Here is a 576,716-nt window from a genome sequence, read left to right as displayed (position 1 = left end):
ACCCGAACCATTCTGTGATTCTATGACTCTATGCCAGATGTAAGCATCTCTCAACCCAAACCACCAACACACAGTTTAAGCTGTTCAGTTTGTTTTCTGCAAACACCCAGGATTCCTGCAGGCTGAGCAGGTTCTGCCCCTCTTAAAGTCCTTAGGGTGCAGAAACCAGGTGGGTTGGCACCCATGCTCCAGACCTATCACATGCTCAGGGCACAGGGGCACAACACATGATTTTGGATGCTCCCAGGACCATGGTTCTGCTTCAGATGAAGTCCTGAGGTGAGATAAGCTCCGGTAGCCCCATTTACAGACATCCATTTCCTCACAGAAATAGGTACCATGGAAGAGAAATAAATGTGCATTGCATGACTCATGAACAGAATCATATTAGTTTAATCAGATGTTAAGAAAAAAGAAGTCAGAAATTGTGCAATTGTCTTTGTATTTCCTAGCAGCACTCAGAGCCCGTGATCCCTGGCACTTAGGCCTGCACAATTCTCAGGCCAATGGACAGATGGATTATGCAGATGAGAACAAATCATATGCTATATAACTGCAGGAAGATGCAGGCAGAATTTACCCCGGAGCTGCTGGAATTAATAGAGCAATGACAACTGTCATGGAAAGTGCACCAAGCAAGGTTTTGTGCTGAGAGAATGCAAAATGTATCGGGAAAAAGGCAGAAGGCTGCAGGCTTTTAATCCATCTGCTGGAGAACAGCCCCAGAGCTTGAAATTATTGTTGACTGCTTCAAATCAACCTGTTTATGGCACTAAAATATTGCTTGGACACCGAGTACTTGATGACTTGTGGAAACCCATGTTTGGGTAAATGCTTTAAGTGAGAATGAACGAGTAGAGCGTGACTATCTTCTGAAATGCTCTTTGAGACTGTTCCCTTGGATCAGAAGCTAGGGCAGATCATCAATGCTTATGCATAAGGAAATGGGGATGTCCATCACATCCTGGGACGAATGAATGTTTATACATAATCTTTGACAGATGGGGACATTAGTGCTTTTATTTTATGGATAAAGATGAAAGATACTAGATGTATTACAGAATATTAAAAGCTCTCTGATGAGGATAAACCTCATCTTTAGGGTGGAAATCTCTTTTCTCTATTTCAAGGGGAATGCTCTGGCAAAGGGCTGATGTACAGAAGGCGGGTGGTGTCACATCTGGCAGCACTCCCTTCTGAGGAGGACCTTGGGTGAACTATGGGAGGAGCAGCAGGTTGTAGGATATCAATATTTAGCAAGACTCTGTGGGTTAAAGATGAGAGTTGGGAAGGATAATAAAACATCAGTGTCACAGAGCTACTGCAAATATGGACGATGCTGCAACACACCCAACACAAACACCTCATGTTAAATTAAGCTGTCCTGATTTGAGCCTTGATCATCATGCCCATCCTCCCTTGTGAACAGAGCTTGCCTCCTGTTTAATGAGAGTCACTGCAGAAAATGAGATATGTATGTGTTTATAGCCAGGATGTTAACTCAGTGCTCACCCAGATCTCCTCTCCTGATATCACCAATCCTGTCAGAATGACTGACAAGTAGTGAGTCTGGAAGCCTACTGTAGTGTGGGAGAAATACAGCAAATCTGCAGCACCTGTAGAAAAAGGGAAGCCTTTTCCTATGGCTTTTTAAAGATCTTCAAATCCAATTGAAATAATGGACATGAATGTGCAGAGGAGGGAACGAATACCAGGGAAAGCCAGTACTGCAGGCACTAAAGGTGCACATGAGTGCACCTCCATGTGCACTTAAGAGAAAAACTAAGAGGGAAAGAAAAGGAGAATAAGTGTTTCTGGAGGTGAGTGTTCATGAACAGCAACTTCTGCTACCACGGCCAATGCTCCACAATCCCAGGAAATGTACAGGATTTGGGTCTGCTTCTCCAGAGTAATAAACTATTTGGAAAGTAACACCACCACCTGATTTGTCCAGTGACATTCCTCCTGCCCCACGGCAGTCCCAGCTGAGATAAATGAAGGAAAAACAGCCTCTGAGCTGGGCTTAGTCAGCCTGTCTTTATTTGTATGCTTTGAAGAGACTCCAAATCAGGTCAGGATTAGCAGCAGTTGCTGCGGTTTCAAAAACTTCTGTTAGCTGTGACCTGGCAAGGAACACAAATGAAATTGGCTTGTTCTCTTGCTTGTACTTATATTTCTGTATGAAAAGACATCAGAGGATTGGGAGAGATTTTTCTTATAGATCTAAAAAAATACCCGTATAAAATGTCAACTTTGGCTTTCCCTATTTTTGCCAAACAACTTGCAGATAGGATTTTTCCAACTCTTAGCTAAACTGGCAGATTTATCCAAGCATTTACCAAGACTATATTCTCTTCTACATATTTTAAACATTTCAATAAAACAGGGAAAAAAAATAAATCCCAGAAGGATATTAATAGCCTTAATGAAAAATCGTTACTCCTTTCAGAAATGCAGTTTTCATATATATCTGTATTACTTCAGTTATCCAGCAAGTCCATCATGACAGCCCCTTGAGGTTATTATTAAATGAAAGCCAGAGATTATTGGATAAAGAGAGAAAAGCCTTTCAGTCATGCATCATGTAACATAAACAAGGAAAGAAAACACAGGTAATTCTCTTTTTCCCTCAACAGGACACCCTTAGATGGAGCTCTAGACATGTACCAGGAAAGAGATAGAGGGGAAAAATGGGTCAGTGGTTGAGAAGAGGAGGAAAAAGAGGATAACTCCCATTATGGTCTGTATTCAGGTCTTTATTGTCTTCCCTTCTACCCAAGGATGGCACAGACAGTCGTGTGGCTGGTTGCAGCTATGGATGAAGCAAGACATGGCCCCACCAATGCAGCACTGAGGTTGCTCCAAGTGAAATTCAACAGGATGTTGATCTTGTTGACAACAGTAAGGAAGACTGAATATTAAATGAAATATTTGTTAAAAAAAAAACTCCCAAAGCAAACAAAAAGTGCTCTATACATCTAGCAGGAATGTGATCAGAGTGCGACAGCTGAAAGGACCACTGAACAAAAGACATGCTGTAAAATGCTGTGTAGCAATTGACTAACAAAAGCTCACATGCAGGAGGCACAAAAGAAAATTTGGAGGAAATCATACATTTCAGTGTAAAATCTCTATTCATGCAGCTTAACTCTGAGAATTACGCCTGAAAACATCAAGTCAATGCATGCATCCTGATGGATCCCTCTTTATGACTTCCTTTCACCTCCTGTGCCAGATCCTCCCCATGGCAAAGGGCTGGGTTACATCACTGAAATACTGGGATAATCTCTGGTGCTCCTCTGTAATGGAAACTGACAACTAATGGCCAAGCTACTGTTATTTCCTCACTGTTGTTTTGTTTGTTTGTTTGTTTTTCAGTCATTTCTGCAGCCCCCAAGTTCAGACAGGGCAGCCTGTCCATACTGGGTTCCTTAGTGCCTCAAAGCCAAGAGGCCCCAGTCTCATGTGCAGAGGAGAAATCTCAGATAAGTGCAGTGCTGCTCAGACGCCTACATAGATAACAGCAAAAAACAACCAACAAGGTGGTCCGGGAAATAGATGGAAGAGAATGAGTTGAGAGAAGGACCTGTTACAGTATGAACACTGGGTAAAGCCTGTGCCAAGGAGGGGTGGTGTTGAGGGTGTGCTGTTGCTCTGCATGACATTCTATTTGATAACTACCGATTTGAGGAGGCTCTCCCTGGTGGGTGACTTACTGGCAAAGGAGGGGTAAAATACTTGTATTTCTGCAACCCTAGCATCTTCCCCTTCCATGCTCCACCTCCGTCACTGCACAGCAGACAGCTGCAGCAGGGTGAGGGCAAGCTGTTCCATCCACTCCCAGCAGTGGGTCCCACTGGTCTGCAAGGACATCTGAGAGCACCGTGTCATTCTAGGTCCTGTCTCAACAACAGCTGGGAGATAATGGCAACAACAACAACAAAAAGAGGAAAGATTCAACTTGGAAGATTTTATTTTCATATTCAGAAGTTCATTTTCCTTATTGAAAATTCCGTTATAAACTTCCCAACTTTCCATCCCTTGGAGCTGCAGCATGAAGGCATTGTGTCAGGGTGCAGGATGAGAACAGCAGCAGGAGAAAGAAGCAGCAGCAGCACATCAGAGCATGCACCAGTGAGCTGATCAGCTTTGCGAGGCTGGGAGGCAGCAGCTTGCAGATAGAAGTCTGTCCCTCTGCATCTGCTGTCTGTCCCTCCTGCTGTGCCAGCTGCCAAGGGCCGGCTCCTGGTGTTCAGCTCCCGACTTGCCTGGCTTTGAGGAGGAAGGAAACACTGCCAAAACCATTCCCATCGCTCCTCCCCTGGGGCTGCAGGCACTGTGCTCTGCGGGTGTGTTTAGTCAGTGACCTTTCCAGAGCTTTAAGTGGCGGGGCACACCAACCACAAGTCTAACCAGTGTTACCTTGTTGGGTTGGGATTTTCCTCTCTTCTTGGCCTGTGAGAGACAAGGAGGCTTTCATCTTTTTCTTCCTCCAAACAGAGGTAGCAGCAGGAGTAGAACAGCTCTAAGCATCAGCAGGTGCTGCCAGCAATAACCTAAAAAATGGGTGCACATTTAGGCACATGGGTGTAGGTCAAACCAGAGCTATGTCAGTGTGCTCTGGTGAGGCAAGTGGTGTGAAGTTCAAAGAAATATGCGTTTTTACATGATTTTATCAACAGTCTTTCTGATCCAAGGTGTGTGCAGTTGGTTTTTTCCCAGGTGGTTGTTTTAGGGTCTTCCATGATGTTGAGGAGAACTGAGATCTGTGGTGGAAATAACTATAATGTCTCAAAACTGGGGTTTGTATTACAGGTGATGGATCAATAAACAGGAGAGAAAGAACCAGACCAGGTTCCGCTGCCTTGGCTGGCTGCTGGCAGTTGCTTTCATTCATGCCCACTGGGAACTGCTCAAATAGAGTGCTTCAGATGCTAGCTGGTAAAATGAAATCCTTGACTCCAGATCTTTCCATCAGTTGAAAAGGGAAAACAGGTTATAGAAAGGGCCAACAATGATGTACACGGCTGAAGAGTGTTGAAAACCATCCCCTCAGCTGTCTGAGTAATGCCTTGTCCTGCAGTCTTAGTGACACCAAATGTTGGTGACAGCAGCACTCATCCAGAAAGAGGATTGCATGGAAAAGTATGGCAGTGTAGAACACAACGTACAGTTGACTTTGGTATAACTGAAAAGAGCTGTATGAGAAATCTTTCCAGACAGCATGCTGATTTCTCTTTAGCCCTCCCACAGCAGAGCTGGTGCAGAGCTCCCAAGCACTGGGGAATGTCTCACGTTGCTCATATGTCTGTATCTAATTCAACCCCAAACCTAATTTTCAGCAGCAGCTGAAACTGTCCAGGTTCTATCTCACTTGTGGGGCTCACACTTAGACCTGACCACAAGTTATGTCTACACACATACTTACCCAAACCACCTGCAGGGAACAAGAGCAAAACGAGTTGGAGGAGGCACCAGGCAGCACGGGACAGCCAGCTGCTTCCTCACGGCTCAGCTGGCGCGTGACGGCGGCACGAGCTGACAGCAGAGAGCGGCCCTGGAGATTAATTGCTTCTAATGAGCAGAACCACAGCCCTCAGAAAAGGATAAACTGGAGACTGCCTGAGAAATGGCAAAGCTTTAACCCTCTGTGGGTCGGTCCCTTCACTGGAAGCTTTTTGGGCATTCCATCCCCATGCCTGGAAAGGAGAGTTTCTGAAGAGCACTGGCCTGGATTTGCACTTCAGTGAAGAGCCTGGGTTTGGGCTACTGCCACCCCTAAGCACTGCATGAAGTGACTCTTTCTCTCCTTTTCTCTCTTCTTTTTCCTCTGTCTCTTCCACTTTTCCTCTCTCTATGTACGTTTTTCATTAAAAAAGAAGGAAAAAAAAAACAAACCAACAACTAAAAAGAGAAGGTCACCAAGTCAGGACAGCTATCTGAGCTAGCCCTTCACATATCACAGGGTCACAGAGTAGTTCAGGTGAGAAGGGATCCCAAAGGGCATATTTTAAGAAAATCTGCAAAGGAAAATAGTTTCAAAGTGAAAGAAGGCAGATTTAGACAGGATATAAGGAAGAAGTTTTTTCAGTAAGGGTGGTGAGGCACTGGCACAGGTTGCCCAAAGTCAGGCTGGATGGGGCTCTGAGCAACCTGATCTAATTGTAAGTGTTCTCTTCATTGCAGAGAGTTGGACCAGATGGCCATTAAGGGTCCCTTCCAATTAAAACAATTCTATGATTCTATCATTCTTTCTTCAGGAGGCAGAGGAACTGTTGCTCTGACTTAAACAGAAGCAGTGCTCTCACCTGGGAAAAGAAAATTGGGAAGAAAAAAGCCAATCACTGAGTTCCAACAGCTCTGTGGAAAAACATTACAGCTTTTCATTGCTGTTTTCATTTCAAGACTGACCTAGATTTTTATGCACTGGAAAGGTGGGGGTATTACTGAGCCGCAGAAAAACCACGCTGTCCCCATCTGAGCCAAACTGCCATTTGGGGGTCATTTTTCCCATTTAAAACAACCCAAGTTGAATTTTCTGGGAAGGTGTATTTGCTGGATCCTGCTTTGTCTTTAGGGACATGGGCAGGCACCTGTTCTGAGAGCAGAGCACAGGAGGGTGATGAGAGGAGCCCCAGGAGGGGGCCAGGCATGACAGCTGGCTCTGGGCAGATGTCTGTCACAGAAACTGGTGACAGCAGAGCCTCAAATTAGGGCACTGGGTCACTAACCACAAAGGAGAGATCAATTCATTTTGCAACATGTGGGGGAAAAAAAAATCTTAAGGCTTGTTGGTGTTTGCTTGGACATGTTCAGCCTTCTGTCTGATCCAAGGCACAAGGCTAAGAAATGGTTTTCTAGAAACCTTGAGCAACAACCATCCTAGAGTGCTTTGACTAATTCAACACTTGTTGCATAAATCTTCCTTAAGGATACCTATTTGGGATAACAGACTCAGGATTGTTCATGTTCTTCTGCAAACAAGAGAGGATGCTTTTCTCCAGCTGATTGGTTTTGTACACTGAGACCCCAGGTCATGCAGCAACAGGAACTTTAGTTTAGCTGTTAACTGAGGGTTTCCCCGAGACACCTAGGCTAAAAATACTTAATGTCAGAACTACTATTGTTCAGATAATTTAAATAACACTTAAATAATGAATAGTATAAAGTATATGGGTTTTTACTTATTTTACAGGGTTTTTTTTTTTTTACATCTAGAACAACTACATTTATACATAGACAGGAGACAATATTTCAGTCAATTTCAGTTCTCTCGTCTCACAGTAATTCAACTCCAAGGTGTAGTATCTATTTCTGTAAGGTAATAGGAAGGATTAAAAAGATTTTAAAAGATCCTTACTCAAAGCAGATTGTTTATAAAAAGAATCTACTAAAATTGTTAAATGCTTTCCTTAGCAATAAAAGCCATACTTCTTACCAAAGGAGTTTACAGGCTGAAATCTTTTTGTGCAACAGGCAGCTGCTCTGGAGCATCCTAACTTCATCCTTCTTTTCAAATGTGGCAATTAAAACAGACTATTGTATAGCACAGTTTCTTAAATAATGTATCTCATAATGCAGTCTCAAAGAGAAGATGGGAAAACCTTACTTGCAGGGACAGCTGTGTAGCTGAGATTTGCTTGTTTTGTTTTGTTTATTTTTCTCTCCAAACATTACTGATAAAGAATGTGCTTTCAAGAAACTGCAGGCTAATGCATAGACAAGGGAAAATGTCCTCCTGCAACAGACTAGAAGTCTCTCATTAGCAAACTGCTGGAGTTCTACTATAAGGCATTAGTGCAGCTGGCACAGTTCCTGAGAATAGAATTATTCATTGCCATGGTTACCCGTGCTAGAAATATTGCCCTTCACAATCAGTGTAAACAAAGATCCTTTCACAATGGTATAAAAATTACAGCGCTCGAAGCAATTAAAGGAAATGATAAAATTGTACAGAAGTTGAAGTTATGCCTTGCAAGCACAGTAGCTTTTCTAACACCTGGGGGGAAGGAGGGGGGGGGAGTTGAAAGCCTTCTGCGAGAAGCTGTCTCTCCTGGCTGCAGTGACACACGTAAAGCTCTGGGTGGGCATCAGGAGCTGAGGGCAGAGCCTGGTGGGCAGCACTATGCACTGTGCTTCTCACACCACACCGGAGGGATGGTTATTGCTACAGATAAAGGGTAGACAGATATCTCACTTGGTGGTGACAAAGCTCTGACAGTGAATAACATGTGGATCTAATGTGTATCAGCCAACTGTGCCCTGGGGTGCCTCATGCCCAGCATGGCCACTAGGCGAGGGGTGTGGGTGTCCCCTCTGCTCTGTGCTGTGCCACCTCACCTCCAGCACTGGGTGCAGTTTGGGTGCCTCAGTGTTAGAGGGACATAAAGCTATTAGAGAGCGTCCATACGAGGGCTACAGAGATGGAGAAGGATCTGAAGGGCAAGGTGCATGAGGAGCAGACCCTGGTGTGCTCAGCCCAGAGCAGAGCAGGCTGAGGGGAGGCCTGATGGCGGCTGCAGCTCCTCACAGGGAGCGGAGGGGCAGCGCTGAGCTCTGCTCTGTGTGACAGCGACAGGGCCCGAGGGAACGGCATGGAGCTGCGTCAGGGGAGGGCAGCTGGGGGTGAGGGAAAGGGTCTGCACCAGAGGGCGGTGGGCATGGATCAGCCTGCCCTGGGCTGCCGGAGTTCAGGGAGTGCTTGGACAGCGCTCTCAGACAGCAGGGTATGGATTTGGAATGGTTCTGTATGGAGCCAAGAACTGGGTTCCTCTCCTGCAGCTGCTGTGGGTGAATACCCAGTGATAAGGTGGGCAGCCTGTCTAACATGAGAAAGAAGGGTGAGCTGAGGCTTGGAGATAAATATTCCCATGTGCTATCAGCAGCATCAACTTCTATACACCTGCTATGAGCCCCTTCAGGCCATTATGCACCAGTTTGAGGCAAATTAAGCTGGCACTGATGCTGCTTAGGGAGAAATTTGTCCATCCCTCCTGACACCCCTCCAACATCTCCAAGCACCAATCCATACTGCACAGTCTGAGGGCTTGTTAGTCCCCTCACTGTGGGGACAGCGCTGAGTCCAGACAGTCCTCAACCCCAGCACCTCTCTCCAATGTGGTTCTGGCAGTGCTGTGACCTGTTTCCTTCTGAAAAATATCTCTTTTGTTCTGGCTAAAGGAAAGAAGATTTGGGGAGACCCCAGCAGTGTTTATAAATATCAAAAGGAGGAGTTGCAAAGAGATTATAGCATGGCTGTTTTCAGTGGTGCTCACTACCAGGAGAAGAGGCAATGGGCACAAAATGGCATACAGGAGGTTCCATCTGAACACCAGCAAGCACTTCTGGTGGGTGATGGGGCACTAGCACAGATTGCCCAGACAAGTTGTGGAGTCTTCTCGGAGATCATTGAGTCACTTTGTGAGGCTTAATACCTGGCTTATCAGACAGATGTCAACAATGACTGCTTTCTGACTGCATAGTGGGAGAAATTAATAACTTGCTGCTGTCCTAAGTCAAAAAGTGGAAGTGAGGGAGGAAGTAAAATATCCTTTTGTGACTAGCATTACTTTCTAGTCTGGTGTTTCTTCATCTGGTTTCATAAAAGTAGAGAGCCTGCAGCAATAGGCAGGTCAAAGCCATGCAGGACCCAGCAGAAATGCCATCTGGTGTCAAGAGCATCTGTAGCCAGGTTTGACAGATGTATCAAAGGGTTTAAGGCATGCTAGCAGCATCTTCTCACTTCAACTGAGGAAGAACTGGAACACCCTCTAACTCTTCTCCGTGATGTTGCCAATTTCCCTCAACACTTCTTCTCCCATTCCCCTTCAGCTCTTTAATCCCTCCTTTGCCAAGCAAGGAGGAAGCTGCAAGGGTACTTTGGGAGCCCTGAGAGCAACAGTATTGCACATCCTGTGACCAAAAAAGGAAATGAGGGCTTTTCATCCCTTTTCTTAATCAGGTTATAGCTTGATTCACCCTTGGTGAATCTGGGAAGGCTGGGAGATGAGAAAATGCTGTTATTGTATTGCACTATGCCCCTACCACATCTCACATCACTTTACAGACAGTGGGGTAAAATGTGAAGTATTTAGTTTTGCAAAGCTTCTCCTGCAACAGGATCACCATCACCTCCATTTTAGAGGTGGAAAAAGCAAAGAGATGGAGCTTTTGTGAGAACGGTCACAGAGGACATCTGTGAAAGGCTATCACAACCTGACTGTAGTCCTCTGCCATTCTCCAGCTTTTCTCCTTCTTCCCGGCCATATCAAAGAGCCCTGTAACAGTGCTGGGAAGCCTCATAAAACCCTGTGGAAAAGCTCTAGGGATGAGAAGAGTCAGTTCAGTGATGTAGATCAAGACAAGGCAACAAGCAGCCTGCAAACCTCAACAAAGTGATCCTAACCTCTGCTTGGCAGCCAGGTCTGCTCCTGGTCCATCAGGGCATCAGCGATCCCCACTGCTTGCTGCACTTCTCCACAGGGAAGTCTGAAACTGCCATGGGAACTACAGATCAGTAACCCCTGAAGGAAACATTACATGACATGCTCCTGCACATCATCCAACTGGGGAGAAACAGAGGTGACAAGATAACACTGAAATGAAGTCCCAATGGGGAAAGAGAAATTGGGGAACTTGTTAAAAAGCTTGCTGCCATCTGGAAGGCAGGAAGAGGCATGGGTCTGTGAAAGTGTGGCTTCTCTAGGGAAAGTCTGTCTGCTTGCAGCTGGCACTGCAAGATGAAAGGATAGGGACTAGCTGGTAGGCCTGCCCAGCCCATGGAAACTGGAACAGAGGGTGAAGGGAGGGTTGGTTTTCATTTTCATGAGACTTCGGGGTATGTAGCAGAATCTAAAATGATCACCTTGTGCCAGTTGTTGTCCTTGGCATGAACAGTAAATTTGTAGCCCAAAGGGCTTGGAGATACAAAGGGAAAAACAAGAGCACATTGGGCTCTTGATTTACTAATAGGAGTCTTTTGTGCTGTTTATTGGTTCCGAGCCATCTCCTAGGTCTTTACCCTTTACGCCTTAGTTACTGCGAAACCATGTGGTCTTCCTTGACTATGCATTTTATCTTACAGAATGGTAAGAACTGTTCTCTTTGAGTTTTCCCTAAGCTCCCATCACTGATCTTAAATCTGGGGCATGGAGAAGGAAGAGGAGACCTATGCCATGGTAACAGATGCCTTTGAATTAGTAATTGGTTTTCTAGTAACTGATAGTTTCTGCAGTTCAGCCCAGTGAACACCAGCTTCACACTGGCCTTCTCTTATGGAAACAAAGTACAAAAGGCTTTTGCTTTTGGTTAGTCATGTAAATCCTCCGATGAAGCCCATTCTAACAGAAGGGTAGTAAAAGGCTGTGCTATAAATAGTGTTGAGTGTTTGCCTGAGCTCAGGCAGAAATGTAAGGTTTCATGGCTCAGACTGAGAATCCCGGTTGTTTCAGAGCCAGGAGCTGACATTTGCCTTTGTGCTTGTGCTCTGATGTCTGTTTTGTTTTCTGATACAGTCATTTATTTTAAATCGGTCTGAATACATGTTACATCTTGAGAGAGAATTAGGATTCAGCATAGACAAGTCAACTTAACCATGTAATCTGGTCCAAGTGTTTTTATATATAACTTGCACATTTATGGGATTTTCTGTCAGAACCTATGGGGAGAAGAAAAAAAAAGCAACAACAGGCTTTTCAACATTCATTCAACATTATGCAGTGATCACAGACATAAATATTCTAAGCTTCTGAGAAAGCAATAGGCAGTGCTGCATCCATCATGCAGTTGTTGCATAGGAGCATTTCTTACTGATTTGAATGAACCTGTTCAGATGCAGTGACTGCAAAATCAGATCCTAAATGTGGCATGATAATGACTGGATTTGGTTTAATTAGAAAGATGAAAAGTTTAATTTGTTATCACAGGGAAAAAAATGATATCTATAAACAGAAGAATAGCAGGACCATATAGCGCTTCACTGTAAGTGATACACTTCTGTGTGATTTGTTATCTGTCAGTAAAAAAAAACACCATTAGCACAGAATGTGAAGGGTAGAAACTGAGAGAAATACAGAGGTAGGTCCAATATATTCCTACTATAACAATACACCAAGATTGACTGGATTCCTGAATGTCATTGTTTTAAAGTAATATTCAAACAAGCCATCTGATTTTCATCATTATTATATTTTTGATGCTTTGATTTTTTTAACAGAATACATGTTTTCTGTGCTTATTTTAGGTTTTAATCTGTATCTTCACAGACGTAATCAAGGTCAGATTTTTTACTGAGACACACTGACTGTGTTTATTCAAAACTACTTTATTGCAAAATTTGGTTATGTTTTCATCTTTACAGGTAAAATGTAGCAGGGCAGGAATGGAACAAATATGCTTTCCATGACACATAGATTTGGTGTAATTTCTGTCTTTAATATACTGTTTGGTTGTCTAGGTTTTTACAGATTGCCCTGCCTGCTCTCAGCTCTGAGCAAGGAGCTCAGCACAGCTCGTTCCCATGCTCCTGTAGCTTGTGGCTGGAGAACAACATGTAAATATCCCACCAGTTCCACTATCTGATCTAGCACAGTATCTGTAATGCCTTCACTACTCCAGCATCTGCATTACAGCCTGAACAGCATAAACTTTGCCCTTAGTATTCCTGTGAGATAGAAAAGTGCTTTTATCCCATATTATAGATGTGAAAGTGAAGTATATGTCTTCATTTATTTCTTGAAGCACTCTGATACACAAAGAAGCCTCAGAGGAACCGCCATCCCATGAAGAAGGCAAGAACATCTCTGACAACATGACTCCTGGCTGCCCTGAGTTTAGCTGCCTTAACATCTCCCATCACTGCATACATCTATGATGCTTGCTGCACCTGTAACCAGTAAAATTCTGCTTATTTGGGGCTTCGATTTAGATCTTCACTCAGATCTAAGTTCACTCCTCTATCCAAGGGGCCCATGAATTCCAAGTGACACCAACAGCTGGAAGAAGGGCCCATCCCTGAACTCTCACCACAATGCACAGGTTGTTATCAGCACAGACTATCTGTTAGTCTTTGGAATAGGAGCGGGAGATATACTTCAGCAGGCTCCAGTCTTTTCCTCCTTGCACTTGTCTTGTTCTGTTTAAAATGGTATCTAGGGGTTCCATTTCTGTCTTATCTTTTAAAACAATCATTTTTCTTAAGCTGGAAGAATACACGTAGCATTCAAGGACGAGTCCTCCTCATTAGTCAGAACAAGAGACCTCCTGTTCCCAGCATCTGAGCATCTGAGCCAAGTGCTCCAGGTCTTCACAGAGTAAAAGGTGATATGTCATTAAAGATGAAGCAGAACTTCTTACTCCTCATCTGCCACAGCAGCAGCCACGGCTGCTGAAATAACGTCTCGCAGAAACCTTTGAGCCTCTCTTCCACATCCCCCTTGGGGCACTGTGGAATGATTTTAATTGGAAGCAGATGTGCAATGTGGTAGGTAGGAGCAGGTCTACGCTCAGTGTGAGCTCCTAGTAAATAATTTCTGTGTGAACACTTCAGAAGGGAAAAATACCATGATTCATGGGAAATTATTTAAAATGAGACTAATAGGCACTCACAGTCAGTTGTCTGGTCAATATTCCTTGCCAGTTATTAGGAGTCAAGAATGTTCTCTGACTTGATAACAGCAAAATGGAGCATTCAGTTTTAATGGGCCAGAGGAAGATTTCCAAACCGTTATTTCTGTTGCAAACATTTTGGGGATTCCACTTTTTTAGTAAATGGCCATGAATATCACAGAGTTGTGCTATTGGGATTGGCCTGGGTTTTATGTGGGCAGGGTCCATTAGCTGAATAACAGAAACTCAGCATCTTGATTTCAGAAAGGAGTTTTTGTCACTCTTCTCATTTTTTTTCTATCACAACAGATCTGCCACCTACTGTAGCATGGTTTCATGGAACAGCCAAATCACACACTTGCAGTTTCCAAGATTCATATGGTTGCTGTACATTTGCTCTACACTTCATTGCAACACCTTTGCCCCTCAAGAACCCAGTAGCTGTGCTTGCAATCATCAGGCAATCTTCTGCAGCAGGGAATAATTTAATCAACAACTCTTTTACTTCCAGATGTGTAGGATAAAACACGAAAGTGCAACAGGGAACATAGGCCAAGAAGGCCTGAATGCATTAAATCACAGGGAAAATCTTTTTTCAGCCTCATTCCAGCTACTGGAAAGAAGTATTATGCTTGTATAAACATAGGGTCAATGTATACCGTGTCACCATGTCCTGCTCCTTATTTTCATAATGAGCTTTCTCATACCTTTTGTTTTGTTGCTGCTCAAAAATGTTTGAGCAGATTTTATTTCAGTTCTTATTCTGTCAGGTTCAGTATTTAAACAGACAAGTAGTAGCATGGGGGAAGCCTTTTGAAACTCAGCTCAGTGAAGAAAATGAATGCGAAGGTTACAACCAAGCTGATGCAAGTGCAAAATGTATCTTGGAAATGCATGAAATGTAGAGGAAGTTGCAAAACAGAATTCTAACAAATATCACTTCACATTCGTAGTAATCAAGCCCCAGGTTTAAAGGCAAAAAATAAAGCTTTCAGTGGCAGTAGCCTTTTCTAGTTGTTATGCCAGAACTGTGGCTCCAGAGTTGATGCGTGCCAAGAGAACCAGCTTCCCTGCTGGCTTCCCAACCAGGAGAACCAGGAAGCAAAGGTGATTTGAAAAATAGAACAAAACCCAGTCCATTTCCTTTGTCTTAGTGATTTAAAAGCAAAGCAAACAAAACCTAACAAAATAAAAACATGCTGATGAAACAGAAGTACTCGAAGACCAAACCTCATTCAGATTTGTGAAAGCCCTCCCCTTAGTAGCAAATTCAATCTAGTTATTTTGTGATGCTATTAGTAAAACTGCTACAGGCATTTCTACATTAAAATGAAACTGCATACATGTGCAAGTACTTTGTGCTATTCTGGGGACATCATTCCCTGAAGTCTTGCTTTCAAAAGCCTAGTATTTTCCAGTGCACTGAGCAGATTGACTCTACCTTTAATTCAAACATCAAAAAGTAACCTCCACATTCATCAATGAAAAGTGACAACCGATTTTATTAACTGTATTCATTATAACACGTAATATGACAGTGGGAATGTTTTTCACTGTAAGATTTTTGAATGGAAGAAAAGTGCAGTTAGTCTGAGTTCCTTACATTCATTAGAAGCAAGACTACTGAAACCATCAACATTTACAATGACACATAAGCAAACACCAGAACCAGTGCCAATAAATACGCAGAGTAACAAAATAAATATTTACAGAATTAAAAATAAAACAAACATTGATTAATATATCCTCATGAATTGCCAGGGAAGAAAGTCATCTATTGCTATCAGTTAAGTTTTCCATACGTTAAGAATACAGTGATTTAAGGAGACACGTATTCATCAAAGTTTGCAGATGTGGAAAAGAGAAGATACGCCTAACAATCTGGTACAGAACCACCCCCTGGAGAGTTCTGATCTTTCACTCTGAAAAAGCTGGTGCACAGCCTAGTCAGATCATTGGCAAACCGTTTAGATAAAGCAGGGAGGTCTGGCTTTCCTCGCTCATTATCTTGAATCAGTCACATGCTGCCTTGCTGGGGGTGGTCGACAAAAAATACAGGGGAAATTGTAATAAGCAATGATTTGTCAGCTATAACACATCAAGTAAAAACAGATGAAGTGACTTCTAACAGGACACGTCTGTCCCTTTCAGCACGTAGGAAGCCCCAGGAGCATCAGTTTGTCAGATGCAGTGTGGAGCAGTCCCTGCTACGTTTTCCTCAGGCACACCGTGATATTTAAGCAGAGCTGAGCTGTGATAACAGACTGAGGAACTTCTCTATTTCCTGGACTTGCTGAACCTATGTTTTCCACCAACCACCTCCATATCTCATTCTCCCTTTCAACAGAGCCACAAGCCACAACACCAGGGCTTTTCTGAGACAGACTGCTGACAAACATAGCAAGGAAAATTCGGATGGGGCCAAACTATGGGATCTCTGCTCAGCCTTAATACCAACCAACATTGCTAACAGGGCCACTTATTTCAGTGGGAACACTGGTGGGCAAAGCTGTTGCTTGCCATCCCACAGCAGAGCATTTACTTCAACTTTACATGAAGGCAACAGCTTTAATCATGCTTTCTCTTTTGGAAAGCAGGGTAACATTACTTTTATCAGGTGCTGCAGAAAGGTGCGTGCCCCCTACCTAGAATTTGGGGCTGCCTCATCCCACTATACTCCCTCCACAGCTTGTCCTTGGCCATGAGGGTGACAGCAGCCCCCACCACCCTGCCAGGACACAGATCTTTGCACATCCCTGATGAAATAAGAGCCAAACATACCATGCAGTGGTCATGGGCTACAGAGGGTGTGGAAGTGCCTAAGCTAAGTGCCTTGCTCCCCCAGCCCATGGGGTACAGGTGGGCTGGGCCAGACCATTGGGTTTGCTGCCGTGAACTGAGAAACATCACCAGATGCATAGCTTTTACTCTATAAGTCAGGCTTAATTCAAAGCAGAGGTAGACAATGCTCTTTTATGAGCATATTATGTTCAAAGACTCCAGAGCCTCTGCATAAAAAGCCCGTGGAAACAACCTGATACTGAAATAGCAACTGTTTTGATGCAATATCAGTCAAAACAATAAAAATCTGTTGAAGTTCTTACCGTTCAATCTGTAGGCATTGCTTTCCCTTAAAACAAATTTAAGATGTTGCTATGAAACAATTAAAGAGGCATAATCAGTTACCATATTAAAAAAAAATAAAACAAGAGCAAAGACATCCTAAACAGGGATTTTAGTGCTCTGGAAAGGATCTGGTCCTGTTTTTGCCATCAGAAGTTAAATTAAGGAAGACAATGATTGTGTTAACTGCAATTTAAACATGCTGAGCACTGGAGTTCCGTACAGAAGTGGCTGCTTGTTAAAATGGAAAAACAATAGAAAGACACGTTTTGCATTCAAATCAGTGGAAGTATAACTACACTAACATTAAAGACTGCACAATCACCTGAATAATGTTTATCTTCTAAAAAAGGGAAGACTTATTTAAGAAACACTTCCTATTTCCTTCAAGAGTAAGAGATTAAGAACCTTCTCCAGCTCTTACTGGATTCAGTGGAAGCTTTGCCACAGCAGAACAGGGCCTTAGAAATGGATCGTCAGACTGTGTTGGCAGATGCCGCTTTTTTAGCTTTGTGGCCATACCTGCATTAGCTTCTACCTCAGAGCATCACTTGGATGTGATATTACAGGCAAAGCAATTTTCCTTTAGCCACTGCTGTAAGAATTCTTAACAGAACAGTTTACTTTCCTTGCTCTGTGAAGTATAGAACCTTTTCCCCTCTCCAGTACACCTTTGGGTCTATTTATTTAAATATACACAGAAAGGAAAAAGAAAAGCAGTTCTTACCAAAGATAACAAAAATCTGAGAACTGCCACCATAACAAACAGCCTCCAGGCTTTTCCACATGTGTGACATGCTTCCCTGCTAGATTTGATAAATTGTGCACAACAGAAAAGTGGAAGGATATGTGCCACTCTGCAAAATATCACTCAGCATCCTCACCCACATGTATGAGATCACACAGCACATTTTAAGTATCTGTGCTGCTTGTTCTGAAGGCAAATTCATTTTTTCCATACAAGGAGTAAAGCCCTTTTGAAGATCACACTGACAGCACTCCTCCTTTTGAGTGATGGAGGGGTAGGGCAAAAATCTCTGTTTCCCAACCAAGTGCAGTATAGTTGAGTGAGAACAAGAGACGTGGGGGGAAGAGGGAGGGGAGGGAGGGGTGGAGTTGGAGAAGGTGTTCCTAGGCAGTAGGCTTGGATGGAGAAGCTCCCCAAGGTAGGAAGAGATTTAACAACTTGCTTTTGCAGGAGTAAAGGCCTCTAGGTTGTGCCTTGAGTGGTTATAGCTCTTTGCATATGGCATACCCCTTTGCATAAGGCAGGTTCTTCTGTTTCCCTTTACAAGTAATGGACCTAGAAAACACCAGATCAACACTGACCATTTTAACCAAGATGCTCACACACAGAAGACAAGATGTGAGTTAAGAACGATCTAAAAAATTTCCAGGAGTCAGACTAAAAATCAGCTACCTCTGAAAGCAACCAGTGTGACAGATTTGGATGCTTTCTGCTCACAGCAAACAGCATGTGACCCATCAGAAGGGAAACCCACAGTGGAAGGGAGGGATGCTGCACAGGGAGCAGTCCCAGGCTACCAAAGGACGAATGGCAGCAGCTCTCAGATGAGTCAGTTGTTGTGCAGTTCTGCCAGGACAAATAGGGTTATGTCATCATAATGAAAATGTAAACAAAGCAAAGCAAACAAAAACAAGGCATAAACCAAAATCAAAATAAAAAAGGGAAAAGCCAAAATTAGAAAAAAAATACTGCGGAAACTGTCACGTGTAAGCTCTGCCAAGAGTCAATTCTGCAACATCTTTAATTGTTGTCAAATTGCTTTTCTGAGACAGAAGCCTTAGCCTTTCATATCGATAACTATGAAAATACATTTCCAGGCCACCTTGCCTGAAGTCCCCTATTATCACTGTTAGATAACCATGTGCCTTATAAGTGGCTATTGTTACCGTGAACTGTCTGTACCATTATCTTGCTGAAAAGCCTTTTCTGAAAGTAGTCCATTAGAGCAGGCAAAAAAAAACCTCAGAGCATGGCCACGTAGCAGAATCAATGGCTCCCTTTGATCTGCAAGCTCGTTCAGCACTACAGATCTAAAAAACAACTAGGGTTTGCTTTGCTAAGCAAAGCCTGTTAATTTGGCTCATCTGCACTGATAGCATCTTACTGAAAATGCCATCTGTATCAGACGTTTTGAAGACTTTGGTGCAACATTCGCTTAGCTTAGATAAATAATTTAGTAAGAGATTCATTAAAAAATAATCAGTGAATTAATTTTCATAGTGTACATCTGTGCACGTAATTTTTAAAATTCAGTTTTCTGGTACCCTGAATGATGGTAAGGATGTTCACAGTGGATGAAGGAAGTGCTGGTGATTGATGGAGTAATAACGAACATAGATGCTTCTTATTCTAGTCATGTAATTTCTTCTGAAATCTATTACATGGATTTGAGTCCTATTATTGGCAAGAGTAAAATGCACTACAGGTAACGTAAGAGCCTTTATGTCTGGTGCAGGCCACACGTATAGTACAGATAACTCCTATTGTGACAAAAGAAGTCCACAAAAACATCGTTTCATGCTAAAAAAGGGGAAATCTCTTGTGCTGATATATATAGGACAGGAATGTATACCACTGAAATCACAGTAGATAGCTAAAAACGCTACACAGTATATAGAAACAGCCTAAGAACATACAAAATCAGCAGTGACCTGGAAGTGCAAAGAGTATATAGAACTAATGCCAAGTTCTGATCTATAAAATCCTTTATGAATGACATACAAGCTGGTAATTACAAAGCATCACTTCGACCACAAAACAACAAAGAAAACAAATAAACAAAAGTATTCCTTAAGAAAATCGAAACAGTTACAGAATGGGGAACGTTATCTTTGGGACTCAGAACACCACTTCTACCTCGATACCTACTGAAGCCAAGGAAAATATATGCCTGAGCACAGTAATATAAATAAGGATGCAAAGCACCACAGAATGCCTCAGGACTTCTACCTTCGTGTGTCTCAGCCTTTAAATCCAGCAGGCCATTAACTGTTTGTTATTAGGCATCTCACAGTATTTTACAGGGATCTTTCAGGAATTAAATATAGGTGTAAAGAAAGCCTTTGAACTTCCTTTCAGTGATTGTTTCAGGCATTGTGCAGAGTTATACAAATATTTCCATGAAAATTGAAAGCCCTAGTAAATATTACATTTTCAATTACCTTTTGGAATATTAACATAGATGGCTTAAAGACCAAAGTGAGTTTTATAAATATAAAGTTAATCCGAGCATTAAATTGTATTTTTACTCTCACACGACCATTACCCTGAATCAATGTCAGCGTGTCGCAATGATTCAAAACACTGACGCCCTACCACAGTTACTTTCCCATTTTCCTTTTAAGGATATGATTGTCCTTAAAATATGTACATAGCAAGCAGCCAAACCAAGGGATCTACAGGACATACTTACACAGGGACATGACAGAAATGACTGGAGAGCACCTGGCCTGGCAGGTGAGCACAGATGTGCTCCCACTTCATGCTGGGCTCCAGCTCAGGGCTGCCCGCTCCGCACCGCAGTCAGCACTGAGCAGCCAGCATGCAGGGGAAGGAGGGAAAACAGGGCAGAAAACGGAGAGAGAAGATGAAGGGCAGCCAAAGCATTTTAATGATCTTGTTAGTCAGTAGGTGAGAGGGAGCTAGTCTATTGTTAGTCAATCGGTTTCTTGATACATACACGCCACAGCGCAAACGAAATGCATACAATGAATAATTTGCCACAGACAAGTCCTGCAGAAATGGTAGCTGATACCTTCTAGTGATTCAAAGAAGCACCACTGATACTCCTGCAATCAGTGCTTCCAGTTCTGTGTATTACCCAAGCCCACCGCATCCTCCCTCCCTCTCGACTTCCAGTACCCTATAGAATCTCCCTGTACAATTTGTCCATCAAACATAATGGAGAATTATGATTTTTTAGCAGAGCGGCATGCAAGGAAAGATATGCTTCTTATAGTCACATGGAAACAGAACAGAAAAGAGGATGTTAGGCTTAGGGCTGAACAGTAGGATAACATTCAACGTTCTGTACATCCAACCTTTTGCGGGTATTTAAGCTTTAACTTTCTAAAATGCATAAGCAGAGTTAGGCCAAATGCAAACCTCTTTCTCAGGCTATCATCACCAGCGTGTTGTGAAACAGATTGGTGGTGCATCCCCTCAGTCTGCATGTAGGAGTGTGCATGCGTGGCCACGTTTGCACAGGTGTGAGTGTGCAGGCTGCGTGTCTGCCCGTGTGCATGCACGCAGGGAGGAGGTGCGCTCTGACTACGCATGCATATGTACAACGTGTCTGTGCGAGTAGGCATGTAGGAAACCACACGTCTATATGTTACAAAGGAGACATGTAAAATTATCTTCTGTGAAGTGTATTAAGGTTCTTATTCAAACCATGAAAACAGGGACTGAGCAGAAAAGAACAATTTCTCCCTAGTCACCGGGGTGGTGCAGCTTGGTGTTCTGTCCTGCAGTGACTGCACAGCCAGATGCCGATTCTCCTCTTGTGACCATAAGGTCATTGCCTCAGTGAACCACACATATAAGACATACTTATATGTTATTCCTGGCTTTTTATGGTTTATCTATAACCTTAATATCCTTCAAATGTATATCCTGTATATTTACTTTCCTTTTTTTCTTTCTTTCAGTTTAAGAGACAATAAAACCAACTGCTATATAAGATCAGACCCACTAGCTTCAGTTACTTGAATTTAGGATTCTCTGCATAATATAGACTTATATTCTTAAAATGTATATTATTTGTAAGATACACCGGAACATATATTTTATATTAACTGTGGTCTGATGATTAAATACTCGTATCAAAATATTTTGTAAATACATAATATTCGCTTTTAATCTTCAGTGATTTTTGGAGCTTTTTCAGTGTATCATAAAAATATGTCCTCAGGCACATTAAAACCCTATTAAATTTCTTGGAAATGTTGTCAGCGTCCATGTACAGTAGCCACTATTCAAAAACATCCTGACCATTAATACATTTCTCATAAAATCCAAGCTCATCAGACCATTTTATGGACCATTAGCCTACCATATTTCATCTCTTTAAGTAAAATTATTATTAAGAATGAAAATAAAAAGCAACAAGAACCCAGACTTTCTTTAAATAGTCAAAAACTAATTTTATATATTTTAAAAAATAATAATTAAAAAACTTGTTTCTTTCCTGGGTTCCTTCTCTGTAAGGTTTAAGCCCAGAGCAACTTTGTCTAAACCCCTGAAAATAGAGGTTTGCAATGGCAATGCTGTCAGAAATTCTGCTCTGACATGGAATGTGCCACTCGAATTAAATCAGCACTTCAGACTTACTTAACTGGGGATGCATGAGCCCATACAAAACAGAGTTTTGCTCTAATTTAAGGTACTTACACAAAGTTCTATCATTTTAGAACTGTAAAATTATCTACCTATAAAAACTAACTTCTGTTTAAACTCTAGATAATACAGACAGGTGATTTCTTTCTATAAAAAAATTTGTATCATTGAGTAAATCTGCTAAAATATGTATATATTTACAAATGGCAAGCAAGTTATTGTATAAATGTGAGCAGTGTGTATATATTGGCATTTAGTAAATTGTTTCCCTGAACCTGATTATATGCATTATTGGACAAGTATTGATGTAAACATCTGAACCTACGTCAGGTGTCTCTGTTACCCAATTACATTAGAGCAGATCAAAACGAACCAAACAGACAGACAAACAAAAATAGGTTTTCCTGTTGGACAAATCCACCTAACTCCTTAATTAGCTACTGCACATAAGTCAATCAAGTCTGAGGCTGAGCAGTGCTCTCATTCCTACATCGGGTAAAATACCTGTTAGGCTGTTTGTTTTTTGCTTGGTATTTTTCTCCAATATCTTGTAGACCAAACACTACTTTTGGCGCCAGGCACCCTCCCCCCACTCCTCCCCAGGAACAATTAAGAGATAAGTGTAGTGGGGAACCTCTTATGTCGCTCCTTTTGTAACTCTTGCTCCCTTGAAGAACATGTGGCACTGCTTTGCATGAGGGAAGATATTCATTTAGGTTCATAATCCAAGTTCTGCTTCCACGAAGGCATGTTAAAATGAACCTCCCCAGTACTTAGTGCTGCAGAAAAAAGATACAAATGTAAAAAAAAAAAAAAAAAGTGCTTGAAAAGTTGTCTTCTTGTATTCAGCCATACAGATTCAGAAGTGCAGGCCTACATAGTATAGTGAAATAAGCCTTTTAGGTTCCTTCCTTCAGGCAATGCAAAATTAACACATTGTTTGTGGTCTCCTATGCAAATTTTCACATACTGATCTTGCTGTCTATCTCTTTGTCCACCTGCTCTTCAATTACTTTTTGGCACTGTCCTGGTATGTGGCAGCTTTCACTGTTGTCCCTGCTAAGCCCCTGTTACTGACTCGGCGTACTAGTACTTTAGAGACAGGGATTTTTGTTCTGTGCATTTCACTTTTGGCCAGGTGATGGTGTGCAACATGATGGCTGTTACTGGTATCTGTTCCATGGCTAGCAGGATGTGATGCAAGGTGTTTAATGCTGATGGGTATTTTGGAGTCCTTCACTGTGCTTGAGGGCGTTTTCAGTGAGCATGTGGTCGTTATTGGAGATACAGGCTTGGAGCGTGGCGTACAGGTGACCTCTTCCCCTGGAGGTCCTCCTGGTGGGTTTTCATCAGGCTCAGCGTAGAGGTCATAGAGTGCATCCCCACTGTAGCTGTCCCTGGGCAGGGTCTCCTTCTGGATGCTTGTGGTGCTGTCTTCTTCAGGACCAGGGGTGGTGGAATCCCAGTAGCCCTCATCACTATTTGGGACACCTTCGTGCTGTTCCTTCTCCCTGCCCTTCTGCTCTTCTTTGTTGTTGAGGTGAATGGGGATCTGGTTGAGGCCACCACGTTTCACCGCCACCCTGTTCTGGGCCCCCTCAGTACCTTGGTTCTCCTTCAGCCCCTCGGCTGTCTTCGTCCCTCCTCCACCTCCTCCTCCTCCTCCTGTCTCGGTCTCCTCTGTCTGTGACAGCATATCCCAGAACTCTTGCAGGTAGGTATCATCCACCTGGTCCGGGCTGGCCATCTCCTCCCCTCCTCCTTGATAGGCAACCATGGTGGGGTGCTTCTTGGATGCGCCCAGCTTGCTGGCCCCAGGGGTGCTCTTCTCGCAGCCGCCACTCCCGCTGCCCACATCCTCCTCCTGGTCCGCAATAATATCTCCGCAGCCTGTAAGAGAGTCAAAGCTTTTCAGTGAAGTCACGTCAGCAAACATCAAACAAATACGATCAATCGATTGCTCTGAGGGTGGATCAACAGAGGAAGGGTCAGGGGCGGCTGCCGTCTCTTGACCGCTATCACAGTGAGGTTCAACAGGGGGAATAGTCGTTATTGGAATGTCACCTGTTATGGCCGCATCCTTCGCAGTCCCAACCTCTCCGGCGCCCGGCTCCGGTCGCTCACCGCAGAGCTCCTCGAGTCTCCTTCCAGCAGCAGCAGCGGCAGCAGGGTCCTCTCCGGGGGGAGTTCTGCCGTCCCACGACTCCCCACCTCCCGCCTCGGGCTCCCCGGCCGAGCCACACGCATCCTCGCCGCGCTTCTCCCGCTGCGACTCGGGACCGGCGTCTCCCGCGCCGTTCGGAGTTTCAGACAAAGGTTTCGGCGTCTCCTCTTTGATGCACTCCAAGCTGGCAGTCAGAGACCCCGGCATAATAAGACCGGACGGGATTTCTGAGGCTTCTCCCCTCTCCTCTTTGCCGTTTTTGTCCTTTCTGTGCCACCGCATGCTGCTGAAGATGCCTTTCAGCCCCTTCTTTTGTCTGCCGCCAGCCCGCTGCTCCGCGTTCTCCGCCGCCTTGCCGTTCTCCGGCCTCCCGTTCTTCCTCAGCAGGGAGAAGAAGCTGTGCGATTTGGCCACCGAGCTGCCGGCGGAGCCGCCGAGGCCGTCGGCCGCCCTGCTCGGAGCATCCTTCCCCTGCGCTTCCCCGCCGCCCCCGTCCTCCTTCTTGCCGCTCTCCAGCACGGCGTCGGCCAAGCCATCGTGCGTCCTGCTCCGCACCATCCCCGTCTTGCTCGCGCCCTTCCCCTCCCCACCTTTGCTCCTCACCCCGAAGATGCTCGGCATGGTGCCTCCGGATTTCCTCCTCTTGAACAATTTGAAGGCGGTTTTGTTAATCTTCCCCGACGGCTGCTCGGCGGCCGGAGGCTCGGCACAGTCGCAGTGCGAGTCCATGTCTGCCGCCGCCGCTCCCCGCCGCGGCCTTCTCCTCCACCTCCTCCTCCTCCTCCACCTCCTCCTCCTCCTGCTCTCCGCCGCCGCCCGGTGCCCGGTGCAGCCTCACTGACAGCCCCGCCGCCGCCGCCGCCGCTCCCGCCGCCGCCCGCCTATCTCCATGGCAACCCGGAGGGGGCTAAGCCGCTTTCCTCCGCCGTGGGCCTGCGCCAGGCCGCTGTCATCCGCCCTCAATCAACCTGAGCCGCCGCAGCCACGCCGGCAGCGCCCCTTTCCTCCACCCCTCCCCAAATGGCTTACATAACTTAACCCGTGTGGTCCTGCGCGGCTCTCGCCTCACGCGTCCCGCCGGGCGCTGAGGGAAGCCCTGGTGCCTCACAGCCCCGCGTCCCTTTTCTCTCTGCGGTGCCCGGAGCCGCGTGTCCCCATCGCCGGTGGCTGGAGGGGAGCGGTGGCCGCTCGCTCACTTGCTGAGGGAGGTTCTGTGGGCTGGCAGCCCCCGTGCAAGGCTTTACCCACATCCCCACATCCACCCCGTGTGGCCACAGTCCCCACTCGTGGCCACGGTTTGCTGCCGCCAGCACTGTGGTGGCATGCCCACATCAGGGCAGCGTGCTGGCCACAGAGCTTCTCATCCACCTGCAAATTGTGCTTGCAGCCTAGAATGCCAACCGTACCCTGGACTGCATCAAAAGAGGGATGGTCAGCAGAGTGAGGACTGTTCCCCTCTGCTCTGCCCTCAGAAGATCACATCTGCAGTACTGTGGTTCAGGCTTGGGGCCCCCAGCACAGGAGGGTGCAGAGCTGTTGGAGCGGGTCCAGAGGAGAGCCGCAAAGATGATAAGAGGGCTGGAGCATCTCTCCTATGAAGAAAGGTTGAGGGAGTTGGGCTTATTTAGCTTGGAGAAGGCTCTGGGGAGATCTAATCACAGCCTTCCAGTACTTGAAGGGAGCTTACAAGCAGGAGGAGGACTGACTTTTTGTGTGGTCTGATAGTGATAGAACGTGGGGGATTGACTTTAAACTAAAAGTGGAGGCATTTAGGTTTCATGTTAGGAAAAAGTTCTTTACTCAGAGGGCAGTTAGGCACCGGCACAAGCTGCTCAGAGAGCTGTGGGTGCCCATCCCTGGAGGTGCTCAAAACCAGGTTGGATGGGGCCCTGGGCAGCCTGAGCTGGTGGATGGCAACCCTGCCCACAACAGAGCTGGATCTTGATGATCTTTAATGTCACTTCCAATGGAAGACATTTTGTGATTCTATGAAATTAACCTGGCCTGACATGTTCTTCTGGAAGTGGCCCTGGGCACCCTGCTCTGTGTCCTTGTCTTGGGCAGGGGTTGGGCCAGTTAATCTCCAGAGGTCCCTGACCATCCTGTGATTTTGTGATTCAGAGTTCCAAACTGGTTTGGTGACACTACTACCAAGACACTATCAAGGCAGGGCAAATTTGAGTTGGGAGCAGTGCACCACACCTAGCTGTGGGAGAGCTGCTTTCAGCTGGAGCTGGTATAACCTACGTAACCTAGTTGTCCAGTGACCAGTATACAGAGTTTGTCTGGAGCCCTCAAACAGAAACAATTCTCTTGGCTTTTAAGCAGTTCTAAGCACAATTAAGACCTACTAGAGAAGAGCTGTATGCCAACCCTCTGGTTTGGGGCTAGGTTCTGGCCTCTGAAGTTAGTAAAAGGTTTTGCCATTCATTGACTTCACTGCTTGGAAGAATGAGCTGTATTTTCTTTTTGTAACATAGGACATTCATTGCACTTCCCCACTAGGGCAGGTTGTGAATGATTTACCCAGTGATTTTAGCCCTTCTTCTGTTCATTTATTAAAAGTTCCATTTTCATTCACAGTCACTGCTTGTTCATTAAGAGCAATATGAGCACATAATTCAACATACAAGCATCCCCTGCCTTCTGCTAGAGATAGAGGAAAGGACAAATGAGACAGAAGCCAAGACTGGCTGGAAGAGGGTTGGGTTACATTGCACAGCGTGCACTGCATACATCTGCATAGCATCCAGAAGCCATGGAGGCATGAGGTCACTTTGAGCCTCCATCAAACCCCATCACCTGGGATGTTACTGCTCTCTAGTCAAATGGATGAAACTTGATAAAAAAGAGAAAATATCAAATATTCTTCTGCAAATGCAAATACACATATGTCCTTTGAAAAATTGGTAGAACAAAACCTGGTCGCATACCTTGTATAAAAGTGGACAGAATATTTAAAAAATAAAAGTTGGCCAAATTGCTGAACTTAGTGATTTTTTGCAATTTTATTTTCTGGTGCTTTGCTACATTTCACCAGTTCCTTACATTACATAATTCTTCTTCAAACAGTGAGTCCAAAGGAGTGGGATAGAGAGATACAAAAGGATGAGGCCAGATGACTTAATGCTTCACAGCTGTACAGGAACAGACAAGTTATTGTGCCCTCTTCTTCTTTTGTGTGTGAATATTTGCAGCCATGAGGGAAAGAGTGGACTTTTCGCTTTTTTCTTCAGTTAACTTAAAATCCAAGTGTTAATGGAAGAAAGTGACTTGGGGTCAGTCTGAAATTACTATTTAAGAAGTGTTTTGACAAATTGAATTTTTCTACACTTTTCTTCTCAATCCTTTTCCACTTTTTAATATGTGATTTAAATAATCTTGAAGTACCTTTGGAAGTGGATGCTCATTTTAAAATGAAAAATCAAAGCACTGGATTTTGAAAGTGACAAATTAAATGTTCCTTTTTTTTTTTAATAGTATTTTGTTTTAACACGAAGACATCTGTGAATTCAGCATGAACTCATAACATGCTTTGGTTAACATGCCCTTTCAAAACAAAGCATTCACTGTCTTCTAACTAAAGACAAGTAATGCTGAGAGGTGGTTATATTCATGCAAATCCAGTCTTACCCTTAGATATGTTTGGGCATGGGGCAGCTGTGAGATCAAGGGAGTAGGGGTAAAATGTTCTCTTCTAAACAAGGGCAAATGGTTTTAAATTAAAGGAAGGGAGATTTGCATTAGATGTCGGGGGGAGTTTTTTATTGAGATAGTGGTAAAGTGCCAGGTTGCCCAAGGACGTTGTAGATGCCTCATCTCTGGAGGTTTCCAACGCCAGGCTGGATAGGGCCCTGGGCAGTCTGATCTAGTATTTGATCTAGGCAAATTGGAACTTAATAATCCTTGAGGTCCCTTCCAACCCAAGCCATTCTATGATTCTATGATTCTATGATTCTATGATTCTATGATTCTATGATTCTATGATTCTATGATTCTGTGATTGTATGATGAATTGTATCCCAGTCCTCATATAGAATGGCAGCTTCACAGAGTTTGAGTGGAGTCTCTTTGCTCTTTTTGTTCCCCCTGCTTTTGGCTAGGAAGTTCCCTGGAAACAAATCATCTGGTGTCATTTTTGCAAAACTGAAAGTTTTGCAAAGGGGTACAGGACCAATGCATTTTCAAGGTAAGCTGTGTTGGTTTCTGGAACAGGACAGCAGGGACCTGAATGAAAGGGAACCAGGGACATTTTCACCCCTTTGGCCTCTTCTATTCTACCTGATTTTATATTCTAGGAACCTTGCACAAAACGTATATAAGACTCATCTCATCCCAAGGGGTATCTAGCACAGCTGGGAGATCCCACATTGGGCTGCATGTCACAGCCAACACCAGCAGATAATATTCCAGAAGAGAATCTGGAAAAAATTTTTCAGAAAGTGGATTGGTTTTGACTTGTAGAAGAATATACCAGGCATGTAACACTATGTAGCAAAATCGTTCAGAAAAGATCGTTTAAAAAACACACAGCATTTACAGGTATATAAACTTTGATAGAAGTTGTGGACTCCAAGATGAGAGCTATCCTCTTCCTTATTCTCTGAACATACCGTAGAGTTTTTCTGGGTTTCTTGCTTAGGATTACTAAACTTCTGGTTCAGCTCCCAGCCTTGGCTCCATCACTGGCCTATGCTGAGACCCTCATGAAGCCACTGCTTTGCTCCATTGCATCTGAGACTGCCATCTGCTATAACCAAGATACTAAGACCCTATCCTATCCTTGCTCCCTGCAGCATGTAGGAGCCACCGGGACACCACTACTAACTGCTCCCACCAGTCAGTGCAGCAGAACCATCACCCTGTTTTTCTCCAGAGTTTACACCAGACAGGCTCCTTCATTTCCCCTGGAGCCTGCAGCATACAGCACAGAATACTGCACAGAATACTGAATACTGAATAAAAATCCTAAGATTCTCCCAGTATGAATTAGTGATGGAAGTGACAGCTTCAAGCCATCCTTTCCCTTGTTTTGACAGAAGCCCCCAAGCTTTGTGGTGTGTTGAGGTTGTCTCACGTGCTGAAAGTTGTGTTACAAGACTGAGGTGTCTGCAAGCCTGCAGGTGCAGGAATTTTTATCTTCCATCTTCAGTTCTAAGCAATTTCAGTGACTCCACAGAGCAACCTTCCCAACATATTACTCATAATATGCTCAAGTTTTATGCCGAAGTTTACCCATTTCTTTCTGAAGTTCTTTAGCTTACATTTTTTTATTTTGTTTAGCACTCTCTAGAGCTGTGTCTACCCTCATATATATACTACAGTGCATGTATAATTAATGGCACTTAAAGTTACAACGATTTAAAACCGGTAGGTTTTCCTGATGATGAGTAGGGAATCTAAATTGCAAAAAGTGAATTGCAAGGCTCCAGCCAGCACGGTGCCTGCTTCTAGACCCAGACTGGAGATGGGAGGAAGTCAGCAGGCTTTTGAAAAACCATAAACAATTCTTGTGCCAGTTCCTGAATTTGAGTGAAGGGAGGTGCAGAGCAGTTGCAGGCTGATAGGGAAAGAAGGCTCACTACTTGAAAAGTTGTTGCAAACACTGCCATTCCTTCTTTTGTCTTGGTCAGGTGTGCTACAGCACAGAAGAGCACTTCAGTGCATTCCAGGATCAGAAAACGGAAGAGTTACTGTTTGCTGGATTACTAAATCAATATAAGTGATTGTTTGCTTCTTTAATATAAAAGTGGAGATAAGGAAAAGCAACCATCATATTCCCATTTCATGAGCCTGGAAGACAGTGTGTGAGCCCAGAGAATGCTGGTGGGGACTTCACTAGGAGAAATACCTCTTGTTCTCACCAGTAATGGAATCAAGGCAAAGGCCATCAGCACCTTTACATGTGAAAGAAATCCTATGGCCATAGCAGTTTTCATTTACTGCTGTCACTCAGTGCAATTTTACCAGAAAAATAAGTAAACTGAATGTTAAGTGGATGTTCAGGTTGAGCAAAACAGCGATGAGTTTTCTGAGATCAGCTAAATGTCTGAAATGAGAAAGAAAGAAATTACTGTACTTTGTTTTTGTTGTTTCTTTTCAATTGAAACAACATCTCTGTGTAAATGCTTATGTTATGCTATTTTCAAGAGAAAAATAGGAAATCAGTAACTCACCCCAAATGCAACAAAACATAAGTTTAACCCTTAAAAGAATTCTGTGTTTTCTGGTTCAGCTAATACTGAAAGAAATGGCTTATATGCACACATTCTTTGTGTTATTCAACTGTTCTTCTAATGCGAAACAAAAGGATTACACAAAAATAAGGAAGGAAATGAGAAAATGAGAGGGGAAAAATACGCTTCCATTGTCTTAAAGCTACAAACACATTAATAATGCAGGCAGTGCATGTAGCCCCCCAAGGGACAGATTTATTTCTAATTAATATTATGTCAGTGCCCTTGCCCAGTGCATGAGAAACAAGAACAAACCAAAAAAGCCCACGCTAGATTAATCCCACTGTAACACTGCAGCAAGAACCTCTAAGAATTAACCCAGCCCAATCCCAGATTTACTTGCACTGTGATTACTGCAACTGTGGAGAGTTTATTTTCCTTGACCTAATGGACTGAAAAAAGAAATGTTTAAAAACAAAATCCCCAAATCCTCCATTTTTGTTTTTGTTTGTTTTCTTTTTTTTACATAAATATGCAGCCATTCATTTTCTTCTTAAAGTGTTCACAATATCCCAGATACATAAGTAACTTTTTTCTATTCCTAATCATGCTGCTTAAGCTCTTCTATTTAAAAAATTAATGGAAATAGGCTCTTGGCTGTGCAATCCCAGCAGACCTGGCAGACAATAGTACCACAGGAGACAAGGCCCTGCCCACTACCATTAATTAAAAGCTCAAAAGTCTAAACAGATTAGGGGAAGGATGGGTGTGCTGGGTATGAATGTATTTTTCAAACAGATGGGAACTATCTCGGGAGGAGAGCAAGGACATTTCTTACTGAGAAGTAAGCATTCAAAAACTCAATGGGGGGTGCCTGGGCTTTATTCTCACACTTGTCTTGTCACAGGCCCTTCCACTGACTTCAACAGAAATCCTTCTGATTAGTGTAAGTGGATGTACAAGTCAGAATGGGGCCCTTAAGTCAAGATTCAACCTCACTAAATATGATACTTACGTAGATGTGATCATATTTGTTCTGTTGGTTTTTTTTCGTAAAAAAAGAAGAAATACTTCTCAAATGCAGCATCAACACTATTGCTAGATTCAGCTGCTTATATTTCTTAGAATTACTGATAGATACATTATTAGTTTGATTTCTGGAGTGCTTTGACTCATTTATTTTCTTTCCCCCACATCACTATGGGGTGAAAAGACAAGAGGTCAAAAGTGAAACAGGAAGAGAAACCTGAGCACATGGGAAACTAGAAAATTGCTAGAAAGCTTTGAAAGTAAAACTGTGTCTTGGATCATCATGGAGGAGGAGAGAAATAATCATGCTTACTATGATATCATGATAGGCTTTCAAAACTAATGGCAGAATTCACTATCTGGGTACACTATCTCTAACAGCTCTCAGAACAGCAGCTATAAAAGCCACACAAGACATTACACATTCTATATTTGTAATAGGGTACGTCTCAGTAGCATCTGAAAGAGCTGAATGTAAGATGCTATTAAAAACTTGGCTATGCCTTGCAAACCCGTCATAACCATGGGTTTCAATCTGTTTCAGACTAAAGAGTGGGTTTCATCTCCCCGTGCTTTAATTGGCTATAGGATAAACAGCTACACTGCAGCTTGCTAGCTGAAATCACCTTTCTCAAATATGGAAAAAAATAGGTAATCTTAGAGCGTAATTTATTTGGCCTGTTTTATACATCAGCTGAGTGAGATAAATCATATCCTAAAGCTCTGTCTCTACTGATCGCAAAGGGAGTCCAAGTTTGACATCCAAACAGCAGCACCTGTGTTTGCCCAGATCCGCCTCTCTCCAAATGTTTCAGCATTTGTGGACTTAGAGCTGTTTCCTCCCTTTTCCAAGCATATCAGCCTACACTTTTCAGCCAACATTTTTTTCCATTTGAAGAAAATGTTACATAGAAATAAAACACTTCCCACCAACTCCAGTGCAAATGTGCACTGCTTCATGTGCAGCTGCTGATGCCCATTTCTTGCCCTACTGAAGCTACTGCTGTGACTGGGAGCTGGCAGGACAGAGCTGCACCATTGGGAAGGCTTGGTGCAGCCTGGATTTTGGTTTTATTGGTCCTTTAGAACAGTGAGGGATTCTAAAGAAATCCAGCATCCTGTGCTCTTTCTAAAAATGATGCCTTGAAACACATCAGCAAACTTGTTAGCTTGAGACAGTCATAGGGACTGGTAGCTTGCAGAGGCACATGATTCATTTTCCACGCAGCACTGCCGCTGATCTCTTTTTAATACAGGTCTCTGACACCCTGCTCTCACTAAAGAGCATTGTGTGGCACACGCCATTCAAATAATACCAGAGTTTTTCCAAAGGGCTATTTTTGCCAGGAGCTGTTGCTCTGAAAGCAGATCACTCGATCAATTCTAACTGAATGTCAGCTAAAGGATGGCTTCTCTGTTTTTTTTTTTTTTCCTTTTTTTTTTTTTTTTTTTTGTCACGAAGATAAATGGAGCAGTGGGTGTTGATTTATGACAGCTTTACTAAAATACCAAAGGAGCACAGTTCACTTTAAGAATAGATTCGCACCAAGAGGGGATAATCACTGGGGTTTGCACTCCTGCTCTTCTTGCTTGGATGAAGCAAATTCCTGGAGAGGTATCATTTGCACACAGTGCATGTAGGAACCATAGGTTTAGGCTCTACGAGTTGGCTGGTGGAGTACCCAGGGTATGGAACAGGCAAACTGGAAACAGCAGCTATCACCCAGGCCCACCTCTCTTGACTTTTGGCCAAGTTATATAATTCTCTGTGTCCAACAAAACTGAATGCGAAACCCATGCATTATTGTAAAAGATGTCATGTGTATCAGATAGGATGGTCAAGATCATCCAGTCCTTTTCAAGGAGTTTTTTCATGGCTCTTCACAAAAATAGACTGACAGGTGGTCGCACTTTTGTCTGCGATCATGGATTACGAGGCCAGAAGGAAGAACTGTGTCAGATCTGCAGCCTTGGAAGACACAAGCTGGAGGAAATGACCTGATTTTTGTCAAAAATAAGTGCCCATGGCCTGTGTCTCTTTTTAGTTGCTTTCTCCATGACACTCATACACACTCAGGTATACATATGTAAACACACAGAATTTCTAAAACACTTTTTTTGAGTTTCTTCTCCTTTTGTCATTCTGCTGTTATTTAAGCAGGCTTCCGAATAGACTCTCCCTCAATAATAACTGTCCGTTTTATTTTCTGAAGTACCGTCGTAGCTGTGAAACAGTAAAGGGGATTAACAGACACCAAACTGTATTCAGCATTAACATTCATCTCAAATCAATTGCTAAACCCTTGCTAGACTGACTGCTGTCACAAGGAGGACAGGCAAAGGCATTTTTCCTTCCCACCATTGCAGCTGTTGTCCTTTTCTGTTAGCCCAATTAAGCAAAGAGAAAAGCAGTAGAACCATATCAGAGCCAGTTTCCCTTGGGATGTAAATTGTCCTCTTGTGTTTGTCCATAGCCACTGCAGAAATAACAAAGCAAGACCATAAATGCGGACACTGTGCTGGAAACACAAAGGAATGATTTTTTTTTTTGCATGGAACCAGCATGGCTTACAGCCACAATGCCCCACAGACAATAATGGCCCTCCCTCTCTGGGCTCTGGCTCATTGCAGGGCTGTAGCCAGCTCAGAGCCCCAGGGGACCAGGGACAGCCGATCAGATTGGGATCCTTCCCCTGCCACTGTAGAAGGGTTTTATATGGATGCCACCAGGAAAGCCAATTTCACCCCTCCATCTCTCCTCCGCACTTGGCAGGAGAGATCCCTCCACTTTTCATGAGGAATTTTCTCTAGCTAGCCAAAGCCCTCCTGGAAGTGAGCTGATGTTGTTGTTGCAGAAATGCATCTGACTTCTGGCAGCAATTGCCAGAGAAGTGAACCGCCCTTGTGCCTTCTTATCTACATGGCAGGGCACCCTGTTGTGTGTCGGACTGTCACATGTAATCTATGCAAATGCAGTCATTAGCTTCAGCAGATGTTTTTTTATCGTGCTGCTTCAAAATTGACAAGACATCAGCAGGGATTTTTTATTCTTTTTACCTGTGTTTTGAGGAATGGAATACATTGCACCAAGCTCTTGTTCATATAAATACATCCTTCCTGGTACACAAGACCATGCACCTACCTCCACTCCACACAAGAACACTTTATTTCCTGCTTTTCTGATTCTCTGAAGTGTAGCAAATGTCCTCAGAACAGCCCTAGGAAAGTAGATTTGAACTTACTGGCTGCCAGTGGAGAACTTACTGAAGTATCTAAGAGGAGAATCACTGCTTAGAGCAATTCACTGTTTCTGCATCCAGACGGTTACTCTTTGGATCCCCTTTGGCTGCTTCACCTCCATTATGTGGCCATGAGAGATATCAGAGCAGCAGGCAAGTTAACTTGGATGCATCAATTGGATTTGGAAGATGAGAGGCTTAATGGCACCAGTGCGGGCAGGTGTATGCCAGTTGTCTGCACCAGACCTTGTGCAGAGAGCAGACACAACCACAATGTCCTGTCCTTAAGCTGTGAGCACTTGGGGCCACATCCACCTCCTGGCTGCAAAGTCTCAGGGCTTATAGTGAGCACTGGGAGTGGAGCAGGAAGCCAGGCAAGGCTGACACCAATGGAAGAGGATGAAGCTGAACTAAGAGGATTTGCTGGCTGCTGTGCGAGGAAACCCCTGGAGCAGCCATATGGCTGCAGCCACTGCTAGGCCCCACTCACCATTGTGACTGTGAAAGCAGCCCCTTCCCAGCAGCACGGCTCCAGAAGCAGTGGCCCTGCTGCTCAGCAGCTGCTGGCGTGCTGTGCAGGGATGGGGCAGGATGGTTGTGGAGTAGGAGGCAGGGAAATGAGGGTATCCAGAAGCCTAGCAGAGCCACGCACCCCGTGGCCCACCCCACACAAAACCAGCACTCGTGGGCGTGTGGAAGAGAGCACTGGGCTGCAGTGCAGTAATTAAGTGAGGATCATGTGTCTGTTTCCTGGATGTTTAAATCTGAATGAGTTTAATTGAGTTTTAATTAAAGCTGTTGTGAATCGGCTTAAATCTTTGCTCCTTCCGTTCTCTAGGAAGATTTTGAACACAGAGGTGTGATGCTATCTCAGGAGGCAGGAGGGCTCGAGCTTACAGCTAGGTGCATGTGGAGACCTAAATATGGTGACCCAAATTCAGCTCTTAGAGCAGTGTCCTCAGAAACCAGAGAGCCCAGATCTGATGGCAAGCCTGTGAGGCTGCCAGTGGGCATCCAGCACTGCTGGTTGGTGGTGAGGTGTTGGGGGAAGTGATGACAAGTCAAGGTCATGGTCTCCAGGCTGGGAGCAGTGATCAGAAACTCGCCTCTGGCAGACCACAATTTCTTGCACATAGGGTGAAGTTTGCAGGAGAGGGAGACAACACTTGTTCTGGGGCAGACTGAGATCCTTGGGTAGTTCCCACAGTGTCTGGAGGCAGCATCATGACTCTCTGCCCTGAGGTTTCTCCTATGTAAATATATAGTTCTGTGTAACCTGAAAAAACCCAACCCTACCAAAACACTTCATTGCAAAAGTAAAAGGGAAAAGGTAAGAAAAGAAAAAGAAAATCACATCAATTAGCTCCTATACTGAACACTCAGAAAGCACTTAGATGTCACTTAGGCAGTGACAGGGGTGCATAGGTAGAGCAGAACACAGCAGCATGCACGAGTGTAAATTAGGTGTGACTCCAGTACCTGACTCTACTTTTGGATTGCAAATATGGTGAAGCATTTTAAGGGAATGATGCTTTCCTGTTAATCGTGTATAGTATTGATGGGGGATTTACTGGAGGAGTCTCTTTTGTTTTATGAGCATTAAAGATATCCCACTGTAGTAAACCATTACAAAGTATTTGCTCCTAGGTAGGAAGGAAAAAGAAATTGGAACAGTTTTTCTTAACATCAAAGGTGAAACGCCATTTACCCTAAGGAAATACATGAACCTGTTACTAGTTATGTGAATGTAGTATTTGTGAGAGGTTTCTGTACATTTTCATAAGGTATCTGTGCATAGTTTGTCATGTTTTTCCTCACAGAATGGCAGGAAGCAATAACCAAACACTTCCCTTCCCCATTTCGAACTGGTAACATGTTTTTCACTCTATGTGTTTGGAGGAGAGAAAGCTTCAAAGAATGCCACTATGAATCTCTGCTGAGAGGGTTTCCTGTTATCTTAGGGTTTCCTGCTACCGGCTGTAGCTGGGCAATCACACCACTGGGCTACATTACAAAGGCATGACTTTAAAATGTAGCTATTTTTATATGACATCTGTAACACCCTGGGGACCTGATTATGTAAGACAGTACCAGAGATGCAGAAAGCTGCCCTTTGTGGAGATTTGCATCAACACATTATCAAACGAGAAGTACAGATCCGGGCAATGTATAAAACATAACTTGAGTGCCTACATTTGCATTGAAGCATCTTAACAAGCTGCTAAATGAAAACATCAAAAATCAAAGTCATCATACAAAAATGCCAGCTGATGTAAGCGGGAGCTCAGGCAGGCCCCACAAAGCTTAACAAGGATGGGGTTGAGCAGACGCAGCACAATTAGGTGTGGCAATGCTGGCTAGGGCAGCTGGGTGCACCTGGGCCAGTCTAATCCATTCATGGTGTGGTTTCTCAAAATCCTGGTTCCCTGCTGCTCCCATTCCCATGGGAAGTGTGAGGCTGGAAGCTCCTCATGGATCTGGAATAAAATTTCCCTTTCCTGGAGATCTCATGAGAACTGTAGGAGAAGTGGATGCCTCTAACCTCAGAGCTTCAGCCCCGTCCAAGGGGAATCAAGAACTTCCAGGGGACAAAGCATTTCCAAAGGGAAAAGCTGTGGATGGCATAGAGGGAAACACAAAATGCATCCTTCCTGGCGAGGCACATTGTGTCTAAGTTACACACGGCATCTCTGGGATTCTTTTGGGTCATGTTTGATACACTTCAAGCTTCAGGTTTTTGCCCTGGGATGATACTTTATGTTAGTAACAAAGTGGAAGAAAGGATTTATTACTGAATTACAGCAAGTACTAACCTTTTATTTCCCTCAATGTACACAATCAGATCACTGTTAGAAATATTCAAGCTCCCCATAGTAAACAGGGATTTTTGAATAGATATTTCCTTGTCTCTCAAGTCATCTGAACAGTTTTTTTGTAAAAATTCAACTATGAATTTCCTACAGAAATGAGTACTACCAGACTGGTTTAATCCCTGCCTGCTTTATCTGTGTTTCTAAGATTCAACCTGATTTAATTAGTAACCATCATTACAGCACGTGTGGATTACTGTCCTATTAAGGCAATAAATTTTTAACAGGATTTAAAAGAAACATTTGTAAAACTCATTAGCTCTGGCCCAGTCCCCAGCCATTCAGATGGACACGTGGTGGCTCCCATGTTTGTGAAAGTCATATTTCTGAGCATGTTTCTTGAGTTTTTGCCCTAAGATACTGCAAATCACTGCAGTAACCATCTTCCCCATTTCAACAGTAGAGCAGTCAGTGGTCACCTGGAAATGATTAAATGGAGATTCAGGGCATTCACTTATGCCAGTCTCACTAGGAACACTGGTGCCTCATTCAGCAGAACTTTGATATTGAAAGCAAATATGGAAGGTACTTGACTATTGGAGGCATGGGAAATGGGATCCAGAATAGCGTCGGCTTTGCTGTCTTCGGGAGATAAACTGGAAAAGCTGTGGGAGAAGTAAAAGAGGGTCCTGGGGAGACACCCCTCAGCCTATATCACTCCTGAGACCTCTGTGGGTTCTGGATGCTCAGCACCCCTTGAAATCTGTACACGTGGAAGAAGAAAAGCAGAGAAAATGAGGAACAAGAAGTGAAGATTTAAACAAAAGGCAGCCTTGGCTGGAGCTGACGAAAGCACCCTTTGGGTTACTTTGTTCCTCCAGCAAGTGAGCAAATCTTCCTGAGGAGATCTGGTGGCACAGGAACAAACTAGAAAAAAGGCTGAAGCTCAGAGATCTCTGAGGGGACTCAGGGGATCCCAGACTTCAGTCTCCCATGGGAAGGTCACTTTTGCTGTCTGGGGCTGCAGTGTCACTCACCAGTTGGGCTGGGGGAGGCTGCTGGTAGGGAGCTCCTTTGGCAGGTGAGAAGTGCCTAAGATTCTGAGGCCAGCCTGGTTTTGACATGTTGCTGAAAAGCAAGGAAATATATCACTGAACCTGAAGCTAGTGCTGCATGAGGATAAGAGGAAGGAAAAATGGACTCCTGTCCTTTCCAGAGAAGGGCAAACCCATCTGGACAGGATAGTTGCTTTATAAATGAATTAATCTTGGAAAAAAATACCTTCAAATAAAATGAGACTATTTGAGCCCCAAAGGTCTCCAGATCTGGCTTGCCACAAGTCATATTCCAGCAGTGGTTCAGTATTCTCATATCTGATTGAAGAAACACCATAGTATCATAGATTCATTTGAATTGAAAGGGGCCTTTCAAGGTCACCTAGTCCAATTCCCCTGCAGTGAATAGGGACATCTACAGCTAGATCAGATTGCTCAGAGCCTGTCCATCCTGACCTTGAGTGTCTCCAGGGACAGAGCTTCCACCACATTATCACCAGTGTAAATTACTTCAACTCACTCTTCACTGATCTTCTGGTTCTTCCAGATTATTATCTCACTGTTTCCTCTTGCTGTTAAAAGGCATCACAGTCAAGAGAGGAATTGAGCAGTGTGGGAAGTGGCTGAGCTCCACAGGAAGCCTCTGGTAAACCCCTTCATCAGATTTCTGTTTCTGGTCACTCCCTTACTTGTGGCCTTTCTTAGCTATTTCCTTTAAAAATCCCCAGGGGGAAAGGCACAGTCTGTAAGATTAAGGTTATCCTTGATGCTCTTCAAAGGTTGAATGCAACACTGTTGATTTTGTACACTCCTTTTCTTCCCATACCTGTGGATGAGGCATCACCTTCATTACTTTCAAACAGACACTTCATATTCTTGTCCTCAGAAGTAGCCTGGACCGTTTTTGCTCTTTTTTTGGAGCAGAAAAAAAGAAAATGAAAAGGACAAGTTTTTTGGGAGCCACCTCCAGGAGCACAGGATAAAACGTGGTGCCCCATAGACATCAGTTATAAAAAAAGAACAAGGCAAGAAAATGAATGAGAAGAAGAGACAGAGTAACAGATGAAGAGCAGGGAACAAACTGGTGTGCATCAACAGTCTGACTAATGGCTGAGCCTGAAGAAAGGTGTAGACATTAAACAGATGTGTTGGAAAGACAAGGAAAAGGCTGAAATGGTGACAGTGTAATACTGTGTTCTGAGAAGATCCCACCAGTGTCCAGAGCAACTCAAATAGTGGGAGCAAGGAGACCTTTAAGCAAGGCAGCAGCTGCTCCAGCATGTGCATTGATGAACAACTGGTCACCACCCATGCCCACACTGCAAAGGACCAGCTCCATTTCTCTCTGGAGCAGAAAAGGGCATAAAAAAAACTTCAAATTAAATAGCCAGTGTGTAATATGCACAGACAGGCATGGATATGTATGTATCCTTCACCTGAGGCTATGATTGATTCAACATTCATGTGTGATTTGAGTAACTGCAGAGTGCAGAGGGCCAAACTGATGTGTTTGTGGCAGACAAAATCATTAAAGAATTAAAAAATAGAAATCTGCCAGTTTTGCTAACTGATGAACACTCGGAGGGTTAGCAAGGAGCTCATAAGAGGAGCACAACCTCAAACCCAAATGCTGCCTGCTGACAAGAGCAGCCTGGAAACAGTTTTCTCAATTCAATCTATGATTTCATATCCCTTGCAGTGTTGGGTTGTTGATGGTGGGTTTGTTTTTTTTTTTTACGTGTTTACCAGATGACTTCCTTAAATCCTTAAATCTTGACAGAACAACTGAATGTCAAGACTCTTGATTTATATATATATCTATTTTAATTATTATTATTTTTATATAATTTTCTGGGAGAACACAGGAGCACCTGTACTCAGGTTTCTGTTTCTCTAACTATCCAACAAATTAGTAATAAGCTGAATTTATGCTTTTTTTGTGGTCACTCAGGCTCTGTAGGTAGTGCTGTGCAAGTGCCCCGTCCCTGGAGGTGTTCAAGGCTGCATGGGGCCCTGGGCAGCCTGCTCTAGTATTAAATGTGGAGGTTGGTGGCCATGCATGTGGCTGGGGAATTGATGATCCCTGAGGTCCCTTTCAACCCAAGCCATTCTATGATTCTATGAATAATTAGTGTGCAAACTCTTTGTAGCCACTAAACTCGTGGCAGTTGTGGCTATAGAAGGTCACTAGTTGTTATTTACTGTAGATTTTATAAGATAACCTAACAAGAGCTTTTTTCTTTCCACTATTGTTTTATTCTACATGAAAGATGTAGGAGACTGTATCTGTTTCTTGTTTTCTAAGTACAGAAATATAGCCTGTTCCAGCACCATGTTTTAGACATTTCTGTTATTTGGTGTAAGGCTGTGCGTACTTGCCCTTGATTATGTGTTTAATTATGTCTACAATATTCCATAATTAATCTCTTAAACAAGATCTAAAATGGAGATTAGTTCTTTTTATGATTCTCAGCTGATCATCTGTTTTTACTACAAGACCTAATACAGTTAGCTTCAGCTATTCTGTTAACTCTTCTTGCTATTGTCCTAGTCTCAGTATTCCTTCCAACACTTCCAACTTCCATTTGCTAAAACAGTAAAACAGAAACAGCAGCTAACAGCTAAGATGGGATTGGTTTTCTGTCTGGTCAGGATGACACCTATAAAATTTCCCTTCTGCCAGCAGGTCACCCACATGCCCTTTACTCCCACTGAAGCACAAGAAAAACCGCCCTGCATGAGCGCTCTGCTGCAGATTTCTCTCTTTCCACCCCAGCTCCCAGCCTGAATGTGCTTTGTCTGGGCTGCTGCTTTGATGTGGCGGCAGGCAGCTCTCAAACAATCACTTGAAGACATTGCTAAAGACAGCCAAGGGTGGAACATCCAGCCCTGCTGTGCAGCCGTGCAGACATGTGCCAGCACTGTGCAGGGAAGGTAGCAGTGCCCACAGCAGCTCGTGAATTGGGATCCAAGTTCTGCCTGGCTGCTGCTCACAAAGAGCTCTGTGAAAGCCAGGTAGGGGCAAGCCTCTGCTGTCCCACTTCAAACAATTCACAAGTGAGCACAAAGCAGGGTGGAGGCAGCCCTGCCAGAGCTGTCACATGTGTTGGTTTGGAACAATGGAGGATTGAGGCAGTGGGGGGGAAAAGTTGTTTATGTACATCTGTCAATAAGGGAGCTTAAGTTGGAGATGAGAGGCGAGAGCTGCAGAGGTACTCAGGGAGATTAACTGCAGCAGATTTATAGGTGAAATCTGGTTAGTGTTGATGTAAAAGGTTGCGGGGGAGATTTTCAAAAGCGTATGTGGGAGGAGACTGCTTGCATACTATTGATTTTCTATTTTGGTGCCTAGCTCTCATTTCTGTACGGCAGTCCTCTTGTGAGCTCCTGGAAGATGCCCATGGAGCAAGCAGCAGTGAACAGTCAATGTTGGAACCATCCATCACCCACTACAGAAAGAGGGGGAAGATGAATCATGAGAAAGATGCCCCTCACCCCACCATTTCCTCCTCACCCCACCAAGCATTGCCATTCTCATGCAAAGATAACACAATGCCATGCTCCCCGCTCCTCACTGATATTCCAGATAAGTGGCAACTAAGGTGAAGGTCAGAGAGGAACTTTGTGGTGTACAGCAGTGGCCTCTGGAGCTATTGGTCTTTCCAGTTTTGTGTGACGGAGTTATTTCTGCACGAGGGAGCATCGACACAGGGAACTGCAGCCCCTCTGTCCCATAGTTAATCCATCCTCATCCACCGGCCATCCCATTTCATGGTGTTCCTCCTCTGTTTTATCCAGACCTATGTAACAGCACACATGCAGTGAGCATTTGGACACACGGTGGGAAGAGGGGGGTGCAAAAGCAGGAGTGGCTTTAACAAAACCCTGAACCAGGGCAATCTGCCTCTTTATTGCCATCAGGAAACAGCAGCAGCTGCTGCTCTACCACGTGCACTTTGTTTTTCTTTCCAAAGGCAGAAAAATAAAGTAGGTCAGTATCTTATTTGCCAGAAGCAGAGATTAAGGATATTAAGAAAGGACACAGAATAGACTAAGCTGCTCAGGAAAGCACGGAGGATCCAACCTGCATGGGTTTGTACATGACATGAATGAGAAGTTCAGTTGCTGACATGAAAAACAGGCATCGTGTTTAGATACTACATGAAGAAGAGATGTCAGGTGTGTTGATAGTGGATAGATAGTATGCATTAATTAGAGGATATTAAAACAAAGTTTATGGTTTCTGGCTCTCAAAAACCAAGAGACGAGGTAAAAAAAAATAGTTGTCATCAAATGAAGAGTGTAATCAAATCCTACTTCCCTTGCACTTCTAGAGCGCTGCCTACCCAGAAAATCTCTCCAAATTGGTGGGAGCTATGGGTAACCAACAGCATTAGAGATGGCTAAGCATGCAGGGAGGAGCAAGATGTTATCAGTAGGACCACCACTGTAAGTCATGGCCATTAGGAATGGCAAGCACAATCACATATGAAGGTCTTAGGTGTTTTGCCTTCAAGTCTTCACACACAGAGATGTGTGCTATGTGCTCCCAGTTCAGGCACATCCCAATCAGTGAGAAACAGGGATTGATGGATGCTATTGGAGAGCATCCAAGGAGGACTACAAAGATGGGGAACGGACTGCAGGGCAAGGTGTGTGAGGAACGACTGAGGCCCCTGCTGTGCTCAGCCCCGAGCAGAGCAGGCTGAGGGGAGGCCTGATGGCGGCTGCAGCTCCTCACAGGGAGCGGAGGGGCAGCGCTGAGCTCTGCTCTGTGTGACAGCGACAGGGCCCGAGGGAACGGCATGGAGCTGCGTCAGGGAGGGCAGCTGGGGGTGAGGGAAAGGGTCTGAGCCAGAGGGCGGTGGGCATGGAACAGCCTGCCCAGGGCTGTGGGCACAAGCTGCCAGAATTCAGGGACTTATCTTTCCTCTTTTACAAGCTTTATAAGCCTCAGTGTAAAGCCTCAGTGTAAGCCTCAGCCATCTTGGAGTAAAAACAGGTCTTCAGCATTAAAAACGTCAGACTGTAACACTGGGGACCTTCATGTGCCAGCTGTACGCTGTTGCTCTAATCAATAGATATCATATTGTCGTTCTGCAATTTGACTGAAGTTGCAAGCAGTTTGGGAAGAGTAGTTATTCATTGTGATTTTAGTACCTCTTTGTGGACCAATTACAGATATTTTCCAGATAACACTATTAGAAAACAGAATTATCTACAGATAGTAACAGCTTCAGGGCCTTCAGTGAAATTGGCCTGAGCACCATATAAAATAAGAGGAACAATCTTTGGCCTGAATAGATTGCAATCTAAGCAAACAAAAAGGAGAATTGATGAAAAAAGGATATTATCTCAGTTTTCTACAGGCAAACGGGAGTAGCATAGAGATTAAATGACTTATCTGAGGTCAGAAGGAGCCTGCAGCAGACTCAGCCATCAAAATCACATCTTCCAAAGTTCCAGATCTAACTATGAAGCCATCTTCCTATTTTCATACAATCACTGGGGATGAATAAAGCTAAAAAGGAAGAATTAACCCTTATTACAATCTGGAAATTACCACCAATATTTCTTAAGAGAAATCAAATATCTTCCTCTGCATCATGTATTTGTAAGCAGCTTAAAAGGTTTTCAAGGGAAATGGGGTACAATAAAGATTTTTTGCTTGCATTGCCTGTAGAATCTGCCATACAGGAATATTTATGAACTACTTAAGATGCTTTGTTGTAAGCAAGTCACATAATTCACACCATCAGTTTTGTTAGAGTGGCCTCATATTGTGCCACATTAAAAAGAAATGTTGCTTTGTGTACTGATTGTTCCATTATTCCAGACTTACTGTGGTATGAATCAGCTTCACAGAGGATGATACTAATAGGCAACAAATAACCATCTTTGGAGTGTAACACAATTTCTGTGCATTACACAGATGTCAACTTACCTCTGTCCATTTCAACTCTTTGGTTTGAGAGACACAGGAGAAGAGGATTTTCTGAGTGCCCAGTGAAGTGCAAGTCTTGCTTGTATAGAGCATACAGAGTATTGTCTCTAATGGTGCACTGCAGGAACCCCTCAATACATCCATTCAGCACAACAGATCTTTTCCTTTTACTTCCTAGTTTCGTGTATTCAATCACAGGCACTGCTTCCTTCCCTCAGACCTTGGTGTATCATGGTATCATGACATATCTGGAATAGGCCCTGAAAATAATGAGGATCCAACACCACTGTCACCAAGCCCTTTGGGAAACACAGGTGTATGTTGAGCAGTATTGCCTTGGGGATGGGTTAACCACACTAAGTGCATCTCCATTTAGCATGGCAAAACTGCACAAATCAGTTCCTCAGTTCTAGTGTGGCTTTCCCAACAACATTCTCACAGGATAGAAACACTCCCTTTTCAGATCAAAACCATACCTCTGTTTAGAATAGTCTCCTCTGGCTCAAATCTCCCTACTTGGGGTTGAGACTATAGTTTGAAGGTTTTCCCTTAACTAAACTAGTTGCACTACAGACCCTGATCCCTAGGAGGCTGAAGACCAGGCTTTTATCACTTTTTAGCCAAGGTGCACTCACAAAATTGCACTCCTTCTTATGCCCCTCTCATCCCCTTTATATCAGGTACCTTGGCTAAGTATCAGGAAACCAGCTTTGCTCCCTCAGAGGGATGGAAACTGATCTTAATTGGCTGAATGCCCTCCAGCAAGGAGGGAAATATTAGTTCTAATTGTACCTTCATGGCAGGGACTTCCAGAGTAGTGCAGGGAGCATTGCATGCCACCAGTACCCCCTCTGCTTGCACATCCAGCTATATAGCTGAATCCAAGACTGACAACAGCCTTTCATCCAGCATGTTGGTATTCATAAATCACATTTAGGGACCAAAAAGGTTAGTTGCAGTTCTCTGCTGTAGCCTGTTTCCCTCTGGGTAACCACTCTAGAAAGCATCTCCAATTTGGCAGTCCATGATTTTGCTACGTAGAAGGCAGGATTTTGAACTGCAGCAGTTCTCTGAAACGCACTCCCACATTGTCACCATGTGAACTGTTAACAAATCCCATTAGTTGCTTTGCTACTGTTCTGTCACCTCATTAAGTACTGTTTATTCCTGCCTCTTTAGGTACATGGCCTTTGAGAGGATGAGAGGTAACCACCTCAAGTTGTGCTAGGGGAGGTTCAGGTTGAATATTAGGAAAAAATTCTTTTCAGAAAGAGTGGTGAGGCAGTGGCACAGCTGCCCAGGGAGGTAGTGGTGTCACCATCCCTGGAGGTGTTCAAGAACCGTGTGGGTGTGGCACTGAGAGATGTGGTTAGTGGGCACGGTGGGGCAGGCTGGAGTTGGACTGGATGATCTTAGGGGGCTTTTCCAACCTTAATGATTCTATGGCCCTGGGTTTTGAGCTAAGCCTGTGGTCAGAACAGCAGTAATATATTATTTCAGAGCAATTGAAAAAATAGTAGAGAAAGTTATAAAAGAATGCTAATAAGAATTGTAGTATCAATTTCATCTGATCCTTCTGTCATGGCCAACTACACCATCCCCATGAACAGCAGAGGGTGTGCAGGTAGCTTGCAGTGCTCCCCAGAGCTGCTCCAGTGGCCACTGGCATGAAGCACTCCACCAACAAACCCTGGCAGCATTTTACATCTGGCCACTGTGCTCCCACACCAGCCCATACTTTCTGGGCCATGTTTTTAATCTACTCCGGACTCGAGGTTGCTGACCTGTAAAAGCAGAGGGACATGACTTGGTGCCTGACTTGTCACGTGGCTGAGTGGCTCACCCACAGCTTCCTGCACATTCAAGCAAGAGAAAGGAGTGTTTTCCCATGTGTTTGCTACAAGCCAGTTCAGCAGTGCACCTCGGCCTGAGGTCAGCCTTGCATCAGGAGCAGCTGTTCATTAGCATGCAGAGCCAAGAGTGGCCAGCCCTGAAGCGATGTCCACATGGAAGCAGGCACACAGCTGGGAGATGGACCCCAGCAGGTGGCACTGGGTCCCGGCCACCTACCAGCAGCTTGTGATTCCTCCCCAAGGTTTGATGGAAGGAGCATTCAAGGGTAATTTATTTGAATGCTGGCTTAAGCTACCAAAGTCATTTCATCTCTTTCCCCTTGCTTTTCTGCAGTGTAAGGCTTTGACATTCCATTCCACAGGAACAGGTTGCCCAAGGAGGTTGTGGATGCCCCATCCCTGGAGGCATTCAAGGCCAGGCTGGATGTGGCTCTGGGCAGCCTGGTCTGGTGGTTGGCAACCCTGCACATAGCAGGGGGTTGGAACTAGATGATCTTTGTGGTCCTTTTCAACCCGGGCCATCCAATAATTCTACATACTTGTGTACTGTTTCAATGTTAGATCTCTTGGGGCAACTTTAACAGAGTTTGCACAATTAAGTGAACATGACTTTCTTGCACAAATTCTCATGTAAAGTTCACTTGTGTTTCATACATCTCCTTTAAGCAGTACAAATCCACTACTGGGGAAATGACTGAGAATGCCTTCAGGACTGCCAGACTATTTGGTAGCCTCACCATTAGTTTGCAGGTTTGGGGTCCCCGCTGCAGTTTCCCAAGGCTTGCTGGAAAGTCTGCGAGAATCTTCCCTAAGACATGGCACAGATATTTTCCCTGCTGTTATTTGGCTTCCCATTTTAATGTCTGAAAAATAGATTTTATTTAACTTGTCAAACTAATGCCTGATAAAGCAAAGCAGCTATTAAGGTCTACTAAAATAGGCAGTAGCAGAGAAAAGAGGGCAGTTCCTATAATCTTTGTTCCACAGTAAGGAAAAAAGTAATTTGATTTATTGGTACTGTAAGCATTACAGCTGAAAATGATAACATAACAGCAGCATGACTGCATTATGTAAGGAGCCTCGGGCTCTTCCCATCAGTTTAACCTGGTTTGGATGGCACACGAAAGCTCATCTGGCAATGACAACGGTGTTTGAATGGCACTAAACCCAAAGAACCACACACAGTGCTTAGAGCTGCCTCACTGGCTCTCATTAACGGCAGCTAATTCCAACTCACCATAAAGACACTGATGAGTACTGTACGTTCTAGTAACAAGCTGTACTTAAATTTGATCGCTTTTATCCCCTTTTGCAAATAAATGCACAAAGCCAAATGCACTGCTTTCAATTTTTCACTGTTATAAATGTTGTAATTTCACCCACAGCACAATCCATCCCCCCGCTGCCCCACTTCTGTTCCGCTTCACTTCATGCTCACAGAACCAGGTCCCTGAGGAGGAGGAAGCAGCTGTACAGGCAGTGGCAATGCATTTCTGTGCTGAGCCCTTCACCCTAGTGAAGGCTGAGAAGAGAAATGAGGCTTAACTGAGTTTGTTAATACTCAGGGTATATTAATCAGGGTATAAAGGCTTGAGAGCTTTCTTTCTCGCTGCCTCTGCAAAGCATCCAGGTAGGAACATCTTCAAGATAATCGATTATTTGGGAAAAAAATCCTTGCATGTATGGAAAATGGCAAACATTGAGGTCTCAGTATCTTTGGAGAAGCCCTACCAACCCCCTTCAGTGGTGTGAAGCCACCATCTGAAAAGCTACAGAGAAGGTAACCATAGATTTAAAGTGAGCACAAAAGTCTCCCTGAAGCTGGAAGAGCTTCACTCAGTGGCACAGCTGCAGTTCTGTTTAACAACCCAAACTCTGCTAGAAGCTAAGTTCCCATGACCTTCTAACAATGAGATGCCCTAGCTCTTCCTTGGCTGTGATCATCAATTTCTAAAACCATGCCAGGAAAGGAGCAGGCCTGCAACACCCTTACTGCCTGTGCAGCTAACACTAGAAGCAGTTACCTGTTACACTACAAAGCCTACAAAGCAGCAGGGCTAGACACAAGCAGTAAATCAGAGCAGCTCTTCCTGATGCTCCTAACAATGGCTCCACATCCTCAAGCACTGCCCTCCCAGCCCTTGGCAAAGCCTGGCTAATGGTCTTCTTCAGAAAGGGGTCAGCCTGTGAATTTTACTACAAAGCTGCTGTATTTACTGCACTGTTCTGCAGCTCAGGACAAGCGTGGTGTGCCATTGCTGGGAATCCCAAATGGTGTTTTTCTACCTTGCTGGCTTGACTGGCTGTGACTGAGATGAGCAGCTCAGTAGCAAACATTTGTTCCTTGGCCAACCTCCAGAGCTACATAGGAGTTCTTCTGTGCCTCAGAGGCCACATGGTCTGACTGAACTGGGCAGATAGGAGAGAGAGAAGCAAGTAGCAGAGCAGACCAGAAATTGAATAGCCACAAGGACATGAACCCCAAGAGAGCATGTAGGCCTCAGTGCAAAGCTTCACACTCATTTGTAGTCTATAAATAATTTTTGGCAGGAATTCAGGATAGGAAAGCAAAACAAAGTTTTACACGTGGATTTCCATTTTTAAGTAGAACAAGCCAAATTGAAACCCAGAAATTTGAATTTTTAGGGCTGTATAAAAACTCAGTGGTAGGGTTAGATAAATAAAGTTCTCCACACATTATAACACTGCAAACATTAATAAATGAAATTACTTCCTACAGCTGACTCTGACCCTTTGTACTACCACTGCTGAAGTCCAGTTCACCAGCCTTTCTCCTGCTACTATCTGTAAGCAGAAATTCAATCCTTTCAACCTTGTGATCTGCATTTGGAATTCAATATCCTCCACACAATTTCTGCTGGAGAAGCTGCTCTCCCTTCATTTTCTTGGTTCATATCAGCAAATACTCTGATAGCAGTTATCTCTCCTTTCCCAGGCTGTCCTTTGGCACTGTGGATAGCTGTGTGTGCTGGGGGATACGAGGAACGAATTACAGAGCTCAGCTCAGCCTCCTGGTTTTTATTTTGTCCTTTTTAAAGCCACCAAAACCTCAGCGCTCTTCCCTCTGCGTCTTATTTCACAACATCCACAGTCCATGCTTCTCTTTCACGTTCTCCCGCCACAACATACACTTCTCATCCAAAGTCAATTCATTACGACTTGTTAAAAAGCACCACCAAATTAATATCTACAGAGCTTCACCCAGATGAAGCCCCATACCAGACTCCAGGATTGCCCACGCTTCTCTCTCGTGACCACTTGTATGTCATCAAATAACCTACGAATGCCAGACCACCCCATGCAAAATCCAGCAAGAAAACAAGAAGGTATTAAAAATCAATTCTTCCACCAGTGCATTACCAAAATCACTGAAAGCTTCAAGTGGGATCAGGAGACAAAGAAAAAAGGCTCCAAAAACCTCTGGGAGAGTTTCCCCCATTGAAGCGCTCTCACACAAATCTCAGATAAAAGCTGAAGCTGCAGCAGGACTGTGCTTTCATGGAGAGGGACTCAGCCAAGCTGCCAGCGTTGGAGCTGAGCAGTATTTCTGAAGAGCATCAGCACTCCTGGGCATTCTGAGAACAACCTGCTGGCAGCTGAACCACATTCTTGCAAGAGGACAACCATCTTTAACGCTTTATCCTCAGGAGCTTCAGGGGATGGAATGAAAACCCAAAGTGAACAGTAACATTTTTAGGATCACTCTGTCTTGCACCAAATTTCAAAAGCAGTATGGCCAACATCAAGGCTCTAACGCCACTGCAGCATCTCCCCCTCCTCCCCACACCCCTTCATGGCCATCATGAAGGTCAGCAGGGCCAAGTCTATCTCCATCTCAGCTTTATGGAGCATGCACACAGATGAGCACATCGATGCACTTCATGTAGCAGTATTGCTGCTGGAGACTGAACCCCGCTGACAGATGTTGGGATTGTTGTGACACATGGTTTAAATGCACTGCTGTGACTTGCAGCAGGTTTGACATTTCCCCTTAATGGAACTATGCAGATTCTCTCACAGTGTTGTTCCAGTACTCTAAATGAAGCTCCTAAAAAAAACAAAAAAAAAAAACAAAAAACAAACCAACAACCTCCAGCCCTTTAGGTTATGTGCAGCCACAGAAGGAGGGTTCCAGTCTGTAACAAAGATGACAACATTGTCTATAGATTGCAGAGTCCAATGCTCCGGTCCATTCATTTCCAACTGTAGTATGAACAGAAACCACATTATCAGTGCAGACTAAGTGGGACTGTGGCACAGGTTGCCTGGAGAGGTGGTGAGTGCCCCATTCTCTGGAGAAACTCAAGGTCAAGCTGGACAGGGCTCTGAGCAACTGATGGAGTTGTAGGTGTCCATGTTCACTGCAGGGAATTGGATCGATAGCATTTAAGAGTCTCTCTCAACTCAAACAATTCTTATAATCCATATACTTATCATAGGAAATACGAGCAAAATTCTCCTGCAAGAAGCGTGAGCACTGTGTAAGAGCAAGTAGTTAGGAAGAGCTTTATCAAAAACCAGCTGCTATCTTTACTGTAGTCCCAGTAAGCCTCAGAGCTAAGAATTAAAGAAAATAATTCTAAATATTTAATTGAAAAAAGCTGTGATGGTGTTTCCAGACAATCATCCCAGTTTGGTACCCTGATTTGCTGGATGTTTTTGAAAGTTTTAATTTAGATTACCAAGTATGGAGTAAGGGTAATGCTAGGTAAAAATGCAGAGCTCTGTTCTCCCAGCACCAAGTTTGAGCACAGAGTAGTGTTTGTAAATTAAAGGGCAGCAGCATAGAGCCAATAACAAAGAAGGAAGCTAAGTCAGTCTCCAAAACCTTCATTCAAGAAACTAATCAATAGGCCAAGCCATTTCTCTACTCCACAACCTGTACCAGATTTTTTCACCCATAAAAATTAACTTTTATTCAATAAAGTCTACACACTGCTATTATAAAGGGACTGTTTAATGCTCAATTAGATTGGCAATACTGAGATCATTTTATTTTAAGATTTATGGATTTTCAAAACATGTACAAATAATACACCCTTCACAAATTCCATTTACTGAAGTTTCTCCATGAATATCAAGCATCATCCCGGCACAGATAAATGACTTTTACAGAGCAATAAACAGTCTTTAGTGCAGCCGGTCCTTCCAGACACATGACAATGAAGAGAGTTTTCCTTCCCCTTGCCACATCCAGCATTTAAATGATTTTTTTTTAATAGCCAGGTCTGAAGTTAAAATGCCGTAAGTGAACTGACTTGGGAGTCAGGAGGCACTCAGAAGCCCCAGAAGGGATAACAAGCAGTATTCTTCAAGTTTGCTGGTTCAGGGGTACAAACCCCTGAGAGCCAGAAATACAAACCCCTTTTCTTTGACAGAAAGATGTTTGTCAAGGGGCTTCGCCAACAGCTTGAGAGGATAAATGGTAAGATTGAAGAGCAAGAGGAAGACAAAGCGAGGAAGCCAGCATGGGCGGGTGTAAACTTAATGTCAGTATTGAGGAACAATGCTGTGGGGCAGCCTGGGAAGCATTTCACAAGGGCTGCCTACTTGCCAGAGATATGCAGAGACACAAAGCATGAGAAATGTATGCACCAATGTTGTCAGTAAGATAGGAAAGATATTACAGTATATGCCAAAATCTGTAAGTCCACTTGATTATAAACAGTACATAGCTGACCTCAAGAGTTAAACCATAAACAAGATTAAATGAAACACTACACTCCCATTTCGAAGTCACTATCAGGCCATTAACTACTAGAAGCTAGAAGTTTTAAAAAAAGAAAACCAACAGATGTATATCTATCCTATTGTTAGATGGCAGCACAAAATTACTCAGTTATGTTTACCAGAATAGCTTTTTTAATTCCTCTGAACCTGAAACTGACCAAGAAGCATGGCCCCGACCTTCCACTTCATGCCCCTGATGCTGCTGGCCATCAGAACAGCTCTGCTGCTTCTGCTTTTGTGAGCCATGTCCCAGCAGGGTGCTGTTCCCTGCTACAGGCTCTCATGGGAGGGTTGACTGCATCCTTTCCTTTAAGCCTATTGTGCATATTGAAGTTGCATTGTTGAATTGATTTTCAATGCTGTTTAACATGTAGGCAGGTCAAGCCAACTGGACCAAACATCAGCACACCCATGCTGTTCACTGAGGCTGAACCAAACCTGGCAGAAAACTGCAGTACTTTCAGGCTTTTGAAATGTTAAGAAGTCTGTTCTAACTGAAAGACTTATCAAGCAGCATGCCAAGCAATGCTTAAATGGTGCAACATAAATGGTGGAAGCAATCAAAGCAGACCAGCCAAGTATAAAGATCTAATCTAAAGGGTAAAACAGGTTTCATGACTGCCATCTACAACCAGCTACAGGCTTAGAACCATCAGCTACTAAATACTGAGTTTTAAGAGCAAGCTTTGGGTTCTGGCCAAAGGTTGAATCAAATACCAGCAAGGAGGAGTGATCAAGCCTGAAAGTGGGTCACCTTTAAACCAAATAGAAAGCAATAATGATTCGTATGTGAGGCCCTCACAGTAGCTATGCTTGTTCAACAGCAGGGCAGGACTTCAGAGAGATGCTGATAGCATGGGTCCTGTGCTATTTTAACCCAGAATTTAAGTCACTTAAGTAATTTTCCTCAAGAGGTTAGTAGTTAAAAATCAAGCTACGCCAGCCCCACTTCCCCTCTTTTGTAAGGGAGCTCAGGGACTGCAACAACAGCGCATATTCATTGTGTTAGTTTACCAGACTAGGAGCAGCAAGTTCCCAGAGCTTGGCTGAGTACTAATGTTTAATAAAAGGCCTTCAGAAAACAGCAGCTACAGAGAAACACATCCCCTTTTCCTGAAAGGCCTTCTCTAGCGTGCTTACAGTAAGAAACACACCAAACCATTGCAGCTTGATTCGTAATAGCTTTCACCCTATCTGACGTTATTTTAGGACATATGCTCCATATAAGATAGAGATATGCAGTTTTATGGAAGGATCGCTTCTCTAAACGAGCTCTAGACCTCAGGCTTTTGCCCTCGATTTAGGTCACTAGTAATTGGGCGTGTGGAAAATGCACAGGCTCAGTGCAGTGTTGCTTAATTAATTTCTTAGTCCGTTGATTTGGCAGTTGTCCTACAAAACAGAACAGTTGGATATTTAAACTTGTATTGAAAGAATACATCATGACAATACGTAGTCACCCAAAAATAACCTTATCTCTTTCTGTACTAGTGACATAAATATTTTAAATTGCCTCGGGTATAATATAAAAGCAGTTTTAGTTGCTCAGGTGAGACTACCAGCTTGTCAGTTAAAAGGTGCAATTTCTCCTCAATAGTGTTCTGATTCGAGAGAGAAAAAGTTTAAAAAAAACAAAAATCAAGCAGACTTTACCATGACCTTCTCATAATGCAGCACAGAATGAATAGGTACCAAATGCTTGCAGCCAATGAAGTAGAATCAGCCATAGCAAATTTCTGTCTGGGCCACCACATTCCCACTTGGTCAGTGCAGCACTATGAAGTTAGAGATACCATTGGAAACAGTTCTGAGCTGTGCTGGACACCTTTCTGATACTGCAATTGCTCCTGAAACAAAGCATCTGTGATGAAGACAAACTCATCCACTTCACTATGAATCGAAACTCCTCCTCTCGGAAGGTTCCCGCCACAGCCGTTCAGCTGACTTCTTGAAGGACACAGCGCAACCCTGCTGAGTCCCAGCCATCCTGCCAAGCTCTGTGTTGGAGCTCGCTTTGCTGCCATCTATTTACTTCACCACAGGTCCCGTGTGCTTTAAGGTAGTTTTGGCTTGAGCGCAGACAGCAAAGGAGAACAGACAGCTGCCTCTCTGCAGGACCTTCTCTCGCTGCTGACCCTGGGGGCTGGACTGGCAAAGCTGCTGAAGGCTGCTCTACACAACCACCTTACATAACTGTCGCATACTATGCAGCAAGATTCTTTGAACCAGGAAGTACTGCTCGTTGTTGTTGTTTGTTTGTTTTTAAATGAAGAAACAGGTTTTGTGCATATTAAGGCTGACGATGTCAACCATCTTGATTTTTGATGTAAAATAAAAAGCCATCCCAACTGCTTGCTGTAAGTGACCTCTTCTAATGAAAAAGGCCTGAGGACTGAAAGAAGATCCCTGTAACAGTACTGAAAGTAGGTCTTTTTAAAAGCCTTCCTTGCAGGGGTATAGTCGGATGGTTCTTAAAAGTAAAAACCACATACAACAGTATTTGCAAAAAAGCTTAATGTAATCTTTTGAGTTCATAAACTCTAAACAATAAATATGAAAAATGTACATGGCACATCAGAGCAGCTAAATATTAAACAATTACAAATTGATATCGCTTGCCTATATTGTCAGTGATGTTTGTTTCACTAGTGTGATACAACACAAGCTTATACAAGATGTTTTTCAAAGGAAAATCAGAATCAAGTTGATACAGAAGGTGAAGGGCAGACAACAACTGACAAGGCACAGAAACCTCTCGTTGTAACCTTGTAAGGCACCACTGTGCAAATGCGAAAATCAAAACCTGTAGTGAAAAAAAATCAAAACATGGATAATGTAGTTTAAATATGACCATCTCTCTGAGAATAAAAAGACTTATGAACCTTTATTTACATTTATAGACTTTTAGAAAATAAAAGAGAAACAGTGACTTATACTCACCAAATACAAGGGTCAGAGTTAAATTTCACCCATATTTCACAAGTGCAATTCAATCACCACCGCTATATCAGCCCTACTAATAAAGTCCTGCATCTAATCTAGTGCCAAGGGGACAACTGCCAATTATGTCAAGTAATTTTAATAAAAGAGACTTCAGGGATTATGATGAGAATAAACTCGTTCTCCCATATCACTAAAAGGGATTTATATCTAAAAGACAATCAGCAGGATTAATCTAAGGATCTTAATACCCGAAGTATTCTCTCGTACATCCACTAAAGATCTGGGCACTGACTTGCACTTCTCTGTTCTGTTACCAGCTCAGAAAATCAATCATGAGATAGAAACTGACAGAAACCTTCTCCCTTACTAAAAGGCTACATACAGAGTTAAGTTTACATACCGTAGATTTTCCTTTATTTTCTTTTCCCCTCCCTCTTACGTGTCAGGAAGTCTACTATATTCTGCAAGATGAAGTTTGCCTAACTACGTATCTCCAGACTCTACTGGAATTGCTTAAAGATGCACTGGTTGGACAGGTTTTCACAAGGAAAGAGGGAGCCTAATAACTAAAGTTTTCTCTTAAAGGTTTAATACGAGGCACTCAGTTTCTCATGAGCTTCAGACGCACTAATAGAAGCTTTTTTGTACTTGGGAGCAATGCTAATTGCCGACAATTCCAAGATTTCCACTTCCATTCTCAGAACTTGGACAACTGCACAGCACACAGTTAAACAATCTGAATAGTCCAGTTTCATTCAGACACTGGCCAAGTTTTCTCCTGACGTGTTTCACTCTCTTTCTTCTACATTTAAGTACTTGCTACAAATCAAAACATTCAAGATCAAATACATGACCTGTAGCTTCAATTATGCTCAACCTACTGAGCTGAAAGAGAACAATATCAGGCCAATCTATATTTTAAACAATAGAGGAGCTGTAAGAAAGAACAATCTTCAGTAATAAATTAACATTCATATAGCTATTTGCTGAAAGGCTACGCCAGCTTAGGCATGCTTCATTCCCTGCGTTCAATCCTGTTTTAAGGAAAGAACACTTAGAGCAAATACAGCGTAAACAGAGTCAGGTTACGGACTGCAGCAGTCACAGACACCAGTATCACTGATCTGACAGGTTTAAGGCCAACAATTTATGATGTGAAATGTACTATGCTTTTCCCTGGCACTTAATATACTGAATAATAGTAAGGGGTGACATTTAGCAAGAATATACATAATTTTACTATATGTGATGTATACATACACATAACTTCAGTTCCCCAAATAGAAAGTTCAAGTTTTCTTGCCCACATAAAATCAATTTGTGAAAGACCACCTGTGTTTTCCTGTACTGAATAAAGTAAGATTACCATTTTAATTTAGTGCAAACTGACTTAAGTCCAAAGACATACCAACCATACCACTCCTCAATTTTTAGTCACTACTTACCAAGTGTATTTTAAAAGAAATAGAGGCAACTACACTTTTTTTATATGCATATAAAGAACAGCAAACACCCGACAGCTAGCATGCTGTTCTAATCTACATCAACAAAACTTGCTGATATACAAATCATGTTTTGGTCATGCAGCACAGACCCATCCTCAAAAACAATCTGTCTTTTAACTCAGCCAGTCTAGGACAGAGGAGCGCTGTGCCAGATTTCAACAGGTCATCCTGGCCACTCCGTACTCCAAGCTGACAATAGCAGGCTCAGCTTTTGAAAGCTCTTCCATGAATTCACTGTAGCGATTGTCTGCTGTGTTGCTGCCCTCTATAGTTCTTACAGCATCATTCAAAGGGATCAGAGGCTGGTCCTTCTTGAAGAATGGAGGGGTTTTCAGCATCACGGGTGCAGGATGAGCAGACTGCTGATGTTCTTTCACAAGGACTGCATCTGACCGCCCTCTCTTCTGCTTTATTTTCTGAAATAGAGAATAGTTACTTACAGTAAGCACCACTGATCCACTGATGACATTCTGGCTTGAACGCAGATGAATGCACTTTTGCTCACCAACTCAACTTCTGCAGAACCCTTTATTATACACCCTGGACTAGATATGTATCAAGGTAAGTGTGACAGCACTGGGTAAGCCAGCATTTTTTTACAGTTTACAACAGATGCAACAAGCACCGTACGCTTACAAACAGCAGTTGAACAGAAGAGAGAAAGTTGCTTGTTAGTTCATAGTGAAGGAGAAATACTTTCAGGCTTGTCCCTTGTCTGATTGCTATTAGGACAGGAATACATTTTGGAGTGCAAACAGAGGCCTCAAGACTAAAAGCAAGCAGGGAGCTTGCAGCAGAAAAGGAGTCTCTTACAGAGAGAAAACAATGTCATAAGCTCTTATATCCTTCCTTATATCCTTCCTAAAAACTTCCTACAAGACTTAGAAAGTAGATAGAAAAAGACCTACTCTGAAAGCACAGAGCAAGAGAAGAGGGAAGATCTGGCTAGGGTGTTTTTTTTTTTGTTTTGTTTTGTTTTAAATGCAAACTGTCTCACTCGTAACTGAGAGTTTTAAATAGTTTTTCTTTTTTCTTCTTATTGATGTCTTCATGCTCCATTACAACCTACACTAAATCCAGAAGACTTCACTGTCTTTAACACAAACTTTTTTGAAGATGGAGACAGCAGCAGAATGTCTATGAAAATATTTTAAATCCATTCAGGTGAGAAATGCCTGTGTGAAGTTCACACCTTTCAACGAGACTCTAGAAAAATGAAGTTTCCATTCTGAAGTTTCATCTTGCTTATTCTGCATTCTGCTTCATCTTAAATTTTCACTTTCGTTTATCAATTATGTTACAATTATGTAACACAATTAAATAGATAATTAAGACTTGAAATAGAGTTAATTTTAAAAGACTTGAATTCATTATATTAGGGTAGAATTAGTTTCATAAAAATATCCCCCCACCTCCCCACAAACACAACACAATATATAGAAGTGTTATCATTTCTGGCAACCAAAATAAATACAACCCTAATTTCGTGCTGCACAGCAGAAGGCAGCAATAACAAACAGCTCCTTCTGGCACACAAGCACTATGGAGAAAAAGGTGATAAAAACCAAAAATGAGCTCACCCCTTCTGACAACTGGTGATGGTTTGAGAGGAATGCTATCTCTATCCAGAGAGGTACTGCTCCCTTGGCTGCCAACACTTCAATGAGGGTGAGGAAGGGCAGACCCAGGGTCCACTCCTTCCAGTCACTCAGATGCATTGCTTGCACTTGAGCACCCAGGGTTAGCCATACCTTCTCACCTGGTGCTCAACCACTGGTTCAGGCCATGACCTGACAACTCTACTGCATGTACATTAGAAACGTTTTTGAGTTGAAGAGAAATTGTTTTGGAGTTTAGCACCTTAACTGGCACAAAACAGCATCAGTTATACACCACTCATTAATCCACAGCAGAATCACGTGAGATGTTCTGTTCAGTCCTCTCTGACTGTTTACTGTAGCAGACCAGCAATCACAGAAACCTGGTCCCTGTGTAATGCTTACTTGCAGACAAGAGTAAATCCAATGTATATATCACACAGTTAAGGTGACTTAAAGTTCTATGCATCTGCATATCAAGTTAAGGAAAGAAGGACAATGATTAGGGCCTCCTGTTTTAGTAGCTACAGCTGAAATGAAACATTTTTAGCCTATTTAATTTAGCACCACAGTTTGCAGCTATGATGAGTGCCTGTCATCTATGGTAAGTTCCACAGATTTAACCTATACTACACTACCTCCAGTTTTGCTTTGGTAGTAAAAGCAGTTTTACAATTTATTTTGCCTTACTAAAGAACTAGATCATGTATTGAGCATAGAAGCATACAGTGAAAGGTGAATTCAACACTATGAAGAACAAGTACTGGGAGACAGAACAATAACATTCATATAAAAGCTAGCTGCATTACCACAGGCTTTATACACGAATTTGAAGAACAAATCACAGGTAAATACACTTATTTTGTAATACTTACAGCTTCCAGTTGTTTAATGTCTTCCTCCAGTTGTTTATTTTGTTCACTCATGTCCATGATGAGATCATACACAGACTGCCTGGGATGCATGCTTCGATCAAACTGATGGTACATATTTCTCCAAAACCTGCATATAGCAGACAGTTTTAACTATGTGCAATAGAAACAAAATTGAAGAAAAATACAATATGTAGTTCTAACTTACTTGAAATTGAATGACACAGTGTTAGGCTCCAAAAGAGTCAGATTCGGAGAAAAACTTGGTTTATACAGAGGATTCTGGTATTTCTTTTGTTCATCTAGAAGGAAAGGCCACAGGGAATATGTCTTCTCTTTTAACCTTAAGGCAACAAGAGATCAAATCAAGACACTGACTATAAGTAAAAAACAGAAGCTATTCAACACAGTAAATCCATCTTTGATTATTCTTTAAATAAGTTAAAAGAAAGAATTAAAAGTACTTTAATTCAATATTTATAAGTCGAACTTACTCCTGTCATATGCTAATGTTGGACAAAAGTATCAGTTATAGAAGAAACAGTGCTGTGCAAGTTGTCCCTCATTGCAACAAATGCCTTTTAAATACTTAAAGACAAAAATGAGATGGAAAACTTCTGGAAAGTTTTCAACAACTGAAAGCATTGAGACATCATAGCAATACTTCCAAGACTAATTACTGTCAAGTCAGAAAGGCAAACAATTCTAAAGTTGCCTGAAAACAGACTAGGGGAAGCAGTGAGGTGATGCTTCCAACTTAAGCGTACCCATTTTTAGAAAAAAGGAGAAAGAAAGATGCTTTGACTTTCCCTACAAAAGATGAGCAAGCGATTTTCTCCCACAGTTGTATTAAAAAAAGCACTCAGCATGCAAAAGCACGAAAAGCACTGCTGTTCTTCAGCACACTTCAACATCGCTGTCTATCCTGCCAGTTTAATTTAGAGCTCAATTGAGAAGATTCACAGAAGTTCTTAGTCTGCCAGAACAAACAAACAGACACAATGCATCTGCTTACTTCAGTTCTTCTCGTTCCTTTTGGCAATTTCCAAGGAAGTTCCCAAACTGGCACGAGTGGACGTGTTCATGGATCTGAAGGAGGAAAGCTTCATTGTACTCAAAGGCTTGTGGGAACTGCTCAGTCAGATTCCACACACACTCTAAAAACTGAGTGAACACTGGCGAGATCTCTTTTGGATCACCATCCAACTGACAGCACCTGGAATGTGAACAGATGCACTGGTTTAAGTTGGCCATTGAGAACAAGCACAACTATGTTGTTTGTTTTTTTTTTAACTACAGCATGTTAATTTGACACAACTCTTGATTTGGAGATTGAAGACCTAACTTTGAGAACTGGGACAATTCAACACCTGATGATACACAGAGCTCTGTTTTTAACTTGCCCTGATCACACACAACTTCTAAAAAAGTGAGTTATTTCATCATCACAAGTAAGGATAAATGCAAATCCAAGCATCTAAGAACAAGGCAACAGTGACTTATGCCTGCAATAAAACAACTACTCAATAGGTATTTAATTAAATAACAATACAGAGTGCAATGTCTACTTGCTGCTTACTCACTGCAAGTTTTCTAGCAACAACACAGTAGTTTAAAATGCACAAGCACTTTCCTCCTTTTCTTCTTTAATACACATGCTAAAGTATTAGAGCAAAATGCCGTCGCTTTTTTGTAATATTTGTCACTCATTTCACTATATACATTCCTGAACATCAGAAGAGCAAACTACCTGTCAGAGAACTTGTGCCCGAAAGAAATCCAGTCTTTCTCTATCAAGACCTAGAGGGTAAAAAACACAAAACAACTATGCAAAATTTTACTAAGTCTTGCATCCACAGAATTAATCTCAACAGGTTATCAGTGAACTGTATTTTAAATCTGACTCAACCACAGGAGGAGCAATTGTGTATCGCTTCATAGCTCCTTCGTTTCCTGGAAGACTTTTTCATTCCTACATGAGATGTGCAAGTCATATTTCTAAAATTAGTAAAAAGAGCTGAAGAGGCTGACAATCAGAAACCTACTGTTAAAGCATGCACACTTTAAGCACATGAATACTGCACAGTTTCACACCTAAATGGAGTTACAAACGAATTATCAATTTACAAAAAATTAACTGCTGCGTATGGGAAAAAGCTTAGTATTGCACTCCTGCTATTACAATTTTCATAAAATCACATAATATCATCTTAACATTTTATAGCAGTAAAATTGCTAATATCAACACTAGCTTGTTTTATCACTCCAGTTGTAATATCAGGCACTAAAAAGTGCAGAGGACTGACTGCTCATTGCAGAAGGTTTCCTGAAACTTCTAATCAAAACTGAGGACTAAAGACAAATAAAATAAATGATTAGATTAGGTTCTTAAAGATTACGAAGATTCCCACTATCCATGAGTAGTTTACCCACCAAATTCCTTCTCACTCTAACTTTTGTGGCTTGTATTATTTGTGGCAGTTAGCCAGTAATGAATACATGAAATGCAATTTGTGTGTTAACTGAAGTGTTTCCATAACACCAAGCCATGTCAAACACACAGCTGATCTTCCTACTGGGAAGTTTTAAATAGCCACACTAAAATCCTTCATTCCTCTCATGAGGAAGATGAAGTACTTTAGGTTGCTAAAATATGTTCAGGTCTCTATGCTGCTGTTTGGAGGGGATGTCATTCAGATTTTAGTGATATTGATTTGGGACAAATAATGAAAGTGCATAGCTGCTAGAATTTAGTCTACTATTTCATAAGCACTTCAGAATCCCTGTATTTATAGGTCAGCTTGTTGTTATTTTAGATCAAAGAAGCAGTTATTACATTTCTGCAGGGTGCCTAAAACAATCTGCTATTTGTATTTCAGCCTCTTAAGTTATTTGAAATGCATAGTGCTTCCCCACTGTAAACTATTTCTAACACAAATTCTGCAAACATGATTCTGTATTTGTAATTAGAAAAAAACCAAACATCACTTCAGTTACGCTCTTCACCTCCACACAAACATTCTACATTCTTTGATTTACCAAGGAACAATTCAACAATACAACAGCTTCCTTACCATGAACCCCTTGATTGTCTGTAATAGGAATCTAACAAGAGAGCTCCAAGAGAACAAACTTGGGACGTCCTATCCCAGCCATCTGAGCAGTGCACTAACACACTCGCGCTCTCAACCGCTACTGCCTGCAAGACATTTGTTTTCTTAGTGAATGCTCTGTTGTTTGCATTGTTCAGACATAACTTAGCAAATACATATAAAAGCTATATTTATCCAAAACTCACAGCATTGTCTATTTTATTTCACTCTGCATGAAAAATATTATGGAAGAAGTTATTAGGTTAGATATTAGGAGGAAGTTTTTCACACAGAGGGTGGTGACGTACTGGAACAGGTTGCCCAAGGAGGTTGTGGATGCCCCATCCCTGGAGGCATTCAAGGCCAGGCTGGATGTGGCTCTGGGCAGCCTGGTCTGGTGGTTGGTGACCCTGCACACAGCAGGGTGGTTGGAACTAGATATCTTTGTGGTCCTTTTCAACCCAGGCCATTCAAAGAAAGAAAGCTATTTCAAACCATTCCCTCTGTGTGAAGAAAAGAAACCGTATTTGCAGAGCTTTCTATTTTAGACAACATCATAGCATGTTAACCTGCCCTCAAACAAAAGCAGCATACAGAGTACCTTGACTAGGAAGACAGCAGCATCCAAAACAGCTTTGATATGACGCAGCCATCCAGAATTCTCCAAACCAGACAAGAAGTCATTGACAGACAAACCCTTTGTGCCACTGACTAAAAGAAAATGAGATGACAAAGCTGTAAGCAGTTGCAGCTCCAACATCCTGCAATGGAAAGAGTGCGTTCAGCAGTATAAAATTATTTTTCTGTGTTCTAAGTTGATTTGACATCTTTTAGGAAACAACCACTCAAATGATTAAGAGAAAGGCAATACAAAGTATTTTTTTTCATCCAAAACTCTACTCCACAGAATTGAGCAATGACAAGTGGTGAGAATAAGATCTTCACCTGTATCTGATGAAGTATTCAAAGTAAATACACTGGTTACCCCAACAGGGAGCTGCAACCATTATCCTACCAACAAAAGGGACAGAAATGCCAAAGAGCTTCCCAGAAATACTTACAAATTATTACTAGCACTAACAAAGTAACTGCAGCCAAAGAACAGATACAGTTTCAAGCAGTCAGGATGTGTTTCATCACCCTCACTGCTCTGCCAAGAACGAAGTGAGCGCAACACAAGGAGAAGGTGATGACCTAAAAACCATGCAGATTTTGTCTGCCTCCAGAACTTACACACTACAATACTGACTGATTTCACCATTCTCCCACAGCACACTTTGATCCCACAACAGTAAGACCAACTGAGGGAGAAGAGCTCAAATTAAAGGCAAGCTGCTACAGTATAGCAGCAAGAGGCATAGAGATAGACCAGACATTTTCTCATAGGATGTTACCAGTTCAGAAATGAGATATATGACCTAGTCCTTACAGGACATCAAGCACCTACCAAATGTAGAAACTGATTTTTTTTACTAGCCCTTTAACACATGATTTCAAACACCACTTCACAGTTGCATTATTATCTAAGCACAATTAAACAAGGAAATTGGGGGTGGTGGAATTTACCAACTGATACACCTTCATCTGTGTGTGATTCTTAGAGATAACACCCAAAATTGAAATCTACAAAAATATCTGACAGAGGAAAGCTATTTTATGCCAAGCTATTTATTATCCCAAATTAAAAACAAGACAATACCGTAGCTGAAAGTTAGTAGTGGAGGCACTTATGCAGCAGTTATAAAATAACCTTTATCTCTGAATTGGGAGGAAATGAGTCAGCAGGAAAAGTCAAGGACAAAATTCACCAAGTCATTCTGTGACGCAGTTCCATATTCACACAAGCAATCTGATGTAACAAAGACTAAGATCTCAAAAGCAAAAACAACCCAATAACAATAAAACTGCCTTCTGGAGCTTTTGTGCACCCACATTATGTGTTTTTTAGCTTTCAGTTCCACAAGTTTTGATGTACTCTCTATTGCTCAGGAGGACTCAATGCTAGCTGCTGCTGAATGTTACAACAAAGACAAGTTTCCAAGTAATAATAAATTTCCAAGTAATGCAGCATCTTTTCAAAAGCCCATAGGTCTTCCTTCACTACAAGAATAGCAAAGCACAGTACAATGAAATAACAAAACACTGACATACTCCTGGATACAAGACCTAATTTTAAGGGGCAGCCTATAAACATCAGTAAAATCAGCAAAAACCATGTCAGTTTTCTGCGGTCATTGAAAAAATGAAGTAATATAATTAGGCAAAAGTTTTGCTTCAGAAAAATCACTCATGTAACAGCAGAGCAATCTGAGAATTGCCAGGTACTTTCAAGTTGCTGACACTAACAGTTTGTGAAAAACTCTCTCTCCCTGTGTTTCTATATATCTGTTAAACCACAACAGCACATAAGTAGGTCCACCACTCCAGGATAAAGTAAAAATGTCCCCCCAAAAATCTAGAAAGCCAAACATCTGTAGGGAACAGACTGGACAGAGAAGGCAATACCTGCAGGCATTATTCATGACTTCATACCCCTACATTCTGCAGCTTAAGGCTTAAAGCCTAAGCTGTTAGCAACAAAATAAGAGGTTTCCAGCTTTCAATTTGCTTTCACCCAGATATTTCTGTCAAAACAAGCTTTTGATCAGCATTTTCAGCTTGGAAGAAATACTTTGTCTGGTATCTTCTGTTTCCAAACTCCTGTCATTTCATAACTCAAGGCAAAAATACAAAAAAACATATGCAAAGAACTAATAATTAATTTCCTATTTTTGTGAATTAACATGGACATTTTATATTACTAAGGGGTGAAACAATGAAACTGCATAAACAACTTTGTGCTAAACAATCATTTCAACTTCCTTAAGCTTCCCAAAAGAGCAAAAGATTGTTTTTGACACCATTAAGTAGTTTAGCTACTTCACAATAACTATTCTTCAAGATAATTTTGGCTATAGGGATCCCATCATAAAGACATTCCCTGCATGCACACGGGCCCAAAGGACTACTTTGTTCCATTACATGTTTGTCCTTACACTCAGGCTGCAGTGGCATCACAAGGTGACTGGATCCTGCAGTCAGAATCTGGTGAATATACAAACCAAATGAATATACAAAGGTCAACTTTTTGTTTAATAGAACGGCATAGACACAAATATTGTCTATGCAAAGAATCTTCAATCAGTGTTATAGAGATGGACAGTCTGCCCATTGGGAGAGCAGTCATCACAGTCTTAAGTCCACACTTAAGACGGCTATTTTACCGGAGCTTGTTCCACTGTATACAGGACCTTTAAAGCAGCAGCTGAATCAGAAAAACAGACTGAAAAGCCCCCTAACATGCTTCATTAGAGAATGATGTTGCCAAAAGATCCTGTCTTACGTTCCATGTGCAAGTAAACGTGTTCTCAACTCTTTCATTAGATTATGAAGGAAGTCAGGCAGACAAAGAGCTCAGGATCAGAAACACGCTGAAAGCAGAACAGTTGTTTGTTATAAATAAAGCCAGGTACAGTCCCAGTTAGAAAGACCTGAAAGAATGGGGTCATTGGTATCACACTGTTGATTAGAGAACATTCACTTCAGCATATCTAGAAGAAAGCCCAAACACAAAAGTTAAATGGTACTTTCCTCATTCAAAGTTATGAATCTTTCTCACAGCATTTCCTTCCCAATCACCTTATTAAACACTATTTCTACAGAGGTCTATAAGGTTTCTTACTGCAGTTTTCAATTTTTCAAAGTCCTTCCTGCCACTAAAGATGCATATTTCATATTTTCCCTGAAAGACATAATTCCATTCCCCTCTTCTCTTCCCTTTCCAGTATCCCAAGAGGTAACCAGTAACAGCATCTTCGCATTAGGAACAGCATTTGAATGTGTAGAGGAAATCCAGGACAGCCACTCCATCATCTTAAACAGCTTCAGGTTTTAAATTTCCCTGTTAAAAGAAGTAAGCTACTAAAAGACAGCCTTGAAAGTCAATAATACTTAGTTGAGAAGATTCATAGTGCAATTCAGATTAAAACTCCCTTGATAGGAACTTGGTACAAACACCAGTAACAAAAAACTGCCAGGAAGTGTTTTTTGCCTCTACTACTCCTACATAAAAAGTAGAGTTTAATGTATTCAGAGCAACAACAGCAATTAGATTAAACAATCCAAGAGATCATAGATTTCCAATCATTTGTCTTACTGCTGTTATGTAGGGCTTTCTAAAATCTGGAACACCTCACTTCAACAATCCCTCACCTTCAGATCTAGTGTATCTCAAAGAAAGCCTGAAGGGACAAAGATGGCAACGTTCAAAAGCAAAGTGATTGGCAAGCAAGCTCTTACTGCAAAGTCTGTTTGGCAACAAATACAAATGGAGGAAACCACAATGACAAACTAAAAAACCATCTACTTACAGACCAGCTGAACAGAGCTGGAACAACTGTGCCTATTTACCCCAAAACCTGAATTAGAGAACAACTGCAGAACTGTTGAGACGTTTTGTTGTTGTTGTTCAATTGACAGAAACCAATTCTCCACACAAGTTCAAATGCAAAAGATATTCCATCCTTATGGAAATGTATAATTAAAGAAAAATATATTGTAAGGATCTATTGGTAGGATGCTACATCAAGTGGAAACAAAGTCTAAAGATTTACTGCAAGGCATACGCTCGTATCACTTCATTATGCAGGAGCAGTACCTTAAAATAAACCAACATTTATGAGCTAGTTCTCTGGAACTGAAGAGATTTGCAAGAGAAATAAGGATTACCCCATACTTCCAAAAAAATTGAAGTTCAGGCTCACACTGCTCATCTTTCCCTTCAATAAAATATATGCAGGAATAACCACAAAAATACATAAGCAAAGCTCAAGTATTATTTCATATAGAATGCCTGAGAAATAGGTTAGCAGTAGATACAAGCTCGATGAAAATGAAGGAAGACCACACCACTGGCCTGTAAAATTTCTGGACCAAAATAGCCAGAATATCGTCACTAAGAGAGACAAATGTAAGCCTTCCCCATGTCTGGAAATATTAGGATAACTCTAGAAGGGAAGTGCTTATATATACATACACTATTAGTCACACTTGTAAGTCTGACTTCTGTCACTATACTCTAATTACAGCATTAATATTCCACCAAGTGTCTTAGATTTGTTTTCAGCTGATTACCTTAGTAAAACATTAAAGAAACTAATTAGAAAAATACCATTAACATAGATTTCTGCCTCACTGCTTTCACCATACTGTGAACTGGGTCACTTGTTTTCCACTCCCACTCCCCTTTCTACCAAACATTCTGTAAGATGCATCTACAAGCATAGGAGTGGTTTGCCAAGACAAAGAGTTTTGTACAAACCATACAGTTATTCTGAGTTCTGCACAAGTTCTGAGTTCTGAACAATTAGTGTTCTATAAAGAAAGATGCACGTATATACACAAACTATTTTATTACAGATACAGTCACATACCTGTATGTATATACACATGTATACTTGGAAAAGAGAAGTCTTTCCCATAAGCCACTGACATAGTAATTAAGTTCACTCAACAAAGGTGCACTCAGTTCTTTCTTCAAGTAAAACCATGCACTGGGTTTACAGTTTAACAGTTTAAGGTAGCACGCTACCAGAACAGAACACAGTCAGCTGGTGCTAAACGTGAAGCTTGGATAAAAATGCTGAAATCTCAATACACTTTAAGCTATTACTAAATATGTCAGAAGAAAACTTATTTTATTTTCATAAACACTGTTATAGTACAGTTGGAACATACCTTCCAGAAGTTTCTGTAAGCTGGATCTCATCACGTGAATATTTTCAATTCCAACAAACTGGAACCTAATGTTAGAATAGTTGTCTTCATTTTCATAGCCCTTCCCAGCAGCTCTGTTTGCCATCGCATTAAGCTAAGAAGAACAAAATTGAAGTATTGAAAATCAGCATTCAAAATGTCAAATTAGGAACTAAGATTATGCAATTTCAGTGGAATACACTGGGCAAAAAACACACTAGAGCACATACTATGAATCATGTCTAGAAAACTAACAGTTTGTTAAACATTTAAGTATAAGAAAGGTATAATACACAGAAAGTTCAAGTCTACACTCAAAGCTGACACATCTGAACAACGCTTTTGAGATTTTCCTATTCTCTCCTCCTATTTTATTCTGCCTTCTATTTTATTATGTTGGCCCATGACATCAGAGGCAGATGCTGGTGGTATGGCAGTAGAGGCTGAACATTCCCACCAACATTCTGTTATATGTTACTGCTGTGTCACAGATGGCAGCAGAGGGGCAGGTTGACAAAATGGTGCCTGACATGGAAGTGGGTATGAAGCAAAGGTGTGTTACTGAATTTCTCCACATGGAAAAAAATGCATTCACTGACATTGGTTGACCTTTGCTGAGCATTTCTGGAGACCAAATATTGGATGTGAGTACAGTGAGGTGGTGTGTGGCACATTTCAGCAGTGGTAACAGTGTAAGAAGCAAGACACATTCTGGATAGCCATGCAGATTTTTTATTTTTAAATAAGTGCAGCATGCAGGCTCTTGTTTATCATTGGCAAAAACGCACAGCAAATGGTGGTGCCTAACTGAAAAATAGTGCATTGTAGCTGAGTGTTATTATTCTCTTTCTATCTGTTGTAGTTCCCATGGAAATGAATAGGAAGCATTATTTTCCAAGTGACCCACATAGAATCATTTCACCTGCAGAAGACCTTCAAGTTCAAGTCCAACCATCACCTTGATCATGTATACGTGTTTTGACTTGTTTAAGAAAGCAAGTGCTTCATCACTTGAATACTGATGTTCATTCTTACTCTTAAGGATGGAAGAGCCAATATAGTCATATTTAATGTGTAACTTGGAAAGATTAAGAGTTATCTCAGTACTCTCTAACAAGCAGGAAGAGAGGCTGTTCTGTAGCCCTACAAACCTTTGGTCTGGTGTCCATAACATACATGTAGCGATTTGAAGGATTTGCTTTACTGATTGCTTGCAACATGTGTTCATCTTCCAGGCACCTGGCGCTGAAGCCTGAGAGAGGTTGGCTGCATCTGCAGATTGCAGCCTACAACAGGAAACAAATAATAAGTTAACATCAGTTTGACATCAGTAGTTGAAAACACTTCCTGTAAGTTCAAGAAGATGTCTAAACAATTTTATTTGGCAGATAACCATACTGACAGGTATTTCAACTTGCAGATTTTCAAACAGATAAAGCCTACAATTTAAACCTAAAGTTTTATCAAAACATTTTTTCCAGATCTATCCACGGGGGCAAGGTACTGATTTACATAACAAACTTCAACTGCAAAAATTCAATAAGTATAGGCTAAAAAATTAGAAAGAAGCACATCAGTATCTTAATAAAGCAAATTTCTCTTGATACGAAAAATTACAGTTAGTTTTACTACTTTACGTATGGTTTTACTGTTGCAAGTATATGTTACAGTCTGATGTAGTTTTCACCACATTATTTTTGACTATCTATTACTCCTGTGAGGGCATCAGGCACATTTTCCAACTAGTAATTATCTTCCAATGTATCTACTAATTCAATATTTATCATTCAAAAATCTTCAGCTCACCAAGGTGACAATCCTGCTCTCCCTTCAAAGATACACCTATCTAGAGACAGGCAGAAGTTGCTTCGTACCTCTGTCTACTCAATCTTGCAAAAAACCTTACTTTTCACTCCCTAGCTCACTTTTCTCTTTGCAAATTACTCCTTACAGGATAAATTATATTCTTTGGAAGGTTATCTTCCCCCTTTTGACATAATAGACTTTACTCTCAATTTATCAAGAACTTGACAAAAATCTATCTTCAGTTGGTCTTATGTTCAGTTTCTGAAAGCTTTAATAGATTCAACTGATTACTGAAGGATTTCTGTTAAACTGGCTTAGCTTAACTCAGCATCTTGTTAGACACCACTAATGTCAGCCCTACTTAAGGTTATCATGAGTTATACTGTTCTAATTCAAGTCAGTGTACTTGCTTACTTACTCTGAACTTTCAACAAGTGTTGAGAAATACTTTTCAGACCATTTGCATTAAGAAGAAAACAGACCACACCTTTTTATCTTTATGATAGTAGGACAACACTGGGAATCTTCCTTTGCTTCTGAATTTGGAGCTACCAACAATTATGGGTTTGCTTGCAGTTCTGGGAACATAAAGTTCTCTAGGATAGGTTTCACAGATCTGAAAGACACAGGTACATTTGAAACACACACACTATATATATATAAGCTCTGTGCGCAGATCTGTAACTAGGTACAAAATCCTACACTAGTTTAGTTGCACCCAGTTTTGTGAGCAGTTAAAGGATAACTCTAACATAGTTTCTCTGCATACATGCAAGCCTCTCTGAAGAGAAAATCTAGCCAAAAAGTTATAAGTAAGGTCAAATTGACAACCAATCACTGCTGGAAAGCATTGCTATATCAGCATTCACCTTAAGAATCCAATTTTTTGGTAGAACTGTTGAGAATGTGTTTCAAATAAGATATTGAAGCCATTCACATCATTTTTTGAAATTGCAGACGAAGAAAGACAAAATCTATTCTAGGAAGCAGCTGTACTACCAGAGCCATCACCTACCACATCCAGCACTGCAGATCCTAAAGTAGAGTCCCTCTCTGTTAAGAGAGAGAGCAAAACTGCAGAGCACCTGAATCACTGGGGCTGGACTTCAAACAATTAAGTCTACTCAAACAATTCCAAAGAACATATGCATCCATACACACATACTCTGAGTGAGACCTTTTAAAATAAACTTGAGTTAGTGAGTTGTGAGACTGAATACTGATTCAGGTGTAAACTCTTTCCATCTGGATGTTCTTTGCTTGTACTGCAAGCCAAGTGAATTCATAAGAATTAGGCCTTCTATTGGACCACAGCCAGAGAATAAAGCAAAAAACAGATGTGGAGCAGAATATTTTTTCCACTACAACCCTTACCTTATAATCACGATTTGCATCGGACAACTGCCAGTAATCATTTGGCACTCCCATTCTCTTATATTCTTCTGCTAGATCAATAAGCTGCCAGCCTTTGACTTGCTCAGATTCATTTTGCTTTGGATTATAGGAGAAGGCATATAGATCTTCATATTTTGCTAAAAGATGATGAAAAATAAGATCGTGTAATGAGCTGTCCCCAAAAATGGGAGGGTAAAAAAGGCAGCACAATTGACAAAGCTTGAATTGAAGAAGAACCAAGGAATGATCTGGATTGGAAGGAACCTTAACGCCCGTCCAGTTCCAACCTCCCTGATGCAGGCAGGAACACCTCCCACTCAATCACACTGCCCAGAGTCACCACCCAACACTTCCTGAGCCTCTCTGGGCAGCCCGTGCCAGTGCCTCACCATCGTCATAACGAAGAATTTCACCCTAATACCTAGCTTGTACTTCCCCTCTTTTAGTTTAAAACCATTAAGTTTCGGGCTTCATGATTCTCAGACATTAGAGTTAATAGATATGTGGCACTTCTAAAATATTTTTGCTGCAATGTCTGTACAGTTAACAGACAATGCCAGTTAAAGATAGGTTATACAAACCCTCCTGAAAGAACAGGCTTTATTTCAGTAGGGACACTTGTGAAGTCACACAAATGGGCAAAGCAAAAGTCACAGAATGAAGATTAATAAAATAGCTTATTATTAGAAAAAGCTTCACAAAAGCTGGAAGAGCAGACATCATCTTTAGAGGTGAAAAAACAAACAAATCTACTGAACATTAAAAGCAATGTTAAAGTTTTCTTTAAACTGAAAAAGCTTTCAAAAATATTTTCTAACATTTTTCTAACACACCACTCATGCATGACAGAACTTACATTGTTCTAAATACTTAGAAGTGCAGAAGGCCACACTAAGTGACAGAAGTCTCTATTAAAACTAAATTGATAGCGTTATTTTAGCATCAAAACTTCAGTTATTAAAGTTGCTATTAAACCAGTAACATTAGCACTTCTTCAGTAGCATTTAACCTATGGAACACAACAACTTAAAGAGACTACATGTATTTATATTCATAATTAATGATAACACTTGAAATGCAGGATCTATAGGAACGTTGCATTCTCCTGGACAACATCAGTGAGCTACAAACGCCAAACAACAGCTTCTGAATTTGTGTACAGATTAATATTTCATTAATAACATTTTTTTACATATCAAACTTTTTTAATGCACATTTCTCAAAAACAAAACCCACACATGAAATTTTTCTCATCAACTTATTACCCAGGCATATTTCACAAAGTCTTGTCTCACCTGCTTTTGACAGCTGCAATAAGGAGTTATAGATGTCATGACAATCTCTCTCTCTGGGAACAACAAAGTGGACTATTCTGAAGTTCTTACATTGGATGACAAGGGGACAGCCAGAAGTAGTCAAGGGAAGCTTTTCCACTGCAGCAATGTGATGATGTAATATCTAGGGCATTCAAGAACTCACAGTGTTAAGCTTGATGGTGAAAAATGAGAACAGCATAGTGTATTCAAGATCAGAGATAAGAGAGATTAAACTTGGTTGAATATGGATTTTAATTATATTTGTCAATGTTACAGTTATAAAACATATATTTAGAAGAATAAACCCAATTCTCACATTCTTTCCTCATATTTTGAAGCGTCACCTTATATTAAAGTACAAAAACAAACAAAATGAAGACATAATACATATCCTTCTAAGCATAGAAATCAAGAAGTAGAACTCCACGGGAGTAATTCCTATAATTCTGCTAACTGAACAGCTTATTTGGACCTCACCTAATTGGATACAAGTTGTTTGACTTCTTTTGTATATTTTAATAGATCTAGAGGAACATGCCTCCTTGTGCTCTGTGAAATAAGTCAGAGGAAGTAGTCATATGGAAGATAATGAAAATTTTAGAATTACAACATTTAGAATTATTTGCCTGTTGGTGCAGTTAACATTTAATATTTTGTGCATCAGTCATCTACTTACATCAGCTTTGTAACATTCAACCCGGGAATACAACTTCAAATCACTGACAGGGATAACAGAAACCTCTCCTGTACTATTATTGCACTATTATTGTACTACTGCCCAAGGAGGTTGTGGATGCCCCATCCCTGGAGGCATTCAAGGCCAGACTGGATGTGGCTCTGGGCAGCCTGGTCTGGTGGTTGGCAACTCTGCACACAGCAGAGGGTTGAAACCAGATGATCATTGTGGTCCTTTTCAACCCAGGCCATTCTATGACTCTATGATTATCCATTGTGTTTTTGTAGACATGACAGTCTTAGCTAAATGATTTTTCAATTACTTTTGCAAAAGACTGTCACAGGGATGGGAATCTGTGCTAAATCCACAGAAAGTTTGGGAAATGCATGAGAAAGTAATGACTGCACAATCCTGGGAAGAAAGCCACAGATAATTACCTCATCTGAACAAGATCTTCTCAACAGCTTTTCAATTACTTCACCAAAGCAATCATCTTCTCCTCATAAATATTGATCAGAATTAGTTATCTGAAAACTATGCTGGCAATTATGCATTTATAAAGAGAATATACTCTGAAGAAAGACATTATTATGATTATACTTGATAGTTGCATTATCATTGCATAAATGCAATATTCAAAGTACAGGTTTAATATCACTGAAGTAAGAGCTTTAAAGCTGTGCACAAGCAGACACAAACAAGGCTTCTGAAGTTCTCCCCAATATCTCCTTTCTTATCAAAGGATAACAATTAATCGTAACACCATACAAAATTGTATGCTGTATCTAAGAAAATATCACTGAAAAAGCTATTCTTTTTTTCTTGAAAACACCAGATAACCAGGCTGTCTGCCTAGGTGCTAGAAATTCCACTCGCAGAAAAAACTGCAAAGCATGCCCAGGGAAATGAGATTTTATCCTGGAGAAGCACAGACTGGAGGGCAATGACTTCAGGTAGCTGTGCTACAGTGGAAGCCAGAACTCGATGCACACACGTGCCACCAGGGAACTGGGAAGAAAAACTAGTGGGAATTATTGTACTTTGCCTGTACAGTGTTGGTCACAGTCATCTAGGAGCTGCAGTCCCTTGGAATTCTTTTATTCTAAAGATGAACAACCCTCTGAAAAAGTACACAGGATCACCAAACCTAACTCATTGGATTGTGCTGTCTCATTTAACCCAGGCAGGATCTGATATGATAAAGGTAATACAGAAGCTTTAAACCTAAAGCTCAAGTTATCTAACAATCTCCCACACCACCTGTGAGCTTCAGTGCAAGTCAGATGTTAAAAAAACAAACAACACCACACTACACATTTGGTCAGGAATACAAGTGAAGGCTATAGAGAAGAAACAACAGCAATTTCAAAACACAAAAACTGTTTTCAACATCATATGATTTCAACTGCAAAAGCATCATGCAAGAGAACAATCTAAGTTATTAAGTTACTGTGGTACCATGAACAAGGAGAGCATAGGGAATAACTGAACTTAGAGAAACATTTTAGTAAACAGAGTCAATGTTCAGGAAGAACAAATGCACCTGAAAGGCCCACAGCTCTGAGCCAAGGGCACTTGTTATCCTTACCCAAGTCTCTCTCTGGTTTGCATCTATGAACAACAGATGAGTTGCTGTAAGGTACAGAGTTCCTGCCAGAGACTTATTGCTGGTGCTGAACCTATCCAGTAATTTCACGTGCTCTACCTGTAAGAGAAATGTGGCAGAAAGCAGAATTTAATACTTAGCTGCTATGGTTATTTACTATTAAAGAGATCAAGGTGCTAGGTTTTTTTTTAAAAAGTTGAATTTCTAAACACGTAGATTGCTGTATTTTATGGGAGCAATCTCACACATTAACCATCTTCTGTTGGTCACATCTCAATACTGCATTAGCAGCTCATCTCAGACACACACTTCTCCTCCAAACAGCTGGCTGCACTCTCATCACAGCTACAAAAATAATGCTCTCCTGATTTCCCTACCACTGTTTATATCATTCCCAACTTTAAAAGTCTAAATTACAACAACTTTTCCGCATAGATAAAGTAAGTAGAAATGCAAACATTGTATTAGAAATAGAAAAATATCTCCCAGAAAGGCAGGAACCATGCTCCCATTTGAAGTGAAGAGACTTCAAGTTTGAATCTTCCAAGGACACACTTCTTCTCCTGGTATTTCATCAGCATTGTTTCAAAGCAAAGCAATTTTCAAACATCCTTCATCTTATCTGGTGCTGGTAACTTTAGTGGCTCGTTTGCTTTGTTTAAGACAACCATTACATGATTCCAGAAAGGAGTTGGGTGAATGGCTTATCTCTATGCATCCCTGTATTTCTTGGCAGCACTGGCTCATTAGCACCAATTTGAAGCCCAAAGTTGGCTGCTACTGCATTACACTTGGGACTGAGCTCCAAAGGCTTTCAACCAGCAAGATCAGCACCGTGATCCAAGTTCACATCTACAGCATTGACGTTAGGCAGGTCTCAATTTACATAACTTACATGTACAAACTTAATTATCTACTAAAAACACATGCAAATCACTAAAAAAAAAACTGCCAGTTGAGTTATTTATTGCAATCTAGCCAAGTCTAAATTTCTTTTTGAAAATTAAAGTAATAAAAAAAAATCCATGTAATGCATCCAAGGGGATGCAAGAAACACAAGCATCAGCTCACAGCCCCTGCTACTACAATATTCTAGATTTGGAAGGCAAAAAAAAAAAAAAAAAAGGAAGTTGCATATATCTGTAACTCAAAATACGTTGTGCTGCAATCAGCAATGTACTAACGCTCAGATACAGAGCACCATAATCAATACAGTAGAGTGCAAACGTGGAAATTATTATCCGCAGATCTGCACTGCGCTCCCCAGCAAACTGACAAGTGCACAGAAACTGCTCCAGATGTGTTACAGTGATAAAGCCCACAGAATCCAAACGTGCAAAGTTCTCTTCCTCTCCGTGTAACAAAACAGTTATTCCCTAGTTACATCCAGGCAGCATTAGTGCTCCAAGTCCTTAAAGCCTTCCAACTCTGAAGGCCAATTTCTAGATGTACTTTGCTTAAAGACAGATGAAGAGTATTTTAGATACAGCCTCCATAGATGGGATGCTCAGCTAAACCTGACACAGCCAGATTTAATGGGCACTCAGCTAAATAGCACACACCTACTTCAGGAACATGCTTGCTTTTTTTTTAAACTGTAAAACTCCACAAATCCTTTGTTCAGTTTTGAAGAGAATGGATTCATAACATACTGAAGACAGCTATAGAGTTTTAGCACATCTGCAAACAAGGTTCACTTAAGGAAGCAGAAGAAATACTCTGGCAGTAACCAGCACTAACAAGTCAGCGATACAGATACCACACAATCAGATACTTTGCTAACATAACCCAATTCCTGTGAAAGAGAATAACCACACAGTTTGTTAGGACTGGGAGTTACAGACTGAAGACAAAAATACAGAAATGTTTCAACATAACAGATGAATTAGTACAGAAAGGAAAGCTAAAATTCTCCCAGTCACCAGCGGTGTCCCCCAGGGCTCGCTACTGGGGCCGCTTCTATTTAACATCTTTATTAATGATCCTGATGAGGGGATTGAGTGCACCCTCAGTAAGTTTGCAGATGACACCAAGTTGGGAGGGAGCGCTGAGCTGCCTGAGGGGAGACAGGCACTACAGAGGGACCTGGATAGACCTGGATCAATGCGGCCAAGTGTCAGGTCCTGCATTTTGGTCACAACAACCCCAAGGAACCCTACAGACTTGGGAAGGAGTGGCTGGAAAGCTGCCTGATGGAAAGGGACCTTGGAGTTCTGATGGGCAGTCAGCTGAATATGAGCCAGCAGTGTGCCCAGGGGGCCAAGAAGGCCAATGGCATCCTGGCTTGGATCAGGAATGGAGTGGTGAGCAGGACTAGGGAAGTCATCCTGCCCCTGTACTCAGCACTGGTGAGGCCTCACCTCGAGTGCTGTGTTCGGTTTTGGGCACCTCAGTACAGAAAGGACATGGAGGTGCTGGAGCAGGTCCGAAGAAGGGCAACAAGGCTTGCGAAGGGCTTGGAGAATATGGCCTGTGAGGAGAGACTGAAGGAACTGGGGCTGTTCAGTCTGGGGAAAAGGAGGCTGAGGGGAGACCTTATTGCTCTCTTCCAATATCTGAAAGGTGCTTACAGCGAGAGTGGGGCTGGTCTCTTCTCATTGGTGACAGGACGAGGGGAAATGGCCTCAAGTTGTGCCAGGGTAAGTTTAGGTTGGATATCAGGAAAAACTTCTTCACAGAAAGGGTTGTTAAGCACTGGAATAGGCTGCCCAGGGAGGTGGTTGAGTCACCATCCCTGGGTGTGTTTAAAAACAGTTTGGATGTGGTGCTCAGGGACATGATTTAGCGGAGGGTTGTTAGAGTTAGGGTAGTATGGCTAGGTTGTGGTTGGACTCAATGATCCTTAAGGTCTTTTCCAACCTGAGTCTATGATTCTATGATTCTCTCTGGTGTCCTGCACTAAAGATACTGAAGAGTCACATGATATCAATTAATGAGATAAAAAATACACCATACTATTCAAAGACTTATTAGCATTTAGATAATCTCCCAGCAGCCGAAATGGGGTCCAACTCATGCCTACATATGCAAGACCTTGTATGGCACCTGGTGCAGAGGCCAGACTTTAGTAACTGTGCCTCCTATAACTGCAACAATCACAATTATTACAAGTTAGCATACGTATATCTTAAACCACCCCGACCTCCAAGAAACTATTAGCTTACACAAAGCTAAGCAAGCATGACAATTATAATAAAAAGACAAGTTATTTAGCCATGAAACCCATCATTTTAAAGCAGATTGGAGGGAGGAGAGAAAAGGACAACACATGAACTATATCAACTGAAACAATTGCAGGTCCTGTATCCTACAACTTGGATACAGTGCCTATTTTTCTCTTCAACCAGTTACATTGCTCCACAAAGGATTTTCCCAGCAGGGCCCCAAAATATACACTAGCACAAGGACTGGATGCAAAGAAGTCAGCGACCTGATCTGCAGCCTTTGTAGTCTCAAATTCAGGTTTGAAACTTAAACATCGACTCAGATCATTGAGATATGTTACTTCTAGCCTAGTTTTTATTTTGAAATTCATTACTGACTGTAATAATACATTGTGAAGTTTCCAGAAAAGGAGTGACAGGTTTATAAGTAGGCTGATAAACAAACCTTATTCCCAACCTGCCCATTTGGCAAAAAAATCCCAATCCAGTTAACTGAAGCATTAGAGTAGCCTTGCTAGAGGTCATCCTACAGTTTTATATATGTGCACGTATGTATACAAAAAAAGAAATAAGACACATTTTGTATCAAGTTTTAACTCAGGTATTACTCTCTCAAAATTAAAAGCCATTTCCCTTACACTGATTATAAATTTATTGGACATGAATATATGGAGAACGTGATGAAACACCCTGTGAGCCCAGGCTGCAGTCAGGCTGCCAGGCTACAAAACGCCTGCTTAGGGAGCCCCGAGGCACCACAGAGAAAAAGGCAGCCCTCACAGCAGACTTGGCAGTAAAAAAGAAAACAAAACTCTGCTAAGCTATGTCTCGGAAAGAGCTGAGATGTATACATACGGATACAAACTATGTACTTTTTACTATAAAGCAGAGCAATAGGATAAAAATAGAAACAAAAAGAGCTTCATAAAAAGGACAGCTCAGCCCAGGAGCCCCAAGCGGGAAGCTACGACCCTCGCAGCGGCCAGACCGAAAGGCCCAGCAGCACTAAGCGCCCCGTAGGCGGGCGGGAGACTGGGGAGGAGGGAGATAAGGGATGCGCAGGAGGCACCAACGCCCTCACACGCGAGGTAGGGACACGATGGGCCGGAACGCGCCCCGGTACCCCCCACAGGCGACCACGCCAACATCAGCAGCACCGTCACCCCTCCCGCGGTACCGGGCAGTACCTTGGTGGTGCGGATGTGCTCCATGACGGCCCTGAACGCGCGGCTGAAAACAGTGCGTGCTGCCGCCGGGCCGGGCCGGCCGTCACCTACTGCCGCTTCCGGGGCGGGGAGCCTGCACTAACTGCTTGCAGCGCCCCCTAGCGGCGGGAGGGTGCGAGGTGCGCCTTCACCACTTGCTGCGCGTGCGCCTTCAGGAGGTGGTGCCATATTGGGGGCGTGAAGGCAGCTTGCGTAGAAGTGGGGAGCGTTGTTTCCTAACGTGTCTGGGAGAGCTTCGCCGTGCTTCGGGGTGTCCTCGTGGGAGCAGCAGTCGGGGAAGAAGGGAATGGGCGTGCAGTTCTAGGAGCTGTGGAGCTCAGTGCTGGCTGCAGAGTTTCTCCTGGCACCTGCTATTAGGGAGAGTAGGAAAAAGGATCATTCCCTGGTTCCTTAGGCCACTTCCCACATCCCTTAGTACTGCAGCCTCACCCCCCATGGAGGTGACTGCACCACCTCCCTGTGCAGCTCTGCCACTTCTCTGCTCTTTCTGAGAAGAAATTTTTCCTAATAATCAACCCGAACCTGTCTTCCAACCTTCTACCCCACAGGGGCCCTTTTTGACACAACGCGTGCTGGCAAACGAGGAATTTTTAGTTGTAGGCTGTACTGAAATAGCAGTCATGCACCTCACAGCTGTGTGGGTGCCAGCACACAGAGCCTTGGTACCATAATTAAATGATAAAGTAGCTTAAACAATGGACTGTATTGCCAGCTCTGTTAAAAATAGCGCAGCGTACAGGTTTTATAAGAATGAACTTATTTTATCTGCTTCTCAAACACCGAGCTTTCAGATGATTGAGTGACGATGCCCACAGGCCATCACATGTTATTAAAATCACGTCCTTAACGAGCCCCGTTTCCTGTTACACCCACACGAGAGCAGCAGGCCGGTGGCGCTCCAGCGATCCTCGAGGCGCAGAGCCGGCAGCTCGAGGCGCTGCCGCTTTAAGAGCGAACGGTGGCTGTGCCGCCATCCCGTGGTGCATTGCGGCGGGCGCGCGGAGGGAGCGTGCTCCGTGCCCGCGCACCGCGCTCGCCTGTTCTCTCACCGCCGCCCTCGCGTTCGGAGGCGTTACGGGGCGCCATGTGGCGCTGAGGGCCCCCGCCGCCCCTCAGGAGGCCCCCACCGCCCTGCCGGGACCCCGCCGCCGCCTGACGCCGTCTCTCGGCCCCGCTCCGCCGCCGTTCCCGCCGCCGCCATGTCTGCGGGCTTCTCCTTCGGCGCGGGCACCCTGGGCTCCGCGGCGGCCGCCGCCGCCGGGGCTGGAGGAGGAGGCGGGGGCGGCGGGTTCTCCTTCGGCACCACCGCGCCGAGGTAACGCGGCCTTTTCCCCCGACCCCCATCGGCTGGACCCTGCCGCCGGCCTCCCGTACCGGCCCGGCCCGCGTGGGCCTCGGGGTGGGCGGGAGGTGGGCAGGCAGGCAGGCAGGCAGCCCCGCGCTTGGGTCTCGGCGTTTTTCCGGCCGCAGCCCCGGCCTCGCCGGCAGGACGGCCCTGGTGGCCGCACGGCACCGCGTGCTGCGCCCCTTGGGCGCGGGGCTCCGTCCGGCCCTGTGCCCGCTGCGTGCGGGGAAACGCAGCGCTGCTGCTGTGCGCTGAGCCGCGCGGGGCTCTGCTGACCGGGCTCTGTGAGTAATAGCTGAGTGCAAGGACTGGTTTGTTCTTTTCCGTGTATGTGCCTACAGACGTGAGAAGAAGAAACGCATACCTTTCTTCTCATCTCCTTGTTGCTATGCTTCTGCTGAAGTTTAGGACTGTTACGGTGGAGCTTTCTCAGTATTTTGGAGCTCTTCCCAAATCTGATCGTGCCAAAATAGTTGCTGTACCATAAGTGAGCTACTCAGGACGTTAATCTGGAATGGGTGTGTTTCAGAATGCCTGCCTCGAAGCATTGGCAGGAATGAGCAGCAGGAAGGGGATGGGGGATCTTCATAGAATCCTTTGAGTTCGATCACCTTTAAGGCTCTCTTTCATTATCTGAGAGCATCTTGAGGTTGGTGGCGCTGCCTGTGGGAAGGGGGTTGGACCTTCATGATCCCTGGGGTCCTGTCCAACCAAGGCATGCTGTGATTCTGGGTTTAAAGGGCATTATTGCTGTTTGGAACCACTTATGGGAGGGGCAAGGCTTTGGAGTCTCTTCTGATACCTTAGTTGTCCCGTTCTCACAGATTCATGATGTATTTGTGCATATTCTTTCCCCTGCAGTAAAGCTTCTGTTGGCTTTGTAAATAGTTTTTCCAAGTTCCTTTTGTCCCATACTTGTTTAATACTGAGTTCCTATGAGTAAAATGAAATAGTCCATACTTTTTATTACTGATCACAGTGATCAGTCACAGTTTATATTCTTGTGTCTTAAGGATTATGGTATGGCAGCCTATGTAATTCCTGTATTAAATCTCTAGTAGTTCCAGTACTTTGTTTGCCAGTGTATTCCACATCCAGCTTTAGCCAGGTACGGTGTTTTGTGAGGCACTTGTTGCCCTGGGCAGCCAGATGTAGTGGGTGACAATCGTGTCCATGCCAGGGGTTGGAGCTGGATGGACTGTAAAGTCCCTTCCAGTCTAAGCCATTCTATGACTTGTTCTAGCTCCAAAGTCAGAGTTTTTCTTTGGAGCCACCATACCAAAGTGATGCCTTCCATCTGTGGGCAGGTAGTAAATAATCCCTGTGGTCCATGCTTTTCCATGCTGCCATTGGTTTGCCTCTATGTTTTGGTTTAGTTAAACTTTGTTTATTTTTAAATTTCTCTGTACTTACTGTCACATTTGGTTTTTGTTTTCCCCATAATGCTGAGCCGCATCAGTTTCACCTTAGCTTTCTTCTGCTTGAATGCCGGAACTAGGGAAAAAATCATAGAAAAATCATCCTTTTCTGTAGTAGGAAAAGATGAGAAACAAGCTCTCAGCAAGCGAGAGAAGCACCATGCTATATATTCAGGTTGATAAACAATAAACTGTGCTGCTACAGTTGGCGTCTTGAAATTCTGAGAGTAAAAAAAGCTGAAAGCTTTGGAGCTGGACAATTATGTGGCTTTTATCTTAACTTCTTGGCCTCTGTTTCCTGAGTTACTTACCTTTAAGGATGACTCGCACCTAGATTTTGAGCTTGCACCACTTAACAGGATCAGTATTGTAGGCATTTCCAAGACTTAAAGTGTAGAAACCTGTGTCGGCATTCTTAGGGATTAACTCTTGTGATGAATTTGTTGGGCACAGGAGCTGTGCTCATACCAAAAGAGAGGAAGTGAGGAAATAAAGAGAGGATATTAAACATCTGAAACGTCAAACCATCTGTAAAGACTGTTACGTTGAAGTCTAAACTGTGCTTTATTTCATTGCTACGTTGTACTCTATGCCAGATGTCTCAGTTGAAGGAAATTTGTGTAGTTTATCAAGAGTTCTGCCTGTGGGAGCTGGAAGTTACTATAAAGAAATCATTTTCATCGCTTTTCATCAGTTAAGAACCAGAATTTTGTAATCTCAGATTTGTGTGGCTGCTAGTACCTGTCATTTCACAGGCTAGAGATAACCATCATTATTGTATTCCCCATATGTTCTGTGCAGTAACTTAATGCATTCTGTGCAAAGTGTAAGGCTTGTCTTCTGTTTGCCATAAGATTTCTACAGTGTGTAGCTACCCAAAATAAATACATGTTTTCCTTTTGATTGCTAGATTCTGAGTCTCTCCTTTCTTTCCTGTATCTTCCCAGTGAAAATAGCTCTGGGAGTTAATTTCTTTAATTGGATTGCACAGTGTATTTTTAGAAAAGAAAATATTTGAAATGTAGGTATGGGTCATCTGTGATTTGCATTTATGGACTACAATAGCAGTTTTGTTCCTGTTTCTTGCTAAGAAGGGCAAAGTTGTGCTGTTGGTGTTATGTGTCTTTATGCTTACTGCTTCCAAATGAAGTAGTGTGGGTTGAGGTTTCTGGTTAGACACATCTAGGAGTACTTTCAGTGTGCTTTAGAAAGATGTTCTTGTAGGTTTGTCATCTTTGTTCTGGCAATAGCACTTGTTCCTCTGTTCCTGTAGTTGAGGGGAAATCATTAGGCAACTGACAGAGAAGTGCAAGTTTTTGACTGTTCTAGCCAGATGTATCAGTTCAGCAAAGTATTCAGCAGGTGCTGGACTCTGAGTCACAGCAGCTGTGGCTTCCAGGTAGCCCTACTAGTGAGGAAGATGGATTCCTCTTTGGTTGGAGTGAGCTCTGACTGCCCTGGTCAGCTGTGTTCTGTCAACTCACAGAGGTGAAGTGTGGGAAACAGAAATAAGGGGGGTTAGATTTTTTCCTTTTAAGAAATACTAAATGTTAACAGTCTTATTTTGTAATAGCTCTACAGGAGGACTTAATTTTGGAACTCTGGGCTCTTCCACTGCTACGGCAACTACATCAGCTCCTTCAGTGGGATTTGGGAGCGGGCTTTTTGGATCAAAACCAGCCACTGGCTTTACACTGGGAGGCACCAGTACAGGTAGGAAAACACTTGTACAGCAGGTGTGTGAAACAATGGTGAAGGAATGTACCGTGTGCACATAAAACAGGGTTATCATAATGTTTTTTCATAGTAACTCAGATCTGTAGCTCAGAATGTTGTGTCACGTTGTTAATAAATAAAATGGAGTAACAATTTAATTGAACTGTGGAATAAGTTAGTGAGAAGCGTGCAGTAGCAATGATGCAGAAACATAAATGCAGCTACTGGAAAGCTGTAAGTAGGTGTATGTATAAATTGTGCCACCATTTGAATCCTGATTATTATTGTGTATATATTTTGCAGTTTACCTCCTATTCCAAGAGATCAAAACTATGATTTGAGATTGAGATGTGTTTTGATCTGAAAAATATTTAAATCAGTGTGAAATTGTTAGTGTTGACCGTCTTGCAATAGTGAGTTTGTATTGCCAACATTAATGAAAATAATAAATTGACTTCTTTTTAGGTCCATTGTTAAGTCTATAGTCCTCTAAAAATTGGTGTTTTACAATTACACCAGTGCCTTTACAAAAAGTAATGAACCTTTTCAGTCTTGAGTTGTTTTTCAGTAATTATGCACAAAGAGGAATTTTATTTTGGCCTCGCTATATTTGGATAACAGCTTTTTCTTCATCTATATGAATAAATAGATTGGTTCTTAGAGATTCCACTGTTAGAAATAAATTCATCAGTAGGCCAAAAGCCTGTCTTGCTCTGTTGGGACCATTTCTGTCTTGGCTCTTTGCATCATTTCTTTGATCTTCTAATTGTTTAAAGTCTGAAATTGCATGGCTCTGTGTTCTCCACCCCAAATATCCATTGGGGCAGTCATCCTAAGCTAAGACACAGCATTTCACAAAAACCTTGTAATCCTTTTCATAGTATTATAAATAAATAATAAATCCATTTTATGTACTGTCAGATGGCTGAAAAAAAAATACTCGATAGAATTATCAGTCTTCATATTTTAGTGTGCCTTCAATTATTTGAAATTTAGTATTGATATGTTACATCAGCTTCACTGTTAATGGATTCTTGTAAAAAGAAATTGTTCGTTTTAAAGGCTTTATACTTTGATTTGCGTAGGTGGGAATTACAGATAGTGGTTTTGGTGTGGCAGTTACTTGGCTTTCAAGATGTTACATAATGTAACACATGTAGTGAAACAAAACGCCAGAATAAATATTTATGATTGTTAGTAATATAACTGCTTTGTGGTCCTCACAGTTCTTACTCTATTTTTCTTCTTGAAGCAGGAACAGCAACAACCATTGCTCCAGCACTGACTCTAGGTAAGGAACTCATTTGGATATTAATGATGTACAGGCAGAGAAAAAGTTGTTTAGTTCTTATGATGTAGAAGGCTAACATTTGTGCAAGCTTTTCGTTCACTGTTAATTGCAGTCTGCAGTGTGAAGGCAGTGAGCCAGAGTGGAGCTAAAGGGTTATTCCGTTCCTGTACAACGGTAAAAGTAGTCACAGTGAGAAGTTAAACCTGCATTTAAATCTCCTGATGAGTTCCATCCTTCAGCAGAGAAATGGAGCCTGTTAGCAAAGAATTCTTAAGACAGAATTTCTTTCTGTCATGAACTTTGAGAGAACAGATTGTTTGCTAATTCCCTCTAGTAGAAGAGTAAAGAGGTTTGAACTGGGAAGGAATATTAGGAATATATTTCTCTTGTTTCTCTGATGTATATGTAATAACTTTTTCAGCCATCATTAGAATCACAGGAATATGTAGGTGTTTTTATTGTTGTTGAAACACCAGCAACTGAGCTTGATGTAATTAGAAGTGTTTGGGTCAGGGTGGTGGTAGTGCTACAGGACAGACTGGTGTCCTAGAGCTTTGGAAGCTGTGCTAATTGGGAGAAAGTGGTATTGATGAAGTAAATGAAGTGGATGGGAGAAGAGAGGAGTAGCTAACCCAGAATGTGTGTAATCATATATGGCAGTACTGTGCATGTGAATAGTAATTCTTTTCTGTGATTGAATGAAATGTCATTGAAAACAGATACACAGCACTTACTGAGAATAGTGTTTTTCTTATGCTTGTTATTGTGATGTTCTAGAACAGAAGGCATATTCTTACTGTGAAATTGGCAGAAAGTAGAAGCTTTGTTTAACTTTGCAAGTGTTCAAAAGCAAAGTTGGAGGGAATAACATCTCAACACATTTTTTTGTTTACAAATTAAAAGGGTGCCTGTTCTCATGCTGATATGCACGTCCAATGGAGAACTTAGTCTGTATTTTGGACACTATAGTTCCATCTACCGTATTGATAATTTTTTTCAGCCACATCTGTTTGGTGGAAGTTATTTTACACTTTTAAATTACCTCTTGATATAATCTATACTCATAGATTGTTTGAAATTCTGGAGGAAGCATACTTTTGAAATGTATCTGAAGATGCTATGAAAATATCTTATTGGCTGCAAGTGATCATATGCAGTGATGCTAGTGACAGTTAAACAGACATAACTTAAAAGATAAGATTAAGTACTCATTCTCAAACAAAATATCCACAAATGATAATTTTTGGGATTTCTTTTAGGCACACCTGCCACCACATCAGCAGCTACCACAGGCTTTAGTTTAGGCTTCAACAAACCTGCAGGTTCAGCCACACCGTTTGCTTTATCTATTACTTCTACCTCAGCAAGTGGCCTGTCGCTATCTTCTGCTCTTACATCAACTCCTGCAGCAGGTAGGAAAATGTTTTTAGTTTTTACAATGCAACTTTATTCTAAAACAGTGCTATGGTCTATTTTATTCTAGTATTTACATGTTTTTGTGGTATTTCAGTAAGAAAGCTCATTGGATTTTACTAGCTCTAAATTTGAGGAGCCTAATGCAAGCAATCTTTATATTTATTTAGAGCACAATATAGCCTGTAATTTAGGCAGCCTGTAATCCAGGTCATTAGGAGGGTAGCAACAGCTGATTTGCCATGTTATATGGCTGAAAAATGTCTACCTGTTGTAGGCAGCATGAAATAGTTAGCTAAAAGTGTAAACAAGATTTTTTTTCCTGTGTAGTTCTCTTACTGTCCAACACTTTCCATCATGCTACAACTCACCTAAACTGCATCATACATGATCATAATTAAGACCAAAGTTTTTTGTTTTTTTTTATCCCAGGAGCATACATTTAAACACAGTATGCCAATGGTCCTTCTCTCATTCTGCTCTTTTCTGCCAAAGCTGAGACACTTAATTCCAGAAGACTCTAACAATGAGATGTTTGTCATTTTTTTTTTTTTTTTTTTAAATCTGACTCGTGACTCATAGAATGGTCTGAGTTGGAAGGGACCTTTAAGGTCATTTAGTTCCAACTCCCCTGCCTTAGGAAGGGACACCCCCCACTAGACCAGGTTGCTCAAAGCCCCATTCAGCCCAGCCTTGAATGCCTCCATAGAGAGAGCATTCTTTCTGGCAGCTCTCTGGGCAACCTGTTCCAGTGTCTCACCATCCTCACAGTGAAGAATTTCTTCCTAATATCTAGTCTAAATCTGCCTTCTTCCAGTTTAAAAGCACTTCCCCTCATCCTGTCTCTTACATGCCTTTATTAAAAAGTCCCTTCCAGCTTTCCTGTAGGCCCCTTCAAGTACTGGAAGGTCACTAAGGTCTCTTCAGAGCCTTCTCTTCTCCAGGCTGATCAGCCCTAGCTCTCTCAGCCTGTCCTCATAATGGAGATGCTACAGCCCTCTGATCACCTTCATGGCCTTCCCCTGGATCTGCTCCAACAGCTTCATGTCATTGTGTTGGAGGCTCCAGTGCAGGACACAGTACTCCTGATGGAGTCTCAGGAGAGCAGAGTAGAGGGGCAGAATTGCCTTTTTCAACCTGCTGGTCACACTTCTCTTGCTGCAACCCAGGATACAGTTGGCCTTCTGGGCTGTGAGCACACACTGCTGACTCATGTTGAATCTCTCATCAGTCGACACCCCCAAATCCTCCTGAGGGCTGCTCTCAAGCCATTTTCCACTCAACCTGTATCTGTGCTTGGGATTGCCCTGACCCAGATTCAGCACCTTGCACTTGAAGTGAAGTGTTTTTAATGTTTAGCACAAACATTTTGGCAAACGGTCAGTAGTAGTTGTTAGATCCATTATGCTGTAAAATCAGCGTAAAGTTCTAGATTATCTAGCATTCTGGGTAGCTCTCAGAATTTTGTTACAGTTCAGATAAACTAATGAAGCATACAATATTGTGAAACAAAGTCACATACAATTTGAAAGTCTCTAATAGGTTTGTTCAGGAAGTCTCAGAGAAAAAAGCAATAGATGAGTTTGTTGTTGAGTTACAAGGATTATTTCTTTATTTCAGACTTTCTGTAGATGAATTTGAATGCAGTGTCTACATGAAGCTTATTTTTTGTTGTTGTTATTTTTCCTCTGCAGGTACTACTGGCTTTACCTTAAATTTAGGTGGAACAACTGCACCAACTACAACTGCCTCCACAGGCCTGTCCTTGGGAGGGACCTTAGCAGGTTTAGGAGGTTCACTCTTCCAGAATACAAGCACAGCAGCAACAGGTGAAAGTTGATTTTATTTTTTTCCTTTTCCTGCCTCAAAATTTTGAGATTGTGTAATTGTATTAAATTATGATCAAAGATTCACTTTATATAAATCTTAATGCCACAAGAGTCATTTTTAAGCATCACTGTTTGAAACTGTTGCTATTCATAGAAAATAATTGGAAGTCATTAGCTTCTTCCTAATGTTTAAGTTTGTTTATTCTTTTTTTAATACAAGAAAAAATTTTGTAATAATTGACTCAAGGAAGCTGGCTGTAAATAAAAGGACAGTGTTGTCTTAATATCTCATTCAACTATGGAGAAGTTGGTTGCTCCTTACATTGGTGACTTTCAGTCTGAATAAAACCTTTAACTTAGTATTGTCCCTTCAGTTATTTACTGACTTCCTGCCTTTGAGTTCTAGAAGAAAAATTAGTATCTTGTAGTATTGGGAACGTGCTGGTCTTAAACAGAATGAAACAGGGAGGTGTTGACAATCCTGATGATGTTACCTATCTATTTCACAGATATTGTGAGGAAGTTACATTTTTAATAGTTTTTAACTATGTGTAGTTGTATGAAACTTGATAAAACCTGTTTTTCTTTATGCTTTTTAATCCAAATGCAGTAAATGGACTCTGAAATGGCAAGCAAGGTAGCCTGAGTTTTAGTTTAAAGTAAACTAATAGCATTTTAAATGTTTGCGTTTCTTAACAGGACTTGGGCAGAATGCTTTGAGCTTGACTCTGGGGACAACTGCAGCTCCTTCAAGTACTGCTAATGAAGGTCTTGGTGGCATTGATTTTAGTAGTTCTTCAGATAAAAAGAGTAAGTTTGTTTTTAAAATGTTTAAAACTGATAATGTATGCAGTAGTTTGTTGACAAATTATCTGAGTGCACCAGTCTCTGAGTACAGCAGAGACACGATTTCACTGTTAGGAATGCGGCCTTCCTGGAATAAAAGACTCGTAGAGCCATTCATTGAAAAGTCATGGCAGATTTCCTAACAGTTGCATCAGCTGGCCACCAGATGGGGGAACGGTGCAATGTTTAAGAAATGCATTGTAAATACAAAAAGTGCTCACTGGAAGACAGTTTTCTCCAGCAGTAGCAGTTCTTAAACCTGTAGAGTGGAGATGGCTTATTTTTTTTTCTCCCTCTCCTCCTCTTCAAAACCTACAGAATAAAAATGTCCTGTTCTTCACCTGTTATTCTTCAACACTGTATTTCTAGTGCTGGGGATCTGTTACCTTCCATTAGGTTGTTGACACTAGTTATTAAACCTAAGTCTGTGGTAGCTCCAAAGTACTTAAATAAGGGAATATTGAGTATTGACAGGTGCTTGTTGACTTACTTGCCTTGATTTTATACATCTAATCAAAACTATTAATTTAATATCTTTATTTCATTAAAGAGCCAAATGTAAAACTTCTGAAATCAGGTATTTTGAAAACTAATAGAAGCTTCATGAAACCATCTTTATGAAGGACTGTGAGTTGTGGAAACGCAGATCCTTGTGCTTGCTTATTAGCTGTCTGAACTGGAGTGCTCAGCAGGATGCTGATTTTATCTTTTTTTACTTTAGTACTGAAAGTGATGAAAAAGCTCCAATTCTTAGGTTCTCATGGGGTTTCCATTACTGTGATATTAGATTGCACAACTCTTCCATAACGTACAAGTATCTTAAAATATGACCTAGAGAACCACAGACTTCTTCAGCATTGTTTTGCTCAGTTCTTTGGGTGTAATCCCCAAGGAGCTGATTACCCAACTTCCTTTTGTGTACTGAATCTTGGTTGGTGGGTGTGGGTGTGTGTGGCTGTTGCTGTCAGGATGATGAGCGAAGAGATTTCTAAGCTAAGCAGTAGAAAATGCTGAAGGGGACTGATTGAGTTTGCACTTATAAAAATTCAGAATTTAATTCAGAAGTTCTTGTAACAGGTAGTATTGACCTAAGCAGCCTTGACAAATGTTCCTATTTCTGCAGTACTGCTTACTTCTTGATGGTACAATGGCTTGTAGGGCTACATAAGAAACTGCATAAGTAGGGTTTGAGAGTGTTGGTTTTATGGATTTAACCTTTTTTCTTTCCTGAAGAAAAGGAAGGAAGAGATGTGGCTACTAAAAAGAAGTGCTTGTGAGATTACTGCCCATGGAGTTCGAGGGCACATGGGTACCTTTATGCTTTCTTTTGGAATTTGCTACAGTATGTTTTTCTCCTCGAGACTGAGGAGTGGCTGCCTAGTATTTCTTTACAGATGGCTACTGGCAGCTGTTCTTGTACATCAGTTTTCCTTGTATGTGATCAAAAAAAGAGCATATGGTCAGATAAGTAGTTAGGTATGATTTCAAATCTGTCCTTCACTTTGTAGGTACTGCTCAAAGTTCAGCTAGAAAAATTAGTGACTGAAAACGCAGATTAAACTTGCTTTACTACTTAGGCTATCAGCTGAGAATGGAGTCTGAATTCTGGTATTTGCTTGGGTCTTTTTTTTCTTCCCCGTTTCGTGCAGCTTCTCTTTGATTGTTGGTTTTGTTTCGGTTGAGTAGTGGAGGAGGAATGGGGCATTGGTTGATCCTTGTTTGTTCATTTTGCAGAAGGTGTAGGGAAGAGGTATGAGACTCTGGGTTCTGGTACTGGATGACAGAGTGCAGATCTAAGCAATTACTTCTTTTCAAACAAGCGGCTTCTCCTGGCAGGAGCACTGGCTTGTGCAGCCTAAGTTTTGGTATTCACGTGACCTTCATGGCTACCTTCTAGCTTGATGATGCTGTGAGGATTTGAATGGCAACCAGTTGAAGAAGTGCCCTGGTTCTTAGTCCGAGCAACCTTACTAGCAAACTGCTCTGATATGAGATGCAACTTCTGCCCGGGGTTGTGACTAGAAGTACTCATGGCTTGCCTGTTCATGTGATACTGCTTTCAGCTCCTTTCTTTGTAGCTCAAGAGAAGTATTTGGCATCTTGGTTAATTTTCTCGTCTACATGCGCAGATGTGTAGTTTGGAGTCTGTAAATGGTAGATAAGCAGTAACACCTTTGGTTCTGTAAAATCTCATTTATTCCTGAGCAGTGTGCAATAGTAGAACTCTTAAGAAAATCCAGCAAGCTTAAGCATGGATGGATTTCTTATGTAATTGCAATAGCTCATGCATTTGGAGGGACTTGTATAGTGACACAAGATGTTTTACGTTAATTTTTGTGCTGAGAGATTAACACCTGAATGAGTGAATCATTGTTCTTGAAAAGAGACTTATGTCTGAAGGAGAATAAATTAAAACCTTCTTCCTTATATACTGTATCTTATCAAGGGAAATCAATCAGATTGGACTAATCATTTCTTAATGGAAAATCTTATTAAAATTTTTGTCAATTCTTTTAAGTTTTTTATTATCTGCCATTTTTATTTTCTAGGTGACAAAGCGGGAACAAGACCAGAGTAAGTGTTCAGATTCTTTGCATTTGGTATCTTAAGCTTAGCTGTTTTCTGATATGCTGCCTCTTCTACTACTTTAATCTTTGAAAAGGCTTAAATGTAAATAACCAGTTCTTGCAGCATGGGTCACTTAATAATGGTGGTTCATCCTTCTAAAACATTGCATTTGAGCAAATTGCAATACCTACGGCTTGTCTGCTTTCTATTATAAACTGGTCACGTAGCCTGAAAAATGGTTTCTGTAAATCTGGAATACTGTGTCCAAGTGTGGAGCCCCCAGTACAAAAAAGACAGGGAGCTGCTGGAGAGGGTCCAGAGGAGAGCCATGAAGATGATCAGGGACTGGAGCACCTCCCCTATGAAGACAGGCTGAGGGAGCTGGGCTTGTTCAGCCTGGAGAAAAGAAGGCTGTGGGGTGACCTCATTGCAGCCTTTCAGTACCTAAAGGGAGCCTACAGACAGGAGGGGAATCAACTCTTTGAAAGGGTAGATAACAGCAAGACAAGGGGAGATGGTTTTAAGTTGAGGGAGGGAAGATTGAGGTTGGATGTCAGGGGGAAGTTCTTTCCAGAAAGAGTGGTGAGGTACTAGAACAGGCTGCCCAGAGAGGTTGTGGGTGCCCCATCTCTGGAGGTGTTCAAGGCCAGATTGGATGGGGCCCTGGGCAGCCTGTTCCAGCTAGTATTAAATGTGGAGGTTGGTGGCCCTGCATGTGTCAGGAGGGTTGGAGGTTCATGATCCTTGAGGTCCCTTCCAACCCTGGCCATTCTGTGATTCTGTGCTACTCACATAGTCTCTGGCCATGAATTAATTCAAATCCTTCCTAGATGGATGCAGCACGCAGGCAAAGGTGCAAAGTTGAGTGACTAGTCACTTGAAAGTTTTCATGGTACTTAATAATCATGTAAAAATGCTTGGCAGTATTGAAGCACCATCTAAACATGCACTGTTTCTTGTAGAGACAGCAAAGCGCTAAAGGATGAAAATCTACCTCCAGTGATCTGTCAAGATGTAGAAAATCTACAGTAAGTAGTGTGTTTTTTTATTTATGGCAGTGGTGTTGCTAAGTACTGTGTTCTGTTAACACTCTGTAACAACAGCGTAGAAAGCAGTAGAGAAAAAAACCAGGGACTGTGCAGGATGACTTATTAGCCTGAGGCTGACAGGAGATGAATGATGGGAGCAGAGTAGGTGAATAATTCTAGTAGCTGATGTCCCAGGCTATCTTTTGCCACTTCAGTTTTCAGTCCTGTTTCCACAAACAGGCACGTCCAAGAAATACACTTCTAGAAGCTGAGCCAGCTCCCTGGGAGCATTAAGCTTCTTGTGTATGTGTAGTAAGTTATCAAATTCTGTTTGTGTGTACACTATGGATCTTGCATAGAGTGAAGAGAACTACAAGCTAGCCTTTATTCAGGCAGGAAAGAGGCAAGTTATACAGCCTCTGACTAGACTGTGTTTTAGAGTATTTGTGAGTTCAACGTAGTAATTACTTTATGTAGGTTTTATGTATATATAAACCTGTAGCTTAGCTGTCAGGGTGCTGTGTAAAATTACTACAAATATTATTAAAGTCTTGTTTTTTGCTGATTTACAGTATTAGCATATTAAGAGTTAATGCTACTTTGCATTTTACTATTCAGTACTTGGTTTTTGGGAAACTGAATTTCATTATATTTGAATAATGCAAATAAAGTAAATGCTTGGGTACTTTAGGTTGAATACATTATTTTCTTTCCTACCACCCCCTTTTTTTTTTTTTTTTCCCCTTTCTCTAGGAAATTTGTGAAAGAACAAAAGCAAGTTCAGGAAGAAATCAGTAGAATGTCATCTAAAGCAATGCTTAAAGTACAGGAAGATATTAAAGCTCTGAAACAGCTTCTGTCTGTAGTTGCCAGTGGATTACAAAGAAACACTCTTAATATTGACAAGCTGAAAATGGAAACTGCACAGGTATCACATTCTTTTTAAGTAGAGCTTAAATGTTTGCTGTAGGATATATACCCTTCTTTATCAGTCAAGTTAAGGTGTCAGAACTCCAAACTGAAGCTGAAATCTGTGATGCCAGTATTTTCAGCTAAGTGTAGCAGCAAGGAGAGCTTTATTCAGGAAAGCACTCCACTTCTGTAGGCAACAGAAGGGAATATGCACCCACTCTAGTTTGATTTCAGTTGCATATGCAGCTGCTAGTGAAGGGTTGTTTTTGCAGTCACATGCTGAACTCTGGGAGCAGTGGAAATGCAAGTATGTTTTCTCATCACTTAAAAAAATAAATTAAAAATATTAGGGACTAAAGTTTCTAGTTATGTCCAGTATTTATTTAATGAAGAGGTCAATTCTATCCACCAGTCTTTAAATTAACTGTCTAACTAGCATGAGCTCAAGTTTTGATTCACGTGCTTCTGAAGTTAAACTCTGTGTCGTTCTTTCTTTCATCTGGCTTGTCCTGACTGCTTGCTTTGTTTATAAGTGTATTTTATTCTAAAATGAAAATATGCTCTTAAATTTTGAAAGGAAATACTCTGTAGTTGTGGTTTGGTAATTATTTGCTGTGAAAGCAAAAAACTTGTTAGTAATACTCTCTTTATTTCCTTATGATTAATAATAGAACCAGGCACTGAGAAATGATTAATGATAGTATTATTAGAAAGTATTAAAGAGAATGTCTAGTCAAATCATCGTGCTTAAAAAGATCTTTTCCATAGGAAAAGAAGCATTATCACACTACTAAGCCTTTTTTAAAGGCAAAATAACCCTTTTTGTTATTTCTTTTAAGCATGTTACTTTCTTGCATTTGACTGTTGTTTTTTTTTTTTCCCCCTTAGTCTTTACTTCAGGTAGCCTGTTAATTTATTACAACAGAATGCAAACCTTACCTGTGACAGTCTCTGCCCATAGCAGGAGGGTTGGACTAGATGATATTTAAAGAACTAGATGATCAGCAAGCTTGCAGGTGCACTGCTGCCTGTTTCTTGTCTAAACATATTTTGATATTTGCAGTTCTTCAACCTCGTCAATCTGTTCTCTGAAGAATTTCTGGTCAGATTCTATTGTAGTTTTAACTTAAAAAATGTTTTCTTCCCATACTTGTGGATTTGCTGCAGAATTGTAGCTATTTTCTTTTTGAACACTTAACTCAGAACCTTGCATTTTATTAATTTTCCTCATTTATTTAGGAGCTAAAGAATGCAGAAATAGCATTAAGAACACAGAAAACTCCTCCTGGTCTCCAGCATGAAAACACAGCCCCGGCAGAGTGAGTTACTGTTGCTTATAAAAAAGGAAAAAAAAAAAAAAAAAAAAAGCAATAATATAACTTCCTAAGTTGACATGTGTATTTTTTTTTCTTGTAATGTCTGTACTGAATACTTCACAGTATCAGTGCTTATTTGATCTCAGACGTGAGAAATGCAGTCCTTGCTCTTTTTCTACTAGTAGAAGAACATCAAGAATGTCATTAAAACATACCTGCTGCAAGTAATGAAATGAATATAGGCAGCTAATGTGGTGGTGTGTTCTTTGTTTTCAAATGGTGGCAAATCAATGAAATCATATGATTAAACTTCACTGTTTTACTCACCTAGCTACTTCAGAATCTTGGTAGAGCAGTTTGAAGTACAACTGCGGCAGTATAGGCAACAAATAGAAGAACTGGAAAATCATCTTGCTACTCAAGCAAATAATTCACATATAACACCACAAGGTAAATGTTTCTATTTAAATGTTTCATACACAAAAAATAATATTATACTTATAGTAGGATTAATAATGAAAAACTAAAATTAACAGTAATTAATCTCCTCCTTTAACTAACAGAAACAAATGTGCAGGTAAATTCTGTGGTTTGGAATGTAACCTTAAATTTGTAAAGTCTTAAGCTTTGTAAAATGAATTTGTTTCCGGAGGTGCAGTTTGTGTCATTTGGAAACTTTGGAATGTGCCAAACAAATCACATCTGTCCATCTGAAAATTAGGAAGTAAAGAAATGTTATATTCTTACACTCATGTTCTGTCTGACTTTTGCTCTTTCATGAGAGTGGTTTCTGAATCTTTCCTATGTTTAGCTAGGGCTCTTGCATGGGAGCTGTGAATGGAAGTTCAGGGCTCTTCATGGGATTAGGGCACATCTGAGACATTTTGAGAATACTTAAGAGCAGTTCTATGGTCCCTTTCTGGCAGTGTCTATGCATTTGCCATCTTGTTTTCCTTGTTTACATTCCTAATGAACTCATAAGCATCAGAGGAATCACCCTGCTCTTCAGTCTTTTCTAACTTGGCCCAAGTTTGCCTGGTTGTTTGGTTTGGTTTTTTTTTTTTTGTCTGTTTGTTCTGCTTCCAGACCACTCATTTCATTTGTTGTGTAGTGTTCTTAGAGGTTAATGTTATAGTTCCATTCAGTAAGCATAGAAGTGGGAGCATTAACATCTGTGATACCCATCTCTGACCCATCTAGCTAGGCTGGGTCCTAGCACCTCATGGTCTGGCACCTCATGTCTTGTAGTGCTCTGTCTGAATAGACAAACAGTACTGTCTGCTCTGACCAGTTGCAATCAAAATGAGAACTTTTCTTAGTCAGAGCCAGCTTGCTACAGATGTTGAAGAAGACTTAGTCTTTTTGCTGCTGTGTCCCTTTATCCAGATCTCTGATATCCCAAGACAGTGTTCCACAGGTTTTTCAGCAATGTACTGCTGCAGTGTAAACTTCTTTGCTTGCATGGGCGAGGACTGATCTGCTGTACCAGTCTGCTGTCAGCAAATCTAGTCAGCTGTGTATTCTATGGGTAGACAGTTGACCTATCAGCATACAAGAAAACTCAGAAATTATGACCCAGAATGTCTTGAATTTTGAAGTGTTCTTGAGTTCAGTATCAGTAAATTGGCTACATCTTTCCAAAGGGTCTGAAAGCAGTATTCCTAGATTCCACTGGCTCCACATATCTACAGAATGACATACAAAAGCTCCCCAGTTTCTATTCTTCAAAAAGATTTGTAAGTTATAATTGAGAAGTTCCCCTGTGGAGTTGCAGACACTTTTGGTACTCAAATAATCTCATCTTCTGGAACTTTATGGCTATTCTTTGGATTTCAGTGGCTTATGGCCTCCTTCTAGAAATATGAAGCAATTTAATTTCAATGGAAGATCCTTACATCACCTTTCCCTTTGTCATTTTGGTACATGCAGTTCTTCTTTTAGAAAAACTAAGCTTTTTTTGTCAGCACCTATTTTACACAAACCTTTTGAGATTTCATCTTTAATTCTAAAGTTTTCAGTGTATCTAAACTAATATAAAACAATTTCATATCTGTGTGGAAAGTAGGGCATTGTAAATCTAGGAATTTATGTAGGCAACAAAGCCCTACTGGTGTAATTCACTCAGTTTATGATATTTGTGAGTAGAAGGAGAGTTTCCGTGATTGTTGTGTTTTTTAAATGTATGTAAGGCCTCTATTCTCTCATCTCTTTGCAAAATCAACAGAGCACTCTACTGGATGTACTCAGAGTAGAAAATATGCAATTGCAAAGAAGTCTGATTTAACTCTCTGGTTTTCTTGGTTTTGTTTTTTGTGGGATGTTTTTATTTATACTCTTTCCACAAAATTAAGTTTGGAGCCTGAGAAATGATGCTTCAGAAACTAGTTCTATATGTGGGAAGGCAGGTCTTACATCACAAATTCTGGGTTTCTCATAGACATGAATTTATTTTCATACAATCTCTGTGCTTTGTTCAGTGTGGATTCAGAGTGGGCTTCTTTCTATAGTATAAACACTAAACCTTTCCTCTTGGAAATAAGGTTGTCATTTACCAATATTCTGTGTGCCTTTTACAGATTTGTCTATGGCTATGCAGAAAATCTATCAAACATTTGTAGCTTTAGCAGCACAACTTCAGTCCATACATGAAAACGTAAAGGTATGTTACATTCTTATCTGTTTAGTGAAAGAAATGAAGAGTCACTGTTAATGACTGATACTATATCTTCAAGTATGCTTTTTTCTGTTAAATTGTTTTAAAAAAAAAAGAAAAGAAACAACAGTTGTCTGATATGCTTGGATTAAAATGGTAACTTTCATTCAGGTAAAGTTTAATTTGAAACATCTGTCTATAGTGATGGTGGCAACTGAGCTGTCACTTAAGATACAAAATGTTTTTAATGTTTCTTTTGTTAATCAGTTCTTGATTTATTTTTTTTTTGCTCATGTGGATACGTTGTGCTCACTAGTGACATCTTGATGTCAAGCAGGACAATCTACATATGCTCTTACTCAAATAAGTAGCAGGAAAAAGAAGATACTTGTGATTATTATTTTTTTTTTTTTACATGAAGGATGTTGGTGATAAGTGTGTTCTGGCTTTGTTTTTTTATAACCTGGTTTTCATGGAAAGTGACATTTTTATATATATTTAAAAAATGACTACTGCTGAAAGAATGCTAATGCAGTAGGCCACTAGAGGAGCCTAGTTAGGCTTGAGTTTTCCACCATAGGCTCCAGTTTGGGTTTCTCATTACAGTTCTGGACAAACTAACAAAATGTCATTGTCTTACAATCTCTAAGTATCAGAATTCTTCATGGTAACAAAAAAAGCAAGCTCCAATGCATTAAAATAGCAAAGTAAAGTGTTTGGTTTTGCAAAATAGGTTAAAAAAAAAAAAAAACTCTTTCCCCAAAGTTTATTCTGCACAGTATTGCTAGTTCTGTAAACACTTCCAGACATTGACTTCAAGGAAAAGTTAAAGAATGCTGAAGCTCTTGTAGGAATTATATTCTTTGTATCTTGTTGCTTTGGTCAGCATGGATATTTACTGGATTACAGCTACTTTCCATCAGCTATTTGTGCTCTAGTCAACTCATTTTCTTACCAGGTACAGAATAGATCAGCTTCTCTTATAATTTCAGCATAATTAAACAAAAAGGATTCCAAAAATATTTTGTGTTTATTGCTCCTAAGATCTGAGTGTGCCCAAAGTTGCAATGTGATCTGTGTGGTGATGCATCTCTTCTTTGATATGAAGAGCTGCATTAGTATCCAGATGTTAGCAGTGATAGCTTCAAGTAATTGGTTGGCCTGATTCAGTATGAAAGAGGTTATTTTTTTTATTATTGCCTGAAAATAATGTATTGTTTGAAGAATTTTTCTTGTTGGGAGTCTCAGTCTCATGAGTGTGGTGGCTGATATTTTGGAAAACAAAATTACAACTAAAGCTTCAAAAATGAAGGAAATGAACATTCTGCAGAGGGACATTCAAGCGGTCTGATTTGGTTTATCAATTGATAGGAGACATTAGGAGAGTAGAGCAGTTTTGAAAGTGCTGTCTCCATCATTTGATGGTTCTGATATGACTCATGAAGGCAGAGCTATCACCACAGCTCATTCCTTTGTCTGAAGAAGGCTTTTTGGCTTGCATATATACTTTACCTCAAAGGTCTGAAGTTGTAGTAAAATATGGCCTGAAACTTCTTTTGTGCAGGGTTAGCTGATAAATGTATTTACATAATGGATGCATTTTTATAGCCAGATTCAGTGAAAAGTAAAATTAGCTTGAGCACAATAAGGTGGAGAGCTTATTTTAATCATTTTGCCTTAGGGCCTGCTCTGGATTATCTAATGGCATTTCTGAGCTCTGGCATTGTATTACATCTCATCAGAGTTCCACAAGCATCTTTTCTCACCAGAGATAATACTCCTGTTCTGATGAGAGAAATCTTTATTTCTGATAGGTGCTATTCTGATAGATTCAGGCTTAAAACCCAGAGTAAGAAGTGTTTCTGAGAAAAGGAGCACATTTAACCTTTATAAAACAAGCATATGCTTAGCCAGAAACTTGGGAAATAGTATGTCTTCCATAAAATTCAGTTCAGTCTACTGGGTTTTATTTTGTTTTTAGGAAACCTACTTTCAGGATAAATGAAATTTACAGAATATCCTGAAAGTTTGTTAAATGAAGTAATTGAGTCCTATTATGTTACCTAAGATATCCATATCTCCCTCATCTGTGACTGAGGTAGAAGTGCTTCATAAGACCAGAAGACGAAGTGAGGTATTGAGACAGAAGGTGGGGTCTTGAGAGCGAGGGAAAAGGGGAACAAATTTGGTAGTCTAAAGCAAAAGAAAGAGTTAGTGCAAATGCAGTATGTTACCTAGCTAACAGAATGTATCAAATCCAAGACTGACTCTTAAAATGATACATTCTTTGAGCTTGTACTGAGAAGTGCAAGCAAGGAAAGACAAAATAGAGGTAAAATAGAGCAAAAGATATTTTTATGTGATAAGGGTAGCACAGAAGGAAACGTTATGATGAATAATGCTGCTGTATTTTGTCTCTTTGGTCAGCTAATATACTGACAAAAATCAAACTGTATTGATTTACACCTACTTTAAAAGACTTTGATAACATCCTCTACTACATTTAACTGCTTTGCAGCATATAAGCAAAGAAAAACTTGTGGCTGTGGAGTTTCTAACTTGACTAGATCCTTTCAGGTCTTTTTAAGGCATTTAAGGAAATGATATTTGTAACTTGGTTTCTTTCTTTTTTTCTTAGTAAGTTACGCATTTATGTCAAATATACTGAACTAAAATGGCTTCCCCCACCCCTTCAGATGCTCAAAGACCAATACCTTGGCTACAGGAAAACCTTTCTGGGAGATGCCATGGATGTGTTTGAGGCAAGACGAACAGAAGCCAAGAAGTGGCAGAGCGCGCCACGCGTTACCACTGGACCGACCCCTTTCAGCAACATACCAAATGCAGCAGCCGTTGCCATGGCTGCAACACTTACTCAGCAGCAACAGCCTGCTACAGGTCTGAGTGCATTCAAGTTATAGATTATTAGTGTTACAACAGTAGTCAATTTGTGTAACATTTTCTATGCAGTCTTCCTTTGTGTTAGACTAAAACTCTAAACGTTGTGATGAGTAAAGTTACTGATGCATAGCCAATAGAAAAAGCAGGGTAGACTTAGCAATAATTATACAACAGATACTTAAACTTGTGGATTTATTTGTATTAGTGATATTTACTGTATTGTTCTAATTTACCCCCTTGGAATGTGAGTCTTTACTCTTTGGTAACATCTCTGAATGCATTTAGCATAGCCTCTTTCCAGAATTGTGTGGTTATAGTAAATTATTTAAGAATCAGTAAGGAGAGAATATCTAAAGACACATCAGCCTTTTTGTGTGTAAAATGAATAATGCATTTTTATATAGCACTTTGGAACTGTAAAATGAAAAATGCTGTAGAAGAGGAAGGATAGTTGAACAAAAATCTGTAGGGATAGGAGTGTGGGTGTCTGACTTATTATTTTATAGCCAACCCCTTTATCAGAGTGATGCTGGGGTAGTTTTTGCTGGCTGTTCTTCTGTTGTGAATATTAGAGAAAGTAAAGTGGATTGGTGATTCTGTGTAATGCATGTATATGTAAGGGGAAACTAAAGCAGAAGAAATACCTGATCCACTGCCAATAAAAAAAATTAATATGTATAGCAAAAGAAGTAACTTTTGGCACCTTAATTGATATCGGTATCCTAACCAATGCTTCTCAGAGAGGGATTTTGAATACAGAGAAGCTAATTGGTGTATAATTATTTGGCAGAAATAATAGCCTTTCATTTAATTTTACTTGAACATGCATCGGTAAATTATGAGAAGTTCAGTTAGCTGCATTCTAACACTTTTCTAAGATGTTTGCCTCTTTGTATTGGAAGCCAAATTAGCAACTTTTCTCCCTCCCTTGTCTTATAGCAGTGATCAAACTTTGAAAGATTTTGATAAAAGACTTGCTTAACAATCACTCTAGGAGTTTGATTTGCTAGTAGGCAGTCCTTGTCCTCTCCATAGAAGGGAACTAGAACGTGCTTCCAGTCCTGGCAAGGAGATAAGCTTAAAAGACAATTATGCCAAAATAATTTGAGTGTAACAGAAAAGGAAGTTATGAAATGTTTATATTCTAAATTTCTATTGTAGTCTTTGTTCTTCCTTGTTTTGCTGCTATCTTAATTCATGGAAGTCCTGTTGAAGTGATGCCAACAGAAGATTCTGCTTTTATACAGAAACATGATGAATTGTAGTTGCACTGGTAGTTTTTTTAGGCTTCTACACTACCATCCATATTAACGTTACCAAAATAGTTCCTTTTCCTTTCATCCTTCTCCTTGTCTATTTTTTTTATACCATCTGTGGTCACTATAGGTTTGTGTGTGCAAGTCACACTATTGAGATGTTGAATTTAAATTTTTACTTACATTTTCATGAATTGTGGCAAGGGATTCAAATTTCCTTTTCTTGGTCCTGTTTTGAGATAACTGATAATAACTTCAATAATTTGATGCCACTGATGGCAAGACATGAATATTCCCTTAGGAATAGGAGTGAACAAAATGCGGACTTGATATTTATCAACAGGTGTGAGGTAAGGTGACTTCAAACCTCAGAGCTTTTTTGTAACACTCCTTTGTAGTGGGAGGAGCCAAAGGGCACAACATTTGTGTGGGTTTTTGGTTGTTCTTGTTTTGTTTTTTTTATTAGGTTGGTTTGGTGGTGGTTTATTTCTATGGGTTTTTTTTTGTTTGGCTTTTTATTTTGACAGTGTCTCAAAAGCCAAAAATGCACCAGCTGCAAAAGTGGTGCTGATAGAACAAAGCCATCAAAACTTATCTTGCACATGCCAACAAAAGTAGACAAGAACTTAAGTCTATTGCTTTTTAAACTGAAATACTGTTGCCCTCCTTGAAATTTGTTTGATAAACTGGAGAACTTGAGGTAGAATGATGTTTTGAGTGGCACTTCAAGTGGAGTACTTAAAATATCATTTAAAAAAATAGTTAGATGGCATGTGAGGTCATCTTACCTACCCTCTGGCTTGACAGCAAATCTGAACTGTTCCAGAATGATCTTCAAGTCTTAGAAACTTGCTGCGAAGGAACATTTCATAATCTTCCTAAACTACTGATGACGGTTCTTGATTTGTTCTCAACACCTTACCTGAAACTTCTAAGCTTCAACTTAAGACCACCACTTTTGTTCTTCTGAGTGGAGAAGAATCTATTATTTCAGTTTTGTAAGAATCTTTAAATATTTGAAGATTGCTTCTTCTTTGTTTCCTTTTCCTTCCTTGAGAAAAAGCTTTCAGTGCCATTTCCTGCAGTAAAACTGCAAATGCTTGCTTGATTTAACTTTGTGGTGTTATAAATTTTATAATCTATCCACTGGAAGTTAATCATGCATATTCCTTTGGAGGATTTAGATCTTTTAGAGTCAGATATAGGAAAGACAATAGAAGGTTATGAGAGAAGTAAGGTGTAGGAATGGAGAAGAGGGATGGTCTGTGTAATACCTGACCTGCTGTTGCTGTTTTTAAGGTAAAAATAAAACAAGACAATTAATCTGGACTTGAAAGTTTTGTTTTTTTTACTTAAAATGTAATGTGTGGTACTGTAATATTGGGGGATCAGGAAGGTTAGACTCTTCTTGAAAAGTATTTGATGTTTACATGGTTAAGTCTGTTTTGCAAGGTTAAGTTAGAGTTACTGTTCTTTCTCTGAAAAAGGTAATTTATTTGAAATTTGTGTTCAGAAGTCAGAGGTTTAGTAGCTACATCTAAACTCGGATATGTGGGATCAGGGGCTGTTTCCCCAGTTCCTGGATGTTGATATGCACCACATCTGTTTTCTCTGTATGCCAAGGCATGTCTGACTTCTATTGAAACAAAGCCAGTAGATCCTGGCCATATGGAAGTAAGCTTGCAAAGATGCTCTGCACTGATCTCCCGGGATAGGTAATCACAATCCCAGGATTGTGATGTGCACAGTAAAGCACAACTTTCGTGCTGTTCTATTGAAGCTAGAGTTAATGAAATTATGTTTATCTTGTCTGCATGCAGCGTTTCTCCCTGATGTAGCACTTTTACTCAGAGCACATCTTTACTGATAGCAGTGGGGCTGGTTATGCTTTTGTGCAGTAGTAGCTAAGTTCTAATCATAGCCCCATTTGCATCTTCCCTGAACAGCTTTTAACAGCATGGAAGCTAAAATGATGGTGGCTAGGTTACCTGTAACTATTGATGAGTCTAAAATGAAAGATATTAATGGAAGCAGCTGCCTAGTGAGTTAACAGCTGTAAATCCATGAGACTGAAACTGATGTTTTTCTGGCAAGACTAAGTTGTCTTAATGCTTTTTGAGTTCACCTTCCCTCTGCTTTCAAGAAAAAAAAAAAAAAGACCCCTCTCCCCAAGAACTTAGTTACTCTCTCCTTGACTGGTGAAGTGCAGAGTTGGTCAATGTGTAATCAAGCTCGTAGCATACTTACTTGTGTTTTGACTTGAAAAAGTTGATAGAAAATTATACTCGAATCTTCATAGCACTTAATTTTTTTTATTGTGTAATTTGGTACTAACCTTGGTTAAAACTAGTCAATGTATTACTTTGTCAGAATCAGATCCAAGTTGTGACACTGAATTTGTTCATTGTTAGGACCAGCTGTGATTTAAAAGTTGAAGAATGTCACTTTAGTAAATTTTGCTGACCTGTCTGGACTCTTTGTTGCGGGTCCAATTAATTAAACTGAAATGCTCTACAGGGCAAATATAGCAAGTTAGAGAAGTGTTAAATTACATGTTTTAAAGAATTTGTCTCGTACCTATAGTAACCAGAAGTACTAATTTTTGCTAGTACTTTTGGCATTGAGGAATCTTTTATTACTGGCTTTTTTTTTTTTTGCTATTGAAAATTGTTTACTTACAATAACTTTAAATAGTGATGATGCCTTCAGCACATTATGGTACAAATCAGCGAATATCATATACTGTTGCTCAGTGAAAAGCTTGTTAGCCTAAGAGATGTGATCCTGTTTTATATGTTTTTTACTGGCTCTTAAAAGCATATTGCATTTGGAGGGGGAATTAAAAACCTTGCCTGGAAGACTGTAGTGTTTTGTTTTAAGGTCTTCCACTAACAGTGCCTCCTACTGAGATAGAAAACCTGTGCACTCTGAAAGAACTGGATATGTGTTTTGGGATTCTTTTAGTTTATTAGATGACTGGCTTGTTTAGGGTCTCTTTTTATTGATGAAAATTATTACTTTTTTTAAGAGCTGCTAGATAGATGTATCAGTACTTAAACTGGATGTAAACAAGTCTAGTTTGCAATTTGTGAAACATTGTAGTTAAAGCATCTGGTGTACTTCAGCTGAAAGATTAGCTTGAGTTTTCCAACTGTTCCCCGCCAAGCGGGGACTGAAAGCTAATGACTTTGAGTTGCTCTTAAAATTTTCTTTAACACTACTTGTGAGTATGCAGCTGTCATTCAGCTTGGATCACGTAAGAATTGTGTTCCTTGCAGAAATGTTTCTTTTTAATATACAGTGCCTTTCACTTGATTCAAAGTGATTTTTCCATTGAAAGCTTCAAAAACTTAAGTGATTTAAAAAGCTTGAACTACTTACGATTTAAAACTTTAGATAAATATTAGGTACATAAAGTATTGTGGTATTAAGGAGAACGTTTGGAGTTAAACCCAAACTGTAGTAGCTGTTAAGAAAAAGACTTAATTGTTGGATCCTTACAGTAGTATTTGAATAAATCATGACTCTCACAGTGTGATTAAAGCACGTTCATAGACAAAGTTGTCTCGAGGAAAGGTGCAAATGCCTATGGATTAAGAGTTTGGCACTGTATTTCTTGTGATGAAACTGACTAGTGCACTGAAAACTGCTTGAAAAAGACAGGAATATAAAATTGTACTGTGAAAACTGTTAGAATATATTAATTTATCAGAATTAATTATTTTAAAATGTGTTAGTAATGGGCTAGCAAGTTGATCCTTTATTCCCAATGGTTTTTAAAACAAAAAAAGTAAGAAAAATAAAATGAACTGAGGCTGTAAATTTTATGTTGGCAGACTGAAAATGGTTTTTGACAGTCCTGCACCTTAGTACAAATGTGCAGTGAAACCACTGTCAACTTTTTTTTTTAGTTATGGGACAAACTCTGACTCTGAAATCTTGAATGTATCTAATTCCTTAAGGTACACAAAATCGTGCCTTTTGTAAATGTTTATCAAAACAGGTGGTTTGACTAGTTTACCTTACTGAATGGTGTAATGTAGCAGAGCTTAACAGAACTCAGTTATCACTTGTGTGGAAAAAAAATCGAATTGTCATGTTACTGTGTAATTGACTTGCTTAAAAAATGAACAATAAATTTAATAAAATAAAGTCATTGTCTTGTTTTTTATCTTAGTGTTCTCTTTAAATTTGGATGGAATACTTGAGTAATTTTGAAGATTCCTATTTATTAAATTAATAGAGTAGTGTCAGTTCTTTTGTTCTTGGTTTAAAGGTTACCACTTTTCCAGTTCAATTAATACAAGTGGCAATATGTTACCTATAGTTCTATCAGGATCTTGATTAGTGATTCAATTATGAAAGTTCAAGGTGAAACTTTCTGAAATAGTAAATGGTGTTATTGTCATGTTATTAGTTTGGGGCAAGTTTTACCTCATTACAGTCAGTGTTTTCCTAGATCTTTATCAGGAGGACATAAGGGCAGACAATTAAGTGAGGTAAGGTAAAGTTTAGAGTCTTAATGGGATTTGATGAAAGCAATGATGATGTTCACATGGTCAAGTACTTATAAATGAAGGACCTCTTTATTATGAAAGAGTAAGGCAAGTTTGTTCTCATTTTTTTTATACCAGGGCCACAACCATCTCTGGGAGTTAGTTTTGGAACGCCATTCGGCTCAGGTATTGGCACTGGCTTGCAATCAAGTGGCTTAGGTTCTTCAAGCCTTGGAGGTACACTTTAATTTTTCTAATATTTCATTGAACTATTATATCGCACATCTGAATCTCTTGTAAACCTTAAACTTCACCAAGAGGATGATCTGTTTTGGGGCAAGACCTTTACAGTTAGCAGTCTGCACTTCACAAACTTCTTTGTGCCTTACAGAAAGAGTTAGCTATGGCTAATGCAATACTGTAGTAAAAACCCAGGTTGAAGTTCTCCACAGAACTTGGTTGGCAGTTGCCCATGGCAGGGGGGTTGGAACTCGATCTTTGAGGTCCTTTCCAACCCAAGCCATTTCATGAGCTGTAGAAAAGTGAATCAAGAACATTCTTCTGTAACTACACTTCGCACTAATTTGAGTATTTGAAAGTTAGCACATGGGAATACTATAACTAATATATAGAGATGTTTCACCTGCTGTGTACAGCTCTTAGCTGTGGGTGCCAGTTTCTTATTGGAGTAAGATATGACTGATTGCTAGAGAACAATGCAGTCCTGGGGTCCTGCTGGGTGAAATGTTTGCTCTAGCTGTCACTGTTCATCAGTGGTAAGGTAGGGAAAAGAAAGTCTTTCTCAACCTGTAAGGCGAAGCAACATTTGAAAGTGAGGGGATAAAATGCTTTCAAAATGTTGATTAATAGTGCTAGTAAGAGACACATGAAAGAAAACTTTATATATATATAGACCTTTTCATCTGAATATAATGCATTTTCAGCAGAGCTACAACTAGAAATATGATATTTGCATACAAATGTTCCTATCTATATCAGCCAGGGGTTCCTACAGTACAAATCAAAAAGGCAGCAGTGTTTAGTGAAGCTTTTGTGTAAGATCTACAAAGACAATTATATATGATCACAAATGGTGCATTGTGGTTTTTCTTGTTAGATTCTTTCTGCAGTTGCGTTCTGTATCCCTGCATTTGAATCTTCTCAAAGTATGAGAACTGCTACTGTAACATTTAAAAATAATAAACATCACTGGCTATTGGCAACACTTAACTGCTACGATAGATAATACTTGAAGATTATGTCAACTTTACCTTAGATGATGATCTTGAAATTATCTTTAAGTCTACCAGTATGTTTTCTCATCGGATTCTAAACTGTCTCAGATAAGTCTATAAAACAACAAATAGGACAAATAACAACGGTGGGCTGAATGGAGAATAATTCTGGATTATTGTTATTCCTGCAATGTTTTAGATGCTTTAAAACCACATAGCTTTTTAACCAAAGAGATTATAGTCTAAAGATTGTTTCTGTTTATCAATCTTATCAATATAAAGAGCATTCTATCTTAAATTGGTGGACATCTGCTTTTAATTTAGTATTAGAGGCCTACCATGCCTTCCTCATAAACTAAGTATGCAATTGCTTGTTTCATCTATTCTATATTAATTTGTAAAGATTGCTTTTTTTTGGCAAATCAAGAAAGCTGTTTCACGGAAACAACTGTAGAAGAATAAAGGAATACTTGCAAACTGTCTTGCAGTAATGCTCTTGGAAGCCAATGAGCAGAATGAATATTTCAGACCTTTGGAATTTTCTTAATTAGTAGAATTTTTAACATACTTGAAACTGCATTTTAGCTGGGAAACATAAATATTTATGAATTGGTCGATTATAAGCATCCAGACTTTTGCTCTTCAGTATGTTAGGTAAGCAGCATATTGACCCAATGCTTCATGAAATATTTGCTCATAGAGACCTGACTGTTGATAATTCATTGCTGGCTAGAAAGGAGGAAAAAGGTGCATCATTCAAAACAAAATATCCTGCGTTCAAATGATATTTCCTGTTATATTAAATTAAAACTGTACTTGGTTTAAAAATGACAGAAGACTGTGGAACACAGCCTCAGATAGTATCCAATCATGACTGGTTTTAAAAGGTAGAGATTGTTTTGCTAAAGGAATGGTAAAGACTCCATTTTCAATGAAGCACGTTACCTAACACGTTGCACTTGACACAGGGGCCTCGTTTCCTTGAATATACTGTTCTCATTCTCACAGTCTCCTGAGACAGCAAAAAATACAGAATATATTTCTCTTCTGTTGATCTGTCCTTAATATCAAACTGCACGTATCAGCTTGCTTTTCCTTTATCTTGAAGGTACTTCATGCTAATAACAGAGTTTGAAATTCTGAAATTTATTCATTGTGATCATAAATAGGAATTGCAAAATGAATATACAGTTAAATGGCTGCCCTTTTTTGATGATTTTTCCATTAAAAATTATGAAATTGTTTCCATTCTGGATTCTAACTTACTTTGTTATATAAAGCTTATCACCATTCAGCTTAGAGTAGGGATGGATGAAATAAGCCCTGAAGTGAGCCAAGTAACTCAAGGAGGTCTGCTCTCTTCTAAGCCCACGGAATTTTTCTTTTGGAGTAGTGGATGAAGATTACAGCTTTTTGTAATAGAAGTCTTGTCTGAATTTTCCTAGTTTTGCCTCATTTGTTACGTTGTTTTCTTGCTGATTTAACAGCAATTCATTAGCAATTTGGATACTTCAGATACTTCACTTGTAAACATTTATAGCTTGTTTTATTCAGTTTTGTATTTTGAAAGAAATAATTTTCTCCTTGGCTTTCCTGTTGGCACTGATTTCTTACAGAAAGCAATGCTATGTTGTGAATACCACCTATGGTGGTAGCCTCGGGAATATTTCTTTACCAAATAATGCTTAGAACTGTTTATTGTTAGAATACTTGCCCAAAACCTGTGTGTCCTCAATTGCTGTGCCTATAATTTCTTTGTTGTGTGTCTTTACTGTTCTGCTAGGATTTGGAAGTAGCTCTGCCTTTGGGAGCAGTGCCACAGGAGCATCGTCATTTGGGTTTGGAACAACAAGTAAACCATCAGGAAGTCTAAGTGCAGGTTGGTTGGTTTGTTTATTTAATTCAAGCATTGAGTGTTTATTTTTTTTTAATGGTGTCTGTCAAAACTGAAGGAAGAGAACAGATGCATCACATTGAATCAGATGCAATCTGAGGCATAGAAGTGCAGTTACTGCCTGAATACGTAAGCCATACTGTTGCTGAGCTACTGAAATTAATGCATAAATTAGTGACAATATACCAGTAATTCTACTTCCTGTATTTAAAAATAAACATTTTACAGCCGTCTGTAAAACATCTGTGTTTACAGATGTTTTTTTCTTATCCTGTATATTCTGAAGAGCAAATTATAGGTATCTTTCTGTATGCCTATGATTTATGTATTCATTATTTTGAAATGAAATCGTTTCTGTGACAATTGAGCTAATCCTGTCAGCGTAATCTCACTACTTTGTTTTACTTTGATGATAAGATGAAAATATGGATGTAGTTTCTTCTTAATTCAGATAGCTGAAATCTTACAACCACTCTTATAACTTCCATCTCTATTTACTACATAAATCAGAGCTTGTTTTTGAATTATGTAGCTTATCAGCCTTTCTTCAGTGACAGACTGAAGGAGCATCATGTCTCCAGGAATCAGATTTTAGTAACATGATGATTGCTTTTTAAAAAAAATTTTAACTGCTATTGTTATAACCACAATAAATGACTGCTATTTATTAGTAAGTGTCCAGTAGATCAGCGTGGACCAGCATCTTCAGTTCCCATGAATTTTTACTTGGTTAACATTGGATCATTCTATAAAATAGGCCTCTGAAATACCTTAAGCTTTGTGTTATAAGGTGGAGATAGTTCACTAATCTGACTGTATAGCAGAATGAAGGTGTAACTGCCCAGTGTACTTCTGGTAGAACATCTGACTCTGCAGCACACAAAGCATCAGCCTTCTCTTTTAAATCTTTTTAATATCAAGTAAGTCAAAACTTGCACTGATTACACTTCTGTTCATAATAACATTTTCAAATTATACTGCAGCCTCTTTTTAGCAGCATGAATGAGTTGGACACAATAAGATTATAATTGTTTTCAGCTATCTGAAAAGTCATAGATACAGAAGGTAGTAACCAGTAATTCTTATTTCATACTTTCTAAAATGTTTTCATGAAAATCCTCATCTAGACTGAAATCATGGAGTAGAAAATTCCATGACAGTTTGGTTATCCTGAAGCATGTTAACTTTTTATGTCCAAAACTCTGATCTATAGCTTTTGGATTGCATAAGCTTTTTACTTTGTGTGTGTATAAATGATGTATAAGGCTAGTAATTTTTTTTTTTAGCTTGTATGTCCTATTTCATAAGTAACACTTCCAGAATCCTGAAACAGGAGTATTTTATTACCCACCATAAGGTAGTTTTATGTCGTTTCTGAATTTCTCTTTTCAACGGTTGAGAGATGGGGGGAAGTGGCATGTGTGGATATACTGATGTTACTGCTTTTGTTTAGATGTGAGCATTTTGGTTGGTGTTTTGCCCATTCATAAGGAAGTGTTCTGCTATCCTGTCTTGGGTTGCTTAGGTAATGCCTCAACTCTCCTCTTTCCACCAGTTTGTTCTTAGTTTAGAATGAAGATTAGAGGTCCTTGAAGTGTTCCTGTTGAGTGTTTGAGTTGCATACATTTGTTATAAAACTTTGATTTCTTTTTTTTCTAGTAGTATTACTGTTTTTCTCAGTTTCAATTTGTGCTTCTGAATAGAATTTTGTGCTATGAAAGTACTTAAGCAACTTTTCATAGCAGCTTGAGCTCAGTCCAGGAGCAGTCTCTGTATCCAATGTGTCAGTAAGTGAAAGGCAGTGCAACTAGTCTTCTTTCAATTTGATGTCAATCTCTCAGGAGTGGGACTGTGCTCTCAGCAAGTTTGCTGATGATACCAAGCCGAGTGGTGCAGTTGATACAAGAGAAGGAAGAGATGCCATCCAGAGGGACCAGGACAAATCTGAAAAATGGTCCCGTGAGATCCCAGTGAGATTCAACAAGGCCAAGAGCAGGGTGTTGCGGTGGGGTCGAGGCAATCTCAGGCATGTGTACAGACTGGGAGGAAAAACTCAGAGCAGCCCTGCAGAGAAAGTCTTGGGGATTCTGGTGCACGACAAAGGCTGGACGTGAGCCAGCAGTGTGTGCTTCTGGCCCAAAAGGCCAATGGTATCCTGGGCTGTATCAAAAGAGGGGTGGCCAGCAGGGAGAAGGAGGGGGCTGTCCCTTTCTACTCACTCCTTATGAGGCATCACCTTCAGTACTGTGTCCAGGCCTGGGGCCCCCAGCACAAGAAAGATGCGGAGCTGCTGGAGTGGGTCCAGAAGAGGGCCACAAAGACAATCAGAGGGCTTGAGCACTTCTCCTATGAAGAAAGATTGAGGGAGTGGGGCTTGTTCAGCCTGGAAAAGACAAGGCTCCAGAGAGACCTCATTACAGCTTTCCAATACTTGAAGGGAGCTTATGACAGGGAAGGAGTCTGACTTTTTTTTTTTTTTTTTTTTACACAGGCAGATAGTGATGGGACAAGGAAGAATGGTTTTAAACAAAAAGAGGTAGATTTGGATTAGATGTTGGGGAAATTTTTTTTACTCGGAGGGTGGAGAGGCACAGGCTGCCCAGAGGAGCTGTGGATTCCCCATTCCTGGAGGCACTCAAGACCAGGTTGGATGGGGCCCTGGGCAGCCTGAGCTGGTGGGTGCAACCCCGTCCATGGCAGGGTTGGAACTGGATGATCTCTAAGGTCCCTTTCAACCCAAGACATTCTACAGATTCCTTTAGCGCACACAACTGTGCGATAAAACAAATGTTTCATATTTCTCTCTGAAATGCAGGCAGAGCTTCCTTCCATTGTGAAGAGCCTACTCCTAGTGAACAGTCCATCTTAATTCCTAACTCCTTATTTATTTAATGGCAACTGAAAAGACTGATTTAAGTGGAATATTAAGGGCATTGACTCCCAAAATGATGAGAGAAGGAGAAAAATCACCACTGAATTTTCAGAGATAATATTGTGAGGGGGGGAGAGTGTGTGAAAGCTGAGATGCTAAGCATGCTTTGAAATCTGAGTTGGGAATTTGTAATAGAGAACTGTTTTTATTGAAGAATGGCAGTGTCAATGATACAAGAGACAACTGAATGGGATCATGGAGGGATGTGCTTCTACTGTTGGAAAGTGGACCTATGTGTAATTGATACGTACGAGCAAAGAGCAAGTAACAGAGGCCTTAGTAAATCAGCCAGAGCTGTGCTGGAAATCCATTTTGAATTAGTATCCTACTGTAATATGGAGGGAGGAAGAGATTGCTTTTGACATCTGCTGACCTGCTGGTTATCCCTGTAGCATTGAAACAAGAACAACAAACTACCACAACGTGTTATGAGAAAGCTTATATCTTTTATTTGGCTTACCCTCTGAAGGGTTCACCTGAAGTTTGAGTTGCTTGAGTGTGTGCGATGGGGCTTAGTAGGCCAGGTGGATGGTTGAGCTTGATAGTCTTGTGTCATTGTCTGATCCAGATCCAGACATTACAGGAGGGAGAATTCCACCTTAGATTTTGAAATGTTATTGAAGCATTAGAGCAAGAGCTAAGTGAGAGAACGGAAGATATCGGGCTCATGTGGGCAACTTGAAATTCTGATGAGAAAACCATTTGGGTTTTAATTTCTCGGCTTTAAAGATAAGATACTCAGTTGATGATACTGATACAATAGAGGATTGCTTTTACTGTCTGCCAGAGAACTGGTGAAATTAAGTAATGCTTATTAAGAACAAACTTGTTTGTGAATCAGTCTTGTTTTTTCTAATATTTATTTACATTGTGCAACTTGTATAAAGCTACTTAAAATCTTAACTTGCACATGTTGTACTTGGTGTGTGATTACTTATCCGGTTTCTTGAGAGAATGGAAGAGTTATGGACTTGTACTTATTAACCAGTAGTTGGAAACTTACCTTCCAGTTCTCTCTTTCAAGTATTACCAAGTTGGTTGTACTTCCAAAAAGAAAGTAAAATGATGAGGTGTTACTGTTGCTGAAAATGGTGAATGGATTTTCTTCAGCTGATCTTCCTTTGTAGCTGAACCAAATGGAATTATTTTTTTTGTTACTCCCTTTTTATATAAATGTAAGCAACAGCAAAACTTGCTCACCTATTCATTTGGTGTTCCAGAGCTTTGTTTTTCAAGGCTGCTGTTTGACTCAAGTCATAAAGGGTGTTTTTTAGATACTAGAAATTTGGCAGAGATTTTGAGCCTTTCCTACCTCTTACTTAATGTAGGGTCTGTGCCACTTATGTTGTAAGGGCAGGGAAACGTAGCCCACTCAGTAGGGCAGGGGGCTGTGTATGCAGCTTTGCCGTTAACTTGCTGGGAGGTGAAGTGAGGCTCATGGTCTGCTTATCTCTGCCTTCCCTTCCCACCCTGCTTTGTATGTGTTGTGCGTCTAAGTATGCAGTGCTGGGAGCCTGGGGTGGGGGTTATGGTACTGCAGCTACTGTGCAGTTTCGGTGGGGCTCGTGGCTGCCGCTTTGATGGGAATAGTGCTATTGTAAATAGGCTGTGATCTAAGATTAGAGTTGCTTATAATCACTGAAGTAGGCTGTGTTAAGAACTGTAATATCCCAACTGGATAGCTGACAAGTCCACGTGTATTAGCAACATGACCTACTGTTGTAGCTCCACATTTGTATACAATGCTATAAGTATAGTAATAAAGTAGCTGATGCTCACAGCTCCAAGGAGAAACAAATTTGCAATCCTGATATAACCTATGTTTTAAAATATTTTTTCCCTCCTTCGTAAGGCTTTGGCAGCTCGACTACATCTGGGTTTAACTTCAGCAATCCTGGCATCACAGCATCAGCTGGCTTGACGTTCGGGGTGTCTAATCCTGCATCTGCAGGCTTTGGGACAGGAGGGCAACTTCTTCAGCTGAAGAAACCTCCAGCTGGAAACAAGCGAGGGAAGAGATAGGCACCCCTTAGGGAAGTGGAAGTGAATCAACTTTGTTCATCTGAGAAGTCTATTTTTCTAGATTGATGCATTGATTAAATTGCATCCCGTGAGATTTATAAAAAATAAAAATAAAAAAAAAGTTGCTACTTTTCCCTAATCTGAAACACAAAATGAATCGTACTGAACAGCTATTTTCTTGTGAATATAAACCTGTTTATGTATTTTTATTTTTGGCCCTAGTTTTAGAAATGTTCTATACTGCATTATTAAAGATTCTTGTAAAACCATCTATTTAAACTAATGTTAGTAGCAGAATATTTTTTGTTAATAAGCTTTATACCATATGAATATATGCATATTTGTTTTTTGTACAGAAAGTATATTCTAGTACAAATACTAGAGTTCATATCTTCTGTTCCTGGATATGGCCTTTAAATCTACTTCAGGGTGTTTCTGTGTATATGGATGTAAATATATACAGTACAGTGCACACATCAGTGTGTATGTATATGTATAAAATAAAACCAGATGTGCAAACCTTTCCCCACAGACAGGTCTCCTTTACTTTGTGTTCTGTTTGTCCACGTTGCTCTGTGGTTCCACATCTTGATGTTCTATGGATTTCAAACGGTGGGTCCTGGGCTGTGTCGTCATCGCTTCTTGTGTTTTGTTGCTTAAGACCAGCCGAAGTAAAATGTTTACTATCTCATGAAGTTTTGTATGCAGTGTTTAAGTGGATGCAGTGTGTGAAGTTCTTTATTTTAGCCATTTCTCAACCAGTTCTTAAAGAAGAAGCCGAGATCTTGACTCAGACATTTCCTAGGTAATGTTCCCAAACTGTTTTTTCTTCAGCTGCACAGCAGGATGTTGCAGGGTTTCAGGGTTCCACAAGGTCTGCTTGCAAGCAGAGCTGTCAACCTGCATGAGCTCTTTCTTGCAGCTGGAGGGGGTGGGGGGTAGGTCGTACCATTGTAGCCATGATTGGAATTAACTGTTACAAATCAGAGGTGATTCACTAGCTGCTTCTAGTCGGTGCTATTAGCACAAACATGAGAGCAGGTGTATATCTGCTTTCAATATGAGCTACAGTACAGTGAGTCGCTGCTGAAGAATTGAGAAAAATGATGTAATTTGAAGGTTAAACTACTGCAACAGTAGAGTATAAATCTTGTGTATTACATCATAGCTGCTTGTGCTGCATTTCCAATTGAGTGTGTGCTAGAAACATCTGGAAAGCATCCTAAGGAGGTACGTACTGCCTAATGTGAGTTGAAGTGTGAATATGGGACTTTGGATTTGAGTGTGGCTTTCTGTGTACAAGATGCATCAAATGAATATTCACTGTTGTTTTTACAAAAGCACCTTTTTTCTAAAACAGTTAAAGTGCATAAGGGTTTTTTGTTTTTTTTTTTTGTTTTTTTTTTTCAAGCATTGAATTATTTCAGTTATTGAAGTATTATGAGCATGTTGTATGTCTTGGAAGTGATGTCTGCAGTGGTTGCTTTTGGACAGATGTTTATCACTTGATCTGGCAGAATTCAGAGAAACTGAGCACAGAACTCCTGGCTTTTGTACACTTGTATGTTATTGCATCTCTGCGAGCGCTCCCTTAGGAATCCAGTGTGTGTTTTTCACGTTTGGGAAAACTGAAAGCTTAAAATTTGTTCTGACTTTACCTTTTTTTAAAACATACATTGGGCTGCAGTCAAAACCACAATGTTTTTATTCTTTTGTTATTGCTTTTTAATAATGTTAAACCACTGGATTTGTAATGTATTAATTTGTGAAACTAATTCAAAGTATGTACTCTTTGTCCATATGTGCAACTTACCATTGTGCAAACAATAAAACAAATGCTGTGATCCTTGTAATACATATTTGCCTATTTGAAAGGTCATTTCCTGTTGCCTTCCTATGTTATGTAGGACAAACAAAACTATAATCAGCGAATATGTAGAATTCTGTGGTGGTTTTTTTTTCTTGCTGAAGTTAGGGCCTCAATCCCTGGAATGAAAGGGAGGGCTGGGCTGGGGGGAACGGTTGTGGTTTTTGTCTGGAGTCTCTTCACACTGAGTTATATGAAGCTGGGCCATGCCGTAACATAGCACTAGGCAGGTTTTTTTATCAGTTCTAAAGCTGTCCGAGCCTCCTGTGTATCTGTATTTTGTTCTGTTTCTCTTCATGTTAAGGCAGCCTGTATCTCCTTAATTCTAGCCCAGGTGGAGAAGTGATTACATAATGCAATAATTGCATGCTGTAGTACAAACTAAACTGGTTGAAATTGGATTTGAAATAATTACCTTCCCAGCATATTACTTTGTTGAATTTAGCCATGACTTTCATGGTTCAGCACTGCATATGCTTTTTCAAATATTTTTTCAAAGTAAAGCTATGCAATAGAATTATTGTATAGAACAGAAGTGCACTGGAGGGAGGACAGTTTCCTACAAGGCATGTTAAGAAGCTGATCTGTGCTTACGCACAATGGAATGAAATTAAGTCTGCAGTTGGCTCTTTCAAGAAGGGAAGATTAAAGTGGGATGCATGTGGGATGTGATTCTCTTTATTTGTTGAGACCTTGTACAGTTGTGAAGGATTTATGTGGCCTCTTCTACCAGAAGGACCTTGGGTTTTCCATTATTCTCATTGCAATATCCATAAGAGGAGGTATGACAGAGTTAAGCCTCAGTTTGCTTGCGTTGTGAACCTCTTCCTGGTCCATCATCTCAAAACCTGTACGCCCATATCTGCTTGTTCCTGACAAGCTGACTGTGCTGCCTACCATGTGTATTTGCTGTTTTCTTTTTGCTTGGATGGAGGAGGTTGAAATGGAGGAGCTGGGAAGGATTCATGCATCTTCTCACCACAGACCTCCGAAATCCAGATCCTGGCACACCTCTTCCACCTACATGTTCTTAACAGGACTATATGTTGAGCTCTAGACTTAATGGCCTTTTCCTCTTTGACATCAGTGATAATTTTGTGGGTTTTTTTTTTTTTTCCACTCCCAATCCTTACCTTTATTAATAAGTAATCCAGGGTCTGTTATGTCATCTGTTACTTGTTGATGGTGCTGGCACCTGGAGTGCCTCAGCAGAGGGTAAACAAGCAGTAATGTGCAGGGTTTCATGAGACATTAGGAGTAACCATATAGGAAAATGCATCCATGCTGTAGCATGCCAATACGTTATGCACTATAAAAGTTTGTCTTCTGAAAACTCTTATTCAGGTACTTATTCAGGTATATAATAGAGAGGGGGAGGGAAGGGGCAATAAATGGATTTCTAGCATCAATCACAACAGTTAAAATGCATAATTTGTGCTGGCTGGCTGTTCCTATCTTCCTTGCCCAGTACCTTGTGAGTGCATGGTGACTGCCTGCAGGCACTGCTAGCTCTGTGTACCAGGCAGTAGGGCTGTACAACCTGTGTACAGCCCAGGCTGGGCTTGGGAAGGTGGTGCTGCCATGCCCTCCCACCTACCTGGGTGGGTATGTTGCTGGGAAGGAGTGGGAGATGGCGGGGTGCAGAGTGTGAGATTTCCTGCTGTCAGTGGGATGGCAGATTTCAGTTCACGTCAGCATCACTTCTGAGCTCAGTGCTGAGTGCTTGCGTGTTGATATTTTATGCTCCTAAATCAACTGAGCCTGCAAAGACATTCTTGTATTGCTTACAATAGGTAGAAATGGATGACTGTAGCACTTCAATTTTCTAGGTAGGAAAAAAACAACCCAAAGGGTTTCCTGTTGGGATTCCAAAAGCTCTGTTAGAATGCTGCTTTCACCAGGTGGCAGGAGAACCACTTTCATACAGCCCCTACAAGGCTCTTAAAGGCAGTTATGCAGCCTCACCTTTTGTTTCCAAGTCACTCACATTTTCTTGCACCTTTCTCTAAGGCAGTAAGGTTTTGTTCCTCGTCACCAGCATTTGAGCAATGCCTGTGACTGACTTGACTGTGTTGCTGTGAGGTTTGTTACTCAATGCTTTCTTACTCAGCCTCAGGAATCTAATCTTCGTGACCCTGTGCTGCAGTTGTGGTGTGCTCCAGTGAGGAGGTGAGTATGCCAGGTGTTGCTTTAGCCTTCACAACTTTTTCCAGAGAACAGCAAGCTCCTTCCTTCCCTAACTTTGTAGAAGTAAGGCAATTCTAGCTTACTGTGAGCTGCTTAAGTTTAGAAGCTTCTGCAGAACTAGGTATAGAACTGATAGCAGGTCAGTTCTGCTGAACTCTTGCATGGAGAACTTGGAAAGTGTATGTCTGTCCCAACCAGGTCAATAGCTGAGCAGACATAAAGTGTTTTTTCTGGTTTGCTCAACTGAGCTCTCAAACTGATCAATTTTCTCTCTTCTTTTCAATGCAGGTGTCAATGTACAGCACGTACTTGGGCAGCCCAAGGACAGAACCATTATAAAATGTCATGCAATTGTCTCCAAAATCCTGTTCTGATCAGAGGCTATCTGCCTTCTGGGCAAGACATACCTTGCTGGCTCTGTGTCCTTAATGTGCTGTGTTGCAGAACCACTGTGTGCTTTAGGGTTGACCATCACAATCACAACAGTGAGCCAAGATGATGAGGTTTTGATTGGGCACTAGGGTGTGCTCATAGTAAAAGGAAAAACCTTGATAAATACTCAAAATTCAGTAGTGGTTCATCTGGTGTAAGCTCTTGGGGGGGGTGGAAAAAGTGGCAAAAAGCTTTTTAGACTTTCAGTTGGATGAAAACTTGGGTGGAGAAAGAGTATAAACTGTAAACATGTGCGTAGCTAGAGTGCCGTAGTCTATTAGCTCCTTTGTTAGGTAACTAAATAGCAGCTCCTCCAAACTGAACATAAAAATCTCTAATGCTGTTAACATTGATAGCATTTTCTGGCTGTTGGGGCCACTGTTATTTCATCTGGTCACTATGGAAATTGATGGCTGTCTTAAGCAACTTACTGCCACTAACAGTGCACTGCTTAACTGTTTTGACGCTGTTTTCTCTGCCTTCACTTGATTGAAAATGCTCACGTTTCGTGCTCTGCTTGGCACAAAGCAGTGTGAGCAGGGGAAGCTTCTGGGTTTTTCTTTCAATTGAAGTAAGTTGATGACAATGCTGCCCTGCCTGTTTGCTTTGTGTTGCTGGGAGGGGGCAGGCTGGGAAAGGCTGGTGTAGTCGTAGAGTCATAGAATAGCTTGGGTTGGAAAGGACCTTACAGCCCACCCAACTTCAACCCTGGGCAGGGCTGCCACCCACCAGCTCAGGTTGTCCAAGATCCTACCCAGCTTGGCCTTGAATACCTCTGGGGTTGGGGTATCCCCAGCTTCTCTGAGCAACCAAGGGCCTAAGAAGCAATTATTTCCTTCTTTTTATCTAGGACTGGGTAACTACGTGTATTTTCTGCTTGCAGGTACCAGGGTTTGCTGGGCCTATGGTGTGTGGGGCTCCAGGGTGGATGAACGGGGGCCGTGACCATAACAGCGTGACGCAGACTGACTGCTGTCAAGCTGCTCACCTGCCCCGAAGGCCTCAGCTGTGTGGGTGCTGGCCTTGGTGTCATGGTGGGGCTGCAGCTGCCTCCCGCCCTCGGCTCCTGCAACTGTGCCTTTGGAGCTGGCTGTGAGGTGTTACTGGTGCCGGTGTGGGTGGCTGTTGTTGCCCAGGGCCTGGTGATGGAACTTCACGTCAGCACAGCCCGGGCTGCTCCTACTGTCATGACTCTCTAGTGAGGTTTTCCTTGGCTCAACTTGTTCTAATTATTTCTCAGGAAATGAGAGCCAGTAAAAGAAAGCCCTTCTCTCACGAATACACGTGTATTTTAAAACACAGATATTAAATATGTTCCCTGAGCAGGAATAAAAAATAAAAGCGTCCACCCCATGCAAGCAGTACTCCAGTCAGAGCAGCAGCTGGGGCTCTGGCAGTGCTCAGGGTGCGTGTAGCTGTGCGGCTCTACGGCAGCGGCTCCCGGGGCTCCGTTCCCACCGCTGTCACACGGGGGCAGCACGGCCACGCTGCGGCGAGCTGTGCCTGTGTGCCGCTGGCTTGGCAGGTCGGAGCTCAGCCGCGAACTCATCCTCTGCCCGTGCAGCTCGGCAGGGCGCGAGGACGCGTGCAGGAGGCAGCTATGAATGAAAGAAATCCGCCTTAAAGGCCAGAGATCGCAGTGCCACGCGGCACGAAGGGCTCACAGTGACGGGTCGACGCACAGCGGGGCTCCTTCGCTGGGGGAGCCGGGAGGGACCGCCGGGACGGCCGAACGCTGCGCTGCGCTGGGGTGGGCACACGGGCGCCTGTCCGATACCAGTGCGGGTATTCTCATCGGGCAAATGCAAGTGCAGCCCGAACTCAAACCGGGCGGTGCTGGCAGAAGCGCTCCGCGGATCGGGCAGCGCCGCGGGCTGTTGCCGAGGAGCTGCCTGCGCCCCGGGGGGTGCCGGCCTCTGCGGAGGGGCAGGCAAACTTTGCCGATACTTCAGCACCGCAAGGAACGCCCAGCTCGCCTCCCCCGCTCGCTTCAGGTAGTCGGGAAGCACCAACGCGCGCCCGCCGCGGCTGCGCCCACCCCCTCCCGCCGCCGTCCCTCCGAGCTCCGCCGCCCGCACCGCACCGCGCCGCGCAGGTGCCGCCCCGCTCCCGCCGGGGCCGAGGGGCCGGGCCGGGGCCGCGCCGTCGGGGCGGGGGCCGGGGGCCGGACCGTGGCGAGCGCATGCGCGGGGGCGGCGGCCGCCGCTATAAGGGCGGGGCGCGGCGCCCCCCGCCCAGCGACGAGCCCGGACGGGGCGCACGGAGGCGGGCGGCTCGCGGCGTCCCCGCGCCCATGGCGGCCGCGGGCCGGGCCGTGGCGGCGGGCGGGCCGTAGCGCGGTATAGCGCGGAGCAGCGCTGCCGCCCGGCTCCGCACCCCGGCGGGCGAGGCCCGGGCATGCGGCGGCGGGAGCCTCCGGGGGGCGGGCGGCACTGCCCCGGCGCGGGCGGGCTCTGACCCGGCGCCATGTGGGGCGGGCGCTGCTCGCTGCTGCTGGCCGCGCTGGGCTGGCTGTTGCCGGCGGGAGCGGCGGGCAGCGGCGAATACTGCCACGGCTGGCTGGACGGGCAGGGCGGCTGGAGGGACGGCTTCCAGTGCCCCGAGCGCTTCGACGGCGGCGACGCCACCATCTGCTGCGGCAGCTGCGCTCTGCGCTACTGCTGCTCCAGCGCCGAGGCGCGCCTCGACCAGGGCGGCTGCGACAACGACCGGCGGCAGGGCGGCGGCGAGCAGGGCCGGCCCCGCGACGGGCCCGACGGGGCGGCAGGTGAGGGCCGGGGCGGCTCGCGGGGGCGGGGCGGGGCCGCGCTTTCCTCGGGCGGGCGCTCCGTTCGCCCGCGGTCGGCGGTCCGCCGGTATTCGGAGAGCGCGGAGGGACGGCGCTTCCCGCGTCCCGAGCGCGTGCGGCGCTGCCGTTGCTCTCCGTTGCTGCAGCCCGGCTGTAAACGGAAGGGAAAACCGAGCGGACATCGCGGTGGGGGGAAGGCGACGTGACGCCTCCGGGGGTTTCGGGCCCGTTTAGCCCCGCTGCGGGCGGCTTCTGGTACGACGGAATGTCAGGGATCAGCTCGAGTCTTTTGTCGCTACTCTCAAGCCGCCCCGGTGGCTCTGCAGCGCGCCCGCTGCCTTCGCGCCTCACCGCAGCGGTGTTGTGAGCGGGGCAGGGTCGGGCGGCTTCGCTGTCGGAGAAGTTGTGAGCGGCGCGGCACAGCAAGTGCGGGCACCTGCCGGGAGCCGAGTGCCGCGTGTCGTTGCGGGCGTCGTGCCGTGCGAGCCTGGCGTCTTCGGCGGTGTTGGAGTTACAGGAAAAATGGGGAAGGAGCGGCCTTTGAGTCGCCACCAGCCGAGCTCAGCACAACCCTTGCAGCCCCGCTCGATGCACAGAGCTTCATTCGCCCTCCGGGTCCGGCCCTGAGCCCGTGCACGGGGCGCTGTTAGGGCTGCTCGGGAGGAACTGGGAGGGTTTTGATGGTGATGTGAAACCCAGGCTCATTGAGAGCGTTGGGGAGTGCTGGAGCGAGGCTGTGTCCCCACGTTACTCCTACTCTCTCGCAGGGATACAGGGCATACAGGGCTGTGTGTCGCCACTGCTGTCCTGTGTTCCCACCGCACCCCATGTGGTGGCAGAGCACCAATCCCTGCGCAGAGCCAGGGCTGATGTGTGGGGCATCGCTCTGCTCTCCTGCTGGGTGTTCCTGGTTGGAGACACCTCCTGAATGTTGGGCTGTGGCCCACGGGCGGTTTGGCAGTGGGATGGAGGGGCCGTCTTGCTCGCATCCCCATCGCCCACCTTCTCCTTGCCGTTGCAGTGCCCATCTACGTGCCGTTCCTCATTGTCGGCTCCGTCTTCGTCGCCTTCATCATCCTGGGCTCGCTGGTGGCCGCCTGCTGCTGCCGCTGCCTGCGGCCCAAGCAGGAACCCCAGCAGAGCCACGCTCCCGCCGGCTCCCGCCTGATGGAGACCATCCCCATGATTGCCAGCACAGGCACATCACGCGGCTCCTCCTCGCGCCAGTCCAGCACTGCCGCCAGCTCCAGCTCCAGCGCCAATTCGGGAGCCCGCGCCCCCCCGACCCGCTCGCAGACCAACTGCTGCCTGCCCGAGGGCACCATGAACAACGTCTACGTCAACATGCCCACCAATTTCTCGGTGCTCAACTGCCAGCAGGCCACCCAAATCGTGCCACACCAGGGCCAGTTCCTGCACCCGCCTTACGTGGGCTATGCTGTCCCGCACGATGCGGTGCCGCTCGCCCCTGTGCCCCAGTTCCTGGACGGGCTGCAGGGCGGCTACCGGCAGATCCAGTCTCCGTACCCACATGCCGGCGGAGAGCAGAAGATGTACCCGGCGGTCACCGTGTAGCTGCCTGCCACGGTGCGTTTTTAACTTCCAAACTGAGCAGAGGAGGAATACTTCCTTGGAACGCGGCTCCCTGAACAGCGCTTGTAAATAATTTGGGAAGGCTCATGCATGTCAGACAGTGTTTATAAACCATTTATTCTCGTCGAGGTCCGTTGCCAGAACTGTAGGATGATACCGCTGAATTAACGTTTCCAGATACACTTTCATTCCTGTGCATGATTTACAATGGCAAAGGATTATGCTGGAAATGCATATGCATTTCAGATCACTGTGCTTGTGAGATAATGCCGCAGCCATTAAGTGCCCTTCAGGTGTGACATGGTCAGAAGTATTTGCCTAATTAGTTTGCAGAAGAGCTTTGTTACACAGAACAGAGCGCAATGCTCACAAAGCCTTTCTCCTCTCCTCATCCTGTCTCCTAGTGACATTTCCCACTGCTTCACAGACAGTGATAGAGCCGGGCAGAGCAGCCATCGTGTGCTTGGTTCCTGGTTCCAACTGCTGTGGCCTTGTGGGGTGCGCTGCCATGCAGTGCTTGGTCCTGTGAGAGCAGCTTCCCTGGTATTTATGTAGGAATTACTTTATGTAGGAACGCACCAATTGCTCAGCTCCTACTTGCGGTGCACTTGAAACCCTTCTTGGTTTGATGTTGCCTCCAGGCTGAGAACCAGTAGCGGTTTGCACAAGCTTGGTTTCTCTCCATGAACTTCTACTATGAGCAGGGTGTGAGTTGCCACCAGCACCGCTTTCAGGACAGCGGCTGCCCTCAGAGCTGACCTCATGCTGCAGCTTCCATTCACCTCTTTCAGCCTCACCCCCCCCCCAAACACCGACCCATCAGGCTGGTGACAGAACCCTCCCTGTGGCTGCAGGCCCTCCCGGCAGCTGCCAGTTCAGCATCCCCAGCAGCGGCACCGAGTGCTGCAACTGTGTGGGAAGGGCAAAACCCGAAGCGAGCAGTCGTGACGAGCAGAGCCAGCAGAGGGTTCCTTGGCTGATATCACATCAGTACGTAGCAATAATTGGACGCTGCTATTCTTGTATGTCTCTCTTCAAGCCACGTGGATGCGTGGAAGCGTTGCCAAACAGCTTGCCTGTAAACATACTGCATACACACTCAATTGTCTGCAGAAGGGAGAAACATTTGTGACCATGGAGGACGAAAGTGAACTTGTAGCAGCTCTGCTGGCCCTGGCTGTGCTCTCCCCAGGCTGTGAGCTCCCAGAAGCATGGCACTGACCCCCACTGTGCTGGGACCGGTGGCCTCGTGGGGTGGTTGGCATCCCCTGCCAGGGTGCCTCCTGTGACCGGTGGCATTCAGGTGACTCTTTGTATATTGTTTACTTGTTTAAAAAGAAAAGAATAAGTTAAATTTAAATCTGTAGAAAATAATTTACAGCGGAAGGAAAAGCGACCTGAGTTGTAATAAGAGGAAGTTTGTGAGATGTGCTGTTTTTTTTTTAATGTCATGTATAATAATGTAAAACCAATGTTAACGTTTGATATAGCTTTTAAATTTCTGAAAGGGCACTTGATTTAAAGTGTTTCTTACAAATGAAGAAAAAAGCCCCCTTTGTTTCTTAATAAATACTTTATGGTGTGACTTTTCCTTTTGTTTGCTTTGTCACAGTCATTTTTCTGTTCAGTCAGTGCCTCAGTTGCCCCTTTCTGTAACGGCCTGTCCCACCCCATCAAAGCCAAGGCTGTGCTGTCGGACAGTTTTTGGAAGCAGCAGCAGCACTGCCTTCGAGGTGTTGCAAGGCCGAGTGGTGGAGGCAGGAATAGGAAACGGAGCCTTGTGGTGGTACATGTGTACCCCAAGCAGGAAAGCAAGAGAAGACAGGCTCAACAGGCTGTTGGGTGCTGTAGACGAATGGGTGTTTGCTGTGCAGGAGCCTCTGTCTTTTCTCCCTTTCTTATTCTTTCCTCTGCAGCTCCATGCTCAGCCCTCCTGACTGCTGTGTGCCTGTAGGCCTTGCTAACTTTGCTAGCTCCTGTTACTCAGCTTCGTCTTCCCAGACTGCCCTGAACAATTTCTCCTGTTTGTCCCGCTGTTTACACCTCTTAAATCTGTTCTCACTTCCTTGCAGTTGGAAGAGTACGGAATGCTTTTTCAGTGCTTCTCTTTGAATACCTTGCTCTTTTCTCAGCAGTGGTCAGGAAATGGCCGTGCCAGCTGGGGGTGTTGGTGGTGTGGAGCAGAGCACATGCTGCTGCGCTGTCACTGCCTCATCCTGTGGCACACATCCTCCATGCTGGGCAGGGCTGGCCCGAGTGCTGTGTGCCCAAGCCCAGTGCCATGGGCAGAAGGAACTAGTCGCTGTGAGAACAACTGCTGAATATGTTCCTGAATCCCTTGTTGAGCTGCACCCCTTTGGGCCTGCAGGCTGACAGCAGGCTCATGGCATCCAGAACCACTGTGCTGCACCAGGGCAGCCCAGCACCACCAACAGCCAGCGGGACGCGGGCAGCGCTTGGGGGTTCTGTGCCCTGCCATCCACCCCAACCCAACCCTGCTGGCATCTGAGAGCCCCCATACAGCCTCTGCCAGGCACTTCCACGTGTGCTGATGTGGAGCTCATGCAATCAGTGTCCGGTGCTTGAATTTGGAATGTGATCCCACATGGCAGGAAGCGAGATTTCAGGTCCCAGATCAGCATGTGAACTTCAGCACCTTCCTTCCACAACATCTCATTTGCTGCTCACTCCTGGTCTTGCTGGAGCTCTCCTTTCCCCTCCACATTTTCTGCTCTCCCAATTCTTTTCCTCCCACTGAAGCTGTTATTAAATATTATTCCCTGCATGTATTCCCTTGTATTTTTCCAAGCTGAAGCTCATTTTATTGTTTCCTGCTTGCATTTATTTCTTGCCTCTCTGTAGGTCCCTTTGTATTATTTTTCTGTCCTCAGCGGGGTTTGCAGCATTTCTCTGCATCCCACACGCAGGCAGCAGTGTGCAGAGAGGTGGGGCAGTTAGGTAGCAGCAACACAGCTTCATTGGGAGATGAGCCCATTTCCCACCAAAGATGATGCCTCCCCCGTTTTCCAAGTAGTGTTTGCAGGGATTCATGCTCCTGGCAGGCAAATGCGTGGCACACAGCTTGCTCAGAGCACACAGCTGGGGATCTCGGCTCTCCATCATCTTCATTAGGCAACTAATGGAGGGCTTTCAAGGGTGTGATGTGGACCACAGCGTTCAGAGTGCTTATTTCTGCTCCCAGATGGAAAGCTTTGGTAAACTATTCCATTTTTTTAATAGTGCTCAGTCTGGGTGATTATTTTGTTCCCGGTGGAGGAGCGATGATGCCATTCTGTACCCAATGGTATCTGCTGCTCAGTATGGAGATGCCCTTTCCTTTTCATGTTTGACTTGTCAGTAATGCATGAGGAAATCTGAAAGTTATCCCAAACACTGAAGACAACCCCCTGTCTGCTACTGCGGGGTCCTTTCATGCACTCAGTAGACTTCTGATAGCAAAAGCATAATTCAGGTGTCCAAGAAAGAGTGGTTATGGCATCCCTTCTCCTGAACACGATAACCCTTTGCTTTCAGAGAAGCCAACCCTTATTTGCCTTTTTAGTCCTTCAGAAAACTTCCAGTAAAACTGAGAACGATGATACGTCAAGCTGGAAAATGTTGATTAATTCAAAAAAGATGGATGAGCTGCTTTCCGTCAGGCTGGCCTCATGGTTAGTGCTGCGGCACATCAGGGCACGACCCCATCTGGTTTGTAGGTTAACTTATAAAGAGTATGAAGGAGTAGGAGAAACAAAAGGAACAGGACTCGGTCCTCTTAAGTCCGGGCAAGGCGGCATCCCATCAGTGCGCTGTACTAACAGAACAACCAAACCAAGAGCCTTCTTCCCCAGGCATTGAGCCATGTCAGCCATGAGCCACATCCAGGAGGCCTGCAGAGATGGATGGGCTGTGCTCCTGTGCACCAGGGACAGGTTGGGCAGAGGATGTCCCTCTGAGGTGAGCATCCCTCGTGTCGCACAGCCTGTGCTATGATTTATTACCCCAAAGGTAAATATTGGCTTATGCAGCTGCTGCCTCTCTCAGTGTTTGCTCTTGAGAAAAAGAATCCCAGTGCCTTCGCACACACCCAACAGTCTGTGCATTGCTGCGAATGTCCCGTTGTGGGGAAAATGTGATTCCCAGTTCTGCAGTGCAAATTGAATGCCACGGCTGTGCTTGGTGCACCATCACACCCAGAGGTTTGGTTTAAAAGCAGACCCAGGGGCTTGGTTTAAAGGCAGACCTGCTTCCTGCTGTGTGCAGGGAGATACGAAGAGTCATTATGAACTGGGGCTTAATTGAATTCATGTTTACAGTGTAGGTATGTATGCTCAAGCTCTGATGCCAGGCTTCACATTGATATGTACCCACTGTAGGATCACTATATATATATATATATTTGCCAGGGAGAAATCCTGCATTGTTGTACTTTGGACACAGTTCTTCCTCAGCGGGAAACATGGGGCAGGGAAGGAAGGAGCCCAGCCAGTGTGGTGATAAATCCAGTGCATCAGACAAGCCAGCCCTACCCAGCATCCCCCTTCTCCCAGTCTCCTCTCCCCCCAGGCGCTGGGTGCAGGTTTCCAGCACAAACCACCAACCCACGGCATCTGTCAGGGCCAGCAAATGAGTGCTGTTGGCTGTGACAGCTGTTCTGAGGCTTCGCCATCAGGCAACATCAGACAGAGGGTGTCAGCAGCACTCACTTGTGTGTCTGTGTACCTCAGCAAGCCCCGTCCTCACTGCCCCACGGATATGACCTTGGTGGGGCAGCACCCGATACCATGGCAATACAGCAAGGGGTCAGGACTGCCTCTTCCACTGTCAATCCACCATGAATCGGATCTGACACAGCATGAAAACACAGCATACACCTACCCAGCACTGCCAGCACCTTCCTACCTCACCCTGCCCAGCAGCCCCTTCCTCACCCTGGATGCCTGAGGCTGGCATTCAGTGATGCTCCCACGCCTTGCTTCCCTGTGGAGCAGGAAGCGGCAGGAAACCCTCTGCTCCTGCCACGTTTCTCAGGACTCACTGCTCCATCGACACAGGTGGAGCTGAGGGGCTCAGGGCTGCCTCTGGGCTAGGGCAGTGCTTGGTGGCTGGGTGCTGCCGCAGCAAGCTCACACAAAAGGATTATGTTTCTGAAATCTTCCCGCTTAACATTCCTCAACCGGACCTTTCTCAGTTACGCTTTTATTTTTCAATGCTCCCATTTCAGACTTGAGCATTAATCTCAGGGTTTAGGGCCTTTGATTCTGTTTTGGTCTGGTATGAGGCACCGAGGACGCCGGCGACAGCCTCAGCAGCTGCTCCTGCAAATGTGTGCTGGGGGATGCGAGCAGCGGGCGCTCGTCTGTCACGCTGCTGGGGGTGCAGAGGGGTAATTCACTCACATCTCTAATAAGGGGTGTAAGAAGCAATTCATTACGTTTAGCAATTCCAAGTGTTATCTCGTTTCTAGCACACTGCAGAGGACAGCGCAGGGAATCTTCTCCCACAGCCAGGTGAATAAAGCTTTATTCAGGTCTATCACCAGTCTGTCGTTGGCTCACCTGGCAGAGTGAGGGCTCCCTGCACTCGGTGCCAGGCTGTGATACATCAGGAAAGGAGAGGCAGGTACCAGGATTTCTGGGATAAAAGCCCTTGGAAATGTGCTTGAGCAGTGACTTGTAAAGCAAAATGGGGAAACTTGGCTTACAACCCTTCTTTGTTTCCTAAATTTAAAAAATCCAGAAGTAATTTGTTGGCTGAAACGAGTCTCTCTAGGCTCTTAAAAATGGCTCAGTCAGCAGTGCGACAATCTGTAAGGAAAAAAAACATCAAGTTATAGCACCCTAAAGAGGAACAGTTTTAGCCAGACTACATATAAATATGCATTTTATTCCTGCGGAAATCTATTTAACACCAATATCTAATAGTGTCTGGACAAAGAGATCTCTTTGCTAAGGCCCATGCACTTTTACTTTCTATGGGGATCGTGCAATTCTCACTTTCTGAGGTCACCAGAACTCTACTGGGCCGATGGTTATCACACAGCAGTCAGCTGGTACTGCTGGCTGGGCAAGCTCTGCCCACACTGGGTGCTGGTGAGGATCACAGCATGTGTCCCCGAGGGCCTGCGGGTATGGAGCTGACCGGGTCAGGAGAGCCCTTGTGTGAGGACTGGGCTGCGAGTCTGGCTCCAGGAAAGAGAGCACGAGAGGTACTTCTCTGAGCAAGGAGTGGAGGACCACTGGCAGGGCTGGGTGCTGTGTTCCTCTGCCTGCCCCGGCCCTCGGGGTGCTCTGGGGAAGGACTGCTCAGGACGCTTTGGAGAACAACAGTACCGATGTTCCCGTGTCACTGGCTTGGTGCACCACCAGGCTGTCCTCTCCCATCACCCTGGAGCGCGCAGGTCCCATGGTAAATATCCTCCTGCAAACTGAGCTATAAAAGGGAAAAAGAGCAACGGAGAGTCCAAGGCTTCATTTTAAATCAGCTGTGTCTGTGTGACTTAGGTGTCAAAAAAAATCTCCCAGGCTCATTATAGTGAAGCCATGGTGAGATCACACAGCAGTTGTAGGAGAGAAGCCTGCCCACCTACTTTACAGGAATAGATGGCTCTCCACCTTCAGACAGCATTCAAACACCAGGCACACGCCGCGAGCCCACCAGCATTGCTCTTATCAGACACTCTCTTGTCCGTGGCACTAACAGAGGTGTCCCCATACCCAGAAGGTAATAAAAACCCAAACCGACCCTGACAGCAGCTTTGCAGGCAAAATGTCCAATGCATTCAATTCTGAGCTCTTGCTGCAAAACTTGTGGGGTGGATAAAACAAGCAAGCCTCAGTCCGTTGAGTTGCTTTAATAAAAGGTTTATTTGAAATATTTTTGTGCAGACATACAATAGTCAACAATGCTGTTCAAAGCTACAAATTCGCTAAGTTTTCAGAACCTTCTAAAAATATGAGTAAATGACCTTCATTTGTATTCAGTCTGGGAGGGAAACAAACCCCACTGCGATGCTGCACTGAAACAACCAGAGGACATTAATAGAAGGTGAAAATGGGAAGGCTTCTGGAGGAAAACCCACACAGCACCCAGCTCCCGCTGCTCTGCTGGGAGCCAATTAAGCGTTCCCCCACAGCACCACTCTGTGCTGCATACCCAGATTAAAACCTCTCCATCTGTAACAATATTTAAGCAATTTGAGCACAGATATGACAGACAAGTGGGCACATGACTCAGCTCAGTGATGAAAAAGATGTCGGTAAGGATCCTGTCACTCAGACTGCTGAACGTGTGACCTCCCGGACCGATGGCTGCACTCTGGGGCAGGTTTTCCCACACAGACCCACAGGGCTCGGCCACCTCACTGCTGGGGATCAGCCCAGGCCCTGCTCGAGGAGAGCTGGGACCTGCTTGGGGCTGCTTTCAGTCTGCGTGCTGCTGGTGGTAAGAGCAGTGTGTCTGCACTCACCTCCTAAACCAGAATATCAACCAGAAGGGCAAAGCAGTGCACACACAGCAGCTGTTCAACTCCATGTTTTCTAAGAAACCCACCAGATGTTTTGAAGGGGATTAATTTATGCCAAGACATCTGGAACATCTTCTTGGGGAAGCCACCCAGTAAGGTGGCCAGAACCTAAAACAATCATGTCTTTCTCTTGATGCTGGCTTTCTCTCCCTCAGCTTCATCACTCTTTAATTACAGGGGTGCTGACGTCACGGTTATGCACAGTGACACTTTGGCAATATTCTGGCTTTCCTTCACTGTTAGGCTTGGCATAACTGCCTCGAGCTGGGGGCTTGCCTACACCAAATTTGTCCTTTACCCACTTTAAGTTTCACTTCAGCATCCGTAGAGGTGCTGTGAGAGAAACTGCAGATTTCAAGCAGCATGCCTCACCATCATGCATAAAAGAAGATTGCAGAAGACGTTTACCTTCTGTCCACACCACAAATGAGTAGGCCCTAATTTGGCATGAAACAGCTCTCAGCCTTCAAGTAAAAAGGCTGGCCTTCCTGACCAACAGGCCCCCTCCACCTGCCCACGGGGCAGGAACCGGCCCAGGAGCACCACTGACAAGTTCTACCTGAGAAATCTGCTCCCTTGACAACCGAAGCCAACCAGTGTTCACTCCCTGCGTGTCCCTGGGGTAAACAACAGCCAGCAAGCAATCCTGTGAGCTGTCCCACCAACCAACCACTGGCGCCTACACTGGACAGCAGAGGCTGCTGGCAGCGACGTGTTCCCTTTCTCCAAGCTCAGGACCTAGCTTGGCGCCAGAGAGACGCTTCAGGAGATAAGAGCACTGCAGTGTGCCTACTCCCAGCAAGGAACCCAAGGAAGAAACTTTATCATGGCTCTTCAGGGATGGCCGCTCCCCTGTGAGCAGACACAGCGGTTCCTGCCCAGCCATTTCCCCCCCAGCTCCCTCATCCTTCCTGACCACCCATCCCAGAGCAGATGGCAGGCCAGATAACGCTCAGATCATCTGGGCTGCTTGCAGGTCACTGAGAAGCGATCACCTTTGGGATGCACCTTTGTGGCCAAGCAGCACAGGGCGCTCTCTAGTTTTCATTTGCAAACCAGGTGCAAAGCCTCCATTCATCTTATTGCCAGGTGAAAGTATGGTAAATTATTCTTTGCACCCATACGTGGCTTGCCTTTGTCATATATTGCACTGACGGATCCTGCTGCCTCCTCCAGACACAGCACTAGTGCTTACATGTAACAGCTGTTTAGTTGTGAGTGTGAGCAGGGACTGGTGCAGCCAGGCCAGGAGGCTGAGCACTGCGAGGAGCTGAGCTGCAGTACAGACCCTGGCAGAGCTGAGTGCAATGGTCTGTCCTGGAAGGGCTGGAAGATTCTTAGGCAGCCTGAGCCCAGGGGTACGGAGACTGAGCATGTGGGCAGTGCCACATTTCAGAAGCAGACTGCTGACCAAATGGAGCAGATACAGCACAGACACGGCCAATTTCTCCTCCAATCCATTATGGCTGGAAAGACCTGTTGTGTTTCCTCTTGTTGTCGTGTCCTGCTCAGCAGTAGGCTCAGTGAGAGGCCAGGAGTGTGCCCTGCAAACTGATGGAAGTTTAAGGCATTGAATGAGATGAGCCAAAACTAAGGTAAAATACACTCCATGCCATTAAACCAGGAATTTAACTGACAAGTCCAGTGTGCTGCTGAGGATGAGCACCTGCTGAAGGGCTGCTCCACTTCAAACCTGAGCTGTGAGGCATAATAGCAGTACTATCCCCAGAGTAGTTACAAACAAAATTAAGTCATTATTTATGAAATTAAGTCATTATTTATGAAATTATGACGTTATGGGAGAACGTCAATTGGGCATTACTGCACTGATGACTGGAGGCGATGCAAAACTATAGATGAGGTGCTTTAGCCCCAGAGGACAAAAGCTGTGGGACAGGAGCAGCACGGGAACCGTGTGCCTCCCCCAGGGCCTTGGGGGTGCCCACAGACAGCCCAGCTGCACTCAGCGTGCCCCTGGCCACCTCAGTCCCCAGATTTCACTTACTCCGGTCCACCCAAGCATTCCTTTCTTTATTTATGAGCATCAATTGTCTTCCAGCTAACACTCTCGAGTACACACTGCAAAAATCACACAGGCTTAGGAACAGAGGTGTTCCCTGCAGCATCTGCTGTGTGCTGCTGGTGGGGCAGGCTGAGCCTGCACACTTCTGGCACACATGGACAAGCGTGTGGGCTGGTGACGTGCCGACTAGTGAGGTTTGACTGCTATCTTAATTTACATCCCTACAGTTCGTGTTAACTCCAGACACAATTTCAGATACATTAGCAGCTTAGTTGGACTCGGATACTTCTATTGGTTATTTGCCATTTCTGCTTGACAAGTAATTCCTGACTTCCCGAGCTAGTCCCCCACTGCAAGGCCTGCAGCCCTGGCAGGGAAAAGGAAATGTCAGTGGGCTGCTCAGCACTGCCCAGCTCTCTGCTGCTCATTTGTTACGGGGTGGCAGCCAGAGGAAGGGCAGCTTGTGTGCAAACCATGACTGTGGTGTTACAAAAAGGAGCAATCAGATCCAGACTTAACTCAGGAAAATCGTGACTTCTTCCTGAATACTGAAAAAAACCCGAACTGAATCAAGCCCCACCACTGTGGTCAGTGCAGAGAGCTGCCGAAGAAACGCTTCTCTACTCAACCCCAGGTAGTTAAATCTGGACAGTCAAGCAGAAACGTCCCATTCCTTCTGCTCCACTACCCTATCTAGCTGATGACATCTCCATAGAGTGCTTTCAAAGGCTGCTGTTATTGCTATGTGCATTTGTGTTAATGAACGAGGAATCCTGTTGATACAGAACAGCTGCCTTTCTCCTGTTGTTAACGTGACACTTGAATACACCTAATCATTGTTCACAACAGCAAGCAACTCCAATATCCACCCTACAATGTATTACAACAGATTAATTCCTGTAATGACTCCAAAGAACAAGAAGAATGCCAGGCCTTGACCTGGGTGGGCTCCACAGGATTAACTCAGATAGAGATTAAGGCCTTACAGTGATGATAAAGCCTGACCCGCCAACCCCGGTGTCACATACTGTATAGCCGTGTGACAAACCCCATGTGTAATTCCCATTGAGCTGATATCCAACACACGTACCTCGATCCAAGCCCCCACTCACTCGAGGGAGGGTTTGTCTTCATGCCCCCTTCTGACCTCAATTTACAGAGAGGTCACAGTGATGCGCCAATAAAATAAATCACATCGGATGGCAGCTGCTCCTCCCCAGCACCTCTCATTGGCTCTGTAAAACGTTTGTTGGACCAAGTCAAGAACAGAAAAGACTCCGGGATCCCTTCTATTTTCTGCTCAACACATTTATTTGCCCTTCTCCATTATTCAGAGGTTTTTAAAAGTTTTTTCCGGTATCCTCAAGAAAAACCTCCAAATTGTTTACATACCAATGTTTAGTGTGTGGCTTAGAATACAAAGAGTGAGCTGATCTCACTTTGTCTCAGCAGGAAGTTAATTTTCCTTAGGGTGCTACACAAGGAAGAAGCAGTTAGCAGTTTTGGGGACACCTCACATTTCCTAAAAAGATTTCGCTTCTAAATGAAAGAAACTGTTTAACAGGTAAGATCAGGATTAAGATTTGCAAGCTCCTGGGATCAGGTTTAGCCTCCCCTTATTTATTTTCTCCCCTAGAATTCCTGCCTTTAAACAAAAGTAATCTCCCAGAAAAACACGCACACGCACACACTTGGCCCCTCGACATTCGCGCCTATGGCAAAATTATTTGCAATTTCCCCTTACTGCATAATTGTCTCATTAGCACTGCAGAAAGAAGGTGATGACTTTTCCTTCTGTGCCATCAACTTAATCCAGGAGCAATCCCGCCTGGTGACACAGGAGCCAAACCTTCTTCTTAACATGGGAGGGGACTCGGGCCCCTGAGGTGGCATTGGGAACCAGCCTGCCACTGGAGTGCCGGCATTCACTCACAGCCTGTCAGCGAGGTGAAGCCAGTGCGCCAGGCTGTTTTTTTTTTGTTTTTTTTTTTTCCTTTTTTTCCTTTGCTAAGCATAAATATTCATATTCAAATTGCTTTCGGATATATTTAAATCAACAAAAGTTCTGGATGACGGTCAATAGGGCAAGAAACAGCGCCAACTTTTTAAACGCACAGATGTAGTATATACATTAACCACAAAACCTGGCTAGAACACAGCAGTATTTACTTTATGCTATTCAGAAACGTGGCTTGGCGACTAAAATTAATAGAACTTGTCTGGAGGACAGCATAAGCTTTCTAAGAGCTCTTTCAGCTTTAAATTATGCCCCAGTTTTCCCTCTTTTTCCATGGTGCCAATGTATGCAGCAGCACGCTTGCCCCTCTCACAGAGTGAGTCAGTGAAGGCAGCGTTCCTCCCAGGGCTTGCCATGCAGAGGGCGGGCAGCCTGCGGACGGATCTGCTCTAGAGAAGGGCCCGCTCTGGCCGCACAAACAAACAGCAGCTCTTCTCTCCACAATGAGCAGCTCTGTGTGCACATGCACACACATGCATGTTAACCTTTCCTAACTTCCCCCAGCCCGCCCATCCCACCTGGCCGGAGGAACGCCTCTGTAGGATCACAGCACAAGGTGCACACGCTCTTCTGTCTACAGATGTGAAAAGCTTCTACCTCTCTGTTCCTACTGGTTCATTCTATTGTTAAAATGGGAATGGGATAATGGAGGGAAATCCCAGGCTAAATCTGAAGTGCATATCGAAATATAACCTGCAGAATTATCTATGTGAGTTCCTTTTTGTGAGAATGCCATGCGCTCCACACAGCTGCCTGGCAAGCTCTCCAACTCCCACAGCCTGACTGTGCGAGTAAGCTATTAATCTGTTTTCAGAAAGCTAAGATAGAGCCCTAATAAATCCTGTAAGAGGGCAAGAAGTATTCTATATAATTCATTGCTATTGTGTTATCCTGTCATAAGAAGGCAAGTAAGCATTTTTAGCTACAGATTGTGTTTCCACTGCAATCAAAATTTTTATGCCAAATTGTCTGTTAAATATTTCAGTCAAATCTAGTAATCAGTGAATGCTGGAGGGAATAAAGTCTACATGCAGCCGTGTGCTCCTGGTCTGTATGTAACAAAACAGGAAATCTCAGCACCCTGTTCCAATTAAGCAAAGGCTGATTTCTCATGGAACATAAATTTTCAGCTTTTCTCCCAGAACAACCTTATGCTGATGCTTTAAACAGTGGTAAAACATTGTTTTTAATTTCACACCTCACGTAGCACAGTCAAATGCTTCATAACAACATAAACAAAACTTTAGGCAGAGCTTAGCGACTGAAGTCAAACAATGATTTCCCCCCACAATACGTACTACTCGAGGTTTGCAGGGAGAATACAGAAACGTGTTGGCTAAGGCCACAGAAATGAGTTCTCTGGTGTTTTGGTTGCTGCTGCCAACCCTAGTCAAGAATGTGTTAAGAGTGGATGCATTGATCCAAATCCCATTATTCCTACCACCCATCAAGCAAAGAATCATCATTTATTCTATTTCTGTTCTCCTTTTGGTTGTGTCGTAGGATCGAACAACTTGTGACTGGGAGACAACACCGTGTTCTTCTTGAGAAAACGCATATCCATCTGAAAAAGCAAAGGAAGAAGAAAAATCACTGGAGTTCAGCTCAAGGGCACAGCCTGTTTTTACCAACAGTTTTAGGCATCACTGAAATTACAATACAGACAGGAATGATCCTCATTTCTATGCTGCACTTCTGTCATCTACGGCTGTGCCCACGTGGTTGCCTGCCAGCTCTGTCTTCCTGCTCCCTCAAAGGCCACATTAGTGTACATGGTCAACATTTCCTTCTGAGCTGACCTAGCTAACAAACTTTGCATAAATTTTGGACACCAGCTTGACTCCCACAGTAGCAGAGCTTCTTTAAAGACTGAACAGGCAGGTGGAGATTTGCATTTTTGGTTGACGCTATCGTCTGCTTGGTATCTGTGGTCTTCCTGGAGGAACACAGAAATGTCTACACCACAGCTGGATCTGAGTCACATCTTCCTAAGTCCATTCAGGAATTTCTTTTACTTTTTTAACAAGTTCCCAGGTATCACCTGACAAATTGCATTGAGAAACTCTTGGCTAGTCACCCAAATCTTGAAGAAAAGAAACTTCAACATATTATGGAGGTCTCTATTTTGCACAAGTTAATTCTGTGAGCTAACATAATCTCCCTAGAAATTACTCAGATGAGAAGAACTACGTGTTTGATTTCTTTTAAAGCACCGTGGACAACACAAGTGACTTCTCTGACATCATCTGCAAAACACCACTACTGGTAAAACCATCACAACAACTAATGGACCAAGAGTGAAACTCAAAACAATATTAAAATCAGACATGAATTTACAGAAAATTCTGAACAGAGCAAAGCACAGTATTCTCTGTGACACAGAGAAAGGATCCTTTCGCTGTGAGAGAATGAGTAGTCAGAATGGAAAAGATTTGCATTGTTTCAAAATACAGAGAAAATGTCACAGGTTACACAGAGCCTGATAAGGCTTTGTAGTAACAAAGTAGGCAAGAGTTAGCAGGTGAATTCTGCCTAGGAGAACCTAGGAATGATACCACGGCCCTGGAAGTGGGAGCTCATGAACTCTGAAATCCTACCTCAAAGCCACCCCTGGATGAGAGATGCAGCACCAGGTAAGGGAGGACAGATGTGCCAAGTCCTACCCAGAGATGTAGTTCAGGAGTCCTCCCTTAACAGGCTCAAGCCATATTCCCTCTGGATCATGTACCCAGAGAAAAAAAGGCTGAAGAAGGATACGAAGGAGACCTTGCTGGGAAGAGAGTCTTGTTTAGTTACTCGGGAGGGTCTTCTCTCACAGAATGGGGGTCAACATCGCCTCTGGAGCCACAGGGACTTTGCTGAAGGTCTGAGTTCAGAAGGCAGAATGTACCCTACCTTAGCAGAAGAGCACACTAGCAGAAGATTAACTGACCTGAACCACAAGCACAGCAGGAAACTTTTGTTAGCAGACGGAGGAGGTTCAAGTAGAAATACATCATCCAGAACTAAGAGCAATCACATTTCCCACTTGGAGTGATTGTAACACTGTAGGAACTTCAATTTCATTACATGACTGATCCTGGCATCACTATTCATTTTTCCTGAGCCATTCCATGCCAATATACATACAGCTACAGAGGTACAGCTTGGGCTTTCCTGTCTCTAGCTGAAGGTTCACAAAGTATATTCATGAAATACAACTCTTTTGGAAAAACTATGTGCATCCTGTATAACTGCAAAGGAAATATTTACAAAACAGGCCTTCATTTAAAAAAAGGCGGATTCACACCCACACAAATAGCTCTGGTGGGATTGTTCCATTTGAAGGAATAGCCTCCTGTTAGTTTTTTGGCAAAATTCTTGATGGAAAGTCAGTTTGGTCAAAGACTTCAAGGTTAAGCCCTAACAGCCTGGCAGCTGTGCTCCATAACTTGGTGTGCATTGAGATGGCTTTGCCATACTGGCTTACCAGTAGGACCAGTAGATTCAGTAGATTCAACTGCTGTAACTACTGCAGAAAACACTGCCTGCTGCACAACTGTGTGCAGCCTGTCAGACTTAGGTATTTTTCCATTACCTGCTTATTTCCAGTGCTACAAAACAGCTAGGCAGAACAACTACTCTGCAAAGCCAAAGCAAAATGCAGTCAGATAAAGACATTTAACACACATCAGCAGAAAATACCTTAGCCTACGAATTTTTGCTGGATTAAGATGAGCACTGGTTAAGAATACCAGTGGCATTCCTACGTCCTCATGTTCTTAATCCACTCCAAAACATCAGCAACAATGTTTTTCTCAATGTTTCTTTGTCAGGGGAAAGTACTTGCACCTAGCCCCTAGTCAGTGAAAACATCTGGCAGTATATTTAAAGCTTTTACCATTGATCTCTACACAGCAAGATCATTTCACACTATACTTTTAATTCGTATAATGATTAAGCTTGAGCTTCAAGCTGCTCAGGCAGCTGTCTGTGCGCTGCACAACAAGAATGCTGTGAACACTCACGTCCCATTCACATTCTCCATTTCCACTGCTTTCAGACCCCATCCAAAAAGAATGACAGTTTCCACCAGCCAGTTACTAGGGAACACTTCGGAAGTTTGAACTTTTCCCCGAACCCTGGCTTTAAAACCACACCTTGGAGCCTGCCCGCAGAACAAGGCTCCCATTGTTCCAGCCCCAGGACGGAGTGCGCTTCTTAGGGGCTCTGTGGCCACAGCCACTCAGGGCTGCTGCAGAAGGAAGAACCTTTGTCCTCAGAGACCTTCTGTTAACAGAGGGAAGGAGCAGTTCTAAATCTCCGTCAGCCTGGCTCATTTGTTAAGCAGAGATTCACATACATTCTCATCAAATCTAAGGTTTCGTTGGTACCCGATACTATCAGGCAACCTAATGAATTTTAAAAGAATTCTGGTGTTTTGCTTTTTTTCTTTTAAAGCTTTGATATTCTATTAGTAGATCAGAATCTAGGCTCCAATCAGGTTTCTAATTTAACAGAATCATTTTCTGTTCCCTGCAATGACCATTCCGGTCTGTGCAATGCTAGATTAGAGAAACCCTCTCTGCACACATCCCAAATGTGCAGAGCGCACTGCTCCATCTCAGCAGCTCACTCGTGCAATAGCTTCTGAGATGGGAATCAGAGAGCAGGGTGCTGGACTACGTGATCTCCAGAGGTCCCTTCTGACCCTGCTATTCTGTGATAGCTTGAAAATCTGCTCATTGAAAGACTATGCACAGTTTTACGTTCTTCAGAGATTTATTTTAGAGGCTCACTGCTCCTTGTGCTCATCTGATACACCTGAACTGCTGGGTTTGTTGAACAAACACAGGTTCTGGCTGGGAGCCTCCCAGAAATCTTTCCTTCCTGAGCATTTCACTATTTCATACACACAGCAGTGTGCAGTTCAGCATAGCCCGCAACGTAAGATGCCTTGTGCCATCATATTGTTTGTCTTGGGAGAAAAACACCCAGATTTAAATCCGCTAAAATGGAAATGAACTGTAAAAAAAAAAACCCTTTAAAAAGTGCTGTGTCTACCAAAATCTGTACAACAAAACAAAAATCAATGTTGGAGTATTGCTTGGCCAGTCAAATTCCTTCTCAGGCCAAACACCGTTGTGCACGGTTTTTTAAGGAGACTTAATGAGATGTTACAATTCACGCCTCCCAATTAAACTGTAAATACAAACTCAGCTTTGACTTCTCAGGGAACCCTCTTCCACTGATCTTGGGAAAGCAAGAGCTGCTTTAAATCTTCTATATTCTGACTGATGCTTACAGAAATCATTCATTTCCCTGCTGATAAACCATGCCTGTGTTTTCTAAAGGACCCAAGAGGAATTCCTGACAAATGGCCCCATCTCTGTTTTCCCAGATACTAACTTATGGGTATGTGCATGTAAAATACAGGGCCAGATGCCTCGGCATCGATTCTAAACTAATTTTTCCCACTTCTTTTCCTTAAGATGATTTTAAAATATAGTCATATTACTCAACAGTCAACAAATACGTAGCTGCCTTGTAAAAAAAATAGAGATACTATATTTCCAACACATGTAAGATAGTAGGAAACGAAGTTTTAAAAGCTTCTGAAGTAGCTACCCTGTTGTGTTTCAAATCAAAATGCACCAGGAGTAAAGTGAAAGGAAGAAGGTGTCTGCTAGTGGAAAATAAATGGTAAGATTAGAGTCCTCAGCATGAACACATTATTATTATTTATTATTCGTCAGCCCCCATGCTGTGAAACAAACCTCAGCTGACAGGTGTTTTTTTCCCACTGATTAATAAGGTGCAAACCATGCGCCCTGTGTTCACATTTACTCTATGCAATGAGCATATACCGTTGAAGGAAGAGGGATTTTCTTTGCAAACGGAGGAAATCTGGGCCAAGCACGTTAATCCTCATTCAAGCACGGCACTCTGCATTTAAAGAGGAGTTCTGCCAGAGCAGTGCTTAATAGGAGGATTCCGCTCTGTTTGTAAGAGCATGCAGAGACAAGTGACAACTGAACACTGACAGGGTACTCTGAATTATGAGAGTGAATCTGCACTGGAGAGATTGTATTGGGCATTCCTTAGAGACAGCCAAGGATGAAGGCACCTGAGCAAATGGGACGGCACCACCCTCCTGTCCTGCTGGTGAGGCTCTGGGGACAGGTGGCAGAGGCCAGTCATCCAAGGAAGACAGGGGACTCAAGAACTGTCTTTGGTATCCAGAGAGCTTATCTAAAGGAGCTGCTAATTCCACAAAGTCAGAGCTAAAAAAGAAAAGACAGTAACTGCAATGGAGACTTGGCTTGCTTCGCTTATGCTTTAGGAAAGGGGTGGCTCACCAACAAAAAGCTATGAGACACATTGAGCAAGCTCCTCTTTCCCACCCACCATAGGGCTGTGCAGGCTTACCCTCTGTCGTCTTTCCCTGCCACTGTAGACCACCAGAAGTAGCCTTGAAACTGCTTGCACTATTTTTCTAGCACTTATCTCCATATGACTGAAACGAATTTATACAGGCATCGCTTCCTCACCAAAAAGTTGGAAACATTTTTTGTCAAAAGTTCATCTCAAACCAGTACTGCATCTTTACCATCTGTTCTAGGAAGTCTAACCTCATTTTTCTTCCTCGCTGGGACCAAAGCAGTTGATTTGCTTAAGCCTTTGTCAGCTCTAACTAAACAAACCATTTTCATGTTTTATATGCAAGTGTCAGATTCCGACCTGAAGTCACACAAGCGATTTTTGGAAGAAGTGGCCTTCACAGGCTGAGAACTTGGAGCCTGGCAATAACACACAAACAGTTCAAGACTTCAAACACAGTACACGTAGTGTGATTTAAGATATTGGCCCAGCAAGTCAAGGCAACTGCCCTATTCATCAATTCTTTGCTTTGAAGATTTCCAGCATTTACTAAACAGTTATACAATTTAGGGTTGTGAAAACAGCACATATGTCCTCTGAATTTCACATGGCCTTGTACATGCAGCAGCTATGAAACATTTGAAAATACATTTGACAAGAGATGATGGAAATTTTAAAGAATCGTGGATATGCTGTAGAAACCTAACAGCTTCACAATCAAATTTATGTTCACATGAAACAGATTGCTGACTGTAACTTGTCCTGACTGCACTGACTGATTTAGCACTTCAGCTAGTTACTGAACTTAGAGTTTATTTCAATGTCTCATTTTTCTTTCCCAATAGCAATTCGCTTATACTGATATGTGCACCACCAAACTAAAAGCATTTATCAAGTCTGACCATTCACTACCAGTGTATCTCCTTTCTGCACTGTGGTGTCTACAGCAGACTTCCTTGACAGTAATTTTTTAATGTATTTCACCAATTCCTTCTGCCAATCATCCTCCTTGGAATTCCCTCACAGAACATGTTTGTGTGCCCACAGCAGAGCTGCAGTCAGTGTCCCTGTCTCCCTGACTCAGAGGATTAGATGCTGGAAAGAGCACGTGGTCTTGTGCTCTTGGCACATCGATCTCCTTTGCCAGGAGCAATGAGATTGATAACTAAAGACCCTATATCCTACTGATAGCAACATCCTTACAGCTGTTTTGTAAAGGACAAAGACAAGCAGATTCATCAGTGTCCCACCCATTCTGACCAAATTCCCTGTGGAAAACAAGGATACCTCAAGCATCTGAGTTCTCAAATCCCAGCCTTGCCGCCATGACATGAACCACATTTCTGCCACAGAAAACAGTACAGTCAACAAGTGAGTTTCCAGTTAGCTGTCTGGGAGTCTTGAGCAGTCAGTGGTCTAACTTCTCATTGCAACAGTGATACAAAACCCAAATCCCCAGTGCCTGCCCCTTGCCCTCAGAGCAGCAGTGCTGCATGCATGGGGTTACTTCCTTAATAAGACGAGCAAAAAAACCCAGGTCTGGCAGATAGAGGCCTGTCATGTGTTCCTCCAGGAAGATGAATAAATGGATGACTTCAACACCGGCAAGAAATGCAATTTATTCCAAATAGCATCACTGAGGAGGTGTGAGGTCACCTCTCCTCCCTACAGAGGACAAAGAGGGAGAGGAGCAATGCAGCTCTGCATGCCACAGCTTTCCTCATCAGACACATACATAACTCCCATTCGGCATCCGGCAATATCACTGTATTCTCAGCTAACCACAACTAATAAGACTTTATGAATAAAGAAGCCGTTTCTATTTAAGCTAGGCTCTATCACAACATTTATTTTATCCTGCAGAGTTTTTGATTTCACAGCATTCTTGAGACTATCAGGATTTTACATTTATAGAATCTGCATGTTGGGATTTTGTCATCTGGGCCCGTTGATTGAATCCTAGGGAATTATGCACATTTGAGCTCTGCTTGCCTAGGGCCAAATACACTAATTCCACTTCCAAATCTATGTCTCCTGGTTGGCAGCTCAGCTTCTGCACTAGATTATCTTTTCCTACAATTTAATTAAAATGTAATCACCTTTCGCTTCACTCATCTGGGACTGACTGCAGTGCAACACACAAGTGTACACAAACCATTACTTACGTGATACACTTTGCTGGACAGAATGAGCACGGAAAAGGCTCGGAGGAGTTTTCCTGCCGAGCCTTTTTAACAGATGATCACGTTCGTTCACGCTGAGGGAAAGAAAAAAAAAAATCAGTGAGTAACCAGATAATTTTAAGATAAATGTCAGCTGTACTTAAAGTACTTGTCAGCTTTGGCTTTGTCAGTATTTGAGATGGTGGCAGCATGAAAAAATAAACCTTTCCCTTAAACTGCACAATACTCATAATACTTTCTAATAATGGGAAACCCTTTCTAAGGCCACTTTTTAAGGATTACATTTAATTCATCCATCCCTAATATCACAGTCATTGTGATTTCTGAATGTAAGACATGTATAAATTGTTACAAGCCATATCAAATGTCCAACATCAAGTGGTATGGAGCACCTCAAAGGAGATCTCTTTCTAGTATTACGTATACAAAGGATGGCACGCACCAACTGCCGTAGAGAGAAGGAGCAATAGGTTGTAGCTTAGCACATGGCAAGAGGCCTCTATCACACCTGCAAAAGTACCTGAAATAACTGAAGGCAGCACCATTGTTGACTTCTAAAGATTTTCATCTCCATTCTTGGAGAAAAAACTTTCAATTCAAAAGTCCCCTTTGCTTTACACACCTCATATTAGAAACCTGAACTTACCAACAGTAAAAACACAAGCTGAAGGCAAAAAATATGTATTTCAAGCAGTTGAAAGAAAAAACTAACTGGATTTAACATATACATGCATATCATTAGAGCCACTATCCACTCTTAAGTTTTACAGCCACTACTCATTTCATCAAGAACTGTATGTCCAGAATAGACAATGGCTAACATCCAGACATTTCAGAGCACTTCTCTACATAAGCAAGTGGCGAAAGTGCAACAGAAGACAGCGTAGGTGTACAAATCTTGCTGGACTGAGGCGTCCAGGAACTGTTGTATATCAGATGATTAAGAAACACGTATTACAACCTACTGTTGTTGAAAGCTGTGGCTCTGGGCCACTGGTCTAGTGGCTGGTAACCCTGCTCACAGCAGGGGGGTTGAAACTAGATGATCGTTATGGTCCGTTTCAACCTAGGCCATTCTATGATTCTATGATGATTCTGTAAAGTTCCTGTAAGATGGGGTTGTTTTTTTCCCTGTCTCATACTTGTTCCTAACACTGAGATGGCAACACTGCAGATGTCTATTCTGCAGCCGCTTGCAGCGCCTTTGTTCCATTTACACCACATTTATGCTGCCTGCTTCCATTTCCAGTCTGCTTGTTCTTTCATGTCCTCATTCACAAGTAATTCCACTGGTTATGCCATAAATGTGGGCACACATTTGAAAGGCGAACACTGGTATCTTTTTTGGGTTAGATTACAAGTTCACATATATTTGGTATATGAAATGGAAATCCCAGCAAGCACAGCTGCCGCTGCCAACAAGCTCACAACAGCTTTAAACAAACAACTCCCTTTCACTGAAGCAATTTGCTAACTTCAAACAAGAAAGTAAGCAAAGAATCTCCGATACGTCTATAATGTGTAACCCAGTCATGCAGGCTTATATTCCACTTAGTATTCCATTAGGTTAATATCCAGACGCACAACTCATTTAGTGAGTAACAAGATGCCCATGAAAGAAAGGGAGGAATCCTCCTTTTTTTCTTTTTCTTTTCTTTTCACTTTTTTTCCCCTGTGATCTGTAAGTCCAGCCAGCCAGGTTAAGAAATCCTTTGGACCTTTCCTATAAAATCTTTATTAACTGTCAACATTTTCAGATGATTGGTTTCTTTCCCTCCTTCACTGGTCAGAGCAGAATCATGCCTGCAACAGATACAGTAGGTAGCTTTTCCTGTCTGCAGCCAGTTTTATTTCCTTGGTAGCATTTTCCTTCAATAGTAGTTGGAAGCAAAACTAAAGACACTAACTGAGAGTATCAAAAAACCTGGAAGAGCTCACTTGGATCATGAGACCTGCATGCATTCAAAGAGAGAATTACAGTTTTCCACTAAAAACAGAGATGCAGTATGGAAGCTTCTGAAGATCTTGGAAGATCCAACTTAGAAAAAAGACTGGCTGCCTGAAAGAAAACCAAGAATACAAAGGAAAACCCAACTGCAGTAGGCCTGCAGCAGAATAGAAAGCATACTACAAAGGGTCATCACAGAAGAGGATGGCAGCTACGAAGTGAGACATGAGATTTTCCTAACTTAAGCTTAAGAAGTTGACAGCCTCCAGAAACCACCATTGGTGGTGTGTTCGCTACCCAGCAATGCGATGCTCAGCAGAGGACTGCCAGCTCAGCTGGGAGTGCACAGACCGTATGTGCAGCAAACAATCGGAATCTAGAGGTGGTCTGTGACTGAGAGAAAGGGGACACCTGCCCATCTTCTCCATACCCATCTAAGCAAGAGACCAGAGGCCTGGATGGACTGCTTAAAAGTGATGGCAAATAAGTTTATGGATTTTTATACATTAGCTAAACACAGTCCTGGGAACAACAAAAAACATGCAGCCATTGTGTTTTCTGCTTTGATAAAGGAATTTGAGAATATGTTTCGAGACTGCAGAAAAAAATCATCCATTTTTTGGTTTATTTGCAACTCTATTTTCAGTTAACATAAATACACTACTTGTGAATTTTCAACTGGAATGCAAAGAGAGTTGCAATCCAAAACCTGATCATCTCTTTAACAAACTTTTATAAGTCTTCTTATCAGAGAGATATTTTCCTCACATCACAGTCAGGCCTTACTTGTGTCATCACTTTTTGGCATTACATACATTTGTGAACAACTACGTTGAAGGATGAAGTACAGGAAGAGTAGAATTTCATCAAAAATCTCTGATGAACACCTCGAGAACTCACTACAAATTGCAACCACTGCCATTGAATCCAACTGATTAGTTCTAACTGCACTAGTTTCACAAAAATAAGGTCACATATCCCAGCAGTTTTATGGTTTTATTGCTCTCTTTTTTACATGTTTTAATAAAAAAAACATTAACAATTAAAATAAGTTTTGTTACTTTATATACATTAACTGTAGTATATATTTAAAGAGGGCTGTGCTGAAAGTAATGCCTCCTATGTTATTCTGTTGGCCCACAATGTCAGAGGCGGATGTTGGTGGTATGGCAGAAGAGGCTGAACCTTCCCACCAATATCCCATTACATGTTGTTGCTATGTGACAGATGGCAGCAGAGAGGCAGTCTGACAGAATGGCATCTGATACGGAAGTGCATATGAGGCACTGAGTTCCTCTTTGCAGAAAATATGGCACCCAATGACATTCATTAACACTTGCTGAACTTTGATGGAGACTGAACAGTGGATGCGAGCACAGCGAGGCAGTGGGTAGTGCATTTCAGTGGTGACAACAGTGACAGTGGGTCAGCTCTGCTGCAGACTTTTAAGAGCATGGCACGTAGGCTCTTGATCATTCCTGGCAAAAATGAATAGTTCGTGGTGGTGACTATGTGGAAAAATAATGTTTCCTAGTTGACAATTTGCACAATCAAATGGTCTTATTGTGTTCTTTTATCCATTCCATGGGAATAAATAGGAAGCACTATTTTTGGAGTGACCTACATATATATGGCCCAAGACAGTCCTGGCCCTCTTCACTCACTGTGGCTCAGACAAGCCAAAAGGTTGAACGACCATGCTCTAAGTGCAAGCCATAACTAAATATACTGCATGTTGAGACCTATCAAGCAGTATAAAATGAATTCCTAACATCAGAAGTAAATGCAATACAACTCTTCTGAAATTGATGAGTATGATTTATTAAAAGGATTAGATCTTCCAGTAGAAAGCGTGAAAGGAAAGTGAAGCTGAAAGGACTACTTAACTAGACCAAAGTCTGCACTGATACCAACTCAGTCCTTGCTTTCTTCTGCTACTAGCAGATAACAAAAAATAAAGACTTCTCATTGGTCTCCCTTCACAACAGTGCAAAACTAGTGATGGCCTCAGATTCCCAGACATATTAGTCCTTGCCCACAAATGTACTGCTTGTAAATCAATCCTGAGTATTAGCTCTGATGATTCTAAGTGTTAAATCTACTTTCCAGACATGGAGAGCCAGCAAAGAAACCTTCCCACCAGAGTCTAAGGATGGCATCTTCAGATGCATCACAGTAAAAGGGTAAAAAAGAGAACGTGAGATCATACGGTGAATACTGGATATGCTTGTGTTTATACTCAGGACCTAAAAAAGGTGTCAGAGTGAAAGAAATCACAAACCCAGATATCCTGATGGGAGTCAATGACCCGGAAAGTGACAGTGAAATATGCTTTACTTGGTTGGTTAGTGACCTCAGGAGGAGTAAGGGAGAAGCTTCATCTATCTGTAATTACATGAAGGACAGCACGCAGACAGAATGCTTTGAACTAAACAAATCAATAGTTGCTCAGAACAAAAACAAGCAAAAAAAAAAAAAAAAAAAGCCCCAATTGAGAGGGTTACTTTGAAAAAACAACTCAAAAAAGTAATTATTCATGTCATAGAAAACTAGACTCAGTTGCTATCAACAATAAAAAATACCATGCACAAGAAATACCTTTGCAATGGCTTCCTAAATGGGATGAGATTACTTCAGTCTGCCTGAAAGTCTATGCTAACAACATTACACAAATTCATTAAGCATATGACAAAATAAACGATAAACTAAAAACATCATCTTATTTTTCCATTCCATGAATAAAATAACTCTTCCATTTTTGCATCTGAACTGCTCAAAGATGTCAAAAGAGATCTTCATTTTATTTTTGTGTGTTCCCTTCTTGCTCTTCACAAAAGCAAACAGCTCCTAAATCCAGGCAGCAAACATCTGGCTTTACACATTCAAATAAGGAACACCAAAACAAACAGAATAATTCAAAGCTGACCACAACGTCCTGCTGGCTCATTTGCTCAAGTAATTAAAAAAAGATGAGCTTCACCACCAATTAACCTACTGAGGACTAATTAGCGTTAATGAGGATTTGCGGTACTTGGTATAGCTTGACCCAGAATGTCCTCCCCAGTTCACTAATTGGCTGGTGGCAAAGCAGGGCTCACAAAAAAGGGAAGGTTAAAGTGGATGCAGGTGTCTCTTAAAATTGGATCTTCCCTGAGAAAACATAGGCACAGCTGAGCTTAAAAAATTCAGGGCTCCTCTTCTCTCCCATGAGTTGAACTGCTATGAAATGAGCTTGTGTTTTGTTATGATTTGCTAATGGAGATGGAGAGCACAGGCATGAGAAATGGGCAAAGATACTTGGTTGCTCTTGTTTTTACTTGCTGCCCTTATGGATTATTCAGAAGTCAGACAGACACATATGAAATGATCTGGTTGTGTTTCCTGCCTTTCTTAAAGGCAGAATTGGGTTATTAGTGCAGCATTCCTAGGGCTGCTAAAAACTATGTAAATAACAGAGAAATGCATATCCCAGCTGCTGCCCCTCTGCCTTGATAGCACCCGGTGAACCCGTGGCAGAGGCACAGCCATTCAGTGCAAGACACCCAGTGTCATCTTCATGGGTAGGGCCAGAGGACAAGCAGGATGCTCTTTCTGTCATGTAAATAGCTAGAGACTATAGATCCATAGAATAGTCTGGGTTGGAAGGGGCCTTTAAGATCATCTAGTTCCAAGCCTCCTGCTATAGGCAGGGACACCTCCCTCTAGACCAGGTTGCTGACAGCCCCATCCAGCCTGGCCTCGAATGTCTCCAGGGAGGGAGCATCCACAACCTCACTGGGTAACCTGTTCCAGTGCTTCACCATCCTCACAATAAAGAATTTCTTCCTGATATCTAGTCCAAATCTATCTCGCTATATGCCCTTATGAAAAGTCACTCCTCAGCTTTCCTGTGGGCTCCCTACAGGTACTGGCCCTTTGCCCTACTCTCTGGAGGTGCTCTATCATCATTTCTTCAGTTCTATGCTATTGCTGTGGCATTAGCAATAGCTAAATCATTGTATGGCTTGGTTTAAACCAGAAAACACTGCAAAGTTCAGGTTGAAATTCCACTCTTCACTCCACAGTGCTCCTCCTACCCACATGCACTCTCGAATGACACAGTGATAAACTGACATTTAGCACTTTTTTTTTTCCCACTCACACATTCTGTTAAATATCTCGCTGTCCAAGCAGTCCTGGCTGCTTACATTCATTTCCTGTTGCAAGTAATTCTTGCAACTCACTGTAATTGTGCTACAACAGCAGGGAGGAAGGGGAAAAGAAAATTTCTGCATAACATCTGACTGTGGCTGAGCGAGTTAAAAGATTAAAAGTTTCTGTCCCTGTCATCCTAGATTTTGAGGAGAGAGAAGAATACTCTTCTCTTAATTTTTAAAATTGATGTTCCAAAGAGTGACTTACACAAAAACTTGCAGTTTCTTTGTTGACATTCTTCCATCTCTGAAAGTTGCATCAGCATAAAATATTAAGAGAAGGAAAAAAGGTCTGAAACAATCAGACGTGCTCAGCTTTGATCAGTCATAATCACCAAACCACTTACAAGCAGATTGTTGATTTTCATTTCAGTCTCTTGGTTCTCAGATTCCTTATAGTTTCTTCTAAACGTTAATCAGAGGTTCAGATGTGATTAATTTTATGTCAGCATAACCTGACACAGATCCCTCCCTGCCAGAAACACCAATTGTTCCTGAGGATGCATTTGCTTCTCTCAAGTTCCATTCCCCACCTCTTGCACACTGTAACCCTGCTTTCAGTGTCCGTCACTGCTCTGGTGGACCAAGGGTGAGTAACAAATTCTAGGCAGAGGCTCCGAGCACACCTTTGTAATTGGCCAGAGGAGACCTGTTTGTCTTCCTTTTGTGCTCCATTCTCCCTGCTGCCTGAGCACGCTCCTCCAGCACAGCCACAGGCCTTGATTTAATTTGTTTTCAAACTCAAATGCATTAGTCAAATTCATGTAAAGGAGTTGTTACACTGGAGATAAGCAGTGTTCAAAAAACATGGAGATGTGGCACTGAGAGACATGTCTAGTGAGCAATGGGCTGATGGCTGAACTAGATGATCTTAGTGGTCTTCTCCAGCATTAATGACTCTGTGACAATGGATGCCGACTTGACATAAGGCTAATGGAAAAACCCAATATTCTTACAGACCATGAGCCCAAAATTGAACAAGCATGCAAAAAATCTCAAATGCATCCCACTGATGGCTGAGGATTCACAAAACTCTGTATACTCAAGTACCCAGAACAATCAGGGCTTTGGGAGAAAGGGCTGCACATGGGAAAGGTTCACCCTGACCAGTTGTCTGAGCAAGTATCTCTCCAAAGACCAGAGAATGGGATGGAGGTATCACAAAATGAAATCACCCTCCTACAGAATAGTCAGAGTAGCAACAATAGGCCTCTGCTACTTTCTATTTCGGTCCACTAAGGGGAGATGTTATTTTTGGTTATCTATCATTGGGTTGCAGGAATGTTTTACTATGAGGTCAATCAGGATAGGAGGCCTTAATTTAAAAGGCAAACAGGCATTACTGATAATGAAGCTGCAGTGTAATCAAAGGAAATCTCTAGAGCATTTCACAAGGAAGCATCTGAGGCTTATAAACAGTAAAGCAAAAATCAGGATTTTCTTAGTAGAGTCAGCCTCTACACACTGTTTAATCACTCAAGATGCAACAACTGAAATAAGACATCCACATCCCAGTCCCTTCTGCATTCTTCTGTAAATACTCCATGAGCCATCAACAAGAAACAGATGAATTCTAGAAGACCAAGGGGTTGCTGAGCACAGTGCAGAGGGAAGTGTGGCCTGTGCCATTTGCAGGCTGATATGTGCAAGAGGTTCCTTATCACAGATGACTCCTGCATCAATACAACCAGGCCCTAGGAAGTAACAAAGGGCTCAGAAGCAGCTGATTGCCCAAGAAAGCTGGAGGCGTTATGTCCTGCCATGGGCTGACATCCCCAAGTGTTGTTACTGCAGCAGCTCTCCTCTAGCTGCTTCCCAAATTCATTTCTCTTCCATTGGAGAAATGCCATTGTTACAGCTTGTGATCTGGCCTGGAAACTCTCCCATCGGTGTGAAGTTTGCATGCAGGATGCCCAGCACAGAACCCAGCCAGCTGCAAACTCCATGCACAGGGGTCCATCCACATTGCCAAATCCCCTTGTGCCAGTGCAGAACCACCCTGCAGCAGCAGAGGCCAAGGTGTGTTACGGGTTTCAGCTGGCACTGTGGGTGACACCAGGGCAGTATGTTGAGTTCTGAGACCAAATTCTTCACTGCAAGTCCACAAAATTCCTTCAAATTGGTCTGAAATCTGTATAGTTAAAAGCAGGACAAAGCTTTTCCTTTGGGTGATGAGCAAGAATGACTTACATTTTCTTCTGTCATTACTGATGTCTTTACTGATGTCTTAATGCACAGAAGTCCTTCTCTGATTTCAGAAATCACTTGGACAGTGGTTTCTGGCCTTAGTTTTTGAGGCTGTTATTCCTAAACTTTTCTAAGAGAACTACTTGGTACGGAAGGTGGTATTACCAAGCACATTTAAAAGCAGCATTAACAGCAGACACTATAAACATCATATGGCTCTCAGAAAATCAGCAAGTCTAATAAATGAGATCTCTCTGCCTAGAGTGCCTTCCATTTACAAGCACTGCAAACGTTACATGTGTTCATGCACATCATAACATGGGGGGTGTCACTGTCAACTGCCCCAAAGCCAACTAACCTAAAGTTGAAGCTGCTCAATTTTGCCTTCACTCTTTCCAAAATACGGGAATTGACGAATTGACTCAGTTTAAGCCTCCAAGAAACAGAAAAGGCTAAGCATGACTTGCTGCTTTTTAGCTACCTCTCTCAGTATCAGGGCTGCTTTCTTCTTGTTCTTAAGTACCTCACTTTGCACTTACTCTAGTGGGTGCTCAGTCATATCCTCTACAGATAAGGTGACAATACAGCTGCAACTATTACATTCTTTTCCTAGTAACTCATTTTGTTAGAAGCAGTCACCGTGGTGGGGTTGAAGTTTTCCATGCTTGGTCTCTACAGAAAGGTGTGGTATTTTTTAAGCAAGCGAACAAAAAAATCCCCAACAGAAGGCTACAATAAAGTATACCTCCACATTTTGAATAAACTTAAAATAACTCCTGTTCAAAAACTCTAAGCTCTCCTCTCATTACTTTTTTAATTTTTTTTTTTTTAGAGCAAAGCACAGGTCAATTGGTTGAGTTGCAAAAAAACAAACTGCTTTTCTTCAAGCTTTTATGTATTTTGTAACTGTCCACTAAGGATTTAGTATCTAGTACAGTTTTTTGTTTCTTGTTGGGAAGGCACACTGTCTTGCCCTTCCTCGTAGATGGGACAGCCAGGAGGATCTGGGCGAGACTGCTGAAGCCATTACACTGGAATAGTTGTTACGGAGCGGTTCTCCTGCTGTGCAGCCTGGAGGGAAGATTTCTTCTTCCATCTCCCGTGGAGATCCCCGGTGCCCAACCCAGTAACTACGGATTAGGCATCAGAGAGATTGGCCCCTTAATCAGTTTTAACCCTCATCTTGTTATGTTCCCTTTTTTCCTAATCTTCCCTTTCAATTTACAGCTTCATTTTGGCCTTTGTACTGATACTGTACCTCCATCAACTCTGACTTCGCTAACAGATGTGATCACAGATCTAAATCCTTCTCCAGGTCACCAGGTTTTAATTTTACTTGTGGCACAGCATCTCCCTCAAAGTTCAGTGACAGACACAATCAATATGTGAAATAATTAACTGCACTGGAGAAGGCTCACATCAGTTCCAACTGGTGTGCGCGGGCAGCTGGGCACATGGGTTGCCTGTATCAGCAAGAACATGGCAGCTCCCCCTTCATCCCTCCACCAGCTTGACCATCTCTCTTTCTCCTGCTCCCTCCCTCCTCTGCCTCACTGCCTCTACACTGCCCAGTTCAAACCAGAACCAACCCTGGTAATCTGCAAATGCCTCACACGTAGGAGTTAGAAATGCCAGAAATTAACAGTATGTATTAACATGAGGAAATGATGTGCTGATTCTTTACTGACATGGGACAGGAGAGAGAGACGAAGGGACAAGCATAAAATAAAATCAAGCATTTTCCACCTACCATACGTGAACGTCTACCATATGGAATCAAAGAATTTAACAGAAAAAGCACTGATATCATTTTATGTGCGTTTTGCTAGTAAAAGGAGTCTAATATCTTTTTACTAGTAAAGCTGCAAGGAAAAAATCGTAAATATGCCAGTCACTTTGTTGTGTATGCTGGTGGGGAAATCTCGCCTTTCCTTCCCAGAAATGGTGTGAAAAACATCTGGAAAAATTGATAAAAAGCCTCAGACCTCAAAACCAAAATACAGCTCTCTTCTCTTTAACCTTATTTTATGCTTGACTGATGGGCTCAGATTGTAGTCCTGAGTACTCTGAGTCACTGCACCCAACTCAAGGCACTCATGGAACCAGAATTTGGCTCCAAACTGCTGTTTAACCAGTTGAAAACACAAGACTGAGTTTGTTTTAAATAAGATTTGTTGTACCTGCTGATGGGCAGGGGCCTACTGGCATAGCTTCTCTATTCAAGTGGCTGTAATTTGGAATGCATCAATAAAGAGACAAAGCGCTTTGACATATAATGAGCCCAAGCCTTGCTTCTGGTGACATCAATGAAAATGCTCACCTCTTCCTCAGGAATGAGGAGATCAGATGCTCAAGCTCATTCAGGGTTTGTTATAAGTGGAAAATTAACTCTGTTCTAGCATTCCTGCTCCTGCCCTGCTTGGCAGGAGGCTCGCTGCCCTCAGGATGTGTACAGCCACAGGACCTGCCAGGCTTCCCACATCTTGGTCTCCTTCACAGGGACAAAGGGAGCCCTCCCACAAGCACCTGTGTCGCCTGACTGCCCACCTCCTCACACAGCGATGGAAACAAGATAGGCCTCTGTGCTCACCCACCCCATAAAACCCAGGCTGAGGTCACTAGACAGCTTGCTCTTGAGGTGAGAACCAGTCGTGCATGTTTCACTGAAGCAACAGGCAGCTTTGGTGAAAAGCACTGGAGTGAAAGAGAATTTCCATCACAGAGTCTCCTTGTTGAAGACAGACAGCAAGAGACTGGGGAGCACTGCAGTTTTCAGAGCATGGAAAACCAGTGCTTGTTCTAGAAAACAGGGATGAAAGGAAGAGGTGGCCAACTTTCATCAGCACACATTTGGAAGCAGACAGAGCTAAAACGCGCATCATGAAGTGGGGTCTCCTTCTTCAGCAGTTACTTCAATTTCTCTTTGCTAAATAAAAGACACTGCCTTCCAGTTTTCCAAATAATTTGAAAGAATTCTTCCCAATATTTCAGTGGTGCAGCCACTGTTCTACAACACTGCTCAGGCCCTTCAACTCCCTGTAAAGCAATTCAACAGTGAAAGCTGCATCACTCTTCAGTATCAAATACTGTTCTCATCCCAGCCACTAAAAAATTACAAAACAGAACAGAAAAACAACCAAAAAGCCACCTTCAAAGGGAGCTTCAGGTAGGGGAACTCTGCAATAGAAAATCTATTGTCACAAGGAGCGTGCTGCACAGCTCTCTTTGTTGGCCATTGAGCACTGAAATGACATAGGTTTCCAAAATAAAGTTTGCTTTGGTCACTAATCAGGCTTTACTCCACCTGAACTCCTGCTGACTTCAATGAGAGGTTAGATGGAGTGAAAAGTGAACGAAGACTTAAAGATTTGGCCCTTTACGAGGCAAGGTTTACTTGCAAACTTACCTCAAGATACAAAAAATCGCTGCAGCTGAACTCAATGCCACTTTTGAATACAAAAGTTGTAGAAAAACTTTTTTTGTGTGTGTAAATCTCACATGTTAACATGATTAGCTCTGCTGGGCAGGTGTCTCCACATGTCCCTGTTTACTTTGGCACAGAAACTGCCCCCTCTCACCTCTCTGAATCCACATAAATTTAGTGTTAAATCCTGCCCTTTGTTACATGAGAGTGCCAGGGAGCCCTTTCCCCTCCTGCACCCAGGCTCGCTCACCTTGCAGCCGGGCTGGATGCCAGCCCAGTGCCACTGTGTGTCAGGCTGGGGAGCACCAGAACAGGCACTCATCTTCCACAAGCAGGAATGTGAACACAGCATGGGATCCCTTGCTAACTCCTCGCTGCACGCTGCCACTTCTGCTCCTCAAGCTATTTCTGGTCATCAGTTTTCAAGTATTTCCACACATTCACAGAATGGCTTAGGTCAGAGAGGACCTTAAAGATCATCCAGTTCCATCCCCCTGCCATGGACAAACCTGCCAACCATCAGATCAGGTTGCCCAGGGCCCCATCCAATCTGGCATCACACACCTCCACGGATGCAGCATTTTCAACTGATTAAATCCCCTAACTCTTGGAATCATCTGATTTTGTAATCATTCCAGCTTCCATGAAAAATAAAAGTTTCAGATGTCCAGATGAGATATAGAGAAAAAATGAAGACAAAACCCTTTACAGCTCACAACAGTATACTCAGTATCACCTTCAAGAATCACACTAGTGCTTTTTCTAAGGAATTTGGGACCAGGCTGTAGCACTCTGTATGCTAGTGCTCTTTCACATGATGACACACACCAGCCATCATCAACCAGCCCCCATCTACCATTTTCCTTTCTCACTTATCATTGATAAAGCCAAAATATATGTTTTGTTTTTTTTTTTTAACTCAATAAAAGCAAATTCAATTTCAGAAACTGCTCAAAGAAACTAACAAAGAAAATCTAACTGGCACTAGAAGACACTTTTTAACCAGGAAAAATGTCTCTAGCAAGAACAGTTGCCAGAGTGAAGACCTAAAGCAGGATGTGCTTATTTAGGTATCAAGAGGCACATGAGATCTCCCAGTGCTCCTACCCAAACTGCAGCGAAGACCCTGCTCATGCTTTACAGAAATTCAAGTGAGCTGCTGCAAACTGCTGGCACCCTGTTGTGCACGTCTAGATGGTCTCACTGCCTTCTGGGATTTGTGAATTGCTTTTTGTTTAACAGAACAATCCTAAAGATCCACATCTTGCACTTCATTTTTCCCCTCTAGTCTAGGCAACGATAAAAGCAATTAGCTCCCTAAATCCCCCTTATCTGTTATTGGGTGTGATTTTTATATATATATTTTTTTTGTTTGTGAAAAAACACTGAATAAAAATAGCATCTACTGTGTGAGACAGGAAACCAGACCCGATGACAGCAAGCTTATCTTTCACAGCTGCCTGAACAAACCAACACCTAATGGCTGTGTTTTCAAGAACACTTCCAACCAAGAGCTGACACCAGCACTCAGAGGTGACTGGTAGACCTGTGCAGTTCTAACACAGCTCTGCATTTTGTATTGGAAATGAAGAGACTCTGGTTACGTTCCCTTTCTGCACAGTGTCACATTGCCAGTAATACCTTAAGAGCAATGGGGCTGTGGGCAGCAGGGGAGAGCAGTGCATGCATCTCCTTATTTCCATTGGCTTCAAGGACATTTAAGAGAAAATAAAGAATATGAACCAGAGAGGCTATAACTGCAGTAAGGTCCCTCGGCCTCTTTCCCACCCTCATCCTTCCCTTTGGACAAGCTCACTATTTCAAGCAGGTGTGAAAGAGCCAGGAGACAAACAAAAGAGATAAAAGGCAGAACAACTCTGAAGAGCACTCTGGAGGCCACATCACAAGCACAGCACACCAGCTCCTAGCAGGCAGAGGCACTCTACCATTATCTAGTTCACAGATGGACCACCCAGAAAATCTGGGAGCAATTAGGAAGAAGAACAAACAAATGCATGGAAAGAAGTGGGGGAGGGAGAAGGGGAGAGAAGGCCAGTAGGGATTCCTTACATCATCTCCATGCAAGCGTTTCGAGAATGAAGTGAAGCTATACAGAGGAGGAGGAATGCAGATGAGAGAGTTTGCAAGAGAATGCAGTAAAATAAAAGGCTATGAAAACATAGAGCATATGAGTGAATTACAACATGGTCTTTAAATTTACGGCAAGTCAGGACTGTCTGTAAACAGAGAAGAAACCCATCAAGTTCTAGGAGACACATACACATGCATATAAACAGATTAAACCCTAACAACCTTTCTCACTATTAATACGATGTCAACCTGCCTCACAACCCACAGATTCTGTCTGCAAAAAGTGGATTTACTATCCTCCGTGGCTGTCAATAACTGGCACTTAATGCTGGCAGGAAAACACAAACATCTCACTGACACAAATGCAGCTTTGTCCCAGACACTGATAGGAACCCCACAGCAGCAGCCGTGGGGCTCCTACTATCAGAACAGCATGCCTGGGAACAGCCAGTCCTCAGCACAACTGGATCCCACTTGCTTGGCATCTAATTGGTCTGTGAGCAGCAATTCACAACCCAAAGTCACACCTTTCACGTGTTTTGGCTGGGAGGTTAACCTGATTTTGGTACCAAGCACTTTGACTCCAACTGACTTTAAGGTGACTACTCAGCCAACTAAAAACAACATCTACTTTTAATTTGATGCTTGACTTCAGGCACTTTTGTTGATTTTAATTGTGGCATGAAACACTGTTGACCAGTGTTGCAAGGTTTGCTTTTTCTTTTTAAACAATTTGATGCGCAGTTTGTGACTTTTGCAAGTGAGAACAATCTATGTGCAGTGTTTTGTAGAATCCAACAGTCATGGCAGAAAAATGGCTCAATAAAAACTGAGCATACCAAGCATTTTGAAGTGATTTTAATCAACAACACTATGTTTACTCTGTCTTGGCCTCTGAGAAGCAAACTGCTCACTAAAGCCATCTTACAAACACACTGTAGTTCACAAAGCATTTTTTTAAGCTTTTTGGTTTACTATAATCTTGGTAAACTCACTCCCTGATAATTTTCCCTAAAAATAGTGCTTATTAACTCACAAATTCAGTTGAAAAATCTACTACCCACTCATCTTAGCAGCAGCTACAATATGGCAATTAGTTTACCTCAGAAGACACATCAAAGGCTCAAAGGATGACCCTGCCCCATAAGAACAAAATCTTTTAACAGCTCCATTCCACTCAGTTTGCTAGTTTATAAGGTTTGCTAAAATCCAGTTTAATGATCGCGTCGTTTCTTAGCAAGTCATGTGGTGCCATATTGTTTAGGGAACAGAAGAGTTAGTTCTAAAACCTTTTTGAACCCAGGGAGCTTTTCCGACTAGCTGATGCAGAACCACATTCTGCGATGGCAAATGAAACTGTTGGATGCAAAAGCCTCAGTGTGATTTTCTTTAGCTTCTTTCAGAAGAGACAAAGGTTCCCACACAACACATACCAACACATACTCTCCCCTTACAAAGAAGGATTCAATAATAGCAATATGTTCAAGTCCATACGGTGTGGATACAAGGGAGAGGTATGACGAGAAACTGAGAACCCTGAACACAGGGGCCTTCAAAACTGCAGTGGAAAACAGCAAAAACATTAAAAAAAACCCAACACTTTCAGGTGAGAATGAAATCAGCTGTAGGGAAACACTGGATTAGCCAGTTCTGCCTTTAGCTACAGTCTAACTCTCCTTACATCTTGAGACACAATTTCCTCCTTGGACAAGCTTATCAGGCTGACGTTTTTTGATGACAAAGAAAGCATGTGCAACAAAGTCCTTTCAAAACAGTCTGACTAAAGGGTCAGGTAATAGCACTACTTGTTACCAGGAGACTGAGCTGTAGTTTACAAATACAGCCTCGCTAGCAACAACACAGAAGAAACAGAAGGGTTTTGGTGGGGGCAACAAGAATATATGGAAAGGAACAACAGCAACAAATTAATAATATAGGACAGAAGACTTCTTACCTGTCTGCAATCAGATCTGAGCAATGAGAAATAAAATGAGGAGAGGACAAGAACAGTAATTTATTTTTTTTTAAACATCAGCATATTATTGTCCCACCTCTTTCCATTACTGTCACGAAGCATGGCTTTTCCCAGCTCTCTTGTCTTCATCTCCAACTCTTGAACTTGTTCCAGCAAAGATTTATGGTAGGTGTGCTTGGCCCTGTACCACAATAACAAGAAAGACACAAGGAAAGCCACATGAACATTGTGTTGTTAAAAAAGCCCAATTTTACTTCTTATATGAGAAGCCAGGGCAACTCCTTCACATGATTTGGGAAATAGGGCAGTGAATGCACATGGACAGTCAGCCCAGATTCACAATATCTGCGAAATATTACATAAGACATGAGAAATTTGGCAGAGCTTGTCTGCTTCAACACAACACTCAAGATGCAACCAACAAGCACAGCTATCGGACTGTGGAGACCTGACACTGCTGCTGTGGGACTGCTCAGGACCAGAGCTCTCAGACAAAAGAACAAAAATTCATTGAATATTCATGGCAGTAAAACTCGGTCTTTTGAGCTATGCGTCACACTGCTCTGAAAACCTGAGGAGAGTCTCAGATAATAATTGCCATTCAAGCCCCTTTATTTTCATTTATCAGTCTCACATGACTTGGAAAAGCACTTCTTTCTCAGTGCTTTCAAGATGACAGTAACAAGACTGGTTCTGTCCTATTTTCTCAGCTTGGGGATTCAATGAGCCATGCATGCACCACAAACGTAACCAGAATTTGGAAAGTAGTTCCCCCCTGTAAATACTAAGGCTCTTTTTCGGTTTCACCTACCACTCTAGTACTACTAAAAATTAAACTGGCATAAGGAGAACCCAGTCCCCTTTCCTGACATTTACAAAGTAATAATACGAAATGTGGGATCTTTCTGCAATGGACATTTTTTGATCAGCTTCCTCTTTTGTGTCACTTAGAGGAGGACAAGTGTCCCATGAGACAACACTGATTTGCATGTGACTGCATGATAAGCCCGAAAACAAGATGGAAACAAGTATGTTAATACAGCACTTGCTTCACTTCATGGCATTAAAATTATATTCTTCAGTTCTAGAGGTGGCAAAAATTTCTTTTCAGGTTTTATAAAAATCCTACACACAGATTCTATCATCCTTAACCAATAATACAAAACATGTCTTCCTTCCTCTAGCTGAAAAGTAACTGCTGTATATATAATTAGACTATAATGAAGATGCATTTATTTTTAAAAAGCATGATTTTTATCCCTCCTTCCATGGGGAATAAGAAACAAAAAACCACAAAGCCTTTGCTGAGTCTACTGTAGATGTGAGTGGCTTGATACTAAGTTATATCCAAGTACTTATTTCTTCGTGGTGCTGAATTAGGTCCTATACGTCTCAGAATGAGAAACTGAAATGAAAACTTTTCAGAACATATCTGAATTTAAGAGCAAAGCAAAGCAAAGAGAACAAGAAAATATAAAACAGTAAAATCTGGAGATACCAAGGATGTACTTAGGAGAGCACCTGATTTAAAGCACCAAAGGAGTATGATATGAAGGGAACACCAGCATATTGTGACGGGAGAATAAAGGATAGCAAGCTTATTTTAAAATTCAGCATTTCAAAAACGTGAGATAACCTACAGCTGCACAGATATTAATTGCATTTGAGTTACTATAACTTGTTAGGCTAATGGTTAAACTCTTTGAGGATGGGAAACTAGTCATTTTCTTAGATGAGAAAGCTTTGAATTATTAATTGTCATAATTTTTACAGTTGACATAACTACCGCACTCTTTGAGTAAATACATTAAAACACTGACCTTGAACTCATCTTTTACCTACTAATGTAAACTTCAGCATTGAGCATGTTTGGAACTTACAAAGCCCCTTTAAAACCTGCTCTCCCATAGACGAGAACACAGAAATCTGCAAGTTATTTGGTCTCTCTCCCAAGGTTTCATGCCACACAGCATAGGAGATGAGGGATGTTCTTTTTCCTTGGAGTGAACAGCGAATTCAAAATGCAAACTGAGCAACAAAATCTAATTAGTGGAGGACAGCAAGAGCAGGTATTGCACAATATGGAAAAAACATGGTTGCTCCAAATTCAGGTGTTCTGAAGTTTTTTAGAAGTAAAATGAAATAACAGAATACATATGTTCTGCCATGGCTGAGTATCCATTAAGCAACAGTAACCCCCCCAGGTAATTGTTATGCACTGAGTCACTTCTTCACTTGGAGAAAGAACATCCATGGAAGAATGAGTAATGAAGTATTTATAAAAGGGCCTGGGCTGACCTATCCACACATTTCTCCAAGAACAAATACTAAAATATGGTATTACAAATGCCTCAGAGTCTGGGCTTGCTCCCATCAAAGCCAATTGCAAATATTCCACGGACTGCTGGCAACAGGACTGGATACTTCATGATTTTTTCACAATAGCACATTGTTAACTTTTGATATATAAAAACACAGGTAGAAGTCTTAGCTTTTACCTTGTACTTTACAAGCAGCCCTAGATGCGTGATCAGCCCTCAATAAATTATGAGCTCTTGTATTTGCTGTTCCCGTTCATCTGCAATTGTTGAGTTATATAAAGGCAAACTCAACTTCCCTCACACATAGGGATATTAAGATCAGGGACTACAGGAACAGCTGAAGAGTCACCTCCATCGTCTCAGTTGGCTCTTCTCCCTTCCAAGTCAGGGAAGTGCATACCTCCACATCACAGCCCTGGGAGGATATTTAGGGGTTGTGGAGGCCAGGACTTGCCAGACAGGAGCACGGTTACATTCACAAGTTTTTCTCAAGTGCAAGGACACCTCTACTGTGGCTCTTCGTTATCAACACCACAGTAGCTGTCCCATGCTCCAGAGACTGCAAGTGCACACCAGGATGTGCCTTCTCACTTATTTACCCTGCAAGGGCTGGCAAGTACAATGTGCTTCTTCCCCTAGTCCTCCCCTCATGAAAAAAAAAAAGCACATCAGGACTTTGGTAAGGATTGGAAGGCTCAAGAAATGTCTCACTATAACACTAAGTGCTGAGACACCATCTTTAAAAATAAATTCTTGCTCTCTTCCCTAATTTTGCTAGAATAAATTCTACATTTTTATGATCCTCATATAGCTTTGTGGGTTTGACATTTCAAGACTTCCTAGCAACAGTGACATGCATTCAAGTGACATGTGCCAACTGTAAGGAAGGACTCACCTTATAAAACTCTGTTCTTTTCAATGGTAGCGCAACTGGGACTTTTACAAGGCAGAACCTTAATCCAAGCAAAGCTACTGAACTCAAGGTAGTGGACCAAAGTTAACAATGTGGTATTGCAGCCAAGAATTAATAATAAGCTTCCTTCTTTTCCTAAAGTGAGAAGTATTCCACCTTTCCTTGATTCACTTCATATACATATATACATACATACACAAGAATATTTAAACAAAAAACCTGGAGCTGCAGAGAACATGGGAGATAAGAGGAGTTGACAAGTGCAGCATGTACGACTAAGGGAACATATAAAACTAGCTCATGCTTGCCAGCATTAAACATTTTGACACTGGATACAGCACAGCAGTTTAGAAACAAATTTTTGCATGGCTCTTAAACACACTGGGTTATCCCTTTTAGCCTTCTTCCAGGCAAAAAAACTCTGTATCATATCTGTTTTTCTGACAGTATTTTGTACTGAAATTCGGCTTGTATCTTTTTGGTCACACGGATGCTCTTTCTGTGGACATATACTTCACATCCAAAAGGATCAGAAAGGGACAAATTCCATGACCATGAGAAATCAAATCTGCTGGAATTTTATGGCCCAAACCAGATTCTGCTGAATTATGGACAGCAGTGTGCTGTAACCGCTGCTGTGGAAATGTGCTGTCTGACTTCCAGAGGCCTTGGGCTCAAGTTTTGAATGGCAAGCCTCTTGGAAAGGAAACAGACCTTTACTCCTTCCATATGGCAGTGCTGATAGCTGTGTCATTTCATTTATCCTAGTTAAAATGTTAATGGCGTTAATTTTTCAGTAATAGGTTAAAAAGAGAAGTCCTGCTTAGAGAACAGATTTTTTGCTTAATCTTGATAGGAGCCTCCTGTTTAAAATCTGCTGGGAAAATATCCAGCGTATCAATCACACACGTTTGTCTTCAGAGCTTCACAATCTCTGTACATTCCTGCTCTGAACCAATGAAAGGATTACATTGCTGAGATTCTCTAAGAAATATTAAAGAACAGCCTGAGTCAGTAACAGTTTTCCATGAGTAATAGCTGAGGATGAGCCTGCTTCAGCCTGGTCTGTTTTACAATTCTTTAGCCATTTTTGCCAAGAACTGATAAGAACAGAGGACAAGTGCAGGACACTGAACTATCACAAAAACATTTGAAAAACTGAAGCACAGTCTTGGACACCTACATATATATTTGATTCCTGATGACGCAAAGAGTTCAGCTCCTATTTGGCTTGAATCACAGGAGTACTCCCATTGACTTCTGAGCATGTAATTTTAAATAATGCCTGACACAGGAGTAGGACCTGTTACACTAAATGAGTTCTAAGATTTTTTCAGTTTTAAAAACCAGCTCATTGACATAGCTAACTTAAGTATCCAAATTTAGCCTCATTTTGGCCTCAGCTTCAGAGTTCTTAAATTATTTTCAATTGAAGAAATTTAATGAATGTAACAAAAAACCCTCTAGTGTGCAAAACCATTAAATCATAGTTTGACCTTAACATAAATTTTATATTACGGTACTTAGGTTTAATTTTAGCTATGTAGCTCATGAAAATTAAGCTGATGAAGAAAATGGGAAAGCATACAATATGTATCTACTGATTGGCAGATTTGCCAAGCAAAATTAGTTTAATTTAATCATGCCATCAGCCCCAAGGGAAGAAAAAAAAATCAGATTTTTCAGATGCATGCATATTACCTGACTTACCCCATATGCTGGAGCTTGAAATGTACCCATGTTTGGCAAACATTTTTTTTTTTTTTTTTTTTTTGGGGGGGGGGGTAAGAGGGGGATTGTTTTTTTTTTTTTCATTTCTCCCTAAAACAGAGCCTTCCTTGACTGATCAAAAGCTCATTGCTAACTGTTACATATCATGAAGCTTTCACTTTGGGCCTTCATGACAAAGTGACATGCTAATCTGTATTCTCTTCTTCTGGCTCTTCATGGCAGCTGGGACCTCAATTTTTGCCTGAGTTAAAAAGGGTTGGGTCCTTGTATCAGGTTATAAAGCCCAGCACTGCCTTCAGATGAGAGAAAGGGCAATGCTTTCTTTGTTGCTCTTCTAACACAATGAGAATGTAACTACTAAGTTACCTCTAGCTGTTCAGAATTCAAAAAAAATCTCATTAATTAGGCTAAAGAAAAATGCTTACAAAAAACAACACACCAACAAATCATCAAAAACATCTTGGTTGTTAAACAGACTTCCAAAGGAAAGAATGAAAGCTGTGGGTAGTAAGACGCTTAAAAAGCAAGTGGAACACCAGAAATGCTACCTGAAAAGTATGCTTCTGCATTTCAGATTGCCGTGATAGAGAAACTGCATCTCTTTAAATCAAAATTACTGAAATTATTCAAGTTCTGCAGATTTTTGAAACTAGAGAGTTTAGAGTGGATCTGGAGATTACACACAGCTGTATTTCACAGATCTTGTTCCTCCTATCCGGGCAGGGAAGACGTTACTAAAACTAAATACAGAGTTCTGTGAGTACTGCTCTCCTCTCAGCTAAATCTTCAAAGACCCACTGCCGAGTGAACCTAAAAAGCAGCAACTGGAGACTGGAACAGGGTAAGGACAGGAGTACTGCATTTTTATGTTCTACGTAACCTCAGTCAAACCAAACAAAATATTGGCTCCCTTTTAGAATAGGGCATCTCGGAGGTCTGAATTCGATTTGTTTATGTACAGCGTAAACAATGTAAATAATCAAGAGAGATATCTTTGTTACTCAGTGAAGGCTGCCTCCCTCAGATTGGTACAGGATGAACTGGACAACATGTGCATGCAGAATAATTCCCAGAACTCAGAGAAGACAGGCTCAGGACTTACGCTGTCCACGCCACATCTTTCACAAGGCACACAGTGGGCACGAGAAATAACCCAAACCAGAAGTAGCCACATCTCAGCACCATTCCAGCCTACAAAGAAAACAAACAAATTATGAGCATTTTCAAGACATCACATGTTAAGTGGTTGATTTCAGGGAAAAAGTAGAGGGATGGCAACAAACAGCAACTCTGATTGGGATGACGTTGAAATTTGTGGGGGTAAGAAGAAAGGTGGAAGTCTCAACAACTCTTAACTGAAATTAGGCCTGTAATTGAGAAACAACAGCAGTGTTTCTCCCTAGGATCATTCTTTATGATCTCACATTTCCTTGATTTTTTCAGAAATGTTGCGTTTAGATCAAATCCTCTGCTGCTATTATTTTTTTGATCCAAGCAGACATTTTGACTCACGGAGAAGTGCACCATACACATTAAGTTTTTAATTTTAGTAAGTCTTTTCTGCTTTTTGTTTACTCCTTCTACCCTACTGCTTCAGATCTCTGAGCAGCATCAAACTGTCACAGAAACAAACAAACAAACCAAGATATCTCACTAAAATGTTTCAGTCATATTGCACTTAAATACAATACTTCCTGTTCAAACTACTGCTGTCTGAAACCCGGGGGGGGGGGAAGGGAAGGGAGGGATTCACTCCTGTCTCCGTAAATGGCTTTTTACAAATGAAGAGCTCCAAGTTTATATTTGCATTTCTTCCACTGTTGTAATGCTTGAAGAGAAAACTTGGTAGGACTTGCGAAAGAAGATATGCACAAACTCTGTAGGTTCCAGCATACAGATAGAGCTGTGGAACAAAGTTGAAACATAGCACTATTTATTGGACTTGCTATTTCAGGTCATTTATTTAGGGGTCTCTCTAGAACCTTTTACAGATAAATTAACAGTAAAACCTGGTTTGACACACAGGAGACTGGAAACAACCTCACCACCTCCTGCATGCGTGTGTGAACATACATGCACACATCCCATGAGAATCGTTTAATTTCTCTGCTATACCAGTAAAGAGTATTTTTCTATTGTAATGAATTGTGTGCAGAGCACAAGTAAAACATGGGCTGAAAGGTGTCAACAGCATTTCCAGCAGCTAGCCACACCTTGCTCTCTTGCTGCTTGTGAATGAGCCATGTACCTTACCCAAAACCTTGGCTTCTCAGTATCTTTATGCTACACACAATCTCCACAGGTGTACCTACAGATGTCTGTATGCACTGTAGCCAAGGGCAGGGAGGCATATACTCATGGACTCTGAAGTGACGCAGCTGGCTCCTGCTGACATGCAGGCTGAGATGGTTTGGTTGTGCCTCATTTGCAGCACACAAGGGAACAGCAGCCCATGGCACTGAAGTGTCAGGAAATTTTATAGACAAGCACAAAGCTGAACTACAGAACATGAAATTGAACACATGACTTCTAGCCCTTGAAATACACTGTGAGAAGATGATTTGTAGCTACATACTTCAGTAAGACAAAGGCATCTGATCTCAACAGAAGGAACTTCCACCACTTAGTACAGGGGGGCTTAAAACCCAGAACAACCACCACACTGCAGAGCCAGGACAGCACTTGTTGCACCCAGAATCTTCTCCCAGTGTCACTCTCTATTTAGAGTCATCCACCTCTCTGCTCAGCCATATTTAGCCAGCAGCAGCTTGCCCTTGAATTGCTAAGTACTGAAGACTTCCAAAAGCATTTTTCACTTCTGAATGTACAGTCTTCCATGCTGCAGCTGGACTGACAGGTCAGTGGTAAATCTTGTACTGAGACCAAGAACGAACCAGACTGTGCTAAAACATTTATGGACTCTGCCACCCACACGGACAGTCAGCAAACAAATTCCAGTCTGAGAATCAGCTCGTAGTTATTTGTGATCCCTCATGCCTACTTTCACACGAGAATGCCAGAAGCATACCGTCAGTTTTGATCTATGCTTACTTAAGAAAAGGATGGGCAGGAGTAAGAGGGAAAATCTCAACTTAATTGTTAACCAAGAAGCTGAACTACAGTAACGTAGTGGCAAAATATGATGAGATTCACACTCGTGCTTTGCTTTTCTTCAGCTGTGACCCTGCAAGTGTCAGCAGTTTAATCACATCAGCATTTGCACTGACCATCCTTTCATGCTTCTGCTAATAAAGAAGAGAAAAGGACAGGAGTATTAATCATACATGCATTTTCTGGCATTTTTGCTCCAAGTACTTTACATTCTACTTCTCGCTTTCCTAGCTGAAAGAAACTTGATGTGCTTTTAACGCACAGAACAATCCAACTTTCTGTTCACCAGGAACTGAAATGCTACCTTTTATCATGTTGCCAGCTCAATCAATGGCTATGAACTATCAATGGCTATGAACTTGGAAATTTCGCATCTTAAATCCTCTGCACTAAAGAAGCTCAAGTCATATACCTTTTACCTGCAACTATACATTTTACATCAGCATTGGCCTGATGGCAAACTGCACCACAACAGTAAAACCATCCATCTCATCTCACCCCTTTAGACACTGACATTACTGCTGGCAAGCCTTTTTCCATACAGCATGCTCTAAGTTTTTCTCCATTCCTGAGCTCACCTGCACTGTTTCTGCCCATTTGTTTTTAGTTTCTGTGAGCAGTTGTGTGCCCATTCCATTGCAGGACAGCAACTGGTTTGCTGTGCACACGGACCTGAATGTTGTCCTGGCCACAGCAGGGTTATACCATCTGCTCACACAACCAGAGCTCCTCAGCAGAGGAATCCCTGGAAACCACCTAACGTGGGCACATCCATAGACAGCATTTTTAGGATGTTTTCCAACTGGGTTATGAACTGAAGCTATACTGAGAAGACATATATATCGCATCAAAGCCTTCTCCAGACTTTGCAGCTGTTCCCACGCCTCACTGCAGTTGTTCAGCTATTCACGATGGCAGTGTAGCCTGATCTGCAATGTGTCTTCAAGGAAACACTGCACCTCCATGCCCAGCCCCAAGAAGTGACAGCCTTCAACTATCAGGCATCTCCTCCAGATAAGAAAAGCAGAGATGCTAAATAGGAACCACCACCTTTGAAAAAATGTACGTATATATTTATTTATGCGTATGTATTTCAAGAAGGCCACAGTGAAGTTGTTTTCTTAAACAAACTGAAAATTTGACCAGTTCTGTCATCACACAGGCCCATGATGAGCAACTAAGTCATTTTTAGACTCTTCCGGCATAACCACTAGTGACTAGCACACCCAAAGCCAACTACCAGAAGCCATTTATCACATAGCATCAATGAAACCCTCAAAGCTAATGCAGATCCTCCTGCTGAAGGCACTGCGGCTTAAACTGCTGCCATCAGTAGACTGCCTTCCAAACACTGGGGAAGCTGTTGCAGAGAAATAGCTCATTTCAGACTATGGGTAACAGCTGTTAAAATGGAAGAATAAGAACGATAAAATAAGGAAAAAATTACCCCCAGTTATTTCACAAAATCAGCAAAAAATCTAGGTCTTAATACCTTTAGCCAGTTGCAAAGCTGCTTTCTTAAGTGGGTACCTTTTCAAAAATCTTTTAAACATAACAACAACAAAAAAAAGTGACAGTATTGGCCAGTATGAATGACTAGAAAGACCTGCTCTGCATCACTACTATTTTAGAAATATATTTTAGACTAAGTGGTGTTTTGTTTTTTGTTTGTTTTTAAATCAAGGACTAGCTTTACTGAAGCATATCAATTCGGTTGTTTCAAAAAAATCTCTTTTATTATTCTTTCTTAGTATGCATCTGTATTCACAGATTTACTCTCCTGCCAATAGGTGGTGCCACCAATTTCAACAATTCCTTCCAGTGAGAATAATAATGCCAGGAAGTGCTCAGGTGTGGGAAGACATTCTGATTGTTTTTGTATTCTTATCACTGCATGGTTAGGAAACAATTGGGGACCAGTAAACGATTCAGACAACCCAAACAAGGATCACAAGCATCTCAGATCATTCAAGAAAAGTGAGATAAAATATAAATTCACATTCTAAATAATAAAATCTTTTATTGCTTCATTTCCTCAGATGCCCATGCATCCTATTTCTGATTAAAAATGGATAGCAGAAGCATAGCTTCACCATGAAAACAGCTGGTTTTGTATTTATAGTGCAACAAGAATTATTACTGGAATTGTGCCTAGATCCTATTCATAACTGTCTCCACGAGACATGGATAAGGATCCAATAAGCTGCTCAATTTCAATTTCATGTTCATGGAAATGCCAGCATCCCATTTGGGATCCAAATCCAGTCTGCTGTCAACTGGGCACCTGCACAATCATAGGCAGATTACTTTTGGTCCTCACTAGTCAAACATGGAAGACAGTGTACCACCGTTTTTGGCAGCTGTTAGTAGAGGAGGAGATGGGGAGAAGAGGGCCACGTGATGATTGTGAGGGGTGTCCATATCATGAAAATGATAATGAAACTCTCCTATAAACAACGGATGAATTTACATACTTGGTAGACCATTACCCAAATATGCTTTCCTTTACAGAACATGCAGTTTCTGCATGTTCTGGATCCTGTTAAGACTGAACGTTTCAGTGCCAGCACAGGCCAGTTTTCTATTTTTTTCAAAAAGACCTCTAAGTTTAATCATGAAAGAGCAAAAATGTTAAATGCTTATCAAGCAAATAGTAGAATTAATCTTAAGGAGACATCACACTCGCCATAGGTTAACACCACAAGCACGTGCTATACAAACAGCTCGAAGCTGGTGTCAGTTTCATAAATTATTCTCAAGACATAAAGTAGCAATGGTTTCACCCAATTAAATGATAAAAGAGCAATTGTTAGATTTAGCCAAAACCTCCTACTATTCCTCTTAGCTTATGTGACAATCACTATGCTATTAAATCACACAAAACACACAAATTGTTATAATTACCGTATTATACAGCAAGATAAAGTGTTACTAATCTAAGACCCACCTTAAAGACCATATACATTAAAACCCAAGTGCAGAGAGATGACATGGTTTGCTCATGGCCACACAAATCAATTGCAGAGCTGGGCAGATTGCCCAAGTCCCTCAATTAAATTGTCCTACACAGAGACTGAGCCTACCGGAGCCTGTGTATGAAATACAATCAACAGCCAAGAATGCAGTCTCAAGGATTTTCCCTCTGCATGTTGGAACATAATATAGCCTCACCATGAGTCGGTGCTTAAGAACCTTTCCCCCTCTATAACTGTAGCCTGCTCCAGGCTGGACAGGTTTACTAGATTCAGGGCTGACAGGTGTGATGAACAGATTTACTGGCTCCCTCCTCAACAAGCATCTTGAAATGTGCCTAGAGAATACCTTACTTTGAGTTAGTGGCAAAGTGTAAAAAAAAAGAAGGAATAACAATTTGATTTCCCCTCCTGTTTACACCACTGGGGCAGGGATACCTCGAATAAAATCAGCAGAGCTCTACTCCTGAAAGGCTGGCTGGATATTTCCATGTCTGAAATAAAGATGTGCAATGTTTTCCATAATGTAAGAGTTTTCATTCTAAAATGACTCAGATGAAAACAATGACCTCACTGGCTGGCTGGGTTTAACACAGTGACACATTGGTCCAGTCTCAAACCTATTTCCTCCCTCTTCCAGTCTCTACTCATACAGCCATTTCCCCTTGAGAGTGGTAAAAGAAGCACAGAAAAATCAGATACTTCTTTCAGATATTTTACTCTCTTTTTTTTAATTTTGCCAGTCATAGAATCATAGAATGGCTTGGGCTGGAAAGGACCTTAAAGATCACCCATTTTCAACCCCCACGCCATGAGGCTGGTTGCCACCCACCAGGTCAGGCTGCCCAGAGCCTGATCCAACCTGGCCTTGAGCACCTCCTGGGATGGAGCATCCACAGCTTCTCTGGGCAGACTGTGCCAGCGCCTCACCACACTCTGAGTAAAAAAAGTTCTAACATCTAACCTAAACTTCCCCTTTTTTTAGTTTAAAGCTATTCCCCCTTGTCCTATATGTCTGCTTAAAAAGATGGTTTCCCTCCTGCTTGTAAGCAGGAAGTACTGGAAGGCAACAATGAGGTCTCTCCCCAGAACCTTCTCTTCTTCAGGCTAAAGAAGCCAAGCTCCTTCAACCTTTCATCATAGGAGAAGCGTCCGGTCTTTTGATCACCTTCGCAGCCCTCCTCTGGTCTCTCTCCAACAGCTCTGCATCCCCCCCAGACTGGGGGCCCCAGATCTGGATACAGTACTCCAGATGGGGCCTCACAAGTGCAGAGTAGAGGGATACACAACCCTCTCCCTGTTGGCTAACCCTCTTTTGATGCAGTCCAGGATACTGCTGGCCTTCCAGGCAGCAAGCACACTGCTGGCTCATGTCCAGCTTTTCATCCACTAGGACCCCCATATCCTTCTCCACAGGGCTGCTCTCAATGAGTACTTCTCCCAGTCTATACTCCTATCTGGGATTGTATCAACTCAAGTAAAACATCTTGCCCTTGGACTTGTTAAATCTCATACTTAAAACCATATGGAAGACTAGAATAAGAAACTTATCCACTTGCTAGCTTTCATGCCATACCAATCAAGGCTCTTGGTAATTTTAATTTAAAGCCTGGATGTAAACGTAGAGAGGGAAGATAAGAGTAGTATTGTGAACATAAAGAAAAATGCCAGTGCTATCACAAAGACATATACTTGGTATTCCTAGTAAAGCCCAAGATATTTTGGGATTTAGGCCTCAGGAAAGAAGTTTTTCATTAAAGAAGTTGCTTGGTGCGATGGTTAAAAGGAAGTGTGTCTTTCGAACAATCATGATTAGAAAATTCCAGGAACTGGCAATACAATGCTACAATACCAAAGCTTTCACACACATTCACATTATCTTGGAGAAACCAGTTGGAGTTACAACACTGTAGGAGCACAGTGAAATCCTCAGAACTTGTACTCCCTTTCATTTTCTGTTAGGAACTAATTTTCCATAATGGAAGAATACAACAAGTTACCAACATCTTTTTGTTCCACTTTTTAATATAATTAACAGAAATTACTATTTGAAAAATATATGAAATACACATTAATGTATCATTAGGCAACTGTGTCTCAAAGGGTGTTAATAAGCTCTGGTTTGTGTCAACTATACATATACAGCTTTGCCTACGAAAATATTACTATATCTCATTACTTAATTAGTATACAACACTACCAATTAAATAAGGAACCAGCCCATGTTACTTTCCATTATTACTCTGATAGTAGAAAATTAAGGAAATTAATCAGATAGTGTTTTAATTTGACTTTATGGTTCACTGGCAGTGTAAACTCTGATGTAGTTTTATGCAGCCTGTCATTTCTTTTTTCATTATTGGTTATGTTAAGCTCAACAATAATGCAAACAAATGCTTCTTCAGAGTCATCTGGAGAAGACTACTGGTTAAAAACATAGTAAAATTATGTTCCATATGAACATCAGTGGCTTCCTGAAATTTTGTTAGGAAGCACAGAGCTCATTAACAAAAGAACTTCCTCCTTAAAATGGATGAAATACCTCAGTAAATCTTTAGGTAAATGGTACTGGGGACTAATTTTGCTTCCTGGTTTAAAAAAAAAAAAAAAAAAAATCAAAAATTAATTCAGTATTGGTCTGAGCTCCCCAAGCACAAATTAAATGTTTCTGAGTAAGGAGTTCTTGTGCACCATGAATACCTTGAAGAAAAATAAATCTGCTTCAAATGATGCTGTGGATGGCATCCATGATTTACCTTCTCTCACTTGAGTCAAGTTTGATAGTATCCTAAGTCATAAAACCTCAGGGTTTTCTTAGATGATGCAAATTAGACAGCTGTGCAGCACAATATAACCTTCTTTTGTAGCAGCTTAAGCTCAGCTTCCACATGAGGACCTAGAAGAGCAGGCCCATGGTTGGAACTATAAGACCTTTAAGGTCCCTTCCAACCCAATCCATTCTACTATTCTACGTGTGGTAGCCTGTCCTGCTACTCCACATTCACTGAGCCCAAATAAAATCAATATCCAAGTGTGCTTGCCAGTGGGAAAGCCAGAACTTTTTCAGAATATTTGCAGTTTTTCTTTCCTTCCCCCTTCAAATTAAACACAGGCACAAATACAAAAAACTTAATGTAAATCGAAGCAGTAACTTTGATAGACCTGAAACAGCTTGTCTTGTTCACTGTTTCATGCACTTCAGCACAAACTTTTACTCTGCATATAAAAATGAATTTATATCTTACATTATGTTTCTTCTTTTTGAAGTCATGCTCAGCATATAACCACTCTTGTTTGGTGCCTGTAACTTTTCCTGTGCAGGTTTTAATAGTAACCACTCTTGTATGGTAGCTGCCCTTATTTAATAACTGTTCCTTTATCATGAAAGCTGCAGGGGAAAAAAATTAAATTTTACAGAACCCACCTTTGAATTTAAAGCTCCAAGGGAATAATTATGTTTAGCAGAAGCTGTTGCTTGCCAGTGAAGATATAAGATATTTGTACTACCTGCCAAGTTACACGTACAAAAAAAAAGAGTCAGAACCTCCAAATTTCCTGGCTTTGTGTGTTGAAATTTTCCAACTGTGCTACTGCACCAACACTGGTTCCCTCGCACAAAATGCGTTTGTTCCAAGATACGCCCTCCCCTCCACTATTAGCAAAGCAGTATCCCTGAGTAAAAAGACAATCAAAAGCAGCAAAAAAATTATGTTCAGGAAACTTAGTGTTATTTCACATATTATTTTATTGTATGAATTTGAGCATGTGTCTTAACCTCAGAGAAAATGCAAAAATACGGTCCTCACTGTTTTTAAAATTTTTATTTTTTTAAATGTTTAAGTAGTATACTGTAAAAAACCATTTTATAATAGAGAAAATGGTATTTGATGCTATCTCATGTAATTATTATGCATATATTTTAATATATGTGTACTTTGAAGTCTGCATTTATTCCACTTCTGTTGTTTTCCCACTTACTGCGAAATATTTTTGTGTTTTTGTAGAACACCTCAAAAAGGCAAATAGAGAAAGAGAACAACACACATGAACTATGCTACAATACTGAATATTTCAGCTAAGTATAATAAGGCAACTATCCATTTGTCTGGATCAGCTAAAAGATTTCATCTTCTGAGTGAAGCTGTTGACTAAAACTCATGTTCTACAGCATATATATAGCAAAGACCTGCAACAATCAGTGCCAAAACTTCCATCAAAATCAGTTCAAATTAGATCCTGCACCTTGCCCACACATATAGCAGGTAAGCTGATTTTAACCAGACTACTACTCTCCAGAGCCCTGATCCAGCAACTTAGATGGAGCACATAGGCACCTGAGCTTGCAGGCAGCCTGTTGAAATGTACTGTGGCTTTGCACAGGGTTTGCTGATGCAAAGAGTTTCAATGAATGGAAAGTGCTGTGTTTTTTGATATTTTGCTTTTAACTGTTTTCCTGATAAGGTATAAGTTTACCCTGTTCTGTCTCACATCTTGGAGATTCCTCAATAGCTCAGGATTTCCAGAAAAGGGCTGCCAACAATATAGCAAGAATCAGTCCAATAACTGCAAAGCCCAGAACAGACCTCTTCTAGTTTTTCAAACTGGGGTGTATGTTTATAAATCAGGCTGAATTCTTACTGCACCCAATAGCAGCTGAAAGCACTTCACTTCCATGCACAGCTTTGAAAAACTACATCCTGTAAATTTAATTTTACAGACTTTTGGTTTTTATCTGTTATAGCAATGTGGAATTGCAACAGATAAGTAATTTCTCCACATCACATTTCTGTAGACAGAGCAGTTTATTAGCTCAGTGACTACGTGTTCACCTGGGATTTTATCTTTGCTCAGCTACTATACTCAATGGCTGTTCTTAAAACAAGGTTAGCTCCAAGTCTTTGTTACTGTCACACTCTCTTGAAGGCCCTAAAGATGTGGGTTATTTCAGCATGACTGCAGTTCAACTTGGATCAATGGAGTCTTATCACAAAAGGGTACTACTACCCTTCATTTTCATTCACAAAGCAATTTACCTCATTGCTCAAGTATACATATGACTTTTTCCCACACACGTCTTTGTTTTCTGCGTTATCGCATACAAAGTACATTTGCAATCATCTCCACCACACAGTTGCCAAGCCTTGGAGATGTATCCTGTTTCTCTCTTATTCCTTTCACCATTAACCAAAATCTTAATAGCAACAGCACAATAGAAGATAGTAGTGATGTACATAAATTCTCTTTTTTACAGATGTCTCCTCTGAACCCATAAATAGATGAATCACAGCCGAAAGTTACCTTCCTGGCCCACAGAGATGCCTTCAAAGCCTCAAAGGCATATTGTGCAATACGTGATGTCTGTGGGAGACATCACAATAAATCATCTCCACCACTAGTCTTGGTCGTCTTGTGCCACCTCTGTTTTCCCACAGATGGCTGATTTCTGAGCATGCAGTGTTGAAAAGACAAGAGTCAAATGAAGACAAGTCCCACAGGAAGCAACCCTGGATTCACAAGACATCTGCAAAACAACCACAATAACCACCAGCCCCACTGCAAGGTGACCAGACTCTCCTGAGAGGCGGTGCCAGGCCAGGCCTGCAGCTGCCCCACCTCCATCCAGCCATCCTCATGGAGACCCTTCAACTCAGCCAGCCACGGCTCTTCTCAGAGACCCACACTGCCAGCTACTCTGTTAGGGAGAACTCTGTAGAAATGCGATACCTCTCGGCGCATTAACTTTATTATATTGATTTATGCTTTCCCTTTAATTAAAAGGTACCAGGAAAACATTTGTTTTTGATTTGGATATTGAAATCCACTGAGACCTATTCCAGCAGACCCCTGAGCGTGGGTCCGGCGGGCCCTGTCTGCATCTCCACAATGAATTACTTCCGCAACCACGAGGCCTAAAGCCTCTCCGAAGCCTTCCCCGTAATCCCCGACATCTGCTCTGTGTCCAGTCCCGGCCAACTGTGGGAATCGGCGGGGATCTGCTGTCAGCGCGGGCGCAGATGAGTAAACACGCGAGCGCCTGTGTCGGCCCGCCGTGTGATTTCAGCTGAGAGCTCCGGACATAAAGCCAGTTCTCATATAAGGCATTCGTAATGTCAAGGAAACACCTGTTAAGAAACTATCCAAAATAAATTTGCCATGGGCCTTTCAAGAAAGAAAAAAAAAATGTGATTGACAGCAGCAGTACAAGATCTGGCAGCAGCACAATTCAAAGCCCCATTGCGAACTCAGACCAATTGAAAACACAAACATCACTATTTCTCATTTCGGTTAATATTTCATTTCTCATCTTCCACTTAACACAGATACTTCTCACACTGAGGTTTGACCTATTTTGACCCGTTTTATTTTCCCCTGGTTGCAAAAACCCTACAATGGCAGGTTGTGTGTAGCTCTACAAGAAACACTCCTCTAATGTTACATTTTAACATCACGTCAGCAGCGTATCATCAGGACCAGTTTTAAAATAGCTTCTGCGTAGCTAGAGAAAAAGGTGGAGGGTGACATACTGCTTAAAGCCAGCCAGGCACAGTATATGAAAACCAGTAATTTTGGAATTAACATTAAAATATTAAAGGTATTGAAATTTTCCATTTAAGTGACATTAGAAAGGAAACCCAAAGGTCTTTCAGGTTTTGAATACCAGAAACAACAGGCACTTTAAAAAGCTTACCAACTTGCTTTTCCACTAAAACCAATGTTTTTGGCCTTTGGGAATTCTGGAGGCCTACCCAGGCCCCCATGGGTACACACATCTGAGCAGTGAGCACACCACGGGCTGCTTACTAATGAGTCACCTATTACCGGCATGACTACTTTGGGATATTTCAAAAACACTTAACTGACTTTGGAGTATGGGTCACACTGATGCTCAAGTACAACAAGATGAAATACTTGCAATACTTTGCATTTCTCAGCTTCTTTCAGTCCAAGGTTTCCCAGCAAGAACTATGCTGTTGGCTAATTAGGACTCTACAGTGTGCTTGTGAGATAGGAAGTTTTATTTCCCATAGCATAGTTATGGAAAATGAACATTCATAGCAATTAAGCAACCATCCTGACATCACACAGTACTTCTGGGCCAAGAGCAGGTGAAGTCAGCTGCAGGCAATTTCCCTGGAAGGCAGAATGCCAGGGACTGCAACTGCCTCCACAGAGGCATCCATGACCTGACTGGTGTGTCTGGGCACGGCACAACAAGCAGCCCAGAGAGTCTCTTTGCCCAAGTAAAACAGACTTTCTCCACCAGATAACCTCTCTTTATTCAGATTTCCAAATTCTGCTGGTTCAGCTTTATCAGAGATTCAGAAACTAAGATAACACAGAATAAGAATGAAGGTCTTTGCACATTTGAGTAATCAGGCAATAAAAAACCAACAGCAGGCCTAAAAGACAGTGCTCTTAATGGAGTAAGATCACCAGCACAGACTGACAGACATCTGTGATACAACTTGTGCCAACTGACATATTCATACTCCAGAAAACAGTTGACTAGCAAGGCAACAGTTTGTGGGATAACATCTCCACTGAGAAGCATGTATAATACCATAAAGAATGGCAAAAGGACCTTTTGGGCAAATAAAATAAAATTCAATGTCAGTAAATGACGAGTGATAGACATAAGGGAAGGCTTAAGGCCTAAGGAATGTGATCTTTTAATTTGTGCTTTGAAAAAGCAAATGAGCATTAAGATTTAAGAGTAATAGGATAAAGAAAAACAGCATTCTCCTGCTATAAAAATCTGTACTTCACCTATATGCTTCCTCCTCCATTCAAAAACAGACACAGGAGCACTACAAAAGGTTGAATGTAAAAGGAACAAGTAAACAGAGTATGCCACAGTTTCACTGAGTAACGGCTAATGGAATGACTTTCCATTTCTATTGGGAGGGACAAAGGGGGACAAAAAAATCAGCAAAGAAGAGAATGGCAGATAAACAGGTAAACAGAACAATTGCCTCGTTTTCTCTTATTACAATGACAGGGACATCAGATCAGACACCAGGTAGGTTCAAAATGGGTTACTAGTAATACGCTTTCATTCATATTTCACTTCAGAATGTTGTAGACCAGAGACAGGCAATGCTAAAAGCTCCATTTGAACTTAGAATCATAGAATCACAAGGTTGGAAACGACCTGTAAGATCATCTAGTCCAACCGTCTTCTCATTACCACCACTACCACATTTACCACTTAACATCATACAGTTTTCTCAAATATAAATAAAACAATAAAATTGATACTTAATATATAAAATGGTTCTATTTCTGGGTGTTGAAGTTCCTGAGTGGTTGGCAGCTTGGAGACTGCACCACAAAAGTATCACTATACCCTTTTCTATTCTTACACTCTTCCTAACCATCTGCTACTGGGCATTGTCACAGCTGGGTAGTAGGTTAGATACACGTTATTTGGATTGCACTGGCTGGAGGCTGCAGTTAAGTGATCCAGGGAGTGCCAAAAATAAAACATTGATGCAATCAAGTGGGCATGACTGAGAGGATGCATAACTGTGAGTGGCACACCTTAAAGCTACATTGATCCCTAAACATCATCTTACTCTCACATTTCCAAGTTACACCTACTCATTCCCTTGCTTCTTACATTTTCTTCTAAAACACACTGTTCTCTTGTGTTCATTAAATTTGGTGGTCAAGTGATTGTGTGTTGGTCCTCAAGACACTCAGCGAGGCCCAGTCTGCTGGAAAAGCTGACTCAAGGAGGTGAACAGAGCTGAGGGCTCTCTGGGCTCAGAGAATCCTATTATCAGGGATGCTGGTTTCCGAGGCAGATGCTGATAAATCTCATCTCCTTCTTCTAACCCACTGAGCGTACATAAAGTCTTCCGCATGGATACTTGACAGACATTACAGTGAAGAGACCTGTTATATCAAAATAGTGATGATCTATTCATTTCTTCTTCCCTCTCAAATGATGGGAAAACCAAGGAACAGGTGTGTAAGAGCTAGGATGTGACTAACTTCTCACACAACCAGCCAGGTAGCTGTCTGTCTCAATGATACTTAAACCCATTACGTGAGTTCTTCAAAGTTTTTAGTTTTGCATAACAGACAAAGTAAATTAAACTGATGTTAAAGCACTGTGCATTTCAGTCAAAAAATAAAAGGGAGAAAGGTAACTCAATGCAGATGTTAGTTATGCAGAGCAGTCTAAAGAATATTTTACCAGAAGAAAGTGAACATGAGACTGACAGGCTCTTATGTTGAACTCATTCAGAAGTGACAAGCTTTCAGCCCACAAAACCCATCGTGCGGCCAGCCTGCACCTTTCTATTAAACTTGCACTGCAAACTGCGGCTTCACAATCCTCTCCAGGGAGCGACTCCACCTCCTCAAGTGCAGAAGCAAGGACAGCTGCAGATAGGCAGTCTGTGGTGAATATCCTGAATAGTATCAATGCATCACCTCCTCCCTGCAGACACACTTTCCAGTATGCCCACAGCCAGCCTAATATCAAAACGGGAGAGACTTGGAGCACTGAGCCCCCAAATCAAAACCTGAAGCTCCTTCTTCACCTCCTTTGGAAACAGCCAAGAGCACACAAGAGAAGGTTGCTGAAAATCTGGGCTAAGTAGGAAAACGCTCACAAAACAAATCCCACAACCATACATAATTGAATAATCCAGTTTTTGGCTTACTCAGATTTACGAGAACCAAAACAGCATTTTAGATGCTTATTTTTGCTCTCCTTTAAGTTTAATTAAGCTTGCCTTAGGCTCACAAGTCTATCGAATTTAAGACTTATTTTTAAATAAGATAACTACTTGACCTAGAGAGTTTTCTTACTTGTTCTGCCTCTAAAGTATGCCCCAAGCTCATTCACTCTCTCTTACCATTTTACCATAGGCTTGACAGCAACATGGAAATAATATCAGAGGAAAAAGATCATTAATTTTTTAAAAAGTAGCTGAAACATGTTAGCCACACCAAATAGTTTCAACCTCATTTACAGACTCAAGGGGTCCTCTTGTGAGGCTCCATATTAGGCAAGATAGGAGAGTTTTTTATAGCTATAGGTTGCGTTACCCTGGTTCCCTCAGATCTGAAATCGGGGCTTTCTGAGAGGCTTCTGATTCCCACAGTAAGTCTATTTGCTACAAACAGCATAAGCATTACCAAAGGCCTCATTACACTTGTCAAAAGCTGTAGCTATTCACAACTGACAGGAAAAAATGTGGATTGGCAACACCAATAAACGTATCCAATAGCTTTCTTGAGTCTCCAAATGGGCCAGGAATTTGTTAGGAAGAAATAACCCAGAATATCTGTTAACCTCTCCCCTCCAAACCCTGTGAGCCAGCAGGGAAGTACTGCGGAAGTAGAAAAGATTGCTAAACTCAGTACAGCAACAAGGTAGCACCATGCTAATGAAGTCATTCCGCTATTGAACAGGCAAAAAAGATTATAAGCCTGTGCAGCTGAAAAAAGATACAAATATAGCTTTGAAGCCAAATATTTCTAAGAGGAAGGAGTCCTAAACTTTCTTTTGTGCTATTATTACATTCTAGATCATTAAAAAAACAACCCAAGAGAAAGACATAAATACAAAGGCAGTGCAGGATGGAAAGAAGGATATAGCTAGAGGAAGACTTAGAGCACCAATTCTATATTAACAGTTCAGATTCATCCAGATGGGATAGGGCCATGAAGCTCTAGGGATTCACACATCCCTGCCTCAATTCAAGGCACTAATAACCAATCAGTAGTTTAGATAAGACTCTATAAATATTTAAAATTTTTAATCTTCCGAGTGCCAAGAATAACATTTCCCATCATGTCCCTGCCTTTCCCACAGCAACAATGGTGAGATTTCTCATCTGGCACTGCTGGCAAAAGCATGATGTCAGGTGGTTTTAGTAGTGGCAGTCAATTAACTTTAAAAGTTACGTCTAATTGATCCATTTCCTGCTCTGATAAACAACTGTAAACAAATACTTTTCTTCAAAGGGGGAGCTTTTTTCACAAATTAAAAAGGGAAAGGGGCCATCTGAATTATCCTAGCCACGGCTGTGTCAGGGGTTTTATTATAAACACTATTTTTAGAGCTTTAAATGAGTGATGTGACATTAAATACGAGCCAAATTCTTCCCCGGTTTAACATGACAGCGATGCTTCCTCATACAATCTTTACCTTTTTTTTTTTAATAACCTATTCTACATTACTGACAGTAGACTGTGTGTATATTTACACCATTTTCATTTTCCTAATCTGCATGTAGCCTTTCTACCTCACGCTTATTTTTGGCACGGGAAACTCACTACTCCACTTATGCTTCAGTCAGGTTCAGTGTGCAATTCCTGTGCTGCAGCACAGTCACAGCCCTAAGAGAAAAACAAAGGTTGTAATTCTCATTACATGCTCCCTGCCCCCATTCTTATAAGCATGCATTTTGTGGTGATTTTCTATACATTTCAAATGACACATGTAAATGCTACATGAGCCTCCATGACAAAGACAGCTTGCTAGCTGGAATTGTTAGGGGGAAGAATTTAGTGTAAACTTTTTAGATTTTCATGCTGTTCCAAAAGAAGCTGTAACACACCATTACTTGCAGGATGTCAGCTCCCCTACAACTTTTGCTAACAGCCACACTACTAGTTTGAACTTCACCCTGACCAAACCTCCCAGGGTAATATTTTTCTCTTATCCATAGACTGGAAATTATGATATTCGCAATGATTGCAAAGATATTCACTTGCCTGTCTAAATGATTGCAGATCCAACAATAAAGCATACTACAGAAATGCTTCAGTAATTCTGCTACTACTACGTTCTCCTCTGGCTCAAAGCCAGAAATACTTCAATTTAGAAGATTAAAGTCATCTCTGTCATTTCATTAGCAGAAGCATTTGTTTAACTAATTAGGACAGGACAGACTGTTGCATTTATTTTAATTTGAATGTGGACACATCAGAGTTCAGGAGCTCAGACATACCTCCATTAAAGCACACAATTCACGCATCACTTCAGCAAAGAGATAAAGTGATTCATTTCCACACACTGTCAGCTGTTATGTCTGTCTTGACAGACTCAGGATGCTTCTATATCCAATTGCTCTGACACAGTTATGTACAGTCTAAGACAGATATTATCATGCTAATAAAGTTTTTGAAAATGACCTTAGCTCCATATATTGACTATGCATTTTTAGGCATTTACTGCCTTCTGTTAACTTTTCTGTTCAGACACACTAGTTTTCACCTAACACCTTTTAAAAGACAAGAAATTTAGGACACATGAAAATTGGCAAGCTAAACAATATAACCTGATCCCATGTGTCATCTTGCTTTCAAGTTCCAGGACATGCTCATAGCAACAAAGTGCTTCCTATCAGCCTGAGGAGACCATATCCAAGACTCTTTACCAAAAAGCAAAAAAAAGGCTGTAACTGATGTACCAACTTCAGAACTTTGGTATGATAGTCCAGGACTAACTGTTAACTCTAGACACTTGATAACTAGCTCTACAGAACCATGACCATATAGCTGCTCAAAAGCCTACTGCATTCTGGCTGTAGAAGCTGATCAATTAAGCAGAGAAAAAAGAAACAAAATATTTGGGGAGGGCATTAAGGTACTTGACAGCTCCCAGAGTTCTGCACTAACGATAACATAGTTAGGTGGAATGCTGAAGACTCTTCTTATCTCGACAGTCTCAAATCTGGTCAGATTCTTGCAGCACACTGGTATCCTTTCCATACTCAGAGCTTCTGCAAAACCTCTTTGCTCATCAGCAATTTCCACTTCTTCCTATTAAGTGCCAGAAACTCAGAAGGATTCCTGTCATTAAAGTACTCCTCAGTATTCTCAACTCCTTTCAAATCTGCATTCTCCTTCTTCTCTTCTACTTCTCATACTTTAAGTTCTCATCTCTCCTCTTTACACTCACCAGTATTTGAGGTGGATTTCAATGTCGTATCTTCACTAAATCCATTGTTTTGTCCAGAGACCAATCATTGAGTTTTGTAATTTCCGACTGTTCCCAGACTTATTCTAGAATGGTTCTGGATACACTGTCAGCTCAGGACTGCTTAAACAAAATGATACTTGAAATAACAGAGGACTGCTAACAAAGGTGTATGCAACTTAAAAAGGACAAGGAAAGATGGCAGTAGACAACATAGGTTTTGCATAATTCAGATGACAGCCTGGAAGATGTGAAGAAGAAATTCCCTGGGAATGGCATTTTATGCTGACGCTAAAATAGGTGACATTCTCTCTTCCAGTGAGTTGACATGAATGTTATCATACCTACTATACACAGGTAACCACATCACACAGTGACTAAAAAAGACATTTCATTTAAACTTTTAATGTGTGGTATCTACAAAAAGAGAGATATGTATCACCATGCAGAACAGAGGGCAGAGAATGCAGAGACATATCCTAACATGGCTGCTGGGGTTTCCTGAGCAGACATATTCAAGGTATCTCAGAGGATGAGAAAGAAAGTAGCAAGAAAACACCGGATAAAAATAAAACAGAAACAGTGGTGGAAACAAGTTATAAACAGCAAAACAAAACCCCAAACCACAGTCCTATTCCTGCCCAGGAGCATTATCCTCTTCTGACTCAAGAAACCAGAAGTACTTTTAGATCTTCTTCAGCAAAATCACAAAGAATTCAAATCAGGAGATAAGACAGTCCAGCAATATTATTGTCAAGTAAGTACATTTGAAATAAGGGGGAGATCTGAATCACTGTAGATTTTAAAATCCTTAGAGATATTACTGAACCTGGCAACCTCAAGCCACCAAAGAGTTCACAGAACAATAAGTACTTATCTCAGTTCTTAGAAAAAAGGTGATTCAGACGTCAGTGAGGATTTTCATGGATAATCCTTTAAACCTATGGGGTAAAAAATGGGTATACCTAATGGAAAATTAGGTTTGGAACTTTGATTCAGGTTCCCTGCAGAGCATTCACAAAAGTGTTTAGACACAGTTTGTGAAGTGAGCGAATAACTGAAAGTCACAGACTTGCATTCTGTTCAGATTGGGTTATAACTTGCTATCCTAATTCCTGTATTTCCTTCTTTGATATTATGTAACAGATACAGTGAGAAAATTTTCCTAATGTAGGATTAAAGTCAATTCGGATGCTTTTAACTGCAAAATATGTTCTATTTGACTGGCATGATAAAGACTAAAATTTAAAAAACACTGCTTGGATACACAGAATTACAGTTAGGAGGACTAATTAATCTTGTTAACCCAGAGGGGAAAAGAATAAAAGGAAACAACAAAAGAAATTAACACAGGTGATCAAATAACTGGAAGTGCTACATGAAAGAAACAGTCTGCAAGTATATTTGTAAAGGACTCTTCTTTCTCAGAGGGCAAAGAAATACTGTGCTTCTGAAAGAAATGAAAAAGCTGCCAGATGCTGAAACAGATGTATTATGAAGAGACATAAAACTAATAAACTCCTCTTCCACATCTTATTGAAGCAGAAGGAAGTGAATTACATCTATTAAAAATGTTAAACTAGAAGCTGAGTGTAAGAGCCAGAGAAGCTATTGGATAATCAGACGGCAGAGCTGGGGGAGTTCCAGGCAAGCCCGGATGCTTCCTGGTACAAAGATCCTGTGGAGAGATATCAGTGAGGCTAAAAGCCCACGGAGCTTGAAAGGCCAGTTGAGGAAGAGGGGTCAGAGAAGCAATTAAACTAATGCAAACACAAAAAGCCCTCAGACCACACAGGTTTCAGTAGAGCTTTATTGTAGGGGACTCTGTATACAAGGCACAAAATCTCTACTTGTTCTATCTGACATATCTAGAAACTACAGACGTTCCCAAAGCCAAAAGTGAAGCCAGTATAGCGGCACAAAAATAAACACTCTACTTATAAGAACAATAATTGTCTTTCTTCAGCTTATACAGTTTAGTAATCAGGCTTCTATGGACAAACCACTGAAGCACAGCTATTGGCAACCAGGAGCTTGGAAAGCACAGAATGAACTAGCACCACAGCACAAACAGAATCATAGAATCATAGAATTGATCAGGTTGGAAAAGACTTTAGAGATCATCAAGGCCAACCACAACCTAGCTATACTACTCTAACTCTAACAACCCTCCGCTAAATCATGTTCCTGAGCACCACATCCAAATGGTTTTTAAACACAGCCAGGGATGGTGACTCAATTACCTCCCTGGGGAACCTATTCCAGTGCTTAACAACTCCTGCTGTAAAGAAGTTTTTCCTGATATCCAACCTAAACTTACCCTGGCACAACTTGAGGCCATTTCCCCTTGTCCTGTCACCTGTCACCAGTGAGAAGAGACCAACCCTGCTCTTGCTGTAAGATATAGTCTGTAAGGTCTGTAAGCACCTTTCAGATATTGGAAGTGAGCAATTAGGTCTCCTCTCAGCCCCCTCTTCCCCAGATTAAACAGCCCCAGTTCCTTCAGTCTCTACTCACAGGACAATATTCCCCAAGCCCTTCACAAGCCTTGTTGCCCTTCTTTGGACCTGCTCCAGCACCTCAATGTCCCTTCTGTATTGAAGTGCCCCAAAATACTAGTATATTTAGGTTAATCACCTTCTAGACTGACGCTGGCTTCTAACCCTATACTTAGATGTCAGACCCACAACAGCTCTAGCTAACCCTATGTACAAAAAAAGAAGCGAGGAGATTGCACAAAAAGCTCAGTAATTACATCAGTTTGCGCTCCAACAAAGCTTCCTGATGCTTACAGAATGACCTGCTCTGAAAGCTGGTTCTTGGAAGATGGGGATTAGAAACAAGTCTTGGATAGCCATCCTCTGTCTCCCCATATAGCAAATTCTCTGCTGTAGCTCAGCTACTCTGAAGACACAAGTGTCTCTGATTTCCTCTTGCTATTCACTTTTAATGAATTCCTGTTAAAAAAACACAAAAAACTCAGATCCAAAACAAGAACATCCTCCAACCTCCATCCCAATCCAGTCTAACAAAATGTATGCTAGTAAAATAGAATGACTGCATGAGGTTTAACGAGAGCAAATGTGAGATTCTGCACCTGGGATGAGGTAACCCTGAATGTATATACAGATTGGGATGCACAAGCTAGCCCCACAGAAGGTGACCTGGGGCTTCTGGCTGATGGCAAGTTGGACAAGAGCAAGCAGTGTGCCCTGGGGTGTCCCAGGCCCAGCTGGGGAAGGAGACAGGGTGTCTCCTCTGCTCTGCACTGTGCGGCCTCACCTCCAGCACTGGGGGTGGGTTTGGGTGCAACAATGTAAAAGGGAAATAAAGCTATTAGAGAGGGTCCAAAGGAGGGCTACAAAGATGATGAAGGGTCTGGAGGACAAGACATATTAGGAACAGCAGATGCCCTTTAGTTTGTTCAGCCCAGAGCAGAGCAGGCTGAGGGGAGGCCTGATGGCGGCTGCAGCTCCTCACAGGGAGCGGAGGGGCAGCGCTGAGCTCTGCTCTGTGTGACAGCGACAGGGCCCGAGGGAACGGCATGGAGCTGCGTCAGGGGAGGGCAGCTGGGGGTGAGGGAAAGGGTCTGCACCAGAGGGCGGTGGGCATGGAACAGCCTGCCCAGGGCTGTGGGCACGGTCCCGAGCTGCTGGAGCTCAGGGAGAGTCTGGACAATGCTCTCAGACACAGGGATTGGATCTGGGGTGGTCCCATGTGGAGCCAGGGGTTGGACTCCATGATCCTTGTGGGTCCCTTTGGGAGATTCTAATGACTCCATACAATTGCTCTATTCATATAATCTGATACTCGAGGTTATCAGTTAATGACTTCTATAAGTTATCATTTCCATGACTCACACTATGGAAAATGTGGATGAATTCTGTGATATATTACAAGTTGTAAGGTTTCCAATTCTGCTATAATTTCTAGTACAAAGCTAAAGGAATCCAAAATTAAACAGCGCCAAAACAGCATTTCTGTGGCCTGAACTAATCAAGTATCCACTGCCCTTAACCTCCACCGACTTCATAAAACTAGTTTCCCACTTATTAACCAATTTATTGGATAGAAAAAATGTCCATGTTAATCATTGAGGATTACTAGAAATTACTCTTCTGATTTGGTACGTAACACAGATAACTAAAAGCATTCTAGACATTGCTCAAAATGGAATTATCAAATCCTAACAATAGACAAACTTCAATGAAAACTAAGGGCTCCTGGAAGCTCCTTTTGGAAAGAAAGGATAACAATGTATTTGACCAAGAGGCTATTGGGTGGCACAGTTCTGACTGTCATCACATCACTTGCAAGTCTTGTTGAACATGATAACTTTGAAGCAGAGGCCAAACAACATATGTTTACTCTATTCCCAAGTATCTGAGTTAATGCAAAAGGGAATGACCAGAGAAGTATGTGTCTTTCACATGCAGGATTGTTTATAGAAAAGAGAGTGTCCAAATCCAGGAGACCTCACTCTTGTCATCAGACAACTCCAGCACATTATGCACAGGAGGAGGACCATGTAATCCTATGTCAACAATTTTGAAGTGATCAAATATTAAAAAAAAAAAAAAAAAGAATACCAACGATATCAGAATATTAAAATGCTAATTTAGGCTTATCTACAAGTGAAAGCTTACATTAGATTAATAGGAATTTCCAACAGGAAGCTGCCTTGCAGGTCACTGAACTTGCATCAGTCTCTCATGTTGGCAGCAGCACAAGGCGACATTTCAAGTACACATTTACAAAGCTTGCTCTAAGAGCAGCCAAGTGCACTGCTCTGACTTCTGTGGCTCCTGCTGTACCACTTCAAGTGCAGAAATTGTCTATTTTTTCAATAAGGTATTTCTGTCATCTTGTCACCTCGTGAACTTAAGTTCCTCTTTACAAAGCAGTTTGTTTTCTCTCTTCCTCTACTAGCACCACTGGAAAGTTGTCCTGGAATCTCCTATTCCTAGAAAGAAGCTCCTCACAAGTTTTTATACTTGTTTATATACATTTGCATCAACACTGTTCTTTAGCAGTAATAATACATTTTCATATTTCATGCTGCTTCTTCATACTTTTTTTTTTTTTTTAAAAAAAAAGAACTTCATTTCCCTCTGACTTTGCTCTCTTGCAAAGTACAAGGCAAATTCTTTTTTTATTCTGTTTTCTGCAAGCATGTAAGTAGCAGCCTTTCAGACTTTGAATTAACTTCCATGAGCCTGCTCAGCACCATTAACAGCATTAGAACAGAAAAAGCTGATGCTTTCTTCTGGAAACCTTTTTACTCTGATTTTCTGAACTTACAGATTTCACTGGGTGAAGACATAGATTGATATGCCTACCATATCCTGAGTCACATCAAGAGAAGTGTGACCAGCAGGTCAAGGGAGGTGATTCTGCTCTCTTGAGACCCCACCTGGAACACTGTGTCCAGTTCTGGGGCCTCTCACAAAAAAAGGACGTGGATTTGTCAGAGCAGGTGAAGATGACCAGAAGGCAGGAGCACCTCCCCTGAGAGGACAGGCTGAGAGCTGGGGCTCATCAGCCTGAAGAAGAGAAAGCTTCAAGGAGACTTCATAGCAGCCTTCCAGTGCCTGAATGGAGCTTACAGAAAAGTTTCGAAGGGACATTTTTTATAAGGGCAGGTAATGACAGGGCAAGGACAAACGGTTTTAAACTGGAAGAAGGTAGATTTAGACTAGCTATTAGGAAGACATTCTTTACTGTGAGGGTGGTGAGACACTGGAATAGGTTGGCTGGAGAGGCTGTGAATGCTCGCTCCATAGAAGCGATCAAGGCCAGGCTGGACAGGACTTGGAGAAACCTGGTCTAGAGGAGGTGTCCCTTCCTATAGCAGGGGGGTTGGAACTAGATGAACTTAAATGTCCCTTCCAACCCAAACCATTCTATGATTCTATGACATTTTCATTTAAAGGCAAGAGGAATACCGGATGGTTTATCATAAAAGAAATAAAGGAACAGATGTACAGCTATCACGCCCTTCAGTGGAAACCAACAGCTCCAAAAGAAACTACAGTCCCTGCACTTTTCCATCACCTTCATTGGAAACCACCAGGAACATCACTTCTACATCCTCTCCGTGGATGCAATACAGATAAGCTAAGGGTGGAACTAGTGCTCGAACTGAGAAATAAAATCCAACTCCAGTGAAAACCACTAAAGACACTGTATGAAACTCCAGCCCATTCAGCTGTTGGGTAAAGTAGTCAGTAGAGTTCTTTCATCTACTAATCAGAAATATTTCTGATTGACAGAGACCCTGGAACTTTCCATCTTGACAGCAATATAGTTGTGAACTGCATGACGAAGTAATAGGAGATGAGGCTCAAGTAAAGGGATGTGAATTCATCACATCTGAAAACACAACTGCGATTCTGGTACTTTGTAAATACTTCAATGGTATCCAAGACCAGAACTAGCTCATCATTAGCTGGTGTGATCACCAGCCTGCCTTGTGCTTCTCATTGCTAAATACCTTTGGCAGGACAAAAGGAAGGAGCAAGTTTGAAAGTGATAAACCTTGCTGCAGAGCCTGAGAAACACATTCCAACAGCAAATCTCAGAAGCCAATAACCTATCAAATCATGGAGGAATCCTACTCCCCCCACCAGTTCTACTGGTATGAGACAGCATTCAAAGAGGGAAACACCAGATATCTTACTGGAATGCACTATGTAACTGGAGTGACTGCTTAAAGAGGGCAGCTCCTCCCACCTGTAGCTCCATGATGACCTTCTACAACTACTCAGTTGCTTTCATGGTACTGTAGTATTAGGAAAATATCCGATATATTTTTAGCTTTCTTTTATTGTAGCTTAGCAGCTGGATTCAAAGAAAGCCAACACCATGTGATCAAGCTGACCTTTCTGTATCAGTAATACAGCTCTACCAACCACGTACAAGTCTTCTTAAGACTGCAAAAAGGGCTGCATCAGGAAATATGATTTTTAGGGTATAAATGCTCATGGATCATGGCATAAAGCATTCTCCACTGCTATCCAAATTATTACAGTCAATCAGCAGGTTTTTATGCTTCAGTCAGTCCCTGATGGTCCAAATTCTTTTGTTTTCTTTTTCTTTTTGTTTTCTTTTCTTTTTTTTTTTTTTTTTTTTTGAAGATCTTGAAAAATACAACTAATGTTATTACTTGTAACATGAGAGAAGACAGAGGACTAACTGGATTAGTGACCTGATACAGCAACATTTCATATAGCTTGGCTTGTAATAAATCCTGCTTAAACTGTATCCTCTCGCTCATAACTGGACATTCAGTGACCCTCTGTCCCCTTGGCCTGTTATGGAAGGGACCAGAGCTGTCCCTCTTCTGATTAAACACATTTGATGACTGCTGAAGAGACATGCCTTCTCTTGGCAAGGTTGAGAAGGGCAGAAAAGAGCATAGCTGTGCTTTAGGTGGAAATTTAATCTGTAATGAGAATATTACCAGCAGCAGAAACATTTGACTTAAACAGTTACGTGTTTCCATATATTAACATACTTCCTACACTTGCTCACATCTGCCCAAATAAGCTATGAAATAAATATTTTCCATACTGTAAATATAGCACATATTTCTAATGCACGGTGATACATCACATAATCAATAAATGGCGTAAGCCAGCTTTTGCAACTAAGCTATTCATGGTACAGCTCAGCAGGCAAGTAAACATGTTAAACAAATTTTGCAGACGTTTATTTAACATTTAAACAAAATATAATCTTTTGATTGTATATAAAATTTGTTTCATTTTTTTTAAGTAATTGGTATCAATAGCTTAACAGAGTAATAAGAGTGCTCTCCTTTATTCTAAAGGAGCACCTATTCAAGAAGAGCAGTTTCCTTACACTCGTATGTTTCCTAAGTATCAACAGAATGCCCCACACAGAAATAACAAGATGGAATATTAGTATCAAAGGTGACTCACTAAGCAATTGGTCCCTTCTTTTCACTGTTTTACTTTAAAAATCTTTTGCCAGATTGTGGAATGCATTCAAAGTCTTCTTTTATAGACAAGCGTCCATCCTCAAGAATTTATTGACTGACAGTGTTTCTGAGCCAGGGTAGTAAAACATGCCATTTTACTGAGCTAATCCCAATTCATTGGAAATTTCAACATGGTAGGATTAAACTCTAGTGAACCAGTCTTAGAAAAATAAAATAAAAACAACTGAAAAACAAAATTATGCTTTCCCAGCTGAGAAGTTGCCATAATTGTAGAGCTACTGCCTAGCACTCATGTAAATTAAAATCTTCAAGAAAGGCACGGACTGTGTCTTTTGACAGTACTGCTTTTAGCATCTAATGAAGCCCTGATATATTTGTGCCCATGTCCTGGCACATCCTCAGCAAAGTTCAGCAGCAGCAAAGTTCAAAGTTCACAGCCTGGTTGTGGCAGGAGGCCAGTGACCCAGGTACAGTGGAAAGGCAATTTGCACAATACAGGAATTGCAAGAGAAAAGATACTTAAAACTCCTGCAGAAGTCTGAAGAGAACTTAAATATTAGAAGTGTGAAGTACATGTACTTTCATTATTTACAGTGCAGTACTGCTTAGATACACCATCCTCAAGAAAAGGTAGTTTCTATTCAGAATCACCTCCCTCCCCTCCAGATAAACTTGAGAGAAATTTCCTCCCCCTTTTTCAACATCCTCCCATCTTTTCTTCCTTAAAGCATTGCTGTGTTTAGGTCACTTCACTGACCTTCCTCAGTCCTGCTTCCTATGTACACACCTGCCTGAACGATTTTTAATCTACACCAGCACTTTACCCTGGATTACATGGCTATTTATTTTCCTCAGTGGAATTTTAGGAGGAGCATTTTGGAAAGCTTTTAGGAAATCCAAGTAATTTGTCTCATCCAGGTCGCCTTTATCTTCCATCAACTTTTTCAATAATGCTGATAATTTAAAGAACGACAATTTCCTCACCAAAGCCATGTCATTTTGACTTAAGATACATTAACGTAATTTCCCCTTATGCTCTTTTCAGCTGAATTTTCTGCGGGCCAAACTCCATATCCACTTACAGAAAACCATATCAGGAAAAATTTGAAAGATAATTGATTCAGTTATCCATGCCTATTGCTGTCCTAATAAGAAAATTTATTCCTCACTTTCATTTCCAAGAGCTAAAGTCAAATTAAGTTACATCTAATTCTTAGTCTCTCCCTTGAAGACTGAGTTCATTTGCATACCTTTAAGGTTTTTCAGGAGCACTCGTTAAAAAAGAAGGGATTTTAAAGTGCTTACTGTGTTCCATTTAGACAATAACTGTTCTATCAAGGAATTTACTGGGTACAGATTTATTTTTCTATCTTGTCATTATCTCCACTATCGCATTCGATTGAGTTATTGCACTTGAATTTTCAATAGGCCTCCTAACTTTCTTCTAAAACAATAAGATTTGCTAAGGTCACAGATTGATTTCCATAAAAAATGCCCTTGGAATAATAATTTCCCCTTCATCTTCTATAATAAAAATAGATGTAAAATAATTCCTAACTACCCTGCTACTTCATCATCTATTCTAACTATCACTCAAGTCTTGGTGCTTTGGAGACTGTAGCCCTACAGTCACTGATAAAAAGAGGACAATGATCAGCTGATATTTTTACCTACAGAGCACACAGAAAAGAAGATAAGTATTATAATTCTCATCTCCTTAATTCATCACGAGTGCCACCTCATTCAAATATCAGAGTGGGCACAACTCTGGGACCTAACTTCCTTGCTGCTACAAGCCTCACTGAATAAAGAAAAAAATGGAGCTTGAGAGAGGAAGGGAAGAAGGAGACATATCAAATAAGCAAATAAATCTTTGTAGAAAAGGGTGAAAATTAAGGCTCATCTGCTTCTTGTAAACTTACCAATGTTAGCCAAACATCCTCAACTTCTTTGAAGCCGCTTCTTGGAGAACTTTATCAAAGTTATTTCACCACCCCCCTTTAATTCTCCCACCTCAAAGTTCTTTTCCCCTTCCAGATCACCTCAGTAATGTATAGATCCTTCTCATGCAGTGCTGCACTGCCTGTTAGCTTTGACCCTCCTGTTTGCAGCACTGAATAGACACAACACGCTTTAGGAACAGACTTTCCTAAAACAATCCTAACTGCAGGACCTTAATAAGGGCTCATGACAGCAACAGCAGTACAAGTTAAGTGCATAGTTCAGAGAGATGAAGGACAGGAAGGACCAGAATGGTCTCATGATTTCTCAGGTGTGCTGCATGAGTTTAAACTCTTTGAGAGAATGTGCACAGTCTCCATAGGCGCTCACTAACATCTTAAAAGTAGAGCTTAAGATTGGTTCACTTTTCAGAAAACACTGATTCTGAGTGATCACTCGATGTGAAGTATCACTCCTGCTGCTGGGGTACCAGCCCATCTTAATCTGAATACCTCTTCAGAGAAGATGGAAGGGTTAGGAAGGATATATTTGGGTTTACTGGACAAAATTTATCCTCAGGCCTGCTCCTCTCCTGCGCTGGCAACCTGAGAGCACTGAGTCTGAGTGACAGGTAAGGGCAGATTACAAGGAGCAGAAAAGAGCACATTTAAATGGAAAGAGCTTAAGATGACTTGTGGGTAATTAATCTACAACATTCATTTTACATTCAAACTCAGCTTATCAGCATTTGATTGAAGTATTCCTTCTGTTATGCTAAACCTCTGCTGGATGTCTATGCTATTAAAGAGCATATAAAGCAAAAAGTATCTACTTAAAGGAGCATCACATTGGTAACATCTCTGAACTAGAATATATTTTTTTTAGAATACTGATGTACTGTACATCACAAATATTCCCTCAAGACAGAACTGTGGATAAACTGAAATGAAATTCAGCACAAGGAGGCAATTCCATCACATCTTTCTGGTGACCTTACAAACACAACAAAAAGTGCTATTCATATATCACCTAGCCGAGTCAATATTTATTTTCTTGCTTAATGCATGCTTTGCAGGAGTGACCTTAATAACAGAAGCAAGTTACTAAGAAGTGTGGTTTGGTCCAAAACTCATTTTGGCAGACACTACGCAGATTTCCCCAAGTAGCTCTGCCAAAATATGTCAAGCCAAACTTGCAATAGGCTGACCTAAAAGGACAAGAGCTCTGTCATAAGTGAGACTACCAACATTTCCCCCCAGAGCACAGTGTGTGTACAGCCTATTTCCATGTTTGCAAGGGGGAGGGGAAGGGATTTTCCATGTCTCTGTGTGTTTTCCACGTACATTTGCCAATACTTTCTAAGATTATCCCCAGAGTCCACTTTGAACACCAGCATAACTGCTCTACTGTAGACTGTATTTTCTTTATGAACATGGAGCAAAACATGCAGACTTCAGAATAGAAGGCCGGATCTTGAATCTTGAGTTTTTCTGGGCACACCAACAAAATAAATGAATCTTGTATTAATTTCAGTGTCATTGTGAACAGATCTAATCCCTCCTGTCTGCAGCATCTTTTGGGAGTTAAGAGTCGAAAAGGAAGGAATGAAGACCACGGAAAACCACTTCAGATTTGTTTCTTTAGAAAAGAGCCATAAGGCAATTTACATATATCAACAGCTTATGTCTAACGATGTTTCATTTTACTCCAGATCAAGATATACTTTTAAAAAATCCATACCATAAAAGTAACTGCACGATGCTTGACTGTCCGCCTCATCAGTGAGAGATTCGCTATTTGTAAGCTGCCAAACTACTAACCCAATCCTTTTTTTTTTTTTTTTTTTCCCTTCCTTTGTCACCCTAAGGATAAATCTAAAAGCTTTCAGCGCATTTCCTCTCAGTTAAACTCAAATTAGTCCTCTTCGCTGGACTCCTACTGGGATACCTTGGTCTAGCCCAGAGCCCTTGCTGAGAAAAGCTCTTTTCAGCCCAGCAAATCACCCCGCTACCTGCTACTCTGACAAGGCCTGCGCCATTATTTATTACATAATAAGCTCTCCCTGTTGAGGGTCAATTATTCCATTGACTGGGCATTACAATAATTCTTGGTAATTAAAAGAGGTACTTATGTGAATCTGGATGCATATTGAAAGAAACATTAGTCCTTTTGTCATCTTGGCAAGCCCTTGGCCCTAGCCCGGCCCCACCAATTAGCATCTTCTGCCAATCCCCGTCAGCTGGGGTTTGGGAAGCCTGAACAGAGGGTCACTCAGATGCTAATTTAGATACAATTGTGACAGCAGAGTTTAGAAGGAGCTGCTCCAAAGGCGCCATCAGGGTTTAATAAAGCAAACAGCTTGGGTCCCAGTGACCCTGCAGGGGTAATTAAAAGGACTTCTCTATGTTGCTGTGCCAAATCGGAGAGTGGCATCGTGAAGCCCGGCCACAAAACCCATTTTTAAAAGACGTATAATCACCCATTTAATCTGCTCATTAAACTAGTCTCTCATGCGGACTTAACAAGAATTAGCACTTTCTAAAAGGCAAAAAATTGACATAAAGCAGACGGTTCAAATGATTCTAAAGGTCACAATTCCTAAAGGTTTTCCCATTATTATTATAAGCTCATTTAATGCTAATATATAATATTTGGGGATATCAGTGTTTAAGACTATCCTTTTAATGCTGCTTTTACAAGAAAAAAATATGAATAGCCACTTCTCAAAGGTAACATGGGGTACTGACATCAGCTTTAAGACCGGTAGAAACTCCAGTTCTACAGACTTTGTGTAAATAGCCCTGCGTTCAACTCATACCAAATTCTGCAGTACAGCTAGCACTGTGCTCTCCTGCACACAACTGCAGGCTCCATCACTATACACATAAGCAATATTCTCTACCTCACATGCATCCTTCTCTCCATTCACCAACCTTGGTATGAATTAGCGCCTTTACTAAACGAATCGCCTCTCAGTGCTTCAGAAAGAAACGAATAATAATAATAAAAGAATATTCTTCCTCTTTTAGTGTGGAAACCAAAAGTGAAGTTACAGAGGTTGTAGGGCATAGGGTAAAGAGTAAGGAAGAACAGACTTTGGCTTGGACAACGACCTAATGTGAAATCATGGTCAAGCTATTGATCTCTGTGTAGATAGGAAGATATTTATTTCTGGGAAACTACCCTGCCTTTGTTCAATATATAATGGAGTAGCAGCCTCTTCAACATGGAAACATGAGGAGCATTATAGGGAAACAATGTAATTACAGTTGATTTTTTCAGTTTTAATTCCGTACAGAGAAAACTTATCTCAGTAGAAATTCTGGGGAGAGGATACAGCTGGTAACTCAAGATCACTATTGCTTATCACAAGATAAGCAATTATGTTGTTCCCTGGATATTTCACACTTGACTATACTGCATTCAAATACAAGCTCAGTTCTCTTCAACTTTCTACTAATGAGAGAGCTAAACCTCATGGAGGCCAACTTGCCAACACACAAACGCTCAACCCAGCTACCAAACCCTTCCCCAGACTCTAGGAGCTCAGCAGTGGACCTGAGCTCATCACTTAAAAGCTGATGTTTCATTGAAAGCTACTTATTAGAGATTCTAGAAAGGGTGCCAAGAAGCTTTATACACCCATCTGCAATTTAGGCACACACATCTTTCACAAGGTAGAGAGCTGAGCTGAATATGATGTTCTCAATTCCACATAAAAGAGAAGAACCTACTTGGCACATTCACTTCATTCGGAAAGGAAAGGTAAAGTCAGTTTGAATTCTTACAAGCAGGTCATGTGCCAGATCAGTGTTTCACATCTTATGGTCTTCTGACTAGTGACCTATGAGAAAAATGCGCGTAATTCCTTTCAGCTCTTGCTTAGCACACCACAAACAAGATCCTCGCTATAGTAACAGGAAATAACCAGGGACTTCCTTCACAGTGACAACAGATAACAGACTGACGAACACGGAAACCCCACCACCACTGTTACTTCTCATAGGGGCTGACCAACTCCAACAGGACAAACACAAGTATGACTTGCTCCCAATCTACAGGATCACTGAAACACTACAGTTAGCTGTCTGGCCATTATTACTCACCTAGCACCACTTCGATGGTTTTCCCTTCCCCATTTCTTAGCCCCAGAACATGACAAAGCAAAGGGGATAAAAATGCATCATCAAATGTGTGAGAATCTCTCTACAGCAAATCAACTGAGCTGTGTTCAATGAGTTGTGGTCAGTGCAGTAAAATCCAATTGGCAGCCAGTCACAAGCAGTGTCCCCCAGGGCTCGGTACTGGGACTGCTTCTATTTAACATCTTTATTAATGATCTTGATGAGGGGATTGAGTGCACCCTCAGTAAGTTTGCAGATGACACCAAGTTGGGAGGGAGCGCTGAGCTGCCTGAGGGGAGACAGGCACTACAGAGGGACCTGGATCGATGGGCCAAGGTAAACTGTATGACTTTCAATGGGGCCAAGTGTCAGGTCCTGCATTTTGGTCACAACAACCCCAGGAAACCCTACAGGCTTGGGGAGGAGTGGCTGGAAAGCTGCCTGATGGAAAGGGACCTTGGAGTTCTGATGGGCAATCGGCTGAATATGAGGTAGCAATGTGCCCAGGGGGCCAAGAAGGCCAATGGCATCCTGGCTTGGATCAGGAATGGAGTGGTGAGCAGGACTAGGGAAGTCATCCTGCCCCTGTACTCAGCACTGGTGAGGCTTCACCTCGAGTGCTGTGTTCGGTTTTGGGCACCTCAGTAAAGAAAGGACATGGAGGTGCTGGAGCAGGTCCGAAGAAGGGCAACAAGGCTTGTGAAGGGCTTGGAGAATATGGCCTATGAGGAGAGACTGAAGGAACTGGGGCTGTTCAGTCTGGGGAAAAGGAGGCTGAGGGGAGACCTTATTGCTCTCTTCCAATATCTGAAAGGTGCTTACAGCGAGAGCAGGGCTGGTCTCTTCTCACTGGTGACAGGTGACAGGACGAGAGGAAATGGCCTCAAGTTGTGCCAGGGTAAGTTTAGGTTGGACATCAGGAAAAACTTCTTTACTGCATGGATTGTTAAGCACTGGAATAGGCTGCCCAGGGAGGTAACTGAGTCACCATCTCTGGCTGTGTTTAAGAACAGTTTGGATGTGGTGCTCAGGGACATGATTTAGTGGAGGATTGTTAGAGTTAGGGTAGTATGGTTAGGTTGTGGTTGGACTTGGTGATCTTTAAAGTCTTTTCAAACCTGAGCAATTTTATGATTCTATGATTCTTTGAATTGAGCTATGACCCAAAAACATGTCCAGGTAATGAGGGAAGTAACATCCTACTTTGAGAACTTTTACTCGGTACAGAAATATGAATGTCACAAGCAGACATGCTTCTCCTACCTCCAAGAGACAGCATATGGTATGGAGCAATACATGTTATAAATTCTTAAAGAGCAATATTTTGGAGTACTTGCTGCAGTGTAGTGGGAAAGACTGTAACCTTTCAAAAGAAAACTCTAACATCTTTACTAGGAAACTACTGAGGTCCATTACCTCCCGGGAAAAAAAAAAAAAAAGAAGACATTCCACAGGAATATGCCCAAGTTCATTAGATCAAGGAACAATGATACTATAGGTGTTAATTTTAGGCACATTCAACCAAGATCTGTTGATATCAGATGAACAGAGAATGCTACATACTTGCCTCCGGTTCCTCCTAAAATAAAACAGCAGTACCAAGAAGAAAGCTCTTCTGAAGCTTTGCTGTCATGAAACAAAAGCTTAAATGGGTGTAAGATGGGGGGTCTGGAAGTAAATCAAGAAGCATTAGTTTTCATAGCGAAATAAACAGCACTTCTTTAGCCACAAGATGTTTTTTGTTTTGATTTGATTTTTAAAGAAAATTAATATGGGGAAGAGATGGGTGAGGAGGATGAAGAAAATGTGAAAAGGATGAGAGAACATAAGGAACAGCAGGAGAAGAAAGATGCAGAAGGAAATAAATCATCAAAACATTTATAACCCTAGACTGCCTCACATGGGAGCACAGAAGAAAAAAAATAGAGACCATTCGTCTACAGAATGTTTGCTTATTACCTCTTGGGAGGGGCTGAGATATAATAGTTGACACCATTATATGTATGTGCAGTTAACCTTAACATACACTATTTCTTTGTATATTTGCAGCCTTATGCATACTCGAAAGTATCCTGTGCTGACAAAATGTGACCAGCTTCTCTTAGTATTGTAAAGAGAATAATTCCTATATAAAATGATTACAGCTCTTTGCATTAAAGTATACAATGGTACTGACATTTGGCAATAGCTCTGTCTAGCTCCAGTAACTAAACTACACACTCCCTCTGTATTCCCAACCATCAAGTATATTTCCTAACACACTTGAGAAAGTAATTTAATAGCTGGGCTAAACTACAACTAAACTTTTAGCTCTATTTAAAACTGCAAAAACAATGTGTTCTTTCTCCTGGGAGAGCTACACTACCATTTGGTCAGACAGCAACACATTTTGGACTCACTTCTAAAGTAGCTGCATGCATCGTGAAGATTTATGGTTGTGAAGGGACAGAGAAGGGTGCAGCTCCCTGGAAAATACTGAAATCTGTCTGTAGATGAGCCACCACGGACAAAGTCACACATGCAATTTTCTGACCAGTTCTGCTGTGCAGGGAGATATGAAAAGTCATGCAAGCACTACATTTCTTCTTAAAATTAATCTTCATGTCACAAATGAACATGTGATTTTGAAGCAATATATAATCCCAGTGGTAGTGTTTACCTCTGCTTCTTCACCAGCATGTGTGATAGTCATTCCAGACATTCCTTCTGCAGCTTTTTGTTTTCTTGAGCAACATTTAGAAGGCTTTTGCTTTAGTCATTAAAAAAAAAATCTTATTTAAAAAATGCCCCCACAATTCTGGAAGAATCATCTATGAAAGGGCTTCTAAAAAAATAAGTACGGCTGTCTAACAGAAGAAGCCAGTCCAACTCTCTAGTAATTCATAAGGTTGTGCTTTAAATGTTTGGAGTTTTATCAAGATGAAATATATTTCTGTTTTATTCAAAAGCTGTTTTAAATAACGATGAACAGCCAACATTCCACTAGCAGTTATTTGTATTAATAAAAATATAAACTACTAATATGAGCAAAATCTGACTTATTAAAAGCATACTTCAGAAAAGCAGCATTAGTTACGCTCAGAGCTCTTGAATAGAATTGAGAGATTGAAGACAATTTAGGAAGAAAAGCATACAGGTCAATTTATCTTCAACAATAAATATTCATTTATTTCTGGTCACTGGGTAAATCTGCTTTTTCGTATCCCTTTCTTTAACTGTCTGAGATTATGAAGATATTAAACCAAGATCTTCATATTTTTAGGTACACAATTGAAACATAAAACAAACGCAAGAGGGGTACGACTGGTTTAAAAACCCATGCTCTCAATGTTTATTTCTCTCCGGTTAAACAACAGTCAACTGGAATTTGAAATGTTTTCTTTATTTAGATCTCGGAGGCTGAACAATAAGCGCTGACAGCTCCGTCTCAGCCCTCTTGAGGCCTGTACCAAATGAAGCCGAAACTCACCATTCAGCAACTGCACTGGCCATGGGATGTCTGGAATTTGTTGTGTGCACTCATCCTTAAAATGGAACAGCTGTTGTGAAAGGCTGTTACAAGACACCTAAAGGGGCAAAAGCCTCCAGTGACACCCTTATCTACAACTTGATATGAACAGCATTTGCTGCTACCCTGCTCCCATCTCTAAGTGTAAAGTTACACGATACAAGGACCTAAACTACTGCACTTAGCGCAGAGAAGATCTGTATGGCCTCCTTGGTCCCTTTTCATGCCATTAATTGTGCATAGGATTAAATTAGCTATAAAATTTTCTCAGTGTGACAAATCAGAACGCCCATTTTAGAAACTCTCATTTCAGCAATCTCCATTTCTACCCCCAGCCCTCACACTGTAGTAAAAGCAGTGAGACAGTCCTCTCTTTGGGCCATGCCCTGCTTCCCCTGTTCTCTGATCGACTGTGCAGCCTATAAGCCTGCAGACTAGTTTCACGAGAGGCTCAACCAGGATTCAGCCATTAAGGATCAGAAAGCAATAGCAATATAGCAAAAACAGCTCTCAGGGGAAATATATCTTATTACTGCCAGAAAGAATATTTTTGTAAGAGGAGAATTTGTGTAATTCTTATTAGCTAAATAAAAGAGTGGAAATAACCAGAAGCATAAAGACCCAAGGGTCTGAGCTCCCATCAGAGTTGATGGCAGATTTCCCACTGATTTCACTGGCTACGCAATCAAGACCAAATGTGGAATACAAAGAGGAAATATCAGAGGAAAGACTCTTATTCACAAATGCATTCTGCATCTGCAAAATTTGTACCTGTAATTGAACTGTGTTCATAAATCAGACTAGTGTCTACCCACCAAACACAACTGTGACAAGTTGTTCACATTCTGGTGGGAAAAGCATAAGAACTACTTTTATTAAAAAAAGGAAAAGGAAAAGAAAAAGGAAAAGAAAGAAAAAGGTACATTTTTTTTACAGATGCACAATATTGGGGAAAAAAAAAAACACATTGTCAGAAGTTGCACTTTTCCACTGACCTTCTGCCAGCCTCTGCTCTCTCCTGTAGAGGCTCAGGTGACCCAGAGACCTGCTATAGCTCTGCAACGAACCTACTCCTTCCACCAAAGGCAGGTACTATTTCTTGCTAAGTTTCTTTGACACATCAAAGCTTCTCTCTAAACTCTTTATATTGCAGAGATTAAACAAGTTTGTAACCAGACAGGAAACACTTACCTCTAAACACTTTTATGCCTATATAAACATTGTTAAATTGCAACAAACCATCAGCCTCACTTCAGTCAAAGAGCCATGCTGGCTTTTGGAAACTTCTTTCAGCCACATCACAACTTTTTTTTTTTTTTTTTCACTGTGTGGATGAAATCCTACTCCCTACCTCTCAACATCTACCTTTGGGGTTTTGTTGACTGAGTTTTCCTTCCACTGTTTTACCTATGGAGTGCAATTCTCAGCAGCATATTAACCCATCTGCTGCCAATGCTCTGGTCTTGGGTTGACATTCTGAGACATGTTCCATAACACTACAGCTTAGCAGCCCTAATTTTCCAAACTTGTTAATAATCTGCCTTCTAGAGCCCAACACAATAAGCATATCTGAGGAAAAGAAGTGGAAAATGAGGAAGCAAGAAAGGACGAGTCAAACAGACTAATACTGTGTAAAACATGGCCAAGCAGACAAAACAGCATGATTTGCTACAAGGTTGAAGATACAGTGATCCCAGTTTGCATGCATCAAAACCTATACCTATACAGACTGCAGACAGTATTTAGTTGAGCTTGGCTCAACTGTCCATCTCAAGATGATTTACTTAGAGATGCAGCAAAAAAAGAATCACAATACAAAAATGCACCCTCTCTCACCGAAGGTCCTCTCAGCAACCATTACACTTGCCTCATTTCAGAGGCACGTAGGTCTTTTCAGTGTGAAGGGAGAATGTATAGCCTTTTTTTGCCAACTGCCAGCATACATACTGATCATCTACCACCCAGATACTACCTCCTTTGGGTACATCTGGTAACAGACAGCTTTGTTTCTAAGACGACCAAGACAACCACGTCTTTCTTCTCTGTCAGGGACCACTAACATAGTATATTAAACACTCAGTATTTTATAATATGCTTTAGACGCCCAAAAAAGCAGATTTCCATATTGAATACATCATACTAAAACTACCTTGGAGCAAGTTTGTCATTACAGTTTTGTAAAATTCTGTATTAGCTTCAAATTTTTCAGCTCTTGTTCCTTTGATGACCCTGATGTTACCTGGGCTTCTAACTTCATAGGGCACAATGTTGCAATTGGAAACTGTGACAAAAGTGGTGGGCAAAGAGCAGCTCTTTTACCTTCCTGTCTGTCCCACAAAACACTTCCGAATGAATCGCCTTATTTATTCCCTGCTGACTTTGACTGTCCTGGGTATACCTGCCACTGCCATTGCTATTCTAAGTGCTCTTTTAGATTTGCTGTATTTCAATATCCTACCAACTCAAAGAAACATCCATTAATCTCTTGTTTTTAAGAGGTCTCCTACAGATGGATCAGAATTGCCATGCTATAGGTTCAAAAAAAGAGAAGTAACCTCAAACAACTACCTCAGTCTCTCTGGTCCCCTTGTTAACAAAAACAGATGACTCACCTCCAGCTGATCCTCCAGCCCTACCCCACTGACAGCCCTACTGAAACAAAGCCTTGGAGACAGATCCTACTCCAGTTAGTTCCTCCCTATTCAGTATCTGGAGATTTTTAGTTTTAATTGTGTAATCCGACTGAAATCTGTTCCTTGAAGCCTCACAGACCATCTCATTCCTTTCTGTGATCTAGCAGTGCACTATTCAATCATTGTATTCTTCTTCAATTTGTGCTTTATTTTCCTTCTTCCTTCTCTCAGTATTAACTTCTCTTTCTTACTTTCTCCTGCACAGCCATACTGAGCTTAAATTTTTCAGCTACACAGCTGAACAGTAAACCTCTGTGTCTGGTCAGTGAACTCTGTGAATGCTCTATTGGTTTTTTTTTTTTTTCATGGTTGCCACTGGACTCATTGTTTTACATCTGTTTGAATTAAAAGTGTGTTTTCCACTGAATGACTCAGACACTTAAAAGATCCCAAATCCCTCTGAACAGGGTTGTGTAAATTCTGAAGTGTTTGCTGTTCCCTTCCCCTAACGTTGGTAGCATGAGTGAACGTTTAATGTGATCATACATCTGATATTCTCATCCAAATTATTTATATATGTATTATTAAAATGAGCAATGCTCTGGAGTACACCATTAGTAACCTGTTTCCAACTAGAGAAATTACCATTTGCACACACTCTATTTAACCTGTTTCAAGACATCTTTCAACCGAACAATTCCATGGTTTAACCAGTAAGCTCCTTTATGAAACCTTATGAATTTTAAGTGTCATTAATTCACACATTTCAATTCCTTTGTCATCTGTGCCAAAGAGTATTATTTTCTTCCCTACATGGAAAAATAGATAGAAAAACTATCATGATACGTTTGGAAATCCAGAATTCAGAATAAGGAATCTATGTTTTTTTCTAAAGATTCCTGATCCTCTGTTCTTAAGCATTTTTCTTCTCTCTGACAAACAATAGCAGAAATACAAATGAGCCATTCAAGGGAATTTCAAAACTCACAATCAGGCATAAAATTTAATTCTTGAACTCTTTTTGCTCCATTTCTTCTAAGTTAGGGTCTTATTCATTTTTCTTTTAAAATCATCAGTATTTCTGTATCAGACAGTTGGCAAGTGGGAAAGGAAATGGTTTTAAAGATCAAATTAAGCAAACCTGATTGAATAGTTCAGATTTGCCATGGGACTCAATTATTTCCATTAGAAACACTTATTTTTCATGGGAACAAGAAGCTATTTTCTTTGGCATCCCAATAATTATTTCTTTTGATTTGGGAAATATTGAAGTAGTTACTTCCTGAGGGTTTACCTGTTAACTTTTTCCTTGCCAGAAACCATGACAGACACTCCTGGAACAAGTCTATGGTAAAGCAGATGTTTTTGTCTTCACTGCTAAAAGAATGACAAAAATGTATTTGGGAACTAAATACACTACACTTTTTGAATAAACCTGTCAAAATTTTGGATGAGTTCTCTTACAATACAGACACTTCTCCGACTCAGTGTAAGTGCATTTATGAATATCATTAGCTCTGCTCCGTAAGCCTACACCAACTCATGCACTGTCAATGTGTCAACTAGCTGGATGTCACCACCTCTGCTCTGTCCCTGGAGCAGCAAACTGAGAATGACAATGTTGATAAACTGAGGGTGTTTCACACTTAACCACACAAACCCTGTGGCCATGGTAGCATGGAACCACTCTCCACCATGGGGGGAATCTCCTAGCTGGAAAATATACCTTATATTTAAAAGCACCCAGGAGGGAGTGCTCAGGAAGTCTTCAGTGCAGAAATCTGGTATCAGAGACACTCAGGTATTACCTGCTTTGCTCCTCATACACATCTGGTCTTATTTTGTTCCCCTCCCCTTGTTTTAAGGCAAAATGCAGGCTATATGGATTCTAGAAGGTACATAAAGCACAGGGTTTGGAGCTGTAGGGGTTACCTACTTGACATTCAATAGGCCTGTGTCCTTTTACAATAAGTCAGTTAAATCCTTTCATTCTCAGTTCTTTGCATTTATACAGAGGATTTTTTTTTTAAACAAGAGTTTTCAGATGACTAATTATATCTTGCCTGCAGAAGCATCAGGCAGAAATAAGGCCCTGAGAGCTTTAGTTTTTCAAGCGGAAACATTATCATTTTTTAAGTACATTTGAAAGTACTCCCCAGCTTTTCAAAGACTGATAAAACTAAGCATAAGATATCTTTTCCAAAAGAGAACTTCCGAATTAACATAGACATTGCAGAGCTAAATATAGCTCAAAAGAAACAGCTGCAGCTATAGCAAAGCCTCTTGAAGAAACACTGCTGTTAAATCACTACATCTAACAACTGCCAATAAAAACCTTACATGAAAAATGAAATGGCAAGATGGGATTCAGCATGAAGATAAACACCAGTAATTAACAAAAAGAGATACTGCCCTGTACAGCGTGGCAGAGAATGCATTCCATTCAGGAAAATCAATCACATAGCTAATGGAGTAAAATCTTACCTACCATGAATGAGGAAACACTCCCAAGATGGTTCTGGTTTGCAAGCACATGCTCCTCTTTGCACTGCACTGCTGTAGAACCATGGGAGAAAGAAGTGCTTTACCCACATGCGGCACTATTCACAAATTCAGAGACTATGTTCTGTTACACCACTTAGTCTACAATACAGAGGAGTGAACACAGCTACTAGAGGAACACCGCAACTGGAGAAAACAGGTATGATTACTCTGCCAAACTGTGAAAACACTGTGTCACTCTTCAAGACATTCTGAGAGTTTTGAGAGAATCCTCCACCTAGTTAACAGTGGCGTCTAAGCTGAACAGGAAGATCGGGCTGACCAATTCACGTTGGTTTGTTAAATTTGGTGACCTGCATGCTCTCCTCTTGCACTACAGGCCATTGGCCTTGCTTTAAGCTTCCGCTCAGGCTGGAGATGGAACTCATAAACTTTGTGCATCTCCCTGGAGTCTGGGCTGTAACACATTCAGCCTAATTCAGAGTCCATTCAGTAATGAGAACTCATTCTCAGGTCCCTGTTTGGAGGTTAGCCTAACTTCCCATTGGTGTAGTTATCTGTGAGCAACATGAAGATTGACTGGAGGATCAAGACACAAGAGCCCAAGAAACCCTTGAGGTATGTACACTCCATACAATCGTGCTTCTGAACCCATTAAACATATCAGCAAAAAGATCTGTAATGTGCTGTAGATGGGTATTTATGTACTTTGTAAAAAGATGATGAAAACTGTCATAAGGCTTGCTGAGGTCAGCAGCAGATCCTAGCATGGGAAGAAGGATGATTCATTCCCAGGGATGCAGTGCTGTTCTCTGGCAGACTCCTCACCATACATCATACTGGTCCTGGTATAACAAAATGACTCAAACTACTTTATCATCTTAACTCCAAATCATAACAGCAGAATTTTGTGCCAAACAAGTAACAGCAGTGTCTATTTAGCCTCTGTGTTAAGAATAAGGATTAGGTTTATCATTCTTTGTTCTGCCTGTCTCTTTCTAAACTGTGAAATATACTGGCTAAATTCAAACAACTTTGGCAGAAGAGCCAGTCTCAGTATTAAAGTTCACTCAAATGTCACTGAACTGTGGAGGCAGATAGAGAAGAGAGGCTCCAAGTGCCCTCAAGTGCTACACAGTAGATTAAAGTGTTGGACAAAACCCACAGGAGAAAGCAACCCAGGGCTCAACCAGTGGAAAGTATATTGCAGTGGGTAGCTGGGGCTCTCATCTGGTCTCGGCTACAGCTGCTATTCAAGTGAAGAGCTCCAGTAACCAATATATGAGAACAGTCTACTGCCTTTCTGCCTCTGGTCAACAGCTGGCCTGTGTTGGGGATTTTCTCCTCCTGCTCAGACTCAGTGCCTCTGTAAGACCACAGCTGCTGGGAACTTCTGCTGATGTTTGCAAAATGATGGTTTTAGGCAAAGGAGAGAAAGACTTCTTGCGTTCTATCAGCACTGTTATTTACTCACTCAAGATGAGGTATGTTTGGTAAATACATTAAAAAAAAAAAAAGTTTAACAATCTCATTTACAAACCAGAAAAAGGAATCTCATTTCATTAGAAAAAGAGTTTCAGGACATTACAGGTTCACTGATATGTGAAAAACTATACCAAAGTACAAACTTTGGCTACCAGAGTTTCCTCTCTGACTCCCCAAACACCCCTGCTTCAAAACGAAATTTCACACACTGCTTGAAGTGCAGATTCTTGGTCTTTACAACATTTAACTATTAGCAACATGTTAAGTACATGCACTTCCATCTGCAAATAAAACATCAGATCTCTCCTTGCTTTGACTTTACAGGAGGTATCCCCTGATTACTAACACTCAAAGTTTCTTCTTTCTGAATTTAAATGGTTGTTGACCCAACATCATTTCAGTCACAGTAAGACAGACTTTCAACTGCGCTATGCAACTTCCATTCAGCATCTGACCATGAAGATGATCATAGAAAAAAAATCAACCTGTCAGAAGAGGCCAAAGAACAAGCAGCATTGTTTAGGGTCAAGCTAGAACTGCACTGACTGAGAGAGCTCACCCAATGCCTATATACACAGAAACTGTAACACACTGTAGGAGTAGAGGCTAAAGTAGAAAACCACATTCTTGATTTTATTTTATTAGACTGTGTTTCAATTGGAAAGTTGGAAAGATCTGGAGTTGCATTAAAGAAAAATCAGTAGTGCAATTAGGCCTTTCTGGACTCTTTTACAGAGTTTCATTTCCCCAGAGAAGATCAGTAACAGAGCATCGCTAGTCCAGTTTGTCAGCTGCACTGACACTTATTAGCTCAGGGTGTACAAGCAGGGTATTCTATATCAACACAGACAGGTAGGAAACCCCAACACAACAGCACTTGATCTGTGTTACTACAAAGGTGAAAGCGGGTTTCTATTCTAGCAGAGATCAGCTCTAATGCTTGAACAAATGCAAAACATAAAGGCATTAGCGTGGGATCACAAAGCCTACAGTACAGGCTGCTTGTTCATTAGGCAGTACATCTAAGAACTTATTTTTTCTCTATTTACACTAGCTGGTTCTCTTCCTACCTAAGTAACGCATAGAAACTCAGTTGACTTATATGTTAAATGGGTTGCTTGCCCAAAGTAACACCAAATAACAGAAAGTGTTGTAAGAGGTACATGCATTCACATTTAATGTGATGAATACAGAGAATATGGAATTTTTGCGTGAAGAGCACAGCAATTTCCTTCATGCTATAGTACATTAGACAGCCAGATTTACTTGAGTTCCAAAGCATATTGAGGTAGGAGGAGTATGTTGCAAATGCTCTCCTGCTCCTATGGCCTCCTGAGCAAAGGCCAAGCTCACACTGCTTGTAATAAATGGCAGGAGTTGGCAACGCTAAACTAGAAACAGTTCAGGAGGAGAAGCTTGAAGGGAATTTGAAAAGATCAGAGTCTGATTAATGCATAAGAAATAAAATTTTAGCTGCTGAAACTTGGGAAGATTGAAAGTATATGATTAGGGAATTTGGGATACCAAAACAGAGGAATTTGGAGAGTTCAGGGACAGAAATAATTAGCACAGAGAGGACAGCTTTTAGCAATAGCATGCAAAAATGCTTTTTAACTCTAAGATGCAATTGCATATCCGAGTTAATACCCTATATTTCCCCAGGGAAGAATGCCCTGAATCCCCCTCTAAAATTAATCCTTTCCATTCTACTGTTCTAAAAAGAATAGCTGTGACCAAGTTGGGAAGTTAGAGTGGAAAGGGGCAGCTGGCTGTGAGCCTACATCCTTGCTCTTTACCAACTGTGAGTTGGTACAAGAGAGCTGTTGGTGCACAGGATGCCAGCAGAGCTCAGCTGCTTTTGAACCTGTAATGGGAAGGGAAGGGTTTTTTTTTGAAGAGCAAGAAACATTTAATGGGAAGGCTGGTACCTCAGGTGAAAGCAGGGATCCTGGTTTCACAGGACTGGAAGACAGTGTGAACATCAAGTGCCCTATCACAACTCTGCTGAATGCCCCATGGGTTGCCAGAAGTTTCTGACAAAAAAAAAAAATTCACACTGGAATTAAAGGACTCAGCATCAAGCAAGCTATCTGTTATTGACTCTTCTTAGTAAAATGATACTCATCTGATCAGTACTACAGTCTGATGCAAAACAATCACTAGGGCAGCATCTGTAAAACTACTGAGGTCTATCTATAAGTAGAAAGGTGATCTTCAATTCCTTGCTCTGCACTAGTGCTTCCCAAATTACACTTGGCTGAAATAAGAGGCAGACCTTCATCACCACAGAAGTTCAAGTGGGGCCTGCAAGCTTGAGTAATGGGCTGACCTGTGTTTTATACTTCTTCAACCAACTATTGTAATTCAAATACAATGGGAAATGGCACCCATTTCCTGATCTCTCCAGGACCAAGGAATGCTGGCAATGAAGGATGCAGAGTCACCTGAACAGGCAGAAGGAAAGATGAGAGGATAGAGAAGGGAAAATCAAACGGGGGAAAACTGATTTTCAGAAAAAGTGTTAGCCCCTTCAGGTGTTCAAAAACACCTACTTGCACTGCTTTGTGTATCTCTCAGCCCAGTACAACTACGACAAGACTAGCAGCTGTACAAACCCCACATCCTGCTTTACTGCTGTTGTGCTGGGTTTTGCAAGCTGTCTGCAAGAGGCACAAGTCCAAACATTTGGTTAGAACAAGCCACGCTAAGGGAGTTCCAGTGAAAAAGCATTAATAAGATTTGCTCCTTGAAAAAGCAAAGTGCTTAGTCAGAGCAGAAGTCTCTCCTGTGAAGTTATTTACTGTCTTCTGGACTGGAGGCTTATTCATTAAAAAATCCAGTGTTCCTCCTCCACTATCCCTTAGCTACTCTCGTTCATCCTGTGGTTTGTCACAGTTTGGAAAACTTTAGGGGCATTCCTAAGTGGTTACAGATGTGTGAGGATGCACAATACAGGCCACTTCATCAAGAAGATGACATAACCCTACGTGCCATCCTCAAAACTTCTTTTAATACTGAACTGGGAGACATGATGGTCCCAGACTCGCTGTGTGCCTGTTGAAAGTGATGGGATTATAACAGCAGCTGGCAGTGCTCAGTTCCAGGAAAGCTCACAGCATTATTCAGTCTTGAGTTCCCTCTTCCTCTGTGGAGGCATTTGATCCTTAACCACTTCTTTGAATTCTTAACCCTTTTGATGTACTTCTCGACAAATTTTTACACATGCTGGGCGAAGACTATTAATAAGATATTACAGTTGCATGTCTATTTTGAACATTATTTACAAGTACTTGCCAACCATGCATTGCATGAAGAATTGTCTAGCACATTCTTTACAAAATTCAGTATTGAGAAGCAATATTCTAATCAAAATTTTGCTGAGTCAGGCTGTGAAACTGGAGGTTAACATGGTGTTGCAGGCTACCTGTGACCATGGCTTACCAACACAACTAGTTACCTGTATCACAGTGGCATCTGCTACACAGAATGAAACATCATTATTGCTTTAAAAGGTTCAAAGCCAGCAGATGTTAGGAGACATCTGTCCAGCCCTGCCACTATTCTGCTAGGATGCTCTGGTCGAAACCTATTTTGCTTTTTCTCACTAGCATCTCATTTAATTAAAAGATAACTATAACTTGCTGTGTACAACCAGATTTCTCTCCCACAGAAACAGAGATGGAAAAGCAAATGTGACGGCTTGGGACAAGACGTGGCTAGTACTAGAAAGATGACATTAGAACTGTAAAAAAAAAAAAAAAAAAAAAGAAAAGAAAAGCCACTGGCTTGGAAATCAGTTATGATGACAGTCCAATATGGAGAGGACAGACCTGGACCAAAGACCATCCTGGGTGATGGGAAGGAGTGGAAATAGCACAAAGGGTTATTGACATTACAGTGATCGAGGGAACACCAGAAAAAAGACATGGGGGAGCACTGTGAGAGGCAGGTAGGAAAACAGGTGTGATTTATGACATCAGAGGAAATCAATAGGTTATTGAACAGAAGGTGCATGGATGTAAGGGAGTTTGAAAGGCAATGAAGGTTGCATTTTCCAGGCAGTGAGGCCACTGGAAGAAGCAGAAGAGTACAATGCTGAGTGCTGCTGTGAGCAGAGAATGCAGTAGTTTGATTCATAGAATGGCCTGGATTGAAAAGGATCACAATAATCATCTAGTTTCAACCCCCTGCTATGTGCAGGATCATCAGCCACCAGACCAGGTTGCCCAGAGCCACATCCAGCCTGGCCTTGAATGCTTCAGGGATGGGGCATCCACAACCTCCTTGGGCAACCTGTTCCCGTGTGTCACCACTCTCCGAGGGGAAAACTTCCACCTAATATCTTCCCTGTCTCAGTTTAAAACCATTCCCCTTAGTCTCAAGGATTTGTGGGTATTCCATATTAACTTAAGAACCAAGGATTCCTCTTAGAAATTAGGAATTAGGATTCCTCTTTCACTTAAAGACCATGAATAAGATTGAAAGGAATACATAGCAGTGGACACTGAAAAAAAGGTAGACAACAGATGGATGCGAAAATAACGGGAAACTGAAGCAATAGTTCAAGTTACCTAGGAAATAGACTAGTCAGGGAAGAACAATTATTTTGAACTAGCATTGGTAAAGTTCCTCTACAGGAAGAGCATTACACAGCTGATGAATTGCATTTCGATACCATCATAAAAATGTTGCATACAATTTAAGAAATGTTATCCTTCACAAAGGTTTCCTTTTAACCACCCAATCACTGGTGGATGGCCCCCTGTGATTTTTTCTCCATTGTGTATCTACTCAGTTCCCTCTATCAGAAAATCCAATAAATCTTTTTTGAGTTAGACTTATGAACATCTCTCTTCTCCAAGGAACAGATTTTAATAATTTAGATGGCAGCTCTGTAGTACATTATTTCTTAGATTGTGGAGGATAGTGCAGAGGGCTAGAGAGCTAATTAAGCAGGGCTTAAAATTATCGCGCTTTCACTACTGTTCTGCGTTCTACTATTCACTCAGTCATATTTTCTGTGAACGAGTATTTACTGCATTTTCTTCCCCCATAAAAAAGAAGGAACACATCATCCTACACAGAGCAGAGAAAGCAGCAATATCAAGTATGACACATGTAAGCAAGTCATGAAAGAAATTACACAACGCTGCAAGGGAGTGTTTGAAGTCAAATATGCAATCATAATAGCAATCATAATGTAAACTACACATACAAAAGCAGAGTTAAAGTTTCACAGTAAAATCACCCTGAGTTTTAGAAGGACACTGCTAGACCACAGCAAGATTCTAGGGGAAAGCAGATGGCTACTTGGGATTTTTTCACCATAAGAATTCTACAATAGCAGATTTAGATTACCACAGAGGGGAAATCTCCAGCTTTCCAATGAGAGGCAGAGAAAGGTCACAAGCCATTAGTCTGTAAAATCGCAGCAATAATTACTTTAACACACTAACTTTCCCCATCCTCCAAGCCTTCCAGCCCGAGGCTCCTAACAACAAAAGCATCCACCTCCACTGGCAGAAACAAAAATCATTTCATTAATGGAATTAGTCTGATTAAAAACACTTCTATCTGGTGTTTTAGACAGCATATCTGATAATGTTATGTGGTAAAAAGCATCTATTGGTAAATGACTAAGATAAGAAGTGTGAATCTCTTCATTCTTCATTGCTATAAACTTTATTGTTTTGCTTTATGACTTTAAAACAGATTTGAAACCTATTGTTGGCCCCTGGCTAAAAATTACTTAGTTTGAGACGCTGGTCAGTGCAGACTGGAAGGAGAAAGTCCTACATTTGGAGGCACACAGAGGAAAGCTCTTCAGATATCTGATTTAACAAACGGCAAAGCCCCCAAAGCACAAAGACTACGTGAGGCCAGCTGGGCTTTGGGAAGCTAAATCCTGATAGCAGAGCACAGGCATGGCATGTGAACAGCTCTGCCAGTCATTGAGATAGCCACAGCATATCAATGCAGGCAGACTTTAGACCCAATTGATTTTTCAACTTAAGACGGCATAAGCTGGTTTTTGTGCTTTATAGCTGAGCTCTGGCAAAGACATTTCTAACTTTCCAGACTGTTTAACAGATTACACAAATGGCCAGCAGTAGCTAAGCAGCGAGGAGGGGCTGTAACTCAGTAATGTATTCTACTGTGATAAAATTCCCTTTCAGTGAGGCCATGACTCCTGTCCTGGTTGAATCCCTTTGGAAGAAAAAGGAAAAATGGAAGGAATCAAACAAAAAGCAAAGAACTGGCAGAAATGACTCTTTAGGGCCTTCCCTGCAGCGCTGGCACTCAGTCGTACCTGGGCTGCTGCGAGAGGCCGTAGCCACTGTAACGCTAATTAATTGGGGGCACTCTGGAAAATGCCCTTCAGTCCCCTGCTGTGAAGGCTGCTCCGCTCACAGAATTCCTCCCCCGAGTCCTCTCCGCTCTTTTGAAGCCCGGCTGGAACATGCACAGTCTGCGGCAAGGGAGCAGCTTCCCCTGGCTGTTAACACAGCAGGTGCGGGGCTGGGAAAGCAGGGCTGTGGCTGCCAGCCCCACTCGGCCCAGGGGCCCTGCGAGGAGCGAGCTGAAGAGGTAAGGAGTCCCACTTCAGGCTGCAAAGGTTGCTTCTCAGCTGTCTCTGAGCAGCCAGTGAGGAACCAGTGCAAGTCCCAGAAAGAAAAATCTTATTGACAAGCAGATACATGTACATTAACAGCAATGACGTGCTGTGGGTGTGAGCTGGCATCAATGCCGCTGCACCAAGGACACCTGCTGGGAGATACGCCAGGATGCTGGGTGCAGGTGCCCAGAGGGAAGCAGCCACAAGGATGAGGCTGTGCTGTGCACAGACTCCAGCATTAGATGCTGCTCTGCACATCAGCTGGGGAGCCCACGGCAGGCAGAATACAAATCACAGCCAGTTTTGTTCCAGCCGAGGTGAAGAGCAAGTATAGGCTTCCAGGGGAGTCACACATATGTCTTCAGACACTGCTCTGAGTCTGAGGAGAGAGCATTCCATGCGCTGCTCTTGACAAGAGCAAAGTGATTAAAATTCAATTTTTCCAGGAATGGCAAAGCCAGCCAGAGGCTACTGACCCAGAGGCGGCTATTGAAAGGCAGCAGGTGTGAGCAGCTCCTGTGCTCTCCCATTGCTGAACCTCACGTTAGATGGGGTTTGAAGCCAGGAACGTCAGGGGTGAGCTAGGCTGAAAGGGGCAAAGTGTTTACTGGATGTAAACAATAGCTTAGAGGAAGGGGAGCACAAAAAAACTCAGTTTGCTCTGAGCTCTGACCACTGCTCAGGCAGATAGTTGCCATACTAAAAGAAACAGATTTATGACAAGCTTGTAATTAATCTGTCTGAAGGACCAATAAACTTCAGCATGCTGTTGGTTTTACGCCATTTTAAACATAATTAATGCAAGGGTTGCATGTGAATCTGTCTCTTTGCTTGACCAGAGGGCTGCCTTTCATAGTTCCCTGTTTTTATGATCCACACTGCCAAGTGTCCATCAGTGCTCCTACCTCAGTGGTTTAAAATCTCCCGTCTGCTCAAGTATTCTTCTCCCACAGAGCAGTAAGAAAAACATGACCTAAGTCAGTCAACATATTTAATGCAGCTCTGCTTCTTTTTCTGTGAGACAGCTATTTACAAAAACACAAGTCAGTTCAAAAGCTATTTATCTTCTTGCTTGTAAACATCACTGAGCACCTTCTGGTTTAATCACTGGCCATACTTGGGTACCTGTACAATACCCAACAAGAACAGAAGATGACAGTGGGAAGGTCAGAACAACTTCATATTTCAAAGTGTGATTTGGGAAACCTACTTTGAAATTTCAAGCACTACTGACATACTCTGTTACACTTAAAAAAATAAAATTAAATACACTGCACCTGTGTATGTACCACAAATGAAGCCAATCCAAAATGCAATGAAATCCAAATACTAACCATTATTACTGCTACTGTCAAGTTGTTCACATCTTTTGCTCTATAGCTTTGACCTTGCTTGGTTTTGTTTTTACATAGGGTACCTTGCAAGCACACTGTTAAGAAAGTTTCAGGTATGAAAATATATGAAGACAACGGAACTGGGATAAAATAACCCGTAGAATAGAGGAACTACACTGAAATTGGCTTTCATTTCAGGAAAAAATGTCCTGCTCTTGCATATAGCAATAAAGAAGCTATGAGTTTTCAAATGTTTGGTAAGTTTTGATCAATGGATACATCAAACACTAGAATTAAAGTTCAAATTGTTTTAACTCTAGGTGATAGCGTTATTTAAAATCCTAGCTGAAAACCAACAAAAGCAAGGATTCTTCTTTTTTTCAGGGACTGCTGACATAGTTTCCATTTATTCTTTGCACAGAGCTGATATACCAAGCTCAGACCCACTGTCTGACAAACAGTGACTGCTAATAACAAAAAAGTGCAACTGAAAAAATCAGCTGATCTGACCATCCATCCATCACTCATTAATTGTTGCAGAACCAGCCCCCACTTCCCTTCCTCAGCTCAGTATCCAATGAGATATCTGTCCTCTGAATGTTTCTGACAGGGCAAATCCTAGGACCATATCAAATGATGGAAATCACAAAATGCATTCATATGAACACCGTAGCAGGAAGAGGACCAAAGACTGAACTTCCTGGGACACAAGACAGGTCACTTCATGTGGCCAATATATTTCACTTTATGTATAAAGCACAGTTACAATACCCAAAGACAATTACCTGTAAAAAGACAAGACTCTATTTACTAAGAAGATAATGAATAGTGCAGCTACAATACTCCATTTTGAGGCTGGACATCAGGAACATGAATAATGCCATTAGTTCAGGAGAATTAGGTAAGCCCCGTGGTTTTTCAATAACTTGGTTTTTACCTTCAAATCTGCATGTCTGAAACTCCACACTCTTCAAGTCTGCTTAAAGCGATTACATCTTTTCAGTAAATCTTTGATTGTTCTTTCTCCCGGCCGCAGAGCTGTCTGCCTGCAATTTCTCAAAAGAGCGCCAGGATTTCATGTCCATTGGCCCCTGCATTCCTGCCAAAGCCCTGCAGAAATGAGAGCTGCTGCAGCTGCCAGGGTTTATTTACACACATTCCTGCCTCAAATTGAATTAATGAGCATAATTTAACTCAGGCAATGTCCTCCACAGCTCTTGTTTCCCTTTGCCCCTCTTGACATTTCTTTCTCTCTCACAACCACTTTTGTAAGACTTTCTTAAAGTAGCATCCGAAGTGATTCTGGTGTAAAATGTAACTGCAAATGCATTGTAGATACCATTTGAGCTGACAAATTTACACAGATCTCCATACAGCCTACTTCATGGGAAGCTCAGGATCTCTGTAATGAATATCTAGAAGGAAGAACTTGAACTTTCTGCACTGTTCAATCCAATTTTGTCAGTTTAGCAATGAACTGTCAGATTAATCAGTTACAAAAGACAGGGAAGAACTGTTCTTACAGATGATACTACAACCTATCTACGGTTGCTAATGCTCACAGACTGTATATAGCAAGCCTTCTGGGCTCCAGTCCATTTCTGCCCACCGATATGAAATCCATTGTCTATGGCACAATATCAACAAGTCCTCTGTGTTGTACGGACACATCACATATTCCACAAAATAGATCAGAGCAGTATTTCGTACACACTACATCGAAGATAAAACACACAAAAATTTCTCCTAACAGTCAGACACCTGTGACTAGTGAAGCCACTCACTCTCTTCTGTTATTACCCTGTACAAGCATGGTATCTCACATATTGTGCATACTAGACAAGACTTGAAAGCCTTAAAACAAGAGTCACGTAAGTCTACTGGAAGCGCATTGGAGAAAGGGAACTACACTTTTAATGAGAAATACATCTGCTATATCAATACCTTACAGTCCAAAAACACTGTGGACAAGAACATTTCAGCAACAATCTGAACTCCAGAAAAACTAATAGGTTAGCACATGATATTCTGCCTTCTAGGAAAACCATTCTCTTGTGGAGTTCCCACAAAGCTGCATCTGTCCAATTAGACTGATTTCTGGAGAGCATTTTCATTTCCTAACATCCTTAAGAATATTTCAATGAGAAACCAATGTATTTCAGGACTTGGGATTCTACGGATCTGAGTTTGCAGCTGCCACAAATCGAAACTATTCATGCAGTCCCATTAAAATCATAGACTGGATGTGTGAGGAGCAGCTACTCACCACAGCCCCAGAACAGGCAGGCTGGCAAGCTGGGAATGAAGTTCACAATAGCATCCAAGGAGCTGCACCTGAAAAAGTTGTTCTCAGTGGAGAAAGTAGGAATGATTTTGAGGCACAGTGTCTCCTTCACATACATCAGAAGGTCGTACATACAGTACTGCTTAACATCTCATTGCAGAAAACAGCTTCAAGCATGAATCCTAACAGGCAGTAAATAATCAGGGGTGCATACATGTGTGCGCATACATGTCTAGAATTGAACTCTGGAACTCTCAAGCAGAAGTCTGCTCTAGCTGGAACTGCCACAGACTGGTTGCAAATTTTGATCACATTTGCACTAAAACCTGTATCCACACCCACTAATGGTTACCACTTACTTTGTTGCGCCCGTGTCAGCCAGCAGTTGGCTAAATTCAAATCCTTACAGATCATTTTCATTAGAAGAAGCTGATGAGACTACATATGGCTGTAAAACAATTAAGCTTGTTTGAACATGAGTTCATCATGTTTTTCTGACTACTAAGATCAAGGATCAGAACACGCCTATTCCTCGCAGTCCCAACTCTAAATCCAGCCAGTAATTTCACTTAAGTTATCCCTCAGTCCTCCCTCTCCCATTTCCACTTCATTACATTTCCACATCCCTTTACATGCACAGTTGACATCAAATACACTTGTCCCTAGATGTGGTCACTGGAACTTTAGAAATCATTTTCGATTTTGGGGCTGCCTTTCATACACCTTTCAGTTTGTGTGGAGAGACCAGTATTTTAGGAGTTCATTTGCTCTTCACACATATTCTGAATGAACGGCAGTGGTTAAACCCATCAGCTTCAATAAGATTTGTCTCATCCCAAATGAAAACAGCACTTTTATAAGCATCTAAGGAAAACAGCTTGACAGAGCCCTACTTTTTGTAGTCTCCCCTGTCCTCCCCAGATGTGCAACTTGTTACTCCGTATACTCACTTCTCCCTTCTGTATTTTTGATTTTCTTTTGTTTTTATATTCATTTGCCGTTTAACCAAAGCACAGTGGAAAAATAACTGCACAATACTATCAAAGAAATTCACCATGACTGCCTCTCACTTTTATAACCATTACAGAGGAGAAACTTCACTAGAATTTGGAAAGGCCTTCCCTAAATGCAACTTTTGTTGGAGCAAAGCTTCAAGTGGTTACTCTTCACGCTTCACTGAAATTATGGACACAGAAAAAAAAGTGAAAAATACTCCTTTTTGGTACATCTCTCTCAAATACTCTCAGAACCTCATAACAAGAATATTTCTTCCACATGTGGAAATGAAATGTCAAACATTAGCTCTTCTGCTGTATGTATATATAGTAATGGTCAAAACACAGAAAACAACAATTTGGAAAGATATGGAAACCATGGGAACTAATGAAAGAAACACCAAAATGCAACCCTTTAGATGTTTACCAAAACAGATGCCTATTCAAAATACTACTCAAAAGAAGTTTTTGCAGTAGTGACAGTCACTTTCTGAAGAGTCTAAAATTACACTCTGCTAACCACATTTCCCTCTTCTAGTCACTCACACATTTTGCAATCCATCCGTACAATGGCAAGCAATGAACTTAATACAGAATGGAAACTTTAAAGACCTACATTTCTCCATTCTTCCATTCCTTATGTTCCTTGCCTTCCCTCTAGAGAGGAACCTCGTTCCCTGGCTCAGAGTTGGGTGCACCTCCTGCACTGATACAGGTAGAGCTGATGACTGGAAGGTGTTCATCCTCTTCCTTCCTTAGGAAGCTTCTGAAAACATGAGTGCCTTCATAATGCAGAAGGGCTGTAAATCCAGATCTCTGCTCCCTGCAGCATGTTTGGCAGGAAATTGCAGCTCTCAGTGATAGAAAACACTCCATTCCCAACATCAAGTAACTGAGGGCTGCCATTGTTGGGTTTTATGCTACAGAGAAGAATGGTAGCAGATGGAATCATGAGCAAGCCCTTCACATTTCATGTATGATTTCAGGGACAACATCTGTAATATTCCAAGTCCTTGTTTCCTCTCGATCCCATCCAGTTACATGTTATTCTCCAGAAAACACAACCCACTGGAAGCGCATGTGGATGTCTGCTTAGCACCACTGTTATAACATATATTTTCCAGAGACCCCTACCTAAGCCTTCTGATTAGAGTACTGTCATAGAAATACCAGCTCAAATAATACACAGATTTGGTAAATTACACTCTACAAGACAAATAGGTGCACTTTGACCTGCTTCACAGACATCCAAAAGCACTCCCAGAACTCACAGCATTCAGCTTAGAACTGCTTTTTATCTTCACCACATCCCCTAGCAGAGAAGTAGCACAAGATACTGGAGTTGCTGCTGGCTGCCAAGTGGACAGGAAATCAGAAGGGGACAGACTGCCTTGTCTGACCCACAGCCATGCATGGGGCACTCAGGAGGGTTGTGCTGCTTCAGGTTTGCTGCTCCCAAAGCCTGTGCACCCATGTCAGTCTTAGCACAATAAAAGCAAGATCATTTCCACTCCTCAGGGCTTTTTGGATCAAATTTTGACATGATACAATTGGGAAAAAATGATCTCATGAAACATATACTGTAGGGAGGAAAGGGAATAAAGGTATGTTTCAAATTGATCTGGAAATATTTTTCCCATAGAAAATAGTTATGCCTGGCTCTTACAAAAATGCAACCCAACTAGCACAGGATGTGGAGCACAAATTCAGCAAAACTAAGTCCCCCTACCAAAAAAAAAAAAAAAACAACAAAACTTAATACATCAAAGTAAATTCAAATAAAAACATAACACAGTCCTCCAGTCTCCAAGGAACAAAGGAGAAAATAACATCCCAAGAAAACCCCAAATATCTGATATTTGGACTCTACTGCATCCATCCATCTGAAAACGAAACGACTTAAGTGTGACCAGAGCAAGCTATAAAACCACTAATTCCAACATACGCTCACACTCTGGAATAGATCCCATCTGATGTTCATATTATTTTCTAAAGTATCAACAACTTCATTGCTGGGAATTTTAAATGCATTTTTAAAAATCATCTTACATGAGCAACTGCCCCACCATTGTTCTTACGTTTTCCTTGAGATTATAGGAATCAAAGGATGTTGCTCTCTCTAATTTCATATTCTCTCTCCTACTCACCTTCATCAATTCCAGATCATCAAGACAACAAACTAAATGTAGTAACACTGCTTGATGCCAGCACAATGCCTTCATCATGCCTGCAGCGTGACTACTTCCTACATATGACAGCCACAGACAGGAGTAAATCTGTGCAAAGGCAGAGACAGATTTTTTGGCTATGAAGCCTATAGCATGCCCTTCAGCCCACCCCACATCCTTTATGTAGCCCACTGTTAAGCCCACAAAATTGACTGGCAAAAGGTATCAAAAGAGGCCAAAAACTGGGACACAAAAACTTGTTGGCTACTCCCCCGTTATAACAATAATTTTAAATAATGTAATTAAAGATTAAAGACTATTATAGGATTAAAGATTACTCTGGGAGTTATTGAAAAACACTTGAAAGACAACACAGTCAATGGCCATAGTCATCACGTGTTCACAAGGAGAAAACCATGCTTAAATAACTTAAATTCTTTTTACAAAAAGGCTACCTATGCAGTTGACCAAGGAAATCCAGTAAATGTGATTACTTGGAATTTTTAGCAAAGTTTTTGATATCGTTTCTCAAAGTATCCTTGTGAACAACACGTCCAGGATGTAGTTATACCACTGTCTGATCAACCTAGTGGCCTTCCATGACAGTGTAACTGCATCAACAGACAGGGAAGGGCCACCAATGCCATCTATCTGGACTTCAGTAGAGCCTTTGACATGGTCCCCCAAAACATCCTTCCTGGGAGTTAGAAGGGACCCTTAACCGTCATTTAGTCTAACTCCCATACAATGAACAGAGACACCTACAGCTCCATCAGGTGCTCAGACCCCATTCATCCTGTCCTTAAACATCTCCAAAGATGGGACATCCACCACTTCTCTGGGTAACCTGTTCCAGTGCTTCACCACTATGATGATAAAAGAACGATTCACCAGAGGGTGGTCAGGCACTGGAACAGGCTTCCTAGGGCCATGGTTACAGTCCCAAGCTGCTAGAGTTCAAGAATAGTTTGGACAATACTCCCAGACATAACAAAGGGTTTGGATTTTGGGTGGTCCTGCATGGAGCCATCAGTTAGACCCAATGATCTTTATAGGTCCCTTCCAACTCAGGATATTATATGGCTCTACAATCTTTGTGGGCCCCTTCCTCATCATTATATTCTAGAGTTCCATAATTGTACGAAAAGTAAAGTTGGGTTAGTTCTGTTGTTTAAACAGGGATGCGCAAAAACCCCAGTCTTAAATGTCAAACCCACACTGCAGAACAGTTTGTTTTTCCTCTGTTCTAATGCTGAATGCAGACTACATCAGAAATGCTCTGATCCACTATGGCAAGTCATGCATTCTCGGTCTTTCCTTGTCAGCATGGCTCAAAATACAGACTTCTTTTTGTAGAAATGAATACTAGTGTATGCTGCCTCTGGTAAAATACAGTAGCTGCTTTTTAAATTTAAAAGCCAGATGTTTCTAATTAAGAAAATATTGAATAGGATGTCTTACAAACATCTTCCTATGAGCACGCAGCAAGATTTTTTTACTTTTAAATGCACGAAAAAGCAATTTAGGGCAAATTTTGAAGGACGTTGAGCAACCTTGTACTCCAAACTGAAAAAAGATGCAGTTTTTGAAGCACAGACAATTACCACAGAGCTATAATTTTATCCTGAACGAAGGAACTTGTTCCTGTGTTCCTGGATACTGCACTACAAAACAAAATAATCTGGTTAGTCTGCCAATTACACAGAAGTGTAAATGGCCTTTGTATACACTATGTTTCAACTTAAGCTACTGAACTGTGTTTAAACTTGTTAAAGCTACCGGTCTCAAAACAGACACTAGTCAGACAGCATGGCTAGTGTCCAGCTTTCATCGCAACACTGAAGGAAAAGCAGCTGACAGCCCGTGTACACTGTCTGTGCAATCTGTGAGTAGCAGTTTACCTACAGTCACTTCCCTGTTCTTCTTCCATTTGATGTACCAGTTCACTACCCACTACTGAGCAGGAACAAACCGCATAGGAAAGATGCACACGTGATCAACCAAGAGAAACTTCAAGGCCAGCTGACTGTCCTGACATGCACTGCCACTTCCAGAACCAGAATGAGTTCATGGCTTAACCCTATTTTCATACAGCTCTATAAGGAAAGGCCAACACAGCACTGGGCACAGCTGCATTACTTTCAAAGGAGAAAGAACTCTGGGATACCTTTAACAAATATCTGGGACAGACTTGTCACAGAGTTGCCAACTAGGTAAAGTGGCACGTTTGGGGGAGTTAACCTCCAGAAAGTAAGCATGTTTAATCCCTAGATTTCACATTCAGAAGTTAGTAAGTAAAAATATTTATTTCGTCCATCTTTTTTTTTTTTTTTTTTTGGTCTCTTTTTGGTGTATGATACAGAACACACCAGGACCTAAAAATGACAGATTCATTTCTGAAAGCTATGTGTGGATCATAAAAAGAACATATTCACTCCTTCAACAGATGCTTGAAAATATATGCATGCTTCATTAGTCTAATTTGTCTACTTGGAGCCTAGTCCAAAACGGCAGAAAAGTTCCAAAACCACATCAAGTGCCATGGAGACCACTGTGCATAATAATAAAAACAAACATGATCAGCAGGCATTAAGAACCTCAATTTGCAGACGAAGTCTGATTTCTGACTAACAGCTGAATGAAGAATTTCCACAGAACAAAACACTGACACCACAATGTAATGTGCAACTGATTGCAGACAAACCACAATCAAAGCAGCCAATTTTCTAACTAGCTCCAAACACTGAGGAAATATGAGAAGCCAAAGAGAAAACAACTGAAACCTCTGGAAAAAAAAAAAAAAAAAAACAAGTGTAGAGAAAAAAAGGCAGAAATATTCTGAAAGGCATGGAAATGTATGCTGAGCTGTATTTCAGTACAGATTTGAGAAGGCTGTAATGTGAAACCTGTTTATTATGTTGAAAAAATGATTAGTATCTAATCTCCAGCTTTTTGTTGTTGTTTTTTCTTGGTCTTGTGTTGTTCAAGTCTTCCCATGCATGTTTCTCAAAGGCTCTGGCAACAACTCAATCAGCAAGATTTAAAAGAGTTTCAGACTAAAGGTCAGCACAAAACCAGCCGTGCACGCAGTGTAAATGAAATCCGCTACACTGCCTTCCAAAGTCAAATATCTGCTGCAAGAGCTAAGGTGGATCTGTCGTGCTAATGGCATACAAACAGAAAAGAGGAGGAAGCTTTGCTAAGAGAGGAAGATGTTTTCTTTGATGAACCACTACTTTGAGTAAGTACTGGTACTGACACATTAAATAGGATCAAACAGACATCTCCACTGCTGGGATCCTTTAAAAAGCAGCCTGGCAAAAACGATGCACAGCTTTCTTAAACTCTAAGTAAATAATCAGATAACCTAGCAAGAATTTGACAACTCAGCTGGAAACAAAACAAAACAAGAAAAGAAGAAAAAAAGTCTTCCATAAAGGATTAGAACTAGGAAAGCATTAGAGTGGCTCCTACATTCAGCTGCTTACACTCCACAGAAGCAGAGCTGATGGAACAACCATTTATTCTCAAGAGCAGCCATACAAAAGAAAATGGAAAATGCAGCAGCTCCAACTGCAACATTCTCTTGCTGTGGTGGGGCTGGAAGGTTCACGTGAGGGAGGTCTTTTGAATGCTGCTCTGACATCAAGATGTGTTCCAAACTCAAAATCCCAGTTCTGAGCTAAGACCACATATAACACAAAGCAAAAATATAAAAACCTAGACATTTCTAACTTGCACCGTGGATTAACGATCTGTGACTCTCTCAAAAACAGATTTAAAAAACATTCTTTTTACCCTCTCTCCTCAAGGTCAAAAAAGTAGTCCTAATTTTCCTGAAAGCATTTCATTAATGGTAACAACTACTGAGACAAAGACAAAACACTATTACATTACAGTATGGAAACAGATAGCAAAACTGACATCTTAAGCCTTGCTCCATCCAGACCCAATACCAGAGGTTTCCAGGAGGTTGACAGGAACACCCTTCCTCTAAAACACTCAAAATACCGCATTTGACTCTGGGGTGGGGAAGGAAGAGATTTGTTCCTCTTTGTTTTAGATAATGCCTGGATCAAGAATCAAAGCTTGATCACTTCCATACATGTTTTCTTACATACATGTACATTACAAATGCCTTCAGATCTAAGTACCTTTGTACATGCATGGACGGATGTATTCACATACAGACTTTGATCCCATGCAGTGTAACATTATTCTCATAAACCCAAAGTAAGCTGCAATTCCTATGAAGAAACACACTGAAAAAAAGATGAGCAGCATTTTACGCACACACCTGTATGACATATGCAAGAAGTGAGCACAGATGTTACTGCTCACTGTTCTCTTTGGGGCATGGCTCCCATGGAAGCATCTTGGCTTCAAAGGCAATAAAAAAATAGGCACTGGCTGTTCTCAGGTCACTATCCTCTGAAAACACCAGGATAACTCCTCCAAACAAACAAACAAACAAAACCACCAAAAAACAAAAGGATTCAGGAAAGTCACCTATGAGAGGAATGACTTTGTCTTGATTTATTTCTACAGATCCTACTAAAGGCAACTATATTTGTGTATCTGAAAAGGTATCCCCAAAACAACCAGAGTTTATTTCCAAAGTACCAGATGTCTTGCTCTTGGAAACTTCTCTTAAGGACTATCGACATTTTTATCATGTACTTTCGAGATTTTTATCATGTATTTGTTTTATTGCATTACATGCATTCTATTAGGAAGTTGTATGGTGGAGAAAGAAGAAATACGTTGACTCTGACAGAAGATAAAAACTAAGTTGTTTGCCCTTCAGGAGGGGAAAAAAAAAGGTAGTATTTTCTCCATGACAATGTTCAAGATATAGGCAAAAGAAAGAAAGACTTTGTAAAAATGGTTCAGTAAATCCCAACAGAAACTAAACATCTTTTCACATAATTAAATATCTGAAAGGTTCATGCTGACATCTGATGAATGGGCAAAATAAACTGTTTCGCACATCCAGGTCTTTTACTCACGGCACAAAGTCCTGGCCTGCACAGATGCCAGATAAGTACAGTAGTTAGAATAGCTCCCATCAAAAGTGCTATTGCATTTGCATAAAATAAATACCTAACAGCTTCTGGAATTTGGTTCATTTAATAAACACATACACACGCACACAAAAAGATATTTTAAAAACCAATTTTTTTTCATCATCTCATTTTACTTTTATGATATCTTGATTACTCGCAAATGCAGAAAGACAGAAAGCAGGAGCAAAGAATTCCTTAAGTTTGGGAAGAAGCAAGGCAACCTAGCACGATAACAGCACATTTCACCTTAAGCTGGTATTCTGACAGCACCTGATTACTCACAAGCTTTTGCAGAAGTTAATGCAAGTGGTAAGCAAGTTCCTTTTACCTTAGAAACCCTCCTTGATTTTACAAAATCAAGGAAAATCCAACAATGCATCAGAATATAGTGTCAAAAACATAACATGCAAAACATATACACATATATGTATACACACTTTGCAAGACATTAGTACCATTTCCCAAGCCATGATGTCAGAAAATCAATTCAAACTTTAAATTCAAAAATATATTTTTAAAATATATCCAAGCAAAACCAGAACTTTATTAATGTAAATCTTTTTGTTTGGGGCAGCACTATAATCTGCTGTGGAGGACAAACATTTAATGGCACCATGTGATATTCAGTCAAATTTCTGCCTGATACACAAATATATGAACTACAGCTGCTGTTATGGTATGTGCTATGAAACACAGAGATGACACCAAAAAATGCTATCCAAAAAGTTAGGTTTTTTCTGTCAGCCACTTACCTGCTGACCCCAGCCTGTCACAATCATCTGTTGCAAAAAGCTGTTTGTGAATGCCTACAACAGCCCCCGTTATCCCCAGTGCTTTGTCAGCAATTATACAACATGCACTTTGTTAGTCATATGATGATGCCAGACTGCTCTTGTTGAGTATGAATGAGAGAGTAAATTCAAAAATCTCTATTTGGTTTCTTCAAACTTTGATTATTTTAACTACTACTTTCTACTACACAAGGATGACCTGAGTCATCCATCCTTAAATATACTCCAACTCTTTGCTAAAACTCCAGTTTTTTTTTTTTTTTCTTTCTGTATCATAAACATAATCCATCATAAACAGCATCCTTTCTTTAAAGGTAACACTTATGTAAAACTCACTTTGTGGGTCAGTTTGACACAGTTCCATTCTACAGAATATTTTTTTTACCGTATATTTTTAAATTCTTCATTGTTCCTTGAAGCCCTCTATTTTAAATATTCACAAGGCTTTTGAGTGATTTTTACAGGCTTGTGACTCACTGTGCTCACCACAGGTTGAAATAATGACACCAAAGGGAAAAATTTCACCACCTGGAACTCAGCTGACACTGAAGGAACAAATCCAACATTCCAGTGGTGTTATAGAGGGACCATTAACAGGTCAGTTTCCCTTCTGCCTCTGACCATCTCATGCTGTTCTCAAGTCAATTCTGATTCATTCTGAACAAATGCAGGGGAAAGGGAAAAATATTACACCAAAATATATGGAAGACTAGATTTGTACCTAGAGTTTAAAAAAAAAAAAAAGAAGTCTAATTAGGAAAGCATTAATCAAAGAGCTATTTTCACTGCTATTCAAGTGAAGTGAGACTTGCCATGTAGATTTGACAGTGCCTGTGATTGTGTATGATGTCATCTTCAGGGAGAAAGAGTTCTTCTAACGAGGAGATTAAGCTAAATGAATGCACAGAGCTTTAAAAAATGTTAAGTACAAGTGCTCTTAGTAGCATACAATCCTTTACAAGCCTCTTGTGCATGTGCTGGCTGAGGCAGAGAAGCAGCCGAGGCAGGCTGTGCTACCAAGCCTTCATACTGACCTGCCCCAGCATGTCGGGTGCGATGGGGATTGTGGGCCAGATGGCTGAGTAGACACCGAAGAAGACGAGCCAGAGCAGCATGCTTCCCCAGACGGCCAGATGACTGAACTGTCAAGGAGCAGGGAGAGGAGAGTCAGTACAGCGCACCTCCCGGCCACCTCAGCAGTTATTTTTCTGGTCAGGTTTCTATCAGCCTCACTCGGGCCTGTCTACTGCCCTTGGTCTCAGGCCAGTAGCAGAGGTTGTTTAAACAGCATAAAACAGCCTCCTCTTTAATCTCTGCCTCACAACAGAGCAGGCAGTCAGTCTTCCCAGCCAATCTGTCTTACTTGGAGCTCTAAAAACTCATCAGATTTTCCTTAGAGCTCTGATTTCTCTCATCTAGCTCCTGGTTCCCACTGTAGACATGCCAGGTTCAACACATACATCAAGGTAGAATTTTTCAAAGGCACAGGTTAAAGTTCGTACTGACAAATCCTTCATGTCAGAGTACATGCACACATCCATGTGCACCACACACCTTTCACTGAAGAAGGTTCAGTGTTGTGATACCACCGCTTAAACCATCAACATCTACTGATTAGCTTTCCTTTACTACTCTAAAAGTGTTTTAAGTGATTTATGGATCTGCAATATGGTTTACATCTTTAGTGATTCTTTAATCTGCAGACTAAGAGTAAATGAAGGCAGTATCAAAGTGACCAAGAATATGTCCAGCACACAGTTCATTTCAGTTGCATTAAGGAAAGTCATTTCTCCTACACACCCAAACTATTTTGCTGTTCAAGATGATTTAAGTTGTTTTACTTTTGCAGTGCAGTGGATGGAATCAGTAATTTTGGTTGTCACACGCAACTGAGCTCACTATTGGCTCCAGCTTTTTTGGATGCCAGCAACCCCTGCGGCTGATGACTTTGGCTCCAACTCAGAGAAGTACCTGCATAAATCTTAATTACTACGTACATACGGCCTTAGAAACATGGCAATGAATTCATTCACTGGGGGCTGTAGTGGATACATACAGTGTTTGTTTAGTTCTCAGATTTATACTTTGTATTTGATTACTATATTTGTTGACTTGTTTTTTCTTTTTCAAACAGGGTGTCTGAGAATCAAAGTGCTTAACGGTAGGTACTGCATTCTGTCTGCTGTGAGAACGAAACTTCTAGAGGGAGAAGACTGCTCCTTCCCTGGAAGTACTGAGCATCTTCAGAAAGGAGAGCTTTCTTGAGCAGAAGTAGAGGAAACAAGCAGGGAGCCTGCAGCACCAGTGCAGACTGGCAGATAGCTGGAAGCAACTGGAGACGGCAAACAGTAGGAGCATTCATACAGCAGAACTTTAGAGGTGATGGAAAGAATGCTCTTCCAGGCACCCTCAGAAAGTCAGAGTTTTGTTCAACCCCTAAGGAGGCTGGGCAAGCGAGCAGGACATGGGGTGGGCTCCTTCCAGGAGAGACACTGTGGGCAGGAAGGTTTGTTTTCAGACCCTAAACCTAACCCTATTTACTTGTTTCACCCAAGGGTACCTGACTGGAAGCAGCTGTAAAAGTTATTCTGATCCAGTTTTAAGGTGAATAAAACCTGATCCCTGTTCATTGCAGGGGAGTTGGACTAGATGACCTTTAAAGTCCCTTCCAACTCTAAGGATTCTATGATTATGAAATAAATAAATAAGAGACTAGGAGATTTTATTATTTTGAATTTGGGGGAAGTTGGGGCTATTTAGTTCATTTGATTTGCTTGCTGTTCTGAAAACAAGGGACATTTCATGCCAATATTCTGACCAGAATAGAGCCCTGCCACAGCAAGCAACTGTGTGTTCAGCTCCACTGAAGAGTGCTGTGAGGCTGCTGCAGGAATTCATTTAAGGAGAAGCCATTCCCAAGCGGTGGCAGGAGAACAGCACCAGCCCTGCTCTCCCAAAAGTAGATGACAGCTTCCTCTGAGCCACAGCCTGCCATCCCAAACAAGTGGACAGAAGAGCCAGGATGGCTTGGACTGGTACTTCCAAACTGCAGACTCCTACAGGCTTTAGAATTAAAAGCTGTAAAGATAAAAGTAAGCAGAGAAACCACTCAAAGACACATTCCTATTCCTATTCACTATTTATGGTAGTGAATCTTCTGTCTTGGTTCTTTCCGTTCTGCTGGCAGGGCAGTTCTTGAGTTCTGCAGTTCTTAATCTTGCCCTTGCAAAGCTTTGTAAAGTCTTTGCTCATTTTGTTTTCATCATATTCTCATGGTTGTCCCAATCATCTCTCAGCACATACCTCCCTTCACAAATATCAAGTTTGTATTTATTCGCATTAGTTCTCTACCTTTCTCTGCTTTTTGAATGAGCCCTCCTTGTCCTGCTGGAGACCATTTCTTAAACGCTAACCCTACCAAGCTCTGCACTGATAATTTTCTACTGATCTATCATTTACTGCTGAAGAACTCACGTGCAAAGCAGAAGCAGCAAATTTGTCAGATGTGTTAAATGACAGAAAATGAAATATAGTGCTCATACTAAAAAATTAAAAAAACAACACTGCATGTCTTATGCATCCAATTTATCTGAAGTGGTTTAAGCAGTGTGGTAAAGCAGTGAAGAAAGCTGTGTTTTGGAAAAGCCTGCTGCAATGTTATATACAGGCAACATGAAGAGAAAGTTGCCCCACAGAGCTCTAATGGGCAGATTTCTCTCTTTGTCATGTTACTGCTTTTACCAAAGCCTTTCTTTCCACGCTGCCTACTGGGTATACGAGCCTCTCAGCAACACTGAATCTGTGTTTCATATTTTAAAGCTTTCAGCTGAACCCAACATGTCTCCCAAGTGGACTGCAGTGTCCCTCTCACTCTGAAGAACAAATTGCATGTAACCAATCCAGCCGATGATGGAGAAGAGGCTTAACTCAATGTTGTACATTTAATACTCTTCAGGTAACCTAAAGATTCTTTGTTTGTTGATTCACTCACAGCTGAAATAATAATAGTAATATCAGATTCCATGAGGATGAGAATCACTTGGTCCAAGCAATGGGACAGGGATTATAGTATATATAGAAAAAAAAAAAAGATTATAAATACAAACATTTTTCTGTTGTAGAACAATAACTTCCTGTATAAAATGCCACTGTTCAAGAACATTGAGATCTACTAAAAATTATGATATCTTTTAAAATGAAGTTAGGAAAGGGGAAATCATTATTATTCCCAGGTGACTGAAAAGTCACCACTTACAGGGAAGGGGAGAGAGGAGGAAGCATCAAATAATTCAAACATAACAGGATCTAAACGGGCTCATGTGCTTCCACTGCAGATTTGAATAAGTCATCTTTCAGTGCACAGGGGATTAATTTGTTTCTAACTGCTTTTGCATTTTAAAACATTGGTACACAACACAGAATCTGTGCATAAGCAACAACAAAAAAGACCCCATTTTATTTTCTGATGAGTGAATAAGGTAGAAAGCACTAGCATTTCCCTAATAACTAAATAGCCTATACAGATAGTATTTCATCTTTAAAATTCAGAGCAGACGTCAGCTCATTAATCTTAACAATTCCTCTGTGAGAAACGAAAGGAAACATTTTACAACTAATAGGAGGAAAGAGGTTATGAGATTTAGCCAAGTCCCTCCAGAAAACGGATAGAATAAGAATATGGGGCTCCTCAACACAGCTTAGTCTCAAGGGCACTACGTCTTAGAATATGATGAAAACTATATTTCTGTAAGGCATCTCATACGGGTGTGGAGAAACAGGGACTCCACCAAACTCACAGTATTTGTGTTTTCATGAGGTTTAGACAAAGGAAGAAAAGTGCTGGAACTCCATCAACACAGGAACCCTCCTACCCCCCATATTCTTTGGAGGTCACTGCCCTGGCAGATTCTGACACCTACCAATAACAGAGCATTCACTCACTGCATGTAAATGACTCAAATCTAGGAATCAACACAACTGTTTGACTAACATCCCTTATTTATTGCTGAAAGTTTCCATACAAACATTCTCAACCAATGTGAAGTCACCAGTGCTTTTTACTAGCTTCAAAGAACTCTGCAAAACCCATTTGTTTATCTGTGGGCAGACATCATTCAATACTGCATTAATTTTTGAAGGAGCTACAGAGTAAAAAGATGTTCTTATGCAAATTTCTATTATCTTTTTCTAAATTTTCAATATTTAAAAATGTTGGCAAAATTATTTTAGAATTAGAATTAGAATTCCTACTTCTGACAGGATGCTCTTTTTTTATTACATCTTTAGAATGCATTCATTCTCCTCTCCTGTAGTTATGGAACTTACTTTATCCTTAAATAAAAGATGCAATTAAAATATTGTAGCCTCAAATGATTTTTAGTACTACTTTTCTGTATTAATCCTCATCAGGGAAAAACGTATGCTAATAAAATAAAATCTAATGAAGGATACTTACTCTAGTCCATGCAGTTGTTTCCAAGCCAGCTTTTAGGCAAACAGTGACTACAACATACTGTAAAGTAAAAAGACGTAAGACAGCTTCAGTATCAGCACTCTCAAATTTGGAGGTGTTCACAGCCCAATCTCCTTTTAACACCAAAAAATGGAAGTACCATCTAAGTACCAACCCACCTCCTGGAGCCTTGGCAGAATGGAGTCACGGATGGACACAGCAGAAGATACTGTTTGTCCATGTGTTAAAAAAAAAATGAAAGTAGGCAAAAAAAATCAGGCTCGTAACATAGGTCTGACTTCATGTAAATTTCCTTCTGATTTACATAATTTTCTGACAGTAAAAAAATAATTTTCTGATGGTAAAAAAATTACCACTCAAAAATATCTTGATACATAAACTTACAGTGTAAACTATGTTCCCAACAAATAAATAGTCGATTCCCTGCCCGTTTGTGAATACTGCATCTGAAAAAGAAGAATTGTCACATTTGTTAACCAGTTTATCAACAGAACAGAAGCAGCATCGAGGAGATTTTGAGGAGGCTGGACAGTAACTGGTTCCAAACTTGTCTTTTGGAATGTCAAAGAGCACTTGTAGAAGCTGTGAGCTACTGGTAAGGCACCAGTTGTGCTAAACAAGACAGAATGCTCATATAGAGTGTATATATACAGCCCTATTTGTCAGAAGCTGTTAGCAGAAGGGAAACTTTTGCCAGGCACTAATGTGTAATTTGTCTCTAAGAGCTGAGGTAGGTCGGCATCACTTCTGTGACTATCTGTTCTGTGCTGCTTATTGACAGCTCTAACAAATTCTGCTGTGAATAAAGCCTATACTGACTTGATCTGTGCTGAAGTAAAGTTGAGTATGTAGATTGATCTTTTGCAGCTTTCTCTTAAAAGTACATTTAATATCTAAAATACCTCACTGGAGGTTAATTCAGTAACTGAGCAGCATTCAGTCCCTCCACACGCTTTCTCTTAGACAAGTGCACAGAAGGGTAAGTACATGTTAATCTATCACTTGCAAGTGCCAACCTTGGCAATGCTTCAAATGTCTGTTTAGTCTTTCTTAGCCCATGCTGAATAAAACCGGAACACCACGAAAGCACACTCAACAGCTACACTAATGCCAAATGAACTCATACTCACAGGAACTTTCAAGCATTACACAAGCATGGTAAGTACTGGTATTTTCACAGGTTTTAAGACAACTGCTAAAGAAATACACAAACAGCAGGGATGAAAAAGGCTTAAGATAAAACCCTTGGACTTGTTCCTAAACACATACTGCCTAGTACAGTGCTTCTACTATGAGGGTACCACTTAGCTAGGTTTATTTGCAAAACTGGATCTGACATTGTAAAACCAGGGTCACCTACTTAGTTAACTATGTTCCTGTAAAGCATGTCTCCAGGATCTTGAAGTCTACAGAGAAGAGCCCCCGACAGCATGACCTCTGGTAAAGACTCTGTCCAGCGCATGGGTAAAAGGTTCAGACAGTGCAGCTGTCCAAGCTACTCGTGAGGGTTTGCTTCTATAATCGCTGCATGTGTTTTTCTCTGAACAACTGACAGATTCTGAATATCTTCCAGAAGGCACCGATTCTATATTGTGGCTTTTCTTTCTATTTTGAACCCAAATACTATGAAACAGCACCAGATATACTAATCACAAACAGCAGAACAAGATCAAAAACTGGATCCAGTTTGCTCAGCAATAGGTTTGATTTTCACAGGCATCTCTATCAGCCCATTTTTTCTCCTGGTACTCTGTGGCCTCAGAAATTTATCGTATCATTCACAAATACACAAAGTTTTAGCAGCCTCTTTGCTCTAGTGTCAACAAAAAAGGCAAAGAGCATGAGAGAATGGAGCCTTCCACATCCCATAAATCCTGGTGATGCCTAACGTCTCAGTTTATTGACAAAGGGGATGCCTAAAAACTTACCTGTTTTGATAGCTCTATAATAAACTCATCTAATGACTCTGACAGTATATTGCCCTAGCACACCACAGTGCACATTTAAGTAATGGAGAAAAATTTGCTGCAAGTCTTATTTTTTTTTTTTTTAAGTTAATTGCAATGTGTCAATGTACTGAATTTTTGTTTCCAGAGTTTTCCATAACCTTCCACTTCAGAAGGCTAAGCAGTCCTGAAAGGAATGATATTTCTGTTAACGAGAACAGACAGATGTTCAGTGAATGGTGTATGTGAAAGGGTATGGCTTTAGAAATATATGTTCACTAAACATGTGCACTTCAGATTCTAAGCAACTCGAGAGGTTGAAAAACATCCCAGTTAAAATGGTGCACTTCTGTGTATTGCACTGGCATTTCTTTTTTTTTACTTAGAAATACAGAGAAACTTGAAAATTCAATATTCATTCCTCTTTGGAAAGCAAGCTAAGCAACCTATTGAAATTATCTGAGAAAGAAAATTACCATGTGAGCAGGTGACTATTTCAGTCTTACCATTCCAGCTGTTTAAAGCAAAAGTGTATTATCTACTTAGAACCTGAATAGTCAGAAAACTGTTTATGGAAGACTGAAACAGAAAACATAGCCTGCAACTATTACAGATATCAGCCCAGAGCAGCTTAAGTTGGATTTAAAGAGGAGCTATACAAGATTAACATTTCCCATAAAAATAGTGAAACAGAACAACCCCAGGCCCCCCAAAGCAAAACAAAGACCAATGAAACAAAAACAACCTCTCTCCCCCTACACTGAAACAGAGCTCTCAGCCCACAGAGGAAAGGGAGGTGTCCTTCTTGTATGGTCTGTCACACACTGTGTGAAGTTGTCACTGAGGATATGACACTGAAGTTTTACTGAACCAGGTAAAGAGAAACACGAACCTGCCTCCTCCATATCTCCACCATCATGCCCCTTTGATGTGAGCATTCATCTTCCGTTTCTTTTCTTTTACCTTCTCTCCAATTAATCCATCCTCAAGCTGAAGGATTTTGAAATCAGTGTTTCTAGATAAGTGTTTGTTTTGAAAAACTCATGTTTTGATAAATAGTTCCTCCAAATTCCACATTTGATCTTGTCCCATTTCTTAATACAGTAAAACGAACTTCCCATGTTTTCTCTGCCCACACAATTATATAACAAATCTAAGTAGGAACTGCATGGGATTTACTGTTCCATGAAATACTGTGCAGTTGCACTACATTTCAGAGAAAGCAAGTCTTAGTAAACTTGGTTCATACAAAAAAGTCTTGTTTTCCTAATATCTGACTCACGATCCGATCTTTTCCAATCCAGGCAATTCACTTCTACCACAGACTGCAGTGATAGTGAAATCTCATTCTTTCACTTTATATTTTACAGTACTGCATTATGGAATGGGTAAGATTCAGAAAGATAAAACAAATGCTTGTAATACAGCTACCAGCTGCTTTAACAACCATTGCAAAACATACAGTAAAAAGTTAAAGTCTAAACACATCACGGAAAAAAATCAGGTGCTGTACAGAACTTTTTAGTGTTTGAGTAAGACTTTGGCAAAACAGTAGTCTAATTTCTTAAGTATTAAAGTCATTACACGAACAATAATTAAGTTAAATAGGAATAAACTCAGGAAGCCGCCAGATAACTGGCCAAGAACAGCAGCTAGAGTCAGCATTATTTCCTTAGAACTTGTTACAACCTCCAACTCTGCAAACACATTGGCTCTATAAGACTGAACATCAGTTACTGGCGTAAGAAATAATGAAGCTGTTACCGTGCTCCAGTACTTTCAGTGGAAACCAGAAGAGAATGATGGAATGGATCAGGGCATTGATGCAGTGACCCCAGAAAACCTGAGGGAAAACAAACCAAGTCATCAGTAAAGTCCAAAACTCTTGACCTCTCTCTAACTCCCAACAAATGCTTCATTGTGTAGTTTAGAGTCAGACGATATTTTTCCTGAAGTGAAATACCTAAACTTTCCTAAGATCCATTTCCTCCTACAATTTCTTCTCTGTCACAAGAAAACACTGGTCCAGTTGGACAGTTTTATTCTAACCAGTTAAAATGTAACAGGCAAGCAGACTAGCAACTTAAGATCTTTATCAAAATACAGCAGACAGATGGAGTCACCTTTCTTTAATTATCTCAAAGAAAGATTTTAAAAGACTGATTCTATACCATGAAGTGTTCTATTTTCTTTTAATGGGCAAATACTTTCTATGCTCTGCAATTCTTAAACTTACAGATAGAGCAGTTTTGCACAAAGTAGAGCTTTATGCGCTCAACAAAATTCTTCCTCTTCTCTAATCAAAGCAGTCTTACAGTCACCTTGACTCAGAAGTACCTTTAAATGTGCCTGTTATGAAATAAACACAGAGTTCCAGTGCTGGCACTTTCTGGCATGTAAAATAGCAAAATGAAATAAAATGCATTTTTCAAAAGTTAAAGTCAAAATAAATCAATTTTTACTTTCCGATTTTTATTTTCTCTAATAATAGAGAAGAACAGATTAACGGTGAAAAAGCTCTCTAGAAGGAACTGTTATGACAACCTCTATATTCATTAAATGTGGATGAAGTCACCCAGTTTCTACAAAAATGGTAAGATAACCATTTTTTAGTAGGTGTGAATTAGAAGATCATATTCAGATACAAATGATTTCTTGAAATCACAGTTCACAGATATTTAAGGACAAGTTTCAGTTGAAGTCACTTCTGAAAATTTTCACTTGAAAACAAACTTTGTTTTGTTGTTGTTCTTTTTTAAAATGAAACATAATTCCTTTGAAAACAACAATCTTGTTGCATTACTGTAGTATAAAACAGAAGTAACAGTGGGGAATAAGTTATTTTGTGATGAAGTTTCATGTTGTTCTTGAAGAAACAGATGATTTTTCCCTTACCCTTGTGTTGAACCCATCTGCATTCTGAGTAATTTTGTATAGCTGTGGAAATCTAAGCATGCTATCTTGAGTACACGATCGTTCAAAAATTCCCAGAGTGAAGGGTGGCAATGCTGTGAAAATCTGCAAAGCAAGCAAATGCTCATTAAAAACAGCTATGAGTTTTAAGTGGATCCCTGATAATATTTCAGTACGTAGTCAACAGAAAAATTCCTAGACACTTCACTGAAGATGCATTACCAACTGGTGTGTTGACATAATTTTCAAATGTCCAAACAAATCCATGCATGAATTTCAGAAATCTGTAACTCTCAAATATTGACTTACAAAGAAAAGAAGCATAAATGAAAATTGGTGCTACTAACCAAGCAGCTTACATTCAAGAAGTTAGCCATCAGTAGTTTCTGATGCAGCAGCTCATCTAGGGAGGGTAGGCCTCCCCAGAGTGCAAAGCAAAGACAGAATGTACTTTTTCAAAAAAGTCTTGAAGGAATGGGTTCAAATACAGCCACACTTGTAGGCATAATTAAATATGCAATATGCTTAACCAAAGCTAAGTTTATGGACAAAGCAAATGTAGATGTCACATTAAAAATACACTGAAAAACAATGGCCATTCTCTGTTGTAGTACTTCAGGAATTCTCCAGCCAGTTATGTCCTGATAGGAACAAATCAAACGTTCTGTGTGTCCCTATTTCTAACTGCTTAGAGATAACCAACACTCAGAAATCTTCCAGGAAAGGCAGCAGAACCCTACCAGAATCACAGCAATTCAGCCTCTACTGGTCCCACATCATTCTTCTTCAAGTGTTTCCAGGCTCCGAGGCAGTGCATTTAAAGCCACCTCAGAGATGCATGTTTCTTACTGTCTGTTGTCACACAGTGAAAATGTCACCAGTATGCATGCCTGAAGGCTAAACTTTAGCCACATAATTTTACACTGTTTGTATCTGAAAATTAATTTCTAACCCCTATATATATATGCACGTTTAACAGTTTGAGAAGAGTTCAGTTAGCAGCTTCAGGTTAAGAACTGTCTCTAGCATGTGTTTCAATTTTGTGAAAACTGGGCTCTGTTTCCTACCAGCAAGGAGCTGGCAGTTGGAGAGCAGACAAAAGGTAACAAGGAGGACCAGACACCAGCAAGAAGCAGTTTTTCCATTCCAGGACCTAACTTCTTTTGCTCAGAGAGTGATAAATCAGATTGTTAAACTATTGGTGGGCAGAGCTAGAACTAAGACCACTGGTCCAATATAGTCCAGAACATGACACGTTCTCATATACCTTTAAGATAATTCCCTAGGTTTTTTTATGTTCCTTGGGACACTTCCCAATTCAATCAAGACACTATTGGAGAGGTGGTTTGGGTTGTTTTTTTGTTGTTGTTTTTTCTTTTGTTTTGTTTTAATTTGAAAGGAAGCCTCCAATGTAGAATCATAGAATCACCAAGGTTGGACCTCTAAGATCATCTAGTCCAATCGTCCACCACGATTTCCCCACTAAACCATGGTGACTCCATCACCTCCCTGGGCAGCCCATTCCAGCACCTCACCACTCTTTCAGAGATGAAATTTTTCTTAATATCCAACAGAACTTCCCCAGCACAATTTGAGGCCATTCTCTGCAACCCTGACACTAATCCTATCATATGAATCAGCATAAACCAGTATAAACCTGATCTAGCTGTAGATGTTCCTGCTCATTGTGGGGGAGCTGGACTAGATGGTCTTTAAGGGTCCCTTCCGATTCAAATGAATCTATGATTCTATAAGTGCTGGAACCACAATACTAGTAAGATTTCCTACTCTTAGCATTTTAATGAGACTGCATGAAACAGAGGGTTAATTAACATAGAAAAGAACAGAAGAGTTAAACTCTGTTTAAAAACCTTTAAATTGTGAAAGCCCTTAAAACCCCACCAGCATTTGATTCTTTGTGATTCTCTGGGACCAGTTCTACTTTTAGAAAATAGTGGTCTTATGAAACAAGGATTAATTTATACTCCACTGATTCTCTAAGATGAGCCTCATCCATGAGCTTTAAATGTAGGGTAGGTAGATCCATCAAACCAGGTTTAAAGATAATAGATGCAAATATCTAACCATGAATGACAGACTGTGCAACAGTCAGGAAATAAGGGTGAAGAGGAAGTGGAAAATCCCTAAATTAATGCCTTCCATGGAGAGTATGAAATCTTACAGCATATGAGGGTTTGTGCCATCATTTTTAAGATTAGAGAAATGTGACAGAAGTGTTTCCATTAATACTACTCAGTGATAGAGATAATTTGCTGTCTTTTTCTGTATTTCCATATATTTAGAAAAAGTCTATTAAAAAAAAAAATAATTAATTCCTTCTCTCTAAAGAGAAATGCAAAGGATTTTTCAACACTGACAAAGTGTCCTAGTAGCTTATGAATCCAGCCATCAGTAACGTTACAAATACAACACTCTTTTAAAAAGACCAGCACAGGCCAATGGCATGCAGCAAAACATGGCCTCAGAGACCTTCCAGGTTTTAATCAGATTAAAGTTATTGATTAGAGTGATAAAATCACATGATACAGTGTGGGACCCTGAAAAGCACAGCTAAAAGCTGAAAGCACTCCCAGACCAACACATCCTGCACTTGGTTAAGGTGAGGAATACTGGTTACACAGCATGCTGCTTCCAGTTCTGTACTGACTCAGTACAGAGTGCATGATGCTTCACTGAGCATCTAATTCTTACAAGATCTGAGAGGAAATCTTCTGTATTTACTAACTATATATCAGTAAATGCTTCAATATGTTTTTGCATGGACCAAAATCACTGGGACAATAACATATTATGAAAAGGTAAGAAAATAAAAACACAAAGGCTAAGACTTGAGATCTATTTTGAACATTAGCAGTCAGTAAAATATCTCAGTACAAGAGACCAAAGATGCTTTCAAAGAGAAAATTAAACTACATCTAAAAGCTCCAGTTTTATTGAAGTTATACTAAGCTAAGCACTTATGCATTAAGGGCATTTTTCAAAATTTATTTTTCAAAATTTATTTTCGTGATTTAAAACAGCATTCAATATGTTTCACTTTCCATAGCTTAGGGTAGATCAAAATGGCTTTTACAAATGAATTCACCTTTCCTGACATACACTTAGATTGTCTCCTAGGAGAGATGAGACAGAGCACACTAACACATATCCCAAGCAATACCAATTCAAAACATGTAGCACTTACCACATTATACAGACCAATGCACCATCGCTCAAATAAAATCTGCCCAGAGAATCCATTAACGAAAGCAAACCAAAGCTGAAACAAAGAAAGACAGGTTACAAGAAGCTTCAGATTACTACTGCAGTAAACGTTTCCATCTACAGTAGAGGAGGAGGATATGGAACACAGACCACCATCTGGAGACAGCTGCTTGTCATGCTTTAAAAATAATTATCAGCAGTGCCAGGAAGTTATTCTCTTTCAAAATCTTAAGATTTTAAATATTGCCAGAGTACTGCTTGTTTAAAATAAAATACTCAGGTGATGGAACAATTTACTGTATATGAATCGTTACTCTAAAAAGAAGAAATGGCCTCAAAATATTTCTGAAGTCTTACTACTGGCAAAATAACGTGGCTTCGAGCCATCTTTCCACCTACTTTCCATCAGAGTCAAATATCAGAATTTTCATGTTAGCTGTCTTGTGATGGATGCTCTATTTGACTTGTGTTCTGTTTCAGTTACAGACCCAGAATTAGAGATACTGATTCAGTTACATTATTATAATTTTATTGTTTGCATGATAGTAATTGTTATTCAATAAACATAAATTAAGAATTAAACAATGAAAGAAGTTGCCCAAAGATTCTGTTAAGATTCCATCCTTTCACAAGTCTATGAAATACAGCTGAAGAGCCCTGAGCAACATGGTTCAAACTCAGCACTGACCCTGCTGTAAGTCAAGGGCTGGACTGGGTGGCCTCTGAGCTCCCTTCTGAGATGACTCTAACACCATAATGCCAGAAGAATGCTATATGCAGCACTGTGTAAGTCAATTCTTTCCAAAATTTAAGTGGACAACTTGCTTAATTCTACTTTTGAAGCAGCTTTTTAAAATAAGAAATACTTTACTAAGTTGGAACACTGAGTTGGGCACTGAAAGGCTAAGGAAAGAAGAAGGGAAAGAACTGCCCTTTCCCAAGGGATGTGAATTGTTGCATTTATCTGTCAAAGGAGCACTCTGAATTTGTGATTACTGTCCCTTTCAAAGTTCATTTGTAAAGTCCATTTGAGCTCAACCTGTGCAGCACAACATTTAGTTGAAAATTGCAGTTCAAACACCACCATTTTTAACATATTTTATCTTATGTTTACTTTGCTATTTTACATTTCATTGCCCAACAGTCCATGGCACTGTTCTATCAGTGATGTCGCAGCACTCTCCTGCCAGCATCATTTATTCTCTGGTTCATTTGTAATTTGCACAATAGAAGTGCCCGTGCAAAATAACTCAGACAGGATTTATATAACTGTATAACATTTGTTCTCTTCTATGCTCTATCTCCAAAGGGGTATAGAATAATCAAGAAATAGAAGGTAAGAAGACTGCATCAAGACCTGCAAATATTTTCATGAATCTGATATCTAAGTAGACTGGAACTCTTCAGCTTGAGACAGAGGCAACTTAAGGGAAGATTTAAATACTGACAAGATCGAAAAGACCCACCAGTTGCATTCTATTTCCAGTTAGTTGAAATACATCAGTCTTGTATAAACTACAAAAATGTATACCTAATTCCTAAAATTGAATTTCCTCTAACATTCACGTTGTCAATCATACATTAATTTAAATTAAATAAGGTTAAGTCTTCATCCCTCCAGGTCTGTCCAGAGAAAAAGACAAGACAAACATATTTTACACTCCAACCTTTTTTCATCATTTTTACTTCTACCACCAATACATGGAGTGGTCTCCACTCTCGGGACCCAACTAATGGCCCAAAGCAGCATGCTGACCATTCTCACTCAGATGTGGGGAGTTTTAACTAACTGCATACCTCAGTTCTTTAAATGAAAGCTATGAAAGGTCTTGGGAAACAACAAGTCTTTCGGGGCTTGCAGGTAAGGAACTTGAGGGCAGCTTCTCTTGGCAAGAATCCGAGCTTCAGACAAGCTTCCTCCTCGATATTTAGCAGTGATCACCCAGGCCTCTTGCAGTTTACTGCAATCATGAATGAGTTTGGGAGACCTCATTGTGGCCCTCCAATATTTGAAAGGAGCATGTAAAAAGGAGAGAGAATGACGGTTTACGAGGGTGGATAGTAATAGGACAAGGCGGAATGGTTTTAAACTGAGACTGGGGAGGTTTAGGTTAGGTATCAGGAGGAAGTTTTTCACACAGAGGGTGGTGAGGCACTGGAACAGGTTGCCCAAGGAAGTTGTGGATGCCCCATCCCTGGAGGCATTCAAGGCCAGGCTGGATGTGGCTCTGGGTAGCCTGGTCTGGTGGTTGGCAATCCTGCACATAGCAGGAGGCTGAAATTAGATTATCGTTGTGGTCCTTTTCAACTGAGGCCATTCTATGATTCTATGATGAATAAATGTACCAATATGAGAAACTTCAGTAGCTCGTAAACCAAAAGCCCCTGTCTGCCTATCTGGCAACCTCAGCCCTTGTTCTGCTCAGTCTTCTAGATCTCACCAGGCAAAACAGAACTTCTGAGGATTAGTGACTAACACTGATGCCTTTCATGACACTGGCTCATGGTACTTTGGATATCACTGTTGTATGAAGCCATAGCCTCTTACAGGTAGTCCTCTAGCAACAGACATCCTTGATTTTCCATTGGGTGGGTGAAATAAAGCAGTCAGACTTGCTGTAGCTGGCTCATAGATAGGAAATGAGCCCCAAACCAGGCAAAGCTATTATATTTCATTCACATTTCCCATAAAAATATAAGCAGTAATGAAGTGAATATACAATTATGTAAAACTTGGAGAAAGCCAAGCTATTAAAGTGTCTTACAAAGCAGTAGATGGACTGTTGGAAGCATGAGTGAAAGATATCCTCTTTACAAGCCCATTTCTTCTAACTAAGAAAGTAGCTATCCTACCACAACTGGGTGACACAGAATTCATTAAAGACCATGCTAAAAAGCCCCAGAGATTCATCAGTCACAGTAGAAGAATAACGAAGTGGATGTTTCTGACTGTGGTAATTAAGTATTTAAGTGCCACAATCTTTAGTCTTCTGAACTTTGCTTTAACCTTGTATGAATTTTCTGCAGAAAAGCACTGTCCTTATTTCAGGACTGCTGTGATTTTGCTGGGCAAGAACTAACTGTCAGCAACATAAACTTTCACCAATTTCAAAATCTGAACTTGTTTTCCTTTTGGCAGGATCCACACAGGTGAAAATTAGAAGCAAGTTCATTCCCCATTCTCCCCACACCAGCCTGCACTGTGCTCTCAAAAAGAGAGAAAACTGAAAAAGTAACAGCTATGCTCGTCTCCACCAGACCTTCACATTATCCAATGCCAAACAACGGAAAGAATGTTGTGCATTTCCTTAGTACCTTCATGTCAAGAGCAACAAATCATATACTCTGCACAAAATACACTCTTATTTTGCATTTAGCACAAGTCATAAATTGGTACATGTAGTTTAAGCAGTAGCTGTTTGCAAAGAGGATGGTATTCTTTAAGGTCAGCAAAGGAAAAAACCCTCCACCTCAATATTCCCGTTAACAAAATATTCTAAATAGATTCGAAATTGTAACAACCGATGCTTGACTCAGACTTGGTAAGCTGGCAGGAAAACCTGCCAAGTCTGCTGGGCTTGCCAAGCTCCAGGGGTTTGCAGGGCAGCTACAGTGCTGCTATGAACACACGGACCCAAAGTCATTAAACTGCTTTTCTGGCTGGAAAAAAATAAATCTTTTCCCTTTAACTATTACCTGACTGCCAAAAAGCTGGAAAAGCTTACTTGTAACTCAGCGACAAGATATGTATTTTTCTCCCAAGGAACAAGAGGTCCAATTTAAATGTAAAGAAATTTAGACCTAAGGCTGAAAGCCGAGCTGATATTTTACTGCAACTTATTATAGCTGATATTGCAAAGATCTGAAAGCAGTAAGCATTGTACATAAAGGAAGCGGAACATGTAGCAAACTGAACAACAGCCCATATTTCCCACCTTGAAGTGTGGCTGCATTGTTTAAATATGAACCCCCTGCTGCTGGAGCACTCTGTGCCAGCTGTGATGTGGGCATTTTGCCACTAGAGAAGGAAAAAAAAAAAAAAAAAGAAAGAGAGGAGGAGAAAAAAAAATAGAATCAGACTGCTGCCTCCTTCCAGAGGTCAACAAAAGCCAACAGATGGTAATACTTGGTTAATATTGACTTGAGCTGCAGGCAATGGAGGATCCTGAGGTAAAACAGTCTCACACTGCCATTACTGTGAGCCACACAGCCCATCCACCTGCTCTGGAGTGTATTTTGAGAAAAGATCAAGTATTATTTTCTAAAAATATTCCCACTTGAGCAACTTGGAAGGCAGTTTTAATTGCATTATTGCTTCATGCATAATTACCGCAACATTAATACTTGAAATAGTAGGAACTAATTTATTTAAGTGCTCTAAGGCACTGGGATAGAAAACGATCCATTCTAAACGTGTATATTTATGATGTCTTGATAATAGACAGCTTAACGAGTACTAGAAATGTTTTCCCAATTCCGCTAAAGGGCACGGAAAGCTAATGCAGTCAGGGTATCAACAATTGCCACAGGCACCAATTACAGTCAGCCTGGATGCCTTTACTACTCAGAAATGAGTTAAATTCTCAAAATAGCCTCTCTCAGCACACACACATTTTGCACGTTCTTACCGCATGCGCTCATTTACAGTTAGCCTAATAAAGCAGGTTTGTGCGTCTCCTGTGCACTTCATTAATAATGTATCCTGATTAAAAACCCCTCGTTACAGATGCCTCTCTCAATGCAAGGCTCTTACTCCTGCTGAAATGCACATGGCCTTAAAATAATCCCTTCATTAGAGAGGATACAGCACCAATTCTGTAATATAGGTAGAGAGCCTTGATAATAAGATTTGACAGAGTAGGCATGTCTGCCTGAGACCTGCACGGTCTGCCAGGAAATATTTCCCCCATTAGCTGTGTGTGGAAAACAGATCTATATTTTCAACTGAAACCATTCCCCCTAGGCCTGCGCACCCAAACGAGTGTACTTTTAAGCTTAGAATCATCTCCCACCTTCTCTGCCAAATATTAACAGTTATTTTAAAAACTGCATGCTGCTCATTAAAATGCTCTCATTAAAAACAAAAACAAAACAAAAAAAACCTATGCATTTTTACTGCAAAGCTTAGTCAGATAAACTGATATCAAAGCAACAATACAATTCCTGGTTTTAAACACTAATTTATTAAATAAGCCTGAACAGCTGTTATTTCTTCTATCGCTGACTACTAATACATTTTATATTTCATCATTGTAAAAAGCACAGCTTTATCAGCCTCATCTTTCCCTGCATACTCAAGAAGCACATGCAGAAAATTGGCTTTTCTTCCCCATATGTGTTACTGCCATGCTTTGCTTTACCCACACACCTAGTGTCAGCATCATTCCTCAGAAGAACACCTCACACTTAGCAGGAGAGGCAAGTGCAGAGCAGGGCAGGAGCAGAGGTGCACAAGAAGTATTTTGCAGCTGAAATACAGTAATTCTGAAGACTTGAAAATTAAATAGGAATTAGCGAATCTCTCTAGATAGTTTCTACTCAGTGGTCAGAGTGTCTTGGGTTGGAATGGTCCTCAATGATCATCAGATTCCAACCACCTTACCACAGGCAGGGTTCCCAACCGCCACCCAACTGGTTAGCAGTTTTGTTTCTTGTCTCAAATGACACACATCAAAAGATGACCATGCAGTGCACTCCAGAGGAACTAGCCATTGGGACACATAAAGGCTGGCTCTTCCAGCAACATTTACGCATTCAGTATTTCCATTGTTGGCAAAATGACCAGGCAGCCCATTACAGCTCTCAGATTTTGTTCCGAGGTTTATTTCATTTAGCCTGATGAAACTGAGTATAGAGGAAGGGCAGGATATTTTTCCACCCCTTAGTGTTAAGTGTTGTAGGAACTTCATATTCTTCCAGCACTAATTGCTGCAGAAGCAAGCCTCAGATAGCACAATTAGAAACTGCTTGTGTTACCGAAGGGCAACTGTACTTGATAAAAGATATGGTTATACATTACAGCTCCTCAGAATGTTTCTTCTTTACAAACAGAGTCAGCTCTAGTCTGAATTTTTCAGCTTCCTTTATGTTTCCTGGGCTATCAAGAAAGCTGCTGCGGCTACACAAGGGTAGTTTCATCATGTATATATGAGACACCATAGAGGTGATGGGACTCACAGACTGACTCTAGACCTAAAGTGGCTCAGTGGCTGCGCCGCAGGCTGCAGACATCACAGCAGGCTGCTGGGAGCCGCAGAGCCATGGGAGTTCCCACCATGGGTTCCCAGAGCCATCAGCCTTCCACCAAGTAAACGTTGCTCCTAACACTCCCTTCTTTAGCATACCAAGAGCAGTTGTAAGAAAAGATTTGTTAATGTGAACATGTGTCGGCAACTGCAGTCACAGCCTATTTACTAACGTAAAATTCTTTTTTTCCCCCTGCTACCTCCTGGATCTGCTTGATCAACTTCTCTAACCCATCACTGCTTGCACTTCACTGTGGGACTGAATAGTGTAGTCTGAGTATTAATAGCTTGGTACATACTAATGAGAAATTACTGTATCTCCTCAGCATGTAATCACTCCGGAGTAGTCCTGATACAACTTTCAGAACTGCGTAATTGACCCACATCTCACATAAAAAGATAAGGACATGCTATTACATGGTTTTAAATGACCCCATGGCTTTTCCGAAGCTAAGTACTTTGTGTTTTCTGCTCTTAATTTGTTCTCAAATGAACCGTGCTCAAATAAATGGATAAAAATTGCAAGTTTAACAATTTGTGTTAATATCTGAGGAAATGTCAACAGCTTCATGCAACTTAAGTACCTAAATTTTTGCTAAGCACTTTGAATACAGTAACAAAAATCATGTCAGAGAGAAAGGGAAGCAGTATTTCAAACAGAAGATTAAGAGACTGTGGATGCTGGTAGTAAAGTCAATGAGAGGGAAGGAAAGCAGAGACTGCTATAGCAGAGATTGGCAAGCCAGCAGCTCTAGTGCAGAATGCCAACAAAACACGAGGCTTCATGAGTCGAGCCTGATAATACTGCATGTCAAAAGTAAGCCTAAAAACACCGAAGTTCTTGACACCAGGCCACACACAAAAGACTCACTGCAGCCCAAGAAAAGCAGATCAGCTCAGAACCATACATAATAAAGCACTGCAGCACATCCTGTACAGAAATAAGTACATACAAAGACCAAAAGCTTTGACACAACTGTGGCTCCAAAAATCAGAAGGAAACATTTTAAAAAAATTATTTTTAATTCATTTTTTAAAAAATTATTTATTTGAGAAAAGGGGAAATGTAAAAAACAAAAACAAAAACAAAAACAAAAAACACCACAAAACAAACACAAAACAACCAACATTTAAGTATGCACACTAGGAGCCAGTATCCTGGCAGAGCTGTATCTCAGACACTGGTGGAGTGTTCCTTGCCTCGGTCAAGCTTCAGCATGTACATACACATACAAGCCCTGAAGTTACAAACAAGCTCTCTGTTTTTCCTGAGGACACAGTATCTCTTTTTCACACCTAAATTAGCTGAAAAGAACAACTCAAACCAACTGGTGACTCATATAGTACCTGCAGTAGCATTGCAAGAACACAGGAACAGGCAGTAAAGCCAACTTTGAATCTGAGAGCACTGTTCAGGGATGGAACAGTGATGGAGGAAGGCAGAGTTGAATTAGAGAAAGGATGCCATAGAATGCTGTAATTTATTAAGAAAATGGTTCTGCTTTTGCCCTTAATTTGGATGAGAAACCATATATAATGGATAATTTATTAATTAGTGATGTTTTTAATACAGCAGAGTGTTTGTGCAACAACACAGTCTTGAGGGCTTCTTGACAGTGAAGACACCACACCAATACTGGACCAAATCCAGTAACAACAACAATCAGAAACCTGAGCAAAACAACTTAGACTGATGACTTTAATCTCTGCTGTTACACTTTCTTCTCTTGCTGGGTTCTGTAAGACCATAGATTCTTACATTCTGCCTTGCAAAAGTCTGTTTTACATTATTATTTTATAATCTTGTATTCTGTCTAGCAGGATTCTGGAAGAGATAGTAGACTCAGTTCATTGTTAGTGGGTAAGCTTGCCTCTCCCCATAGGACTGGGCTGTTAGCAGTTTCTTTTTAGCCCACATACAGTTTAATGAAGAACAGAATTTCCCAGTGTACTTACAGTTACATTCACATCTGCAGATAGTGCAAAGGGCACTAAGCTAAAAAGCGATAGGGAGATCAATATTCATTTAATGCAATTAGAATACGACAGTGTATTCTTCTGCCATCGATACGAACCTAGGCAATGTCTTATAAGTAATCAAAATGATTTTATGATTTCAAGGACCAATTGCATTTCCAGTACTCCTTTAATTAACTGACTGAATAAAGCTGATGGTGACTGAGACCTTGACTGTCACTCTCCAACTCCCATTTTACAGGACACTTCACTTCAATCCCTTTCCTTCTTACTTTCATTTGTAGTAGTCCCTTATGTTACACGTACAAATGCAGGTTCAGAGATCTTACCTTCCTTGTCATCACAAAGGAAGCCTTCTGCAGAGCTGAATTAAATGTATAGGAGCAGTTCAGTAGCAAGGTCATTTTAGGTCTGCAACTGTAGGCCCCTCAGGATTCCCTATTACAGCTACATCAACTGCCAATTTCCCCTTGCAAGTCTAAGCTTCCCCCCTTTCTCCCTGTGAAATAAAATTCAGTGTCTGTAAGCCCTTGAATTAAGCTACTTTTTCCAAGATGTTTATATAAAGTTTTCTGACAGCTTGGAACTCAAGGAAAACAGCAAAATTGGTGACAGAAAACCAGAGCACTACAGAAACCACAGCTCACCTCCTGTCACAGTGACAGCCGTCAACCTTTGCTGTGGTAATCCCACAAGCAGCCCATGTTTTTCATTACTCACAGTACTACTAGCACTGCAGCACAGAGATGAGCTTCTAGCCCAAACTATCAGGACATGCTGTAATCTGAAAAGCTCCCTGCTAGCACCTATCCTCTTACATTTATTCTATTTTTATTTTCTAATATAATCATTTTATTGGTCATTGGGGCAAACTAAAATAGATAAGATTTACCATTTTCTTTTTAAGCACGGTATCACTTACCTAAAGACCTCAAGGTTTACTGAGAAAAGGCAACTCTCCTGTTCTCCTTGCCACTCCTCTCATGTCAAAATTAAATGCAACATTAGTAAATTAAGTCTAAAATTATTTCTTTACACGCTGGCTAAAGCTAAAAGACTTAGATCCAAAATACATATTTTGCCAAAATATGCAGCAGACTAAGCACATGCAATCATTTCACTGACAAATTACTTACTGATGTACTTCTCACTATAAAGAAATAATGTTTGAACTTCTTTTCAAAAGTGATTAGATTTCTTTCACTGCAACACATACAAAGAAATTCTTAGTATGCTTTTAAATCACGCTCTATATCTACTGATAAAGCTGTGTACAAAGAAAATGAAACACTAAAAAAAAAATCTTAGATTATTAAATCCTAAGAGTTCATGTACAGGAGAAATGCATTCACATTTCTCTTACCTGGTGAGGCCACATTTAGAATACTGTATCCAGTTCTAGGCTTCCCAGGTCAAAAAAAGACAGGGATCTCCTAGAAGGAGTCCAGCGGAGGGCCACAAAGATGGTAAAGGGTCTGGAGCATCCCCAGTATAAAAAAAGGCCAAGTAACCTGGGTCTGTTCAGCCTGGGGAAAAGAAGACTGAGGGAAGGTCTGATTAAAGTTTATATCTAAAGGGAGGTAGGAGGGAAATGGATGTGGCCAGGCTCTTTGTGGTGGTATGTAGTGATAGGAGTATGTAGTGATAGGAGTAATGCCCTGAAATTTGTACACAGTAAGTTTCATACTAACAAGCGGAAGAACTTTACAATAAGGGTGATGGAGCACCAAAACAGCTCTCCATCTCCTTCTGTGGAGATATTCAAGATCTGTCTGAAAGGTCACCTGTGTGATCTACTGTAGGGAAGTTGCTTTAGCAGGGGGGATGGATTCAATGATCTCTTGAGGTCCCTTCCAACCTCTACTATTCTGCAATTCTGTGACTCTTGAACTGAACAGTTGGCTTTGGGACAGAATTGTAAACCCTGACCCAACACAGCAAGCAAGCAGCAGAGAGAGTTTCTCTTTCTGAAAGACTCTCCAAAAAGAAGAGGACAGACTTTATGGCAGACTGGCAGTATTTGCCACCAGCTAGTTCTTACCTACACAATGTTTTGCAAATGAGTTTTTAACCAAAATTAACTTATACACCTTGTCACCTGCCATTTGGGAAAAGATATACAACCAAATGAGTAGCAAACTGTATCTGAACATGAATCAGGGATATATCCTCTGTTAACTGCAGCTATTGACCATGCCCCATAAGAACATACTGAGTCTGGGTGGTTATGCACAATGAAAATCTGAGATGGCACTTGAGAGGACACAGGAACAGGGTCTACAAATGATAGCATTGCCTACAATAAGTCAAAGTAGTAACTTTTTGTATTTGACTGCGAGAATGAAGATGTTTTTAAAGCCCAAGTAAATATAGTGCTTCGGTACGTGGTTTAGTGGTAGACTTGGCAGTGCTAGTTTATTGGTGGGACTTCAAAATCTTAGCAATCTTTTCCTAACTAAACGATTTTATGATTCTATTTGCTATCTTTTAAGCAACTTGCAAAAAAATTTATGAAGTAAAACAAGCCACAAACAAACTTACTTGAAAATTTGGAAAACACATTAACTGTTGAAATACTGTTTGTATGTGACCTCAAAGCTTGGTCAAAAACAATGGGATATTTGTATCCTGAGTGGGACTGCCACACTCTATCCTTGCAATATTTCATAGAATCAGAATGTCTTGGGTTGGAATAGTCCTCAGTGATCATGAGATTCCAACCACCCTACCACAGGGAGTGTTCCCAACCACCAGATGAAATACTGAATCAGGCTACCCAGGGCCCCATCCAGCCTGGCCCTGAACACCTCCAGGGATAGGGCATCCATAACCTCTCTGGGCAGCCTGTTCCAGCACCTCACCACCCACTCTGTGTAAAACTTCCCTCTGACATCCAATCTAAATCTTCCCTCCATTAGTCCAAAACCATTCCCCCTTGTCCCATCATTATCTACCTATGCAAAAAGTTGAGCAGGAGGGAAACTCCTGCTTATAATCTCCCTTTAAATATTGAAAGGTGGCAATGAGGTCTCCCCACTGCCTTCTCTTCTCCAGACTGAACAAGCCCAGCTCCTTCAGCCTGTCTTCACAAGACAGGTGCTCCAGCTCTTTGATCATCTTCATGGCCCTCGTCTGGACTCTCTCCAAAAGCTCCACATCATTTCTGTGCTGGGGGCCTCACACCTGGACACAGTACTCCAGATGGGGCCAGATGAGGGTAGAACAATCACCTCCCTGTCCCTGCTGGCAGCTCCTCTTTTCATGCAGCCTAGGATACCATTGGCCTTCCAGGCTACAAGTGCACACAGCTGGCTCATGTTAAGTTTTTCATCAACCAAGACCATTAAGTCCTTTTCAGCAGGGCTGCTCTCAACAAGCTCTTCTTCCAGTCTGTATATATGTCTGGGATTACCCCAACCCAAGCTCAAAAGCTTGCACTTGGGCTTTGTTGAACCTCGTCAGGTTCACATGAACCTATCTTTCAAGTTTATCATGGTCCTTCTGGATGGGAAGAGTACAGAGCAGGCAGTTGCATATATCCAGCTTTGTAAATGTCGTAGATCTCCTGTGCCTTGCCTGTGCAGCAATGTGCAATAGCTCTATTTCTTCAGCCCTCATAAACATTGTGGTTTATTTATCAGGACCTACCTGACTAGTGAGGAGAAAGAACATTATGAACAGGATCCCAAAGAGTCAGTAAGGATGAAGGAATGACTTTCTTTAAATTACAACTCTACCAGCTGGTCAATAAGCAAGATTGAATACTTTTCTCACAATATATTTTTACTGGCTCTTTTTAGAAGACAGGGCTGGTGACTTGAAGCAGTGGCAGGCCAGATCACTTTTCAGGCAAGAATGGGAAAAGATACTTATTCTCAAGGATGCCAAGAGGTAAGAGAGTCTTTTAATCTAGGTGTCATAAAGATTTCTCCAGTGGCATTTAAGCTATGAAAATCTCTCTCCATACGGATGGCTCACAGCTAGTTTGAAACCAGGTACCTTGATCCCATGTAGTCCAATCCTTCAAGCTATCGTGGCAGGCTTTGTGCCCTCAAACATCCTCTTATCTTGCACCTATATTCACAACACAGGCCTTCACTCGTGCTACAAACACTGATCTCAATTTTTATGGCATTTCAAAGGTTTGTTTTTAAAAGACAAATCATACTTGGTCTACCCACACCAAGTACAAAGGGTGTTCCTCAGGGTGCTAACACTGAGCAATACAGACATGAAGAACTGACAAACACAGAGTATCTATCAGTTCTTCAAAACTCACCAGAGACCCATCTGGAATTAAACAAAGGAAACCACTCTTTTACTGCATGTGGCTCTCCCAGCCTCCACTTGCTCAGGAGTGCTTTCTTGATCATTTCAACTCCAAATAGGATATCAAAACAGACACTGATTTAATGTTGCATTTAAGGGTATGTCTTCCATACTGAAGCACAACAATCAACTAGATTAATTTAAAATGCAGGTTGCAAGCCCACAGAACAAGTTATCCAGACTATCATTTCAGTATAAATCAGGCTTAGAGTGCTCACAGAACATTTGGAACCAATTTAAATGGATTTACAATCACATCACAGTTAAACCACTGTAACTTCCCTGTGTAGTCAAGCTCATATGGCAGGCAAGTGAACGTTTGTTTATAGTTTGGATGACTACTCAAGGAGAGAGAGGATGTCAGAAATAGCCTTTGCTTCACTGCTTGGGGATTTCAGCACTGAAGGTTGAGAGGTGGGGGAAAAAGCTTATTATTATACTTGTACTACTCAAATATTAGAAGAAACCTTAAACCACTTTACATTGGGATCTGTCTCAGCTGCTCAGCTCTAACAGCAGAGAATTTATCACCACATACAGACATGGCCAACCACTTCTATGGAAAAAGTGTCCAGAAGCTATATGTAGGCTCTTCTATCCTTAGTAATCCAGCAATTATTTTTTTCAGGTAAATTATTAAATACAATTAATGCTTTTAACTCCCAAGCTTTTCTTTTAGTCTTTCTCGATATATCCAATTCCCTAGGAACATTTTTCACTGCCATAGAGTTAGTTCCACGGATAATTTTAAGATAACAAATAGTTACTTGCATCAACCATCTTGCCCTTCAGAGTTTTGTGTTTGTTTTTTTTCCACTGTCAATGCTGGAAATAACACAGAAGAAAAGCCCCAGTCTCAGAAATACCCTTGTGTGATACAACTAATTCCTGGGCTGCACTTGCCTGCAAGTCCATAGCAAGGGGCTGACATTTAAAGGTTTGATCTTTGGCAACTTCTGGCATTCCCAGAGGGCTGTCCTCTACCCTCTTTCTGTGGTCAGTATCAGGTTCTGTCACAAACACGTGTTCCTTTTGCTGAGATATTACTATTAAAAGACTACTGAACATATTAATCTTGAAGCAAACAGGATTTGACAAGTTAGGAAATACTTTCTAAAATGAAAACTAAAGCAGCTGGATTTTAGTCATCTCAACTACCCCACAATCAGCTTGCCTTCCTTGGGCTTGAAATATTTCTGTGACCATTGCACTTCTTTCCGAGCTTCAGGCTTACATAGTAAGAAACAGATCACGTGTGAAGACAGGTCATTATATTCCAAAGAAGCTTTTACCTTCTGCCCCATGTCAAAGACCAGAGATTTAAGAAAGTGAGGAGTCACCAGGGCTACTGCTGGATAATTTCTCACAAAATAGGGTACTTCTCTGAAGAAATCAGTTTATATGTATACGGTTTGAGCACATACTCTGAAATTCCAAGGTTCCTATGATTAAAAAAACAAAGAGCAAAGCACCTGGCACGACAAATAAAAAGCATTCATTTTCTACGGCAAGCTCACAGTATCACATATACATGGGTACTATAAAGACAACTTGTAAAATCTGCAGGCTAAACCCTTTTAAAAAATGAAATGTTCTCAAAAGTGTTGTATTAGTTTCCCCCTGAAATTAACAGAAGAGAAGAAGGAATAATCAGAGTTAGAGGCTTGTGAGAAATTTAGGAAGAAGTCAAAAGACAAGTGAAAAGTAGGACAGGGGAAGAAATTGGTGAACACACTGCAAGAGCAAAATGGCCTTCTGGTCAGCAGTGGTGCACACAGATTTTCACAGAGTGCACACAGATTTTCTGATAAAATTGACTTACAAGTTTTTCACAAAGAGTTTCATAGTTTAATAATTTAGCCCATGGATGATGCTTTATTAACGGCATGCATCAGAAGTTATCACCGGAAAACTGGATAGAAGCCCAGATGTCTGGTTTAAGATCGTTTTTATTCCCTACATTTTCAAAACATCACATGGGGCTTTAGCTGCACGACTCAAATGAACTTAATGAGAGTCATGCAGCTCTGCCTGCATACACCGCTTTGAAAATAGAGAGGTACTGTTTTGGGTTCTGGTGTTCTGAAGCTCTCCCTGGAGTGATTTAAAGCTAGTTTGCCCTCTCGGTCTTACCTCCAAAGGTCTTCCACACTTCCAACCACTGTGCCTGGCAGATAATAGCTGAAAACTCCGGACACCTCATTTTTCAGTCTCATTCATTATACATTCAAAGGCAGAGCTTGCGTGGAACCATGAAGCCAAACAGTACACAGCCAGTCAACTAAATTCAGCCAGTTGTGCATATGTGCTCAACTTAACAATCTGTGCAGAAAGTTGCTTCAAATCAGAACACTACTGCGGGCACTTAGTGGAGTTACACTAAGTATCAACATGTGTCATTAATTATGATTGATTACCGCTGACTGGAAGCCATTTTTAATACCCACACATAATCAAACTTAATATAGGTTTTCCAGGTTCAAATCAAAACATCAGTATATACAGCATATTAAACACCACACAAATCTCCATCAGAAACCCCTGCAGTAAAACATAGTTTTAAGAAAAATAATCATATATGGTATGTATCAGATTATTAATTTACAAATTATTTAAAAATTCATTTTGTAATCATAGAATCATAGAATTGCTCAGGTTGGAAAAGATGCTCAAGATCATCAAGTCTAACCGCAACCTAACCATGCTACCCTAACTCTAACAACCCTCCGCTAAATCATGTCCCTGAGTACCACATCCAAATGGTTTTTAAACACAGCCAGGGATGGTGACTCATCCACTCCTTGGGGAGCCTATTCCAGTGCTTAATAACTCTTTCTGTAAAGAAGTTTTTTCTGATATCCAACCTGAACTTACCCTGGTGCAACTTGAGGCCATTTCCCCTCATCCTGTCAACTGTCACCAGTGAGAAGAGACCAGCCCCGCTCTCGCTGCAATCATGAAATCATAGAATGGTCTGGGTTGAAAAGGACCTCAAACATCATGTAGTTTCCACCCTCCTGGTATGTGCAGGGTCACCAACCTGGCTGTCCAGAGCCGCATCCAGCCTGGCCTTTAATGCCTCCAGGAACGGGGCATCCACAACCTTTCTGAGCAACCTGTTCCAGTGCATCAATTCCAGTGAAAAAAAATCACCTTTCAGGTATTGGAAGAGAGCAATAAGGTCTCCCCTCAGCCTCCTTTTTCCCAGACTAAACAGCCCCAGTTCCTTCACTCTCTCCTCACAGGCCATATTCTCCAAGCCCTTCGCAAGCCTTGTTGCCCTTCTTTGGGCACCTCCATGTCCTTTCTCTACTGAGGTGTCCAAAAAATATGTTCCAAGTGGAAGTTAACCTTTTTTTCTAAAGGACAGGGGGATTCCACACTTCATGCAGATCTGTACCAAGGAAATACCTAGAGGAAAAAGATTATCTGAGTCCAGCAGACCCTTTGTTATTTCCACTTTTTCTGACTCATGGGATGTTTCTATCTTCTCAGCAATGCTCAGTGATGAATCAGCTGAGGAAATCTAAATGATAGAGGATGAAATTGAGGCAGAAAAGATTATGCGAGCAACATCACTGCATATTTTGTCTGCTAAGCATGAGCAGCATACACTGTTGACTTCCTCAGCTCCTGTAATTACAGAGAAACACACCTGGCACTGAGGGCAGGATTTCTCATGTATAACTAGAAGGTGGCCTTTCAACATGAAATTGTCAGCATCCCATATATCCCTCTCACATGCATTTTTCCTTCCTAGGAAAAACAAGTGCAGCATATTCAAGTTGTCAACAGTCTTCTTTTAATAGCAACAATTTACCTTTAACATCATTACTACGTAAAGCAGAAAACAATAAAATTGAAGAGACTGCAAACAACTTGTTGCTGCAGAAGAACTTGTCTAATTCTAGGAATGACAGAAACAATGAGATGATTTCACTGTTTATCCCTTACTTTCAGTAGCACAAAGTGCAACTGATCTGGCTCCATCAGATCTGTTTCTCTGAGTCCATAAATATTCTTTCTGAACATTTTATTTGCACCACAAAAAACTTCAATGAAGAACCAAATTTTTTGCTTCAGATTTTGAGAAACAGCCATGACTAATTCAAATACTGGAAATATTAACTGCAATATCCACGTTTCACTCGACTCCTTTTAAACTTTCATTAGTAACTAATTTGTTTTAAAGACAAGGGATATTGGGAATTACCAAGTCTGACACATTGCAACTATACAGCCTCCTGCTGTACATACAACAGGGATTTCAAAACAATTTGGGAAACAGATTAGGCAAGATTAATGCAAACACAGAAACAGCTCCTCTTTGAGAAACACATCAAGGACACAAAGGGATGTGCACATTCAAGTGAGTCGGTTTAAAAAATGCTTGTCATGAAATAGCTGAAACCGAAGGATCATTAGAAAAATACCTTAAGCTGTTAATTCTGAAAATGAACTGTGCTGGAGTTCCAGCAGCTTGAAATACTATAGAAAACCTGCTTTCCTTTTTCAGAACTATTTTTTTTTTTCCTACTCCTCTTCCCCAGTAAAGTGGAACAACTGTGTCTTCAATTTCCATAAATACACCTTTTCTGTTAACAACAGACAGAAAGCATCTTTGTGGATGGCAAACCAAGATACCTTAGGATGGCACATACTCAAACAAGAACATTCAAGCTAGGCTGAATCCTCTTCTGCACTGTGAAGAGCAACCCACGAGCACTACAGAACAACACACACATTCCTAAGACAATCCCTGAAAAGCTCTAATTGCAGCTACACCAGAGAAGAGTTCACCTCAGATCGCGCAACAGTGAGCACTTCAACTGCACTGACACAAACACAAATGATCTTCAGAAATGCAACTTCCTACAACAGTTTGGCAAAACAGATGATTAATGATTTGGAGAACATGTTATAACAAAAGCTTAGAATGTAAAAGGATTCTTTTGCTTTCTACAATAAATGGATTTCTGCTTATTAAGTCATCAGTTAGAATACTTATTGTGTATTGCTGCAAAGCCAACGTGCTGAACACTAAGTCCTGTAAGATCTTGTACCACTCCCCTTAGAGACATCAAAGCACCACTGAGCTTTTTTAAAAACAAACACATCATTTAATAGTTTCAAGCATGTAAAAATAGCTTTTTTTTTCTGCTATTGTTTTTCAAAGCTGAAAGACACACTGCCAAGGCAGAGATGTGGAATAAAAATGGATTCTGTATTTTACTGCCTATGCAGTGTTTCAGTGAAAAAAGGAGATTCAACAAGCATCATCTGCTTTAGGGTGTTGCTGCTCCCAGCACAGAAGCCAGAAATAACAATGCTGCCTTGGACTGAGCTGAAGTCTTCCAGAAGATGACACTGCTCCAGGGCCAGGCACCCAGTGGAGGAAATGGCCAACTGTCTCAGTTTCCATCAGCTGCAGAAGTGCTGACAGGAGCTAACAGTAGTTTTTAACATCCCAACACCTTGAAAGATCTGCTCTCATTAACAAAGTCCACGGGACCTAGCTGGGAGAATTTTGTAATTGCAACGGAAGCCACAGCTATTTAAATGCAATACAAAAACCATTCTTCTAATGGCATATACACCAGGTCCGAAATAACTTCTTGGAGCAGAATACAGACTCACTGCAGGCATTTGCTGTGACTAATGCCAGTAGGAGATGGGAGAAAAAAAGCAAAAAACAACACAAAAAATAACTTCAGCCAGGGAGGTGAAGGTCTATTTCTGCCTATTTGCTAGAATTATATGGTGATTACTTCTGTTCAAACCAAAGAGAGCTGACATTTCCTCCCCACTATAGGAGTTTCCAGCCATAATTCCAAATAGAGAAATACCATAAAATTAATCGAGCCTCATTACTTTTTATATGACAGTAGATGTGGGAGCGTTGCTAGATTTCGTACCATAGAAGTAGTAGAAAGTGGCAGCTTTCCATGCAGAAACTTTTCTTGCAAATGAGAATTTTATCAAACGCCTGAGCTCAGCCCCAAATGGATTTTATTGTACCCCATATTTTTATCATTCACTTCTCCTCTGAGGTTGCAACAAAACATATGAATTGGCTTCTTCATCAAACAGGAAGAGTAAATGTATTGATCGATCTCAAATATCAGTGTGATAAAAGCAAGGGCTGGAAACTTCTCATGATCACTATTTCCCACCCACCTATCAGCAAAAGAGGTAGAAACAAAATAGCCCAGACAGACACCAACACTCAGATTGCAATGCAGCCCCTCTGCATGAGGAGTGACAGGCAATGACCAGATGAATTGTGCTGTGTTTCTGAAGAGCAAACTTCTCGTTTACTCTCGTTTACTGATCCAGCAAGCTGCTCTGTAGGAAATAAAGTCAGATATAAAAAGCAGCAGAAATACCTTCATGCTCATGAATACTTCCCACTGACCGTAGCTATCCTGAGAGTAAGCAGAACCCACAGAAATACGCATCACTCATTAGAAACCACGTAGGTGGCGGTAAAATGTTTAAGTGTCAATAACAACATACATCATGTATACTCCACAGCAACTCTCTGCACATAACCAGTGCTCTCCCCTTCTCACAGTGCCCAGGAATGGAGGCATTGCCAAGGCTTCCCTGGTAATCAAGTCAGGCACAGATTTCTAGCCCTAGCCCGTATTATAGTGTTCTGCCATTTCTCTCATGCCTTCTCTTGAATGCATTTTAGCATAACAGGCAACTTGAAGAGACTGGTAAGTCTGTCTTGAGACCCTCAAAGCAGGTAGCGTATGCCTGCTTCTTCCTTTACATGTACATACTACTCCCACCTTCTTATGTCAGCTCAGCATAAATCAGGAACTGCTTGAAAAATACTAATACCTTTTTCCAGACAAGTCAAGTCTGCCAGGAGTTTCACTGCTATCATTTTATCACTCCTCCCTTGCAGGAACACCTTGTATTTTAGCACACATCAGCTCCTCCTCTCTGTCCAGATGGCCTAATGCACATTCTTAAGGGTTTTTCTCCCCTCCATATTCCACAAATCACACACCATAAAATCCAGAGTTTCTCCATACATTCTCTTAAAATTATGGCCTCCACTGATTTCCAAGTTTTTGAGAGATCGCAGCTTCTCTGAACAAATGAGCACCACGTGACAGACCTGTGGAAAAGGCTCCACACCCCTTAGACCTTTGGGATCAGCCTTCACTTCTCAGTCTCCTTTCCTCTTCCCCAGCTCTATGTTTGGGATGCCTCTCAGTTCAACACACAGACTGCCCAAAAGGAAAAATCTGATAAAATATAGCCCCCCCAAGCAGTTCTGGCAAAATGTTAGAAGGAGGACAGTGAATACCAACTCACCTTTTCACCTGCTCTACCTCTGAAGTTTTGAGATGCTTCTGCAGATACACAAGGACACAGCCCTACATTAGCTTACTGAAATAACAGGTACATTTCTGTCTGAAAAACCCACACTGCTGCCAAAAGAGTGGCCCTAACTCTCATCCAAGAACTCCAGTTTACATCAGGAACCTGATCTGCCTGAACCCTAACCTGAGAGAGCATCCTACAGCTGTGCAAATACTGGTGCCTGGGCAAGGGAGGGAGAAAAGAACATGCTCCCACAGAAAAAGGAAGACTTAATGGCAGCATGCATGCACACTGTGTTAAGGCACAGCCCCGGTAGGTTCAGGTGATGGTGGAAGCCCAGCCACGCCATGCACACACAACACATGGGATGGGCACCTCTTGAGGGAGGGGGATCATGATGGTGAGCACCCGGTGCAGAGCTGCAGGACCCACCCCAACATGGATGAATGATGGCACTGTGGAAATCTCATCCTGAAGTGGACTGCTTTGAAAAAACAGAAGAGTACAGCACCTTGGTTGCCTATTCCTATCTCCTCACAAGCCAGGATGTGTTAACAGGCACAAGCACATTTCAGGAAGTACAAAACCAATGCAGTTTTAATGCTAATGAATGCCAGCTGACACAGAGCAGAGGCTGACAGTCACGTTGCTCAGCCCCTCCAGATACCTGTCACTCCTCAGCAGTGGAAGGGAGTAAAGGTCAGAACACCGTTAGCAAACCCAAAGGGGAGATTCGCTTTTCTACCCAAATTGAACTTGACAGGAACCATCACCACAAATAATGCTGAGGGGCTCAGGTGTTGCTAGTTACTGATGGCTTCTGCTGCTACTGAGATGTGTTTTACACATAAATTTTAGGCATATTTTAGTCAGTTAATATTGATAAAATCAACCTAGATTGCCATTTACTAATAAAGATTGTACCGTTTGTTTTTTTGGATGAGATCATACAGTATTAGATTTTTTTTTTTCTTGTTATGCTTACTATGTATTTTTTTTTTTTTGTATAAATTACATAAATAGACCTCTACTGGATCCCTGCAGAACTTTGATACAGCTAAGGCTAATATATTCCATTTTCGCTTTCCAAATCCTTAATTGCTTTTGCATAAATGCTGAGAAATCCAGCAAGAAGACAGAAAGTAAAATAACAGCACATTTAAAAATTGGCAGATGGAGCTTTGGCCTTCCTCCTCTTCTGACAGCATCAAGTCAGAGTTCTTCACTTGATGGGGCAGAACAGGACTTTCAGTTTTTTTTTAAACAGAGAGCACACAGGAACTGACACAGCTTATGCCTTGCTTTTCCACAGAACGGGCTCCTGCGCATGTTGTGTATAGTTCTGGGGTTTAGATTTAGCTCATCATTATTGCTTATATTGATGCTTACATTCACCATGAAAGTACATGCATAAATGCACGTTAAAATTACAGAGGTCTCAACTCTTTTGCATCACACCCAGTTCTTTTCCTTGCTTGACTGACACAGGTTACAGTGACCTGTAAGTCTCTGTTCAGAAGTGCAAAAAATACAGTGTTCCAAGATGTGTTCAGATTGCACAGGTGCAAGAAAATAATCTCGTTCAAAGTAGCAGAGAAGTGGAAAAGAAGGGAAAAGCATTATGAGAATGACAACAGGACATACTGGGGAAAAAAAGCTGCAACTGATTCATTTTTAACTGCATCCTAACGCAGCCCCAGGAACCAACGCAGCCTCCCCTACAGAAACAAAGCCCCTCAGGGCCACTGAGAAACTATACTCCTATACTCCTCCCACAGCCCAACAATCCCAGCTTCCTATAGGAGAAAAAAATCCCAGAGGTGACACAGTGAGCAAAGTGGTTCTTGAGCAGAAGAGGCTGTAGAAGTACATTTGGTAGCGACACCAATGCTGCTGCAGGTTGCGCTGTGGATTGAATTGATCACATATACAGAATCATGCGGAATGGCCAGGTTGGAAGAGACCTCAAGGATCATGAATCCCCAGCCCCCCTGCCACAGGCAGGGCCACCAACCTCCGCATTTAATACTAGACCAGGCTGCCCAGGGCCGCATCGAATCTGGCCTTGAACACTTCCAGGGACGGGGCATCCACAGCCTCTCTGGGCAGCCTGTTCCAGCACCTCACCACTCTCACAGTAAAGAAATTCCCTCTGATATCCAACCTGCATCTTCCCTACTTCAATTTAAAACCATTTCCCCTTGTCCTGCTTTTATCTACCCTTTCAAAGACTTGAGTAAATTCATGGGATCATGAGAGATATGGACTATTGTCATTTATTTTAAAAGCCTGACCTTGATGTGCCAAAAAATTTGGTTCAAGACCCTGAAACTCAAGGAAATAAAACCTTTAAGCCCATATTATAAACCATTTTGTTCTGCTTTCACAAACATAAGCTACATGTTTTACTCTAAGTATTATACACATACTTAAACGAGGTTACAGATGCTTTTATGAATGCCAAAATACAATACTCTCTCTAGTGGTTAATTAGTGAAACTGGGTAGAGGTGGTTGTTAGATGGTATTTTGTTGTTTTGTTTTAGGCTTTTTTGTGTGTGTTCTAATCTTTAGCGCTCATCCTAGTAAAATGGTAAAGCTGTTTTCTAGCAGCATTTAAAAACAGAGCTTCTATTCACATAAATTTGTTCCCTTCAATACCTTCCTCAGGTTATGATCCTAAAGAAAACAAGAAACCCCAAAACAGTCAGGATAAAACTCAGATCATTATGTAAACACTATAAAAAATTTTATATGCATGGGTAGCAAACTCAAGAAGGATATTTTTCCCCAAAATATGTTGAAAACACATTTCTGAGCTAGTGTTTAGGAGGTAGTTGTAATAATCTGTGAAGCAATATTAAAGCAGGAAAGCCATGAATGCATCAATAGCATACATCTGTATTATGGATGCACTAGAAAATGTGGCTGTTGAAATGGAGCGTTGAAACATATCCTATGCAGACAAGCACACTTTTTTTCCAAGAGCACATAACAATAAACATGATCCTACCACATGGCTTGGAAAAACACACTCATTTTATTCCAAAGAATCGGCAGGAAAGCAGAAATTGTCCTCAACTGCCTTCAGTGGAAATGCTCATAGCAACGAACCCCAAATTTCCAACATCAGGCTCAAAGTTAATTTTAGAACAAAAATTCAAGAAGTAAATAAAATTCACTATTTAAATCACTGACAGGAGTAAATAAAAAGAAATAAAGAATTTGTGAAATTTCACAAAAGCATGACTTGTTATTAGATTTTTTGCCATGTTCCAAGCTCTCTGGCCCTACTTCAACTATGCAACTATGCTTTATACAAGAACTCCAAACCTCTCCTCTTGCCCAGGCCAATCACTGCTTTAAATAGCACTTTAACACAGAATAACTGCACTGTAACACAGTACGAGGGCTGCTCCGAAGTTAATGCCTCCTGTTTTGTGACGTTGGCCCACGATATTGATGGTATGGCAGTAGAGGTGGAACCTTCCCTCCAACATTCTGTTACATGTCGTTGTGGTGTGACAGATGGCAGCAGAGAGGCAGCCTGACACAATGGTGTCTGAGATGCAAGTGCAGAAGCAGCAAAGATGCATCACCGAGTTCCTCCATGTGGAAGAAATGGCACCCGGTGATGTTCATCAGTGCTTGAGCATTTATGCTTATGGAGACCAAACAGTAGATGTGAGCACAGTGAGGCGGGGTGGTGCTTCCCAGCAATGGTGACAGCAGCAGTGGGTCACCTCTACTGGTGCAGATTGTTATGAGTATGGCATGCAGGTTCTTACTGGTGGCAAAAGTGCACAGCTAATGGTAGTGACAATGTTAAAAAACAGTGTTTTGTAGCTGAGAATTTGCTCTATCAGACTGTTATTGTGCTCTTCATTGTTTTCATGGGAGTAAATAGGAGGTATTACTTTTGGAGCAACTTATGTCCACTCCTATCAGCTCGAAGATGTTGAGAAACAAGTTATTCCTTCATAGGGCTTATTTGCCCTTTCTAACATTTTAAACATAGCACCTGGGTTGAACTGCAGCTGACACAGGTAACTAAGCAGAAGTAATGGTGCTTTTCTCTCCCCTGACCAAGCTGCATTAAGTCATGGAGCACTCATGCTGATGGGGCTTGTTTGTAGTACCAGCAGCTCAGAGCTTCTAAACCAGAGAATTAAGCTAATTGTCAGGCAGTTCGTTTCAGACAGGTCTATCACCAACCTGTCATTGGTAAAATGGAGCATCATTTGTATTATCATTTACAGAATGAAGTCAATTGCTGTGAAATACATTTGGAATGTATAGCTATTTATAGCACTGAGGTACAGGTGAAGAGAAGAAAATCTTGCACTTTCTCCATTCCAGCCCATGGCTTTAGACCAGTGGAAAGTAAAATAAAACTTCACAAATAATAATAATAAAAAAGTACAGAACTTTACTTTGCTATTAGTTATTCCCACATAAATCAAGAATGTCTCCCCTAAAGGAAGCCTATTTATAGGGATAAAGGCCAGATATAAAGAAAACCAGCACAAGCCCAAGATATATTTATAATAAGCTGTATTTTACATTTATGTATACTTAGATATAAAAATAATACTCAGATATAATTTTTTTTTAAATATACACATATATAGTGATATGGTATTGGATTTTAAAATAGCTTTCTCAGAATTAACCTCTACTATATATAATACATTGCTAATATCAACTTGAACACACTGAGCACAAGTTATTTCCTCACAGGGCTTATTTGCCCTCTAAAATTTTGCTATCAATTTACAGTTCAGTCATGTTTTTACCCACAAGTCATGACATATGCATTGAATTGTCCTGGCTGGATAGGTTTGCATTTTCCAAATATTTATGTCCAGTTCTTTCAAATGTCCAGTTCTTTCAAATCAAATTAGGCAAAACCTTTTGAGGAAAAAAAATTGCTATGCATGTTCTCTCTCATGATCCACAACGAATGGATTTGGTAGCTCTGAACATATTGCCTGCACAACAAATAACATCCCAGAAGATCCCTTCTTGTAGTACTCTATGGCGTCATGTATTGAACCTTCCACCTAAGAGATTCTGAGACCAAGCTAAGGAGCCACACTTATTACTTATAATATTTTAAATCTTAAAAAAATACAAGATCTGTTGCTTATGAGGTACAGCCAAGGCAGTGCTCTAAAAAAAAAAAAAAAAAAAAAAAAGTTAATGCTAGAATACTGATTTGATCACTTTGGGGTATGTTTGAAAGAAAATTCTAAACCAGCCATTTATTAGTCGAGTCAATTTTGTTTTCAATAAAGATGGACTGCTCTCTAATGATTCTCTGTGCAGTATATATTACTAAAAAAGAAAGGAAAATTAGCATCGATTTATCTTTGTGACTGATTCCTTGGAAACTCTTGGGATTAACATACTCAATTAGGAATCCAAAATCCAAGAAGGCAATCATGGATTAAAGTTGATGAGACCAGCCTATAAGCAATTCTGACAACTTCTTCACACAACGGGGGGTTGAAATAGGAAATAAACTGTCAACGGAGCAGTGTAAACTATGAGCTGTAGAACAACCAAGAAGGAATTAGGATGTATTCTTAAAACAAAAAATAAACACATCTGTAGCCACTATTTGCATAATTCTGGATTAGGTTGCAACTGTATTTTATGATATTTCTACAAGTTTGGCAGGCTATTTCCAAGATCTGTTTTCTGGAACTATTGTTACTAAAGAATGCTTTATTGAACTGGGGCCTATGATGAGCCCTTTTGGGGGTGGAAAGGGGTAATGTCCTGTGTTGCCCTAGGTTTTCTGCTTCTGTGCATTAAAGCTGTATGTTAAATCTGAAAGAAAAAAATGTTAAAAAAAAAGTTAAAAAAAAAAGTATGTTAAGTGCAAGAAAATATGAGCACATAAGGCTAGTTTTTCTTAAAATTATGAAGAGGGACATTGCTGAGTATCATACACATATATTGCTTCTCGCATTGTGCCTATCACTGCACTTCCCAGGCCTGCAAGGTTTGTATTACAACTTCCACAAGCTTTCTGCATCTTTTAAACTGACTGACACTGCTCAAGTTGGAGAATTTGGATTCCTGTTATTTATTTATTTATTGAAGGTTTCAAAAATCAAATGAACAAGAAGAACAAAAAGAGACCTGTCTTTCTGCTAGGGTTTAGTTGCCTAGCTATCTATACATGCTAACACAGTAATGCTTCCGTTCCAGATAGGTGCAGATCCTGTAGCACATCTGACAGTCCTACACTGCTCCCTGCAACCACTGAGCAATCCATAAATGCCACCTAAATGGACATTACAGAGGTTTTCTCCTAAGCATCTGCAACCTACCTTCAGGACACTGAATCCCACCTTTTGTGCATTTGAAAGCACCTGTCCATAGTAAGTTACTGACCTGGGATATGATGAGAAGTCAAAAAGCTGAATTTTCAGGTCGCTACACAATCAGAAATGGCACATATTCCTGCTTTGTTTCATGATACAGAATTGCTGTAAGCCTACTGGACTAACCTAGCGTAAGCACATAGAAGTAAGGAGTATCAAATACCTGCCATAGTATTTCAACATGCAACTGAATAATTTGAATCTGTAAGCATGACAAGACAACTAGTTGCCTGTATTACTGTTACCCCCGCTCAGGAATTTTACAGCCAGATGTTCTCAATCTTAGCCTAACACTGGGGGGAAAACGTTGTTCTGTTATCTTTTTACAAAGTTGCTTTTTATGACAACAGTTATTGCACTCCAGTCCTCAACTTACTCCAACAATCCCCAGGCTTCAGGTTTTCTGTTGTCTGGCTATACCTCAGAGATGCAAAGCCGATTGGAAACAGAAGGCACGGTGATTTAAGTACAAGTCTGATTGTATAAATCAGGGAATAAGCACACAAATTCAGAGCTGTATGCTTTTTAGTATCATGTCAGATAGACCAATTTCTGCATGCTGTTTCGGTAACAGGACTAGAAAGAACTCCCATGCCTACTTTCTGCATTTTTAAACAAATCTGTTTGACAGGAAAGCATAAAAAAAGAGAAACAAGTCTCACGTAGCAAGAAGAAAAGATCTCATGTAGAAACATTTCATGTGCACTTTCACGGCTTGTGCTATCAGCAAGTCTGAGTGGAGACCACCAAAAACACAGGGAGCCCTTCACACCATCACAGTCAGATGGTGTTGTGCTTGTGACATTCCTGCTTTTCTTTAAAGTTTGCCTATCAAAGCATTGTGTTTACTTGGAACTTAATAAGATTTGAAAATTCAGCTCTAAATTAGAAACAATAATCCTATCATTTTGTCCTTTAGTATGTTTAGATGTTCCAGGCTGGATGTGGCTCTGGGCAGCCTGGTCTGGTGCTTGGTGACCCTGCATGCAGCAGGGGGGTTGAAACTCGATGATCATTGTGGTCCTTTTCAACCCAGGTCATTCTATGATTCTATGATATGATGATTCTATGGTTTATCTTGTTTAACACTGCTCTGGTGGAGGTTAAGACTTTCAGTCTCAACCTGCATAAAGAAATGGCGTTCAGATCCAGGCTTACAATTTATCTCTGGATACTTAAGGCAGAGGAGAAAATAACGCAGCTGCAAGTTAGGCGTGCTGTACACTCCCCCTCTCTTTGCATTCATTTCTGTTTCTTAGTTGAGCATCACACAAGATATCTTCCATGCTACTGTTTCCCCAGAACCATTCCCAAACGCCTTGAACTCTTACCTGCTATTACTGATATCACCTTTGATCTTGCTGTATTTCTATTCCTCCAAGCATGACATGAAAGCAACATTCCAGTATTCTTTTACATTCAAAATCAGCTATATTTCAAAGTTTTGATGTCATCAGGACAACTTTATATCATCTCCAGTGAAATATATCTGCTCAGCAGATGTGAAACAGATCTTTTGTTTTACTACTCAGTTTAAAGCCAGCTACAAAAGTAATTCTATGAGATGGTGCTATGTAATGATGCGCAGGTATTTGTCTGTCAAGTCCTAAAAAGCCATAACCTTGCAGTTGATCTTCTGTTTAAGGTAATCCAACAGTTTTTAGTGCACACTGCCCTAGCAATATAAGGGAACCAAAAAGAGGGCTTTGTATTGACATTTTTCCCCAGTAGGCATCTTAGTAACTTTCTAAATAGCTTTATTTCCAAGGGTGAGGACAGCACCTCTGTAACCATCATATCCAAGGGCTCCAGCATGAGCAAGAAACCACAACTAAAGAATTTTGGTTTCCAGGACCTGTTTTTCTTGTTTAGATTTGTATTATTTCATTGAGTTTTATACTTAAAAGCAAAGTCAAAGAGTGTCAGTTGAAGTACACCAATAAAGAAAAGCAAAGGGGAAGAGAAATTAGATCACAAAAAGTAGGGCAATACCAAGTTTCCAGATGTTATGCTAGACCAAAATCTCCAATCTGGCTGTTAACTACTTCAAAAGATTCAAAATTTACCTTTAATTCTTTTTTAAAGTCAAAAGTAGGAAGATCTTATTTTAAACCAAACAAGAGAAAATGCAATCTTTCTTTCATTTTCTCTGTAATAATCAGGCTACGAGGCCTGTCTTCTGTTATTAGCTCTCTAGCTGTGTGAAATACCTATGCAGATACATTTTAGTCATTGGCAAGGCAACTGAAACTAAACAGTTTACAGGGCCCAAGCACCTTCTACAAGGATCAGCCACTACAGGAAGGTAAACATCAGCTTCAACTCGGGAGCATCACTGAATAGTGAAGCCCATGATCACAGCTACCTGAATACACTTTCCACCAAATCCCAAATTCTTTATTTTAACTACCACTTTTCCCAGAAACTAAAGGAAAAATCATGAAATCAGTTGCCACAGTTTAGGTTCTCCTGGTATAAGAGTGTTTGGTATCAAGATGCACTTCTAAGTGTAGCACTTCTAACTGTTAGTACACCAAACTTGAGATGTCAGGAAAGGAGGTATTCTCAGGTGCTCATCACTGTTTAATTAACTCAAGTTTAATTTACTCTTTTACACATGCCTCTCCAACTTTTGTGTCCAGATATTCTGTGTGCTGAAGTTTGAGTACCATTTCTCTCTATGATACTTATAAAGTCTCAGGATAAAAAAGTCATGATGAAGCCCCAGTGCATCATTGCTGCAAAGTTCATTTACATAAGTCTTATTACTGTTATTCCTCAGGTGTTAAAGCTTCACTGAAATAAAGCAGACACAGTAACAAAGGTATAACTGACAGTCTGTCATATTGACCGATGTGCTTTTTGATTCAACTTTATAAATATTTACTCTGCAATCCTTTAGAAGATCAAGTTAGAATGTAGTTCAAGTCCAAATCCCCATCTCATTATAATGCTAAAAGAATATTCCCTGTGCATCACACATCCAAGCAGGAAGTTCGGGTAAATACTGAGCTTGTCCAGAGTACTGGGGAGCAATCAGGAACATAAAACATGCACTAGCAGCAGGGCAGTAGCACCGGGCACTGAACCACTATTATCTCAAGCTGAAGAATGGGTTCCCTTGAGAAGCTTCTTTCATACCACAAATTGATCAGTGCTTCAGAGCCTCATGGCAGAAATACAAAATAACTCAGCTTTCTTTATGTAAAGCTAAAAAGAGAATTAGAGGCCTCTTCTTTCATCCCCCTCAGACCTGCAGTATTCCCAAACTGGGGTCTCTTCAGTTTATAGTCAATTTGGCTAGTTTTATTTGGTTTTGGAGGCAAAGTTTCTCAAAGATACTAATGAAAGAAACTCACCATAGAAACTACAAACTGAGCTCTTCCCACCACTGTGGGTGTAGAGATTTCATCTTTTGCTCCATCTCCCATAAGCCTTAAGCTTGCTCCCAACTTGTACACACAGAGGAGTTAGCAAGGCATGGGGCTGAGGCCAGCTGCACTTTTGCAGTATTGGAAGGAACTGATTCCCACTCTTACTCAGGGAAGTCAAAAGAGCCAAAAGCTCATGTCCCTCAGCACAGCACACAGCAGAACTGAACACAAGCTAAGACAGAAAAGAGAAGGGAACATCTGACCTTACATCCTCAGAGCAGACTTGCATTTTATGCATCATATAGCAACATCTAATAAAATGCCTCCCCACAGAGAGATGATTAAGCTACCTCAGGTTGGAGGTCCCAGAGGCTTTCACCTCTCTTCAACCTCTTGCCCAGCTTCTCACAGGGTAGAATGTAATTTAGCTCTCCACTGAAAGTTCAGCAGCAAATGTAATATTTGAGAAGCAGGATTTTTGAAAACACTTTTCCAAATGAGAAAAGAATTTTAGAAGGAAAATGACAATCATGAAGCTACTAAGCATTCCCTGAACAATTCAGGAAAATACTATTTCCCACACTCAGTAAAAACCCCACTAGACAAGTACTTTATATTTCTCTTTCACAATAATGAATATCTCTCTCATCTCCAATAACACTTAAAAGCCACTACTAAAAAGCATAACTTGTGATCAGCCAAAATCAAGGACCATTTCAGAAAGCTATGCATAAATAAAATCTTAATTATAAGTATAAGCATGATGAAATTGCCTCAGACTGTGAAAGTGGCCTCCTCAGTAGGACAAGAACACACTTGTAAGATTTCAGGAGGAATGAAGATTTAAGTCTGGCAGAAAAACAGGCTAAAGAAGTGAAATACAAACAAGGACTGGATTCTTACAATATAGAAAAATGGACTTCTTGCACTCTTTTACAAATCTAAAGCTACTGTATACCAGACAACCGTCCTGTGCTCACCCACCACAGCAACACATTGTCATTATTTTGACAGCGTGCTTAACTCTGTACTGAAATTAAAAAAAAACAAGGTTAAAGCTAATTCAGAAATAGTTAACAGAGTAAAAATTACATGAGTTAATGGAGAATATCTGCACTCTAAGAGCCTAACACTGTGCATAAAAGATGACTGGACCCTGAGGGAGCTGGATATTCACACACTGATCACTGATTCTGCTAAAATATTATGCTGGTTGCCTGGTTATAAGTGTTCTAACTATTAACCTCATTCATGACTGCTTAATTGTAGAAATAGAGAAACGAACATATACACATATGGAAATATGAAACAAAAATTCCACAAAAAATGTAGAATTTGCTTTTTCAGACCAAGCGACCAACCCACGGAGTTCAAGTTCCTCTTGTATCTGAATGGACAATGAGGAACAATAAGAAAGATCCCTTCCTGGACCTTCTTAAATGTAGATTGTAACCTGAAGCATGAGATCACGCTCCTATCTAAGACACATGACGTTGACTTCATAGTATTATTCAACCTCCTTCAAAACCCAGTTTGATTACTTGACTTCTTCAGGCAGTGAATTTTACAAAACACAAGCAGTTATATTTTAAGTATTACTAAATCAAATGACCTGATTAATTTTATAATTTCACTGGTATTACAAGGCAATGCAACAGTTTGTAAATGGCAACAGGAAAACATGCCTGCTCTTTTAAGTAACCAAAGCCAACTAATTTCAGTTTTTTCTTTTAGAAAAAAAATAACTGAGGAGTAAGCACCTTCAAAGCCCATCCCTTTTGTTACTCCTACCTCAATAATATATAAAACCACATTCTTGTAGAAGCAGTAGAGTATGCACTTGGTAACTCGATTGTAACTCCAGGCTCCATGGACCAACAACAGTTTCTCCAAGTAGGAAAACTGAAACAGAGAAAACAAGTTTATACACATATGAAGAACTGTTTAATAAAAAAAAGTTAGAGTGAATTCTCCCACACCAAAAAGGCCTCAGATCAGCTATGAAAACTACTGAAGCACAATATTTGAATATTTCAGCAGCACACATATACAAAAAAAGTATGTCCTGACACAATATTTACTGAAAGTCTTTCCTGGCAACAAAATCCAACAAACACACAAAGTGTGTTGTCTTTAAACAGCAAAAAGCCTTCAATTAGTACCACTACCCGGTAGTGAAGTTAGACGAGGTTAATATTTGTCCTGTGGATTACGAATAAATGTGAACTCTTAATTTCATGTCAAAGATTTCTCTGTTTCAGGGCTTACAATGCTCAGGAACATCTCCTTTTTCTGTGTAAAATCAATAATCTCATCACTAGAACTGTCGTGAGCTGAAATAAAATGTAAACAAGCACAAAGCAGATGCATGCAATCTCTTATAGAGCATGAACACTTACATTATCAGCCCACTAAAATGTATGCAATCATGCTATAAGGCCATTTTAGATTCTCTATATCAAGAAGGAGCCCAAAAAGACAAGTAAATGAATCTAGGGATTGTAAAAATAGAACTTTTTTTTTTTTTTTTAAACATAGAAGTAGTCTCCCAGTGCAGCCTAAGAAATGGGTAATATCTCATCTTGGCTTTGTCAGTGAACTTTTTCTATGGCCTTCAGCTCTCCTCTTTTGTCCAGCTATAGAGGGATCAAACTGGGGACTTCATTTACTGTTCAGCACATGTGAACCTGAGGGGTTCTTGGACATAAAGGCAAGAACACTACTTGCTTTGCTTCCTTTTCAATGGAAAAACTTGATAGTAAAGACTGACTTCTTAAAAGTAGATTCTAGCTCAGTCATTTTAAAAACTTACTTGAGACTTTGAAAGCTACAGTAATGAATTAGAACTGTCATGAGAGAGCTCTGCTCCCATGATTTCCAGCACAGAAATCACTGAACCACAAATCCTCTAAGAACAATCTTTCTGACATGCATTAGCAACGTGGATTTCTTAGGATATGCCAGCAAGAAAGGAGGAAAGAAAATAAAAGTGAAAGCAGCTTCGTGGTTCAGCCCCTGCCCAGCCTGAATCAGAACTGAAAGTAGGACACTTAGAAGGGAGCAGCTAATATACGAGTCACCTACTGCCTCAGTTAATCTGTGGCATTTTTGTAGCTTTATTCCTCAAAACTACATGACAAAACATCAGTAATGATGGGAAGATCCCCATCACATCCTGACAAGTGGCCCCCAACACCTCCTGCAGAGAACAGAGAGTTGGATGCACCCTAAAATATTCCCTCTCTGCTGAATCTGAAGAGCGACTGTCTCACATGAGGCTCCTTCTGCAGCTCCAGGTTGGACAAATCCCACCATTAACTGCTCTTTAATCTCTGTTGTCACAAAGATGAATCCACTCCATTGCACAGTGAGAGACATTAGTAACCTAAATAAAACAATTCCAAGCCTATTTGCAGTGATAAGAAGTACTATTAAGATGTAGCAAGAAATTAAATTTTTGATGCTGATCGCTGTAACGGTGTAAATGCACAACTAGTGGCACACTCAAGTATCACCATGGGTGATAGAGCCCTTCTAAGACATTGCATTTGTTTGGGCACTGCTACATTCATGGGTTTTTAAAGGAGACATGAATGTTTGTCTAAGGAAGAAGTTGCTCTAGTTCAGAAAAGGTAAAGTTCTCCAGACACCAGAAGCTCTCGGGATTAAGATGATAAAGCTTTTTACTGGGGAAAGTTTTTAAATTCTACTGCTCTCTAAGTCTCTCTAAGCAGTTAGGTCGTTTGGTTTGGGAATTCTCTAAACATGGATCACTGGTGCAAGATCATTTAAAGGGGAAAGGATGATTCCAGCAGATGCTCCTTGTACCTGTGGAAGTTATTTGGAGCAGAGTCAGATGTAAGGTGCCTTTTTATTTTTGTTTGGTTTATGCTTTGATTCCCCCTGGAATCCTGAACGAGTTTATATTGAGACTTTCACTTCCATAAGTGCCTACTTCTGGCACCACTGTATTTGAAATCTCATTTGAACATGAGATGCTACATTAGAGTGGTCGTTTTAAATTACTCAATAAGAACATACTCTGCCTTCAAGGCATGCACACACAGTAACACTTCAGTGGGAGTTATATGTCTTCACTGAAAGAAATATACCCCACGGAGATCAAGTTTTTCTTTTGAACATTTTTTTGAAACATAACCGCACACTACTAGTCCTCTCTGTAAGAGGGATTCTTTGACATCTTTTCTAACATAAACCTTTCTTAAATAATCAAAAAAATACAGTTCCATAGTATTTCACCAATTTTTGAAAGTTTAAACTCTGTGCTCATGTGACCAGCTTGTATTTCACATGGAATTAAGAAGATTCATTGCTATTGTCATTAACTCCCTGGCTGGAGTTTAAACCAAGAAAAACTAATTTCCCTAATTTTAACATTAAGTCTAAAGACATGGGTTTTCTTTTTGGTAATTTAGAAGCAACATGTGAACGTGAAGATTTAAGATTTAATGTTGCTGCCACCAATGCAAAAGAAATCAAGCGTGTAGGACATGCTATTTGCCCCTTTGTGGACAAAACTCTCACTGCTTTGCTTACTTCGTAAAATGGAAGCAATCAGTGTTCTGAGGAAATGTAGATAAAGAGCATTCAATTAAGTTATGTAGTAGAAGCAATGTATAACCTACAGAAGCTAGAATAGGAATCATTGCAAGATACCAAAGACTATTCCTATGGCAGTTCCTATAATTTTATACACTGTTTATTATGGAATAAGCCATTGGTGAAACAGCTTGAAATTTTCTTAATAAATTTAGAAGGTCTTAGTTATTCAAACCTGAAATGCATGGTGCTTCATCTGACCACGAAAGGCTATACAGCAGCAATACAAGGATGCCACTTGGCTTCACAGCACAGTTAGCACATTAAAGAGTTATTTGTCCAAATAATATCATTATTATTACACCTTTTTAAAACCTCACGTTCTACTGAAACTACCAGAAAAAAGTAACATTTCGTATCAACTGGTAGAACAAATGTGGCTATACTCTAGCAGATGGGAACAGCAGCTGATGCACAGAGATAACTGAAGTGTCAATGGATCATCTCTGCTTCTTGCCAGCTCTCATTCAATCTTGCCCTGTGATCAGTCTCAAAAACAACACAGGGAACCTGAACTGTAAACAGTATTCAGAAGATGTCCGTCTACTGAAGTACCTCCTTCCTTACTTAGCTTTATATAATCCTACAGCTCAGTTCCTTCAATTAAACAAGAAAGGTTCTTCTACTTCCCTCTTTAGCTGAAGTAATCAGGGTTGAATTTCATAGGACTGTGTTGGGAGCACTCACCCAAATCGTGTTCAAAATAACATACCTAAAATGAAAATACTGCTCAACTCTTCAGGACTGTGAACAATTCTTGGATATGTCATGGGGGTGGAAGGAATATAAAAGGAAAACATGTCTCAAAATAAGAATTTCCAAACAGTCACACTCTTACACACCTGTTTGTAATGCCTATTCATAGTAAGGGAAAAGGACTTTCACGAGAGAGATAAGTTGCACTTAAAGCATGTCAGCTTAAGCATCACAAAGTGCCCTTCCCTGATTATTGAAGAGCCAAGCCATTACACGGCCAGCAGAAGGAAACTGAAGCTTCCAGGGAAGACAGAGTTTTGCTGCGAAGTGCGCAGAAATCAAAACAATGGATTCCAAAACTATATCACAGGTATTTGTTTTAGATGCTGCCTTGAAAAAGGAAATGATCTGAGATTCTCTTAGCTCTAAGGCTAAGAGAAGACATTGAGCACTACATGGCCACATAGTGGGGTCTCTGACATAGGATATGGCAACTGGATTTTTTTGCCACTGACCTGTGCAATGGCATAATCCGAGCAATTGGTTGCCTGCATGCCCTCATTGCCACTGATCCCTACTCCAACATGAGCGGTCTGGATCATTCCCACGTCGTTGGCACCATCCCCAATGGCAAGTGTTATGGCATTCACATGTTTCTTTACCATGTCTACTATTTCAGACTTCTGTAGAGGAGATACTCTGAAAAGGAAAGAAAAATGTGTCAGTTTCTCACATGCTGAGTTACGTGCCTTTTCCAAAAGGACAGCTGTCACCTACATTTAGAAATAATCAAAGGGCAGTTCTGGAAAGTTTCTTTATTCAACAACTAAGCTTCAGAACCTGTGCCAAACCATTTCAGAAAGAGAAAGCAGCTTTAAAAATAATTTTGCATTTGCATAAAATACGAGAAGGTAATGATTAATATAAGACCAAGCAGACATGAAGCATTTTCAAGCTTTCCTTCCATCCCCCAGTGCCATCTGAGGCACTTTGGTGTAAACCAAGGGCATCATAGTGGGAACAGTGGAGAAGGGATTTTCCTCTCCAGCAACCACAGCTTACAGATCAATAGTGCACCTCCATTCAGAAGAAGGCAGACCATAAATAAATCCATGTGAAGTGTTTTCAGCCACTGAGATGCTGTAGGCTTACCTTATTCCTTTTTTCAGCTTATTTTCCCCCTTGCAAGCCCACTTTTCTTCTCCGATTATTCACTTTGTATCAAAAAAAAAAAAAAAAAAAAAAAAAAAGCTTTCTCCCTGATTTCCCATATGTCCTCCATGCTGGTACCGTACTGGCTTCAGTGATGATGTTAATTCCAATTCAAAAACCAACTGAATACAAAAACAAACCATCCAACACCTGACTACTACCAGGTATTACTCTCATCGGGATTTTCAGCAGTCACACTAACATGACCCTTCTCTCATTTTTATATCAGTTTCAGTTTGATAAAAATTCATGGAATTCAATGGTGTCTAAACCAGGGAAGTGGAAAAATAAGCAGGACTAGGTCACTAAATTAGATGAGACATCCAAAATATGTTTTTTTCTATGAAAAAGGTGGATCAGGTTACCAAATCATATGAGGTATTCTGGAAATACCTACATGTAGATTAAATATTTCCATTCTAAGCCCATCTGTACAAACAACTTTAATCCCTTTCTCCATCAGTTTCAGTTAAAATTCCAAATTATTTTTTATTCCCTCAAATAATGCCTTAGACATAACTTTCCACATCTCAAGTCACCCACACAGCATTCAACAAAATGAATGTAACTGATACCTGAAAGCTTTACTGTGAAAATGGGGGAGAATGGAGAGCCTGGGGAATTGGAAAAATGGAAGCTTTTTATACAGCATTTTTTCAGAGTCCAGATCCCTTGAGAGCAACTTGCACAGCTTTCACAGAATCATTAAGGTTGGAAAAGACCTCTAAGATCACCAAGTCCAACTGTCCACCTACCACCAATACTGTCACCAAACCACGTCCCTAAGTACAACATCTCCCCTTTCCTTAAACACCTCCAAGGACTGCGACTCCACCACCTCCCTGGGCAGTCCATTCCAATGCCTCACCACTCTTTCTGAGAAGAGATTTTTCCTAATATCCAACCTGAACCTCCCCTGGTGCAACCTGAGCCCATTCCCTCTCATCCTATCACTGTTACCCAGGACGAGAGGCCAACCCCCACCTCACCACAGCCTCCTTTCAGGCAGTTGTAGAGAACAATAAGGTCTCCCCTGAGCCTTCTCTTCTCTGGACAAGAACAAGGCCAGTTTGCATTCATTTAGTTTTCAGTTGTAAGGCAACAGAAATACTCATTAATTGTCAAATAAACTGAATGCCCATATATAAATAAATTTGTGAACTGTTACCTAATGCATACAGAGCATGCTTTTTACCCTCTACATCAAATGAAGCCCTACAGAGTCACTAGAGCTAGGTAACACCCAGTTAAAGACTAATGACTTCAATATACCGAGTAAAAAAGACAACTAAATGAGCCATAGCAAAAACTAGAAATATGCTTTAAACACCAAAAGTCTTTCTGCATTCAGTTTAAGTTGAAATCTAAAATAAGACTTTAGCACAAAGAGTTACCTGATTGCAGTCACTTATTTTAATTGAACTCATGCTAACAAGCACCTTCTTGGTTCTCCCCCCTCTCTCAAGTACACCGTCACTCTCCTGGGAACGTGCTTTGCTGCACAAAGTATAACTACAAAAGTTGTGAAGCGAGATGGCTGCTCATTTCCTGGGGGGTTTACACCCCTCCCAACTCACTCTCTGCTCCCAGGCCCCTTCCGCTCCTGGTAATCTGTTTGGTACCAGTGCTGCCCTGGATGACATTAATCCCCTTTAGCCAGATGATCAGAGCTGCAGTTCATTTCCCACATTTGATAGACAGCCTACATGAATAAGAGGAAGATTATAGCGCAGGACACGATTAACCTGAAGCTTCCCTCAGGTGGTATCATGGAAGAGGAGGAGGAAAAGCCAAGTTCACAAAGATTCTTGGACAAATGAGTAAGTTCAAAGTAAAAAGCGCAAGGAAAGAGCCAACTACTTTGGAGAAAAAATTTGCAGCAACATGCAACTATTGGTAATTATCCTTTTGATGGAACATCCCTGTCTTTCACTGCAGAGCTTACGGCAGCAATATCGGGATGTAAGCCTTGCCTTGATATATACCCAAATAAGAATTAAGATGTGAGCAAAACATCAGCTGCATCACAATCTTCTGCTTACTCATGCATTACCCAGCCACCCAGCAATGTCTCACAGTGGTATTTAAAGTGAAACTCAAAGGCATTCACTGCAAGTATTTATGCATAAATTATTTTTACTGTCTCTGCTTTCAAAACGGAGATAATCAACTTAGCCTAGACCAGTTCTCTCTTCTAAGCATATTCCTGGGAAAAGAAGTCACAGTTCAGATACCACGCTTACAGGAGCAGGAAAGCACACTTGTGAGTGCGCTCTTGAAAGGGTAACAGCTGGTATGGAAAATGGAACGTTCTCCTCTGTCTCAAACCTGCTTGGTCTTATCTTTAACAGATTACTACAGAAAGCAGTTTGCATCCTGAGTGAGATGACAGACACCTTGATGTCACGTTACTTCCCCCGCTGTGGGACGGGTGAAGGCAATGAGGACACAAAGCATTGTGCCTTGAGAAGGAGCTGGGGGAGAAGCACAGCCCAGAGCCAGGGGCCCTCAGAAAGATATGAAACTAGTTAACCTCGTGTCACTGAAATCCATAAGGGAACTGTGGAAGAATGTAACATTCAAAAGTTTTCAAGTTAAGCGCTCCTGTACCACAGAGAGCAGTGATAACACTGGTGCCCACAGAGCACACCGTAGGTGGCTTTCCTGACTCCTGCAGAGGAGCTCTCAGCAGCTTTAAAACCTCCACTCTGCCTCTGTGAGCAAACGTCTTACCCGATTTATTTTCTTATTCAGAAAAAAAAGATCTACTCAGCATTTTGCCAGAAAGTTTGCTCAGCTTTGCTTTAATTCTTTAAAAAGAGAATTCTAGCAAGGGTTAAGAATTTTCAAGATCTATATTTTTTTTAAACCAGGAGTACTTCAGGGACAATCAAAGAAGCTCATCAATTCCTATTCATGAAAGATAAATCAAAAAAAGTAAAGTAATAATATTTTCAAAAATAAATATAAAATATTTTGTTTAGAAACAATATTTCTAAAAACTGACAAATAAAAAGAAAGCATTAAATATCTATTTTAACAAGCAAAGTAATACAAAGAGAGTTTTAGCTAAATTTTTTAATGTACTGCACCTGCTTTAAATCAGTCAATTCCATTACTCTACTTTTTGCAATCTGTCAAGTGATGTATTTCTCTTACTCCCGAAGTCCATACAGAACATCACAGCTAAAAATGCAATGGGAAGGACACAGTCAGCACAACCAGCCCTCTGTCACACAGTTCAGCTCCATGCTCCACACGATACTACTGCTGATAGGAAGTGAGAAGGAGCTTCTTAACTCCGTCTCTGCACATCTGCACTTACTGGATAGTTATAGATATATCAGAGCAATTGATGGCAACTGTGAGAAGTGCTATTTACAAAAGCCCTTAAGCTACAGCTGCATCTTAGCAGATGCTTCAAAGTGTACAGAGAAACCACAGATGGGAAATATAAGTGCAATATTTTAGTACCAATAGGCTTTTGTTTATCACATTCAAGTCTGAAGGACCAATTGAAGATGAGGTCCTGCTGAAGTCAACAGTATATAAGAAAGACATGATCAATATAGAACAAGATCAGGTAATTTATAAGAGATCATCTTATAATCAAACTGTATTACAAGGTCATCTCCCTCCTGTACTTGCAGGGCCAGCAGCCCCACAAACCCCTCCACACCCAAGCAAGGCACAGCTTGATACCGGTTATCTTCATTCTATTCTCCCTTTATGCATTGGTTTTTTTTTAGACCAAGGATACTGGAGCAGTTCTGTTGCAAACTGCATACGTCTCCCACCTCTGATTCAATGAAATATATCCTTTTAAAATATTCTTACTATCGCTTAAACTTAATTTGTGAAAGAATAAGGAAGACAGAAGGAAGCTGTTTCAAGTATTACGTCTTCCTGCTTCCACGCTGTAACAGTGTTTAACACAGACATCAATGTCTTCAACATGAAACATTAATTTGATATTCTGCTTCCTTGAAATGCCTCGTTAATGCAACACAAGAGGCTCTCAAGAGCCTACCTTCATGACACTGAACATGATTTTACCCTGTTCTATCGTAAAATTACCTCAAAATGCTCAGTGACCTCATCTTCAGTACAGGCAGAGAAGGGAGACAGCCCAGAAAAGGCTGAGAGCTATCAATAATATTGACATTTAAGCATATGCACTGATCCTCTGAAAGAGAAGCGTGGTATATTAATGCACCACTGCAAGTAAGGAATGTTGCCATGACATCATGTTTAGCAGCCTTTAATTAGATATCGATTTCTTCTGACACACGCCGGTGTGCAGATTTCAACCACGTGTTAGCAAAGGAGGGATGGTTTTGAATTACATCTGTGATGCTGTGAGGCAACTTGCTCTAACCTATCCCGATAGAGTAATCTGTGCAGAAGGATAATGAACAAAAGCACTCACATACATTGACTAAAAAGCATTACACCAAATGCTTTTCATTTACAGAGTGATCCAAATGTGCTCTGCCTGCTGGCATCTAGATTTTGCAGGGACTGGCTCTGGAACAGCACTTACATCTCTAGTCAGATAGATTCCTTTGGTGCTTTTTTATGAACTATCCATCAGCTCACTTAGTGCTGTCTCTAAAGCTGTTAGTGTTTCTGAAGGAGACATCTCTATCTGCTACTCACAGTACTGTGCTCTTATAGTCAATGGAGAGACACTGGCACTTCTGGAGTGCAATCCACCTGTCCTGTTTTAGATATGTAATGGTAGAGTTCCCCTCCTCTTAAAAATTCCCCTTCCTCCCTACAGCACGGTGAAGGGTCTGAAAGAGAAAAGCTCACACAAAGATGCCTGCATCAGACAAGATGAAGGCCATCTTACAACAGTGTTAAATACTACCCAAGTGCACAAGCTTTTATGGGGGTTGAAACACCTCCTCCCTCCCTCTCCACTGCTGCTGAACAAACTGATCTACAATGTCCTCCTTCCCTTCTCTTACAACTCCCACTTTTTGACTGCGCCCCAGCTCTTGCCACACTATTCTCCTGATCCCATCCCTTCTGAGCACAGACGACCCAAAGTCTTATCAAAGCTCTACCAGCTTCAGTAGAAACAACCACAGCTTCATCACACTTGCCAGCTGCGAGCACGCTTCTGCACACTGTAGTCATTGCTACTGAGCAGGTCATCCTCCAAACTGCCTCACTGGCACAACTCAATCAGACTGACTTCAAGATTATTTTCAAACATTAAAAAAAAAGGTTTAGATCCTGTTTTCCTCACCATAAGTCTCTTTGCATCTTATTGTAATCACAAAGAAGTCTTACTTCAGTTTTATAACCTGATACACTGAATCACATACTGACTTTTTGAACAATGTATTAACTCAGAAATTTCAGGTTATCCAGGACAGGATTTCCAATGCTGAGAGAGGCTCTGTATCACCCCCTTCCCCCTCACCATGTACATCCTCATAGAACACTTTGCTGTTCTTTTCAAAATAATAGGCAGTTCTTTCTGCTTTTCTTTAGGTATAATATAAATTTCTTCTCAATATCATAGAATCAGAATCATTAAAGTTAGAAAAGACCTTTTAGATCATCCAGTCCAACCGTCAGCTCATCCCCGTCATGCCCACTGACCCCACTCCTCAGTGCTACAATCCACATGGTTCTTGAACACCACCAGAGACAGCAACTCCACCATCTCCCTGGGCAGTCTGTGCCACTGCCTCACCACCGTCTGAGATGAAAATTTTCTTAATATCTAACCTGAACTTCCCCTGGCACAACTTGAGGCCATTATCTCTCATCCTGTCTATCTATCTATCTGAAATACAAGGCTATCTTTGTAGTTACAAAGCCACTGAATTACAGTCTTGTGTGTGTGACTGAGGAGCACAAACTCCTCAGTGTTCATTTATTACCTTTTTATCACAAAATTAAGGATATTCTTTTTTAATACGTATATGGCATTGTGTTTGTTTCTTTGTGTTTTCTTTTTTACTATCATTAGAGAATTCCCCACCTGCATTCCATTATCTCCACAATTCATTCATCACTCAGTTGCCACAGAAGTGATCTCCACAGGGCAAGGACTACGAAATAATCTCCATAAGCTGGATTCACTTATTTAGCAGCATGACACGATGCACAGCGCCAGAGCGAATGCAGGGTTAAGTTTCAAGTCAGCATCTTTGTCCCCTTTGATATCCCTCTGCCTGTTTCTCTCGATTGCCATTCTCCCAGCCTGCTTTACATACAGGGTGAAGATAAAACAAGAAAAACCTACTTTGGGAAATGAATCATTTGGAAAGTGATGAGTTAGCACAAACATGGAGTTGAATGGGAGACTGCTTTGCATTTTTAACTATAACGGTCGCTAGTGGCAACAGTTATAATGCATTTTTAAAGTGAAACTAATGTATCAAATTAATTTTGAGCTTTCCTCACCCCAAGCTGATTAAGGCACTTTCATTTCCATGCTAATCAGGCTGAGCAGTTCACATGCAGCAGAGAAACCTCTCTTTTCCTAATGACAGAGCAAAAACCTGTCAATCTGAAGCACATCGAGTTCTGCCTTCATAACCTTCAGCACACGCACAAAGAGAGAGCACACACGTCTCACAGCACAGCTGCTTACTGAATTTTGTAACACTTGGTGAAATTAGGTGACAAGGGCCACCCGTGGCCACTAATTGGCCCTTCAGCCATGGAGAGAGGCCAACATGGAACCACAAGTTTCCCTCTGAGTGCTATCTCTGGCATCAGAGAGCCCTGTGGCAGCACTGAGCACAGCGTGGGCAGCGTTGCAGCTCCAAGATGCCAAGTGCAGCAGCTCCAGACAGTGCTACCACTGCAGGACCAACCTCACGCCCAAGAAGCACTTGCAGGGAAGGAAGATGGAATGAGACATAGCTAACAGATTGGAGACAGTTAGCTATTTCAGTGTTCCAAGCACTAACAGGTGTATTTCTTCATTTGGAGCACTAGTAACTCTGTATGACTCATTTTCCTCCCCCCTCTGAAGAAATAACTCCTGGAATTTAAAATGAAAACACACATAAGAGACTGACTTGCAACTGGGAATTACTTCCCAAAGGCACAGGCGATCTGAATGGCAGGCTCCCAAAACAGTCAGGCAGTCCCAGAGAAGTTATCTTACCCAGCAACTATCAGTATGTCATGCTGAGGGGTCATAAACCACCACGAAAGTGCTGCCTATCTGTAAAAAAGGGACATTTTCCATTTCAGAATTATTGGCACAGCCCAGAAGTCAGAATGCTGTTGTACCAGTGAAGAAAGATGAGCCCCTTCCACATTTTTTTCATGACAGCGTTTGAGGCCAAGGTGTTTCCCATCCTTCCCCGGAGCCTGGTCTCTAAGAAGAAAAAAAGGGTTGAGTCCTTAAACCCTAGACATTTGGGGGGAAAAAAAAAAAAAAAAAAAGGAATTTCTAGGATTAAAGCTCTTAACAGTTGGGGAAGTTGAGCATGAGGGTGTTCACAATGAGATTATTAAAAACAAAAGCAAACAGGCCACATTTAGGTAGAAAAAATATTGGCACCTAAAGTCTGACGGGGATGAACTCCCTTTTATTTCTCAGTCTTGGTGAACTACTAAGTCTGCGCTCTGTTCAAAGGTAGGTTAAATATTAACTTAGAAAAAACATTCAAAGCATGCTCGCTATGCATGAGGGTGGTCAAACATGAAGGGGCTCCCAGAAGGGTGGCTGATGCTCCCAAGCCTGTCAGTGCTCAGGGGACATTTGTGCAAGGCCCTCAGCAACACGCTTTATCTTCTGGTTAGCTCTGCAGTCACTGGGCAGTTGAATCCATGATATTTGTAGGTCCAGTTCTGAACTCTTCTGTTCTCTGCTAGAATGCAAGCTGCAAGAAAGTATATTTAACAACAGCCTCTACACCTCAGGCTCACTCCAAGCGACACAGCTAAGGAAAGAAGTAGGGAAAGAGGGGGGAAATAAATTTAATATTCTAGAGAACAGTCAGATTAACTCAAAGCACTGCAGTATATTATATAGAGTAGAAAGGTGATCTTTCTGTGTTCAGTCATAATCTATATAAATTAATATGACCAAATTACAACAGAAAAAAATTCATAGTAGTGTCTCTGTCAGTCAGGCATTAATTGGGCACACAGACCTCTCTAACATAGTTTCAGTGCATACCTGTCCTGGCACAGACAAGCTGCCCAGTGCAGATAAATCCCTATGCTGGGGGGCTGGACACAGCTGTATGGGATTTGTCCCACCATACCGTTGTTTGCTCCTCCAGTGGCTCTGGAACCATCACCCCCAGCTCCCAGCGTGCCATGGTTCTCTCCTTCTATACCGTGAAAAGTTCCCTGCAGTCCTATCTGCTTTGCCAAAGAACTGAGCATCCTTCTACGTTTTCAATATATTCACATCTCAGGGAGTGTTTCAGTATTCAGGTTTAAGCTTCAAGAAATGCCTTGCAGTTTGTGAACCGAACAGCGATGCATAGCAGCTGCAAAGCAAAACAGCCAAACAAAAGAGACTGCACGGTAAACGGAGCACACACTGGGGCCCTGCATGTGAGTTTGAAGCTTCTTTAAAGAGTTTCAGGACTCTTCTGCAGAAGATGACATGAAGCTGATGCCCCACATCACAAGCAGAGTGTGAGTGCATCACTTCTGCAGGACAAGCTGCCACAGCCCACTGTTCATGCTGACTCCTTCACACTCCCATTTCACAGCATGGGCACAGTCTAAATGTTTTAACACAAGCATAAAAACCCAGCAAACTCACCTCCGTTTTTTAGCAGTTGCACTGACTTCTGCATTATGCTTGCAAAATTACACTTAGTTTTAAAGATTCAAGCTGTCCACCTCACTATTATTAAAAGAAATCTTCAGGGGCTTTGAGAAAAATGCATCAAAGAAACTGCCATTCTCATTTCCTGCATGTGTCTCAACTCTCAGAGCTGATATTCTTTCGCACATATGATTTTTAGTTTTAGTTTCATCCATGTTTCTCACCACAGAAGCAGTCCTACCAGTGCAGACTGAGTACACCAGGAGCGCAGACACTCAAAAAAGCACAAGCACAAGTATTTTGATTAAAAACCCAAACAAGGCCAACAGTTTTGCTTCTTGACTTAGTCTCTAGTGGAGTACGGAACCAGGAGCCAGATTTTCACAAAGCCAAACCTTTCCATCTTTATTAAAAAGCCACAAAATGCTGCCATTAGCACTAAGTAATAGATGCCAAGTCACACTGTTCCTCCCTCCACATCTTTTACTTAAGGACAGTAAACCAAGACACCTGAACAGAGATCACAAGGGGAGAAGAACAGGAGAGAGCAGATAGGTGCATTTAATAAGTTAATCTCTTCAAGCAGGCAGAATGATATCGCCTGAAGGAACTTCTTTCCCAGAGTTACGAAAGCAGGCAGCTTTGCAAACTTTCAGTGGGCATTGTAACGAATCCTTTCCTAATAACTTCTGTTCTTCTCAGGTGAACTTCTGGAAAACTGAGAGGCAGCACAAAGTACCAGCCCATTACCAGGAACAGAACACTTCCTGCCCATTCATTTTTATACCAGATGGGACCAGAAGAAGTAAAGCATCCCTGCTACAGCAATTTTAAGCATTGGACTGCTTCAGATTATTAGTGCCACAGTGATGTTTCATTGGAGGAAGTCCAACTTCTTAGTGCCGAAAGTGAAGTATCAGACAGAGCTACCTTATTATTGCTAAAGTAAAATACTCATAGCCTGGGCTGCCACTGAAATTGGTACATGAGACAGACCATACAGAAAAGCTCCTTAAAATGATACAGTGGAAAATAGGGAAGAGAGGGGAAAATAGCTAGAACTTGAAGGGATACTTTTCATGATTCAAGCAAGATTAAAGTTAGAACATCTGTGAGAAGAAAAAGATGACTTGCCCATGCTGAAATATTCATGGACTCTTAAGAAAGGTGTTTTGTGAATTATACAGGATATTTTCCACATACACCAGAGTATATTGGTATGGTTAAATAGATGGTTTGTTTTCATTGCAGTCATGAAAAGCAAGTCAACTAGTTCATAGTGCTTTCTATCTAGAGAAAGGCTGTGGTTAAGCCCATGCCCATTTGACAACTATAAGATGGCTTTCATCACAGCATTTAGCCTTCTCTCAATTTGCACAGCACTGTTTTACTATTTATTTTTTGTTACAAGATAAGACTTGGAAACACAAGTGCACGTAAATCTTTCTACTAAATGTCAGAGTTATATTCGTATATTTCACCTGAAAAAAATTCAAAACTAACTCATTTTCTAAATATGACTGTGAAGAGAAAAGGGACCTGAATGTGTCGGTTGATGCGCGGCTGAACGTGAGCCGACAGTGTGCCCAGGTGGCCAAGAGGGCCAACGGCATCCTGGCCTGCACTAGAAATAGTGTGGCCAGCAGGAGCAGGGAGGTCATCATCCCCCCTGTACTCAGCACTGGTGAGGCCGCACCTTGAGTACTGAGTTCAGTTTTGGGCCCCTCACTACAGGAAAGACGTTGAGGCCCTGGAGCGTGTCCAGAGAAGGGCAACAAAACTGCTGAGGGGTCTGAAGCACAAATCTTATGAGGAGCGGCTGAAGGAGCTGGGATTGTTTAGTCTGGAGAAGAGGAGGCTCAGGGGAGACCTCACTGCACTCTACAACTTCCTGAAGGGAGGTTGTGGCGACGAGGGGTTTGGCCTCTTCTCCCAGGCAACAGGACCCAGGAAAGCGGCCACAAGTTGCGCCAGAGGAGGTTTATATTAGACATGAGGAAAAACTTTTTCTCTCAGAGAGTGGTCAGGCACTGGAATGGCTGCCCAGGGAGGTGGTGGAGTCGCCGTCCCTGGCAGTGTTCAAGAGGCGTCTGGATGAGGGGCTACAAGATATGGTTTAGTGTTTGTGGTAGCAAGGGTAGTGGGAGAATGGTTGGACTAGATGATCTTGTAGGTCCTTTCCAACCTTGTGATTCTATGATTCTATGAAATAGAAAGCACTGGGAAAAATCTCACCACCACAGGTAAAAGGTGAGCCCTTTAAATATGACCATTTCTGCACTCCTGGCAACTGGAAAGCTCTTGAGATAAATTGCAGAAACTGAACGTAGAACTGATAACATGAAAAGCTCTGTTTGAAGGATTCAGCTGATACATAGCACTTTCTACAATCTCCTTCTAGATTAGCCCACAATACAGGATAGAAGGCAGAAAGAAAGAGTGGAAGAAAAAACAGGTAAGAAACTGATCACAAGCCTCCAAAAATCAGATGTGCTAATTATTTTGAAGACAACTGAGTACAGAATTTCAGTTAGAATTTCTCCACAGTACGGCTTGTATACTAATTGCAAAGATGGCTGTCTTGCTGGGCTGCCAGTACGCATCTTCAGGGTATTACATTTTCCTTCAAAGTAAGTTTTGAAAAGCAACTTCCCCTTCTATACATGTGTAAGATCCTCTACCCCTGCCACAGCATTTCTCTTTCTTCTAATAGGATCAGAGTAGCATTGCTACAAGTTTGCTGGCACTGATGTGCAAGGCATAGTCAAGGGTTACTACTGCAAATTCCAGGACTCAGCAACTCTAACATGAAAGTGTCAAAACACTCAGTACATGAAGGTGGAAAGATATTACATGAGCAGCTCTCCCATGAGTATAATGGAAAAACATCAAGATTAGTCTACAAATAGTCTTACAGTCACTCTTGATCATGACTTAAAATCAAAGCTAACACTTTGGATTAAAAAACTCTAAAAACAAATTGAATGCCAAAAAAAGTATATTACTAAACTTTAAAGATGTTAAAAAAAAAAATACATGGAAAAGAATCTGCTTAGTCTCTAAGTGCATTTGGCCCTAATTATACTGTAGTTTCCTTGTTAATTTTTAGAAATAGAGCTTTTTATTCTCATTTTACACTGCTCATCCCCAGCATAAACATCTCATACACAAGCCAACATGTGGGAACAGGACAGAGCAAACAGCCCAAGTGAAAATCCAACCGCTTAAGTGTATTTGATAATTCTTTTTTTATTATTATTTTTTGCATAAAATATAGTTCACGAGAATAAGGTCAAACATTCAGTGTCCAGCTGGTAATAGTCAGAGCAGCCTGAGGATCTATTCTGTTCAGCATCACCAGTGGCCCAGATGCTGACAAAAACGATACCCTCCAGAAGTCTGCACATGACACTGAAATATGGGGACTATATGACAAAGAATTGCAGGGCTTTGATTTAAAGGAACCTTGAGAAATTTGGAGCCAACAAACCTCACAAAGCAGGAGAAAAGCAAAACTCCACATATGGAACAAAACAACCCCAAACACTGGTGCAGGCTGCAAAATGATTCAGTAGCAGGCATGCTGTAAAGAACCTTGGGGCTATGGCAAGCAGCAGCAGTTTCAATGAGCCAAAACTGTACTTTTACTGTGAATAAGGTAAGTTGTGCATTCGATGCATTAGTTACCATCACCCCTCTCAACATCTGTGAAGTAACATGAGTAATTGGCTTAGGTTTGGGTCTCAAGTTGGAAAGGGATGCAGAGAAACTGGAAACAGTCCAGTAGTGAATGACTAAGGGGTCCAAAACACACAGCCCATAAGAAGAGGCTGTGTCACCTGGATGCGTGCAGTCTGGTGAAGGAGCAGACAACAGGTACTTAACTACAGTAGAGTACAACTTTCTCGGAGTGGAGTTGTGATTTAATCCAGCAGCAGCTCAGCATCACATAGCCATTCACTCACTCCTCCTACCCCTCAGTGGGACGAGGGAGAAAACTGGAAACAAAGCAGAACTCCTGGATTGAAATAAAAATTATTTACTAAGACAGAAATGGAAAACAGAAATAAAAAATGCAATGGTAACTTCAATGACAATATACATACCCATAATGCAGTTACTCACCCTCACCAATCAATGCCCAGCTAACAATCCAACTGGCCTCCAATAATCAACAACGTCTCACTGCCCATCGACAGACACCAGCCAACCCCAAAGCACTGGCTGTCCCCAGGCAACTCTCCACAGCTTTATAGCCATCTGCACGATGTATGGAATAAGCCTGTGCCTAACTCAGGCCACCCGTCCCAAGGCTTTGCAGTCATCCCATAAAGGCAAGGGCCCTCCCTTCCAAGAAGTCCAGCCAGGCCTGGGCATTCTCCCATCACTCAGCAACAATGAAAACATGCTATGAACACTCTCTCAGTTGAAACCAGGACATAACATAAACTCCCTCGTTATGTCAAACAACATAACAAGGGGCAATAGTCATAGACTGAAAACTGTGAATTGGATATTCATTGTCATGAAGATACTGAGCAATGGAACAGATGTTCCAAAGAGGCTGTGCTATCTCTACCCATTAGAATTTCTCATGGTTTAACTAAAGAAAGTCATGGTTGACAGGATCTGTCCTGAACAAGAAGTTGGCCTAGGCGTCCAGAGGTCTCATCCATTTGGACTGTTTTATGACTCTAATCTCAATTTAATGACAATTCTGGGACTTGCCTATTGAAGGAGTGCTGCTGTCCCCAAAAAACATTTCCATGTGGATCTGTCACATGGAGACGAGGCCTGAATTTCCACAAGTTCAGTAAAAATGCTGCCTTGCTATCAAGTGAAACACAATATAACAAAGAGCTGCAGCAGAAATACGACAGCACAGAACCTCATCTTCTTCCCCTGCATGCAGTCATCATCCTATGCTGATGAAGCAAGTTTTCCATATAAACAGTCTTCACCCTCCAGCCTTGCCTTTCCTTCTCCATCAGCACTTCAGACTTCTCACTGTCACAACATCACCTGTCTTCTCTCCGAATAAATCCACTTGGTGTTAAAATTATTTATATAAAATATAGAAGTCTAACGTTAAATAAAAAACAATGCACAAATTTAACAGTGGATACATCAGACAGTAACATGCATTAGATTTGGCAACTTGAAGTTAACACTGTTTTGGGACTGATGCTAGAAAATTTCTTGATTTTTATAAACTCTTCAGAAAAAAAAAAATCTGCCATAAAGGCCAATCCATAAAAGGAAATAAACAGATCTCTTTAGGAAGCTCGACAGATAGACAGTGTAGACTTAACAGAAATTGCTCTGATCCAGCAAGTAAGAGTTCCACATGGGAAAGATCATTTCCAAATGGGTCAGTTCACAAAACCTTATATATATATATTTTTAGTCACTCTCCACATGGCTGTTTCCAAATCAAGCAAAATTTAACATTTTTCTCACTAGTACCTAATGTCTGATTAAAACGCTGTTTTTAGGGAGAGCTGGACCCTGCAGTGACAGGTATTTCTATTTATTCCCCTCACCTTCATTAGAGATGTTAAAACTGAGAACTAGATCTAATTCTCCTAATTAAAGAGGACATGCTAGCAATAAAGAGTAGAACAATTTTAATAAACTCATTTCTATAACAGCTGCTGTGAAACTTGGACATACATATTAGCATTTAGGATGGTTCCAGTTCTATGTCATACCTATTTGTAACTCAAAGCGAAAAAGAAGAGATTTGACCAAAGAAATGAAAGAGAAGTTGAAAAGCAAAACCTCTTTACTGGTGCACTGAACATCGTGGACAATGCTAACTTCTGCGTTAAGACTTCCCAGCCTTTTACACCTGAGCCACATCTTGATTCCTGTCTATTTCTTCCTATGTTTAACAGCGTATTTATGGCATCTACAAAAACATAACAAGTAAGTCTACTATTAGGTAAGTTACAGATGCATTTTAAGGGTCTTTTTACTCCATTTAAAAGCTGACAGTAACCATTCTGATCACAGAATCACAGAATGGCCAGGGTTGGAAGGGACCTCAAGGATCATGAATCTCTGACTCCCCTACCACAGGCAGGGACACCAACCTCCCCATTTCCTACTAGACCAGGCTGCCCAGGGCCCCATCCAACCTGGCCTTGAACACCTCCAGGCATGGGGCATCCACAACCTCTCTGGGCAGCCTGTTCCAGCACCTCACCACTCTCATACTAAAGAATTTCCCCCTGACATCCAACCTAAATCTTCCCTCCCTCAACTTAAAACCATTTCCCAATCTAAGGATTGGGAATCTAAGGATCTAAGGATCCCAATCTAAGGATTACTGAAATCAATAGAAATGTTTCCATTGACTTCAATGAGGCTTGAATAAGGTCCGGATGATCAAACAAATCTCTGTAGAGTTGAGTTCTCCAAATAAGTCCACCTTAAGGAAAGTTTCCAAGGGAAGTCGTATCTACGTGACATACAGCAATTCTGAATATTTAGCATTAACTACTGTAACTGCATTACAATTCCCAGCACATCATGTAGCAGTAGATAAAGAAATCAACTCAGTCGTGCATGCTAATCAGTGAACAGAGCAAGCCATTTCAAGAGCCACTGAGTGTTCTCTCTCCATCTGTAGCATTTGTCTGGTTACTACAGAGAATAAAGGAATTAAAATTAAAAGGAAAGAAAAAAAGAAGAGGGAGGGGGAAACCTTTCACAACCATGTAATCTGAACTGGAATAATTGCAAGTACAAGCAGGCTCATTTTCAAATATACGTGGGTCAGAAATAACAGCACACCTCAAAGCAGCTGCAGTCGTACTGTTTACTCTCCTTCTTGACATAAAAGCCTTTTCTTCTGTGAACAGTTCTTAATGCAGAAACATCTAAATGTATGCTAATGCCCAACAGAGCAATAACTTCCTTTGATTGATTCAACAGTACTGAAAGCAAAAAAGGAAAAAAGATCAAACCAAGTATTATACAAACAACCAATGTCTTCGATATGGTACATGTCAGCATGAAAGCTGAAAGGAGTTGAACAAGCCAGCTACTAACGTCTTACATGGTTTTGAAAGTGGTAGTGTTCCTAAGTGCTTGCAGATAAAAGTGGTTTTCTTTAGTTTTGACATCAATTTATAGCGCTCTGTAATATTATGAAAGTGCTTTGATATAACGTGATTTATGAAAAAAAAGCACTTCTGGTGTCTTCAGAAAAAGCATAGGAGTTTACAATAAACATAAGATAATTAAGTAATTTTGCAGCCTGTTACTCTCCTGAAATCACAATTAGAAAAAACAAACATGACTTCCCTCCTTCTTTTCCATACTGCTTAAAATTCCTTCAACTGTCTTCCATTTCACTGGCCCACCTTTCTTTCAACGTCCTTGCACTGGAGAGAATCCAGTAACAAACTCCTCTGACTTCACTCTAGTAAAGACATTCAAATTTTCAGCTCTTCCCAATACCCTGTTTTTCTACAGGGCTACTGTAGTGTTTACAGAAGAAGAGTAAGACAAAAAAAATATCTGAACAAATGGTCTATGACTCTTTCAAATGTGTCATGAGTAATAGAAACTCTGGCTGTACTGTACTGCACTTTACCCTTTCAGGGTTCAGCAAAATGTCTCTTGTTTTTCTGATGGTTAATCCATAATTGGAAGTTATTTAACTGCTATGAAAATAAATGTCTGTGTTTAGATTTTACTACCGCATCCAAGATGAACAAAACACATAAGGAAATAAGGAAAACTAAATTGTTCCTTTAGAGACAGACAGTGAAGTTTTCTTCATGAGACATGAGTAAATCCAGATAAGATGGCTGTATTTTGCCTTCGGAACAAGCAGCAGAAACAAAAGCAGGAATAGGGTTTGGCCATCAGGACTGATCCTGTCCCCCTTACTCCGCAAGCCCCCTTCAAGTGCTGCTCCTGTAGTCCAATGGGAAAGGCCAAGGGAGGGAAGGTCATCCACGAGAGCCAGTTCCTTAAAGCATTTTGTACATATGGAGGCCTATTTCATGCATATCAGACAAATTTGGGCACTATAGCTACTTATCAGTTCTACCATCAGTCTTTTGACTCATTTTTAGAAGCCAGATGTTTCTAGAAGCTATCATATCAGCACATCAGTTCTTAAGCAAAGCTTTGGAGTCAATGTTATTTCTGGATTCAGCAATATCAGCTCCCCCTAAGGAAATTGCTCAGCTATGTCCAAAGAGAAAATAAGTTTATAAATCAGGAAAATATAAATGACAAAAAAAAAAAAAAATCCAATGCGCTACTGCATAAATTCATGGTGTACCCACATTCTTAAAGGGTCTCTCTTATCTCTCAAGCTGATAAAAAGAAGTAAAAGAGCTTAAAAAAAGGGAGATATGGAAGACCAAATACATGCAAGTGCTTTTGGGCAAAGACCCTTTATCTGAAAAAGGCAATAAAAAGTCAATATACCAGAGGTTAATTTGATGAGGTGGTAGGGGGAAAGAAAGCAGTCAGACTATCATCATTTCTTAAAACACAGGAGCTTGATGGCATCCAGTGAAATTAATCAGACAGATTTAAAAGCAAAAGTACTCGCTCTGCACAGTACATAACATCCTCTGTCCAGGCTGTGATTAAGACCGCTCTGTAATCAAGATTAGAGTTTAACACAATCTGAAAAAAAAAAACCACCAACATTTATGAAAATAATAAATCAAGGATTATGAAAACAAGGTGCAGATACAGCTGCTGGCAGATGAGGCCCCACATTCACTGCACATTTTTCCAAGGCAGCTACTAATGGTCACTCTTTGAAAGACAAGTGGAGTTCACTGGGTCTTGTCTGGTTCAAACATTCATATGTCAAACTGATCATAAGATGACAACTACAGCAAACAAGATATTCTACACCAACCAGTCACTAGTTAAGCAACAGCTAGGCTGCAGTACTATCAACTCACTTGGAACACATCCTACTGAAAAGCTCTTGGAAAAGAAAAGCTGGAATTCAGCTCATGTTCTAATCCTAGAATTTCAACATATTTGATAGCAATTTGTGTAGTAAAACATAATGTGATGTTGTGCCAGGGAACTGATCTTTTATTGCTTTGAACTGAAAACCTGACAGCAGTACACCTGCTTTTCTACATTTTTTTTTCTTCTAGGCAAAAAAAGAGATCAGTTACCACTAATCAATAATGTATGTTACCTTTTTTTTTTTTCCCAACTTGATGAGACTGATGAAATACATAAAAGACTTCGAAAAATTACAGCATTTACGAATACCAAGAATTCAAGTTTCTTTTTGTAGCTTTACTGCCTACTTCCGTATGCAGATAGGAAGAGTTCAGAAAGAAAAGCAAATCTCTTAATGGACATCTCAGACTGCTTGGTCAGCTGTCATCTCTTTGCCACTGATTTGCTCACTCTTATATCTGGCTGAACACAGGGCAGTTCTTATGAAAGGTCCCTTTCGCTTTTATTCTTCTCAAAGATTAAGTAACTCTTCAAATTTTTATTTATTTACTTAAATATATGAAAGGTCACACTGAATATTACAAATCCTAGTTTATGAGATGGTAATCTAGATCTTTAGAAAAATACCCAAGCTAATGATTTCCGACAGAAAACCAATTGAAAAGAAGAGTAAATTGAAGGATTTAGCTACTTTTCATGGCAAATGGACCGTAGTTCCTTAAATTCTGTACTAACTGACAAAAAAAGAATATGGAAAAGCAGTGGAAAGTTTTTGGGAGAATATTCAGGCTTTAACAGACTTTATCCATTAGGACTAAGGAAATTTTATGAAGAATGAGAAGGACAGGAAAAAAATAAAAAAGCACAACTACTACTGTTCCTAAAGTAAGTAAGAGAACTAGCAAAGAGAATCAAATTCTTCACTCACATAATTTGGCACTTACTGATATTTTTGTTCCTTAATTTCCTTCATGGCAGTTTTCTCACGTACCTAATTCAGCTAAAACACTTCCAGAAGGCAAATCAAACATGAAAAGCTCAAGGATACAGAGCAAAATGCCAAGGAGCTCTTGCCTGGACAGGATGACCAAGCAGAAGGTCTTATTGCATTGAGATTCCCACCTCCAGGACTCAGCGACAGTGTACATGCAAGGACACATCTAATATTTCCCCTTAACCATTCTCGAGTCATTATTTAACACAGAAGGCAAATTTAAAAACAGACAGATTTTAAATCAACATTTTGTCGAAGTACATTTACCTCAGATGATGCTTTTATTCTCACTTAAGTGAAAATGAAAAACAAAAGCACTGCAAGACTCGCATCCAGGTGCTTACCCAGCCAGATGGGGAAGAATCACCAGTTAGAGGAGAAAAGTAGGGCAGCATTTCTTTCCTGTGACAAGAGAATGCTCAGAACAGTGACTACAAGTGTCTCCATATAAACTGTATTGCCTATTCTGACCAGAATGTTGGGCACCACTATCAGACTGAGAGGCTTCTGGAGTTTAGCCTCACTACTTTGGTTTGAAGAATAGGATCCACTCATTACTCTATTTAAAGAAATGTCAAGGTGCTCTTCAAACCACATGTAGTGCTCCAAGACTTGCATCAAGCAGACTCCATTTTCCTGCTACAGAAAATTTCCCACTATTTGTCTCCTTTGGTAGTGTTTTGCTTGACAGATACTCCTCAGCTTTGCTATCAACAGCACCTCCTAAACACAGAATTCTTGGTGGAAACAGCCAATTACTCCATTAAAAGATATTTTTCTTTCAGCTGTACAAATTTGCTAAAAGGGAAAAGAACCTGCCTGAAGGTTTGCTTTCAACACAGCGCTACAGAAAGCAGACAAAAAGCTTACTGCTTCCTGAACATGGGAAATTAATACCTCTCTTAATGCTCCAGAACCGCAAGGACACTTCCAGCTGTGAAATAGGGCAACTGGAAAATTTCTGCAAAAAAATGCACCAACACCAGATTTTAGAATGCACACAGTAAGACGTTTAGGATCAGTTTTGTCCAGATTATTTTTCAACTGTTCCTGAAAGACACCTAAAAAATTTCTTAAATACTATTTGTTGTCCCAAATGAAGACTTCTTAAAAGAGCAATATACCTAATTTCACAGCAAACTTGTAAACTGATCTGGTACATCCATGTTTTTGCTCTGTCTGCTGAAATCTTAGTCCTCTCCCACAAAAAGCCTTCTCTGCTTTAGAAAACAAAAATTAATGGAAATTCAAATTTCTCTTAACAGTTTAAGTAAGGAAACAAGATCAGCTCCAAGCAGATTAAAATCTGGAGAGGCCAGTTTGATTCACAGAATGGAATAATCACAAACGAAAGTGATTATTCCCACTGTAATATGTTCACACCAGTTTTCTGGCAGAGACACACTCGTATTTCTTTAATTATGCCTCTAAAAACATAACTATTACACATCTCATCTTCTATGCTTAGGGAGAGATGCCTGTAAAAAAATATTTCTCATTAAAGAAACAGTATTTCACAAAGGGTCACTGAAAGAATGCGAAGTCATCTCCACCAAGCACTGAGTCTCACAGAGCTGCAGGGTTCGGTGAGAATGACCTACGCTGCGAGCACGTTAATACACGGTCAGCTTCCTCCTCAGCATCCTGTCAATACCACCAGGGGCTGGTCTTATTTCATTTACATATGCCATAAAAATCTTTCCCGGAGAAGAATATTGCATTACCGTATGCAGATTTTCAACCAGGAAACTGAACTTGAGGACAGCACTCTAGAGACTTGGCTCTTAAAAAAAAAAAAAAAAAAAACAACAAAAAAAACCATATCTTGTAGACAAGGAAAAAGAAATAAAGCAGCCAGCAAGCTAGCCTACACTTCTGCACTTTTTAAAAAAAAAGAAAAAAGAAAAAAGAAAAAATACAACAGTTTTCTGTTTGCAGACATAGTAAATATCTGCACCAAAAGGAAAGAAAACATGCAGAAGTTTAATGCTGCCCGCTGTTTATCCTGGTGCATGAATGGATCAATGAGCACCAGCATTCCTCACCACACAGCAGACAGCTGCCCTGGCAGGAGCCCCGCTCCAACGCCTGTGTGAGTGAAGCCCGGTATCCTGGCCATGGAGACCTGGGGCCCCTCCTGGAAGATCCTGTTAATTAAGCCAAGGTCTGTTAAAATTATGCAGTGTTCTTTCAATACATGTCTGCTCAGCTAAGACTGAAAGCCCTCCAATACTTTTGGTTTGTCAGGTCTCCAAATACAACAAACGGAAACCAGTGGAGAGATACTAAGTGTCCCTATACCCCTTCAGGAAGGGATTTCATGAGATTGAATTACTGAACAGAATGCCACAAAGAAATACACGTTCCACATTTTTAAGGTGCAGGATCGGGATGCCTACACTGCCTGCCTGGACAGCAGGATTAGCCTCCCAGATGCTCCTACCTACTTCCATGCTACCGTCCACAGTAATGATTTATACAGCTGGTGTCAAGAAGTTCATTATCTCAGCAGATGTAACAGAATTTTCAGGCTAAAAGAAGCCCACAGCCCAGCAGAGAATGGCTGCAGGCAGACACTGCATAGCTGGGAAAACAGTGCAATATGGAAGGGAAAGGAAAGCAAAGGGAAAAGCCAAGGAGACAGGAAGTGAGGAAGTCGAGGCCTGTAAAGCGCGGGCACTTGAAGCTGGAACCAAAACATCTACAGTGCCTACAGCTCCAAAAATCAGGAGACACAGAGGCCTATGTGAAAAGAGAAAAATGGGAAGGGGGAGAAATGGAACCAAATACTAAAAGGTCATGACATGAGACGTTGTAGGGTTTAAACACAGACTGAAGCTATTTCCTGTTTTAAAACTGAGAGAAAGTATTGATTAATATCACGGAGAGTGATTTAGGATAATGTAAATCAAGCTTTTCAGAAGCTGAAATGGCAGGAATGTTCCAGCTTTTAGAGAAGAGTGAAGTTTGGTTGGTTGTGTTTTTTCCCTGCAATAGCTTTGTTTGCACATTTAATTTAATGTAAAACTATAAAGTGGTGCTTTTTTTTTTTTCTCTTTTCTTTTCCATCTCCCTTTAAAGCCAAGAAGGGATGTTGGTAGCAAAAACAATGAAGAGAAACTTTTGGATCCCACTGACACAAAAGAGTTTCTACTAAACTGATCCCCCACCAACTCCCCCCAGCTCCAAAGCCACCTCACCTCACCCCAAAAAAAGGCCATCAAAAAACCCAGCAAACAAAAATGAGAAAACCAATCCCCACACCTCCTCCTGGCAAGCAAAACTCTTTTTATGTTCTGCCTTATTTCATCACTTTTATGTTTTTTAATTTAGATCCTTTTGTATATACATATCTATCTATCTATATATAATTAAACAATCAAATAGCTTTGCCCTGGAAGTTTCTGAACACTTGTTTGTAACATTGAGTTCATAAGGCTAATTGCTTTGTCCCAAGTCTCAGAGCTTTTAAAACAGTGTCGTAAAACAACACCTGACCCCATTTATTCCAGCACAAACCATTTCCTCTCAGGTAAGTGCACAGTGGGACTACATAGAAAGGTTGCCCCATCGCTATGAGTCACCACCACGCACTGACAGCATCATCCTTTCAGCCCCACGCATTTGAGGGCATCTCACCCAGGAACACATGGAAAAGCTGATTTACTTCTACTCATTACCGTAATTCCTCCCCTTCGGTTTAGGAAGGATGTGATCATGTTAACTCTTGATTTTGATAATCACAACTCCAAAGAAACTCAAGGTCTCGCTACGTGACCTGGTGGCATAAAGCCAAAGAAACATGCAACTAAAAATAGCTAGTGCTGCAAGAGGGGAAAAATAAATAAATTATTTGCCCCAAGGACAGTGATCTACACTCCAAACAACCTCTGCTGCTCGCAGACCCCTTGCATCTGACAGCAGCACCTTCTGGTCATTGCTGCTCACAGTCTGACACAGCACAACACTGCCAGCAGCACAACTGGGACTGGCTCAGTCCTTTTGTCTCTCAATGCATCGTCACCACGTGCTGTAATAAGCTGGTACCTGCTACCAGCCAATATGAGCTGTCAGATTGTGCTGCAGTTAATGGGGTTTTAACTCAGCCTCTACGAACTCCTGAAGTCTCACAAACGGAGACAACTTCCTAAAGGAGCTCTGCTTTTTCCTGGCACTCCTTCACTGATAAGTAAAGTGACATTTATGAAAGTATTTGACAGGAAACACACAGTTCCAGGGCTCTCACCTTTAATCCCTGCCACACATCCATCCATTTGCATTGCTTTCTCTTCATCTACTGCATGTATAAACACTATGTCCTAGCTTTGCAGCAGAAGTGAGGTATGCTGGGGAAATTTAGTCCCAGAAGCAAGTTCTTGGGATCCTGATTTGCTCATCAACTCCTTACCCTATGGTCTGTTTTCCCTCTAACCTGCCTCTAAGACTACTTGGTATAAAAGCTTGAGCTTGGCAAGTTATGGCAGATATGAATCAGGGCACATGTGAACACTCCTAACTTAGGGTCACAATGGATTCACATCACAAACTGCGTAGCACCCTTGAGAAATCCCTTTTTTCCCAAGGACTTGCAGATTTGGATGGACTGGGGGAGTGGCAGAAGTTCTGTGAGACTTGAGCCTACCTTGCCTAATAACAGTTTTCTCAGAACAGTAAAAATACAAATATTGGAAATCTAAAAAGCTCGAGTTCTCAACTGTACAAACACATTAATGGGCAGTGTTATCACATACAGGCAGGGCTCAATCCTATTTAAGAGTCCTCATCAGAAACTTCACTGACATACAGCAGAGGTGAAGCCTTATCAGCCCGAAATGCAGACCACAGGAGTGTTGTGTTAGGAATGGAAGTTCTGTCTGCAGTTGGCTGACAAGAGTCAGGGCAAGAGCTACTGCAATCAAATCCTCTTTCACAGAACTTACTCTTCTGCTGCCATCGAGCCCAGATGTCACTTCACTCTGGCATCCCTATCTTCCTACTGTACCACAGGAGACAGTTTGCATACGCGTTTTTGGAACAAGCTGCAAGTTGTTTTCTAGGCGCTGAAGCAAAGTGAATCAGAGCAGCCAAGATGCTGGGATACACCTCTAGGCTACAATTCTTCAAAACAGTTCAAAAAAAAAAAAAAAAAGCAAGGCAAGAAGGGTGGCACAAACTGGAAGATTATAGCATAAGGAAGATGCAATTTCCAAAGGGCAGTGACAATAGATGTGGAAGTTCTCTCAGAGAACAACAGATCGCTGTTTCCTAAAAAGCAAGGCTGCAGAGTTTGTATTCCATTGTCAGCCCTGACAGTTCAGCTCTGACAAAGCTTGTGTTGCCACCTGGAACCTCCACAAAATAACCACGTTGCATCATGTATTGTCCAAGTTACCTCTGCAACCTGAAGGAAAAAATACTTGTAACGCCAAGAATCGGGAGAATAAGCAAAACCCATGAACACATCCCTGTTTCTGTGAGCACAGAATCAGTGTTATCACACAAAATGAATCAGTTTCTTAAATGGAAAAGTACTGTCTTTCCTTTTAGCATCCCACACTATTCAAAGTTTACCTATGCTCAAGTAAGACAACTCAACAGACTATTATACACTACATCTGAAATAATTTTTTCAACATTACAGTAGGAAATGGGTAGAAATCACCAGCACAAAAAGGCTGGAACAAGCCAATGTGTTACCTGACCAGACATGTAGACTTACTTCCAATGTCTCCTCAGCTCGGAAACATGATTTTTACGTGGTGATGGCCCTGTCTTGATCCTCACTGATGCAATCCAATTATCATAGCATAAAGCAAGATAGCATTTTTTTTCCTTAATCTAAAGAAAAATAAGATAGAACTATTCCAAAAGTTATTGAACACTTGGTCTGGGAGCGTAACAGACACTTTAATCAACCTAAAGCATGGCCTACAGCAGTACAAATTTGGCAGCGCAAGCACCAGAAGAATCAGTGAACTAACCACAGGGCTTACCTTTACCCATAGTTTATTAGGACAATATTAGGAAGGGAACAGTAGCTATCTTCACAAATTTACATTAAAAGAGAAAATCCATTTTACATGCTTTTTCCCTTCCCTGTTTTGACCTCAGTTTGGGATGTCTTTTGTTTGTGTTTTCAGGACTGCTATCCATATTTGTAGCCAGCTGTTGCTATACCATAGCACATTCCCCACGCTAAATCCCACGGAGCATTGCTCTGTGAGTCGCAGTGTTTGAAAAGAATCATCTCAGGCAGATGTCAGTTCTCACTTTACTCAAAACCTGAAGCTGGCACCAAGGATCCCTCCCCTCGCCGGCTCAGCTCTCTTCCCTCACTGGTGTCTGAGAATGCAAGTGTCAGAGCAAGGGCAAAAGAGACTTTAAATTGCTTTGCGTAAATTGGTCAAATTAGTAAGCAAAATATTTCTGCTGAGGGTTATTTCCCTCAAGGTAACAGAACATTAACTTTCTAGTAATAATTTAATTCCATCTTGGCCATTGCTTAAACTCAGATGCTGTTTCAGTTCTACTACACGACTCAAATTGCAATGCTTGGGGGATTTCTTTTGGTTCTGTGGGGTTTGGATTTGGGGGTAAGGCAGTGGAAGGGAGACTGCAGGATCGTACCTCACGTTTCCAATCCAGTGCTTTGCACTGTGAACTGCAACTTCCAGATCAAAGAACACAAAACTAAAACTCTGCTAATCCACCTCACTGCTGCAATTAATTTCCAGCACATGCTCTGCAGCTCATTCTGCAGCATTCAGCAGCCCCTGCTGCATATAAACAGATTCAGTATCTGCCTTCCCAGGGAAGCTGGACAGACTGTGAATGACAGTATCTCCTCATGGGTACGTGGAAGAGCTGTAAGCTTTTTCATTATATTAAAAGAAAAAGATATTTTCACCGTCCTCAGGGACAGGCAAAAGCATGATTGCTTACAGTGAACTATATGAATAACTAAGTAAAATTTTCTATTTTGTCTTAGAAACACAACACAATATGACAGCCAATTCTAACAACTAGCAATAGTAGGAAGGTAGGAATTTCATGTCACATTCTACCTTATTGGTTTACACAGGTTTTCATAACATTGTTATTAATTTGCTATGAATGAGGCTGCAGCCACAGAATGATTCCATTACTGGAGTCCACGATGCAAAATCATGTTGAAGGTTCTCAAATCGCTTAAACAATTTCAGGAACTCGGCCAGTCCCAAAACAGAACATGTTTCAACTTACAGTCACTCATGGGAAGAGAAAAATATGAAGTCCTGAAGGTTCGTTTATAAAGAAAGAAATAATAGATTCATTTATTTATTAATTCCTAGACATAACTCAGTGGTAGTTTGGGGAGACCCAGAACACACACAGTGCAAGTGATTTTGCAATTAAATGTATCCTAAAGAGTAAGTATTCTCAAAGTTCTCAATTCTCAAAAATTCTCAATTTCTTGGGGCTTATACAACACTGGCTACAACAAGGTGCTTAAGAGACCTCACCATTAAAGCAAGACAAATACTGGATATTTCATAACAGCAAAATATTTGCTATGGAGAATAGATAATATGAAACTAACCTTTACATTGCATTGCAGTAATCACTGTAATACAATATACATCACTGTAGTTTTCTACAACAAGAAGCAATTAGAGATACAAAAGAAATTTACAAGAAAAGGTGCCCTCTGGAATTTCCTGAGAGTTTCTATATTAACAGAAAACAAACCAAAGTGTATCTACGGAAAACATTTACATGTTTGGAAAAAACTGTTAAGCAACACTTGAAGATGGCTGTTACTGTTGAACGGCTTACATCTCTGCGTTAGCCATACTCTCTCTGTTAAATAACTCATGCTAATACTGTCAAGAAAGCAGTATAAATTAGTTATAATCAATTTTCAAATTATCTAATAGCTTTCAAATAGATAAGCATTAAAGCATCTGGAAAGTTATTTAAGATGACTAACGTTACCAAGTGCCCATCACAAATATTGCACTATGCTCAATCTCTAACAAAGAAATTGCTTCAAGCCTGCAAATAACAAGCATCCCAAAATCAGTTCTCTTGCTTCCAGTGGTTTTATTCAGTGGTTTTGGGTTAATCCTGAAGATAGTCAGTACAATGCTGAATTAGACCTCAAAGTTCTATCATCATCTGAAAGCACTCCTGCCTTGTATGTTTATTTTTAAGCTAACGTCTGAAATTTTCTTCCATTTCAATTACTCTTAAGCACTTATCAAGAGATCCATTATTTCACTGTTTTGGTACTTCAAGCTATGGAGTCTTATTATCATAAACCTCACCACACACGTGTGCCAGCCATCACAAAATCTGCACCAAGCCCCCCACTGCACCAAGCCCTCCACTGCACATCCATCTGAGTTTAGTGACAATTACAACAAATGCTGATCACAGAGTTTGATAGATTCCAAAAACAAACAAAACAACAGCAACAACAGAAAAAAACAAACCAGTATGAGAATTTACAAGAATCGCTTTGACAGTTTAATACTTAGCCTCGTTCTGATTTTTTTGTTTGCTTGTTTTTTAAACCAAACACTCCTTAAATGATCTTCGTAGATTTGAAGTCAGTGTCAAATTTCATTTCTACATCTGTAAACTCCCTTGAAATGACTCACAAATTTTAGTACTCTGTTCTTTAAGTACTTCTGTTTTCCTTTTAACCATTTAAAACACTTTACAGAGTTTTCTACCATGATTTGTTATTAACAGCAGCATCACAGGGCCATCACTACATAAACTTGATTTAAAATCCTAATCCCACAATGTGTCAAGCACTAATAGGAGGCATTTAGCACCTCACAGAACTAGGCTGTATGGAGGATTTTATTAGTGTTTACCCCCCCATCAATGGCCAAATTTATGCTCCAGAAGTCAATTAGGCACCAGGCAGAGAAGAGAGAATGAAGTGGAAAATACTCAAAATTACTGTGGAGAACTAAGGAAGGCATAGGCACCGCACGTAGCCACCAAACCATTTCTACTTCTTCTTCCCCTGTTCTGTTGGCCTGTTTTATAGTAGGAAAGTGCTACACTGCTCTGTAATAGCCCACGTCTCTTGCTAGAACACAACTCAAAGAGCCTTTTCCCCAATCTATTATCACTCAGTGCTACCCCCAAGTCAGCCGATCAAAGCAAGCGAGGGGCAGAGCCTCAGATGTTTCTAACATCTTCATTATGTTCCAAAGATCGCAGAAATTTGAAACATTTTCAAATAGGACACAGGCACCCTTTCCCACGCAGCCATTTCTACTCGAAGCACCAGAGAAACAAAGCAGAAAGCAGTTGCTTACCTGCTTCTCTTATCCACATGTGTACCAGTCACCTTCAGGGAACCACCGAGCTCAAGCTGCTGTGAAGCCTGGCAGTTGTGCTACAGGTGGCTTCTATAAAGCCGTATCTGAGGTTATGCACTGACACTGAAGCACAGCTTAGTTCTCTTGAATCTACGGAAAAACTGCCCTGTTTTGCTGGTATTTTAAAGCTACTCATGACAAAGACACCTTCATGAGGCAAAGTTTTGTTACAGCCTTTCAAATGACTTGGGTAAGTCTCACATCAAGCCTCTTGTGTAATAGCCTCATGAAACTACAAGAACTGAAGAGCACTACCTCTCATTTATGTTGGAAGACTCAGATTGTCAGGTTTAGGCAAGAAGATTTGATGCGCAATTTGGTGTTTAAAGTGATCGTTCATTAGAATCAAATTCAAGACAAATTTCTTTCTCCTAAAATCAAAATATTTTGTACATAAATATTCTCAAAGTCTTTGGAAAAAATCTGATTGGTTAGCTCAGAGATCCTCACAAAGTAAAGAATCAAATGCCAGCACAGGGCCAGCGGGTGGGAAAAGGATCAATTCTCACCTGTAGAACCACTTAGATGAGTGCTATGTGAAGCGATTCAGTATACATGCTGAGGCTGCCATCCTCAGGGGATCACAGAGCTACTGCAGCTGGCTTCCAAAGAGATGCTTTATGACCAGAGCTCCATGGAAAAACGAATTCACACAGAATCACGGAGCTGTAGGGGCTGGAAGGGACCTCTAGAGATCATCTATAGTCCAACCTCCCCAAAAGCAGGCTCCCTAAACCAGGTCATACAGATTGGCATCCAAGCCGGCCTTGAATGTCTCCACAGAAGGAGACTCCACAACCTCTCTGGGCAGTCTGTTCCAGTGCTCTGTCACTCTTACCTTGAAGTTCTTATGCACATTTGTGCAGAACTTCCTATGCTTCAGATTGTGGCTATTTCCCCTTGTCCTATCGCCTATGCACCAGGGAGCCCAGAACTGGACACAATACTCCAGGTGAGGCCTCACCAGAGCAGAGCAGAGGGGGAGGATAGCCTCCCTTGGCCTCATTCCTTTTAATGCACCCCAGGGTCCCATTGGCCTTCTTGGACACAGGGCACACTGCTGGCTCATGGCCAATCTGTTGTCCACCGGGACCCCCAGGTGCCTCTCCACAGAGCTCCTCTCCAGCAGGTCATTCCTCAACCTATACTGATGCATGCCGTTATTCCTCCCTAGGTGCAGGATTCCACACTTTCTCTTGTTAAACCTCATCTGGTTCCTCCCTGCCCAACTCTCCAGCCTGGCCAGGTCTCACTGAATGGCAGCACAGCCTTCTGGTGTGTCAGCCATTCCTCCCAGGTTCATATCATCCACGAACTTGCTGATGGACACTATCCCCTCATCAAGATCATTGATGAAGATGTTGAACAAGGTGGGCCCCAGCACTGGCCCCTGAGAAACACCACTAAATACAGGCCTCCAACTGGACTCTGCACCATTCCTCAAGAACTGGCTAAGAAACCAAATATTAGGATGCCATAAACTGCTTTCCATGCTATCTTCCTTAATCATAATTGTTTTTAAACACTAGACCAGAATTAGATTTGCAAGAACACAATCCTCCCAGTCACACTGATGTATAGAACAAAGTTCTCCAGCATGTTTCTTTAGCATGTTGTCCGATAACATTGCGTGAAACTACTAGCATCAGGAATCACAGAATCACAGAAACAAAGTAGTGCTGAAATTAATTCAAAGACACTTAAAACTCTAAATTTAAAAAAAGAAATCCCAAACACAGAATCACAGAATCATAGAATTGTAGGGGTTGGAAGGGACCTCCAGAGATCATCGAGACCAACCCCCCTGCCAAAGCAGCTTCCCTACACCAGGTCGCACAGGTAGGCGTCCAGGCGAGACTTGAATATCTCCAGAGAAAGAGACTCCACAACCCCCCTGGGCAGCCTGTTCCAGTGCTCCGTCACCCTCACCACAAAGAAGTTCTTACGCACATTCGTGCAAAACTTCCTATGCTGCAGCTTATGTCCGTTTCCCCTCGTCCTGTCTCCACGTACCACTGAAAAGAGACTGGCCTCACCACTATGGCCGCCACACCTCAGATATTTATAAACCTGGATCAGGTCCCCTCTCAGTCGTCTTTTCTCAAGGCTAAACAGACCCAGTTCACTCAGCCTTTCTTCATTGGGGAGATGCTCCAGGCCCTTCACCATCTTTGTGGCCCTCCGCTGGACTCTTTCCAAGAGATCCCTGTCTTTTTTGTACTGGGGAGCCCAGAACTGAACACAGTACTCCAGATGAGGCCTTACCAGGGCAGAGTAGAGGGGGAGGATCACCTCCCTCGACCTGCTGGACACGCTCTTCTTAATGCACCCCAGAATGCCATTGGCCTTTTCGGCCACGAGGGCACACTGCTGGCTCATGGCCAACCTGTTGTCCACCAGGACGCCCAGGTCCCTCTCTGCAGAGCTCCTCTCCAGCAGCTCATCCCCCAGCCTGTATTGGTGCATGCAATTCTTCCTCCCTAGGTGTAAGACCCTACACTTGCTTTTGTTGAACCTCATCCGGTTTCTTACTGCCCAGCTCTCCAGCCTGTCCAGGTCTCGCTGAATGGCAGCACAGCTTTCAGGCGTGTCAGCCAATCCTCCCAACTCCGTATCATCAGCAAACTTGCTGAGGGTGGCCACTATCCCCTCATCAAGGTCATTGATGAAGATGCTGAACAAGACCGGACCCAGCACAGACCCCTGAGGGACACCACTGGTTACAGGTCTCCAGCCAGACTCTGCACCACCAACGACGACCCTCTGTGCTCTGCCAGTCAGCCAGTTCTCAACCCACCTCACTGTCCACTCGTCTATCCCACACTTCCTCAGCTTTGTTATAAGGATGTCGTGGGAGATAGTATCAAATGCCTTTCTAAAATTAAGGTAGACTACGTCTACCGCTCTTCCCCCATCCACCCAGCATGTGACAGCATCATAGAAGGCCACCAAGTTGGTCGAGCACGACCTCCCCTTGGTGAACCCATGCTGACTACTCCTGATAACCTCCTTTTCTCCCAGTTGTCTGGAGATGGTATCCAGCACAAGCTGTTCCATCACCTTTCCAGGGACGGAGGTGAGGCTGAAAGGCCTATAATTACCCGGATCTTCCTTCTTGCCCTTTTTGAAGACCGGAGTGACATTGGCTATCCTCCAGTCTTCAGGCACCTCCCCTTTTATCCAAGACCTCTCAAAAATGATGGAGAGCGGTTTGGCAATGACCTCCGCCAGCTCCCTCAGCACACGTGGATGCACCCCATCAGGTCCCATGGACTTCTGGACCTTAGTACTGCCTAGGCGCTCATGCACGTCCTCTTTCCTGACTAAAGTGAAGTCTCCCATTCCCCAGACCCTCTCACTAACCTCCAGGGTGTGGGATTCCTGCGGGAGAGCTTTTCACTGAAGACGGAAGTAAAGAAGGCATTCAGTATCTCTGCCTTCTCAGCATCCCCCGTTACCAGACCCCCCCCCCACCTCACTTAGTAAGGGGCCCACATTCTCTCTAGTTTTCCTTTTGCTGTTAAGGAAGAAGAAATGGGAACTTTCTAATTTTTTTCAGAGATACTTAGGAATTATTTCTCTTTCAACCACAAATAGTTATAGCAAAATTTTATTTTATTAGAGTTTAACTACTATATAGGACACAAAAAAACCAGACTGTTCTGGTCATTCTTACTGTCTTGTCACAGTTCTAATCAGCTCTCTGCTAAACTCTTTACCCCAAATGCACTGTGTACCAGTGTGAACAGTCCTAATCTTTAAGCAGCAGACAACTTCATGCCCAATTCCTGCATTCACCATCGCACAAGTCATTAGTTTATTTTCCATGCTGGACACTCCACAGAAGTACAAACACTATTAGCAGGGTTCTGGATTATTTGTTTTAAATCAACTTTTAGCAGCTTTTCTATTTCAGTGCACAGACTATGTACAGCTTCCATGTTCCCGCTGGTGTAGGGGAGGAAAACCAGGCACCACAAACTTGATTTAAAAATTCTGTTATTGCCACTCTGGTAGCATTGAAGTTGGTGAAAATTAACGTGGAAGTAAAGGAAAACTCTTAAAGAAATTGATTGATTGTAAGAAAAAAAAAAAAAAAAAAAAGATGTGTTCATACATATAGCAGTAGATCTGGTGGTTCAGAAGTAGAAATTTTGGAATCTGGAGGATTATAGCATTTGTAGAGAAATGAGATAGTGAGATCAGGCAAAAAAAGTGACATCTAACCACCAGACTGCTGCCAAATTCCATCAGCAGCTGAAGATAGTCCTGGGTCAAATAATTTTGAAACTTTGTTGAGACTGCAAGTCTAAGAGAAAGGTTAATATAAATCAGTGGTTTTCACACTGTTGTGATAAGTTTTGAAAACACTGATGTTCATAGTCGCCTAAAATACCAAAACCCAATCACTACCAAAACAAAATCAGACCCCGAATTAAACCTGTGACACACTAGACCATGAAATCCAGCTAACAGATATGAAATTAAATGCTGAACTGATAATTGTTTACTAGGGACAAAGTATTAATTTACCATCAAGGTTTCCAAAGACATACTGCTGAGCTACAAGGAGTAATCAATAATATAGGAGAAAATGCAGAAATCAAAGTGGAGGAGAGCTCAGTCATTTACATCCATCAAAGTTCATTCAATTAGTCTCTATAACATAGGAGACATTTTTGTTACTACTCAATGACTGCCTCCCCCCTGCCTTTGTTTCCCCCCGCCCCTTTCCCCCCCTTTTTTTTTAATTTTTTTTTTTTTTTTTTTCTGTCTAGTGAGGCAGACAGAGGTTACAACAGAGACACTGGCTAACTGGTAAAAGTAGGTAACATTTCTTCTTTCCAGGAACAACGAACATAAACTACTAGAAGGGGATCTATTTTTCCACACAGACGGTGGTGATGCACTGGAACAGGTTGCCCAAGGAGGTTGTGGATGCCCCATCCCTGGAGGCATTCAAGGCCAGGCTGGATGTGGCTCTGGGCAGCCTGGTCTGGTGGTTGGTGACCCTGCACACAGCAGGGGATCGGAACTAGATGATCATTGTGGTCCTTTTCAACCCAGGCCATTCTATGATTCTATGATTCTACTACAACCTTAAACAGTTCTGGATTTTTTTCTGTCTTGTCTTATTTTAAATCAAACTAAATTTTCTTTAAGAGGTTTTCCAAATCAGTTACAGGTACAGACCTGATTCTGTACTCATTTGACCAATCTCTTTATGCAACAAGAGACAACATTTGGCTACAAATCCACAGTTAACCACCTCCACCCCCCCAAATTTTTTCTTCTAAACTACCATGAACGCTTCCACAGGGCAAAAAATCTCTTTGTACAAATCAATAAAATTGTATTTTCTCTTCCCCATACATGTTGTCAGAAATAATACAGAGATCTACCATACAACTTACATTTCCACACTGCCCCTATTGCTTCCTGTGATTGATGGCCAACTCTACCCCATGCCCCCGCCTGCACAAACTGCACCACCACTGCAGGCCTTATATCTTCCACACCCCTGAATGAGTTTCTCTCACCTGTTTGCTTAAAGCCTTCACACTGCAAGCTACATACAGAACTGTGTATTCAGAAAATGCTTGTCTGTTCATCATGGAGCAATTATTTAAGAGTAGCATGATGTTTTTCAGTATGTCTACTCTGGTTTGGCAGGTAGGAGCCACACTATCAGGACTGAAAACAAACCAGGAAAGATTTTAGGATTCTAAGTTTCCTGCTGCAGTCCACTTAGGCAGGTTTTCAAAGGAGATATGAATAAATACTTCAGAGGTCAATAGCAAGGCAAGCTAATTATATTAGGGCTTAGCCAATGAATTTGAAAGGTTGAACAGGAACAAGTCCTCAGCATACTTGAATTATTTGATATTAAGAGTGGAAAACTTTGAAAAAAACATCTTTAGTGTAATTTTTCAGAAAAAAAAAAAAAGGAATGACATCTTAAGACTTTTGTTTCATGTTTGTCTGTCTTGGTTATCAATATGAAATCAAGCAAAATACAACGGTGGAGTATTTGGAGAAAACTGTTCTGTGTTTTACATTAGGGAGCTTAAACTTTCCCTTATAATGAACACGACCAATTTAAAAATTGCTAACATTAATAATACATGTAATGCTGAGGAAATCCAATGTCATTTATAAAACAACATAGAATCATAGAATCATTAAGGTTGGAAAAGACCGCTGGGATCTTCAAGTCCAACCATACATGTTCCCCAAGCTTCAATAATATCAAGCATCAGGTACAACAGCATCTAGTAAAATGTTTTTGGCAAGACAGACAAGTATAGCACTATTAGAGACAGAACTGCTCTGCCCCCTGTGAGCTAATGAAGTTCTGCACAGTGTATCTATTGGAAGGGGATCAGTGCTTGCGTCTCCACACAGCACAGAGCAGAATGTTATGTGCTTCTTGCCTACACGGCTAAGTGGGCTGGAAGATAAAAAAAAAAAACACCAGAGATTGATTGCTCACATGCTTCTCTGGAAGCCCCACAGGCATTATACATAGACACCCACTACACTGACTGCTGGAAAACACAACTGAACCCCCCCCCCCTCCATCCTCCAGTGAGTGCCCTACGGACAGAATAGGAGAAAAGTTGTTTTATTGAGCCACTATTACATATTTTGAAAGAGAACAGTTTACATAAACACCAAGTAACAATAGTCTGAATCGCAGCTTAGCTCAGGGCATAAACTAGCTCTTCGTTGGAAAACCTTTTAAAAGAGTTTGATCCATGAAGTTTTAAATGCTCTCATTTCTTATGAGTCCTCAGAGATACAGACCCTCAGCATCCCTGCAGAATCAGTCTGCCTTTTAGAGAAGTATGGTCTTACAAACAATAGCCTTCATGCTATACTATACTATTTATGACCCAATTTTAATTCTTATGCAGAGTCTTCAACATGAATAAGAATTCAACACTAATTACAGTTGCCAAAGCACGTCCCTGAACTAGCACAGCAGAAGCATGCATACAGCCAGGTAAAACATGCTGAACAAACTTCCACCATGTAAGAAATATGCCAGTTCTCTTTCTCTCTGCTAAAACATACATCTTTTCATTTTGTTTTCTTACTGTCTCCTAAAATCTAACCACTCCACGCTTTGTACATGTTTTCTTTCCAAGCTTGCAAAAATTCCCTACTTGGTATTAAATTGTGAATTTAACTGATGAGCTGTTTAGCCTCCTTCTCTAAATCATTAATAAATCTGTGTCTGATACTTATCCTGAAAGCACTGTTCCCTGCCTTGCAGCTCATATTACTGCCACATCTACTATTTTTGCTTAGGTCCTTCAGCAAGTTTCCAGTCCATGCAATATTTAAGCCAAAAAAGATTTTTTCCAAGTTCTATGTGGCAATTCTTCCAAATGGCTTGCTGAAGTAATCACTGCACACAGTATTGCTCTGTGTGCAAAATACTATAACTTAATTTTTAAAAGGGAAGAATATGCATTTTGATTTACACATACGAGCACGGTATCGGTCACAGCTCTACTGTCTTCAAGATTATTAGAGAGATACTTTCCAGTTTTAGCAGCAAGATTTTATATATGAATGAATGTGGAGTTAACATAAAGAATTCTTATTGTTAATATACATGTGCAGAGCCAATTTTCTCATAGCAGATACTCTGGCGAGCAGATACAAGCAGGCTGGGCTTCTGTAGTCAGGTTTCATGCTATGCAGTTTATCCTGTTGAAGAGAAGATGGCTCTTGCAGCTAACTTACTTTCAGCACATAAACTAGTCAGGTATTTAACTAATTCCACAGCCAAACAGCAGTTTGTTCTTGTTTTTTGAGTCATTTCTCTTTTCTATTTGTTATTATCATCAGCCTTGCAAAATTCACTTGTTGATTTTGCAATTTCAATAGCTAATCCATCTATGTTTAAAAATAAAACACTCTGCATTTACTTTCTTTTCAGTATTACTGTAAAACACTGAATTCTTACCTACACTTGCAGAACCACTCCATTGTTTGAAGCCATCTTGGAAAAAACAAGATGTTTATAGGGCCCCTCATGGTGCAAAGCTGGCAGGAACTGCCATTATCACCTACTATCCTGATTTTACATACAGAGGTGAACTACAGAAAAGTTGGAAAGCCAAAAGTCGACAGTAAATTGAGAGCACACGTCAGGTGCTGGCTTCCAAAACAAGCATGACAGATGCAAAGCTATTCAATTACTTGGACTGTTGCATGAAAATGAATGTGCAAGGCAAGAACATGAAAAATTCATGGCCAGCTTCCTTCTAGATAAGGCATTTATGCCTCTTTGTGCTCCTACATCAGACCCTCAACTTCAGCACTGCAATTTTACTTCCACATCATACCTGAGACATTATTTTTTCTCTTACAGTGGAAGTGACTCTAAGCCATGGACAGACTCCACATTTATAAATTCATGTTAGAAATGGAAGGTATGTGTCACCTTGCATTATCTAAGAGCCAAATACATATGATTCAGAGGCCTACATAGGGAGCTACACTTAGAGAAATAGAGCCTCCATGCTGCAAGTAATTCAATCTAACATGACCTTATAAGCACCAGCAGATATGGGCTGAGATTTCTGATTTCACTACTAGAGTTTGCCACACAAAATTTATGCACATCACTGGCACTACTGCTTGGGTGGTTTAAAAAAAAAAAAAAGCTCACAGCATAGGAACTCCTAGCAAACCATACGGCACACATTTCCAAGAACTACTTGCCCTCATCTCTTTCCCACTGTCCCCCTTCTCTTTTAAACAGAAGAGACAAAGAATTATAAACAGTTTGTAGGCAAAACCCCAGTTCACACTTGGGAATCAAAATGGATCAAGGCATGTAAGAGCTTAACTGAACAAGTTAAACACAGCTAAGAAATTGATCCCTATATGATGCTATCCAAGCTATAATTCAAAGAGATTGAAGGTCAGAAGGCTTATTTCTCTAAAACCACTAAAATGTGCAGGAACAGAAGTCCTCTTTTGTTCAGCAGCTTTCCATTCAATAAAATTCCCCATTCGTCTTTTTTTTTTCCCCTCGATTTCTTCCTCTTGCTAATCAGTGCCAGCCGCCAATTAGAACTGACAATAGAAAAAAGTCTTTTTATGATCTTCAGTCATCACTACATAAAACACCATACTGTACAGCTTTCTGCACTCAGTTCCTCCTTTCTCTCCGAAGGAAAACTTAAAGCAGGTTTACTGGTATTTTAATCCTTTTCTTGTTCTCAAGCCAAAAACAAAATTCTTTCCAATTCTCCCATTCTGGACTCAGGTTAAATACTGAGCACGTACACTGGCCTTGTTGGCTGCAGCTACAACTATGTTGCTGCTGCTGCCACTGCTCCTGCTGTCTACCATCTCATAAAATATTGATATCTGCAGTACATAGTTGGAAAGGAAAAAAATAATCTATTTTTCCTTAGACACAGCAGATTGGCAACAATGCAAGAGATAAGCCCATAAGCCTGGTGTGCACGACCAGCATCCAAAAAACGAAGAGACAAAGTGAATAAGGTGGGAGTTTGTCTGAAGAAGAAGGGAATACAAACTGTGGTGTGTCAGAGGAGTCAGACAAGATAAGGCAGTGATTGTGAAAGATGCAGTTTCTTACATCTTTAAAATTCTCATTAAAATTGTAAAAGAGAATCATCTAAGTTGGAAAAGACTTTCAATGCTAAGTTCAACCTAATTGACACTCAGCACTACATCCAAACGTTTCTTAATACCTCCATGGATGAGGACTCCTCCACTGCCCTGGGTAGCCCATTCCAAATCTTCACCACTCTTCATGAAGAAATTCTTCCTCATGTCCAATTTAAACCTCCTCTGTCTCACTTGAGAAAGAGAGCTATATTCCATAGCAGCATTTCTACAGAACAGCCAGCAATAGTCTGTATGATTCCATCACACTTACCTGCCCAGACAAATTTTGGAGTACACACTGGAACAGTTTAATAGTTACAAATACATATGAGGCAACGCATAATCAGCCACAAATGAGATGAGAAAGTAGTCAAGTGTTTGTATAAAGAGGCTGCACAGTATAAGCACCAGGCACAAGGCTATAAGATGCATCCCACCCCACCACAAAAGTGTTCTTGTTCCTTAAATTCAAAACCACACACAAAGCTTGATGAGGAAAAGAATGGTGTCATAAATTAACCTAATCAATTTGAAATGGTATAAAAACTTAGCAAAACAAATAAACCAACCAGACTGGAGGAATATCTTTTCCTCCATGGATTCTCCACTCTCAAAGCTCCCTGCTGTGACTCTAGAATAAATTATGCTTTTCAGCAAAGCTCTCCAGGCTCTCTGAAACTCCATCTACATTAAGCAAGCCCATGAAAATCTGTACAGCTCTGTAGCACACACTGAAGTGACAGATTTGCCTCCATGCTGAAACAATGCCATGTCTTCGCACACCAGCTTCATTTGTGTGGCAAGGTACAGAAAATGCTGCTGTGCTTTGGCACCTTGGAAGAGGCATAGTTCAAAGAGTATAAGCACTGAAAGAGCAACAAGTCCCATTCCTTGTAGTATTTGAGACTCCTTACAGCTCTCTTTAAAGGATGTGTCATATGAAGACAAAGCACTGGCTTCACTCCAAGAAATGCCTTGTTGAGCCAGAGCTCCTGGAACACTGCTTCTCCTTCCTGCACATTCAGAAGCCATGTATCAGGAGCCAGTTTTTGATAATATGCATCAGTTAGTGCGCAAACAGACGCTAAAACAGAACTCGAAGTCAGCAGAGCATTTTATGTTCTGTAATAGATCCCAACTGTATCAAAACAATAATAATGAGCTCTCAGGACAAAGAATATGATATTGGGTCCAGGATACATGTTTTTAAAAGTTCACTAAACGCTTACTCATATAATAAACCACAAAAAAAAAAAAAAAAAAAAAAAAAAAAGGCTGCTGCCATCTGTTTTCTGGACTCTGACATTTCTGTATGATCCCAACCCTCCATAACCCTCTTTGCAGCACATGGTACAGTACAACGTTACATTGTGGGCACAGTTTTAACTTCACCTTGAATCTTCTTACTTTTATCAAGTCAGACTACATCTCTTTTACACATGGTTACTTTATAACATCATGTGCATTTGTTTGTCACTTGTAATTTGAAGCATACACCATATCTCTGTTTTAAACTGAAGATTCAGAGATGGCGGTGAGAGGAAAAAAAGAATGGTAGAGTGCTTACTTTCTGTCTATACTGCTCCTCAGTTTTTCAGTTGATGTAATACGGGCAGAGACCCCAGCAACCACACCACAGATCAATGTACCAAACACATTCTGTCTACATCGTATAAAAGAATTGTCTTTTGATTGAGCAAAATAAATGAAAAATACTAACATATATAAAACATTAATAATGCATATTTATTTATTAAAAAGTGAGTCGTCGTTTAAGCTGCTCTCCTTTTCTGTTTTAAATTGAAAAGAGGTGCTGTGCTGATTTGAAGAGGGCTACAACTACTGTGTTATGCTTAAGGGCCCGCCAACCATTGACTTGTTTACAAAATACCATCCACCCTTGCCCTCCACTTCAGTTACACTTAGTCTCTGACATGAGTACTTCACACTCCCCAGTCCATTTACGAAATCATGCTAAGTAAGTCTCTTAAAAGTCCAGGGAAATACCTGGTAAGTGACAACAGGCACTGAGGCCCGCAGAGCACAGAATCACAGAATCATTGGAGTTGGAAATTTAAAGGTTATCTTGTCTAACTCCCTGCACTGAACAGGGACACCTACAGCTCCATCAGGTGCTCAGAGCCTGATCCAGACTAAGCTTGAATGTTTCCAGGGATGAGGTGACCACCACTACCTCTCTGGGCAACCTGTGCCACTGCGTACATGGCCATTTTGTCCCCTGCATGAGAAAGGAATTGAGCAGTCTCTGGAACAGCTAAAAGAATCCCCAACACCAAAGATTCACAAGCAACAACTAGTTCAATATTAGCAACTGCATAGAACAAGGTAGAGAGATTATTCAGCTTTTCAATGCATGGAGCTTCCCTCCACAGAGGTGCCCCACAGCAAGCCCAGGATGCTCAGCAGCAGCTTCTGGATTCACAGGCCCAGTGGGATCCAGTGTCCCAGCCCAAACAGGACCTCTCCATGTCTTGCTGATCTACACATTAATCACAGCATTAAAAAAAATAATTAAATTAAGTAGACATAAGGAGAAAAACAGATCTGTAGCTTCTCAACCACAACTTGCAGATACTCATATATATATATATATATCTGTCATGTTCATATAAACCAGATAATCACATTTAGTCAGCTGCTTCAAAAAAAGCCATGCAGTATTTCCTCTCTAAACGTGAAGGTACTTGAGATTTTCAAGCTACAACTAAGTTCAAAATATAAGTCAACCTTTTAAAGGAAGAAGAAAAATTCCAAACTTCCGAGAACTGCCTTAAAGTGACAAACCGAGCTTTTCACAAAAACAGCCAATGGTTTTCAGAACAGCTACTCAGTAGTTCAGTGCCATACTTTTGACCTGCCACAATGCAAAAGAAATCTTAGTAGGAGACAGAGGACAGCAAGTAACCGGGTAGCACTCCAGGTCTGCCTTTAGAAGCAGACACAGCTGAATGGCGTAACAGCCGATGGAGGACAAGGCAGTAGGGCAGTCTCCAAGAACAGCTGTTGCAAACACACAAGATGTAGGCCACAGAGCCACTTTTTCTTCTTAAATCGCTATTTCCTTCACCTATTCAACTACCCAGGCAAAACCAACAGATTTCATGAATGTGCTATGAACTCCTCAGCACAGCAATTAAAGTAAAAACATTCATTAGATTCTTACACTCGGGCAGAATAAAACTAAGCTCTATTTTGCCTTTAAAAGACTACCCTAACAAAAATATCCCTGAACAGATTATATTTCCAGCCCACACATGTTGGTTATCAGAAGAAACAGGAACATGAGAAACAGAGGGAGAGAGCCTGCATGCATTTCTTCCTTAGACTTCTAAAACCAGCTGTATGGATAAAACAAAGCAAAATTAGCCACCCAGGATCCATCCATGAGCACAATCACCAGGGTTAACAGCAGTGGAGTGGATAGCTTGCATAGAACCTGCTTACAAGCATTGCCTGATCTTTTGCCCTCTGAGACATAACTTTTTAACCAACAGTAAATGCAACTGCAAACAAACAGAACACCTTGAAGAGAATTAAAAATAATAATAATCAGGCAGAAGGAGAAGCACACTTGTTTTTTGCCTTGGAAGTTTTCTCTATTCTCATCAGCTTAAATTAGTCACACTTTAATGATTTCACGAACTGAGCTGCACAAGTCAGTACTTTTGTCATTATTTAGGATATTGGTTAAGGGATGGCATGGAAGAGGACAATGTACAAAAGCATCACAAATATTCCTCAGCCCACGACATGCACTCATCTGATGGGCAGTGATCTCAACATGAACACACATCAGCCTTGGACACCTTCATAACATTCAGGCGGAATCATTCCATCTCCTCAATGAAATAAATGACCCTGTAAAACCCATCACACAACTACACCAGATTTGCATGATCCATTCATATAACCAATCACCAAAACTCATACAAGTAACTTACTTGCAAGATGAGATGTGTCGCAGTAGGAAGTTTTGGAGAAACATGGCAATGACTCTTACACCAAGCATACTGCATGCAAAAATGAGTCTCTACCTTCCAGTACAGCCAGTTTGAGCTTCACATTTCACTCATTAAGAGGCCAAAGCTAAGTGGGAAACTACATGGAAGAAGTAAACTATAGCAATCTTACCCTCAACTGCAGATAAGGTCTTTTAACCTTACAGCCTCAGGATGGCCAACTATTTGGACCCCAGATGCTCAGTACATGTTTCTTGAAGAGCAAGATGCTCTTTAGCATAGGGATAGACATTTGAGATTTCAAACAATTGCCTTGATCCCAGCTGCATCCATTCAGTAATATTAGGGTCTCAAAATGAAGACAAACACTTACTTGTCACAGATATTTTTTTTGTTTAATGCTTTTTCATTCCTCCTTACTAGAGCCTACAAGGAACAGCTTTTCCAAGACCACAGGCAGGCAAATAACCAGAAGTGACACCCTACAGAGGTTTAGAAGATCTGATGAAAGATCCACCAGTAGGAACTTGAGATCCTGTGCATTGTATACATGAAGATATATGCGGAACATAAAGAAAACTACAATAAAAATGCACAGAGCTTATTCTGTTAAATGAGATACTTCACAGAAGACCTGCAAGAGAGAGCAATTTAAAGAGAAGGGAGATACAAAGGAGGAAGACGAAACAATACAACCATTTCCAGTGCCTAACACTGTCATCCACTGTAGACATTATGGCTGACACTTAGAAGAGCAGGAGAAAACTAATAGCACAGATATCAGCAGAAACAGAAGCAGCCTCCTGAGATCTAATGGAGCTGGCTAAACCTGAGCTTTCAGTGAAAGCACAAGCAACACCTGCAGGTGAACACAGACTCCAGCAGACCACCACCAGATTTCTAACAGTTTAATGCTGCTGGTGTTGCTCAGAGAATGACTTCTCTTAAGCTGCATGGTAGCTTCAGTATAGCAGAAAAGTACTTCTTAAATTTTGCAGTGTATCTTTCAAAGTCCAGAAAGTCCTCACATTTTTTAGCTTCTCTTTTCTTGGAAGTACTCTGGAGAATTACTGACAAGAAAAAAGATTTTTTCCTTGTGGAAGGATGACTTGAGTTTTGCTGTGCATGAGCAGCGGAACATCACTTCCAGAGGGCTGTTAGAAGTTATCAGACAATACCAAGAAAACTCTTGCCTGCAAAGGATTATTTCTACTGTCTTTGGGCAACCGTGCAAAGGAAGCTGCCTAAATCCCCAAAAAGCTATCACACCATCAGCGAGGGGTGATAGAGATTTAGCAAGGTAACCATCTGGGCAGCCTCTACTGCCTGTCAGAATGGTGGGATTTATTCACATAGCTAAAGAAAAGCTAAGTCTTCCGATCTTACTACATCTCAGGCACATAACAAGCCTGCCAAAAGCATCATAATCCACTGTGGCCAGTTCTTCTCCACCTTCCTGCTCACATGTGCAAATCCTAAGAGTCTATTTTCTGGTTTAGCCCATTGAATCCAATCAGATTTTGTACATTTGCCTCAAATACTCTTTTGTTCTTATTACCATGACTTCAAAGATATGAAGAGCAAGGAAACAAGTTTAAGCCTGCCAACTCTGCCAAGTTCAAGGTCAGATTTTTCCAAGTTATCTAGGATGGATTCAACTATACTCCTTATGAATATTCAATGCCCACCAATACCAAATATTTCAGAAACTTCAACCAGAGCCACTTTCTCCAGTCCATTGTTCCACATTACTGTAGTGCACTAAAATCCAGAGTTCTCATCAAGTTAATTGCCTGCCTACTGAGAAACTTGCAAAACAGACTGCTTGTCCTCTCACAGCAGTTTTATATCTGGTACTTTTAAATATGGAAAAATAGAATATTTAAACTGGTCCTAAAGGACAGGGCACAAGACTTCACTGGATCCTATGACAGGAGTGATATCACTTGTTTTCAGTGTCTTGTTTTTTAATGCAGTGCAGCACCATCAGTTCTTTAGAGACTCGTGTCTTCTGCATGTTCATGTATCTGGGTATTAGTAAAATTCAAATATAAAATTGGGAAATCAAAAAATTATTTAAATAAAAGCAGTGAGTATCCTTATATTGTCTCCTCCTAGTGTAAGTTTTGACAGCTTGTATAATAAGTATTCAGACAAGAAAATTCAGAATGGTAAGCAGTGATTAGGATGGGAAGAGTTACCTATTGCCTCATGAGGTTCTCCAAGCATTAGATTTTACTTTCTGTGGTCTTTTATCTATATGCAGTTGAAAAGGCCAGATGCCTTTACAAAGCAGTTGCGAGGTTGCAGAAAATCACCAGCACCTTGGCCTCCTTCCAGCCTGCTGGGCCAGCAGGGAATTCCATAAGAGGAAACATTCAGTCACTCTGTGGCAGGATGTTACTGTTCCAGGAACAGGAGTAGTTGAAGATGGGGTATTTTGTGCAACAAGCAAGAAGGAGGGCAGAAACAAGACTATGTAAAAAGTCTAATGATAGCAGAACGAGAGAACAAGAAAATTTCTGCTTTACTATTGTCTAATAAAACAATGTCTGATGAAAACTTAGGTTTGGAGTAAAACTTCAGTTAAGACAGCACAACTAGCTGCTATTAAACTACATCATCTAGTTAATAAACTGTTCTTAGCAGGTAAAGAAAATATATGCACCAAAGACTGTTTCTGTACATCCAGTCAGAGAACATATATATGTAATATAAAGCCATCTTGAAACAACTTGGATATTTTAATGATGGAAGTTAATATCAAAGTTAATCTACAACTGCACTGGCAAGGTGGAAGGACTTGAATAAACCGGGGTTGCTATGAACCATCGCTCAACCTCGCAACTGTAAAAAAATAACACATCTTTAGCAATCTTTAGCATACAATCTGGCAACCTTAAAACAGTTCTGAATAGGAAGCAAAGAAGAATATCACATTCGACAGTAGGAAACTGAGAAGAAAGTAATTGTTCAAGTTGGAATTCAGCCAGAATATAGGGGTTAACACAGTAACACTTGTGGAAACAAAAATATACCAGTACTATGAACTTCTCATGAAACAGAAGGTGTTCCAAACCACAGATTTATCTTTCCTCTAAAATAGCATGCGTTCCAGCAGTATAGTGTTTTCTCATGTGCAGTATCTAAGGAATGTTTATTTTTCAGTTTGGGAAATGTAGCACTAAACAGAGCATTGCTAGTTTCTCCTACACAGAATGTGACAAGACCAGTAGAAATTTGGTCACAGTACCATAGCATAAGGAAACTGATACCATTTGGATTTGTTTCTGAGAGTTATCAAAGCATAGGTCAGGACAGACATTTCACTTGCATTTTATGAAATACACCAAGTAAAATATTAAGATTTTGTTCACCTACATGCCAGACACACAATGTAAAAAGGCAACCAATTAAATTTAAAGAAAAAAGGTAGGGTAAACAGCACTCAGAGGAAAAAAAAAACCATAGAATCATAGAATAGAATCTTAGAATCGCTCATGTTGGAAAAGGCCTTAAAGATCACCAAGTCCAACCACAACCTAACCATATTACCCTAACTCTAACAACCCTCCACTAAATCATGTCCCTGAGCACCACATCCAAATGGTTTTTAAACACAGCCAGGGATGGTGACTCAACCACCTCCCTGGGAGCCTATTCCAGTACTTAACAACCCTTCCTGTAAAGAAGTGTTCCTGACATCCAACCTAAACCTCCCCTGGCACAACTTGAGGCCATTTCCCCTCGTCCTGCCACCTGTCACCAGTGAGAAGAGACCAGCCCCGCTCTGGCTGTAAGCACCTTTCAGATATTGGAAGAGAGCAATAAGGTCTCCCCTCAGCCTCCTTTTCCCCAGACTGAACAGCCCCACTTCCTTCAGTCTCTCTTTGTAGGACATATTCTCCTTTTAACATGTTAGTTTTTATCAAGCATACCTTTTTCCTGAAAAAGCAAAACAAAACAAAACCAAAAAAAAAAAAAAAGCACCTCCTCCCCCCCCCCCACCCCCAAGAAAAAACACCAAAAAAACTGTTTCCAAACAAGAAAGTCAGTGGCTTTTAGCTGTATTCATGCCTTTCCTCCAAGTTTTTCAAAATCATGCTGATAGTGAACCTGCTTGCAAGGATGCTAGCAAGGTTACAGGCATAGGAAGTTTGGGTGAATGTAGCAGAGTGTTTCAGGAACAAATGATTCATTCATAACCATACTTACGACCAGAGAAATCATTCAACTGGTCATCCCATACGAAAACAAATCAAACTCTTAGTCAAGTACTTGATATGAATCAAAACACAGAAGTTCCAAAACTAATACAAATATACTCTATCACTATTTTTCATGAATAACACAAAAAGGCAAGCATTTTGCCAAATTGTGACTACTGCTGGAAAATAAAGAGCAGCTCAACTTACAGATTACTTTGTCTGAATTAATTCCTCATCTCAAACACCAAAAATAAAGGGGGGCGAGGGGAAGTATTCTTAACATAGACACGGTTGTAACAATGGTGTAGAATTAAGCAAAGGAAATGCTTGGCCATATAGCAGGAATTTGATGAACAAGAATGAACAGAAGCCAGGACATTCAGCAGAAGCTCACCGTGCCTCTCAGAGGGCAAGATAATTCCCCAAACTCATGAGCAAGACCAGCCTCCTCCTGAAGCTTGGCCATACTGGCTTTCCAACACAGATATGGTGGCATTTTGCAAGTTTGCAAAGCTCTTGCAAAGCAGCCAATAAGTTTTCAAGAAAAGTCATAATTAAGTCCTGAGATTTCTTTACACATGCCTAGATATATACTGGACATTTTAGACAATCATTTCTAATTATCTGTGAGGGGTGTTTATTCTGGAGTGCAGAGAGCACAACATCATGGTGCAACCTCAAACCTTCTTCCCACTTCCATTACCTGTAAAAATTAAAGCTGCCAGAATGGTTTTTCCCTCATGGTTTTCAAAGCTATGAGATGAATGCCATGCTGTCATGAGTTGTCAGAAATAGAACAAGAGAACAAGCATTGATAATTCAGTAGGTGAGAGATGAGGGAAAACATCAGATGTATATACAGGAAAATGCAATACATCCATAATTTTCTTTGGGACCAATTAATGTTAGAAACAGTTTGCATATTTCTAATCAAAACTGCGTTATAATTTTCTGCCACAAGAATAGGGCTCTTTTCTAATGCAAGTCAACAAGACAGTTTTTTGATTTAATAAATACATACATTCTGAATTACAGCACAGAATAATCACTTTGTCAGGTACTAACCCCAGCAACAATGAGACTTATGGGCATAAATATTTAAGAGGTATTCCAGATGTTCATTTTGTGAGCTATATTATTGATGTCTCCTCAGAACGAGGATGGAAGACTAGAAGCATGCAACCTCTGGCCTTACAACTCACATGCTGAGACAACTTCTCTTGTCTCCTCATCTGTCTTCTCATTACCTAGCTGACAAAGTGACATTAACAATTAGCAACAGGTACTCTTCACAGGCTGCTTTTTTTCTTCCCCTGTCATCTGCTTTCTGTTCATTAAAACCTCCTCCCTTTCAGCACTCTAATAGACGTGCTTTAACCAAAGGGCATACTCATTTTGGAATATTTACCATCTTTTCTCAGAGCAGTGTTACTGGGCTCATGTCCTCTCCCCACCCTGAACACTCATGTGCGTACTTCTGCTTGAAACAGCAAAAAAAGTGAAAACAATCAGGTGGTCAGAGAGGGTTATTTTCTTTAAAGAACATGCATTTTCTCACTTTGTTTACTTTATCCCTTGGCTTTTAATTACCATCACTACAGCTTCACTATTTCTCAAGGTACAGAAAACAAGAGTTTATGCTACATATCCTGACAAGGTTGGTCGGTGAGGCTAGGTGACCAACAACTATCTAAGCTAAAAGCCAGCAAAATCATGCTGTAGTAATCACAAAAGGGCAAATGGCACTGTGGAAACAGCAGATAATGCACAGAAATCACTGTTGTTCTATTTCCTCAATTCCTCTTTATACTGTAATGCCATTTCATAGGTTTCTGCAGAACAGGACACCAGTTAATTGCAAGGCTGAAGAGTTGACAGATTATACAGCTACTGAAACATTTATTTCTGTTCCTCTTGAGGTTAACTGTTTGTCAAGAGCCAAAACCCAAAATCAAGATATTGCGACTTATATATATCAGTGTGATGAAGTCACGATAGCTTCACAATTCCTCACAGCTACACTAATTTCCATCAGCCCAACAAGAAAAGCAGAAACAGGTAAGTACGGGATTTAAGGGCTGGTGGCATTCTAGTACAAATGGCTCTTATGCAACAAATGCAGGAAAAGAAAAGGGTAGTCAAACTATATTCTCTTTAAGAAGAAAATACCTCACTATATTTCAGTGAAGAGATATGACAGCACAACAGAACTGTCCTGTATAGGCAAGTTCTCAAAACCTGCAATGAAACAGCTTAATAAATTTTTGACTGGCTTCTGCTGTTGTATCATTTCGAACGGATTTGTGAGGTGAGTGATTACAATCCCTACAATTCCACAGCATGCCAGCTGATGTTCCTCATTTGTGAATAAAGAAGTTCAGAACAGTAGATTTTAAATCAGACATGAGGTGGAGCTCTTGGTTTCATTTGCCACACCTACCCAAGCCCTCTTCAAATGAGGCCATTGCTCAGTGCTGAAAAAGGCTGCAGGGTCTAGGTGCAAAAGCTCAGTTCAACATTTTTGGTCTGTAGAAATATATGTTGAAAAGCAGTGGCACAGGCTGCCCAGAGAGATGATGGATGCCCCTTCCTTGGAGACACTCAAGGTCAGGCTGGACAGGGCTCTGAGCACCTGATGGAGCTGTAGGTGTCCCTGTTCAGTGCAGAGGAGTTGGAGCAGATAACCTTTAAAGGTCCTCCCCAACTTAAATGATTCTACAATAAAATTAATACACTGCTTAAACAGCAGCCCAGTGCCACTACTTCAAGATGTATTGCAGAGGTGGCCAGCAATACAACCAACACAAGAAACACCCTAAGGGAGCCCAATGAGAGATGTTGTCCCAGCCTTGTGCCACCCATCTTTCTGGAGATCTTTGTTTCATTCAAGAAACACTGATGATTTTAAATCATGGCAGGCTCTTCAGTAAGGAGTTAATTATGCTGTAGTCACATGAAAGCTGCATCTTTCTTTTTTTTGCGTTCATATTCAAACACAAAGAGTGATCTGCTGTACAAACTAACCTTCTCTAAGAGGCACAAACACTAGATAAGTGATAAAATATCCTTTTGTTACCAAAAAGAAACACCCTCATTTAACCATTTAACACATTTTGCTACTCGCATAAAAAAATTAAAAACATTTATTTTTACTGAGCAGTAACTTTTGCTCGCTTTGGACCAGTTGCATACCAATATCCCAGTCAGTATAAAGGAAGATAAGATCTGTCAGTCTCTGGAAGAACTTTCAACAAACAAGGCTTTTTCTTAAAGAACTGTTTGGTTTGATTTTTCAAGCTTCACCACTCTCCCAAGGGGTATATTTTCCTCCTGTGCCAGTGGTCTGTTAAGAGACTATGCAACAGTGGAAGACTTAACCCCTGCAGAAGATACCATCTCTCCCTCTAAATGCAAAATGGGGCCAGGCTTACTACAGTTTCATTTTCAGAGATTACTCCTGAGAATCAAGTTCAACTACAGTTTATGCCTAAAGCCCAGCAAATGAACATACAGTATATATTAAGTATATTAAAAAAAAAAAAATCCTTGAATGGCAAATGCAGCTGAAACACCCAGAGGGAATGAAAAATCTTATAGTAAGTTTATGAAATATTAAGTCCCACAAATTTATGCTATGTTGAGAATAGCAACACCACTCCTCCTAAAGTGCCCAAAACATCATACCACCAAGTTTAAAGACCCAGATCCCCCTCTCAATTAACATTTTTGTTTGAAGACTAACTCTGTTTAATTTGAAATTTCCTCTTGCTGTGCCAATTACATTTTAAAACTTTTTCCTGTTGAAGTTTAAATGCACTGTCTTATTTTACACACAAAGTACTATTAAAGCAGCCCAGAGTAGAAAAAAATGTTTTCCTCTTTCAGTATCAAGCACCTGGCAAGTAAATGAAAAAGTTTCCTGTAAAGACTTAAAGGCTATTAAAGGCATTCCTTTTTTTCCCTGGGGATTCAAAACCCTGTTATTTTTATTCCTCTTTTTAAGCCTAAGAAATTACATCATCTTTTCCCTTTGATTTACACTTTACAGTATGGTTTTCCTGCATTGTTCCTCAATTTTCTAATTCATTAGTAATTAAAACTGCTGTTGGCTTGGTTATGAAAAAGTAAAAGAAAAAAAAATGTTATGCCTAACATTACATTTCTGTTTTACAAACAGATTATATATATTTATATATATAAAATGAACTACAAATTTTAAAAATTGCAGTAAAATTGCAGTCTATTATTTTTTTCATCTACATAGATCCTTGACAGAGCTCACTGAATCCCTAAGGAATAAACTAACAATCTGCTTCAGAATGATCTGTACCAAAGCATACAGATAGATGATGAGAATAACGACTTTGGTTGTCAATCTCCTTCCCTAGAAAACAGCATTAGTGGACAGCATGGCTTCCATTTACTTCCTGAGCAGTTGATGCTTTGTAAGCCCAAGGGAACTGATCACAAAGGCAGTAACACAGACCTACACAGACTAGTTCTGTGTACAAGCACATACTTCCATGGCGGGTAAGAGTGGCATAAGAACTGTATGGTGGATTCAATAATTCCACTGTTATCTTGGATTCCAAAAAGAACTGGACCTGTTATATTCAAGAGACAATTACTGCAATTATATAAGCTCCACCTTGTAAACCACACATTTATTCAGTCCTGTGAAACAGTTGCAAAAATGAGACTCATCAATACCTCATGCTATGCTCCCTTGAAAAAGTAATCAAACAGCAACAGCTAAAAAACTGTTAAAAGGGACTGAGCTGGAATTAAAAGTCATTATAGTTGGCAACCATTCAGAAGAGAGCTTTGGAGAAGGGCTAAGAACATTGACTGGAGAAAACAAAAAAGATCCCATACAACAACATTTTCATGCAGTCACAGAATCATAGGATAAGCACAGCTTGAAATCATCTTATTCACTTGCCCTTCTTAAGCACGATCTGGTATAATAGGTTGTTCAGGAATGCATCTTGGTGAGTTTTCCATGTCTAACATCAGAGACTCCATAACCTCTCCAGGAAACTCATTCCTTTGTTTGACACTCATACAGTAAAATACTGTATTCCTGTATTCAGCTAAAATTTCAGATGTTATACTTTTTTTTCTTGCCTCCTGTCTTGTCACTAGGCACTGTTACAAAAGAGCCTGTCCACCTCATCTTCATTCCCTCCCAAGAGATGTTTATACCAATTGACAAGATAACCCCTAAGACTTCTCATCTCTAGCCTGAACAGTTCCAGTCCTCACAGCCTCTCCTCATATAAAAGATGTTCCAGTCATTCAATCCACTCAGTCATCTTTGAGGTCTTATATCAGCCTGTCTCTGGTAAATCCATTTTGTTCTTGTACTGGGGTTCCAGAACTGGAAGCAGCACTCCAGATGTATCCTCATTAGTGCTGAGTAGAACAGAAGCACCACCTCCTCAACCTGCTGACAATGCTTTCTGCTACCACTCAGGATCCTGCTAGCCTTTTTCTGCTGCTGGGGTACATTGTTTGCTCGTGGTCAGTTTGTCCCCATCAGGATCCCAACATCTTTGACAGAACTGCTGTCTAGGCTGACAGTCACCTACACTTATTGGAGCATGATCTCCTTTCAAAGTTCAAAATAACACAACCTTCCTGCTACACAAGTATAAAGTCTTCTTGCTTCAGGCTCCTATTTCACTTTTTCTGCAGCAGTGATGACATGGGATTGGCAGTATGGCTTCAACTACAAACAGTCAAATTTTTGTGATCTGTTGGAATAAGTGGTGCAGCTGATTGAATCCTCATCACAAAGGTGTACAGGGCTGCTGCACCACAGAGGATCCTGTAGAAGGCCAGGAAGAATTCAAATCTTCAACCCTGTTGGCCTGTTGGTCAGTCTTACGAATGCTTTCACAGAGCTGGCTGCAATATACGAGTAATACTTCTCCATAGCTCTCCTTTGCTTCTCCCACCACGGCCCCAGCTTCTCAACAGTTCCACAGCAGAGAAATCAATTACTTTATCAAGTGGCTCATGACCACAGCTTACTTCTTGAATAGTATACTCTAAGTATGAAAGGAAAGCTAACGTACAAGGTGAAATTTCATAAAGCTTCGTGCCCATTCTGTTACTGTTAAAATAAATTCCAGAGTTTCTTACCTGCAACAAATGACTGCTTTACAGGAGAGTGCCAAGTCCAGAAAGCTCTGCCTGACTTCAAATGAAAGGGCATACTTCAGTGTATGGCCATCAATAATCAGAGCAATATCATTTTCCTTGCCCAAGGAGTCCCCCAGACTGTTACAATGGTGAGTCAAAGAAGCTCTTGTTGCCTGAAGTATAAAACAGAAATAAATGCTTTATGTTTATATGCAAATGCATCCAAACTGTAACAAGGCATATCTGGACTATGCAATAGTGGGCAGTATGTTTGTATCCAAGCTAGCACTGAAGAAAACAGCATTTTAACAGGACCTCACATAGAGACATTAGGTTGGGTCACACAACAATCAGGCTGATGAGGAATACACGCCCCTATACTGAAATGTGCAGACTCTGTCATCTTCATTACACATGCCTGAGTGATGTATGAGCCCGCAGCAGTTGTGGTACATCCTCTTAAACTTCAGGGCAGATAAAACCCAGTGCCTCTCATGTCTTTCAACACCATCCCAAGTATTAATACTTGTTCACTCTTCTCTACCCCAAACAGATGCTGCTGAGAAAAATCATGTGTTCACTATCACCCCAAATACCTCAGCCAGTCCTACTGCAATGAAATTCATGCTGAAAGCAGTCAGTTCTCTTCCTATGCAGGTTAGCTTAACTACCTGGTCTAGCAGAGTTAACAACTACTGCTAAGTAGTTCAAGAAGTTTCTCATCATCTGAAGTGTGCATACACTTTTTGAAAGAGAAGGCCTTGACTCCTGGCACATGGGATAGCAGAACATGAAATGCAAAGGCTTGAATAGCCAGCAAACTCAACACTGCTTTCTAGACGATAAGTGATCACTAATTGCTGGACTATAATTTTTCAGTTTTTCCTCTTGTTGGAAAAAAGAAAAATAATAATCATCATTAGCATATGCAAAAATAATAGTTTTGTTTGAACAAGTCCTCACTTCATTTCTTATGTTTTCTCCACTCAAACCAACCAGAAAGAAAATGCACTCCTGCTCATCTTAAAATTATGCAGCTTTGAATGACTATGCTAAACCAAGTTTTACACATTCTTTGCTTTTGATATTCAAAAGTACCCTATTTGTGGTCTTTCAGTGTTAGCCTAAAGACAGTACCTTTTGTTTTTCTTTCCGTAAGAAGAAAAGCCACCAGAATAGAGTTATAACTCTCAGACATGAAAATAAAATATTTATGGATAATTGCAATCCACTCATCATTTTATAAATCCAGATTTCTGCAAGGATGGTGAAGCTACAAACAGTTGCCATGTGTTGTATTATCTTTTAATAGACAGATATAAAAAAAAACAAAAACAAACAAACAAAAAAAAACCCTGATGTATTTAAACTAGTTCCTCTGGATTATACATCTACTGGTCCTGAGGAGCACCGATTACCTCAACTAAGGTCTGTACTCAGTGATTTCTTCAGTATCTGCACATGAAGGGAACAGTGGAGAATAAACAGCACAAAAAGAAAATCTTCCCAGCACCGTAAGTTCTTATTTCTTGATTTAAGCCTTTGCGTGCTGTGTCTGTGCACTACATCACCAAAACATCATTCAGTTTCTGTGGAAGTAGCGATGGGAAACTATGTGGATCATCCTGTTCCTCCCACTATAGAAAGCTAGATGGCTATTTTATGAGGGGTGCTAAGTATAAGAATGTCAACGTAACAGATGCATGTCTGGCTTCTACCAAGATTTTCTGTAGGATCTGCACATTCTAGAGTCGCTAGCCAAAAAAGACAACTAACAGGTATATATCTTGAGTTGTCCAAAACATCTCACAGAAACTCTTCATACTTGGTGTTCATCTTCCAACTGAGAAGTACTATCCCATACATAGCATATAGCACAGCGACATTTTCCAACTCAAATACTGAAGTACTGAGAAAAGCTGCATATTTGACTAATTGAAATAGCCACAGTGTTTTAAGCTCACACGAAGATCATCTGTTACATTCAGATCTGATATTTTAGGATGGGATACATGTTTTTCAAGAAAACCCACTAAGTAAATGTTACAGGGCTGTTTCCCACACTTTACCTCGCTCCTCGCACTTGTGCAGAGCTCTGTATCCTCCTAAATATGTTTTCCCTGAGGTGTCATCATCTCACTGCTGAGCGCAGCTGTGTCCTGTGGTGGCTGTTATGGAGTGGGCTAGAAGCAGCTGTGCCCAGCACATCCATCACAGCCCCTACTCCCTCCCCACAGAGGCCACCCAACTCCTTGCCACATACCCCCAAAAGCCAGCAGACCAGACTTGACTAACCCAAACTTTCTCATGTTTGCTAGAGGCCAAGAGCCAATAAAATGACGGCTGCTCAGATGTCACCCAGCGTATCGGTGCTTCCAAGCCTTTCAACAGCTAGAGTTACCTGAGCAGGCCTCATTGTTTTGGTTTCTTCTCACTTCCTCCTACTCCCATTCTGGTGACACAGTTTTACAAGGTTCTAATAGCAATATTCATGCTATCTAGGAGTACTGTGATCGCAGACATCAGTGACCACAAGCTTTCCAACTGCAGCTTTACCACACTAGCAGCAGGATCAGCCCAAGCTACCTGGGGCTCTAATCACCCCCACTAATGTTCTTCAGAAACAATCAGCAATAAAAGTGTTCCCATTCTGTTGATTACAGTATTTTAAAAGGATTTATGCTACAGGATTATGTCAATGATCTTGAAATGTCTGTATTTGTAAGGTCATGGTAAAGGATTTTTTTCCTTTGTCTTTCTACTCCCTGCTCAAATAAGAACGGCTTTCTTTTAGACAGGAAAATACACCAGAGATCCAAGCGAAATTATTTAATCACTTAATTTTAAAAGTGTTTTTCATGCATAACACTGAGTGAACTTGGTCTGACTTCTTCCAAGGCACAACAACAGCAGTGCACTGAGCAGAAAGATTGAGTGCACTGTGGTGCTTAGAGGCTACATATTTTTTTACTTGTCTTGAATAATCCTTTCCATGAAAAACTATGTAAATATATAAAGAAAAATTCTGAACTACATTACAAACTTGATGACAATTTTGTACTTCCAAGCCAATGTTAAATTCAAGTGTCATATAAAGCTAAAGTTTGTCTACCTCAGCTACAAACAAATAAAGACAGTGAAACAATACAAACAAAAATAGCTACAGTCAATCAAACCTGAGGCTCAACATCATGGTGGTGGCCAAAGTGGAAAAAAAAACAAAAGTACGGAAAGCAAATCCCAGCACTCTCCAAAACATCTTCCTGGTCGGTCCCCAGCAGCTGGCAGCTCAGGCATCTCCTGAGCCACAAGCAATGCCTGTTCCAAAGCAGCCCTTAATCCTGAATTACCATTCAGAATCATTAGGAAATTTAAAAAAAAAAAAAAAAAAAAAGGCCATCTCATCTCAAGAGTAAGCAGGATGTAAAGCAAAATGTAGCCAAGGGAAAAAACAAATACTGGAGATGAAATGAACTATGAACTTTGAGTGGTGAAGAAGTTTTGAATATAACAGCAGTCAAAGCAGTATTTCTAAATCAAGAAAAAAGAGAAAGAGAAGGAAGGATCTGTCAAATAAAGTGACCATTATATGATTGAACTCTTCAGAATAAGCCTAAGTGGGAAGAGAACTGGACCACTTGCACACAAGAAAGGAAGAAAAAGGGAGCAGAAACTGCTTTTTATTTATTTTCTCTAGTCCCACTCGTGGGTGTGGTATTCCAAACAAACTCCGACCAAACTAAGAAACTAGTCCCTCAAAGAGACAAGTTTATAGATTAAGTTAACTAGTATGACAACAGCCTGCATGGGGCACTGTCAGCACACAGCAGCTATTTCAGACAGATTACATTTTGCACCTTCTTCATTACAATAATAGATGTGTCACTCCCTTCTGCCTCATTAAACTGTGAGGAATTAGATTTATGACTTCATGGTGTGCTTTATATACAGTTCCCTGAAAACTAAACACAAAGCAAATGACAGCTGAAACCACAAGAAATTGGTCCAGAAAACAAAAACAAGGCTGTATCTTGGGGAAGGGCAGTGAACGGCCACAGCCCAACCACCCCCTACCACAGATTGGAGAAGAATCTGAGGGCAAGAGAGCAGGAATGTTCAACATCCAGCATCTGTTGTCCAGAAAAAGCAGGAACCAAATAAAGCCGCACAGCAACAAATAGACTTCCTAAGGTTATGTTTCTCATCAGGTGAGAAGACGATAGCCTCTCCATAGCTTACGGTTGTGACTACACACATGCCTTCTCTAATTCATGCTCTGGCCACTGAACTTATGTATCTTACATATAAGGTGTTGCAGAATTAGTAGTACGTTTAACATACCACAATAATTTACAAACCAACAATTACATGTCAGGAATCCCATTTAAAATGCATTTTGTAAAGCTCTCAATATACTCCTCCTAACTTACAACCTAATAGCTTATACAGTCAAGTACTAATTCCTACATTTGCTTCTTCCAACTACTTAAAATTTTGTGGGTTTTTTTTTGTCTGTTTGTTTTTAAAGCAAACAAACACAACAACTGAGCCTATTTCGTTGCTCCTGTAGACCAGAACAATTAAGCAAAAGAGACCCACCTCAGATCTCACTGGGTATATAACAAAGACTTCCTCAGTAAGCAGATAACAAACATTAGGAAACCAAGGGAAACTATATCCCTCCATGGGCAACTCATTACTGATAACTAGAACAGAAATCTCTACTTTGATAGCTAGCTTTTACTCTTTTTGATATCAAGGGATAAAGTTTCTTCTTTGAGTCACATCAGGCAAGAATAAATCAATCCTTTACTGGAAGAAGCATGATGGAGAAGAAATCAATACTTGTCCTAATAAGAGTCTGAATAAACTCAGACCAGTGGAATATCACTACCCTTTCTTGTAAGTACCCATCAAAAGTAAATGGAAAGTTTGTCAGGAGTTCTGGAAAAACAAAACAACACAACAACAAACAAAACCCAGAATATTGCAAAGCACCTCACATATCCACAATAAACTTTTTTTTTTCTTCCCTCAAGACTTCCTTTCTACACACAGCACGCAGCTGCTCTCGTGAACCCTGGAGAGGTGCCTGCCCACCAGACCTTGCTATACTGACAGATGGATTTTTCTCCCCAAAATTAAAAATAGAGATACCATTTGACTTAAGGGTCTATAGAAGGCAATAGAAGTCAGAACAACCACCTGTTTAGTAGCCTTGATTCAGTGAGCTATTCAAATACAGATATTTCATTAGCCAACAGAAGACATAGGCACACGCCTAAGTATTCTGCTTAACCAGAGCAACATTATCAGTCTTAGAACTTCACAAGGCCTTAAAAATCCATTCATACCTAATTACAAAGTAAACGAGAGCTTTGTAATACATTAAATGAAGATTGCAACCTGAACAAGCAAAAGAAATCAGGGTCTCTTATTTTTTCTCTCCTTTTGAGCACTTACTACCAGAGGGATGGGTAGTGGGGATTTTGATTAATAATGCGTCAAGAATTCTGACTCACAGAAGTGTGTGTAAGGGTTAATACTGTAGTCTTCATGCTTGAGTTAAATTCAAGACATGGTGGTATATTCCATAACAAACCGACTCCGTATGCTTTTCCTGTTTATTTTCCCATTTCCATTTTAACAAGTCACAACCACAACCACATCCTTGAGTAGACCATTTACTTGCATTACTGTCTTAAAAACAAACTTTCAGATTTTATTGTTTTGCGTGTGCACAGCTTCAATCCAGAGGACAGAGTAACATGATTAGCACATACTATAAATCTCCACAGCAGAGTGTAATTTGTTGACAGGCAGAAAATGAAAACATCCTGAATGAGAGTTTGTGTGGTCTTTTCTCTAGACTGCACTCTCAGGATCTGTAACCAACATTTTAATGGCATGTTTGTATATTATCACTTTCTAAGGCCTCAAAAAAAAAAAAAAAAAAAAAAAAAAAAACATCTGCTAGGCCAAGCTTTGTATTTAAGTAACTAAAGTAACATAACCAAGTCCTATAATTTCCCATGCTATTATTTTTTAATTTTGTGTAATAAATACCAAGGATTTTAACATGATACTTAGAGTGAATTTGTAAGCCAATGAAAATTGAGTTAACTTAATGAAGCTCAGCTGACATCACTGAAAACAAGACAGAAAACAACAGGTCCTTAGAAGAAATGCACAGGCTATATAGCAATCTTAAAAGATTTTTATTTCGAGGTTTTTGTTTTCTTTTTCGGCAGCACACTATATAGTCCATTTGCTCCCTCTGGAGCATGGGAAGCTTACGTGCTACAGCAAGACATGTTAGTGGTTAGCAATTTGTTATCCAATGCAAAAAACAGCATCAAATATTTACCAAGCAAAAAAAAAAAAAATCAGTAAGACTAGCAAAATAATCTTGTGGTATAACAACTCTTTTCTAAACTTATCTTACAAAACAAGCTGATATCCAGAGAGAAAATGGAAAATTGCTGTAAGATGAGCTGCAAATCCCTTCTTCCTTACTTCCTGAGTCTTTTCTGGAAAGGGTCAGAGTGTCACTGAGATGACAGTCTGGGATAGAAATGAAGCCTTATTTGTGCTGCATCTACATCTATAATTCATTCTAAGCACAGAGTGGTGCATGGACCTGAAAAGAAAACTAAATAGCAAGTAGCATGATTTAGACAGATGAGAAACCCTCTTCATCTGAAGCAGAGGATCCTAGATCTCCTAGATCTGAGACCTTGTTCAGTCAAATATCACTAAATCAGTTGTACATTCTGGCCTTCTCTGGTCTCTACAATTTACATACACCTTCTGAATTTCCTCCTCCATCTCAAAGGAATTCAGGTGATCCTCACAGAACAAGCTGCCACACTAAGATGTTAAGCTAACCGCTGAGTTAGGCTAACAGTCAACTACTAGTTTACATGCTATATTTATCAGAAATCTAGAAAGCATTGCTAGCTATGCCATTTAAGTATTTGTCTTCTTCCACCATCCTACCAACCCATTCATTGCTCTGGAAAACACTGAAGTGCCAGATCAACTTCTTGTGCTAGAATTTCATTTTTTATGACTTCCACTTCCTTCCTATGAGTAGACACTGTGAATAATCACATGTAACAATTCTTTTGCTGTACTGGAAAGAATATTTTAAGAGGAAATGCCTGACATGTCCACCGCCCCAGTTTTAAATGAGAAGTTTTCCATGGCTGACTTTGCAGCGTAATTCCACTCAAGGTAACACTTGCCAGCTCAAATTCATGTGAAGCTGTCCACTGTATCCTAATTGCAACTTAGATGCTTCAGGACATACTTGAGTGGTGAGGAGTCTTTCACTTCAAACTCTTTGCCATGCCTGAGGGATCTGTAAGGACATCTGGCAGACGCAAGTTTACAGGAGAATTGGGATAACGATCGTAAAGCAAGACAAACTAATGTCTAAATCAAAGTTGGTGAAACGTGATGCAAGTATTTAGAGCAACACCTGTTGGGCAGAGGAGTCTCTGGAAGTACTTTGCACAATAAATAGCACATGTGCAAGTGCTAACCTTGAAACGTCTCTTCAAACCGAGGAAGAAATACTACTTCAGTTCTAAAACAGATACTCACTTTGCCAGCTTTCAGTTTTACACTGAACTCCAACAGGTGAGCAAACAAGTCTCTAAAAGCCAACAGGCAACTTCCAAAGACTTAGCTATAAATGGGAGAGCAAAGTACATCTCTGGAAAGCCTAGGAAAGAAGATTTCTCGAGTAGAAGTACCCGTTTCCAGGATTTGTTGGCCAAGTTCCTCTGCTTCCCTTCTTTGCAAGTTCCTACAAGAGATCTTCCTCTGTACAGCTGATTCCGTGTACTGTTACATACTTCTAAATGCTTTTATTTTAGAGTAAAATTGCAAGGGTAAAAAAATTCAAATACAACAGTGTTTGTCAGATGCAATGTCACCTGCTTAGATAAAAGCTTAGATAAAAGCTGATCCAAATGCTGTGTTTTATGGCCATCTAAATGGAAACTCAAAAGAAGAGCAGAATGGGAATTATCTGGTAACTAATATGAGAATATGCATGTCCTAATAAAATCTACTCTACAACAACATAAACTTCCAAGTTCTACTCACCAACATTCAGACAAGCATTTTCATACTTTCTCAAAGACAATGATTTCTCTAAAAGCTCCCACAAAACTACTTTGATCTTCTGCAAGTAGAATAGAGGGGGAGTCCCACAATAGAGGGACCTGGGCGTCCTGGTGGACGAAGGTTAGCCATGAGCCAGCAGTGTGCCCTCGTGGCCAAAAAGGCCAATGGCATTTTGGGGTGCATTAAGAAGAGCGTGTCCAGCAGGTCGAGGGAGGTGATCCTCCCCCTCTACTCTGCCCTGGTAAGGCCTCATCTGGACTGCTGTGTCCAGTTCTGGGCTCCCCAGTACAAAAAAGACAGGGATCTCTTGGAAAGAGTCCAGCGGAGGGCCACAAAGATGGTGAAGGGCCTGGAGCATCTCCCCTATGAAGAAAGGCCGAGTGAACTGGGTCTGTTTAGCCTTGAGAAAAGACGATTGAGAGAGGACCTGATCCAGGCTTATAAATATCTGAGGTGTGGCGGCCATAGTGGTGAGGCCAGTCTCTTTTCAGTGGTACGTGGAGACAGGACGAGGGGAAACGGACATAAGCTGCAGCATAGGAAGTTTCGCACGAATGTGCGTAAGAACTTCTTCACGGTGAGGGTGACGGAGCACTGGAACAGGCTGCCCAGGGAGGTTGTGGAGTCTCCTTCTCTGGAGATATTCAAGTCTCACCTGGACGCCTACCTGTGCGACCTGGTGTAGGGAACCTGCTTTGGCAGGGGGGTTGGTCTCGATGATCTCTAGAGGTCCCTTCCAACCCCTACCATTCTGTGTAATTCTGTGATTAAAGTCACAAACCCAAAGATACAAACTTCACATTGATATGGACAATAGGCTTTGACTATCCGGCTAAACAGTACCACAGATGAGGCAGAGATTGGGTTGAAGAGAGTAGGCTATGCTCCTGTGCTATATTTCCAGCTGGCCTTCTGGCTTTTTCATCACAGTGTAACACTTCACTCACATGCACTTCTAAGCTGCTGATTCCTTTTCTGCTCCTGTCTTGTATTCATGCAACTGAGTGCTCCTGCCCAACAACAAGATCTCAAGACTCACTTTAATTGAATTTTTTGTCACTCACTGAAGAAATCAAACAAATTTAAAAATCCCAACAGACAAGTAGCCACACAGCATGGTAGCATATGCAAACTCATCTGGATGAGCACTCCAATAACACTTCACACTGATAAACATCAATCTGATCTTACAAGTCCCAATATTGTTTGACTTTGACCCTTTGAAAGAATTCTAAAAAAAAAATTAAAATGAACAAAAAAAAGTCTGATATATACAGTTGTTCAATATCCCTTCTCTAGTGCAAAACCAGCATGAATTTGAGTGAATTTCTGCCTGAACATTTTAAGACATTTGATTCCAGGATTCTCTGACAGCAGTGCCAAAATTTAACATTCTCTGAGCCTGGTAAGAACAGGAGTAGCAATGTATAATGGCTGGGTAGTACTCTTTCTTAAACCATTTCTTCAAGTACCACATAAAAAAACCGGCTCCTTCAGAATTAGTCTCAGCAACGTTCTCCACCAAGTTCAAAGAAGCTTCCACTTAATTAAGTAGCATAAGTAGCAGTATCTTTTGGAAAGATTATTTATGATGAGTACCTGCCTTTCCACAAAAGTCTATAGATGTTGACCAAACCCTCCTCTGGATGCATTCAAACACCTTAACATCCTTTTTCTGTTGTGAAGCCCAGAACCACACACAATACTCAATATGAGGATGCTCCAGCACTGTACATAAGAGGAGAATCATCTCTGACCAGCTGGCTGTGCTTAACATCCTCCAGACTATGGTTTGCCTCTTGGCTGCCAGGGTACGCTGCTGGCTCATGCTAAGCTGCTGTCACAGCACCCACAGGTCCCTTCCGCTGAGCTGCTCTCAGCCACTCGGCTTCAGTCTGTGCCTGTGTCTGGCATTATCCATCCCAGGTGTAGCACCCAGCATTTTCCTGTGTTGATTATGCTGTTCATGACTATTCAACGCTGCAGTGTATCCAGATCCCTCTGCGAGGCCTCTCATTCCTCCAGATAGTCATCAGCACCTCATAGTTCAGTATCATCAGTGAACTTGCTGAGGATGCATCCCATTCCTGCATCCAGATTGCTGGCAAAGATGTTGAACAGTACTGGCCCTGGAATGGAGCCCTGGGGAACATTGGTGACCAGATGTCAGCCAGATGTAACCCCGTTCACTGTGATCCTTTGAGCACTGTTGTACAGACAGTTCACCACCCATATATATTTGATGCATACATTTGATAAGCTCAAATAGCACAATATTACATATGCAATCCCAGCAATACTGGGATCTGTTTATACAAATCCATTTGAGAGAAATCTCACTATATCCTACTTCAAGAACTGCAGCATAAAAATACTACACAATTATACAGCAACTTGCAAATGTCACTAAGAACGTGACGCAAGGCAACAAGAACCCATTCTTCAAGCACATCAAATTACATCACTGTATCTACTTGCCTATTTAACTGCACTGTGATTCTGCTTGATGAATACGATCTCCTTCCATGCCAAGAAAAACATCTATATGAAGGACCCGGAAATATTAGATGCCTGCACTGAGATTATTTTCATAGCTTTTAATTCAACTTCAACCTGGAATTCCTTCACAGTAAGCCAAGTAATCTAAAACGCCTATATAGAGTGCTTAATCTTCATAGTAAGTCTCAGGTTATCACATACAGACCAAATTTTGCTTTTAAAAATTAGATAAACAGATCATATCAGAACTCTGACGTCTCCAGTGGCAGCTGAAATTCCAGATGAACTGGACCATCAAGAGGTGTAGATAATTATTCAAGGATGTTTTCAGTTCTGTAACAAACTGATTATGCAGGAGTCAAGGAACTCTGTAAATAAGGAAGAAAACAGACCCTGAAGGCACCTCTGTCCTGTCAGCAATGCATTCATCTCCAAACATGCAACATGTAGTTTAAAAGGAAAAATGAAAACAGTATTTTACAAGTTGTGCTTGATGACAGAAAAATCATTTCCAAATATGCCAGCTGGGTACACCATTTCAAACACAAATCCCATTGTCAAACAACCTTAAAGTCAGGTATTTCAAGGTGGCTGTAAGCACCGACAACAGCTCAACACTTGAGAACTGCATGGTTAAGTGCTGAAGTCCAATCTGATGCAGAATGCCAGATAGCTTCACTCAGAGCATTAAGCTTAGCATGCAGCCATGTGGTGTCTTTAAGGAACTTATATGAAATCTCCCTAGTCCATGAGCTGAAGGCTCAGTGCAGAGAAGTAGGAAGGATAAGAAGCTTTCACCTCTTAATGCAGAATAGAACAATTTACCATTTCACCAACCAGCTATCTCGCTGTCTCACAGATGAAGTGTCCTGGCAGTGTAGTGGCAGAGAAGAGTTGCAAAAGGCTCCTGGCTTTCGGAACGGTGCCTTTGACAGTCGTGTAAGGAACACATGTGCATCTCAGAAAGACTGAGGATTTCAAAGAGTGTACTAAAATCTTGTTCTCTTAAACTAAGAACAAGATTAAGATGATTATACAATTTTCATTTACTCCAGAAATGCTCTACATGGGACTATCCATTGCTTTCAATACATATTAGTCATTTGACCACAGAGAACAATTTATATTGCAACAAGATAGTTTATGATTTGTACGACAGAAAGCACAAGAAAGAAATGCTTGTTCTGCATAATTACACATCTGTGTAATTATTAAAAGCAACTGTAATCTGCCAAGAGGAAGCAGCCTCTTAGTTTTGCTAACAAGCTAGAATGCCTTGGTGTCTTTGTGTTTTAGTATTTTAGCTTTATTAAATGCATTCAACAGAATAAGCTCTTCCAATTCCTTCTACTTTTTGAGACAAACAAGTCTCAACTGCTTTTCTTTTTCCGTAGACTAGTCCAGCTTTATCATAGAAGGAAAAGCTCTTCAAGAAAATTATGCTTCTGCTAAACCGTTTCCCAAAGAACAGCTGACTTTTCAGCTCACAAGTTATCTTCAGAACAAGAAGATACTACAACCTTCTGCCTTAAATCTTGAAGACGTGGGATTCTGCCCTCCAGTGTATTAACCTCATGCTTCTGTAAATAAATTTAGTACATTCAGATGCCCACAAAATGCTAGGGAGAAATCAGCGAAGAAAGTGACACTGGAGTGAGGACATCCAATTTATCCTATAATTTACTACCATGAAAAAAAGAGTAATGTTAATCTCTATATGTGCGTGTATAAAATTAGACATAAAATATTACATTGCTTTAGTACCCCCATTACAATACCCCGGTTGATATAAAATATTATCACTCTGAATCAGTGTCAAAAAGGCAACTATACTCAAGGAGTTTTATTATTGCTAGCAAGTACAAAATCCATGTTTATTAACACATAAAAACCCGAACATTATGAAATATAAAGAACCCATCTTTTCTCCAAAAGAGTGCCATATGTAGGAAAGAGTATAGAGTTCATTGGCTTGTACACGACCAGACTGCCTCAACCTAATTTCCTCATACTCGAGCATTTTGGCAGAGCAGACAAGCAAATTCCAAAAATTACCATTTCCAAGTTATATTACATCTCTTGTGTTTAAAAGAAAAACTGTTGTTTGTACCTTTTCGTATATGGTAAAATCAATCTGTAAGACATGAAAACAAGGTTGGTAAGACAGAATTTTCCTCTCTACATACTAATAAAAAGGGCTAGGGAAAAGCCAGTTTCAATAATTTTTAGTCTTTCACTCCCTCTTCTCTCTTCAGAATCTCCCTTAAAAAAGCAACCATTAGCATCTGTGCAGTTAATGGCTCAGTTGCATGCTAGTGTTAAGTAACAGAGGCCATGCCACTGTCAGAGTTCATAGCCAAAGCTATTCTAGTGCTTAAGTAAAAGGAAACTACTTTGAGTATTAAGCCAAACAGCAAACTATAAACTCAAAGCTACTCAAGACAGTCCCATGCATGCAACAGGCCAGCCTGTTGTATTAGTCTTCCTTTCAAGTGCTCGCATACTATTGAATCTGTTTCTCCAAGTGGAGCAGAGAAAGTTCCAGAGCAGCCGATCAGCACAGGCAAGCTCTGTAATAAAACTGGCTTTCAAGCAGCAGATTGCTTTTAACACAGCTTGTTTTCTTAAAGCCCTGGTTTTGATTTAGACACAATACAGGTATTGAAGAGAAATATGAGAGAAATTACAGTTCTTGAAATATCCTTAGAGATTTCACTTCTACCTTTAAAGCATGACAAACATCAGAGGTTACTTGTGCTCCTTGGACTATGTATTTTTTTCTTTTTACCCATGGCTGACTAGGCAATAAAACAACAACACAGAGGTGTTTTCAGAAGGATTTGACACAAGCCGTACTTCCAAGACCTCGTCTTTTGGAAAGAAGGAACACGCACATTTACTAACTGTTCCCATCCAATTGGGACTTCTGAAAGGGTTCCTAAACTCATTTAAAGTCCCTGAACATCACTGACTCATTAATGAATTAATTCAGGCATCCTCTGCCCCTCAGTAACTACCCAAGGGAACATGCAGGATGCAACAGACTGGTCTCTTCATACCTGGCCTCAGTCCCATCTGTGCCCTTCAGGACTTGTAATAATACTGGGAACAGACAGCCCACAAGGCAGCACTCCCCTGCCTAAGCCTTGGCCAAGCAAATGGGAAAATGACATAAGTGGTATGTCCTGTGTTTGAGTCAGAACAATGCTCAAGTTCTTTAAAACAAACGCTGCCAAGAGAGTGGGTGGAGGCTGAGGAGCATCCTAAGCAAAGAAAATACTTGTTCTTCAAGCCATACTTTGTATCTGGACACTCCTGAGACTAAACCATGGCCGAAGATGATGTGAAGATGGGAAGGCTGGAACAAAGATGTGTGAAGCTAGATTTTTCCCTGTGTCCCAAAGCTAGAAGTACAAGCTCTGTAGCTCAGCATTCAAAACAATGACAATATCAGGACTAAAACCAGAATACTTGCTAGATTTATAGGATAAAATAACTCATTCAATTTTAGAAATTTGTCAGCAAAGCTACCCAGAACACTAACATTTGTAGAAAATATAAAAACTGAAACACCTGAGAAAATTTAAATATTTCATTTAAATATTCCAAAACCCATATAACTATGTACTAGTTTAGCTGGGGATCCCATCAACTAGCTGAACAATCTTTATAGCATTACATCATACAATGAAAAAAGCACAGCAAAATTATATAGCTGGTTTCATGCAATCCAGTCTGATGAACCTAATTACCCATTTTGCTCAATGAAGTGACCATCAGTGACATGTGAAGATGCCACTCTCCAGAGAGTTTTGATCCAGAGATCAATTCACAATCAACTATCATTCATAAAACCAAAGAAATGCAAATCGTTTGTCTTGCAATTCAAGAACAGCAAGTGAATGAGAAATGAGGGGACATCAGAAGAGGGCTGAAAAAACACATACAAGCAAGTTTTACTTGGACCGGTTGATTTCACTTCAGCTGACAGCACATGTGTGCATGTAAGCATGATGCAGCATGGGTTCTGCTCCCAGATTCACACTGCTGAGACTGGAGACGAGGCATCCAGCCTATCCATGGCTGCATGGCACAAAGTGGGCTGCAGCCACTGCCTCTTGCTGAAGGCTGCCATCTCAGGAGAAGCAGGATGTGGCTCTATGGAGCACTACAGAGAGGCCATCATTTCTGCCGATTGTTTCTTCAGTTTTAAGTCAAATGCAATTCTTTTCTGTGTGTGTTTTAAAGAAGAAAAAAAAAAAACTAAAAAAAAAACCAAAAAAACAACCTATATGCTTCAGTATATGCTGCAACTACAGTGCAGCCTCAACTGCTCAGAGGAGGCTAGTCTTAGTTATGGAATTGATCTGCTGGAGGCTCCTCAAGAGCCTGAAGCCTTGATTAGAGAGATTTAAAACAAGAAAAATAAATAAAAATTGCATTAACAGATATAAAAGACAATGACAAGACTAAGATTTTTCCAGAATCAATCAGTAGCTTGAGATTTTGACTCCCTCCGACAGCGTTCCCTCACAGGCAGAGGCTGTATGGCTGGGGAAGGCTGATGCGCTGCGCTCTCAGCGTCCTCCTGCCAGCAGCTTCAGAGGCACTGCCTGAGGATGGTCAGGCCTTGCAACTTCCCCACACAGCCATGAAAAAGAATGCAAGCAGGAATGAGTGTTGCTTGGCCACTGGCCTCCTTGAAGATGAAATGCTGAGGGCCCTTCATGCAGCTGCTCCCTGGACAATATTGCTGGTTAGTTTGCTAACTAGATTTGTTTGAAGGGACAAAAAGTAAACTGTGAAGTCTTCTCCATTCCAAGCACCTGCAGGCTACACAGCACTAGATAAATGATCTTTGCTAAGCACAGTCCAATTTAATACTACGAGATGTCACAAGTATCAACCAAAATTCAGCAATGTGCTATTTTTAATATAGAACAAAATCTACAAAATACTTTCTCCCAGCTGAATTGAATAAATGCTTTACCTGAAGAAACGATCCTCCAGAAGAATCAGAAGGGCCCCAAATCCACAAGTTTATCATGCAGTTTTTGTGACTGTATACAATACTCCTGAAACTCACCGGGATGATGAGACCTCATTTTTCCCAGTCCTTCAAGGTTCCAGGTATTGCATATTCTTCTTGCAACTTTTTCCACTATCCTCACAAGATATGTTCAGCAGCTAATAGCAATTCAGTAGGAATGCTTTATTTCAGTAGGTAGCACCATGAAGACTTTCAATGCTCTACTACTTAAGAGCGTAAAGTCACACACAGTCAAGGTAATATTTGTAGTTTCAAGAGGCAAATAGTCATCCTTAAATCACACAAACTACCAATCTGACTACATGCATTGAAATCCTGTCATGTGGGAATTAGGGATTTAGTCATCATTGGACATTGAAATGAGTTAGGGCAGAACTCCATATTTTATAAGACACTGGCAGATGTGAGCAACAGATTCTACCTTTAAATAATAACACGGCAGTAGTTACACTTTGCTTGGCTAGTGGTCTTCATCGCTACAAATTCATCTGTACTTTCCTGCTCTGAGCTTCCTTCAGGCCCTAGTTAACCTTTGCTCATAAAGCATCATGTGTTTCTGAAATGCTTAATGGGAAAGGATTTTGTAGCCAGTCCTTTGTACATCTGAACCTAAGCTGAGGATTATTGAAACTGCATTTATAAGGCAGCAGACATGGTCTTAAACAACACACTGCCAATTTTTGTAGCAGAATGTATTTCAATTCAATGTCTTATTGGGATATAAAAGATGATTTATTGTTTTCCTATTTTAGTTTGTGATATTTAGTCTTTGAAATATTCAGTCTATTTTAGCCCCCATGAATACCAGGCATCTGTTAAGCACACATATGTAATAAGCTTCTCTCTGATTTAAAAAAAAAAATACTAGAATAGCAGTGACAGCAATAATGATTAGACTGTATAGATACTAATAGCCAAAAATCCAAATAGCTAGTAAGAAATCCAGCCATATTTTAACAGATGCTGCACTGACTGAAGTTGAGGCACTCCCAGACTCGTTGTTCAACAGCCTACCCAATAAACATCAGTTACCTTGTCTGTCCAGTGGTTTAAGTTCCCAGTGCAGAAGTTAAAGCAGCATCAGTACAAGTGCTTCAGCTCTCATATAAGGGTATGAAATATGATAGAAGCATGCTTGGTCCTATATGACTCTTTACTATTAAGGTGCATTTTGAGTAATACTTAGTTTAAGCATTTTCTGTAAATGACTACCACAAAAGTTATACTGAAGATCTATATTGCTCTTGGGAGATTAATAACAGGTAACTCTACTACACTTCTGTACAATGGTTATAGCAATAACTTTTTATTTCATTGAATACAGCACTCTCTGACAATATTGACAAATAGGAATGACTCATTCTTGGCAAAGATACTTCCTAACTCTGTTGCCAGAATAATCTCTCCGATTTGCAGATTTCTTTATTGAAGGCTCACATGACTCCTAAACGCTGGACAAACCACTTGCCAAATAATCTCTCACAAGGGTTTCTTTGCTTTCAACCTCAAGCAGCTAAACTGCTTCCATTTCTTACCTTCACATACTTCCATCCCCTCCCCAAAAAAAGAAAACCACTACCACCACCACCCAAAGACTTTTCTCTGTCCAAAACCACCACCCTGATTTCTCCACTACCCTAAGCTGGCTTCCACAGAATATTCTGGTGGCCAACAGTACATGTCTTAGGAAAATGTTATATGCTGGTGGCAGGTACTGAATCACATACGGAGGAGCATCTTCCAGAGACTCTCGGCCCCACCAGACTCTCACAAGTAACTCATTCTAACATCTTCCTCTATTGCAGACTCGTTTATCCATTCCTTACATTTCCAAAAGCACAAAAACCCATGAAAAAATAACATATTTGTTGGCAACTGTCTCTGTGACTACAATGCAGAATTAATATGGGAGTCTCAGGGCAGCCTATAAGGTAGGCTCTGGTATTATTCAACCACTTTCCAATCAATTACAAAATGGTGCTTTACGCTGACATTTCAAACAGGCTTGGAAGCGTCTTTGCTTCCAAAACTTGCGAAGTTGGAATGTTGCTGATTTTACCACAAACACCTGCTCTGGCTTCACAAACAGCACGTGTAAAATGCCACTTACCTGGCACACAGGCAGCTCAGGAAGCAGATCTCTAGCTCTGCTGCTGCTCTGGGACACTGCACGCTCATCATCTGGCTGCTTCTGTCCAGCCGTAGAAACAACTGTAAATAAAACTGAACTTTGTCTAACTGTTGACCAGCAGATACTCAAGTGAAGCTGGACACAACACCCAATTGCTTTCATGCTGATGGATTCCTGTATTTTTTATTTTCTAGCCAAGTATATAAAGGTACTTTTAAGAAAGCCCCAGGCAAACTTCTCTTTTCTAGTCAAATAAATACCATTCCCTGAGGTGATCACTAACTTTCAGAAAGCTTTTTTTCTCCTCTAGTTTTAAAAATACACCATTTAGTTCCCTATCAGTTTACCCCACGTATGGATCTTACGTTTTATTAAAGTTTATCTAATAAACATGATACTCTCTTCAATTACTAAAAATAATTTTAATAAGAAAACTCCATAAAAACATCAAGATCGTGTTCCTTTTTAAAATTAAACCACCAGAGTAATTTCCCTAAAGATATATTGTACAATATATTTATTTTATTAATATTTACTAAACCTATTAACTCTGTCTACTGAACTGTAGAGTTTGTCTGTCAAGCTCTGGATAGAAGTATAAATCCCTTGGGTACTCGGTAATATTAAACCTAATAGAGACATAGCAATTAAGTTTTAATAACTTGAAAAGAAAGTGTAAGTTCAAAAATTTAACTAGCAGTTATTTTTCTTAATTTTTGAACTCGTCCCTCCTTTCTTACATTATTTATAGATAAGTTGGGATACATTACTGCTACAACATCATAGACATTACCAAACGAGATCTTACAAATCCCTTAAACTATTAATTGGTTTTATTCATCCACATTTTCCCAGACTTCTACAGATTACTAAATTTCACATCAGAAAGGACATGCTCTGCTGACCCTTTTTTCCCTCACTGAGAGCACAGAATTCTTCAAGCCAGACATCTTCGGTCACAATTAGCTGCATAAATGGTCCCCAGTTTTACTGCAGAATTTGATACCTTGTCTTTCTACAAATGGCCATATCTTGTTATTTCAGTGAATTCTATACTTTAACTACAATAGCTGGAATTAACAACAGGCACCAAATCCCTCCATCTTTTGAAAGAAAACTTCCTAGTGATGAGCTTTCCTTGATTCAGAAAATAGACAAAGATTTTAAAACCAGCTTTCTACTAAATGCCCGCCATCATTTTTCAGTCTTTTGGTCTAATTAAGATATCTGATAATAATGCAATTCAATTACTGCTTTGATCCTATAGTAAATAGCATTTGAAGAGCTAGCTGTCCTAGGGGTTACCTTCTCTTTTCTGGAGTATCAGAACAGATCACAGTTGAATACTGCATATAAGCTACACATATTATTCTAATAAGCATGCAAGTGCTTGGATGTAGACCTACATGAGCATGAACTTCCTACCTAACACCACTGTTACCTGAGCCAGTCACACAGAGGAATGCTCCAACTCTTCCCTCAGAGATGAATCCTCAGGGAAGCAGTCTTAGCTGAGGTCTTTCAATGCCATGTGGCTTTACTTCAAATGAGAGGAATATGAAAGAAAACTGAGCTAATACCAGGTTGCTTCCTAAGTTGGAGTTGATAATTTCTTTTCTGTTAACTGAAACAAAAGGTAAAGCAACTCTGTACCGAGCAGTTCTCTTTACATGACTGTAAAGGATCCAAAGGCATATGCACTGCACAAACATGCAGATTGGATGGACTACACAGCCAGGCTTCCACCTGAAATTTTTCAGAAGTCTGTCACATTAAATGCCATGTTGTATCACCTGAAGTATTTCCCATGGAGCCTTTCATCAGAATGTCACTTCATACCACATCACCAACTACTTCCCTGTATCAGAGAACATCAAGAATATCACTATTAAGTTATCATTAATTATATGAAAACTACAGGTTGCAAAACTCAAGGTAAGAAAAAACAGCAAGAGTGCTTACTAAAAAGCAGTGCAACACCAGACAGGCAGTCTTCTTGATAAAGACATGAAGTCTGCAGCACCCAGTAAGGAATTCAGATTAGTTATTTCAGAACCTCTGGGTACAGCCAGGCAGGCACTCAGGTGAATATTCTGAAGCACATATGCATTCATCCTCTTTCAGCTTTAACATTATCTCTTTAACATAAAACTCAACCCATGAGTGTACACAGTGAGACTCAAAACTACTCAGCTCATTCCATTTGCAAAATCTCATTTACAAAACAGCGTTTGGATCTGGGGCATCACTATAAATTGGGAACATAACCAGGAGACCAGAAAAAGAATAAATCAGGTTTATAAGGCAGGCAAAACTAAAAGCTTCACAATCATTTCACAAAGTTGCTTTCCAAAACCAGTTTCAGAATGGAAAGAGAGCCGCATTACATGAAGCCCCAATGTAATGGTAGTGCATAGGGTTAAATGACTGCACACACTGGAAGCATCCTACGTTCTCCATCGCAGCTAACAGAAACCATCAGTGATCAACATTTGCAGTCATCAAAAAGAGTGTCAGAGCTTGTCCTATGCTTGTAGCACACATTTTAGCACTTCCACAAAAGCTGCACAAGTATTTAGTATAGTACTGTCTCAAGAAATCCTTTGAGCAAAGGTCTGTTTTATTTGTTCCAAATAATTCCAGGCTTTCTGAAGAATTCCCCCATCAACAGCACTATCCTGGAGTAAAGCAGTAAGAGACGGTACAGGTTGTAATGCGGAGAGTTGCTGTCCATGAGGATCACTATGCGAATTGAGCTTAAAATAGGCAATTTTGTTCTAAACGGGGAGGCACTAACAAACTGACCAAACTCACCACCAAACAAGTTTCTTGTGAGTCATCACAACTTCGGCATATAATGCTGGAAGACAACAGACTCATTAAACTCCACATATTTCATCAGAATTCCCAGTGGCTCAACATCACAGCAGGCACCCAACCATTCCTAAGTGCAGACACAGCTTACAGCAGTCCTACTTGCCAAAAGCTCATTTGTCATCTAGTTTATGGATCCTATTATACATTTACAGAATTCTCTTGGAGCAAATCTGCAAGCTGTTAACTTTTTCTTGTCTGCTGATAATTTTAAAAGAAAACCTCTGCAATATGTCATATTTATAAATAAATAAATTGGAGGAATGCTTTGTATTCTTTCAGGAGAGTTTACTCAAAATTAAAAATAGATTTCTCCCAGTTAGACAGTATGTTCATGGCAGGCTAGTACTACATTCCTCGACAGAGAACATGCAGGCAATCTGTTTGTCCATAAAAAGACAATCACAACACACTATACTTTTTTTTTTTCCTTTTCTTTTTTCTTTTTCTTTTCCTGAACATTACCAACTGATGTAAAAGCTCTAAGATTTAACCCTGTTCCTTATTATCTAACTGCATAAGGCTAACTGGGTCAGTTACACAGAGTATCTTACATTGTTTATCTGAGCTAATAGCAAGGATGGAGGAGAACCGTCTTGACATACGGAAACACTCTGCTTTTTCAAGACCATACTGTTCAGTCAACCAAATCAAAAGTAAACTGCAAAGTTTAAACTTTATGACAGTTCATGTATATGCACAAATTTGAGATTTATGGAAGAGTGAGAAAAGTTAAAAGGTTGAAAAACTACAAATTCAGAAATCATGTTCTTAACAGCTAGCTTTGCCCCACAAATAATCTGTCACAAGATGTCTGTAATGCTACATGAAGGAAAACAAGAAGTTCATGGTGTAGAAGAGGGAAACAATTGAGGGGGGGAGGAGAAATGAAGGAAAAAAGTATTCATGGGATAAGCACATCTCACAGCAGAACAATACACAGCTGAAGAGGAGGCTTTGTGGAGCTTGAAAAGGGAACTTAAGTGACAAAGCTGAAGAAATTATTTTACAACCCTATGTTTTACTCAGGTGAGGCCTGGCATGAAATACAGCCACTCTACCAACAAGCAGAACACATCACCATCACTAAATTTAGAAATTCACCATCTACTTTTATCATGGTGGGGTACAAGGGAAAGCATGGTAGAATTGAGTAGATGCTTTTCATGGATTCTGATCCTCTTCCTAAATTAGCCTATTTCAAAGTGGAAGAAAAAAGGACTACCTAACGGGAGCAAAAAACCCAAGTTTGCAAGGATGAAAGAAGTAAGAGCAACTCCAAGCTTGTGAAGTAAACTTTCTCAGCCCTCGCTCCCTACCCATGCTCTCGTGTCCATCTTATCCTGCTAGCATGAAGGACCAGAGCACATGATAGGCATGCACACTGCTGCAACCCAGCACAATGGAAGCTTCAGAGGACATCTGAATCACCCCAGCTTTGAAAGTTCTGGTCCCAGAACTTTCTAAAATAGGCAACAACAAAAACAACAAAAATTTCCCAGCATTAAGTTCAGAATGGAAATTTTAGGCCTGTTTAGGATGCTGGTTAAGATAATTATAAGATTTGGCAAGAACCTGTAAAATCTGGCACTTTGTCATTTCTGGCATTATTTGTAAAATCACATGCCACTGGATAACGTCACTGCTGAAACACTTCAAGTCAGTGGCAGCTATTCCATCAGGATTGACAGAGGCATTCTCCTTACAAAACATTGTCTCATAGAGCAATGTAATACTGCTAACAGTAAAGTGGAGGTTTCAGACAGGGTAAAAAAGCTAGTGATTTCCAGATAACCTGCTATGACAGCATTGTATTATGTTTAGATAAATAATGAACATGACTCAAGTGACATAGAATGAAAACATAAAACTACTCAAGAAAAACAGATGCAAGATATCCAAATCCAGTTTTGTCTCAAAACTATCTCACCTCCTAACTTCTAGCCAATTAGCTTCTCTAACAAATCGCTTTCTAAATATAAAATGGAGAAAAAATGACTCTGTACATCACTACTTTGGTTAAGCATCAAATGTACTTCCTTATGGCAAAAGCAGGTGAAAAATCTACACGTTTCAAAAAGATTTTTCAGTTCTACTCAGTGTATAAGTTTAAAAGGCAGAAGGCACACAACTATTAACTTCATACAGATAGAGAATTCTTTAACTTTAGTTTCTGACACAGACCAATACGCTAGCAAAATTCAGTGAGACATTTCTCTGGTATGACCCAAATGTTAAAAGTCTTTCCTTAATTATCATGTGAGGAAAATTTATTCCTTCCTATGATGGATGAACAAGCCATAAGAAGTAATTGAGTCTCGGCTACAAGAATGATGCTCTAATTCTTTAAAAAGTGAAACTAATCTTTGGGAAACAGTTTAACAAAGTAGTAAATCAGTATTATGTGAACCATAAAAATAAGACCACAGATGCCTATATAACTAAATTTGCTTCCTGAAAATGCAATCTAGTCATACTCTAATTCTTATCCCAAAGCAAGTTGTCTGCTACCCTCATTAAATTAACAGTGCAGGTGAATCAATCTCATTGCTTTAAACTAGCCCCAAAAGGGAAAACTGCTTATGTAAAAAATAGAAGAAAAAAAAAGAAAAAGAAAAAGAAAAGACAAACACCAGAAAGCAAAATATCAGACCCCACAAAACACCACACACCATAAATTTACATAAATAAGGCCTCTCTCCTGTTCAATGAAAGCAAAAGATCAGATATGAAAATAAGTATCCTGAGAAAAGAAAGGACTATTTAGTTCTTACCCTTCAATACAAAAGGCCAACCTGAATTGTTTATACAGATGTGTAATATTAACCATGTCAATCAAGAGGATCAGTATTCATAACTCATTTACCTACAAATCAGGCATTCACTTCGCCTTGTTCACCTAAAACCATCATCACGCTGTATTGTAAGCAGAAAAGGCATTTCATGGGTAGTTTCTCATTTAACAAAACCCTGTTTTCACCTCATTATGCATTCTTAAGTTTCCATGATTTCTCTGTACTTGTTAGGAAGATGTTAGTATGGTGCAGAAAATCCTATCTTTCAAGCCAATGGGCACTTGCTTCACTGTCCAACTGAAGCCATTATTGTATTTGTTACACAACTGAGAACAGATACGGGTAACACTCAAGGATTGAGAGATAACCCTTCACACATGTGAACATCATTAATAGTTTTAAGAGGAAAAGCATTCCAAGTCATTTTCCTCAAACATATGAGAAATCTTACAAAAAGACATCACATTTTAAATGGAATTCCGGCAACGCTTTTCCTTTCTGCTTTTCTGTAATATGAGCTACTGTGTCCTACAGCACGGACAAGATGAATCCCCAGCTGCTAAAATACCTGCAGCCTAAAGCTAAAGCTGGAAGGTCTTTTCTGGGTCTTGTTAAATATGATCACAGTTAGAGATGAAGACAAGAAGGGAAAAGTAATTTAGAAAAGCTTTTTTCAAAGACAGAAAGAGAGAGAGAAAACAATAAGCAATATCAGACACACTATCCTCCTCCTCATTCCCCCAAAATTTCAGCTGTGGAACAGTTATTTAGAAGCCTGGATTCTGGATTACTAAAGGTACATCCTTGCAATCTTTATGATATGAGCACTCCCACTGCATGCAAACCAACTATTACAGTGCAAGAAAATACCAACAGGAAAAAAAACCCAAAAACCACCACTACTGATAAGAGAAAACAGTCATTAGTGAATGCTAAAACAGGAAAGCATGATAAAATAAAAATAATAGCCCAACTCATTCAGCGCTCACAGCTCAAGCTATTAGTATTATTTCCTGAGAAAATAGTAATCTAACACTTAGGTTACACAGCCCTGTGTGTACTTAGACCTACAAGTCCAAGTAACATTTGTATGCCATAATTTGTAGTTCTACACAGTAAATTCAAATTAAAGCAGGTTTTAAAATGAGAAGCTATATATTTTCCATATCCACTTTTGGCACAGATTATCAAATATCTGGAGTTATTTATTTTGCAAAAGCAAACCAGGAAAACAATCTTTTTTATCCAATATCTCTGAAAATTTATCTGGTTACGGGGCACTTGCATAACTACTTATTAGCATGAGCTGTAGTTTGTACGTTAATAAATGAGCTATAAAAAATAACTTGGTACAACTGAGAAAATCATTCTTTCCCTAGCTTTCCTAACTAGCCTCCTTTGCAAATTCCCAGCATTATGCTATATGGTTGATTACAGTTCCAAGCTGACTGGTAACTGGAGAGCTTAAAGACTGCACAGGGGCACCCCAAGTGTCTACTTGAAGGAGAGCTGATGGTTGGCTAAAAACAATCTTGCCGACATTGATCAGTTTTCTGGAATACTGACTTATCTGAAAGCATTTAGGCAGATGATAGCAGAAGATGGAAAAAATGTATCTTAATTTCCTCTCATATGAAACACAGAAGGTAATCCTCAATGTATCTACACTAACAGGGAACACCAAATTATACTGTAAAGTTACTTGGTTGTGTGTTGTTTTTGTTATTGGTTTGGGGTTTTTTTTTTTTTGTGGCGTAGTTTTAAACAATGCTATAAAATAACATGGTAGCAGGAACAGATTTTTTTCTATTCATGTTTAATAGCTCATCCTAATGATGAAGTATGCAAAAGATTCAGCTGAGCAAGCACAGAATGAAGGAAGCCAGCATCTGCTTCTATTCTTATTCCTTCTTTAGGCAGATTACTATCACAGACACTGGCACTGAGTACCTTTGTGCACAGGAGCATCAGTTTGTGGTTACATACACATCTATATAGTAACTGACATTAATTCTGAGACCAGGCATACAAATTCTGCAGGACGCATACTACCACGCAGCTCCATTTCTATTAACAAAATTACTGTACAGCAAAATACTACACATAGATTCAGAATCGTTCCTTCTAGTTTTGTCCTTCCACTACTATTATATACAACTCAGTGAGATAGTTTGCAGATCTCTTTTCTACTGCATCGAAAGAAAAAAAACACCACCACGATTTACCATCTGTAATATTCAGGATTCATCTCAAGCTTTCCAGGGCCTGCTGGGTCATCTGATTTCCCCTTCTTGGCTTTCCCTCCCACAGCTCTCACAATTCAACATCAGTGACATGCCAACAAAAAACTTCCGTCCAGGTTAAGAGCTGCAAAAGATGACTTAATGGCATTTCCAATTTAATTAAGCAGAAACTGAATCCAAGAATCGCACTCAATGTAAATCCAGTGCTCCAAATATTTTCACTTGAAGAAGCTTTATTATGAAAAGAAAAGAAAAATCAAGTGAACATACGTATGCATATAGTTAGGTCTACAAGGAATAAACATTTGCAGATCATTATGCTAAGTTTCTCGAATTCAGTTCAATCAAGCTAGGGATTAGTCTTTTCTATTCCCAGTAGTTCTCTAAAGAGAACAGAAATGATTGATTTTTCCCTCAACTGCAAGATTTAGAAAAAATTTTAGCTCTCAAAAACAACTCAAGACAGTTGTTCGATCACATCTCACCTGCTGCTGCATGCCAAGGAGCAGAAGGAGGGGGCTGAAGTCACACAAGGGGAAAGGGCATCAATATTTAAAGGCTCTAAGCTCAACTTGGATCCTGTAAAAATTCATTTTTAGCCTTAATGGATTTCAGAGGCAGAATATATTAAATATAATGTTGTAGGATTTCAGTATGAGAAAAACTTCTATTGATACATTTTAGGCTAAGTTGAACAGTAGTAATAATTTGCTACAGGTGCAACATGCCATTATTAAATGCAGAGATCCAACCTTGAAAAATAAGCAGTAATTAACTGAATAAAACTACTGTAGAATTAAAAGAACCAGTGATAATTATTAACAAAGCACATAAGGGTTTTACATATGGCTTGCTTTCGCAATGTTCAGTTCTACATTAAAAATAGCCATAAAAGTGCTTGACCATGAGAAAAATACAGAGCCACTCTGGTTTAAAATTAAGGCTGATGCCACAAAAGGCATTTTAGAAGCACCAATTCAGATTGTTCACAAGTTCGTACTCCTGTTTCTGAAAGAAGAAAGTTATCTTAGCTGAAATACCTTCAATATTAGATATGTGCTCATGATACACCGCGTAATCACCAATTTTCTTCACTTAAAAGAACAGCAGATATCTATCAATGAACTTTTTGCTCATCTGACACATCATGTATTTCTGTTTCTCATTTTTCTTTTATGCTCCGAGCATAAAAAATTCCATTAGTTCTGATAAAGTAACTTCCATTAGTTTTGGTGTTTACTGAAAAATTTCTAATACTGTTGTCTTAAGTACGTATCAGATGAGAGGCCAAGAGAAGACAGAACAAGCAATGCTCATTTTCCACAACTCATTTTCAATGCGTCTAGCAAGAACTTGAATAAAGTAACAGTAGATAACATTCTACCTGCTGCTTTTGCTCAAACCTATCCACTTATTAGTGGCTTGTAAAGGATTCTGCATTATTCACCAGTGTATCAACTGTGGTTATTTTTTACAGGCTATTTCAAGTATGAAATCTGTACTTAATGCTGACATGGTCCAAGAATACTGATGCATGGTACATCTGAAGTAAATTTGACTTTGCACAGGAGATGCTGTTTAACAGCTATCACTTTCCAACCTCAAATCACTCAAAGAGCAGTCATGACCCCTTCCTTAGAACCTCTGCCAACAACATGCTCAGCTGAGATTAAGTTTGTCATCTCCAGTTCCAACTTATCTAAAGTTACAGGACCAGAAGAGAGATTTTCATTTTTATAATCACAACCTTGAGGTGATGACTACAAAGAAGTATGACAACACAAATGAAAAGCATAAAAAAAAAAAAAAAAAGATACCCAGTTTTTCTTTTTAGAACTGATCTAAATTTTAGATCTCTTTTTTGGCTCACGTAGGGGAAGCCAGAAGATACCAGCTAAGATTAAAAGTTGTGAAAAACAGTGTGCTATGCACAGATGGAACCCTTCTATTGTTTCTTCCCATTCTCCCACCACCACACGATGTGCATGAGAGGCCCCACAGAACATTAGTTTGCCAAGCTTTTAGCACTCATTTCTGCAAAGTATATGCAGTGCACTGCAAATGAGAGCCTTTAAGCAAGTGTGCAGTAATACCAGAGGCCAAAATCAGAGAATAAGGCACTCAGTTCAACAAGAGCCGTCAGCAATATTGCAATTCAACTTAAAAAAAAGCGGGAGCCACTGCTGTGCTCTGGTAATCCAGAGAACTCCTCATTTAGAGAAGTTCTCACAATTGGAAGTAGCAGGTGGGAAAAGAGGATCAGAGTGGTTTTCCTGTTTTACTTGGGTATTTTAAAACATGTTAGAAGCTGATTGCATTTTTTTCTGTGTTGGCAGAGGTCAGGCAAAAAGGAAGGAAGGAGGGTTTTCATTTTGTCTCAATCCATGCTCGATTAGGGCTTCTCACTCTAGCATATCCTTAGGGTGAGCCAGCTGGTAAGATGAATAGAAAGGGGCCCATGTTACTGACGCTGTCATCTTTGACCTCTCACACTTTGAGTAAGCAAACAGTTCATAAAATTTATTTGAGGAGCTACTTAGTCTTAACAGCCAGAATTCCATACAGTGCCATCCCAGCACACCTGAAATACAAAAGTGGAGCTCTCAGAAGTCTTTACACAGGCTGCACATCTCCACCTATACAAACTGCTTTCCTATATTGAGAGAGTAGGAAACCTCAATAATATTTTCATACAATTTTTCACATGTGACCAAGAACTCCCCTACAATTCTTGAGTCTGTCTGTCAATATAACTTTGCTTTGTGTGGATTCATATCTGAGTCGTTTAGCATTTGCCAACATTTCAACATAGGCATTTGTAACAACTTCAGTAAGAGGACAGATTATCAATGAAAATTAACAATTTTTTAAAATACTTTCTCATTCACCTAATCCCAACCACAGAGCCTAATATGGCCTCAAAACTTCCCAGACTGTTCAACACTTTAAGCTTCTCAGTTTATTACCCTACGTCTACTTTTTTCCTCTAAAACTGTACCTCTTTCCTCTTTTGTAGTACAACTGTAGGAAGTTGTTTCCTCTTAAAAACTAGAGCAATATTAAAACCTACATATTAACTTTTTCTGTATCACTACAAAAAACATGCAGTTCATTATTCAGTTATCCAGACTTCTGCATTCTCAATTCTCAAGAAGTTACCAGAATTTCCCAAAACAGGGCTGCTACATTTATTAATAAGAAAGTTTAATGTTTATGAAAGGAACTGCTACATTCTGTAGCTCTTGCTTCTTTTTCCAGTTTGCTTTCCTGACTTGTAGCCGGGTCTGCTTATGCAGATCTTTGCTAAGAAAGGAACAGTAAAGACAGATTTCACTTTCTTGTTACAATTAGTTTGGCATTTAGTGAATATATTGAGGAAGAGATTATCAACTGAAGCTGTCAGGTAGGCAGCTGGTCATCTGGAGGAAACTCAAAAGGAGAGCGTGGAGACTGTCAGCATGCCTTGTCCCTAAGCCAACACATGGGTGAGCAGACCACGGTCAAGAGCTATGGTCACACAGTGAGCTCTCACTAAAACAGCACTCTGAACACATCGCTGGATCTACTGAATCAAACAGCTGTTACAGGCCTCCATTTTCTCATGTTCGTAGACAAGAATGAAAGGCTTGCCTAAACAGCAGAAAGATCTAATAGGATGTCAAGTATATGGATAAAATTAGCTACAACTCCTACTTTCCTAAAGCTACAGAAAACATACCAAATTTTAGAAATAATACATAGAAGACTTTTTGGGTCTAAAATAATCTTACAAAAAATAGTTGTCAGTGTATTCATTCGTACAGCTACATGATATGCACATTAATGAGTCTACACCTCTGATGTGAACAAGACAAGAGTGCAATCACACCAATTAACCAGGGCTTCTTCCACATAGGTCAGGGCTAAGCTGCTCCTGATGTTACAGATGGGAAAGATTGGGAAAAAAAGGAGACTGAAGCACGGATTTCTTGTTTCTCACTGCCTAATTCCAGGCTTTCCTCTTGAAAAATGCAAATTCACTTTTGCCAATGTTGAACATCCTTGGATCCATTTACCTGAACTGCTATTTAAAGGAACCTCCCATGATGGAAGCCTTCTCCATTACAGCATACACAATAAGCCACTTTTGTTATTCAGACTGCACTTTTGTAGTCCCTTTAGCCAGTTACCTGAAGTCACCACTTAGAAGCAAGTGCTGAAGCTATTAGGTACTACTCAGCACCTTCTGCAATATATTCACAAACAGAAATCTGTCTGCAGTTCTATCACTATATACAAAATAAGAAGTGAAAAAAGTTAATGTGGCTTGAAGATCATCTTGTCCAACTTCTAGATATTTCTAAAAACTTAGCAACGTTGCTCCATTTTTCTTCTCTTACCCAGTAAGAACCTCTGTCTTCATACTGTACGCCTTTCTTTAGGAATCACAAACCTTTATGCAACTCTGATGATTTCTAAATAGGCACCACAGGAGTCACATTGATTCCTTTTGGAAATTTTCAAGGGACTAGTTTGAATTTAGATTGATATACAGGTCTTACTTCTAGGGTCAGAAAACTAAAACCATGCTTTAACTCAATTTTAGAAAGTATAAGAAACTCAAAAACCAAGCACAACCATTTTCCTTCTTCTGGTGGTAAGTTCCCAGTACATTTAGAAAAAAGAATCCAAGTTTTCTTCTTCTTATGATCGTAGTCCGCTAATCTGGCTGTCTAACAAAAAAAAAATACCACCAGATGTTCATTTTCTATTGAGGTTCTGCATCATTCTTTGGGTTAAAAGGTCCAGTCAGCTACGTACAGCAGAATGCTCATCAGAAGCAGAGTATTTTGATCCCATAGGAAGGGAACAGTTACCTTAAAGAGGGGCCATACAGAAGTGGAAAAGTGGGATAAGTTTGTCTGAGCAGATGGGAGTCTTCAGCAAGATATTTGATTGAAACCAAATGTACATAGCTCTCATCTAGGCACATCTAATGCAATAATAATTTAGAAAAGAAAAGCATTTCCTCGTCCAAGTAGAATTATTTAAAAACTTTAACTATGCAGAAACACAGAAGAACGTCAATTTCTGCTGCAGAAGTAACAGTCTTCATTGCTCAAACTCAGCAAGAGACATCTTCCACCAGGGTGCATTATGCTGCACGGAAACTAGTAATGCAGCCTTTCTTCCCCTGGAAGCAGTTTCTCCTCTTGGAAGACTCCTTGAACTCTTGAGATCTGGTGAGTTAAAACACTACAGCATGAGAGGCCACAAATGCATTCAGAAAACTTGAGTCTGAGCTGAAAGCACTATCAAGGCTACTGTTAACTAAATCACACAGATGCACCTAGAAAAATGCTGCTTCTCAGCTGTTTTTTTCTGCCACCAGAGTTCCAGATATCCATTAACTCCTTTGGTATGTGGAGATACAAGCTCTGCATCACCTGCTGTGTCAGGCAGGATGAACTACAAATGCTAAATGCAAGTATCAGATTCTGTTTAACATAGATCTTTTGTCGTGTCCTACAAATACCTTGAATAGCAAGCAGATATTTGAGTGATATCAAGTGTTGACAATGACACTGAAACAAGCAAACTAGAAAAATGTATATGAATCTGCTCCAGAAGCTGAAGTGTATCATCTTTACTTTCTGAACTCTTTTTATTTCTTTATTAAACATACCTGAGGAACACAGCTATCACTTGTTAATCTAATTTTCAGGTCTCAGAAGCTGCACTCAGGTGAGCTCACAAGATAGTTTACTAAGACATAGGTTTGGCTGCAGCCATTCCAAGCAATACTGAAGACCGCTTCCTGCACTGAAATTGTTTTGTTTTTTTTTTCAACTTTGTTCCCTTCTTCAAACATCTTACTCCTATACGTGCAGCAGAGGCTAACCACATTCCTGAAGGCATACTGCAGGTTTCACCAGTTTACAGTAAAATCAAACCCATGGATTTAATTAGTTTCTTGTTCTGAGACTTTAGTTTGATTTGTACAGCTTGTGATCAGAGACTGCAGAAGCTCATTTTGTACAACATATCCTTTTTAGCATGCTTGATATGTGATCATTAGTGGACTCCTAAAATGAGTTGTTTAATCTTGTTACCCCTAAAGCCAAGTGAAAGGAATCAAAATGAGAAAGCCCATCAGCTTTCCGTTTTCTGAGTAATACCTCATTCGGTCAAGAATTAAACTGGAATTTACTTAGTTACTTACATCTAGGGAATCTTCATTGACCAGGATGAGAGACATGCTCTGTGAAATGAGTCTGCAAGAGTACCCTGAAAGAGAAATGAAACAAGAATTAGATTTTTAGAGAAGTATTACAGTTGAACTCAATCTTAAAAGGAAGTTCTATATGTCAGATTGGGATTTACATCTGAGCAGTGACTCCCACCAGGCAGGCTACTGGAAGGTTAAGGCCACACTCCAACTTGACAAGCTTATTGGCAATAGAGACTCCATTTTATCTGCAATTCCAAATACACCACTTAACCAAAGAAAATACAATATTCATTAGAGATATGCTATATCTCTACAGTAAAAGTAATCATTCCTATACATAAACTTCATTTATCCTTATGAAAGCTGAATGACTTTCAGCACATTACAGGAATGGATCTGAAATTAGCTGCAGCTACGTCATACAGCTGGAAGCACAGCTGGAAGCACACACTGCATCAGCACACATCACTGCATCACACTCCACTTAGCCTCACACGTGCTGTAGGATTTTAGTGTGGAAGGTGGTCCTGAGTTTCATCAAAAAACAGAGTCCAGGTGTTCAGGGGCTCAGAGAGCCCCTACCAGCTCCTGCAGGCATCAAGAAATTGTATTAGACTGTACTTCACATGGGAGTGGGAAGCCAACAAACAGCACATCATCATAGTGCAGAGCAGCGCTCAGAAAGCAGTTCAACACATTCAACAGGACACAACGATTCAAAAAAAAAATAAAATACTGAAAGTAGAAAAATCCCTTACTTTTGTAATAGTAAGAGCTAAAGATTGCAGGACTGCTTAATAACATTGACCCAGCAGTTCTTCCATCATGTGATTGTCACTGACCTGAGATGACGAGCCATCCAGGGTATACACACATGGAACTAACAGAATAAACAGTGTATTTCCAACACTGTTAATGAGAAGAAGCAAATCAAAAGTTGCAGACTGATTCTACTGCATTCTCAAAGCACATGCGAGTTCTCTTCCAAATGGCACTGTCATGTGGCTTCATAAAGCACAGGTCTATTTGTCTACTGAAACATTAACCATATGCCTCATTGCTGAGCTAAGTCACGCAAGAAAAGAAAATATAATCAAACTGTTTTGCAGTTCTACCATACTTTTGCAACAAAATGAATCACAGAAAGTTCAAGAAATAATGGTAGTGAAATGAGGCCTACAAAAGGGTTGTGGGATTTTTTTTCTTGTCCATTTACATTTCTTATATGAAGTAGTATACTACTACAACATAACAATAACGTTCCTAAGGGGAACCACTGTAAGTAGAACCACAGTCAGTATAAAAAGATTAAGACTCTCTTTGTATCTTCCATCAGCAAGAGAAAATTGAGGCATGGATTTGTTTTCTATGAGATTTTTCGTTCCAAAGGAAGGCCATACAGGCTTGTGAACTGCAGTGCTAATCATTTCTTCAGGCTACAGTATTTTTTATAATTGGGCTTGTTTTCTAGGTATAATCCAGAGCTGACATGCCTGCATCAATGACTTCTGTCAAGAAAGTCCCTCATCTTTCTTTGTAAAAGGCATAATTGCATCATACAGTCACCTTCAGACACTACATATGATTACCTGCAGAAGTTCTGTTTCTATTCCATTTTCACAGCTGTGTAGAATATGAGTATCAGATGCAGCCTTACAGAAACGTTATCATCTTAACTGTATTAATAAGCTAAGGTTTACTTTCTGCTTTACAGAAAGATAGAGAACAGCATGGAAACCATTGGGAAAGAGATGAAATATATGCCAGTGAAATGCAACCTGCAACACAAAAGCTTTGCAGACAGCCTACGGCAGTGAAAAATGTCTTTTAGGGAGTAGCACAGAATTGAGAAAGGAAGCCACAACAAGTACAGACAAAGCACTGATGTGAGAAGTCAGTTCAGTTTGCCACTTTTGAGAGTTAGTCCCAGGCTGAAGAACTACTTCCTTATTTTTACTGGGGAGAAAAGGAGGATATTACAAACTTAATCATTTCCCTCCATGCCAGGGTTATTCTTTCCCCAGAGAACAGCAATAACCTCACGCAGCAGGCTGTTACAAATTCAGTATAACTAATTCAAATGCATTTGCTGGGAGCATTTGATTGGAATAGCAGCTGCAACAGCAAACTGTAGTTTCTAAACTGCTGCTCATTGCTTCATTTTAAGTTTTTCAAATCTAGCAAGATGCCACTTGACAACTGGAGCTAGAGAAAAAACTCTGGAAAATGCTAACTTGGTCTGACTTGGAAGTCACAGAGTCAGAAGAGACCATTTTGTGCATTGTCATCACATCAAACAGGAGTAAGATCAAGCTTAGAATAGGAGAGTGTAAGTTATGCCTAGTGTTTTATAGGAGATCTATGCATAATGCACAAGTTTAGGACTATGAAGATGTTAAAGTCTAGCATTAATATAAAACAAAATCTGGAAATCATAAAGTTACATGGGAATTTTGTAGTCCTATTTTATATAGGAAGTTTTATAATAGTTATTTCTGGCAGAAATAGCAAGACAAACAAAAACAGGCTCTCTGAGATCAGGGCATATTTTTGTCAATGCTTTTGACTTGATCAACTGCTGGCTCAAAGCCAGATATAAAATGTCAATCGACACTTGTGAATTGCTGTCTGGGTCTTAAACTTGAAAGTCTAACTAAAAGCCTATAGAGCAGATGAATCAAGTGCTTCTGGGACTCGTTTCCCTTCAAGTATCCTGGGAGAAAGACTGCTTGAACCAGAGTTCAAGATCATAGCCCACAGGCACACTCACACTGCAGGCATACAGAATACATCTGAGGCAAGAACACTTATCCTCCGTGTTTACAGAGGGCACGTATGCCCTGCTCCAGCTTCGCTGTGGGACACAGACAAGCTCACTGGCATTGCTTCAATTTCTCCTACTGAAAAAATGACAGAAGTATTCCAGGAGAGGCCTGAGGAAGGTAAGCAAAACAGAAAGCAGCTGTACACATAGATGTGGCTTCATGACTTTCAGGTTACACGCTCACTATAATGTGAAGATACAGAGACAAGTTAAGAGAAATGCAGGCATGCAGAGACACTGCGGGTGACTCCCAGCTTATGGCTTCTAAAAAAGATTTTAGGGCCTTTCATATGTGCAATTTCATAAATGCACAAGTTATTGGCTAGAATGCATTAGTTCAGATTTCCTGGGAGCCTACCAGGATGATGCTAAGCACAAGTCTGTCACAGATTGCAGAGTAACAGAGTCACTGAAAGGCAAAGGAGATTCAGATTCTGCAGATTGTTTTAAGAAAATTATGATGCCAGAAGAACACTGCCAAGCTTTCTACAGCTCTTTGCAGAGACTGGCTAACGACAGCTTCAGCAGCTAAAAACAGAAAGCAGACTGTATGTCATGCTTGAAGACATTTCTGAAACCAGAACTCCTATTTCCTATACTAAGTTGTAATGTCTGATCAGTATTAAAACCCATCATAAACACACTCATTCTGCAAAACTGGCACACAACTGAGTGGAAGGCATGCAACCACCCCACAGCAAGGTGAAGTATTATTCTAATAAAGAAGACAATAATGCAATTAAAAGACAACAGTCGAACAAACAAACTCAGGACAAAAGAATCAAGAGCAAACTGAAACAAAGTATTTCATCTCCTTACGGTGGCTGCCAAGAGTTGAAGACGACCTAAGTACATAAGCATACCCATAAAGTAAGCAAGAGGCTGTAAGCATCACTGTCACGCACTGTGAGGAACTGAAAATAGTTCTACTCCCAAGATTGCATGCAATACCTGAAATGTAACTGTGCACATGGATTGGGTCTTAAATTACAAACAGCATTCTGTAAGCTAAGATCATAGAATCAGCAAAGTTGGAATACATTACTAAGTTTGAGACATAAGAATACCCACCTTGTGCCTTGACAAACAATCCATATTAAACTATCCATACATTCAATAGCAACAGTTTTCTATCAAAACTACAGTTATGATATACTTAACTAGAAGATGCACCAAAGTGACAGCATGAGTAGTTAGTTATTCAAGTATCCACCTACTTTCACAAACAAAACTTGCAGTAAGTTGTAAGTTATATCCATTTTTTTCCCCATCATATCCCTAACTGTACTGAAATCAAGCAAAGGCAGTCCATAAGAATGACTAATTGAAATAAATTGAGATATAGTGCACAGTAAAACTAAAACATTATAGACTGACTGAGCCCTCTACTTTCCATCAGTAAAAAAAAATATCTTCTTCATTCTTACAAAAACTGCAGCTAGCCAAAAGCTAAGTCTTTTGTGCATTAAAAGAAGCTGCATATCATAGAATCATAGGATGCCTTGGGCTGGAAGGGATCCCGAGGATTATCAAGTCCCAACCCCTCTGCTACAGGCAGAGCCACCAACCTCCAGATCTGGTACTAGACCAGGTTGTCCAGGGCCCCATCCAACCTGGTCTTGAACACCTCCATGGACAGGGCATCTGCAACCTCTCTGGGCAGCCTGTTCCAGCACCTCATCACTCTCTCTGTAAATAGTTTCCCTTGACATGCAATCTAAACCCTCCCCCTTGTGCTTAAAACCATTCCCCTTTGTCCTATCACTATCTACCCAAGTAGAAAATTGATTCCCCTCCTCTTTATAATCCCCTTTTAAATACTGGAAGGCTGCAAAGAGGTCTTCTCACAGCCTTCTCTTCTCCAGGCTGAACAAGCCCAGTTTCCTCAGCCTGTCTTCATAGGGGAGGTGCTCCAGCCCTCTGATCATCTTCCAGCCCTCCTCTGGACCCTCTCCAGCAGCTCCACATAGCCTGACATTCAGTGCAAAACTTTCATTCCAAAATTTCAAATTCTCCAAATTAAAGGCTTCCACAAGCCTATCAGCTACCAAGAAGCCAGTCTATGAGTACAAATCAGGCCTGTTTTTGTTTTAAAAACCCACACATCACATCTACTATGTAATCTGCTACACCTCACACAAATGTTATGTAACCAAAAAGAATACCTATGTTGAGAGCTGTTTCCTGCTTGTCTCCTGTCAGAATCCATATCTTAATTTCTGCCTTCATTAGTGTGGCTATTGTTTCAGGAACACCTGCTTGCAGGCGGTCTTCAATGGCTGTGGCTCCAAGAAGAAGTAAATCCTGAAAGGAAGAATTTGAGGGATTGGTTTCTTAGGATAAATCTCTGTTTGGAATACTCTAAAAACAGGGAATTAAAAACATGTTGTGCCTCATTGCTAATACAGCTTTTTGACAAGCAATACCTACTGCAGTAGGTTTTTGGTGTGCCTCTTCTACTTCCCCAGCACACAAATCACATTTCAGGATGTACAGAATGGAACCCAGTGTTTATGATCAGAAAGTTGGCAGAGTTTCAAGAGCAGTTAATTGAAGTTACACAACTCCAAAGCTATCCTGTGGATGAATATGTACACTAGAATATTCAGTAATCACTGTAGCAACATGATGAGTGGCCACAGATTATGTTTCTTAAGCTCACAAAACAAAAGTCACCTGCCATCACATCATTGAAACTAACTTCCCTCCTGTAAAATGTGCACACAGAATGGATACAATCAAAGCAAAAATTATTCCAACTATTTATGGATATAATCACTACATGGATGTAATAGAAGTGGTATGGACATTAATCAGTCCAAGTATCTGCAGTCTAATACAGATGTGTGCCAGAAAAGAATGTCTCACACAACCACTTAATACTACAGAATAAGCCATATTCATAAGCAATTGTAGAGTGATTGCTTGAAGAGATTTGGCAACATTACAGGAAAAAAAGTCAGACTGACAGAAATACCAAAGAAATATACCTTGTCAAAAGGCATAATCCAGTTACCCAATTTTAATGTTAGAAGTATTTTTAATGATTGCTTAGACATGCAAAAATGTTCAATTTAAAATAAATGGGTATAAATTGAGTTTAGTTATATGCCCCATTTCAGGAACTGAGCAGAGAGTGTAACAACTTCTCATGTTCACAAGGACTATTTTTTTAAAATTAGCAAAAATAGATGAAGAGAACATTACAGCAGTTCTTGCTTGTATTTATCTATGCATGTATAAATAACTGAAGGGGAAGCTGCTATCCAGGCATGTAACCAGACATTAATTAATGTAAGCCTTGACAACAAAAAAGTTTTGTTAAGAGATGTTCAGTACGTAAAGGCAGTAGTATGAACTTCCAAAAGCCATTTTCTTTGAAACCCTTTTGACTTTTGGTAAAACATTCGCCCTATTAATACAAGCAACATTTGAACATAACAAATACAGAGCAAGTATGTAAATGCAACTAGTCTTATGTTCCCAAATTTATCTGTTAAATGATTACACATTCAACCACAGTGCTGGGAATGGTCAAACTGCCTGAGCAAGGAATTACTATTGCATCTGTTGAAGCCCTCTCAGCCAATTTATAGATATCCAAAAAGACAGCTGAAGTTTGTCCCCACACACACACCTGTATTACAATCCAATGACCTCAGTCAGACTTAAAGTTCCACTCTTATTTAAACCCTTTAAATGCAAAGTTGGCATGTTAAAACAGTTATTTTATACTAAATCTCAGCTTATTATCTAGAAAAAAAATAAAATTCCTTATACTAGAGAATTAACCAGGGAAACACAAACTCTGAGAAAAAGTTTCCATTGCAATTCCTTGCTCACTCCCCAACCAGAAAGTAAACTAACATGAAAGGAATATAGTCACTGTTTTCCTTCCAACATGGCGCTACAAAGTTCAAAACTCCAAATCAAAAAACCTACTCGTGGCTGCCCATTTTTCAAGATGTTAAATTATGAAAGGAGGCAGAAGGTAGATGGCAAAAAATGTTTTAAGGATTACGAAAACATCATCAAGTTAAAGAATCAACCCCATGTTAACGGGTTGATCACCCACGACAATTTTTCACTTGTGAAATCAGTAAAATATGAAAGCAAAGTGCAGGAAGGCAAAAAGCTACATAAACCTTCAAAATCAATGCTTAGATAACAACACTGTTACTGACCAGCCAACAAAAAAATGACACTTCAGACATTTTGAAAAGCAAGACCTAATCTTCAGCTACCACTTCATGAGATGCTGGAGCATTTCTCTTACTGAGTTAAAGCTGGCTCCCATCCTAGTCTCAGTCTTCTCCCTTATTCTGCCCAAATAACTTGAATAACCAATGAAGAGGCCTCTGGAATTTGAATTGCACTGTTAATATAGCAATATTAATAAAGTTAATAACAATTGTTTAAAATAAACCACTAAACAAAAATCAGTAAAAGTCCCAAGACAAGAGGGAAAGAGCACGAACAAGTGTAGGTGAACTGACTACCTGCATTTCAGACAGCAGATAAAAGACCAGTAAATATCAAACACTGGCCCCTAGTGTTGACATCTTAACATTTCAGCAGACGTGCCATTAGTTAAAACTTTCTATCATATCTGCTTTAAACTTCCATAATTATTAGTTCAACAATTCACATAAAAGGAGCAGTTTTTGAGCTACAGGCCACACTGAGCACATGGTAATGCCTGTAGTGTCTGAAACATCCTTCAGAAAACCTCAGCTCTGACTGACTACAAAAAAGAAGCAGCTTCTCTTCACATATTAGCAAGTAGGAACTTGATGCTACAAGCTGACTGTATCAATTTCGCTATCAAGTTAGATTAACTTTACACAGGTTTTCAATTAAGAATACAATTCCAATCTTCTGAAACTGAAAAGAACTATTTGTTATACTGTATAAAGCCCAAACTGCATGCAAAAGCAATTTGCATTCGACCCTCAAAAAAATGTCTTACCTTCTCAATGATCTCATAGCATTCTTCCAACTTCTGAGTTCTGTCTTTCAAAAGTATACTGGCTTCATTATAGACATTCAGCCACTCTCTGTAAGAGTTTTCTGACAGATCAGCATAAGCGATGCACAAAGTCCTCAGACCTACAAAACAGAATACAGTACAATTTTAGTGTACTCAGTGACTGAGTATCTGCAAAATGATCTAATGAACACTAAATTCTAACCCTCGTACTAGAGTCAACAGTTCTTACTGCAAATTGGTAAACTCTGATTTCCTGTACATTTCTTAATGCATTTGTTTCCACAAATACTAAACAAGAGTCTGGCTCATACAGGTTACTACTGCTGGTGCAAATCAAGAGGGCCTAATGGGTACAAGCTTCTCTCTAATTTTCAGTACTGTAATCTAGAGTTAATGCCAACATTTTATCCTACCGCAGAAAAGGGTACAAAGCCAAGCACTTCCCTGTGAACAGAGGTGTTACATCAGTCAAAAGTCTTGAGACCATCTCAGATCATCTGGTGTCCTCCAGGCATCTCACTATATTCATGTTATTAAGTTTCCTTCATAAAGCCAGAGACTGTCATCCGACTTTTTACAGTGGTAAAAATACCAGTTACTCCAATTAAATTGGAAAATATAATAAATGTCCCTTCATTTAATCACAAATACAGAGCTCCAACTCCTTCCACATTCCATTTCTGTACTGAAATTGCACAGAAGCAGAGTAGGGCACAAATTTCCTTAGGTACAGTTATCTTAAAAGTTGCTAATCTGCTGCTACATACCAATTTTGAATATACAGCTATCTTATTTGGCACAAGAAAGCTCAGGTAATGCAAGAAATAATCTAATAAATTGAATTCTTTTGATACGCTGCTTCTCTTACCTTCTGTGGCGAAGTACTCAAGATGGCACAGTGTTTGCTCCATATACTGGGAATCTTTTGAAAGCCTCTCAAAAATTACATTGTCCTATTAAAAGTAAATTCATTACAGTGTAGTAAGTCTACACACAAAGTTTGTATGTGTGTATGTACCAAATCAAGTGAAATTACCTGACTGGACTTGCTTACAACAGAACCCAAGACTAATAAATTTAATGTAATGCATTCAGATCTCAGAGACACTGGTTTGAATAATCATCCGAGCTGTGCCCAGTAGCAGAGATCATAGCGCACCCACTACACATAACAGTGTGCACAGAAGTACACACTGCCTCTACCCACTTAAATAATAGAACTTTTCCATCATGTAATCCCCTCTCAACCATTACAGAACACTCCTGTCTGAATTAAGCAAATGCACTTTCTGAAAACTAAGCAAGTTTTCAGAGTATGTAAGTATGTTGTCTTATTTAGTACTCATTGTAGTCTTCTTGCAATCCTTTCTCGAAAAGATTTCCATTGATGTTTAAAAACAAAAGGTATAAAAACCTTCCTTCCACAGCTCCTTCTTTAACACTAACTCAAATGGCAATTGAAATACTGATGTATATGAATAACAGAAGTAATCAAAATGCAGCATCATCATCTGTCTTGTCTCTGGGTTTTATCATGTGATTACCAGATTGAGTTGCTATGTTAAGTAAAATATGCAAACCCTAAATGTCCTTAAATACATACTCTAAAGCAAGCTAGGCACGTAGGCCTACATCCATCACTAAATAGTCATATAAAACAGGAAATTTATGATCTAAGCGTCAGGATAGGATGTTTCCATCAGAACCTGGCACGTTTCGTGCAGAACAGAAACAGTAGATGAGCAGTGGATGCAGCAGAACAAACAAAATGAAACACCATATTGGAGCAAAAGGGTTGTAGTAATTAGCACATCAGACATCTGATTCTGCTCAAATCAAAGACAGCAAGAAGTTTCTTACTCCTGTTTTCCATCCTTTTCACTGCCAATCTACAAGAAACTGTTAACAGAGGCACAGTAATAGCAGAGATTGAACACAAACAGGTGCAAATCAATGAGGAGTTACTAAGCACACAACTTTAAAGTATCACGTAGCAAAAGCAGGCTTAATTCATTCCCACCACTTTAGCTTGAAGCTAGCATCATCTTTACCATATCACAGGAGTTAAACTGAAGCAGAGCCGTGCATCCAAGACTATATGTCAAGCAAACCAGATCCTTACCAGAAATTAGAAATAGTTTTCCCTGTTGCAAAAAGTCACCTCCATGATTTTCTATTGAAATCAGAACACTATGGCTGCAGACAATGCTGTTTTTACAGCCTTTGTATTTTGTTAAGTTATTGACCATCAGTGAAGACAGAAACATAACTTGTGCAAGTCATGATGACAAATAACAGCAGGTGCAGAGATGTGAGAGAGCCAGATCAAGAGCCAATCACTTGAAAGCAAAAGTTAGTATTGCAGCTTTAGACAGCAGCATTTTGCCTAGCTCCTGAATTCCTGCTGTATGCTGGATGAAATCCAGCTTTTGCTTAAGTTGAGGGTACTGTTCCTGTAAGTTTCAGGATTCCACTTGGATAGTAAATAGCCTAACAACTTGCCTGCAAAAGAAGTCAAAGAAGGAATTACAGACCTCCTAAATCACTTGGTCCTAAACAAAAAGCCAACTGGTATTATGTATGAGACATGAAGTGCCAGCATTAGTCACAGCTGTTGAAACAATAACTGGTAGCATTAGCTCTCCACTGAAGTGGTATAATTACTCACAGCTCCTTTGCAGTACAGACGTAGTTTTCCTGCTGGAGTTCGAACAATCACAGACATCCTCTTCCTGTTACTATTGAAAGAAAAACATTTGTTTTCATTATTTATATTGATGAAGCAGAAGCCCTGTTCTAGCCAGTGAATTCTCAGTTGTGCTTAGTGCATCAAGGATCATGTGAGATGGAAGAGTAGTAACTTAAGACCTCACAGTCCTAGAAAGCAAGAAGAAATATTAAATTGCACATTTCCAGCTTCAGACCCATGGTTCCCATGGGCAAGCACTTGATCAAAACACCTATACTTGAGGAGTCATTTACTCTCATCTTTTTTATTATATCTTAAAGGCAATGTTTTGGGGATTCTGGCTAGAAATGGAAATATTAAGGCTGAAAGTGTATTACTCCTAACATACTGAAACAAATACCTACTGACACAGGGGCCTTTATTTAAATTTTTAACTCAAAAGAATGAAGAACACACAAAAATATCACAGAAAGTAGTCACACTCCAGATTAGGTTTTAGCCTCCTTACTCTCTGAGAGCTGCACATCAAGACTTGTATATGTATATTTTTAAAGTAAACAGTCTAAGAGTCTAAGGTTTAAGAGTTAAGGTAAGGGATTTTTTTTTTAACTTAATTATTTTAAATATATACATTTCGACATTTCACTTATCCACCTCTCCTTTCTAATACAAACTGGAAATAAAAATGCAGTTTGTAAGGGTGAGAGGCAAACAAATAAACTACTCTCAAGAGAACTCTGAAGAAACTGTAATTTCATATTCAAAAGTTATCTGTAAGCATACTTGAATGCATCATTGGAAGCCAGGTTGGATGGATCTTTAAGCAACCTGACCTAGTTAAAGATGTCTCTGCCCTTGGCAAGGAGCTTGGACTAAATGATCTTTAATGGTCTTTCAAACCCAAAGCTGTTTGTGACTTCATGTAATTCTTGTCCTTAGCCAAAAGAGGACTCAGAAGCAGATAGAAACAAGGAGCAGAGGTGTCTTCCTTCCTTTCTTACAAGTATGTAGAAACAGAGCTGAATATGAAGTCTCAAATCCTTCTCTTTAAAAGTTACTCTGGAAAATCTAACCCCTTTTTGTAAGCTTGGGAAACATTTACACAATAGCAAGCTCTTACTATGTCTCATCAGACAAAACCGTCTTTTTGTGCTTTCCAAAGCAAGTCTGCAAGTAAGTTAACTATGCTAAGAATTTATGCAGCAAACTAATGGCCCTGGGGAACTTCCATGTGCTTTTGAAATGTAATTATAGGGATTCCCTCACTTGGTCACGTGGGAAAGTTGATACACACAGGGAAGGGCTAGGACAGCGTTTTCTAAAAGCACTGCATGAGTATCTGTAAGATACTCCTGTCTGTGGAGAGCATCAACTTGTCAGAAACCCTGAAGGACTCTTCTAGCATCTTTAGATACTTCCATATGTAGCCTAAGTAGCTACATTCAGAATGGGAAAAGGTGAAAAGAAATCAAAAGCAATCGTAGCTAGTTGTTCATAGCTGAGATGTTTCTTACAATGAGCACTGAAAAGTCCTCCGGTAAGCAACTTTATCTATGAAAGTAAAACACAAGCGATTCGCAAAACTTCTGTAAACACTCAATCTGAAATCATGTTCTTGAAGTAGACAAAGGATACACCAGGATATAAGTGAGGCATGGAGCAATACTCTCAGAGCAGCAACTTCACAGTAAAAAGAGAGCTTGGGTAGCAGAGAAATCTCCAACCTCACATTCTAACAGCTGCCACTAGGCACCATTTTTAAGTAACTCTTTTAGATCATTATTGGAAAAATGGGGATGGAGGAGCAGGAAAAAAAAACTAGGGAGGTTCAGGTTTTTTTACTGCATTAGCTATATATCTACCTACCCAAGATATATATTTATTTAAAATGTTTTTCACTACCCTGAGTAAAATATATTATAAAAAACTTACCTGGAAAATTCCAGAACATTAAGAATTTCAAAGGTTTTTTCTTTTCCCAGCTACAAAAACAAAGAAATTTACTATTTTAAGTACAAATCACATGATATACCTATGCGTTAACATACAAGTTAGTTGAAACATTTTTGCTTATACATCCTGGTGTAAATAAGCTGAGATAATAGCTCCCTCTCCTGGTATAAGTGTGTAGAGTCTTGTTTAACGAAGATCATTTGACATTGCACTTCCATTTACTATTTTTATACATCTTCAAAAAAAAAAAAAAGAAAAAAAATTACTGTTAGAGATAAAAGCATCCTCTGCTTTCTGCAGAGAGGATAAAAGCATAGACAGCTCCAGCATACATGCCTCATCCTAAGGTCTTCTCCTTAATCTAAGCTTTAGTTTCCTGCAAAATAAAAAGTTTGAAACAAGTTCCAGACGTTTTAGGTGCCTGGCTTGGAGTTGTACCAAAAACTTGAAAGTGAATCCACAGAGAAGAAAAAGTATATCCATTATTCTTAGTAAGCACCTACTAGGTATTCCACAGGAAGTTCTTATCTCAGCTGCACCTATACGTGTCTGGAGCCACTGCAGCACAAACTGCAACTTAGAGTCAGAATGTGGCTCCATGAGTTTGAGACTGCCATGTCAAATATTATCTGCTAGTTACACACCCAAGCATACACGCAGAGATTGCAAGCTACATAGAATTTCTTCAGAAGATTATCTAACTTGGAAGAAAAAGAAATGTTTTAATACAAGCAATCCAACAATCAGAAATAGAGTAACTACCAAATACAACAGAACAAAATGTGCTAGACAAGCCTTTCAAGAAAAGAGGAGATGTAGCAGTGAAGGACATGGTTTAGTGGGCATGGTGGTGATTTTAATGGTCTTTCTCAACCTTGATTTTATGACTTCCTTATGCATGTGTGCTACTTTGTGTGTCCCAGATTAAGTGAAATGCTCTTCAGACACAACTGCCATAATTTCACACAAGCTTCCAACTCCGTACTGCCCATTCCACAGAGAAGAACGGAGGACTTTGCATATAAAATAGACTAAGACAACTCTTCACAACCATCAAAAGCCTTTTGTACCTACATTACTAAAGGCCTTATAAGTAAGAAGAACCAAACAGGAAACATACATGTTCTACATGAGCTTGGCACATGGTGTACCTACCGCATCAATGATAACTGAATGTGGAGTCCTTCCTGTGAAGACATAACCAAGCTTTTTTGCTCCTTTCACTAAAGCCCCTTCATCTGCCAACAAAATAAAAGATTAAATTTGATGTGATATGCAGAAAAAGGAAAGTACAAAGCTCACACCTCAGCAAGACATGGTGCCAAAACGCCCCCCTTCCCATTTATTCAAGCTTCTGTGTCTGTACAACTGCTAGAGTAGCTCTGCACATTCACATTTTACTCCTTGAAAGGCCATGTGAGATCAGCTAGACAAACTTCATACTCTATCTGTATAAAACACTCTGCAATTACTGAAGCATTAAGCCCTATTGTGGAGGAGTTATAGTTTTCTTCTACATGAAAAAGGGGAAATACCTGTTCAGAAAACAAGATCAAATCTGAGTTACCCTATATTCTTACAACATTCATCTAAGGGGTTTGAATTGGATGGGCTTTAAAGTTCCTCCCAAATCAAGCCACTCTGTGATTCTGTGATGGGGAACAGGGTCCTGCTATTCTGAATACTGGCCCTACATAGCTCTTCCAGAACTACTGTGCTTCCTGAAAGGACAAAATGGGTGAAAAGCATATCCAAATACGGCCAAGACTCTGCTCTGTATCACACTGGGTCCTGATTCAGCATCTACTAGATAAAGAAAAATAAATTGCACTTGTGCCAAATATACCAAATAACTTTACATGCAGAAACAAATCAGTACTTCCACTTCCCTCTACACAGTGAAATCACTGGAAATTTTAGCTTTGCCTTTCAACCCTGCAAAGAGACAAGAATGAGAGGCCTCTTAAGAGCAGAAGGGATGATAAGCTCAGCCTGTCAAAAACATAATGGGACTTAACAGCAGTTTTATAGAAGGCATTAAAAGCAGTGTGCACTAATGACAGAGGATTCCAGATCCACTGCTAGTATCGTATAGGACCATCTTGCTTTTAAAATTAATGATCTTTTCAGAAGTTTCTGGACCTTCCTTTCATCCCCATGCATCTACTCCTTACATCCCATCCTTTCCCCTCTCCCTCCCCCGCCAAAAAAAAAGAAAGCAGCAACCAACCTGGAGAAGAGGCCTGGTAGATAATTTTATTTCCTTGTCTCTCAGGAACTACAGTGTGACACACAGCCAGCAGAGTGAGGAACTCCCGTATGTGTACAGCTGTCGGCTAGACAAGACACCAGGAGAGGCAGTTTTAGTATTACACACAGAAGCAGCTGTCCCCCAGCTAGAGAGGATGATCTCTTAGATCACAGATGCAAAAAAAAAACCCTTGAAAAATGAAATAAAATAAAATAAATCAATTCCCTGATTACAGTAGTTGTCTTACTTGGCTCCAGAACATCAATACAACGGAGTCAAAGGCCAGCGTTAATCAACTATATTGCTGAAGAGAAATGTTTCACTTAAGTTACACAGAGCCGGAAAGCCCTCCAAACCCCCTAATACAGAAGCACTAATTCTGTAATTAAAAACTAATTCACCCTCAGTAAGTTTGCAGACGACACCAAGCTGAGCTGTGCAGTCGATACATTGGAGGGAAGAGAAGCCATCCAGAGGGACCTAGAGAGGCTGGAGAAATGGGCCCATGTGAACCTAATGAGGTTCAACAAGCCAAGTGCAGGGTGCTGCATTCAGGTCAGGGCAATCCCATGTATACTGATAGAGATTGGGGGATGAACTCATTGAGAGCAGCCCTGCAGAGAAGGTACTCGAAGATCCTGGTGGACAAGCTGGATGTGAGCCAGCAGTGTGTGCTTGCAGCCCGGAAGGCCAACTGTGTTCTGGGCTGCATTAAAAAAGGGGTGGCCAGCAAGGAGAGGGAGGTGATTGTCCCCCTCTACTCAGCTCTTGTGAGGCCCCATCTGCAGTACTGCATCCAGGCCTGGGGCCCCAATACAGAAAGGACGTGGAGCTCTTGGAGCGGGTCCAGAGGAGGGCACTAAGATGATCAGAGGGCTGGAGCAGCTCTCCTATGAGGAAAGGTTGAGGGAACTGGGCTTGTTTAGCTTGGAGAAGAGATGGCTCCGGGGAGACCTCATTTTGGCCTTCCAGTACTTAATATAAAGCATATAAACAGAGAAGATACAACTGGTTATGAGGGTAGACAGCATAGGTCAAGGGGGAATGGTTTTAAACTAAGATAGGGGAGGCTTAGATTAGACATTAGGAGGAAGTTTTTCCACACAGAGGGTGGTGATGCACTGGAACAGGTTGCCCAAGGAGGTTGTGGATGCCCCATCCCTGGAAGCATTCAAAGCCAGGCTGGATTTGGCTCTGTGCAGCCTGGTCTGGTGGCTGGTGACCCTGCCTGTGGCAGGGGGGGTTGAAACTCAACGATCATTGTTGTCCTTTTCAACCGAGGTCATTCTATGATATGATATGTAGCACCCCAAGCTTCACACAGGCCAAAGGTTTTAACTATATATTGATAATTAAGAAACAAGATCTACTGCTTTGATAGCTTCCATGAGAGCTTTCAATAGATTGAAAGTAACCACACCAGAATTCGACTCATTGCAACTGCACTCTGAGTGAAGAACATACAGAGTGGATAGCTGCTGATTAACAAACAAAAGTAGCCATCATGTGCTGTTACACGGGAACGCTCATCCAGCCAAGCAGAAATTTCACCAACAGTCTCTACAACTTCAGCATCATGACATCATTCAGACTGCATAGTCACCAGATACATCCACAACACTGAACAATCCACGACATAACACATACCACTCATCAGCAAAATCTGGCAATTATTGCTATAGTGATTGGAAGCAGAGCCCCCTGTCCTGTTCTTACTTCTTTTTTACCCCTCTCCTCTTGCCCCATGTTTTCAGTCTCATAGCAGTCAGGGACAGTACTCAAATGCCCCGATCAGAACCAGACATATTAACATCATATGCAGTTCACACCTTTACTAGGACACTTGGCTGAAACTATCTCACTTCATCATGCTCTGACCATACTGCCCACAGTTGTTGCATTGAAACCTTACATCACAGCAGCCATTTGTACAGTGACGGAATCATTCTAGCAGAAAATCACTGAAGTCATCCTTTGTGGTTCAGCTTGCAAACTTTCATGAGCTTTGAAATATGGAAAAAACCATTTTGTTTCCAAAATTCTCACTATGATAGCTTATTTTATACTTTCTATCAAAGCAACTACGAAACGAAAAGTATTACATGAGCTATCAGCACATCAGGTCAAAAGACATACTCCTGTAATATTACAAGGAAAATCAGAAGGAGAAAAATACCAACCTTATAAAACAAAGCCTGATTTTTGTCTACTGAAATCTTGTAAAATCATCCAGTAAGACAGGATCCAAAGTTGTTTTTTTTTTTTAAACAGTCAATTAGAAGATGCTTCTACACTGTCTATTTTCCCACCATATAGTAGAATGTTTCACAACAGAACTCAAAGGCTACGTTCAAATGTGCATTTTTCAAGTGAAAGCCACATGCCACTAAATATTCTCTGATGTGTGAAACTTGTATTCTATGTATTTTTCTCAGAAATGCAGTACTAAAATGTGAAATACACCACACTTATTGAACAACATCCTTTAATCACTAATCAGAGACATTAAAGATGCCTCCATCAGAAAGGGAAATTTAAAATGCACCTTCTCTTAGTTAGAGCAGCAGCATTCACAGCTGGCTCTCAGACATCTTCATACTTCTCCATCTACCACGTGCTACATCAGTGTTTCACACTTTTATAGAGATTTCTGTTCCCACCTTTATAGAGATTTCTGAGCTGCAAGGGCACGTGCCACTAAAATAACCACTGTCACACTCAACATGTAGAGAACAGAGGCCGCAGTTCAAGAAAATGAGCAGATTATACATAACCGAAGAGTAGTGTGAGAAATTATAAGTTCACAGGAAAGTACTGTTCCAGAGGTTACTGCTGGTCCATTATTTCCAGTGAAAACCATGAAAGACACCTCTACCTCTCAAAAATGCACAGCCTGCCAGACTCACTTCAGCACCCACTGCTGCAGTCCTTTGATGTCCTCACAACTGTACCACCTAGCCTCTTTGCATGCTTCAATATTATCTGTTCTATCAGCTAGAAAAAACCTGTCTCGGGTAACATCACTGATTTTAATCATTCCTACATGTATATTTCTGCTTACAATCTAGCAGGGTAATTTGCTGCTGCCTTGGTATTTTCACATCTCACAATGGACTCCATGGCAATTCTGCAAACCTACAGCAGCTAATCAACAGACAGAAGCCCAGCTTAGTTTATCAGGTCAGCTCTTCCGCACAGCTGTCATTTGTTTTCTTTCCATATTGTTCCAACAATAATATTATATTTATTGCACTAGCATGAATCAGGACAGAATGTTTGAATGTCTACTTCAGAGCTGTGAACAGCTTAGTCTCACTAATGGCTTTGTGATAATATATCCTCTGCATCACATAACATTTAATCCCAGCAGAAGGAAGTACCACAGGTTAAATGTTCCTATTTAATTACTTGTTTTCCTCTATTTAAAGCAAATCTCAGACATTTTGGTACTCAGATTCTTACTGTTGGTCTCTGTGAGGCATTTCTCTTAAGTTTTATTTTACACTCAGCTCTATGTTCTCTCAATTCCATTTTTTCCTTCCTCCTAAGTCTGCAGCAGAAACAAAGCTCTCATTTCAGGTTCCTCCTTCCCCCACTCCTCTCTCTGGGTGCCAACAGCTCCGGGTCAAAGCTATGGCATCTCTCTGGATGATATGAGAAATGCTTAGCTTCAGTAATTTCCAATCAGGCAAAGATCTCAAAGAAGCAGCAAAGTTTTTATCAGTTACTGCAATGGAGGGTGCACACCCCTTTATGGCAAGGGAGAAATCACACACTTGATCAGTGAAACACTTCTCATTATACCTTTTTCTCCCATCACAGGTTTTTACTTGCCTGTTTCCTATTGATTAGGTACTCCAAGCTTACAATCTACGCAATGCATTTGTTAATCCATTTTTCCATATGAGGTCTATCATCAACCTATTGTTTTTAGGATCATTTTGTAGGTTTCTATGGATACAGAAGGGCAATATTTCTTGAAGCTGTTATAGCTGTTTCATCCTGTGCCAGGCTCTGTATTTTTCCTTCCCTTACTACTTATGAAAGCCATACTTAAGAACAAACCCATATCAAAAAATATCTAAAGGTTACTAAGCCCCAATTCCTGATTTATGACACCTATTATGCTGTGCTAGCAAACATAAATTCAATTATGTATTTACATGTATTTAGCAGCCTTTCCCTTGCATATTCCTTTTCAAAAGCTCACATTGTTCACGTTTGATCCCAGTGGGTGTTGCGCAAACCCTCTCGATTAATTTCTTACCCTGGTCAGGGTGTCCTAGCTTCTGCTCTATTCTGTTGCTCAGCATCTTTCTTCCAGCAGCCGTTCTGTAAGGGTCTATACCTTGGCACTGGAAGTTTCTACTGCAAAAATACAATTTAACTCTCACAATAAGGTCAGTGTGGAATATGGATGTGTAACCACTCCATCAGCAATATATACCACTGGCTGAACGTAATTCACACTCTGTCTCTAAAGTAAGAGCTACAGACATATGGAGACAGTCTCATTTCTGGAAGCAGTCTCTGAATTGTTATCCACAAAGCGTTATCTACAATAAAAACAGATACGCCTTTTTTTGCCTTATCTAGAAGGCATAACATTAACCATTATCAAGCAGAACACAGAGCACTGGTCAGAAAACCATTATTAGAACTTCTCATCCCTTTGCATACATGTTCTCTGTTACTCAGAGGGAATAAACACTGAGCTGAAACTTGGTCTTTTGGAACAAGCTACATATCTGCTTGTCACACTTGCAGTTAGGAGAGAAGAAACTGCATTATTTGAGCTAGATACTCATAGCCTGAAGTTACAAGGAGATCACATATAAAGTTAAATGTAATTTCTTCATTCACTTCCAGCAGTATCAGATCAGTGCCTCTATTATGTTTCCAGATAAGCTAAATTGATAGATTTCTGAGCAACTTGTCTAAAAGTGATCAACAGAACACTAAAACACAATTTAACAACTTGACCTTACTACTTTGAAAAAAATGCTGCCCATCCTGTCAATGACAGCTAGTAAAATACTTACCTATTTCATTACCAGAGAGGATTGTAACTCACTATCTCAAAAAAATATAAAAATTCCTATTGTTTTGTTCATTAAACTATGTGGAGCATAGCCGAGGATCCAGTCATGCTGGTCACCTCTAGGACAGGGAAGCTGGTAAGGCTGGAATAGGTGTTTCAGGAACTCACTCAGGAACACACTAAGGGGCACTGGAATACAAGCGAATTAAATACAAGTTTTCTTTGTCAAAACCACTGAAAAATAACCAATGATTGAATGATTGTACTTGAGTAAAAGAAAAACGTCCAAGTCCCATATGCAGCACGCAAGAAAGCAAAAGAGTAACAAGTATTTATTGTCAATTGACTAATTGTGACACAGAAGTGCTTATGAAACAATGAATTTCTCCATGTGGAAAAAGTTGCACACACTGACATTCATCGAAGCTTGCTGAACATTTATAGAGACCAAACTGTGTGTGTGAGCACAGTGAGGCAGTGGGTGGTGCATTTCAGCAGTGGTGACAGCAACCTGAAGGACAAGCCATGTTCCAGACAAGCCATGCACAGCTGTCACATCAGAAAATGAAGTGTCTTAATCAGATGATCTGCACAAATTAGCAAATGGTGTGATTATGTTGAAAAACAGTGCTTTATAGCTGAGAATTTGTTCTGTCAAATAGTGTTACTGTGCTCTATCTATTGTAGTTTCCATGGAAATAAACAGGAGACATTACTTTTGAAGCCACGTGCATATTATATTTCTTAAAATTTTCATCTTGGAAAGAAAATGACTTGGTGTTGAGATAGCTCTAAAAGTAATGCATGTGAGTGGATTGAAAAAAAAAAAAAAAAAAAAAGCAATGCAATCTTCACAACCAAAGCAGTGTGCCATTATTGAGTGTTGGTAGAAGATAACACCCTGATAGCTCCAGCTGCAAAAAGGCAAATGCTTAAAGGGAATTCACTGCCTTGCTGAGCACAGCAGCATCTGACCCCACAATGCTGCTAGTGCTGTAAGTCCCATTTCATCACCTCAGTTCTCTAAATGAGTAGAGACTGTCATACATACGTGAACAACATCTGCATGCATCAACAAGCTATGAAAATTAAGATAAGAAGTGATCCACATAAACAGAGACAATTTATACACCTGAACAGGCCTAAAGCTAAGAGTTAAGAACAGGCAACTTTTCACCCTCCATTCTGTAATCCAGTCCTTATCTCATGGATGCAGTTTGAGAGAGAGACCTAGATTTTAAAAGAATGCAAGCAAACTGTTGCACCCATTCTTTAAGTCTTATGCTAAATCATCACTTCTCCATGAGTAGCATCTGTTCCTGCAGTACAGTCAGATTCAGATCAAGATGCCTTCAATAGGCATCTGTGGTCTACATAAGGCGCATCTGAAGTAACATCAGGCAGAAATTTCCCCACTGCTCGCCTGATAGCTGATTTAACATAGTGAGTTTACTCTAACAGTGCCATAACAGTACTTACCCGCACTCAAGTTGCATGCTAAAAAGGCAGCTTGAGTACATAAGAGCTGAACGTGATGATCAAAGTCTCCATCTGAGCAGCTTTACAGTGACACCTAAGAATACTATCTAAACCTAATTGTCAGCAGTGAATATTCCATCTATCCCACAAAGAAGCAGCTCTATCCTGAGGAGATTAGAAAAAAAGAGATATCCTAAGGTTCAGGAGCCACCTCAAGGGTAGATGACAAACTCTCAATCCATCTAATGTACATCTCTTCTGCTTAGCATACTGAAACATAACATCACATCTAGAGATCCCTAAGAGCAATAGATAGTGAATAAGAGCCTAAACAGATATTACCTATAGTCTGCACCTAAACCAGTAGCCTTTAGTGCAGCAACTACCACTTTGGAGCCACCCACTACTATAAATCATTACTGTAATTGCACATTAATAATGTGGGATGCTCTCCAGAAGGACCTGGACAGGCTTGAGAGGCGGGCCCATGCCAACTCATGAAGTTCAACAAGACCAAGTGCAAGGTCCTGCTCCTGAGTCGGGGCAATCCCAAACACAGATACAGGTTGAGTGGAAAATGGCTTGAGAGCAGTTCTGAGGAGAAGGATTTGGGGGGTGTCAATCAAAGACTCAACATGAGCTGGCAATGTGTGTTCACAGCCCAGAAGGCCAACTGTATCCTGGGTAGCATCAAGAGAATCATGACCAGCAGGGAGCTGATTCTGCCCCTCTACTCTGCTCTCATGAGACCCCATCTGGAGTACTGTGTCCAGTTCTGGGTCCCCAAACACAAGAAGGACATGGAGTTGTTGGAGCGGGTCCAGAGGAGGGACACCAAGATGATCAGAGGGTTGGAACACCTCTCATATGGGGACAGGCTGAGAGAGCTGGGGCTTTTCAGACTGGAGAAGAGAAGGCTCCAGGGGGACCTTACAGCAGTCTTCCAGTACTCAAAGGAAGCCTATAGGAAAGCTGGGGAGGGAACTAGATGATCTTTAAGGTCCCTTCCAACCTAAACCATTCTATGATTTTATGATTCTGTGATAAATAGAACACAGGAATAGGAGGTAACCCTCATCCAGGCTGTAGGTCTTTCTAGTGCAGCAGACTGCCAAAGCCACACAGGAAGCCAGTACATTATCCAGAGAGGGATAACAGGAGCTGTCTTCAGGCTCCTTCACCTTGAGGAATTTAATGCAATGCACAGTAATTAAATAATCCTTCAGATATTTGCACTACGATGCATTTCAAGTTGTTAATACTGTAAAGCAAAGCAAGCAAAGCTTTACAGCAGAAAAACAGCATGTTGTAAGTTTATTTTAGATGTTCATACTAAACTTAACCAGCCAAGTTACAGAAATCATACAGTAAGAAGAACAGTCTGCTAACCAAGTTGTTGTTTCAGTTTGTGCTTATCAATATCCACATCCCATACTGTGGCACAGTTTCTGCAGAATAGAAGGATCATGCTTTTTAATTTTCTCCCTACTTTTTTGCAAGTGATTTCTTCTTCTTTTTATAACTACTGAGTTTCTAAATAGAAGAGAACTGACAGTCCTAAGGAGTACATCCCCTTGGTACAAAACCAATGACACAAAAACTACCCATAGGTTTAGGTCTCAGTCACTGTAAGATTAGGCTTGCAATTAAGTCCTAATCTGCTACGTCCCTTACAGAATCTCCATCATTTGCAGCATTTTAAGCAGGTCTCAACACAACCACCTTATAATGCCCTGAATTATTGCTAAAAATAAAAAAATAAAAGGTATTTTAACAGGAAGAGGTAGGAGGAAGCCAATTTGTTTCCTATATCTCTCTGTGCTTTCACCTGTTTTATAACAAACCTGTAGAGCAAACTTGATCACAGAAGATTTGTTTAGCATTCAGTTTCACACTGGTCTAGAAAATAGGGCATTTAAGAGACATGTGACATTCACGAAGTAGACTTACATGGTCATTTTCAATGTTTTGCAGTAGTCTTGGGTCATCAAATTCACATGATTCACTGGTAGGAGGAGGTAGCTGGCTGTAGAGCAAGACAAGACAAATATAACACTAACAATACTGCCATTCTTATCAGTTCATCTCTTTTTATTACTTCATCCATTTTGTTGGAGAGAAAGAACTAACATAAAATCCTACTGCCCTAGCAAGTATTGTGAAAAGATCAGATGACTAATACACAAAATGCTGAAAATAATTAACACTCTCTTCACCACACCAGTAAGAAGCCTAAAGAGGTATGCCTGGAAGTGTATTTCAACATTCAAGTGTCAGTACACTTCCCAAGACAGGTGTAGCAGAAACAGCTTTTAAGTTCTTAAAATACATTTATTTCAAGTTTCCTCTCTTAAGTCAGTGAATTCTGCTCTAAGTTGACTCCTGAAGGACTCTGAGCCTACGTAGTCTAAATTAGTATCTGGAAGAAATTCTTCTACAGAGCTGACTAAAGAAAGCATATGAGGACAAAAAAATAATAACAAAAATGTTAATGAAGGAAGCAACAACACAAAGGGAGAGAAGCATCTACAGAAATTCTATCTCAGCAGAAGTAGCAGCCTCTCATATCAACTTCTTCCTGGAAGTAATCACAAAAATTAGAAGCACTAGAAAAGTTTTTCGATTATATTGTCCCAAAGTATTGTCACAGAAACAACTGGATCAGCAAAAATCTTAACTTAGCTCATAAGGAAGTAGTTTCCTAATAGCTCTCGTTGTCTATCTGCTTCTTTAGTGGGAACTCACTTCTTACCCATATCAGACATTCAAAGCCACATCAGCACTCTCTGCTCTTTCCCACTTCCTGTTAACCTGAATATGCTACATTGACACCTCCTGTGAATGACTTCCTTCTAGGTTTTCACTCCACCTATGACACTAACACATCTAGCACTTTCCCAGCTTACCAAGTAAAACATAATATTTCAATTAAGAAATTCCTTTGCTTCTTCTCAACTTTGAGCTTAGTGAAGTGGAGGAAAAGCAGTACACTTATGTCTGGAGACTGAAATAAGAGTTACTCTTAGCTTATTACTTTGTTGTTGGCAGTTACAAACTAGCACTGTGTTAGGAGGCATCCATGCCAGGGCAGCCGCTGTCTATCCTTCACCCTCCTGTCTCTATCATCTTCCCCCTGTGAAAAAGCTGCAGCACCACCCACCAGCCCTAAATGCTTTTCGAACAGGAGCCTACATTCAAATACATAGTTCCATTGGGCTTCTTACAGTTTCAAATGTGAAAGCAGTCTGTTTATACAGTTTGTTCCCATCTGCTATACAGAATACAAACACGTTGGAATGTATTTACCTGAAGTCTTCTGATGAACGTTCTCTTTCCAACTCCGGAAAATGACTGAGGAAAAAGATGGGGAAGAAAAATAACAAACCCATGAAGCATTTATTCCACTTTGCAAACTAGAAAATAGGCAGAAGGCAGAGATCAATGTTCCATCACGCATAATGGAATCACAGATTCAGCTTTTCTAAGGTTTAAATAATGTTCTCTGTCTTTTGAAGTATCTAAATTAGCTACTGTGAAATCAAAGGCTATTTTGCATGGAGACCTTAAGAGTAGTCTTAAAAAATTAGCAAAGACCAAAGATACAGCATCTGAGAGTAAAAAAGCCAGGTGCTATGAAATACTAGAGTGATTCCAAGAGATCCTTTTGATAAAAACAGAACAAAAACAGTTAAGCGGGCATCTCTCCTGTACAAGTAAGATTTAACTCTTGTCTTCTGACAACAATTACAACTATCTGAATGTAGTGAAATTCTCACTATTAGAGGGAGTCATGGAAGCAAAATAGATTTCTGTCTTTAAGCCACGTCATCCTCCCTCTGCAAAGGGCCAGAGAGTATTTAGCTCTTCTGTTTTAATTTAAGTCACAAGCAGACAGTTAGGAAGCAATAAGATTATTTCTCTTTTCATATAAAGTGTTCTCCAGGTTTGTGTTTCATACTTTGCGTCACAGGACATGAAAATGAAAGCTAATAACTGTAATCATAAAATACATCACAATATACACTGAACAACGCATTCTAACGGTATTCTGATCTAAAAGTATCTATATTATCATGCACACGTTTAGCTACAGAGTTTCTAAAAAGTCATGCCTACCCATATGTCACTCCAGCAATACTACATTTCTTGAAGTTCATGATATTACATGTTAGAGTACCTGTTTTATCTGAAAACAGGTATTTTACCTGGAAGAAAGAAGATTAATTTTAACTTGCAAAGTAACAAGACTGAAATAAATGGAAAACAGTTAAGCTTAAGGAAAATTCAGGAAGAGACCTAAGACCCAGAAATATCACAATGCAGGTTTGTCTTATCTAAGCTAAAGGAAAACAATCAGGAAAGCTCTTTAATGGTATTATCTCTTATTTATCTGCAAATGCAGCAAGGATCAAGTAGTAGGTATTAATTGCCACAGCTCCACTTATACTGGCTTATGAGAGTTCAATGTTCAATGTTCACTGAATCTTTCAGTTGTATTAACATCATATAGCAAGACAGGAAACTAAAGTAAAGGTTCCTGAAGAATCAGAAGCATGAACAGACTCAAGGTTCCCACCTTCCATAAGCCACAACAGATAAAAAAAGTAGGTGAGAGATAAATTCCACGGTGTTTTATCTCTGAATCGGATAAGATTATAAACCAGCAACCATTCAGAAGGGATGGTACTACCACAGGAGTCTGTCCACTTAAAGACCAGAATTCTTCTACATTTTCAGAAGGTTTTTCATCAAGATCTGCAACTCAATTCAATTCATTTTAGCAATGCATTAAATAATCTCCGACTGCAGCATTGGAAGTAGAGCCTGAGCAAGTCAAAGTACATACCTAAAAATCTGAGAAACTTCAAGTTACTAATTATTCTGACATACAACAAAGTTAAAAACACCCGTGATCATGTAATTTCACTGAAAAATATAAAAATTCAGCCTAGTTGCATGGAAGCAATACTAAGCTACTTTTAGAAATGCATCATAAGGGCCAACAAGATACATTATGCTACATAACATTTGTAGGAAGCCAGATTATTGTAGTAACTTCTCAACAAAGTAACACAAATACAAGTTATAATTTAGCAGTTCTAAGGAAAAGCTGAAAAGATATTGACAGTCATTCTGCTGAGCAGCACACAATGATTATGTATTTTACATAGACACACATCATCTCCAAGATTAAGTTCACACGAACTATGAAGTTCATGTAGTTTAGTTACATACTTATGATTTTACTGGCCAAAGACAAAAAGTAGGAATTCTCAATGGTACTGCACAATTTCAGTGGCAAAGTTGTGATCTCCAGTAGCCTTGTTGTAGGAAGCCCTCCCATTCCATTTTCTTCTCACTTCCAGAACTGCATGGTGTTTGTAACAAATATCTTATAACCACAAGTTAATATATAATTATTATTCAAGGAAAAGGGAAAAGCATGTCAAGGAACACAATCTAAGCTAGGAATAACACTGCATCTTTTTTTACTTCCATTTCTTGTGCGGCAGTCAGAAACACGAACGACTAAGGAAGGAAGGCCAAGGCTGTTTGGGGCTGCTCCTTAGCCAAGCTACATGCTGTATATCCTGCTCTGGTACAGACAGTCACAAGCACAGATACCTCAAGGACAAAGTCAGTTCCAAGAGAAGACACGAAATGCAGACACTATTCTCAGGCTTAAAACTGCTTGTATGACCTTAAATCTAATCCTATCGTGCCTCATACTGCCAAGACTTGGAGTAATGAAAGCGAAGAAGTTGCATTAAGCAAGCCACAATGCAAAAGAATAAAGCTCATTTGTACAGCATTCTTTCCCACCTTCCATCTCCCTAGACTACACAACAAACATTACACTTCAGAAGATTTTTGCTTACCTGCCCAAGTTCCTCATTAAGATTTGAGGTTCTGGCCATTGCAGGTGTGTCAGTTTCAGGATAATACATATCCATGTCCTGAAATGAGAGCAAAATTAGTTGTATACTAGGCAAATTGAACACTAAAGTCTCCAATCTTTTTTTATTTTATAAGAGTTGCTCTATCTTTACTGGAAGTTCAAGAGTTAACACATACCAAGACAAGGAATATATCTCCTCTACTTGTTGATGTTCAGCTCAAGAGGTGTGAGTTTTTCCCAGTACATAACTGAAGAAATACATAGTTTGAAGTCAAAACTTTCCTGAATAAAGGTATAACCATTTTGTAGCATAAGGCACCACCAACTCATGTCCTTAGAGAAATATCATAAATATCGTGACTCATACCAAAGTGGATCTGAATGTCAACTTCAAGATTTAAAAGACACCAAAAACAACCCCTCCCAAAAAAAACTAACACCTCATCCAAACAAGTCTAGTCTTTCTGCCTGCTGTGGCTGAGAGAAGCTATAGGTTATCATGAGTAATTCAGCTTAGAGTTCCCTCATCCTCAAAACCTAAAATACATGAAAGCAATTACTTATACAGAAAAGATCCCTACAACAAAATTTTTTCTTTTTTTTTGTGGATCACAGCACTAACACAAAATAAAACGTCTCAATTTTGTCCTGCCTTCAAAACCAGAAATCCTGGTAAAGATATCAGGTTTTTTATGTCATCTTGCAAAAGCGACAGCAATACAATAACTCTTGTTACTTACCCAATTTATAAAGAGAGCTTGAGTGAATTTGACAACTTCTAACGTCACTAAAAGACTGATTGGAATAAGGTTGTTGTACAAGATAATAAATGTCAGCAGATTGTACCCAAAGTTGACAGACAGCATTTCTGTGGATGGAAAAATATAAGACAATCATACAGAAAGCAGAAATATGAGTGGCACAGAATAGGGATAGCCATCTTTCTGTAGCTGACCTGATCATATTTAGTAGCACTAAAATAAATAGTAAGTGTGTTAGCTTAGTATAAGGGTCTTTTTAATATTGATTTGAATATTACATATATAAAAACACACAGAACACATGCCTGGAGATAGAGCATAGAAGAATAAAATTGTTGAGGCTATGTATTAGAGATAAGAATACTTTCTGAGAATATTTTGCTGAACAGATGGTGAGATGTATGATGTTCCACACTGTAACCCAAAATTAGAGATTTATCCAATGTGTCAAATACTCCAATTAAGAGCCACTAATATCACTCATAACATAGCTTTACCCTTCAGAAACTATCCTGTATGTCTCAGTGGAATTAAAAACAAAGAATAAAATTTGTTCTAAAAGCTGCCAGTATTGGCAGACTTGAGAAGTCCTTCATTCTAAAGAAATATGAGCAAGTAAGATGACACAGTCATCCAGAGAACAAACTAATTGAATCCTGCTTAGGCAGAAGGGCTGTTAGTAACAGAGCCAATGTTGGGCAAGTTGCCCAAATAGCACAACTGCTCTTAAAGGGAAGGAAAAGCATTTATGAACAGCAGACAGAAAAGAAATGGTTCAGGAAAGACATAGAATAACAGCTCCTCTCTTCTCCATGGTGCTGACCACATCCTCTCTACAGTAGACATAGTCTCCACATTTGCATTTTGCACTGTTATTGAATTTGAGGAGGCATTTTGAACAGCAGAGCCCAGTACAATGGGGTCATAACTTAATTAACCTGAGATGAAGTCAGAGGAGCAAAGTAGGAGGAGATAGAAGCCAAAAAGCTGCAGTTTGGACTCAGTTACCTCCAAGTGTGAACATGCAAGTTTCATACTTCTTATCAGTAAACATGAAGAATAAAAGCACACTTTACTGGGGAAAAAAAAAGCTTTTTCTAATACAATCTTTACAGAAATTAGACACTTAATGAAAATTCCCATGTATAATAATTGCAAAGGTGATGGAAATTGTGTGCTCATTTCCGGGAAAGCACCTATAGAAACTACTTTATCGTCCTTGTTTATTAGAGGTTGCACCTGTTCCATGTTAATTCAAGCTCACAAGTTTGTTTCCACTCATCTTTCCTTCCTGCCATCTGAAGGAATTTAAACTTCCTCATTAAAAAGCAAGATGGAGGGTGCAAAATATAATTTGAGAAATGCCAGTATTGCTACTAGAAGACACTGCAACTACCACAAATTAAAGTCAAGCCTGAGGCACTTCCTGCTCTTCCTACAAAAGCTTTTTTCCTTTTTTTTTAATCATAATTGTGTTTTATTGTAGAAGGGCTGAAGATACCTTTTGCCATCTGTTTGTACCATCACGAGCAGAAAGACAATTTGCAGTGACAATCATTTTCAGATCTGCATCTCAAAATGTTTTTAACAATACACTTAATAACCAGACAACATAACCACCAAACAGAAGTCTAACGGGCAGGGATGCATTTCATTCCTAAGTGTTTGCATGAGGTCCTTTTTTTATACCTGAACTAATAAATTCAAAGAGTACAGATGAAACCAAAAAACCCCTTTAAGCATACTAACTAATCAGTTTTCTCATTACAAATGACAGACATCAGAGGCCAAAGCAACTCAAAACATCACCAAAACCACAAGCACAAAAATCACAAGAGTTAGCATGCACTCAAGTTCTCCACAAAAGATTAGCATGTAGAAAAACAGGGGAAAAAAATGCATCAAGACAAATCCTTTTCTTCCAAATAGAAACAAAAGGCTGAAGTCAGCCCCATCAAGATAGATACCTTCCATCTTACAGTCATGTACAATCAATTCATGATACATATGGCAACAATACATGTTCTACTCCAAAAAAAATTCTGTAGAAATCCAGATGCATTCAATCTCCACAGAGGAGAACATCAAGTGTGAACAAACACAGCTCTTGCCTCTTTTTTGTTTCTTGCCTGCTCCCTAAATGGGAGCCCAGTGGTATTTACCTAGCCTTTAAAACATTTTATTAACAGCAGCCTCATTGGCCAGTTAACTCAAGCCAGCCTATACACCAAAAAAACCCCAAAAACAAAACAAAACAAAACCATCAAAAGTTAGTAACAGGCATTGTTTCTTATGTTTCTTTCTTTCTCTGTTTCTTATTTTATCAATTCATTTGCCAGAGTTAAGATCCTGGATGGCCATACAGCCTGACACATCCCAACACACAGCCAGTATACTCACTGTTAGAGCCAAGGTACCACACGACTTCGCCATGTGTTCTGTTCCATAATAAGGCACCTACAGAACTCACAAGGGCCATCACCAGGAGAATACAGAACAAAACCAGGATCTGCATATTGGTTACTTTCTCCACATTTGATCTCTTCAGAGGTGCTTTGGTTGAATTCTGAACAGCAACAGAAGCAATCAGGTAATGGCTTATACCACTGGTTGCAGAAGCAAATTCATTCTTTATTTTTAATGTCAGTTATAGAACTTAATGCTTCAGCTCTATGTAGATCAATTTTGTATGCAAAGACCAGAAACGTCAGAATAGTAGCCAGGGCTCCATACAATAGCTAAACTGACAAAAGATTGGAGGAAGAGAAACATGCAGTACTAAAGATCTCATAGATTCTCCTAGCTGCCCATTGCTCCCAATGACCATTAGCAAAGGTGAGCAGAAAAAGCACTCCAAGCACTCCCTGCCACTAAGACAAAGAGAAAACTGTAGTCTTAACCTGTCTATCTTCAAGTATTAAAATAGTAGGCAGCCATTATCATTTCTTCAGCTGCTAAAGCTCAGCTTTAAATGCTGAACAGCCAATAGACAATCTAAAAAATGGAATATAATTAATTTTGGTTGCATATCAAGTATTTTACACATACACCTCCATTAGTTTTTGTACATATAAAACTTTAAGTACAGTAGTATCCTTGTACTCCTCATGCTTCTACTTAAACAGCTACAATGAGTCAAACCATTCCACGAACTCAAGTATGAAAGACAAGTAGAATACAGAAAGGAACACACTCCAAATCTTTAAAGACTTACTTGCATGAGTTTCGTATCAAATCCTGTATACACAACAATACCCAAGACCCATTGAGTGTTTCTCAATTGTGCACCTCTTAGCAAGATCTGGTCTGGACCAACTGGAACTGGGCTGCAAAGCAAGAAGCAAGTAAGCATCTCTCAATTCTCAATAACAATTTAGGAAAATAGTTCTCCTTTCAGCTTTAGCTTCCTCCCAGCTCAAGAAAAAAGGAGAAGTATTTTAACCAACATATACTGTCCACCATCAAATAATTATACAAACAATATACAGGTTTCATTCCTTTGTTGAAAGCTTAATCTATGCTAAGCAGAGCAGGAAGAAGTTGATTCGAGGGAGTTCCTCTAGTTTTCCAGCACTTTAGAAGTTGTGGCAGCTCTCTGCTTCACTTTGGCTAATAAATTCTCTTTCATATCCAAGACAGAGAAGCATCACACTTGCAAACAGACTGTCCACTCAAAGCATGCTATAACTGTATACATGTCATTAAAGAAGCATTTTGAAAGAGATGCATTACCCATGTGATTTTTTGAGTAATATACAAGTGATCTTTTACTCTTCTTGCATCTGTCACTATTTTGCTTAGTCACTCAAGTAGTACAGTTTTGGTGCAAGGAAACAAGTACAGTAAGATGAAACCTGTACACTCCTGCTGATGCTTCAGGTTCTATTATTTATAGTCCTAAAATCTATTTTCTCAGAATTTCTTTCCTTACAAGAGTTGCAATAGATCCAAGTCATACTGACAGAAACTTCAGATTCTGGAATCATTTTCCAATGTGGAACTGAGCTTGCTTCAGCTTTAGCTCCTGTCGGATGATAAAGTTTTCCAGTATCCTCTGCACATCTCCTGTTGCAAGACAATCCTAAAAATAAAACCATTTCCTTTGCTCCTTCCAAAGTGTCACTTTAGGTAAAGAACAACTGTGATTTCAAAGAAGCCATGTCTCCCCTAGCAAACAGAAGACTCCACAGAAAAGTAAAAGCTACTAAAAACAGATGTATGATCAGTGTCACAGAGGAAAAGCCTGCAGAAAGCATTTGTCATAACCAAAGGCGTCTGTGACTGTTATCAAGCTGATACCTTTGACCATCTAAGCGTAAGGTTCCAGTGAAGTCATAGAGATGACGGTTTGGTCCTTCGCATTCTATCCTTCCAGATACTTTCATCAATTCTTCTTTTGACTGGAGACTAGCAGTTTGAGACAATCCCTGCAGAGACCAAACCAAAGAAGATTCTTGTCAAAAACTGCTGTTAGAAGATAAGAAGATAAGAAAAGTTACTTTCTTCTAATATATTACAATTAAAAATTTGCTTGAATGTTTTGTTGGTTTTTTTCCTCATTTTGTGTTTTTATTTTCAGATGAGCATTCGCTAACTTTCCTGCAATATTTAATTATTACAGGCATATGTGAGCCTGCTTACAGAGATTGCCTTACATCCCTCCTATCCAGAAAGCCTAAACAATCTCTGTGACCAAGAGAATCACAGAAAATTCATATCCATAAACCATTAAGTTGCACATGTGCAGGACAAAGTAGGAGACAAACAGCCTAAAGATGTCTGGCATTTCTCTCAAAGTACAGCTGTGCTGATGTGTTACAGCTGTTAAATGTAGTCACCCTTAAGTGTAGACTCTTACAGGTCAGCACATGCATTATGCTCTGACTGAACTCAAGGTTAATTTTCAATCCAACATGAAGCTGTAATCTAACATATTGCCACTCCATCTCAGGGACTGCACACACGATATTCCATTGCTTTTCAACTCTGAATGCCTCTGCTTGGTTAAGAGTGATACCCTTTTAGTTTCTTTTGCCATACTGACCACAGTACTGCAAGCCAGAACAAGTTTTTAAGAGAAGTTCCCCTCCACGATCAGTTGTTTTTTGTTTGTTTATTTTTAATACTGTCGTTTAAGCATGTGTCCAGATGCAAATAAAATCTGACAGGAAAGCATGATCTGATCTACTGGGCTCTCAGAACAGGAAGCCATGCTTTCATTAGTGTAACAAGCAAATAGCAAGTGTATAGCTTTTAAAATGCATATAGATATATATATTTTTAAATATTTTATACATATACACATGATTTTGAAATACTGATACGATCAAATTCATTTTTTGTAACTCTCTCAGAAGGAGAGCAAGGATTCTCAACTGTTTCTAAACACCATGATGAATAGGATTTTGCCAGCAAAACTGGAAATATCTGACCAAACTCCATTACATACCACAAACATGGAACAAATTAACTGAAGTGTAATGAAAAGCTCCTCTGAGCACTCCAGAGGGAGAAGTAACAGAGTGGTGTATGTGACAGCAGAGATTGTAGCTGTGACCACAAGTAGAGGAATTTTCATGTTTTTAATAATAAAACCAGCACTTGAGCACTTGAATCCTGCTTAATCTTTGGAAGCATGGTGTACCAACACAGCATCTTGATAAAGTTCCTTTTACTAAATTACTAAGAAGTGCTTGGGTTTCCCAGTAAAATCAGTATTAGCAAAAAGTCGTTTGATAAAAATTCATCCATCAATAGGCACAAATTGCTTAGAATTTCACCTCCACAGTTTGAGGACTAGTGGTGTTACTTCACTTTTCGTACAGAGGATTTTAGCTACCTCCCCAAAATTAAAGAAAAGTTAAAAGAAAAAAATTTCACTCAAAAAAAAAAAAAAAAAAGTTGTTGTGTAAAAGAAGTGTTTTTACTGAAAAACTCCACCTTTAGGCAAAAATTTATCATAGCTTAGGGAAAACAAGAGGCACAAATAGATGAAAAAGATTAAAACAGATGAAAATTCACCACTGATGGAAAGTATTATTCCAAAAGCTATCCCAACAGATGCCACTTATATTTTTTAGTTTTTAATTATAGTTCTGTATCTTCCAAATATAAATGCAAGACTTACAATTATTTCTCAGTACAAACTATATGCCAGAAAATCCATGCTAGACTTGTCTCAACCACATCGTCATATACATTTAAGAGTGATACCTCAACACCTTCTCAGTATTAGTACTATGCTCAATTCAGCGAGGCAGAGTCAAAATCTATCTGAAGTGTTTCACATGAGTCAGATTAAATTGGTCGAAGCTCTCCCTGGACCTCAAGCAAAATACTATCAAGATCTGCTTGATTTACCTTTGCAAACTTATAACTCCCTGTTTCCTCCAGATTAGCTCCTTAGACTTGTACACGAATCATTATTGCTTGGTTCCTATCTGTTGAATAAAAAGGCTTACTGTAACCTGGAAAGAGATGCATATTTTGTTTATTTGTCTTGTTTTTAAACAACACTAGTACTGTTGTCATACAGCCTACAGTCTGCTTAGTAGATAGCACTACACATGTGGAGGAAAAATATGGCAAAATTCAGTTTGTTTTACCTGTCGTATTTTAAGATTCGTCTCCCCATCAAGATTAGCTGTTTCGATATAGCACATGGCTTGAGGTTCACTGTAAGGAAGATAACAAGATTTTAGGTACTGAAAACCAGTTTCTTTTGATACACTACATTTGCATTAAGTTGTCCACAATATATGTCTTCAATAAACTGAAGAGAAATATCCCATAGGTGGTCCACAACAATGAAAGAACCAGTTGAAAGAACATATGCCTTTGAATCTGAATGTTCTCACGCAAAACTATGCAAAAAGACAGGACTAAGTCAGGTTAATAAGAATTTAATAAACCGTGATTAATTTACATTCCTGAATTTGATATTTTACATTGCAGTCCACAAAAACACCTGATGTTGCAAGAGCTGTGCACAGATGAAGTAGCAAACAGTGTAAGAAGCAGATGCACTTAGGAGAGCAGCTCTCTCTGCTACTGACTTTGTGAACCATGCATACTACTGTTGTGATTCACAGGACCAACTTGTATGCCCAGAAGTTGCTCAACTGTATCTGAAGAAAGACACTGCTAAACAGCTCCTCCCCACTTTGTAAGGAATCAGGATTTGATGAGATTGAAATTGAGGGCTGTGATTTGCATCTTCTAGAGTTGCTTTTGCCTTTACCTAAAAGGGCAAAAATTCTTCCTCGTAGATTCAAGCATTTTCAATTAGTCATGGCCTTTCCTATATCTAAATGGAACAGCTGTGCATAAACACCTGTAATAAGGAAACATAGTTCTATCAGAGATTACTTCCTGACATGCTGCTTAAGATTGAAAAGCTCTATATGGCACCACCAAGACTGTTGTCATCACTGGCTTCTCAGGCTGTTAGGGAACCTCAGTTTCCTCTCTGGACCTAAATCACAGAATCACAGAATGGTAGGGGTTGGAAGGGACCTCTAGAGATCATCGAGACCAACCCCCCTGCCAAAGCAGGTTCCCTACACCAGGTCGCACAGGTAGGCGTCCAGGCGAGACTTGAATATCTCCAGAGAAGGAGACTCCACAACCCCCGTGGGCAGCCTGTTCCAGTGCTCCGTCACCCTCACCACAAAGAAGTTCTTACGCACATTCGTGCAAAACTTCCTATGCTGCAGCTTATGTCCGTTTCCCCTCGTCCTGTCTCCACGTACCACTGAAAAGAGACTGGCCTCATCGCTATGGTCACCACACCTCAGATATTTATAAACCTGGATCAGGTCCCCTCTCAGTCGTCTTTTCTCAAGGCTAAACAGACCCAGTTCACTCAGCCTTTCTTCATAGGGGAGATGCTCCAGGCCCTTCACCATCTTTGTGGCCCTCCGCTGGACTCTTTCCAAGAGATCCCTGTCTTTTTTGTACTGGGGAGCCCAGAACTGGACACAGTACTCCAGATGAGGCCTTACCAGGGCAGAGTAGAGGGGGAGGATCACCTCCCTCAACCTGCTGGACACGCTCTTCTTAATGCACCCCAGAATGCCATTGGCCTTTTTGGCCACGAGGGCACACTGCTGGCTCATGGCCAACCTGTTGTCCACCAGGACGCCCAGGTCCCTCTCTGCAGAGCTCCTCTCCAGCAGCTCATCCCCCAGCCTGTATTGGTGCATGCAATTATTCCTCCCTAGGTGTAAGACCCTACACTTGCTTTTGTTGAACCTCATCCGGTTTCTTACTGCCCAGCTCTCCAGCCTGTCCAGGTCTCGCTGAATGGCAGCACAGCCTTCAGGCGTGTCAGATCACATATATCACATAATCACATATGCCTCTAGTCTATCACTTTTCCTACTTTTGAGATGTTGTTATTTGCTTTCCAAAATAAACAATTACTTATCTAAACGTACTTAATCAACAGGAGTCAGTAACAAACGCTGTTTAGGAAAAGCTTTGTTACAAAAAAGGCACATATATATAACAGTAAGAAGATAGATTTTTCACTCCATTAATTATTTCTTCAAGAAGAAAGGTGCAGCATTTGTTCTTTCTCTCCTCCTATGTGGGCAAACTGAGTCCAAACTCAATAAAGTCACAGTGTATTCTCAATGCAACTCCAATTTTACTTGTTAGAAACACTTCACCCACTACAGCTGAGGTTGTTAACTCAGGGAGAACTCTTAAAACTCTTAAAATGCAGTTTCTTGTAAATGTACATTTTCACAGAAATGTAAAAATGTTTCCATACAAAGCTGTGTTTGGATTCAAATTACTTTTTATTTTTCCTCCATGAAAACTTATTCTGTATGCAAACTTCATTTTACGTCACCTTTCTCCTTTGAGGCAAAGAAACAAGGAGGTAAACAATTGCTTATTTCAACTCTGACAATCAGTTCAGACAAAAAAATTAACACATTAACACAAAGCAAAAAATCCCACCCATTCAGAGCATGCAAAGCCTTCTGGTGAACTGAGGACACTTAGCATTGTCATTCAGAAAATTATGAAAATAATACCAATTGTACAGCATTCACTATGGCAGTTCTGCTATTTATTTCAAGCAAAGCTTCTCTTAAAATTCAAATACTTTGGCTCTAATTCTTCAGTTACATGATTAGCAATGACAGCAGGTTAGTAGAATAATAGATCAAAAAGCTGTCCCATGCAAGTTAAGGCATAAATCAGAAAGATTTTTGGTTGTTTTTTAGTATAGTATGATAAGAAGTTCAAGCAGAACAAGTACTTCTCAACACCAAAACAGAAAGTTACTGAGAGTAGCCTAATTAATTGCATGTGAAGGTTGAAAACTGCTTATTATAAAAAATAGTTTTGTTTCAAAAATACAACATTGTAAACCATGGAATGAAGGTACCTCTATCCTTGATCACATAACATAATTTGAAGAGATTGAGCTTCCCATTTCTGAGTACCAGCGAAATGCTTCTATGAACTAACAACCAGCCTTCCACTGTATCATAAAAGTTGTGCTATCTCCCACAAGGGAAAAAGAATGGTACTCAGTTTACTGCTGCTGCCATACTAGAGATAATTCAACACAGCTTTGTGTTTAACAACCTGAAGGCAACAAGCACACAAACGAAGCCCAAAACCTATGCTGCAGGCTAGCTACTTAAAAGCCATCTGGGCTAGCCTTCTGAAATTACTGTTTGAAAAGCTTTAGAAGAAATCTTTGAGTGGCAGGAAAATATGCTGGAAGTTCAGCGGAATGATTTGGAAGAAAACTTAAGCTTCCTTGATTAAATGAAGGGGATCCTCAAAAAGCCAAGAAACAAACGACTGCATCAAGCTTGTGCAACACATCTTCCATCTTCGAAACCCAGTGACAGACTTTGTATACAAGCTCACAATACTACCAAAGTCTTAAAGAAGCCTTCTTTCTTACAAACGTATCAGCAATGCTAAAAAAATCACTGCCTGGTAAAGCATGCTTTAACATTGCTGAAATCTTAATTTAAGATGTGGAGAAGACGTAGTGTCATCTGATGTCTGTTTTTATTAATAGTAAATACAGAGTTTAGAGTCCTCTGCACCTCAGTTCATCAGATACTTCCACACCCAAACAGGATACCTGGAAGATATAATGATCATGTCTGCTGGAAGATGTTGCCCATTGGTGACCTTCACAATATCGCCTACTGCTACCTGTTGAATCAGGGGCAGGGTGCAGTAGCATGGAAGAGAAAAACAAACAGTTTGCTTGTCTGCAATGTTAGTTTGTTATTGTCCTTCACCCAACAGAACATAATCATGCACAAAACAACTACAGACAGTTCTACTGAAGTCAGAGTACTTTTCACTGCAAGATTATAGATCTAGTATCAAAGCTTCCTGTTTCTTGAAGGCAAAATAAGCTATATATATACACACATATATACATATATATTTGTCTGTGCAGAATACACAATAGGACAGTATGAACTTGTGCAGCAACTTTTAGTAGAAATGATTTTCTTCTATAATTCAGCTGTTATCCATATCTGAGTTATTTTTTTTCATTTAAATACAGTCTAATCTAACTTACAGAAAGATTTTCCCTGGTTAAAAAGTACCTTTGATACTTGAAGAAGATCAAATTCAATAAGAGTGAGTTTCTTAAATTTTTTCTCCACATTACTTACCCACTCAGGCATCACTACCTTCCCTTAACACTAAATAGATGCACTGCTTCTAACAGTCACTAACAAGAAGCTTTGTCTCTACAGATAGATAGCAATCAACTAGTTTTTTTCTGACCTACAGTAACTTGAGATTTGCAAAGCTATAACTTCTGGAGTACTGAAGAATTAAGAGTTTCCAGCACCTGTTACAGGAATTACATATACTCTGTTCTTCTACAAAACCCCATGCAACTCTCTCAAGACAGTAAGCCAGAACTGCCTAATGTTTTGAGCATCCCACGTACTGCTTACAGCCCAAAACGTGCTTCAAATAATTGAACATACAAATTTATTAAAAATGAAACAGATGGCATGATTGAACAGGCAGATTCATTAGTCTTATTTGGATCCCACTGAAAACAAATTCCCTTGCTTGGTAAGCTCAAGAAGTATCAGAAATCTGTCTTAAAGTAAATACATTGCTAGCACAGTTATTCCTTAACAACATATGCAGCATAGACAATATGCAAGATACAGACCAATTGAAGAAATATTTGAGAAGACAAAGAGTCTTCTCAAAAAAAATATATATATATATTCCAGGCTCAGCTTCAAATATTATCTTTGAGTTCATTGTCTTCACTTCAAACAGGATGTGGAACAGCATAAATAACCATAACCAAGAAGCCTCAGAATCCCCAGAGATCTTTAGTTTCTGCTACATTCTAACACTTCAGCAGGATTGCATTTAGGTCTCCTGAGGTAAGTCTCATTTCTCTGAGGTTATGGAAGACTGTAATTCACCTTCATCTGTTAGTTAACAGAACTCATTTTGTCTTTAAGAGGAGTTAACAGCCGAAATTACGTCAGTGCCTGCTGAGGGACTTTAGAAAGTTCTATAAATAAATCTCAGTTTGTCCCAGAAGTAAGTTTCAATATAACCTGCATTCAAGTGTGCTGAACGTGGCAGTAGGTCTTGTGTTCCTTACTTAAGTAAACAATTAGCCTCAAAACATAAGAACATTTTAGCACAGGAACAAAAATAAGCCTGTTAGAATCCTAAGAGAAGTAGAGCGTTGCAGTGAAAGTGACTCTTCTAGACATGGTCTGAAAAGAAAACACTATTTATACACCAGAACATATTAACTGTCTAGCAAGAATACAACAGTTTTGCAACATTTGGTTGACACATAATACTAAGATATAAAGATCAGCATCTAGAGGCTTTGCTCAAGGCAATTTTCACCATTACAGCAGAAAGGACCCCTCCCACCTTACGTCACAGGGCACCCATAGGACATATTGACTCTAGGCCTCCCTCTTTGTTCAAGCAAGAAAAATTCTTGAACAATTTCTCCACTCTCTACCCCATCTCTAATTATATTTACCTCTTTCCACACAATGTCCTGCCACATCCCATTTCTTAGAACTGAAAAGAAAATGTAAACTTAGATCAGAATGAATACCCAAGAATCAGACAAATTTTGAAACAATTATCAGCACAGAACATGGTCTGTTCCCTAGATCGAATGTAATTTCCATACACTGGCTCCAAGCCCAACACACTTCAGCTCCTAGCGTAGTTGCAGATGCTCACTTGAACAATTTTCAGTAGGGTTTCTTCCAAAGGCAATTTAATTCATACATACCAAACTCAGTCTGTAAACCAAGTTAACATAGTCTATGGGAAACTGAAAACAGGAAACATGTTTTGAAGCTACAAAATGAAGATCAAAAGATCAAAAGCTAAACAGAGATAAATGCAAAGTCTATATGCACGTTAATGAAGCAAGTATCTGGTCACTACAGGTGGAGTTCAGAACATAGCTAAGCAGACAGTGGACGTCTGCTTGAGGGTAAGCACAACTGCTCTCTATACTGATGGCACAGCCTAGACCTCACTCAGCTGTATGAGTAGTCTAAGTATCTAAAAGCACTAACCTAAATTTAAAATGCCTTAATTCCACTCTGAACGTAAAGAAGCTTTTCGTACTTATAATGCATTTTTTCACTCTTACGACACTCTCATAAATGTGCCTTTCTAACCTTCCTCTTAAAAAAAATGATGACAGTTTCAGGCAGTTATTCTGAAAACTGTATTTAGAATATAAAAGCAAAAAATGCAAGTTGAACTACACAAAACAATTGCTTTTCAATTGCTATGTTCCAGTTAGATCCATAATAGTATCTTGTGTTCTTGAGGCTCTCTCTCCACAATTACTATGAAAAGGTTCCTCTTAAGTGTTCGTTAGCACATGTTCTCTAACGATAAATGGATTAGACTGAACTGCCTATATGGCCTTGGAAAGTGCAGCCTCTGATGTTATCCATAGCAAGTTCTGTTGTACTACAGCTAGATAACTGCAGGTTTTTCTCAGGATTAATAATTGCACCTGCAACATCTTCTCAAATTTGCAGGAAAAAAAATACCTTAAGGAACTGATAAAGCAAAGCTTTCTTTGATGTTCATTAATATGCAATCTCAATGACCAATATAACCTCTCAAGCACTAAGGAAAAACACACTGAAAATATTCCTGCATATATTTTGCCTGTTAACTGAAGCATGGATTTAGCATGCTGTTTTGATCCTCATGTTCCACTAAGTGTTTCTTTAGCTTTTTGACACTTAAACTACATATAGAATCATAGCAACAGAATCATTTAGACTGGAAAAGCTTCTTAAGATCACCAAGTCCAATCACTTTGGAAGAAAGATGCTCTACTGAAAATTCAAGTCGCTTTGTTTTCAGTTTCACCTATAGAGCTCCACCATGGAACATCTGAGAACACCAAGATCCCGTGATTGCAGAGTGGCTGTGGGGTAGCAATCAATAAATCCTTACTATTTTCTGCACAACTTTTCAGTTAAGGGAAAAGAAAATCAAAATGATGTCTTGAGGTAATCAGTGTCAAGCAGTTTCAATATGTTAGGGGTAAACATAGGCATTTATGGGAAGTCTGTTATTCTTTTCTTTTGCTGACACCTCAAAGAAAGCACATCCACAGAATACCCAAAGTTCTTCCTATATTTTAAGGATAGCATATACACACATATATATATATATATATGGATTTTGAACAGTCAAGGAAGTATTCTGGAGGAGAAAACTGCTCTGCTTTCATGCAGGAGCTGAGAACTGCATGACTTCAAACAACCCTGCAATTAAATCAGCTTTTAAATTCCAAAAGCTTACCCCTAACCTCTCACCCCCAGGTGTCACACAGTCAGCATCAAACATTCTGTAAGGTGCAGTCCTGACACACCAGTGACTACTGACTCCAAAAAGACATGTACTTGCCACCACTTTCAGTAACACAAGTCTATATATAAAAAAAAAGTAGTCTGGTATTCACTATTTGCACTTCAAATATTTAAGATTCGTTATTCTTACCTACTGTTTTCTTTTTGTTCACTGCACTGTCTGCCTTATGTCTTTTCTGCAAGAAAAATGTTTCATTACAGCTCATTTCATGAAGGATTCCAAAAAAGTTAAAGCTAGAAACATGACATGCCACAAGAAGATACACTGGGTCTTTCTTGTCTGTATGTTTTGAAAAAAGTCACACCGATCACCTAAGTCCAAATGGTTTACAAACAAAATAATACAACTTTAAAGCACCAATCTCCATGCTGGCAATCAGACACAAACATGGACCAACAGCAGAAAGCTCAAGTCTTCAAAATTGTTTTTTGAAAGGAAAATAAGGGAATGGAAAGCTACAGCATATTTAGATGACAGTTGGAGTATACATGGTATATGTACTGTGTGTTTAAAATGTTTTCTAAGTTAAATTATTAATCAGAATCTTGCAAAGTATAAACATGTTGTCATTATAAACAGTATCCAGATTTTCTTTTGGTCTGCCTTGAAGATAATTTTACATTTTTAATGATTTTGATCTCCAGTTTTCAAGACCTACTAAAAAGGCCACATATCTGTAAGGACTTCTACAGTTCCTGCTCAAGCCAGGCTTTCCTAATGAAAGCACCAGTAGATAAACTTGAATAAGTACAAATAAGTGTTCTGTTTTACACCAACTTGTTTCCATACAACTTCTTTGTTCACCATTTAAGCTGTACCAGAAAATTATTTACTTATCTCTGTGCGCTACAGAAATTCCTGTAGAGTCAGCATCTTTGAAAGTACATAGCCACTGCTCAGTAATGGCTAAATAGACTTCAGAGATGCAAAGCTTTATGGTACCACATGGCTTTTTGAAGCACCATTTGTTTCTAGCGTAGATTTCCCACATAATAATCCATACTCACATAGTCTTCTATGATTTCTTTGATGCCAGCAACTGTCAAAATAAATAGCAATGGCACCAAGGTGGTATATCTTCCTGTCGGAGAGACATCTGGAATTTGCTGTGAACAGAAAGGAAAAGAGATGCTCATTTTATTTTAAAAATAAGTTTCTAGCAAATTTAGCGTTCAATGCAAAGTTACCAGCAGAAAAAGAGTTAGAGCTTAAATTCTGATTTGTACATGATTGCCATTTAAGTTCAGCGGACACATCAGCCTAAGCTCCCAACCAACCTGAAGAAGCTACTGCTATGAATGTATATGATTATGCTGCTGTACAGGCCTTTTGTTTTACTTCTTCTTAATAAGAAAAGCATTCAGCTGATGAATACCACTGATTCAGGGTGAATATCTGTACTATTTAAAATATCGGCACATTCACAAGAATCTATGCATGTTTTTCACAATATGGTCAGTAGTTCCATATTTTGTGATATTATTATATTAATAACATAACTAGCTTGATTTTTGGAATGTTGGGTATTTGAGCTATTGGAAAAAACAGCTCAAATACCCTCTAATTTCAGTTATTAAGTACATATCTCATCAATGTTACTACTTAACGTACATTTGAGAACTTCTTTGCAGTTGACCACGAACATTCAAATAACTGTAGCTACATTCAGCTATTTAATAAATGAACGTAAAACAATGAAATATACCTGCAGTAAGGCAATGAAGAGGAAGAATGCATTTGCAGCTTTTCTTATCTGCTCATACAGGAATCGAGGTAGAAAAGTCACCACACTGTACTTGGCTGTGCTGCAGGTTAGAAGATTTTTATTTTAATCCTTCATCTGAACATTAAGGCAAATTTGAAGAAGGCTTCTAAAGCCACTGTTAGAAAATGATTTGAAGATCATACAGTAAAGACATGTACAAAATGAAGGAATTCAGCTATCTGTATTACAATGAAGGGCCGTACAGAACAAGAGGTAATACACAGATCCAGAAGGCGAAGAGCAATACATCACTACAACCTCAACGACTAGGAGAACCACCCTATAACTTGATGTGTGTCCAAACTCCAGTACTATGAGCAGCAGCACCATGAGCTCAGGTTAAATCATGTAAGTGTTTACCCCTCATTCAGTGCATGAATCTTAAATACTGGGGTAGGCTGAGTTAAACATAGCCAGAATCAGAATTGGACAGTGACATTTTTGAGCTGCCTCCTCTCCTAGCTCAGAACCTAGGTTCAGTTATGAACAATTCTCCATAATAACCATCCACAGTTTCACAATACTACTTCCTGTTTTCTACAAACACTAACCAGTCTCTAAGATACATAATTTCTTGTCTTCATATCAAATCCAGCAATGGCTATTATGAAAAATGTGAATACATTTTCAGGAAAAGTGTCCACGCTGACAAGAAGATTCAATCACACAATTGTCAATGAGTTATATAAGCCACCTCCAAGTTGTCAAGTAACCAAAACTAGCTGCAGAGAGTAAGACTACTACATGCAAGCCTTTCCTCTGAACATAATATTGACATAAGGGATCTATGCTTTCTTCATACAGGTTCAGATGCACGAGTTCTCTTGTGCTATCTGAGCAGTATGAGAGGCACAGTTTATCCAAGTAGCACACAACATTCCCATAAATGAAAAGAATAATTTTTACAGTTAAAAAAGCAGCTCTGACATATTTTGCACTGTATTACTCCCCTCATTTATGCACCGGGCATTAAAATGAGCCAGAACCTTAAGAACCAAGTGCTTGCAGTTATGCTAAAGCTGTCTTCCTCCAAGACACTGAACATAAGCGCTGCAAGAATCAGACAAACTGTACTAAATGTTCTTGGGTTTTTATTTTACTATTTTAATAAAGGCAGCTTATGTTCCCAGGGAATAGACAGCTCATCAGTACTCCTCCTTTCAAGGAAAGGAAACTTGTTTACCTGCTGGAATGGGCTGCCTAGGGAAGTGGTGGAGTCACTAACCCTGGAGGTGTTCAAGAAATGTTTAGATATTGTACTGAGGGAGATGGCTTAGTGGGAAATATTGGTGACAGGTGGATGGTTGGACTGGATGACTCTAGAGGTATTTTCCAACCTTGGTGACTTTATGATTATTGAAGTTTCCCAAGTCAAGAGCACCTTTCTATTAAGCCCGCTCCTCTCTGAGAAAAGTTTTTCCAGTTATCTTCCACCTTTCAGCCTTTCAAACTAATTGCAAGCCACAACACTATCTATCACAAATCATGAAATAATAAAATGAAATACGCTGTCTACCTGTTCTGTCTTTCACAACTGATTGCTATGAACAAAACTCTTACTACAACCTTGATCAGACAATTAAGTTTAGTAGAGTTGTCTTCGTTATCTTCATACATATAAGGTTAGATAACTGCACTCTCCATACTTTAATCATTTTCCTCTCCCTCTTGTCTTTCCTTGTCTGCACTTCTAAGCCATTTAATGACTGCTGCACCTTCCAGAACAAAACAGTTATAAGAGATAAGATAGCACAATTTGTTACATGAAGCCCCATTTTGGAAACCAGAGTAGAATTAGTGCAGGTGTGATGAAATACAACCAATCAAGGCCCCATCTTATTAGACTGTGGGAGTTGTATTTCCATTTCATACAGATCCCTTGTTAAGCAATTAGAGATGTCTGCTAGATCTGATGCAAAGCAGTTATTACTTGAACTGGATCTCTAAAAGGAAAAGAAAAAAAAAAAAAGACTGTAAGAACATTTATAACACTACAGGATATAGATTCCTTTTGCTACTACTCAGTACTCAATACCCAAAGTGATATTTTACAGAAATCTCAGGGGATCAGGCTTCCACATAGCTTACACCAACAAAATCAACTGAATAAAAACACACATCCGCATTTAAAAGATTAAGTAGAACATCTGTTATATAAATGAAGAGAATTTATTTCTTTGAATGCTATTCATTACTTCCAAGTTGTTTTTTTCTTCATTTGAAGTTACATGCACATAATCTCAAGTGTAATACCTTTCCTGTAATACAGAACATAATTAAACAAATTTCAGTAGTGCCTTGCATCTTTAACTCATTTTTTAATCAAGTGAACAGTTCAGATCTACCCCAGAAGTGAATCCCCCAAGCAGGACTAAAGAAAAAAATAACAATAATAAGAGTTTGCAGATTTCAAAGATACATTACAACTACATATAATGCTCTACGGGCCACCAAGCTAGTGGAACAGAATAATGTAATGCTGGAACACATTTTTATTTCTAAATTATATGCTCACAGAATTTATAATTGAATTAAGAGCCAAAACTCATGCAATTGTAATCAAATCAAAACATTTATAACATTCTACCATTTATCAACTTCTGCATCTGACTGCTCCAAACCATGCTCTTATTCTAATGATTATGCTAACATCAACACAATGAGGCGTTTTTGAGTGAACTTAATATGTATTAAATCCTTATATCCATGGACTTTGTTACTTAAGTAACATGGCAGATGCTTAAAATAAAATAGGTATGACTAATTAGAGGTACACTTTCAGCTGTTACCAGCTCATTTGGAGCACATTTTTGGTTACTAAGGACAAGTATACAGATGTTAGCCCTTTGACCAGCCCCAACACTGCCATCTCATCTTCAAAGCAGCTCTGGGAGCTGGGTGCCAGGCACTCCAGGTCTGCAGCTCAGGCAGGCTGTGGCAGGGAAAGGAGTGGAGCATATGCAGAAAACTAAATAATAAACCAGTATTTCCTAAAGCAACAGCTGTGAACTATGCACACCTTGCCTACCTACAGGGTTTCATGTTTAAACAGGTGTACAAACATTACAAAGATCTGTCTCCTTGATATCTGCAACTTAATTCACGTAAGTTATGTTTCAAGTTACATTGCAGAGCAAACTGGGACTGACACTGTTGAACGAGTTTGGATACACATCAGTAGAGCTTAAAGACCAGCCCTGCTCCCTGGCAGAAACGCAGAGATTTCTTTTAAAGGCAACCATTGTACAATTTGGAAAAATTTATGTCCCTCGCATACCTTATCTCATTCTTGTGCTACTAAAAAAGTGCCAGAGATGAGTTTTTTTCTTATAACATCTGCATGAAAAGTAGCAAGCAGCAAGCTGAGAAACTCATTAACTGTGTTCTGATATATTTACTTCACTTATTAATGGGTAATTTTTCTGTAACAACACCGTAAGCTACCATTATCCCTATATCCATCCCCAATACATTTTATAAAGCCATGTTTTCCTCTATTGAATCATCCTTGAAGATAAAAAGATTACCAGTAATAAAGGCAAAAAAGTTACCTCGGCGAGAAGCAAGTGCACACTGGCAAGAGGCATTTGAGTACAGCTTTACCATTTCTAAATCATCCATTTCTATTCCTTCACTGAGGTGGGGTTTTGTTTTGTTTGTTACAAGATGGACAGCACAGAGATTAACTTCACCTTCCAACTCCTCATGTCATAGAGAACAAGATCTCCTTGAGGCACAGGTGGTCCTGTTTCCAGAGTGACAAGGTAACAGTACTTTCCTCGCCAGCACTCACCTACAACTGTCCCTTCCACAGTTTAAAAAGAAAAACCTTGAAATATTCTCACATGCAAGAGCCGAAGCATGAGCACTGCTTCATGTCAGTGCTTTTGTAAGTTTGCAAGAGCAAGCAGAAAGAGAGCCAGTCACAGACATCCGAACCACCGAGGGGCTGGGTAATTGAGCGTTAAGGACTTGAACTCCTCTCACCAAGCAGGTTTGGTTTCCACTAACACGTTCAAAAGGTCAGGTTCTCTGGAACAGCGGAAGGAAAAATCAATCAAGAAAATCTACTTGAATTAAGGGTTCAGACACTGCCTTCAGTGAAACTGCGCGTGCATGTTAAGGTCCTGGAGGCACATGATATCTCTTAACAGCAAGATTGATATTGGCTGTAAATTTCTGCATCAGCTCTTAAGTACAGAAGCAGCCAGCACTAAAACAAGCTAACTCCAGAGTTGTTATTGCTGCAGGAAGCACAGCAGCAAGCACTATGTAATTCAGATGACATTTAACTAGATGAACAACACACAATTATTACAGCAGGTGCAGAGAAAGCTCATTCACACAGAACCCCACCAACAAACAGTGCTGCCATGAAGACTATTAGCTAGGTTGGTTCCTTGTACGTGTGGAAGGTTATTTTAATGATGAAACTGACTCAGGAAACATAAGAGTCAGACGTTTACAAATTCCCGAAAAGGGAGATGAAAGGTTTATAAAGAGCAATTACCTACAAGTCTCTGCAGTGATTATTGCTTAAAAGGAAATGAGGTCCTCAGCAAACCATGCTGGCTTTTTTGGCAGACAGCAGCTTCAGTTTGAACAAATGAAGTCTCCAGCCTCACGGAGCTCCCTACACTCTGTCAAGTGAATCCTTGAGAATAGAACTTCCATCAGTAAGCCTGTATGCTTCCATCAGCTGAGAAAAGGGTATGCAGCTCTTCAGTACTCGAGATAGTTTGGGACAGACTCTGAAGGAAGTCTGAGACAGTCTCAGGAACAAAAGAGGGAAAATAATAGCAACCCTGAAGTGCAAGGCTTGGATCCTATGGGCTGTGATTGCTCCAGGCTGAGATGCCTGACCAGAGCAAGGCAAAGAACCAGAAGCTACCACATTCGTCACTCAGATGTGGAGACATCGCTGCCCATACTTCACATGGCTGTTTTGTTTTTAGCTTTCTGCTCACCCCTCCTGTTTCCCTGTTCCGGTTACACTGACATCTTGCACATAAACAGCTTATATTATATACTGCCCCAAAATAAAACAGGTCATAACTTCATTATAATGCTGTTTTATCCAGCCCTCTAAACATCAAGCTCTGAAACATCTTCCAACAAAACCGCTGCAAGGCCATTTAAGAGGGATGAATCTGCTGTCTTGAATTACCCATACATTATAAGAAATGATTAGGAATATTCACATCTCTTAAAATTAAAGCATTTGAACTTTGGAAGTACACAAAAAAAGATGTCTTGCAATTTCAAACCATAGTGCACAGTAACTTAAGAACACTTTAAACCAAGGAGACAGTTCTCATCCCATGGACGTCATCACCTGCTCAGATCTCCCTTAGAGCAAAGATTCCTTTATATAGGGAATGGGCTCCCACCAGAAGTAACAAAATGCATCACTGTGTCTTCTGGAAGGTTTGTTCTGCCTTTGCAGAAGAAAGAAGTGACCACATCTTAAGTGTACACAGGTCTTCTCATATCATATAATGTGGGGAGAAAGGCCATTTCATACGAGTTTAAATGTCTCAGGGTATCACATCAGCCCACAACCTCCTCTGCCCGCCAACTTTCACCACCACTTTCTGTGGGCTAATATGCTTTATGTCTGTGCCAGCTCTTCCTGCTGGCAGCCTGGCCTGGCTCTGAACACACATCCACTGCCCAGCACCAGCTGAACATGGTGTGCCATGGGCACTGTCTGGGCTGCAAGCAGGGCATGGGGAGGGCACAGAGCAGCACTGACTGAAGCAATGGCAAATTGTTCCACAACTGTGATATTCAAAAATCCAATCACGCCTCTTTTCCATACTTAGAAAAGCCCTCTCCTACTAGAGAAAAACACCCACTCGCTCCACAGTCATGCCTTATTCATAGCATTGCTTTCTCGCAGTACTTACATTTGTGAACAACTATTTAGATGGATATTAACAGTATTAATTGATTATCTTTGTTACTTCTCGCCAACAGACCTACTTATCCTAGTGCATAAGTGACATCTCAGAACTGATGTTGAGTTTGACAAGCCCTGCTTGGCTGAGCTATCTGCACATCCTCAGAAGCTGCATCAGCAAGAAGCGTATCCTCAATCACTTCATGTTGGTAGTTAACCTTGTACAGAGCAGTGTTAAGCTAGAAGTGCTGGAACATGCATTGTGAACTGCTGCCCACTGGAGCCTGACAATCCTGCTCCTCTCTAGTTCAGTAAGAACAATTGACAACCAGGTAACAGTCTGGCAGCTTTCCATAACCTACAGTTCCTTGTGGCAAGACTTCTGCCACATGTAGGAAGCGGGAAACCCCAGAAGCTAATTAACATTGCCAAAATTAGCATTTTTCCAGTAGAAAGGTCTCATACAGCAACGTTCATGGCAGCCTTCATACACAGCAAGCACTAGCATGACTGCTTATGCTCAGTTTAACTGAAAAACTCAAGCCCTGTGGTCACATTTAATAGAAGTGGTAGCATTTTTACTTCCAAATCCTGTATGCTGGAGGATTCTCCTAAAGCACACAAATAGACACGGCCTTTCCATTTGTTCTCTATTCATGCAATCCCTATAGAGAAGAGAAAAGACTCCCGACTATTTGTCAGTAACAAATGCACTGAACAAAGCATCTTTAGAAAACAGCTCTAAAAGCTCTGTAGGCATGACATTGTTTTAGCAAGCTCCAACAATGTCAGGTCGTCACTAAAGAAACATGCAGCCCTGCTGGCAAGTACAGCTCAATAAAATAGAGCTGACAAACAATTAACCTAGAAATACTACTGTCCAATAAAGGGAGTTTAACAACATATCCAGTTACTGTGCAAACCCAGAATAGATTTCACTAAACACACTGCACTGATATGAAGAAAACTGAAATCAAGACACAAGCCACCTGCTACAAGTGATGGTGATCTGAAATTCACAGTGCTATCCCCAGTTCTAAAGCCATTATTTCTAAGTGTCATTGAAACTATCAGAACTGTTACTTCTTCATTGACAAGTACGGGAGGTGGTAGAAGCAGATACTAACTGTTCCTTCAAAAGTGCATCTGAATCAACTCCATTCTCACTCAAACTCCATAAAGAATAACTACAAAAAAACTTAGCTTCTTCCTGTTCACATTTCACTGGACAGAGCAAAGAAAAGCAGTGGAAGAAAAAAGTAGGAAAAAAAAAAAAAAAGTAGAAAAAGTAGGAAAGCAGAGTCAAAAGTGAATACATCTTGCTAAAGATGGGCCAATATTTATTCAACAAATGTGGGAAAGCAGCTTTGTTTGCATCAAGTCGGACTGCTTTTTAACTTTAAGCTCCGGTGTATGGAAGTTGCTTAAATTGTGAATTTATGCAAAGGGAGAAAGAGACCCAGTTTCATTCCCATGCTGTGTTGCTACTGCTAATACATGAAATTCATCACGACGCTGGGAGAAAACAAATGAACTAAAAAAAAACTCCTTCAGGATGCCAAAGAGCTGAGCATGCAGCAGGTGAAGGGGTACCACAGCTATCTCACAGCTGTTCTTCCCATCTGGACATCGTGTCCAGGCTATATTCACCAATTTAACTGTCCCAGGGACCTGGAGCAAGGAGAACCCCACTAGAGATTAAAGACGTTGACATTTCAAATACATTGGCACAAATTAGCAACACAACATCACCAACACCAGGCAAGTATGGAGCGTTCCAATGGCTAAAGCACTCCTTCCATAATGGTATCCAGATCACAGAATCACAGAATTGTAGGGGTTGGAAGGGACCTCAGAGATCATCGAGACCAACCCCCCTGCCAAAGCAGGTTCCCTACACCACGTCGCACAGATAGGCGTCCAGGCGAGACTTGAATATCTCCAGAGAAGGAGACTCCACAACCCCCCTGAGCAGCCTGTTCCAGTGCTCCGTCACCCTCACCACAAAGAAGTTCTTACGCACATTCGTGCAAAACTTCCTATGCTGCAGCTTATGTCCGTTTCCCCTCGTCCTGTCTCCACGTACCACTGAAAAGAGACTGGCCTCACCACTATGGCCGCCACACCTCAGATATTTATAAACCTGGATCAGGTCCCCTCTCAGTCGTCTTTTCTCAAGGCTAAACAGACCCAGTTCACTCAGCCTTTCTTCATAGGGGAGATGCTCCAGGCCCTTCACCATCTTTGTGGCCCTCCGCTGGACTCTTCCCAAGAGATCCCTGTCTTTTTTGTACTGGGGAGCCCAGAACTGAACACAGTACTCTAGATGAGGCCTTACCAGGGCAGAGTAGAGGGGGAGGATCACCTCCCTCGACCTGCTGGACACGCTCTTCTTAATGCACCCCAGAATGCCATTGGCCTTTTTGGCCACGACGGCACACTGCTGGCTCATGGCCAACCTGTCGTCCACCAGGACGCCCAGGTCCCTCTCTGCAGAGCTCCTCTCCAGCAGCTCATCCCCCAGCCTGTATTGGTGCATGCAATTATTCCTCCCTAGGTGTAAGACCCTACACTTGCTTTTGTTGAACCTCATCCGGTTTCTTACTGCCCAGCTCTCCAGCCTGTCCAGGTCTCGCTGAATGGCAGCACAGCCTTCAGGCGTGTCAGCCAATCCTCCCAACTTCGTATCATCAGCAAACTTGCTGAGGGTGGCCACTATCCCCTCATCAAGGTCATTGATGAAGATACTGAACAAGACCGGAGAAATCTTTCTGCACTGTGATAGATTTCAGTATCAGCTACTGCTGCACTGCAAGAGAATTAATTATTTGTTAGATTTTATCATAAATCAGCATTTCTTACCAGTTAAACACAATATCTACCTAGAACTAAATAAGCTAGAAGAGAATTAGTTTAACGAACAATAGCATTTTACCACTTGCATCATTTGGAATTTGACAATATATTCATTCTTTGAAGGACTCCAAAATGCTTTTCCAAGTCTATTAAACGATCTACTCATACGACAGCAGAAAAGATTCCAAATGTAATACAAACACCACTACAAATGGTTATCTTGTCTGAAACTTATGAGCTGAATACAGGTAGTTTCATGCAGAGAGCACTTACATAAAGCACTTTTTAGAGCAAAAGGAAAGCCAATCTAGAGCCTAAGTGCAGATAAGTAACACTAACTGGGATATCTGCATTAGTTAGTCAATACTAATTGGCTTCTGCTACCAGCAACTTGTATTTCAGTAGCACCAGTGGAAACCTTCCTACACATTCCAAAAGAAGCTGCTCTGTATCAGTAATGCAATTGGCTTCTATAGTGCCTGCATATAACCTAACACTAGGTTCCATACAACTGAAATGAAAAAGGAACGAAGACTGTGGTCACAACTTCATCACAGCAAGCACCTTGTAAATAAACTGATGGGACAGCCTGGGACTCCAGCTAAGTGGCCTGTTAAACACTAATCTCACTGTGTTACTACTAGCAGCCTTGTTGCAGCTTCCAGCACTAAGTTCTGTGCAGCAATGCTTCTGCCTTAGGAATTATGAAATCCCTTCTCAAAGATTTGCTCAAGTTTTAAGATGTTGCTCAGCTCAGAAGTGGAAACCAATTACCTCTTGCTCACTTTTCTTGCAAGATTCAAACTGTGGTAACACAGCCCTCCAAACAACGGATTTTCTGGATATTGGTGCATTTTGATGGGTCTTCTTAATAGATTAAGCCATCTAATCCTCTTCTGATGAAAAGTTTTTCAACAAGACTTCTGGATCCACTAAAAGCATGGAATAGAATTTTGCTGTTAGTGGTGTCTGTGCCTGCTCTCCTACAAGTCACATACCAAGACTGAACCTCGAATCCTGCCTCAGATGTCCTCAGAATTGCACCAAAAGGCACTACCAAGTGTGAAATACAGGAACATTGCAGAAAGCAGTTATCACAACACTTGTAATGTTTGGGTGTTTATAAATATCTGAGGTGTGGCGGCCATAGCGGTGAGGCCAGTCTCTTTTCAGTGGTACGTGGAGACAGGACGAGGGGAAACGGACATAAGCTGCAGCATAGGAAGTTTCGCACGAATGTGCGTAAGAACTTCTTTGTGGTGAGGGTGACGGAGCACTGGAACAGGCTGCCCAGGGGGGTTGTGGAGTCTCCTTCTCTGGAGATATTCAAGTCTCGCCTGGACGCCTACCTGTGCGACCTGGTGTAGGGAACCTGCTTTGGCAGGGGGGTTGGTCTCGATGATCTCTAGAGGTCCCTTCCAACCCCTACAATTCTGTGATTCTGTGTTTGGGATTTCTTTTTTTAAATTTAGAGTTTTAAGTGTCTTTGAATTAATTTCAGCACTGCTTTGTTTCTTGGATAAAAAAGGCAGGAGAAATTCTGTTTATAAAAAATAAAAAATAGCTGTTTTTAATACCAGCATCAACATATTTGCAACAAATGAGTGAGTGACTTAGACCACTCCACTGGTGATACTTACCACATGCACTGGAAGGATGTTTCAGTACAGTCTCACATACTCAGTGTAAGCTAATGAACTCAGAGCCAATTCTCATATTAGTAAGGAATACCAAGGAATTCTACTTCAGTGAAAAGTGGTCCTGTAGAATATTCTCACTTTGTTAAGCAAAATAAACCATGCCATTACCTCATACATCTCAGAAATATTGACACAATTCAGCTGCTATCATCACGCCCCATCTTCACCCTCTGTTTTTACAAGGCACTACTCAAGTTTGCTTTCAAACTATGAAATAAAGACTTCTGAGTCATCTCCCTCACTGTTAAGAAAATCAATCACATTATAAACCAAAAAATAAGGTACTATCATTGAAACAGGCAGACCATTAAACTCAGCAAAAAATGTTTCAAGTCAGAACTGCCAGCCCAGCTGCCACTCTTGTTATAGCTCTTTTCACACCACAGTGATCTGCTGTAATTGAGTAGAAACCAGCCTAATCAGTCACTGCTCAGTCACTCCAGGTACATGTTGGAAATAATGATTCACTATTATTTTGTTCTTCACACCTGAATTACAGAGAAGAGAAAGTATGTTAAATAAGTACAAAGAAAGCATTTTCCCATAGCCTGTTGAATGGAATGGAGAATGGAGAAAAAAAAGAAGGCTGGTGTCTCAGTGTGAGATAGGTCAGCAGGCTTCTGCAGCCAAGGATGTCTTAGGCTTGTGACAGCTGCTGGTAGACTTCCATCCATCAGTGTTCAGTGCCTGAGATTACAGATTACAACTGCTGCCTTTAGGAGCATAGAGCTCCATACAGAAAGGCTGCAGATTTTCAGAATGTGGACTTGTTTCACTTCATACTAAACTTCAAATTCATACACAGAAATAGCCATATTAAATAAACAGATACATACCTAAGTTGTGTTTATTGAACAAGTTCAAACAGTTACTAGCTAGCTTTCATAAAAGCAAGAATGCAATAGTGATACTAAGGGTATGTTGGACAGTAATTAGTTTAGTTCCACTTTTGCATACTTCAGAGCTTCTAAAATCTTTCTGCTGAAAAATGGAACACTATTTACCTTTTATTAGAAGGTTAACAAAGTTACACATAGACACAGATTTTCAAATGGAACACTGTTAACAGGGAAAACACACAGGGTGTTCCTATGGAAGGAATTACTGCTGCTACTGTGTAAAGAAGAATGGTGATATACGTAAGGAACCAAACTAAGTCAGGCACACAACACATAAAAAGTTGTGCCACTGAGTTTTAAAATACCTTCTGATAAAATCTGAAATGCACAATGAAATATCCAACCATCACTCCTCAAATTTTCACAAGCTCATTTACTCACACCATTAAGTTGAGAGAGAGAAAAAAGGATTGAAAAAAAATTCCTCCTTCCGCATCCTCACACTTTAATATATTACAGTGTCCTCCTGTTTTGCCATCCACTTCATCTCTGCATTAGTACTGTATAGAATTTCTAAGCTGTACTCAGGAATTTCCCATTTTGCATAACTTGCCCAAAATAAGAAATAGGGATAGACATAGATACATAGATATATACATCACTTTCCTTTTTCTCACACACAAAAAAAAGCAACAACAACAAACAAACAAAAAACATAGGAGTTCACTTTTAATACTGTCTCTCTCCAGGAAGAAAGAGCAAGAAGAAAAGCATACTTATGATTAATTAGAACATTTTCAACATCTTCATCTCAAAGAAAATCCACCCTCTGCAGCTCTGTTTCCTGCTCTGTTTTGCTCAGCTTTGAGCGAACTACTCCATATAATGCTTCAAGGTTTGGAAAGCTTCCTATGAGCATTCACAAGTTCACACTGTGAATTCTTGACAACTACCAAAAACTGACAGTCAGAAGTCACACAATGCTAAAATAAAGTTTCTTCATCTCCTTGGGTTTAATGCTGTAAGCCCTCATATACAGATGTTTATCTGCTTACACAGCACTCCTCATTGTGGCACACTGACATTTCATACACATCCTCAATTCCAGTGGCACTGAGAAATCCAGAAGCTGGACACAGTAAGCAAAAGAGTCCACAGGCAATAAATACAGGATTTGTACTGAAGAAGCAATCTACACGAGCAAGTAACCACTCACACTGCACAAAAGACACCCTTTGAACCATAAGAGGTACAAGGATACATCACCTTTCCTTTGTTTCCACTGAGCTGAGGGGAGAAATCTCACTCCACAGTGAAAGGCTGTCATCCTTTTAAAAATTGCTGGGAAGAGGTCAAAGCTTCCTTCGTAACCAGGAGCAAGCTATTAGAAAGTGGACTCAGTTTCTAAGTGATGCAGAGGAGCTAAGATTGCCAATTAGGCAACGCAAACATCTCTGCCTTCCCCATCATGCTACCTCTTCTTGTCCCACCCGTAGTTACACCAGTACTCCTCCTCAATCAAGCCACCCAAGTTTGGAGGCAAACCAGTGTGAAGTCAGTTCCAACAGCTATTGAAATGCCCCTCAGGTACCAGAGGACAGCATCTGGACTGCAAAATGGACACAGCTTGCTCAAGCATTGGCAACAAGGCCAGCAAGAACTAACTCTTAGTAACATAGTTACACCCTATATTTCATACGATTTCACCAGATCAAAACTGAATGCCTTCAGAAAAACCTAAGCTATGCATTAACCATAGAATCATAGAATGGCCTGGGTTGAAAAGGACCACAATGATCATTGAGTTTCAACCCTCCAACCAGGCTGCCCAGAGCCACATCCAGCCTGGCCTTGAATGCCTCCAGGGATGGGGCATCCACAACCTCCTTGGGCAACCTGTTCCAGTGTGTCACCACCCTCTGTGTGAAAAACTTCCTCCTAATATCTAACCTAAACCTCCCATATCTCAATTTAAGACCATTCCCCCTTGTCCTATCACTACCCACCCTCATAAACAGCCATTAAGCCAATCTTCATCCCCTCAATTTTTATTGTGAAGTAGGAAAAATACAAATACTCTATCCCTAAAAAGCATCAAACTCATACAATATTTAAGAAAGAAAAAAAGTGAAAAAACATTTGATGGTGTTGTCCATGTACAAAAAACAAGACACAGTGAAAATCTATAACTTTAACTCCTCCTAAGCCATAGGCTTTCATAGGCTAGCATATTATAAGTAAAAGTTGTTTAGAAAATCATGTGCAAGTCACTGCATACAGTGACCAGCAATCTTTGAGATAATATTCTTCAAATTGCCTTTGATGATATACATGCAATAAAACAGCCAATGAAAACCGTCATTTCAACAGGATATAAAATTCTTTTGTATTTTCATAAAGGCACTCATTGTGTAAACCGTTCCCTGAACAATGACCCAAACATCTGCACTAACGGACGCCTGCTAAATAACACTCCTTGGTCATGACAGCAGCCATCTGCTCACCTCGCTAACCAAACAGCACTGCTTTTGTGCATCTTACACATCCTCACACCCCTGTGGCAGTGGTCCTTACTTGCCTTTCTGAACCACAACAGCATGGCGTTCATCACACCAACACTTAAACACACCTACATTGGAAGGGCACCGACTCCCAGTGACAATTCCCACTGGTCTTTGTTACAAACACAACTGGACCACAGCCTCAAATGCACAGAGATGTGATTTGTAAACTTTTCAGCTATTCCTGCCCCATTAAGACTTGCTTTTTCCTTCCTTCCAATTTGTTACACATAGTCTAAGTTATCCTTACATCTGAGCATCACTCATTTTGAAGAGTATGCTGCATGGAGTTTGTACAGCCAGCTTCACCCAAACCTCACGCTACATTTTTACAGGTCACCTGCCGTACCTAAGAACTAGATCCTGCCATTCCAAAACCCACCCGAACAGCAATGCGGGCTCCGCGCTCTGACCGCACACGCAGAGCTGCGCCCCACCGGACCGCGCGGTGCGGGCAGGGAGGGGCGGCGGATCCTTCCGTGCCCACGGCAGCCGCCGCGCGCGCTGGGAGAAGAGGGGAGCTCCGTACCTGACCCAGTTGTCTCGGAACTTGCTCTGCTGGGGCTGGTTCACGTAAATGGTGCGGGCTGGCGCCTCGTCCAGATCCGCCGAGGACGTGGCTCCGGACATCTCATCATCCGCCTTCTTGTATCCCGTGGGGGAACACACCGGTCCTGCGGGAGAGCGGGGCGGTCAGCGCGGGGCCACCATCCCTCCCTCCCGCCCGCCCGCTCCGCCGCAGCCTCGGTACCCCGGGCCGGCAGCTCCCGCCGGGGCCGCGCCTGAGGGAGGAGAAAGGCCGGGCCGATCCGCGGCTTCGCCCGCGGGAGCACCTCCCCGCCGGTTACCACGGCGGCGGCTGATAAATAATGCAGGGCCGGGGAGGGGGCACGGGCCCGCAGGAGCCAGCTGGCAGCGGTGCGGCCCGCCAGCCTCAGACAGCGGGAGGGGCTCCGCCCCGCGGCCACCTTTCGCCCCGGGATCCGGGCCCCGCAACCCCACGGCTGCCGGAGACCCCCGACCACCGGCGCAGGGCCAACTCGTGGGCGGGAGGCACGGACACACCGCCGCTGCGGGGCTCGGAGCCCGCTGCGGGCCTCGGTGCTGCCCTCTGCGCCCCTCGTGCCGCACGCCCCTGCCCGGTACAGCCCGAGGCAAAGAACCACGCACACGGACCTCACTGAGGCCCACGGGGATGGGAGAAATTCACCCACAGCTTCTTCCCAAGTGACACCACAGACAGACCACTGGCCAGAGAGCTCCTTCCCCAACACCACACTTCGACTTGGACTGAAGAGACTGAAAGCTTTACACTCACGGTTTCAAAGATGAGTTCTTAGACTTGAAAATAATTTAACTCCAACTTGCTTATGTGAAGCGCTGTTTCACTTTGTGCTAAGAGAAAGCCAACACAGGTACAGGGAAAATAACTAGCTATTTCTCTGCCAAGCCTCAAAATATTACTGAGACAGGGATGTATTACAGCTTTCCCCTTCCATTCTGAGACATGGAGATGCTCTGTGTTACTTGGGCTGCAAACACTGGATAAGTAGCATAAGAAGCAAGCCACAAATTTACAAGCTAGCAAAGGTGGCTCTATGCACAAGAATAAGATCACAATAATCCTCTAAAAATGTGGTTTTTTTTTTAATTATTTTTCAAAGATACAATAGTTCTTTCTCAGTCTTAATCAGTGTTAAAGCCAAATCCAGCAGCTATTTCTGATTTATGCTAATATCAACCTGCAACAAACTGATTGGATCCAACAGTGCCTAAAAAGGACTCAGTACTGAGAGTGCCCCTGAAATTTAATTATGTCCTCCTTAACTACAGCTTGAGGGAAAAACAGCAGCCCTACTACAGCCCTAATACATTCAGCACTTAAGTTCTCACATATTACTGGTATATGCCTTGTCTTCGTGTGTGTGTATGTAAGAAATAAACCAGCCTAGGCTGATATTCTATTCCTCCACCCCAGCCTTTCCAAATTATTGATAATTTTATTGTCACGGCAAACTGACTCTACAACCTCTAAACTTTAAGCACTAGAGGGCAACATTACCCACTTGTTTTTACAACTCAGTTCAGTACAAAAAAAAATTCACAGAGCTCATACCTGGCCAATGAAGCCACTGTAATTAAACTAATATGCTTTCAACAATACCATCTCTTGCCCAACACAAGTGTTGCACATTGTAAATTCATATTTTGGATACATTAAACTGAACCTGTGTGAGGCTAATAAATTGTTTTCCTTTGCTTACATCTGATAATAACTCAGCAAAAATAAGCCAAGCTGTTAGTATGTACTTCATTAACAAACACCTGAAATAAAATATGTAAGACTATACATCATGCAAGATTATGCCATTATAATACTATATTAGGTTACTCAGTCTGATGAAACTTGCCACAATGCAAAGGATCACTCAATCTTCCTGAACATTTTACTGTCCAGAAAAACAGAGCTAAGAGCAGTACTGGAGACTTGCTGTTCATTCCCATTGATTCCATGTTGTGTAACTGAGTGGAGATCAAAGGGCAGTACCCTTAAGAGCATTAAGTGCAAGGAAGCAGCTTTTATCTGTTTTCCTTGTCAAGCTCCTGAACAGAAGCACAACTATAATTGTGCAAGCATACAATTAAAAACATCTTCCCTCCCCCTGATGACGTTACTTGTTACATTTTTTTCCATCTCACTCCCTCTGACTCTTGAAATCCTCCTTTTCACCAGTTTTCTTCATTATCAACTATCACCAAGCTGTGCTGTAACTTTTAGGAATACCTGACAGATTACCAAATTCAAAGGCACTTAGGTTTACTTCACATACTATTTTCCTGACCATTCTACTGTCAAGAGAGATGCTCCAAAGACAAATTCATACAGCAAAAGACTTCAAAGCCAGCTTGTGAGATTGTATAAGCAGCTGTACTAAGAGGGTTTGCATTTCTGAAAGTGGTTCAAATCAGCTGCTTCATTTCTTAGTGGAATAAGTCTCATTTTGGAAGATTACTCACTAATCCTGCCCAGCAGGAATGCCTTCCACCTCCCTCCCCTGTTTCTAAGCAGATCATAGCCAGAAGCCTGCAGATAGTGACCTATGCACTGGCTGTACAAGCTCTCATTCCTCACATTCAGAAAGATTAAGAAGCCCTAAGCTTCTGAAGGGTTCCTGATGAACAGCAGTGCCAGAAGCAACACCACCTTCACAGGGCATCTTCCTCAAGGGAACCAGACCATGCACAAACCTACTTCAAAAAAGTGAAAACAAGTTCATTTCTGTTCACTGGTTAAGAAAAGGTGTGGATACAGACCATGCAGATTTGATCACCTTCTACAGGGGTGGAACTTAAGACTGAAGTTTGTGCAGCTCTTTTTCAGCAATGCTTACTTCTTTGTGTCCAAAGTCATCGGGTTCATTAATTTTGCTTCAGGGCTGACCAACTTAGCACTCAAGGAAGATTTTTGTCCCATAGGATGTACATTTTCTTTTATTTCTTCAGGATCTTGCAACTCTGCAACCCAATTTATTTGGGGGAAAAACTAAAGCAGAACACATTAATGGTAGAACATTGGCCATCACAGCCTGTTTAGTTGGTATGGTTAACTACAGGGTTTTGGATATTCTCATTACATTGATCTTAAACATGTATCATTTTGCATTTGCATTCTGTCTACAAAACAGTTTACATTTGTCTGTGAGTAATCTGTCAAGTCAAGAAACTTGATAGAGAGAAGCAGATTCTGCAAAAATAATCCAGTATTACTTCAGCATTTAAACACTGCTACTCTTTTCACTGCTTAAGCAGTTCAGCTCAACTAGTTACTCTTGAGTTCCTCTGTCAGTCCTCCCACTCATCCTGCCAGTTCTTCCCCATCCAGAAATCATGGAAATCCATTCCCAGTGTCACCACATTGCTCTCACCCTGTGAGTGTGCAATTCAGGGAAAAGGGAAAGAAGAATTTAAATAGTTGGCCAAAAGTTGTCATTGACCAAAATCATAATATGCCGTTAAGTGATTATTCCCACTTCTATTCAGGAAATAAACCTCGATGGAGTCTTGATCTATTTACGTAACGCAGAAATCATAAAAGGTAAATTAAAGAATCAACCAAACAAAAAAACCTTATGAGATACTAGTGAGCCAGACTCCCATAGTTACATGTGAAGGTACCAAAGAGCTACTAAAGCACTATGATTATCCAGGAAAATACTCATTACTTGTCATTTTTAACAGAGCTGAGATCTCAGTGGAATTTGAACAGTGTCTAATACATCTGGCCTCAATTTTGAGACCTGAGGCACCTACAGCAAGAGTCTAATATTATTTCCCACTGTGCTTTCAGAGTTCCACGAGGAAGAGTAGAGTTTTAAACACCCTTTCATAAAGCATGGTTGTTTAAAGCTCTTATTTCACACCTTGTCATAAATTTTCTAAAAAAAGTAAGGGTTAAAGCCTGAAAAAATACCAAAAAAACCTTACTTTATAGTTTTCTCTCATCATTAGGACATCATGCCTGATTTCTCCAGACAACTTCACACTGCAGTTGTTATCACTTGAAAAACAATTCAGTAAAACATAATAATCTTGCTTCACTGGACCTGCAAATGTGGTTTTTCCACATATATCTATCTCCTTAATGTCTGCTCATTATTAATTACAACTTCTCTGAGTAAATAAAGTGTTTAAATTTGGCAGTTTGTTTCTTTGATTTTTATTTATTATTATTTTTTTTTTAATGCATAGATCAGTCACTTATGAAGCTTGCCAACCATCAGAGGCCACAAGAGAACTCACTACAATGCACTTGTTTTCTCTTAAAGTAGATCATTGTTACTACCTCTGTCTTGTGTCTTGGAGAGGTGCCCGACTGCTTTACTAATACGTTCCATTTTTAAGAAAAAGTGTTAACAGAGTAATGAAGCACTCCATCAAGTGCTTATAACAGAATCACAAACTATGAGAAAGAGCAGGTTTGCAATGGCACTTATCAGAAAGTCTTCACTGAGTCAGGGTTGGACCTTAAAGTAATGCTAAGTGTGACATCCAAGAATAATCTTATGGCTTTCACACACACCGCAGGACTAGGATCTAGTAAATGAAAACACTGAACTAAAGAAACTGATCCTGCTTGAGCAGAGTTGGACTACAGGCTCCAGAGGTCCTTTCTAGCCTCCGCTGCTCTATGATTCTTAGCTTTGGCAGTCACAGGCCCAACATCAAACAACCAGACACAGCTGCTTGTGTCACCTCAAATGTATTATGTAGTGGTTTTCAATTTAGAGACAGTTGAAACACACTTTGTGTCCAAGAAAAATAAATAAAATAAATAAAAGCAAACAATCTTACCAAGAGCCTCCAACAGAACATGAAGTGGTACTGTTACAGGCTAAGCCTCAGAGAAAGGAGATGCAAATTGAATATTTGAAACTGTAAGACATATTCCAAGAGGTGTCAGACAAGTTGGGATTTTGCTGCTTGCAGTGAAATGAAATTGGTTCTTCACAAGCCATTCCAGGCTTTGAGTTACCATCACTTTCTTGACGAACTTCTCTTTCACATGGTTAGTTTCACAAACTATTCACTGAGTGCCAAAGATGACACCAAATGAGAAGTTCTGTAGCTGAGAACTGTCCACAACCTCTTATATAGCCAAGCTTCAAACTCCTTGTTGAAGCAAGTTGCTTTTATCCAAAACACACTCCCTTCTTGCACTGTTTCATAAATGCCATTCACTGTTCCACTGCAATGCACTTAACAGGGAATCTGAAAATGCTTAAAGGTAAGAGTTCAAACAGGCTGAGCACAGCACGCCCTAAGAGGAGTTGTAGGGCACTTCAGCTGCCCAGTCTTCCATGAAAGCTCGGTTCCTACCAGGACTGCAATCTCTTAACCACGAGTTATAAGCAGTTCATGTGACAACTTGATGTTAAGCACTAAGGCCTTATTTTCTGAAAATGAGAAAGCTTCTACAGCATTCAGTAATGTAATACTATATACAAGAGTCTGAGAAAGGAAGTTCTGAAGTAACTTACAGTGGAGCCCTTTATTTCCTAGTTCTCATCTCATCAGAAGTCATTTTAAACATGCTTCCCTTCTTCGTTATTAGAGAAGTGTTCTGTAAAATAAGGTGGGGTTAAACATTTGCAGGTATCAGGGTTCATAAAAACAGCCTTGAAGTTAATACAATTGCAAACCACCACTCACTTCTCCCAGGAATTATGCAAGAGTTGCTCTACCTGAAGTTACTGTAGGCGTAATGACTTGGACTTGCCTAAGTTTCAATAGGCAGTTATAAAGCAGAGTAGCATAGGATACATTTCCACAGTTCTCCTCAGGGTCCTACAGAACTTTTGTTGAGGCTGTTTAGTGAAAAGCAATCCTTTATATGTAATATAACAAAATTCCTGCAAGAATACAAACAGTGAGTAGGAAAAAGCAGAAAATCCTTGAGTATTTTAGCCTAGAACTTCACTAACACTATACTTCTGCTCCAGCACTGTCTGATCAGGCTAAAGGGCAAAGAGTCATCTGAAGAGGCAACGACGTCAGTCCTGCTAGTGTAAGAGCTACGCAGAAGCAGTTAAGTCTTTTAGACTGGAGGACTAACATCAGCCTAGAGCAACAAGAAGGCCATGACAAGTTCTGCAAACTGCTGTTAGCTAGCTACAACATGCTCAGTAAATGAGAACATAAGTACGCAAGCTTCAGAGTATAATCAGGAAATGCTTGTTTAAGCATGTAAGGGAACAGAAAGTTTTCGCTTCATCTCCATCATTCCAAGCATTAGAAACCACACAACTGTTACACTAATAGGATAAGAGGCTCCCATCATGCAACCCTAACAAAATGGTCTATTTGTATTGTCTGCATTAAATGGCAGAGATTGGGTGATTACTCCCAGTCAGATTAGCAGTTCATGCAGTAAAACAGAAGCAGCACTACATACAGTGAAACAGTTCTGGGGAAGGTATTTATTTAACCTACTGGCTGGTGACAGTATGAAATAGACAAGTTGGAAGTGAACTCAGTTCTGACACTAAAACTGGTAGGTATATTCTCCAAATTTCTCTTAAGCTGTTTTGTTTTCAATACTTTCTCGTTCCAACAGATTCTCATTGAGCATGCTGGATTGAGCAAAACATCAGGTTAGACATTTATTCTTTAGTTAACCCAAATTCCTATTTACCAACAGCAGGAGTTATAGTGGTTAAAATTTTGCATTCGAGTCAAAAAAGTTGTGATTGCTATGGAATGCTGGGGTTTAAACATTTCATATAACCTATCTGTTCCAGTCAGAAGACAAAAACACATCTATAACTTTGAAGATGTTTTAAAGATGCACAGAAAGGATGAAAAATATTTTATGCACAACAGAAAAATCAGATTTTAAGACAGGAATTTTCTTCTGTGCTAGATGCAGACCAACAAGGAAATTGAGAATCAGATGAACACAGTGGTCCCCAGAAGGATATTAAGAGTAAATAAAGCTTTAGAGGCATGACAGAACATGATTGAGCAAAGGAAGCTTATTTTCTGTAATCCAAGATGCAGGAAAAGAGTTGTCATCAATCAAGTTGACCCAGGCATTGCAAAGGAAATTAAATAGCCAGCAGCTCTGTAACATCTCTGTCCTCTGCATAGCCATACAGTGCAGGTAGACTAACAAAATTAACGAAGACAAAGAAGGGTACTGTTGGGCAGGGAAGTTAACCAATTTGACAGTGTTCAGTATTTCAGAAGTTACTTAAAACTAAAGGGCTGTCTAAAACAGTAGACAGTGTACTGCTCTGCAAGAGAAGTTGTCATGTTGGAAAGAAGTCACCTGTCAACCTTCTGTAAGACCAATTTTTTGAACAATTTCATGTAATTACTCAAAGCAGAAGTCAGGTGAGTGGTCAATAGTTTGGGCTTGCTTACGTTGAAACTAGAGAGCTACAGCATGTGTCAGTCTTAAACACACATTAATCCAGTCATCAAGAACATAAATAATACAGTACCAATGCTTAACTCTGCCATTCAGGAAACAGTGCAAAGATTCCTGCTATAAACAGAGCTCAGTGAAGCTGAAAGAAAAGCTTGCATATACCAGTCAATCCAAGTATGACAAATTTGCCAGTTCTTAACTCCTGAAGAGTTAAAGGCAAGAAACACAGCTTGTCTTGAACAGCAGGCTCAGTCAGATAGTGAATGGAATTACATGCTGCAAGCAGAGACAGCTGGAGCCTGGATTTTGATGCATGTGACCAAATCCTGTTGAATGATGAAGCCAAGTGTTGTCACTGATGACAGAACAAATTCCTAGCAGAAAACTAGAATTAAGAATTAAGCAGCAGCAACTAGAATCAAACTACTGCAGCAATACAGTTTAGCAACAACTATATGGAGAAAACTCAGATGCATGATCACCTACAGGTAACAGATATGTCAACAGACAGAGCTCTCACTGAGGTAAAGGATTAGAAGAAAGTCTACCCAATAAAATTCCTCTACGTGAATAAGACATTAATCAAAAGAAAGAAAAAAAAAAAAAGGTAGAATAATTAGGCAAGGGAAAGGAAAGGATTGCCTGCAGTCTTTTTCTTTTGCTGCTTTGGATGGCAAAATAAAGGCCTGATGTTTGTTCCCTGCAACAATCCTTGTATGCAACCTTGATGAGGCCACAAGAGGAATAACACTTTGCCTAAAATAGCTGTTCTCCATCTCCCAAGTCATTTTGTACCTGCTCACTTAATGTCAAAACCAGGCAGCTCCTGCTGATAATGCTGAGCTAATAAAGCTGCAGAAGGGACGAATGCAATCTATTCTTATTTTGCCTCTTGCTTCATAGCCACAACTGTCAGCTAAATTCCACAGCTGCACCTGTATCACAGATAAGTTAAGAAAAGTTAGAAGAAAAACAAACTACAGACACCACATAAGCTCACATCTTTCAGTGGAAGACAGGAAAGATTAAAGATACTAAAACTTAACTCTGTGCAGTCACTTATTGTTATGACCACAATTTCAGAATAAACACAGTCCAGGAGGAGATCAGTGGAGCACTAATAATTGATACCAGTTAAAATCAGTGTTGTTTAAGATCCCGTACTGCATTGGACAACAGTGGCTTTTCCAGACACTAGCTCTATTCCACTCGTCCTTCAGCAGTTCTCCAAGCTCACTCAGGTAGTTGCTAGCAGCTTGTCATCATAACCTGAGCTTCAATAATTTTTTCTAGTAGACAATACTGTGTCTGTTAATGGTCTATGGGTCTCGCAACAGATAAGTGAGATTTAATACCATGACAAAGAGCGAATACTTGCATCAGCAGCTACCCTTCATCACCAGAAATTTAAATACATAATAAGCTCTGCAACTCCAGTAAGACACAGGAACCTCCCAAGCCAGTGCTGAAACTCCTCAGCCCCAAGACCAAAACATCTTCATGTGCAATTGGTCTTCGAAGAGCTGGTTCTAAAAATTGGCTTCTGTCAAACCTGTAGGTAATTTTAAGAGTTGAATCCAAGACCCATAGACGCTCCGGGTTTCCAACAACTTAGTAAGTAATGGAAAGGCACTGAGTTAAATATTCTACAAGAAGATTGTGCTGATAGTTTGAAGAACTTGATGACAACTTAAACGAACCTCATAAAAAGCACCAAAAAGGTGACTTTGAAGGAGGATTGCTTATAAAGTGTATGTATCCTAATAGTAACAAAGAAACATTTTTTATGTTATTTCCTATTTTCAACTTATCCAAGAATCTGTCAGGAGCTGAAGTACCAAACACTGATGCTTCTTGTTTGGCGGTTACAGAGTTTTGAGACTTTGGGGAACTCTGTTACTGCTCGTCTATTGATGACATCACACCTCATCCAACACTGCTCAGCTCATTCTTTTTCTTCTTTAAAATACCTCTGAATTGGCATGGCATGCTGTCAGTCAAGCTCAAAAGTCATTTGCAAACATTAGAATACACTGAATGCAAATTGCCTGCATTTGAGACAGTTAGGAGAACACTGGATTTAGAGCTCCTTTAACGTAACTTGGAAGCATTTTACATGCAAGGTACCAATCCAAATGCAGATTCCACTGTGCATACACAAGAAAACACGTCCTGCATCCATTCTGCATGGACTTTCAGCCTCTTAGATGAACCTTACCAAGTTTCTTTCGAATTTTCAGCTCAAAATCTTACTATCCAAAGGAAAAGTCATAACACTGAAGCCACTGCATTTTAAAATGCTCAGAATAATTCTACACCCTTCTTTCAATACCATCCTTTGCAGTTCCTGGAGTGTTTTGTTTTTTTTTTTTTCAGAAATTTGATTGCTAAGGCAAATTAAAGAGTGAACATGAGGTAGCAGAGCTTAAATCAAAAATGGATTCTGAGAGATCGAAAAAGAATAAGCATCTGTCCTCTGAATAATCTCAGAAACCAAGGAATATTCTGTACCCAACAAAAGTGCTACAATGCCATGTTAGATTGCCATAACCAGTAATCCTATTTGTGGGCCATGCTACCAAGTGCAGTGCATCTATTAAGTGATTACAAAAAATACTGCAGAAATGGACACCAGAAATCTTCTTAGCACAACTGGCAGTCACAACTAATCTTATAAGAGAACAGTTGCAGTCTCCTCTCCTCCCACCTTTGAGGCATTTTTCTCTGTACTGATACTGGTTGAAGCTAAAAATACCTTTGGCACATTGTAATTCTATTAGTATTCTAGCACAAAAGTGCTTTTTTTCATTTCTGTAACTCATCTGTTCCTAAAACAATTTACTAACGGCTTTAAGCATATCAGCTGCAAGCACAGCTGATCTTGATTTCTAAGAGAACAATTTAAAGAAGACAGCGAAATATTTTCCCCTTTATACGCTGCTGATTTAAAGCTATCTGTATTCTGATGCTTCTGCTAGAAGCTGCAAGGCCTGTGACATTGGCTTCCAGCCAATGAAAGATTAGAAAGATTTACTGAATACATACTGACCTTTTGCTCTAAAGCATTCCCAAAGCTGCTGTTGTTCATTCTGTCCACCCACAGTTCCATATAATGCACAAAAGCAGCTGCCCATTGTACAGTTACCTATGGAGATGCATCTCCTCCAGCGACGACACAAGGGCATGATGTTCATTCTGTCTTGCATCAGCTGCATGAAGACAAAAACAGCAGTAGTCCTTCAAAGATCTCTACAGCATTAGCTGGTCTCAAAGCTGATTAAAGCGATCCTCCTGGTAATCTGTGAAATATACATTTTGCACTTTCAAATTGCTCTGCAGTGGATTCTCAGGAGGAGAGTGTGCAGTCTGTGTCTGTGTATACCAGCACAAGAAGACTAATGTGGCTTTCCCTGGACCATTCTAATATATTTCAGCAAAAAAGGGAATTTGACATTGCCCTAAATTCCTGCACTCGAAATAACCATCCACCTGCTCCTGGGCTCTGACCCTTCCATACCACATTTCAAAGCACGGATTTTTTCAAGTGAAATCCTAGTAAAAAGACACAATAGAACTCAACTTATATTCCCTTTGGAGCTACTAGCTGCAGTGTTAGAGGTTATGAGATTGATTCATCTTTGCAGTTACAAAAAAGGAATTAGTTTTTGTTAAAGTTACTTTTCCTTGCCTCTGAACAGGATGCCAATGTTTTCTGGATCTCAAATGAAAAGGTTAATAAAAGTCCATTCAGCTGCTACTTCAGGTAATAAAAGTCCCTTGTCTTTAAAGAAGGAAAGTAGTTTTCCCTTCTTTCACTCACAGTAATCCGTAAGTCTGTGCCTTTCTTTTGAGTCACATATACTTATGTAGTCCCTATAGCAGCTTTCCAGGGTCCTTCCCTGCCCCCCTCCACACCATTCACTTTCATTTTGGATGGGGACAAGAAAACAAAGCATCAGCATCATACTTAAAGCCTCACAGGGCAGATCTGTGAGATGGCTAGGATTTGGCTTACTACATCATATCTTAAGTTACCTTTCCAATATTGCATATGCCTTCTGGGACATTTCTCTGTGGAGGACCTCACGTTGATGCATGTGGAGATCTGCTCAACGTGGTGCCTGTGGTCTGCAATGGGACAACCTGCCCCACGGTGGGCCTCTCCTGGACTGCAGGGAGCTGCTACTCTGCACCTGGAGCACGTCTTGTCTTCCTTCTGCACTGACCTTTGGGGCTGCTGGGCTGCTTCTCTTCTATTTCTCACCCTCCTCTCCCAGCTGCTGTTGTGCAGTTTTTCCTTCTCTTCAATCTGCTCTCCCAGAGGTACAACCAGAATCGTTCACGCCTCAGCTCTGCCCAGCAGCAGGTCCCTTTTGGGGCAGCTGAAGCTGACTCTGGTGTGCCACAGGGCACTGCTGGGCTCTGCTCAGAGGCCACTCCAGTTCCCTGCTCAGTTAGTTTTGCCTCTCAGAAGCCACCCAGCACACCAACATAACACTACCCACTGCAGAGCAGAGTTTTGTTTACACCAGTGCAAAACCAGATTCAAACACGAGGGGTCTGCTGGGCTGCAGGCTGGTGGAGCAGAAAGTCAGAACATCAGCTGGCAAAGAGCACAGCTATGGCTGGTAAGGGATCATCAAGTAGAGGGCGTCAAATATTCATGAGCAAGACAATGACAGGAAATCACGGAGGACACTGCTAGCTACAATAAGTGTTTTTTCCTCAGGAGAGGAAGACACAATTTTAGTTGCTCTTATCTAGCTTTCATTAGGGAAGTGTTGCATAATACATGAGGAAAACATCTGAGAACAACGTTTGAGAACATTATCTTCTCCCTACACAGATGAATCTGTGAGCAAAACATATTGTATCTGTTTGTACTTTGCTGAGTACTCTGTTGTAGCCAGTTTTTTCTACTAAAAATGCTAAGAGCTTGCCGGGTGACCAGGGCAGCCTGCATCCTTGGTGCCCTACTATAGAACACATGACTGACTTATCTCTACCCAAACCTGATCCAGGCTGGCAAGATCTGAAAGCAGACTGCTGTGTTAGCACACCCACAGGTAGGAAAGCTCAAAGCACTAGACTGCCTAGCCCAGAAGGGATGCTGGCTGCTGTTTGCCCTGAGTTCCACTTGCTCTATACAACCTCAGAGCTACCACGGCCATTCCCAATTCCAGCACCTTATTTCAAAGGCTCAGCTGCAGCTGAAATGCATTATGATGGTAACACCTGCCTAAAACTGTTCTGGATGAAGTTACAATATTTTGTTTTTTAAAATGGAAAGTGGCAAAAAATTGTACTTCATGCTCTCTAAAAAAGGCTGTCAGATCTTTTTGAACTTGGCTGCTGATGGACAACACATGAAGTCCATCTTTGGATTTGTATGCCTGAGCTATGTTTTTTGGACAGAAGATAATAAAGGATTATACGAGAATATAATCAGACTGCTTAACTTTGTCACATTATTTCTTCTCAGAGGCAAAAAGCTTTATCTAAGCTCTTGTACTGTAACTTGAAGTTTTGCAAGACTTGTCCTTGACAGATACATGGCTGCTGCAGGGAGATCAATTTCACCATGCCATTATGACATTTTCTATACTGTCAGGTTTGAATATTACATTATTTCAAAAACTATGGAATTTGTTTTTAAAAAAATCAGTAAAACAAGGCTACCTCAATACATACGTGGCATTAGCTTCCAGAATTCTTGTCACTGCTCCAAATCATTCTAGAATAGAAGTATAGTATAAAAATCACATTCCTTCACCCAAACTGCACAGTATTTCTCATTAAGCAAAATGGTCCAGCTCCAATTCTCTCTGAACCTATCTGTCCCTATCCTTTGATGGCTTGTGCACATCTTCCTTTGTATTTCCCAAGCCAAGCAGAAGACAAATAGCCATTTGCACAGTATACTCAAGAACATGCAGGAAGCCTTTCGGATCTGTTCTGTTGGCATGTTTACCACTAACACTGCACCGTCTAGTATCAATATTGCTTTATTACTGGAAATCCTTCCATGCATAATGCTGAGTCTCAGCAACTCAGTATTTTCAGTTCCAGAAATGGAAAAGCTGAGTCAGAAAAAAAGAAAAAAAAGAAGATTTTGCAATGTTTTGTTTTAAAAACATAATTATATTTTGAGTCTTGGATTTTGAGGTTTGGAGGTTTGCTCATTGGTTCTTTAAAAAGGAAAAAAAAAACACATTACCTATCTTCTCACCCTTGGCACTTTATATTAAAGGAGGCGTTGTATTTTCAGGGTTCTCTGCTGTCACAGCTTGTTTGTTTAACCCCCCCTGCTTCAGGCCAAGGGCTCCTAGGAGCCTAGCAGATATCAGCTGGTTCATTTCATGTGGGAGGCTGCAGTAAAAAACAGGCATGCCATTGATATCTGTGAGAGTTTACTGGGTCCTTACTGAAATACAGCTGCAGGACAGAGGCTTTTCTATTTTGGTACACATCTTTCTATCCCTTTAGGAATCAGAACATGCAAGCTTTTAAAAGGTAGTCCTTACAGGCAGAACACCCACCTCTTCTACTCCCATTCACCATTTCCCATGTTTTACTCACTAAGGAACCCTAAACAACCCAGAAGACCCTACAACTTTCTCTTGTGGGACAAATGCGCTGGAGCACACGTGGCTGCACCCAGTGTCTGCAGTGGCTGCTGCCACTGTCTCCTAAACAGCAAAATGGCAGGGGCTAGATCCTGCAGCACTCATCCACCTCTCCTGGCTGCTGAGTCCCCAAAAAGCTGTGGGACAGAACAAGCGGTTTCCATCCTCCAGTTTCTCTGCATTTATAACATTTTCAGCATAGCCTCATGCTGCTCAGAGCTGACAAACTACCATTAGATCAATCTTCCAAATGTAGTACAAGGAGTGATCTTCAAAGCTTCACTGCTGTCCTTATTTAAAACAATTTCAAGTTAATTACTGGATGAACAAGCTAATGTTCATCAGTATGTCAACTACTCTCTTACTTTTAGAGTTTTTTAAGCAACAAGGTGTTCTTCTGCACCTTTGTTCCTGAATTTGTCAAAGCCAATTACTTCTGGAAGCCAGGACTATATTGTTGTAGCAATTCCACATCACACTAGGTGTCCTAATAAATGGAGCTTCTCTTCCTACAGGAAGATATTAGTGCTCCTCAAGGGGAAGGACTTTACAGGACTTCAACTGCTTAATTCTATTCAAATTCAGATCAAACTACTCCGGTGCCTGCACCTCAAACACCTGCTGAGCCTCAGCACCTTCATTCCACACAAAAAGATGACGTAAATGTATCCCACAAGTTGCAGATGATCTGTGCATACTCTGCCCCATCAGCTGAATCAGCAGAGAGAAGCACAGTACAGCACAAGGAAACCACAGAGGGCCCGCAGCTGCTCCCACCAAAGGAACACTGAGGAATGAAGGAAATGCCCCTCCATCTCTGGTACCACACTGGGGAAAAGGAGTAAACACACAAGCCAAGTTTCTGGCAATGAGCAGGAAAACAAGACAGAAACAAAATGCCACAAATGGCATTTATTCCTGCTCTGGTGAATTTGAAAATATATTCTGATTCAAATGGCATTTATTCCTGCTCTGGTGACTTCATGACTGCTGGCCACAAACCATTCCAATTAGCAATTGTGGTAAAAATCTTTATCTGATACAAGATTTAAGTCTTGCATGTTATTCTTTACAGCTATATTTAGACAAACTGTGTTTGTTATGTAACAGTTTGGATTCCAAGTATTTTACAACAGAAATATAAGTGTCATTTTGTTTAACCACTACTAGAGAACCTGTGTTTAACTACTGCCAGGACAGCCTCAGTGTCACCGAAACCCATAGGAGTTTTGCATAGATGAATGGACCAATCCTCCACAGGTAACATGTTGCAGCCCAAGCCAATATTAGCTTACCAGATAGTTAATTCAAGTGGGTTATTAAGCTCTAGTGTGCTGTCTCAAAACAGATTGAATAGGTGAGGGCAGCACACAATTAAGATATTTAATCTTTTTTCCTAAAGGCTGTGAATGACAGAATCATCACAGAACCGCAAGGGTTGGAAGGGACCTTGAAGTCAATCCTGTCCCAACCTCCTGCTGTGGGCAGGGCTGCCAGCCAACACATCAGGATGCCCAGGGTTCCAACCTGGCCTTGAGCACTTTTAAGGATAGCCCATAGCCTCTCTGGACAGTCTGTGGCAATGCCTCACCACCCTCTGAGTAAACAACTTCCTCCTAACATACCTCCCATCTTCTAGTTTAAAGCCATTCCCTTTTGTCCTATCACTATCAGACCATTTAAAACATCGCTTTTCATCTTTTTTATAAGCTCCCTCTAAATACTGAAAGACTACAGTGAGATCCCCTTGGAGTCTTCTCTCCTCCAAGCTGAACAAAACACTTTGAACATTCCAAATCCAGCTCTTGTACAGACTGTGTTTGTCACACCATTAAAGAGATTTAAGAACAGTTTGCTGGTGGATTAAAACCACTGAGAGCAAGTTGGGCTTTCCCAGTCATTATAGCAGCCTCCCAAATGAACAGGTTTAATGCAGTTTAGCCCAGCCAGCAGCTCAGCACCTTACAGCCTTTTGCTCTCTCTCACCCTCAGTGGGATGGAGCAGAGAATCAAAAAAGGTAAAAGTACAAGAGATTGAGGATTGAGATAAGAATATTTTGATAAAGAAAGATGTAAAAAAATACAAAAAGAGATGCACATTTGCTCACCACTGGCTGACCAACACCCACTCCATCCTTGAGCAACAGCATCCCCCCCAGCCAACTTCCGCAGTGCCACTACCCAGTATGACACCGCATGGTTTGGGACATCTCTTTGGCCAGTTGGGACCAGCTGTCCTGGTTCTGTCCCCTCCCAGCTCCCTATGCATTCCCAGCTCCTCACTGGTCAGGAAGCATGAGAAGCTGAAACGTCCTTGGCTTAGTGTAAGCACTGGTCTGCAGCAACTAACACATTGGTGTGTTATCAACATTGTTCTCACCTTGAATCATAGATCCATCCCAGCTGCTAGGAAGAAAATTAACTCTATCCCAGCCAAAACCAGGACAGCAGTGCAGTAACTGTTTCAGTCACTTGCATTCAAGAACCTAAACTTACACCAGAAGTTGAGGTATAACCAACTTCTGCTCATTTGCTCCTAGCTGGATGCTGTTCAAATTCAGAAACCTGCTCTTGTTTGTCCTCCTCCAGTATCCATTCCTTCAAGATTTCTGTGAAGTACCTTTTCAGAAGAGTCACAACGTAACACTTGTTTTATATTATCATGCTGAACACTGACAGATGCACACAGGACTGCCAGGAAGACAAGACTTAATAATAAAGCAGTACATGTAGGTTCTCTCTTAAACATACTTCCCTAGCTTGTGCAAAGATTCATATTCTGTACCATATCCTGAAAAGGGAATTAATTCTCAGAGCAGCTCAGCAGCCTGGGAGATCGTGGTGTAACACTGAGACATTTAATAAGAGAATTTTCAGTCCAATTCACTGTTCATCAATTTCCAAGTTAGTGATAGCATGCCTTGGGTCAAGAAACATGCATGCAAATACATGTAGTATAAACATGAAAAAATTAAAACTCAACAATTTCCAGTCTCTTGTTCTGCTTTCTAATGTTTGAGTAAGATTAATGTCTCTGGTGATTCATCAGTCAATTCATCTGTCTACAGATAGATTTTTTGTAAATTGAAGGAATACATACACTTGATTTTAATTTCAAAACTGTGCACCAAAGCCCATATTGCCATATCATCTACAGAGGACTCAGATTACTATACAATTAAAAATATATAAATAAAATCTATAAATGATGGGCTTATATTCCGCTTGTCCACAAAACCTTCGATCTGTAAAAGTTATTTGAAATACTGCTCTCTTTTCAGAAGGTGTGAAGTGAGGAAATCCAATGGCTGGTGGTTTCCCTGTGCAAAATGGAAGCCTTAAAAAACAGCCAGCTTGAGCTACCCCTGATTTCATGAGCACTCCATCTACTAGTGACAAAGGTACCTGTTCCCACCTGCTCACTGTTTTGCAAATCAGCTTTACAGCAAACCTGGCCTCTGCTCAGCTTTTCTGTTCTTCTGTAGCTGTTTCAGCTGCATTTGACAGGAGAAAGATATTTACAAATGGATCTCATATTTTAAGATGTCATAAAACATTGTATCACAACTTCTGAGAATAGATTTTCAGAAAAATACGCACAATGGAAACCTGTTCCTTTGTTACAAGCCTTGCTTCACTGGGCAAAACCAGCTATACGTTCAGTCCATTTAAACCTCCTTCTTTTTACACTGCCCTATTTTTACATCCCTCCTTGTCCCAGTGGAAATGATTCTGACTGTACCCAAAATCACCAAGATTCAGCTGAAAGTAGATCAGAATTGCTGTATTTCTCACACTTCATGCTTTCATTGTCTTTTCTCATTTCACTTCCACTTCCTTCTGCATGAAGGAAGTGCTATCTCAGGTTCTTTGCTCTCTAAACAAAGCTGTCAAATCTCATAACCAGAAGCCATAGATGTGCTAAAGGTAAGATGATTTTCATAGTTTTATTTAGTAGCTGTGACTTCAGGGCAAACTGTCTTCTTTAATCTCTTCTTGTTCCCCAGACCACTGCTCAGTTCATCCATTCAGGCACGTGCATGCACAGGAACAGAAGCCTGATGCTGTTCTAAGTCTTGTCCATTAAAAAAATCAAAAAGCCCACGTGCCTTCTGCAAAGATTAATCACCACCATGGTAATGGAGAAGAACTTTGCAAAAAGACTTCACAAATCCACCTTTCCCATCTCAGTAACAGCCCCATATCAACAAAAAGTGGGAATGCACTGGGACTTGGTGAAGGCCAATGCCTGAGCTTTCCCAAAGCACCCCAAGCACAGGAGACCTGAACAACAATTCCATAAAGATCAGTTCCTCAAGCAACAGTAAAGTTAATGTACAAACCACCATTTTTTTTTTAATCTGAGATAGGATAGCACTCACTCATACTCCTATATTAATGGTCAAAGAAAGTCAGAGACAGACATCAGCTGTTCGTACACAGTGACCCTCTGTTCTCCCAGTACTCTGGCAATCTTACAGTCTTGAAACTGAGGAGATGCGGGTTCACATCTACGCTCACTGCTAACATCCATATCTGCTTGCCAGCACATAACATGATGCAAAATACAAGCTGGCTGCACCTCCAAAGCTGCACTTATAGTGCAAGCTAATAGAAGTACACCTCGGTCAGCTGATTTTGTAGAATCATAGAATCACAGAATCACCAAGGCTGGAAAAGACCTCCAAGATCATCCGGCCCAACCATCCACCTACCACCAATATCTCCCCACTAAACCACGTCCCTCAGTGCAACATCTAAATGCTTCTTGAACACCTCCAGGGATGGTGACTCAACCACCTCCATGGGCAGCCCACCCCAGTACCTGACCACTCTTTCAGAGAAGAAATTTTTCCTATTATCCAAGCTGAACCTCCCCTAGTGCAAGCTGAGCCATTCCCTCTAGTGATACTGCTTGTTACATGATAGGACTAGACTATGCTAGTAATCTATGGTGATTGCTTCCATCAAGATAGCCCAGGACTATCAGAGTGCAGTTCAAGTACTGATTTATAATCACTCCAAGAAAAAAAAAAAAGCTTGCAGCATGAACAAATTAGCTCTAAGATGTCATTAGCCAACCAAGTCTTGACTCCCTTTCACCAATTGGAACTGCCCTCCAGGTACAGAGACTGCTCCTCCCCACCTACTTAAACACGTCGTGATAAAACCTATCACAGAAACTCAGCTTTTAAGTAAACAGGAGTAAGGTCTTGGTACATCTATTATTTAAAGCCATTAGTGAACAGTGAATTACAGTGACTATCATCCTGACATCCAGCTTGTGCTCTGCTGCTAACTGGGGAGCCAACTAAGATATAAGCCAAAGGAGTATGATTCAATACATATTCCTTGCAATTCAGCTGTCAGTGCTTTTGTCTCAAAAGCCTATACTAAATAGGCTTTCCACTTTAGAAAGCTAAAACATTGATGTAGATAAAGAAGATGAAGTACCTGCAAACAACGAAACATTATCAACAAAATGAACACATTTTTATTCTATCCCTTTGTTCTTAATAACCTACTGAGTAAACACCAATGAAACGTGTTACCACGTTAAAATATTTCTAGTTTGCTTGTTTTAAGTAGCCTGAAGCTATCACAGCTTCTTGCATTTATTCATATATTATATTAACCCAGCAGTGTAGTTGATTTACTTGATTGGATTGATTTATTTTCACATTCTATATTTAAGGCAAGAACTCTAGATTGTCATACAAGGGGAAAGCTTGAAAGTCAACCAGCTAGAAGGAAGAAATGCATTCCTCACCCCCTGTGGCAGCAGCGCTTGTTCTACACCCAAGACCACTGCCTCACAGTCTTCCACCAGCCCAAAAGAGAGTTTGCTCCATGCACCCTTCCCCTGTCAGGGCAGGTACTGTCGGGACATCACGACCTGCCTGGAGGGGGTGCAAGCAGGAAGAGTGGAGGAGGAGATGCAAGACAGCACACATGTGTACACTGCAGGTTCTAGGCTCAGCAGAATGACAACACATTAGAAAAACACTGCTTCTTCCAATGTACAACCTGCTGTATGGAAATGTGCACACCTGCCCTGATCAGACATGGGTAATAACCTTTTAGGGGTGAATTTTAACACTAAGAAAAAGTACAGAAGAGTGTGGCCCTAACGCGAACCAAACCAAGTATGGGCAGATCCTCCACATTTTACAGTTGATCTCTGTAAGGGCTACAAATCCAACACCATCCATCTCACTGCGGCCAACTGCTGTCACTGACAAGATCCCACCTACCAGATAGCCATGATCCCCTGAAGCTGCATCACTCCCTCAAGGCTGCACCCAACAGCAGCAGAACTACACCTTTAATACTGACCTGCTCTAAGCCAGGGCAAGTGGATGGCCCTGCGCAGAGTGGAAACAGCTTTGATAAGAACTCTGAAGCTACATCAACACTCTCACCGAGCTATATTGCTTGCTCCTGTCCTCTTGGATCCAAAAGACTTGGTTTAGAACACAGGCACATCTAAGATTCACATTAACTCCTCCACATCTCCTTATAGGCTTTGCTGCTGTCTAATGCTATAGGTGTATGCACTTCACAGGCTGATCAACACTAAGAAATGCCAGGTGACAAACACAGGAGTAAGTGACATCCTAGACCCCAAGAACATATGCAAGAACATTAGCAGAACACCAGATGTTGAGGAAAAGATATTTAAATAGCACAACCCCGAGCAAGCCAACATGCACATGAGGCAGCTGAGACTGCCTTCTGAAAGGGACATTTGACTATGAAGTAGGGAACCAATGTTTAAAATAACCTCCACTGAACCTCAGTGTTTTAAATTCATATATCCCTTCTGCTGGAAGGAGAGGGAAGAAGGACCAGCAAGAAGCAACTAGGAAAAACTTCTGTCAGCAAAGACTGACTGACAGGCTCTCATGAAGCCAACAGCCACAACCCTCCCTCCCAGCATTACCTCAGGCAGCCTCTGCCCAGCAGCTTTGCCATGTGCAATCACAGAATCACAGGATGGCTTGGGTTGGAAGAATCTTAAAGCCCACCCAGTTTCAGCTCCCTTCCAAGGGCAGGGCTGTCAACCACCAGTCCAGGCAGGCCAGAGAGGGCCTCATCCAACCTGGCCTTAAATGCCTCCAGGGATGAGGCATCCACTGCCTCTCTGATCAGCCTGTGCCAGTGCTTCACCACCTTTCAAGCGAAAAAATTACTAATAACACTTAATCTAAATCTCTCCTCTTTTACTGTAAAGCCATTCCCCTTGTTGTGCCCTCTCACTGTCAGACAGTGAGAGGACTCCCTCCTGCTTATAAGCTCCCCTCAAATACTGCAACGCCGCTCTTCTCCAGGTTGAAGAACCCTGGTTCCCTCAATTTTATCCCATTGGAGAGCTGCTCCAGCCCTGTGACCATTTTAGTGGCTCTTCTCTGATCTGCTCCAACAGTTCTGCATCCTTCCTGTGCTGGGGCCCCAGGCCTGGGTGCAGTTCTCCAGATGGGGCCTCACAAGGGCAGAGCAGAGGGGGACAATGCCCTCCCTCTGCCTGCTGCCCACCCCTCTTCTGATGCAGCCCGGGATACAGTTCACCTTCTGGACTGTGAGCGCACATTGCTGGCTCATGTCCAGCTTTTCATCCACCAGGACCCTCAAGTCCTTCTGTGCAGGGCTGCTTTCAGTGAGTTCTCCCAGACTGTACATATACCTGGGACTGCTCCTACCCAAAATGCCATCTTGCACTTGACCTTGTTGAACTTCATTAGTTTCACATGAACGCACTTTTCAAGCCTTTCCAGGTCCCTTTGGCTAGAATCCCTTCCTTTGGAAAGGGGCTCTTTTAAGTTAATTTTGGCTCAGCTATTGCAGAAATGAGATCTAATTTTACCTGATCCTGCCTCTGTTAGATGAAGGACCTGCCAACCAGCATAGCCTTATGCAGCTGAGTAATCATCTTAGATGCTTTTCTACGCCTTTGGATGAGCACAGAGCATATCCTGTCTGCAATGCTGAAGTGTTTCACTGCTTGCAAAAAGCCACTAAAATGCCTTTGTAAGACTGATGTTGCCTAAGAGGGTACTCCAGCATTGTGCTACGTACTAAGGATTAATAAGTGTACTGTTCTTAGTTTAACAACGCATTATTAATCCACTACACCCTTACTCATCTGCTACTTATGCCTTTCTTCAAGTGTGCTTAACACAGAACAAAGTCAATACAAAAAAGGGGCAACAATGAGATACTGTATTCCCCTGACTGAGGGAATACTTTTAGAAGAACAAGCATAAAAAGGTCTTGATGAAATACTTAGTTAATCACATGGAAAACCTGACTGCACAGTGCCATTACAGAATACACCACGTACACAGCCATGGAGGGTTGTGTGGGTTATGTGGCTTACTGTATTCATTAAAGGTTCACTACAACTGTTAGTGGGTCTGCTAATGGAAACATTAAGGAGAGCAAATTGGAAACTAATTCATTGTCACTAATTGCACTCAGCTACCTCATGCAGAAGTCAAATGTCTTGCAGAGAAGAGTGTATTTGCAATTGTCTAGCGCAGTGCTAATAAAATTAGGTTATTGTGTTCTTAAAAAATACCTAACTAATATACACATATTTCTAATGCAATACCTACCAGCTGTGAAGTCTGGCATGATGCAGGAATAGGTTTAATACTGTCCTGTTAACTAGGTAATATTTTAGCCACTCAACTTCAGACCAAGGACTCAGTGGAGGTATCGTCTGGTGTCTGCAGAGTTCTGCACTGAACCTCAGAGTTATGAGCATAATCCATGCAACCCACCACTCTAATACAGAGAAAAAGAAATTCTATCCTCAGTGAGGAGTGGACTATATGGACATGAATCTGAACAGCAAGAAGCAGAAAGAAACTTCAGGCTGTTTCAGAACTCTACAAGTAGTACTGAACATTTCCAAGTGACTGCTGTCCTGTAACACCATCGCAATACGGACAGGGCATGTAGAGAGGTAGCACATTTCTGAGATTCCTTTTCAAACACTAACACACATTTTTCTCCTTCTGAGAAACCTTGAAATAAGAGTGCCTATGTTAATATGAGAACTCAGAGCTCTCTTCACCAGCTTAGTAGCTTCCAAAAGACTTGGACGCTTGAGGGAAACCAACTCCACGCCAAGAGGAATGCTACAGCTGGGGTGCAGGGCTCTGGGGACTTAGGAGAACGCTCTCAGTCTTAAGAACCAGATGAAGAATCCTGTACAGAACATCTTTTTGTTACTCACAGCTGATTTGTAACATTAAGGGCTAACAAAAACAGAACACAGTAATGATGTTAAAGATAGTTTAAGGAAGAGAACTGTGCAGAGCTCAAGACAGACTTGTGAACATCATCTTAATAAAACCCTTCAGTAGGGCAAGTTTATTTTTAAGCTTAATGGATATATAAAACACACATCCAGAACAGAAAATTTAGCAGTGGTTCTATGTTTAAACAAAGACAGGAGAAAAGCTGCCATCACATGCCTTTCCCTGCCCCCTACAGGAGAGGGCCCTCCTGTCAGATAAGAGAGGCTTACAGATATCAGCCAGTTTCATCTCTGTTCTACAGCCCCAGCCAGAAGATCAGATCAGGGATGAAAGCAAGCTTATTAAGCTAGGTACTCATATGGATTCTTTCCTTTGATGCAAGTTATGTGAAAAATATAGGTATCAGTTACTTTAGTACTGCATTATAAAAGTGACACCATCCACCTGCTACCATTATGCTGAACTCCTGTATTTAAATATAGCTGGAAAAGTCTTCCCCAATAAAGCACTGTTATTACAAAAAGCCCAGCCTAGCGAGTTTTCTTACTCTAGCTTTTACTTCCTGGAACAGCTGTCCTGCCTGCAGCATCTGTACTGGATGAATTTTAGAAGTATTATTTCTTCGTTTTCCCCTAACATTTTTTCTTCTTCTTCTTCTAAATCAAGACAACAGTGCCTAGTGGCAGAATAAGGGACAATGGGAGCAAACTGGAACATAGGATGTTCCATATGAGCATGAGGAAAAAGTTATTTACTCTGAGAATTACAGACCACTGAAACGAGCAGTCCAGAGTGATCGTGGAGTCTGCTTCTCTGGAGATGTTCAAAACCCACCCAGATGCTTTCCTGTGCAACCTACTGTAGGAAGCCTGCTTTAGCAGGAGGTTGGACTAAATGATCTTCAGAGGTCCCTTCCAAACCCTATGTTTATGTAATTCTGTGATTCTGAACAGCCTCAGTGGCTTGATCTCTAAAAAATACTTTATGGTGCTCCTACACTTTTTAATAGGAAGCATGACCTGCTGCAGACTGGAAGAGGTGAATGTGATTTCGGTAAAGTTTTGCTTACTGGATCAGCTGGGGCTGTGACCACACAGATCTGCTAGAATACACAGCGTATCCTCCCAAACAGTTGTTTGTTTTCTATCAGGCTTCAGCTTGACCTATTACATCCCTGCTGAGGATTAAGCACACTTGTAACACATCCACACAACAGCTTTGAGACATCCCGGTACCTGCCTGCAAGAGGCACACACTGTTTTATTAGAACTGCTACCACAGTGAGCAGACAACAATCACAGACCTTCTCAATATTTAATTATCTAGTATTGCACAGCCTACTGTGGATTTAGAGGAAATTATGCTTATGACTCATATGCTAGTACTGGAGGAGCTTTTCATGGCAAAGTAGCCCTAGGGAGGAAAGGGAAAACAGCCCAGACAAACAAACCCCCACTGTGCATCACCACCTATCTGACTCCATCTCCACTGGCAGCATATTCATTAAGGTGCAGAGAGTACTGCAGTGTTGCTCTTAAGACAGATCTGATTGACTAGAGCTTTCCTTAAATACAGTACGTGGGTTCAAGACAGAATCCAAAAGTCGTCCTAAACTGCTTCAGACAGAACTTCAAGCAGCCTTCAGTCAGTGCTGAGCTACATCCATACTTGGATTACATACAGGTTTCTGAAGTTTCTCCATCTCTCATGAAGGAAAAGACACCTTTGAAAGTCAACTACTTGCCCTTTATTTATTTATTTATTTATTTATTTTTAAAGATTGAAAGATAAAATAAGCGAGTAGTTCTCTTGAATAACTATTAGGGTCAAGTTTCATACATGCTTTTTTTTTTTTTTTTGGAAGCGCAAAAGCCTTCTTTCTTTTCTCTCTGCAGAGCATCACAGAAGCAACTTGCTTATGAATGAGCAGAGTCCCTCAGCTGCTAAATGTCATACAACCACAGAATGTTTTGAGTTGAAAGGGACACGCGAGGATCATGGAGTTCAACCTCTGGCTCCACACAGCACCACTCCAAATCCAATCCCTGTGTCTGAGAGCACTGTCCAAACGCTCCTTGAGCTCCAGCAGCTCGGGGCCGTGCCCACAGCCCAGGGCAGGCTGTTCCATGCCCACCGCCCTCTGGCGCAGACCCTTTCCCTCACCCCCAGCTGCCCTCCCCTGACGCAGCTCCACGCCGTTCTCTCACTATGTCACACTTAGAGACATTCACTGGCATTACCACCTCATTTCCACATGGCTGTTCTATCTCGCTGCCAAGAGCACAGCTACTCATCAGGGAGCAATACCTTCCATTCAGCTATTATCTTTATATTGAGCTCACTGTTTGTTAAAATACTAATTGCTTACCACGGGGCAGCCCTACACCCTGACAAGGAGGAAGGGATCTCTCACACTGAGCATATATTCTAATCTTTAAAATGTTTTCTACTGCACAGCTGCTGAGAAGCCCTTCTGCAGCACTTGTGTCGCAGTTTATGCGTGTATGACAATAGTAATAAAAATACCAAATTAACTACAGGAAAGAGTTGTTTTAATATAAAAACATGTTTCCAGATTTAAATTTTAGCTATACTTTTGCTGATCAGTATCCTACTGCAGACAAAGAATGCAGTTCTTATACCAAAATGCAGACGTTGCCCTTGTTTTCCCTACTTCCAGACCCCTCCTATGATTTTAGGTCCTGCCACCTTCCTGCTTGGTAAAAATTTCATCTTGTCTACATAGAAAAAGAAAGAAGAAATAAAGACAGTCAATATCTACTCTAACTAAAGACAAAAGCTATGAACATAACTGAATACACATGTATATCTAATAATTTCAACTCCAGTCTCCTTCCTAATTTTAAAAAGAACTCAGCTGACCAAATGCTAAAGCTGAAAAAGAACAAGGCTCCTAAATGCTATAGCCTATCCTCCCAAAACCTCTACAGACATTCATTTCTACTTCATTTTTCCTCTTCTGAAGACTCTTAATCTGCATGCTTCTCACAAACTACAAATTAGGATGTTGGGGCTCATCAGTATAAACAGAGCTGTAATAATTAGGATCGGGTTATCAGCTTAAGCCTACTTTTTGCTCAGGCATTCAGGAAGAACCTATTCAGTTTTATAGTTTACTGTGTTGTCCTGTCTGAATGAGAATCTTCACCTAACTTGCTTATACTGTTCCTTTAATTTTATAGTGCTAGCATTATTTTTCTATGCCTTCCCTATTTTTTTAGCTTACTTTTCATAACACATATATTAACACCTGCACATGCAACCAGGAAAGGTTATTGTCATTTTCTCTCATATTTTAATGCTTAAGCCTTGATCTCTTAATTGGCTTTCTATTAAGTCTTCTTTCACTGTTCTTATAGTATGAACTGATTTTCCTTTTCACAGGTGTACATAATAGGAAAGCTCCTAAAATATCTCTTCCTAACTTTTTGGTGTATGAGATTATTTTAAAGCATTTCTATATTTTTTGGCTTTGACCTTAGATTCAGCTACTCACTTTTCTTTCGTTAATCCAATTCTATTTCTGGCTCTAGCCTCAGTCACAGCATAGCCCTGTAGCTGAAGCACTGCCAATCTTCTTAATGTAGGACTTCCCTTCCCCCTTCTTTCAGTTGTTAATCGCTCTTCTCAAATTTTAGTCTATAGGCACTGACGTAGCAACTTTCTTACAGAATTGTTGTTACTCTGTGATTTTAGTAATAAGAAATTGAGCAAAAATAGCCTACAGAAATACATTTACAAAACACCCTTGTTTTATAGAATAACTACATAAAAATATTTTAAATGTATAAAATAAATATAGAAATAAACCTTTACAATGAAAAGTCACAATCTGTTTTTCTTCTCCAGAACACTCACGTGGATATGGTTTCATAAGGTCTGAATCACCAGTGCCAGAGAGCAACTACGAAGAAACTCTTCAGCATGCGTATCTGTCTAAAGAAACCTTTTATTACACCATTTTCTACTCCTCTAGCACCACACAAATGCTGTGTTTATAATGACTCTATGAAGCAGGTAAAATTATTCCCTTGCTCCATGGACACAAATGACAGAACACTTGGAACTGAAGGGAAATAGCTTTAGATCCCTGTGAAGACCAAAGCCACTGTTGCCCTTCTCCAATCAGTAAATGTTGTGCCTTCTCTTTAAAGCACTAATATTTCATTACTGAATGCTAGTTCATGTTCTACTTTTGACTGGGTTGTTTACAGTTGTCTACTCCCTAATTAATGTCAGCATATGCTCTATGTGTACTATCTACCCTGTCTGAACGGGGCCACAGAGACATAAACCCCATCATCTCTTCAGGGGGCACAACTGAAGTTCTGATTTGATTTGTAACTAGTAACAGAACAAGACAGAGGTTCAGCAGGATGGTTATGTGCAATATGTCTGCTGCCTGGCAAGACACTTCAAAAAAGTAATTATAAAAGTTTCTTGTTTGGAAACTCAATATCAGACTTTCTCTGGAGGCATTCAAGGCCAGGCTGGATGTGGCTCTGGGCAGCCTGGTCTGGTGGTTGGCGACTCTGCACATAGCAGGGGGAATGAAACTCGGTGATTTTTGAGGTCCTTTTCAACCCAGGCTATTCTGTGACTCTATGATTCTATCTTCAGAAGCCTGCAAAGAGAGATGGTAGTGCTCACACATCAGATTTTTATGAGTACGTGGTGCCAAACTTAGTGCTCAACCATCAGAGCAAATGGAAGTAGCCAACAGACTCTGTGGGCACGCGCAGTCTTCCAGCAATACAGTGGGAATCCTTCTACCCGCTCCTCTAAATCCTGTGCGCTGTTTCCTACAGACAATTTTCGGTTGACACCAGACACTACATCTCGCAGGAGGAAGTTCTGGACAAACCAACATTAGGAAGGCTTGGGGAATCACAGAATCCTTAGAGTTGGAAGGGATCTCTGAAGGCCATCCAGTCCAGCTTCCCTCCAGTGAACAGGGACATCACAGCTAGATCAGGTTGCCCAGGGCCTTATCCAGCCTCACCTTGAAAGTCTCCAGGGGTGGGACATCAAACACATCACTAGGAAAATGCCTCCTGGGAAAGTAAAATAAAAACTCCCTTGTGGTTTGATTATCAGCTGCATCCAAGCTGTGTTCATATACAGGGTTAAAAAAAAAATACACGACTGCAGCTCACCTTGTGGCAAAATAGAGCCCTGGAAACAGGAACAATCAGTTTTCTCCTCCTGCACAGTCATACTAAGAAATGGAAAAGAACAGGCTCTCTCCATTTTCTCCAACATAAGACCAGTACAGTTTATAGAAGCATACACATTTTTTCTTCAACAGTTCAGACCTCCTGTGGACAACCATGGCCATGCTGCTTGTTGCGACCTCGTGTTGCCCTCTTTAGACTTGCTCTTCCAGGTAATCTGATTTCTTTTGTTCCTGTTGATTACCAGGACACTTAAGGTTACCAACTTCCTCCTTCCGCCTCTGCTACCATGCTCTTCCACTATTTTACAGTTCTCATGGCATTGCCTTTGTGCACTTTTTGCTATTTTCCAAACAATTACTGGTCATTTTTGAGCAAGAAATGAATCTGAAATTCAAGCAACAGCAGACGTCACAGATAATCTCAATCCTAGCATGGTAAAAATGAAGTTCTGGAACATACTGCGTTTTATGGTTGTTAGTATTCAGTGCAAGATATTAAATGCAGATGCTATTTTACAATCTCCTCCTAGAGAGATCAATGTGTAGTGTCTATTTTCTGCCCTTGAAGTTCCTGGCTTTACTTGTGTTTAAAAACACAGACCTAACAGCAAAAGCCTGTTTAAAAGTTCAGCTCCTCCCACTCCAAATGATTGCTTCATAGACTTGTACACATATCAATCAAATCTACCTGTGAAATTGAACTAAGTTTCCTTCCTAACTCTCCTACTGGAAAGCTACTCCAAACATTTGCCTGATACTTTGAATATGCTTACTATGTATTTTCAGACTTAACATCTATGAAAGCTTGTTCTTGTGCATATTGTGTATATTCTGCCCTGAAGAGCTTTGTCATAACCAAAACAGCAACTCCAGTGGCACATTTACAAACATGAGTTTCTGCAGTGTTTTAGAAGAAAACTGTCCTTACTCACTTTAGAGAGTGTAGTTTTAATACTTCCTAATGCTAAGGCTAAACGCTATAGACCTGAAATAGTGTCCAACTCTAATTTCTCAAATTGAAACAAATTTAAAATAATTCCACTGAGTTAACGTGCAGATCTGCATTTTGATAAATTTACCAATAATTATACTTTTCTGAAGTGTGTTAATTTGGACCCCAACTCCCAAATCTTTGCTTTTTCTTGAAGGAATCAACTCATTCATCTCTTTCAGATCTTCTTAGAACTTTCTCTTTCTGCAGACTGATCACTCCCATTTGCTATCCTATTGAAGATTCCTACGGTCTAAAGCCTTCTGAAAGAACGCATAAGCAAATTTCATACTTGTAAATAAAATGACTTCCATCAAAATCAGAGGGTAAGAATTTTCTCACTTACTGAAGATTGTGGAAAATAACTTTATCAAGGGTCAGGATTTTAGGGATAGAGTTCATAGTGAATCAACAATTCTCTTCAGGTAGGAACGGATTAGGACAAGTTTGACTGGAAACAAGGAGGGAGAAGGAAAGCACTCTCTCTTTCTGTCTGCCAGCTAAGCTCTTATATGAGCTCTTTTTCCCCCCTACTACCAGGCAGATAAAAGGCACAAGGATAGCTTCCAAGCAGAGGTTTGTATTAGTGAAGCTCTGGGGAAAAGATTTGACTCTTCATCAGTTGATCAAAATAGGACCTCACCTCAGTCTTGGTTCAGACAACATCCAACTGCATATTTTTAATTCCTCTGTCTTTCTGTCTCTCATCAAAAGAAGGTGCCAGAACTGAGGTTAACGCATTTAATTTCCTATCCAGCAACTGGACTACTGAACACTCAAAATCACTGAACAGGAATTATGCTAAGCCTCCCCCATGATGCAGAAATGTAAGTAAATGATAACTGGCTTTCAGTTTAAGGCTTCTAGCTCAAGTCTTGATTTCCATCCACATAACCAGTAAGAAGAGACATAGATCACACTCACTTCAGAGTCATGATGGCTGCTTTGTATAAATTCTTTCACATCATTTGTCTCCTGCTTAGAAATAAACTGTTTAGAAATAACCTATTGTATCATAAGGTGACATTTGCTTAAAGTACTCTCAGGTCCACAAAAGCCTGAGGTATTTGATTCACACATCCTTTTCATAAACACTGGGCTGAATGCTCCAAGATCTTACAGGACAGGAAGCTCAATTCCCTCCCTCCATGGTGCTTCAGGTGAAGGGGCAGAACAGTGCTCAAGTAGCAACAAATCAAACCCGAGCCCTCCTTCTATTCAGCACAGAAAGTGAGTCAGAGTCCCTTTAGTGTACCAGCAAAGAATGAGTTATCTAAAGCTTTCAGATCTTACATCTAGGGCATCTGCAATTGCTTCAAAAGGCTCAGCTAGAAAATACTGAAAGGATAACATTTGTGTTGATAAAAAGGCCAAGCCAAACTTAATTAATGTCTTCCCAGGAGCAGAAAATTGTAGCTGCAGAGATATTCAGCTGCCTTACCAACATATAATATATTGCTCTGCTCTACTACCTATATATACAAGAAAGAGTTTGTGATCAGCTACAACTATTCAGAAAAAGGGAATGCTTTAAAACAGCACCATTTCTGAAGCCATAAGTTTCCGTACACAAACTCCTACAGAATAGTAAGAGATCAAGATAACCTCGAGGCAAAGATAGTGCATTGTTGAACAACTATTCTTTTTACTTTCAGTAAATGCAGTTTCAATGCCTTTAGGATTTTGAATAGCTCTTTGTGGGGTCAGGAGTCAGACTCTTGTGGGAACTTTCCAGCTTGGAATACCCTATGATTCTATGTTCTAGGAACCTGAACAGGCAGACAGGTTTCTTTGCAATCATGTTATGTTCTGGTCGGATGTTCTAATCCTGCATAGAATTACAACAGCATTACTGCTAACGCACAATAGCATAGGGAAGTATAGTGAAAACAGACACTGCTCGGGAACAAACCTCTCTCTTCCCAAGGAGAGAGTGAAGCAGGGAAGGAAAAAACAGTTCCTAAAGTAGACAGAACACTTGTCCATTTTCAATGGAGTTGCACGTATTCAAATAAAAGATAACATAGGTAAAAGAACGAAAGTATTGCCTACATATTCAGCTAGAATTGTTCTATTTTTATCAAATTCATATTTAATCTTAAAACCTGAAAGTTGATTAAATTTGTTTAACTCCTAAATAACCATGTCCTCTATCATCTGAGTGGCTTGATCTTTAGTGTATTTCTTCATCATCTCACCTGTCTCTTTCTAATAAGGCAAAGTGCTTCTACTGGCACAATATTTAAGGCTTTATTTATATATGAAGTTATTTCACAGGAACTGTGCATAAAACATCTGTTTCTGATTCAGTGTCCTAAGCAGATACATTCTGAATTCCCTCCTATCTTACTCTAAACTAACTTTCATAGCCAGACAAGCTCTGAGTGAGTTACCCAAGACAAAAGATAGTTTGGGTTGGCATTTATTTAGCCATCATTGTCATACTGTCAGTTTACACCTCAAAAAGAGCTCGCTCTGCTTGACACGATTCCACTCTGTGCAACTATAAAAGCACAGTAACATAAAATATGGCATTTGTTGCGATGAGATTTTGCTCAAAAGACGTAATTGTCACTGATGTTTGTGAAAATAGGATTGGGCATTGAAGTGGTTGAATAAATTGCACATTATCCTAGGTTATACACTAATGAAAAGAAACAGGAACTCAGTAACACAAGTAATTACCACACCATTTACATAAGCACACACACATGCTTTAGTCTTCATCTGGAAAAGCATCTCATCAGAGGCTAGAATTCATGTCTGACAACACTGTGGCTACAGCAGCATTTGCTGAAGACGTACCTCTCTGCTCTGTGACCACTGTCTCTGTGACTGCCAAGTGTCTTTCTCACAGCAGAACAGGGATTTTGCTCTTAAACATTTAAATGTTAGTATCTGAGGATTCTTATAAGTTCAGCACTGGGCTGACCTCTTTCCTAGGGTTTGTTTGAAAAATGCCTTCAGGATGATTGCTTATCTGCCTCCAAGGTATGATGTGGACAGCCCAAAGCAGGTGACTTCAGTGAGCTGCACAGTGAAAGCTTCAATCTTCACTGCACTTCTTGAACTGCCTGAACCTGACCTCAGCAGCATCAGAAGACACCTCCTCTGAAGCATTTTTCTGACCAAAGAAAGAGGTGGTCAGAAGGGAACAAGACCCTTCACAGTCAGAAGGGAGTAAGATTCTGGGAGGCAGTCACTGGTCTTAAGACTAAAGACACAGCAAAGAATGTCAGCAAATACTTAAGCATAAATGTAGATGAAAAAGACATACAAGGAGTGTGGTTTTGCACCACAAAATGATGCTTATATTTCAGTTCCTTATGCCCAGGGAGAAGACTCAGTGACTAACTCTATGCTAAAATGATCTCTTCTTGCTGATGCACACCACTGAGTGGCTGAAGAAGATCTCAGTAAATGACATCACGATCATTTGTACCTTTAATCCAATCTAAAGTAGGAATTCAACATTTTTTGCCCTAAAAATAAAAATGCTGTTGTGTAATCATCCAATATGTTATTGACAGTTGCTTATTTTCAGTGGCTTAAGGAGACAGGAAGGAGAAGTACAGGTTGGCTTTTGATGTCTGCGGTTCCAACAGTAAAGAACTGGAGACTTCTTTGAGAATAATTTTAATCTAATCAATTTAGCCTAGTTGGTACAACACTACAGCAATAAAAAGATTTCATCGTACAAAGCAAAAAAAGAAATCAATTAATGAGCAAATGCACAAAGTAAAAAAGGACCAATCCTTTGAGTGGCAGGAGGTGACTCGCCATCTCTGATTTCTCCTTTTCACCTCATCTGCTTTTCTGTGGTCCTTTGTACCAGCGCTGAGCAGGTTTAAAGTTCTACTAAATATACTACTGAATTTTATCCTGTATTAGTAAATGCAGAAGTGATGCTACAAAATGCAAAGGTAGAAATCACAACTGGATCTGATGTGAAAAGACATCATCAGATCGTCACAGAGCGTTGTTTTGTAAAGAAGTACATCCATAAGCTGCTGAAATCCTTCACGCAGCATGAAAAGAAATCTCTGTGGTTCAGTCTCAAAGCTAATACTTAAGATACTAAAGCTCCCTCAAAAGTAAACAGGACTAGCAAATACACTGTAAGTATTTAAAGCAGGAAGCATCTTTTTAGAAAAAGAAAGCAGGCAGAATACTCTCAGATATTGCATGAAGAGAGCCACAGAGGATAATGAGGTTACACGGCCCTTACTAAGGGTGATGAAAGGATGACTGACCCTCCTTCCCACCACTCAGCTCAGAAAAGGCCTTCAGGTCTTGCACTGCCACCACATTGCCATATCTGACCTCATTTTCAGCTGTATGGTTCAGCTTCCAAATGTGTGTTTTTCCAGAAAGATGAAGGCAGGAGCTCCCTTCTGGCAGCCCATAGGCCCTGACCTGTGTCAACCACAGCCATCCTTGTTAATAAGTCTATGTTTTAAATTAGACAAACCTGTACTATGTAAATTTGTATAGATATAACATGATGTGGTTCTGTTATCCTCCAGAAAAATATTCTAAATACGAAATATACTGTCAACAGCTGAGAAGCAGTGGTAGCAATGTTACCCAGCAACTCTTACCCTTCTTCAAATACTTACCTAATTTGGATTTCTGTTATGGGAAAAGCAGGGTACGTGAGAAAGTCCAAATCTAGGTACAAACAAATCCCAGCTAGAAGCCCCTGTATGACTCAGGTGCCCCAGAATGACTGACATCCAACACAGCCACCCAGATCCATGAGTAAGATGTACAGAAGCTGAAGCTTAAACTCAATGCATATGCCATGCTCCAGCCAAACACTCTCCAAGTGCCAATGTTCTGCACCTGGATACCTTCTAAAGGGCTGGTTTTGGCTAAGCACAGTAGTTTAGACTTTGAATGAAATGTTACAAATAGTGCTTTTGAACAACAGCTCCCTGCCATGGACTGCAGTCAGACAGACAAGACCCCAGCCACCGGACAGAGCAATCTGCTTAAATGGGGCTGTTTCATCTGCATGGCTTACACTGAGGATACCCACAGCTTGGTAACGTGCTAACCGTAGGCTGAAACCTTCCCATTCCCCATGAGACAGCATTGCATGGCTCGCTGCTCAGCATCCTGCTTACTTCAGCAGCTCTGCAGAGCTCCCGGGGGTTCTGTCCTTATTAGCACGCAGTGAGGCCAAGCAGGAGGATGTGACCACAGTGACCAGGCTGTGCAGAGCAGAACAGCTTCTCCTTCACATCATCTCTAGTCTGGTTCTGCGGGCTAACAACCACGCCATGCTGGAGGACTTCTTCCAGCTCAGCACCACCCAAAAACAACCACATACACGTTCTCCAAGGTGCTCTCCGCAAAGCAGAGCTGATGGGGAAATGTTCCTCAAAAGCACATTCCTTATTCAATAAACAGTGCAGAAGGTGCATCGCACTGCACCCCAGCTCCCCGCAGACCTTGCTCCGGGCGCAGGAACTCGGCCTTTACGAGACCTGCCTACAGGGCACGAGTAACGTCACCGATGCTACCGTTCGCCCGGCCCGACGCTCCGGGACAGGCGGCGGGGCCCCAAGGGCGGCGGGGAGCGGCGGGGGCACTGCGGGGAGACTCCGCGCCTCCCGAGCGAAACCGGCGGGCGCCGCCGAGGCGGGGGTAGGCGGGAGCGGGCCCGGAGGGGCAGGGCCGGGCGGCGCGGCCGCGGAGCTGCGTTCTCCCGGCCGCTCACGCTCCTTCCTCCGCCGCGCCGCCTCCGCCCTCGCCGCGCCCGCCCGCCCCGCCGCCCGCTCGCCTCGCCCTCTCCTCACCGGCCGAGGAGTGGATCTTGGAGGATTTCCGCCGCAGCGACATCCTCAGCGCCGTATCGAGGCCAGCCCTGGTCGGCATGCTGAGGCCGGGGCGGCCGGCTCGGGGCTGCGGCGGCGGCGGCGGCGGCGGCGGGCGGGCATGGGCCACCCCTCGCGCAGACGCCGCGCGGCGCCGGCACCGCCGCGGCCCGCTGCGGGGGCGGGCGAGGCGCTAAGCCCTGCCGGGCGCGGCTCCCGCCGGGGGGCAACGCGGGCGGCCCGCTGCCTCCTTGCCTCGGGGCCGGGGCCGGGGCCGGGGCCGGGGGAGAGCGCTCCGCGAGCGGGGTGCCCGCCCCTTCCCGACCGGCCCCGGGCAGCGGAGGAGGCCCCGGCCCTCCTCGGCGGGCACGGCGGCCCCGCAGCCCCGGGCGCCTACCGGACTCCTCCGCTAGCGGCCGCGGGTCCGACCGCCTCCTCGGCGCTGCCTACGGAAATAACGGCGCTCCCCTGGCGCGGGGCTGTGCGGCGTGCCCGCTTTGTAGGTCGTGAGGAGGCAGCCCGGTTCCCTACTGCCTTACATCGCAGCCAGCCATCTGCCTGCGGGCGGAGTGCTACTCCTCCGGCACTGAGCGCCTCGCAGCCCGACTCACCCAGAATGAGCGAGTAGGCCTGTTGTTTTCCTAAAGTTGTCTATCTGAAACGAGTATGACAGCTCTGGAACAGGCTGCCCAGGGAGGTTGTGGAGTCTACTTCTCTGTAGATACTCAAGACCGCTCTGGACGCTTTCCTGTGCAATCTGCTGTAGGGAACCTGCTTTAGCAGGGGGTTGAACTCAATCTGCAGAGGTCCCTTGCAACCCCTGCCATTGTGTGATTGAGTGACATCGCATTGTTGCATCCTAACAAGGCCCAGCTTGGATCTAAAACCCCAAGAAAACTCCTTTGTTCTAGTTACAAGGACATCCTTCATCACAGCCTCTTCACAAAACATGTCATTCCTTTACAACTTAAAACATCTGGTAAATGAAAGGTAAAAAAAGAAATAAAGGAAAGATTAATCAATATACCACTTAACTTTATCAGTGCATCACTCTTTTCTTTCTGTGCAGCACTTGCAATAAAGATTTTGCCCAAGGTCAAACAAAGGGAAAGAAATTATAGAACAAAAATAGAATGATAGAGCCATAGAATGGCTCAGATTGGAAGGGACCTTAAAGATCACCAAGTTCCAACCCCCTGCCATGGACAGGGGCACCACTTACCAGACCAGACTGCCCAGCACTCATCCAGCACCTCCGGGGATGGGGCATCAACATCTTTGGGCAGCCTGTGCCAGTGCCTCACCGCCCTCTGAGCGAAGAATTTCCTCCTAACGTCTAACATGACTTTCCCCTCTTTTACTTTAAAGCCATTCCTCCCTACCCTAACATTAATAAACTCTATCAACTAAAAAGTGTATCTCAATCTTTATAGACACTGATCTCAATCAAGCACAGCCAGCAATGGTTGCCACACCTGAAGGGATTGCCTTCTCTGCTAGGTTGCCTTCCCTATGAGTAGCTTCTGGTAGGCTGTTTGAAGAGAGGCAGAAGCTCATCAGAGATGAGGAGATGAGGTTTTGGAAATATTAGCTGCATAAGAAACAATGTCCAGTACTGTGAAAGTCAGTGAAAAAAACTGGCCTTAAAACATTATCCAAACCACTGTACCATATGGAGATGGCAAGAGTACAAGATGGGAAATTTTGGTACTGTTTCAAAGATCATAAATAATGCCAAGCCTCCAACCTTCGCTGTGCTTCAGCATCCTCACATATAACAATAGAAACTGATAGTTTCCAGCTAGGACTTCACAGGAAGCTGCAAATATAAATGTAGTTTACAAATGATGTTGGGCTTCATAGCTGCACAGAAATGTGGAACTGCAGTGCTTTATGGTAACTGCACTGGATGGAATCCTCTGGAGATGCTTGCTTTGAGCTAAGGCTGCTATAGAACTTCTGCATAGGGAAAAACTTTTGCTTTTGTGAATGTTATTGCTCTGGGGACAGACAGCTTTTGAAAATGAAATCATATGGTAGAAGCAGTGCTGAATGCTGGCTTTCCTGCATGACTGTACTGCTTTCAATGTGTGGCCTGAAGGTTTCATTCAAGAATATGGCTTTCTCTTAGCTCAATAGATTACACTATTGCCTTCCCACAGGTTATTTTCTGTTACGGTTGGTGTTTTTGCACCAGGAGGAATTGTCTGTTGCCTAACCAGTTCAGATGGTGTTAGCTAGCAGACAAAAGTGAAGGCCACTTTGGGTTAGAGCTGCAGATTAAAGTCAAAGAGAGTGCTAAAAGAGAGTGCTAAAAAAATGACCAACAAAGAATGGCAGCCTCCTGGTTTTGTGTTTACTTTTTCTTCAGAAATTAACTGTCAGGTAAGTTATGTTTGCAGTACACTAAAAATACTACCAATTGTAAGCTATCATCACTGCGAGGTATTCTCTGATAGCTAATTAGCAGCTAAGGTGCATTCTTCCTTTTCATGCACAGTGCTTGCTTTCACCTGTGTCCTTTTCAGTGTTCTTATTGTTCCAGCTAACGTGCAAAATTGACTCCTCATATAACTTCCTCAAAGAGCTTTAATTTCTCATCCCACTCTGTGGAAGGCAGATCCCCAAGCATTAGTTACCAGGAATTGAATGGCACAGAAGGAAAAAATATTTGCCTCTGCATTGCATGTGAGTATTGCAGAATCTGTCTACAGTATCTCTCTCTGCAGGTGCTTGGTGTAATCATGCATTGCAGTCACTGGGGAGTAAAAGGGAGAAAGTATACTGTGAAGGTGTCTTGTAAGAAAGCAAGGTGTGCCAGATTCTCTCGGTAACTGAGACTGAAACTGAGTCCTCTTCAGAGAGCCAAAAGGTAGGGCCCACAGGAATGGTAATTTGCAGTCCTGAGATGAACTTGAGATGGTTTTGCTTCCACAAGCTCATAATCATTAGTAACATGTACCAGGTTAGCCCTGAGTTGTGAGAAAAGAAATATGTTCTGTACAGACGTCACTGTTGTCATTTTGTTCTGCAATGCCTGGCTTTGTCATGCCGCTGATGCACACTATATTGTATATTGTGGGCCCATGAGTCATGACAGTATGATTCCCTGAGGTCTGTCATAATGGCTCCATGGTTTGAATGATGTGATGAAAACTAGAAAGGAGCTGATAATCTTCAAATTACAATGTGCTTACTCTTCTAGTATTTATAGCAATGTACTTTCAAAGATCTTGGTTTGCATAATTATTTCAATGTAATAAATAAAGCAAAGGCAGGAAGAATGGTTTTGTGGTTAATGTGCCAGATTGGAAAACAGGATATCTTGATTCTATTTCTACAGTGCCAGATACTGTCTGGGACCTTGGAGAGACTGCTAAGCCTAAATTTCCAAAAGATGTATCCTTTGCTCCAATTACTAACAGACAAACAAACTACAGAGTTTTGTTATGAAAAAAAAAAAAAGAAGAAGAAGAAGAAAAACTGAACCACACCTTATATAGAATTTCTTAAGTATGTAACAGAAAACTTAACTGTCTAATCAAGAAATTGTTAGGTGAGAGTTTAGTATAGAAAATAAAGAAAAAAAAAAGGGAATGCTATTACAAAAAATGTAACAGTTCATTTTTTATGTAGACACACTCTTTCTATCTATTCCTCTTTTGGTGTTGTGGTCACCCATCAGCCATCCCACTGCAATGTGAGGCTGACAGTGTTAGTCTCCCTAGAACAGCAGATGTCACTGGTGTCTTCTCAACAAGTGCTTTGTTGAGAAAAGTGTGATGTGGTGAAGTTTTTTCTTGCTCCTTTTCTTGCTTCTGTTTGGGTTGAGGCTGATCCTGCAGCTATTTTTATGTTTTCTAACAGGCTTCTACATCTTGTTCTTTCTTCATTTGTCTACAGTTCTGCATTACATCCTATTTTCCTATATGCAATGCTATTTATGCATGTTATATATTTGTTCTTTCTTCTTTTTGTTATCCTTAAACCCAATTTTACCCAGGTCCCAAGTCTGCACTTCGCTAGCAGACTTCTGGAGAGCTGTTCATAGACCTCAGTTCTGCATTGCCAAGGTTCTTCTTTTTGTGTGTGTGTGTGTGTGTGTGATCCTATGCCTCCCCTGCATGGTCCTGCATCCCCTCTCTCAATGAAATCTGCAGTCTTCCCAGGCTTGTATTCCTATATGCTGCATCATTATGGTAAGTCATAAATCTCCCATTCTGCATAGAATAACTCTTTGTCATTATCCATGTAACTGATTGTATCAACAATAAAGTTAAGCAAATGATAAAGTATCCTCATAGAGATACTGCTGTTACAACCAAAGAATGTGAAAACAAAGCCTCACACTGGTCAAGAACAGCTCAAACAAAGCAAGCTTCAGCCCTGAGGCCTTACAAGCTCAGTACACAGATTGTGGTTTTTACCAGTAATAGCATTGTTCAGTTACAGGACTAGAGAATATTCATGAAAATTCTGCCTGTTTAATTATTCTGGATTTAAAAATAAAAACATACTGCCTTGATCTGAAACCAAATCCTTGTGCTAGGTTACATAATAAAATAATAAATAAAAATATAAAATAATAAAATAAATAATATATATAATTATATATATGATATATATATAATATAATAAAGTAAAAAATAAAAAGATAGCTATGTTAAGCAAAGAATAACACTGGAGAAATGAAAGACTTAAAGAATACAAGTTTAAGATAAATTTCAGAATGTGGATAGCAGGTGTATTTTTATTATGTTTATTCTCCTCTTTGTCCCACAGATAGGTTGAAAGCTAACTTGAATTCAACATTCTCCTGCTATGTGATCAATGAGTCTGGTGCCAGGAGAACCCAAGACCTGCAGGTAAGAGCGCCATACTGATTTGGTGGCAGCCACTTTGTAGTAAGGTAAAAAAAAATGCAGAGAAGCAAAAGTTGGCCTTGATCAGACGTACTCAGAATAACTGAAACATGCATGAGAAACACGCTTGTTAAGATGAAGACACACTGCAGCAAGCGTGCAAATATTCCAAAATACATTTTGGACTACCTATTGTAGACAGGGCAATCATTTGATAGGAAATAGTCTGGCATAGACTATATCTGCATGACTTATGTAAATATTTGCATTCAAGGGGGAAAAAAAATTATCTACTACATGTAATAAGTAAAAAGTAGTTTTAAAACTTTGGAAACGTGATCTAAAGCCGGGACACCGCGATCCCCCGTGGCTCCCTGTGCTGGGCGCTGCTTTCCAGCACTATGGACAGCTCCCGCGGCCGGCGCAGCCGCTCCGGTCTCCGTTCCCGGCCTGGGTCAGCGCAAGAGAGAAAGCTTTTGGTCCCACCCAGCTCGCTGCTTTTCTTCCTCCCCTCTGGAAAACAATGTTTATTGTCGGGCGCCCTCTTCTGCTGGACAGTACGGCCTCAGATCCGCAGAGAAGATTCTGCAGCCAGGTTTTTACTTAGCGTGCTTAAGTCAGTATATTTGCTGGGTTTTCATGTCTCTCTAATTTCACTACTCTCAAGGACATAAATCTCATGACTACCATACACAAAGGCAGGAAAGGAACCGTAAGTTAATGTCAAAGGTCAGAACAAAGTATGGACATAAGGGAATGTTGTGAGCCAAATAACTGGGAACAGCTGGAAGGCCAGTAACGTTGTCTAAGGTGGAGAGGAGAGAAAAAGAGAGCAGAGAAAGGTGTGTGAACTAAGAAAATAGCTTGCAGGCTGAGTAGGGTATGTGCAAATGTTCAACACAGTAAAACTAATGCTGCATAAGGAAATACATTTTAATAGAACAGTCCTAGATGAAGACTTAACACTAAAGATGAGACAGAAAGGTCCAGCATAATATACAAGAGCTTTTCTTGGAAATAAGATTAACTGATATACCTGACACACTTATCTCAGGATGAAAATCCCAACTGTGTATTGATGTGCGGAATCAAACTCTATAACCTCAAAGGAGTTATAAAGCAAGTATGGTTTATTCAGTGCTGTGCAGACACCAGGTGCAATGGGGACAGATCCACCTGACTTGCACACCGTCCAGAGAAATCATGCTAGGTGAAACTAATACATAATCAATAGTTTTCCTGGAATTCGGATACATATTCATTACACTCCGAAAGTTTGCTAGCATGCAGACCCTTTCCTCTTGCACGTGCGTAGTGGGTTGTGGGATGAAGATATGTTGTTTTCCACGTGAAAGCTCCTGACCTTTCTCACTGTAAACTCCTGGCCTTTCGGGGGGGCGTCCCCCCAGACTGGTTTCTTCTTGCCCTGTGGACATCTAATCACCTCCCTGCCAAATGTCCTCGGGCTGTTCTCAAACCCTTATCTTTATGGCCTTCATCCCCCTCACTATCCCAGACACGGAGTCTGCCATCCCTTATTTTCTAACAAACTTTACATTCTTGCTTCTGTAAACTATCTCTAACTATTCCCCTTCACCCCCCTTATTGTCCGTCACCGTGAAGCCTTTTTGCCTTTTTACTTTCACTTTTTAGCAGGATTTCCACCTGCTAGATTATTCCTTCTTAGTGTGTGAAATACGTTTTCCACCTTTTTGCCTTAACTCATGTCTCTTCCATACTTCGTATTCTCTTCTAGCATTCCAGCATAGGCACGTAGAACACCTCATTACACACAGCTAAGCCTCACCGATAGTACCAGTACGAGGCATACCAAGAAAAGCCACCTTAACCATCCTAGATTCAGTAATCAGCTAGTAAGTGAGCCCCATAGATCTGTTTTGCAGTCGTGTTATTGATACTTGTCCTATGCAGGACTTTTGTTTCCTCCCACATTTTCTTTAGGTCTGTTCTCAGATCCTTATTTATGTAAGCACAGCAACTCTGATTTATTGTTGTGTACAGCCCTCCTTCTTTAGCTAGGAATAGATCTAATGCCATCCTGTTTTGGAGTACTACTTTGGACAAAGAGGATACCTCCTCTTGGATTGCTCGTAATGCGTTTGTTGTGGCATTTTCTACTATTTCTAGAGTTGCAGAGATATTCATTATAGCCTTTTCCCGCTGAGCTACTCCTAATACTGGGATAAGGGCTCTCACGAAGCTATGTTATCCTGTAGTATACAACAACATCAGCTTGCTACAGACACCACCCTGTGTACACTGAAATAAAGAAAATTAGCAACCAACTCATCTTTTCCTTATGAGTTTAACTTTTGATGGTACACTTCCCTTGACAGGCCAAGTAGTTCCTCAGCATCTTGGAATAACCGCCTATACCAATATTGTAGTTACTCCATGTGCCTTATTAGTTCTACAAGGGAATGCCTCTGGCTACTGTAAAAAGGTATCAGTTTGTACCAACATACGGTGATACCCCCCTTTTCCTGGGAGCTCCAAGAAATCAATTTGCCATTGTTGCCCTCCCTTCTAAATCATTAATTAGATTGTTATCTTCTCTAGAATATTTGACAGGTTCTGACTCAGGTTTAGACATTTTAAGTTTACCATCTGGAATGAAAGCCTTCTTCAACTACCTGTCCAGCCACCTGACCCATCATCTTATTTCCAGTTTCCTGTACAGTGTTACCTTTCTGATGTGCTTTACAACATATAATAGCACGCTCTTTGGTAGATTTACATCGTGCTGTTTTCCTTGTGTGTGCAATCCTTGCTCTTTTCAGATGGTACTACGAGTGTGTAGCATCCCAAATACATAATTAGCGCCTGTCCATATAATTAGGGCTCTTGTCCAGGCAGTTATTTCAGCCTTCTGAGGGAAAGTCCCCTCAGGTAATGGTTGTGCTTTGATTACCTCATCAGTAGCAGTTACTGCATATCCTGCCTTACTGTTTCCTTGTCTCACAAAACTGTTACCATTGGTAAACCAGGTGCCTTCTGCGTCTCCAAAGGGTTTGTCCTTCCGATCCGACCGGCTGGAATATGCAGCTTCAGTTGTTTCAAAGCAGTCATAAAACACTGGTTCCCCAGGAGTTCTGCTAAGGAAAGATACTGGGTTGACAATATTAGTTACAATTATTTCTACATCATCCTGCTCTACCAGGTTGTCCTGGAATTTCAGGAACCTTTGGGGTGAGAACCAATGCCCCTCCTTTTACCTCCAATACAGTAGACACTGTATGAGATATTACAACTGTTATTCTTTGGCCTAGCATAACTTGAGTGGTTTCTTGAATACTGAGTACTAGTGCAGCCACCGCCTTCAAGCACCCCAGCCATTCCTTACTCACTTCATCAAGTTGTTTGTATATTATTGTATTGTATACAATATTGTATATTGTATACAATATTGTATATTGTGTTGTATTGTATACCCCTGCCCTTCAATAGGGCCCAAGGTTCTGGGCAAGGACTCCCAGGGCTATTCCTTGTTTTTATGCGAGCTGGTAGCCCCAAAGCTGAGGTAATGCCCACCTTGCCTCGCAATTCATATAATATTTTGGCTTTACCAAAATATTTACAGTCCATAGCTGTGTATCCGCGGTCGGCATCATCCTGTCATCCTGGGAACGTACAGTATTCCTTGGCAATTTGTGGCTCAGGGGTTTGGCAGATGGCTTCTTTCCTGACAGTCCTTACGGTCAGAAGTCCAGCTGTAATCTCATATCCCAAATACGTCACTTGCTCTGAGTTATTTGTGCTTTCTGTTCAGAAACTTGATAATCATTTAAACCAAGAAATTCAGCAAATTCACGTCCATTGCACACAGTCCTCTTTTGTTTTATTTGACATCCACGTACTGCAACAAGGTTCCACTCTGGGATGGAGGAACCCAAGTCTCAGGTTAACAAGTTGACCAGCTCTCAAAAATCATTGGGCTATTCTCAAAACCCTGGGTAACACTGTTCAGATTAACTGAGTCTTTTCACCCCATCTTGGGGTTTTCCTATTCAAAGGCAAATAACCTTAGGCTTCCTTTGGTCAAACCGGGCAGAAAAGGCATCCTTCAAATCCAGAAGGTAAACTCCACTTACTCACTCCTTAACTTGGTTAATAAAGTGTATGGATTTTTCACCACTCAGTGTATGCATTCAACTATTTTGTTACTTGCCCTCAAATCTTGTACCAAACTATAACACTTGCTTTCCAATTTTTTTTATTTTTTTTCTTTGGTTGGCAGGTTTGGACTATTGGGATTCATATTTAATTAGTAATCCAAAGTCCAAAAATTACCTATTATTTCTTTTATCTGTCAACAGTCACGTATCCTCAAAGGGCACTGCTTTACCCTGACTGGGCTAACTCTTGTTTTTAACTTAACTTCTATTTAGGTCTGCATTTTCGGCTCTGCCAGGTACCTCTGATACCCACACTTCTAAGCGTATCTTATTCAAGATTTCTGTAACTTCTGGGGCTACAATCTTGTTTTTCCCAGTTTGTGGAAAAGGCATACTTACAATTCTCAATCAGTTAATATTGTTTGATCCTCAGCTCCAGTTTTATTTAATTTCTTGCCAGAGTAACCTGACATGTACAAGAATTTATGTATTCCTTCTTATTTTCTCAGCCTATGTTTAATAGATCCCACAAAGTAAGCCTTTTCTTATTGGGCATTAGCTCCTACTGCTGTTACAAAATCACCTACGGGTGTTAAGAGGCACCCGTATTCACCAAAAGGTAGACCTCTTTATCCTGCTCCCCTCTCTTCAGTTCTGACATCCCTATCACACCCTGCTCATCTTTGCCTTCCTCGGCCTGTGTCTTTCCAAACTCTCATCATTACATAAACTACTAACATCATATTTCAGTTTTACCTGCTCCTTTCCGGAGGCTTCCGGTGCTAACACTGTGATTTTGGGTTTCGTAGATCTCTGCAGAGGCTATTCTCACTTCCAGTGCCCTATCCTCTCCACCTGCCCCTTTGCAAGTGATGTTGTTTACAGCAGCAGTCTCCATCTGCAGCTCACTCTCTCACACCAAGTTCTGCTCACGGGGGAACGGTGCGGGGGGGTTGCTCTCATGCCAGCACAGATAAACTCACTTTCTCTTTAACCCTTTTTCCTTTTACATTATTCCACTATTTGTACCCTAAGTTACACTTCCACATACCCTCAATTCTATTTCTGCATACCATTAACAATTACCTTTCTTATACCATCAAAACAGTTTGTCCCATTCCTTTCAGAATCCACAAATCAAACCGTACAGTTCTTCAAATTCCACAGGCACCCAGCCCTTGGTCTCTCATGATTAGGGTACTCAATTATAAAACTGGTCCCATTATGCCATTTATGTTCTGGTTTCTTATTTAATATTCCCCCTCTGGCTAACCAGCAATGTTTCTCCAGTGAGCCAAAATACAACGCAGGGGGTCTTCTCAGTATCACTTTAGACACCCCTTTTCCATTACGGCCTCATAGGTAATACTTTCATGACATAAACATTTAACAACCACAAAGACAGAGACAATAATCAGTACAATTTATCCTCAGGATCCTTCCTATCTCTGCCTCCCTCCAGGGCCCAACCTTCTGTCTGTATTCCTTTACTGTGATCTATAACATATGTATTTCCATCATCATCATCCCAATCTCATTTCATTTAAATGGACAAAATACATATGTACGAACAAATAACACAGAGAACAAAACAACTTTTGCTTCATCCATCTCTCACAGGCCATTTCCCTCACAGGAGAACAAAACAGTGGATCGGGACTCTGCTTTCGCCCCATCGCTTAGCTACGTCTCACTCTCACCACACTCACACAATACCGGCTTAGTCAAAATATAAGTTCGAAAATTCTTAGTTCAGAGTTCCAATTCCCTCAGAGGATATCCCAAATATCCTGACGGTATTAATTCAGGTACACAGTACCGAACATTTACAACAGATGGTAATAGCAATTATATAACCTATACTCCTGTTATCACAACCAGGAGAACCCAGATAGCCATTTAACAGGATACTCGCTATATCCTGTCTCCTTACCCCGCATATGACTTACAAGGTCCACTTGTGGGTGGTCCCCCAAGGAGCTGCTTGCCAGAGCCTGCCCACCCCAGCTGGCAACCTACCAAACGTGTGAGCTCACTTCCCAGGGGCAGCAGCAAGGCTATACCCCACATAGAACATCTCCATATGGCTTACGGGTCCCCTCATTCCATACACATACCTGGCCCGCTGATAGATGGTCCTTGTCTGTTCCTGCAGTGATCAGATGAGGAAGGGGAATCCTACCGAGAAATCTCGGGGTGCGCCTAAGGCGTCCCTCTTCCCAACCGGTCCTGCAGCCGAGCAGAGGCTGTCCCACCTGGGTTGCCAAATTGACGTGCGGAATCAAACTCTATAACCACAAAGTAGTCATAAAGCAAGTATGGTTTATTCAGTGCTGCGCAGACACCAGGTGCAAGGGGGACAGATCCACCTGACTTGCACGCCATCTGGAAAAATTGTGCTACAGATATAGGTAAAACTAGTTGTACAGTAAATGAACATACCGAAGTTATGGTATAGCAGTGTACAATTAATGAATATACAGGTGTTAAGGTGTAACAGAGAGCTTGACTATGATGTTATTACAGCAAAGCAGGAAACAGAAATAATAGATACATTCACTCATAACCTGGGCTCGCGTGGGAAACTCCAGTGGAGTGGATCTCCAGAAGAGATCCTTCTCCACTGGTGGTCAGCTCTAAAATAGGTCAAGGAGAGGTGGAGCCAGGCTCCACCCCTTCCAGCAGCACAGATGAAAGCAATTCTTTTATTGTTACATTGCTATGTTTATATTTCTTTCTCCTTATGTCTTACAGGTGTTTTTCCTGTAGAATTCAATTAATGCACATATATCGTAGGATCACAGAATGGGTTGGAAGAGAACTTGAAGCCCCTTCAATTCCAGTCCTTCTGCCATGGGAGGTGTCACTGCCCATCAGATCAGGTTGACCAAAGCCCCAAAAACTGAGCCTCCAACACCCCCAACATTGTGTATGTGTGGGCACACATACACGTGTTTGTGTATATATATACAGACGGGCAAATCCTACAGTGTTTGGCAAGTTGTAGCGTGCTTCTTTATTCTTATCATATGCATACAAAGTTAACTGCTACATATAAGAACATTAATTATACACTGTGTTCATACATATACTGGCCTTTCTGTTCTTTCAGAAGAGAAATAATTTCTTTATATGTACACTTTTAACACAATGAATGGAATAATCTGCATGCAAAAAGTTGAGCTCAATGAAGCTCAAAGCTGTGTGAACTACGAAAATAGCTTGCAGGCTGAGTAGGGTATGTGCAAATGTTCAGCACAGTAAAACTAATGCTGCATAAGGAAATACATTTTAATAGAACAGTCCTAGATGAAGACTTAACACTAAAGATGAGACAGAAAGGTCCAGCATAATATACAAGAGCTTTTATTGGAAATAAGGACCTGCAGGGCCTGCAGGGATGCGACGAGGAAGGCTAAAGCCCGTCTGGAATTGAATCTAGCTAAAGTGATAAAGGATAATAAAAAAGGCTTCTTCAAGTATGTTAACAGCAAAAGGAAAACTAGAGAGAATGTGGGCCCCTTACTAAGTGAGGGGGGGGTTCTGGTAACGGGGGATGCTGAGAAGGCAGAGATACTGAATGCCTTCTTTACTTCCGTCTTCAGTGAAAAGCTCTCCCGCAGGAATCCCACACTCTGGAGGTTAGTGAGAGGGTCTGGGGAATGGGAGACTTCCCTTTAGTCAGGAAAGAGGACGTGTGTGAGTGCCTAGGCAGTACTAAGGTCCACAAGTCCATGGGACCTGATGGGGTGCATCCACGTGTGCTGAGGGAGCTGGCGGAAGTCATTGCCGAACCGCTCTCCATCATTTTTGAGAGGTCTTGGATAACAGGGGAGGTCTCTGAAGACTGGAGGATAGCCAATGTCACTCTGGTCTTCAAAAAGGGCAAGAAGGAAGATCCGGGTAATTACAGGCCTTTCAGCCTCACCTCTGTCCCTGGAAAGGTGATGGAACAGCTTGTGCTGGATACCATCTCCAGACAACTGGGAGAAAAGGAGGTTATCAGGAGTAGTCAGCATGGGTTCACCAAGGGGAGGTCGTGCTCGACCAACCTGGTGGCCTTCTATAATGCTGTCACATGCTGGGTGGATGGGGGAAGAGCGGTAGATGTAGTCTACCTTGATTTTAGAAAGGCATTTGATACTGTCTCCCACGACATCCTTATAACAAAGCTGAGGAAGTGTGGGATAGATGATGGTCAGTGAGGCGGGATGAGAACTGGCTGACTGGCAGAGCGCAGAGGGTCGTCGTTGGTGATGCAGAGTCTGGCTGGAGACCTGTCACCAGTGGTGTCCCCCAGGGGTCTGTGCTGGGTCCGGTCTTGTTCAACATCTTCATCAGTGACCTTGATGAGGGGATAGTGGCCACCCTCAGCAAGTTTGCTGATGATACGAAGTTGGGAGGATTGGCTGACACGCCTGAAGGCTGTGCTGCCATTCAGCGAGACCTGGACAGGCTGGAGAGCTGGGCAGTAAGAAACTGGATGAGGTTCAACAAAAGCAAGCATAGGGTCTTACACCTAGGAAGGAGTAATTGCATGCACCAATACAGGCTGGGGGATGAGCTGCTGGAGAGGAGCTCTGCAGAGAGGGACCTGGGCGTCCTGGTGGACGACAGGTTGGCCATGAGCCAGCAGTGTGCCCTCGTGGCCAAAAAGGCCAATGACATTCTGGGGTGCATTAAGAAGAGCGTGTCCAGCAGGTCGAGGGAGGTGATCCTCCCCCTCTACTCTGCCCTGGTAAGGCCTCATCTGGAGTACTGTGTCCAGTTCTGGGCTCCCCAGTACAAAAAAGACAGGGATCTCTTGGGAAGAGTCCAGCGGAGGGCCACAAAGACGGTGAAGGGCCTGGAGCATCTCCCCTATGAAGAAAGACTAAGTGAACTGGGTCTGTTTAGCCTGGAGAAGAGACGACTGAGAGGGGACCTGATCCAGGTTTATAAATACCTGAGGTGTAGCGGCCATAGCGGTGAGGCCAGTCTCTTTTCAGTGGTACGTGGAGACAGGACGAGGGGAAACGGACATAAGCTGCAGCATAGGAAGTTGCGCACAAATGTGCGTAAGAACTTCTTTGTGGTGAGGATGACGGAGCACTGGAACAGGCAGCCAGGGGGGTTGTGGAGTCTTCTTCTCTGGAGATATTCAAGTCTCGCCTGGACGCCTACCTGTGCGACCTGGTGTAGGGAACCTGCTTTGGCAGGGGGGTTGGTCTCGATGATCTCTAGAGGTCCCTTCCAACCCCTACAATTCTGTGATTCTGTGAAATAAGACTAACTGATATACCTGACACACTTAACTCAGGATGAAAAGCCCAACTGTATTGATGTGCGGAATCAAACTCTATAACCTCAAAGGAGTTATAAAGCAAGTATGGTTTATTCAGTGCTGCGCAGACACCAGGTGCAATGGGGACAGATCCACCTGACTTGCACACCGTCCAGAGAAATCGTGCTAGGTGAAACTAATACATAATCAATAGTTTTCCCAGAATTCGGATACATATTCATTACACTCCGAAAGTTTGCTAGCATGCAGACCCTTTCCTCTTGCACGTGCGTAGTGGGTTGTGGGATGAAGATTTGTTGTTTTCCTCGTGAAAGCTCCTGACCTTTCTCACTGTAAACTCCTGGCCTTTCGGGGGGGCGTCCCCCCAGACCGGTTTCTTCTTGCCCTGTGGACATCTAATCACCTCCCTGCCAAATGTCCTCGGGCTGTTCTCAAACCCTTATCTTTATGGCCTTCATTCCCCTCACTATCCCAGACACGGAGTCTGCCATCCCTTATTTTCTAACAAACTTTACATTCTTGCTTCTGTAAACTATCTCTAACTATTCCCCTTCACCCCCCTTATTCTCCGTCACCGTGAAGCCTTTTTGCCTTTTTACTTTCACTTTTTAGCAGGATTTCCACCTGCTAGATTATTCCTTCTTAGTGTGTGAAATACGTTTTCCACCTTTTTGCCTTAACTCATGTCTCTTCCATACTTCGTATTCCCTTCTAGCATTCCAGCATAGGCACGTAGAACACCTCATTACACACAGCTAAGCCTCACCGATAGTACCAGTACGAGGCATACCAAGAAAAGCCACCTTAACCATCCTAGATTCAGTAATCAGCTAGTAAGTGAGCCCCATAGATCTGTTTTGCAGTCGTGTTATTGATACTTGTCCTGTGCAGGACTTTTGTTTCCTCCCACATTTTCTTTAGGTCTGTTCTCAGATCCTTATTTATGTAAGCACAGCAACTCTGATTTATTGTTGTGTACAGCCCTCCTTCTTTAGCTAGGAATAGATCTAATGCCATTCTGTTTTGGAGTACTACTTTGGACAAAGAGGATACCTCCTCTTGGATTGCTCGTAATGCGTTTGTTGTGGCATTTTCTTCTATTTCTAGAGTTGCAGAGATATTCATTATAGCCTTTTCCCGCTGAGCTACTCCTAATACCGGGATAAGGGCTCTCACGAAGCTATGGTATCCTGTAGTATGCCTTACCAATGTGTTATTTACCCTTTTAACCCTCCTTGGATTTTGATACCGGCTCCAAGTAGTTCTCACTATGCCTGGTGGGAGCTTGAGTTCTCCCATCTCTGCCCAGCCACCAGAAACCTTTACCCAGTTGACACCTGCTCATTATATTACTTCCATTACGATATTCATGCCCGCTAATGAGAGTACTATTACTTTCCTTATTAGCAGCCATGGTTAAGTATAGAAACGTAAGGTTGATTCAAATAGAAGGGAGAAGAGCACACATTTAACAATAACAAATAAATAAATATAACACAAAACAAAGTACTCTTGCAATCAAAACACAAAAGGTAACAGCACACATCAGCTTGCCACAGACACCACCCTGTGTACACTGAAATAAAGAAAATTAGTAACCAACTCATCTTTTCCTTATGAGTTTAACTTTTGATGATACACTTCTCTTGACAGGCCAAGTAGTTCCTCAGCATCTTGGAATAACCTCCTATACCAATATTGTAGTTACTCCACGTGCCTTATTAGTTCTACAAGGGAATGCCTCTGGCTACTGTAAAAAGGTATCAGTTTGTACCAACATACGGTGATACCCCCCTTTTCCTGGGAGCTCCAAGAAATCAATTTGCCATTGTTGCCCTCCCTTCTAAATCATTAATTAGATTGTTATCTTCTCTAGAATATTTGACAGGTTCTGACTCAGGTTTAGACATTTTAAGTTTACCATCTGGAATGAAAGCCTTCTTCAACTACCTGTCCAGCCACCTGACCCATCATCTTATTTCCAGTTTCCTGTGCAGTGTTACCTTTCTGATGTGCTTTACAACATATAATAGCACGCTCTTTGGTAGATTTACATCGTGCTGTTTTCCTTGTGTGTGCAATCCTTGCTCTTTTCAGATGGTACTACGAGTGTGTAGCATCCCAAATACATAATTAGCGCCTGTCCATATAATTAGGGCTCTTGTCCAGGCAGTTATTTCAGCCTTCTGAGGGAAAGTCCCCTCAGGTAATGGTTGTGCTTTGATTACCTCGTCAGTAGCAGCTACTGCATATCCTGCCTTACTGTTTCCTTGTCTCACAAAACTGTTACCATTGGTAAACCAGGTGCCTTCTGCGTCTTCAAAGGGTTTGTCCTTCCGATCCGACCGGCTGGAATATGCAGCTTCAGTTGTTTCAAAGCAGTCATAAAACACTGGTTCCCCAGGAGTTCTGCTAAGGAAAGATACTGGGTTGACAATATTAGTTACAATTATTTCTACGTCATCCTGCTCTACCAGGTTGTCCTGGAATTTCAGGAACCTTTGGGGTGAGAACCAATGCCCCTCCTTTTACCTCCAATACAGTAGACACTGTATGAGATATTACAACTGTTATTCTTTGGCCTAGCATAACTTGAGTGGTTTCTTGAATACTGAGTACTAGTGCAGCCACCGCCTTCAAGCACCCCAGCCATTCCTTACTCACTTCATCAAGTTGTTTGCAGAAGTATACCCCTGCCCTTCAATAGGGCCCAAGGTTCTGGGCAAGGACTCCCAGGGCTATTCCTTGTTTTTATGCGAGCTGGTAGCCCCAAAGCTGAGGTAATGCCCACCTTGCCTCGCAATTCATATAATATTTTGGCTTTACCAAAATATTTACAGTCCATAGCTGTGTATCCGCGGTCGGCATCATCCTGTCACCCTGGGAACGTACGGAATTCCTTGGCAATTTGTGGCTCAGGGGTTTGGCAGATGGCTTCTTTCCTGACAGTCCTTAAGGTTTGAAGTCCAGCTGTAATCTCATATCCCAAATACGTCACTTGCTGCTGAGTTATTTGTGCTTTCTGTTCAGAAACTTGATAATCATTTAAACCAAGAAATTCAGCAAATTCACATCCATTGCACACAGTCCTCTTTTGTTTTATTTGACATCCATGTACTGCAACAAGGTTCCACCCTGGGATGGAGGAACCCAAGTCTCAGGTTAACAAGTTGACCAGCTCTCAAAAATCATTGGGCTATTCTCAAAACCCTGGGTAACACTGTTCAGATTAACTGAGTCTTTTCACCCCATCTTGGGGTTTTCCTATTCAAAGGCAAATAACCTTAGGCTTCCTTTGGTCAAACCGGGCAGAAAAGGCATCCTTCAAACCCAGAAGGTAAACTCCACTTACTCACTCCTTAACTTGGTTAATAAAGTGTATGGATTTTTCACCACTCAGTGTATGCATTCAACTATTCTGTTACTTGCCCTCAAATCCTGTACCAAACTATAGCACTTGCTTTCCAATTTTTTTTTTTTTTTTTTTGGTTGGCAGGTTTGGAGTATTGGGATTCATATTTAATTAGTAATCCAAAGTCCAAAAATTACCTATTATTTCTTTTATCCGTCAACAGTCACGTATCCTCAAAGGGCACTGTTTAACCCTGACTGGGCTAACTCTTGCTATGATGTTATTACAGCAAAGTAGGAAACAGAAATGATAGATACACTCACTCGTAACCTGGGCTCGCATGGGAAACTCCAGTTGAGTGGATCTCCAGAAGAGATCCTTCTCCACTGTTGGTCAGCTCTAAAATAGGTCAAGGAGAGGTGGAGCCAGGCTCCACCTATTCCGGCAGCACAGGTGATTTACCTTCACCTGTGCTCCTGCGGCTGACTCACTGCTCGCATCAGGTGATTAATCAGAGGTTCAGGCCGTGATTCAGCAGTCCCCCTACACTACTACATAATCAATAGTTTTCCTGGAATTTGGATATATATTCATTACACCCCGAGAGTTTGTGAGCATGCAGACCCTCCCCTCTAGCATGTGTGTAATGGGTTGTGGGATGAAGATTTGTTGTTTTCCTCGTGAAAGCTTCTGACCTTTCTCACTGTAAACTCCTGGCCTTTCGGGGGGGCGTCCCCCCAGACCGGTTTCTTCTTGCCCTGTGGACATCTAATCACCTCCCTGCCAAATGTCCTCGGGCTGTTCTCAAACCCTTATCTTTATGGCCTTCATTCCCCTCACTATCCCAGACACGGAGTCTGCCATCCCTTATTTTCTAACAAACTTTACATTCTTGCTTCTGTAAACTATCTCTAACTATTCCCCTTCACCTCCCTTATTCTCAGTCACCGTGAAGCCTTTTTGCCTTTTTACTTTCATTTATGGGGCCCGTCTCACTTTTCATGTATTACAAATGCCTGAAGTTAGGTCTTTTTAAAAGACTGCTTAAAATAACAAATGATCCCATATTTTAGTTGTTCAACCCACAGAAGAAATTCAAAGCTGTGTTTGTATTGCTTTGTTAGGTGTATGTTTGTTTTGCACCTCAGGCAATTTACATTACACGGAAGATAAATTTAGTGGTGGTATAAACACCTGCTGGAATATGCTCGAATGAAAACCAGCAGCTTGCACTGAGCCAGTGTGTTGGTGAACCTGTGCTGGGTCTTATTTTAACTGGTCAAATTCCTGTGAAAGCCCAGGAGAAGGAAGAAAACGTGAGAAATTTTGTTTTGAGGCAGCATGTGCCCCCAAATAGTGGGCTCAACTCATTCCCACTGCATACTGGAGCAGGCCGACGGAAATCTGCAGAATGTTTGCAGTACTCATCTTTAGCGGATGGTTCCTGCACACAGGCCAAAGCCAGATTAGCTGCACAGCATCCAAGGAGAGCAAAGGACACATTTCATTTTAAAGACATGTATTTGAGTGCTGCACTGTTAAAGCATCCATTTCTTTTGTTGTGTATGCTGTTCTGATCAAAGCTAGATATGCGCAGCTGCATAGTTATAACCACATTATATGACTGGACAACATAACACAGAGCTTCCTGCCATTTGCTCCCTTAATATCCTGTATTTGGCTTTCAGCCCAAAAACCTAGACTGCAGTGGTGTATGATCAGGAGAGTCAGGTCTCAAAGCCTCTTCAGGAATGGGTAAATCCTACAGATTCAATCAACTTAATGTCAGTGTCTTTTCTTAGTGATCTGTATTGAAAGAAATAATCCTTACGTTTTGCTGGGATGTGCCAGGATACTGAAGAAAGTGGCAAGAATACTCTTTATCAGTTGCAAAATGATAATCGAGAAATATCCTGGATACTGCTTTGTGGAAATAGTCTGCTTCTAAGATGATAGAAATAAAAAAGATGGAAAGAGTCTGAGGAACAGGAAGAAACTAAAACAATTCTGCATTTCAACTGTTTGCAGTTATTTTGCAACACAGGAATCCGTTTCCAGTTTATATATTATTAAAGGAGAAACTATTACAGAGGCCTACATGGCCATAATAGCAGCTAGGAAGTCACTGATAATATCATATATGTAAGAAATGAAAAAAAAAACCCTATTAATTTAGCCTTGGAGTTCTCTATACCTTTTCCAGGGTCCAATCCAGTTTTCTGGGTCATTTTCAGCATCAAGACTCTCTAGACATGTTCTAGATTAGTGCTGCCACTTGACCTCAATTTAGTATTTCAATTGAATTTTTTTTTGTTACTAAAACTTCTGCCCGTTTTCCAACTAATTTCCATAAAAATAAAATTAGTTTTATTAGTGTCACCAATAAAAGCTTACCATCTTACTCCTTCCAGAGTTAAAGCTAGCCCAATGCCAATAGCTGTGTACATGAAGCAGATTTCCAATAAGAAATGTCTGTTAGATACAATCCAAAGATGGCTTAGAAGACATTTTCTATAGCATCAGAATAAAAAGCCATTCACTTTTAACATATCCTTCTCTCACAAACATACTGAAGAATCATCATGAGCAATAAGAATCATGAATTAATTCACGAAGAATTAAATTCTTCTCTTAAAGGTAGGAATCAAAATGCATGCAATAAAAAAGACTTATAGCTCTATGGCAAAATATAAGGAAAGATTTGACAGGAGCTCCACGAGAGAACTTGACCCAGTCAGTGCTCTGAAAGAAGCCCCATTTGGACAGGGATAACATCAGCATAGGAGGCACTAGAAAGCCACACCACCTTGGCATAGACAACATTCCTCCTCTTGTTTCCTAGCTTGCTTCTACTTAACTTCTAACTGTAGTTGCATTTGAGCACCCTGTTCCCTTGACTGTAGTTAACTACGAGGCTTTGAGTCTTTTAAATCCTGTAAATGTCAAGTCATTGCTCATCTTATGTAGCCTTATATAAGATCTTCCCTGCATGCTAACCTTTGCTGTAAGATGTCTCAGCAGGATGCAAAAATGTCCGGCCACTCATTTCACAGAACTGGATACGACCTCCCTTCAATTGCTACGACAGACACAAAATGTACAGGCTTGCTGTGTTGTTAGTGTACAACCTGATAAATTAATGCTCTCAGTGCATTTAAAAAGGGGATACTTGTGACTTCCAACATTAAGGCACCTTGAATCCCACCCAATAATGCCATTCCACAGGATTCAGGTGGCCTTGCATCTGGTGCTGTAACAGATGCACAGAAACTAGAGCCCAAAAATTCCCGCTCCTCAGGGAAGTCTTTTAGCTCTACCATCACCCCTGCATGAACAGGGTGAGGGCCAGGCCACGTGGCACACCTCAGCACCACCAAGTACTCTCTAGGCCAGCAATTTTCTGTTCTAGCAGCCCAATGGGAAAGGACCTGGGGGTTCTGGTGGACAAAAAGCTTTACATAAACAGAATTGTATCATTTCCCTTCCAAGTTTGCCTAACCAAGTATTTTAATTGAAACATATCCTGTCAAGGCAGTCCATAGTCAGAAAAAGTGCAAATTTATTCAGTAAGTATTCTTTCAACTACTCAAGATACACACGTGTTTCATGAGTCTGCCTTTCTCTGCAGATTGAGATGTACATTCTTCAAAGAAAGATGAGCTTTTCTAACATTCAGCATACTTCCAAAAGCCTTAGGAGTGTTTTGTCTCGATTTTTCTTTTAATCTACCACAGCAGCTAACACATACTGTGGAAACAGAAGTACGCATCTGGGGGAAATGAAAGGGAAAAAAACCTGAGAGTCAACAGTAAGTCTTCTTACCGATGTACAGGATACAATTCAAAAGCAATCCACACAAAGCTTCAGTTGTTTATTTTGCAACTTTATTTCTTTATAAGTTACTGGTATAAAGTTTAATATCTAATAGTACAGTAATTTGGGGACTTCAAAGGAAGCTTATTTTGTCTTTTTTAGTGTCTTTTGCCATATGCTCCTCAGATATGTTTCAAGAGGACTAATAACATATGTACCTTAAAATTCTGTACAAAAACACTTCAAGCCTTTGTTTTTCTGAGTAGGATGCACAAAACATGCATATTGTAGACAATATAATGATTAAGGAATTATTTCCCTCTTTAAACTAAGGCAGTTTAAAAAAAAAAAAACATGAATATTGAGTAATTTGGAAAAGTAAAAAGGCTTTCTCAATGCTCATTTACTCTTTGAGCAAACATGTTCATTAAGACACACACTCTTGGAATTGTCAGCAACGTGACGGCTGTCTGTACTGAAAAGACAGCGATTGTCAAAGACAGCTTTTAATTATGCACATTTTTTATCACTAACCCATCCGCTTTTGAACATGAACTTGTCAGCGCTAACCATTGCGTAAAACCACATGCAAAAACTGCCATAAAAATTTCAAATAGAACCAAATTGGCAAGTTTTTGGAAAGGATATTTGAATGTTAAAAAAAAATGTTGTATATTAAAATAAGCACTTCAAGTAACTTAAATACCTTTAGCAAACATATCCAGCAAGAGACTCCGTAAAAGAAATTGTTCTTAGAACAAAAAGCTAATGAATGGCTATTTAGACACTAATTTTTCAACACAGTGGTAGGTCTGTGTGAAACAATTTGTAATCTAAATAAAGTGAGTCCATTACACAGTTAAAAAAAACATACAATAAGCAGGACCGATTAACTATTGCGTTTCTCTATTTACAAAAGTGCTTAGCATAGCAAAATTACCTAAAAAAATATAAACTTTACCGATATCATTTGGTTCTATGTGTACTCCTAGATCTGCACTTGGAGAAAAATAGTTATTTACATTGCTAGATTTAGACAAGTTTTCTATTATTTTTTAAAGAAATCTAACAAAATTCCCCACACAAATGGACCCCTATGCAAGTCAATTCATTTGCTCTGGCTCATCATTAACAGAGCAGAAGTAGATCCTTAAATACTGAATAGTACAAATGATTTTAGCCGTTGTCTGTGGCATTAGACCCCAATACAGGCTGCCGACAAATTGGGCAAGTGGAATTTTCAGAAAGCCAGCGATCTATACAGTGAATATGAAATTCGTGCATACAAGGTAACTGCCTTAGCTTATTTCCCGCTACATATTCATTAATGCAAACACTACATGTTTTACTTATTTCCCCCTCAGTGTGGATATCCCCATAATTCCGAGTAGAAAGATTGTCAATCTGCTCTTTGGTTAAACCTCTTAAACGCCTGTATTCGCCGTCTTCGTTCAGCAGGAAGAAGTTGGCAAGCCGAAGGATGGGCAGAGTTCTATTTTCCACTAGGTTGTTAGCGTCTTGAGACTGTCTGTTATCCTGGTTTTCATTACTGCGACCATAGCGTCGTCGCGTATCATCACTCTGTCCATTTCTTTCACTGTCGTCTTCTACTACATGCCCATTCTGAGAAGAAACCTCACTTGGATCACTGCTATTGTTTACTGAGCTTGAGTTATTCTGCTCTGCCTGTACATCTGGTAAGTGATGAGCACCTCTTTGCATTTCTGAGTTAGATTCAGTTTCCATTAAAGAACTCAGTTCTCCAAAACCTGTCATAATTTGTCTAAGGATTGACCGAAGAGCCACTGATGAAGGCTCACCAAGCCCAGTTTCTGAAATCCGACGAAGAGGTATCCGTATGGTGCTAACGTAGGTTCGAATACCCGCACGTTCTGATCGTGATATCGTCCTCCGAAATCCCCCACTATCGCTTTCAAAAGTAACTGTGTTTTCTGCCATTCCTACTCTAGAACGAGTTCTACTAGCAATACTGTCCCGATCTCTGTTTTCTCCAGGACGAATTCTTCTCACTTGAAGATCTAGTGTAATTGTTGGATGTCTTCTAACAGCAGCTACTGGCCTACTAGATTCCTCCTCTTCTGAAGTTAATCCCGAGGGTGGGGCTGCAGAGGAAGGCTGAGGTGTTTGAGAGTTATTTCTTGCTTGTTCTTCAGCAGGCTGCTGAGGATGCTGTACTGTTTGTCTTCTACCTCTACTAGCTTGCTGTGTACTTCTATTCTGCCTCTGCCCATGTTCCCCAGAATAAGCAGTCTCACCTTGCCTTTGCAGTGGAGAGCGGCTTCGACTACTCAAAGTAGACCTCAACCGCAGAATTTCCAGTCTTTGGTTTGTATTCACCCGAACGTTAGTTCTGGATCTACTGCGTCTTGTAACTCTTGTAGAAGTACCTCTTTCTGGCATTTCTCTTTGTTCACCAGCAGTTGTAGAACTATGATGTGTAGTATTTGTTTGGTGAAGGCCAATCAACTCCCTCGTTCTACTCCTGAGCCTCCCTGAGATTGGATGAGAGGCTGCCTCAGAGCTTTGCACCACAGAGCTTCTCAAAGACCTGGCCCTTGCCGTGCTTGCAGCCTGGCTGTTTGCTTCGCTTGTTGTCCTGCTTCTTGTTTGTGTGGTTACTGGACTGACAGCTCCTTGATGTCTTCTTTCTGAATACATTCTGCTACGATCTATACCCACATACTCTTCACCAGTGGTTTCAAAATTGTTATGCCCGTGATTTATGTTGATTTCAAGACTAAATCGAAATTCCCCACTGTTTGGATTTGCCCGACTCACAGCTCTCCAGGTTTGGTTCCCACTCTGTCCACTGCGAGTGGCATTTCCTGTGCGACGAAATGCGTTCAGCCATTCAAGCAAAGAATCGCCATTTGAGTTTTCTGCAAGAACATCAGAATCTGAGAGAAATAAAGAATTGCAAGCATCCATACAACTGCATTCTTAGCACACTATGATGCATTTCAAATCCTCTATTCTTGCTTAGCTCTGACTTCCTAAGTGTTAAAGTAGCAGGACAGCTACCTCTCTATGATAACGTAATTTTGCTGAAAATATGCTGTATATAGAAACATCAACAAAATTGTTAAGCTTAAGATGGAATTTTGATCTTATCAGGAGGTACAAATAAATTAATATATCTACACAGCCTCTTCCGAGAAAGCACTCAGAGACAGACCAAAGGTAGTTCAATTTGTCCAATATCCGTCTCTCGCTTAAGCTATTGATTTCAGAGTAACTTTGTCAACTATTTTGATAAAGTGAGAAAAACCAAGACAGATGTTATCCTTTTAGAAAAGGAACTGGCCAAATGAGCCAATATTGGTGAGGAAGTGATGAGCATAAATAGTATCAACCTCACTGTTACAACAAACAGAAATATGATAACAAAAACAAAACAGAAGAAAGGTTAACTGTTTACCAGTTGACTTCTATTCTTCTCTAACGTATACTAAAACTTCTTAAGAATTAAAATAATTTTTTTTGCGCTCCTAGACTCATTAGCAAAAGGAAAACAGAAGAGAATAAACTAATTAGTGTCTCCTATTAAAATCTTCCATAAGAATTTATTTTAAGTTAATTTTATATCATTAGGAAATTTCTTACTTGAGAACATTTCAAAGGCAGAGTGAAAAAAAGACTTTTGGTCAGCATTTCTCTTAAATATCTGTATGTACTATACATGCATATGAAGAAAGAATATTTACCTCCAGCAGTTCTACCTTCACCTTCTCTGTTTTCCAGATCAGTCTGTGATGCCAGACGCTCCTTAGCCCCTTCCAAACGTTGTTGCAACTCTTCTGCTGTTATTTCCCCTGAAATAGTTTACATATCGATCATGCTGTTATCGGCTCAACACAGACATGCAGAAATATTTTCTATCTTGAAGAAAAAATCTTAAGAAAAGAAGTAAATTTAAATTTAAAAGCAAAGAGCATTAGTGAGAAATTGGAAGACAAGTAAACAGATAATAAGTAGTTACTAGGGAGGGCAGGTGTGTGGATACTGAAAGAGCATCAAGTGCACGCTTACTTTAAACAAGCAACCAGAAGCCAAAAGTACTGCTACAGATAGATATCATAGAATCATAGATTGGCTTGGCTTGGAAGGGACCCTGTAAGAAGCTGGAACAATTTCTGGCTCAAAGCTTGTTCAGCGGCACACATCCAGGACATAACCTGCTGGACAAGCTTTTGGGGTTAATAGATACCATAAGCACAGCAGCAAGAGAAACATATGTGGCTGGGCAACCAGGAGAAACCTTTTCAGCTGTTGCTTCTTTTGGGCGTTCAAGCTGACTTATGGGGATCGTGTTAGAGGAGAGGACCACCATGCAGTCAATGTGCATACCTAGCAGCCTACCATGTGGCAATTGCGTGATCTACTGCCCATTACCCAGTAGGAAGGGCATGTACAGTGGACATGCTGTTTCAACTACTGTCTCCCCTCAGGAACAACACAAAAGTACCCACGGCAACTACCGTTGCCCTGACGAACCAAACAGAAGTGCTTCTGACAATCAGCTGCTGCCCCTGGCAACCAAAAGGACACTATGGAGAGGATAAAAACCCAAAGAGTTCCAAGGAAGAACGGGTACCACCTTGGCCGAACTGCAGCGGTGCATCTCACTCACCCAGATGTCGCTGACTGACTTGCTGCTTCCCTATGGCCAACAAGACATTGCTGGATCCCTGATGGTGACTATCCCTGCTTTGTTAACCATTTGCTAGGATTTCTCTCTTTACTACTGCTAACTTCCCCATCTCATCCGCATTCCTTAGTAGCACAAAATTTGTAATAATTCACTGGACAACATTTGGCCTCATTTGTTGCCTTAATGTCAAACCATCTCCACCAATAAATATATTGAGACAGACCCCAAGGATCAAGTTCCAACCACTACAGGTTGCCCAGGGCCCACCCAACCTGGAATTAAACACCTCCAGGAATGGAACATCCACAACTTCCACATCCATTCCCCCTCACCGCTCACTCAGAGAAAAACTTCCCTGATATCCAATCTAGATCTCCCCACCTTTACTTTCAAACCATTCTTTCTTATCCTATCACTATCTTCCTGTGTAAAAAGTTGATTTCCCTCATGTTTATAAACTCCTTTTAAATACTGGAAGACAGTAATGAGGTCTCCCCACCGCCTTCTCTTTTCCAGGTTGAACGAGCCCAGCTCCTTCACCTGTCTCCACAGGACAGATGCTCCATGGCCTTATCTGGACCCTCTCCAAAAGCTCCACATCCTTCCTATGTTGGAGGCCCCAGACTTGGACACAGTACTCCAGATGGGACCTCACAAGGGCCAAACAGAGGGGAACAATCACCTCTCCCTGCTGGCCATTCTTCTTCTAATGGAACCCAGGATACCATTGGTCTTCCAGACTGTAAATGCACACTGCTGGCTCATGTTAAGTTTTTCATCAACCAGGACCCCTAAGCCCTTCTCTGCAGAACTACTCTCAAGGAGTCCTCCTCCCAGTCTCTATACATACCTGGGATTACCTTGACCCAAGTGCAAAACCTTGCACTTGGCTCTGTTGAATCTCACTAGGCTCACAAGGGTCCTCCTTTCAAGTTTACCAAGGTACCTCTGGATGGCATCCCTTCCTTCTAATGTTATCAGCTGCACCACTCAGCTTGGTGTCATCACAAACCTGCTGAGGGTACACTCAATCCCATCACCTATGTCACTGATAAAGATGTTAAAGAGAACTGGTCCCAAGACAGATGCCTGGGGAACACCCCTCATTACCGACCTCCACCTGGACACAGAACCACTGACCACAGCTGGCTGGCTACAACCATCCAAGCAATTCCTTATCCACCAAACAGTCCACCCTTCAAATCCAATTTAGAGATAAGGATGTGGTGGGGGACCATAACGAAGACCTTGCAGAAGTCCAGGTAGGTGACATCAGTTGCCAGATATACTTTAGCATTAATTATCTGGGTTTGAATATTACCAGCATTAATTATCTGGGTTTGAATATTACCAGTATTCAGATGAGTTATATTTTTTTTCAAGCTTCACCATCTATTTAAGTTAACTTTTATTGACTATCAATAATTTTAAATAGAAATTCACATTTCTACTAAATGTGGAGCCTGACAATAGCAGCATTACCTCACAGTACAACCTTTCTGCTGAAAGTATCCACATCTTACCAGGAGTGCCAAGCAGGTTGTGGTCTCTCATCAACCTGTAGTCTTCTTCATTGAGTTCATTGATGAATTGGTAATAGGCTTCCTCCCTACTGAGGCGCTCCAGCTGTCGCTGTCTCTCATCTTCACCACGACCGCGCTCTCGTGAAGATGCCTGTTCATTGCCATTCCCTGCACGGTGCCGATCCATGATGCCAGGCTGCCTTATGCAAAATTGGAAAGTTAGACTGCACAATAATTATGGTAAGATTTTACCTAGTTTATGGAAGAAGTTCCCAGCATTTTCATTTAAATTAGTTTATTAATAAATACTAAAGGTGATTAAGATGAACCAAACTCTATGTTATTTGCCAGGTCAGTTCACCAGTGTAGTTCATTATGCAAGTATTTTGCTTCTAACCCATACAAAAAGTACAGGTACTCCACGTCCCTTTTTCTCTTTGAAAAGACGTTGCAGTTGGTACACCAACTTTAAAATACAATAGCACTGACAGGTTAATTTTTTTTGCTATATAAGGATAGCATTGAAAATTAAAGGAATAACGCAAATTTGTTTCACCTTTCCGAAGTGAAATAAAACAGCAGTGTGTAGTACTTCAGAAGTTAAATATCACTGAAAACATTGTTCTGTAATTACCCAGTGTAGACTTCCAAAAAAACAGTTACTGCTTTGGAGAACTCTTGAAATGTTTACTGATAGGCACATTACAGCGTTATCTCTGTCCATACCGCCACTCCCACAGTACGAAGCCTACAGATACATTTTTGGTGAAAGTTATCCTTTAGACATTCTGACACAAGTTTTACATTTTCCTTGCAATCTCTAGTCCAAGCATTAGCTAACAAAAGAATTAATCTCCCTGTTCTTGGCCATACCTGTTCTTCAATACTCAATTTTAAAGAAGAGAAAGCAGGGTGTCATCCTTTCAATAGGGCTTCTCATTTAACAAAAGCCATCTGTAATACTTGCTGTGGTAGACAACTGACAGAATAGATCACTTCTCTAATGAGATTACCAGGAATCGCCATGCAGCACTACTCTGTTTAATTGTGAAGAAGAAGTTATTGGGTAAATACTTCTTTTTGAGGGGTCAATTCACCAACACATCAGTCTCTTCAAGTGTGAAATGGGGAAACACAGAACAGCATTCTCAGCACTCTCCCATTCGGTAATTAGTCTTCACAGAAAAGCTCACAAGCTAACAAGCAGACCAAATCAACATACATTCAATAAAGAGTAGATCTTAATCACTGCTGCCAACAGATATGAAGAATCAGGAAATGTATTTGCCAACAGCAGACGCTGGCATACATTTAATATACCTTGCTTATGTTCTCTGTGGGATCCATTCTGATGCATCCTCGGTCTCCTCATTTTCCACCCCATTTGCTACTTTTCCCCCTTCACCATAGGTGACTACACTTCCAAACACGCCAATCAGTCTTGTCATTCATCTGTCTCCTGCATCCAATGCTGCATTTGGATGTATGTAATGCTTCGCTTCTAGCTGTTTAACTCATTTAACTTAAACTATATGAAATCTGAATACCTCCCTCACAAGCCATTTTCTGTTCCCATAATGTTTGCAGAGTCTGTTAATTTACTGTCACCTTCTGTGCTCAGCCTCACAATCTGCAGTTAAATACCGACTTCTGTTTACCACAGCGGCTACGCCCAAATCAGGTCACTTCTCCTAACACATTTCTAAACATAAATTTCTCAGCCAGCTCTTTGTATCACTACCCTGCCTTCCTCCAAACAAATGCAACTGCCCCCCCTCCACTCAACACACGGTTATAGCACTACCGCTATCCTGACAGCACCAGCAGTTGACTGCTGTCATGAAAATACTTAATCCATACTGCAATAAGTATTAAAGTGTCTCCACCCCCAACTGACTTAATACTTGAGATAAGTAGCACACAGAAGACAACAGATAAAGCTTATTTAGTTTCACGTGAGGCTGCTATTGAGATGAAAATCTAACAGTAAATGTTAGCGCCCACCCTGTAACTACGCTACATTAACTGACTTCCTGGCTATATCACCATACTGCTGCAGAGAAACTCACACACACATTCTTGAGATGAGAAGCCTGTTGCATGTAGTCTCCTTCAACCTAAATTTAAACTGTTGTGTGAAAGAGGGATTGCTTTTCCTCTTGCATTCATGCAAAATCTGGAATTCTACCACTCACAAAAACTGAAGAGAATACTGTTTTGTTGACAATAGGACGGTAAGGCAATTACATTCCTTAAGTGACTCACTTAGAAACCATAAGAAGTGCGAAGCCTTTGGCTGTCCCATCTGTTTAACACAACAGCAAGCGACTAGCCATATTTGTTATCAAACACCACCAAAACGAAATATTTTGGCCCTTAAAATAGTTCAAGGTGTTGAAAGCTGAAGGATTTTAAGTACTAAGAAACAAAAATGTAAAATCCATTTACGGCTCCGGGTTACTCTTCCACTGCAAAGAAACAAGTGCCACACGCCAGCAGCTTGTCTGCCCAAGACTAACTCCTTTTCTTCTTAGTTCACACCTATTCCGGCCCTTTCTCCGAGATTTACGATGGTTTCTACTTAAGCTGCACATACCGCGTGCTTTTAGGCTATGGCCCCTCTCCACGGCTCCCTGCCCCCCACGCCATGAGGTATGCGTTTTTCGAACGCCTACCACCTGACTGCAAGACGACAACTGAGTTTAGATGAGGAAACCTCGCGGACCACGAGACCACTTAGGATTTCCGTCACATCTCAGCCTCCGGGCGAGATGATCTCACCGAACTTGAAAGAAAAAAAAAAAAAAAAAAGAGAAACCACCAGACTATGCGTGAGGAAGGGAAGGGGAAGCAGAGGCAGACAAAGGAAGAGCGGCACGGCGACGAGAGCCCCGCGGCTTCCCCCGCTCTCACGGCAGCGCGGCCCCGCGCCGCCCGAACGCTGCGGGAGGCGCGGAGCCGCGCACCCCCCGGCCGGCCGGCCTCGTCCCGCGCCCGCAGCCCGCCGCCGGGCCGGGGGCAGCGATTGACACCTCTCCCGGCCAACCACCCGCCCGGCCGCCGGCCGACCGCGACACGGCGAAGTAGGCCGCGTCCGCGCTCCCCCCCCCCGCTCGGCTCTCCTCACGCTCCCCGGCCGGGCCCCGCACTAACCGCCACCGGCCGGATCGCCGCCTCCAGCGCCGCCCGCCGGGGAGCGGCATCACCCGCAGCGCGGAGCCGGGGAGGCGTCCGTGCCGCCAACCGCCGCGGGGCGGGCAGCCCGGAGAGGGGCCAGGGAGACCCGGGAGCTCGGCCCCGCCTGCCGCCCGCGGGACGGTCCGGCTCCCGGCCCCGCTCCGCTCTCCGCTCTCCCCTTCCCTCCCGACGGCGGGAGCGGAAAGACACCGACCCCCGAGCCGTGCGAGCGGGCGTCCCGGCCCCGATTGCGGTCCGGGCAGCCGCCGGGAGCTGCGAGCGCGAGTTCCGAGCGCGGCCCTCCGCCGAGCGCCGCCCCCTCCCGCACATGCGCAGCCGCGGCGCGAGCGACCGTTGGGTCGCGCGCCGGACAAAGGCCGACGGCCGGGGCGCGCGCCTGGCGGCGGCTGCGCGCTGAGAAGTGCGGCGACGCGCTGTCATTGTCGGCTCGGAGCCGTTACCGGCCTGCGGGGCGGCCGCCGGCTGATCGGGGGCGAAGAACTCGGGGAAAAAACGTCTCGCTTTCGCCCGGCTGTCCGCGGGCAGCCCTTGAGGTCCCTGCACGGCCCCGTGCGAGCCTTTCTGTACGTGTCCGTGCTAACGCTGATCTCCTCGCTCCCAACTTTGCCGTTCTCGGCACGTTCTCTCTCCTTTGAACACAGAAGGAAGTCTGTTCGGGTGTTGGCTTTCGTTAGCCAGCCTGTTGTTGTCACAGCTCGCATCGCTGTCTCCAGACGGGTGTGAGCCCTGACTGAGGGCAGATAGACTTTCACAGGCAGGATTTCACCATGCATTCCTTCACAACACCGGAATATCCTCGCCGTTCCGGTGACCACTACTGCATGTTAGCAAACTAGCGTAGGACTGCAGCTTCAGCTGCTCCTGGTGCTCCATACCTTATTCTTTACAAGAGCTGACTTTTTTTCCTGCTCTTCCCTTCCCGGGTTTCTTTTTTGGATAGGAGGATTGTATTTTCCATGCGACTCTGTGCCTTTCCCTTCTGCCTTTCTATTTCCCTTATTTTTCTGCCATTGTCTCCTTTTCCATTTTCCAAAGAGAGCCACCAAGAGCTCAGTGCCGTTGCAGAAGCTGTGACGTCAGTCACTTTGTAGCATGGAACTTTGCACACAAGCTCCAAATGCTATTACAAAGTTGAGGTGCATGCTGCTGCTATGCTAACAGCATGCACAGGCTTTCTTTCCTGTGTTGCTCCCATTGGTTGCTTCTATGCTAATCCAAGGGATGGAACACCTCCATACGAGGACAGGCTGAGAGCTGGGGCTGTTCAGCCTGGAGAAGAGGAGGCTATGGGGAGACCTGAGAGCGGCCTTTCAGTGTCTTAAGGGGGACTGTAAGAAAGAAGAGGCGAGACTCTCTAGCAGGGCGTGTTGTGATAGGACAAGGGGAAACAGTTTCAAACTACAGGAGGAGAGATTTAGACTGGATGTAAGGAAGAGATTTTTGCAATAAGGAGGACGATGCACTGGCACAGGTTGCCCAAAGAGGGAGTGGGTGCCCCATCACTGTGCAGGATCACGGTCAGGCTGGATGGGGCTCTGAGCAACCCGATGGATCTGTAGGTATCCCTACTCATTGCAGGACAGTTGGACTAGATGGCCTTTAAGGGTTCCTTTCAACTCAAAGGATTCTGTGATTCTACACAGGGCAGAAGCTGATGGGCTGTGACAGAGGGAGCATTCCACACCTTGTATAAACTATTTGAATCGGCAGAACAGGAGACCTCAGTAAAATCACCTCATTCCTAGGATATCCAAATTGCTGATACTTTTGCTCAAATTTCCTTAGAGAAATAAAATATGGATATTCTGCAGTTGGTCTTGATGCAAAAACAAGCCCTCACAAATAAGGGAGGTGATAGGAAGGGCCGAGGGCAGTGTCCAGGAAGACACTTCTACTCCCTTCTTTACATACTGCACAATTTGTTTATACTTTTTGAGAAAGAAGTGTAAGGAAGAAAGGAAGAGTTACATTTAGGTTTCTTACTAGTTTATACTTTATTTATTTATTTATTTATTTATTGCCAGTACATGCTTTCTACAGGGACACAACAGGAAGGACACATTTTAGCACCGATGCTAAATGCTATTCTTTTCTACTTTATTCACTAAGTTCAACCCTTGTTATTCATGTTTCTCATCACACCATGAAAGTTAGTGATTGCTGAAGTGTGCTTTGGCTTCCTTTGCCTGATATAACTAAAATATGTTTTTCCTGAAGACAAATTTCACTCTTGTAATAGAAGTTTGAATATCCGCCTTGCATACAAAGTAATGCCCTGCTCCCTTGACAATTTCTTCACACAATTTCCTGTTGTTCTCTTCTGGCAGTCCTTTTCTCTCACACTCTGATGTTTAGTAATCACAGTCAAACTCAGCATCTTCTCTGGTATCAAGGCAGACATGAGCTGCTCATCCAGAATAAGTTTATGGTATGTTTTAGGAACATAAATAAAGCCATGTTTCTTTACTCAAAGCTTAGACTGAAACAGTCCTTTTTCTATGGTGCACAATTCTCCGTTCATTTCCTATTCATATTTATATTTCACAGAAGTGTAGTGTAAGTATTTGATTATTTTATGCTTCTTATGTTTATTTTATGCTCTTATTGGTGTCGTTAATACCGAAATAACAATAGTAAGTCTTTCCTCTAACAGTATTACTGTGGCAGCAGCAACTTTCCCAATCATAAAACACCTCTTTTAGGACGATAATAGAAGTAGCCTGTAGAGAGCAGCAAATCTCAGGAAACCGGTTTTAAGTTTCTTAAAGTAAGCTCTATAAACCTGGTTTCATTCAATTGTTCAGTCATTTAATTTCTTTAGAAAGTAACTTTATGCCATTATGTGTTGGGTTTTTTATATATAATCATGTTTTATATACAAGCAAGGCAGAACCTTTAAATCAATTTTTTAAAACAGTACCTTTGTGCAGATGACACCAAAGTAGTGAGATAGAGTTGATACGCCCGGGTGCAGTGCTGCCATTCAGGGGCACCTGGGCAGGCTGCAGGTATGCTGGGCCACCAGGAGCTTCCTGGAGCTCAACAAAGACAAATGCTGTCTGCCATCTTGGACTGACCAACCCTTTAGGACAGTACTGAATGGGGCTTACCAACTGGGTCATGTTGCTGCACAGAAGGACTGGGGCTCCTGGCGCACAGCAGGACAGACAGGAGTCAAGAGTGCACCCCTGCAGCAAGGAAAGCTAACGGCACACATATGTTGGGAAGTGGTTATTTCCTCTTTCTTGGTGCTTGAGTGCCATCATGTGGAATACAATGCCATGTCTGGGGGGTCTTCAGCAGAACAATATTCACACAGAAAATTATTAACAAAATGGAAGGAATTCAGCAGAGAGCACCAAGATGATCACGGGCTGCACACTTCTATGTGAGGCTGTGGGCACCTGGGCTTGTTTAGCTGGGAGAAGGGGCAGCCTTCTAGCACTCGCAAGGAAGTTGCTGAGAAGACATAGCCAGACTTTTTAGCCAAGTGCACAGTGGGAGGACAGACGGTAAGCATGAATTTGATAGATGTTCGGCATCAAAATAAGGACAAGTGTTTTTATCCTGAGGACTGTCGGGTCTCTAGAGGCTGTGGAATCTCCATCCTCAGCGTTTTTTTCTCAAGCAACGTGAATTTAATAGCAATCCTGCTTTAAGCAGGATATTAAACAAGCAAACCTCCAGAGGTCTCTTGCTATGATTCTTGCTGTTGAAATAATTCTAACATAGTTTGTCAGTATTAGAGTTTATTTCCCTAAGGAAGGGCTCTAAAAAAGTAGCCAGATGTTTGTTCCTAGGCAGAATTTTGAAGTGAAGACTCTTGAGAATCAACACTCTGGCTTCTTCAGGGGCATAAAACAGACAGATAGTGATGATGGTCATGTGTCTGGCAAACAGATGTTCCGCTGCATGTTAACACAGCTCTCTGGATCTGGATCCAAACTATGGGTGTATGTTTGTTGATGACTTGCACTCATGCCAGAATCTAAGACGCATCACTGGTCTGATTTTATAGCAAAGGGCAGCTGAGCACACAATAAAGAGTACTTAACTTTATATACCAAAATATTTGTGGGAGTAGCACTTCAGCTTCTTAAATGCTGTCAGTATTCAGCTAACACAGCTGCATGTTATCAACTGCAAGGTTCCTAGAAAATGCTCACACTATACAGAATGGCTATTCTGAAATGAAAAAATCTCCAAAGAGCTGAAATTTGTTCAAATTAGGCGAATTGGTAAATGGAGTAAGTGGACATGACAGTGACATGGGGATGTGTCATGGTAACTATCTCCAACCCTCTGCATTGTGGTACTTTAGGAAGAGCAGATTGTGGCCTGGCCATCTTTTTCTTTTTAAGAATGGATTCCTAAACTAACCTTTTTTTCCTTAAAATTATGTAGTATGTTGACAGATTTTTAAAATAAATCACACAAGAGTGTATTTTTTCATGAAGCAGAATTAAAAGTTGGTCTTGAAATGTCCATGTTGGTTTCTTGTCGTTAAGAAGTTCAACTTGTGCTTCGTTTGAAATTTCTTATGACTTCAGAACCACACATCTGAATCGATTAAACTGAATGTTGCCAACAATTGAAGTACTGGAAGCACAAACAGAGTGAAGAAGCAGAGAAAAAAATCCACCAGTTCTGGATGGCATGCAATCCCAATGGTGGGAAAAGCTAATGAAAGAAAGATCTGCAGAAAGACAGTCTGAACATTCCTAGAAAAGGACTAAAACCTAAAAGAGAGGAAAAAGTTTTTTTCTGTTGTGGTTTTGACTTGTGAGGTTTTCTTTGTCAAAGCAAGGAATTCTTTCCAAATGGTTTATGCAAAGAAGTCAAGGAGCACGAGTTCTCAGAAGGCCGTCTGGCTGCTGCATCCTTGTGTTTATTCATGCACTCATTGTTCCTCCACACCCCGTGGTGCCACAGCTGGGACAGCCTGACCTCACCCACTGCTGCCTCCCGGTAACGGCAGCTGTGTGAAGGAGACTGCAGATCTATCGCTTCTGTGAGAGCGCTGCATTGCGCACAGCCCAGCTAGCAGGACTGAGCGCTGGGGCTGGCCAGGAGGAGCGGGGTGCTGGGTGAGACCGTGCCAGCTCGCTCTGCTCATAACGCCTGCCCAGTGCCCTTCCAGCGGGCATCGGGTCCCTCACAGCAACACAGCAATGCCACAGGCGGTACTGGGCCTGTGGTGCAGTTTCAGGAATCCACCTGAAGGTGTAAAGTAAACAGAAACGCTCTCAGGACGGTCCAGAGAACGTTGTTTCTTCTTCCAAAACCCGGGAGCTGGGCTGGCAGCACTACAGCTCCCAGCATGCCCCGCGCCAAAGCCCCTCCCCCAGCACTACAGCTCCAAGCATGCCCCGCGCCATAGCCCCTCCCCCGGCACTACAGCTCCCAGCACACTTCGCCGCAAGGCACGCCGGTCCGAGAGAGGGCGGGGCTGTGGTCGGAGCCCGCCGCCTTCCACGCGGTGCGCTGTCCGCCGTGCCCGGGGCCGGGGAGGTGCCCGCGGTTTGCGACGCTTCTTTGCAACAGTGCGGCCAGGCGCGGCCGCCGTATTCCGCGCGCAGCCCGGCTGTTGTGCCGCGAGCCGGCGGGCAGGAGGGGAGCGGCTGGAGACGGAGCGCGGAGGGAAGGAGCGAGCAGCTCCGCCGCCGCCTCCCGGCTCTGCATGCTCCGCGGGGCGGCCCGGGGGCCTCCTCTTCCTCCTCCTCCTCCTCCTGCTGCTGCTGCCGCCGCTGCCGGGGGGCGGCGGGGCGGGGTGCGCGGCTGCCGAGAGGTGTTGCGGGGCGGCGAAGATGGACTATGACTTCAAGGTGAAGCTGACTGGCGAGCGGGAGCGGGTGGAGGACCTGTTCGAGTACGAGGGCTGCAAGGTGGGCAGGGGCACCTACGGGCACGTCTACAAAGCCAAGCGCAAAGACGGGTGAGTGAGGAGCGGGGCTCCCTTCTGACCGCCCCAGTCCCGGCCCCGTCCCTGCGGCGGCGGCTGCCGCTCGGTCCCTGCGGCTCCTGCCTGCCGGAGCGGCTTTCGGCACCGCCGCCCCCCTCGCCTCCTCCCCCGCCACCGCCCCGTAGAGGAAAAATGCCACGGCTGGGATAAGAGGCTGCACCCGGCGGGCTTTCCTTTGGAAGAAGCCGGGGTCCCCAGGCGTCAGCCCGGCCACCGGTTTCGTAAAGCCTAGCTCGATTCCTCTTTCCTTTTGAACGCTTTTTGTCTGGTTTATTTCTTGTAGTCACCATTTTGGGTGTTGTTGCCGGCTGCTCCTGTAGCCCAAGTCTCCTTTAGGATGCTTTCAAAGGTCTGTATTTGAGTACAGACCGCGGTGAGTGAATTTCCCCGCAGAAGTCCTGTCTAGGAAGATGCAGGTGTGTCACCTGGCTCTCGGTGACACGGCGTCGGTGCCAGAACAATGGGCGGTGGGGGGCGAGGGCAGCGGGAGCGACAGCGCTGTACTCTAACAGGTCCCGCTGCTCCCTCGCACCCGGCTTTTCTGTCCATCTCCTCGAACTCCGTGTTTTCTCATTGAAAGGATGTGCGTTTGAAAGGCTGGGCGTTGTTTCTACCTGTGGTAAATCAGCTTAGAGCAGGCTGTGGTCAGCTACGGCAGAAATGCGATCGGGTTCCCTTTATGTAAGCTCTCAGCGCTGCCTGCAGAGCGCTTGCGGTGGGGCTGCTGCCCGGCTCTGCACGCACCGCTATTCATCAGAGTGCTGTTATTTCACCATGGGTTTTGTCTGCTGCTGGGATTCACCTAACTACTTCCACACCTTACATGTGAATCCTTCAGACCATTGGCAGGAGAAATTCTTACCTGGTCTGATTTTTTTCTTTTCTTTTCTTTTTTTTTTTGGAGGGGAGGTGCAAGGGCATAAACTGCGGTGAGTTAGGTAAGCTGTTGCAGCAGATCTCCTTATCTGCAGGTGTTCTTCAGCGCCTCTTTTCTAGTCTCTTCCCCTTGCGCTTCTAATTTCTCTGCAAGATTGCTGGGAACTCTCAAATATGCTGGGTAATTGCATTTGGACAATATCTCAAACACTTAAGATATAACTATCTGTGGATGCTTCAGTAGCATATGGCATAGTGGTACATAGGTGGCCTTACGTGATGTGGGTGGAATCAGGATTGAAGGGGAAGATTCCATTTTGATTCCTTTATCACAAAGAAACGAATTACAGAAGCAGATCTCTAATAGCAGTTCAGTTTCCTGACACTATGATAACGTATGGGTGGACACTGTACATCTTGCAGTGTGAGCGTACGAAAGGAAGAGCTCAGTACTGTTATATACTAAACATCACTGCTGAAATATTTCCCCAAATGTTGTATAATGCTAGAGGAGAAACCTTTTCATTTGCAGTTCTTGCACAGCTCAAACTTTCTTTGTGCATGAAATTCTTTCTTTCTGCTGCATTTGCATGGATTTTTCCATTAAAGGTGTACATTTACTTTAAATTTCACTATATGATTCTAAATCCTATTTTAAACAACTGAAGTCCCATGTTTATTATGCATCACAATTTTTTAAATGCTTGTGCTACAGGACTGCAAATGTTTTATTAAAAATATTGAGGCTGCTCTTTCTTAAATGACATTCTACACACAGATGTCTAATGAATAGGATAAACATAGAAAAGAACTATATTTTAATAATTCATCCTGTGCAAACATGTTTAAAAACTCAGTGATGAAAATCTATCTTACAAGCAAAAGGAGCTAGTGCCTTTTGTATAGCAGGGGTCTTCACCCGTTCTTGCTGATTGCCTTCGTGAAACTAGATTAACATTAATGGGTCCAAACAGTAGGAATGTAATAGTATGTTGTTAAACTACAAGGGGGTGCTTTGGGGGACAGTTACATGGCCATTTTGGTACAGCAAGGAGCCTTAAAAGGAGTGAAGGAGGCTGCATATTCTTGACATACTGATGAAGACGTAACATGGTTTTCATGCCCTGCACCAGCAAGAAAGCCAATCCAGCCATGCCTTGTCCTTTGCCACAAGGTGAGGCTTTGAGACTGGACTGGTTGTGTTGAGAATTTTGCACAGGGAGTCACCAGGTACACTTGCATGGGTGTTTCTAATATAGTCCCTGGCTAAACTTGAACATCGCATCAGCTGAGTACTCGTGTGTGGTGCTAAAGCTGAGCTATGTGTGGCACATGGCCTGCAGCAAAACTGCATTCAGTTCCCAAGCTCTCATTTCCATTCCTTTTGTCATCAACTTTGTAGCCCTGTGGTTGAAAAGAATCTTCCCGGCTTTTCAAGTGGTGCTGGTGGCCCTGCACCTCCTCTGAGCAGGCTGTCTGAATTGGTGACTGCTGTAGCAGCAGAGCGCATGAGCTGGCAGTTCCTTCTACTGGCAGGCTGGAAGGGAACGGCGTACCGTGCTCAATGTCACTCTGTACGTAAGGAAACTTGCTCTTGTCTCTAGTGGCAGTAGGACAATTTACTTTTTATTGTCTAGGGAATTTCAGTTATTTCCTGCATTGAAGCTGCTCTGCATGCTGTTTGGGTGCTCATTCAGGAATGTTGCTCAACCCAGGTTTTAAAACTACCTGTTTGACTTGCAACAGAACTGGAAAATAGGCCAGCGTTTTTTAGCTTTTTGGGCTAGAAACAGACTTGAGGTGGTCGGTTTGTTTAATTGACGAGATCAAACTCCTGCTGAGTTCCGTAGGAACTGACTCCCAGCTATTGGCTTCAGCATACTGAGGTGCTGGGAAACTGGAGGGCTTGCCCCAGAGTGTGCAGCAGATGCTTTATTACCTCTCTCAGGCTGCGGTTTCTGTGCTGGCAGAGCACGGTGCTAGTGTGCTAACTCCTCAGTGGTGTCTGACTTTAATGGAGTTGATCTTGCACTGTTTTATTTGCTGTCCTATGTCTTCGATTCTTAGCATACAGCTGATGTCTGAGGTCTCTGAGAGACGCATATGCTGTTGAGCAAGGATGTCTGCTTCAGTGGCAGTTTGGACTGTTTCCAAATACTTGCTCTTCCTGTTTATTGGTTGTGGTTTGGATGAGAATATTGAATGTCAATGTTAGGCCATATCTAACTCTTTAATTACAGCAGCAGAAAATGACATAATTGAAAATCCCAGTCTGTACTAACATCTCCCACATGTTATTGGAAGGGAAGATCTTCTCACTCTTCAGGAGAAGGGGACTTTGGGAGACTATGCTCATGGTTGGGAACACGTGGTCAGTAAGCTCATGCTTCCCAGCTTATTCTCAGGAAATAGAAGAAGTGATCTAAGTGCCCAAGTACAGCTGTTTGTTTTTTTTTTTAAATTAAATCTCATTTCAGCCATTAGTTCTGTGTTGGAAGTATTTCTGTAGATGGAGGGGCACATTTTTTCTTTTGGATGTACTAACACTTACCTGAAAGCATGAAAATACATTTATGTATTGAACTTGTACCTTTCAAACAATCAAATCCATATGTGGCTTTTCTTTTCCTTGAGGGTCTGCATGAGTTGTATTAAAAAAAAAAGCACTGGTGGAGAAAGTAGTGGTATCCAATGAACTACTGGTTTGCTTCATCTTTAGTATGATGTGGTAGTTTCTACTTACCTGGAAAAGGGTATTGCAAGAATTATGATGATTCTGTTTCAGAAATTTGTGGTTTGAACTAAAGAGATGGAAACCATCTCTGTTTAAGTTGTAGGAAACAGTGCATGTTGTGGCTATTTACGGGTATGTGTTGATTGACCTATTTGAGATCGTAGATCGTTCACTTATTTGGGCAATGTTAATATAAAACTGACTTTAGTGAGAGGAATGTGGAGTTTGGGAGTGCCACAAATAGAGGCAATGAGTCCAGCAGGGACATTTTGGCAAGAAGGCAAGTAACAGACCTAGGCTTCCAGCTTCTGGATTAATTCTGCATTGAGTCTTTGCTGGAGCTGTATCATGGAGTTCATCCTGTTAGCTTTCAAACTGAACTGACAAACAGCTCTTGTCTTCTCGCTGTTTAAGAAATGCAACATATTTTTTTCTTACCTGTATTCACATGTCAAGTTGAACTCCTCTGAACAGAAGCAGTGAGTGCAGGTGATGTGCACGGAATGAGAGTGTGAAGTCAGAATGCTAGCACTTGGCTTGCCACTACTGTGAACAATGGCGTGGAATTTCTAAATGCCACAGACTTTATTTAGTGCCTATGTAATATGTCTGTATTATCTTGTTAAAATATATGCCCTGAGTCTCTTTTGGATCCATTACCATAGTTGTTGGAAATCTAATTAAATTCTATCTGCATAATGAAGTATGTGTGCTGTGTTGCATTGAGTCTTGTGCTCTTTAATTTTTCTTGTAAAACTCATATAGTTAGCTATCTTCCCATCTGCTTCTTTCCCTTCTCATCCTCTTAGGTGTCTCCAGGCTTTGTATCTTTTAAGATCAGTTTGCCCATCTTCACCATGAGCTCTTTAGTGAGCCTCGGGCTTTCTTTGGTACAGTCTTTTTGTAATCTTGCCACATGCCTCAATTAGTGTTGGTAGCCAGCAGCAAAGGTGGAACTGTGTAGCCTTGAGCGTTTCACTGCTATTTGAGGCCATTAGCACACAGAGGAGGGTGTGAGAGCAGAGATCGGTATCTGCTTTATTCTAGGTTACAAATTGGAATAATAGAACATGTAAATAACAGAGTGATGCACTACTGTGCCTGGTTTCTCATTAACAGGTTTTGAGGGTGCTGATTGTAGAGAAAGTGTGTGTTAGAGAGTGCTGCCCTTGGTCAAATGGCACTGAGGTTGTATGCTTGCTCTAGCTTTTGGTATTCTTGGATTCTCGTGTTTAAACATTAAAAAAAGATACAAAACAGCTGTAAACTTTAATGTCCTTTAGCAGAGGAATTGGAAAGGCTGCAATTTGCAGACGGTTGAAGTAGAACCTGTGAATTTTTTTTCTTAAGAATAGTTTGTTTTTTTTTTTTTTTTTTAAGAAATTTGAAAACTACAATAGAAACACGTGTAGGGCACAGAAACTGGTGTTTGCGTATGTGAGGTTGTAGCCCAGCAGTGTTTAATGATGGCAGGCACTTCCCCAGGACTCCCAAATTACAGCACTGATGTGTCTGTTTTGTCGTTGAAGCCTGGTAGTTGTCTGCTGTTGTCCAGTGGACCTTACAGCTGTGGAATTGCAATGATGTGGAATGCAGATTGGAGTCAGCAAGGCACCTGGGCTGCTGGGGAGGCTGCTTTTCCTACCTGTGCATGATTAATGCTGGTAGGTGCAGCTCCAGCTTCTCTTCGAATTTAAATTGCAAATGAGTGAGAAATGGAAGAATTGTGAGGATAAAGGTTTAGAGTAGAGAAGCCCATCTGGTGTGGGTGGATGGGAGTAAGGATGAGGCTTCTCCCCCCATCTGACTCTTGTGCCCCCCTTCCCTTCCCACTCCCTTTTTCTGCAAGAGCCTGGCAATGATGCTGTGTTGCAGCTGTGTGCAGGCTGGTGGCTGTCCAGAGGGTTTTGTGTGCTGGCTGGCCTGCTGTTTTCACTTCCTCTCCTCAGGGGCTCAACAAATGGTTTCTGAGACCTTATCAAGCCCCTCTAATAGCACATTTGCGATTACAAAATAGATTATCCATAGTGATGTGCTTTTGCTAGGTACAAGGCCTCTTATGAACTAGATACTAACTTTTGTGTCTTGTAGACTTTGCATGTAATAAATATGTTTGAATGAATTTATTGAAATTTGTGTAGAAATGTGAATTCCTTCTTAGCTGATACAGGAGAGATACTGGTTAGACAGTTTAACCTGTGGAGAATTCTACTGATGTCCCCTAGAGCAGCGGACATCCCAGCAAAAGACTGTCCCAAGCTTATGAAGATCAGGATGTGAAAGGACTGTTTTGTAATTCTTGAATAGAAAGAAGCTTCTGTTCAGGCAACAGTTTCCATTCAACTGCTTTAAACTACATCGAGTGGTAAGAGGTATAGTAAGGTCTGTTGAGTGGTTAATTCAGTATTTGTGGGAAAAGAATGGTAAAGTGGGATTTGAGCTGTAGATATGTTCTTTAAAGACCAAAATGTTCAAGAGAACATGTTTTTTTTTTTTTTTTAATCTACTGTGGATGATAGCCTAGACATCCAAAATTAAAATGAGTCTTGGAAAAATGCACATGTTCTGTCAATATGGAAGAACACAATGAAAGGTCACTGAGACAATCTGCCTGTTTTTCTGGGAATGCTCCATTCTGTGTGCTTGTAACACCTTGCGTACAAGATGTTGACATTTGAGTAAAGGACACTTGAGAGTTGCTGTAAAAAAGAAGACTCAGTTCATTACTGTGTGTTTGACTAATACGTGCGTTGAACTCAAATACAGTGGGATCTGAATTGCATTAAATCCCCAGATTCTGCCTTGTGTTTCTGCCTGAGATGTGTTTTCTGGGAGAGAAACCTTGTCCTATGAATGATAGCCCTTGCTGCAGGTGTACTTTCAATTAGACTTTGCATTCAGACACTGGATAATCCCCCAGTGAAGCCTCAGAAAATCAGGTTTCATTAACGCAGTTGTTCTCACAGAGCTACTGTACGAGGTATGGAGCTTAATAGAAGCAACTGGGGAGAGTGCTGCCTGTGTGGATGTTAAGGCAGCAAGTTTGTCTCTGAATGTAATTTGAATCTTATCTAACTTTTTGTACTTGAACTGTTTGGAGTTCAAACTCTTTGCTTTTAGAGTGGACTGCAATCCTATTTAAACAGGGTTGAACAAAACAGCTGCTCACAAATGAGTGTTCCAACAGTGCCATTCACTCTTGGGTTAATTCAGCTCAACTGGAAGCTTATCTGACTTCCAGATGAGTGTCAGATACCAAAGTACTCGGTTCAACCTCCCAAAAAGTACCTGTTGCAGCACTAGAATCTATACGGGTAGAATTCCAGGCATAAATAAATGACATGCCAAAAAAACCAAACAGCATTACCGCTGCCTGACTCTAGTTTATCTGTGTAAGATTAGAGTGGCTGCAGAGCAAACAGTAATGAAAAGATTGTTGCCTGATTTAGTTTAGGTAGATGCTCTGTCAGAGGGAGATACCAAGACAATCCTGGGGACAAGGAGTAGCTCCTTATGAATCAGCTGGTCATGGGACCCACGCAGAGAGAAACAACTCATGGCTTAGTCTGCAGTAGGATGTCAGAGCCGATTCTGAGTATTACTGCTGAGGACTGTGACAGACATGATTTGTACTTTGCATTTGGAGGGGTGCTGGATCTAAATAAGGTTAAGCAATCCACTAAAGTACCACCTAACTTCATTCATTCAGTGATTCCTTTTTGAGAAAGGAGGTGGCAATGGGAGGAGGATACAGCTTCTTAAAGTGAGCTGAAAAGGTGGGATGTTGCAAGCTACTTGGGAACAGATTTAAATCTTGGTGGGTATGTATCACTCACCAAGATACTGTAAACCATCGCTCAAAAGCATCTGGCACAGCTAAATAGTACAGTAAAGGAAGCTGTTGTGAATAAGAACACTCTGAAAAAATTACATTTTCTGTGTGTTATGAATATGGAAAAGAATGAAAGTAATGATAGGCTCAGGATGAAAATGCAGTGTCATAGCCCTCTGGCACCCTCTCCATCTAAGCCTTCAAAATACAGAGTCTCAATCTCCCCTCTCAATCCTGAAGTGGGCATGAAATTAATCTTCCATTTTCTACCCTGTTCTGAAGCATCTGTAACACCACATTACCTGTAGAACCAGAAGACCACTGACCTATAGGAGAAGTATTTAGAGAAGGTGAAATGACAGCAGGAAATGAGCTTTGCTTTTGTGTGTTACAGAAGAACTTAAAGCATTGGAAGTTAGAGTGTGACAGGAGATCTCAAATTGCAGTGCTTGGAACAACTGAACAAACTGAAGGGCGGCCACTTGTAAAGATGAAACATTCACAAATGTGAAGGAGTTCAAAAGTATAATGGATTGCTAACTACAGATCGTAACCTGATGCTTCAAATTGAGCCATAGATGACTGGAAAGGGACAACAGTGACTTTTTCAAAGGAGTTATTGGAAGAGTGGGAACCACCAACTGGTAAGGTGGGCAGACAGCAGAGATGGTGGACCCATAAAAGGTTCTGAGGAGAAGAGACAATTTAAGTTTTATGTTATCTGGAAATTACTTATCATAAATAGTTGGGAAACAGCTTTGCTTGGAGGTAGTTATTTGGGGTAGTAAAGGTGAGGGCTGATTGTGAAGGCTCAGGGAAGGACCTTGAAGACTGAGGGGACAGAATCATAGAATCACAAGGTTGGAAACGACCTATAAGATCATCTAGTCCAACAGTCTTCTCATTACCACTGCTACCACAAGCACTAAACCGTATCTCGCAGCTCCTCATCCAGATGCCTCCTGAACACTTCCAGGGACGGCGACTCCACCACCTCCCTGGGCAGCCATTCCAGTGCCTGACCACTCTCTGAGAGAAAAAGTTTTTCCTCGTGTCTAACCTAAACCTCCTCTGGTACAACTTATGGCTGTTTCCCCAGCTCCTGTTTGTTGCCTGGGAGAAGAGGCCAAACCCCTCTTCACCCCAACCTCCCTTCAGGAAGTTGTAGAGATAATAATAAATTAATCATTTCTGTGAGATGATGATTCTTTACTCACAATACCGAGGTAACTGAAGAGCAGTCTGAGAGAAGAAAGTGTAAATGAAGTCCAGCAATATTTTCTTTTAAAAAGAGTTCGTGTAGGTACCTCGTGTAGTGCTTTAGATAAAGGAATGTTAAAACTTTAGTGTGTTTCAATAAAGTGGCACAAAACTTTTCTCAGGAGTAATGTCGTTTGGCTGTCACTGTAGAATTTCTTCACAGCTGCAATTGCTAGCTTGTCTTCTTATAGAAACAGTCCTTGTAATTGTACTCCATGAAAACTTTCATTTTAGGCTGGCAGTGAAATTATAGTTTTGTGGGGGAAAAAGAAAGGGAATCCCAGGCATTCTTGCTTCTGTGGGCATTCTGTGCTGGAGTTAATCACTAGGATAGGTGGATGGGTTGTTCTGTCTCTTTTGTTTAGTTTTCATTTCTTTTTGACCTGCGGCCAAGTACACTCACTGTGTGTCACTGCTTCCAGAAGGGGGGAAGCATCTCTTTTCTTCTATCTCTGCATCTCCTCTACCATCCATCCCCTCATCTTTTGCTCATACCACACGCTTTGTTGCTGGTTTGGATACTCATCATACTGTTCTGTAGCCTAACGTACTTTGTTATCCTGCTTGCTTTTCTGTTTCTTGGGGATATCTTGTTGGAGGGGTGAATCAGCTGGTGGAGGAGAGTGGCACAGATTAGAGCTGTCAGAAGGGAAGAATTTTTGGCTGGGAGCAGGAAGGAGGAGATGGCAAGGAAATACTTTTCTTTTGATAGCAACAAATTCTTGGGTCAGAAGAACAGCATGTACAGTGTATTATTAAATTTATTCCTTTACTTTGAACTCCTTGCCAAACTATGTGTTGTGGCAAAATATGTTAATTAAAAAAAAACAAATCAAAGAACAAAAGGAATAAAGTGATAAATTGCCATTCGCCACATAGTATTAGCTGTCTCAAGTGTGGTTTATTGGCTTGCTGTTGCTGGTTTTTCCTCCAGCTGTGGAATATGATGCTTGCTTTACTCACAAATAGGTCTGATTGCTGGAGGATTTTTTTTGAAGTAGAAAATGCTCTCTGCATAAGCCTTGCTCTCTAGTAAGAATAATGATGCTCTTCTGGCGTATCAGCTATGCTGTGTTCTGCAAGCATCTTGGTGATAAAGAAAGCCTTGAGTTAAGCCTCCAGTTAAGAAATTCTGCTAGCACATCTTTCCCTGCCGTGTTTTCTTTCTGTTAGCGTTTCCTTGAGTACTACGGCCTTTTATTTTTACGTGGCATGTTGCAAATTTAGTTCCAAGTCCACAACATGAGCTTCAATCACAAATTGTGTTCCTTGTAATCTTTTATTCTTTTCTAAAGGTTTCTTTGTCATCTTAAAGAATGCTATATCTAAAAATCAAATACTGAAGAGTTAGCAAGATTGAGTCACACTGGAAAATTTCAGGATAAAACGTACGTTTCCGAAGTAGGAGTTACAATAGTAAAAAGAGTGTGTAACTTAAAATATGCTTTTTTTTACCTGTTCTCGTTTTTGTGGTTAATAGTCATACCTTAAAAGGAAAAACATGCAGTGTGTTGAAATGCATCTTTAGTTTTTTTTGTGTGTGCTAGGTTCTTTAGTATTTAAATGTTAATGTTAGAAATTATTGGCAGACAGGTAATCAGTATATTACTTTCATGATGCTTGATACATTAATTTTCTAGATGAAAAGGAGAGGACAAGGCAATTAAACATTTTTGTCAATTTCTCTGAATTCTCAAATTTATTCAAATATATGACTATCTGTACACTTTCTGACTCTTCAGGAGTTACTGTAGTCATGCATCACATAGAAACTTGGAGTGAGTAACATCCGTGCAACTTGTGACATGACATGCCTTCATAAAATGATGTATTAATTACTGAGCAGTTCTCCTCAGTCATAGGTAAGGTCTACTGACTTGTCTTCGACAGCTCTAGCAATCTCTAGAAAGTAAAGTAATATGAGGGCATGTAGTGTTGATTTCCTTGTGACGTGTTCCTGCTTCATCAGTTATTCGCAGCCACTGTCTTAGAGTGAAAAGAAAATTGAGATCCTGGATTTCTGCTGTAGTGTTCATTTACTGTTGCTCTTGCTCTCTTTAGAATGTGGTGCATACATTATTTTTTTGCCTTGAGCTAATAGTATTCTGTTGAGAAAAGACATAGCTGGTCTTCCCAATATTAGTTGTGTACCAGTTTCATTGAGAGCCCTCGCACATCAGCGACACCTGGAAAAAAAACAAACAAACAAAAAAAACAGATGCCCTGGGAGTGCACACATTGTAATAGCATGGCTCTGCGGGTGTTGCACTGTGGTTTTGTTATAGACCGGAACCCAGTCCCAAGGTCATTAGCTGTGGTGGGACCTGGGCTGATGCTGCAGAGCAGGTGCTGATGCCAGCAGCCACATCAGGAGCAGTACGGAGCACTGCTTGTAGTGGTAAGCACAAACAAGTCTAAAGCCATAATGTTTTGGGCATTGAATTTATTGTTCTCTACAGCTGAACAAGTACAAACTGCTCTTTATTCACTTGTACCTGGAAAGTCTTTGTAGAGGAGAGGAGGATAGCTGTGAAGTATGCTTCCAAGCTGACATCCTTTACAAAGTAGCTTTTCTGACTGGCAGACATTATCCTTTCTCATTTATTAATACATAAGAGGCTTTCATGACAGAATCTGTTTTTTATCTGATTTTTGACTGATATCTTCTGTGCAGGAAACAAGCAACAATCTGTGCTGGGATGAACCTTAAGCTGGTTGTAAATACTTTTAAATACTCTGACTTGAATAAATCTGAGCTTTCATATACAGCCATGTTTTTGTTGTATAAAGAAGACAACTTTCTCTTCTGTGTTTAATGTATGCTAAATAACCATTCCCTTTTTCATAGCGTTTTAAAATTCAGTCAAGTGACGAACCAGTTGTTTGACCTAATGTATTTGAGTATTGCTTCATCCAACTTGTTTTAGGTAATAGTTTGTTTTTTTTTAAAGTCAGGAAAAAAAAAAGTGTACCATAGAAAATTTAGAGATTTTTCAGAATTATTTCTTTGTAGTGATATATGTAATGCATAGAGCATCAGTGAAAATAAAACAGCTTTAAAGGAACCTTCAGACAGCTACAAGTACACAATGTAGTTTTACTTCACGTTGTTTCTATATGTTGGAAAAAAAGTCTACTTTAGTTTTTCCTCAACACTTCAGTGGGTATAGAACTCAACTGTGGCTTTCTGCAAAGGTGAGTGTAGTATCTCAAGGTGACTTGGAAGGATGATACTAGTTAGAAGATGTGCTAACTTAATCTTGAATGAAGCAGCCGTGCCTGTGTTAGTTCTGATTGATCTCTTCTTTCAGACCACTTCAGCACTTAGCTGAGCATACAGCAGCCCCTTTTGTCCTTTTGGTGAGATTTTTCTCAATTTTTATCTGAAGGTACAGAGCCATTGATCAGACTTGCTGTGTGTGCTAATTAGTTTTGACAAGTGTTTGGATTCGAAGTGCTTTCTGGCAAGTCAGGTGCCTATTATGCAGTTTCTCAAACTTTGTACCACTTGTGTTGTAACAAGCACCTTGTCAGTGTGCAGTGGTCTTTGGGAGGTGGGGGAAGGCAGGCTGTGTAAGTCAGCCTCCTGTAGAGGTTGAAAGGATTTTATGTGATCTTTGTGTAAGCTCTAAGTACGCTGGTAAATTTATGGAATCTAAGTTAAAGCTATTGAATTGCAACTCAGGTGATTTCATTAAGGTTGGAAAGACTGCTAAGATCATGGAGTCCCACCATCAGCCCACACTTCTGACTGCTCTACACCATGTCCCTCAGTGTGACATCTCCCCTTTCTTTGTACACCTCCAGTGATGATGATTCTTCTACCTCCCCAGTCAGCCCATTCCAATGCCTCACCACTCTTCTGAGAATTATTTTTTTCCTAATATTCAACCTGAACCTCTTCTGGCACAATTTGTAGCCTTTTCTACTTGTTCTATTCCTATCTCTCCCTGTTACATGGGAGATGAGGCTGACCTCCTCCTCACCACACCCTCTCTTCAGGCAGTTGTAGAGAGCGATAAGGCCTCCCCTGAGCCTCCTCTTATCCAGGCTGAACAATCCCAGCTCCTTCAGCTGCTCCTTCCATCTCACATGTGCGGTTGGGCCACATAGCTGCTATGTCCAGCTTCAGTAGAAGTTTTCTTCTTTTCCTCTCCTAACTTGATTGCTACAGTTAATTCATAGAATAATAAAATTGTTTTTAATTTCATGTTATCTCTTTCTTCCTTGGTAGTAAATTAAATCTTTGCTATCAAATTCCATTTTGATGTTTATCAGTATAATAAAACCTCTCATTCATCCATGTCCTTCTTTGAAGTTCTAATAGGTAGGGGAGCACTTAATATTTTTTGCATGGTTTTCTAGCATGTATGAAAGTTCCTGTCCATGTTTTACTGTTAATAATGTGGACATTCTGCAGTTGCACAGCTATGGGTTCAGTGTTACTTGATGTTCATCTGATAAGCTGTTCAAAGCTAAGATGCCTATAGCACAAATTCACTTTCAACTGCAAAAACCAAGGGCATTGTCAGTAGAAGCCTGGGGCATGTAAGAATGGAGTGCAGACCTGCTAAAATGGACCTGGGGGGGGTACTGCTGGATGGCAGGCAGGATGTGAGCCAACAATGTACCTTCACAGCTGTATAGGGCTGCTGAATCATGGCCTGAACCTCTGATTAATCACCTGAGGTGAGCAATGAGTCAGCCATGGGAGCACAGGTGAAGGCAATTCACCTGTGCTGCAGGAAGGGGTGGAGCCTGGCTCCACCTCTCCTAGACCCATTTAAGAGCTGACTGCCAGTGGGGAAGGATCTCTCTGGAGATCCGCTCCATTGGAGTTCATCTCACGAGCCCAGGATGGGGTGAGTGACTTTCTCTCATTACTCCAATATAAATTATATTTGCCAAGCTCCTGGATATATATATCATCTGTATATCCATTGATTATACAACAGCCCAGAAAACCAACTGTATCCTGGGCTGCATCCAAAGCAGCATGGCCAGCAGGGCAAGGGAGTGATCCTGCCCCTCTGCTCTGCACTGTGAGACTTCACTTCAAGTAATACATCCATGGGCGGAATCTTCAGTACAGAAGTGGCACATGCCTGTTGGAGCATGTCCAGGGGAGAAGCACAAAAACATCCTCCCTACAAGGACAGGCTGAGAGAGCTGGGGCTGTTCAGCCTGGAGAAGAGAAGGCTGTGGGGGAGACCTGACAGCAGCTTTTCAGTATACGAAGGAGGGCTGTAAGAAGGAAGAAGACAGACTTTAGCAGAGCTTGTTGTGTTAGGATAAGGGAAAAAGATTTCAAACTAAAAGTAGGGAGATTTAGAGAGGATATAATGAAGGAGTTTTTTACAATAAGGGTGGTGAGACACTGGCACAGGTTGCCGGCAGAGGTTTTGGATGCCCTATTCCTGGAAACATTCAAGGTCAGGCTGGACAGGGTTCTGAGCAGCTGACGGAGCTGTAGGTTTCCCTGTTCATTGCAGGAAGTTGGGCTGGATGGCCTTTAAGGATCCCTTCTCGCTCAAAAGATTCTATGATAATATATTCAGTGGATTTTGAATTAATACTGCTGAGACTGAGTCACTTTAACAATAGTATGATAGCTGTACTTATGATTTTTTATTTTTATTACTATTGATATTAATGGAATTCTCAAAAGTAGAATGAAACAGATTTTTAATTCTATGTTTTGTTAGTGTCCTTATCTTTAATTATGAGGATTTTCATATTCTTTAGGGAATAAGAACCATAAACAATTACGGGGTTCATTAATTTTCTACTGAATGGATGCTGCATGTAAAGTTCCCTTTGGTAGTTTTAAGACAGTAGAAGCTGTTTCCCTCAGATGTTTAGCCGCTGACAAATGTTACATTTCCTCATTTTTAAAGAACTGTTCTTAAGTTATGACTAGTTAATTTCAAATTTCTGACCTATTTTTAACAGCGTAAATTTGGAATAACAACCATTGATTTTTAAGGCTTTAGTACTTCTATTTTTATTACTCACTTTTTAACTGATCTCATGATCAGCATTTGGGATATCCTTTAGTGCAGTATCAGTACATTTGTACAACATGCTGATATGAAATGAAATAACAGTAAAATTGATGTTTATTTAAGGTATTTTGTAGGTAACAAGCCCCCTTTTCTTCCAGGTGTAGGATATATGCTTATATATGCTTTAATTATTCTTTCTAACAAATGGTAAAAATACCAGGCATTGCAACACTAGAAATTTGCAGAGTGCTTGCATTTGGCAGGCATCTGTTCCTACTCTTTGCTGCTTTTTGTTGTGTTCTTTTCACATTGATTATTTCTTTAGGTTCCATTGTATTTATCAGTTCAGTTAGATTTTTTTTTTTGTAGTTGTGGAAAGTATTCTAGTACTTCAGAGGCAGGGATGGGGCACCCACAGCTCTCTGGAACAGCTGTGCCAGTGCCTCATTGCCCCCCGAGTAAGAGCTTCCCAGCAGTGGTGTACAAAGGAAGTTCCCTTATTCTTGTCACTTGACAACTGTTACTAATAAGGAGTATTCCTGTGCTGAAGATGACAGCCTACTTAAACACAAGAATATATGATTGTAATAGTTGGGATATAATTGTGCAGATTCACCATCCTCTCTAAGCATGCTGTGCTGTGGAGGATCTGCTTGGACTCGCTTGAAGTCTTACTCAGGCAATTGAGAAAATGGTCAGATTTTTCCCAATGTGATCCTCCTGTTAGAACTGTAGGTAAAATATGGTTTGAGTCTTTCTGTGCCCTTAAAATGGAAGCTGATAAATAGCTGGTGCTGTTGCTTAGTTTGCTGAAGAATACATTTACAGTTCATTTTTTTAATTTTTTTCCTGCCTTGTCACACACTGAATATCTTCAAAGAAGGTGATTGTCCATGCAAACACAGTCTCTTTAGGATGTATTATGGTAAAACCAGAGTATGGATAAAGTGTTTCTAGAAGTTGTGTAAAATAAGCTCAGTCACTTTGACCTTTCCTTTGATTTCATAACACTTTAAAAAGTTCTTATCCCTCCCTCTAAAAAAAAAAAAGAGTATTCTCCTAATTCTCATGATTACAAAGGAATTATGGAAAGCCAGTCTAGCTTGGCTCAATCAAACTTAGTTTTTCCTGCTTTTGTTAATGGAATAGCTAATAGTAATGGTGTAGAGGGTAACCATCGCAGTTTTCCAGTCTCAGTGTAGAACAGATGTTTGAGTATTGCTTCATAATACATGTGCATCATCTAGTGAATTTAAGCCTTAAGTCATCTGTTATTTTCTCTCAGGTTCTGGAGGAGACCATAGTGCAGTGCTTACAATGTGCTTTATCCCTAAATTTTACTTATTTATTTTTTAACTATATACAATTATAGAATGGCCTGGTGTAAGATCAGTAAGTATACAGATGTTGTAAAATATTGGATGATCAATGTGCACATGAGAAGTTAAGCAAGTAAGATTATCATGTTGGAAAAGATAGAGCAAAATGAAAAGTGCTCACCGGTGTTGTAGGCTTGCAAGAAACTCCACAGGGAGCAATCTCCAGAGAGAGATCCTTCCTCAGTGGCAGTCAGCCTTTAAACGGGGTCTAGGAGATGTGGAGCCAGGCTCCACCCCTTCCAGTCACACAGGTGAATCGCCTTCACATGTGCTCCCGCGGCTGCCTCAGTGCTTGCCTCAGGTGATCAGTTAGAGGTTCAGGCTGTGATTCAACAGTTCCAATATACCTGGATTGAAAAGGACCACAAAGATACCTAGTTCCAACTCCCTGCTATGTGAAGGGTCACCAACCACTAGACCAGGCCCAGAGCCACATCCAGCCTGGCCTTGAATGTCTCCAGGGATGGGGCATCCATCCATAACCTCCTTGGGCAGCCTGTTCCAGTGTGTCACCACCCTCTGTGTGAAAAACTTCCTCCTAATGTCTAACCTAAGCCTCTCTTGTCTCAGTTTAAAACCATTCCCCTTTGTCCTATCACTATCCGCCCTTGTAAACAGCCGTTCCCACTCCTGTTTATATGCTCCCTTCGAGTACTGGAAAGCCACAATGAGGTCTCCCTGGAGCCTTCACTTCTCCAAGCTAAACAAGTCCAGTTCCCTTTACAGGAGAGGTGCTCCAGCCCTCTGATCATCTTAGTGCCCTCCTCTGGACCCGCTCCAAGAGTCCTTCCTGCTCTGGGAGCCCAAGGCCTGGACGCAGTACTCCAGATGGGGCCTCACAAGAGCTGAGTAGAGAGGGACAATCACCTCCCTCTCCCTGCTGGCCACCCCTTTTTTAATGCAGCCCAGAACACAGTTGGCCTTCCGGGCTGCAAGCACACACTGCTGGCTCATGTCCAGCTTCTCATCTATCAGGATCCCCAAGTCCTTCTCCACAGGGCTGCTCTCAAGATGGTCTTCCCCCGGTTTGTATAAATACCTGGGATTGCCCCAACCCAAATGCGGCACTCTGCACTTGGCCTTGTTGAACCTCATTAGGTTTTCATGGGCCCACTTCTCCAGTCTGTCCAGGTCCCTCTGGATGGCCTCCCTTCCCTCCAGTGTATCAACATATGTTTGTGTTTCCTCTGAAACATTTGTGTAGTGGAGGCCAGGGCAGAGCCTCCTTGCTCCCAGTAGCAGAGTGCAGCATTTTAGCAGCTGGGAGGAGCAGAGGAGCAAGTGGTAAAGGGCACACAGCCACAGAGTGCTGCTGCATGGCTGGGCACAGCATCTCAGAGCTCAGGTCTGAAACTGTCCTTCAATTTGAAAAATCTTATTTTTCCCAACTTCTTATTTCATCCAATGTGAATATGTTCTTGCGAGGAGAAAGAGGACGCAATGTTAATTGCACCCCCCCCATTAAAGTGATAATTGTAGAACACTCAGCAAGAACAAATGAAAGTGTTTTTTTTCCAGTTTTGTTCTAGGAAACAGCTGAAGTTATTTTTTTCTGAGAATTCCCAGAGAAAGTACCATCTGTTACGGAAAGTTTTAATCTAGACTTTTAATTTGGCAAAAAATTAATCAGTTAAAAATAGAGGTCCGCAATCTTAAGTATGAGGCAGCAGTCAGTGCTACCAGAAGTGCTTGTAACACCATTTGTAGGGCAGCACTTCCTTCTATTCTAAGTTCTCCTGTTGCCATGAAATCAAAGCAAGCAAGTCAATGGCAGACACCTTCAGTCTGAGCAGTCCTGCGCCATGTCCTGTCCCTGGTAGTGCTTGTATGAGCAGCAGTTGTGTAGTAGCACTTCTCATGCAATAATGATCCCTCCAAATACCTTGAAAATTGGATGTATAAGTGAATAGGACAATGAGAATAACGTTCTGTCCAATCCATTTCCTTTCATATTTATATCCAATAGTGGCTGCAAGCCATTGCCAGCTAAGGGAGATAGAAAAGACAGAGGGAAGTTTTATTAGCTCAAAATCATTTCACCTTTCATCAGCAGCATAGGAAAGCCCTGTGCCAGCTGCCTGGAGTGCTCCGTGAATCCCCTGTCCACCATAAATGTCTCACTTGATTTAAAGTCCGCTTATGCTTTTCATTCTTAGAACAGTGTCGTCATTAAGCACACAATTTGATTATGTCCTTCATAATGAAAGTTTCTTGTTTTCAGGCTTCAAGCTACTAATATTCTTATAAGGAGAAAAATAAAGAATTGTTCCATATTTGGATGTTTTTGATTGTTTTGGATCTGTGAATGAGTTTCTGTTCAGTATTGGTTCGGTCTATTTTCCAGGACACTAAGTTTTAAATTTTTTATTGTATAGAAGCAGTTTAATGCCTTCTGTCTTTGTCCTCTTGCTCCTTTCTTCCTGTGTTAGCTCTTGTATGTCCCCTCTCTTTTATCTTTCTGATTCAGTGTAATTGCCCTCTTACTGAAATCTGTTCTCGCCCACTCACAGTTTCATTCCATTCTTTCTCCCCATTAACCACGTTCGTATTTTGTCCATTAATTTCCTATTTTTTTCCTCTTTTCTGTTTAGAAAGGTTGATGCGAACAGTGGGTTGTCTTTGAGCCTTGTGAAAAATCTCTTGGATGGACGTGGTGGTAAAAAGCTCTCATTGAATTCATAGTGCTATTTTTAAAACAAATTTCTTTTCTTCTTTCACAGGAAAGATGATAAAGATTACGCTTTAAAGCAAATAGAAGGTACTGGAATTTCTATGTCTGCATGCAGAGAAATAGCAGTAAGTAACATTCTTTCTATTAGCTAACAGACTTATTAAAATACTGATTGAGTGCATGTTTTTATTTGCTGAATCATGTTATTCTACTCTGGGTCCTATATTTTTATCATGGAGGTATAAAACAAATAGAAATGTCATGGAAATGCATGCACCTGTTTTACTTGCTGTCGGTGAATGGCTGTTTTTCAGTTAAAATTTACTGCTTGCCTTGGGCAGATTAAAAGCAGAATTTAAAGATGTGATTGGAGTCAGTGGTTTAAATGACTTATTTGATCTGACTTTTGCATTACTACTTCAATTATTTCTTAAAGAGATACTAATTCTTTTTGGCTCAGAACAATCAGAGCATGCTCTGAAGGCCCCAAAATCATAGTGGAAGTGGACATCAAGACCAAAGGGTGGAGTAAAGCTCAGAAGTGATTATGGTGATAGAAAGTTGGAGTAACCTGAAGCAGTATTTTTTGAGCACTGTTGGGTCTGCTTTATTTTCCATCTAGGTTTTGGCGTGCTGATGTGATCAAATTTTCCTGCAGTTGATTTAATAGTTCATCATGGAACTGTTAGCATTTGGTTTATTTATCTTTTTTCCTTACTATTCTTGTGACGTTGTTTTGGAGAAGAAGTTAAGAAGAAAATTACTTCCCCATCCCCTTCAAATTATTCTTTTTTTTTTTAATTCCATTAAACAGCTTTTTCCTATTTCTGTGAAATAATATTGTAAAAAAACAAACAAACAAACAAACAAAAAAAAAAAACCAAAAAAGCACCAAAAAAGGGAGCTTCATATGGAGAAGGATCAAATCAAAGATAATACCTTTTATATAATATGTATTATTGTATGTATTATAGAATACATATATTTATTACATATATATTACATATATAATTATGTAATATGTATTATATAATACAACTACATAATATAAACACTCTATATATGAATACTTAGTTAATCAGAAGTGTTGTGTCCTAAGATGGAATCTAATTAATAAACTTATTATTTGTCATACTTAAAATTCAACTCTGGCAGACTAGCAGTGTGTTCTAGACTATTCCAGTGAATGCTTTTTATAAGCACAGTGGTATTAAGAGGAAGTTAGACACAGCTTGTTTTGTGTGTGAAATATGTCTGTTTCACTTTCTTTGGAGGCTGAAGCTTTTGTATGTTAGTCACATTATCAGAATCACTTAAGCAATCACTGTGATGTATATCAAACTACAAACTCATTTTTTAGAACTATACAGTGAATATTGTCTTTCTGGTAATGACTGTCTAGTTTACAACTCAAGTGACCTTTAAATATAAAAATGCCCATAGCCTACTTTTCTAAGTCATCTATTTGAGGCAAACATCCAAGCTGATGTCTGACAATAAATCATCTGAAAGTAAAATAGTTATTGAACTACATCAGTTAAAAGTAAGAGCTGTGACTAGGACAGGGACCAGAGCTGAAATGGCTGCCTTGGTGGTTACAGGATGAGCTTAACCTTGCGTGTGTGTCTGAAAGACTCTTGCTCTTCAGAGAGCAGTGACGCACTGGAACAGGTTGCCCAAGGAGTTGTGGATGCCCCATCCGTGGAGGCATTCAAGACCAGGCTGAATGTGGCTCTGGGCAGCCTGGTCTGCTGGTTGGTGGCCCTGCACATAGCAGGGGGTTGGAACTAGATGAACATTGTGGTCCTTTTCAACCCAGGCCATTCTATGATTGTATGGTTCAGTACTTCCTGAAGCTTGAGAATTTCTACACATTGTTCTAGCTAATCTCTTGTCCTGTTGAAATAAGAGATTTTGTTGTTGTTGCTTTTACTTAATCTAATTAGCAGGTAGAATTAAGGGGCTTTGTTAAGGATGCTAATTGTGACTGAGTATAGTATCAAGATAGTTGCAGTTGGAGATATTGGGGCATTCTTAGGATTTTGTAGTGTGATACATTAAGTTCATTTTCACCCAATGGAAAGTTTTGTTGGCTTTGCATTGTCTGAAGAAGCTGCATTGAACCCTCCTTCAATCATAGCATTGCTCAGTTCAACTCAGAGGAAGTGATAGGAACCTACAGGGTGGCTTGAGTGTAATGCAAGCTTGCAATCTGGTGGTTCACGACTGAGTATAGACAAAAGAGAGACTGATTTCTGTCCCTAGGGAGGAGGCTCTGAGCCCAGTACAGCCCTCCTGCTGCCCTTACCTGAACAGAATGCCTCTGCAGCTGTCCTGTCTAGCTCTCCAGCTGCCATCATCCTGGCTCCTGTGCCAGAAGGTGGTGGGGCAGTAGGGACAAATGACGCAGCAGGCCTGTGCTTGGGTGGATGAGGAGGGAGCCCATCTGCCTTTTGAGTTGTGATCTTGACTGAATTGACTTCAGTGGAGGAGGCAGGTTCCTCAGTTCATGGGGTGGCTGTTGTGTTCCTTCCACATTAGCAGTGAAAGCAGTCTCCCACAAAAGCAAATACAGAAAAATGAATACAGTGCTCATTTTGGTGAGCGCAGTCCTTGTTTTAGAAGACAGGTAGTGGTTTTCTTGGCAACTCTTCTGTGTGATAAGAGGCTGGAAAACATCTTTGATTTGACTCCCTTCAACCAGTCTAATGACTCTCATGTGCTGTAATTTAATAGTATGGTATGTATACAAGCAATATGTTTGAGAGATTTTATATAAAGGGAAGGTAGTAATAGCTTTAGTTCTGTGAAAATGGAATAAAATATCAACTAAATGTTAAAAGTGGACTCCTAAGGAGTAAACATTTTCTGTGAAAAGCAAAATCTGCTGAGCTTGGTGACAGGTGCCCAAGTCATTGGGATTCTTCATCTACTTCCTTAGTTCTAGCAGACCCTGAACATCTCAGAAACCTCTAATAGTTTGAATGTGCTTGGACATGCAATTATTTGCCAGCATCTCTCCTTGTATGTGTGATTGTGGAAGACTCAATTATTTTGGAAACCACAAAAGTTAAATCAGCGATGTGCCTCTTTTTTTTCTCTTGGCATTTTGTGTTATCAGGATGCTCACTTACCCCACACTCATGGCAGCTGAGGGACAGTATTTCTGCATCTGAAGAGGGAGATATAGGAACCTCAGTGTGAGCTCAAAATTTGCTATTAGGAATGTTGGTTCTCTTTCTGTTTCTTGAACAATGTTTATGAAAACAAGGGCAAGCCCAGATGGGACAGACATAAGGTTATGTCACTGAAGTCAAACAGGATGCATCATCATCTTCATCAGCTGTAGATTTGTGTTTCTTTGAATGTGAGCCAGGTTTTTCCTTTCTGATCTAAGGGAAATCTTTCTGCCTGTGGAAACAATCTTGAATCATCATATTTTTTGCAGATGAAAAAGACAGTCACTTGCTGAAAGCTAGGGTGAACAATTTTTGTCTACTTTCTCTGTTTTCTGTAGAACTAAACCAGGGTATGAGAGTCCTTAGGCCAAGAAGCAATATGGTGCTGGTTGCATACTCTGTTTCTTGCAATCTGTTTTTTCTTCATTGATCTCTGTCAGCTGCTAGACATGAGGCAAATGGGAAAGGCACATGCCATTTGTGTTGGAGAGGCCTGGTTCATGGAGAGTGAGGTTGCTGGAAACACAGCCCATGTGATGCAGGAGCTTTTCTGTCCTGCAGACAGCGTCTGCATTTATTGCTCTGTTATCTCTGTCCTGGAGCATTTCAGCCTTTCCAAGACAGTAATTCAGGGATCATCTGTCATCACTGCAGCAATCATTTCCTCATTCTGATGGTTTTGCTGATGTGCATTAGCCATCCTGTTCACTGAGATGCTCGTGGCTGTCTTGCTTTGACCAAATGCATCAGCTTTTAAAGCAGGCTGTAAGAATATGTGGTTAACAGCTATTCAGCATAAAAGACAAGGATAAAAAGCCAGCAGGAATGATAATACTGAGAACACAGATGCATGAATCATAAACAGCCTGTATCAATGGCAGTAACAAAAGCCATAATTCTTAAAGCACTGATGATGATGAGCCACAGAAGGAGTCTCTCAGGCTTATCCTTGACTAGACTCAGGGCTTTGTAACTGATGAGAGGGAAAGTAAGATAGCTGCAAGTATTACAGGAGAATGCAGAGATGTTACTGAGTGTTTGGGAGGGATGCTGAAGCTGTGTGGAACTTACTATGGGATGATCAGGGAAAGAGTAAAAGGCAGGAAAGGTTGAGATCAAGGTGAGTTTGGGAGAAATAAGCATGTGGAAGTAGGGAGGGGAGATAAGTATCTGATTCCATATGAGCAGGCCGGGCATTGGCTCCTTGCTTCTCTGGCTGTGTTGCTCAGTAAGGTGGTAAAGTTTTGTGTCTAAGTGTGTGCCTGCAAAGGAGGTGCTGTTCTGTTGCCTTTGTTATCAGTGACTGGTCGTGTCTGTACTTAGTGTGTTTACATGCGGGTCTGTATGTGTGCCCATTTTGCAAACACACCCTCTGCTACTTACACCTTGCCTCTGGCTGAATTTGGAAGTGGGAAAGCAGCAGCTTGGCACATAGCAGATCAGGAGGAATGCTATGAATTTAATAATCCACAGTATTGGCTATTCCTGGCATGAACAAAGGAGGATTATGTTTATATTGCTTGGCTGTGCAGACAGGGCACGTTCTGCTCAGTTACTGGAGGTTTCTCATCTCTGCATTGTTTTCTGGTCCAGCTTTGATGGTAGATTCTCTTTGTGTTCTTTAAGATGGATCACATTTGATGTGAAAAGGATGGGCTTTTAAAGCTGATGATTTTTGTTACATGGAGAACAAGGAGTCAGGTGGACTTAAAATGGAACAGAAGAAGGTGAAGTGAAGGGTATTGATTACTTTCTGGAGCCCTGACTATTGTCATCCTCTTTTATCCAGGAGTTGTATGGCTGTGAAAAGTTGGACTGCTGGTACAAATGTCATCAGACCATAGGAGATATGGTTAGATTTTGGCCTGGGACATATAATTATGTCTGAAATATTCTGGTTACAGTCAGTTCATCAAAATGTTTGGCATAAATTGGAGCTAGCACCATGAATTTATACTGAATGAACAAAAAGTTCTTCTGGCTACAAGGACTGGAATAATGCATTCTTGAACCTTATAATCTCATTCCCTTTTAAGAAGCTGACTCCTACCTTTGGTCTTTGATGCTCTAGTGGGTCTGGATGAGATGGAGTTCATTTTCCTCATAGCAGCACATGTAATATTTTAGATTTGTGACTAAAATAGTGTTGATAACATACCAGTGCATTGACTTTTTCTTACTTTGCCGCCACAGTGAGAAGGCTGAGGGCTGGCTGGGAGGGGTCACAGCAGGGACAGCTGAGCCAGATTGGCCATAGGGATAGTTTATGCCTTATACCGTCATTCTCTGCACTGAAAACTGAGGGGAAATGGATTTGGGGTAAGTCACCGTTGCTGGGAGGCAGACTGCATCAGTCTGCTTACGGATGGTGATGAGTTAGTGCTTTCAGATTACTTTCTTTTCCCCATTCCTCATTTATTAAACGGTTTTATCTTGACCCAAAAGTATTCTCACCTGTGCTCTTCCTCTTCCTTCTTGGGGACTTAGCTGCTGGTTAGGCTCAACCCAACACCGATGACCCCTACCTATAACAGACAAAAACAAACAAGCGTTTTTGTGGTGTTCTCCCCCCACCTCAATCCTTGTGCTATGTAGGGATCACAGACATTTACAGAATTCCACACTTGATTTTTCAGATCGTGCCTTAAAATTCCTCTATGGAATGCTTTTAAATGTGTTAAGAAGTTTATTGTACTGTAACTTACAGTTATCCTATGTACAAAACATTGGCAGGCAGGTTCAGCTCTATTGCCACAATACCAGCATCCACCTTTGATGTCATGAGCCAACATCATACAATAGGAGGCATTACTTTTGGGACAGCCCTTCTACTTTCTAAATAGCAGCTGAAATGTTAGCATGAAACTGAATTATCAATGGAAAGGAACTAATTATCTTGTTTCCTCTATTGTCTAATAAATCAAAATTCTCCTGTTAGGTTCAATCTCAGACATAAAATACTAATTTTCTCTTTTGTATTCAAGGACTAGTTTGAATTGTCCTTGGCTTTAAGGGAAAAAAAAAAAAAGCTAGCCACTCTTTTATTTAAAATGTCATAATTTCCAGCAGACTTAACTGTTCCATTCACCATCTGTAAGCTGACAAAGAGTTCCTCCAACCTTGTGCATCCATGCTTGAGAATAGTTTGCTTAGGGACTTTTGAGAAGTTTTTTTGTTTCAGCAATTGTGTGAGTACAGTAAAGTGTAACATGAGTGGTAAGGCTCAGACTCATTCTCTCTGCATTCAGTTCTTGTGCTATCATGTTTTCCTTTTGGAGATGATTAAGCTTGCAATTTCTAAAGGCAGCTGAGCTGATTTGATGGCCCGCTGCTGCTGAAAGTCCTTGCTCCAAGCTGTGTTCTATCCTTTTGCTGCTGCTAGGTCTGCTGTTAGTGCCACGAGTCATTGCAGCTCCATAACTAAGCAGAAAATTGCCACCTTTGTGTGTCTGGGTTAGTTTTCTTCTGAACTGGTGAACTGTTTTGGTGGATGGCTTCTGTGAGTGCCATAGCTGGTGTATGTTGTGGGAGGGAGCTAGGCTGCCTTCTTTTGGTAGAGCTGACCTTTTATATCGTCTGGCTCCATCCTGTGAACCACGGCTTCATTTAGCTGACTGCATTGACAGGAACTCCATGAGTCATGAGCTTCTGCCTGGAATGACTGCAACCAAAATGCAGGGTTTCCAAGATAATTTGGAATCCGGAGAAAATTGGATGCCCCAAATGGCTGTATCAAAGATTAGAGCCTACAGGAAAAGGCAGCTGCCACAGCTGGCTGTTCAGGGAGCATTGTGATCCTGGATAATAGTGAGATTTACTGAGATTTAAAGGAAATGAATAGGAAGTGTTTGCTCTAAGGGGGTTACAAACTGTGTGTTTGGCTTTGGTTTCAAACTAGTGACTGATTCTGTCATTTAAAAAAAAGAAAAAAAGGGGAAAAATGCTATTTTCTTTCAGTTTTTATCTTTGTTGTTTGTATTGTAGAATACATAGCAAATTCTATTATTACTCTTCATTTTTCTAGCCCTTCCACAGCTCTGGATGTGTGGATATAACCGTTATGGTCTTTGTTTATTTTGCAGTTGCTGCGGGAGCTCAAGCATCCAAATGTCATTTCTCTGCAAAAGGTGTTTCTTTCTCATGCTGACAGGAAAGTGTGGCTTCTCTTTGACTATGCTGAGCATGACCTCTGGGTAAGGTGAATTACTTGTAGATAAGTTGGTTTTATTTGCAGAAAAGGGGCAAGGTCAGGGAAGAGGCATTGGTTTAAAAACAGTATAGCCTCTTACTCTCAATGTTTGTTGGAAACTTTCTCAGTACCAAAGGAAAAGCAATGGAAAATGTTGGGCAACCAGATGATACAGCTAGCTTGTGAGCTCTTTAAGAAGACAAAAATCTGCATTCAGTACTCAGTAGCTAAAAATCTAGTTAAATGCAGATATAATCCTTTGCTACAGCTAAAATGGTGTGTGGGAAAGTGTAATTGATTATACAGGTGGATTGCTTTGGAAAAATAATAAACATTGAGAAATAGGGTAGCGTGGAGTTTCACCTACCCTGCGTGTCATCTGTGATTAAAAGACATCAAAGTGACAGCAGTGCACAGAATGGAGACATCATCCATATGTTACAGTAGAAAGAGCTTTTTACTTAATCATCTTCTGAAATTTGACGTATGTGCTGAGCACAACTATAATGAGACTGGGGAAAGGACACTTTGTTAGAGGAAGAACTACCCTGGGGGGTTGAGTAGTCAGGTACCCAAGGGGCATCTGGAATTTGAGGAACACAGTGAGAAGAGAGGACCTTCCTCATCACAATAGGAAGAACATGTGGCAGCAGTTTGAAGCCAAGTTTTGGTTGGGTGAGGGTGGAGTTTGGTTCTGATTATCACGTGAGTGTAAGCCATCACAGAAAGTGTTTGTTCTAGAAATTACCCCTCTCTCAAAAGGACAGAAACAAGATAATGGTTACCAAGACTGACACACCTTATGCTATGGCATAAAGCCACTAATGTTAGTGGCACCTGGGATTTGAGTGTTAGGACAATGTAGGTTTTTGGACTCTTTCATGTTGTTAGACATCGTTGCCTGTGTATGCAGCCAATTGTTGAAGGTTTCTCTGTGTGTAGCCTGGTGACTGATGTTAAGATAGATAAACTTGTAGCTTTGTTCAGTCAGCAACAATTCTTTTTGTATGATGTTTTTTAAGTGTATGGACTAAGCTCAAATTAATTCCTTGTTTAAATTAAAAGTTAGAAACTCCTCATGTAGTTTCAAAGAACCTGGCTTTAAATCTTGAATGTTAGTGTCACGACCATAAGAGAAAACATAAAATAAAATGATATGGGAGTTGAGTAATTTAATTTTAATCCTGTGCTGTGATATATAGAGATATCAGCCTCAAATAAAAATATTCTCCAGAAACTTCAGACCTACAAAAGATCAGTGGAAGGCAATTTGCATTGATGATTTCATTTTTGAGAGATGGTGTTAATCTTATTTCATATAGTACTCATTTCCTAGTGCATAAGGGTACATGTTTTTAATTTGGAAAATGAATGATGAAAGCTTGCAAAGAACTGTCATCTGTGTAAGGAGTTGCTGGCAATATTGTTCTGTAATGCTGCAGTTTAATAGAAAAAAATTTACTTTTTCAAATTCTGATTTCTTTCCTCTTTACAGCATATAATCAAGTTTCACAGGGCTTCTAAAGCAAACAAGAAACCAGTTCAGTTACCTCGGGGAATGGTGAAGTCACTGTTATATCAGATCCTAGATGGTATTCACTACCTGCATGCTAACTGGGTGTTGCACAGGGATTTGGTAAGTTCATCTGCAGTGGGTTTAGTACTGGGATGACTAAGGGCAAGGATTTTTTATTTTTGTTTTTTGGGGAAACAAACCTCTGTGCTAAGGGCAAGTGGCCCTTAATGAAAAATAAAATAAAATGAATATTTTTACACAGCAGTCAGCCAGCCCTGTGTGCAAATCTTCAAAGCCTGCTATGTTGTAATAGGCTTATGGAAGTGAAGCGTATCAGACGGCTGGTTTACTTTTTTCTAAATAAACTATTTTTGACTGTTAATTTAAATAACAGGCATGTTAAAATACAGAATGTGCCTTTGGTAGTATGACTGCAGGCCTCAGAAATAGTTTATAGTGCATGCGGGTAGGTGTGAGAGAAGATGGTTGACTACAAGAGCTGCTGAAATGAAGATTAAACAAAAAAGCTACCTTCCTAACACTGTCAGTTTCACTTAAGTTAATGGCATTCAAGAGTTAGCTTTTTAGAGTATTTATATCAGAAATATAGCCATACTAACTTCTGAAGACTTAATGTTTATCCTAACTGCAATGTAAGGAAGCATTTGAACTTGAACTAGTATTTCTTAACCAACAGATTCCATTCAATGTTTTAAATGAGTAAATCCTGCCAATTCTTAAATATCTGCTTCTAAAATACGCCCATAGTTTTGTTTTGGCATATGACAGTGTTCTATGATTTTGAAGTCTGTTTTCCTGACCCAGTTGTCCATATCTCTTACGTATTATAGCCTTCTTCATATAATATGATGTGTGAGACTTCTAATTACTGAAATTTCATTAATACATGAGAGCATAATGAGTTTCACCTGTCATTCCCATGAGTACGTATTACCAGTGCTATTCTATGCTTGCTGCCTTCCATATTGCTCCTCAGGAATTGCTAGAATCAAATTTTGTCTTTGAAATAGCTTTAATAGTGCTCCTTGAAATCTGGTCAATGACTAGTTATTTGTCTTCTGTTTTTGTGCCTAATAAATGCTTCTGTAGTGTGCTAGTCTCTTTAATGGTAAAACGTCTATATTTGAAAAAATAATAATGTTTTCAGAACTGAAGAACAAAGAAGCTTTGTTTTCTTACAACAGTGTTGCATGAATATTGTTTCTAATTTGATCCTGGTTTTAGAAACCAAACAAAAGGTTCAGCACTGAGGGGAAAAAAAAAGAATCTTGTGATGGTTTAGTCATCACTCCGTGAAACAGTGGAGCAAAAAGTAATATAAGAATATATAGTATGTTACTGCACAGACATCTGGTTTTAAACCAGAGTGTAATGTCTTGCTCTTACTACATGCCTGCAACAGTACTCTTCAATTTTTGAGGCATATGGAAAACAAATGACCTGTCATCAAGAATCTGAATTTTCTGGTGTTTTACTTTATAAGGCTTCAGAAAATTTATGAACTTAAGTATGAAAGTATTAATGTAATTGAATGGAAAAAAATAATGCATGTTGTTAACTGGATGGCTCAGGAGATTGGCAATTTATTACAGAGCCTTTCACATCTATGTCTGTAGCTCAAATACAGCTTGTTGGCAACAGCCAAAACAAGTACCATCTCATTTTCTGACCTATGTGAAATGAGTTGGTGGTCTCAGTCCAGCAAGCAGTTTCTTTTCCAGCAAAAAACCACCATCACAACTGAGTATCTTCTAGTAGCCTAAGGAGAAGGCAAAAGCTTGAGGCAGAGTCTGAGAGGTCATTTAACTGGAATCTTGTCAAGCCATGTTGGTGAGGAAGCATACAAAAGCTGTGCATGGGCTGCATGCAGTGTCCTTCATAGGGAGACTGTTGGGTTCTGGGTTGTTGTTTACAAAATGTTCAGTTTGAGGTATGTGACTAGTAGAAAATTTGTGGAATATAGATGGCATGTATTCCATGCAGTAGCAAAAAACAGAATTGTATGTCAGATGCTTTCTTCATATTTTCAGTTTCCTGGAAATAACTTGAGTAAGGGAAGGGGTTCTTCCTAATATTCTGTCTTAGCAAGACAGGGGCATATTTGTGCATGGTTAATGCTTGTAAAGTTGAGACTTTAATAGCATGCACATTCCGATGCAAAGCAAAATCATCTAAGTTAATGCTTATTCTGAGATGTTTCTGTTCCAGGGTACCTGTAATGTTAGCTTCAGGAATATTAGTCAGCAGTTTCACCTCTTGACAGGATGACTGGAAGATTGTCTTTTAAGTGGTATATTTATATCTGAACGTATATGCATACTGACACAGAGTTGACCAAGTAACATGCTTATGTTCATTTCACGTGTTAGCTCTGAGTGATGTTGTTTGGCTGTGGTAGGGAGCTAGGGAATTTAATACTTTAGCAGAAAAATCTGTTCTTTGCTACATCTATCTTACAGAGTAAGGATTTTTTTGAAGATTAAGGTTAGTTTCTTGAGAAATTGTTCTCTGAAGTGCAATTTTGTAGTGTTTTTTAAGATGCGTTATTGAAGTTAGCGTTAGGAGGATCAAGTTTTGAAGGTTTTTTGAGATCTGATTTTTGTAACCAGAAAGAAAACATAGCATAGAGCAATGTGCTTGCATCCACAAAACAGACAGTGAAATTCAATGATTATTGAAACCACATGAGCTTAGATTGTGAAATGTCTTCATAGCAGAGGAACTGGAGAGGCTTAATTTATATAAGATTTGTATAAAGTGACTATATTCTGTATGAAATAGTAACTGCAGGAAGACATTTAATCTGCTCTTTTTAGTCCTTATTTGTTTTTTACAAAGTGAATGAATGCAGACGTTAGCAATAACTTGACTGTCTTCAGTTTCTTCTTTTTTACTATTATATGAAAGCCAGTTCACCATTTTTATCAGCAAGCAAGATGCTGATTATCTTTGAGTAGTGCTGTGCCAAAGTAGTTAGCTTTTTCATGTCTTTGAAACGTACTATAAAATTTCTCAACAAGTGTCATTCCTTTCAAAATTTCATATTTGACTTGCATATTCTTTAGCTTTTTTTAATTTTATGACTGCAAGCAATTGAAAACAGATTGTTTATTCGTACTCTGTAGCAGGAAGGAAATAAGAACACTTCAAGTATAATTATCACAAAGTGGATCAATTATAGTTTTAATATTTTGAATTTAGTTATCAAGCGTGCTTGAAACATACAGCATTTTGCTGACTACTTTTCCTTGTCTTTGTTCTACTTCATTTTATCCAACTATCAGACTTCTTCCTGTACTTCAGGAGCTTACTCTACGCTAAAAATAAGCATAAATAGAAAACTGGCCATAAATCTGTTTTCATCAATCTGCATACTCAGTAACATAAGGAAAGAGAGGATGGTCTCTGCAGCGTGCTTGGAAGATTTCAAGTACTGGGCTCAAAATAGAGGTCCCTTTGCATGTTACAGCAACTTTCATGCTAATGTTGGAAAATGCATTAGTATTTAACATTATTGCATGGTAAGCCTTCCCAAAGGGTTGGGTCCAGTCTTGGCTAAGAGGTGAGCAATTCTCCACTGGTTTTGTGTGATGACAGTAAGATTAAGTTGTGATTTAACTTGATCTTCACCAAAAATATTTAATGCGCTCACCTGGTACTGCAATGCTGAAAGCAAAAAAAAGAGAATCTTATGTCTCTTCCTTAAAATTCTGCAGCTGAGGTGCTGTTACAAGGCACTTTTTGTTGGCAAACCTTTGGACTATGTTGTCTGGGCTGTTAGTTTGTGGATGGTGTGAGTGGATGTATTGCCACTTGGCAAGCCAGATGTGTCGGTAGCACAGTGTTGGATTTCTGCTTCCCATTGCTGTCCTCCTGTCTCTTGCCAAACCATCAATACATTAATGTCCCGATTAGTCTGGAATTGCATTATGATCTACGTGACCATATGCATACTAGAGATAGCACATGATACTGCAACATTTTTAATGTATTCCTAGCTTGCAGCTTAGCTCAACTGCTGTTTTGGGATGAGCACTTCTTGGTAATGAGCTTTCAGGTGGGTAAAATACAGTGCTGGTTGGAAGCTCGCTTCCTCAGATTGGGCTCTTCCCAAGAATGCCTACTGCCAGATTTGTGATCAGCAGGAATACTGAAGATATGCTTTCAGTAAGTGAGCAGAAGCCTCTGCCAGCATGTTTTTTTTGTAGGCCATCTTAGTCACTTTCCAGGCTCTAGTTGTGAATCAGCATTTAAGTAAGTGCCTTAGGCAAAGTGAAATATATGGAACTTTTATTGTGCCAATTTACCATTTTCCACATTAGAGCTCTTGAATCAAAGGATGTTAACCTCAATCAGTATTCAAGCACTACTTCAGAAATGCAGAAATGCCCTTCAGTCCTGCTCTAGTGCTTACAAAACTAAGACCATTTGCACAAAGAGCTGATAGAAGCTATATCTGTTATTAGAAAGTAGTTAATGCTTTTAAAAACAGTGTGGTCTTTCACTCTCTTTATACCTATAACCAGGTATTAGGCATTGCTTCCCAAATGGCATTTTACTGACTTAATGGTGATTTATTTTGAAAGGAGTAAAAAAAAAAAAAAAATCACAACTTCAGTTGTCGTCTGCTGCATTTTCCAAGGTTTTTGATTCCAAGGTATGCACAAGCATTTTGTGCATGTGAAAGAATGTTTCTGGCAGAATATTTTGTTCTTGCTTAGGTTATAACAACTTAGGTTTTCCTATGAATTGTAATTTACTATAATTTTGAATATTCTATAGTTCAAATACTGTTATCTAGTGTTTCTTAATCCAGATCTTTACAGTTTCTTGCCTGCTTTTTTGACTGTTTTTTTCCCCCTTTTTTAATATTACACTCAAAGTTCAAAACAGTAACTAAATATAGTGGAAATGATCAGAATAGACTGCAAAAACAAATATCCCATGCTCATATCAGTGACTTTTCAAAAAAAGAAGAAATAAGCATGTTGATGATCTTTACCATTTTTAAGACCGGCTCTGCTAACTAGAATCCATTTTACTTTGTTTGCTTCTTGGACCTTATTGACAACGGTCTCCAAGGTAAAAACAAACAAACAATAAATGCTTCATTCAGTAAAGTCTGTCAATGTACAAATATGTAAAATGCAGATTTGAAGCTAGAAATACAATATGTTGCTACCGTGCTACCAGCCTTGCGGCCAGAAAAGTGGAAAGCATTCTTCTCAGATCTTTGAATTCACCATAGGAAAGCCTGTAGACATACCTTAAATCACTGGCTTTGTAAAATCAAGTTGTTGTAAGGCCACTCTTTGAAAGGTCATAGCAATCAGGGGAGGTTCCAGAGGGGTGGGGAGGGGGGGGAAAGAAATGTCACTCCAGTCTAAAAAAGGACAAAAAGGAGGAAACTACATGCCAGCTGCTCTCACCTTGATGGATCAAATCTTCTTGGAAGCCATTTTAAAACATAATGAAAGACATGGTGGAAATCCACGCTGAGAGTAGTCAGTGTGAATTTATGAAGGTAAAATCACACTTAACCAACCTGAAAACCTTTTGGGACAAAATGGCTAGCCTGATGAATGAGGGAAGAGCTCTGGATGTTGTTTATCTTGACTTTAGGAATGTTTTCAACACTTCATCTTGTAGCATCCTTATGGACAAACTTAGTGAAGTACAGACTAGGTAAGTGGACAGGGAAGTGAATCAAAAACTGGTTGAGCTGATGGGCTTAGGGAGTCATGATCTGCATCACAAGGTCAGGCTGGATGCCAGTCAGTAGCAGGGAATCCCCAGGGGTGATACTGAGTCAATACTGCTTAACATCTTCATTAATGATCTGGATAATGGGACAGAGTGCACCATTGCCCAGTTTGCAGAAGATTACCAGAGGTGCTTTCCAACCTCAGATTGTGCTCAGATATACGTTCACAGATATGTTTTGAGAAATTCACTTATTGCTTTCTCCGAATCTGAAATTTAGCTCACAACAGATCAATTAAAGAGGATGGGGTGGGCAAAGGAGTATTGGGATAGATGTAAGAAAATGAAAGATTGAATAGCTTATACAGAATGTGTCAGAACCTTTACATGAAAAGAGAAAACTTCTGCTATTTCTCCTGACTATGGCAGAGGAAGAGAGGAAACTTATAGTTTTTGATTTTTTTTTTTCTTAGAGGAAAAAAGATGCTGTATCCCAAGTAATGTTTTTGGAAGCTATGTGGCCATAAAATAAAAGATTTCTTACTACTGGATTGTCAAATTGCATGAAAAAGTAGGAATTAGTAAGTGGGTGAAGGTCCACTTTTTATTTTAATCTTTAGGGTTTTTTTAGCCAGGAATTAATTGTCTTATAGGGCGCTAACTAAATATGCTGAACATCAGGGTGACTTGGTAAATTACTTTTCCAGCTGCTTGCTGGGGAAAAACAAAAACAAAACAAACTTGTCTTTATGTGGTTTTTTAACGTTTATATATTTGAGCCAACTTTGGCTATGAAAAACTTCTATAACCACAGTAGCTCTAGGAAAAGATATTTGAGTTCTGATGGAAGCGTTACTGAATTTCATTTTTAGAGCTCTCTTGGATTAGCGCTCTCTCTTATTCTTGGCTGGAATATTATTCCTATTGTGCTAAAGCTAGTTAATGCTGAAATCAAATTTGAAAAGATGAATGAAAACACTGTATTCAAGTGCCTCTCCATTGGTGTGTGGGCTTCTAATACATCATTTATTAGTGATTTTTTTGGTTTTTTTTTTTTTTTTTACAGATAGAGTAGGTCTTTTAAAATTCATAGATCAATTTATAGAATTTGAAGGTTCTTAATGTTTAACCTCAGATCTTACAACCATGGGCAAGGTCACTGAATTTTTGGGTAAGAACCATGAAAAGGATAGAATGAAACTACAAAATAGATTATAATGTGTGAGATCAACAGATATACATGAAAATAAACTTTTATCCATGCAACCAATGCTCATGAAAAATGGGAAATGACTGCTAAGCATTTTTGTTCTTTTATCTTACAGTGGTGTTAGATTCTTATTAAGGCAAGTGCTGAACAGGTGGACTTTTGGTAGTGATTTTTCTGATTGCAATTTAAAAGCTTGTCTATAAAGTTCATTTACGAGTGTAGGGAAGGTCAGAAATCTCACAACTTCAAAAACACTTTCCAAGTTCACCTCTTTTAGACTACTGCTTTTATTCCAAATTATATTGACTTCTTGATAAAGTCCAGCTTTATCTGAGTATCATAAAGATGACTAAATTTATTAAGCCTTTCATTATCTTATACTGATGGATTCCAACTCTGATAGTTTGTCTTATGTATCAGTATTGACTTGTGGTTGGTGGTGTTTTTTTTTTTTTTTTACTGAAACCTAAATTTAGGTCATCAATACCTTTCCTGGTTTTTAGTTCAATATTTTTCTTCTATAAATAATTCTAAAAATAATTGGAGATAATAGTGAAGTCCAACATCACTATAGTGAAGTTGTAATTTTCAGATGACTTTGTACTCAGTACTTTGGCTTTTATGTGAGAATATCTTGCTTTGAAGCTGCAGTAAACACAGTCTTTGCCCAAAGCTGCAGATCAAGGTGGAACAAAATTATTAGAAGTCTGCTGATTAAGCAAGGCAATAATGTGAGCAAAATTAGGAAGACTTACTTTTAAACTGTTATTACTTGAGTAAATGCATTTAAAGATTCTCAATTTGGAGTTCCATAGTTAGTGAAAACTTTCACATCGGCAACATATAAGGTGTAATAAAAAAAAGAAGAGTGGAGAACATAAGGCTGCTTATTAACCACCAGATGGCTCAGAGATGAATGATTATTTGGAGACATGAAGTTACACTGCACCCATCTAACAGTGCGGATAATATTTGCAAACCTGCTGTCATTTACAATTTGTTGATATTTCCTTAGTGAGATTTTTCACTTATCTGCTTGGAACTGTCAAACACAAAGCAGTGCACACAACATACTTTTTTCCTGATGTTTCAATGTCATTGTGAATCACATTCTTTTTAAACTTTGACCTCAGACCAGCTATCAGGTAGTGAAGAATCTTATTACCCATAGAGGAATTGCAGGTCTGAGGATGCTGCTTTTTGTTTTCTCTCCTCAGCGTGGGATGGAGTGTTTCAGGGCTGATGTTTAAAACTGTTTACATCCTCACCTGGCTGTGAAATCAGGCAAGGCGTTTTCAATGTCCCAAAGAATTAAATAATGTTGCTGTATTAGTTTTAGAGAAGTTTGTCCTTCAGTGGAACATATTCAATAACAGTACCACAATGTCCTTGTCTGCTTATTTACTGATTTCTAAAATGAAAACGTGGTGGTACTTTAGAGCTTTTTAGAAGAAATGATAGAATTATAACTATAGTTTCTAGAGAGATGGCTGGAACAACATAAATGGGAACAAAGCTTAAATGAGTGTTCCATCATGTAACCTTTGTATTTATCAAATTTCAAATATGAAGTATTCAAATACCTTGATGAAAAGATAAAGTATCAAAGCCATCACATTCTTAGAAACTTCAGAAAAAGAGGTAATCAAATAAAGGAGGACATGTTTTGGGAGAAATGTACTGGGAGCTGTACCAAGGCCAGTTCAGTTGGGCTTGCCTTCGTTCCTATGACAGTGATTCACCGGTCATTTACACCACACGCCTCTCCTGGCTCACTTTACTTGGTCTTCAAAGGAGATGGGAGATGGGAGGGGTGCTAGCGGATTGTGGAGGTGGACAAGGAAAACAAGATGGTGCTGGAATGCAATGAGAAATGCAGGAGAATCTAGGACTTGGATGCTGAGAATGTAGCATTGCCTTCAGGAAAACAGTTCCGCTTGTTAAAATGCTTTAGACTGAAATACGTAATGATGCAATAGAGCAAATGTGAACAGATTAATATATTAAATACATGAAAGATTTTTTTTTATCTTATTTTCAGTGAAGGCTTTTAAGATTCTATATCTTTGTTCTTTCCTGGAGTTATTGAAAGCTCACAAGCGTCCTTTACCTTTTCCCTTACAGATTAAGGACTGCAGTATCTTGATTGGTGCCTCAGACGTTAAATTTGCCAGAGTTAATACCAGCTCCTGTCAATTGTGAATGCTCAAAAGGGCTCCCGCCTACTTAAAATAATGCATAACATATCTGTTTTGTTGGATCTCTGACAGGATGGACTAGCCTTTAGGAGCCTGATTTAATCGCAAGAGAAGGGTAAATAAGTAGCAAAGTAGAAAATGGAATACGTTGACAACTCTTTGTAGCAAAAATAAACAGCTAGTGCAAAAAGTGTTTGGAAGATGTTTTCCAAGTATTACTACATTTCAGTTGAAGATGTTAAGGATTTTTTGTGATGAATGTTCAGGTAAGAATATATAGAATAGAGAAACTTTTTAAGAATACAGAAGAATGTTTGGGGGAATTTTTATGATCCCCATATTGATTACAAAAGCAATACATTTTATGTTCCATGTAATTGTATATTGTTTTTTATTATTTTGATCATGAGAGGAGAACTGGACTATCAGAAAGCTTTATGCAAGTATTTTCCTTGGGAAGATATACAAGCTTCTCATGAAAGTTACCTTCAATGTTTAACTGTCCAGAAGGCTTGAGTTTCTATTAATGGCTCTCTGCTAAGCAGCTTTCACAATTAAGTGTTTAAAAATATAGTGTTCCAAACTTCTTTAGTCAGCTTCTCAAAACTGTTTGACAGATGAAGGATCCCATCTCTTCGTACAGGCAGAACTTGATATTTTCAGTCAGTCATAAACGCAGTAGTAGTTATTGCAGCAGTCTCACAGTCTGTTTTTACTGCTTTCACAAATGCTTCGGAAGAGAAAAAATAGGTTGTTTGTGAAAGGAACATGCATTATAAACCATGCTTGCTTCATTCTGCCATGCAATATAAAACATGGAAGCGAGGGGATGAAGCAACAGAAAGATGCATCTGTTTGAATGGAAAGAAAGATGGTCAGATGACTGTAATGTTCTTTTCTCACTTGTATTTCATTTCCTGAGTATTTCTCAGCTGTCATTTTGGATGTTTTCTGTGTTTCGTAGCTATTTTTAATTGAAGTGTTAGAAACTGTTCTACTTCCTGCAAGTTTCAATAACTGAGGATTTCTGATTTATTCTAATCCTTGATCTATAACTGAAGATTTCAATAGCTGCAATGAAGATGCTTTCCAAACAGATGTAGTTACTATATTATTCTGTCTTGGACTTTCAGCTTTTTCAAAATGCTAGGAAGACCATGTGCAGAACTAGCATTTTTTATATTATGTTTTGTCAAATGTGCATTTTTTTAAAATACTTCTGTTGTTATTATTATTATTATTATTATTTACTTCCGAAGGACTGAAGTATATTGATGATTGAAGAATCATCTTAAGTGTTACATAGGTAATATACTGAAGGATATCATTCATGTATGTATAATCACATCGGTATCATTTGTGTGTGTGTGCATTTGTGCATGAAACTTCTTAAAGGTAACTTGAGTGGTTTTGTTCTTTTAATTGCAGAAGTTAGGTTGAACTCTTGGGATGCAAATACATAAACTGATGGGCATGCTATACCAGATTTTTCTTTCTATAGTTTTAAATGTGTTCTTTTGTTACTAGCCTGGTTTTTCATGCAATGGCTTTGCAGACTGCCCAGATATGATTATGATGCTAGGCACAGACCCTGCTTCTAGTGCGTTCACAGGAAGCAGCTGTCCAGACCCATGGAGATGATAATCGCTTGTAGTGAAATACACAGGAAGTATATTTGTGCCAGTCTATCTGTCTTAGTTCAAGTTTGTTATTGCATGTTTGGGTGATATGATAACCATGTTTTACGTGTTAGTAGCTTTTCTTACAGAAGATGTTTGCCTATGATATCCACCTTTTTGTCCTCGGAGACTTTGTACAGAAAGTTGCACCTTCTAGCTTAGTCTGATGTACACTTTTACTGGATGGGACAGTTGGCTTGAAAGTGTAATTACATCTTCCAGTATAATTCAGTTCTAATCAAAGTGATAGAAAAGCCTGCGTGTTATGCACAAATCTTAATAAATTACATTGCCCCATGTTTTCAGTAACTGAATAACAGTAACTGAAATAAATTCTTGAAGCGTGTTGAAAGCATAAAAAAAAAAAAGCAATAGGAAACCAGTAGCTTTCATCAGGATGAAACAGAGATGTAATATGCTGATAGTACCTAGCAGAAGGATTCCCTGGCATAGATATGGCATCCATGTAACTTCTGTCCTGTACAAATACCTTTTGTACCTTGAAAATTTAACAGTTCCTGGTTTAAATACTAATTTTTAAATGTTTGAATATTTTCTTATCTCCAAAACAAAACGAAAAAACCCACAACACCCAAGAAACCAAAAACCAAAACAAAACCCTCTGAACTGTCTTTTTTGTAAGGAAATTAATATGTTGTTAACAGAATTAATATACTTTTAATTGAAAAGACTTCAATGATTAGGTTTAATACACGTTCAATTCTGTAGAATATTGTTTTCCATTAAATGTTACATTGTTCATGGTGGTCTTTTGATTATTTATGTTAAAGACAACTCAGTTAATGTATCACTAAAAATATTGCAGTTGTAAATGCCCATCTTTTAATACAAGGAAAAAATTTACTTCAGGAAATTGCTGATGCTATCAGCTGTATACAATAATACTGATATTTTCACTGTGCTGTTTATCATTGTAGTATTGAGTTTTGTTCAAAATGGAAATGTCAATTATTTTCTGTGCACCATAAAATGCTTGAAAATGGAGTAGAATTGCTAACAGTGCAGTACAAGCACATTGAGGTGAATATTTTTGGTGTATGTTCCAATTATTTGAAGACCAACAAGGTTGCTCAGCAAACCAATGTAGCTTAAGAAGTGTGAAGCTTTGCAGCTCACAGACCATGAAACTGGGTGTGAATTTTACCAGGTCAACTGAAGTCATCTTTTTCATGCGCGTGTGTGTGTGTGTACAGCTTTTCTTCTCACAGGACTTCACTGTGAAGTGAGAAATAACGTCAGGCTTTTAGATTTCTGCCTCAGTCACAAAAATTGTTTTTCTCAGAAGGTAACAATTTGATGCTGGAAAGCCCTTGCAATTGTGGAGTTGTACATTTGAATCTCTTCCTATATGGCTTAATTCTTAAGAGTGAAATACTAAGAAGTTATTAATTCTAAATCTTAATAGAATCGTTGCTGAAACTGATTGCAAAGGCAAAATAATTTTGGGATAAAACCACTGTGTTTAATATTGTTCTTAATGCTGCTGTTTCAAATGAAAATGAGTGTTAACTAATTCAGCTGTCTTGGCTCATCATACATAGAAATACATGGCATGGTCAGTTCTGTAAACTGTGTGACCATCAGATGCACAATTAGTGGTCTGGAAAAGTCAGTGCTGTAAGTCACCCCTCTACTGTTTTAGCAGCCAAACTATGGGATTAGTCCAAATGAGAATTAGGATAATACTTAAACCTGATTAGAAGGTGCATTCCATTAAAATGGAAGTAACAAAGAAGGTCAGGCTGCTCTTTCTTTCTGTGTCAGACTACTGCAAACATTTAATAAGTGGCAAGCAAAAAAAGGTCACATCTACATTATAATACCATAGATAAATCAAAGGAATTCTGCTTATTCATTGATATGTGTTTAGCCTTTAAAACAAACTGGTTTGTATGCAATCTAGTAGTGAAAAATATATAGAGTAGTAATTTCTACAGTCTGGTTCAGTGTTAAAGGTAGTAGCAAAACAATTGCTACGCTTTCCAAAAACTCTATTTCTTTTCTTTCCTTTCCTCTATTTTCTTTCAGTGCTTTGATTGAAACTTACTGAAAGTTCCATGCTTTCACTGGAGCACAAAAAATGCCCCATGGTTTCCAGTCACTTAGCATGAGGACGTTGAACAAGTGGTCATTTCCTGCTCTTATTTGTAACTCACTGCAAGCAACACAAATGTCTTTTTTGATCTATGATTACTTGTCATTGAGAAGGATTGGTATAATTTTCATGTAGTTTCCATTTTTATCTTCAAAATAGAAAATGGAATACGTTTTAAAGCCTGGAATTCCTCTCTGAATGAACCTAAACATTTTTAGGGTATGTTTAGAAGCAGTGTCAGAGTGTAATGTTTGTTCAAATGGAGGAATGTTTTAAAAAAGTAGTTGTCCTGCAGAAAAGATGTGAAGAAAATGCATGGCTCATAACCTTAGCATGAATCAATCACCTCACATGGCTGGCAAAACCGTATACCCTGCTGGGATTGTATGTAAGGGAGGACTACATGCCAGGTATGTAAAATAATCACTTGTAGTTAGCGTTAGTGAAGCCTCAACAGAAGCAGCGTGCAATTTGGGGCACTCCAGTTCAAATGAAAAGGTGGCCCTGAGGAAGTACTAGAGGGAGAGGAATCGGTAAAAAAAAAAAAAAACATCCTATTAGGAAACACTGAGTAGAAGAACTTCTTTCAATCTAGATAAAGGGACTGAAAAGAAATGTAGGTATTCAAAGATGTCTGAAGTTGTTGAAATGAAAGGGTTGTTGTCCTGCTGAAGTTTAAGAAAAGAAGCAATGGATATAACATTGTTGCTTGCCTTAAAAGTTAAGGAAAGATTTTGCAGTGATGAAAAGTGAAGGAAGGTGGTCTGCCTGGAAGGATTGTGCAGCCTTCTGTCCCAGACTCTTGAGAGTTGGAGTAAGGAGGCAGTGCTGTATTTCATATGTTAGATGAGCCAGGTGGAAGAGGAGGACTGCCTGAAGATCTTTAATTCTATCAGTGTATCCTCCATTTCTTATAGCTTCTCTATTTGATATTAGCTTGCTTTTTAGGAATCGTGTGCAGTTGGGAAATACTGACTAAAACAAGAGTATATAAAATATTTCAGTGAGCATCTTTATTCTCTCTTTAAAGACAGTGATTAATTGCACTAGACAGGTCTTGTCTTGGAATCTCACAAGTCCTTCAAAGTGAGATTTTGGATAAGATTTAGTGCTGTGCCATGGTCACAAATCTGTCCATGAGAATGAGTTAGTCCACTACTGATGAGACTAAGGGGGTTGGGTGGAGAGGGGTTAGTTTTCATCTTACAAAGGTATCTGAATGTTGTTTTATTAGTCTTTGCCAAGTACTCAGCTATGCATTACTGCATGGCTCTTCACGTTTGGTTTAGGATCTCAGCAGTTTTCTCATTTATGTTTGGCTGGCATAAGCAAATTGTTTTATTTGAAGGCAAAAATAACTGTGTCTCAACTGCAACAAAAATAAGTGACTTTAAAAAGTTGTTTATTAGTAATTGTAATAAAAGATTACTGTTTTAACACAGTTTGTTTTCAGAACTCAATGTAAAAATTGCTGTAAGATTTTTTTTCTTTGCTCGCCTAGCCCAAGGGATTTGAATAAGCACTTAAACCTTCATTTTCTCTGAATAATGAAAATTAAATGAAAACTAAATTAAACTGATATTTGTCTGGATTTCTCCCTTCTGTTCCTAATGATTGCTTATTTTTCTTTGCAAATAGAGTTGTCTAATATATACTCGGTTTCTCCCAGTCTGTCTCTTTTGGCAGTGCTTTTTTCTCCAAATGGTGGACTTGGGTTGGAACTAGACGATCTTTAAGATCCCCTTCAACCTAATCCATTCTAAGACTTGAGACAGATCTATATAAGAGTTCCTGACCCATGTTCTGAATTTTGTTAGTGGACTCAATTGGTGGTTTTGTGTTTTTTTTTTTTTTTGAGAATCCCCAAAATGTGTTTAGCCCGCGCTGTCCCTTTACTGCTTTGTGGTGGAACCTCCTCCATGAAATTTTGATATTGATGAACAGGCTTGATTGGAAAATTCCAGGTTTTAATCCTTGTTTTAAATGTGATGTTGTCTCTCTTTACAGTGATAAATATTGTCTGCAATAAAAATCTTTTTCAAACAGTGCTTTTTCAGAGAAGGGCCTTTGATAGAAAGAGGTGAACTGCTGTGAATGGTTACTCAAGATTGATGGCTGAGATTTTTTGGTAATTTGTGGCTTCCAAAGACTCCTACATGGAATTCTAAATTGTCTGTGGTTTTAAATTTTTTCTGTAAATCCTGAGGGGAAAAATACAAACCCTGATTCCGAATCAAGTTACTTGTTGCTGTTGTTACCTGTTTTGCCTGTTCTGTCTCATCTTTGTGTTCTCTCCTGTGTACCTACCTGAACTAAGGGTAGAAGCGTTTCGGGCAGGTGTTGTTACCCTGTGCTGTGCTGATTAATCACCTGTTGTATTGGAGCCCAGGTGTGAGAATGGCTTCTTGCCCCCATCACAGTCCATGTAGTAACTTTTTTTTTTTAAGGTAAAAGAATAAGGAGAATGTTATAAGCATTTTTGTAAAGAGTGTTACCAACATGTAAAATATGATGTTTCAGAATAGCATACGATTTACCTGAAAAACTTTGGTGCTTGTGTATCCTTTCCGCTAAAAATATATTAATTAGGTAAATAGCTCATTAACATTCTAGATACACTGAAGCAGCTTTCATAAAATAAATGCATATTTTCTCCTTGAATCAATGTGTAGCAAGAGAATGTGGTGGAATTGTCTTTTTTGAGTAGCAGTTTGAATTGCTTTAAACTTCAGCATTACTTTTGGATTTGAAGACTTATGTGGCTTCTTTATTTCTGAGACTTCTCTAGAAACAACCGAATTTGATGCCGTGTGGGCCATGTGCACACATATCGCTTTTTTATTTTGTGCTGAAGCACTGCCCGCATGGAACGTATACCTGTATGTAAAGAAAGAAAGAATAAAGTTTAAAAAAAAAAAAAAAAAAGATGGGGATGGGATTGGTGGTGTGGGACACAAGTTCTTCTGCACATCACTGAGCTGGTACAGCTCAAGTGTGCTCTGCCAAGCTGTAATTGCTGTTGGAAAGTCTTTGTTCAGCCAAGCTGTAACACCAGCTTTCGTATTTACCCTGTGCTCCATTTATGTATTCTGTATGCGGATTGTGCAGCTTCAGAAACCCACATTGGAGCTTTTCATTGGCTGTAGTAATAAAGTTTCTTAAGGCTTTTTTTTTCCAGTTATTACCTTTCACCTAGTTTTGTACAATATGAATTATTACTACATTGTTATTTAACTGTGGTCTTCTAACTCTTTGAATGTTGCTTTATGCCAAAACCTAATACGTTCAGTAATAGTGAATGTTTGGTAGATTACACTTTGCTCTCTACAAGAGATACTAGGATTTATTCTATTAATTTTTAAGTAGCCTAAACTTTCTTGCTGGACTGCTTTCTTACTTCAGGTCCAAGTAAAGTGGGAAAACAAAGCTAGGCTGTAACTTGATCTTACTGCAGTTCTTCTAATGGACAACTGATTAGGACCCCTGTTTTGTCCAAGAATCACAGTATGAGTAGATATCTAAATCACTCAATTTAAGATAAAATTTAAAAAACAAAAACAAACAAACGACAACAACAACAGAAACCACACTATAAATTTTAAAATTTCATTGTGAACTTCATTGCTTTCTCCCTCAAAATTAGCAGTGAAGGCCTGATTTATGTGCAGCATGTTAGCATGTGAGGAATCTTCTGACTGGAGATACAGAGACTGGGTTTTAAGAACTTTTAGAACAGAAACTAGAGGATGGGAGAATGGATTGTCTTACTAATCAGTTGAGCTCCAGCTCAGTTCTGTAACTCACCTCTAGTAAAAGAAAGAAGGGGAAGAATCGGTATTTTGCTGTCAAAATAATGGAGAGAAAGATAGCACAATGGGAACACTTTCTGGTTTCACAGCTGTCTGAATTGGTATACACTTGTAAATAGGAATAATTCAGGTGATTTTTGTCTCCCATATAAAACTGTATGGCAATGTACTTTCTTCATGGAAAAAGTGTCTGCAAAGGTGCCTGATGACTCCTGCACCAGTGCCATGGGCCAAGGGATGCTGAGCAGCCAGGGTCTGCCCCCTGCCCAGCGCACCGGGTTGAATACCAGGGTTCTGTAGCAATGTGGGAGGCTGGAGAGTGCCTGCTGGGGTGGCTGACAGTAGGGCAGCAGCGTAGGGAGCACAGTGTGGAGCACAGCCATGCTGGGAGGAAACATGAGGGAGATGCAGTCAGGGAGAGCCCGTGGCTGGGTCCTTGCACAGCTTTGCTATGGTAGAGAAAATTGTCATTTTAATCAAAACAAAACTGGTTTAAAACTGGCAAAACAAAGCTTAACTAACTTTTCAGAGACTGTGTTTAGGTTTATCGTGGTATATGTATTGTATATTTATTTTTTTTTCCACAGAAACCTGCTAATATTTTAGTTATGGGTGAAGGTCCTGAGCGAGGAAGAGTAAAAATTGGTATGTTGATATCTTTGATAAGTCCCAGTGTAGCATTTAAGTTAGAATGTTCTGGAGGTGCGGTTGTACCCCTTAAAGTAGTTACTGTCATACTAGTATTTGCTGGAGACATTGTCTAAATGCTGTGTTTGAGTGACTGGCTCCTTGATGTTAGATCCCTGCCGATGAAATGTGGTAGCCTTACCATCAAAACTGGAAAATGTCGATATGTTTTGTTTAAATGGGTGTTTGTGTGGGGTGGTGGGTGTTGATGTGGGGGTAAGGGAGACAGCAAGGGAGGAGAGGAGAAAGAAATGGGGTTTTAAAACTTCTTCCATTTGCCCTCGTAATGTCATTACATTATCTTGCTGCTGCTTCCAAAATCTAAATAGGAACTATCTACTGCTACTCCTAAAAACCTTAAAACTTTATAACAAAATCAGAGATGGCATCAAGCCTACAACATGTTTTTGAAAGGGCAGACAGGTCTCTTGGAGATAAGCACGAGGGATCCTAAAGTCCAGAAAACACAGGAATTCAGATAAAACATTGACTGAGAACTGCTAAATGCTCCAGATGGGCTGTAAGTGGGTAGGAGTGACCCAATGCTTCCCCACTGCTGTAGAATTTTTTGTGGGAATTCCTGCTCAGAGAGAGGGGATAATTCACAGAACTTCAATTGTTTTAAATTAAAGTAAATAAATACATAAAAACTAACGGTAGCCTAACAGTACTAAGCGATACCAGGCTGTGCATTAGTGTGGCAGAGCTGTGGGAGCAGGCTGCTAATGCACAGCCTCCTTATGTCTGTTATGGTAATACAGCCCTATCTGATAGGCTTTTATTTTTATTTATTTATTTATTTTATTTTAAAGCTAGTTCATCTTTTTCACTTCCCTCTGGCTCTCTTTTATGAGGTGATTCTTCTGCACTGTTGTTCTGTACACTTACTGTTTTGTTTACCTGAACTATAATGTTAATCACTAGTGTAAAGGACAGGGCTATAAGATTTCCAGGGAGCATTCGGTGCTACTCTAGCTCTGCCCTCCCTTCTTGTAACCCAGGGAATAGATAGGCCAGGGCTGAACACTTCTGCACATCTACCCTGAAAGATTTTAAGGCCCATCTAAGCTTTAGGGTTGACAGCAGAACTTGGGGTCTTCTGTGTACAAAACAGGGACAGCACAGACAGCAGAAGTGACTATTTCTTCCTACTGCCATATTCTTCATGGAGCAGTTGCTTCCAAAATGGAGAACGTAGGTCATTCTCTGGGCACGTGCAGTTTGAACTGTGGTGGTGGTGTTTGCTGTACACAACTATTTGCTAGTAATTGCACATAGACCACCCATTTATCTCTTAATGGATAGTTTTGAATTAATTTGAGAATAAGTTTGAACACAACCAAATTTAGTCAGACTGATCATGGACGGGTGAAAGATTCTGGATTGTATACCACCAGTCCTCTGAGCCATCCATTCCCGGGGGGAAGAGGGTGGGAGACCCTGCATTTCTAAGTGTGCTATCAAAATGTAGATTTTTTTTTTCTTATATTCTTAAGATATTACCACAGCAGGAAAAGAATGCAGAAGTTAAACCCATAACAAGGGCATCCACTTTTTCAGTGCAAACTAATTTCTCTAAAAAATACATAACTGGCATTTAACTTAAGATAACTTCTATAACCTTTTTGTGTCATTTTGAGTTAAAAAAAAAAAATTCTGCAAACTATTTTCTTAATTTTTTATAGATGCTAGTGACTTGATTGTATCTTCAGTAACCTATAATTTAGAAAATGGTAAAATGTTTCTCTTTTTAAAAGCATTAAAATAATCATAAATAGGAATGCATATGAAAAAGTATTTCAAGTTCTCTAGTCAAGTTAGAGACCCATATTACACCACAGATTCCCCCAACCAGTGAGCTATAGCAGATAGTTCCTTTGCCCTCAGAACAGCTGTTCATCTCCTTTCAATCTTTCTCAGCAAATATATATCCTTGCACCAGAGTCCCTGTTCTTGGGATTTGGGGAGCACTGGGTAGACAAGCAGATCCAGTGGGTGAAATTGCAAATTTTAGTCTCTGCCCATTTTTTTCCTGTATCATTTCTATTGCTAGCTAGCTCAGACAGCTTTCTAGGAAGATATATATATATTACCAATTCTAAAAAGCAGTTTTTAATCCCCCAAGCACCGCTTAAAATTATAACCTTAATGGTGTCTAGTACTGTTATGTTGATGCTGGAAATAACTTCTTGACTGAATATTGCTAGGGAGGCAGGTACTGTAGGCTTAGTTGCTTTTTCTGTGGAGGAAAACTTGCTACAGCTAACTTCATGAGTAGGTAGCTTTTGTGGCATGCACGTATGTATTATAAATCATTCTAACCTGTGCAGAACTTGTGTTTTGCTCACATGTAAAATGCTTCTTGAAAGACTATGCAGTATAATGGATTATTTTACCGGAGAACATCAGGTAAAATGAGTCAGGATTTACCAGTGTCCTGAGAGAAGTGAATGATACGCTTTTTCAGAACAATGGTTAATTCTTCGTTCTAAATGGCTCGTGTTAGTAATGATTTATAATGATGTACTTTATAGGTGATGGCATCCAGTAACTTCTACAAAAGCTTTAAGAACATGAAATCTGCTCACAGAATTTCTATCTGCTACAATCTGCCTTTGTGTTTATTTAGCACAGTGATGGTAGCTCTAAAAAAGTAAACTCAATCAGTTCATTATAAAAAATATATGGTAGTTTTCCTAAAAGACTAAAACACCTCTCTTTGAATTTTGCAGCTGATATGGGCTTTGCCCGATTATTTAATTCACCTCTGAAGCCTTTAGCAGACTTGGATCCAGTAGTTGTAACGTTCTGGTATCGAGCTCCAGAGTTGCTTCTTGGAGCAAGGCATTATACCAAAGCTATCGGTAAGTAACATGGAGGATAACCTGCCGTGCTATTGTTCATGCAAATTGCACCCAGATATTGAGTACTGTTAAATAGTACAAAGGTCAGCAGCTGTGATACTGAGTTCTTAAGGAAACACTTAACTTTGACAAGTTGTTTGTGGTTTCTGGCCAGTTGTAGGAATGAAACATTTCTGGGCTTGGTTCAAAGTGCCCTGCAATGCAGTGTAATGGCTGCTCCTCAAGGATTTCCTAGAAGCTGTTAGAATTGAAGTGATAGGGATGCATCTTGAAACTGTTGGTTTAAACTGTTCGTGGTGGTGAGACATAGTGTGTTAATTTCATTGCAGAAGTGTTCATCTAGTTTTATAAATGCTTGGGAAATACACTTGGGGAAGCATAGGATGGAGAATGTGTTTGCTGCACTAATCTGTATCAGTGAGATTTAATGCAATGTGGCATTTTACTTGCTACTCCTCACTTCTGCATCTGTCAAGAAAGTATTGAATTTGTTTGCGAGAAATTAATAATTTTAAGTTTGCTATTTGGTATGTGTTTCTCTTCAGTAGACGGAAGTTGCCAATAATAGGTTCTACTCTGTCAGGCCTGTGTTTTAGTCCATCCCTTGAGGCGTTCAAGGCCAGGTTGGATTGACCCTGGGCAGCCCAAGAGGTGTCAGCCCTGCCCATGGCAAGGGGTTGAAGCTCAGTGATCTTTAAGGTCTCTTCCAACCCATGTCATTCTATGATTCTCTTTCTGTCTTTTTCAAAGCACGTGAGTGCCTCAGAATTCCTCGAGGTGGTGGGATGTGGTCAGTGCCCGGCACCGGAAGGGGCTGTGGGCACACAGACCTGCAGCCTCTCAGTATGCAGGCATTGTGAGGATGGTATTCGTTCCATCAGCCACATGCTGCCAGCTCCTTAGTTCATTGCTCCTACTCACCAGTCTGAGTGGCCATCACTGTGCTGGCCTTTTGCCTTGCCACTGGGCGGTACGAGTGTCCCAAAGTCCAGAGCCATGGTAGGCTGTGGCTGAAGGCTGGGGAGAGGCCTGGGCACCTGGGGATAGTGTTCACCTCAGTGGGGGGAGTGAGAGACTCTAAAGAAGAGATCTGGGAAGTTTTTCCTCTCCAAGCTGCTCATTTTCAAAATCTGTGTTAAAGCTTGACAAACGTTTCCGGGGAAACAATTTCCCCTGCAGGGCTCCACTTATTTTGGACAAACGTGGAGGCTGCGCGTTGGCATATATGTTATTATTTCCATAACCTGAAGTTCTCCCGTCAGACATCACCATTCTTTTCTTAATATCATGTCAGTGTTTTTCTCAGAGATTTTAATCTTTGAGTCAAATGTATTTTCAGCAACTCTGTTAATATTATATTTCTTTTATTAAGTACGTTCTTTTCAATTGCTTTTTTGTAGTGTTTGCGTGTTCTTTTGCTTTATTAGCGTTTCCTTCTGCTTGCGGCATGTGAAACTGCATGGATAGCCATGGCCTTTAGTACATAATTTTTTTTCAGCACTGATAAAAACTGACTGATGCAAGCACTGAGCAGTGAGGTTGCGTTCTCTGCATCATTGACTTTTGTCTTTGTTCCTGACATTTCCTTGTTCATTCAAGGTTTGATGTGGCTTTAGTATGTGTTACTTAGAAACTGCTCTTGTATATACTATATGTATATATAATGGGGGAAACAACTCAGATTTAGACTCTGATTTTGCAGATTGGGACAAAACAGTTAAAAATGAAAGTATTTTTGTTTTAAAAAATAATAATAACAGCAACAACAACAAAAAGCAGGGGGTGGGGAGAACATTCTCCAGAAAGAAAAGCTTTTTTTTTTTTTTCAAAGAATGTTATTTTTTTTAAAAAAAGAGGGTGAGATACTTGCACATAGAGCAGTTTTATTATTTTACTGCAGAGTTTTGTAGTTAGCATTTGGTTATTTCTTTATCACTGCTCATATTTTTTAGGGACCTTTTAATATCCAACTCATGTTTTATAGGGACCTTTTAATATTTGTTAAAATGAGGGGCTGATCAGAGAGAGCAGATGTTTTGATGGGAGCAGTGTGACCTTGAGCGGGTGACGTGTTGGTTGGTTCTTCAATTGTGTTTTGTGTGGACAGCTAATCAAATAGCTTTTGTTGGTTTTTTTTCTTTCTTCTTTTTAAATCAAACTCACTTTTACCAGTGTGGTAACTGTGCTTAAAAACGAGCAAACAAAAATAAATGAGCAACAGCAATGAACAAATGAACAAAAAAAAAGCCAAACAAAAAGCCCCACTAAACTTGTATGATACTTGAGTTACTAAATTATGGACCTGTAGCTAAAAGGGAAAGTCTTAAGAAGTGTTGTACAATAGAAACTTACATTTTTCCATGCAGGAACCTTATCTCTGGTAAGTGAAAAACTAACATTTTACTTCACCAAGATGTTTTTGGAAAGATTCATTTGACGTTTATTTCTGTTTTCCTTTTCTAAAGATATTTGGGCCATAGGGTGTATATTTGCAGAGCTGCTAACATCAGAGCCAATATTCCATTGTCGACAAGAGGATATCAAAACTAGTAATCCTTATCACCATGACCAGCTGGACAGAATATTCAATGTAATGGGATTTCCTGCAGGTACATGTTGTATTTTTTATCACTGCTGTTCAAAGAAAGATATCTGTATTGTATTTTTTGCATATGAAGGTGGCAGCTGACAAAAGCAACAAAGCTGTTTAAACACAAACTTTGTCATGAGTCACCTAGAATCTAATAGTTATATCAAGTATTTTTCCTGTTATTAATGATATGTTTATCTATGCCTATAAATGTATCAATATTCTGTTTTTAAAAGATCTCTTTTAATAATGGATGATTAAAAACAATATAGAATATTTCTGGATTTCTCCAGGACTGATTTTATGTTTGAAAAGTGATCGGTGATTGTATGAAACCAAGAACAATACCTACATTTTCTGAGTATTATGCATATGCTAAATTAAAGAAAGATTAGTCTGGAATTATAGGAGGGTGTTTCTTTTTTTGTTTCTCCCTCTGGAAGAAGGTTATCCTCTGGAGAAATAGTATTTTGTCCAAACCACAACAAAGAACCGGTCACATGAACCAAAACAAATCACAATGTGGATGTCTCCTGTTGCATTTTCCCCTCAGTGCTGGTCATATCTTTTATTCTACAGGCTATCTTGAATACTTTCATTTCAACATTTGTCTTCTAGTGTTTACATGATTGCAGGTGTCTGAATAACAGGGGGCTTATTTTTAACTTTCAGTCATCTTTCTCTTCACTGCTTATGTTCTCTGTTTTCTCTGTTCCCATTTAGTATTAGTAACCTCTTCCTTTGCTGTTCTGATGGACTTTCTCCTCACCACACAAAGTTTGTTGTCTCTATTTCTGTGTGGTTATAGAGTTTCATTCTTAAAATTGCTCTTATCTTTCCCTTTGACTTTCTTTTTTCCCTTATTTAGTTCCTTGCTTCCATACTGCTGTCTGAGATTGCTGTAAGTGTTGCCTTTGCACATGAAGTGGTTTATTTTTCATGAAAGTCCCCCTCAATCTATCTTCTTTAAGCAATACTTAACTTCTCAGCATCTAGCCTGGAATTTTATCATTTTCTTCTGCTTTTCCTTCCTTATTTGGAGTTGATTTTGTCTTTGTATAGCTTACATAAATAACAATCTCATTGTTTTGTGTTGGGTTTAAATAGTGCTGCTTTATGATTTACTCTCAATTCTTTAGATCTGCTTTTCTCACAAGAATTACTATTTTTTTCATTTAGTAGCAACATTTTTTTAACTGACATTTGCTGTAATTGAAAGTTTCAGCTGTCTTGAGAAGGGGTAGGGAGAGGAACAGAACAACAGGGAAAGAAGAGAATGTCTATGGATTTATTTATTAATTTGATACTTTTGAGCTCCAAGCATGTGTAAATATGATGAGTCTTGGTAAAGATTTGACTTGAGTCAAACTACTTGTTGATAGAATTTTTTTTTAGTAGTTACAGAGTGTAATCCAATTGAGGCTAACAGGTGATGTTGCTGTTGTTTTATTTTTAAAGGCATTTCAGGCTTTGTGCATACAGAGAGTTAAGATTAAATACTCTTTAATTGAAATGTGCTAATGTTACTCTGCCTTGACCTTTTCTCAATAAATAGAATTTCTTTTAGGTTGAGGCTGGCACAGATTTACACAGTACCTCCATGCATTTTCCTGTGACAAAACACAATGCTATCAGAATGAAAATGAATGTTTACTAGACTCGGGTGTAATCCTGCCCAGAGATCACTACTGTTATTCCTAAATAAATTAGGTAACCAACCTTCAGGGTGCAAGTGCACTGGGCTGACATGTTTTTCTTCTGTGTTGTCCTTTGGTCATATGGAGATCTTCATTGTAGCTGATAGGTTTTTTTTTTTGGAGTTCTTGAGTTACATATAAATAGAATCTCTTATCAGTTGAAAAGATGAATTGTGAAGAGATGGTGAGGGAATGTAAAGAAATAAGTAGCTATAAGCTTAGAGTAGCTGAATGAAAAAGGTAAGGTCTACAACGCTTTGTTGTAGTTAGGAGAAAGAAAAAAAAAAGTAATAAATACTGATTTTTGCAGATAAAGATTGGGAAGACATAAAAAAGATGCCTGAACATTCAACTTTAATGAAGGATTTCCGAAGAAACACGTAAGTCTGTGTTGAGATGAGCTTTCTTATGAATGCCTATTTTACTTTTCTCTCCTACCCTATATTTTAGGTTGTTTTCGTCCTAAACAGTGGCTACGTTACTGTGACTTAGATTCTGAAGAAGTAGAAAGTTGTTTTTTAATGGTAAACTTGATCTATTGAGTTGATGTGAATCATAGGAAAGTGGCCAGACGTGGACTGCAAATGAGAGAGTGGCAGGTGTGAAACTGCTGATGCCAGTAAGACCTCAGACAGTCTGAAGATTACTAAGCATAAGTTTCTCAGAGCTGTTTCCAAATCTGTGGTACTGAAAATGATTCTTCTATGATAGCTGCGTATAAGTAGTGTAGCAAACTTAGTGTTTCTTACAAGCTGAGTATAATTGTCAGTCATGATAACTAAGGGCAGCTTATGAAGGAAAGAATATCTTAAACATGTTGCTGTCACATTGCCCTTAAGACCCTACCACTGTTGTCTTTTTGGTTCCCTGATCAAATTGAGGGATTTGGAGCACTACTATTATATATGTTTCTTGCATCTGCAATGCTATCACAACAAACTATTTGGAGACCTTATTTCTGAGCTTCTGCTCAAAAAAAAGTGGAGTTTGTGGATGTCCTTGTAACAACCTGTAGATTGTAGGACAGTGTTGACGTGGACATGACGTTTATCTCGATGTATCCTAGCATTAGAAATACGCAGAATTCTCTGGGTAGAATGAAACTGTTCAAACTGTTACAGTGAAGTGGCTAAAAGTCCAAGTGATAGTTTGCTGACTGTATATGGTTCAAGAGTATGCTTCTTATATTGATGTGATGTGTATTACACAAACGTGTAAGGGGGAATAGATGAATTTCTGTAGTGTTTGAATGGTTTTTAAGCAGTCTTCTGGTCTTGGTAGTTGCTCTTCTTTCTGTGCTTAATAGATTAGCAAAGACAGCTATTCTTAATATGTTTCTAGAGTGCTAAGAAAGCTTTGTGACATCACTGCTTTGCATATTAGAAATTTTATTTTTTTTTCTTCTCTAGATACACCAACTGCAGCCTTATCAAATATATGGAAAAGCATAAAGTTAAACCAGACAGTAAGGCATTTCACTTGGTAAGTTCCTGCATTCACAAAATAAAATAAATATCTTTATGTAAGTTAGAATTGTTTAGATTGAGAGTCTGTGACTAACTTTATTTTATAAATATTTTACTTCATTTTTTTAAATAAAGTCAAAAGTGATATATGATTTGAAAGTTGCAAAAACACATTATCTTATCACAGTAGTATAATTCTCTGAGCTATTCATCAGATTAATTCATTTATCAGGTGTATTAGAAGTTTTCAGTCTTGAAACAGTATTGAATGTGTAGCTATATTTGCAATATTACTATTATTTTAGCTATTTCGCTGCTTTACATACTTCTGATAGCCTATTTTTTGTTTTTAAAATATCCTTAATCACATTGTTTTCTACATATTCATTTTAAACTTATCACTCTTGCCTGTTTGAAAACAAAACAACATGAATTAAGAAAATGGCTACCAAATAAAAAGAGACTTGTATGTTTAGAAAATTACATCATGTGTGTGTTCCTGGAGCATTAATCTGTAATTGCTTTTTTTACAGAAGCTTTTTAGTATTCTTCAGTATTCTTACAATAGTTAGTTATCTCTAGGACATAACACTTCTTTTTGTTGAGACTCCCATTAAAGTGATACACTTGCAATTGTAAAACACCCCAGCTAATTCAGAACTGGTGAATGCATGGATAAGTGTGGTTGCCAAGGATGAAATGCTTTCATTTATCAGCTTGAACTAAGTAGAATTTTTCCTTTCCTGACACTGATGTACAAGGTTCCTTGTCGCATGCAGAAGTGATGTTACATGAGACAACTTTGACTCATTTCTGTTTTTTCAGCTTATTTTTTTCCCACTCCTTCTTTGGTTTCTGTTTTCCTGCTTAAATGTTTGTGCTCTGGAACATGAAGACCCAGCTGCTGCTCCTGGTTGATTCATTTTTCCTTATATCCCGTGGTGTGTTGTCACAAAGTCATATGAAGTATACTGTATTTTTCTTATGTTGCTCAGGCAGGTTATCTTCTGGTTCAACAGTTCTTTATAGACAATATTTGTAATGCTAAGTGAAAAATTCATGTCTGTGCTGTTGCCTGAGCAAGGGGACAGAATAGTTTTGATGTCTCCCACATGATAATGACTACGCAGTCATTAAACTTGTCTTGTGGCTTTTGTTTTTTGTTACTGATGATTACAAAGTTTGTTCACATCTTATCTGCACATGATGGAAGCCAATTTCCTAATAAAGTGCAAGAATTTTGCAATGTTTTTTATGCTTGTGGTGTATTTTAAGTGTGTTGGCAATTTTCTTTTCTTTTTTCCCTTCTTTTCACTCCTGTGATTGCTTTTGAATTGAGATAATAGTTCCGCAAAAACTTTGTGCAGACTTGGGGAGTTGAAAATGCCTATTGTGATTCTTTGTCAATGATGTGAAGAACAAAGCCGGATTGATGGCAGTGCTGGGAGGCCTATGCCAGGAGGCCTCTATGGGTTAGCAAAGAGCTCCTGGAATTACCTAAGCACAAAAAGAAAGTCTGTGGGGAGTGGAGGCAGGAACGCGTTACCTGGGAGGACTACAAAGAAGTTGTCTGAAGGAATCAGGTTAGGAAACTAAAAGCCAGATAGGATTAAATCTAGCTAGGGACATCAAGGGGAACAAGAAGAAATTCTAGAGGTATGTCAGTGATAAAAGGAAGGGCAGGGAAGATGTGGGCCCTCTCTGGAAGGAAACTGGAGATCTGGTCACAATGGGATACAAGGAAAGCTGCTCAGTGCTCAATTATTTCTTTGCCTCAGTCTTCACCACAAGGGTTCACCCTAGCTACAGAAAGCAAAGATAAGAACTTGGAGAAGGAAGATCAGCCTGCTTTAAGTGAAGATCAAGTTTAAGGCCGTCTAAAGAACCTGAAAGCTCGCAAGTCCTTGGGACCCAATGAGATCCATCCACAGGTTCTAAGGGAACTGGCAGATTATAAGGTTAGGTCATGGTTGGTCTCGATGATCTTTAAGATCTTTTCCAACCTGAGCAATTCTATGATTCTTTGATTCTGTGAAGTTGCCAAGCCGCTATCCATCTTTTTAGAAAAATCATGGCAGTCTGGTGAAGTTCCCACTGATTGGAAAAGGGGAAACATAACTCCCATTTGCAAGAAGGGAAAAAGGAAGATTCAGGAAACTGCAGACCAGTCAGTTCACCTCTATGCCTGGCAAGATCATGGAGCAGATCCTCCTGAAGGCCCTACTAAGGTGCATGGAAAATAAAGATGAGGTAATCGGTGGTAACAAACATAATTTCACCAAGGGTAAGTCATGCCTGACTTACCCTTTTATGATGGAGTTACAGTGTCAGTGGGTAAAGGAAGAGCAACTAATGTCATCTACCTGGACTTGTGCGAAGCGTTTGACACTGTCCCACATTATATCCTGGTCACCAAATTGGAGAAAAATGGATTTGATGGATGGATCAGTTGCTGGATAAGGAATTGGTTGGGTGGTCGCACTCGGAGAGTTGTGGTCAGTGGCTCAGTGTCCAAGTGGAGGCTGGTGACAAGTGGCGTTCCTCAGGGATAAGTGCCGGGACCAGTGCTATTTAACATCTTTGTAGGTGACATGGACAGTGGGATTGAGTGCACTTTCAGCAAGTTTGCAGATGACACCAAAATGAGCGGTGCAGTTTACATGCTAGAGGGAAGGATTGCTCTCCAGAGGAACTTGGAAGTGCAAGGTCCTGCAGCTGGATCAGGGCAATCCAAAGCACAGATACAGGTTGAGTAGAGAATGAATGGTTTTGAGAGTAGCTCTGAGGAGAAGAGTTTGGGGGATGTTGGTTGATGAAAGATTCAGCATAAGCCAGCATTGTGTGCTTGCAGCCCAGAAGGCCAAATCCTGGGTTGCATCAAGAGAAACATGATGAGCAGGTTGAGGGAGAAGATTCTGCCCCTCTGCTCTGCTCTTGTGAGACCCCACCTGGAGTACTGCGTCCAGTTCTGGAGCCCCAGCACAAGAAGGACATGGAGCTGTTGGAGTGGGTCCAGAGGAGGGACGCAAAGATGATCAGAGGGCTGGAATACCTGCCCTATAAGGACAGGCTGAGAGAGCGGGAGGCTTCAGCCTAGAGAAGGTTATGGGAAGACCTGATAGTAGCTTTCCAGTACCTAATGGGGGCCTACAGGAAAGCTGGGGAGGGACTTATATAAGGGCATGTAGCAACAGAAAGAGGGGAAGTGGCTTTAAAGATTTAGACTAGGTATTATGAAGAAATTCTTTGCTGTGAGGGTGGTGAGACATTGGAGCAGGTTGCCCAGTGAGGTTGTGGAAGCATTCAAGGCAGGCTGGATGGGACTTTGAGCAGCCTGGTTTAAAGGGGTTGGAACTAGATGATGTTAAAGGTTCCTTCCAGCCCAAAGCATCTGATGATTCTATGATTTATTATGTTCTTAACCATGCCATTAGAACTGAAGGCTGAGGAGAGGAAATGCACTTTCTAACTTTAGCTGTCTGCCATATGGAGGTCTGCACTGTGGTTGTATATGCCCACTTTAGCTAGTGAAAGGAGATGATCAACTCATACATAGATTGTGACACTAGATCTTTATAAAAAGGCTAATCTCATGAAAATTACGAAGAGCAACTGTGAAATTAATGCTATTTACATATGTAATTTCTCCATATCTTGTTAGATGGCTTATTTTTTAAAACAAAGTGCTGTAAGTCAAAAGTGCAGCATTTCTTTTAAAGATCATTGTCCGTGACAATACGTCTAATTGGTGGCATACCTGCCCATGGCAGGGGGTTTGGAACTGGATCATATTTAAAGACCCTTCCAATCAAAACCATTCTGTAATTCTATGGTCAAGGTATAGTTTGGACTTAAGTGCTGTATTCCATAATAAAACATGAAGGATTTTTATTTTTCTTTCCTTGTTAATATCTGAAGTTCAGCTCATTCTGCTCATAAAAGCTGTGCATCTAGCACAACTGTATTCCACAAAATAACTGCTGAATGGATGGGGAGAAGAAGATGCACCTGCACCACCCTTTTGAGAAAGAGACACTTCTAAAATGCAGTACTGCTGCTTCAGCACTGGAGTTAGACAAAAACTCTATGGTCTGCAGTTCTTAAACCAGAGAAAGATCTTAAACGTGTGGAAAGAGCATGGTATTTCTAATGTGTTTTTTATTGAAAATTGCTGTTGAGATGTCACAGTGGCAGATGTGTGAAGTCCAGACAGCTTCTGAAAATGTCAGGTGGTTGCAAAATGAGACTAGAACAGCATACAAGAGTTTTTTTTAAAACCACCCTTCAGTCTTTAACGTTATGCTGAATTTAGACTTCATGTTTGTTACTGGTATTTTAAGTTGGTAAGGATGAGATTCTGGCTATGTATCCTGAGCATTTCTCAAGGGCCGTGCATCTAAGTACCTATGTTTGAAACTCTTTCCATATCATTTTCTCACTTTGCTTTGATTAGCAGGTTTGTTTTATTAAATTTTCATTTTGTGTGTTATCTTAGGGTTTTGGTTGTGCTCCCTTCACTGAAACATCTTGTGTGCCATTTTAAAAAGTTAGGCATAGGGCAAATATCATGTGTTCTTCTTAGCCCTCTTTTAATACATTCCAGTGAGAGCAAGATGTGCCATGTCAAAGGGTAAGGTTTTGCTGGTTTTTTAGTTGAACTGAGTTCAACTATGTTCTAAAATATACTTTACTTTGACTTTTGCATATTCATACTTGGGCATTGATCATCTTCACTGTCTTTAACCAGCACAGATGTTTTGAAATAAATTTTCAAGTAGCTGGCATCTGATCTGATTTATCACTTTTATGAAGATAAAGGCCCAGATCTTTCTATCCTGATAGAGAAATGGTGCTGGATCCATTTCAGCGTACCAACAGCGTGTAGCAAGCAGTTGTGTTGGAGAATCTGTGTTTATCAGAAGAGATAAATACATGCAGGAGCGCGTAATAAAAAGTTGTCTAGCCAGGTGGAGTTCTTGAATGTGCTGATGGCTGCTTTATCATGTTTTCTGAATTGTGACTTTCTAGAGATCTTCTGAATACTGTGGATGACAATGGAAATGTATTAATGTGGCAATATGAAGTAATGAGGAATAATGAATATTTTGCTTATCAATTGCTAAGTGTTAATTAAATGGTGTGATGTTACTGCCTGTTAAGTGTAGTTATGAAACCAATTATGCACACGTTGCATGCAGCAGGAAGTGACAGGCCGCTAAAACTTACTGGTAAGTTATGGATGCTCTGTGTGGAGCTATGTTTTTAACAAAAGAAAAGAAATGTGGTTCCTGCCATTTATGGTTAAGGTTTTGACTTCAGAGACATTTGTATCAGTTGATCTTTCAGAAATAATGTAATGAATATTTTGTAAATTCTGTTATATCAGTTCTGATAATGCAGAGCTTTTTATTTTTCATTTTATGTAGCTTCAGAAATTGCTTACTATGGATCCAATAAAGAGAATTACCTCAGAACAGGCTATGCAGGATCCCTATTTCTTAGAAGATCCGCTTCCCACATCCGAGTAAGTGGTCAGTTTATTAACCTATCAGTACGTCCAGAGGTGCCTTAGAAGTGCATGCTTTCTCTGCTATAAATGTTGGTGAATATTAAGCTGAGTACTTACTATGTAAATCCAAAGAAAGCTCTAACAGCTAAAAGGTTGTTTGAGGTTTTTAAAAATTAAGTAGCATTCTTATTAATCTCTTGCTTTATGGAACTTTGATCCTGTTAGTTGCAGCACTAATCTTGTTATTCACTGACAGGTTGATTAGACATGATACAGATCTTTGTAGACAACTGCTAAGTGCCCCCAGGTCCACTCCTCTGCTCCAGAATGCCAAATGACACTCACTAATAAGTTTACATTTTTCTGTCCTTGCCTTTGTTGTAAATTCAGTGGTGAAGAGACTCAGCTCTATGTCTCTGTGTTGTCATCCTTAACAACTTAAACCTATTTTCTGTAGATGCTTCCTTTTGTTTAAGCAGTGAGATTACAAAAGGAACAAAATTTAGAGTCGATGAATAATTCATTTTTAATGAACTTCTCCCTTCCTCAAAACAACAACAGTGCAGAACATGAATGTGCACATTTTTAGAAAAGTGATTAGTGCATATCATGTATCATTCTCTACAGTTATTTAGGGTAGAATTTGTAAAGTGTGGTATGTATATTTAAAAGCAGTTAATTAAAATGACTTTATATCACTAAAATCTATTAAGTTGTTTATAACCTGGACCTGCCTCTGTTACTTAATGTTGTCATGTGAATGATTTGATTGTGCATAAACTGGTTTTAGGTCAGTATTTGACTTCTTTCTTGTGTTAAGTTGTCATTTCAAAGCAAATACACCATTAATAATGCTAACAGGTGCACAGAAACATTATGACAAATGTTTTCTATTGCTTAAGGGCAGATAAACCTTAACTTGTGCTAGCAATAGCAAATTAGTGTGTGATCCGTGAGATATGAATTGACAGATGAAACTTCCAGTTATTTTTAAGTGTTGTTACAGGTGGTTTTGTTAATAGGCATGGACTTTAAAGGACAGTTTTTAATTAGATTTGAGACAGTGAATTATGCTGTACAGCTCTGTGGTCCTCCGCAGATACCTTTCCAGCCATCAGTTTCATCACCAGTTACTGGAAACACTGAAAACTGTTAGGAATTTGGATGACTTTATCAGAGACAGTGTAAAATTTAAAATTAATGTGAGCAGGTTTACTAAGTCTAGTATGTGATGGAAGTAAAAAAAGGAGAACTCCATTTGTTGTAGATAAAGGCTCCCAGTGAGGCTACTTGAAACTAGTGTGGGTGGAGTATGGATCTTACAGGTCTAACTTTTCTGTTCTAATACAGTGATAAATAGACTTTTCTGGGGGGCAGTGTTTTTGCAGGTTGTCAAATCCCTTACCCAAAACGAGAATTTTTAACAGAAGAAGAACCAGATGATAAAGGAGACAAAGTAAGTACTGGAAGAACGGTATCATCGTGCTTCACTGGCTTTCACACTATTTCCTGTTTTCATGTTTTTTCATGTACTGCTTTTGAGTTGAAATTTTTCTTTGTGTTTAAACAATTGAGAAGAACCAGCAGCAGCAGCAGGGCAATAACCATACTAATGGAACTGGTCATCCAGGGAACCAAGACAGCAGTCACACGCAGGGACCCCCACTGAAAAAAGTGAGAGTTGTTCCTCCTACCACTACCTCAGGTGGACTTATTATGACCTCAGACTATCAGGTATTCTTTTTTTTCTTATCTTGTTTGATTCTCATGTTCACAACAGAATTTCTTCAAGCTAATAAAGTAATCCTGTAAATGGTACTTTTTTGCATCCATCAGATCAACTGCATTTAGTTGATGGTTTGCCTGCCAATTAATATGCTGTTGCTTCTTAAGTTTGCAGCCCATTTTAAGGAAATTAGGATCAGAAATTATTATAGCTACTAATTATTGTATTTGTATTAGGCAGTGCTGATTGTGGAATCAGGGGCCTGTTGTGCTTCTCTCTGTATGACCTAAAAATAACATTGCTTATTTTGACAAGCCTGCAGTGCTAGGAGGCAAAGGATATTGAAGTAAACAAGCTGAGTTTGAACAAGGGTTTTAGTTGGGCAAACGGATTGAAAAGCAGAATTTTAGTTGGCAAAGTTGACATGACTGAAAACCAAGTGAGGTTCCAGGTTGAGTAAGCCCAGTGTTACCAATAGGAGGAGACAGGTGTGATGGTGGCAATCAGTAAGTGAAGAAGGGTCAAACATTAGGAAATTGGAAAAGTTTGAGGTCAAAAAATATTTCAGAGTCTGCACAGGGAATGTTAGCCAAATTTATAGGGTTAAAAGAGATTGCTCTTGAAGAATTAAAGATAGAACATTTAGCTAAAGCTAGCTAGAAATTACAAAAGAGGAGCAAGGAAGGCATTTTTCAGGAGATGAAAAATAATGGTCTGGAACTCACTTAGCTATTCTTATATTCCACAACAAAACTTAGGAAGAGTCAAAGAAGATTGTATTTGTTCACTAATAAAACTGTTGTTGTTGACTTGCTTTTCATGGTTTGATAGGCTGTTTCTCCATAAACACCAATGGGTGTTGAAATCTTGTATTTCAGAATTTGCTCATGAGAGTATCAAGTGTCCCAGAAGGCTGTCCAGGCGCATGACCCTGGCTTAGAAAAATGGGTAAACTTGGGGTAGTGTGCAAAACTTGAAAACACCTGGAAATGTAAAATAGGGCCATTTTCAGGAGCTTTATTGAGACCGTTTGTATAAATCCTAGTGTGCCATTGTTCAGTTCATCTCAGGACATCAGTAATTTATCAGTTTTCAAGTTGTTCTCCATGAATTACATAGATTTTTAGACCCGTTTGAAACGGTGTGGTCAGTCTTAACTACAGTGTTAACTAGAGTGTTGAGTGTTGAGCTTCTGAATATAAAGATGAACTGTCTTTTAGTTGGATTATGCATCACAACACTCTTACTGGAGATTCATCTCTTTCAGTTTGTCAAGCTACAAAGTTGATGATAGTGCTCTTAGCTGGCTCTTTCTACTATTTCTATGCATCTATTTTTAAGGCAGCATATGCAATTGTAACCATCTTAATCTTCATGTCATCTTGAGTTACATATCTGGGAAGTTTGATATGAGGGTTGCATGTATTGTGTCAAGGAGCCCCACTTATTTGCCCTATTTAAGCATCCTTCACCTAATTTTGCTGCTGTAGCTTGGCATTTGGAACAAACTTCTGTTTCCACTTTTGTGAGCAAGAGCTGAGATTGCTACTTGAGAAGTTAGACTCAAGTCAAGATCATCCAGTCCAACCATCCACCTATTACCAATAGCTCCCACTAAACCATGTCCCTCAGCACAACATCCAGTCTTTCCTTGAACACCTCCAGGGTCGACGACTTCACCACCTCCCTGGGCAGTCCATTCCAGTGCCTGACCACCCTTTCTGAAAAGTAATACTTCCTAATGTCCAGCTTGAATCTCCCCTGCCGTAGCTTGAAACCATTCCCTCTGGTCCTATCACTAATGACACGAGAGAAGAGGCCGACCCCAGCTCACTACAACCTCCCTTCAGGAAGTTATAGAGAGCAATAAGGTCTCCCCTGAGCCTCCTCTTCTCCAGGCTGAACATTCCCAGCTCTTTCAGCCTCTCCTCATAAGGCCTGTGTTCCAGACCCTCACCAGCTTTGTTGCCCTCCTTTGAACACATTCCAGGGCCTCAATGTCTTTCTTGCAGTGAGGGGCCCAAAACTGGACAGAGTACTCGAGATGCAGCCTCACCAGAGCTGAGTACAGGGGACAATCACTTCCCTGTTCCTGCTGGCAACACCGTTCCTGATGCAGGCCAGGATGCCATTGGCTTTCTTGGCCACCTGGGCACACTGTTGGCTCATGTTCAGCAGAGCATCAATCAATACCCCAGGTCCATTTTGTCTACGCAGTCCTCCAGCCACTCCGTCCCAAGCCTGTAGCGTCGCCTGGGGTTGTTGTGGCCGAAGTGCAGGACCCGGTATTTGGCCTTGTTGAACCTCATCCCGTTGGCTTCAGCCCAGCTCTCCAGCCTGTCCAGATCCCTCATGTTCATCAAAACAATTTTGTGCTCTCTGATAGCCATCCCAGGACTGTAGATGGGGGCAACCCTTGTCAACAAACTTAATTTCACAGAACTTCTGCCTTGAAGTAGTGATAACAGCTCAGGAGCTCGTTTTAGTAACTTGATTGCTCCTAATTAATTGTTTTGCTTTCTTCTTTAAAAAAAAAAAATCACTGAACAAACAGCAACTACTACAAAAAGAAACCAAAAAACCTCTGTTCTTCCTCCCCTCACCCCTTTCTTTCAGACTTACATGAAGGAAATGGATTTTGCTCTGATTAGGTGATCTGGAAAATACGGTAAGCGAAGAGAGGAGATGGGCACTTGCTGGCACTGGAACAAAAGCAGTTAAATGTTGCCCATTGGTGGTTTCAGGTGTCCCTGAAAACATTCCTCAAATTTCTTAATTTTGATTCTGCAACTCAAAGGGACAGCAAACAAATGTTACAATACAGCCCTCTGTTTTAATCAAACACCTAGTCCTTTGTTCTTCATTTAATTTGTTGAAGTTCCCCTTGCGAAGAAGGATTGCCATCTTCTGGGCAGGATACACTACCACAGTTTTCCTTTCCACTTAGAAGCTGAATTACGCTCTGCAGAGCAAGTTGACCTTCTGAATTCTTTCTCCCGTGCATAAAAATAGTAGGCACATAGCATACAGACATCCTTGCCTTCTCCTTATATTTACAACATGACACTTCTGAAGCTGATGCGATTAAATGAACTGAAGCAGTTCCAGTACTCTGCACTTTTGCCAGCTATAACCCTCAGGGTGCTTAATGGTATGTAAAGAGTACTGGCTATTTACATCTTGTCTTAAAACAAAAGCTGTTAGTTGCACTAAGTTTCATGAAAAACATGACTTCTTTAATGAACCCCACTTTATAAAATTAGTTATAGAACTAGAGATGCAGAAGTTGTTTACAGCTTCAGTGAATGGTGAATTTTAAATGGCTATGCTTGTGATATTTTCCCGTTTCCTATGTACAAGAGCCACATTTGAGCAAAAAGACTACTGAGGGGTTTTTTTTTTTTTGCTCTGTGGAATGCATCCTGTGTCTGCTCTGTGGAGAAGGGTGACCCAGAGCTTTGACATTTTCACTGAGTCCGTCTCTAAAAGAGAAGGCATGTGTCACAGAAGTTCTGTCACTGTGTTAGGGGTGAAGCTCAGGCTCAGCAGTGCTGATCTGTTCCCGCTGTCACTAAGTGCTGCTCTTGCCATTTCTTCTCCTTTACACTGTGCACCTCTAGAGAGCTAGCTCCATCCAGTGAGCATATGCTAACAAGCAGAGTTTGGCTTTTGATTTTTCCTTGCTCCCAATTATAGTTTCCTCTCTGTATGCCAAATGGCAGAAAAGAAACAAACAAAAAGCCAAAACTCAGTCCTGTTACTTTGTTTTCCAGCTGATGACATCATTAGAGCTACTTTAATATTTTACTTTTTCGGGACATTGTTTAACCTTAGATTAGTGTATTCAGATCTCAGTAGCTCCACCTTGGCCCTGCAGTACTCAGTATGGAGAAGTTTCCCAACCTTTAGTAGGAGCTGCTTATGCTAACACAGGTCTTGTGGTGTCAAGAGTTCAGAAGTTGCAAAGCAGTTTCCAAAACCTGTGATTTGTGTGTGTGTAAACCTTAACATTTACGTGAAACAGCACAGTAATTTATTGAGATTATATAATGTGTTAAATGCTACCCAGTAATCATATACTTACATTCAAAGTCCTGCATGCAGTCCTTCCCCTTTATAGTTCCAGTTGTGTAAATAACTGACTTCTAGGCTGGAATTGTATTAGACAGCTGCTGACTTGCTCAGGTCTCCTTGCAATGCTCCACTTGGTAAATAACCATAGAAATGCCAGGTGAAAGGGGCCTCTGGAGACCATCCAGTCCAATCTCCCACTTGAAGCAGGACTGTTGCTAATGCTAAATCAGGTCAGCCGTGGCTTTATGTAGCTGAGTCTTGGAAAATTCCATAGACAGCCACAGAGACTTCACCACCTTCCTGGACAAGTTCTCCTAGTGTTATGTTGGCCTCCTTGTGTATATTTTTTCCCTAATGTTCAACCTGAACCTCCCAAGCTTCAGCCATTTCCCTTGAAATATCTGGTTCTACTGAGAAGATCTTGGGTATTATCTTTAACTCTCCTCCAAGGAGCTATAAGGCTGCTAGATGGCCCCTTAGCCTAAATACTCATCATTTTCTAGCCTGTGCTTCCAGGCCAGGCAGAAGGTTGGTAAGTGCATCCTTTGAATCAGAAGGTCTGAATGATTCCAACTGACTCATCAGCAGTGAGATGCACAGATCTGAGCTCCAGGACGAAAATGCTTTCTTGGTAGGGTAAGAGAGCAAGTGGAGAAGCCTCTGATGTGGCTGATAGCAGCTTTCTATAATGTGCAGCTGTGCCATATTTACCTGGAGGGCTGAGTTGGGGTTTGGCTCTGATGGGTGTAGATTCCCAAAAGGTAATTCAGGGTGGACAACTGACTGGTGGTAGTAGTGCCTTTCTAACTTGCTGTTCCTGATGTTCACATCTGCCCTGTGGTAATCGAAGTGAGAAGAGTATAGGGACTTTAGGACTGCATGTGCTCAGTACCACTTGAAGAAGTAACCCTGTAGACCAAGCCACCTCTGCTAAGGATTACCATTCCTCTGCTTCTACCCCTTTCTAGCGTTCCAATCCCCATGCTGCCTACCCCAACCCCGGACCAAGCACATCGCAGCCACAGAGCAGCATGGGATATTCAACTACCTCCCAGCAGCCTCCACAGTACTCACATCAGACACATCGGTACTGAGCTGCATCCGAATAATGTCAGTGCACTGTTGCTAATGCTGCAGGACTGCGCAGCTGCCTGCCTGGAACCTGGCCTGGGCCACAAGAATGTACTGTACAACCACACCTTCAACACGTCTGATCGCCAAGTTCCACCACCTTTCACAGAATGGAGCAGTGGCTCCCAAATTGTACCTGTTTTTGGGTTAGACTTGAAAAGAAAGTGCTAGCACAGTTTGTGTTGTGGATATGCTACTTCCATAGTTTACTTGACATGGTTCAGACTGACCGATGCATTTTTGTTCAGTGACAGTCTGTAGCAGTTGAAGCTGTGAAATGTGCTAGGGGCAAGCATTTTTGTTGTCGTAAGTGGTGAATTCTCTCGATGTAACAACCTTATCTGACCAATAGTACACGACATCTTTGAACTGGTACTTGAAGCATACAGTATGTGTTAACATGGCAAAAAAAGCAAAATAACCGTGATTCCAACTGAAATTATTTTGGTATACATTTATTTTTAGTGACTTTTGTGGGTTCGTTCATTTTCCACGTAGGTCAGTGTTTGATGACCAACACAATTGCTACGAGGAGGTTTTTTTATGGACATGAAAACGTTTGCATTTTTTCCAGCGATTACAAACGTCCCAAAGATTAATTTCCAGCGTAAGTTTTTGGTTTTGTTTTTAAATCTATGACTTGACTGGTATTAAAGCTGCTATTTGATAGTAAAATAAGTATATTGTCATTGATATAAACATGTTTGGTTCAGCAAACAAGTGAAAATGATTGTCATAGACAGTGTTTTATTTTTTTTTTTCCTGTTGGTGTTAATGATTTGTGAGCATGCTTTGGGATTAAAAAAAGCATGAGTGATATTCCCTAAAGAGGTGTGGCATCCGTTCAGATATTTCGTCATGATTTTTGAGAGCCGGGTTGGTGTAGTGGACTTTAAATTTCGTTCAGTTACTTCTTTTCTTCTTTTTTTAAATGTCCGCACGTTGTTTAGGGGTGCCATTCTTACAGCAGAGGATCAAGGTGTTAGGAGAGCCTTAGAATTTATGAGGAAGACCTTACATACAATGTACTGTATCAAACTATTTTACATGAATGACGCAAGTATTCTGAATAAAAAGAAAAATCGAACATTGTTAAAACAAGGTGTTATGTAATAAATTTATTTTTCATAAATCTGCACATGATCTTTGCCTGTATTCCTTCAGTGCGCAGCGCCTCAGTCTCCTGCTGTACATATATATTGGGTTTTATTTTCAGAAACTGCATTTAACCTGCATTTCTACTGCTTTTTAAATAGCAGAAAAAAGATAGATGCTTTCAAAAAACATCATTACCTCCTGTTGGGGACATCTGGTTGGTCAGCTGGAGGTGCACTGAATGTGTTCTATTGCCAGCTGTGTTTTATAGACCAGACAGCTCGTTTTCATCTACAAAATCTAGAGACCTTCTTGCTTAAGTAGTTTCTCTACGGTTTCTTTCACTTTCGTGTGATCTGATACCATACCACGATTTTATGACATTAATATCTTTTGCAGGATATGCAGGATTTTGTCTGCGAGCGTTTTATGGAGAGGGAACATCAAGTTGTATGATTGATTTGTTGCAGAGGAATTTGGCATAAAGAAATGTGTCGAGGTGGGGCTGGGTGGGGCCAAAGGAGAAACAAATCTGTAGCCGACCCAAAATGCAAACCAAGGGTAAGTTTGAGGTGTAATAAAAGTAGCGGAATAGAGAAGAGGTTTAAATGTTTTTGAGATTTAAGACTAAAGAAAAAAGGCGGAGTCCAAAGTTTATGCTGCTTGAGAAAGAGGAAGTTCAGTGATAGCATGAGATTCATAGTGGACTTAGTAGAGTCAAAATATGACTTTCTCAAGTCTGGAATAAACTTAAATATGGAATTAGAAGTGCTGTAAAATTCTGGTTTCTTTTCACATAAAAATTTTTCCCTCCTTTCCTAAATATTTATGTAGACTTTGAACTTGTGTGTTCAGTGGCTCTTACAGCTGCTGAATGGGTGATGAGAGTAATTTTTATGCAATTTTTATTTCTATTAAATTCCTATCAGCCTAGATTTTTTGCTTATTTGTACTTATTAATGCATGAGAATTAGTATTATTCATATTAATGCAAATCTGACTTGATACCGGTATATTTTGATGTCTCCAATGCTTTGTTTAAAAATAGCAGGCCAACTTTAATTTATTTTTCTATAGGGATGTGCTGCCAGCTGACAAAAAGAACCCTTGCCATTAGTTTGCACTTGAATTTAATTTTCCCATTGAAAAGGTTATTTGAGATACAGGCACAGCTTATCAACTGATAATAGTAAAACTAAATTATGCCCTACATGTAGTTATAAATTGTCTGCTCCTCCATTTGCACTCAGTCATTCATTCTACTCCATTCTCGTAAACGCATCACAGATTCCTTCAACAAACTGCAGTCCTACAGGGCAGTCACATTTCTGTATCTTGTTCTGATATCTGAGTGTCACCTCTTCTGAGGGTGAATTTGAGATTTCTTTTTCCAGAACGGTGGAAATAGAAGGTTGTCAGTACTTGGTGTGACCTCTGCCTTCAAGGGAGGGTATATTTCTACTGTTGCTAAGGCTAATCTGGTGTTGGTGACGGTTATAAAGTAATCTTCTGCACCAAATAAATTTCTTAATTCTTAGCGCTGTCTTAAGGAAGACTGTAGGAAAGGCACTAAATTACTATCCTGAACTATTCAAAAACAAGAGCATAAATTCATTCTGTCCCGGTGTGGCTTTGGGGAGCTTTTAATGTGAGGCCAAGGGAAGGTAAGAAAGAAGAAAGCAGCTTTGAGAACATTTTAATAGAGCAGTTGCAGACTGGTGAGAGCAGCGAGGCAGTGGCAGCTGGCGTGTGAGTTGCAGCTCTTCTTGCACAGCTGAGCATTTGTTGTGAGACTCAAGAAGTTCAGAGCTTTTCATTTTTCATTTCTCTGGGCCAATTTGAGCATATTTCAAACACCTGGAGCCTGGGAGCCAGTCTTTGTTGCTCTGATTAAAGAATAAATTATTTTCCTAGGGTAGGCTTATGCTGAAAGTGGGCTACAGGCTTAACTCCATCATTAGGCTAAGTACACTTTTGCATTTTGATTCACCTTGGCACTCACAGCAAGCCACGCCTTTGTAAAACAGAGCTTATGGTGGTCAGAATTTATTATACTTGCTAAGGATACATCTCTCTAAGAAAAAATAGAAAACGTTTTTTTGCAAAGAACCTTTTTGAAGAAGGTTTCAGTGTTAATGGAGGTGGGAGGAGCAGCAGAAGAAGGAAATGAGACCCTTTCTGCCCTTTGCTTTTCTGTGTTGTTGTGTAGGAATTGAAAAATACTTGATGACCTCACAGAGCTGCCAAGGCAGTGTGCTGCTGGGTGGCAGGCAGAGCTCAGATTGGGTTTTCCTTCAGTTTGCTTTTTCTTTCTTTCTGAGATACGTGGTTGAGTTGAGCCTGCTATGAGCTGGGAAGATTCATGTGGAAGTGGCCAGAGCAGTAGGTGCAAACACTGCTTCCCTTTCTCTTTATAGCACTTGACTTAATACTCTGAAAGAACAAGAAAGAGCAAGTGCCTTCATATCCTTGTGCTGAGGGCCATGAGCAGCCCAAGTGTCTCATCAGCAACCTTGTAGCTTTGCACAGAGCCTTCTCCAAAACACAGAGCATGGTGATTCTGTGGAACTTCACTGCCCCTTAGCGTGGTGTTTGATATGAAGCAGTGCAAACTGAACTCCGTTGCCATCTGAAGTGAGAAGACAACAACAGAGCATGAGTGGAGCATGTCAAACCATCTAAAGATCTATCAGAAGAGACCTTGGAAACTTCCTATTTTTTTCACTTTGCTGTTTGTCTCTTGCTCGCTCAGACCTGAGTGTAAGTGGTAATGAGAGCGAGGGCTCGGGGTCAGTTGCACGTGAAGGTTTTATGGGAAGAAATTACCTGTGCTGTTCCCTGGAGTCCATTGATTCCTTTCTGAAATCGTTTCCTAAACAATGAGCCACTTCTGCCTCTCCCCAGGCCATCCTGGGTCTGCTGAAAGGCTTGACCTTTCATGTGTGGTGGCTGCTGGTGATTTTATGGGCACTGTTAGGCAGTTTGACTGCCACCAACTGGAATAATTGGGGAGGAGGAGCTTCAATTGGTTATTGCCTTTCAAAAGGGAAGGTCACAGATTGTTTCTTGGAGCCAACTGTGAAGTTGCAGACCTGCCATTTGGACAAAATGTTGCTATTGTAAGTTGGGCATATTTTTTGTGGAAGGATTAACTAATGTGGTGCTCCCTGCATGCTATTTTAGTTACACCTCTGAATGGAGTTGTCCTTTTGTCAGGTAGCATAACTATCTCTTCATCTTCCTTGAGGCTGAATAGCAAGAGCTTCAGGAAGCTGCTTTGGAGACAGTTTAATAGCCAATATCCCCTGAGACCAAGGTGGATGAGCTTGGTTCAGCATAATTTCTTGTCGCAGTTACAGATAAAGAACGCTTTGTGAACATGGCAGGCATCTGAATGACAGGAAACTGCTTGAGCAGCATGGAGGCAGACAGCAGGTGCTTATCCTCTGAAAGCAAAAAAAAATGCAGCTGCTTCTTCCACCAAGCCTCACTTGGTAAGTTCTTCACAAGGACTTAAAGCAATCTGTATTTTGGCTGCCTTCAACAAGCTGCCCCCAAGCAATTAGGAGGGTTCTATGCTGTGGAACTTGGCACTGGTGTCAGTGAGGCTGTTGCCCTGGGGCAGCACACCAGCTCTCACCCAGGATGTGAACATGGATAGGCTCCACCACTGCTCCGAAAGCTCTCAGATCGCAAAGTACCAAGCATTACTTTTCAGCTTGTCATGGTCAAAGTCTTTCCTTGGCTCCCACGTGAAGCCTAATTAGCCTTTACATTTCAGACTCTGCTTAGGGCTGCACACACTCTGGGCTGCATGAGGTGGAGGAGGGGTGAATGCAGGAGAGCCTGTTATTTAAGCAGCACAGAACGCATTGGTGCATCATTCCTTGCCTCCACAACAGTGGAACATGCATATGCTTTCTTGAAAAGTTTGCTTAAACACCTAGGGATGTGGTGAAGCCACAACACCTGTGTTTTGGCCACATGCTCCTGCAGATCTGTCACACTGCTCACACATCCAGCATATTCTGGGAAAAGCCTCCTTACAGGTAACTTCTATGTCTGGGTGCCAGCAGCAGTCACCTCAGCAGTGTGTGAGCTGAGGCACGCTCACCACCATAAAGGCAGTTCATGTGTGGCTCAGGCACTCCTCATGTCCTGTGCTCAGGGACTGGGCTTTCTCCTGGTGTTCTGTCCTGTGTCTTCTCCAGAAGATCAGGAAAAGGTGAGGGGGGTGATAATGCAGCCTGGAAGCTTAGAAATTCCCTTAGAAGCTCCCCTTGTGTCCTTTACCAGTGCGGGTATGTGGGATATCCATGCATTACATTTGCATACTGGACAAAACCAGCTGTTGTTAAATATCCCCATCATTGCTCAGCTGGGAGAGCTGGCAATATTTGAAGAGCAACCTGAATGTCCTGTGTCACCACGCTGGTGATGTGTCCACAGCCTGGGAATGATGAGCAGCTGCTGGATCAGGTCTCATGAGGTTCAGCAAGTCCAAGTGCCACCAGTGTTGTGGCAATCCCTGCTATCAGTACAAGCTGGAGGATGGAAGGATGGAGCACAGCCCTGCCGAAAGGACCTGGTGGTACTGGTGGATGGCAAGTTGGACATGAGCCAGCAATGTGCCCTCAACCAACTGTATCCTGGGCTGCATCCAAAGCAGCATGACCAGCAGGGCAAGGGAGTGACTGCCCCTCTGCTCTGTGCTGGTGAGGTCTCACCTGCAGTACTGCATCCAGATGTGGAGTCCTCAGGAGAGACATGGAGCTGTTGGAGTATGTTGAGAGGAGGGTTGTAAAAATGACCCAAGGGATGGAACACTTATGAGGACAGGCTGAGAGCTGGGGCTGTTCAGCCTGGAGAAGAGAAGGCTGCGGGGGGACCTGAGAGCGGCCTTTCAGTATGTGAAGGGGGGCTGTAAGAGAGAAGGGGACAGACTTTAGCAGAGTCTGCGATGACAGAAAAAGGGGAAATGGTTTCAAACTAAAAGAGAGGAGATTTAGACTGGATATAAGGAAGAAGTTTTTCAGTGAGGGTGGTGAGGCACTGACACAGATTGCCCAAAGAGGTGGTGGATGCCCCGTCCCTGTAGGCACTCAAGATCAGGCTGGACGGGGCTCTGAGCACCTGATCCAGCTGTAGGTGTCCGATGTTCACTGCAGGGGGTTGGAGCAGATGATCTTTTGGGGTCCCTTCCAATTCAGATGATTCTGTGATCTCGTCAAACCCCAGCTCTGTGGGCACAGAGGAGAGGCTGTCAGTGGCCACCATGCTCGGTGGACAGTGGCACCTCGCACTGGGTCACAGAAAGGCTGCAGGTGGAGCAGGGCTGTTGGGCTGTGCAGGCTGCACTGCTGTGTGCAGCTCAGCCCACAGGTGCAGGAGCTGTGTGGGAGCAATTCAAAGTGCCACACGACCTGCTGCCACAGGTCCAATCTGCTGGGAACAGAGAGGAAGTCCCTGACAGGAAATCTGAACAGAGCAGGGACAGCAAGTGCTGTGCTCACTTCTAAGAGTGGGTGCCTGAAGTTAGACAGCAAAGTTGCCCAAGCAGGGTCTCAAGGAGACATGATGGGAAGCCTGCTCCTGGAGTCGCAGCATTTGGTATCACTAACACCAGCTCCCCAGTGTGTGTGTCTGTGGACAGCCCCCCCATCCCAGTGCTGTGTCCCTCTTGGTAATGAAACGCCAGTGGTGGGGCTCAGTGCAGTGCTGAGAGTCCTGAGTGGGACATGGGCACAAGCAAAGCAAAGGGTTGTAATCTGCAGTGGAAGTCTGGTTGGAGGCCTATAACTTGCTTTGTTCCCTATCAGTGCTGGGTCTGGTCTTGTTCAACATCTTCATCAGTAACCTGGATGAAGGGAGAGAGTCCACATTCAGGAAGTTTGCTGATTATACGAAGCTGGGAGGAGTGGCTGACACACCAGAAGGCTGTGCTGCTACTGAACAAGACCTGGGCAGTCTGGAGAGTTGGGCAGGGAGGAACCTGAAGTTTAACAAGAGCCCGGTGTAGAGTCTTGCATCTAGGGAGGAGTAACTGCATGAACTAGTACAGGTTAGGGGATGATCTGCTGGAGAGGAGCTCTGCAGAGAAGGACCTGGGTGTGCTGGTGGACAAGAGGTTGGCCATGAGCCAGCACTGTGCCCCTGTGGCCACTGGTAACCGAGGGTGCATGAAAAAGAGAGTAGCCAGGAGGTCGAGGGACTTCTCTCTACTCTACCCTGGTGAGGCCACATTCAGAATACTGAGTCCAGTTCTGGGATCCCCAGTTCAAAAAAGACAGTCTCCTAGAAGGAGTCCAACGAAGGGCCACAAAGATGATAAAAAGTCCTGGAGCATCTTCCCTATGAGGAAAGGCTGAGTAAATTGGGCTTGTTCAGCCTGGAGAAAAGAAGACTGAGGGGAGATCTGATTAATGTTTATTAATATCTAAAGGGAGATTGGAGGCAAATGGATGAGGCCAGGCTCTTCTCAGTGATGCATAGCGATAGGACAAGGAGCAGTGGCCTATAACTTGAACATAGGAAGTTCCATACTAACATGCGGAAGAACTTCTTTATGGTATGGGTAGCGGAGCACTGGAACAGGCTGCCCAGAGAGGTTGTGGAGTCTCATTCTACAGAGATATTCAAGACCATTCTGGATACCTACCTGTGCAGTTTACTATAGGGAACCTGTTTTGGCAGGGAGGTGGACTCAGTGATGTGGGAAGTTGCTTTTTCTTTCCATCTTTGTACCTGAGTGAATCTTTTCAGCTGAAAATAAGTCAAACTTCATGTCTGCTAATAATGATAAGAAATAGGAGCAGTTAGCAAAACAGGGTTTCTACAGAGATTTTGCCCGTTTTTCAGCAGGCTGAAGAACAATCCGAAAGCACCATTCCTTTTGTATAATTGCAGGAACAATGTGAAAGGCAGCTGATAGTTTTCATAATTCTGTGAATGAACAGAAGTGCACAAAAAGGTGTGGGGTTTTGTAGCTGTCTGCAGAGGATCAGCACCTACAAGAGAGGTTCTGCACAGATGGACTTTGTGCTTTTACCTCACAGACCTCAGGCTGAAGCTCAGCTGGGCGAGTGTGCTGGATTTACAGCATCGACAACTTACAGGTGTGGAATCAGGATCCCCCAACTAAACAGTCACCAGAACCCCTCGGGGTTTGAATTCAAACAGGATGATACGATAGGAAAAAAAAATCCACAAAAAAAATGAGAGTTATCAAACTACAGGGCAGGAAAGGAAATATGTTGAAATGATGTCAACTGTGAAAATACCAAAGGTGAAACCGTGATAAGAAAAGTTAATAGGGATGCAAGAACAAGAAATAAACAGAGGAAAAGGCAAACTGCTAGTCTGCAGGTGCTCTGGAGCCAAACCCATCCCTGTTGTAAGTGTGGTGCTGGCAGAGGCTGTCCCTGTCCATCATCTGGGCTGGCCCAGGCTGCAGGGCATGGGGTGAAAAAGGGAGAAAAGAAGCTGCAGGGTGACCTCATTGCAGCCTTTCAGTACCTAAAGGGAGCCTACAAACAGGAGAGGAATCAACTCTTTGAAAGGGTAGATAACAGCAGGACGAAGGAAAATGGTTTTAGGTTGAGGGAGGGAAGATTTAGGTTGAGGGGAAGTTCTTTACAGAGAGAGTGGTGAGGTGCTGGAACAGAGATGTTGTGGATGCCATATCCCTAAAGTGTTCAAGGCCAGATTGGATGGGGCCATGGGCAGCCTGTTCCAGCTAGTATTAAATGTGGAGGTTGGTGGCCCTGCATGTGGCAGGGGGGTTGGAAATTCGTGATCCTTGAGGTCCCTTCCAACCCTGGCCATTCTGTGATTCTGTGATTCTGGGTGCTCATCTTCGGGCCGTGTGATGTGTAGGACCTTGAGATGCACTACAGAGGTGGGGTGGGGAAGTGAGGGTGGGTTTTCCTCATGACAGAGTGCTCTGTTTGGAGTCTTCTTTTGTCACTCTGCCGTCTCCTCTCCTCACCGCCCTTGAGGGCACGAGCATGGAACACTGGAGGAGATTCCCTGTGGGTACAGCCATGGTCCTCCAGAACTGTGGTTGTAAAACGGTGGCCATCCTGGGGAGGTACTGCTTAACCTCAGCAGGGACTTCGGGCCTGAGATCAAGGCAGACCCCAAGCTTGTTCCTGGGAAGCAGATGGACCCAGTTCACTCGTTTAACACAAGAGCCCAGCTCCATTGCAAGCCCTCTTCATTCAATACTGCTCCACCTGAAAGAGAGTCTAAAGTGAACAAATGTGCCTCAAAACCCCAAGTCCTTACACACGAGCCTTGCACAGGGGTTGTTACTTATAATGAATATTTTAGGCTTCCTTCAGAGGCAGCTGCTGTGCCCCTGTTGCATGCTGTCTCCCTGGAGGAAGCCACATTAGCTACTTTGGGTATTCAAATGCTTGATATATGGTATCTGTTCTACGGAAAAGTGCCTCAGGGTGAAATGCATTTAATAGAGAGAGGCTAACATGGTAGTGATTTATCTCATTTTGGTAAGTTCATGCCTGTAATTCAATAACCCCATGAGCTACACTTAACTGTATTCAATAAAGATGATCTAAAGGTGCTGTTCATGCAGGTGAAGGATTCAAGAACTGGAGAAAAGGATGTTAGAAATAAATGGACTTGAAGTAAACAAGGAGCTCAGGCAGAACCCTTCCCCATGATGAATGTCTTGAGCATCATTAAACCGGTATAAATGGCTCAGCGAGAGGCAGAAATTTCTTCCTCTGAAAGGAAAAAGCTGTGTGAGAGACTTTCATTAAAGAGAAAATACCACGTTATGCTCCAGCCGTGACCCAAATCCTGCAGCAGCACTTTGCAAGCTGTCATCATGCAGAGCACTCGTGGGAGAGCGTGCTGTATCATCACGGAATGAGGATGTGCTGCAAAGGGCATAGGAAGCCTGGTTGCACGCAGCCAGAAGAAAGAGAGGTGATAGCCCACAGCTTTATTCTGGATGTGCTTTGGAAACCTTTAGACAAATAACTGGGTGCACAAAGCAGACAATGCCGCATGCAAACGGTACAGCAGCATGACAAGGAAATACGGTACCTAAACAGCTGCTCAGGGCTGTAATTGCTCAGTTTGAATGTAAACCCAAAATACATAGCATTGGCAGCTGAGTCACACAATTGCAGACCTGAAGCTCTTCAAAGTGAGCTCTAAAAATACTTTGTGTGCTTTAGAAATCACTGGCTGCATGCAGAGGAAATGGGCTCTGAAAGCGCAGTACCGCAGCACTGACAGTGGCTGTGCAAAGGACTTTCAAATAAGGTGTGGCTACCGCTGGTGTTCAGGGCTGTCTGGGGAGAAGAGCAGGTGGGCACAGATCCCTACTGCCCTAAGTGGGTGCATTGTCACGTGTGGGTCATGGTTCCTCCTGGCATCAGGGACACCCTGCACAGCCTGCGGTCACTCGGCTGTTGCTGCTCTTCCCTCACCATCGCCAGCAAAGGGAAAGCTCAGCCCAGCATCACTGCTACCAGTGCTGGAATGTGCTGTCTGAAAACCCAGTGTTCAGTGTGGCCTCCACAAATGGGAGGTGCTGGGAGACAAGAGCATTTCTGGACTTCATACACAGTAAATGTAGTTGGGCATTGGAGCAGGCTGTCCAGGGAGGTGGTGGAGTCACCATCCTTAGAGGTGTTTAAGAAATGCAGAGATGTTGCACTAAGGGATATGGTTCTAGAACAGTCACAGGTGTGGGTGATGGTTGGACTAGATGATCTTCTTGTCTCTCCAACCTCAGTGATACTATGATTCTGTAAGGAAGGAGCCCTGTTGTACCTATGGGTTGAACTGCACCTTATTTGAGTTTCCATCATGAGCTGTACCTCATTGCAGGCGCCAAAACTCTGCTTCTTGGCCAAAAGCCTGGACAAGTAGGCATGGAATGGTGAGGTGGTGCCAAGACCCACAGACATGTGCTGCAAGGAGGAGATTCTCCAGAATGTGAGGAGACATGTGGGATATAGGGTTGCCCAGGGAGGTGTTGCTGTCACCATCCCTGGAGGTGTTCAAGAAGCGTTTAAATGTTCTACTAAGGGACATAGTTTAGGGGGATAGGGGATAGGGGAAATCGTGGTGGTAAGTGAATGGTTGGACTGGATGATTTTGGAGGTCTTTTCCAACCTTGGTGATTCTACGATTCTATGACTCAGAAAAAGCCCCTCTAGCCCAGATGTCTCTTGGCCCTCAGCCATGTCCCTCTCCCAGGCCACAGCCCAGCAGAACTCTCTCTGTGACATTCTCCTTAGCTCTGACTGCTTGGGATTTTCCAGCATTGGCTGCTTCTTACTTTACACTCAAGTGATATTTTAATGGAGTGAATGACCTGCCTCTTCTCAGACCCTCACAAGGATCCTGGGTGTCCACAGCCCTCTCAAAGACCCAACAGCCAGTGGCAGGAATTGTATTGAGGAAACAGTGACATTAAAGCTTCAGCCAAGGCTCAGCTGGACATTCCATTTGGCTGTGGTCACTATGGCTGGAGCACTGGAAGATTTTCCAGAGCATGTAGCAGAGCTGACCACTCTGTTTTTCCTGCTGCTTCCAGAAGGGACTTTCCTGTGCAACGTCATCTGTAGGACTCAGTGAGGCTGTCCCCATCCCTCACCCCCTGTGGGACACTGGTCACCAGCAGCACAGTGCTTGAACCTCTGCAGGACCCAGGGAGGAGAAACCTGTCCCCAGTGGTCCCGCCGTCTCCAGCCCAGCGACTGCAGGAGCCCAGAGGCTCAGGAAGAAGCCCAGATGTATCCCAGAGAAGGGGTAAAATGTATGCAATTTGAACTGTGTTTGTTGGGGAGAACGATGATGAAAGTCAGCAGTTAAACCCAAAGGAACAAGTGTGAACTCTGAGCCCAGGACAACCTCCAAGTGCTTCTCTGGGTCATTTTTTATGATGTCCCGAATGTTTTGGTAAGTACATTCTTCTCAGCTGATTCAAACACAGAATAGGATCAATGTGTTTTCCCAAAGCTTTCCAAATAGGTTTTTGAGCAGAGTTGTACAGGCAGGAGGGGAATGACAAGCTTCCACAAAGGCCCTGGGAGGCAGAAGGCTTCTGGTCTGTGTTGCATTTATTCCACAGCCCTAGAGAAAACAGCTCGTTGAGTAATCTTTTCCCCTTTGGTTGTCATTCTTTTTAGTTGTTGAAATGTTTGTAGTTTCCATTTACATAAAACACTCTCCTAATGCTTTTCGCAGCTGCCTCTTGAATCAAAATCCACCAGAATACTCAATGTTGTGTCAAGCACTGATCTGCCACTGCTGTGAACATTCTTCTTTGGACACTTCACATGCTCCTGTTCACAGAGCATTTCTGTTTGCTGTTTTGCCCTTCCACACTGCAGCTATTCTGCACCTTCTGCTGCCTCCCAGCACTGCACGGAGGTGCTCAGGGAGGTGGCAAATCTCTCTCCTAACACATCTGAATACACCAATCACTATAAATATTCAGTGCAATAAAACCATTAATGCAGGATGATTAAAAAGTTGTGGTTCCCCCAGCAACCTGAACTCACTGCCTCATGCACGCCAAGGCTCAGAGATTACCGCTCTGCCGTTACATTAATGCCTCCATCTCGGTGCACCGTGCAGCTGGGCTGGGGTTGCCATGGGAATGAGATGTCGGATTTTGTGCTGGTGTGGATGTAAAGAAACTCACCGGTCCTCTAATGGCCTGTTTTAATGCCGCAGTGACCTGTGTTAGTGCTGCTGCTCCATGGTGCCTGGCTGGATATGCACTGAATCAGTCTCAGGATGGCTGAGGTGGAAGGGAGCTGTGGAGGCCACCTGGCCCGGCCCTGCTTCAGCAAGGGCACCAGAGCAGGGTGCACAGGGCCACATCTGGACAGCTTTGGGAGATCCCCAAGGAGGAGAGCCCACAGCCTCTGGGCAGCCTGTGCCAGTTCTCAGCCTCCTTTGCCATGTTGCTTGGAGCGCTGCAGCTGGAAGCTGCTTCCTTGCTCTCTTCCTCAGTCCTGCAGCCCACAGATGCTTGCCTCTGCCTGGTGCTTCCATTTCTTTTGTCTTTCCCAGTGTCACTGATCCCAGAGCACTCACATTTAAAAAAATGTGACTTTTTTTCTTTCTCAGGCCACATTTCCTGATGTGTCTTCATAGACTGCCTGCAGTTTTCTCCTCAATTATACCCAGATCAATTCTTTTTCTTACTTCCCTCTCTTTCTTTTCCCACTACTGCAGCATCTCCTTTCAGATGAGGGCTCAGCAAATCATTTGTATCCAACTGTACATGAAGAATACAATGAATATTTCAGTATTTCCAAAACTCGTAGATGATTCTACAATCCCATCTGAGATGTTTGCTCAGGACTATCCATGATTCTGTTCAACAAACTGCAAAAGATCCCTGTGCCACTCAGGCACCAACAATGCAACACTCGGCCTGCTTTTTGCAGGGGAGCTCTGTGAGTAGTGTAACTAAAGGACAGCGGGGAAAGGAGCAAACCACAAGTGAGAGCAAGGTATGAATTTTGAGAGGGTAATTAGCTTTTAGGAGATCTCCTCCATGAGTTCTCTGTCACAATGGGGCTTTTATCAAGATGGAATGTCTTTCCTACTCAGCCGCAAATTGCAGGGATGGATGCAGGGATCACTGGCTGTGAGTTTATGGCTGTGCTATACAGGAGGTCAGATGAGATGATGGTAATAGCCCCCTATGGCCTTGCAATTTATGACTCTATGAATTTCAAACTGTTCATTCAGTTGTAACGTTTGTAATTTATCTCAAATTAAATGTCATCCGGTAGGTGAAACAGAACAAAGCCAGCTGACTAGGGCAGCCCTGGTTGGGGCGAGGCAGCTGCCAGTACACAAACCACAATTTGCTGTGAGCTGCTCTTCAGCCACCACAGCCCATTTTAGAGGAGTTTTCCCCACAGAGAAACTGCCAAGGCCCAAATGTTCCTTCTCAGTGGGACCTCGAGTGGAACAGGAGCATGGGCAGAATACTGCGCTTGAGCAAAGTGTGTGGTGATCTTCACGGATCTCTTTACAAATATTCCTCCTCTCCCTCCCTTTCCATCACTGCCTTTCCTAGAAGTAAACATTCTTCTTACTCTTCTCTTCAGCTTTGCTTTCTATATTTTCCATGTTAAATGATACTTTCAGTAAGACATGGCCACTTCTGCTTGCAAAGTGCCCCCAGTGAGCTGTACCATGACAATCAATTCAATTCCGTAACATCTCTGTGGTTTATTTCCAACCATCATATCTCTTTACAGCATTACTCAGGGATCATTATTCCAGAATAGCAAATAATTTCTCAGTCTTTTTTTCCACCCATTTTTCTTATAACCTGAATGTGATCAGAGCTTTACCTTGTTCAGCCACATAGGTGAGAGGCCAAGAGCCCCAGTTTAAACATCACCCACAGGGCAGGCAGCAATCAGCGGGTGGAAAGGAGCCTTTGTCCTGGGGAAAACACGCTGTGATGAGCACGGTTGTTTTCTTGAGTGGAGCTGGGAGCCTTGGGAACTCCTTGCAAATGAGGGTCCAGGGCTTACAAATAGCTATCTGCCAGTTTCTGTCTTGTTTTTGTCGTGATTAATGTGCCTGAGAGATCAGGGATTTGACACAAAAAGCTGTATGGCTGGCACGGGGCTTGCACATCAGCCATCACAAACACCACTAATCATATGCAATTTCTCCTGGAAGCACTAGAGGGAAGACAGGTGAGCAGTTCCAAAGTGATTTGCTTCTAACCCACCATCCCCTGTGTTAATGGGAAGTAACACTGTTTTTCCTAAAGATTTCGCCCATAAAGTCATGTAATTACATAAGAAATGCAATTTTAATTTTAATTTATTTATTTAATTTTTTTAAGAAGGGAAATATTCAGGGAAAATTTGTAAATAAAAGGCCTTAACTGGGATATCCTGATAGGAAGTGTGGCTCGAGGTGATTTAATCCAGGCACAACATTTCTCTGATGAGGACTGTGCATGGGGACGAAGCATTAACTCCCAGCCCCCATTCACAGGACAAGGGCATTCTGTTAACACATCTAATTAGGTGTCCTGTTAGCAGAGCTGCTGGTGGTGCTGTTGGAGAGGGCAGCTGGGAGTGCATCTGCATGAGCTGCACAGGGGATGTGCTCCGATGTGCACAGCTCTGCCCCAGGGCTGCGTCAGAGCACTGTGCTCCCCTCCATTTTGTATGCTGCTGATGTTAACTCCACAGAGCCTAGCTTCAGGGTGACTGCTCAAGCATTTGTGAAGTTTATGAAAATCGTAAACTGTGAAGAGCAGAAGAAATTTTCTACACTGAGAACAATCAATCACTGGAACAACCTCCCCAGGGTTGTGGCAGGATCTCCAGCACTGGAATGTGCAGTGTGCAGTTGCACAGGATGCTCCATAATCTCACTGAGGATTGTTTTTCCCAAAGACTTTGACTTGATGATCTTTCAAGATCCCTTTCAACCTGGGCTGCTCTATAATTCTCAAAAAGGGATAGCTCATTTGGCCTATGGGCAAACAGCCCTGTTCTGCTCACACCCACATCCTTCTGCAGGATGAGGAGATGCCCTGAGGAGGAACCACAGTCACTCTGAGCACAGCGTTAGGGAAAAGAATGTTGTTGGATGTGAGCTGAAAAGGACTGACTGGGAGCTCTGCCTCACTGATACCAGTCTTCAACAGCCATGGACAGTTGCCTACTCTTCACTCAAAAACTGAACAGCTTTGTCATCCTCTTCCTGCCCTCAATCTTCTCTGCTAGTAGTTATGCCACTTTCTAATTTCCTGCCCATGCTTATTCTGGGTCTCTTCATGCTTGTGACAGTTCAGTTCACGTGTTTTCCATCTATCCCCTTGTCTGCTCCACAGCTCAGGTGGGCTTCCACCTCTGTCACTTCTGAGCCCAGTTGGAACAGCAAGGTTGGAGAGCTTTGAAATGAGCATGTTTGTGTAGTACGGGATCACACCATAAGAGGGAGATGATTCCCTGTGGATTTTCTGGGGGACCCGCAGCCCTGCCATGACCAGTGGGTGCCAGCATTTGGGTGGAAAAGTAGCTGATGGAAGCTAAAGAGATCTGGCAGAGAAATCCAGAAGGGAACACAGGTGGGAGACACGTGCTCATGTCAGGAGATGAGTGCCCTGATGTCCTTCCAGTGGGTGAAGCCTCCACTGGAAGCACACTCGAATATTTTCCAGTCTACCTCCTGACATTCATAAAGATTTATTCTGAGAAGCCTGGCTATATTTTTTCAGATCATTGTATTCCCCTTCGTGCTGCTTCATTTATTCTCAGGCCAGAGGAAGCCCTGGGACAGCCTCTGTGGGTAGTGCTGCCCCAAGCTCAAAGGAACTATAAGGGGCTGATGCTACAGGAGAGAAACATGGAGTGTAAGATTCTGCCTTCAGCCTCTCTCTGCTCGCTCTTACTTATTAAGGATGCTGCCTGGGCATGGGCAGACTGGGGCAGAGAAAAGGGCTCTCCAGGGAGCTGGGGACAGTGTCTGCCAAGCAGCCACCGAATCAAAGGCATGCAGTGTGGCTGCACGTCTGTGTGTCTGTCTGTACCCACTTGGCTCCTGTGGAATGAAAACTTTGGCTGTCTGAAGCACAGGAGCTGGAACAGGGTTTGTTCTGTGGGTCTGGGAAAAGCTGTTGTACCTGAAGGAAAATTCCAGGGTGTTTTAAATACGATTCTTTATAAATAAGTTTCTTATAGCTCCACAGTAGAAAAAGCAAAATTTATCATAAAACTTTAGCCAAGAAGTTGCATTTCTCCAAGAAGGAGCATTTCTCCCAATATCTGAAGTATATATTTATGCCTTATGAATCATATACCTTAAACTTCATCAAAAAAAGGGGAAAAAAAGGTCATCTGAAAAATATGTACCAGTGAGGGAATCTGGCATTATCACCCACGGCTGTCTCGAACAACAACCCTGTACTCCCCTGTACTGTTCATTTCTGGAGCAGGTTTGAATTCAGCAACAAGGTGTGAGACATTTTTAAAAGTCTTCATTAGTGTGCTGAACAATTCCCTACCTCCTCCTCTTCTCCTTTACACCTTTTTCTTTCTTCTCTCCAAGTCTTGCTGCAGGAGGTCAAGGAGCAGAATTACATCAACTCCCTTTTCTTCCTGTCCACGTCAGTCTCCTGAGCTTCAGACACTGTTTTTGCCAAGACTGTTGGAAACTGGAAAGAGCCTGAACTTGGCAAAGCTCTGAAGTTTCTGCAAAAGCCTGAAGTCACTCTGAGGCATTCAACATGGTGCAGGGACATCTCCTCCCTCTGCTCCCAGAGATAATGTGTGTGACTTCCCAGGCCATGTCTTCTCATGGACTCCCCAATTTTGCCCATCTCAGTGCTGTGGAAGAGGGATGGGACAGAGGGCAGAACAGCATTCTGCTGCTGGAGGGTACAGAGGAGACCTCTTCACACCTCTGTGGGTATTCAGGGCTGCCAAGTCCTGGGAGGGTGGGAAAAGGACAATGGGGAATTAAGAGCTGCCAGAGAAAGTTGGTGGGTGGGTACCAAGCATGATATTTCCTGGGTGAATGGGATCAAGAGCGCCTTGGAGGGTAGGACTGGGAAGAAAGGGTGGAGAACATATCTGTTGGGCTTGGTATCCCCGTGTTCCCATTCCACAGGAGCTTGTGTCAGGGAGGTAAGTAACAGTCTCGGGCAGTAAGAGCTGTGGCAGCAGTAGTACAGCCCTCCACTGAGCACTTCCAGGAGAGGGAAGCATCTCTCCTCCCAGTTCTCAAGGAATGTCACACCAAAGCAAAAAGAGATGTCCACTGTACTATAGCTGCTAGCAAATTTGCTCAGGGTAATGAAGACTAACTCAGAGGTTTCTCCCATGCGCTTCACACAACCTTGGAGCTCCTACATGACATGATGAAAGTGACAGCAGGGCTGAGATATCATGATATCACCAACAGAACTTCACATTTCATCTGTTGTACCTTGAAAAGGAATGAAAACCATAAAGTAGGCAGACTGAGGCAGCAGAGCACATGGAAATAACCAGCAATGACTGCATTGCTTCATATCTTTCTTTCCCTGAGGTAAGAGCGACACAAATCTAGTCTTTTCTGTAAAAGCTATCAGCTCTGAGTATTCCTCAAGCTCTTCGGCTGTCACTACTTTGACACCTTGGGAAAGGTAAGTAGTTCAGTACTCATTAACTCATCAGAGCAGCTCCAGAAGCAACCATCAGATGGGACAACTGAACAACAGGAGAGTGACTGGCAGCTTCCCACGGCTTTCTCTCAAAGCAAGACTAGGCGATGGGAGCTGTACCACTATTTTGCCAAAAAAATGGGATTCTAGACAGGATTCTCCAGTGACCCTCAAAGAGAAGCAGCTTGGCAGGACACTCATATCCTTTGCAAAAGGTGCTGTTGATCTCTTTCATGCATGAGGTTACTCTCCAAATGGTTGCCATGTTTCTACAGGACTCTCTAGTTCATGAGTAGTTTCTATTTCTTTATTTTGGGAGAAATGAAGACATGATTCACTTGGACTTGCCTTCCCATTATGACCAGGATGCCATACAATTGTGAATGCTTGTTCTCCATGCTACAAATTGGCATCACTAAGACAGCTCCTTTTCTAGTATATCATTAGAGAAACTGGCTGAGTGAGCAGCCTAAGAAAAAATGATAGGACCATCCTGTTCCTCTAGTAAGCATCTGCTTAGGTCATAGAATCATAGAACTGTAGAACTGCTGTTGCTGGAAAGGACCTTAAAGATCATCGAGTTCCAACCCCCTGCCATGGACAGAGTTACCACCCACCAGCTCAGGCTGCCCATGGCCCCATCCAACCTGGCCTTGAGCACTTCCAGAGATGGGGTATCCACATCTTCTCTGGGCAGGCTGTGCCAGTGCCTCACCACCAGTTGTGTAAAGAATTCCTTTCTAATATGTAACCTAAATTCCCCTCTTCTAGTTTAAAGCCGTGTCCCTTTGTCCTATCACTATTAGATTGTATAAGGAAGTTGGTCTCCCTCCTACTTATTAAGCTCTCTTTAAGAACTGGAAGGCTGCAACAAGGTCTCCCCAGAGCCTTCTCCAAGCTTAGCAAGACCAACTCCCTCAACCTTTCTTCACAGGAGAGGTGCTCCAGCCCTCTGATCATCTTCATGGCCCTCCTCTGAACCCCTCCAACAATTCCGTATCCCTCCTCTGCTGGGGCCCCAGATGGAGGATGCAGTAGTGGAGGGGGATGCAGTTCTCCAGATGGGGCCTACTAAGGGCAGAACAGAGAGGGACAATCCCCTCCCTCTCCCTGCTGGCCACCTGTCTTTTGATGCAGTGCAGGATACAGTTAGCCTTCCAAGCTGCAAGAGCACACTGCTAGCATTGCCATAATTTTATGCACAAAGCTGAAACATCTTGATGGAAGAAATAAGGGTGATTGTACCCATTGGTGCAGGCAAAGCACACTTGTAATGCTCCCTCATCAACTGCCTCTGACAAAAGGGAAAGAAGTTCTTTAGCCCCCCCAAAATACTACATCTGTTTTCACAAGTATATTTTTATTTTAATTTCTGGGTGAATATCCATTAAAACCATCTCTTTTCTTCCAAAAAAAAATGAGTGTGTTGACAAATTTCTACCCAGAAACAAAAGGGAATGTGAAGTCGATATTTTTTCACCAAGCTGTAGTGTTCTGATTGAATTCTCCTTTACAGCTGTGCCCTTGGCCCAGTTATAGAATCATGGGAGTTGCTCAATAGTCGCCAGCTGGACTGGGGCTTCACTCACCCTGGACTTCATCTCATGGTTGTGAGGAAACAGGCAGCATGACATTAGTTTGATTGCGGTGGATTTCACACCTCAATCTGTCACTGCAAATGCTGGTCAAGGTTCTCCTTTACTGCTGAGGTCAGGCTTCACTGATTGGACTTCAGTTCAAGAAGAACGAAGTGTGCCTTCTGCTGGAAGTGGAGAGACTGTTTCATTGAATTTCTAAATTTGACATTTGTTTGATTGTTTGAAGCTGTCATCCTAAAATACAGACGAAAATATTGGGAAGAATATTTAGGCTGCTCTCATATCCATGGAAAGCCTAACAAAGATGGCCAGAAGAATCACTTCAAAAGCTCACTTGGGATATGAGATAAAACAATGGTGTAGACTCAGTACTGGGGCCGCTTCTATTTAACATCTTTATTAACAATCTTGATGAGGGGATTGAGTGCACCCTCAGTAAGTTTGCAGACAATACCAAGTTGGGAACAAATGTTGATCTGTCTGAGGAGTGAAAGGCACTACAGAGGGACCTGG

General features: G+C 41.1%; 7 protein-coding genes across 23 annotated transcripts; 3 read left to right on the top strand and 4 right to left on the bottom strand.

The window, feature by feature from the left end:
• Positions 1-15,087: 15,087 nt before the first annotated feature.
• On the bottom strand, positions 15,088-25,000 carry AMER2 (APC membrane recruitment protein 2). Its single transcript, XM_019612173.2, has 2 exons — positions 24,158-25,000; positions 15,088-23,983 (listed from the first exon to the last, which is right to left on the bottom strand). Exons 1-2 carry the CDS (start codon positions 24,984-24,986, stop codon positions 23,103-23,105), a joined length of 1,710 nt encoding a protein of 569 aa, XP_019467718.1. The 5' UTR covers positions 24,987-25,000; the 3' UTR covers positions 15,088-23,102.
• A 29,613-nt stretch (positions 25,001-54,613) lies between these two features.
• MTMR6 (myotubularin related protein 6) lies at positions 54,614-79,175 on the bottom strand. The gene is given in 15 exon segments (XM_003203422.5): positions 54,614-56,978; positions 59,036-59,162; positions 59,241-59,375; positions 60,048-60,248; positions 60,783-60,832; positions 62,107-62,126; positions 62,129-62,231; positions 62,726-62,835; positions 67,900-68,032; positions 69,069-69,203; positions 70,211-70,339; positions 71,098-71,255; positions 72,414-72,576; positions 74,699-74,815; positions 79,068-79,175. Coding segments are annotated over 15 exon segments (1,866 nt in total). The 5' UTR covers positions 79,092-79,175; the 3' UTR covers positions 54,614-56,717.
• An 891-nt stretch (positions 79,176-80,066) lies between these two features.
• On the top strand, positions 80,067-116,034 carry NUP58 (nucleoporin 58). Of its 3 annotated transcripts, none has more exons than XM_085216149.1 (16): positions 80,067-80,421; positions 83,443-83,582; positions 84,841-84,876; positions 86,136-86,288; positions 87,984-88,118; positions 88,818-88,928; positions 91,514-91,538; positions 92,495-92,560; positions 93,314-93,488; positions 94,712-94,791; positions 95,120-95,238; positions 97,365-97,447; positions 100,138-100,339; positions 106,233-106,331; positions 109,113-109,208; positions 114,008-116,034. In XM_085216149.1, exons 1-16 carry the CDS (start codon positions 80,306-80,308, stop codon positions 114,175-114,177), a joined length of 1,806 nt encoding a protein of 601 aa, XP_085072275.1. In that variant the 5' UTR covers positions 80,067-80,305; the 3' UTR covers positions 114,178-116,034. The 3 variants fall into 3 exon arrangements, with proteins under 3 accessions (XP_085072275.1, XP_085072274.1, XP_085072276.1); XM_085216148.1 differs by having other exon boundaries at positions 84,838-84,876; XM_085216150.1 differs by lacking the exon at positions 106,233-106,331 and having other exon boundaries at positions 84,838-84,876.
• A 4,949-nt stretch (positions 116,035-120,983) lies between these two features.
• On the top strand, positions 120,984-123,177 carry SHISA2 (shisa family member 2). Its single transcript, XM_085216147.1, has 2 exons — positions 120,984-121,430; positions 122,473-123,177. Exons 1-2 carry the CDS (start codon positions 121,130-121,132, stop codon positions 123,024-123,026), a joined length of 855 nt encoding a protein of 284 aa, XP_085072273.1. The 5' UTR covers positions 120,984-121,129; the 3' UTR covers positions 123,027-123,177.
• Positions 123,178-129,891: 6,714 nt separating this feature from the next.
• ATP8A2 (ATPase phospholipid transporting 8A2) lies at positions 129,892-453,818 on the bottom strand. Of its 5 annotated transcripts, none has more exons than XM_085216143.1 (37): positions 453,800-453,818; positions 418,100-418,244; positions 403,653-403,752; positions 402,955-403,053; positions 402,077-402,122; positions 400,071-400,111; positions 398,154-398,227; positions 394,642-394,711; positions 392,336-392,463; positions 391,251-391,362; positions 390,437-390,602; positions 388,016-388,143; positions 387,256-387,333; positions 385,493-385,581; positions 384,683-384,727; positions 383,327-383,402; positions 374,836-374,941; positions 373,761-373,843; positions 372,585-372,634; positions 370,632-370,701; positions 368,832-368,916; positions 367,943-368,082; positions 365,139-365,277; positions 360,141-360,205; positions 328,211-328,383; positions 275,420-275,603; positions 271,380-271,490; positions 239,909-239,983; positions 236,686-236,808; positions 235,555-235,633; positions 232,229-232,290; positions 231,827-231,883; positions 227,406-227,513; positions 165,038-165,126; positions 159,047-159,151; positions 143,135-143,226; positions 129,892-136,173 (listed from the first exon to the last, which is right to left on the bottom strand). In XM_085216143.1, the coding sequence occupies exons 2-37, from the start codon at positions 418,198-418,200 to the stop codon at positions 136,076-136,078; spliced, it is 3,447 nt and encodes a 1,148-aa protein (XP_085072269.1). In that variant the 5' UTR covers positions 418,201-418,244; positions 453,800-453,818; the 3' UTR covers positions 129,892-136,075. The 5 variants fall into 5 exon arrangements, with proteins under 5 accessions (XP_085072269.1, XP_085072268.1, XP_085072270.1 ...); XM_085216142.1 differs by lacking the exon at positions 453,800-453,818 and adding an exon at positions 453,385-453,528; XM_085216144.1 differs by lacking the exon at positions 453,800-453,818 and adding an exon at positions 418,322-418,511.
• A 21,080-nt stretch (positions 453,819-474,898) lies between these two features.
• RNF6 (ring finger protein 6) lies at positions 474,899-484,573 on the bottom strand. Of its 7 annotated transcripts, none has more exons than XM_085216137.1 (4): positions 484,198-484,573; positions 481,045-481,240; positions 478,575-478,682; positions 474,899-477,767 (listed from the first exon to the last, which is right to left on the bottom strand). In XM_085216137.1, exons 1-4 carry the CDS (start codon positions 484,549-484,551, stop codon positions 476,026-476,028), a joined length of 2,400 nt encoding a protein of 799 aa, XP_085072263.1. In that variant the 5' UTR covers positions 484,552-484,573; the 3' UTR covers positions 474,899-476,025. The 7 variants fall into 7 exon arrangements, with proteins under 7 accessions (XP_085072263.1, XP_085072264.1, XP_085072265.1 ...); XM_085216138.1 differs by having other exon boundaries at positions 474,899-477,749; positions 484,198-484,572; XM_085216139.1 differs by having other exon boundaries at positions 481,045-481,244; positions 484,198-484,394.
• Positions 484,574-489,677: 5,104 nt separating this feature from the next.
• On the top strand, positions 489,678-557,463 carry CDK8 (cyclin dependent kinase 8). Of its 5 annotated transcripts, none has more exons than XM_085216135.1 (13): positions 489,680-490,177; positions 509,011-509,086; positions 516,223-516,333; positions 517,825-517,965; positions 535,169-535,226; positions 538,001-538,132; positions 540,598-540,741; positions 542,730-542,799; positions 543,829-543,901; positions 549,312-549,409; positions 550,772-550,850; positions 550,973-551,128; positions 556,163-557,463. In XM_085216135.1, exons 1-13 carry the CDS (start codon positions 490,050-490,052, stop codon positions 556,286-556,288), a joined length of 1,392 nt encoding a protein of 463 aa, XP_085072261.1. In that variant the 5' UTR covers positions 489,680-490,049; the 3' UTR covers positions 556,289-557,463. The 5 variants fall into 5 exon arrangements, 3 of the variants coding, with proteins under 3 accessions (XP_085072261.1, XP_085072262.1, XP_085072260.1); XM_085216136.1 differs by having other exon boundaries at positions 489,681-490,127; positions 550,970-551,128; XM_085216134.1 differs by having other exon boundaries at positions 489,681-490,177; positions 550,970-551,128.
• Positions 557,464-576,716: the final 19,253 nt, after the last annotated feature.

The sequence above is a fragment of the Meleagris gallopavo genome, chromosome 1 (genome assembly GCF_905368555.1).
Source record: "Meleagris gallopavo chromosome 1, MGAL_WU_HG_1.1, whole genome shotgun sequence".
NCBI classification, from domain to species: domain Eukaryota; kingdom Metazoa; phylum Chordata; class Aves; order Galliformes; family Phasianidae; genus Meleagris; species Meleagris gallopavo.
Note: the sequence above shows the minus strand (reverse complement) of the source record. Positions and strands in the feature narration are given on the sequence as shown.

Excerpts from the sequence above, each read along its gene's own strand:
- AMER2 (XM_019612173.2), bottom strand. The coding sequence starts at position 24,986 with ATGGACTCGCACTGCGACTGTGCCGAGCCTCCGGCCGCCGAGCAGCCG. Across the intron at positions 23,984-24,157 it reads GAAGGATGCGGCCATAACAG|GCTGCGGAGATATTATTGCG; the intron begins GTGACATTCCAA and ends ACTCTCTTACAG.
- RNF6 (XM_085216137.1), bottom strand. The coding sequence starts at position 484,551 with ATGTGCGGGAGGGGGCGGCGCTCGGCGGAGGGCCGCGCTCGGAACTCG. Across the intron at positions 481,241-484,197 it reads CGGCGATCCGGCCGGTGGCG|CCTGGCATCATGGATCGGCA; the intron begins GTTAGTGCGGGG and ends TGCATAAGGCAG. Across the intron at positions 478,683-481,044 it reads CAACCTGCTTGGCACTCCTG|GGGAAATAACAGCAGAAGAG; the intron begins GTAAGATGTGGA and ends AAACTATTTCAG.
- ATP8A2 (XM_085216142.1), bottom strand. The coding sequence starts at position 453,463 with ATGCCGACCAGGGCTGGCCTCGATACGGCGCTGAGGATGTCGCTGCGG. Across the intron at positions 403,753-418,099 it reads TTCCGAGACAACTGGGTCAG|CACAGCCAAGTACAGTGTGG; the intron begins GTACGGAGCTCC and ends TCTAACCTGCAG. Across the intron at positions 373,844-374,835 it reads CTACCAGGCCTCTTCTCCAG|ATGAAGGGGCTTTAGTGAAA; the intron begins GTTGGTTGCTGC and ends TTTTGTTGGCAG.
- CDK8 (XM_085216134.1), top strand. The coding sequence starts at position 490,050 with ATGGACTATGACTTCAAGGTGAAGCTGACTGGCGAGCGGGAGCGGGTG. Across the intron at positions 542,800-543,828 it reads AAGGATTTCCGAAGAAACAC|ATACACCAACTGCAGCCTTA; the intron begins GTAAGTCTGTGT and ends TTTCTTCTCTAG. Across the intron at positions 549,410-550,771 it reads GATCCGCTTCCCACATCCGA|TGTTTTTGCAGGTTGTCAAA; the intron begins GTAAGTGGTCAG and ends TCTGGGGGGCAG.
- NUP58 (XM_085216148.1), top strand. The coding sequence starts at position 80,306 with ATGTCTGCGGGCTTCTCCTTCGGCGCGGGCACCCTGGGCTCCGCGGCG. Across the intron at positions 80,422-83,442 it reads TTCGGCACCACCGCGCCGAG|CTCTACAGGAGGACTTAATT; the intron begins GTAACGCGGCCT and ends ATTTTGTAATAG. Across the intron at positions 86,289-87,983 it reads TACATCAACTCCTGCAGCAG|GTACTACTGGCTTTACCTTA; the intron begins GTAGGAAAATGT and ends TTTCCTCTGCAG.
- SHISA2 (XM_085216147.1), top strand. The coding sequence starts at position 121,130 with ATGTGGGGCGGGCGCTGCTCGCTGCTGCTGGCCGCGCTGGGCTGGCTG. Across the intron at positions 121,431-122,472 it reads CGGGCCCGACGGGGCGGCAG|TGCCCATCTACGTGCCGTTC; the intron begins GTGAGGGCCGGG and ends TTGCCGTTGCAG.